The 576,716-nt window shown below is 44.8% G+C and overlaps 6 protein-coding genes across 9 annotated transcripts; 4 read left to right on the plus strand and 2 right to left on the minus strand.

Moving 5' to 3' along the window:
* The first annotated feature begins 22,863 nt into the window (after positions 1-22,863).
* On the plus strand, positions 22,864-65,749 carry SH3GL3 (SH3 domain containing GRB2 like 3, endophilin A3). 2 transcript variants are annotated; one of them, XM_033167540.1, is made up of 9 exons: positions 22,864-23,086; positions 48,508-48,576; positions 49,494-49,566; positions 54,278-54,421; positions 55,434-55,567; positions 57,215-57,373; positions 61,548-61,651; positions 62,593-62,720; positions 65,349-65,749. In XM_033167540.1, the coding sequence occupies exons 1-9, from the start codon at positions 23,042-23,044 to the stop codon at positions 65,552-65,554; spliced, it is 1,062 nt and encodes a 353-aa protein (XP_033023431.1). In that variant the 5' UTR covers positions 22,864-23,041; the 3' UTR covers positions 65,555-65,749. The 2 variants fall into 2 exon arrangements, with proteins under 2 accessions (XP_033023431.1, XP_033023432.1); XM_033167541.1 differs by lacking the exons at positions 22,864-23,086; positions 48,508-48,576 and adding an exon at positions 48,664-48,741.
* Positions 65,750-69,599: 3,850 nt separating this feature from the next.
* LOC117056931 (lamin-L(III)-like) lies at positions 69,600-88,695 on the minus strand. Its single transcript, XM_033167631.1, has 11 exons — positions 88,199-88,695; positions 84,575-84,731; positions 82,199-82,324; positions 80,785-80,955; positions 79,065-79,169; positions 78,677-78,918; positions 77,067-77,295; positions 75,587-75,694; positions 73,797-73,913; positions 70,181-70,279; positions 69,600-69,736 (listed from the first exon to the last, which is right to left on the minus strand). The coding sequence occupies exons 1-11, from the start codon at positions 88,543-88,545 to the stop codon at positions 69,704-69,706; spliced, it is 1,734 nt and encodes a 577-aa protein (XP_033023522.1). The 5' UTR covers positions 88,546-88,695; the 3' UTR covers positions 69,600-69,703.
* A 5,295-nt stretch (positions 88,696-93,990) lies between these two features.
* ADAMTSL3 (ADAMTS like 3) lies at positions 93,991-361,852 on the plus strand. 2 transcript variants are annotated; one of them, XM_033166904.1, is made up of 31 exons: positions 93,991-94,297; positions 97,318-97,428; positions 147,604-147,726; positions 192,716-192,843; positions 194,084-194,129; positions 201,099-201,335; positions 236,681-236,807; positions 255,097-255,171; positions 265,370-265,527; positions 268,270-268,381; positions 271,611-271,749; positions 277,883-277,933; positions 286,836-287,040; positions 288,172-288,319; positions 291,233-291,317; positions 299,441-299,730; positions 306,463-306,592; positions 307,753-307,945; positions 309,219-309,398; positions 310,495-310,648; positions 320,996-322,079; positions 323,161-323,288; positions 324,715-324,843; positions 343,914-344,096; positions 344,477-344,596; positions 344,873-345,085; positions 348,992-349,175; positions 352,553-352,757; positions 356,298-356,407; positions 359,563-359,777; positions 360,209-361,852. In XM_033166904.1, exons 2-31 carry the CDS (start codon positions 97,351-97,353, stop codon positions 360,337-360,339), a joined length of 5,361 nt encoding a protein of 1,786 aa, XP_033022795.1. In that variant the 5' UTR covers positions 93,991-94,297; positions 97,318-97,350; the 3' UTR covers positions 360,340-361,852. The 2 variants fall into 2 exon arrangements, with proteins under 2 accessions (XP_033022795.1, XP_033022796.1); XM_033166905.1 differs by having other exon boundaries at positions 97,338-97,428.
* A 3,940-nt stretch (positions 361,853-365,792) lies between these two features.
* On the minus strand, positions 365,793-383,311 carry SAXO2 (stabilizer of axonemal microtubules 2). 2 transcript variants are annotated; one of them, XM_033167438.1, is made up of 5 exons: positions 383,252-383,311; positions 370,345-370,524; positions 369,716-369,918; positions 367,860-368,813; positions 365,793-365,929 (listed from the first exon to the last, which is right to left on the minus strand). In XM_033167438.1, the coding sequence occupies exons 1-5, from the start codon at positions 383,290-383,292 to the stop codon at positions 365,910-365,912; spliced, it is 1,398 nt and encodes a 465-aa protein (XP_033023329.1). In that variant the 5' UTR covers positions 383,293-383,311; the 3' UTR covers positions 365,793-365,909. The 2 variants fall into 2 exon arrangements, with proteins under 2 accessions (XP_033023329.1, XP_033023328.1); XM_033167437.1 differs by lacking the exon at positions 365,793-365,929 and having other exon boundaries at positions 367,704-368,813.
* Positions 383,312-383,496: 185 nt separating this feature from the next.
* EFL1 (elongation factor like GTPase 1) lies at positions 383,497-445,950 on the plus strand. The gene is made up of 20 exons (XM_033166617.1): positions 383,497-383,592; positions 385,584-385,688; positions 385,996-386,063; positions 386,193-386,277; positions 386,900-387,033; positions 387,597-387,734; positions 388,810-389,024; positions 392,022-392,145; positions 393,166-393,242; positions 393,463-393,599; positions 394,205-394,327; positions 394,642-394,741; positions 401,580-401,719; positions 402,154-402,332; positions 403,067-403,202; positions 436,116-436,247; positions 437,399-437,546; positions 439,171-440,177; positions 441,782-441,966; positions 445,606-445,950. Exons 2-20 carry the CDS (start codon positions 385,598-385,600, stop codon positions 445,792-445,794), a joined length of 3,408 nt encoding a protein of 1,135 aa, XP_033022508.1. The 5' UTR covers positions 383,497-383,592; positions 385,584-385,597; the 3' UTR covers positions 445,795-445,950.
* A 39,237-nt stretch (positions 445,951-485,187) lies between these two features.
* Positions 485,188-488,354, plus strand: MEX3B (mex-3 RNA binding family member B). The gene is made up of 3 exons (XM_033167050.1): positions 485,188-485,552; positions 486,737-487,918; positions 488,003-488,354. Exons 1-3 carry the CDS (start codon positions 485,297-485,299, stop codon positions 488,302-488,304), a joined length of 1,740 nt encoding a protein of 579 aa, XP_033022941.1. The 5' UTR covers positions 485,188-485,296; the 3' UTR covers positions 488,305-488,354.
* The last annotated feature ends 88,362 nt before the right edge of the window (positions 488,355-576,716 follow it).

Consider the following 576,716-nt stretch of genomic DNA (forward strand, 5'->3'; position numbering starts at 1 on the left):
GTGTTCCTATTTTCCAGGGATGTCCCTGATTTGGAGAAGCCATCTCGGGTTCTGATTTGATCCAGGAATGTCCCGCTTTTTCTTAGGACGTCTCTATTTTCATTGGAAAAATGTTGGCGGGTATGGAGTAATGTGACCCCCCGAGCCATATAAAGGTAGCCTTGTGTAGCCCTCAGGGTTTTCACCAGGCCGCACACCCAGCCAGTGTGGTGTAGTGGTTAAGAGCGGTAGCCCCGTAATCTGGTGAACCGGGTTCGCATCTCCGCTCCTCCACATGCAGCTGCTGGGGGACCTTGGGCTAGTCACACTTCTTTGAAGTCTCTCAGCCTCACTCACCTCACAGAGTGTTTGTTGTTGGGGAGGAAGGGAAAGGAGAATGTTAGCCGCTTTGAGACTCCTTCGGGTAGTGATAAAGCGGGATATCAAATCCAAACTACTCTTCTTCTTCTTCTTCTTCTTCTTCTTCTTCTTCTTCTTCTTCTTCTTTTCTTCCTCCTCCTCCTTCACCAGACACATCTCCAACAGCTGTACTTTGCACTCACCTTGAGTGTTTTTGCCTGGCTGGACTGTGTCCTTGGACTCCGATCATGCTTCTGGCTTCCCAGGATGGAAGTTAGAGAAGGGTATGTGTACAAACTACACTGCGGTACAATAAAATAAAATGCCTTTTCTGCTCCACACACTTTTGCATCTGGTCCCTAGGACGTTGTTAAGAAAAGGACCTGAGGCTGAAAAAGTTTCCCCTACCTGTGACAGCAGAGAATGACAGCAGAGGTGGAAAGAAGATAAAGTCCCTACCAGAGAAGAATGGCAGATCAAGTTGATGGATTGTGCCAAAATGGCTAAAATGACCGGAAGAATCAGAAATCAGGAATACCAAAATTTTAACAAGGAATGGGGAAAATTTATAACCTATCTTAAAGACCATTGTAAACAGTTAAAATCCGTTAGTTGGATTGGACTATCACTTGTAGTTTAATGGTGAATTTTGGATACAATGGAGAGATAAAAGATTTGGATCATTATAAAAGATGCAGGAGGAAATGATTGACAGTAGGACCCACAAAGGGGAGAAGAGAAGCCCAAGAGATTCCTATGCCCTGCTTCTGGGCTACCTGTAAGTATGTGGCTGGCCATTTAGGGTACAGAACACTCGACTGAATAGGCCTCTGGCCTGACCTGGAAGGACAATCCTTGTATTCTTGTGATGAGCTGCCATGTCCCCAGTGATGCGCAGATGTAATTATGCCTATGAGCCATGGAGAGATGCTCCCAAATCACTGACTTATATCCATGGCCTTGATCTGGCAGGGACCCTCTGCTGCAGCGACACCAGTGCACTGTTAAACGTTGCTGTTAAATGTCTGTGGCATTGCCAGGTTAATTCCCCCAGGGAAGGGCTTAAGGATCAGGACTGGTTTGTCAGGGTTTGATTTATTTGCCCTCCTCCCCCCCCCCTCTCAATGCGGGGCTCGATATCACAGGAATATGTGAAGTGTAAAGTGTTGTGGAACTGGCTAGTTTCACATGTCATCCTGATGCCGGCTGCCTCTGCGAGAGAGCTGATGCACTTTGACGCTCGAGGCCCGGAGCGAACGCAAAGCCCAGGACTTCTGTGAGCATGTGAAGAGAGCGTGAAAGAGCCGCAGAAGCCGGCAAGCAGGTAAGGCATTCACTGGCCGCCTTCCATTCCACTGTCACACTGAGTCTTCCTAATGCGGTGTTTTCACAACAGTGATAGAATCTGACTGCCACCTGCATGCCGTGTGATGTGTGTATCTGGCGGGGTAAGCACATTTAGCATCTGCAAGACTGAACTGGTTATACACCTAGAATACCTTAAGTGAGTGTGCCTCTTTCCTAGCTGTTAAAGGGGCTTAATCTGTGTGTCGTCTTATGTTAAATCAGAGTCTCGGGTTATGAATGGGTTTTTGTAGCCGTTCGATGCGGGACTACCTAGATCAGTTCTGGAACCTATTTTTTTTTGGAGTGCAATGACCCTGTCTTGGAGCACAGGGGCAGCGACACTGAAAAGTGCCTCTGAGCATGTTCAGAGTATATCTGAACACGCTTCTTCTATGTGTGAATTGCCCTGATTACTGCTAATAAGAGACTAGCACCGGAGCAGGATGTTTGGATCATTGCTTGGTACAAATGCAAATAACCGTGGGCATTTATATTTCCCAACGGAGACTAACAAGTTTCTTTGCTCCAGTATGCTTTGGTTGAACCTTGGAAGTCAAACGGAATCCGTTCTGGAAGTCTTGTTCGACTTCCAAAACGTTTGGAAACCAAAGTGTGGTTTCTGATTGGCTGCAGGAAGCTCCTGCAGCCAATCGGAAGCTGTGGAAGCCCCGTTGGACATTCAGGTTCCAAAGAATGTTCACAAACCCGGAATACTCATTTTTGGGTTTGCGGCGTTCGGGAGCCAAAACATCCCAGTACCAAGGCGTTCGGGATCCAAGGTACGACAGTATTCATTTAGCCTGCTCTTCGTCCGGGGGGGGGGGGGAGGCTCTCAGAGAAGTGCACTACAGATGAACACAAACTGCTCTCAGGTTGACCATTTAAAAACACACAACACAAAAGAAACGTGGATCGAGAGGAAGGAGGAAATAAGTAAACTCGAATTCTTAGTTACAATATCTTCTAATGACCAGTTGGGATGGAAACAGTTTAAGGGCAAGGAGGTACTAAAGTGCCAAGGGATTAGTCCTCCATCTATTGATGACAGTTGATGGTGGGAGGAGCTTGGAATCCCAGTTGGGCATCTGGTGTCCCTACATCCCTTTTCTCCCCTCCCCTATTACCCGACATAATGGCTGCTGCCAGCTACATGCCGGGTTCGAAGTTCTGAATGTTACCTAAGGGTAAAGGTAAAGGGACCCCTGACCGTTAGGTCCAGTCATGGACGACTCTGGGGTTGTGGTGCTCATCTCACTTTATTGGCCGAGGGAGCCGGCGTACAATTTTCCTCTTTTAGTTTTTAAAAAGGTAAAGGTAAAGGTAAAGGGTCCCTGACAGTTAAGTCCAGTCATGAACGTCTCTGGGGTTGTGGCGCTCATCTCGCTTTACTCGCCGAGGGAACCGGCATTTGTCCACAGATAGTTTTTCCGGGTCATGTGGCCAGCATGACTAAGCCACTTCTGGCGAACCAGAGAAGCGCACGGAAACACCGTTTACCTTTCCGCCGGAGTGGTACCTATTTATCTAATTGCACTTTGACGTGCTTTCGAACTGCAGGAGCAGGGACTGAGCAACGGGAGCTCACTCCGTCGCAGGGATTCGAACCACCAACCTTCTGATCGGCAAGCCCAAGGCTCTGTAGTTTAACTCATAGCGCCACCCGCGCATACAATCAAATCAGGAAATCGTATTCTTTCCCAGCTCTTCAATATCCTTTTTGAGGTGAGACAACTAGAATAACGACTTAGAACAGAACCTCATCCACTCACCCCATGTGAGATAGTTGTAGCAAAAAAAAAAAAAAAAAAAAAAAGCTTGTTTGGTTGGCTTTTTCTGCAGAAAGAGAGTTTGGATTTGATATCCCGTTTTATCACTACCCGAAGGAGTCTCAAAGCGGCTCACATTCTCCTTTCCCTTCCTCCCCCACAACAAACACTCTGTGAGATGAGTGAGGCTGAGAGACTTTAAAGAAGTGTGACTAGCCCAAGGTCACCCAGCAGCTGCATGTGGAGGAGCGGGGAAGCAAACCCGGTTCACCAGATTACTAGTCCACCGCTCTTAACCACTACACCACACTGGCTCTTCAGCCCTTCATTTCATGCTTGTCGCTGTGCCCCTTCTTCCTCCAAGGCTGCCGGGCATCACAACTCCTTATAGGCCCCATCTACATTTAAAGCAGTATCATACCACTTTAGAATCATAGAATCATAGAGTTGGAAGAGACCACAAGGGCCATCCAGTCCAACCCCCTGCCAAGCAGGAAACACCATCAAAGCATTCCTGACAGATGGCTGTCAAGCCTCCGCTTAAAGACCTCCAAAGAAGGAGACTCCACCACACTCCTTGGCAGCAAATTCCACTGTCGAACAGCTCTTACTGTCAGGAAGTTCTTCCTAATGTTTAGGTGGAATCTTCTTTCTTGTAGTTTGAATCCATTGCCCCGTGTCCGCTTCTCTGGAGCAGCAGAAAACAACCTTTCTCCCTCCTCTAGATGACATCCTTTTATATATTTGAACATGGCTATCATATCACCCCTTAACCTTCTCTTCTCCAGGCTAAACATACCCAGCTCCCTAAGCCGTTCCTCATAAGGCATCGTTTCCAGGCCTTTGACCATTTTGGTTGCCCTCCTCTGGACATGTTCCAACTTGTCAGTATCCTTCTTGAACTGTGGTGCCCAGAACTGGACACAATATTCCAGGTGAGGTCTGACCAGAGCAGAATATAGTGGTACTATCACTTCCCTTGATCTAGACGCTATACTCCTATTGATGCAGCCCAGAATTGCATTGGCTTTTTTAGCTGCTGCATCACACTGTTCACTCATGTCAAGTTTATGGTCTACCAAGACTCCTAGATCCTTTTCACATGTACTGCTCTCAAGCCAGGTGTCACCCATCCTGTATTTGTGCCTTTCATTTTTTTTAATTTTTTTTTATTTGACCAAGTGTAGTACTTTCCATTTATCCCTGTTAAAATTCATCTTGTTTGCTTTGGCTCAGTTCTCTAATCTGTTAAGGTCATTTTGAAGTGTGATCCTGTCTTCTGGGGTATTAGCCACCCCTCCCAATTTGGTGTCATCTGCAAACTTGATCAGGTTACCCTCAAGCCCATCATCCAAGTCATTGATGAAGATGTTGAATAAGACTGGGCCCAAGACAGAACCCTGTGGCACCCCACTAGTCACTTCTCTCCAGGATGAAGAGGAGCCATTAATGAGTACCCTTTGGTTTCGGTCAGTCAGCCAGTTACAAATCCACTGAATGGTAGCATTGTCTATCCCACATTTTACCAGCTTCTTTACAAGAATATCATGGGGCACCTTGTCAAAGGCCTTGCTGAAATCAAGATAGGCTACATCCACAGCGTTCCCTTCATCTACCAGGCTTGTAATTCTGTCAAAAAATGAGATCAGATTGGTCTGACATGACTTATTTTTTAGAAAACCATGCTGACTTTAAACCATGCTGACTTTAAACTGTCGTGGCTTCCCCAACAGATCCTGGGAACAGGAGGCCTTATTCTTCTGATGGACTCTTGTACTTCAACATCTCAGATAAACATGAGAAATCCAAGGGCCTTTTCATGAGGATGGGAACAGTCTCTATACTTCTGCAATGGATGACCACAGATGCTTCATATGTCGCCATTGATTTTCTATCCAGGGACACACAGGAAACCGTACAAAGAGCATGAATAGCAAAGTATCTGATAACATGTCAGACTCTTCCCGCTGCCACACAAAGAGGTTCAGTCCAGCATACTGATCCAAACACCAGAGAACAACCACAGTTTACAAAGTCAATCTATACTGTAAGAAGTAGCTGTATAGTTATGATAGCCACCACAGGGAATGAAACCTAGAATTTTAAGATGCAAGCAGAGGGCAGAGACTTTCCTCTGAAGTACGCCCAGCTAGAGGAAAGATATTGATTTTCACCGCAGCCATCTCTCTTTCAAAAGTTATTTCATGTTTGAAAGAAATGCATGAGCTTAGAGGAGGGAGGGAAAGGGAGGGCATTGTCTCTTATTTTATTTTATTTTTTTTGGACAGAAGACATAACTATTTTATGAACAAAGCCCCATTTGGTAAATCTTGTATGTTTGCAATCCCAGTTAATTGGCACGGGCGCAATCCGCCCTCAGAGTTTTTCCTCCACAAGCTCTGCAGAAACAAGTGGGAACTAAGCAGGAAAACTTCCTATCCTCTTGTACCCAATAAATAATTATTGTTCTGCGTGGACAGCTCTTTAAAATGTATTCATAAATTACGTTTCTCACTACGGGTGGACAAATCTGCCAGTTTAAGCTTCTCCCAATTTCTCATTTTTCAGTTCTGAAGTTTAGTTCTCCATATTTGCACATCCGTGCGCAGATTAATTTTTCTTACATCCTCATGAAAGTTCACCAGAATTTTAGTGCAAATTTCTCCTAAAATATATATGTCCATTTCAATTCTCTCAGTTTCTATCCCCCCCCCCCCCCAGTCATCAGTTTTTCACATTTCCATGTTGGTTTGTGATTTATTTATATTTTATAGGTGAGAATTCATCAGCGTTTTAGTGAAAATCTCTCCCATATACACATTTCCCTTAATATATGAGTCTTTGCAAACATCCTATTTCCACAGCAATTTGTGGCCTTTTTGGTTTTAAGTCCTCACAAAAGTTCACCAGCATTGCAAACTTCTCCTTCTCTTTTAGTTTCTCATGTTCCCTGTCTTTGGTTCTCCACATCCATATATATGCATCAGTTTGCATATATATAAATAAATATATATATATATATAGAGAGAGAGAGAGAGTGTCCTCTTGCAAATTCACTAAAATTTTATTTTGAATTTCTCCTTGTAAACATGTTTGTATGTACATCCAGGGAGAGAAATTGTTCTGTAGTGTTCTGCCCCAAGGACCCAAATAACATTGACTTGAGTAATCCTGACTGGATAGATCGGGGATCATTAGCTCCCCCACCTCAGGTAGCAAAATAACTTAGCTCTGTGAAGGGAACAGAGGTCTCCTATGTGCTCGGCACTCTTAACAACCTATAGTTACCAGGATTCTTACAGGGTAGCCATGGCTGTATGATCCTGCATTAAATGTACAGTCGTACCTTGGAAGTCAAACAGCTTAGTTCTCGATCATTTTGGCTCCCGAACGCCACAAACCTGGAAATGAGTGTTCTGGTTTGTCAACGTTCTTTGGAAGCCGAACATCTGATGCGGCATAAGTAGCTTCCGATTGGTTGCAGGAGCTTCCTGCAGCCAATCAGAAGCCGTGCTTTGGTTTCCGAACGTTCTGGAAGTCAAACGGATTCGACTTCTAAAGTATGACTGTATTGAGCAAATGGGGTCAAAATCTACTCTGAAATAAGCCCTGCTGAGGTCAATGGGACTTGCTCTCAGGTATTCTACAGTGGTACCTCTGGTTACGTACTTAATTCGTTCCGGAGGTCCGTTCTTAACCTGAAACTGTTCTTAACCAGAAGCACCACTTTAGCTAATGGGACCTCCCGCTGCCGCTGCGCCGCCAGAGCACAATTTCTGTTCTTATCCTGAAGCAAAGTTCTTAACCTGAAGCATTATTTCTGGGTTAGCGGAGTATGTAACCTGAAGCGTATGTAACCCGAGGTACCACTGTACATCTCTCTCAAACACATAGCCCAGGCCACGCTATTACATCCGTCCCATTCACTTTTGCCTCATCTATGCCAAAATACAGGATTAGATATGCTGGGAGGTGGTAATAGATTCGGCAGCCAGAGGGAAGGGAAGCAAGCAGCCAGATAAACTTTGGGGCAAGATACAGTAATTAGCATTTTACATTTATACTTTCCAAGTGGAAATGACCGGAGAGCATCAGGTGCCTATTTGGAGAAGCAGAGACAGGCACAGCTTGAAAGCGAGAGGGTGAAATATGGTGGATTTTGGACAAAAAGGCAGAAAGGTTTCAGTTGTCCACCATGATTAAAGAGGTCACTTGCTACGGGAAGGGGGAAGCTTACATTTCCTGGGCGTCACGAGCGGAACCTCCTTCCCTCTCCATAAGTGCTTCGGAAGCCCGGGAGGTAGAGGAAATGCCCCACGAAGCATTGGAAGTAATCCACATTTGGGGAATTATACAATACAAATGAAATGTAAAATGGAAGCTTTGGGGTGTTTGGTTTAATAAGGCAGATGCTACCCTGGCACCATGTCTTTCCCTCAAACTGGGAGACAGGGGTTATGCACCCATCCTCAGGTTGGAGACAGGCCCAAACTTAACAGGAGAGCTGACAGTAGCTTGTCCGTGGTATTTTTATATTGTGGTTTTATGTTGCGAACCGCCCTGAGATCTACAGATACATGACATCACACAATCATCATCAGGGATGGGGAACTTGTGGTGTTCCCGGTGTTGCTAAACTACAACTCCCATCGTCTCTAGCCATTGGCTGCACTGTCTTGGGCTGATGGAGTCCAGCAAATTCTGGAGTTCCACAGGTTTCCCACCCCTGGCCTTTGCAATCCTTTCTGTTTCCCTGCTGCTATTTCCCTTTACACATATTTCGCAGGGGCCTGAATCCTTACAAAATTCTGTTCCCGTCTGAAGGTGGATCAACCCGAATTGGACTTTCCAAAACACGATGCAACCGAAACAGAGCCGTCCTTCGAAATGTGCACTTCCTTGAATTTTGGAACGTGGTTCTTTAGCCATGTAATGTGTATTAAAAGGAGGAGGAAGATGGCAGGCAGCACCACCATGCCCCCTAGAATGGATGTTAAGTTAAGGAGACAGGCAGGTGGGGGCAAGCAACGGTTGGAGGGCGGTGCCCCATTTCCCCATTTCAGTTTCTCTCATGGCACATCTGTCAGCTTTTGGGGAATTGGATCCCACCCCCGGTGGCAGTAAATAAGCAGATCAAACAAAAGGAGCATTCTTACCAGTTAGCTTCTTTAGTAATCACAGCGAGAGGCAAAGGAATGCATATCTCTCTAGAAATGGTGTTGCTCCCAGTTAAGGTTTACCCCCTCTGTCCCCATTAGTCACTCCTATGTCGGGTAATCTGAGCTTGTTGCCGCTGAGCTCTCTGGTCTATCACTCTCAAAGCCCATCTCGTCTTAGGCAAAGGGGGGTCAGGAATGCTGAATCTGCCAACTGTCTCTCTCCTGGTGTTTCCTCTTCTAGCTGTTCCTCACCCAGTATTTCCCAGCTTTCCCCCTCTGGATGATGCCCCTCTGCAAACCACTGTTCTAAATCTATACTGCCCTCCTGCCCTTGGGAAGGTTCAGGAGAAGGAGGGTGGCCCCCACCATTCCTCCTCAGTCCAGCCCCTGATATCATCTATCACACAGATTAGGAACCACTGGTCTAGATCAAATGGCAGTGCGCACGCATGTATGTGATTCAGCCCTGCCTTGAGCACTGGCTGGAACCCACAAGTCCCTTGCAAGGCAGAAGAACCAAAGCAAAAGAAAACCCGTCAGCCCTTGCAGAAGCAAAGCTGGAGATTCGTTTAAAACGAGCGTACCATGAGCAGAGCAAACAGGACCGAAATGGGTGGTGCAAAAGTTATCCATTGCACTCTTAACAATGTGCTGGGCATTAGCCTCCGTTCATTTGACTGGTCAATCTTTTCTTCTTCTTCTTCTTTCTTTTCCCCACAAAGTTCCCCTGGAACTCAATGTATCGATTCTGGTCATGCTCCAGTAAATGTTCAACTTGACTTCAATGGATGAGCGAGTTTGCATTTCTGGCTGCTCAGTTTACTAGCAGGCAATGCCTTTAATCCCTACAGAGATGCTATTAGACATTGGTTGACCTGAAATTCACATGAGCTGGCTCAGATTCTAGCCCCGCTCTGCCCAACATGGATTGCCTTCATTTATATTATGCTTTTTAAGTAGTGTCTTGAGTTCACGTAACTTGCACGCCAGAGCAAGTTGTTAAGTCAACTGATCCTTGGGGAATGGCGGGCAGCTTGGCAGAATAGCAAATTGTAAAGGAAGCATCATTAAAATAAATATTGATGGCTGCAGTCTCCCACCCTATTGACAGGAATTGGGTTTTTTAAATGTCTCCCAACACCCAGTCTGAACTGCATTAAGAATCAATCCGATTTGCTGTTTAGCTGGATGAACAAATCTAACAATTTCAGCTCATCTCAGTTTCTCGTTTTTCTGATCTTAGAATTCGGTTCTCCACAATTTTGCAGCAATCTGCAAATTGCTGTTACTCTATCTGCAATGTAAACTGAAGGAGATGTGTTGGAGGTGGAATAATATTATTCTGGTTTTCTCCCCAGACTTGTCCATTGCAAAGATACAGTGGACACATAAGCAGTTCCCAGATAAATGCATCAGATATCCAAGGCCCAGTTACTGGGGAGAAAAGTTGGACATCTAGAAATGTTACAGCTGTACGAGTCGGTGTCAGAGACCTAGACCTAACTATGGTTTTTCAGTTCTGCTTATACCAAGAGAGATTGTTTATTTGTTTATTTATTTCTGGGATAGTTCAGTCAGTAGACCATGAGACTCTTAATATCAGGGTCCTGGGTTCGAGCCCCATGTTAGGCAAAGGATTCCTGCACTGCAGAAGGTTGGACTAGATGACTCATGGTCCCAACTCTACAGTTCTACGATTTGATGAAGTGTCATGGCCAAGTGGGGATTTAAATGCAGGTCTCCCAAGTCCTAGTCCAACACTCTACGACACTGGGTGGAAAAGACTCAAGGCAGTCTCTGGATGATAGGAAATTAATGAATATGTCTCTAAGATACGAAAGAATGCTATTTTAGAGTTCAGAAACATAATAATGGTAGGACTCTACCTCATCTTACTATTTTATTTTGTTTCTTTGTTGAATTTATATACAGTGGTATCTCAGTTTATGAACTTAATCCGTTCCTGAAGTCCGTTCTTAAACCAACTCCGTTCTTAAACAGAGGCACGCTTTCCCTAATGAGGCCTCTCGCTGCCGGTGTCCTTCCACCGTTCAGCTTCCGTTCGTAGACCAAGGTAAAGTTCGCAAAACGGGACACTGCAGTACTTCCGGTTTTGCAGAGTTCATAAATCGAATACGTAAACAGGGCTGTTTGTAAACCGAGGTACCACTGTACCGCCCTATACCTGGAGGTCTCAGGGAGGTTCACAGAAAAGATCACAATATATAAAATAAAAATAAAAACAATAACCCAATAACACCTCCCCCCCCCAAAAGGAGACACATTTTAAAAGGGTATAGGATGTCAATCAGGTCAACCAAAGGCCTGGTTAAAAAGGAATATTTTTGCCTGACGCCTAAAGGTGTGTAATGAAGGTGCCCGGCGAACTTCCCTGGGGAGAGCATTCCACAGATGGGGAGCCACTGCAGACAAGGCCCGTTCTCATGTTGCCAACCTCCAAACCTCTCGAGGAGGCACATGGAGGAGGGCCTCAGAAGATAATTTCAGGGTCCCGGTAGGTTCATATGGGAAGAAGCAGTCCTTGAGGTATTGCGGTCCTGAGCCGTTTAAGGCATGGCTAGGCAAACCAAGGCCCAGGTGCCGGATGCGGCCCAATCGCCTTCTCAATCTGGCCCGCGGATGGTCCGGGGATCAGCGTGTTTTTACATGAGTAGAATGTGTCCTTTTATTTAAAATGCAGCTCTGGGTTATTTGTGGGGCACAGGAATTTGTTCATTCCCCCCCCCCTAAAAAAATATAGTCCGCCCCCCCACAAGGTCTGAGGGACAGTGGACTGGCCCCCTGCTGACAAAGTTTGCTGACTAATTGGTAGCCAGTGCAGTCAGACCAGGATCGGTGTAATATGCTCAAACCGTCTTGCTCCAGTGAGCAACCTGCCTGCTGAATTCTGTACTAGCTGAAGTTTCCAAACCGCCTTCAGAGGCAGCCCTACATATAATGCCTTGCAGTAATCTAACCTTGAAGTTACCGGAGCATACAGAACAGTAGTTAGGCTATCCCTGTCCAGACAGGGGTGTAGCTGGGTCACCGGCCAAAGCTGATGGAAGGCACTCTGGGGCATCTTGCCATAGTGACCAGATTCCCCTGGCAATAGTACCCGTAAGCAAGGTCTCCTCAGTAGGCTTGGGTGGGGCTTGCTGCATGGAACCAGTGACGTAGCAAGGGGGGCGTAGGGGGCGGACCGCACCATGTTCCATAATGGAGGGGGTGACAAATGATCAAGGAACAATTACTGCCCCACTAGGGCGGTTCATAAAAAACTTTTTTAAAAAATGCCTGCTCCAAAGGTCTTATCTTACTATACTAGGGATTATATAGCTATATATGAAATTTCATGTATATCGGTTCATATCTTGACCCTCCTCCACCAAAATAGCTGTTTACTTGGCTGTTTTCCTATGTCGTGAAGGCTGAAATTTCAGTTCAGTGAAGCACTTACTGTTCCCAACCCTAACCCTGTGGAAAGCCATCTAATTAGACTTTAATTTGATTTTGAGATGTTTTTAGGAGGTAATTTAGTTATTGTTTGATTTCATACCAATGTTATGTATCTGATGTTAGCTACCCTGAGCCCGACTTCGGCCAAGGAGGGCGGGATATAAATAAAAGTTGTTTTATTATTATTATTATTATTATTATTATTATTATTATTATTATTATATTCCTTTGTAAGAAAATATGAAATAATGTAAAACCATTTTTGCAGGGGGGGAATCAATGGGGGGGACGACAAGAAATTTTCCGCGTCGGGTACCACCTGACTTTCCTACGCCTCTGCATGGAACAACCCAAGGGTGCACCACCTGCAGCTTTCTCAGCTATAATGTCAATTTTGGTACCCAACGGAAGTCCTGCTGCAGCAGCAAACGGGAGTATTTGCCATCACACTATGCAGCACCCGGCTTTGCCCCATTGAAGCACACAGCAATTCCTGAGGCAGTCATTTCTGACATTTCCATGTGTGTGTGTATGTGTGTGTGTGCACGTCTTTAAAATCAGCATCCATCTTTAAGAGGCACTCATCTTTCTAGACATCTGACTGGTGTCTATGGAGTATTGCACTCAGCGATTAAATTAGATGGCACTCTCTCTCAAAGCCTACCCGTCTTTAGCCAAAGGAAACAAACTTAAGAGCACAGAAGCGGGTTCTATTGTTTGCCATTGGAAAGGGCCGAGTGTCCTCCACCTGGCTGGTTTTTACAGCACTCCTAAAACAGCTCCTTTCGGTGCTAAGGCTCCCCCCCCCTCCGTAAAATCTGCCAAGTGCAATAATCATAGGAGGTCACTGCCACCTGTGGCCCAGAGTCAGTATCACAGTCTGCTGCAAATATTCCCTACATGTAATCTATTGGGGCACACTGGGCTCTTGAGAGCGAGGAGGGAGAGATTCACTCCAGTTTGCATTTAAAGGTGAACTGACCAAACCTGCACTTTCCACAACAAAATGTGAATGGAAACCCAGATATCTTGCCTGGAAACCTGGAGAGTCGCTGCCAGTCAATGTAGGCAGATCAAGGGTCTGACTCAGTATAAGGCTGCTGTCTACTGGATCAGACCACCAGACCACCTAAGCCCATCGGTGTTGTAATCCAACAGCATCTGCAGGGCACCAGATTGGCTACCACTGATTTACAACAGGGAGACAAACGAAAGACTTCATCCCTTCCATTTATCTCTCCCCCCCCCCCCGCTTTACCCCCAAGGGATCTTAGGGCAGAATGTGCGGCTGCCTTTCCTTGTCTCCCCACAACAACCCTGCGAGGCAGGTTAGGTTCGAAAGATAGAAACTGATCCAAGGTAAGCTTTGTGGCTGAGCAGACTTTTGAACCTGGGTCTCCCTGATAAAAGTCGAGCTCTCCAGTCACTATTCCACACTAGATATGGTTACTGCTTCTCCACTGCAAAGCAGTAAGCCAGGTGTAGTCCCTTGAGCACTACAGTGTGGCGTAGTGGTTAGAGCACTGGACTAGGACCTGAGGGTTCAGGATTCAAATCCCCACTTGGCCCTGACACTTACCAGGTGGCCTTGGGGCACTCACAATTTCTTGGCCTAACCTACCTTGCAGGGTTGTTGCTAGGACAACAGAGAGGTGGAGGCAGCAGAGTGAGAGAACCATGTACATCAACTTGAGCTCCTTGGAGGAAAGGTGAGAGATAAATGCAATAAATAAATATAAATAAGGCTGGGGGCAAGGGCAAGGTTGCTTGGAACATTCCTGTTATTGGTGTGTGTGCTTGCTTCATTTTGTTTCATTTATAAATCACTTCCTATGAAACATCAGGATGAAATGAACAATAAAAACATCAACAATTTTTTTAAAAAAAAATCACACACAATTCAAATCTAATTACTTCCTAATCATTCATATTATACCATAATATCTTAGTCTAAGATTCTCTGTTCTTTTTATTTATTTATTTATCTTTATTTTTCTCTTATTTACTTTTTGCTAGCGCAGCTTACCCCTTCTGGAAGCACTTTTTAAGCAGATTGACTTTATCCAGAAGGTTTGTATGTTTTGCCTTTGTTTTCATCAAAGGTTGAGGTAAAAGTGTAATTCAATTGAGTTTGCTTGCGTGTTTCCATATATTATGCAGATTTGCCACTCTACCCCCCAGTATGCATCTCAATGTTCATTGTATGGGTGAGATGGGGTCCCCCCCCAATAAATAAATAAATAAGAAAGATCTGGCAAAGGAAGGTTTTCGAAACCTGTTTTTGTGAACCTTTGTGAACCAGAGGTTCTGTGGACCATTTCCATATTTAACATCTGTGAGCCATCACACTTTTCCTGTTGTCTCACCAACCGGCGGACCTAACATGTGATGATTCCCAGATGTACAAGCCAGGCAGTTCCCAAAAGGCCTATTGAGTTTCACTGAAAGCAAAACAGCATCCTTGCCATGAAACATTTGTTAACGCAACAGACACAGATACTCACTAGTGCTGGGAATGATGCACAAATATTTTTTAAGTATGAGGTGGTGACGCGATCCAATTTATCTTTGGAAGCAAGATGAGCTTTGTGCGGACATGCGCCGGACTGAGATTGCAATTTAGCGCCCCAAACATTAAACCAGCCCCGTCTTACCCATTGGGGCTACTGGCGCGGGGCGCCAGGGCACCAGCCCCACCAGGGGCGCCCCTGCTGGCGGCCGGGCACTCGCGCGCTGGCAGCGCTACCTCTGCTGCCCATGCCGCTTCCGGGCGGGCTGCGAGCCGGCCGCCCTCGCTAGTGGGGGAGCCGTGCGGCTGCACCGGCAGCGCTGCTCCCCGGGGCATGGGGGCGCCGGAGGAATCGCCGCGCCACGGCGGCCGATGTGCTTAAGACGGCTCTGCATTAAACGGTCTCTTGCCACCTGCAGATAAGGAGGTCAAATCCAGGAAACGGAGGGAAATTATAAGGGGAAAAACTGTGAGGGGAAGAGAGGCTTTGTGCTGCTCATTGTGGCATTTCACCCCTAAAGGTTCTCCAAGGGTTAACTTGGCAGGGAGGAGATTGACCAATGGGAGCTCTCCAGGCAATTAGAGTGTGGAAGGATGGCAGTTAGAGAGGATAGAAAAGGCAGTTAGAGGTTGGAAGTTAGGCAGTTGAGTCAGACTTAGAGGGGGATAGAGAGAGATAGAGCTAAAGAGCAGAGCTAGAGCAGGTTGAATAATTAACAGGAGGCATTAGGGATAGTTATTGGAATACTAGGTAGAGCGTTGAAATATACTTATCTGAATAACCATACAGTTATATTAAACGTTTTACCAAGTCATTTGAAACCATTACGCTTTGTACAAACAATAAAGAAATTTATGTTTTATTTTTACCACAATCCGAATCTGAAGTGAGTTATTCATTGCCAGAGTGAATACTGGCTGGTGGCAGCGGATATACCATATGTCGTTGGGGCAGTTACCAATAGACCGTTAAACGTCCGGGGGTGCTGCTCAGGTCTGAGAGAGTGACCGCGACACTCATCAGGCAATGGCTTTTTCCACCTGCTTGTCCCACCTTCTAGCCCTAGAAGCCTCTTCTAGACCATGGGTAGGCAAAGTAAGGCCTGGGGGCTGGATCCGGCCCAATCGCCTTCTAAATCTGACCCACGGACAGTCCGGGAATCAACGTGTTTTTACATGAGCAGAATGTGTGCTTTTATTTAAAATGCATCTCTGGGTTATTTGTGGGGCATAGGAATTCACACACACACCCTGCAAAATATAGTCCGCCCCCACCCCCCACAAGGTCTGAGGGACAGTGGACCCAGCCCCCCTGCTGAAAAAGTTTGTTGACCCTTGTTCTAGACCATTTAAGAAGTGCCCTGGCAGGGCCTTCCTGGGACCTCAGCCACCTGCGGGTGGGTAGCCCTTTCAATTTCCCACAATGGTCCCCACAGAGTCTTGCTCCAAAGGATTGTGGGAAATAAAAATGGAAGAGGGCAAAATAGAAACCGACAGAGTCCAACTGAGGTTAGCGTGCCGAGGGCCTTCTCAAAGATGGAACCAGGGCCGTCTTGTAATAGGTGCTGGGTGATGCGGTGCACCAGGGCGCCAGGTCCCCCAGGGGTGCCCCCGCGAGCCTGCCGGCATACCAGGCGCCCCCTCCCCAACCCGCGCCCGCCCCCATGGGTGGGCGGGCGGGCGCTCGCGCGCCGGCGGGCGAGCTGCAAGCTTAGCCGGCCGCCCTCCGGAGCCCCAGCTGGAGTGCTGGGAAGGACGCGAAAAGCCCCGCGCTGCTCCAGCACCACGCCCCTCATCCCCTGCTCGCCCACCTCCCTCCCGTGCTGGCCACCCCTCGGGAGATGAGGGGCGGGGCGCTGGAGCAGCGCAGGGCTTTGGACGCCCTTCCCAGTGCTCCAACTGGGGCTCCGGAGGGCGGCCAGCTTGCAGCGCCACGCCCTCATCTCCCGCTCGCCCCCCCCCCCGAGGGGCGGCCAACACGGGAGGGAGGTGGGCGGAGAGGCGGCCCACTGGGGGCGCCGAGGGATCGTCGCGCCAGGGCGCGCGATCCCTTTAAGACGGCGCTGGATGGAACCTATCTTAGCATGCAGTTGCCTTTGAAAAAAAGAAGGTAGGTGGGATTCCCTCTGGACTCCAGCGCTGGATTTAGGACAGTGTGGAGTAGCACAGGTAGCCTGGAGTGGGATGAGAGACTGTCCATACTGGGCAAGGGGGGCAGCTGGGGCGGTCTGTACTGCTGCCCGGTGGTTGCTGTGTGTCAGGTGTTGGGATTATGGGTAGCAGGGGAGCTTTAGGGTGGCACGGTGGTGGTTGGGTGTTTTTGTAGAGGGGCCGGAGCCACTTCCTGTCCCTGGAATCAGTGGCTGCCCTAAAAACAACTCTGATTTCCCCAAAAAAAGCTCAACAAGCTTGGTCCCCCTCAGGCTGTTTCTTCATACAGGACACTGAGCTGAGGGGGCACCAAATTTTGGGCTCACACAAGGCACCATATTACTACTACTACTAATTTATTATTTATACCCCGCTCATCTGGCTGGGTTTCCCCAGCCACTCTGGGCGGCTTCCAACAGAATATTAAAAACACGATAAAACATCAAACATTAAAACAGGGCTGCCTTCAGATGTCTTCTAAAAGTGAAATAGTTGTTTATTTCCTTGATATTGGATGGGAGGGCGTTCCACAGGGCGGGCGCCACTACCGAGAAGGCCCTCTGCCTGGTTCCCTGCAATCCTACTTCTCGCAGGGAGGGAACTGCCAGAAGGCCCTCGGAGCTGGACCTCAGTGTCCGATGAGGGTGGAGATGCTCCTTTGCGTATACTGAAGATTGCCAAAGTCATTCTGGACTCTGTCTGTCGTCTTGTTTAACTTAGCAAGTAAAACCTTTCTGGTCACCATTCTCTTTTTAAAAGAAAAGCTGGATCATTCCTAGGAACACAGGAAACTGCCTTATTCTGGTCCCTACCCCCTCGCTCAGTACCAGCTGCAGTGGCTGGCACTGCTACTTGCACTTCTTGCTCTCTGGGTCGTCTGGAAGGTTGGGGAATCTCAGGCACACAGCCCAAATGTGGCCCCTCAATCATCTTTATCTGGCCCTCAGAACTCTCTCTAGGCCACGCCCCCTCTTCCCAGGCTACATGCGGTGGGGTGTGGAACACAGAGCAGTCAAATACAACATTCCTAGAGTGTTAGTTACAGGTATCTGAAGAAGTGTGCATGCACACGAAAGCTCATACCAGGAACAAACTCAGTTGGTCTCTAAGGTGCTACTGGAAAGAATTTTCGATTTTGTTTTTATTCCTAGAGTGGACATGTTTAGACATGAAGAGGGATGTTTGTCCAGCCAGTAGATAAACTTCCTGTTTCCTCCTGTGCTGGGACAAACTCCCTCTACATGTGACCAGAGATGGGCGTGACTTTACCTGTGCAGGTAAGAAAGGCACAGGACTGGGCACCACACCTCTCTCTTCTCCATTTTGCTTTCGTTGAAGAAGCATCAGCCTGAGATGCTTTCGAAGGAACTATCTCCTTATGGGATAGATTCCAGGTGTATATGATTTGAAACTTAAGTCTGCCTTCTGGGATCCACCTGTGAACAGAATGAATGAGTAAACTATTTTATACTTTTTATACAAGACTGTGTCGTGTCTATTCTTTTTAGGGGGGGGGGATAAAGGGGAATTACCAGGAAACTTATTTTAGAGGCTTAAGCAAGCCTGGCAAAACGTTATCTGCTGTGTAAGTTTAAAAAAGGGGAATGTTACTCTGCTAAATTATAGAACTTGTTAACACAAGTTGGGAAGGATATAATTAAACAATATATCCTCTCCTGCCTCCCTGAACATTACCACACATGCTTCACTGACACCCTGGGTGTTTTTGCCTGGCTGGAATGTGTCCTTGATCATCCTTCTTCCTTCTCCGGAATGAGGACAGAAAGGACAATGGGAATCTGTCTAAAGCTAAAATTTACATTTGACAACTCTAGCCTATTTTGCTTCTAGCCACCACTGGCTTCTGGCAAGTTGGCCAGAAGGGAATTATGTCCCTCAGGCTGTAAAACTGTTTCTCAAACTTGGGTCTCCTGCTGTTTCTGGGCTACAACTCCCATCAGGGATGATGGGGATTGTAGTCCGAAAACAACTGGAGACCCAAGTTTGGGGAACACTGCTGTAAAATGTTCCCCCAGCCTTGGACTTCAGGATGAAATGCAACAGGGTTGCTTTTTACCTACTTGGAGAATAAGCTGTCCTCACAAAATGACTCTCCCACCCCCCCCCACCCCCCACCAAATGGTGCTTTTTATGCTAACGCTTTATCTGAACTGTTTCTATTGGGTTGTTGTAATACTGGTTCCTAGCCACCTCATGTATTTCAAGAAGCTGGCTGTACTTTTGAAAAGAAATCTACACACCAGGGGGGAAATAAGTGAGGGCTTCTGCACCATTAGAAGCATGACCTTTGCAGTTTTACTAAGCAGTGAGCCCCACTGTGCAATGGGACTACTCCTGGGAAACATGTGTAGCATTGCAGCTTTAATGTTCCTGGAGGAGGGAATTTTGACAGGGGCAGCTTGTTCTACAGGGGAAAATAAATGTTGCACCTGCTAAAGTTCCCTCCACACAGCTCTTAAAAGGTGCACGAAATCAGCGTTCTGTTACACGTTGTTCCCTTGCTAAAATCTGCTGGGAAAATAAAAGGAAGAGGGCGCAAAATAATGGAGCACTGTCATGGCTACAAACCAAATCTGCTCCAGGGACGCTAGGGCTTCTCAGAAGCTTCTCAGAGACTCTGCAGGGAGCTGAAGGGATGTGGGTGGGTGTGGAACTCCTGCTTTGCATGCAGGAGGACCTCAGTTCAATCTCTGGCATCTTCAGGCTGAGCTGGGAAACATCCCTGTCTGAAAACCTGGAGAGATGCTCCTAGTCAGTACATGCAAACAATACCAAAATGTGGCCAGATTCTGTATAAGGCCGTTTCCTATGTCTCCCGATGATCAGTAACAATGGTGGACAACCTCCCTTGGAAGACAACTTCCCCACAATCACTTGCCCTGCAGTGATGAGCTTCAGGAGTTTGAATGTGTTTGTTGCGCCCCACAAACTATCCCTTTGCGAAGGGACTAGGGGTCTTCTAACAACTCCCAGCACCCATAACAAACTACAGTTCCCAGGATTTGCAAGGCTGGGGGAAGCATTGACTGTTTGAAGTGGTATGATAGGGCTTTAAATGGAAAGTGCAGGTGTTGCCTGGCTATGCCTCTACCAGAGCTGTATGGGAAGGATAGTTCAGGCGCTAGAGCATGAGACTCTTAATCTCAGGGTTGTGGGTTAAGGTCCCACATTGGGCAAAAGATTCCTGCATTGCAGGGGGCTGGACTAGATGACACTCGTAGTCCCTTCCAACTCTACAAGTCTGTGATTCTGTGATATGTGAGGGTTCCTGGGTGAACATCTAACGCTTCAGGTTTTCAGGGGTGGTTTATTACTATTATTATTATTTATTGGACTTACTAGTCACGAGGTTTTCAAAAGCTGAACCAACGGAGGAGGTGCAAAGGTTATCATGGCTTGGGCAGATGGGTTGCTGTGGAAAGTGTTCCCTGAAGGTGGGGGGGGGGCTGCAATAAATCATAGGGGCAATATTTGAGCTACTCAGCATATTTGCAAGCTTTGCAGTTCAGTCACTAGATGGGGCCAGTGCGCCACTGTCCTCACTTATCAAAACAGTTCGACATTTGCAGCCTTGCTGATTACTGGTCAGCTATACTGCATGGCCTGTTGTTTTTGTCCATGGAGTTTTCTTGGCAGGGATACTGGAGTGGCTTGCTGGTTCCCTGATGTTGGGAAAGACTGAGGGCACAAGGAGAAGGGGACGACAGAGGACAAGATGGTTGGACAGTGTTCTCGAAGCTACCAACATGAGTCTGACCAAACTGCGGGAGGCAGTGGAAGGCAGGAGTTCCTGGCGTGCTCTGGTCCATGGGGTCACGAAGAGTCGGACACAACTAAACAAGAACAACAATACTGCATGGCGGGTTACTAGGGTGGACAGATGAAAAGAGGACCAGGCTCCTATACCTATAGCAGATGGAGAGAAGAGGGAATCAGAACTCTAAGACCATTCTCTTTTGCATCAGTAGGTCACTAGGAGTCTTAATCCTGCTGTTTAGTCACCATTTAGGATTGGATTGTAAAAGCATGCACTCTTATTTGGAAGTATGAACAACTGAATTAAGTGGGACTTTCTTCTGGGTACACGTGCATAGAACGTTAATGCTGCTGTTGCCCACCCCACCCCCCAGATACGTTGGCAGCTAAGGGTGTCTTCACATTATTATCTTGATAATAATATCACATTATTGTGGCATTATAATTATTATTAATTAAATGTGTATACCGCCGTATACCCATAGATCTTAGGGCCATAGGAGCCAACTGCTAAGGGCAGAGGGGTCTTGGGCTTCCCCCAATAAAATATTTAAGGGGAACAAGTTCCCCCAAAGCTGATGGGCATTGCCATTAAAATGGTGTTCTGCACCATGTCATGTGATTATGTGGAGAGGCGCTTACCTGCCCCCCCTCCATATTTTGTTCAAGTTCGTACCCCTGCTCACTGCAGTTAACAACATAAAATGGCTAGTAAAGGTAAAAGGTAAAGGACCCCTGGATGGTTAAGTCCAGTCAAAGGCAACTATGGGGTTGTGGCACTCATCTTGATTTTCAGGCTGAACCACCCCTTCTGATTCTAAACCACTGAGCCTCTTGGGCTTGCCAATCAGAAGGTCGGCAGTTCGAATCTGTGCAAAGGGGTGAGCTCCCATTGCTCTGTCCCAGCTCCCGCCAACCTAGCAGTTCGAAAGCACACCAGTGCAAGTAGATAAACAGGTACTGCTGTGGCGGGAAGGTAAATGACGTTTCCGTGTGCTCTGGCTTCCATCCCAGTGTTCCGTTGCTCCAGAAGCGGTTTAGTCATGCTGGCCACGACCTGGAAAGTTGTCCGCAGACAAACACTGGCTCCCTCGGCCTGAAACTGAGATGAGTGCCGCAACCCCATAGTCGCCTTTGACTGGACTTAACCGTCCAGGGGTCCTTTACTAAGGTAAGCCTAAAATGGCTCATATTCACACTTTAGCTAGAGACAAATTAGGAACAGTTTAAGGACTCCGATCTACATGTTGTATTTCCAGTTTTTAAATCCATGTTCACTGATTATAAAAAATGCATATGGATCCTGTTCTCTGTTATAAAATATTACTGTTTGACTTGTTTTCTCTCAAACCACCTTCACATTGATTGGAGCCTTAAGCCATTCCTACCTTGTCTTTGACCAAGGTGTGAACACCTTTGCAAAGCGGCAAAGGCATCCTCACCCTGTCAACACCCTCCGGTGTGAACAGGAACAGAAATTAATGAAGTCCTGCTGATGTAAAAAAAAGTCCTGCTGATGTTCCTATTTGCTGTTGCTCATTACTTTTCCTGTGTCATAGTCTCTTAATATTGCTGTGTGCTTTTTAAAAAATACATATATGAGCTGCTTTAGACAACGAATGAGAACGGTGAGATAGAAATCCATTAGCAAAACTAAGTAAGCGAAGTGAGTACGGCAACTGCACGCAACCACCCACGACCGCTCCAGGCAGAAGGTCACATGTGGTCTTTGCAGGATAAAGGCCACAGTTAAGCGGGTGCAGAAGCCCACTTCTTGCGCAGCCCTGAACACGTGATAAACGGCGGCTGGGAAACCCGTGCACCGCCCTAGTGTGGTCTCCAAACAGGCAGGAGCAGCTGCTGGGAGGGAACACGTGCCAGCAAACCCGGGCTTGCTGCTGCGTTACGTGTGAAACGACCCTGAGCTTAGCCTACTTTGCAGTTCCTGCTGGCTTGCAAATAAGACTTTTTGGAAATGGAAATAAAAATCCAGCTGTCTCCTTGACCTCGAATAGCCTTCTTTCTTAAGCCCCTAGAAAGCATCGGGATGCCACCTCCGCCGCCCGAGCAGCATAGGCGCCCTCCGCTTCGCCATCCTCGCTCGGCCCTCTCGCGCACCCGCGTCTCTCGCTTCCGACGTGGCGCCTCCCGCTCGCGCAGCTCCATCTCCCTCGCCGTCTCTAAGCGATAACGGAGCGTGGGCGTCCCCGCCAAGTTCTCTCGGGTTTGTTTTTTTGCTTAGGTTCCAGCGAACCGACCAATAGCCGGGCGAGCTGCCTTCCGTCTCATTTGCATAGTGGTCTCCGCTGGCCAATGGGCGTGCGGGCGTGGAGCATGTTTGGAATGCTCTGGTCCTCCCCTGCGCGCGCTCCCGGGTGGCGACGGAGCGGGCGGCTGCCTTGGCAGAGCAGCCCGAGGAGGAAAGCTCTTGCCAGCTTCTCGGCCGGGGCATCGGCCCTGGAAACGCCTCTGCTTCCCCTTGGCTGGAGAGTCCGCCGGCGTGCAGCTCTTGCTGCGCCCGGAGCGGAGGGATCATGTCGGTGGCGGGCCTGAAGAAGCAGTTCCACAAAGCCAGCCAGGTAAGAGAAGCTTTAGGCGCTGAGGAAGATGGTTTGTTTTGTAGAAACCTTGCAACCCTCCATGCCAAGCTCGGAGGAATTGCATAGCACTTTTTATCACCTGCTCTTTTCTGTCGAGTCTTATCTATAGCTCCGTATTGCCTACACTGGCTGGCAGCAGCCAATCCGACCTGGAGATGCTGGCAGTGGTTGAACCCGGGACCTTTGATATGCAGAGTAGATGCTCTGCGTTTCACCAGTGAATTGCTCCACCTGAGGATCTCGGGGAATGTGCTGCCTGTTGGATTTTCCAATCAGATTTTCCTGGGTGCATTAGACTCGGGCTCTTTTCCTGGGCCATTTTGCACATGATGTGGAAGGGAATTTGTGTTTGCTCAGAAAAGAGTTGTAGCCAGTCACTGGTCCCCCATGGACCCCTGTAGCCAGATGCGTATTTTGCAAATGCTATGCTTGTGATGTTTGTACATATTTAGGGAACACATCCTTGTATGCAGAGAGAGAGGGAGAGGGAGAGAGAGAGAGAGAATGTGGGGAGAGGTGAAGGAAGGAAGTCCAGATATCACTTTGGGGAATCCTTTTCCTGCTCTCCTAGGCATAGCAACTCCTTTGCCATATCCAGTTTAACTCTTGAGTAACCCCTATCAGGGAATTCAACTTTCCCCCTCCTCTGGAGGTGATCATGCTTACTCTGGATTAAGCTATGTTGAGTAAGCAACCTATTTCTGTTTAATTCTTACCTTCCAAGCCAATTTAGCATCTTCCATGCCATAATAGCATTGGTGGGTTGGTTATTATTTCTGATTCTGTATTTCCAGGCCTCTCTTGCTCTTGTGCTAGGTGCTGTATTTGTATGCAATTAAGCCCATGCTTCTGTCTTGTCCACCCCTCGCTCCATAGTCCTGCTTAGTCTAACACATGGGAATTAAACAGACCATCTTGGATGATTGGGCTGGGTGCCCGTTATATGCCAATGATGTTGGTTGGTAGATCTCCAGATCAACATGCTGGTTGGTTTGTACAAGGTTCTGTGATGTGTGTTTTCCAGTGCTTCGTGCTTTGGAGGGGATATTGTGGGGTTTTTTGGTTTAGATTTGCTGTGGATTTATATTTTTCTGAAAGAGAAGTCCTGTTTGCCTCTCTCAGCCTCCCTCAATCCTGGATATCAGGGATGGGCAGCCTCGAGCTGTCCTGGCCTTTCTATGTGGCCCTCAGAACCCTCACTAAGCAACATGACTCACCAGCTCAGCCTCACATCCTCCTTGAGCATTTATGGTTGGCTGGAACAAATGTGGGCTTTGGCTTTGGCTTGCTTAAGGGTGCAAGAGGTGGACTAAGAAAGGTTCCCTACCCTTGTTGTACATTAGTGAATGGACTTCCTATTCCGCTATAGACTTTTATCTGCCCGTTACCTTTTTTCTCATCTGCTAGGATGCTGTTCTCTTCTTCTTTACATACATTTGGTTGTATCTCCTCCTTTCTTCTATTTACCCCCAAGCCCTTCTTCCATTGCCAAAGAGAAAGGTATCGTCGTATTAATTCTTTGCAGCATGGTTAGGTGGTGGTTTGTTGTGCTGCGAAGCTTTGAAGTGATTCCAAATGATCCAGTCCATTTTGGTGTTGGAAACTGCCTTATATCGAGTCAGAGCATTGGTCTATTTAGCTTGGTGATGTCTGCACTGACTGGCAGCAGCTCTTCAGGGTCTCATGCAGGTACTCTTTCCTAGTCCTACCTGGGGGACCTTCTGCATGTAAATGTGACCGTTGGGCTACAAATGGTCAAAGTGTGAGAGTGCCTTTCAAACTTGGGCTTCTAAAACAGACCTCTAGTTTGCCAACAGTTTGTTAATTAGATATATATTCCACCTTTCTTCCAAGGATCTCAAGGGCACGTACCTGATTCTTCTACACCACCCCATGCCAGTTTTCCCAATTCTGTGATAGTTTAGGCCAAGAAATAGTTGACTGGCCCAAAGTCAACTATTTCCAATCCAGTCATTTATTGTGTTTGACAAAAAGCCATTACAAATTCGATTACATATCCAGCAAGTCAATTAAAGCCTGTTGAAAGAAACCCAGAGATATACATCCACTTACAATAAGTCATATTAATGAATTGCCTGCACAGTCTATGGCATTGTCTTTTATATAGCTAGCGCAAATACTTTTAGCGGCTTTAGCAAATAGGGCTGTTTTGTTTGTGACAAGCGGATCGCAATCAGATTATACATTTTCACTTCAGAGTTCTGTCCCTGTAGCGGTGCCAGCATCTGTTCCAAAAATCTCTCTCTGGGGTTTTGATAGAGCTGACAATGGAGTATATAATGGGGGAGATCTTCTACCTCACCTACCCCACAAATACAAAGTCTTAAATGTCTTGGAACTTTTCTGTATCTTCCATTTAAGACAGATGTAAGCATTGTTTGAAAAGGGAGAGCTGTGAATGCAGTTCTCAGGGAGGCAAAGCTAAGAGACTGCAAGAATTGAGCTCTGGTGTGATTAGATTTCAGCAAACAGTACCAATGGGAGAATTTTGAGGTATGGATTAGAGATAAATATTGCTTGTTATCCGGTTTATAAATCCAAATCCAATCCTGAGCAGGCTTTTAACTAAAGTCAACTAGTTTCATGGCTGAGTGGCAACTTGAACCTTAGTCTTCCCCATCTTAGTCCACCATTCTGGACTATAGTGTGTGAAAACAAGATGAACTGGCTAGCAACTCTTTGCATGTTGGCACAGTGGCATTCCTTCCCATTCTGGTTGAGAATGTACTGCAAATAAATGACTAACATAGGCATGTGTGGGCAGAGATGCCTGTAAAATGGTTTCAAATGACTTTGGTGATAAGTTTTGTTCCTGGGCTCAGTTAGCAGGCTGCTCAAACTTGTCTGAGCTCCTTTTGTTCTCTTAAACCTTTGTGTTGCACTGTTTTCTGGTGGGATTCGATCCCATATAATTGAAAGGGAAGGCAAGCACCCATCCGGTTGTGCTGATGCAAGTGTAGCATGGCATTTCTCTTTTCTCCCAGTGGTCATCTCTCCTCTGGTCACTGCTGCGGATACACAACCTGACTGATCCACACGCGGCAGCCATCTGCAAGGGATTTCCACATGGGGGGCAGGATTGATGTTGCCAGCCTTTGTGTCACGTTTGCAGACATCTTTGTAATGTTGAGTTGGTCTGGCAATGGGCCTGGTGCCGGAAACCAGATCCTCATACAGCATGTCCTTGGGAATCCTACCATCTTTCATTCTATGGGCATGTCCAAGCCAGCGTAGACGTCGTTGAGGCAGAAGTGTGAATATGCTGGGAATGTGGGCTTGGGAGAGGACGTATTGGTTTGAGAGAGCTGTCTTGCCAAGTGATGCCCCAAATCTTCCTGGAAGTATAACTCCTGGCTGGTATAAGTTGCCCACAACTCACCTCCATAAACCAGCATGCTCAACACTCAAGCCTGGTAGACCTTCATCTTGGTATTCAATGTTATTTCCCCATACCCTTCTGGAGGGGTGAGCCATTGCGGTAGTTGCCTTGCCAATATGCTTGACCAGCTCAGCTTTGATTGAGAGGTTGCTGGTTATGGTGGAGCCCAGGTCGACAGAATCGTCTACCACCTCAAGCGTGTGGTCACCAGTGCTGATGCATGGAGACTGGGATAGAGGACACAGCTACACTGAGTCAATTACAGACGTACCTTTGAGGTCAAATGTTCGACTTCCAAAACGTTCGGGAACCAAGGCATGGCTTCTGATTGGCTGTAGGAAGTTCCTGCAGCCAACTGGAAGCTGTGGAAGTCGCGTCGGATATTTGGGTTCCAAAGCGTGTTTGAAAACTGGAACAATCACTTCCAGTTTTCTGGTTTTCGATCGTTCAGGAGCCACTAGAGAGAGGTCTGCTTGAATTGTTTGCTGCAGACCTCTCTCTATTATTACGTGGCAACCAAGAGTTTTGCTTATGTGAAGGATACCTTTGTCCACTTACTCCCCACTCAGAAGCTTAAAACTAATGAGGAGCTACTTTTTTTGGTGCTGGGCAGGGGAGAATTTGACATTTAATTTAATTACATTCAGGGCTTTTCCTCACTTCTGCTTGTCTTGCGCCTAGAAAGCTCAGGTCCAAGAGGTTATCCCATGCTTTCTAGTAGACAGGTCTGAGAGGTTTTTCTCTGGGCAGAACTGATTGATGATTGTTCCCATTCAACAGTAAACAGCAGGTTTTCCCTGGAGAAAGGTGGCAGGACAAGCCCCAAGGAATTAAAATAGGAAATTCTTTCCAGTAGCACCTTAGAGACCAACTGAGTTTGTTCTTGGTATGAGCTTTCGTGTGCATGCACACTTCTTCAGATACATGCACACGAAAGCTCATACCAAGAACAAACTTAGTTGGTCTCTAAGGTGCTACTGGAATGAATTTTTTTATTTTATTTTGTTTTGACTATGGCAGACCAACACGGCTACCTACCTGTAAGGCAATAAGCAACTATATTACTTTTAAAAGAAATCTGAAGGCAGCCCTGTTTAGGGAAGTTTTGAATGTTTAATGCTGTATTGTGTTTTTAATATTTGGTTGGGAGCCGCCGAGAGTTGCTGGGGAAACCCAGCCAGATGGGCGGGGTATAAATAATAAATTATTATTAATTATTATTATAATATTATTATTATTAGTCATAGATTCATAGAATTGTAGAGGTGGAAGGAACCAGAAGGGTAATCTAGTCCAACCCCCTGCAGTGTGGGAATCCTGCCCACCACCTCCCTGGGTGGCCACAAACCACCAAACATCTGGTTAACAGCCAGGCCACTGGAGTTCTGTATTTTGGACTTGCCACTACCTCCTGATTGGCTGACGTTCCAACAAGCTCTGATTGGTTGCTGGGTCACCAGGAGGCTGGCTCCAGAGCCTGTCCCTCCCAATGGGAAGCAAGCGTTTAGGAATTGTTGTGACCCTGATATGCAGCTGGCAATATTCAAAAATGGTTGCCTCTCCCCTCCCCCCCCCCCAGTCTGAGGTGGTACAGTCTGCTCTGCCACCTTGTTTTTACTGCATGGGTGAGGAAACTCAATGCGGGGGGTGCAAACGCAGCCCTCCAGGCTTCTCTAGGCCTTGGAGCTTTCTGCAGGCCAGATCCCTCACTGATCTGGCTTCATGTCCCGAATGCTTTTATCTGGCTGGAATTTGTGTCCTTGAATTCTGATAATGCCTCTTGCTTTTCTGCGTCAAGAATAGAGGAGGTTGAGAGACGAAACAAGACTACTGTTGTTGTTGTTGTTTAGTCGTTTAAAGAAGAGTATCAAAATAGCAAATGCTGTCTAGCTGCCATAGCCCAAGAGGGATGTCATTGGCCTCCAGTCTGGCTCAGCCTCAGGTCCACAATGATGGCAAGGGATGTCCAAGGAGCTAGTGGAGTAGTAGAACTGTTGGCTTCCTGCCACCCCGACCTTGAATGGATCATGCCTGTGTTGCCGTTAATTCTTATTCCGTCCGTTGTTAATTTCTACTCTGCCCTTTGATTCTTCAGGGTGTCTTAAGACGGCTCCTAAGAATCTTGGGCTGCAGTGTTTATTATTGCTATTATTATTTAAATAAATTGAGTTAGCTGTTTATCCTAGTCTGACACCACATCAATGACTGTGGTTAAGAAATGTTTGCGTGACTTCAACAAATCATGCTACCGCAGCAAAAAATTAAATCTCACACTGTGGCATCATCCGATACTCTGATGCATTGGATAAGGATACATTTAGTCCCTTGAGGTCAAAGTAGTTCCCCCCCCCCCCATCATTCATTCATCTAATTTAATTCACATCCTGCCAAAATGACAGACAGAGTCTAGCAGGACTTTGGCAATCTTCAGTATACCTGAAGGAGCATATCCATCCCCATCGGACACTGAGGTCCAGCTCCGAGGGCCTTCTGGCGGTTCCCTACCTGAGAGAAGCGAGGTTACAGGGAACCAGGCAGAGGGCCTGCCCTGTGGAGTGCCCTCCCATCAGATGTCAAGGAAATAAAAAAACTATCTGACTTTTAGAAGACATCTGAAGGCAGCCCTGTTTAGGGGAGTTTTTAATGTTTGATCTTTTATCGTGTTTTGAATGTTCTGTTGGGAGCCGCCCAGAGGGGCTGGGGAAACCCAGCCAGATGGGCCGGGTATAAATAATAGAATTATTTATTTATTTATTTCAGGGCACTTCACAAGATAAAAACGCAAGATACTTTTAGAACGATGCGTGAAGTTTCCCTTTTGATCAATCCTTAATACTGCGAGGGTATTACCGGTACTTGTTTCCTATCACAGGCTGGCTTTCAGGGTTTTTGTTTGTTTCTTTGTTAAGGCTTTTGTAATGGAAAAAAAATAAAACATTTCAGAGGCAAGATCAGGTCCTTCCTCGAAGCAAGGATAACAACTGCGACTTCTGTTTGCTTAAAGCAGCCGTTCCCAATCTGGCGCTCTCTGGATGTTTTTAGATTCCAACTCGCAAGGGGCTTTGCTGATCCCCGCACCTTCTCTGTCCACCTGTGCTGCAACTCAGGATCCCCACACCCTCCACAAACTGGCTTGTCTTGGAAGGGAGGTTGCAGAAAGTCTAATGTCGCTGCAAAAGCTTCCCTGCAGTTCTCTGAACCCCTGGAGAATGCCTGGTGGGCTGGGGTTGGGGCTCTGCAAAGCGATCTAGGTGAGACAGGTACAGGAGCCTTGAGAGAACAAAACGTTGGCAACACAAGCATGTGCGTACCCAGGGGGGCAGGGGGGGCAGCTGCCCCCCCAGAAACAAAAAAAAAAGGTTATCGGCAGCCTAAAAGGGAAAAAAGTTCTCCTCCTGAAAAAAAGCTCAACGACTGGTCTTTCTCCCCCTCCCAAAATCTCAATAACAATTGAGCTCTTGCCCTCTTGCCGAGGCACAGTTGGCCACTGTGTGTGCGTGTGTGTGTGTGTGGGTGTGTGTTGCGCCGGCTGTTTCCCCCTCCCTCATGCCGACAAAGAGTTGGTGTGCCTATCAGAGACTGGATCCTAGCCTGCACCCTGCTTGGTCAATTGGGGATGCAGGCTGAGACTTGGGCAGTGTCAGGGGGCGAATCCGAGGGCTGACCATGGTCTTAGCCTGGGTTCTCATCCTTCCTCATCTGCCTGCTTTTTGTATCCACGCTACATCGTGCTGGCAAGAGAGGAACAGTTTCTGAATTTGCCGGGATTCATCGTTGCAAGGGAGCTTGGGAAACTGAGTTCCCTTGTATGGTGAGTAGTTCCTTTGCGAGGACTGAGTAACCTGGGAAACTGAGTTTTTCAGCCATTTGGGGCTTTCTGTTTGGGTGGGGGAGTTTTTCTGTTTTTTGAAGCTGTATTTGTTTTTGAACCTGAACGACCATGGCTTGCCCCCCCCCCCTAGTTTTGATCCTGGGTACGCCCCTGAACACAAGTAGACAGAAGGGAGTCAAGCCATATTCAACTTCTGCATACCCAGCTGGCCCTGCCTATCCCAACTTCCCCTGAACCTTCTACTGGAACTTCTCCCTTCTTCCACCCTCCTCCCACTAGCAACTGCCTCTTTCCCCTTAGCTGCCATGTGTGTTTGTGACATCACAGGAAGTTTGTAGCCAGTGGCAACTGCTAGGGATGCATCTGCCCAGCCTCCTATCCTGGTACTGGAAAGAAGAATGTCATGAACGTTGCTTAGATGTATTTAGAAATTTGTTGATTTAGAAGTAGAAGATGGTTTGCTTAAGCTCTGTTGTCCCCTTCATCGGCTTCGGACATCCATGAAAGGCAAACACAGATACGGTGAGGGGAACGGCCCTCATTCAACAGCATCATCCAGGCATCTCCACTGACCAGCCTGTCAACTTCCTCCCATGAATATCCAGTGGTTCATTCACCCAGAGGGCAGCCAACACTACTCCCTGAACATGTAATTCCCAGGCATGCCATGATGTCTGGTGGGTGACCTGCGTCTACTCTCCATTCATACTTACCCCAGCACCAATCCACAAATATCCACACAGCTTTTGTCAACAGCCTTCTGAAGGTGAATTTCAATCGGCTTACATGCACAAACCTCAGCCCTGCAACATCCTGAGTGCCCTCCCAGGTTCAGGATAGCCACTTTGGTGCCCGGAGCAATGCGCATGCCCTGCAGCTGGGGGCGGAGCGAGCCGCTCTTGGGGATGGAGCAAGCCACCCATGGCGGACATTTGGTGCGCCGCCCGCCCACGACTCCCATGCCTCCCCCTAGCTGTCAAAATGAAGGGGGGAGGGAGGAATTCCACAGCTCAGGGTAGGCTTGGGAGTCGCAGGGAACAGCGCGCCTAATGTCTTTCTTTTTTTTTTACAAGAAATTTATTGGTATTTCAACACATAACAAAGAAAATACATACATACTACAAAAAATACATACAAAATAGTAGAAACAAACAAAAGAAACAAATACATTACCTGACTACCCACCTACAACAAAAATACACCAATTTAATTATTAAAATCTTATTTCTAATCTTACTTGGGGGACTTCCTCACGTCCTCTCTTCTGCGTTCAGTTCTATTTTACTGTAGTAACTTTGTAACTACTTTAACTCTTATTTTACAATTAATCTTAATCCTTAATCTAGCATTTTATCTCTATCAATTTATTCATCACCATAATACAAAGCATAAAAAGAAATCACAATCTTAACTTCTTATATACTATTTTAAACTAACATTTTAATGCTATCGCCTATAATGTCCACTGATTTCAATCTTAGATATCTAGCTTTTCACGTCGTTTCAAATATTCCTTAAATTTCTTCCAGTCTTCTTGCACCTTCTCCTCCCTCTGGTCTCGGAGTTTTGCGGTCAGTTCTGCGAGTTCCATATGTTCAATCAACTTCATCTGCCAATCTTCTACTGTTGGGAGCTCTTCACCTTTCCAGTTTTTAGCAATCAAAATCCTAGCAGCTGTTGTGGCATACATAAAAAATATTCTATCTTTGTTGGGTATCTCATGGTTGGTTATGCCCAACAGGAAGTCCTCTGGTTTCTTAGTAAATGTGTTTTTCAACACTTTCTTAAGTTCATTATAAATTTTCTCCCAGAAGACCTTTACCTTTGGGCACATCCACCACATGTGATAGAAGGTACCTTCTACTTTTTTACACTTCCAACATTCATTACTTAATCCATGATACATCTTAGCTAATTTCACTGGGGTTAAATACCATCTATATATCATTTTCATAATATTCTCTCTTAATACATTACATGCAGTAAATTTAATACCTCCCCTCCACTGCCTCTCCCAGTCCTCCAACATTATAATGTCACTCCCCTTAGTGAGGGCACCTGGGGCAAACCGCCCCCCACCCCTTCCTACACCCCTGACTGCCAGCTTCTGCCAGGTCCGTCGCCAGCTTCCAGCCATGAATATCAGCCGCTTTTAAGCCGCGATCCTGCTCAGCAGGTACACTTGCCTTTTTGTTGCTTCACAGCATCCCATTGATGGGTGATTACCTCCTTCCATCTGCCACTTCGCCTCCCTGTGGAAGGAGGCACCAAGTATTGAATAACACGGCTGTTGTCCACTGTGTCCTCCTCAAGCTTTTGCTTCAGCATTCCCCTTGGGCTGCTTTTGTATATCCACTGAGTTGCCATGTGCTTTTGTGACATCACAGGAAGTCCACAGCCAATAACAGCAGCTGGGGAGGCATCATCATCATCACCTCCTCAGGCCTCACAGTGGTGGGTGCAGCTCAGCAGCCATTTGCCCCTTTGTACAGCTCACTCCTTATCTGTAATGACACCAGAGAAAGGCATGCCATAAATCCATAGTAGGGGGTCATTTTTTTAATCATGATGGCTGCATTCCCTTGGGTCAATTTTTCCATGTATGGGAGCCAACTCCTAGGGGCCAAGGTCTCTTTACACACCCACCCACCCACCCACCCACCCACCAAATATTGCTTAGTTGCAGTTGCATCTGGTGTGCTTGAGAGAACACCTGTTTGGGTTGAATAACAGACTAGAGAAGCCAGTATAAGTTGCAATTTCAGCTGAATTTTGGGGAACCACTTGAAGCATCTGCTGTATTGAGCTATTATTGTTGCTTTTGTTTGATTTGTTCATTGCAAACAGCTGAAATCCTGTAAATTTTGATAACAAACCTGGTTTGCAATGGAGGGTGAATGATATTGATCTGAACTATATGACTTAGTATGATTGGTACAGTGGTACCTCAGGTTAAGAACTTAATTCGTTCCGGAGGTCCGTTCTTAACCTGAAACTGTTCTTAACCTGAGGCACCACTTTAGCTAATGGGGCCTCCTGCTGCTGCTGCGCCGCCAGAGCACAGTTTCTGTTCTTATCCTGAAGCAAAGTTCTTAACCTGAAGCGTTATTTCTGGGTTAGCAGAGTCTGTAACCTGAAGCGTATGGAATCCGAGGTGCCACTGTACTTTTGTCTATGGATATAAGTAATAATTCTGTGAACTGCCCTGAGACCCCCAAGTATAGGGCGGTATATTAATAATAATAATAATTATTATTATTATTATTATTAATACACAATGAATGCCCATGGGAATGGCGATGGATTGTTCTCCCTTCAATGCCGTCCCTCCTTAGACATTCAAAAGAACGTGTAAACCCTCAACTGTATCCAGGAATTGCGGGGGGGGGGCACTCATGTGTGCTGGCTACATGCCCTCCACTCCTGACCTTTCAAGTAGTGAGCACGGAGATCTGCAAGGAGAGTCTTGACAGCATTCAGGCAAGCATGGATAGAATCTCCTTGCTAACCGAAGAACTTGATTCATGCGAAGTGGGGTCACCTGGGTCATTGATGACAGGCCCAGCACGTGCACCCCACTTTGTTTGGAGCTCCCCATGTTCTTCTTCTTCTGGACAGGGGGCTGCAGTTAGATGCCTTATCTTTAAACACGTATCCCAGTACAGAGATGTGTTTCTGGACCTAGTTCCATCAAGACACACGCCTCGCATGCAAAAACTCCTCCCATGTGCATATCTCCTCTACTGAATTGGGACAAATGAATGCAATTCTTGCCAAAACAACAACAGCAGCAGCAGCAGCAGTGAAAACGGCTGCAAAAATTTATGCTGCGGCATGTCTAGAGAGTTGTCAACAGTGCCTGTGAACGTGTCGCCTGTGGAAATATCTATTTTCCAAAATAAGAATGGCTCAGCCTCTCTTACATGATAGATTTAATTAGTCCTGGTCTGTACAAACTCTGTGAAACAGGGTGTATCTACATTTTTATTAAAAAAAACCATTGCCTTTGCTGTGATTAAATGTGACCTCTTCCCAACAGGGTGTCTATAAAATTAGGGATGTGAAACATTGGGGGTTTGAGCCTCCTGCTGCGCAGGCCCACGCACTGGGGCAGCATCTTCTGCTAAAACAATTTAAAGATTTTGACCCCCTGCTGGTTTGCAAGCTAGCAGAGCATAGATGCTGCGTAAACATTTGCCATCTGGGAGCTCTAGAGGAGCAGCTGTTGGGGCTGGTGGTAGGTGGATCGCAGAACGATTCATCTATGTAAAGGTCCTCTCTGTTGCAAAAATGGGCCCACGATTGCTCCTACTGTGGTGAGCAACTTTTTAACAGATGACGATGTTATTCCAGCAGCAACGAGTTTTCAAGTTACCCCAGAACTCTGCATCAGGCGAAAGGTTACACAAACTAGGAAGTGGATGGGGGATGAGGACCAAATTGAAATTTAAAAAGTACAAAAATGTAGACTGCATGTTTCACCATTCGGTCAGGTTTTATTCTCAGCTACAGGATGGATATTGCTACATTCACACTATATATTTAAAGCGCTACAAAGGAACCTTGAACAGTTGTGATTTCCCCCAGAGAATTCTGGGTCATTATATTTACTGGTGTCTGAAGTTTATACCCTGCTTTTAGATGGTTGATCATTCCAATTCTTGAGTTTCTCAGAAGAGTACTTGTAGTTATGGACACTACATTTTGTTCTCAGTTACATATAGTCCACATTCACACTATGATACCACTTCAAACAGTCGTGGCTTCCCCCAAAGAATTCTGGGAACTGTGATTAGTTAAAGGAGGCACCTATACATCTCCAGAGCTACAGTTCCAAGAGTGTTTAACAATGAACTTCTCTTCCCATGGAACTCTGGGAATTGTAGTTCTGTTAGGGGAATTGGGTTCTTCTAACAACTCTCAGCAGGGACATGGGTGGCGCTGTGGTCTAGACCACAAAGCCTAGGGCTTGCCGATCAGAAGGTCGGCGGTTCGAATCCCCGCGATGGAGTGAGCTCCCGTTGCTTGGTCCCTGCTCCTGCCAACCTAGCAGTTCCAAAGCACGTCAAAGTGCAAGTAGATAAATAGGTACCACTCTGGTGGGAAGGTAAACTACGTTTCCGTGCGCTGCTCTGGTTCGCCAGAAGCGGCTTAGTCATGTTGGCCACATGACCCGGAAGCTGTCTGCGGACAAACACCGGCTCCCTCGGCCTATAGAGTGAGATGAGCGCCGCAACCCCAGAGTCGTCCATGACTGGACCTAAGAGCCAGGGGTACCTTTACCTTTACCTTTAACAACTCTCAGCACCCTTAACAAGCTACAGCTTCCAGGATTCTTTAAACGTTATTCTTTTGAGGAAGGGATGTGCATTGCTTGTGCTTCAAATATATCATGTTCACGGTGGTGCTCATTGATGGCAAACACCAATTTTTGTGCCAACGAATTCTGTAAATTAATGATGTGCTGTGCGAAGGAGTTTATTTCTTGTCCTGTATCTCCTCCCAGCTCCATTAGATGACCCTCAGCTTCGGGTTACTCTTGAGAGGAGCAAAAGTGCTCTTTCCTTCTCTGCGCCAGCGTCATTTATAAACCTCTGTCATACTGCAAATTAAAGAGATTCGAAGACTGTCTGCAAATCACATTTTCTCTGTGGTTGCTTGGAAGCTATTCAGAACATGCCCGGTTATCCCCAAGCAAATGTATGGCGTCGGTTTAAGTTAGGTTGGCAAAATAGAAGTGAATTCTGAAAGAGGAGATGAGAATGCACAAAAGGAACAGTCAGAAGAATGAAAGGTGAGCTTGCCTCGGGAAGCATATGGTTCCTGCTGAGCTTTCTTTTAAAACCCTCAGAACAAAGACTCTGGATTGATCAAAGGCTTAACAAAAAAAGAAGCTAAGAAAAAGTGTCGCACTTGGAGTGCTACGCATAATTCTGGTTGCCTTGCCCCAGAAAGGACATTGAAGAGCTGGAAAGCGACAGCTGGGATGACCAAGAGGTCAGAGCCTTTTAAGCACTGGCCTTAGCACAATGTTTAGATCCAGCAGTTGGCACCAGGTTATAATTTAAAGTACACAGTCTTTTGCTTCTTAGTATTCCTCACAACAACCTTGTAAGGTGGGCCAGTTTGGGTATTTACATACTACGGATGGAATCTGAAGCTGAGTTGTATTGGCTTGCCTAAGGCAATCGTCCTGAGCTAGCAGCTAGGGTGAACTGGGGGATTTCCTGGGTCATGGCTTGAACTCCAGCCATTAAGCCAACAGCTGATCTTTACATAGGTCTCTTCTAGATGACCTGTTAATGGAACATTGATTTATTTGCAGGGAGGTAAGCTCGGTCCCTGCTCCTGCCCACCTAGCAGTTTGAAAGCACTTCAAAAGTGCAAGTAGATAAATAGGTAGTAGATAAACAGGTACCGCTCCGGCAGGAAGGTAAACGGCGTTTCCGTGCACTGCTCTGGTTCGCCAGAAGCAGCTTTGTTATGCTGGCCACATGACCCGGAAGCTGTACGCCGGCTCCCTTGGCCAGTAACACAAGATGAGTGCCGCAACCCGATTCGGACACGACTGGACCTTTACCTTAAGCCGATGTTGACTATTTATTGAACACAGGGCGGTCTTAAGCATATCCGCGCCATGGTTCAAAGATCACTCCGGCACCCCCCCTTCCCAGAGTTGCCCTCCTCCTGCGGAGCCTTGGGAAGGAAGCTGCACGCTCGCCAGCCATATGGTTGACGGGGCACAACTGGTGGGGGTGCAAGGAAAGGGGAGGTGGGATTGTGTTGTGCTATCCCAGTGTTCCCGGTGTGTTTTCCTGGCCCTTTCTGTGTTGCTAAAATTGTGGGTTTGGGGCTGGTGGAAGTGGGTGTGCTGTGGAAGAGCACCAAACCAACTAATTCTGCAACCTGAACTTGGCAATTTGTTGTTGAGTCTCAGTAGTAAATAGCAACGGTCTGGAAGTGCCCAAACTCTAAATCCCGGTGTAGGTGTGTGTTTGTTTGTTTCCTTGTTTTTTGAAAATGGAAATCTATTGATAGCTATTCACTTGTTACTGGAGCTTCTATCAGGGATCATGACTTCAAATAGCACATTTTGGAATCATAGAATTACAGAGCTGGAAGGGACCCTGAGGATCATCTCGTCCAACTTCTGGAACATGCAGTTGTCCCGTACGGGGATTGAACCGGCAACCTTGGCATTATCAGCACCACGCTCCAACCAACTGAGCTACCCAGCAGGACTATTCAACACTTAAGTTTTACACATGGCTTAAATGGCTTCTCCCTTTCATCTTGCTTCAACTGATTTTTCTTTCTGGCTAGTCAGAGCTTTAGATCGACAACTATGTCTTGGTTTGGTTAAAAAACTAATAGACATAGGCTGGGTTTACAGATGTCTGCTTCTATACCCTTTTTATTTATGGATCTGTCAAGTTGCAAGTTAAGGGTAGAGCTTGTTTTTTAAACTCCGCTTCCAATTACCTGTCAAAGTTCCTTAATCAACATGAATCTTTGGGCCAGAGAATGCCCTGTGGACTAACTGGGCCTTTCATGAATAATGCAACACAGTTGCAAAGATGTTAGGGAGCCAATGGTCTTGCAAGTTCCCAAGTATTTTAAGAATCGCCATCTTGCTTGCACCTGGCTCTTTCCAATGCTGTCCAGCATTCTTTGATTCCATAAACTCGTTAAGAATTAGATGTACGATCTACCATACATTACATTACTGGATCCAAAAATCTATGCCTTTCAGCAGTTCTGGGTCTCTTAATAAGGTCCACATTGGAGTGAGTCACACTTTCTGTAAATCATCAATGTGCAGAGAGCATAGCTGGGAGGGAATTGAATGTGTACACTATTTATTTAAAATATTTCTTAGCCACCCTTGATCAAAAAGATTCCTAAGTGGTGTACAAAGCTGTGAATAAAACTATTTACCCAACATAGAAATACAACATATACTGTATTTTTCCGTGTATAAGACTAGGTTTTTTTTCCTTTTAAAAAAAAGTCAAAAATTAGGGGGCGTCTTATACACGGATACATCTCCCCCCCATTTCCTTAAATCTGAGTCCCCCAAAATAGGGGACGTCTTATACATGGGGGCATCGTATAGACGGAAAAATATGGTAAGCACAGGCAAAAATAAGAGACAAAGTAAACATGTAAAATTAAAGAGCCGGGTAAGGCAAAATACTGATTAAAATGTCATCTCAACTTCCTGGGTAAAGAAGAGGGTTTCAACCTGGCACTGAAAATGTTGTAATATCAGCATGCCATATTAAGAGCACAAGCCCCTAAAAAGAGCATTTTTAGTGAATGGTTTCTTCTGCAATACTGCCTCTAACTCTGGTTGCCCCCAGACTGTCAGTATTTTGCAGGATGGGTTCAAGGGCATACATGAAATTTAGGCTTTTGCACAATTAAAGTGGATTAAAGCACTTTAGCTCGGCAAATCCCCATTTTTTTATTTATTTTTTTAAACAGAATTTATTAGCATTTTCATAATATAACACAAACCCAACCCCACACCTACAGATACAAAAAACAAATACAAATACACATAATGTCAGGATTCTTCTTCTTATTTATATACCTTACAAAAAAAAAAATTTCTAGTTCTAAATCTTGACGTTTGACTTCCCCCGCCTATTCACCTTCGGTTTTAAATCAATATACTATTTCCTTAACAACTTTTCTCTATAAAAAAATTTAACTTTACTTAAAAAAAAAAGATAACATACTTATCTTAATCTTTGCATTATAACCTAAATCATAACCAAATATTCTTATAGCTAAACTTATTTCTTCTATCCTTTATCATGCTGCTTTTAACTTAAAATTCAATATCTCCTTACTTATTTAAAATAAACTTATAATTAACAGACTTCACACTCCAATTTCAGATACCATGGCAGACCATTTGAATTATACATTTAGTACTTCAACCCACTCCCCCTCTGTCCATTGTCTTTTTCTGTCTTTCACCGGAACCAAATCTCCAATTGTCTTCCTCTGAGTGTCCACAGGTCCAGGCAACATCCACAACAAACCCCGCATCAAGCCTCGGGGTCTTCATCACTTCCATGGGCTCCTCCGTTTCTTTTTCTTCTTCTTCTTGTAGAAATCTCAATTCCATGTCCCTTGCCCCCGAGCTGCCACCTCGGAGTCTGGATATTGTAAATTTTCCCGTTCCAGGGCTGCCACCCCCAGAAATCGGCTCCTCCTCCTTTCGGAGTTGCCCAGCCATTTCAAACCATTCTTCCAGCGCCCCTCCCAGCTCTTTGCCAAGGTTTGATTCCATTGTGTAAAACTTTTGAAAAGCCTCCTCTGTGGAAAATAAGTCCTTTTTATTTATAATTCCACTCAAAACTTGTAGTTTTCGATTAAGCAGTTCCAGCTGCAAGACAGTAAGCATTTCCTCATCCTTTAAACCAGAGTTCGATACCAGTGCGAACACAAAGTCCAGCATTTTGGGAGAGAGGGTGAGTATCAGATTTCAGTTCCTGTCTCTTCCTTCCTTTGTTTCAGTTTTTTCCCACGACAAACTAAGTCGTCGCCATTTCTCCGAAGCCGGAGTATAAAGACCAAAGCTTCAAATGGAGATATTTTTTCCCCAGTTAACCCCCGAGGGGAAATCTCAACAGTCTCAGTTTTTAAATTCCAAATACTTTCTATCGATTGTTGTAGCAGCAGTCACTTAAAGAGTTAATTTCTTTCACCACCCGAAGGGAGGGAGGCGGGCTGCCTTTCTTCTTTCCCCCAGATCGTTCCAGGAATTACAAAGAGTCAATCAATTACTCACAGCCTCTGGGTTCTTATCAGCTCCTTAAAGACAGGTAGAACTTAGACGCTCATCACAGGCTTTGTCGCCGCATTTACATCCCGGTTGGGGCATGTCCCCTATAGCCCGGCTCCGTCGTCCCTTCACCCCCACTCCCCCTTTACAGGGGGAGCGGGGGAAGGGTTCGGAGCCACAACGGGCACAGCCGGGGAGCCCAGGGTGCGGGACGCTCTTCCCGCACCCCAACCGGAGCCCCGCTATGCGGCTGCAGGGCTCCTAACCCCCGGGATGGACTGGGTGCTTCGCAGCCGAAGCATCCCACGACCACCCGTAATGGCGTCAGCCGCCGGAAGTCAAATCCCCATTTTTTTTTTAATGGACTCCTAGCAGTTAGGAAAGTGATAGGGAATTTCAGTGATTGGGGAAAGTGTGGGATGAATGAATGGTTGATGGGAAGGCATGTACCAGTAAACATTATGCATACAAATCAGGATGAACGCTCCATAAAGAGCAGACATAGTGTAACCTCTGTGAAGCTTTGTGCAAACCAAGGCTGTTGTAGGCTGTGTCAATGGAAGTATAGTGTCCAGATCAAGGGAAGTAATAGTTCCACTCTATTCTGCCTTGGTCAGACCACACCCGGAATACTGTGTCTAATTCTGGGCACCACAGTTTAAAAAGGGTGTTGACAATCTGGAAGGTGTGCAGAGGAGGGCAGCTAAGATGATCAAGAGTCTGGAAACCAAGCCTTATGATGAGTGGTTGAAGTACAGAAGCTGGGTATGTTTAGCCTGAAAAAGAGGAGACTGAGAGGAGATACGATAGCCATCTTCAAATATCTCAAGGGTTGTCACATAGAAGATGGAACAAGCTTGTTTTCTCCTGCTCTGGAGGCTAGGACCCGGACCAATGGATTCAAGTTACAGGAAAGGAGATTGTGACTAAACATCAGGAAGAACTTTCTGACAGTAAGAGCTGTTTGACAGTGGAACAGACTCCTTTGGAAGGTGGTAGACTCTCCTTCCTTGGAGTTTTTCAAGCAGAGGTTGGATGGCCATCTGTCATGGATGCTTTAGCTGAGTATTGCAGGGGGTTGGACTAGAAGATGATCACTGGAATCATATAAATCTATGATTCTAAGCAGGTTGTCTGGAGGAGCCCTTTATCTGTAAACAAAACCTTATTCCTTAAAAAAGTACATTTGCTGGCTCTAGACACTAGTTCTATAACACAGGCTTGAAGGAGAATCATCACCATTCAACCAAAACCCAGATGACTCTTCACCAAGCCAATGTCTTACTGTGTTGTATCAGGTTGGACCATAGATTCAAATGGTTCCCTTAGTTAAAGTCACTTTGACAGTGGCAACTCTCTGTACCTCTGTTTAAGTTGTTGTTGTTGTTGTTTATTGAATTTATATACCACCCTATACCTGGAAGTCTCAGGGCAGTTCACAGAACAAAATCAAAATATAAAACCACAAAATATGTAATCAAAATAAAAACAACAACCCAATAACCACCACCACCCCAAACCCACATTTTTAAAAGGACATATAGGATGCCAATCAAATCAGCCCAAGGCCTGGTTAAAAAGGAAGGTTTTTGCCTGGCGCCTAAATGTGTATAATTTAGGCGTCAGGTGAACTTCCTTGGGAAGAGCATTTTGCAGACTGGGAGCCACTGCAGAGAAGGCCCGTTCTCGTGTGGCCACCCTCTGGACCTCTGGATGAAGGAGGCACACGAAAAAGGGCCTCAGAAGATGATCTCAGGGTCTGGGTAGGTCCATATGGGAAGAGGTGGTCCTTGAGGTATTGTGGTCCTGAGCTATAAGTTCCCCTGTTCTCGTATTTGTTTTACTGCTGCCATTTGGAACCGAAAGTGACCTACATGAGGTTCCTATCCACAGAGGCGTAGGAAGGTCAGGTGGTACCCGGTGCGGAAAATTTCTTGTCAACCCCCCCCATTGATTTCCCCCCGCTTTGCAAAAATGGTTTTATGTTATTTCATATTTTCTTACAAAGGAACAATAACAAGTAATAATAATAATAAAACTTTTATTTATATCCTGCCCTCCCCGGCTGAAGTCGGGCTCAAACAATAATTAAATTACCTCCTAAAAACATCTCAAAATCAAATTAAAGTCTAATTAGATGGCTTTCCACAGGGTTAGGGTTGGGAACAGTAAGTGCTCCGCTGAACTGAAATTTCAGCCTTCACGACATAGGAAAACAGCCAAGTAAACAGCTATTTCGGTGGAGGAGGGTCAAGATATTAACCGATATGCATGAAATTTCATATATAGCTATATAATCCCTAGTATAGTAAGATAAGACCTTCGGAGCAGGCATTTTTTTAAAAAAGTTTTTTTATGAACCGTCCTAGTGGGGCAGTAATTGTTCCTTGATAATTTGTCACCCCCTCTATTATGGAGCGTGGTGCGGTCCGCCCCCTATGCCCCCCCCTTGCTATGTCCCTGCCTATCCAGGCACTGAGCAGACCTGGACCTGCTAAGATTCAGAATGGTAGCTCTTGTGTGTTCCTTCAGACTATGCCGGAGTGTAAATTTCTGGTTTCCTCCATCAATTCTTTTTGGTAGAAATGACTAACCAATGACTTCCTGAAATGTTAGGCATCTCTTCTCCCCACCCCCACCCCCGTTTTTTAATATGCCATTTCACATATCACTGAATAGTAAATCAGCAAGTGAGCCATCGGGGCGAGACAGTAGGGATTTGTCAGGGAAGTCTTGGAAGATTTCAGAGTACAAAGTGCTTTTTTGTTGTGCGAGAAGAATAAGCTTCAACAGTCCAGTTATTCCAAAAGATCCATGGGGATGGAGATGTGGACTGCCTGGCGGAAACTGACTCCTTCCCTGGAAAGTGCAAAATTGTGTTATGGTCACAGAACTTTGCTTGATTCGCTCGTTGACAAAAATGCTCTTTGTCTGTCTGTGCTTTATCTGAAATTTTGCTGCGTAACTGTCCCAGAAGCTAACTGCAATTAACACAAGAGAGGCCCAGACACCATAATGGTTTCAGGATTGTTAAGAAACGTACGGGCCCTTTTGACACATGATGCTAAATGCATGGAAACCCCTTTTCTGAACGTGGCTTGCTTTCAGTTGCATGGAATTGACTCTCTTTTCCTGATAGGGTGTGCAGATTCTACTGGTTTGAAGCATGCAATTTAATTCTGTGTTGGACCACAACTCCCATCAACCCAACTAGCAGGACCAGTAGTCAGGGATGATGGGACTTGTAGTCCAGTAACATCTGGGGCCCCAAGGTTTAGAAAAGTTGCTCTAGATGCTGCCAGATCACAGCTCCCATAATCCTTGACCTTTAACAGTGCTGGCAAGTGGCGATGGGAATTGGAGCCCCACAACATTTGAAGGGCCATAAGCTCTGATTTTTTTATAGGCCTGTAGTAGTAGTTGTTGTTCAGTCGTGTCTGACTCTTTGTGACCCCATGGACCAGAGCACGCCAGGCACCCCTATCCTCCACTGCCTCCCGCAGTTTGGCCAAACTCATACCAGTCACTTCGAGAGCACTGTCCAACCATCTCATCCTCTGTCGTCCCCTTCTCCTTGTGCCCTCCATCTTTCCCAACATCAGGGTCTTTTCCAGGGAGTCTTCTCTTCTCATGAGGTGGCCAAAGTACTGCAGCCTCAACTTCAGGATCTGTCCTTCCAGTGAGCACTCAGGGCTGATTTCTTTAAGGATGAATGTGTTTGATCTTTTTGCAGTCCATGGTACTCTCAAGAGTCTCCTCCAGCACCATAATTCAAAAGTATCAATTCTTTGGCGACCAGTCTTCTTTATGGTCCAGCTCTCACTTCCATACATTACTACTGGGAAAACCATAGCTTTAACTACCGTATATGGATCTTTGTTGGCAAGGTGATGTCTCTGCTTTTTAAGATGCTGTTTAGGTTTGTCATTGCTTTCCTCCCAAGAAGCAGGCGTCTTTTAATTTCGTGACTGCTGTCACCATCTGCAGTGATCATGGAGCCCAAGAAAGTAAAATCTCTCACTGCCTCCATTTCTTCCCCTTCTATTTGCCAGGAGGTGTTGGGACCAGTGGACACGATCTTAGTTTTTTTTTTATGTTGAGCTTCAGACCAAAATTTTCGCTCTCCTCTTTCACCCTCATTAAAAGGTTCTTTAATTCCTCCTCACTTTCTGCCATCAAGGTTGTGTCATCAGCATATCTGAGGTTGTTGATATTTCTTCCGGCAATCTTAATTCCGGCTTGGGATTCATCCAGTCTAGCCTTTCGCGTGATGAATTCTGCATATAAGTTAAATAAGCAAGGAGACAAGGCCTGTAGTAGACTTGCTTATTGCTGGCAAGCAAAAGATGGGGTTAGTCTATTGAGGCCTCTTGGTCATGTATCAGTGGTGCTGTGGGAAAATATCTCAACAACCGAAAGGCAGCAAGGTCACAATGACACAAAACAAATCACTTGCTACAACAGAAGAGAGAGCTCCTGGTGTATCAAATAAGATTTACTGCCAGCTTTTTGCCTTGAAAGCAAGAGAGTAACAACACATCATTTCCTCCCCTCTTAATTATCTAATTCCCAAACAAAGGCTGGGCATCTTTTTTTCCCCTTGTGATGTTCTGCTAGAGTTCCTGGTGTGGTGGCGTCATTTTCTATTTTCCATTTTCAAGGTAGAGGAATTTCTAAACAACTTTAACCCAGGCTCCTTGTTTGGTAGAATGCCACAATGGCAGGTCAATAAACACCCTCTTGCAAGCAGACTTAACAGGAGCAAGGCTCTTTTTATAGCTTGGCAGCGAAATAGGGAAGCGTTGTAAAAGGGACAAGGCAAAGCAAACCGAAAAAAAGGAGAAGCGTTGGAGGTTGCAAGCATTTGGTTATAATGGGCTGCAGGGCCAGGCCGAGATACTTTGGCACCTGAGGTGAACCACAAAATGGCTCTTTCCTCCTTCCAGGGAACAAGGGCTGAGCAAAGATCTGCATCAGGAACAAGGGTGGGAGGAGACCAGCAGTGCCTCCTATTTGCCAAGAGGCCACTATGGAGGTGGCATGGGGGCTGCCAAGGATGGGGCAGATCCAGCCTCCAAGCAGCTGATGATGCCACATGCGGCAGCAGGAATAGGCGATGCATTCCTTGGAGGCTTGAATTGCTGCCCCGTGGATGCTGCCACCTGAGGCGCTTAATAATAATAATAATAATAATAATAATAATAATAATAATAATAATAAATATTTTTTATTTTATTTTTTATACCTCGCCCATCTGCTGCGTTTCCCCAACCACTTTGGGAGGCTTCCAGCAAAATAAAATAAAATAAATGTCAGACATTTAAAACTTCCCCGTACTCTAGAATTTGTGTAATTCTTTATCTCCCTGGTATCTGATGGGAGGACGTTCCACAGGGAGGGTGCCACTGCAGAGAAGGCCCTCTGCCTGGTTCCCTGTAGTTTTATGTCTCTCGGTGAGGGTGAAGTGTAGGTGGCAAGACGGAGTGATAACAGCAAGAACCTTTATTGAACCACATAACCAGGAAACGGGCAAAGCAACTGCTTATATACATTCCTGAAAGCCTGGGCCACTCCCATTCCCAACGTGATTGGCTGTCTACACTTCCAAGCTGCGAATCGTGACTCAGAGTTCAAGGGCCAATGGCAGAGGCCCAAATCCTGAAATGTTCTGTGATAGAACATCATGTATCGAATCAGAACACAGGAGCTCAGAATCCTTAGTCCAGACTCAAGCTCAGACAAACACATTGGTAATAAGCTATTGGTGCGGCTTATCATGCTTCTATATCTCCTGCCCGAGGGCAGGAGATTAAAAAGGTGCTGGCCAGGGTGTGAGTCATCCCTGAGAATGTTCCTTGCTCTTCTGAGGCAACGGTCTCCTGCGATGACATCTAGCGGACTCCAGGGTGGATTTGATTTAAATCCAACTGATTTAAATCACTAGTCAGTAAGGCTCAGGGCCGATTTAAATTTTAAAAAAAATCCGATTTAAATTGTTGTTGTTTTTAATTTAAATCGGATTTTTTTGATTTAAATCAAGACTGAGCCTTACTGACTAGTGATTTGAATCGTGATTTAAATCAGTTTGATTTAAATCAAATCCACCCTGGGGACTCAGAGGACAGCCCATGATGTCTCGTGCTGTCTTCACCACCCTCTGTAGGGACTTTCTGTCCATGGCTGTCAAACCAGCATACCACACCACAATACAGTGTGAGAGAACACTTTTTATCGTGGGCCGATAGAAGGAAATCATCAGTTGTTGTCTAACATTGTTCTTTCGCAAGACCCTAAGGAAATGAAGTCTCTTTCTTGCCTTCTTTGCCACACACCCCCGGCAGAAGTACAATTTAGCAGTAAAGTGTTCCTTGTCTGCTATGGCCAGCAGCTGTTCTCCAGGGTCTTGAGGTGTGTTGAGCAGGATCACTATATTACTTTGCTACCAGATCCTTTTCAGCTGGAGACTCCTGGAATTGAACACGGGACACCCTGTGTGGAACAGCACATGCTCTCCCAGCAAGCAACGGATCGTCTTCTCTTTTGCATAGATCGCCTCTTGCAGCTTTAACCAACCTGGTGCCCGCTAGGTGCTTTCGAACTGCAAATCCCATCAGCCCTGGCCTGGCTGGGGACTGACAGGAATTGCACCCCCAAGCATGTGGACAGTACCAGGGTGGTGAAGGCCGGGCTCTTGGGTGGACAAACCACAGAACACATTCCGGCTAATGTCAATGGTTCTTTTGTTACCAATATCACATGCTTTATAACACACACACACACAGAGAGAGAGAGAGAGAGAGAGAGAGTTTGCAATTGTATCTTTTGAAAAAGAAGCGTGCCTATTTTTTGAGAATCTCCACAGTGTAGCAGATTAAATGCTCAGGAATGCCTTGTTTTGCTTAGATTGTCCTTATCCCTTGGCCTGCACCGTGGAAGGGATCAGCCAGAAACTGGCTCGGTGCATCTTGCCTTGAAGTATATCTTTAAAAATGCCCTTTTGGCTTCTGGGTGGAGCAGAGCTGCCACCCGGAGGCAATAAAACGGGAGAAGAATGTCATGTTACTGCAGCTGTGAGAGTTTGGTTTAATTGATGCCTTTGGCTCTGTAATCAGACTGTGTTGTGAAGCTCCTTCCAGTAATTTCTGTATGGTGTGCCTGGATAGACATGAGTGTGTGTGTGTGGGGGGGGGAATAAATCAGATGATTAAATCAGATGTTTTAGCCTTAAGCACCTCCCTCCACTTGATCTAGTTTCCTGTGCCAGGGGGTGAGGAATTCCACTTTAACTCCACATTGGGTGTAAATGGATCATCCAGTCACACCTGGTGCTGAGATACAGCCAAATTGCCGTATTTTTTCCGCCTATAAGACACCCCCATGTATAAGACGCCCCCTATTTTTGGATTTAAGAAAATGGGGAGAGATGGCCCAGAGCATAAGATGCCTCCTAATTTTTGACATTTTTTTAAGGAAAAAAACCCTAGTCTTATACACGGAAAAATATAGTACATGAATCAAAGCACAGCCATCCTTTGAAATGTGCACTTATCTGTATTTCCCAATGTTGTTCTCCAGCCAGGTAATACGTATATAAATGCATATACTACTAAGGTATAGTGTGCATTAAAATGCGTACATTCATGAAAATAATTTACAGAAATGTGGCTAGCTTAGTTGGTTAGAGCACGGTGGGGATAACGCCAAGGCCATGGGTTTGATACCTGTATGGGTGGAGGTAAATTGGTCGCATGCTAGAGGATGAGATTCTTAATCCCAGGGTTGTGGGTTTGAGCCCCACATTGGGCAAAAGATTCCTGCATTGCAGGAGGTTGGACTAGATGATCCATGGGGTCCCTTCTAACACTGCGGTTGCATCAGTCTATCACAGTGTCATTATATTAGGGGGGAATTGCTCTGCAATGATGTGTATATTAAACAAAGTTGCATGCAATCAAGAGAAGCAAGCACTGAAAAGTTAATTAATTTTCAAGACAGGTTTAAAATAAAAAAACATTGCAAACTGAAAATGTGGAGAATTGGAGAGGGGGGAAACGAAAAAATGAAATTGATAGGTTTTCCCATTCCTAGTGGCTACCAGCCATGATGGCTGTCTCCATTATGAGAGGTGCCATACCTGTGGATACCAGTCATTTGGGAACAGCAGCAGACAGAGCTGTTGCCCTCCTGCACTTCTTTGTGTAGGCATAGACTGACTGACAGATCTGGGCCTCTGCTCTGAGCCATTGCACTCTCCAATATCTAAAGGGGAGTCCTGATTCTGGTAGGATTTGTGTGGGGTCTCCTACATTTTTTCTAGGCTTATGTGCAGCTTTTGTTTCATGCTATATAAACTCTTTTCCCCCCTGCAGCTGTTCAGTGAAAAAATCAGCGGAGCGGAAGGAACAAAACACGATGAAGATTTCCATGAGATGGAACGGGTAAGACAAGCCTAAGGAAATGCTTAAAGATTGTTGCTAATCACATGCCCTTGGTTCCAGATGATAAAGTAAGGTTTCTCTACCTTCCTTCCCTTCCAGTCTAGAGTCTGCACTCCCAACATGGCTGTACCGCATGAGTATTCAGATCACATGAACCTGTTCTAGGTCCAATTTATATTTTTATGTATGAGTTAGATGTGTATGTTGTTTTTCCTTCAAGTTGCTCAGGGTGACAAAGGTGGATCTTTCTAATTTTTCCCCTCACAACAAGGTAGGATGAAATAGATATTTGACTTGACTGCAGATCCTCACTTATGAATTAGTGCTATTCACGTCCAGTACTGTGTATAGTAAACTAGCCATGCTATAAGGAAAATAACTACAAAGTACGGGGTGAGATTATAGAAAGAAGCAAATACTGTTTACCTGAAACGAAAGCCTACCATTCAAACAACTAGGCATTCTTACCAGCTCTGCTATGGGACACAGGTGGCGTTGTGGTCTAAACCACTGAGCCTCTTGGGCTTGCCGATCGAAAGGTCGGCGGTTCAAATCCCCACGATGGAGTGAGTCCCTGTCGCTCTGTCCCAGCTCCTGCCAACCTAGCTGTTCGAAAGCACACCAGTGCAAGTAGATAAATAGGTATCGCTGTGGCGGGAAGGTAAATGGCGTTTCCGTGCGCTCTGGCTTCCGTCACGGTGTCCTGTTGCGCCAGAAGTGGTTTAGTCATGCTGGCCACATGACCCAGAAAGCTGTCTGTGAACAAACACCGGCTCCCTCGGCCTGAAAGTGAGATGAGCGCCACAACCCCATAGTCGCCTTTGACTAGACTAGGCTTTTATGCAGCATCTGCAAGGAGTGGTAGTAGGCATTTATATGAAATTTTCCTTAAAAGCTTTGATATGTTTGTCTTGCAGAAGATTGACATCACCAACAAAGCTGTGGCAGAACTCCTGTCAAAGTCCACTGAATACCTGCAACCTAATCCAGGTAAATGGAGATGATTCCAATAGCCTCTTCCAGATGTTTCGCTGTAAACCCAGGTCATCAGATCTGCTCCATGCAGGCCTAGCTTGGCTTCTGGGCACAGTGACATATTATGGCTGGATGCTTTTGCACCATGAAATTTCTGATCCACCTACCTGCCAGTAGCTCCTCAAAAAGGGAAATCCTGTTCAGTTCCGTTTTGTTCTGTCACTTTTGTGCAATATTTCTTCCTCTGGTGCCATCCATGGGATGGGGATGATGCTAGTCCATCTTATCTCCATGAATGCTCTTTCCTACCCCCAGCATCCAAACACTGGATGCCATGCTTCCATCTGGCGTTATACAGGTCATAATCAACACACTTTGGTCTGCTATCGCGAGAGCCTGTATGCAAGCAGATGGCAGAGTTTTAAGGTTCTACAACAACAGAATCCAATGCAACATCTGATTCTTGTAGTGCAATCTATTGCACAACAATCTTTAGTGATGTACTGCCGTACCTCGGAAGTCGAACAGAATCCGTTCTGGAAGTGCATTCGACTTTGCTCAGAGAAGCGGAAACGGAGCAATGGATTCAAACTACAAGAAAGAAGATTCCACCTGAACATTAGGAAAAACTTCCTGACAGTGAGAGCTCTTCGACAGTGGAATTTGCTGCCAAGCAGTGTGGTGGAGTCTCCTTCTTTGGAGGTCTTTAAGCGGAGGCTTGACAGCCATCTGTCAGGAATGCTTTGATGCTGTTTCCTGCTTGGCAGGGGGTTGGACTGGATGGCCCTTGTGGTCTCTTCCAACTCTATGATTCTATGACTTCCGAAACATTTGACTTCCAAAGCGTGGCTTCCGATTGGCTGCAGGAAGCTCCTGCAGCCAATCGGAAGCTGTGGAAGCCCCGTCGGATATTTGGCTTCCAAAAGAACGTTCAAAAAACGGAACACTCACTTCCAGTTTTCAATCGTTCGGGAGACGAACGTTTGACTCCCAAGGCGTTCTGGAGCCTTGTACATGTGTTTTTCCTTATGAAACAATGTCCTACCAGTACAACAAATATATCACTAAATGACTTTTTTAACTTAATAATTCAGGTGTGTAGCCATGTTGGTCTGATGTAGTTGAAATAAAAATAAATAAAAATAAAAAATTGTCCAGTAGTACCTTATAGACCAACTAAGTTTGTTCTGGTATAAGCTATCTGAAGAAGTGTGCATGTACATGAAACACCTTAACAATTTTATTAATAATAATAATAATAATAATATATCGCCCTATACCCAGAGGTCTCAGTGCGGTTCACAGAACAAAATAAAAATAAAAAATCACAATATATATAGTCAAAAGAAAACAGCAACCCAATAGCAACCCCCTTAAAAGAAAGTACCACATTTTAAAAGGGCATAGGATGTCAATCAAATCAACCCAAGGCCTGGTTAAAAGGTAACGTTTTTGCCTGGTGCCTAAAAGTGTATAATGAAGGCGCCAGGTGAACTTCCCTGGGGAGAGCATTCCACAGACGGGGAGCCGCTGCAGAGAAGGCCCGTTCTCGTGTTGCCACCCTCTCAAGGAGGATGCACATACATACATTCTTTTATTCGACCGTCAGTCAGAAAAAACACACATTTGTACAGAATTTAAAACCTCTGAAGGAACTTTGAAGAAAAAAGGAAAACGTAACCCACAATGGAATGGAGCTAAACAGATAGCCCCATATCGATACAATTAATTAAAATCTTACGACGCTTAAAAGCTAAAAAAAGAAATTTAGCCACCTGGGAGGCTGTATTTCTAGTGACATTGTTCAGTATGTATAAAACCTGTCATGAAGGATGCACAATACAATGAATACAGTGCTTAGAGTCCAGTATATGCAGGTCTGGGTCAATATAATCAGCTGGAATCCGGGGGGGGGGGCTGCCAGGGCCCCTGTCACTCCAGCAGAACCCATAGCATTTAGTCTCAATTTGGATAATGTTATGAATCCCCACATTTTAACAAATGTGTAGCTGCTGCTGCTGCTGCAATGTTAGTGTTAACGTTCAAATGTGCTGGGGTGGGGGAGCTGTGGCCCTCCAAATGTTGATGGACTGCAACTCCCATCATCCATTCTGGTTGGGGTTGATAGGACTTGGAGTCCAGCAACACCCCCATCCCTATTTTATGCTGTTTTAATCATTTGAGATTTTGTGTTTGTAAATTGCCTTGTGACAGTATATACCCTGAAAGATAGAATACACATCTATAAAACGCTAGGCAAAGTAATTGTCATGTAAAGAGTCGGAGAAATTACATAGTGTTGAAGTAGACGCAATAGCTTTATTTGTGAAGACTTTTTCCCATTGACACTTCTCTTTAAAATAGTTTGGGGATGAATTTATTTTATTTTATTTTATTTGTCTGCATAGTTGGAACGCGTGCAGTTTGCACTCTGGCCTTTTTTTGTGAGTTAGAGATACAATCACGTGAAAGTCAAAGTTATGTTCGCAAGAACCGTGCTTCCATTTTGTCAAGAGTTTTCCACACGAAATTGCAGTTTTCAAAATGAACAGCCACGGAATCGTTATAAACATTGCCTGTTTGCGACATTACCCTGTAAAAACCGATCTAGAAACTCCCCTCTAGATTGGAAATCTGTACCATTCTTGACATATACCAATATCTTTGTGAGTATGTAATATCTCTGTGAAATGAGACATAGTATGTACTGAGAAATGAAGGATTTCTTTCTCATTGTTTCCACCACACACTGCTTATCTGTCCACCCAGATACCTTTCTTTTCTTTTCTTTTCTTTTCCATAACTGACCAAGTGCATTTTCAGAGGAGGCGGGGGTTGGGGTTGGGGGTTACTCGTCAGCTGAACTTCTACTATCACAGTTTGAGAACAAATAACATTCATAGCAGGTTCTGTTAAAACCTCTTTTTGCTACAGATGGTTTGCCGGGAAAGGTCTGCTTTGGTGAACAGAGCTTTATCCTGCATATTTGGCCCACACAAAAACACCTATTGACCTCAATGAAATTTGGAATAATAAGAACACTTAGCATTGGAGTGGGGCTGTAACTATCCCCGGGATGTATAGTTGAAAGGTTTGGGTAGCAGATGGTGGGAGAGAGATCTCTGAGAACCACTGCCAGTTAACCAATAATAGAATAATATAAGCCAGCCCCCTCTGCTCCCTGTGTTGCACTTCCCCTAAGTAATTCTTGGAGAAGAAAAAAATCCATGTAATTCTGAGTCTTTAGAACCACGGTTTTCCACTCTCTTGCTCTTGATCCCCAGAACCTGGCACTAAGAGGCATAATATTCCTATAAAAGAGGGCAGCATTGTTGCCCTGGTGACAATATTCTTATAATATAAGGCAGTATTATTTCCAGAGGTGTATTGGTCCAGGACTAAAGACTCATTACTATTTCTGCAGCAGGGTTCCAGCTTTCAGCTAGGGGTGGGTGGGTTATGGGGTTCTTGTTGATATTTTGATTACACACTTGGTTTCATTTTCTGATTTTATCCTGTGAACCGTCCTGAGACCTGCGCGTATAGGGCAGTATATAAATTCAAATATTAATAATGAAATAATAATAATAATAATAATAATAATAATAATAATAATCCCAAAGCCACCCAATCAGCATGAAAGTAGAGGGTTGTTGTTGTTGCTTTTCTACCTAGAAGTCATTTCATCCTTTGTGCTGACTGAATCCAATCAGAGTGAAAAGAGGTTGAGTCAGACAATATCAGGGACTGGGCAGAGGAGGAATGCTGGAGACCTCCTCCCCAGCCTGACCCTTGCAGAGAAGAAGAAGACAGTTCATAATTACAACAGGGGTTTGAGGGAGGTCACAGCTCAGAGGCAGATGAGGGGAAAGGTTGGGAAATTATGGGAGAGGAGGAGGAGGAAGCAGAGCTGGAGCAGCAGCTGGCTGGCATGTTATCACTAGAAAGCATTCCAGACCCACCACCTCCCAGAACCTGGCGAGCCTTAAAAGTAGGAGAGCAAAGAGCTCAGAAGCAAAGGGCCCTCAGCGCCACCCGTAGAAGAGATGACAAACGAGGAAGTGGGAGAGAAGGGGGGTGGAGATTTACTCGGGACAACACCATTATTGCAAGAGGCTGCATTCCCAAGCCTCTCTCTGTAAATATTGAATAAAAACCAGACGGCAAGGACTTTGCCTTGTCTTATCCATTCCTGGCAACCTGCCGGCCGTGGGGGTTGGTTCCTCTGCCACCTGAGGATTGGCTCCTAGGGTCACTTTGGAGAAGGTGCATGGGAAGAGCACTGAAGAGTTGTCCTGCATGTTCCAAAGCTAAACGTTTTGGAACACTTGAAACACAAGGTGCTCCCATTTCAAGAGAATGGTGTGCAGTTGAACGTCAAGAAAAACACACCTTAATCACTCCAAATCCTTTGCTCCTGTACATGCGTGTAAAATAGCTGATCTAGCTGGAAGGCAACACGTGGCAATCAGCATTGTTCATTGCAATGCACATCCCATTATTATGGTGATGGTATAGTTATAAGATGGCTGTATAATCTTAGAAGGCGGTGTGGCTGTGAGTATCATTAAGGAACCCTGCACTTCTGATTTTGCCACGACACTTCCGATTGTTTACTCCAGTATGTGGGGATAATAAGCACATACGTCTTTCTTCAAATGGATATTTAGGTATTCCTTTTATGCCTCACCAATGTCTCCGGGGTTGTTGTTGTTTTTTTTTTAAGCGTACAGAGCTAAGCTGGGAATGCTGAATACCGTGTCCAAGATACGAGGGCAAGTGAAAGCCACAGGGTACCCTCAGACAGAAGGGCTGCTTGGAGAATGTATGCTTCGATATGGGAGAGAACTCGGAGAGGACTCCGCATTTGGTGAGCTTCTGCAGCTATGTGGCTTCTGTGGCCCGTTCACGTGGCATGTGGTTGTGGTGGGGAAGACAGGCCCTGCCCCATGGAGCTTACAGTGGAGGAGGTAATAGAAGGAGGAGAGGCAAGGCTGAGACAGAATGAACATGAGAGAGAGTACAATCCACACAGACACATTTCATGTATTTGCCATACTCAAGATGGTCCTCTAAACCCAAGTGCAAAATCTCTGACTGGCAGAAGACATAATTTGGCCTGTGAGGTGGTTTTCTCCAAACCACACCTACCTGTTTTTCTAGAGAAAGAGGTGCCGGAACTCACCATGTTCAGTGGCAAAGAAACCCTCTCTGGCACCTGGGGCGGCGCAGCCCGTACGGAGTGCATATGTGTGGCAGCTGTATGGGATGCCGCACATGTGCAGTCCATATGGGCTGCTGCTTGCATGGTGACTATACAGGCTGTCGCACGAGCAGCATCCCATATGGACACCCGTATGGATGGCGCGCAAGAGTGGCAGCCCGTACAGACGCTGCATGAGCGGTGCCCGTATGGACTGCGAGCTCCCTCAGCCACTCTACAGCTAGGGGGAGGCAGGGGCCATCTTGTCACCCTTCCCAGAGTGGCACCCGGGGCGGCCCGCTCCCTCCGCCCCCCCCTTCCTACGCCCCTGACCATGTTCTCTTATAATGGCAATGGTGCCCACCTGAGAGGTGCCAGAACTGAGTTCCGCTGAGGGCTGAAAAAAAGCCCTGCCTATGGCTTTCTAAAAACAGAAGGTGGCCCCACCCCAAAAAAGGTAAAGGGGGGGCATGGATTGTGAACTGTTCCTGCCTACAACACGAGGACAGGGGAATACCAGGGGGGAAATACAGGGGATTGGAAAGCTGTTCATATTTATGAGAACGGAGGGTGACAATGGAGCATATGGTTTTAATAGCTAGGTTGTTGGGTTTTTGCCCTCTTCTATACCACATATGGTACTAATTTGATTTAATGAGTGTTGCTTCTTCCCTACAAGGCACTGCCCTAATAGATTCGGGGGAGAGCATGAAGCTGATGGGCGAAGTGAAAGACTCTCTGGACATCAATGTCAAGCAAAACTTCATCGATCCTCTTCAGCTGTTGCAAGACAAGGATTTAAAAGAGATTGGGGTGAGTTTATTTCTGGCTTGCATGTTTTGCCTTTTCAAACGTGCCAGGAGTTGTGGCGCATTAGTCCCTTGAGAAATTCCACAAAGTGTCTCTGAACTTTTACCGTGGGCATCTCTAATTCTGCTGTAGCTCTATTTGTTTTGGAGCAATGGGCACATCTTCCCTCTCAGAGCCTTAGCAGGGCTTCTCTATCCACAGCAGCTAATCATCCCTGTTCTCCCCCTCCCAACCATTGTGAAATATTAGCAATCCCTTCACCCCTCTCTTCGCACAAGCAGGTAAACAAACCAGGAAGTCTTCCGATAGCTGTCGTTTCCTGGTTTGGGTGAAATGGGAAACCATGGTTAGCGGCTTTGGGGAAAGCTAGGTTATTAGCAGCTAGTTTCCCCTACAGGCTCATTTATACTTCCACTTTCCTTGCTGCTTTCCCCCAGGAAAACCCACTGTTTACTGCTGAATGGGAGCAAATGTCAATCGGGTTTTCTCCGGGTTCAAGTTTTCGCCGATTCAGCACTAAAGAGCAAGTTTTCCAGGGGAAAGGCAAAACTGCTTGGATGCATGCTTTCTAGACAAGGGATAAGGGAAAGTGTGAATAAGCCCTGTTTCTCCCCCTCCCACCCATTGAGAAAATTAGCTGCTGAAGGAGAGATAAAATAGCTGTGGAGAAACCTGATAGAAACAGGGTTTGCTTTTCTCCCTGCTAAGCCCCTCCAGTTTCCTCTGCTCCAGATAACAACAAACAAACAAAAAACAACAACAATTTATTATTTATACCCCGCCCATCTGGCTTGGGTTTCCCAATCGAATATTAAAAACACAATACAGCATTAAACATTAAAAATTCGCCTTCAGATAACTTTTAAAAGTAGGATAGTTGCTTATTTCCTTGACATCTGGTGAGAGGGTGTTCCACAGGGCAGGCGCCACTACCAAGAAGGCCCTCTGCCTGGTTCCCTGTAACCTCACTTCTCACAGGGAGAGAACCGCCAGAAGGCCCTCAACACTGGACCTCAGTGTCTGGGATGGATGATGGGGTGGAGACGCTCCTTCAGGTATACAGGACCAAGACTGTTTAGGGCTTTAAAGGTCAGCACCAACACTTTGAATTGTGGCTGGAAACGTACTTGATGGCGGTTGGCATCCAACACCATCTGGAGGACCACGGCTCCCCACCCGCCTCCGCTTTTCATATTCAAATGCATCCATGGTATAACATTATGTCTCTTGTGTTAACCACGGTTTATCATTATCTCTCTTGTGTTAACTACCACACTGCAGTCAGAAGAGTAATAAAAATCTCAGAACTTGACTGAATGCCAGGATACAAAGTGAAACCATATTTTGGCAGTCTCTTGCTTCTCATTTGGGGAGTCTAAAGGGTCCCCCCCCTACATTGAGTGAAGTGTCCTGCATGAAAGGATTTATTGCTGTGTAATATTTGGAGCGTTCACAGATGCTGGGTTTCTTTGGTTGAGGGGTGTTTGTTTTTTGGCTGACATCCCACGTGACTTTCCCTAGGTACATAAATCAACATATAATATCGTCCTTAACCCAAACATGCTTACAAAACCTCATTTGGAGCTCCTTGCCATTTGGATTCTTAAGCAATTGGATTTCTTTTTGTTTGGATTTTTGTTTTGAACACAGCACCACCTGAAGAAACTAGAAGGCCGGCGTTTAGATTACGATTACAAAAAGAAGCGTCTAGGGAAGATACCAGATGAGGAGGTTAAGCAAGCTGTGGAAAAGTTTGAAGAATCCAAAGAGCTGGCAGAGAGGAGCATGTTCAACTTTTTAGAAAATGATGTAAGACCCTCTTGCTGATTTTAAGGTCTTTGAGAGTGCAAGGACTGATTTGGTATGTTTGTGTGCATTCCATGTGGTTGCAGTGTCCTAACTACGTGTGTGTGTGTGTGTGTGTGTGTGTGTGTACACAATCAAGGTTTTTTAGCCATACAGTCACAAACTCTATACAAAAGAGATTTGTAAACAGTGGCGCAAAAGCAGGCGCATATTATCTTGATCTTGATGTTTACGATTCCAGAACACGTTATGAAAAACAACCATAGTACCAGACTCATTCAGTGCTCAGCTGAAATGCCTTAACTGTTAGAGAGAAGGTTTTGTTTATAGTTGGTTGGTTTGGTATATTTGTATCCTGCCTTTACTCCTAGAGGAGCCCAAGGGTGGCAGATGTCAAAATCTTAAACCAACATATTTTAAGCATTTAAAAACAATTTTAAACATCTGAAAACAACAGTTAATAACATTTTATCAAACCATTTGGTGGCCATTAGATCTGAGGTTTATTGTGTTGATTTTCCTGGTTATAATGCTAGCTGGCACTTCTGTCCTAATTTCTGGCATTCCTTTTACACTGCATTACCTGTTGCGTTATGGCACCGTGGCTTTTTGATTCATATACCACCACGTCAAGCTGAATTTCAAATAGTAGGAAAAAACAGTATGCCTCTCCATATTTTGGTGTGATAAACTGCAACATAGAACTCCCATGATTTTCCCAGTTAACGGAGTCGAAATTCGGTTTTGTTTTCTGGATTCAATTAACACAGAAATGAGTGCTAAACTTTTGCTAGATTTCCGGTATTGGCTTTTACATCGTGTAAAAGAGCACATAAAACGCAAACAATTAACAGATAAGGAAACAGCAGAAAGACACCATAAAGTGAATGCAGGCAATGTCTACTCAAGAGTAAGCCCCGTGGAGTTCAAGTGTGTGTAGGATTGGAGCCTAAAATTCTTAAATCAGTTGACAGCCTTTGAGAGTTATGCTTGTATGGCTGTGTGTCAGCTCCTTTCCTTTGCCAGTTCCAAATACAGAACTGGTGAGTTTAGAAATATATTATACAATGCAGCCCCCTTGGAGTGGTCTCAACATCATATCCATCAACAACTGCTCTGGAAAAACTGGGACATCCCATCTTGTCCTAAATTGGTGGCCAATTTGGGTGCCTTGCTTTTGCGTGATTTCAGGCTGAGATTTTGCCACGAAAAGGTGTTTTATCCAGGTGTGCGATCTTGCGTGGGTCATGTGATTTCTGTGGGATTTTGGACCTAGGAGGTGGTGTCTTGGAATTGAGGCCGTGTTGTTTTGGAGGGTATGCAGTAGTCTCAAAGGTGCTGTATCTGGGGCTGTCAATGTGGTATCTGTGGACAAAATAGTGCCCTTGAGGGCTTCTCCTGGTGGCTGCAACGCCTTGGGGCATCCCAACACTCCAGTCCCTGCCCTTCTTTTGTCACGAGATGGTGACAAAACCACCCCCTTTGAGCTGAACAACAACAACACTTTCTCATTTCCTGTTCGGCTGTGTTTGCTTTGAGGCAGGGCCGTCTCAAAGGGATCATGCGCCCTGGCGCGACGATCCCTCGGCGCCCCCGGTGGGCCGCCTCTCCGCCCACCTCCCTCCCGCGCTGGCCGCCCCTCGGGAGGGGGGGTGGGCGAGCGGGGGATGGGGGCGTGGCGCTGCAAGCCGGCCACCCTCCGGAGCCCCAGCTGGAGTGCTGGGAAGGGCGCGCAAAGCCCCGCGCTGCTCCAGCGCCACGTCCATCATCCCCCGAGGGGCGGCCAGCGCGGGAGTGAGGTGGGCGAGCGGGGGATGAGGGGTGCAAGCCGGCCACCCTCCGGAGCCCCAGCTGGAGTGCTGGGAAGGGCGCGCAAAGCCCCGCGCTGCTCCAGCGCCACGTCCATCATCCCCCGAGGGGCGGCCAGCGCGGGAGGGAGGCGGGCGAGCGGGGGATGAGGGGCGTGGCGCTGGAGCAGCGCGGAGCTTTGCGCGCCCTTCCCAGCACTCCAGCTGGCGCTCCGGAGGGTGGCCGGCTTGCAGTGCCAGGCCCCTCATCCCCCGCCCCATAGGGGCGGGGGCAGGTTGGGGAGGGGGCGCCCGGTATGCCGGCGGGCTCGCGGGGGCGCCCCTGGAGGGCCTGGCGCCCTGGTGCACCGCGCCACCTGCCCCTATGAATGAGACGGCTCTGCTTTGAGGCTCCATCTGCACTGCACATTTAAATCGGCACCATACCCCTTTAACACTCATGGCTTTGTGCAAAGTATTCTGGGAACTGTAGTCTGTTGTGGGTGCTGAGAGTTGTTAGGAGACTCCTGTTTCACCCCCACAGAGCTATAATTTTCTGAGTGATTAAACAGCCAGCGCCTCTTCCCAAGGGACTCTGGGAACTGTATCTCTCTTAGGGGTCTCCTAACAACTCCCATGGACGCGGGTGGCACTGTGGTCTAAGCCACAGAGCCTAGGGCTTGCTGATCAGAAGGTCGGCGGTTCGAATCCCCGTGACGGGGTAAGCTCCCGTTGCTCAGTCCCTGCTCCTGCCAATTTAGCAGTTCGGAAGCACGTCAAAGTGCAAGTAGATAAATAGGTACTGCTCCGGCGGGAAGGTAAACAGCGTTTCCGTGCGCTTCTCTGGTTCGCCAGAGCGGTTTAGTCGTGCTGGCCACATGACCCAGAAGCTGTTGGCCAGTAAAACGAGATGAGCGCCACAACCCCAGAGTCGTCCACGACTGGATCTAACGATCAGGGGTCCCTTTAATAACTCCCAGCACCTGTTTACAAAGGTATGATACCACTTTTAATATATTGTGCAGATGGGGCCTAAATGTTGTGGATTTGACCACTCTTTCAAAATTCCACATGTGCCCATGAATCCAAAAAAGTCTGGCAATCCCTGTCCTATATTGTAGTAAAGATGAAATGGTAGGCCTTTGCCTGCCCCTGTCTGTTTCTTCAAAATCATCTATGCTTTATGTTGATGGCTAATGGCAGCTTTAAAACCGAAAGACAAGCGGCGGTATATTTGTTCTTTGTATTGCTTTAGAAATGCTGCCACCTGGTGAGAGAAGTGAGGATTATCACAGAGTTCCCTGTGTGTGGTTTACTAAGAAACAATTTCTGGGTTTCTCTGGTAAGACACACCGCATCCTGAGAGCTCCATCCTTTCCACTGACAGGAGCACTGCTAAGATGCCTTGTCTACACCTGGAATGGTGAACCTCAGGCCTTGGGGCCAAATGTGGCCCCCAGGTCTCTCATTCTGGCCCCTGGAACTCTCCCCAGGGCACACCCCCTTTCAGCTCTGCTTTGCATCCTCCTTGAGTGTTATGACCTGTCTGGAATGTGTCCTTCGACTCTGATGCTGCTTCTGGCTTGCCTTGATGGAATTGGTTTCATGTATGCGATGTTTTCAAATGTTTTTATTTGTGTATAATGGTTTTTAATTATGCAACTGTTTTAGCTTTTTACATACGACTGCTTTGTGTATGTTGCTTCATTGCAAACCACTTCAGGATGTCTCCTGGGAAGAGGTTCACAAATGGAGTAAATATAATGTTTATTAATGCTTCCAAAGAAAAGAACCAGTGTGGAAGCACATTGTGGCAACCTTTTTTGTACCATCAAATCTCACACTCTTGCCTACTTTCAACAGTTCTAACTCCTTGGGCCCTCCCTTTCTTTAGGCTGGCTTGGTGCCCTCCAGATTTTTTTTGTACAACAACTGTGCTAGCTAAGGTTGATGGGAGTTGTCCCAAACATCTGGAGGGCACCGGGTTGGCAAAGGCTGCTCTAAGGTCTTCTACAACAATAATGGCTGCTGGGTACCCAGAGAGCCAGTGTGGTGTAGTGGTTAAGAGCAGTAGACTCGTAATCTGGTGAACCGGGTTCGCGTCTCCGCTCCTCCACATGTAGTTGCTGGGTGACCTTGGGCTAGTCACACTTCTCTGAAGTCTCTCAGCCCCGCTCACCTCACAGAGTGTTTGTTGTGGGGGAGGAAGGGAAAGGAGAATGTTAGCCGCTTTGAGACTCCTTCGGTAGTGATAAAGCGGGATATCAAATCCAAATTCCTCTTCTTCTTTTTCCTGGTCGTGCAATGCAAGCCCCTTTTTGTGTATTCAGATTTGGGAACATGGTGCAAAGCCCGTTATATAAATTCCCTTTCCATTGTCTCCTTTTCAGATAGAGCAAGTGAGCCAGTTACTAGTCTTTGTAGAAGCTGCAGTAGAGTATCATAAGCAGTCTACAGAGATTCTAGAAGATCTGCAGAGCAAGCTACAAAACAGGTAAGAATAACTCCAGGTTACCTCTGGTTCATCTTAAAACTAGGAGTGGGGGGCCTTTCATCCTCCGTAGGTTGTTGGACCACAACTCCCATCAGTGTTGACAGGGATGGAAGGGACGGTCCATTTCAGTTCTCTTGATTCCTCCTTTTTCCCATCTTCAAGCCAGTTCTTCACATTTCTGCAGCAATTTGAGATATTTAATCCTCATGAAAATTCTTCAGCATTTTCTTGCCACTGCCTCCTAATCAACACATTTATGTACGCCACATTGACTAATGTACACATTTTCCCGAGCCATTTCTCCTAAATGCATTTTTGTATGTTAAGATTTACTAATATATTCATTTTTATGCATACTTTCCCTAATACAGTCGTACCTTGGTTGTCGAACGCCTTGGTACTCGGACATTTTGGCTCCTGGACGCCGCAAACCCGGAAGTGAGTGTTCCAGTTTGTGAAAAAAAATTGGAAGCCGAATGTCTGACGCGACTTCCGTGGCTTCCAGTTGGGTGCAGGAAGCTCCTGCAACCAATCAGAAGCCGCGCCTTGGTTTTTGAACCATTTTAGGAGTTGAACGGACTCCCAGAATGGATTAAGTTTGACAACCAAAGTACCACTGTATATGCATTCTTGCGAACGTTTTGGTAGGAGAGCTGCATCTTAAAATTCAGATAATTGATAGTTTCAAAGGGTTGGGGTGTTTCAGTTCCCATAATGTTTCAGAAAGTGCAAATCTGATAAATTTGGCTTTGGATGCGAACTAAGTTGAATTGATCTCCCATCTCTAGTCTTGACTACTAGACCTGTTTACTGGGGCTGATGGGAGGCATATTCGTCAACATCTGGCGAGATTCCCCACCCCTGCTTTAAACACTGTCAGCTGTGGTTCTCTGCATCTTCCAGGGTTATTGAGTTTTGACCCTTGACTTCTCTGTTTGCAGGATAAACATAGCATCAAGTCGTCCAAGACGTGAATTCAAGCCAAAGCCGGTGATAAGGACACCTCTTGAAATAAGCAACGGTCAGCAGCAAAATGGGATTTCATTCAGTCCATCGATAAAATCCACAGGTGAGCATGCATTTATGAAACTGGCAGGACTCAAAGCTCTTCATGTGTAGCAGATGGAAACTTGCTAAATGAATATATCTGATACAAGCCCTGCCAAGGGGTTCCCTTGACTTCATTCTGGGCTAAGGTATAAACTGCCTTCATTCCCGTTTCTAATGACCTACATGAACAGTCCTCCTGCAGTAACCTTTATCAACTAAATTTGCTCCTTGTCCCCCTCCTGATAATGTACATTTATGCCCCGTATTATCACTGAGGAACCGACATGCTCTGGTTGAAGGGGCAGACCCACACAATACATTTAAAGCAAATACAACACACATGACACCACCACCCCCCGAGAATGCTGGGAACTGTAGTTTCTCCATCAAGGGGCTACATTTCCCAGCACCCTTCACAAAGTACAGTTCCCCAGATTCTTTGGGTGAGTCAACTTCTTTAAATATGCGCTGGATATGTTTAAAATGTATGGTGTGGATGTGCCCTAAAAGTTTCCTCCTTGCATTAAAGAGCACTTCTCTCTCCCACCCCCCTGTGGCCTCCATTTGTCCAACCATTGTGCACCAATGGGGGAAGAGCTGTTAAGGCACCTCTCTCAAATAGCAAAGGTCCTTGGTTCAATCCCTGTCATCTCCAGATACGTAAGAGCAGAAGAGGTGCCTGCTGGATCAGGCCAGTGTTCCATGTAGTCCAGCAGCCTGTTCACACAGTGGCCAACAACACATCTCTGACAGGATTCAAGCACAAGAGTTCTCTCCCCTCCTGTGTTTTCCAGCTACTGGTATTCAGAAGCACTGCTGTCTCCAACTGTGGCTAGTAGCCACCGCCAGTCCTCTACAATTGTATCATCATCATCATCATCATCATCATCATCATCAGATCCCAGGGTGGTGTACCACATTAAAAACACATTGCAGAATACCCAGTGCTATTTTTCTAGAAAAAGAGGTGCCAGAACTCACCATGAACGCCTCACTTGAGTCAAACCTCGGTTCTCGAACGGCTCCGTTTTTTAACGTTTCGGCTCCCGAATGCCAAAAACCCGGAAGTAAATGCTCCGGTTTTGGAACATTTTTCAGAAGCCGAACATCCGACACGGCTTCCACTTGAGTGCAAGAAGCTCTTGCAACCAATCGGAAGCCGCACCTCGGTTGTTGAACGTTTCGGAAGTCGAATGGTCTTCCGGAACCGATTCCGTTTGACAACTGAGGTTTGGCTGTAATGACAGTGGTGCCCACCTGAGAGGTGTGGGAACTGAGTTCCAGCTGGGGAAAAAAGCCTTGAGAACATCGATAAAGACATAATAAAAAGCATACTGACAGACAGCCTAAAAATAAAATAGTCACAACAGTCCTCCCACACTTTCACAGGCCATAGATTATTTAATAGTCATAGGCCTAGGTAATGAGGAATGTTTTTGCCTTGTGCCTAAAGACGTGTAATGATGGTGCCAGGCAAGCCTCTCTGGGGAGAACATTCCACAATTGGGGAGCCATCCCAGAAAAGACACATTCTCTTGTGGCCACCCTCTGAACCTCTCTGGGAAGGAGGGCATAGAGAAGAGCCTCAGATGACATGCAGAGGGTTTGGGTCAGTTCATATGGGGAGAGGTGATCCTTAAGGTATTGGGAGAGCTGCTGCCAGTCGGAGTAGACAGTACTGAGTAAGTTGAACCAATGGGTCTGATTTGGTATAAATCAGCTTCCTACAATGACTTGCTATGAACATAGGAAGTAGCTGTGACGGATTGGCCCTAGGGTGGAGGAGTTATTACCTCCTGGCTCAGAAAGAGTTAATCCACCTTCATTTGACTGACAGTTCATCCTTTGGGGGCGGGGCAGTCCCCGGTTTAAAAGGAGGGAACAGCCGTTTTGACAGTTGAGAAGAGGGAGGGTGTGTGTGGAGACAGGGAAGAAAAAGGGTGTGGGGCCAGGATAGTGGTGGTTTAGGTTAGGATTAGTTTAACATGAAACTATAGATCGAAAGATGTTTCTGTATTACTGCAACTAAGATGGTGAATGCATGAATCTTTAAAACATCTATGTTCTCAAGAAAATAAAGTTCTTTTTGGTGCCAAGGAGGAATCGTCATTATTGGTCCAGCAGGGTATCAAATCTCACAGAGGTGTGGACTCAAGAAAGGGCAAAACTTACCTGAGGAAAGGGAGGTGATAGTTTGTGTCCTAGAGTCACACAGAAAAGGGTTAGATGGTGAAAACCTAGAGTGCCACGAAGTTGCCAGAGTGTTGAGGGAAATCGAGACAGTGGGGATCGGAGCTGAGGGAGGCCCTTTACTGTAGGCAAGAGGTTGTTCATTTAAGTAACCCAGAGTAGTGAGGATACCAGGCCACAAAAGCTGGAAAAAGACTCTCATTACTATTAAGCCCTGGAAGTAAGAGGGGTTTGTTTTGAGGCGAACCAAGTGGAGGGGGGTTGGTTTCATCCCTGTACCCTTGTGGACACGATTTTAGTAATTGAGAGGTGGGGTTTGTCGCATTTTCCTTCTGCCGAGTCGGCATAATAATACTACAACAATGGGTTGAGTTTGTTTTAATTGGTCATGAATAATCTTGGGCAAAACCTACAGAATGTCAGGTTAAAAACTGCTCTCCCGTGTGACTCTGGGCAGGTTCTTCATCACATATGGACCAGCCTTGCTGCCAAGCTTTGTATGACTTTGAGCCAGAAAACGAAGGTGAGCTTGGATTTAAGGAAGGTGACGTCATCACGCTGACCAATCAGATCGATGAGAACTGGTTCGAAGGCATGTTGAACGGCGAATCGGGCTTCTTCCCCATCAATTATGTGGAAGTTGTGGTGCCGCTGCCTCAGTGAGCCTGCCATCCTCATGTCGCAAATGCATTTTCGTGAGTGAAAAGAAGTCTTTCCCCCAAAGTGGCTTTTCATTTGTGTGGCATTCTACGAAAGCCTTGTTCTTTTGACCAACTTACTGACTTTTTTGTATGTGTCTTTCAAAAAAAAAAAAAGTATTTATTTTGTATTCATGTAGTTTGTACATTATATATATATATATATATATCGTATTAAAAAAATCCTCCCCTTTTGTTAAATAAACGCACACAGATTTCCCTGACCTAATTCCTTGCTTTGTGCCTTGAAGATCTGTACGTTTACTGATAGATCAACTGTTGCTTCCCAAGTGCATTTATTTCCTCGCATGATGTCGGAAACATCCTTCTACCTGCAGTGAATTTTCTTGTGGGCACAATTTTTGAAGCTACTGTGAGTAAGAGCTAGTTCTCAGTGAGCTACCTTTGTTACATTCAACTTAACTGTGAAAAGCTAATACCTGTTGTGCGCTGTACCTGAACAGAAAAGCCAAGTCAATGTCACAGCTAAATTGATTCTCCATTGACCAAATGTAATAAACACTGTTGTGGGAAATGTGCATTTACTGTGTCTTGGAACTTGTGGCGTTCTGGTGCTAGTTGCCAATAATTTCTGAGGTCTATAATCCACATGTAACTGTTGTTTAGTACTTCAGCTTCCTAGGAGGGTACCGATGCTGTTAGGAAAAAGTTATAACCTCTTTTATGTGGGTTTTTACTTCAACTCAGTAAAACTTCCTTTATTTATGAAAAAGTGCTGGAAGAATAATATCCACTATTTCACAGTAGTCATTAAGGAAACTTCTTAGGAGAACTTACACTGAAATTAAATGTATATTGTAGAAACAGTGAGAATGGGTGGCTTTTGTGGTTACATAAACTCAGCTCCTGTTTCATTGTTTATTATATTCATAATTGGTGTCTACTAGTTGAGTTGGATGCTATTTCCTACTTCAAAACAAAATAAAAATTTAAAAAATTCCTTCCAGTAGCACCTTAGAGACCAACTAAGTTTGTTCTTGGTATGAGCTTTCGTGTGCGTGCACAAGTTCAATTCATAGCTTTTATACCTACAACCCTCAGTCTTTTCGTAGTATAGCCCAATATTGAATATATGCTAAGTCACTTTGCAGGGGCGGTTAGGTGTATATACAGATTTACCTCTTAGAATACTGTACTGGTTTCCAATATGTTACCTGAGCTTTTCCTTCCCCTTCTCTTCATTCCAACCTCCACCCCATGGTTAGGGATGGTGTCTAGCAATCTGCTGGGCCATAGCTATTCCCCTTGATTCGGCATTATTTCTGAAATCCCAGTTGACATCAATGGTGAACCAGCTGTGACCTTTTTCTGAACAGACACAGCCTTGCATCAGTTGTCCATGCTCTACTAATCTTTTATTTTTCATTTGCTATATTTATAATAAAACGAGCAAAAAGCAAGTCAGAGAAGAGTTATCGCCCAGTCTCTAATCTACCATTCTTGGGCAAGGTGATTGAACGGGTGGTTGCTGAACAACTCCAAGCACGCCTGGAGGATGCGGACCATTTGGATCCCTTCCAGTCGGGATTCAGGCCTCATCATGGGACTGAAACTGCCTTGGTCGCGCTGGTCGATGATCTCCAGCAGGCTAGGGACAAAGGTGAGAGCTGTTTCCTAGTGCTTCTGTATCTCTCAGCGGCCTTTGACACCATTGATCATAACATCCTTCTGGACTGCCTAGAGGGGCTAGGAGCTGGGGGCACTGTTATACAGTGGTTCCGCTCCTTTCTCCGGTGCCATGTCCAGAAAGTGGTGCTGGGGGATAAGTGTTCAGACCCTTGGGCTCTCACTTGTGGGGTGCCTCAGGGTTCTGTCCTCTCCCCCCATGCTTTTCAACATCTATATGAAGCCGCTGGGAGAGATCATCAGGGGGTTTGGGCTGGGTGTTCATCAGTATGCGGATGATACCCAGCTCTACCTCTCTTTCAAATCAGAACCAGTGAAGGCCGTGAAGGTCCTGTGTGAGTGCCTGGAGGTGGTTGGAGGATGGATGGCAGCTAACAGATTGAGGTTGAATCCTGACAAGACAGAAGTACTGTTTTGGTGGGACAGGGGGCGGGCAGGTGTGGGGGACTCCCTGGTCCTGAATGGGGTAACTGTGCCCCTGAAGGAGCAGGTGCACAGCCTGCAAGTCATTTTGGACTCACAGCTGTCCATGGAGGCACAGGTTAATTCTGTGTCCAGGGCGGCTGTCTACCAGCTCCATCTGGTATGCAGGCTGAGACCCTACCTGCCCGCAGACTGTATCGCCAGAGTGGTACATGCTCTGGTTATCTCCCGCTTGGACTACTGCAATGCGCTCTACGTGGTGCTACCTTTGAAGGTGACCCGGAAACTGCAATTAATCCAGAATGTGGCAGCTAGACTGGTGACTGGGAGTGGCCACCGGGACCACATAACACCGGTCCTGAGAGATCTGCATTGGCTCCCAGTACGTTTCTGAGCACAATTCAAAGTGTTGGTGCTGACCTTTAAAGCCCTAAATTGCCTCGGTCCTGTATACCTGAAGAATCGTCTCCACCCCCATCGTTCAACCCGGACACTGAGGTCCAGCGCCGAGGGCCTTCTGGCGGTTCCCTCACTGCGAGAAGCAAAGCTACAGGGAGCCAGGCAGAGGACCTTCCTGGTAGCGGCGCCCGCCCTGTGGAATGCCCTCCCATCTCATGTCAAAGAGATAAACAATACCTTACATTCAGAAGACATCTGAAGGCAGCCCTGTTCAGGGAAGTTTTTAATCTGTGACATTTTTATGTATCCTAATATTTGTTGGAAGCTGCCCAGAGTGGCTGGGGAAACCCAGCCAGATGGGCGGGGTACAAATAAATAATAAAATAATCATAATCATAATAATTCTGTGTGTTATTATCTTGCATATAATAAAAAGGTAAGGCTATTGTCATACAGCAGTTTGCAGCGCCGCCTATTGGCAACCAAGCAAACACAGTGTGGTAACAGCCAAATGATGATGATGCTATTTTATGTTCTGAGAACTGTTGGGCCATCGCTGCAGTGTTGGGAGGGAAGAGAAATGTGAGACTGAGGCAGGTGGCCCAGAGGAGCCATTGAGAAATAACTCTAAAGGGAAGACAGTGGATTTAGTTAATTGAGAGAAGCAGTTGGTAGAAGGAGAGGGGGATACGCAGGATAGATATGCTGGTAGGTAGCCCCCCCCCACCCGTTCATTTGCATAAGATGCCCTTACACAGTGTAAATCAAGTTTATTGTCCACAGTTTAAGGTATTATATATGTTAATATTTTATTCCAATATTTGTGCGTACTGGGACTCCCACCACATACAAAGGAAATCTAAACATATTTGAGACTGCTCTTGTTTGTTTTATAATAAGAATTCATCTTACAGCTAACTCTTCGTCCCCAGGGAGTTGACACTACAAAGTTGGGAAGCACTCTGATTACAATGCAGTTAATAATTTGGTTTTTAATAATTTGTAAAGATATAAACTGAAACTGTCTTTTCACTCATTGTGACAAGCAAGATGGTATTCTTGCCTTGGACTTTAGCAAGAAAATACATTCATACATTCATATATATTTTTAAACACTTTCTGCCAGTGTTGAGAATGATTTTTGAGCGGTGGGATAGATAAATAATCCTTTGGTTCCTGGGAAGGAGCAGCAGGGCTACCCACAGAGGGTACCTCTTTGCAGCTGACCCTGTGTCAGAGCTCAGACAGTGGAGAAGGAAACCTGGAGGCATTCCAAGGTGTGTCCATGAATTCCATCCCCTTCCCTGTAACTCTGGAATTAGGGGAGAAGAAGTACACCAGCCCTGGCGCTGCTATACTTAGAAGACTTCTCTTCTCATTGGCCTCAACTGGAACGAAACTAAATGGGGGGGGATGCCCCTCCCAAAAACTTCCACCCTGCCAGGACAAGGACTTTGGGTTTGGTGGTTCCTCCTCCATGGCCCACTTCGTATTGCCCTGTCCCATTTAGGGAGTCTTCAGTTCAAGTATGGGTGAGGCTCTACGCTGAACGGAGGTTGTCTTTCTGCAGGTTGTCACTTTCATATACAAAGAGCAGCATTTTGGTTGGAGGAAGCTTCCACAGATGCTCACCATCTTCTCTTGGCTATATTATGAAACAGGTCCGACTTTCTATTTGCTAGAGAGAGGGAGGGCAAGGAGGAGGGAAAGAGATGAACATGAAGCTAGATCCAATTTGCTTGATAAGATGTGCCATGAGATTAGACCTAAAAACTGCAGTTCTGCTGCACATTCAGGCCCAGAAAACTCTTTTGAGAATGTTAAGCGCTTCTCTTGTGGTGTGTGTTTTTCTCAGTTTTACAGCTAGGCTGGAGCCAAAGCAACAACCCTGGTTCTTCAATTATGTGTAAAAGTTTACAAGATTGTCACCCCCAAAAAACAGCATCTATTTTTTTCCTTCTTATGTGGCATGTCGGGTGAAAAAGTGCACCGTGCAGTTAACCATTACTGTGCTTTGCATCAATTGACTATTTTAAAAAGCAGCAGCAACAGCTCAACTCAGCCGGATACGAATACAAATATTTGGCATTTCTCAGTTTTGGAGTTCACGTAGGAAACCTGCCTGAGTATGACGCTCCATTCCTTCTTCCCCAGCAGCCACCTCCATTTCTCCATCACCTTCTCCTCTATCTACGCAAGTGAGCTTTCCTTCTGCCATTTGCTGCAAGGTAATTTGTTTACAGAATTCATTAGGCACACAATAACTATCATTCTCTGGACACAAGAATAAAACACCAGCAAGCATCTGTATGAAGACCACATTAAAGAATTATAAAAATGGAAATGGGAAAACTTACCAAGCTATGGAAAATAACCATAAAATGTCAGAGAAACAAATTAACATTCTGTTTCTGCCAATTTTCTAAAGAACAAAAAATACTAAATGCTGTGCACTGCTGTTTTTTGCTTCTACTGTATAATTTTCATTGTAAATTTTAATTTTGTCAAATGTACACTTTTTGCAATCTGCTCTGGGACCATTTGGGGAAGGGCTGTCTATTTACAAATACACACACAGATTGTAAAAAAAGAGAACGAAAAGGCGTTTGCTTGGTGCAGAAGGTCAAAGCCCTTCTCCATCAAACATGGCAAATCATGCAAAACCAGAGATATATTTAAGCACTTAAATAGCCATAGGTGACAAGGAATTGCAGGCAGATGAGTACATGGGATTCTAGGCTGGTGTTTCATCCCTCCTCTGCACCCAGGACAGAAATGCAGGACGGTGCTGCTGGAGGAACAGAGTTGTGTATCTCCTCTGCCAGCCCATGGGCGTACCGAAGGGGGGGCAGGAGGGGGCAGATGCCCCCCCCTAGAAGCCAGCTGCCCCCCCCCAAAGCAGCCTTGAGTCCCTGGCAGGACATGGAAACGCAAACACGCTTCATGCCCCACCAACTATATATGTCTGGTGGCAGTTGCGGAGGAAGGGGGGAGCGGCAAAGCACCTGAAAGAGCTGGCTGGGTGGGGGGGCGCGCCAATCAGCACCCCCGGCAGCCGGGCGGATGGCGCAGCTGCGCCAATTGGCAGCCCCGGTGGCGCTCCTTCCCTCCCAGCAAAGTGGCTGCCCGTCCCCCTCCCTCCAGGCTGACTCTCTGGCAAACCAGCAGCTCGTGAGCAACAGCACCGGCAAAGCTCCTCCGTCTCCCCCACTCGCTGCAAAGCGGCTCCCCTGGCTTTTCTGTGCTTTTATCCTATGCTTTTCTTGGGAGGAAAACCCGCGGGGTTGACTTCCGAGTAAACCTGCTTGGAAGCCGCCTCACCCTCTGCTTTTGTCTTCCACAAAATCAACACCATTAAAGCTCCGCAGCAGCTACTTCCCACCTCCAGAAGATCCCGGTTTCAGCTGTGTATCCCCCACCACCACCTCACCCGTCTTTCAGATAATTCTTCCTGTTACAACCCTCTGCTCAGCTCCCGTGTTTTCCTCCTATTTTATTTTGTGTGGACCCTGATTTCCTCCCGCCCCTCATCCGTACGGAAGAGATTGGGAGGGGGTTGTTTAGGCTGTGAGGGTCAGGTATCGCGCACAACTGCCCCGGGATTGTTGAGCGAGGCAAACTCTCCTGTACATTTGCAAAGTCGTCATGATCTCCACCTCCCTCTCCCCACCCCACCCCCTCCTAGAATCCTAGAGTTGGAAGAGACCACAAGGGCCATCCAGTCCAACCCCCTGCCAAGCAGGAAACACCATCAAAGCATTCCTGACAGATGGCTGTCAAGCCTCTGCTTAAAGACCTCCAAAGGAGACTCCACCACACTCCTTGGCAGCAAATTCCACTGTCCAACAGCTCTTACTGTCAGGAAGCTCTTCCTAATGTTTAGGTGGAATCTTCTTTCTTGTAGTTTGAATCCATTGCTCCGTGTCCGCTTCTCTGGAGCAGCAGAAAACAACCTTTCTCCCGCCTCTATATGACATCCTTTTATATATTTGAACATGGCTATCATATCCCCCCTTAACCTTCTCTTCTCCAGGCTAAACATACCCAGCTCCCTAAGCCGTTCCTCATAAGGCATCGTTTCCAGGCCTTTGACCATTTTGGTTGTCCTCCTCTGGACACGTTCCAGCTTGTCAGTATCCTTCTTGAACTGTGGTGCCCAGAACTGGACACAGTATTCCAGGTGAGGTCTGACCAGAGTGGAATGCAGTGGTACTATTACTTCCCTTGATCTAGATGCTATACTGCTATTGATGCAGCCCAGAATTGCATTGGCTTTTTTAGCTGCTGCATCACACTGTTGACTCATGTCAAGTTTATGGTCTACCAAGACTCCTAGATCCTTTTCACATGTACTGCTCTCAAGCCAGGTGTCACCCATCCTGTATTTGTGCCTTTCATTTTTCTTTTTGCCCAAGTGTAGTACTTTACATTTTCCCCTGTTAAAATTCATCTTGTTTGCTTTGGCCCAGTTCTCTAGTCTGTTAAGGTCATTTTGAAGTGTGATCCTGTCCTCTGGGGTATTAGCCACCCCTCCCAATTTGGTCATCTGCAAACTTGATCAGGATGCCCTCAAGCCCATCACCCAAGTCATTGATAAAGATGTTGAATAAGACTGGGCCCAAGACAGAACCCTGTAGCACCTCACTAGTCACTTCTCTCCAGGATGAAGAGGAGCTGTTAATGAGTACCCTTTGGGTTCGGTCAGTCAGCCAGTTACAAATCCACTGAATGGTAGCATTGTCTAGCCCGCATTTTACCAGCTTCTTTACAAGAATATCATGGGGCACCTTGTCAAAGGCCTTGCTGAAATCAAGATAGGCTACATCCACATCTGTCAAAAAATGAGATCAGATTGGTCTGACATGACTTATTTTTCAGAAACCCATGCTGACTTTTAGTGATCACAGCGTTCCTTTCTAGGTGCTCACAGACCATTTGCTTAATGATCTGCTCTAGAATCTTTCCTGGTATTGATGTCAGGCTGACTGGGCGGTAATTGTTTGGGTCTTCTCTCTCCCCCCTTTTGAAAATAGGGACAAAATTTGCCCTCCTCCAGTCTGCTGGGACTTCGCCTGTTCTCCAGGAATTCTCAAAGATTATTGCCAGTGGTTCTGAAATCACCTCTGCCAGTTCTTTTAATACTCTTGGATGTAGTTCATCTGGCCCTGGAGACTGTACATCTAAACTAGCCAAGTATTCTTGTAAACTAGTTAGCTGAGTTGGTTTTCCTTGTCTGGGTGTTTTGTACCTCAAAGGTTGTCACACTTTACAAAGCGGGCAGTCTTCTGTCTTGCTGAGTTAGTTTTTAAATCAATTATTTCAGAAGGTCCAGTCCCTAAAAAAAGCTCAACAACCCCCCAAAACTGCCAGATTTTAATTCTGAAAGTAGATCACAGTTGGCCACCCCTGGTATAAGACATGTAACTAGAATAAAAAAAATAAAAAATCAAGCAAATAATTGTAATAACTACCGTAATAAAGCACTGCTATAATTATATATAATTTTCCTAAAATTTTGGTTTCATTCGCCTTTCCGTGCTGAAATGTCACAACCTGAACGACCATGGCTTGCCCCCCCCCCCTAGTTTTGATCCTGGGTACGCCCCTGTGCCAGCCAACAGTAGATTGGGGGGGGGGGGAGACAACACAGGCTACTAATTTGTGGGCTTATTTACAAGGCTGATATAAACTTCGAACAGTATCAAATTGTAGCAAGGATATGTTAGTATGGTACTTACGTTTCCAGCAGAGTCAAGGAGTACAATCCTAATGCTCTCTCCACCTCTCATTGACTTGGGGGATTTCCAGACAAGCATACCAGGAGCTGGGCTTGAACTTTCTGTCACACCCAAGATCTTCAAAGAAAAAAGAAGATGATCTTCGCATTTGAATGGTTAAAGAGCACCTTTACGCGGGAAATTGTCCAATGCTTCCCCACCCACCAGACAGATTCATTGCAACATCAACCCTAGGATGAGATTCTTGTAAGTTCTCTACAAACTTGGCTGTTTGTAAGTTGCAAGTGATGTCAATGGATGCATCAGCCTGTAACAAAAGGCAATTGTGGGGGGCGAAGTCTGTGGCACCAAATGCCAGGCAGAGATAATGGCATTCTGACAGTATTGATTACAGCAACATGATTGGATCAGCAACTATGTTCAAACTTTCCTTCTTTTTTTGGTAAATATTTTTTATTAATTTTCGATTACATATATCCAATATAAATCACATTCTAACATTACCAGATTAGAATTACAATTCAAAAATAAACCAGCTGATAAGCCAATTATACTTTTTAGGTGGCCTCCCGCGTGCTAGATTTCAAGGTAAGATAAATTCATTTAATTCTGCTTCCAAAACCTTTATTTAACCCATTTACATTTCAATCTTAATCACAAGCCCTTATACAACAGCTACAATGTTTTTAACTTCCACTCATATTAGCACATTTACTAATTTGTATTTCTGCAAGCAAAGTTCTATATCCTTTTGAGTTCCTGTTTGTGATATTTATTTTGTATTTATAGTTATTTATTTAGTTTAGCAACTATGTTCAAACTTAACCGTGCTTTGATATGGAACCAAACCACAGATCCATGCTAGTATAGTATAGACATAGTCTTACTTTGTAGCTATTTAAGAAAATGTATATTTTACTTGTTTGTACTAAAACCTCTAGCTATGTTGATCAAGTGGAATGGGGAAGATGGTTACAACAGGAATTCAATTTTATCTTTGTGCAAGCAAGTGTAAACACCATCATTGCTCCCCCAAGGGGAAAGGGTAGTACTTGAAACTTATATACATCTGGTCCCAATGAAATCGCTGTTGGAATTATGATGAAGACATGGATAGGTATCTCCAACTGGAGCCACTATCTGCATGCACCAGAACTGGATCAGGACCACGGAAATTAAAACAACTGGGTTTTGTGGTTTTCAATATCCATCTCTAATGGATCAGCAGGCATTGAATATGTAACCAAACTATCAACACAAACATTTAATGCCTATAGAGTTAGAAGTCCAGGTGGATTCCCCCCTCCTTGGGAATTTGGTTCTAGAAGGTGTATCATCCAATATTGTCTCCCAAGGCTGGCAGAAGGAATTTAAAAGTTTTGCCGAGCCTTCTTCTCACTATATTACTTAGAAAAGCTTCACCTGTTGTCCCTTGTCGGCCATCTTTCAACTGCCTCCAGTCAACTGAACTTCTCCATGAGACCACCTCCCTTGCTTCTTTCAAATCCCTCCCTCTTTATAAGGCCCATAGGCCAAAGATCTGCCAGACCTGTCCTTCAGAAAAATGCCATGTACATAATGCCACGTACACAAATGGCACAGTACAATATCGTTTTAAGCAAGTCCAAAAACACTGTAGAGTATACAAGCAGGTATTTTATCCCTCTTGGTTACTTAGCCAGTTTCAGGGCCTTTATTAGGTGGTGTGTTAGATATTCTTACAAGGAGAAGCAAAGTAAATCACTGACATTTTAAAGTTTAGAAGGGAAGAAGAGAAGATTTTCACTCACTGTAAGTACTTTACCAGCCCCAAGGGCGCATCGAGCAGGGAACTCGTACATTATGTCAGACTGGTTTCCATGCTGCCTCCTTGCTTTCCACCCACTTAGTGACTGCTCCTACAAGGAAAGCGGTGCTTAACAGTTTTAGACTGCTGGTTCTGAGTAACTGTTTGCCTTTTAAAACCCTCCAGTCTCATTATTTTCTGGGAGGAGTTCAAGCGTATACAGTGGTACCTCTGGTTGCGTACTTAATTCGTTCCGGAGGTCCGTTCTTAACCTGAAACTGTTCTTAACCTGAGGTACCACTTTAACTAATGGGGCCTCCCGCTGCCACCATGCCACCGCCACATGATTTCTGCTCTCATCCTGAAGCAAAGTTCTTAACCTGAAGCGTTATTTCTGGGTTAGCGGAGTTTGTAACCTGAAGCGTATGTTGTGGGAATGTTGAGGGATGTGGGAGAGGATATATTGTTTTAGATATCCTATCCCAACTTGCGTTTACAAGCTCGATAATATCAGCAGAGCTAACATTCCCCTTTTACTTCATATGCGCAGCAGATAGTTTGCATAGACTCGCTAGAGTCATTAAAAATATTGTCCTGGTGTCTCCCCTTTTTATCCCTCTTTCAATAAGACACTTCACAGTGTTTGGTAAAGTGTATAACGTTTACTTACAAGTAATCATCTAGTCACACAAGGATCCTAGAGGCAGGCTTAAAAGTTACTAAATAATATACATATGGTGACTTTCTCCTTTTGAGAGAAAGTCCCTCTTTTTACTTTTGGCCTAGTGCCAACGGTGCATTTTAATAATGCTGCTTTTAAACTGTCTTAGAGATCAACACGACAACTGACCAGTGACATGGAGACTCGGCATATACTACAGTTGGCAGCTCCCAACTGTGGAGTTCACTTCCAACTGTAGAGTTCCATATAAGGAAGTTGGGTTTGACTGCCCCTGTCCTTTTACATCCCACATATGTAACCCGAGGTACCACTGTACTGGGATATTGAGGTTTGTGCAATTAAAGCGGATTAAAGCGTCCTGAGGAAGCTTATCTATCGTCACCTCCCTTTTCTCTCAGGAACCTTGGAAACTGTAAAGAAATGTTTAGGAAGAGGCTGTTTGTAGGAGGGGACCATCAAGCAAGATGTTTAATCTTTCCTGGGCAACTTCTATTCCACCCACCCCCAGGGGGATCCCAGATGCATGTTCACATCAAGTACAGTACTAGCCTAAAACCAGATGAAGGGTGGGGCGGGGGGGGGGGAATAAAAGTGGCTAGGAAGTTACAGGTGAGAAATGAAGAGGCAGATCGGTGGGGAGGGTCAAGCAAACTGCCAATCATTCCCCCCCCCCCACCGCCGCAAAGCTCCAGAGCTGCTTTGTAGAGAAATGGCACCCAGTTTTGGGGGAACATGAATTTGCCAGCTACACTAGAGCAAAGCCACACATTCGTCCCAATGAGTTAATCATGTAAAAAAATACCTGATCAGAATTGTTTCTGATTTTGACCAATTGTCCTTCTTTGTCGATCTCTTCTATGGAAATACTTCCTGAGGATGTTGCATGCTGGACCATTTTTACGCAAACGCTGTGGACTTGGCGTTCTGGAAGTGCCCGCTTCTTTCTTCTCCTTCGCGGGAGGAGGGGGCTGCCCAGACTGGTGGTTGCAAGTGTGCCAACACTTTCCGAGCCGGGCCTGGGCACTCTTAACCTACAAAACAAAGTCACCTTTCAAATTAGGCAGCCGCTGACAGCAGAACACCCCCCCCCTTCAATCTCTTTGCTCTTGACATTGGGCCATTCCCATGGTTTACATGATGCGTCATGAAGTCAAATCTGTGTCGCCCAAGAGATAACGGAGAGATTGCCAAGGATGAAGCTTACACATAATCTTCGGCACAAGGCTGCCCCCCCCCACAAAGTGGCACCTCCTCCCCTGTGCTGTAATATCACCACATTGTACATTTTCTCCAGTCTCACAGAACAGGCTGCTGCAGGATTGGACGGACAAGTGAGGAGGACACCAGTGCAGAGGACTTAAGTGAGTCGCTTTTGTATCTCGCCCTTCTGCCCTGGAGCTCCAAGTGGTATTTCTACAGCCCAACGTTCCTGCAAGGCAGCTCAGCCTGAGAATCATTTACTTTGCTAGGAAGCTGGGGCAAAGCTCTGCAAGGTGGTTAATGATCAAATCCACTATTTGCATCTTCACTCAAGGGAACTTCTTGATTTAAAGCCCCCGACAAAGCACGAGAGTCAAGAAAGGTCTTTCTGGTCTAACTTGGCCCCTGAACCAAACTCCCCACAGTTGCGATCAAGGTGCCTGTGAGAAGCTCGCAAGCGGGAACTCATGGCTATAGCCTTTTCGCGCTGTTGTTCCCCAGCGACTGGTATTCAGAGGGACATGGCCTCCGATACTGAAGAAAATATATAGTCAGTCATGACTAGGTAAAGGTGAAGGGACCCCTGACCGTTAGGTCCAGTCATGGATGACTCTGGGGTTGCGGCGCTCATCTCGCTTTATTGGCCGAGGGAGCCGGCGTACAGCTTCCGGGTCATGTGGCCAGCATGACTAAGCCGCTTCTGGCGAAACCATTGTAAACTGGTGTTTACAATAGGCTTAAAATATTTATTTTTAAAAAATCTACAAACATTTTCCAATCCTCCTCGAAGGCTGTCTCATCTTGCTCTCTGATTTTACTGTTAAACTTGTGATATGAAATATATAGAGAATGAATGAATCTTTATTTGCTTCAGCCACCGGCCATAGCAATAAAACTACAATATACGAAGGATAGAAATGAAAAGTCAGTTATATGAAATACATTCCATGGTGGCTTCTGAAGCCCTGCCTGACATTATGCACCACAGTTGCTTGTGTTTTTGGGAGCTGGCACATTAGAGGGTATTAAAACGTGGCTGAAACGTACAGTAAAAAATGCAGAAAAGCTCCTCTTGCTGTTCACACTGGGCAGGAGGGAGTTAAAGAGCCCTTTGACCATGAGAGCCAATACTGGGAAGATGTTCAGCTCCTGTTCTAATTTTAAAAAAAAGAAAGCCTCCTTTCAAGAACAGAATTATATCACCAAGCTCACCGTTCTTCCTCTCCTTCTATCATTGCCCGGTATGTACTGATCTCCAGATCCAGTCCGAGCTTCACATCCAGCTGTTTCACATACTCTTCCTGCTGCTCCTCTATATGCTTCTGCATTTTGGACATCTCCCTGTCCTTTTCAGCTAGGCATTTCTTCGATGAGCCTTGTTCGTGGAGAATGGCGTTCTCCAATGTCCTTATTCCGGCCTCCAAATCTCCATTCCTAGCTTCCAACGTAGCAATCTTAGATTTCACAGAAAGGTTTTACCGTTAGACACAGTGGAACAGAGCCACGCTAGCAGAGACCTCTATTTCACAAAGACCTTTTAAGAGCCTGTTCCCTCTCCAGGTAGGTGTCATTTTACCTGGTTTCCAGCACCCCGTTTTACCTGTGACAGCAGAGAATCCACTCTCAGTTTTGCTTCTCTGAGCTCCTCCTGAGTACAACTGGCAATCTCACTACTCCTTGCCGCAGAAAGCTGAATGTTTTCCACCTGTGAAGATAGTATTGGGTTAAAAAGGAAAAGAAAAAGCTAGCTAGGACTGCACATTTTAATTTGAACGTGTTTGTGTGCACACTCATAAATAACAGTTCAATTTAACACAGGTTTGCCACCCTGTGCTCCTTCGGGAGGAATAATGGGATATATTATTATATTATATCATATTATTTTATCATATTACATTATTATTATTATTATTATTATTATTATTATTATTATTATTAGACAATTCTAGGCCTTATTCCATTCACTTCAGATGACTTCTATTATTATTTATTAAATTTGCATTCTGCCCTATTCCTGCAGGTCTCAGGGCAGTTACAACATAAAATCACAATATAAAAACACAAAATATGTAATAAAAACAAAAAAACAACTCAATAACGGCCCCCCTTCCCCAACACATTTTAGGCAGAATGTTCTACAATATTGTTCCAGGTGTTCACCTTAAGGTGAAAGTTAGGCAATACGTAAATTAGTATTAAAAATAAATGCATCTGGCTGCGATTGGTGTGGGCAGGAGAATTATCCAAGGGGTTAAGAGGAGGACACAATAGGAAGGTAACATGCTGAGCTGGAGAAACTGTATTTTCACCAAAATACAGCATCCCCTTAGAAACAGGTTGGGGGAAGGTATCTTAGCATGTAATTAACGGAGCAAGCTATGCACATCCAGTCAGAATTAAGACCCACTGAATCCAAAGAGAAGAGCCAACATGCCAATGTCCCATCAGCTCTTAGAAGACCAACGATTTTCCTTTGCTTTCCCCTTCCACTATTTGGAAGACATTGTGCCACTCCTATTCGGGACCTGCCCATAGGAAACAAGGTTTCTACTAAGAATGATAGCACAGCAAGACACCCCGTTCCAATCAGCAGTATAGAAGGACAAACCACCAATCATGAGATACCCAGGAAAGATAAAGTGTTTTTTATGTATACCACAACAGCTGCTAGAATTTTGATTGCAAAAAACTGGAAAGGTGAAGAGCTCCCGACAGTAGAAGATTGGCAGATGAAGTTAATGGACTATATGGAACTCGCAGAACTGACCGCGAAACTCCGAGACCAGAGGGAGGAGAAGGTGCAAGAAGAGTGGAAGAAATTTAAAGAATATTTAAAACAACGTGAAAAATTGGACATTTGAAGTGAAATCAGTGAATATAATAGGCTTTAGTTATATAATGTTAGGTTAAAATAGTATAGAAGAAGCTAAGATTGTGTTTTAATTTTTTTTATGCAAAATATTATGGTTAGTAATAAGTTGATATAGATAAGTTAAGATGTTATTTGATTTGCTTAAGGATAATGGTGAATGAATGTTAAAACAGTTACAAAGTTACTAAAGTAAATTTGAACTGAACGCAGATGAGAGAACGGAGGAAGTCCCCAAGTAAGATTTGAAACAAGATTTAAATAACAATTGGTGTGTTCCAGTGTTCGTGTGGTGTTAGGTATGTATAAGTTTTTTGTTTTTGTTATTTGTATTTGTAGTGTTTTTATATTTGTATTTGTATTTTTTGTAGTTTGTATGTTTTTATTTGTTGTGTAATGTGGAAATGCCAATAAACTCTTTATAAAAAAAGAAGAAGGACAAACCACTCACCTTGGCACCCAAGTTTTGCTGCATCTGATCTTTATACACCCAAATCTGTTGTTCGTGTTCCTTTCTGAGCTCTCTGAGAGCATTCAACAGCGTACTCTCCAATTCCTGGTGATGGTGAGACTGTATTTCTTGAATCCTGCTCTCGTAGATCTGCTTCTTGTTCTTTAGCTCCTAGGAAGAGAAGGGAAATACAGCAGGGAGGAAGGATTTAAGAGGCTCCGCATTTAAAACAACGGTAGGCTGTTTCAGCCAAGCAGACAAGCAAATTGGGGTACCAGTACTGTACTGCCCTGGAATAAAGAACATGCAACATTTCTGTAAGGTCCTCGGTTAGTTGCTCATGAGTAAGCAGTCAAAACTCTGAGTTTTCCTTTAATAGTTTTATTGTGCAAACTATGTACAGTACAGAGCTAAAAAGTTCATGTCTGTATCAAGCGTCGTCAGAATCCGGGAATGGCCCCTTCCGGTTCTTCTGACCCCAACAAAAGAGTTTCGTTATACGGAAACCCCACCTCCCATCCTTTCGTTTCACCCCTCGACGCCTTTGGGGCGCCGGAAGCTGTGTGTCTCCCTCATCACCCCTTGAGCGAGGCGAGTGCAGGGTCTCTCCAGCATCCTCAGAGCCTCTTCCCTCCATACCCTGAAATGCATGCATGCCCCTCCCCGCTGGAAGCCTCGCTGCTTCCTCTGCTGTCAGAGGAGGTGCTGCTGGTCAGGTGGGGCCGGGGCTCTCTGTAGCATCCCGAGAGCCCTTCCACCACCTTACGCTGCACCAGGGACAGTTCCCTGACAATTTCTTTATGGTTAAACTTTGGCCTCAAATTGATCATCCATGGCACATTAAGAGCAATTAAAAGAGGTGCACAGTAACTTAAGGTGCAATTGATATTCAAGCCCCCATTGTTTGCTCCTTGTATTTTTCTTTTCTTCTGCATGGGGCAAAACTGAATGGAATACAACACACTACTTCTGTCTGCATGTAATGCAAACCACGGCTTAGAACAACCGTGGGCTCCCAGAGACAGGATTGTGCCCACTTTGTTTCTCCTCTGGTCCTGCTAAACTGCTGCCAGCTAAGCCATGGTTTGGTTTAGCACATCATCCAAACTCGGGGTTGTGGCTTATTTCTCCAGGGTTACTGATCTTTGCTTATTAGAGATCAACAAACCATGAACCCCGGTTCGGATACAACAGGAAACCAATGCTTTTTGGTTTGTTTATCCCATTCATGCTAGGAGAGGGGCAAAACAGGAACAATAAAACACAGTCACCCAGGGTTATCATCATTTTTTGGCCCTCCGCTAATGGAGTCGCAAAAGTTAAACTATTTCACCAAGTTATTGACCTTAATTTTAGTGTTTTAAATTAAACAGCAGCTGGAATTAAGAAAGTCTAAGACTGCAGAAGTACGTACATCTTCATGGAGGTTCTTCAGAAATGTCACTTGTTTCTTCAGGGATTCCATTTGGTTTTCTGTATCTGTTCTATTCAACATCTCATTTTGAAGATGGCTTTTTGAATCACACACCATTACCTTGAGCTAGGAAAGGAGAAAGTTAGCAAATGCTTTGTGCTTCCCTTAAACACTTCCAAGACTCCTGTTCAGCAGCTACAGTGTTTAATAAGCCAAAAGGAGAACCTTGGGAAGCCAACATGTTTTAACAGAACTCGAAATCGATATTCTCATACTCCCTTCCCTTTTCTTCATGTTCATTTAGATTACAAGCCTGCAAACAGGGTTATGTTACTCTTATTAACTGCAGGTTTTATATTTGCAATGTCACTGTACTTAGGCATATAACATACTATTGTTCACCAAGCAAACATACCACTAGTTAAAAAGTCAAACAATGGAACACAAGATAGACTGGTGTAGACACAGAGAGCAACACAGATTAATGGCTCAGTTGTGCATCTGTGTACATCTGCCTTTCTTTTTTTGGATTTCTGCTAGTGCAGACTTTGTGTTAGGCCCAGTGCTATTTTGCTAGAAAAAGAGGTGCCAGAACTCGCCATGAACACCTCCCTTGTTCTCTTATAATGGCAATGGTGCCCACCTGAGAGGTGCCGGAACTGATTTTTTGCGAGTTCCGGCTGAAAAAAAAACATTGGTTAGGCCATAGCTTTCAGACTATGTCCCAGCGAATGCAAGGCTTTTAAAAAAATAAAATAAAATAATACTTTTACATCATACAAACAAGCATTGAATAAAACAAATACAAAAACAAGAAAATACAAAAACAAATTTACAAAGATATAAACATAATAACAAACTACAATTGAAAATATAAAACATTATATTCTTCTTTTAAAAAGAAAAGAAAGAAGTATTACCCCAAAAAAGAAAAAGAAAGAAAAAAAGAAAGAAAAAGAAAGAAAGGAAAAAAGAAAGGAAAAAAGTGACTTCCAACTAACTCCATGTGGATCTTTATTCCTCATATCACTGGTTGTCTGTAATGATTAAATTTTTGGAGAAATATTCTAATTACCTGTGAGATTTTTATTCTAAGCTAAACCAAGTATGGATCTGGGAATCAGTTCTCTTCATGTAATTTATAAAGGCTTCCCACTCTCTCCTTATTTTCTCATTAGAATAATTTCTTATTAAACCTGTAAGTTTGGCCAGTTCAACTTAAGAACCGAATGTGAGGCTTTATTGAAACCCTGCCTTTTGCTACAACAGCTGCAGAGGATAAATATTTATTCCAGGCTTTGCTCTCAATTCACATGGGCTAAGAAAGCAGCCCAAAGCTCTGTCGATTGCCCTGCATGAACTGAGCCTTAGGATACATTCAGACCATACAGGTATACTTGCCCCACCACTCAAAAAAATCCTGGTTTACCCCTCACCGAGCTACCATTCCCAACACCCTTAAACTATAGTTCCTAAGATTCTTTGGCAGCAGGGAGGAACTGTGCTTTAAATGCATGTTCTGTACCCAGCCAAAGTGTACATTTTTAGATGTGCCATTACAGGGCTGTAACTTTGCAAGAGCCCCTTCCCATCCAAGTGTGTAAACTGCTACTGGACTCAGTAGCAACTTCGGGGGGGGGGGGAGCAGCTTCCAGGGGGCAAATTTCATTGGGACCACAATATAGGATGAGGTAAAAACAAAGCTTTCAATTGTGGAGGGGACATCAGGTGAGTGCGACTGCAGTGACCAGACAGGGGCACAAGGAGCCCTTAAAGGAGGCCTGGAAACGATGCCTTATGAGGAACGGCTTAGGGAGCTGGGTATGTTTAGCCTGGAAAAGAGAAGGTTAAGGGGTGATATGATAGCCATGTTCAAATATATAAAAGGATGTCATATAGAGGAGGGTGAAAGGTTGTTTTCTGCTGCTCCAGAGAAGCGGACACGGGGCAATGGATTCAAACTACAAGAAAGAAGATTCCACCTAAACATTAGGAAGAACTTCCTGACAGTGAGAGCTGTTCGACAGTGGAATTGGCTGCTAAGGAGTGTGGTGGAGTCTCCTCCTTTGGAGGTCTTTAAGCGGAGGATTGACAGCCATCTGTCAGGAATGCTTTGATGGTGTTTCCTGCTTGGCAGGGGGTTGGACTGGATGGCCCTGGGGGTCTCTTCCAACTTGATGATTCTATGAAATATCACAAGGCCCCATAAGCCCCCAGCGACCTTCCAAACCCAGGTAAGCCCTGCTGCCCCTGGAAGTTCTCACCTCTAAAAATACACCCCAAAATAACAGAACATTATACTTGTGAACTGAATACTTATTAACAACCTTCGTCGTTTCAGCAGGACAGTTTAGATTTTACAGAACAAACCCTTACAGAGCTGATTTCATGCTCTGACTCTTGAAGGTGGTTCTGCAGGCTGTGCTGTCTACTCAAGGATGTCGTCAATTCGGCCTCTTTGCAGTGGAGCTGAGCATCGAGGTCCTTCACACGAGCGACTGCCAGGCTTAAATCATCCTCATTTTTAGAACTCCTGAGAACAAGCACGTTGCAAGTGTAAACAGGAGGCTTTGCATGATCTCAACAGCTATGGCTTTTAGCATTTTTGAATCAAATTCGGACACCAGAAGCTCTATTGCTAGGAGGGAGAGTGAAGGATGGACAGCCACCTGTCAAGTATGATCTAGTCGAGATTCCTGCATTGAAGGGGGGTTGGACTAGATGACCCTGGGGCCCCTTCCAACTCTACCATTCTATGGGTCTATATGCCCCAGCCTTTGTCCTATAGTAGTTCAGAGCAAGAAAATGAAACCACACAATAAAAACGCAAATCTATGGGCACAGTGAGGATTTTTTTTGGGGGGGGGGGGTGCAGGTAGCTACCACCTGTCATTATCCTCTGTCTGGCTCTGTCTAGCAGATTCGGAATGAAATGTCTCAACAACAGTTCTTTTAAATTACTTTCCTTTGACTCCTAAGTGCTCAGAACAATCTGTCAAAATCTTTTGGATTTTGGGAGTGGCCTCCAAGACCACATAACACCGGTCCTGAAAAACCTACATTGGTTGCCAGTACGTTTCTGAGCACAATTCAAAGTGTTGGCACTGACCTTTAAAGCCCTAGTTACAGGTAGGTAGCTGTGTTGGTCTGCCATAGTCGAAACAAAATAAATAAATAAAAATTCCTTCCAGTAGCACCTTAGAAACCAACTAAGTTTGTTATTGGTATTGCAACTTATTACCAAACTTACAACCATGGAGAGACCTAGTCTAAATAGAGACATTGGATTCTTATCTCATTATACATGATACAGCTATTTTTAGCCATCTCACCCTTTGCTTTTTCCTGTAAGACCAATTGCAGTCGTTAACAGTCGTCAACAGGTTTACTACACCTATCAGCCAATCACCCATTCCCACCACCCTTCTGAGTAATACCCCTCTCCACCCTCTCACTATATATAAGGGTCTGGTGACTTCTGTTTCAGTGTATCTGAAGAAGTGTGCATGCACACAAAAGCTCATACCAAGAACAAACTTAGTTGGTCTCTAAAGTGCTACTGGAAGGATTTTTTTTTTAAAAAAAATATCTTTAAAGCCCTAAACGGCCTCGGGCCAGTATACCTGAAGGAGCGTCTCCACCCCCATCGTTCAGACTGCACACTGAGGTCCAGCTCCGAGGGCCTTCTGGTGGTCCCCTCCCTGTGAGAAGTGAAGTTACAGGGAGCCAGGCAGAAGGCCTTCTCGGTGGTGGCACCCAGCCTGTGGAATGCCCTCCCATCAGATATCAAGGAAATAAACAACTATCTGATTTTTAGAAGACATCCGAAGGCAGCCCTGTTTAGGGATGCTTTTAATGTTTGGTGTTTTTAATATTATATCCGTGGGCTGTTAGGCTGCTGAACAGAAAATAATATAGTGCAACTGACTTTCGAGGTTGGTGTGTTGTGCAACATGCACACAGAGTGCAATGAGACTGAGTGTTTGGGGGGGGGGAGGCTCGGTTAATTTCATTGTACACACGTACATTGACAATAAAGGTATTATTATTATTATTATTATTATTATTATTATTATTAATAGCTGCCCAGAGTGGCTGGGGAAACCCAGCCAGATGGGTGGGGTATAGACAATAAATTTAGTAGTATTATTGTAATAAATAATAATAAAATAATAATAATAACAATAATACATAATTTCTACTTTTAGTTAAGTATTTTTATTTAGTTACTTGATTTAGGAGGGGAGCAACTGCCCCCTCACCGACTCCACCCATGAACTCCTTTAACTTCAGAAAACTTGAAATCTATGGACTAGGACAGTGTTTTTCAACCACTGTTCCGCGGCACACTGTGAGATGTTGCCTGGTGTTCCGTGGGGAAAATTCGAAAGATTTTTTTTTTTTTAATGTCAAATTTCCGCGGCGAGCGGGTTCTGTCGGGGCACCATTTAGCCTCTCTGGGGCATCGCCCTCCTCCGGCCAGCAGCGCGTCCGTCCGTCCAGAGGGCCGAATGGCTTCTCTCTGCCTCGTCGGCCAGCGCGCCCACCCGCCGGGGGACTCTTTCTTCTTCACCCCCCTCCCCGCTTCGGGCTGCGCAGGGACACAGTGTGAAAAGACACACAAAAGGGAGGAGAGGGCTGCGGCTGCGGCCAGGGTCCAGCAGGACAGGCAAGGGGGAGGAGGCGGGGGCGCGAGGGGCTCCCCGGCCCTACTTTCGGTGCCTCTTCATTGGCCTTTGGCTGGACCCGGGCGGCGGGGGGGAGCCAGCCCTCCGTCCCCTCCCCCGCGCAGGCACCTGAGGTCAGCCTCGCCAAGCGCCCTCCTGAGAGGAGGAGGAGGAGGGGGCGCTGGAGCCGGCGCGGGGGGAGGAGGCTGCCGGCGGGCTCTCCCGGGGGATCCCCTCGCTGCCTCTTCACCGACGCGGCTGTGGGGAGGACGGTGGGAACAGGCAGCGCTCCTTGATGCACGCCCTCCTGAACGGGCTTCTCGCCCCGAGGATTCTGTGCAGCGCTGCCCGGCCCGACAGGGCTGCATAGAAGAGCTTCCGGCGCCAGGAGCAGCTGGGCGGAGGGGCTTCCCGCCGGCCATGGCGAAGCGCCTCGCAGCCCGTGCAATAAGGGAACAAGATCCCCCAAGAGCCAGCGGCCTGTTGCAACCTGAGCGCAGGGAGAAGGCCTGTCTCTCCCGGGGCTGTGGACCCCCCGGCCCCCAACATCTCGCTCGCTGCGCTGCTCCTGCCCGAAGTAGACCGTCAAATGCGGGGGGGGGGGTGCTGAGGGACCCCAAGGAGAGCTTCGTGGGGGCTGCCGGGGTCCCAGAGTAGAAGAAAGGCGGCAGATAAAGGGCAAAACATGCCCCTCCAAGCACTATTAACCCGTTGTTGCCTTCCTATTTGTCGTCTATTATAATGATGGCTTGGGGCAGGGCAATATGTATTTGAAGAGCCTGCCAAACTCAGCTTTCTTTTCTACTTATCTATTTATGGCTGTCCTCCTAGCTCTGATTTTGGTGAATTGCTGCTATAACTGGAGATCTCTCAGCATCAGTGCTGTGTGTGGCCAGCATAAAACTCATTGGCATTCTTTCGTAGCAAATATTCGACTCTTTCATTTCCTCTTGTTTAATTCCATAAGAAAACTGGGCTGCTGGATCAGACCAAAGGTCTGCCCCCCTCCTGCATCCTGTTCTCACAGTAGCCCAATGGAAATAAGCTTGAAAGCAGGGCATGTGCTCCCAACATGCTGCCTCCTATGTGAGGTAGATTTGTGTTTATTTGATTCCTATTCAAGAGAATTAGTTTATATATAGTCAATATAGGCACAGAGTTAAATTTTTTAACATTTTCTAATGGTGGTGTGCCTCGTGATTTTTTTCATGAAACAAGTGTGCCTTTGCCCAAAAAAGGTTGAAAAACACTGGACTAGGAAGAGCAATTGTTGTAGGGAGAAAAGAGAGCGAGATGAAGGAAGAAGGAAGGCGCGCCCTCTAGAGGCACTCACCTGGCGAGCAGCTGCCTGTGCCCTTCGCGCAGGGTCTCCAGCTCGACCTGCAGAGCAGCGCGCTGCAGGACTTGCCCGCGGAGCTCCTCGCGCACCGCGGCCAGCTCGCTCTCGTACGCCCTCCGTGCGACGCCCACCTCGCGGCTACTGCCCTCCTCGCAATCGGACAGGCGGAGCTGCAGCGCCGTCTTGGTGGCTTCCAGGCCGCGGACGCGCTCGATGTAGACGGCTAGGCGGTCATTGAGCTGTCGCAGCTCCTGCCTCTGCTGCTGCAGGCGGCTCCGCGGGCCGGGCGTGAGCGGGGGAAAGATGCTGTCGTGGCCCAGGCCGCTGTCCGGGGAATCCATCGTAGCTGCAGGGACCACCCCCAGCCGCGCACTCTTGCAAGCGGCGGCGGAAGCGCTCCTCTCCCGGCGTTGAGCAGAGGAAAAAGAATCCGGCCAGGGCTATATATAAGCCCCCTTGCTTTGCAGGAAGGGCGTGGGGTAAATAAAGGTGCAGGGTCAACGCCTAACGCGGTTGCGAAAACAATGCTATATATTTATGATTAAATCTGGTAGCGACTGCAAGGAGAATTGTCTGGTGGTTTATGCGCTTTTAAGGGGGCAGAAAGGCGGGGGCGGGGCTGCCCAGAGTCTGGAAAAGAGAAGAGGAACGGCAGCGAGCCAGTGGATCTTCTTGTCAAGGACATCCTTGCAACCCATTCAACTTCTCTGCCCCGGTGTCCATCCCAAACCTCTCCCCCTCGGCGCTCCAAGAACTCTCGCTTCACGTCCTGTCCAATCAGCGCGCAGCAAAAGGAAGCCGAGCCCCGGGGAAAGGGGCGTGGCCTTCAACAGTCTGCTCATTCATAATTTTGCTGGGTAGCGGGAGGGTGGTCGTCGTGTGTGTTTAGAGGTGAGCCTTCTTGGATGCAGCGGGGGCTTATTGTCAGGTAAACAGGGTTAGGATTGCAATCTCCTATATTTTAGGAGATGAGGATTGGGCTGCCGCCGCCCGTCTTTTATCCCTCCGGGTTCAACTGGAGCTGCCCCTTTAAGGACAGTCTTGATCCGCAGCTGCAGCCATCCGATAACAGCCTTTAAGTCCCATGGAAAAGGTCGCTTGCTGATTCATGCATATCTGCTAAAAGAGAAGAGGCTGCTGTATATATTAGTGTTATTTGCTATGCAGATTTCTCTAGGACAAGGGTGTGCATCCTTTTTCGGGGGGGGGGGGCATGCAGCGACCCTTCAGCCAGAGAAAGGAAAGCAACGTCTGAACACAGGGGAAATAGTAAACTGCCACTGCCTTGCAGGAAGTGGGAACATGTAGCCACTAGTTCAGTATTGCCTGCACTGACTGGCAGTGGTTGTCCAGGATTTCAGGTGGGAGGCTCTGCCAGGGGACAGGCTATGCATTGAAAAGGTCCCAGCTTCAGTCTCCAGCATCTTCAGATATCCCTGTCTGAAATCCTGGGAAATTGCTGCCAGTCAGTGTAGACATTGTTGTTCAGTCGTTCAGTCGTGTCCGACTCTTCGTGACCCCATGGACCAGAGCACGCCAGGCACGCCTATCCTTCACTGCCTCCCGCAGTTTGGCCAAACTCATGTTAGTAGCTTCGAGAATACTGTCCAACCATCTCATCCTTTGTCGTCCCCTTCTCCTTGTGCCCTCAATCTTTCCCAACATCAGGGTCTTTTCCAGGGAGTCTTCTCTTCTCATGAGGTGGCCAAAGTACTGGAGCCTCAACTTCAGGATCTGTCCTTCTAGTGAGCACTCAGGGCCAATTTCCTTGAGAATGGATAGGTTTGATCTTCTTGCAGTCCATGGGACTCTCAAGAGTCTCCTCCAGCACCATAATTCAAAAGCATCAATTCTTCGGCGATCAGCCTTCTTGATGGTCCAGCTCTCACTTCCGTACATTACTACTGTAGACATTACTGAGCTAGATGGGCTTAACTCAGTACAAAGCAGCTTCCTATCTACATGGAGACACAGGGGGTTGAACCTGGACCTTCTGCAGGCAAAGCAGATGTTCCACCCCTGAGCTATGTCCCTTCCATATACATTGTAATTTGTCCAAACTGCCCCCTGCCTGGCCTTTTTCTTCTGTAGGGGAGGAACTGTTGTGTTCTCTGTGTGATGCTGTGGTTAGAGGAGAAGAAGAAGAGTTTGGATTTGATATCGCACTTTATCACTACCTGGAAGGAGTCTCAAAGCGGCTAACATTCTCCTTTCCCTTCCTCCCCCACAACAAACACTCTGTGAGGTGAGTGGGGCTGAGAGACTTTAGAGAGGTGCGACTTGCCCAAGGTCACCCAGCAGCTGCATGTGGAAGAGCGGGAACGCGAACCCGGTCCCCCAGATTACGAGTCTACCGCTCTTAACCACTACACCACACTGGCTAGAGTGTTGGGCTAGGACCTGGGAGACCTGGGTTCAAATCCCCTACAGAGCCACGAACCCAGTCAGTCTCTTGGTTTGCCTGCCTACCTCACAGGGGTGTTGTCAGAATAAAAGGGAGCCGGAGAACCATGCCTGCAGTGTTGCTTGCAGAACTTGACTTCATCATGCTTGCTAGTCAGTAGCTGCAGAAAATAGATGCAAAAGGTTTGCTACTAATGCAAGTTTTCTTTTTTTAAAAAAACAAACAGGATTCTCACTGGATGGAACACAATGACACTTTCGGGCCCTATTATTTCCAGCATATAAGCAGTCTTTTTGTCCCGCCCCCCCCCCCCGCGCCCGCTTTGTATCTGCTCTGTTTTCAAAGGTTTGTGTGGGCTTCCCTCTTTTCCTGTGCATTGTATTCTGTATCACCAGGACTTAATAATTAGCTGGTTCCCAAAGGGCCAGATTTACATGAGTGGGTGGGTTCAATAGGAGCAATACAACCAGCCTCCCACAGAGAGATGGGAGGTATACAATACATAGTTTTAAGAGCTTAGTACATCCTTTCCCTAATATAATGATAGCCTTAGCTTCTACAACAATGTTTTGGGAGACAATGGAACAATTCTAAGATACATTAAAGGGTCTTTTGACTTACAAGTGCCCAAAATTTGGCTAGTATCATTTAAGTGATTTATCAACTGGCTATAACTCTATTTATTTTTTTTGCCCCCTTCAGAACTACTGTTTTGCTCCAATGTAAATTTATGTGGATTTAACTGTTTAATTCAGTTAGCTCAAAGACTGACAATGCAGCCAAAGGGACTTACTCCCAGATATGTAACTCCACTTTCCTGGGAATAAGACTGATTGAACTCAGTAGGCATTACTTCTGAGGAGATGCGCACAAGATTCTTTTTACCAGGTTGGTTCTTTCATTAAACGTGCAACCAGGCAAAGGCAAGATTATAATACAGTACAGCTAAATCCTGTTTAGTTTTGTACAAATAAGTGCTGTACGTATATCCTCCTCTGTATCAGTTACAGGTAGGTAGCCGTGTTGGTCTGCCATAGTCAAAACAAAATAAAAAATAATAAAAAATCCTTCCAGTAGCACCTTAGAGACCTCTGTATCTTCTTCTAGATTTTCCACTAGAGGGCGCGCCCTTCCCAGCTATAGAAGAAATCCAAGTTGATCTTCAACAGGTTGGAAACGGTGCAATCAAATTTCAGCAAACCCTTTCACGAGGTTATGTTTAGTTCCTCGGTGCGTATTTTTAACTTCAGTGGCACGGATGGAATAGCAAGACGTTTTCGCTTTCTGTTGATTCTGTGACCATTCCAGGCTTTCCTTAGCCCTCTATAGAGTTATCTACTAGCAAAAAGGGGACACGTTTCCCCGAGGAGGTGGGTTCACTGCATAAGGAAAGCTGCGTTTGGTGGCACATTTGCAAGGTTTGATGTAACCGCACCTCGAAGCAAAGGAGGACGCGTGGAGATTTATGGCTGCGCACGGGTTTGCGTAAAGGCGCCGCTTGCCCTTCAAAGGAAGGCTGAGGTTTAAGCATCAATTTGCACGCCTGTATTTCTCAATGGGCGACGCCGACTCTTCTGTTCTGCCTTTGATGCAGTAGAGAGGAGGAAAGTTTGCTCCTCCCTCTCCTAAACGACTCGCATCTCTGGCGGCGGCAGGTAAGCAGTAGTTACCCTTAATAAGTTTTCTTCGTGATAAGATGATCCTATCGAATGCTAGACAGCTATGAGAATCCCGGTCAACCTACTTGCATTCACACGTGACAGTTTTATACTAGTTTCCTTAAGGCGATGCTTAACGCATATGTAAACCTTCCATCTGCCTTCGGTTTCTCGGTCGAGTTCCTTCGCGCATTCTCATGTGCTGTAGGGGACGCTGCACCTAATCCACGGGGCGCCCAAACATCCTCAAGCCCGGGTAAAATTAGTCTTTTGGAAAAAGAGTAGCTGGCCCCCAGTTAATTATATGTTTGACATAATACTAGCCCGGGAAGGTACACAATTCCGCTTCCGCAATGCTTCTCTGTTTTTGAGATGGAAATAATAGAATGCAAGTACATAGAATTTGATTTCTCTCTGTTTGATTACGGTATATTTGAGAGCAGGCAGCTGAACGTGTGAACTGACTGCGCCAAGCACTGGGTGTATGGTAAGCGGAACCAAAGCTCCATCTTCGGTGTAAGAGCTGAGGCAGTTTATTTACCACATGCAAATAGTGATTTGATATTGCACCCATCCGGTTGACGTCTATGTAGGAACGAACCAGCCTCAGAAATTGGATATATATCCAATTGATATATATATTGATACAAGACGTAGGGGGCATTTATAAAGGCTGCAATCCTGAGCACTTTAATCCGGAGGAAGTCCCATTGTGCTCACTGGGTTTCAAGTATCCGTATGGAGAGGCGAGAAATGTGCAAAGCGGAATTTTACAGCCTCAGCCCGAGGGATGTTTACTCGGAAGCAAGTCCTACTGCGTTCACTGGGGCCTACGCCCAGGTAAATGTAGCGAGGGCGAGGCTGCAATCCTAAACACGTTTACTAGGAGCTAAGCTTCATTGAACACAGTGGGACTTCACTTCCGAGCAAAAGGTGTGCGTCGGTTGAGCTGTTTGGCTTCACTTGTGCGCAGGCATTTCAAAGGGCTACATTGCGGCCGCCTGATTTGAATAATAACTATTGCTGCCTCTCACTTAATGATGTTGCTTTTATTACATTTACACTGTACGCCGCCCATTGAAGGGCGATTTTGGAAATGCTTAACCGTGGCTGCAATTTTAGGCATGCTTCCATGAAAAAGTGCTGTTAGGGAGATGGGTCGGCACGTAAGTAACTGTCAAGGCTGCTTTTGTAACGGTGCAGTTGGCCTTTGCCTGCAAGGGGTCCTCTTACCTCCTCCTGCTCGCTGTCTGCAGCCTCGCCCTTCCAGCAACTTGCGTTGTAGAAGACCTTATGGGCTTAATACTGCAAGTCCGTAAGGTTTTCTTTTTGTGTAAAAAAAGAAGTTGTTCATGCCTTTTTGGAGAACGCCGAGCATCGCCCCTAACCCTCTGAACAATCTGGGCTTGGAAATAGGATTAGGTTAAACAACAACACCCAGGCTATCTGGATGGTTTTTCCAAGTGGTGTGTGTGAAAGAAAGAAAGAAAGAAAGAAAGGCACTCTGTACGAGCTCAGAGGCACTCCCTCCCGCTCCTTGCATCCCACTGGCTCTCCCCTTCCCGCGTCAAGGCGCTTTTTGCCTGCAGGGCGCGCGCGGCGGAGCAGGTGGCGGCGCGGGAGTTCGATGAGACGCGCGCCGTCGCCTTGCCTTGCGCGCTGCTTGGGCTGCCCTGCGGGAGAAGGAGGAGGAGGCGGAGGCGGCGGCGGCGCCCTAGCTCTCTCCGCCACTTCCTCCGAGGCCCTCGGCTAAGTCGGTCTGGCGGGGCTTGTGGGCTGGAGGAGCCTGGAGGGAGAGAGCCAGCCAAGCTCGAAGGGCGGGCGCTTGTTCGCCTGCCAGCTCCGCTTTGCAAGCATGCGGCGTCGGCGTCCCTGGTGCTTTGACAGGAGGAGAGGCTTCGCCTTGCTGCCTCCGCCGCCGCCGAGTCCACGCCTGCTCCCTTCCCCCTGAGGAGGAGAGGGAGAGGGAAAACGCCGTCGCGTGAGGTGGTGGCCACGCCGCAGGGATTTGCGCCCCGAAGTTGAGCAAAGGTATCCATCCCCACAGCGCGCACAAAAAGAAACGACGCGGGAGTTTGGCGTCTGCCCTCGCTCCACCGAAGTTGCACCCAGGACAGGCGCGCGCGGGGTGAGAGGGAGCTCGCTCGAAAAGAGTTTGTCTCTCTCGAGAGGGGCGCGCGCGGATCTCCACTTGTACCCTGAGAGGGTATTTAGCGCGGGGCTCTGGGTGAGACCCTGGATGGGCGCTTGGTAAGCAAGGTGTCTCTGAGCATGCACAGAGACCCCCCCATCAACCCTGGGCAGCTGCAGCTCGTTTCCACATTAATTTAAGGACTTAAGGAGAGCAAGTTTCTGAAAAGGGGTGGGTGGGTGTGGGTGTTTGTGGGCCTGACCTATAGGATGAGGGAAAGGGGGGGTGTTCTCTCTTGGCCAGCTTGCTCAGTGGTGCCGACAAGGGACTTGGCAGCTTTTTGAGAGGCGCCCTCTCAGCTTCTCTCGCCACTCCAGGGCAAAGGTCTGATTTGCCCCCAGGTCTCATTCTGGGATTTGGACAGTCAACCTTTTCACATGGGCCAAAGCAGGTGGTGGGATGTTTTCGGAGGGGAGTGCAGACGATGGGCTCCAGAGCTCTGCTCTTCGGCCGATGGGTTGTGGCCTGATCCGAGGTGGGTTGCTGCAAGAGCGCAACCACCACACAAATATAGGGTAAAAGATTAAGAAAAAAGGGGTCCCCAAATGCATGTTTGGGTTAAAAGTGGGTCCTGGGGTCTGAAAAGACACTTTCTCTGGAGGAACGAAAGATTGGAATCTCTACACAGTGTTTGGTGAGTGCAGGCAGGCTGCACAGGCTGCCTGAGAGTTATTAGCATGCCGGGGAGGGCTGTGTATAACCGCCCTGCAGATCTAAACACTATTCCGGCATCGTTTTAGAAACCCTTATTTGGAAATAGGCTATAGCACTATCAATATGCGCGGCAGGAAAGATCTGTTCCTGCGCTGAGATATCTTTTGAGACTGGCATGCGTGTGTTCATGTGGGAGGGGCAGCTATTGGAGGAACAGGTGTTGCTTTAACTGGGTGGCGAAGAGAGAGCCTTCGAGAGATGGATCTGGCAGCCTCTTTAATGTAGTCACATTTATTTTATTTTCAAAACTAATTCCTTCTCACGTGACCTTGGAGCGGGTTGCAATATTAAGCTTCAATCACAAGCCAATAAAACAGCAGCAAATCACTAAAACCCAACCATCTGTTAACATAGTACGGTATATAACACCGGCCGGTTATGCAGATCAGTCAAAATGCTAGACACAAAAGGCCTGTATCCAACTAAGTTTTACTCAGAGTAGGTCCATTAAAATGGACAATCCTCCATCAGGTCAATTAATGTCAACAAGTCTACTCTTTTGAGTATCGATGATGGATACAAACCGAAAGTATTCAGCTGGTGTCAAAAATTAACAACATTGATGCCAGCTGGATCTTTAGGGGATGCTTGATCAATAACTTGGGTGCTGTTACAGAGGAAGTCCTCTTGCAGGTCACAGACCCCTGGATTTTGCTGAACGATGGAACTACTTAAAAGGACCCCTGAGCGGATCTCAGACTACGTGCAGGACAGTAGTCGGAGAGAAATGAGTCCTTCATGTAGCCAAATGCCAAGCTTTTCAGGGCTTTACATAACAGAACCAAAGCTTGAATTGGGCTTGGTGACAAATTGGCAGCGAGTACAGGTCTTTTAGGACTGTTACTATATGGTTTTGAGCCATTGGATCCACCCAAACAGTCTTCAAGGGCAGCCCCAAGCAGAGCACATTGCAGTAGTCTAAGCAAGAGGTTACTAGAGCACAAATGACTAGCCTGGCTTCCCTTGTCCTGTTTAGGATAATTTGATCTTGTTGCTTCCATTATTTATTGCATTTATATTCCCCCCCCCCCAGGAGCTCAGAGTGGCATACTCAGAAGCTCAGTTTTATCTTCAAAACAACCCTGTGAGGTAGGTTGGGCTGAGAGTCCTCAACTCAGTAAAGTTTAATGGCTGAATGGTGATTTGTACTTGGCTCTCCCTGGTCCCAGTCCGGGGGGGTGGGGGGCATTTTTTCAGCCCGAGGGCCACATTCTGGCTGAAGGTGAGAGGAAGGATGAGATTTTTCTTGGGAGGAGTGATTTGTCCCCAGTGAAGGCTAATCCAGAATTAGGTGCCCATAGAAAGGAAGGGTGCCGTCAAGATTTCTCATGGAGAGGATGTTTCTTCTTCCTCTAAGGGATATTGCAAACCCTGTGGTCTTGAGAACATGGGTGGTTGCCAGATTAATTGGCCAACTTTTATCATATTGCAATAATAGCTTGGATGAAAGAAAGGGACAGTAAAAACCAGTAGCCCCTGTGTGTGGTTTCAAATCTGCGGAGATTTTGCACACAGAGAGCTTTTCTGTGCCGCAGGGACGGCGGTTCAACATTGTCTTTTACATGGGAAACAGTTAATAGCCCTCGTATTCTAATCCACGAATCGGCAGGGCCCCTCCCCAAAGCGAGTGAGGATTGTCACTTTTCTGCCATGGGGCTGAGTAGCCAACACGGCTGGAAGCGTTACGGATCCCAAAGTCCCAGAGTTGGGTTCCTTGGCTTGGGAAGCAGGGCAGCGGGGAAAAAAAAAAAGAGAGTGTTGAAATAGCTTTGCAAGGTTCAATTTCTTCTTGGCTCCTGTGTGCGTATATGGTAATGGAGGGGGGGGGGGGAGGGAATAACGGGGAAGGAGGTTGCAGGCTTGATAAAACTGACTCGTGAGCGAGAGAAAAAAAAAACCGAGCTCGCTTTTGCTCCTCTGGCCAGCTCCCCCACCCTCCTGCCCTTATTGGAGTAGCTCAGCCTCCACGCTGTGCTCATGCTGTTCTCTGTGAGTCTGCTTTCCTGGCCAGCACAAACCTCGGCTGTTTGGGTTGCACTGTTTCCAAAGTCCGGGTTGTAGTCACTGCCCAGTTTGCTTTAGTCATTCAGATTCTGGCGGGGTGCATTGACTTTTCTCCCCCCCCCCCTTCTTCTTTTGCTTGCAGCCTCTCTCTCTCTCTTAAAGGTGCAAGAGGAGAATGGCTAATGCCAAGTCCGCAGGGCTCTCCTGGGAGATCACCTGGTTCACAGTGACCACCATCTGTGCCCATCTACAGGTAGGCGAGAGTGCTGCAGTCTCAGCAGCTGCTTGTGGATAGGATGATGGATTAATCCTACGGACAAAAGGGGGGAAATCCCAGCAAGTCGCTGAGATGGGCTGTGCGCTCTAGCATGTTGCTGCTGCTCGAATCAAAGGCAGCTGTAGTAGGAAAGGCAATTTTTGTTGTTGCTGTTCCCATCCTTCCTTTAGACGACTTACATTCCGCCGCCTCCCTTTTTTTTTACAAGGCGCAAGGCAGTTTACAGCAAAATCGTATTACAGGTAGATGAGAAGAATGCATAAAAATAACACAGTCCTTAAAATAACTAATAACAAATCGCTGAGTAGCAATTGCTAATAGCAGCATCTAAGGGTGCAGGAGAAGAAATCTGATTTAAATCACGCCTAAAGGCGAACGTGCCCGCTTAGTGCTTTCTGAAACACACCAGCCACCCTTGGAGATCCTCACTTTTTTAGATTTTGCAGCGCAGTTCTCCAGCCCAAGTAATGTGCACAAAAACGCATAAACTAGGGCAAAGTGTGCGTTGAAGTGCACATATTAGTGAAAATGGCATACAAAAAGGCATTGTGTTAAGAAATTGTGTTTGCAAAAATGTGCGTATTATTAAAAATTGCATACAGAATGCATACCAAAAAAAGCTGGTGAATTTTCATGTGTGTGTCTTTTAAAATTGCAATGTGGAAAACCGGATTTATGGCGGGAAAGATGAGAAACCGAGAAAACCAAAACCGACAGATCCATCTACACCTAGCAGCAGCTATTCCCCAGCTTTTACGTGAGTAGGAACAAGAGGCGGGCCGAGGAAAGCTGGCTGATGTGGGATATCTTTAGGGCCTGAGTGGCAGACATTTAAATGCTATGGAGATTGGGTTTTTGAAGTTGGCCATAACTCGGAAGATCCCATGTTCAATCCTTGGCACCTCTAGTCAAAAGACCTTTCGCCTGATACCCTGGAGAGCTGCTGCCAGTCAGAGCAGACAGTGCTGTGCTAGGTGGAGAAACAGCCTGACGTGGTAGAAGTCAGCTCGCCATGTTGGATAAAACTCTGTCTAGAGTCCAGACGTGTACAACAGCCTTGCAAGGAGGTGTGCTGATGTCACTAGCCCACATAGCAGGGCTGGTGTCAGCACCTGACACCCTTACGCAGCTGACAGGACCCACCGCTGGTGCCCACTTCCTTTTTTTTTTTTTTGCTAGCCCAGTGCTGTGAACAAGCGCTGGGCGGCCATTTTTAATGTCACACATTTTTACTTCTGGTATGCTGTCACTATGAGGCTATTGTGGGAAATTAAAATGGTGGCTAGGCTCAGAAGAAGAAGAGTTTGGATTTGATTATCCCGCTTTTCACTACCCGAAGGAGTCTCAAAGCGGCTAACATTCTGCTTTCCCTTCCTCCCCCACAACAAACACTTTGTGAGGTGAGTGGGGCTGAGAGACTTCAAAGAAGTGTGACTAGCCCAAGGTCACCCAGCAGCTGCATGTGGAGGAGCGGAGACACGAACCTGGTTCCCCAGATTACGAGTCCACCACTCTTAACCACTACACCACACTGGCCTCTCACACTCCCAACACAGTGCTTCTGGTGCTACCAGCAGGTAAATCCTCCAGAGCCACCAAGGAATGAGGGAATACTTTGTGCCCACAGCCCCTTCAAAGCAGAAGTTAGCCTTGCCGCACGTATCTATGGAAGGCCACAGACTACACAGCTAAATCCAAGGTCAGATCAAGACTTTTCTGTTGTCCGTGTTGGCAAATCCAAATGTCACTCACACCACTCCCCCTGCCTTGGTTAAATACATGGTGGATTGGACAGAAGGAACAGTGAGTTGAAGGAAAGCAGTTGCTAATGCTCTCCTGCACACCCAGGGTTAGCAAGTGTGGTGCGTTGCTCCCCTACCAATGTCATAGACTACAGTTCCCATCATCCTCTGCCAGCATGGCAAATAATGGGAGTTGCAGTCCACAACATGAGGAGGGCACAACGTTTGCTACCCCTGGTCAAGTATTAGCAATTTGAACGGCAGGTTCTGTAGCAGGTCTCACGTCTCATAAAGCAGAGCAACGCTTTCTCATGCAACTCTCTGGTATTAGGCATAAAGCAGCTGTTGCGTGAGCATAAGACACCTTCCACATGTAAGAATAATGTAAGAAACACCCCCCCCTTCTGGATTCAACCCAATGTTATAAGATAAATATTTGGCCATTTCCAGATCTCATCTGGCTATTATAAGAACCTTGGCTGCAATCCTAACCCTTCTCACCTGGGAGTAAGCCCCATTGGATGCAAGGGGGCTTCCTTCTGTGAGTAGACATGGTTAGGATTGCAATGCATTTTAATATGAAGAATTTGGGTGCCCGAGTTTTCTTGTTTTCTCTCCCCATATCCTTTTGTGTATTCAGGTTGTAAGCCTGAGGGGTAGGTAGGGACTGTGCTGATTTGTAAGCGATTCTGGGAACCTTCTCGGCCAAGGAGCAGGGTGGAAATGGTTTCAACAAATTGCTGCCTTTAAATGGTACATAGGACTGGGAATGGGAGAATCTATTGATATAGGTTTCTCATTTTTCTAGATCTAAAATTCAGTTCTCTTCATCGGTTTGTGACACACACACACCCCGAGCCATAATGAAAGTTCACCAGCTTTTTAGTGTGAATTTCTTCTAATAAACACACATTTGGATGTTGTTTTCCTCACATACACACTTTTCTAAAGCACTTGTTTATTTAATACATTTTTGTGCATTGTTTTCACAGAAATATGAATTTGCATGCACACCTTTCCCAAGTATATGCATTTTTTTTTAAAAAAAACAACCAACAACAACACATTACTTGGCAGGGTTGCCTTAATCTGCTTCAGGATACAGCTGGCCCTAGTCATCTTTGTTATGGTTAATAGCTAAACAATAAAATTATTATCCCTGTATAAAAGATTTGCTGCTTGTTTCCCCTCTCTGTATATAAGATCAGTTAGAACCAGCGGTGTAGCTAGCCTGCAGGGCGGCTGAGGAGCTGGTAGGCAACCACAGGCCCCATGCCACCGGAAAAGGTGGCGCGGTGGCTGCAGGTGCCTGAGCCACCGCATCACCCCCAGGAGAGATGTGTGGCTTGGGGTGTTGCAGGCCCCGTGGTAAGTACCGCCTGCTGGGTGAGTGGCGCCCTGTGTGCCCCCTGGCCCCCCCCCCCAGCTATGCTGCTGGTTAGAACTGCCAACGGCGATGAAGGTTGCGATAATTCTGAGGTAGAATGGTGGGTTCAGATTGAAAGCTCTGAGGTAAAATGGTGGTTTTGTCTTCAAACCTATGCTTCTGCGTAGACTTTAAAAGCCAGATTTAGAAACCTTCCCAAAGGAGAGATGCTTACGAATCTGCCAAGCGTACTGTTCAATGAAATATTTGGTTTTATCTCTGACATGGCTATTCAGTGACAGCATTACCGCAAAGCTTATGCAAGTTCCTGCAGTTGCTTTATGACTAATGGCAGCTTTTAAAATTAGTATTCTTCGGATCCAAACAGCTGCTTTCCTCAGTTTGTTGGGGTAGAAAAAAAACAAGGGATATTCAAAAGTCAAGTACTGCTTTTAAAATCAGTTTTAGGTTAACATTGCTTGTTTATATTTTCTACTTGCTTTGATCAAAATAACAACACTGATAACCGGTAATAGCAAGAATAGGTTGTTTGCCTCAGCATTTTATTCCTCTTCCCTCAGTCACTATTTCCTTGAGAATTGTAGCATTCTTAGAATAAATTGGAATAAATAAGAATTATCTTAAAATATTTTTTCCCCAACTTGATTGGCTTGAAACTGCCACCGATATATCTGTTTCAGTCCTGAGCCATGAGAGGAACACAGGAACTGACTTTATATAGACCAGGCATGGCCAAACTTGGCCCTCCAGCTGTTTTGGGACTACAACTCCCATCATCCCTAGCTAACGGGACCAGTGGTCAGGGATGATGGGAATTGTAGTCCCAAAACAGCTGGAGGGCGAAGTCTGGCCATGTCTGATATAGACAGAAGGTCATCAAGCCCAGTGGTTAGTTAACCTGTAGCCCTCCAGATGTTGTTGGAGTCCAACTCTCATCATCGCCAGCTGGCATGACCAGTGGTCAAGGATGACTGGAGTCATTGTCCAGCAGCGGACCACAGGTTCTCCACTCCTGGCATGTATTGTTCACTCTCTTACAAGAATAAATCTGGAATCAGATCCTGGCATTGGGGTTGCAAACTGTCAGGGAACTATCCCCGACTCAGCGCAGAGTGGTGCAAGGGCTCTCAGGATGTTACAGAGAGCCCCAGTCCCAACTTGCCAGCAGTACCTCCTCTAGCAGCGGGAGGAGTGGTGAGGCATCCAGCGAGGAGGGGGAGATCTCTCAGGGGGAAAGGAGTCGAGGCTCTGGGGATGCACGAGAGACCCAGCACTCACACAGTTCTGTGGGCGATACAGGGGGTGCACAACTTCCGTCGCCCCAAAGGCGTCGTGGGGTGAAGCGAAAAGATGGGAGGCGGGGTTTTCATATCCCTGAGCTCCTTTGTTGGGGTCAGAACCGGAAGGAACCATTCCCGGATTCTGACACCGCTTGCTACAGACATGAACTTTTTAGCTCTGCACTGTACATAGTTTGCACAATAAAAACCTTAAAGGAAACAGCGTAGTTCTGGCTGCTTACTCATGAGCAACTAACGGAGAACCTTACACAAACAATAATGGGTGCAGACAAACCCACTCCTGGATAATCATTTCTTACTAATTTCATTGTGAAAGTAGGCTACTTATGTGCAGTGTGTTCTGGACCAAAGTGCAAGTCCCACATGCAAGTTTGCGATGAATGGTGTGTCTGTGTTGGCCACATAGGGTGCATCCAGATCGTTGCTATCCCATCGCAGCAAATTCGCATTGCACAAATATAGGTGGTTGGGAAGTTTGCACATCGAACCCACTCCCCCCAAATATCACTTTTTGCAATAAGAAAAGCGATAGCACAATGCACTGGAAATTATGGAATTTACACCTGCTTTGACTCAACTGTCATTTAACCTGCGGCAAACAAATTATAATTAACGCTCATCATGTAATCTCCCTGCAAACAAATGCTTGGTGAAGTGATTGTTTATTGATAAATGCACTTAAAAAATAGTTGTTTAAATCACAATTGCAAAAGAACATTAATATGAACTGAGAAGAGGAATTGTATCTGTGTTTGATTTATATTTAATGTTGTAGCAAGAATAGTAAAACAACATTTGAAAAGCTGACTAGAAGAATCTGGTTTCCAGAAATCCTTGGGTTTGCCATGCTTCCGGACAGCTTAGAAACTCGCTGAATGCAAGTTAGCCCAGCTGAACTGTAAAACAATGTTCAAAGCGCTCTTAAGATGGTAATTACCCCATAGCTGATGCATGCTAACTGTTGCCATTACTGTCAATGTGGGCGATCCTCATTGTTTAATAATGCTGCTTTCTAGGGCTAAGTAAGTGGAGAGTTTGTTTATGGGCGGAAATCATGCTGTACTTCTCTTTGCTCTGCCAAAAATCTGGAGGGTTAGTAGAAGTGATTTTAGGATGTTTTCTCCTGTTGTTAACATACATGCTTCTTGCAAGCAGCAGCCAAAGTTCCACACTCCAGAGGCACACCCAGAACTTTCACATGCCTTGTAAACCTCAAGAAGTTCTTAAAAAAACCAAAATCAAGCTTCCCATGTATGTAAGATACTAGTTCTCTTGGCACTTCGACTTGAATCCTGTGCGCCTATAAGCAGACACCTTAGCCCAGCTTCCAGATGGTGTGGACTACAACTCCCATAATTCCTGAGGCTCATGGGAGTGGGAGTCCAAGAACATCTGGAGGGTGTTGTGCTGACTGCCCCTGTTTGGCTGGGAAATATTTATAACCCCTTCCATGTTAGGACACCCCCCCCCAAGGCTGAATGGTAAGCTGGTGGCCACAGGCAACAAGCCAATACCTCCAGCTTACCATATAATTGCAGAGTTGGAAGGGACCCAAATGGTCATCTAGTCCAACCCCCTGCAAAGACTCCCTGACAGATGGCCATTCCTGGGAACCAGCCAATAGATACATAGGAGGCTGCCTAATATGTCAACCTGTTTGTTCATCTAACCCAAGGATGGAGAACCTCTGGCTCTTCAGATATTGTTGAATTCCCATCAGCCCCAGCCAGAATGACCACTGCTCAGAAATTATGGGAGCTGTAGTCTAGCAACATCTGGAAGGCCACTGGTCCCTCATACCTGATCTAGCCCATCAGTTCTGTCTGGTAGTAGCTCTCCAGTAGTGGTATTGCCCATCACCTGGTTACACCTTCATCCTTTGACCTGGAGATGCCAGGGATTTATATTTTACATTTATATACCACTTTTTCCTCCAAGGAGCTCAAAGTGGTGTATATTGTTCTCCTGTGTGGTAGGATAGGCTGAGAGACAAGAACTAGCCCAAGGTCACCTGGTGAGCTTCACAGCCAAGTGGGGATTCACACCCTGGTCTCCCAGGTCATAGTCAGATGCTCTAACCATTAGACTGCAGTGGGTCAACTTCACAACCTTCTGCCATGTGCAAAGCTTATACTCTACTACTGAGCTCTGGACTGTTGCGCAAACTCCTGTCTTATCTTATCTTCCCCCCCCCCCACATTCTTATAGATGCAGAGCTTATGTGGCCCACATTTTGGGCTTTGTAAAGGATCTGTCTTCTGCCTCTTAGACAACCAGTTCCCAGAGATGCCTGTTGTTGGCCCTACTTGTTGGGTGCTGTGTGTGCACCAGAGAAGTTTATTTGAGCGGTTAAGCTCACCACAGGAAACAACTGTGTAGTAGAGATAATATTTACCTGGCAAACACAAACACACACGCTATATATATATATATATATATATACACACACACTATTTGCAGTTGCTACAAGAAGTTTTCATTCTCTGAGCCCAGAGAGGGTCCCAGCTTACAAAGTCCTTGCTGAGACAGAGTCCACACAGGAAGTGCAAAGTCCAGTTGCTAACAAAGTCCTGCAACTGCCAGACTTCCCTGAGTCCAGAAGTCTTGCAAGTTGTCCAATATCCCTCTGGCGAGGTCTTGACAAAGTCTTCCACGTTTTCACAGGGTGTAATCTCCATGTCTCCAACAGACTCTCCTGTACTCCCAAGCAATGAATGCTGTAACTTGAGTCCCTTTCTACCCAGTGTTACGCATTAATTTGCCCAGATGCTTGCAGCTGCACTGCGGTGGAAACTCGTGGAGAATTAACCCCCTTTTTCACTTTCCTTAACACGGCTTTAGTTTAATTACTTTAATATTTTCTTACTGCATTTCTAGCCTACATGTCCTCCTTCTCCTCCCCATTTTATCCCCACAACAACCCTCATTTAGGCTGAGAAAGACAGTGCTTAGGCCCAGGTCACCCACTGAGCTTCATGGCGAAGTGGGGGGGGATTTGAACCCTGGCCTCCCAGGTCCCTGGTCTGACATTCTAACCATTATGCCACACTGGCGAAGCACACATATCCTTCAAAGGTTGCTGACAACTGGCATCAATGCACACTAAAACACAACCTAAGAAAGACCGACATAAAGCTGTAAGGATCTAGGACAGCTGGCGGATCCTTTCTTGAGCTGCCTGGGAGTCATGTTTAAAGGAACAGGGTCGAGATGGAATGTCTTGCAAGTGACTCACAAGACATCGTTTGGCCACACCATCTACTGCTGTGTGTATGTGTCAGCTCAGAAGTAAAGGAAGTTGTCTTCCTGGGCATGTTGCACATGTGGCGCCTTGCATTGCACTGGTTTTGAGTGCTTTAATGCAAAATAAAGTCCGGCCGATAATACTCTTACGGGTAGATGCAGGTACTCAAAAATATAAGGCAGAGGGTTCTCTTGGGGCTCAGCTCTACAGTAAATGTTTCTTGGCTTGCACCTTGTGGAAGCCTTCACAAGGATGCAGAAATCTTGGCTTCTCTCCCATTTGGCTGATGCGTTGTGAAATGAGCCGCCTTCCAAAAAGGCTTTTATTGTTCAGTTGTGTTTGGTTTTGTTTTTTTGAAGTAGTTATGCTGCTTGTGTTGTGAATTCTCCAGGTCATGCTCTTGCCACTAAGAGGTGAGAGGCTAATGTGAATAACACCCACTTCGGATGTATTGAGATGGATTTTTCCGATCTAAGTCTAGGCAACTTGAGTTTGTTTCTCCCACCCTTTCATTCATTTTTTCCAGGTATGGTATTCCGTTATTGGTGTAACACTCAACAGCAGCTGCAGAAGGTTTAAGTGTGATCTGAGGTCTTGGTACGTGCGTAACAAAGGCAGTTGCGTTGAATTTTAGAGCAAGATTCTGCCTCCTAAAATATACGGGCACCTGGTTTTTAAAGGTGAAGAACTATTTGCAATTTTTTTTTTTTTTTTTTGGTTTTTAGCTTCTTTTCCCCACCCAGAATCGTCAAAAAAACCTTACACTGCTTTTCTGAATGTGTTGGCTGGCTGACACCAGTAGCGTAACAAGTGTGCACAGATCAAACAGTGGAATCGCAAGATGAACATTTTTAGGGAACCGGCATAGGTTAGGGAAATCTGCGTATTCCCTCATGAATATTGCGTTACTTTTTTCTATTACGATTGCACAAAACAATTTATAAGATAAACACCCAAATGAAAATAGAATCTAACATAGTCATAGCCATTTTTTATTTTATTTTTTGCATATGTGCTTTAAGTAATAAAGGGGCAATACCACTTCTTTGTGATTGTATTTGTGTGTATATGAAGATGTGTTATCCCACACTTTCCAGAACATCACTGCCTTTCTGTCGTGTGGGTTTTTTGTTTTTTTTTTGGAAGCAGGCCGGCTGCATGAGAGAGCTGAACTCCACTTTAATCGTGCAAACCGAATTTGCCCCTATGTAATTTATTTAATCAATTTATAAACTACAGTCAGCTCTAAGCGGTTCAAAGAAACACAATACAAGAAAAGGGCAGGAATCAGTTATAAAACCAGACTTAAATTAAAGTGCCTGCAGGAATAAAAAAAAAAAGTATTTGGTAGGCACTGGAGACATATACCCCCCAACATTTCTCTGATGAAAATAGGACTGTCCTATTCCATAACAACAGTTTTTATTATTTATACCCTGCCCATCTGAGAGAGTTGCCCCAGCCACTCTGGGCGGCTTCCAACACATATAAAAACACAATAAAACATTAAACATTAAAAAGCTTCCCTGTACAGAGCTGCCTTCAGATGTCTTCTAGTTACTTATATCAGAGGTTATCAACCTTTTTGAGTCCATGGCTCCCTTGACTAACTACATTCTTTCTGCGGCACCCCTGTGGGGCTCAGGAGCCCAGTTATGTCACCCCTTTCCTGCAGAGCTGGCAGCCTCTCGCCCTTTTTCGATCACTTTCCCTTATGGAGTGTTTCCTCAGCCTTCTCTCCTTAAGAATCCTCTGGGCAGCCGCTGCCGCCGTGCATGGTCTCTGAAATCCCCCCCACCGCCCCAAGAGACATGAGAGGCTATTAGAAGAGGGAGGGAAGGAAAGAGGTACAGAGGCCAGTGTTGCTTGCGGCACCCCTGACCATCCTTCAAGGCACCCCAGCGTCACACGGCACACTGGTTGAAAACCATTTGACTTATATCCTTGGCTCGGGGTCGTGTAGCTCCATACCCTCCAACATTTCTCCAATGAAGATAGGGACATGGTGAGGAAAAGCGGGACATTCCGGGATCAAATCAGAAACCAGGATAATCCAAGACTGTCCCTGGAAAATAGGGACACTTGGAGGCTCTGTGGAGATTCAGCAGGGAGGGGGCCTGTCAGATCTCAGATGGAAGGGAGTTCCATAAAATTGGGTCCACAATACTCAAGGCACAGCATCAGCTCCTGGTTGGATACCACCAGTGCAACTTGAGCCATGGGCAGGACCGGTGCTAGGGTATATTGCGCCCTAGGCAGACCACCTTCTGGCGCCCCCCGCCCAAGCCTGCTTTAGCGGGAGGTGGGGGGTGGTGGAGAGGCAAGCAGCAGTTTCTCCGCTGTAGCGGAGAAGCTGCTGCTTGCCCGTCCTGCCCCCCGTCCCCTGCCAAAGCCTGCTTTAGCGGGAGCCGTGGGGTTGGTGTAGGGGGCAAGCAGCACCTCTCCGCTACAGCAGAGAAGCTGCTGCTAGCCTGTCCCGCCCCCCCCCCGCCCAAGCCTGGCCAGCGCCCCCTCCATTTTGGTGCCCTAGGCAATTGCCTAGTTCGCCTTAATGGACGCACCGGCCCTGGCCGTGGGGGACCACTAACTGTGACTCGCCGAAACACCTCAGCGATCTGAGAAGGGGTATAAGGGATTAGGCGGCCCTTGAAGCACCCTGGACCCAAGTTAACGGCATTGTAAATTAATAATATCGCCTGGAAACGATGCCTTTATGAGGAACGGCTTAGGGAGCTGGGTATGTTTAGCCTGGAGAAGAGAAGGTTAAGGGGTGATATGATAGCCATGTTCAAATATATAAAAAGATGTCATATAGAGGAGCGAGAAAGGTTGTTTTCTGTTGCTCCAGAGAAGCGTACACGGAGCAATGGATTCAAACTACAAGAAAGAAGATTCCACCTAAACATTAGGAAGAACTTCCTGACAGTCAGGGCTGTTCGACAGTGGAATTTGCTGCCAAGGAGTGTGGTGGAGTCTCCTTCTTTGGAGGTCTTTAAGCGGAGGATTGACAGCCATCTGTCAGGAATGCTTTGATGGAGTTTCTTGCTTGGCAGGGGGTTGGACTGGATGGCTCTTGTGGTCTCTTCCAACTCTGATTCTAGGAACCTTGAACATGGCCCAGTAGCCTATGGGCAGCCAGTGCAATCTTTTGAGCACTGGAGGTATATGCAGGTGATAGTCTGTCCCCGTCAACGTTCCAGGTGCAGCATTTTGTACCAGATGGAGCCTTGGGAGCAGGCTCTAGAGTAGTCTTACACGGGAGTAGTCCAGTCTTGAGGTTACCAATGCACGGATCACTGTGGCCAGATGATCCCTGAGCAAAAGGGGCTGCAATTGATATCAGCTTACTTCCACCCTCAAAGTAGTGGCAGTCTGGAAGTATCCTTGGACTCAGCTTTGCATGGTGCTGAGGGTTTTGAATGCAAGCTTCGAGGGGCAGGGGGAAAGGACTGGCATTGTGTAGTTGTGCTGGAAGGTTGTGACAGGCATAAAGGGCAGCAAAGAAGAATGGGAAGGGTCCACTTAGGAGATCAGGAGAGCACAGGTCTTCCAAACATCTTGTAGATGACAAATGCATTATATTTCCTTGATTTACCAGCTTGTTGTCTTAGTTAGGTAAAGGTAAAGGGACCACTGACCATTAGGTCCAGTTGCGAACGACTCTGGGGTTGCAGTGCTCATCTTGCTTTATTGGCCCAGGGAGCCGGTGTACAGCTTCTGGGGCATGTGGCCAGCATGACTAAGCCGCTTCTGGCGAACCAGAGCAGCGCACGGAAACGCTGTTTACCTTCCCGGCAGAGCGGTACCTATTTATCTACTTGCACTTTGGCGTGCTTTCGAACTGCTAGGTTGGCAGGAGCAGGGACCAAGCAGGGACCAAGCTCAGCCCGTTGCGGGGATTCAAACCGCCGACCTTCTGATTGGCAAGCCCTAGGCTCTGTGGTTTAACCCAAAGCACCACCCGTGTCCCTTAGTTAGGCCCAGGTAAATATATGACTTAAACACTTCAATATGCTGCTGAAATGCGTGGCTTTGTGTGTTTTTGCAGCAGATAGTATTTTACTGAAAGAAAGCTGTAAATGCAATTTCAATTCCACAAGTTTGTTTTAATGTGTATTTACATCTCCAGTGGGAATAGCCTTGAAAATGAGAGAGCAATTAAATTACCAGGAAAATGCATTTTGTTTAGTGTTGTGAGTCTCATGGGCCTTTCAAACATCCTGTTAGCTTACCCTGTTTGTAAATCACAACCTTTAAAAGTCATTTATATCTATATCTATCATGCATGTATGTTAAAGTACCAGAACTGTTTCAATGGGAAAACTATCTGCAGTTCTGTGTTTACCTCATGGACAGCTAATGGGAACTGGATGAGTGCTACTCACTTAACACAGGTCTTTAAAATTTGTCTACTGTGTTTGCATGTGTGACACACAAAGTGGTGTGCAATAAAACCGATGAAAACCGCAATTTCCCCTCCCTGCAAACCCAACAAAAGATAAGAATAGAAAAACCTGAATTAAATAAAGAAGGAGCCACAGATTACAAAGGAAAAAGCTTCAAATTCCAAAAAGCGTTCAGAAATCGGTATTTGTAAGGATGTCCTAATAATCAACCTAAAATAATATAACTTTTGGGGGACCTCACTGTTTTGCTGCTATAGCTGAGATGGTGGAATGTTTGCCAAGTGGATTTTGCATAGGTGAGGAACCCTCTCAGGTTGACATCAGCTTGTGTGGAAGGAGCTGTTGTCTAAGATGCCAAGCTACATTTTTTTATTTGCTGTGGTTTCCTGATCCCTGAGTCCAGCAGTGACACCGGCTCAGGGTCTGAGGGACCAATAGTAGGGATGGAGGAAGCACAGGGCTTGCACACTGCTGCTGACCCAGGGGCCCTCATGGCCAGGATGACAGAGACCTTTAGGACTGAGATGGAGGAGATTGCAAGAACCACGAATTCCTGAGACTCTAGCCCCAGAGCCCAGGTCCAGTAAGGGGCCACCATACTAACCTCTAGTATGGATGCATAAATCTGCCAGTTTTTATTTCTGTTTCTCATTTTTCCAGCTTTAAGTTTAGTTCCTCATCACTTTGCTTACACACACACACACACACACACACCTATATATCCTCAATAAAGTTTTCCTGTTTTAGTTCACATTTCCCTTAATAAGTGCATTTTTTGTATGCAATTTCTCCTAATACAATGCATTTTTGTATGTTACTTTCACTAATATATGAAAATTTTCTTGCATGAGATATGTGTGTGTGTGTGTGTGTGTGTGTGTGTGTGTGTGTGTATGTATGTATATAACAATTTTTGATTGGAGAACTGAATTGCAAAATTCGGGGAAGTGCAAATTTTGAAGGATAGTTGCATTTTGGTTCATGTCTTCTTCTCGGAATGCAAACTTAAGTTTGCAGTGAAATGGGAACAGGACTGAATTTCTTCAGCATCCCTAGGCTCTAGTAAGGGGCCACCACACTTGCCTGTTATGTTCTTGCATGGGGCAGCCATGTTTATTCTGTAAAATTCTCCCAGAGACCAATAGGACGTCATCAAGTCCCATCGCTCCCAGGGGGACTTGCTATATTGTAGAAGCACCCCCCCCCCACTGTACGCGTGATCCCACATTTATGCACGGCACTGGGAGATAAATCAATAAATCAAGTTAAATCTATTCAAACCTGGAAATTGCAGGAGAGAGCTGGAAAGTTCTTGTGGCTTGCGAGGAGACCCTCCCCAGAGCCCGAAGAGCTCTTAAAAAAAAGAAATTATGGGTTCCAAAATGGCGCACAGGAACTCTCGCTGCCACCACACAACCCCACTCAACGGCTGTTGGGTGGGAAGCTGTATTGCAGCGGGCTCTGACATGCTGTTCCCTACACTTTTGGGCGATCTGGAGGCAAACGTACACATGGGTTGCTTTAAAAAAAAAATTATGCATTTTCATTCTTTCATCTCCTATCAAAAAACTTCCACCTCCTCCCCTCCATGGTTCCTTATTTATTCTTTCCACACCCCTGCATACCCAATTCGTTCTGCATGTTTACCGTACAGTTTTTGACTGCAGTTCATATTTCTAACCCATCTTGGAAATTGATTTGTTTACTGCATCTCTTTAAATACTCCCCTCAGAATCCCCAGTCTTCCCGCATCCTTCTCACATCTTGAGAGGAGGACTGCTTTTTGTTAGGTAGGGTTCCGAAGAGTTCTGAACTCATTTGTTGTGAAAGAAGAAGAAATCACCCTAGTTCCCTGCTCTGATGAGGCTCCCCGCTTAACACGCATTTTGTTTCTGCGCATGGGGGGCCCTCATGTAAGTGGGGAGTCACCTGTATTCAAAGCAGGCAGCAGTAAATAGCAATGCATTCAAAGCCTTCTAGGCTGTGGCAATCTGGAATACCCGTTGTTGAACTTATAAAAACTCAGTAAAGTAGGGAGCCAGTGTGGTGTAGTGGTTAGGAGCGGTAGACTCGTAATCTGGTGAACCGGGTTCGCTTCCCTGCTCCTCCACATGCAGCTGCTGGGTGACCTTGGGCTACTCACACTTCTCTGAAGTCTCTCAGCCCCACTCACCTTACAGAGTGTTTGTTGTGGGGGAGGAAGGGAAAGGAGAATGTTAACCACTTTGAGACTCCTTCGGGTAGTGATAAAGCGGGATATCAAATCCAAACTCCTCCTCCTCCTCCTCCACCTCCTCCTCCTCCTCTTCTTCTTCTTCTTCTTCTTCTTCTTCTTCTTCTTCTTTCTGTGTTTTACAAACACCCTGTTCCGCCTTGTAAAGGAATCTACAGGACTTTTGATTCTAAAGTGGCGTTAGGCATGGATCTGGATCGAATCAGTTGAGTCCGCTTTGGAATCGGAGCTTTGATGAATGCCTTCACCATCCCTAACCACACATTTTTGAAGCCATGCTGAGTTTTCCAAAGTTTTTTTTACTGAATATTGAAAAGCTTGGGACTGAAAAGCAGCACAGTGGGGTAACTTAACATGGGGGCGATGGTATCCTGTGCATTTTGTGAATAGTCAGGGTAAGTGTAACTTCTGTTTTTTCTGCCTACCTGGGAGTGCAAATCTTAGGCCGGGGTTGTGGACTGATTGGCTGGTGATAGCAGTACATCCGCCATAGGCTCACAAATGGCTTGGCTTGGTGTAGAGTAGACCAGGCGCCCTGATTCTCTGGGAACCATTGCGCTGCTGGTGGTACGATGTTTTGCTTCCACCGTTTTAGGCTGCTGCCCAAGTTTGGTAAATCGTGGCCTTTCCATCTGTGCATCTCTGCACGAGTTTCCTTGAGTGAATTCAGTGGCAGTTCTGACAGATTGGAGTTTGCATAGTTCCCAAGCCCTACGGTTGGCTCAGTTCTAAAACTTCAGTGAGAACATGCGTGGGCGTAAAGGCTTTGGGGCCCAAATGTAATATTTGGGACAGTTGCTCAAATATTAAATGTGTTTTTATTGTTCAGAGAAAAAAGACAATTGGGGTCAGAAGGAGGACATGAGTGCATTGTTTGTTGCTCTGGTTTTTGGAGATGAAATCAGGCTTCTTCTGATTTTTTATTTTATTTTAATTTTTTTTAGCCCTAACTGACTAGTTGTATTTCCTCTTCATGTGGCATGAATCATTTATCTCTTTTTCATTGTAAATGTGCAAGGAAAAGAGCAGGGCTGTTTTCACTTCTATTAACTTTTCTGAGAAATTGCTTTTGGTTCCCCTCCTTTTTTTTTTTTTTTTTGGAGGAAAAAGAATAGAGTTGTCCAAAAAGATAATTTGCCTGCTGAAAACACACACACACACACACACACACACACACGCCTTGCAAAATTGGAAACGATTTCCATTTGCTAATGTCGGTTTTTATTGTGTGTCACTGAAGAGCGTTTTATCAGGTGTTCCAAACTCTATCTCTTGGCAGAGATTTCCTTGAACTACTGCAGAGGGAAACATCAAAAAACCTATCCAAAAGCATGTACACTTACTCCTTTTTTCCTTCTTCTTTTTTTGGAAAAAAAATAATGAAGCAGAAGATGGAAACTCACTTTAAAAAACCTGTGGCTTTTTGCCATGAAAACTGTATTTAAAAATCACTTGGAATGCTTGAATGGATTTTTATCTTCTGTCAGTGAAAGTACTGAGGAAGACACAGGTGCATGTAGACCTCGAAAAGTTGCTGGCTGCATGCGGCGTTTTGTCAGGGGGTATGAATACTGACATCACAACGATGGAATGTTGATTGACAGTGCGTTGTGGTTTCTGTTAGCGTCTTCTACTGGAAAGCATGTGCTTCAAAGGAAGTTGTCAATTTTTAAATATGTCTTTGCTTTCATAGTATTTGGCCAGGCATGCTCAACAGCAAATAAAATCAGGAAATACCAGGCTGTTCCTGTATAAAAACTGAGTGGGATATACAAATACTGACAAGTGCTTTGCGTTCATAAAAAAAAAAAGTTGGGATTAATTTTTCGGGGTGCCAGAAATATGCATGATTATCCACTTCCAGTGCAAAACCTGTGCATATTCAACTGTTGCAAAAGAGTTTTATTGTTGAAACAACAAAAAGATAAAAAGGAGCAATTGAATATTCAAGCCACTGCACTGTTAAGCCCAAGCATCCTTGCCTCCTACAGCAGTGGTTTACACCTTCACTGCACTGATGTCAAATAATATGCGTTTGTGCATATGTGTGTGTGCTTTATTGCAGAAATTGCATTTGCACTTCTGCATTTCTTTGAACTGGCGTGCTCTGGTCCATGGGGTCACGAAGAGTCGGACATGACTAAACGACTAAACAGCAACATTTCTTTGAACTAAGGACTTGTACCCAAGTTTGCTTCTTTTCTCTTCCTGCACAATCCATTTTCCTTTTGTTTGGGTCTTTTTGGGGGGGGTGTGGTGATCTGTAAGATGCTCTGGAAATATTTTTTTGACTGAAGACTAGTTTTTTGGGGGGGGGGGTGGTGATCTGTAAGATGCTCTGGAAATATATTTTTTGTCTGAAGACTAGTTAAAGCACCTTGGGTAGGCGGGTTGTGATATTTAAGCCGCAAAGCAACTTTGAATGGTGATTAATATGCATTAACTAAAGTGGAAATGACTGGGGGGGGAAGGGTGTGTGTGGGGGGGCGAAGCTTCCCAAGTAATAATTAAAGTGCTTTGAAATCCATGAGTGATTCTTGCATTTGTCTCACTTTACATACAGCTTTTAACTCCATGATACTTAGGAATGACAGTATAGAAGAGCCTCTCTGCTTATATAAACCAAATAGTGCAACAGCTGCCTAAATTGTAAGTACTGTGAAATATCTTGGAGGTAGATTCTTATCTATAATAAGGTGAAGAACTCTTAAGCAAGTATGGCATATTAATGGTTCGGAGTGGTTTTGCTCAAGACTAAACCCCCTAAAATTGCAGGCATAATAATTACATGTCTTGACCCGTTTGAACAGCTGCTGATAAAAGAGCACAAAGATCAGAATGATGTCTCATGCTCCGGGCCGATATATTTTGCTTGTCTGCGCGTTTGTTCTGATTTGTGGCTTCAAACCGAGCAACTGCAGGTTTTGTAAGAAGGAACTCGGATTACTGCAACACGTTGCGCGTGGGGCTACCTCTGAAGGCGGGTCGGAAACTGCAGCTGGTGCAGAATTCAGCGGCCAGATTGCTTACAGGGGCAAGATGGTTTGAGCATATAACCATAGCTGTCAACTTTTGGATCTGAAAATAAGGGATCAGCAGCCTCACCTGACAGTCACATGGCAGTGGTGGGCGGAGCCAGAAGCAAAAGTGGGCGGAGCAGCTAGAACGCGCCTCGGCCGTCGCTTTTGTGTGGTGGGCTGGCGCTCCAGCGTCGGCGTTGCACCCGTCCCGTCTGCTCGCCGCTCCCTCGCCCGGCTGGCTCAGTGGAATGCTCCAAGCGCCACCTGCCCGCCCCGTTGCACCCTGCACTGGGCTGGGCTTGTGGCGGCCGCCGCGGGCAGGCAGGCAAGCAGTCCCTCTGGCGAGCAGAGGAGGGCGAAGCAGGCCAGCCCGCCCGCCTGCCGGGTGAGAGGCGCGCCCGGCCCCTGGAAGCACTGCCGGTTCCGGCGCAGCAGCCAGCCATAGAGGAGAGAGAGAGAGAGAGAGCGCTTGGCTGGGCTGCCGACGGAGCGCTCCCCTTAGCGGCTTCTTGCTCGCTCTCCTGGCTCTCCTGCTCCGCTTACAGCCGAGGGAAGCGCCAACGGCTTGTCTCTCCTCCCCCCCGGGCATTCCCGGCCCTCCTCCACCTCCACCTCCACCTCCACCTCCACACAACCCGGGAATATAAGGGTTTTTGAGGCATCCGGGAGAGGAGCGTGAAACACGTGTAAAAACGGGGGAATCCTGGCCAATACGGGATACTTGACAGCTATGATATAACTCCAATCCTGGCCCAGCTGCGCTGACTGCCATTTAGTTTCTGGGCCCAATTCAAAGTGCTGGTTTTTAACCTATACAGCTGTAAATGGCTCAGGACAGCAATGCATCAAGAACTGGACCCTGCAGTCATAACCTGAGGCTCTTCTTTGTACCCCCCCCCCACAAGAAGCCAGGAGGGCAGAAACATGAGAACAGGCCTTTTCTGCAGTGACCCCCCCCCATTTGTGGAGTGCTCTCCCCTGGGATGCTTACCTGGTGCCTTCATTAAACACCTTTAGGCACCAGGCAAAAATGTTCCTCTTCAACCATGCCTGTGGCTGATTCTCATTCTATGTCCTTTTAAATGTGTTTGTGTGGGGAGGTGGGTTGGGTTAATGGGTTTTGTTTTGTTACGTATTTTGTGTTCTCGTTTTGCATTTTTATGTTGTGAACCGCCACAGGGCTGGCCCGTGACATTTTGCAGCCCCAGGCAAAGGATTAAAATGTGGATTAAAATAAATTAAATGCAGCTTTCCGAAGAAGTATCATCCTGACAGCTAGCTTTCAACCATAGTAGCAAAACCTGGCTACCTAATTTTGCATCCCAGGCGTCCAATTAATATATCCATTTTAGCTACTTAAAGATTATATATATATATATATATATATATATATATATATATATATATATATATATGTAATGTAAGTTAGTTCCAGAGTCCTATTTCAACCATAGCAAGCTTTATGCAAGCTTTATTGTTAGGACTGAAATTTAAGCTTTATTAGGATTAAGCGTTTAATAGTATAATTTGCTGCATATGTTGCCTATACAAAGTGCTATGAATAGATCCTCTGTATATAAAACGTATTTGATATTTTATACCAACTTAAACCCAATATGCTATCTTTAACCAAAGGAAATTATAAAAGAGGTTTTTTTGAGGGTTCTTTCTCTTCCCCCTCCCCTTCTGTCAAGCTAATATCTCAAAACTCACCTCCCCCCCGTCCTGAACTGAGTTCTGAGATTGGGCTATTTAATTTAGAACTGCCACCACAGGTTTTTATTTTTTTAAAAAAAGAACCGTTCCTTCGAAATCGGTACGAATAATAGTATGTGGCTGCCTATGCTTTATAATTATGACAGCAAAATGTTGGCAAGGCAGGTACATGAATATTTATTTTAATGGGGCACATTATTTAATGTCCATAGACCGTAACTGCATTGAAGATTTATGTACGTGCAGTGCTCTTTCAAGTGCTAATAGGATTTTTTGCATGTAAAGTTCAGGAATGGCAGCAAATGGGAAATACTCTCTGTACCTTACTTAATTCAGGAAAAGGAGAATGATACTTTTCTTTATTATTAAGCGGTGTTTTGCTCGAGGCCGAATTTGCAAAACAACCCTGTATTAAAAGCCCCTCCATCTCCCACAACTATATAAAAGTAGTTTCACTAATCCGCTTAATAAATGCTCTATCTGAACTGTACACTTAAAGCAGTATCATACTTGGCTTCCCGCAAGGAATTCTGGGAGCTGTACTTCGTTAAGAGTGCTGAGAATTGTTTGTTGTTGTTCAGTCGTGTCCGACTCTTCATGACCCCATGGACCAGAGCACACCAAGCACGCCTATCCTTCACTGCCTCCCACAGTTTGGCCAAACTCATGTTAGTAGCTTTGAGAACACTGTCCAACCATCTCATCCTCTGTCGTCCCCTTCTCCTTGTGCCCTCCATCTTTCCCAACATCAGGGTCTTTTCTAGGGAGCCTTCTCTTCTCATGAGGTGGCCAAAGTACTGGAGCCTCAACTTCAGGATCTGTCCTTCTAGTGAGCATTCAGGGCTGATTTCTTTAAGAATGGATAGGTTTGATCTTCTTGCAGTCCATGGGACTCTCAAGGGTCTCCTCCAGCGCCATAATTCAAAAGCATCAATTCTTCGGCGATCAGCCTTCTTGATGGTCCAGCTCTCACTTCCGTACATTACTACTGGGAAAACCATAGCTTTAACTATACAGACCTTTGTCGGCAAGGTGATGTCTCTGCTTTTTAAGATGCTGTTTAGGTTTGTCATTGCTTTTCTCCCAAGAAGCAGGCGTCTTCTAATTTTGTGACTGCTGTCACCATCTGCAGTGATCATGGAACCCAAGAAAGTGAAATCTCTCACTGCCTCCATTTCTTCCCCTTCTATTTGCCAGGAGGTGATGGGACCAGTGGCCATGATCTTAGTTTTTTTGATGTTGAGCTTCAGACCATATTTTGCGCTCTCCTCTTTCACCCTCATTAAAAGGTTCTTTAATTCCTCCTCACTTTCTGCCATCAAGGTTGTATCATCAGCATATCTGAGGTTGTTGATATTTTTTCCGGCAATCTTAATTCGGGTTTGGGATTCATCCAGCCCAGCCTTTCGCATGATGAATTCTGCATTTAAGTTAAATAAGCAGGGAGACAATATACAGCCTTGTCGTACTCCTTTCCCAATTTTGAACCAATCAGTTATTCCATATCCAGTTCTAACTGTAGCTTCTTGTCCCACATAGAGATTTCTCAGGAGATGGATGAGGTGATCAGGCACTCCCATTTCTTTAAGCACTTGCCATAGTTTGCTGTGGTCGACACAGTCAAATGCTTTTGCGTAGTCAATGAAGCAGAAGTAAATGTTTTTCTGGAACTCTCTAGCTTTCTCTATAATCCAGCGCATGTTCGCAATTTCTGAATTTCTGAATTTCTGAGAATTGTTAGGAGACCTCTAATCCTCTCACAGAGCTACAGTCTCTGGAGTTCCCTGAGAAGTGATTGTTAAATCAGTTTGGGAACTGCAATACAATGTTCTCAAGGGACTCAATATCACTGCTGCTTGTTGAAGTTTTATATATTAACTTATGAGCATTTGTAAACCGCTTAATATTTTTTTAAAAAATGTCTAAGGGGTATACAGGCCTAAACCAACCAAACAATACCTATTATTAAAACACTGAAATGAAACAAAAACACCACCTAAAAACAATAAACGATATATATTTTTTGAAAACCACAGAAAAGTACATAAATGCAAACGAAATTGAAAATCTGAGGATTTGAGCATATAAAACCGTGTTCGTTTTTAACCTGCTGTTTTCGGTTCACTATTTAACTGCTGTTTTTTCACCTGTTTTTTATTTTAATTCAGAAATAAATCCAATCAGCAACTCTGGTTGGCCATTTGAAACAAAGGGACTGCTTCCTCTCTGAAGGAATGCTTTTAGAGTTGTAATTGTTTGGCACTGCTCAGGTCTCAGGTCTCCTCAGAGGAGGAGCAAGGGGTGCTTGGATCCTTGGTAGATTTCCACACTGCCAGTGACCCTGAAAGACCAACTGATTCCACCAGATATCCTTGTTTATGGACTGCATTAGTGAAAATAACATATATGCATTATCGGTAAAGGCAAAGGGAGCCCTGACCATTAGGTACAGTTGTGTCCGACTCTGGGGTTGCGGCGCTCATCTCACGTTACTGGCTGAGGGAGCTGGCATACAGCTTCCGGGTCATGTGGCCAGCATGACTAAGCCACTTCTGGCGAACCAAAGCAGCACACGGAAATGCTGTTTACCTTCCCGCTGGAGCAGTACCTATTTATCTACTTGCACTTTGACGTGCTTTTGAACTGCTAGGTGGGCAGGAGCTGGGACCGAGCAACGGGAGCTCACCCTGTCGCGGGGATTTGAACCGCCGACCTTCTGATCGGCAAGCCCTAGGCTCTGTGGTTTAACCCACAGCGCCACCTGCGTCCCTATATGTGTTATAACAAATAGCAAAACACATTTTTTGGGGGGGGATTACTTGCAAATTGGTGTCTATTTGTCAAAGCTGCATGCCAAAATGTTTTTATTAGGAGGAATTCACACTTAAAGCTGACAAATTTTCATGAATTTTTCTTTAAAAAGCAAATTGCTGTGGATATGTGGAGAACTGTATTTAAGATTGAACAGTTAGGAAGATGGGAGTACCGAAATAGACAAGTTCGTCCATCCCTACTTGGGAGGAGATTGAAGCACATGCAAGAACTGCTCGGATCAGTGCCTGGCTGGGAGCTAGGAAGGGTTACGGCTTCCAGCCCCTAGAAAAATTCTCAGTCTGATCTGCTCCATCACTGAAGCAGCATCTCTCACATAAAATCCAGCCTTCTTGATTTGAGGAAACAGTGCATTGTTTTGCAAGTGGCTCTGTGATAACATATAATCTGCTTTAGGCTTCTCAAAAGCTGTCACTGCCTCTCTACTTTAGAAGGCTTTATGAAGTGATGATAACTGTCTGAGCAGATGTTCACGCTAGGCGGTGGCACCTTGGCCTAGAGCAGGAAGGCGGGGCTGTGTTGATGAGGACAACGTTTTGCTGAATTGGTTCTAGAACTTCTTAAAGACATTGAGTGGCCAACCCGTTTCCTAGAGAATGTTAGCTTTTTGTTGTTTAATAAGTCTCGCACTGGTTTGTGGTGGCGGTGATCCTGCAGCAGCAAAGGGAGATGAAAAGGAAATGAAGCATGTTGTTTGCAAGCATGTAGATAAACCAACCTGCGATAAACCAATGCTGCAGGGCAGAGAAAAATGGCAGCCTGCATTGAGTCACCCATTGTTTCCCTAGAGTACGCAGTGATGGAAATGTGTGACGTGACATCATCGCATTGTGCATTTCGTATCCTCTGCTCTACACCATTGGCTGGTGAATGAGCACACTTGAGTGTATGGTATGGTAACATCAGACTTTCCCTGCTCAATTGCACCCAGAGGGTTTTTATTTCGCTGTAACATCAAGTGTTTGTTACCCGATCTTCAAATGCCTAATGATGGCACAGTTTGTCATCGCTTTTCAAGTGCAAAGTCGCCTCCACCTCAAGTGCTGCCTATTCCCTTTGCATTGTGCTTTTATTATGGAATAGGAATCCTCTTAAAAAATCTGGATCCTCGTCTGGTTCTAGCAGGTGTTTGGCAGCCAAGGCTGCGGAGTCTGTGTGCACAGCTTATGGATGAGAATTTCAGACCCCGAGGCCAATTTTAAACCCACGTATATGAAAAGCATGTTACGATGTCGGTTCAAATTAGATCACTGTTGAGGTAGGCTGGGGGGCAGGGGGAGAGTGGGGGAGAAAGGCTCTGAATGAAATTGAATACAAATAATCGCAGTAACACAACATTCAATAATTTAAATTAAAAGGAAATTCTGAGTCATCGTTCCCTTTCTACCAGACTTTCACTGTAAATAAAGGCTAGAGAGATAATAATCTCTTTTAGGAAATTTGAGATCTGCCAATGCATAGCACTATGTAAGAGTGATGTATTCTTGTTAACCAAACTACAGGTTTGGGAAAAACTGTTGAATTATCTCTCCTTGGGGGGAAGGTGTATGCATTTTTATTAAGTCAATGGTTTCTTTAAATGAACTGGCTGGGTCCTGTACAACAGTAACTGAGCATGGCTTCACTGAAGTATTTGTGTAAGTGTGAGAGCACATGCAGATGTGGAGGGTAGACACCCCCTATTGGTGTGCCCCCTTTTGTGTATAGGGTTCCCCCTCAAAAATAATTACGACAGTCTGCTGCCAGTCGGGCTGAACCTCCTAACACACTCTAGGCTGCCTGCATGCAACATTTCTGAGCTCTATTGCCAGGGACACCTCCCTTTAGCTAAGCTCTAGTGCAAAATAAACAAGGGAGAACAGCTTTGGACTTACTCCACCAAAGCCCACAGGACACAGAACTTAACAAAGCAGTGTGAACTGTCTTTGGAAAACATGGAGATAGCTTAACACCCAGCAATGCAACACGAGGGAACGGTTTTTGAGAGAAAATCATTTTTATACCAATGAAGCCAAATGTTCAAGTGTATAGAGAATTTTATTAGGCGAAAAGAAAGAAAAAGGGAAAGGCAACCACACCTCTCTCTCACACTCCCCCCCCCCCAGCCTTGCAACTAAAATAAATAGTCAATCTAACTTAACATAAGGGACGCGGGTGGCGCTGTGGTCTAAACCACTGAGCCTTGGGCTTGCCAATCAGAAGGTCGGTGGTTCGAATCCCCGCGACGGGGTGAGCTCCCGTTGCTCGGTCCCAGCTCCTGCCATCCTAGCAGTTTGAAAGCACCCCCCAAAAAGTGCAAGTAGATAAATAGGTACCGCTCCGGCGGGAAGGTAAACGGCGTTTCCGTGCGCTGCTCTGGTGTCGGTGTTCTGTTGCGGGAGAAGCGGCTTAGTCATGCTGGTCACATGACTCGGAAAAAGTGTCTGTGGAGCGGACAAACGCCGGTTCCCTCGGCCTGTAAAGCGAGATGAGCACCGCAACCCCAGAGTCATCTGCAATTGGACTTAACTGTCAGGGGTCCCTTTACCTAACTTAACATGGTAATTGCTTGTTTAGTACTGGGTTTCGGAACATGCCCAAAGTTAATTTCAGAGAGGATTATCCGAGGATTATCTTTGGATTCCTGTTAATATGTTTTGGGCTATAGTTTTGGTAATCTGAGGCCAGTAAAAGCTAGTTCCTTTTTGGAGACTCGTGGTATTTTGCCACAATCAGGAGACAGCGCTCCATGTCTGATGTAGTAGTTTCTGTAGTCAGTTGGAGATGTACTTGTAGGCTGTTTCTACCTTCTTAATAACTCTGAACTTATACGTTAAAAGGACTTACCAGTTTTGACTAGCTGAGGTGTTGTAAAATAATAATACTGTAATAATAACCTCAATGGTTGTGAGAGAGATGTAGTTCAGCAAATACCTTTCAGGAGCATTAATTCAGTTTTAGGGTATAGGTTCTTAAGGATATATTCTTTTGGATTACTCCACCTCCCCTCCCCAACGAGACTCTGAGACTTTAAGAAACCATCTCAGAGTTGGACTGATAGAGTGACTTTTGCAATAACGTGCTGATTCTGGTTTATAAGCAGCAATTTGCCAATTATTAGGTTACTATGTAAATAATATAAAGGTGGGTTTCTGTTTGTAGAAGGGCTGAACATATGGTGCTGGGAAGACTTCAGTTACCTATGTCTGTGTCTCACTGAGATTTTTTTTTTGGGGGGGGGGTTGGGGAAACGTGCACTAATGAAATGGCACTTCCTCTCTCATTTCCAGATGTTGTAGGAACCATTTCCTCCTTTGTGCTATAATGTTGACCAAAGCAATCCACTGACAGGCAAAAATATTTCTTAGAGGTGTAATCAACTTAGACAAAAAAATATTGCTTGTCTGCCCAAAATAAACAGTGGTCAGAAGTAAACAAAAGGCAGCGAGGGTGGACTAGAGTAGTTTGGGTTAGCAAACTAGAAACATTTCTGCCTCATACCATTTTTCAAATGTAAAGCTACCTTGCAGGCTGTGATGGATAGTGGGGAGAGTCTGCTGACAGGCAGGTGGGGAATAGCTGGTTATGCCTTTCCCTTCCGGCCACCCCCCCCCTTCAAAATCACCTCATCTAAAAAAAGGAAATTGTAGGGCTGGAAACGTTCAGAAAAGGACAACCAACCAAGGGGATGGAAAAATTACCTGGTGACGAAAGGTTACAGCAGGATGGTCCAACCTGAACCAAAGAGCCACATGTGGCCCCTGAAGCCTTTTTGGGACACCTTCTGCAACATTTGACACTCCCGCAGCCCTCGCGCTGCCTTCCCAAAGCTGGGAAAGTGAGGCGGTGGGCTTTGGGAAGGAGTCGCGAGGGCTCTGACACGATCCTAGAGTCTTTCCATCTCCTCCCCAAAGCATAGTCCATGCTTTTCCAGCTGTGGGAAGGTGTTTGGAGGGCTCCAGGACCCTGCCAGAGCCTTGCAACTTGTTCCCAAAGCCTGGCGCCTCGCTTAGCTGAATTTGGGAAGGCAGTGTGAGGGCTGGGGAAGGCATCAAATGTTGGTCTTGCTCCCCCCCCCCCATACAACAAGGCAGAGTGCTGCTCGGGTTCCATGTTGAAGTACTCTTGCGGCCCACTTGGTGTGAAAGGTTGGTCCACCTGGGTTACAGCACCGTCCTTTTATTGCACATTCGCAGTGATTTGTGCTCATGATGCTATTGGGACAGTCACATTTGACCCCACTTCAATACTGCTGTACTTTTCCGTGTATAAGACGCCCCCATGTATAAGACGCTGTGGGAATATGTTTTATAGGTGCCTTTGCACCTGTTTATTTATGTTTACTTTGTGAAATCCTTCCGCCCTTGGAAGGAAGGGTAAAAGGATCCGACAGGCAACTCGCTGCATGGATCCTTCCGCGGTTAAAAAAAGCGCTTTAGTTTTAAATAAGGTAACGGTCGTTAGTCTGTTTCCCGCTTAAACTTAGCACAGTAACAGGATTGTAATTGGTTGATATGCATGTTGTGACGTTGTTTGACCCTTCAATAAATAGCCGCCACTCCCTGTTGTGTTGTGGTGTGGAGAAAGCGTGAGGCAAGCTGAGTAAGATCATCGTTGCGTGGCAAGCATAGAGAGAAAGAGAAACTGAAACCAACCACGCAGGGTAGCGGAAGGCTTCTTCACCAGACTGCAGTCTCCTTTGTATTTATTTCATTTTGTTTTAAAACCTTTTGTTTGGCCGTCTAATTTTTGGCCATCGCTTAGTTTAGTTTTCTTCTCCGGAACCTTTGGAACTCACAGACGCTAGCAGAAAACTTCAGAGGCAACCAACGACATTCCGAACTCACAAGCTAAATCTTCAGATCGTAGCCAGCGGACCCTTTTCACGGCGCAGTGGGAACGGGAACTCCAGCATTACTGGCCGTCCCATCTGCTGGCTACCCCCACAAGACGCCCCCCCCCTATTTTGGGGGACTAAAAATTAAGGAAATGGGGGGAGATTGCCTGCAGTTGTTGAGCTTTTTTTGTGGAGGATTCACCAAAGTTGTGCAGCCTTATTTTTGCAGAGGATTGCACAGAGTTGTTCAGCCTTTTTTTGGGGGGGGGGTGATTGCCGAAAACCACTCACCTGCCTGGCCGATGCTAACACTCGTGCGCATCGCAACAGCCTCTTTACGTCTGTCCCGGCAGAAGCAGCCTATTGCCCGCCCAGTTGCCGCAGCAACACCCAATCAACACCATCCACGGCTGAAAATACCAATAGCACGCTACAGACCTTCTCCGGCTCGCAGCATCAACCAATCCCACTTTATGTATAACACAGCCCACGATTTTAAACATAATTTTTCAGTAAGAAAACCTAGTCTTGTACACAGAAAAGTATGGTATTTACACCTGCAAAAGGTTGGGGGTGGTCACACTTACATTTACAATCAGTGCACATCCTGTGACGTCCCGCTGAGATCCTGTAACTTTTCATACCAAAAATATTCCGGTTTGGTTTTTGTCCCTGACTGTGCCCATACATCCCCTCTGGACAGCACTAATGTAGAAGCATTGGGGGGAGATTACAGAATAACTAAAGCAGGATTTGGGAAGTGGGGAGAGCAGGGGCCCTACTTCTATACTACAGCATGCACTAGAGTTGCATCGTCTCCTGTGGGAATATACTTTTCAGGTGCACTTGCACCTGTGGTCATTTGTGTTTAATTATGTTTAATTGTGCTTAATTTTACTGTATCCTTCCACCTGGAAGGAAAAGTAGTAGCAGGATCCGGCAGGCGATTCACTGCTGGGATCCTTCCACAGGGTTTTATTGGCTCCAAACTTTGAACTTGGAAATGGTCAGTTAATCTGCTTCCCGCCTTTTTTAGGGCAGCAACAGAGTTGTGATTGGTTTATGTATCGATTATGACGTTGGTTGTTCACTCAATAAATAGCTGCCGCTCCCTGTTTGTGGTGTGGAGAACGCGCGGAAAAGCCCAGTGAGAAGAACGTTGCGTGACAAGCCTAGGCAAAGCGAAAGCAAAACCATCCATCCACGCAGGGCAGCCAAAGCAGTTTCCCTCCAGACTGCAGTCTCCGTAGTTTTATTTTCATTTTGTTTTTAAAGTCTTTTATTTGGCCGTTCAGTTTTGGCCACCTTTTGCCTTATGTTCCTCTTCGGAGTTTTTGGCCAGACAGATGCTCGCAATCATCTACGAGGCAATCTTCACGAACTCACAGAACTAAAAAACCTTCAGATTGCAGCCAGTGGTTTCTTTCGTCCACGGCGCGGTGTGAGCAGGCTCCGGAATTACCGGCCGTCCTGTCCGCAGGCTGCCTATCCCCGCAACTGGCGTCCCGTGTGAGGCCAACTTTGTCCTGCACACGGGAGGCGTCAGCACAAAAATCCCCACAGTCTCCTCCTGTCAACTAGGTGTGTGCCACACAGTTGCTCAAGGCAGAATACAGAACTCTTCTCCTTTGTTCCCCTCAACAACCCCGTGAGGTAGATTCGGCTGACTGGCCCAAGGTCTCCCATTGAGCTTCATAGCCGAGTGGGGATTTGAACCCTGGTCTCCCAGGTCCTAATCTGACACCACGCTAACAGCTGTACCCCATTGGACCTCCTACCTGAAGACGGATAATTGGAACAAACCACCTGCCTACTTTGAGACCCTTTCTTCCTAGATCAAGGTGGAATTACGGTGTGTCAGGGGAGCAGATGTGCATCTGAAGAAGCTGGGAGTCTGTGACCCTAAAGCGTGTTCTCTTTCCTGGAGAGCACGTGTTGCGGTTGGGGCCAGAAAGACACCCCTCTGTTGTTGGGCGGGTTAGGATAGATGGCCTCATGTAATTGGGTCCAGGGTGTAGCTGGGGAGATTTGAATGTAGCAATTTATTGATTGACAGGCCAGGGTCTATATATGGTTTAGCACGCTGCTCATTCCCCCTCTTCGCTGCGTGCATCGGATCTCCCGCCCTCCCTTCCCTTTTACTAGGCCTCTGTGTATGACCTTGCTATGCCTGTCATGGGGTCGTCTGCTTTGGGGCAGGGGCCTGGTAGGAATTTTTTTCCATTTGGATGATTGGATGGTGCCATCTGGGTTTTCGCCTACTGCGTAGCAATTAGTCACAACTTGTAAGGTTGGCGGTTAGGCATTGGTTCATTTTGGTTGGGGGAGGGGTCAGAATTGACGGCTGCCCCTCCAATGCTGCTGCTGCGCGGGGAATTCCGTTAAAGGAATCCAGGGGCTCGCTATGCTTTTGTCCGTATCCCCCAGCCGGGGGCCAGGGCCACGCAAGAGCCCCTGGGAACATTTGGGGAGAAGCGAGGACCAGACCCCCGGCTCCAATTCTCTCCCCAAATTGGGTTTTCCCCTTACTGACGAATGTCAGTTCTGTCCCGAGAGTGACAGATAGTCCAAACCAATGCCTAAGCAACCACTCACGCAATTTGTATTTTAATAAAGTTGTGGCCAAATTAATGCCAAAAACCTTAAACTTAAATTTATGTCTGAAGTGTGAATTATTTGAGGGGTGGTCTGGGGACCTCAACACGCAATAGATGTTATTATTGATTTTTCTCCTGGAAGAGGAATATCAGGCATCCGAGCTCAGATGACCGAGGAATAAGCGTTCAATTTGAATCGCATTAATAAAGAGGATTTACCCTGCCTAACACAATGTTTAGAAACAGCATGTGTGGAGGTCAGGAAGGAATTGGAGGGAATACACAAGTCATATTTCTTTTGGAAATGTGAATTGGAGATGGGGTTAAGGTAGATTTCAAAAACCAAACAGTATTTTGGCTAAGCACTGTTCCCTAGCATTTAGCACAGATTTTTAAATCTTTTAGTCAGGCTGTATCTGGAGAGCACAATCAGTTGCTGATAAATATCCAAGAAGCTTAATCATTGGGATAATTTTGTTTTAAAGCCGGGGTGGGGGGTGGGGAGCCATAAGAGTTCAGATTTATTTGATCTGCAGTCTGCAGCGTAGCATCTTTGCCAAAGCAAATGTGTTTATATTTAATCATGAGAATTTGTGGGGTGGTGGTGGGGAGAACTGGTTTTTATAAGAGCCTGGGACAATGACAGCTTCATATTTTGTTGGAAACCAAGTAATCTGGACTCTCTTCCTTTCTTTTATGTTGCTGGCTTAAGTCAATTCCCTTTAAAAAAAAACCCACAAAGAAAGAGAGCATTACCTCCTTAAGAGGCAATTAGTAAGTGAATGTATATGAATTAGGGACCTGTTTACCCAAGCTGTTGGGCCAGGGAGAGATATATGGGACTTTAAAATAATAATAAGTATAATAAAACTTATTTCCTGCTCTTTTAATAAAAGTATACAGGGAGGTGTGCAGCATAATCACAGAGCTGTATAATGCAATCAATTAAAAGTACATTTCCCCCTAAAAACAATAGCAAATATCATGCAATATGATCAACAGTTAACGAGTTCGAGTTCATAAGTTTATTGTACTAGCCATAGGCCATGGCAAACTTTTATTAGGCAGTGATGTTAATCAAATAAAGTACATTTCCTCCTAAAACACTAGCAGATATTATATAATGCAACCTACAGTTAAATACTTCATAAGTTTATTGTTCTAGCCAAAGGCCGTGACAAATCTGTATTAGGCAACAGTATTAATAAAATAGTATAGGACATCCCTCCATAATATAAAAACTCACAATATAAAAAACACTTTTCCAAATTCCCAAGTGTTTTTCTATTGTGCATCTCTTGACAGCTCCAATTCTAATATTATTTTGTCTTTTTAAAATTCCGTTTGCCAGCATCAAACTCAACTTCGGCTTGATTTCAGATTAAACTTCTGAAGCACCATAGCAATTTATAGTGATTTTATCTAACTCCCTTTTCCTGATCCTCTTCCCCCCCCCCCCCCAGCCTGTGCATAGAGTACCATTTGGTGTGTTACAAAGCTTTTATTGTCACTTAAAAGAAAGAGAACCATTTCTCCTGGGATGTTTTCCAAGCTATAAGTGCTGCTCATCTAAGCACCATTTATACCTAGGACTGTGTTCGCTAAAAATCATAATATTGGTCTTAGAGTGATTTATAGATAGAGTGTTTTATTATCACATTTTTGTACTGCATTATATTGTTATAAGATGTACATTTTTTTTGTTTCTTCTGCTTGTAAACCGCCTTGAGTATCGTAAGATAGAAAAGCGGTATACAAATAAAAAATTATTATTATTATTATTCCCTGTTTACAGTTTATGCTGAACACTTCCAAGAGATTTTTGAGGCCCAATCAGGAAAGAAAAGATGAGCACTAAATCATCCACATACATCAATTTTGAGATCTTTCTTTTCCTAATTACAGTGGTACCTAGCTACTCAAATGGCTTAGCTCCTAACAAATTGGCTCCCGAATGCCGCAATCCCGGAATTAAGTGTTCCGGTTTGCGAACGTTTTTTGGAAGCCAAACGTCTGACGCGGCTTCTGTGACTTCCACGGCTTTCGTTTGAGTGCAGGAAGCTCCTGCAGCCAATCGGAAGCCGTGCCTTGGTTTTCGAATGGTTTTGGGAGTCGAACGGACTCCCAGAACAGATTAAGTTTCAGAACCAAGGTACCACTGTACTTGAGAGGGTTTTTTTTTGCAGTGGCTAAATACAGCACCAAAACATTACAGTGGTACCTCGGGTTACAAACACTTCAGGTTACAAACTCTGCTAACCCGGAAATAGTACCTCGGGTTGCAAACTTTGCCCCAGGATGGGAACGGAAATCACGCGGCGGTGGCGGGAGGCCCCATTAGCGAAAGCGTGCCTCAGGTTAAGAACGGTTTCGGGTTAAGAACGGACCTCCAGAACGAATTAAGTTCAGAACCCGAGGCACCACTGTAATATAAAAAAAATTAAAGCGTGGGAGCCAGAATGCAAACTTGCTTTACTCCTTGTGGGGATAACCAGCATCTGGGACGACCAGTAATTCCCGGAGTTCCTGCTCCCACTGGCCGTGAAAGGGTCCGCTGGTTATGATCTGAAGGTCGTGAGATTGTTGTTGGGAGTTCTGAAGGTTTCCGAAGGTTTCCTTGGAGTTGCGAAGGCTCCTCTGGAGTTACGAAGGCTTGAGGTTCCAAAAAGTAAAGAATAGAAGCGGTGGCCAAAACTAAGAAGGCGGCCAAACAAAACTTTAGAAATAAAATGAAATAAGAGACTGCAGTCAATGGTGGAGTTGCAAGTTCCCAGCTACTGCTCTGTGCGGCTTAGTTTTCCTTTCGCTTTCTCTCTCTCTTGGCTTGTCTTGCACGGCTGGTCTCTCTTGGCTTGTCTCGCACACTCTACACACCGCTACAGAGAGCAGGGGCCTTCTATTAGTAAATTGAACATCGTCATAACGTTAACAATAACCAATCACAACGCTGTATCTGGGTGAGTTTCTGGGCGGGAAACTCCTAACTGACGGTTACTGAGGCTAATTTTAGTGCGCTTTGCTACCAGCGCGGAGGGATCCAGGCAGCAAACCTCTGCCGGATCTCCTTGCCTTCCGTGCAGTGCGCGGAAGGTTACCTTAAAGCAGACAGGTGCAGGAGCACCTTACAACGTATTCCCACACCTTGTGACATTTTAAAAACATCAGTCATACCGCCATTTAAACCTACTCTGACACTCATTTCTGTATTGTGATGATTTGCTAGAAGAGATCAAGATTTGGAGATTTGCTCATAAAAAGTTGATGCGAGCTTGTCAGATGATTACTATATAGTGTCTCTTGACTATCGCTTCTCAATCTGTGAGATCATTTCAGTCTTTTCATACCCTGTATTTCTCTACACAGTCTGGCAGATTTGGTTTTTGGTGTGTGTTGTGTTAAAGGACAATCGGGGGTCACTGATATGAAAGCGGTCACTTTCTGTTCGTTCTAACACTTCAAAGGTGTTCACAAAAGTAAGCAATGAAGGAGAAGCTATAGAATGTGATTGATAGCATTTCCATGTTTGTTCAGTTGAGCAAATGACCTTTAGATATGTCTGCAGAACTCTCATGAAGGATATAGAAATTACGTTAGAATACAAATTCCAACAATTTCAGGCCCTGTGCATTATATTCTGGTCCCAAGACCAATGTGTGGTTGGGAAAAAATCTTCCAAGCCTAAAGGTAGCCAGAGACCTTCTGAGAGCTAAAAGATGTTACACATTAAACTGGCACAATAAAACCTAGGTGTGATACATAAAAAAGCCTGTTGAAATCAAAGTGGTTTCTGAATTTCGGACCAGAGAGGCACAAAAAGGGAGCCTGACAGATTTCAATTGGGAGAGGATCCCTTGAACTTGTCTCACCTCCCATCCATCTCCACAGTAACACTAATTCTAGCATCATTCATCACTCCCTCACTCCATAACTCTTTTCCCTCCCACCTGCTATTTAACTTTTTTTTCATTTGTCTCTGGATAACATTTCCAGAATTCATGTCAAGCCGGAACTAACACTTACTCGTTGGACTCGATCATACTTGTGCTTTGTGTAGCAGCTGTGCTTCCTGAAGATGCACTGAGATTGCGCTAGCATTTCTCATAGGAAGCATTCAACATAAACAACACACTCGCTAAATAATAATAATAATAAACCAACACACTCACTTTTTTAAGCGCCCACATACACACATCATCAGCGATCCGGAGCTACACCATTGCTCCTAAAGCTCTGTCTGGTTATCAACAGATGGTATGTTTTGCAGTCGCTTTCCACAGGTCTCAGGCAGTTCTCTGTATTGATGCATGCCATCAATATGCTTGAAGGAGCTGTGCTCTAGACCAGGGGTAGGCAACCTAAGGCCCAGGGGCCAGATGCGGCCCAATCGCCTTCTAAATCCGGCCTGCGGACGGTCCGGGAATCAGCATGTTTTTACATGAGTAGAATGTGTCCTTGTATTTGTGGGGCATAGGAATTTGTTTAACCCCCCCCCCCAAAAAAAAAACATATAGTCCGGCCCACCACATGGTCTGAGGGATGGTGGACTAGCCCATGGCTGAAAAAGGTTGCTGACCCCTGTTCTAGATGGGTCCAAGTGAACAGGTCAGAGCTGTTGTAGAATTGTGGGGAAGAGATGAAGTTACGGATCAGGGATCCATTTCTTGAATCTTGCCTGGGGTGACTGTAGGCAAGACACAGCCTTATCACTATCCACACGATCCACTATCCCTTTGATAGCTAATTCAGGTGGTATCACCTGTCAATAAAAGACACTTGGTGGGGACCACCACTGTGTTTCTTTGCGTCAGTTTCCCAGGCATTCCTCCTGATTGGCTAGAGGTGAATCCAGCCCAGTGAGATGGACAGTGGGCAGCTTCCAGGGAAGGCAGGTGATTTTGCAGTGACTTTTATTTCGGGAATGACTGAATGTTCCCACAAAGCGATTCATACCAGAATTACGTAACCCAGCAGAGGCGGACTGGAAGGTGGAAGAGCTACAGCCAGAAATCACAAAGAGATGCAGCGGGTAGCCTACCCTGAGTTGGAGTGTTTTGAGCTTGCATGAACAACTTTAATGGTTCATGACATATGGTTGGAATTATTGTTCTGGTAGCTGTTGACTCCTAAACTTGAAGGAGCGACTCCACTGCCATCGTTCTGCCTGGACACTGAGATCCAACACCTAGGGCCTTCTGGCGATTCCCACACTGCGAGAAGTGAGGTTACAGGGAACCAGGCAAAGGGCCTTCTCGGTAGTGGCCCCCACCCTGTGGAACACCCTTTCATCAGATGTTGAAGAGATGAGTAATTACATAACATTTAGGAAACATCTGGAGGCAGCCCTGTATAGGGAAGCTTTTTAAGGTTTAATATTTTACTATATTTTTATATATGCTGGAAGCCACCCAAAGTAGCTGGGGCAACCCAGTCAGATGGGCAGGGTACAAATAATAAATTATTATTATTATTATTGCCCAAGGGAGCCATGAGAAGAAGTTCTGTTTGCAGATATAAAATCTTAACTAGTGGGTTTCTAACTGTGTTAACAATTGAATTTTTACTTCCATATGCTAAAAGTGTGGCTTAAGGATGCAGTTTGTGGCTGTGGCGAGTTTATTCACGGTCCTCTCTAGATTGAAAGACAAGTATAAACCAGTGGGGGATCTTAAGTGGAGGGGCTCATTCTGAATATATTTGCCAAATGAAAAGCCCAGCTGAAGGGGGTCCCTAATGACCTCAACTGAAATTCGGAATCTGAAAGCTGCTTAACTTGACATATCTATTGGCCCATTAGCCATTGATTTTAGTGGGATTAAGACTTCAATTCTAAAGGCCACAGTCCTCAGTCCACTCAATCAGGAAAAGACCCACTGGCCCATGTCTGCAGAACTGCTTGTACAAGAGATTTCAGGAATGCAATTCAACTATCATCAGGGCCTCTGTTTTTTAAGTGGCTTAATTGTCCATAATTTAACTATTAGATGATGTGAGAGTTGCATTCTTACTCCCGTAGGCCTAAATGGAATTATGCTGAAAAAATTGTTGGAATGCCATTTTAAATGGTTGTGGAGCCTTGTTTCAAAAGTGACAGCTTTGGGGAAGTTGAATTATTGCTTGGCTTGGTCGTTACAGAAAAGTTGCGGTGGTTTTAATTATTATTGTTACATAGCATGTGTAGCAGCACTCTCAGTTGAAACTGATTCAGATACATCAAGGGAGTCACCAGTGGGCACAACTCGAATTCTGAGAAAGTGCTGTGGGCAGCAGTCACGAAATGGCTGCCATAACAGTGTGGCATGACATAACCTCTGACAGGCATTATTTTAAGACTGTTAAAATGGGCCGTTTTAAATATTCAGCGGTCTGAATATTGAGCATTCTTGGACTGAAGGCAAGAACCACCAATGGGAGGGGATTGTTTATCCCACCACTCAACCCATGTAGACCAGGCTTCCACAAACTCGGCCCCCCAGATGTTTTGAGACTACAGTTCCCATCATTCCTGACCACTGGTCCTGCTAGCTAGGGATCACAGGAGTTGTAGGCCAAAAATCATCTGGAGGTCTGAGTTTGAGGAAGCCTGATGTAGACTCTCTGCTAGCCTGCTACTGGCACTAACCTCAGCTGTGAAGGAGGATGCCAACTTGCTGCCTTCCAGATGTTTTGGCTCACATCTCCCACAAGCCCCCAGACAGCATGCCCATCTGGATTGTACATGGCTGTTGAAGGCTGTTCTGTTGTCTTTGCTGGCACAGCTGCAAATTTCAACTTGGTTGTTGTAGCACTGGAGCAGCCACAAGGCAATGGAGATCTGCTTTTGTTTGTGTCGCTGTACCACTTGGAAGAGTAAGGAGGGGTTCGTCACAAATCTTGGTTTGGGAAACAATAAGCATAATGCTAAAATATGTGTACTGCTTTTATGTAATGTATTGTATTCAGATTTCCTTCCTTCCATCAAGAAGGCTGATCACCGAAGAATTGATGCTTTTGAATTATGGTGCTGGAGGAGACTCTTGAGAGTCCCATGGACTGCAAGAAGATCAAACCTATCCATTCTCAAAGAAATCAGCCCTGAGTGCTCACTAGAAGGACAGATCCTGAAGTTGAGGCTCCAGTACTTTGGCCACCTCATGAGAAGAGAAGACTCCCTAGAAAAGTCCCTGATGTTGGGAAAGATGGAGGGCACAAGGAGAAGGGGGCGACAGAGGATGAGATGGTTGGACAGTGTTCTCGAAGCTACTAACATGAGTTTGGCCAAACTGTGAGAGGCAGTGAAGGATAGGCGTGCCTGGCGTGCTCTGGTCCATGGGGTCACGAAGAGTTGGACACGACTGAACGACTGAACAACAACAACAACAATTGTATTCAGTCTTGTAGGCTCAAACTGGTGGAACTCCCAGCTGAGGTGTGACAGGTACCCTCCTTGCTAAACTCCAGCCTTTGTTGGGAGAGGCACTCCTTTAAGTATTTGGGTACTGAGCCATTTAGCTTTGTACTCCTGCACACCTTGAATTGGGCTCAGTAGTTCACAAGACTGGCATTATATGAGCCCATTAAGTTGTCCAGCTCAACAGTGCAAATAGCCCCCTACTGCTGTTGTACCTAGGAACTGGTGTAGCTGTCATTTTCCGTTTCTCTCCATTTCTCATGTTCCCCGTCTTGAGGTTTGGTTCGCATATTATTTTGGAAAGAGTGAATTAGGTAATGTTGCCCTTCATTGCAAAATGAATATTGAATTTCTGAATAAAGTTTCACCTATTGGAGGTTAGCGCCCACACACTTCTGCTGCGCTCGCTGCTGGTGTGGTGGCTCCTCTGTAAAACAGCTTTAAACAGCTTGTGGCAGAGTTTCTTCCTGGCGGCAAATGACAAGAGGCTACGAGACTTGTGCAAAATACTCAGTCAAGAGTTACTTTATTTCTTGGCTGGTTCGCAAGCATTTTAGTTGCGACAATATACAAAACTGGGATGCGGGTGGCGCTGTGGTCTAAACCACTGAGCTTCTTGTGCTTGCCAATCAGAAGGTCAGCGGTTTGAATCCCCGCGACGGGGTGAGCTCCCGTTGCTCGGTCCCAGCTCCTGCCAACCTAGCACTTCGAAAGCATGCCCAAAAGTGCAAGTAGATAAATAGGTACCACTCTGGTGGGAAGTTACAGGTGGGTAGCCGTGTTGGTCTGCCATAGTCAAAACAAAATCGAAAATTCTTTCTAGTAGCACCTTAGAGATGCACACGAAAGCTCATACCAGGAACAAACTCAGTTGGTCTCTAAGGTGCTACTAGAAAGAATTTTCGATTTTGTTCTGGTGGGAAGGTAAACAGTGTTTCCATGCTCTGTCTGCGGAAGCGGACAAACGCCGGCTCCCTTGGCCTGTAAAGCGAGATGAGCGCCGCAATCCCAGAGTCATCCGCGACTGGACTTCCTTTACCTTTACCTTTATATACAAAACTATTTACATACACCTTTCCACCATGGTATAAACTCACAGCATGTGGATACTGCAACTTCCTCTTTTTTATTTTCATCCACAGCTGTAACCAATCAGCCTAAATTGTCACTCCTAACTATTAAAGAAAACTTCTTTAAAGCTACAAGCACCCTTTTCTGTTTCTTTGCAGAATGACTTCCTAACATCTCCTCCATCCCTAGTTGTATCCTAGCAGCTGGCATTCAGAGACATACTCTTGTGAATGAGAGCCGAAAAAGCAATGTACACAAGTTTTGTAAATGGGTGGTAGTGGTGGAAAGTGAGTGGATAGTGGTTTGTTTTAAGACTACCTAAATGTCCAAGAAAAGATCAGTCCTGGGAACCTTCTGGCTCACTTTCTTGACTGCTCTGTATCACCAGCTCTCCTGAATCTTATTCTTTCTGTTCTCATTATATCTGCTGGCCTGCCTTCCTGCTGCTTTTCATAATAACAGCTGGTGATAAGGCACGACAGCTTCCTGCAACAACCTTGTGTTAGAGTTCTTGAAATGTGAAAACGGACTTCTGTGCAGCGGTTATATTTGTCCCCTGGGGCAGGAAGCGTGCTGTGGCAATCTATCAGACACCCCTCCCAAAGGCATTTCAAATGTAAAGAATCCATCAAGGCATCCTCTCTTTTGGTGGTATCTGACTGGACTTGCAATTCATGTTAAATCTGACAAACTTGTGCTTGCAAGTGAATGAGAAAGTGGCTGGCTCTTTAAAGTATTGCTCATGCTTATGTAATTCTGAGATGTGTAGTTTTGTGTTTTTCCCTTGCAGAAACTTAATGCTTCCTCCACCAGGACCTACATTGAGGGGTACATTATGCGCAGAGAGAGCTCACTGAACACATTTATGAAAACAGCCAGGGTAATAGCCTGGTTTAAGGTTAGGCCTTTGAAGAAGGCTGTGTGTGTGTGTCTTTTTCTGTGTGTGCTTTGCCCCCCTACAAGGAAAAATTCACAACTCTTTCCGGAATTCTTAACTTTTTAAAAGAAGTCCATCAATTTCAGCTTTCCCCAGTTTCGTTTCCAGTCTTTAAGCTTGGTTCACCCAATTGTGAATCCTGCCCCTTGAAAATATATGCGTATTTTCCTTGAAAATCCATATGCATTTTCCTGCACAATAGGTATTTTTGTGCACAATTTTCTTGAGTATAAACATTTTTACAAGCAATTTTCCTCTCATATATTTCTGTGTGCTGTTTTCACTAATATACACATTGATGTTTGCGTTGTATGTTTGGAGAGTTGCATCAGAAGGTGGGGGGAAAGCGTGGGTTTCAAAGGAGAGCTGTGTTTCAGTTTGCATATAGATCTAGGAAGTGGAAATCTGCATAAAAATATGAGCTAAATCCACTTCTCCCCATCTTCTAACTGTGCCACCATCTTGCCCACTTACGGTATTTGTTGGCTTGGCAAGTCTTAGCATTTCCTGCTTTTGGCACTCTCTTCTATTCACCTTTTGTCTGTCTCTCCACCCCCACCCCACCCCACCCCGAACGAATGCTCGAAGCACTACATACCAGTGCTGCCTCTGTGGTTTTCTGGAGAGAACAAAGGTGGTGGGAGCCAAGTGTGGCCTGGATCCATTTGTGCCTTGAACTGGTTGACTCTGGGCAAGTTGTCAGGTGCCCTTGTACTTCCGCGAACCAAAGTAAGAATTGGGCAAAACAGAAGGAACTCTTGAGAACCTAAGGCTAGATCTAAACAGCTTTCCTGGGAAAATTGCCATACCCTAATTAGTTTACGTGGCAACTTATTTTCCAAATCTTGTGTTGGATTAAGGCTGTGCCCAGACAGCAGTTTCACTCATTTATTTATTTGTCTCATTTTTACTGACCTCACTCTTGGAGGAACCCTAGAGTACCCCACAGATAATTGCAGTCCGCTAGGTCAAATGAGTGGACGCGGGTGGTGCTGTGGGTTAAACCACAGAGCCCTGGGCCTGCTGATCAGAGGGTCAGCGGTTCGAATCCTCGTGACGGGGTGAGCTCCCGTTGCTCGGTCCCTGCTCCTGCCCACCTAGCAGTTCGAAAGCACATCAAAGTGCAAGTAGATAAATAGGTACCGCTCCAGCGGGAAGGTAAACGGCATTTCCGTGCGCTGCTCTGGTTCGCCAGAAGCGGCTTTGTCATGCTGGCCACATGACCCGGAAGCTGTACGCCGGCTCCCTCGGCCATTAATGCGAGATGAGTGCTGCAACCCCAGAGTCGGACACGACTGGACCCTTTGCCTTTACCTTTAGGTCAAATGAGGCACTTCTCCACCCATTTCATTCTTCCTCCAGCCAACCTTTGCCTGCCTCCCTTCTTTCTTACAGCCAGTTCAGAAAGTGGCCTTCCAGCTTCCTCCCCATTAGTCTCAGTGTTGACCCCTTGCAGAATTCAGCTGGGAGGAGGAGGGGCCAAAATGAAAAACAGTTGGCTCTGGCTCCGCCTACTTGTCGTCTTCCAGCCCTTCTGTCTTGCCAGTTCCAGTGGGCATCAGCCACGAACGCCACTAATGTATTAGCCCACACTCTTTGATTCTCTTACAACATTCCTTGCTCGGATGTTTTGCATGAGTGGAAGCCTACAAATTCAGTGACAATTACTCAAAATTAAATAAAATAGTATTCTGTGAGTTCTGCTCCAGTAACTTCTTCAAGTTGGTTTCCTGGTGCATTAACCCCCCCCCCCCTTTTTAAAGGGTTGAATTCTAAAGCATTGTTTTGGCTCTTCTATCGCAGATTAAAATACATCATCTGGTTATTTATATATAAATATGAAACAATTACGATCCAGTCATGCAGAGAAGCTGGTTGAAGGCATGTTATGAAACGCGGGTGAACCTTGGAAATAACCTTTAATGCCAGAATTATGGCAACAGCTGGAAATTTACCTGTAGATGTCAGTGTAATTAGGCAGCTTGAAATTACAGTAATAGCCTAATATGTAAACTATTCGTTTTTACTTCTTGATGAAGGTGATCATTATGTTTGTGAATTTGTTTTTTTTAAAATATAGTTGAACAGCTTTATAGATGTACCTTGCACTTATATCAAATGATGTATGCTTTTATTTTATTTTCAGAAATAAATAATATTTTTAGGGTAGTGGTTTGGAGGATAAGGATATAAAATGCTTGTTTCAAATTTTACCTTCGCCATGAGTGGTGTCCAGTGGCTCTAGACAAGCCCCTTACCCCCTGGCCCACCTTGCTGTGCTATGGTGAGAGAATGACTGAGGTGATTTTATGTGAAGTACAACAAGAAAAATGCTAATATAAATTAGGACTGAGGAAACATTTGTAGTCCAAGGGCCACATTTTCTTTAAGGCAGCACTCTGGGGGCCAGGTGCCAGTGTGTTGGGGGCTGGTTGAGTTAGGATGAGAATGATCTTGGGGAGAGCTCTAGCAGGTTGTGGGGGACCAGGGTGGATAAAAACCATTTAAAAAATGAATTTTTTAAAATTTAAATTGGATTTTTATTTTATTTAAATCAGATTTTTAAAATAAAATGCTTTTGGAGGAAAAATCTTTCTAAAGATAGTTTTCTGTTTAAGTTACATTATAGTCCAAAGGCTATTCATCAGGAAATAAGGATTTGTTTTAAGTTTTTCATATGTGCTAAAACTCAGTCTAAGTTTTTTTTTTATTGTTTAACCACATCAGTTAACAAACATGGATACATATGCTATAATGTTACTGTTTTGGTTAAATAAGTTGTTTAAATTGTTATTAAGGAAATGATTGTTTTTCTCCTTCCAATAAAGTGCAGCAGAAAAGTTGTCCAAATATAAACAGTTAACTTATTAAACCTCACAATAATTCCATAAATATCTGTCTATGTATTTCTAATAGTATAACCAAATCAGTAACTTTTGATAGAACTGTAAAAACTACTCTGAAAATTTATTATTCCATAAATGAAACGTTCCCCTGGTTGTAAATATTAAGATTATATCAGCAAGAATGAGTCTTTCTGTAAAACAAAAATGATTTAAATCAAGTCTTACTGACTAGTGATTTAAATCGTGATTTAAATCGATTTGATTTAAATCAAATCCACCCACAAGAAGTGAGGGAATCAGCCAGCAGAGATCCAAGGGGAGGACATGAATCCTGGAGGGGAAGTTTCTCCAGTCTGTTCCCCGGGCCGAGCTCCTCTGCCTCCTCAGTTCCTGCTGGATCCTCCTGTTCCGTAGAAACTGTTTGTGAGCAAACATGTCCCGGTGCAACTGGGGGCTGGTCAGGGGTTCTGGTACTCCACATAGGGTGAGGCTACTCTCTTTGCAAGAGCAGGAGATACCCATTCCATCTCCCAAGTCCAGGAGGAGCCAGAAGAGAAGAGCAACAGAGGCATAGCTGTCAAGTTTCGGATTTGAAAATAAGGGATCAGCAGCCTCACCTATCCTGGGGACAGTCACATGGCAGTGGTGGGCGGAGCCAGAAGCAAAAGTGGGCAGCACTGCTGTGAACGCGCGCAGTAGGCTTACTGTATTTTGGAAACACTGCCCATGGGCTACGATGCCTCAGTTGCTCAGCGACAAGGAGCATGTGTGGGGTGTGTGGAGAAGGAGGTGGCTAACGATGCAGGAGAGGGATTTAAGGGGAGGGAGGAAAGGAAGGCAAAAGTTCTCTCTCTCACCCCCGTTTCAAAGCATCAGCCACCCATTTTCAAAGGCAGCCAGGCTCCCCCCCCCCAAGCTAACCCTATTGTCTAGCTGAGGGGTTCGGCAGCAGCTGATAGGGGCTGATGCAGGGGGGCCAAATACGCCCCCCCTGTAAGCGTGGGAAATGGCTCCCGCTTGCTTTGAGGCTGCAAGGAGGCGAGGTCTTCCCTGTCCCTGGCCACCACGGGGAGGGGGAAGAGCTGCTTCATTTGAAAAATGGGAAATTAAAGGGATATAAAAAATAAGGGATGGCAGCAGGAAACAGCTTCAAATAAGGGAGTTTCCCGGGGAAAACGGGATACTTGACAGCACTGAACAGAGGCTGCAGCCTGTGTTGGTGAAACAAGCACCTGCAGAAATGTTGCCCCCCCCCCTTTCATCATTCAGCCCATTCTCCACTTAAGTCAGAGAAGGAGAGAGCTAAGGGTCAGGTCAACTTCTATGGCTCTTGAGCTAGCTAGGAAGTCTACATTGTGTAGTAATGAATAGGCGAGGGGATCAGCAATGTGGAGGATTGCCTAAAGTACCGTATTTCCCCTGAGTATAAGACATATGTTTTTTTAACAAAAAAAAAAAGGTTTAAAATTGGGGCTCGTCGTCTTATGCATGGGTAGTGCTGAGGGGTGTTTTCTTAATTTGGAGTCCCCCCCCCAAAATGCAGTACCTTAGGGGCTTATGCATCACAGTAGTCTAACAAAAAACTTTGGAAAGGAACTTTTGCCTACTGTTTTGGGGAGCTGGGAGTCCAGACACAGTAGTGGTGGGCAGGCTCTGAGACAAAAGTAGGTGTGAAGCAATGAATGTGAATTTTCTTGCAGGACTCTATCTTCCACCCAGGCAAGGAAGAGCCATTAGCAGAGTTCAAGCATACCTGGAAGACCTGCTCCCAGCCTTGCAGACCTTTCCCCACCCTGACTGACTCTAGCTACAAAAGCTTGAGGCTGCTGAACTGACTCCTGGGCTGGGGTGTTGTTTAGGGTTTTTTGTTGTGTGGGTTGTTGCTGTTGATTGATGTAATCCCTCCCCCCCAATCTTTATTTTTGCTGAGGCAAAAAGAAAAGAAAGATTCCTATTCCTGTCATCCGTGACACGGGTGGCATGCCATGAGAAAACAAGATGTGAACCAGCCTCCTCAAAGTGTCTCCACAAGCTAAACTTCTTGGGTGCAGAAGACTGAACAACATGGGGGAAGGGCTTGTGACCCTGTTATCGGAAAAAGCTTACTTTTCTGCCTCACCCTGAATGTAAAGAGGCATTTTTCACAAAGGTCCAATCTGGTACATGATTGACGTTTAATAACCAAAAGAAACCAGTGGAAAGATTTTGGGACACCTTGCACGGAGTTAATTAACTCTCATGCCACAGGGTAAAAGTCTCTTCCCGTTCAGTCTGTTAAAAGTGCCGTTGCCTTTGCTAAAAAGGGTGATTTTGAAAGGAAATGCAAAAAGGAATTCTCTTTCAGCTAATTATAACAGAGCCTGTTAGCAGTGCGCCCTTGCCCTGATGGAAAGGGGTTGAACTTGGACTTCTCTGGAAATGCAGTCACTGAAGTTATTTTAATTAAAGCTTGTCTGTTGATACCCGTTTATTCCCAGCAGGGGGTTATTAGCTGAACTGACGGTGCTGCTTGCATTAGATGTGATACTGGATTTGGGAATTAATTAGGACAAGGTTGCAGACTCCTGCTTGCAACTTGCACGTGCTGGGAGTTATCACAGACTCTCACAATCGGGGGCCTTTTCCGCCAATCACATTGATATAAGGAAGTGCAAATATATATATAACAAAGTCAAGATAGCAGGACCAGTTTTATAAAGGCCTTTGCTGCTTTGGGGAGAGTCTTGGCCATCAAATTCCCTGTAGGCCGTGTACGCCCACACTGCTTATAAGAGAAGCCTAGGAGCCGGGCTCATAGTCAATTATAGTCAAACCCTGAAGGAGGAGTGACTTGGATAGGAATGAGACCTAAGGGGAAATAGCAAGAATGAGGTATGAGGAATAGAGCCAGGATCTCAAGGCAATAAACAAGGCAGATATCCAGCATTCAGCGTTTACTCAAGCGGAGAATTGCTGCTGCAGTGAACAGGCAGCCTCATGCCTGCAGCTGAGGCCTTATATAAAGCTCCTGGGTCATTCGGGGTTGGTGAGTAGTGCAGCCAAGCAGAACTCTGTGGGTGGAGTGAGTGAAGCCACTTAAGGGTTGAGCCCTATTGGCTTCATCGCTGCTGAGCAAGGCTTTGAGCCTTGGATCATCCACAAGCCGCTGGGTTCAAAATGTCCTCCCCTGGCCTGGGGATGGGCTTAGTAAGTGCTGAACACAGAATGGCGGAAAAAATAATTCTGCTTCTTTTGGATCCCACCTCCAGCTCCCTTTCCCAAATTCTTGCTGTTTTTATACTACTCTGCAGTGTACCCACAAATCGGGTTCTACCATGAGTAAGAGCATGTGTTGCGATCGGGACCTGGCAAGGCACATCCCTTCCTGTGGGGGTGGGGCCGGTAGCCAGCCTTAGAAGCTATAGGGCAATGAGGAGTTACTGGGCAAAAATAAATGTTGCAACTTGTGATGGGCAGCTTAGCGTCCTATATAATCCTCTGCACGCAGGGTGATCCTTCTCTTGGCTTCGGCTGCTGATCACCCATCCCGCCCCCCTTTTTTTCTTAGGCCTCTGTGCTTGACCTTGCAACTGCCTGTCATGGAGTCGTCTGCTTTGCAGGGGCCCAGTAGGAATTTGTCCATCTGGCTGATTGGCTGTTGCCATTTGGTTTTGCCTACTGCAGTAGCAACTAGTCACAACTTGTAAGGTTGGCGGTTAGACATTGGTTCCTGTGTGGATTGCTGGATTGGGCGGTGCCCATCCAGAATCATGATGATGCTGGGAATTCCGTTAAAGGAATCCGGCGACTCTTATGCTTTGTCCGAAGCCCCCGGTAGGGGTTAGGGCCGTGGCCGAGTCCCCGGGACCATGGGGAGAGGGAAGCGTTGTTTCCCCCCGTTCCTTAACTCTCCTCAGCGGCATTCTCCCAATCGCTGGTTCTAGGCCAGCCTCTGTCCCGGTAGGACAGTAGTCTGAACCAATGCCTACGCAACCACTCACCGAATTTGTATGTAAATAAAGTTGTGGCCTAAATTATTGCCAGAAACCCAAACAAAAATTATGTCTCCTGTGTCAAGTCAATGGGGATGGCTTGAGGTCCTCGATACGCAAATCCTTTGTGTGGAGCAGACAGGGCTATGCAGGTACCAACTTGGTAGACTTATTTTTTTATTATAAAAAACATGCAGTGGGTCTATGCTATAAGGAAGCAGCTGAGGTCAGACTTTTTCCCAGTACAGGCACTCCACCCACCCATGCATGACCACATATACATGTGGCGAAGGGAAATAAATATTGATTGGCTGCTCCTACCTGTGGCTCAAATCCCCACTCCTGGCACTGTGGGGCGTATGTACATCCACACACCCATTAACAAAAGGAAGGATGTCATCCTCTTTCTGTGCTCCTCTGGATGGAAACATGCAGATGGGGACAGGTATACCCCTGCTTTAAGTCGTTTACATACTGTCTTCTCTTGTATATTATTTATTGCAAAGCTCGATGACTAAGCTCTTTAGAGACGAAATGTCTGATTACCGGAATGACGTCTGAGCACTGAACCACTGGTATATCACAGGTGGTCTCTTTATTTCTGCGTTTGCAGTTGTTCAAGATAAAATCTAATTTGGAAAGAGAAGAAATGAGCACTGAACCACTGATTTCCAAAGTGCACTCTTTATTTACTGCATTTGCAATTGTTAAAGATAAAACCTATTTGGGAAAGAAACTACTTTTGCCATTTTTATGGACGTATATTGTTTGTTTTGCAGATAGTTGCCTAAGTGATATTGTCTTACGTCGATACAGATAGGCAGGGGGAAGGGACCGGAACATATGGGATTGGCATCTGTCTGCTGTGTCGCTGGGTCCTAAAGCAGCTCTTGGCACCCTAGAGGTTAGGTGACCCAGTGCACCACTAGCTGCACAGCCCCGAGCCAATGGGAGAGAAGCAAATCCATCTCCTAACAAGGTGGGGTTGGGGCATGGAAGAGAAGAGGGGTGGTGGGGAGAGAGTGTGAGTAGCTGAGCCGATTGGGGAGGCTGAGGGCAATGAGAGCTGCTGGGACAAAACAGAGAGGTAAGGAGGAAATCAAAGAAATGAACAATTACTGCCTGGAAGTTGCTCGGGGCTGCTGCTCAGGAGAGACTGGAGGGAAGCCTGGAGTGAGGGAAGGCAGCAGTCCTAGCAGTGTACTTGAGTCTCCCTCCCTCCCTCCCTCTCCCTCCTCATCCTGCACCTTCCTTGTTCAAGTGGCGTGCTCCCCACTTTACGAAATTTCACTTAAATGTGCAGACGCCCGGAACGCAATCCCTGCATAAGTGGGGGAGTGCCTGTATATAGACCAGTGGTTCCTAAAGTGGGTAGTAGCACCCCTAGGTGAGATTACTGAGGGGGGGGGAGTGCAAAGAAGCAAGGGGTGAACATGGGGGGCACACTGGAAGTGTAAATGACTTGAAAAGCTAGTATCAGTGGATCAAGTTCATCGATTTTGTTGAATTGATTAATTGTTTAAAATGTATTCTGAATAAATGTGCACTCTCTTGAATTTTATTGTGTTATTATCTTTCTTAGTGGTTTGTGCAAACTACCATTCTGAATAATGCTATTTATAGGGCAGGGGGCACTGGGGATGAGTTTGTGTAACCACGGGGGTGGTGGCCCCAAAAAGTTTGGGAACTGCAGTTGATTAGTTGCGGGGGGGGGGGACAGGACTGTGGGCCAGGTCACTCTGCATCTGAGTCTGCAGAGAATGAATTCTGCAAACCTCCCTAGCTCACTTGTCCAAAAACCTAAATTCTGTTCTACCCCTAGAGTGTGACCTCCTTATTTCCATTTCAATTTGTTTCTCTTTATTTCAGCCCATCCTTCACAGTTGGATTTGGCAGTATATGACTCCGTTGTGATTCCACATTAGTAAATTTTATGTGTAGATCCCTGTTTCCACTCCTTAGGTTGCTACCAAAGTATAAGAAGGGCCCCAGGATTGCTCCTCAAGGAACTCTACTGGTTGCTTCATTGCGGTTTTGTCTTTCAACACTGCTATTTGTCTTCGTTCCTTCTAACCTTCTCTATTCCCCAATTCCCAGTGTCTGTATCAGTGCCCATCTTTTTCCTGTTTTCTCATACTGTCAGGTGCTCTGTGGAAGTTTGCACTAAGAACACAGTTTCAGTAGTTCTGTCATTTGTTTCAGCGTATATTGAAGCATGGTGCAGAAATGAATAAACTTAAGCAATATGCTCCATCTGTCTTAGAAGCGCCGTCTACTGGCTGAAACAACTTCAGATAGGCGAGCTCTAAAGTAGCAGCATTGGCATGTCATATAATTGTTTTGTTTTGGTTACAGGTGGGTAGCCGTGTTGGTCTGCCATAGTCGAAACAAAATAGGAAATAGGAAATTCTTTCCAGTAGCACCTTAGAGACCAACTGAGTTTGTTCTTGGTATGAGCTTTCGTGTGCATGCACACTTCTTCAGATACACTGAAATGTGCATGCACACGAAAGCTCATACCAAGAACAAACACAGTTGGTCTCTAAGGTGCTACTGGAAAGAATTTCCTATTTCCTATTTTGTTTTGTTTTGTTTTGTGGACCCAGAAGTATCTTAGATTGCCATCTCTGTGTTGAAGTGACTGCTGTCTAATTGGTGCTGTGCCATCAGATGAAAAATATGGTAAATGGTTATTGCCTACTGACAAGAATATGTCAAGGACAGCAACCATCACAATTTCAAACTCTTATGAAGACGTGTGCATGCACACAAAAGCTCATACCAAGAACAAACTTAGTTGGTCTCTAAGGTGCTACTTGAAGGAATTTTTTTATTTTTTATTTTGTTCCGAAAATTCTGCAAAGAGAAAAATATGCTATGAATCAGAAAGGAAGAAAGGGATAAAATAAATGTGCCTGGATAACCTTCCCTGGCTTGATATCCTCTGGATATTGTTGGACTACAACTCCCATCGCCCCTTGCTGGCTAAGGCTCATGGGAGCTTTAGTCCAACGACATCTGGAGGATACCAGGTTGGAAAGGCTGCTCTTTGCGAATGTTTGTTGAATGCTATGCTTTTTCACTTGTTCCAAACGATATTTCACCCTCAGTAGTGTTTAGCAGGCTGCTGCTGTTATAAAATTTAATTTTTGCTCTCTCTTCCCATATTTTATTGGGTGCTTAATATCCAGGCCAGTAAAGATTGCAAAACTCTTTCCATTCTAACAGTTAACCTCTTGGGTTGAAATTTTCCATACTTCTGGACTGAATTCAGATTGCTGTAACTGAGTGCAATCCAGAGCTATTAAAACAAATGGGAGTTCTGCCACATTGGCTTCAATGGGATCAGGGCTGTTTGCATCCATAGGCTGCTGTTTTGCCCAGCGATGGGTAACTTTTCTCAACTTGAAGTCAGTGACATAATTTTATTCATTTATAGTGTTCCACTTCTCTGCTTTAAAGCACTAGCATAAATCTGTAATAAATCTGTAATGGTCTATAATGTCTTGAATATTTTAAATGTGGGTTAATGATAGAGAGGAGGCAAGCAATTTATTAATTGTCTCAATCTCATATTGGGTTTCAATGTTATACAGTTATTTGCTGAGACGTGGTAGATTTATTGCAGCTGGTGGGGGTGTGGGGTGAAATCTTGAATAAGACTGTGGGGATAGCCAGCAGATGGGACGACCAGTAATCCCGGAGTTCCTGCTCCCACTGCGTCGTGAAAGGGTCCGCTGGCTATGATCTGAAGGTAGTTGTCGTGAGTTCTGAAGGTTACTGAAGGTTTCCGAAGGTTTTCTGCAGGTATCTGAAGGTTCCGGAGATTCCGGAGGTCTCCAGAGAGAAAGATAGGCTAAGCTAGATAGCGGCCAAAACTTAGAAGGCCAAATAAAAGCTTTTGAAAGAAAAGAAATAAATACTAAGAGACTGCAGTCAATGGTGAAGAAGCTCTCAACTGCTCTGTGCGGCTGGTTTTGCTTTCGGTTTCTCTCTGGCTTGTCTCGCACTGATGTTCTCTCTGGCTTGTCTCGCGCGTTCTCCACACACGCTACAGAGAGCGGAGGCTATTTATTAAGAAATTAAACATCGTCACAACATTTACAAGAACCAACCCTTAGCATGCCCTTACCATGGCTTTTCCCAATTCCAATAATAGAATTGTAGAGTTGGAAGGAAGCCCAAGGGTCGCCTGGTCCAACCCCCTGCAATGCAGGAATCCTGCCCACAGCAGTCCCTGGGTGGGCTCGAACCCCCAACCTTCGAATCACCACCAGGCGCACTGACCCATTGCACCACAACTAAATCTTGGACCATTTTCTCCTCCCTCCTTGCTCTTTCTCTCTCCACCACCATTTAAGCTATATGTAAGTCTTTCTCTGTGTGCCAAGTGTGTGTCTCTGAATTAAGTGTGCTCTAGTCTACCGCGACCTCTGGCCCCACCTTTCCCTAGCTCCACCTGTTGTAAGCTGCCTTGCCTTGTCCTTCACCCCATCAGCCCAAGTGGGCAGCTGCCCCTGCTGCAGGAAACCCCCCCCCCGGTCACACGCCATAGCAGGTCTTACAGATGGGTACTCATGCTTCTGACCGTGTTGGGCTTTTCTTTTCCAGCAGCCGTAATACGATCTCGTCTAATCTTTTACAGACGAGAGCAGAACAGTCCCACCAAGGTGCATACTTCTTGCCTGAGTTTGCATTATCACCACAAGGAAGCTTCTTGGAAGACACCACAGGAGAACAGTTCCTCACCTACCGCTACGACGATCAGGTTTGTCTGCTGAATATGAAAATTAAGGAGCTCTTTTTTATCTTTCCAGGGGAACAATGGGGCATGTGTGCTTTCAAAGCAGGCCTGTTATCTTAATGTCTGGTGCAGTATTTATAAAGGGACAAACAGCAGTTTTAATATTACCGCATTTTTTCGTGCATAAGACACCCCCATGTATAAGACGACCCCTATTTTTGAGCCAAAAATTAAGAAAGAAATAATTGCAACATTCCGTGTATAAGACAACCCCTAATTTAAAACTTAAAAAAATTGGGGGAAGATAAAGTCTTATACACAGAAAAATGTAGTAAAAAGTATTTGTACAAATAGCTTTGCTAATAGAAAAGATACAGGGGAAAGCAGGAGACGCAAAAAAGGTATGTAGAATTGGCTCAGGAATAGTGCCAAACCATGGCTTAGTGCTCCTAAATGCGCCATGTGTATGCATGTTCCTCCTTCCCTCATGTGCTATGATACTCTTCCTGTCTGTCAGCAAACAAATTGGATTTTGAAACCAAAGCTAGTGTAGTGTAGTGTCTAACTAAGGTTTGGCCATAATATTGCACAACAGTTTAATAGACAACTATAGAAGGGTAAATGACATTGCTGTAAGGTGGCTTAGTGGTTGCTCATGAGTAACCAGGCTGACGCAAGCTTCTGGAACTAAGTTCCTTTATTGTGCAGATATTTACAGTGCAGCTAAAGAAAGAACGCCCAGCTCATCCTTCTGCAGAGTCTGGGAATGACGCCTTCCGGTTCTTTGCCCAGCATAAAAGGCGCGGGATGCGGAACCCCCGCCTCCCCCCTCTACGTCTCCCCCCCCCCCCGTGCAAAAGGGGAGACGGAAGGGGTGCTTCACCTCCCGTTTCTGCTCAGTGCGAAGGCTCTCTTCCCCTGTCACAGCCCCGGCTCCCATTTCCTGTTTCCTTCTCTCCCTGCCCATTGGAGGAACTGGTGCTCCTCCCGCTGGACGAAGATGAAGAGCTCAGCACCGGAGACGGGGGCTCGCGATACTGATAAAGCCCCGGCACCCTCTTGGCTTCCGGCGAGGGCAGTCTCCTGACAATCATAGTCAGAGGTAGTCCTACCACCTAACAAGATGGTCTCAGCTGACAGGTTTGGGACACAATTACATGTGCAAAATCTGTTATGACATTGACTGGCGCAAGTTCTCCTGAGATGAGTGCAAGAAGCACAGCAATGTGGCTTGTGCCCTAGAACACCTTCTGAATTGTACTTTGTGCAAAGGGGGTACTGTTTGGATTTCCTCACCCTTGGTACCAAGACGACCCTGTCATAGATCATTCAACTTTTCTGGCACTTGCCTGTTTAGCATCTTGGGAAGGCCAAATCTGATTGCATTCATAATAGAGTTTGAAGTATGTGTAGCGAGGAGCTGTATTGATGCCTGGTTTAAAAAGCCAATTGCCTTTTCTGAAAAGGAATTTCTTGAAACACCTTCCACAAGGCGCAGCCCATGGCAGATGGCAAGCTAATTCTTGTGTTGTGCTTTTTATGTAGCGTTTTGACTAAATGCGGTTTCCTCAACAGAAAATTGTTCATTTTTACTGGATAAATTTATATATGAAATGAACAGATTTTCATATTACACTTTCACAGTTTTTGTTTATGTTGAGCTTGTTGAAGTAGAATGTTGAAAAAGTTAAATTGTAAAGAGAGGGCAGTAATGGATGAAGCAGGGAGTCTGGAAAATAACAAACCATGTTTCTTATAATTAAACCAGCAGTGCGTACTCCAGAAGCCATAGATACATTACACTAAATGTGGAATAGATATAATGGCAAAGAAAGCAACATGAAAGGGACCCTGTTAATCTTGGCAGACGATCTAAAGTAAACCTAGGAAGTGTGTGGCCTGCTGTGGAAATTTACTCATAACACAATGTGTCCCAGAATCCCATTGAACTCCACATCAAAACAATCAGAACTGCATTCATGGGTACTTAAAGCACATTGCTAGTGCAATCTGAATAATGCAGAGATTTATAGAACAATTTGAAAGAGGATGGTTTGTCTCTCACACCCAGCACCATTTCAGATCACACAGCATCTTGGCTTCTGGAAATTCTGTTGTTGGGAGACCACGGGAGACCGTATTTTTCCATGCATAAGGCAACCTTTTTCTGATTTTTTCCCCCTGATAAATTGAGGGTCGTCCTGTACATGGGTTAATATGCCAAGTAAGCGAGGGCCGGTGCTGTGGTGGTAGCAGGGAAGTGTTGGAGAGGAGGCTGCTTACCTGCTCTTCCCAGCATAGGAAGAGTATTTGGTGAGTGCCAGTATGCAGTGTATTACGGCACCAGTTCCGTCAGCCAGAGTGGTAGATTGTCGAAAAGCTGCTCAACAGCTCAGCGAACTTACAAAGGAAGCTCAACAACTGCTGAGGGCTCCCAAAAAATAGGGGTCGTCTTATAAATGGAGTCGTGTTATACATGGAAAAATACTGTATGTGGTGTTGAGAGGGTGGCTATGTGGTATTGGATTTAGGGGTGTATGTGTGTGTCTGTGTGTGTGTGTGTAGCATTGCCTATTGATTTTATTGACCTCTCTTGTGCACCCTGTTGTTATTTTTGTTGGTATTTTGTATTTTGTTGGTATTTGGTTAAAGAATAAAAGGAGAATTCCCTGGATGCCAAAATCCAGCTTTTGGGCAAGTACTCTTTGGCGAGAGAACCCTAGCAGAGATTTAAAATCACAACATATGCAGCAAAGTTGAGCCATTAGACCTTTAAAATAGCCCCTTCTAAGTCGCCTACAAAGCTCCCCGCTTTGTTAGAATAGAAAGAGACCACACTTTTGGTAAGTTAAAAATGGTTTGATCTTCAGATGTAAGATTCATTTGCTTTTCCACACAGCTGCAAGAAAAGACTTAGTTTCAAAATTGGTAAATGTTTACAAATTATTTGCTGTTTGCTTAAACTGCATGGTCTGAGCTTGGAGCAACCTGCCTAGACATCCTTCCTGGTTGGGTTCACGTGGTGGAAAGGGAAGAAAAGAAGAAAAATGAGTTTGGTAACCCTTCCTTCCAAGATGAGGCAGTGTGACCTAGCTAAACTTGGCAGGACAGCTTCCTCTGTGCTCTTAACCCCTTCATGCATTAATTAGAGTTAAGCATTTTGGTTATATGAGGCTGATTTATTCCACACACGCTGTATTGATTGTGTATATTTGCTTTTGGTGATGCCATCAATTACCGTAGCCAAATCTGCTTCTCCACATAATGTGGTGATGCCATCCACTTTTCTATATAGTGAGTGATTGGCTGGTATCTCTCATGTGAATACTTTGAGAAGCATTGCCCTTACACCCAGTTAACTAGTGTGCCTGCAGTGATGTCATTTTGTAGCCAAATCTGATTGGCAGCATCAGTGGCGTAGGAAGGGCAGGGCATAGGGGGCGCTGCACCCCGGGTTCCAGGGGAGGGGGGTGACACTCCCTGGCCCTTCCCCCGCTGCCCGGCACCCCATCCGGACGGGGCAGTCCCACAAGCCGCTGCTCACTCGCCGGTTTGCCGCAGGAGCAGCAGCGCCGCCCTGGATGCATCCGGCCAGCACTGCTGCTCCCGTGGCGAGCCAGCGAGTGAGCGGTGGGTCATTGGGCTGCCCGACCCGCCGCTCGCTCGCCAGCTGGATCCACTACGCATGCGTGGAAATTTTGGGCATGCGCAGTGCATCCAACGCACCGTGGCATCACAATGCACGTGCCGTGACACCCCACCCCCAGGGGGGTGCCTCCATGCCGCCACCCCGGGCAGCGAAAAGGCTTCCTACGCCGCTGGGCAGCATGGCACCATGACAGTGCCCTGTTCTTTCCATGACACCTGATCAGCTGGGATCATGCATGCCACAAATCCAGGAAGGAGACAGGAGCAGTAATGCATAAGGGCAAATGCAACCTACTTCTTCTAATTAATTATTATTATTAATAGCATTTGGGGAGAAAGGGAGCACTTAGAATCTTTGAGCATGTTGGGACTTCTGCTCATGCTTTTGGAGATGCTGTTGAGTTATACAGTAAAAGCAAAGCACTTCTTGCTTGGGTTTACCCTAGGGGTTTCTGATTCAGATGACATGTACCCTGTTCTAGACACCTGGGAAAGTAATAATATATGAAGCAGTAAAACGCAGCTGCAATATGGGCCACGTTTATGACAGTCTTGTTAAAAGGAAAAGTGGTTGCTTTTTGATCAAAAGAGTTTAACTGAACGGAGAGATATTTGGATGAGGAGGCAATAAAGCCCAATTTAATCAAACATGTTTTGGAAACCGCAAAGCATATGTCAGTGCTGAAAGGAGATAGAGAGCACGAACAATTGGACAATAATGCCTGCGAAGGTGTTGAAAAAAAGATTTCTTTCATTTTCAGTCTGGGGCGAAACCAGAGCCATAAAATACATTATTTGCAAAGCCAGCATTTGAGTGAGTCAGCAACTGCTCGTCCCACTCGCAGTTTCACAGAAAAGGGACTTTGCAAACTATCCATTTCTGTGCAGTTTCCCCCTCGCTCTCATTTCTGTATTGCCGTTTCTGCAACTCAACATTCACTTCCTTTATTTTATCATTTTAAATAAATTTTTTTTCAAGATGGCAATTTCGCTTAAGAAAAGGGAAAGGCTTCTACATAATGTAACCTGGACTTCCACCCCCGGGTTGGTATGTAACCTGTTTAAAATAATGCCGCTACTTCCACACCTTTCAGAAAGCATTTGCTACCCTAAAAGACTTACTGTTAGTATGAAATGGGAGACAAGTAAAATATTAATAGGAACAACTTCTGCTCTGTTCTGTTGTAGCAGTGTTGCCTATGGATTCATGTTCTCCTCTCATAGTTCATTATGCACTCCTTTGGTCTGGCAAGAGTGTGCTTATGGTTTTAAGCAAGGCTATTTGTTGTTGTTCAGTCGTTCAGTCGTGTCCGACTCTTCGTGACCCCATGGACCAGAGTACGCCAGGCACGCCTATCCTTCACTGCCTCTCGCAGTTTGGCCAAACTCATGTTAGTAGCTTCAAGAACACTGTCCAACCATCTCATCCTCTGTCGTCCCCTTCTCCTTGTGCCCTCCATCTTTCCCAACATCAGGGTCTTTTCTAGGGATTCTTCTCTTCTCATGAGGTGGCCAAAGTACTGGAGCCTCAACTTCAGGATCTGTCCTTCTAGTGAGTACTCAGGGCTGATTTCTTTGAGAATGGATAGGTTTGATCTTCTTGCAGTCCACGGGACTCTCAAGAGTCTCCTCCAGCACCATAATTCAAAAGCATCAATTCTACGGCGATCAGCCTTCTTTATGGTCCAGCTCTCACTTCCGTACATTACTACTGGGAAAACCATAGCTTTAACTATACGGACCTTTGTCGGCAAGGTGATGTCTTTGCTTTTTAAGATGCTGTCTAGGTTTGTCATTGCTTTTCTTCCAAGAAGCAGGCGTCTTCTGATTTCGTGACTGCTGTCACCATCTGCAGTGATCATGGAACCCAAGAAAGTGAAATCTCTCACTGCCTCCATTTCTTCCCCTTCTATTTGCCAGGAGGTGATGGGACCAGTGGCCATGATCTTAGTTTTTTTGATGTTGAGCTTCAGACCATATTTTGCGCTCTCTTCTTTCACCCTCATTAAAAGGTTCTTCAGTTCTTCCTCACTTTCTGCCATCAAGGTAGTATCATCAGCATATCTGAGGTTGTTGATATTTTTTCCGGCAATCTTAATTCCGGTTGGGGATTCATCCAGTCCAGCCTTTCGCATGATGTATTCTGCATATAAGTTAAATAAGCAGGGAGACAATATACAGCCTTGTCGTACTCCTTTCCCAATTTTGAACCAATCAGTTGTTCCATATCCAGTTCTAACTGTAGCTTCTTGTCCCACATAGAGATTTCTCAGGAGGCAAATGAGGTGATCCGGCACTCCCATTTCTTTAAGAACTTGCCATAGTTTGCTGTGGTCGACACAGTCAAATGCTTTTGCATAATCAATGAAGCAGAAGTAGATGTTTTTCTGGAACTCTCTGGCTTTCTCCATAATCCAGCGCATGTTTGCAATTTGGTCTCTGGTTCCTCTGCCCCTTCGAAATCCAGCTTGCACTTCTGGGAGTTCTCGGTCCACATACTGCTTAAGCCTGCCTTGTAGAATTTTAAGCATAACCTTGCTAGCGTGTGAAATGAGTGCAATTGTGCGGTAGTTGGAGCATTCTTTGGCACTGCCCTTCTTTGGGATTGGGATGTAGACTGATCTTCTCCAATCCTCTGGCCACTGCTGAGTTTTCCAAACTTGCTGGCATATTGAGTGCAGCACCTTAACAGCATCCTCTTTTAAAATTTTAAATAGTTCAGCTGGAATATCATCACTTCCACTGGCCTTGTTGTTAGCAAGGCTTTCTAAGGCCCATTTGACTTCACTCTCCAGGATGTCTGGCTCAAGGTCAGCAACCACATTTCCTGGGGTGTATGAGACCTCCATATCTTTCTGGTATAATTCCTCTGTGTATTCTTGCCACCTCTTCTTGATGTCTTCTGCTTCTGTTAAGTCCTTTCCACTTTTGTCCTTAATTGTGGTAATCTTTGTACGAAATGTTCCTTTCATATCTCCAATTTTCTTGAATAAATCTCTGGTTTTTCCCATTCTGTTATTTTCCTCTATTTCTTTGCATTGCTCGTTTAGAAAGGCCCTCTTGTCTCTCCTTGCTATTCTTTGGAAATCTGCATTCAATTTCCTGTATCTTTCACGATCTCCTTCGCATTTTGCTTGTCTTCTCTCCCCCGCTATTTGTAAGGCCTCATTGGTCAGCCACTTTGCTTTCTTGCATTTCTTTTTCATTGGGATGGTTTTCGTTGCTGTCTCCTGTATAATGTTACGAGCCTCCATCCACAGTTCTTCAGGTACTCTATCCACCAAATCTAAATCCTTGAACCTGTTCTTCACTTCAACTGTGTATTCATAAGGAATTTGATTTAGATTGAATCTTACTGGCCCAGTGGTTTTTCCTACTTTCTTCAGTTTAAGCTGGAATTTTGCTATAAGAAGCTGATGATCTGAGCCACAGTCAGCTCCAGGTCTTGTTTTTGCTGAGTGTATAGAGCTTCTCCATCTTTGGCTGCAGAGAATATAATCAATCTGATTTCGATGTTGCCCATCTGGTGATGTCCATGTGTAGAGTCGTCTCTTGTGTTGTTGGAAAAGAGTGTTTGTGATGACCAGCTTGTTCTCTTGACAGAACTCTATTAGCCTTTGCCCTGCTTCATTTTGATCTCCAAGGCCAAACTTGCCAGTTGTTCCTTTTATCTCTTGACTTCCTACTTTAGCATTCCAATCCCCTATAATGAGAAGAACATCCTTCTTTGGTGTCATTTCTATAAGGTGTTGTAAGTCTTCATAGAATTGATCAATTTCGGTTTCTTCAGCACTGGTAGTTGGTGCATAAACTTGGATTACTGTGATGTTAAAAGGACTGCCTTGGATTCGTATCGAGATCATTCTATCATTTTTGAAGTTGCATCCCAGTACAGCTTTCGCCACTCTTTTGTTGACTATGAGGGCCACTCCATTTCTTTTACGGGATTCCTGCCCACAGTAGTAGATATGATAGTCATCCGAACTGAATTCGCCCATTCCTGTCCATTTTAGTTCACTGATGCCTAGGATGTCAATGTTTATTCTTGCCATCTCATTTTTTACCACATCCAGCTTACCAAGGTTCATGGTTCTTACATTCCAGGTTCCTATGCAATACTTTTCTTTACAGCATTGGACTTTCCTTTCGCTTCCAGGCATATCCACAACTGAGCGTCCTTTCGGCTTTGGCCCAGCCGCTTCATCAGCTCTGGATCTACTTGTACTTGTCCTCCGCTCTTCCCCAGTAGCAAGTTGGACGCCTTCCGACCTGAGGGGCTCATCTTCCAGCGTCATATCTTTTATATGCCTGTTGTCTTTGTCCATGGAGTTTTCTTGGCAGGGATACTGGAGCGGCTTGCCAGTTCCTTCTCCAGGTGGATCACGTTTGGTCCAAACTCTCCGCTATGACTTGTCCATCTTGACCTGTCCATAGCTTGCCTGAGTAATTCAAGCCCCTTCGCCACGACAAGGCAGTGATCCATGAAGGGGAGCAAGGCTATAGAAAAACCTTTTTACGCAGTCTTGTAGGTATTAAGGAACTACATGCAGATGGAAAGGTTTGCAGTTCTACACGCTCATATATTATAAAATAACTGGGTGGGGGTGGGGAAAGTAACAGTGATTTGCCAAGGCAGTATCTCTGTAGGGCCTGTTTCATAGTAGGAGTACAGTGGTACCTCGGGTTAAGAACTTAATTTGTTCCGGAGGTCTGTTCTTAACCTGAAACTCTTCTTAACCTGAGGTACCACTTTAGCTAATGGGGCCTCCCGCTGCCGCCGTGCGGCCGCTGCACAATTTCTGTTCTCATCCTGAGGTAAAGTTCTTAACCTGAGGTACTACTTCCGGGTTAGCAGAGTCTGTAACCTGAAGTGTTTGTAACCCGAGGTGTTTGCAACCCGAGGTACCACTGTACTGTTCGACACCAGTCTAGTGTAGTCCTTGCGCAATACTATTAAACACAACAAATTAAGGAGATCCGAGTTTAAATTCCCACTCAGCTGCAAAGCTTACTGGTTGAGCCTCGGCCATTTGCTACCTGGTACAAAATCCCCCATGCACACAGTAAGTTTTTGTGCACACTATTTACACATTGGTGTAAAGATGGTGACAGCAGTCACGAAATTAGAAGACGCCTGCTTCTTGGGAGAAAAGCAATAACAAACCTAGACAGCATCTTAAAAAGCAAAGACATCACCTTGCCGACAAAGGTCCGTATAGTTAAAGCTATGGTTTTCCCAGTAGTAATGTACGGAAGTGAGAGCTGGACCATAAAGAAGGCTGATGGGCGAAGAATTGATGCTTTTGAATTATGGTGCTGGAGGAGACTCTTGAGAGTCCCATGGACTGCAAGAAGATCAAACCTATCCATTCTTAAAGAAATCAGCCCTGAGTGCTCACTAGAAGGACTGATCCTAAAATTGAGGCTCCAGTACTTTGGCCACCTCATGAGAAGAGAAGACTCCCTAGAAAAGACCCTGATGTTGGGAAAGATGGAGGGCACAAGGAGAAGGGGACGACAGAGGATGAGATGGTTGGACAGTGTTCTCGAAGCTGCTAACATGAGTTTGGCCAAACTGCGAGAGGCAGTGAAGGATAGGCGTGCCTGGCGTGCTCTGGTCCATGGGGTCACGAAGAGTCGGACACGACTGAACGACTAAACAACAACAACAAAATTTACACATTTCTTTGTAGCTGCATCGTTGTTGGCATTTCTGTGCATTATTTGTTGAACTTCCATTAACCAGGAATCTCATATTCAGTGTGTGTGTGTCTACCTACACTCATGGCATTGTGTGTGTGTGTGTGTGTGTGTGTGTGTGTGTGTGTGTGCACATTATACATATCAATAAAATTCTACTGAATTGCTAGAGATCATATCTCACTTGTTGCATAAGTTATTTTTCTGTAGTCTTGAAATGCTTTGACTTTTAGACATCCTGTGCCAGAAACAAAATAACTTCCCTTTTACCCCCAAACGATTTTGGGGAAGGGGGTTTATGTTTGGGTCCCCCCTCAAACAGCTGAATATGCTAACTGAGCTTTGCCATAAAAATAGCTGATCCTTTTATTTCTTTTCTACATCCTCTTTTAATTTTTGCTCTTGTCCTTCTGGTTGCCTGAAGAAAACAGTTATTTTTCCAAATATTAGCAGAACAGGAAAACATATATCCTCTAGTTTTCTTGACACTCAAAAGTACCGCTTCCAAGTAATAAAATCATTCCAGATGACAGACCACCAACAAGGACATTAGTGCAGAGAATGTTTGGTAAGACCTGTACAGAGCATCTCTTTCATCCTGTTTCCTGGCTAAGATCTACTCGGTTGAGGATAAAGATACAATCTTTGAAGGGAAACAGCATCTCAGCTAGGTGAGGAGCCACAGAAAATTTCATGGTGTTTATCATTTTTAAGTATGCCTCAACCCACTTTACTGGAAATTACTTTAAAGGCAAGCAATTTTTGGCAGTGAAACACTTCCATCTTCTTTCTTATTTGGTTTATTAGTCACAAAAAACCCTCTAGGTGACTCCTGTAAAATATATATATCATTAAATGTGCTTACCTATGCAATGCCTACTAGAACTGTTGAATCATAGAATCATAGAGTTGGAAGATACCACAAGGGCCATCCAGTCCAACCCCCTGCCAAGCAGGAAACACCATCAAAGCATTCCTGACAGATGGCTGTCAAGCCTCTGCTTAAAGACCTCCAAAGAAGGAGACTCCACCACACTCCTTGGTAGCAAATTCCACTGCCGAACAGCTCTCACTGTCAGGAAGTTCTTCCTAATGTTTACGTGGAATCTTCTTTCTTGTAGTCTGAATCCATTGCTCCACGTCCGCTTCTCTGGAGCAGCAGAAAACAACCTTTCACCCTCCTCTATATGACATCCCTTTATATATTTGAACATGGCTATCATATCACCCCTTAACCTTCTCTTCTCTAGGCTAAACATACCCAGCTCCCTAAGCCGTTCCTCATAAGGCATTGTTTCCAGGCCTTTGACCATTTTGGTTGCCCTCTTCTGGACACGTTCCAGCTTGTCAGTATCCTTCTTGAACTGTGGTGCCCAGAACTGGACACAGTATTCCAGGTGAGGTCTGACCAGAGCAGAATATAGTGGTACTATTACTTCCCTTGATCTAGATGCTATACTCCTATTGATGCAGCCCAGAATTGCATTGGCTTTTGAATCCACAGAATGAATCCACAGCCTTCCTTTTCTTTTTAAAACTACCTTTGCTTAAGTAAATTTACGTTACTTACTTGTGGCAGCTTGATAGTGTGAAAATGATAGTGGCAGGGGAAGCTTTTTCTCTTTAGTTGCTTAGAACAGATTATTACCTGCCCCAGATGCTATACAAAGCTTGAGTTTTGCAAACCATTGGATTTTCCCTGTTAGCTTGATGCTTTTCAACACTGATCAGAATGGTTTACTGGAAAAATGAAGTACAACTTAGCCTTTGTGTAAAGGATTGTGAATGTTGGTTTGTAACAATATCACCAAGGAACCCTTGTTGATGGCTTAGAGTGAGATTTTAAAAAGCATGGGGGCCTGAACTCTATATCCTTCAATTTTTAATTAGAAAAGTTATCATTGCTTTGCAGGGCACAATGAGCGTTCCCCACATCAAAAACGGGGTGCGCATGTTGCGGGGTTGCGAGGGGTCCCTTTGAATCACGGTGGCAGCTCCTGGCAGTTGGATGGGCTTCACCTTCCCAGGTTGGGATACCTGTGGACTCCACCTATGCTAGCAGCCGCCCAATCCCGGCTGGGGAGGTGTTGCCAAGGGGGATTGGCCAGGTAGAGGGAGGGATTATGCACTACACACAATAGATCTTGAGTCATACCTGGGAAGCAGCTGTTGGAATCAGAGCTTCCCCACCCTCCACTCCCTCAACTGATGCTTTCTTTGCAGGTTTAACCACCTTTTTCCACAGCCATGCAGGCGCTGCTATAACAAGGTCGCTGTTGAAGGGCCGGAAAGGAATTTTCCTGCATTGACAGGTTTCGCCTTTCCCGTAGCAATTCGTCACAACTTTGGCGGTTGCAGGCCTTGGGCGGAATCCTTTAGTCATTTACAGGATTGGGGGGGCATGGGGCGGTGACCCCAGCCCCCATTGTGGCGGCGATAACAGGGTTCCCGTTAAAGGGGTCTCAGGGGGAGGCATTGACCAAACGCCCAGGGTCGTCAATGCCCTCCCCTTCCAGCGGCAGCGAACATAGGGGGGTGGGCTATCTGCTTGAACATATGTTCTCCAGACTAGCCCACTTCCCAATCATGCTGGATAACCCTGAAGGTACCCAGAACCCCGGCTGGGGGGCTGGGAAGGATGAACGCCCAATGCCTGAGCCAAGGTCTTCCTACATCTGAAATATTAATAAAGTTGTGGCCAATTTAATCCCATAGAACGTTGTCATGAGTCTTTATTTCCCTCAGGGGCTGCCCCGGGGTGCGGGGGGACTTCGCCTGACCGCGCAAAATATTTGCTAGTTGGTTGAAGGCTCATTGGTAGAGCAACCAGTCATTAGTCATACAAACCATTCATTAGTCATGCAAAAAATACTTAATGGACCTGGCTAGAGCTATTAACCTAACAAAGAGACTGGTTTTACGGTTTGTTTGTTTTTTTAAACAGACCCTTTTCCTGAATATTTCCCTTTCGCAGATCTAAAATCAAAGGCTTGGATGAGATCCTGAAGATGACATCTAGATTGCACCCCCAATCTATAACAGTATCGGCACACTGATACTTTTTTTTTTTTTTGAAAATTTACTTGGCTCATTATGTTGCTTGACAAAAGATCAAATTGAATATGTTTAGCAATAACACATAGAGGTCCTATTGTAGTTAAGCCTGTTTGGAAGCCCTGTTTCTTCAACTGGATTTATTTCCATGTAGGCATCTGTAGGATTGCAACTTAAATGCAGTAAGCACTAAATACCATCACGGGAGTTAGTGCAAAGTAAATACAGATAAACCTGGTGTGTAAATCTTTCATTTTGTAGGCTGAAATGGTCCCTATGACCATGATCCAGCCATATGTTGCGTCTCAATAATTTTAATACTGTATATTCTGGCGTATATACAGAATATACAGACCCTGATGTTGGGAAAGATGGAGGGCCCAAGGAGAAGGGGACGACAGAGGATGAGATGGTTGGACAGTGTTCTCGAAGCTACTAAGATGAGTTTGGCCAAACTGCGAGAGGCAGTGAAGGATAGGCGTGCCTGGCGTGCTCTGGTCCATGTGGTCACGAAGAGTCGGACACGACTGAACAACAACAATTCTGGCATATAAGACTACTTTTTAATCCAGGGAAATCTTCTCAAAAGTCAGGGGTCGTCTTATACACCAGGTGGAGAATCTGCAGTCGAGTATATCTCAAACTCTGTGTTTTAACTGGAAAAGTTGGGGGTCGTCTTATATGCCCAGTCATCTTATACGCCGGAAAATATGGTACTTATCTGGTGATGTATACCCCGCTTATTGATCAAGTGATCCTCAAGGCAGTTTATAGCAGATTGTAATGATATAGGAGATTGTAATGCTACAAGACCCCAATTGAGCCGCCACTAGGCTGCTGGTCAGGTAGTCCGCTAGTTTTAACCTGGCTCATATCCTAAAATATAAACGCAAAGTAGTGTTTTGGGGTTGTTGTTGTTTTGTTTTTGTTTTAAATTAATGTTCATTCTTCCTGTCTCTGAAAGCTGTTATGAAAGAATGAATAAATAAGCTGCTTTGCAGTATGAAAAAGAAGGTTAAACAATATGAACAAACGGTCAGAAGAAATTAGTTCCTTAATCAGCTGCAATGTGTGCTTGATTTGTGGCTGTGCTGTTGGGGGAAGGAGGCCAGGAAATTCTTGCTTGTGCTTACAAGTCAATCTTATGTCATAGGCAGATATGGCATAAATCAGGCACAGTGAGTGACCTCGGTTTGAAAGTGGAGGTGGGGTGGTTGTTATTTTGCAACTTTAGTTTGGGCTTCCCAGTTGGCTGGGTTTCTGTTAACCGCTTAGCTGCAGTGCAACTTACGTACACTTTGGTAATCAGTATTGGGTAGTGATTTTTTGCTGCTTGTATTGGCTTATATTGGATTACCGTATATTGTTAAATTTTGTTGATCTGCACTGCCTTGGTGTACAAATAATTTTGAAAAACAAATATATAGAAACCAAAGCAGTATTGAATGCATTTAAGCTCTTCCTGTGACGAAAATTTTCATTGACTCATCGTAAGGCTCAAGCAAGTTGTGATGGCAGCAGACCAGTTTGATTGTAACCTGGGTTTGTCCCAATGCCATACAAATTAAGGAAATGTGAGGGCCCGATATTTTTATGGTGTCTGGGCCACATATCAGACAGGTGGCCTCTTTACATACTTTTTGATGCCAGTTGAAAACATTTGCTCTTCCAACAACCCTTTAAAGCGGATTATTTATTTGATTGATTGATTGTTTGATTGATTGATATACCACTCTTCACCATAAGATCTCAGGGCGGTTCACAGAAGAAAATACAGGATAAAAACAAGAAAATAGTTAGAATAGCAAAACAATACCCCCTTCCTACAGACACATTTAAAAGGCTCTAGAACAGGTATGGCCAAACTTGGCCCGCCAGATGTCTTGAGACTACAATTCCCATCATCCCTGACCACTGGTCCTGTTAGCTAGGGATGATGGGAATTGTAGTCACAAAACATCTGGAGCACCAAGTTTGGCCATGCCTGCTCTAGAATATTAATCAGCCAAAGGCTTCGTTGAAGAGGAAAGTACTTGCCTGTCTCCTAAAAAATAATAATAATGAAGGCGTAAGGCAAGCCTCCCTAAGGAGAGCATTCCACAGACAGGGAGCCACTACAGAGAAGGAGATCCCACAAGTGGCCCAAGCCATTACGGACCCCACCTGACTTCACCTCTCACCTGACAACAGCCATGTTGGACACTTGACCAGCCATGAAGCAGCAGCCTGTGCTCAGATAAGGGCCATCTTACACATCTTCATTCAGGAATTTAGCATCAGTTTTGAAGGGCTCCAGAATATATAAATCCCCTTGCGTATTTTTGTTATATGATTTACTTTGCCTCTCAAATGAGTAACATTTGCAACTTTTCCCTCCTGCATTGTGGCTTGCCTTGCCACAGCAAAATCTCTTCTTCTTCTTCTTCTTCTTCTTCTTCTTCTTCTTCTTCTTCACAGATTTTGACAAATTCATGAAGGATAAAGTTATTAATGGCTACTCTAGGATTAGTGGCAGCATGCCTTTGATTTCCAGTCAAACATTACAGAACGTCAGTGGGGGACGGCTATTGTGTTCATGTCCCATTGTGAACTTCTTATATGGGCCTTTGCTCTTCTCGTGTTCTTAATTTTGTGGTACCAAGTGCTTACATAACATTATTCAGCTTACTGTGGCCTGTCACTCTCAATATTTAATGTGCCTTTCCTAAGACCCTGCTAGTAGTTTAGTCGAACCAATACCGAAAAGTTGTGGAAAGGCAGAACAGTTTAGTAATGAATTAGTTCCATCAGTAACTCATTATGCATTAATCAACGACATCTTGTGTTTTCTTAACTAATTTAAGCACAATTGTGAAAGAATGCAGCATAGAAAAGTATTTTCCCTTCAGCCCCAGTCTGTGGCAGATACAAATTGAATGAGACTTCGTTTAGCTTTCGTGTTTATCTCCATTAGAGGGTTCATTATGGCGTGTAACATGTGCCATAAATTTACTCTCCACTCTTAGGACAGGAAGGGTTCCAGGGGGCTCAGAACAAGCATTAGGAATTTCTTCCACATGGCCATTCACACAACTCTGGTAGCAGAGGAAGAGAAAAGATTGCCTTGTGCAGTGATGAGGCTACATGAGAAGAATCATTCATAGCATGATGGAGTCTATAGGGCCCCCACTGTATTAAGATCTTTCTCCAGAGCCAAAACAAACTGAAACATCAGAAGAGTTACTTCTACACAAAGGATTTGTATATTCCCTTTACCAACTAAATTTGCAGGATATTTATCTAAACTGACAGGGTTCTTATATGCTCCTCGAGATGAAAACAGACCAAAAGCCACTTCACACTTCACCTGGTAATTGCATTTTGCTGTGGTTTCCCCAGTGTTTCCTCTCTAGCAAATGCGTAAAATGCAGAGGGCAGGCAGGCAGGCATTCTTAAACATGCACCAGTCACACACTCCAGGACCTGGTCACCCACTAGAGCTCCATGGTTTTGGGGATGTTTGCCTGCCTTTTACATATTGTGCATTTGTTGTGGGAAATTCTCAGAAAGACCCCCCAAAATGAGGCCCTTTTATTCCCCCAGTTTATTCAGGATTGGGGCAAATCCAGATTTTAAAACAGTCAATTAATTTCATTTGATAACTGCTTCCTACAGTGCGTCCTGAAGCAATTTAACAATAAAAGTATGCACAAATGCAATTTCTAATCCAGTTGTAGAATTAAAAAAATGGGATAAAATTAAGTGGGCTGGTTTTGACATATAAAGCTTTAATTGGCCCAGGACCGCAATAGGACCGCCACTCCCCATATAAACTGTCCCAGACTCTGCGTTCATCATCTGAGGCCTTTCTTTGTGTTCCTCTTCTATGAGAGATCCAGACTGGGGTGACGACACAAGAATGGGCCTTACCTCCATATGTGCTCACACGACTTATTTGATTTGTGGAACTGGCACTGTTAATTTCAAGTATCTTACAAAAATTACTAATATGTTTTGGTTTTTAAAATTTTTTATTAAGGTTTTAGAGAAAAATGCAAAACTTTTCCCTTTTTAAAAAACCAAACCAAGACAAGATACAATAAAAAACAGAAAAAGGGAGAGAGGAGAAATAGAGAAAGACTAAGAAATAAATGAAAAAAGATTAGAAAAGAGGTTAAAAGAGAAAAATAAGATTCAGAAAGTAAAGCACTTCCGCTTCTTCATCTGTCTGCTATATAAAAAAATAATATTGAATTTGTCCAATATAAAACCCAACAAAGCCACTTCCTATAAGCAAACATTATCTTCAATCCTCAGATCCAGATATCATTATTTCTTTTTTTCATTTTCACGCAAAAATGAACCTTTGGGAGGTTTCCAGTGTTTAACAAATGTTCACAATGACTTTTCCCCAATTAAACATGTCTGTTTTGCCATCTTGGATAAGCCTGTTAGTTTGAACAGCTGTTAAAATACTTTTAATTGTTTTTACTGATAATTTTAATATTCGTTGTATACCTCTTAGAGGTTTCCCTACGACAGAGCACTGCATGCATTTCGTTAAATAAATAAAAATAACTGTGTGTAGCCAGCAGCAGGAGCAGATTCGTCTAGTCCTGAGTTGAGAAACCTCCAGCTGTTTCCTCCCCATCAGTGACAGCTAGCATGACCCTACCAATGACCAGGGATGACAGCAGCGGTAGCAACTGGTGTGTTAGGGCAGAGTCACCCTCCTGGCACAGATGTTGCTGTAGCTTACCTGGACCTGGGGAAAGTCAGGTCGGCGGTAAGATTGGGTGGGTGCCAGATTGCCTCCACTAGGGCATCTATCTGTGTTGGGAGGGTAGCTCTGCTCCATCTCACCTCCTGTTACTGGAGAGCAGTTGTGCAACAACATATGGGAGCCACTGGTTCCCCAGCCCTGCTGTAGCTACAACAAAGGCAGCATTTTTTCATCTCCGGCAAGCTAAGCAGTTGGTCCTTTATCTCTCTCGCCCTGACCTTGCCACTGTGATCCATGCAACGGTCACCTCCAGGCTTGATTATTGTAACTCACTCTACGTGGGGCTGCCCTTGAAACTGACCTAGAAACTCCAGTGGGTGCAGAATGCCGCGGCTGGACTCCTCACGGGGTCCTCGCACATTCATCCGGTGCTATACCAGCTGCACTGGCTCCCGGTGGAGTACAGGATCAGGTTTAAGGTGCTGGTTTTAACCTTTAAAGCCCTATATGACCTAGGACCCTTATACCTACAGGACCGCCTCTCCTGGTATGCCCCACGGAGGACCTTAAGGTCTGCAAATAATAACACTCTGAAGATCCCAGGCCCCAGGGAGATTAAACTGGCCTTGACCAGAGCCAGGGCCTTTTTGGCCATGGCCCCGGCCAGGTGAAACGCTCTCTCACAAGAGACCAGGGCCCTGTGGGATTTGACATCTTTCCCCAGGACCTGCAAGACGGAGCTGTTCCGCCAGGCCTTTGGTCGGGGTTCAGTCTGGTTCTTTCTGTATAAGAACAAGCTTTTAAGAGGTCTCCTAGCCCGCTCACAGGTCCTTTATACAGTGGTGCCCCGCTAGACGAAAATAATTCGTTCTGCGAATCTTTTCATCTAGTGGTTTTTTCGTCTAGCGAAGCGGCAATGCAAACCGCGGTTTTCGCTAGATGGAATTTTTTTTCTCTCCGTCTTGCGAGGCAGCCCCATAGACAATTTTGTCTAGCGGGGCAGCCTTCCGCTAGACGAATGCCTTCGTCTAGCGAGTTTTTTTGTCTAGCGAGGCATTCGTCTAGCGGGGCACCACTGTAAGACCAGTGGTAACATTTGACCCTGGAGAATATTAACCACTCTTGGTTTTACCTGTGGACTGCCATCTGTCCAGATTTTAATTTGTTCTGAACTAATTTTAAGATGTATTTTAATGAATTGATTGCCTGTTTTTATGTTCTTGTTTGTATACTGTGTTAGATTTATGATGTTAGCCACCCTGAGGCTGGCTCTGGGTGGGGAGGGCAGGGTACAAATAAAATTATTATTATTATTATTATTATTATTATTATTATTATTATTTGTTCAAAAGTAACCAATGACCAAATGTGATCTAGGAGCTTTGGTTGAAATCTGGAAGTACCCCTTGATGTGCTCTGGTCTACTGTGGTAGCCAGGCTTACAGGCTGGTGAGGGTGGTCGTCCTGTAGTTCCATTTCATTTCATTTTCATTTCGTTTAACTTTTAATTTGTCTTCCGCCTTTCTGTATTACAAACACAAGGCAGTTGACAAGCTGAATAAACAACAAAATAGGCAGCAAAGACCTTGCGCCTAATAACAATCTGACCCAATACAAAAAAGTCACGATAAGAACATAACTTTAAAATAAACAACTTGTATTTTAATCTGTATTTTAATGAACTGTTTTATGTTTTTGTTGTGATTTTATTGGTGTTAGCCGCCCTGAGCCCGGTTTCGCGGGGAAGGGCTGGGTATAAATAAAATTTTATTATTATTATTATTATTATTATTATTATTATTATTATTATTATTATTATTATCAAATAAAGCAATATTCAATCATCCATTAGAATATAATAGTAAACTGTAACAGGAAATAATAATTAAACAGTTTTACACTCAATTACAGCAGAGAACTGCTAAACTATAATCAATAAAATAACGGCAGATCACAATGCATAAAATGCCACAAAACATACAAAACCACGTAAAAAGATCAAATTGAGAAACAAGGACACACAACTTACAATGGTTTTTTCCCCCTTTAAATATCCCATCCTTTGGCCCTACCTGGTTGATGCACCAGTAAGGGAATTCCTGGCTGACTTCTCTAAGGTCCCAGATTTGTTAAGGTGAAATTTTGGGGCGCAAGTGCTCAAAAGGCTGAATGACATGGAACTATTATTGAAGAAGTTGCAATAGTTGGATTTAGCAGAGACCTCTTGAATGTAGAATAAATCTTAAGATTACGCATGTGATTCAATTACTTGAGGAACTGGTGCAACAGCCAGAAAATATCAAAGTCCTTGGAACTTTGGAATCTGATTAAGATTCTTTGGGTATTACTTAAAGGGCAGTTTGGATCCGATGGTAAATGGCCCCATTGCTAACTCTTGTGATACGGTATTGGATTTCTTACAACAAATTAGTAAGCTAAAACCACCTCTTCCTTTATAGCTAGCTAATTTGATTTTCCTTTGCTGCAGGCAAGCACACATTAAGGTCAATCTGTGTTTACAGGCGGCCATATGGACTTCAGAAAATTGAAAACATTTGAAACTTTTGTTTTATGAAGGACGAACACTTCCCTATTTAGACTTGATCTTCTGCCTCTTGCGACTATAAGGTCTCTTTGTTAAATTAATCCCAATTAAGTAGACCTTCTCATATTTGTCACATGCTTGTTTTTTTACAATAGTTCTTAAACATTTGTTCCAGGCATGAGGAACCTTTAGCCCTCCATGTGTTTCTGGACTCCATGGCCAGGGATGATGGGAAATGTAGTTTAGCAATGTCCACAGGGTCATAGGTTTTCCCACTACTGGCTAGAGAGATTATAGGGATTCTTCTCCCACACTCTTTTTGGACACCAAATGGAAAATTAGTCCTTGGAGGTAAATTTATTGAATGAAGATTGATTTGTACAGAACTGAGTAGGGCTGGGCAATATCTGGTTTTCAACATCACGATATACCACCAGCTAAACATCGTGATATACTGATACATAATAATGTCTGAAATAAGGATAGAGCTATGTAGAGGATTTAACTGGCTTCATGGTTTTTCCCACATTGTGATTTTTGCATAGCACACACATGATTCACAATATATTTCCAGGTCAAAATTCATGAAACAAATATCATGATACGGATATGAGACCTGTTTTTGGACAATATATCACCCAGCCCTAGCACACATATTCATGTTAAATTGCCAGGTCAAAAACAATATCACAATATGGACTTCAAACCGGTTTGGGTTGATATATCACCCAGCCTTAGAACTGAGCAGGATTAAATCCTGGGTGGGATTTTATGGCTTTAAGGTAAATGAAAAGAAGGGGAGTTGAATGAGAGGGTCGTGTTTGGAACTCAGGCTTCACCCCTTCCCTACACTCACGTTTGTGACTTTCCTCTATCTAGTCCAGGGTCGGGGAGCCCTTTTCAGCCCAAGAGCTGCTTGCTCTTTGGTTGGGGGGGGGCACATGCCAGTGGTGGGCAGGACCAGATGCAAGTGGGCAGGACCACGAATGCAAATGCTTATCTCCGTACAGTAGGACCATCGTTGGATTTGGCTGGGAAACGATTGTGGCCTAGAACGAATCTCAAGGCCCAGATAAGAGAGGCCAGGAGAGTCACATTAAGTACCTTGGCCTGAGGTTCCCCACCCCAGATTTAGTCCATCCAGCCCAATATTCTGTGTGCAGCCAGTCAAATGCCACAAGCAGGGCACTAGGGCAGCACCCCCACCTGCTTCCCCCAGCTCAGATAACCTGAATGAGCTCATTGCATATTTTAAAAGGGACTTGGATGTGATTAAAATTTCTACTCTCTTTCTCCATGCCTATTCAAAAGAATATGTGCACCCTGCAGTATCATACTGAGCGGTCCCCCCCCCCGCCCCCCAATTCAGGATTCTGTTTTCAGCTGTGGCTCGCCAGAATGAACCAACATTCCAATGTAATAAATCAGTGATGGGGAACCTTTGGCCACTTCCTGTGTTCCCAATATGGACAGCTTTCTGCATTCCTAATTTGGAGCTAATCTTTAGTCAAACTTGGTTGCTTTAGGTCAGTTGATGCATTGCAGTTCGCCGACTTCAAAGCCCTGACTTCAGTTTAGCCCACTAAAAAGATGCACCTTTTGAAGATGGCAAAGCAAGGACTTGATGAAGGATGGGGATGGTAGCTTGTAAGAGGGACACTTTGTGTTAGCAGTTCCCTTCCTGTTAGAATGAGGAACAGAAATTCTGTCAATGGCGGCACAGGGAGGGTAGTGAGCGAATGCAAATTGTGGTCAGTGGTATCTCATTAAAGCCCTTTGTCTTGCTTCTGCTTTGCCTGGAATCAGCTGGCATACAAGATTATTCACCACCTTATGTGATTGGGAGCATTGTACAGTGGTGCCCCGCTAGACGAATGCCTCTCTAGACGAAAAACTCGCTAGACGAAAGGCATTCGCTAGCGGAAGGCTGCCCCGCAAGACGAATTTGTCAATGGGGCTGCCTCGCAAGATGAAAAAAAATATTATTATTTTTCGTCAAACCGCTATTTTCCCGTTGGTGCTTCGCAAGACGGAAAATTCGCTATACGACAGCACTCGCAGAACGAATTATTTTCGTCTTGCGAGGCACCACTGTATCTGTTTTCCCCTCATCAAATATAGTAAAAGATACTTAGGCAAGTTTATTATTGCCAAGCAGATGTCATACTGAGCCCTTCTAGTTTAGAATGGTACTGCAAAAAAGGTAGTTAAGAGCCATGAAAAAATATATTATGTTTTGAAAATTCAGCGAATCAAAAGCACCCAGTAGTAGTTTTCAGAAAATATCAAAAGTGCCCAGTGTGGTTTTATTCAATTCACAAATGTGTATCCAAGTTGATGGACACATAACCTGTTAGGAAAGCAACAGATGAATTAGGTTTACCATGGTATGATTTAATTTAAAACCCAACATTTTGTTGACAACATAGTTCATAGCTTTAAAAAGAAGTATTAAGTGTAGGGTGTAAGTTTTCTGTATTTCCTACCACTCAGAAAAAAGACACCATTAATTCTGACATCTGTTTTTAACACTTTCCCTCACATTTTTGGATGGCTGCCTGGCTAAAGCTGGAAAGTGACTAAGAGATCAGGCAAAGATGGCCTAAGGGTCTGTTCCCAGCTGGTACGACATCTGGAATGTTATATATTGTGGATGGATTCAGAGTTATAGTTTAATAAGTTTGGTATTCAAGCAGTCGGCCTACAGCAGAGGGAAAGACAGCAGTGACAGTATATATGCTATGAACACAGACCTGCTGAGGTGCCCAAAATATAATTTGCAGAAGCTTCCCTTCCCATTTGGCTAGTTCATCTTTTTTTGCTTCCATACAGATTTCATCCCTTATTGATTTGAAACTTTACAAGAAAGACAGTGAAGTCATGTTTGTAGTAGATCCAACCTCTTATCTTATCTTGCGAAACTTTAAGATATGTCTGGGATTTCCCTCCCTCCCTCCCTCATTCTGCTCACTTTGATGGGAATAATCTTTTAAAAAGGACTTGCTTTGAAATTATTTATTGCGTTTGCTCTTCAGATGTCTGTTTTTTTCCTTTGAAGGTATTGCTCTTGGTCCACCAGAAGAGATACAGTTAGGCATCGCATGTTGACATGTTCCACTTATATTCAGTATTAAAAAAATGTACGGTATTTTTCGGCGTATAAGACAAACCTCAACTTTTCCAGTTAAAATATAGAGTTTGAGATGTACTCGACCGCAGATTCTCCACCCGGCGTATAAGACGACCCCCGACTTTTGAGAAGATTTTCCTGGATTAAAAAGTAGTTTTATATGCCAGAATATACAGTAATTGGAAACAGTTAAAAGTCCTGTTCAAATAAAAAAGAATAAAAGTCATTGCCTGGTAATGGAAAGATTGCAGAGAAGGTGCCAGGCAAGCGCCTCTGGGGAGTGAATAGCATGCCACAGTCACGGAAACAGTTTCTGCAGCAGCCACCTGCCTCCCCCCAGACAGCAGGGACTACCTGAAGATTACCTAAGTACACAGATAGATTGAAGTGGGGGGTAGATGTGTAGTGGTTTAAAGGTGAGCCCCACACTTGTGTTTCGAAATGGATTGGGAGCCAGTGGAACTGTTCACGCAGTGGCGAGACCTCTTCTCAGCCAGCAGCTGCAGGTCATAACCTTGTGCTTGTGTTTTGAATAAACTGCAGTTTCCAGGCGGTTTTACAAATGCAGGCCTGCAGGTAGCACATTACGTCGTGGGATCCAGAACCCAGTGGGGATTGGGAAACCAATCTGGGGCCAGGAGGAACATGGGCACCTTGCCCTCTAAGCCTGAGGAATGGAGTGCCTCCCACAATAGCTTCCCACTCCAGCAGCACTGAACGGGTACCAGGGAGAAGTGCTTATTTTCTCCAGGCAAGGGGGTTGGTCCTATAAGAGACTCTTTCCATAAGGGAATGGAGCCTAGGAGAGATAGACTGGAGGTAAGAGCTCAAAAGGCTTCCATTCCCTTCCAACCCTAATTAGAGCAGGTTGCTCCCTAGGAGCTGTCCTTGGTACTACCATTAACAGATCTGCCTTGCCTCCTTGCCCTTCTGTCTTCTCTACAGGATTGGAGCAGGGTGCATTATGGTAAACAAGTCTGTTTATATTTATTTCTTTTGTTTAGAAAGATTTATAGCGTGCTTGGTCATAAAACTCTGAGCAACGTACATTAAGTGGCGCTTAGTGACACTCGTAATTCATGAGAAAAGAAGACTCCCTGGAAAAGACCCTGATGTTGGGAAAGATGGAGGGCAAAAGGAGAAGGGGACGACAGAGGATGAGATGGTTGGACAGTGTTCTCAAAGCGACTGGCATGAGTTTGGCCAAACTGCGGGAGGCAGTGAAGGATAGGGGTGCCTGGCGTGCTCTGGTCCATGGGGTCACGAAGAGTCGGACACGACTGAACAACAACAACAACAAAGTGGCACTGGGAGTAAGATTTGTATTTCCCTTGAGAAGTACCAATATACATGTTTAAAGCTGATGATGAACTTGGGCAAGTCATGGTATTAGGCATGGATTAAGCAACAAGAAGCATCTATTAGAACAAATTGGTTGAAAAGTGGCTGCTGTGCCCTTACTCAGAGGACCCTCTGGCCATAAAAGCATCTGGTAGATAAATGTCTTGAGATGTGCATTCAGGTGATTAGGATCAGATGATACCACCTACAGCAGCACAGTAACATCACCAGTTGTGATGGGTTTATAGGAGCGTTCGCCTAGCTTTGTTTGCAAATATGCTTGCCCGAATGGGCTGTAGGATCAAGACATAGAAAGTTAGTTCAATTCAAGGATGGGGAACATCATTTCAGCCTGAGGACTGAGTTCCCCTGTAGGCAAGCTTTTGGGTTTACATGGCAGTGGTGGGTGGGACTAGCAGCAAACATTGGCGCAGCATTTATTTATTTATTTATTTAGTATGCTACTCAGACCCGAGTGGGGTGGGGGGCAGCTGGGTACATTTGCCCTGGGCCCCGGAGGACTAAGCCAGCCAGGGGACCTCTTTTTTTTGAGTTTATAACTTTATTTTAACGAGACTCCTGCCCTGGGCCTCAGACAAGCTCTGCATGGGCCTTTGCTACAGCCATACAAAAGTCAGAGGGCTGTCTGCATTCATTAACCTAGGGAAGCAAGAACATTTCCAAGGCAGGCAAAAACACTTGGGGAGTGCAGAGCAGGGCTGGTGAAGGCTGTGGCCAGAGTAGTGTCTCAAGGGCCATATAAGACTGCATATGGCCTCTGAGCCTGCGGTTTCTACCCCTGCTTATGTTGGTCTTCATTTTCAATATGGCCAGGAGAGCTGCCATTCCCCCCCCCCTTACCAAATTTTGCACAGGTCTGACCCTGTGCTGTTCACGTCACATGGAATTCCTATCCAGCCATGCATTTATCTGTGCTGTGTTTACTTTATGAGATTTAAATAAAAACATATGGGGGAGGCATTTATTTATTTCATTTTGGTTGTTAATAATGCTAAACACATACTCAGAGGAGTAGTTTCAGACTAAAAATGAAGGATGTGCTTGGATCTCGGCTGGAATTTAATAATCGTGTTATAACAGCTGTAGAACCGACCAGAGAGGACCTGTGGTTAGTGTCAACACCTTATCTATTAAATACCATTTTGTATAAGAATGTATAACAAATTCTACCGTAGATATATAATACCGCTGTCAGAAGCACAGTGCCTTTTCCAGTGCAGTACTGAACTCTCTTATTACAAGCTCCGTAGGAAGGAAATATGATACGCAGGAGGTATGGGTCTCGATTCCCTCAGAAAATCAGAGGCATTGTTGGTTCCTTCCATTTGCCCGTGAAATTATGTTTATAAAGGTGCAGCTATTCTTGATTCAGTTACAGATATTGGCCTTGCTTCATTTACCAACACTAATACTTGTTCCACCCTATACTGCGCGAGACAAGCCTTGTTTGGGAGTAACGTGACCAGTTCTGGGCACTACATTTTAAGGAGAACACTGATCGGTGGTTGCTATAACCTTGATAGCTATGTTTTGCCTCCACTGCTGGAGGCACTATCCTTCTGAAGACCAGTTTCTGTAAACCACGAAAATGGAAAGAGCCGCAGTGCTTATGCCCTGCTTGTGAGTGTCCCATAGACAACTGCTTGGCCACTGTGAGAGCAAGATGGTGGACTTTATGGTTTGCTGGACTAATACAGCAGGCTCTTATTATGTTCCTTAAGACTAGCTGGAGTGCTTTAAAAGAGGATGACCAGGGCAGTAAGAGGCCCTAAAACCAAGTACTAGGAGCAAAGGTCAAAGAGAAGAAGAAGGTTAAGAGGAGACCTGATGGTAGTTTTCTAATAAAACAAGGGCTGTCATGCAAAAGGTGAAGCAGACTTGTTCTCCGTCGCTCCTGAGGGCATAACTAGAATCAATGGGTGGAAATTTCAGGGAACATTTTTTTTGGTTAAATATTAGTAGTAAGAGCTATTGGGCAGTAGAGTGGATTGCCTTGAGCAGGCTCTTCTGCCATGGAGATATTTAAGCAGAGGCTCAGCAGACATCTCTCAGGTATGCAGGCCATGCAATCACCTCCAAGGTTCCTTCCAGCTCAGTGATTCTAATGCACATGATTTATAATAAATAACAAATTTACATGGTACGCTGAAATTTAATAAGAAAGGCATTCATTCTCTTGATTTAAGCCAGGCATAGGCAATCTTCGGCTCTCCAGATGTTTTGGACTACAATTCCCATCATCCCTGACCACTGGTCCTGTTAGCTAGGGATCATGGGAGTTGTAGGCCAAAACATCTGGAGAGCCGCACTGTTGCCTATGCCTGATTTAAGCTGATCAGCTGCAAGTTGGCTGTACCACTTGGGCATGGGTGCCATATTGATTGAGCTAAGATGGCTGTCTCTGTGCGCAGCATTGGTGGTAGTAGTAGTCATCTTGGCCTCTCTGTTGATTCCTAAGGCTATTCTAGTGTTGCAACTTTACATTAGTGGGTTAAGGTGAACCTAGTGCTGGCAGAGAACAGCAACCCAACTTTCACATTCCCAACTCTGCCCCTCCCTGCCCTTATACCAAAGTACTTACGAAGGCACAGCAGTTAACAATGATTTGAGTTGACTACTCTGTTGTAATTTGGAGTAACATGAGCAGAGACTAGCTGGCATAACTCTAGGAAAGGATTGCACTGTGTTGTGTGCATGCGTGCTGATTAGTGCTTTGTTATATCCACAGGATTACTGAATTTAGCAAGGCTTAATATGGGGAGTACGTTTTTTGAGGAGACCTTAGTAAACACTAATAAATAATGCATATTCATTAAGGAGAGCCAGAATGATGTAGTTGCTAAAGCATTATTCATTCATTCATTCATTCAATTTATATACCACCCTTTATCAGAAGATCCCAGGACAGTGTACAACATTAAAAGCACGTTATAGAACATCAGTGATAAAACATAATAAAAACATGATAAAAAAACATACTGACAGGCAGACTAATAATAAAATAGTCATCATAATAACAGTCTACTCCCCCACACTTTTACAGGCCACGTATTGTTTAACAGCCATAGGTCTGGGTAACGAGGAATGTAACACAGTGGTAACTCTGGTTACGTACTTAATTCGTTCCGGAGGTCCGTTCTTAACCTGAAACTGTTCTTAACCTGAAGCACCACTTTAGCTAATGGGGCCTCCCGCTGCCGCTGCACTGCCAGAGCACGATTTCTGTTCTTATCCTGAAGCAAAGTTATTAACCTGAAGTGTTATTTCTGGGTTAGCGGAGTCTGTAACCTGAAGCGTATGTAACCTGCAGTACCACTTTAATGTATAATGGAAGAGAGACACCAGTACTCCACAGGTAATTCACTCCCCAACCTTGAGGCAGTTGTACTCTTATCGTCTGGCCTACCTTTCAGAGTTGTTGTAAGTAAGGAGAAAAATTATGTTGTAGGTAAGGAGAAAAATTATGTTGTAAGTAAGGAGAAAAAATATGTAGGCCTATGTCAGCCTGGCAGGAAGAGTGATATGAAAATGTAATGAATCGTATTTGGCCTCGAATAACAAATACTCATTATAGACAGAATGTGCTTGACACTGGTAGCAGGGTTCATTGCAGCCTTGAAGATGAAGTCATTCAAAGATTCGCTGTGTGCCCGGAGGCTGAAAAGTAAAAACCGTTAAAGCAGAATCCAGATAAGAGTTTGCCAGTCCTAAAATAGATGGCTGAAACCTTGGCTTGCTACTGCAGTTTTCTTTCCACCCCCCGCCATGATGTTAGCAGAAAAATATGCATCTAGCATACATGCTCGGATGCACATAGACACATATAGAAATGCACAGACAATTCATCATTGCTTGCTCATTAAACTTAGGATCCAATAGATAGGAACTGCATACAACTTTTCTGTCTTGTCATTGCCTAGTAATGGCTAGTATTCACCAAGTGAACATTTACGTATTGGAATTCATGGTGAGCAACAGCCCGTTAGCTCAGGAACGCTATCCGACAGACACCATCCCGTTTAAAAGTATAATCAAATGGTGTTGCACCACAGCAAATACTTAACTTTGCTGCTGCAAGAATTGGCAGCCAAATGGCAAATTTTCTCCTGTAACTTTTAGATCCATGTCTTGAACCAATGCGAGTGTGGCCTCATCTGCCCATCTGCCTCCCCACCTCATCTCAGCAGGAAGTGGGGTTGAGAAAATGTTGATGAGAGAAAGGACCAGGTGGGCAAAAATGTCCGCTGCCTTATGCCAAGAATTAGCAGAGGATTTAAAAGTACAGAATGTGGCTTGTGAATGTGGTGTTGGGGCTGGCCATTTTTTGGCCCCTGTGAGGACAGGATGCTGGACTAGGTGAGCTGTTGGCTATTTTTCTAGAAAATGATGAATGCCTCCCTTGTTCTCTTATCATGGCAATGGTGCCCACCTGAGAGGTGCCAGAACTGAGTTCTGGCGAATTCCAGCTGAAAAAAGCGTTGTTGTTGTTGTTCAGTCGTTCAGTCGTGTCCGACTCTTCGTGACCCCATGGACCAGAGCACGCCAGGCACGCCTATCCTTCACTGCCTCCCGCAGTTTGGCCAAACTTGTGTTAGTCGCTTTCTGAACACTGTCCAACCATCTCATCCTCTGTCGTCCCCTTCTCCTTGTGCCCTCCATCTTTCCCAACATCAGGGTCTTTTCTAGGGAGTCTTCTCTTCTCATGAGGTGGCCAAAGTACTGGAGCCTCAACTTCAGGATCTGTCCTTCCAGTGAGCACTCAGGGCTGATTTCTTTAAGAATGGATAGGTTTGATCTTCTTGCAGTCCATGGGACTCTCAAGAGTCTCTTCCAGCACCATAATTCAAAAGCATCAATTCTTCAGCGATCAGTCTTCTTTATAGTCCAGCTCTCACTTCCGTACATTACTACTGGGAAAACCATAGCTTTTACTATACGGACCTTTGTCGGCAAGGTGATGTCTCTGCTACTTCTCTTAAATCTCCTACTATCAAGCTTCATTGGTTGACCCCACATTCTTGCATTACGAGATTAGGTGAAAAAAGTCTCTCCATTCACGTTTTTCATACAGTGGATAATTTTACACACCTCTTGTCATTCCTCCCCCATACCTGCCTGCTTCTGAAGTTAACAAAAGCCCCAAAGTGTTGTAAAAAGCCCCTAGGGAAAGGTTGGATATGTTACTTGGATATATATATCTGCCAGATATGTAGCTGTTGACGTATTAATAATAATTGATTGAGGCTCTTTTTTCGTCCTTGGAAAAAAAAAGGTAACAACATGTAGATTTGTTTTATTCTAGGACTTGATGTGTATTAAAGTACAAGGGTGTGAATTTCAATAACCAATCAAAGCTAAACTTTGCAAGCAGGAGAGACTTCTCCAAGGTGCCATAGTAATTTTCGAAACAACTGTTCAGAATCAAAACCAGGAGGTGTGTTACTGCTCTGGCAAGGCAATGTTAATAAAATTAAACATGTATTGATTTTTTTTTCCTGTGGGCAGGATTAATTAATTCACAGGCAGACTAGTACTGCACGTCAGCTTGAGAACACACCTGTCAGTTTTAAAGGGGGGGGGGAGACATTAAGCTAACATGAAACAATAACTTGAAACCTAAGAGCACATTGGAAAGTACTGGATTTGACATTTCCACTTTAAAAAACCAGGCGAAAGGTTTTTCTGAAGGCCGTATTACACATGACAGACAGTTCCATGATTCTTCCTCCTGACTTTCTTTCTTTTATTGTTAATGAAAAGCAGCAGCAGGAGACTAAAAACAGGAGTGGAGATATGGTGGAGAGAGGTTGCCGAAACCTTTCCTTCTCTGCTGCTTGCTGGCTGAAAACCTCCAGACTCTGCTGCTTTTTTTTCTCCAGAGGGATAAAGAGAATGCTCCTGGAGGCAACCTGCTTACTGAGCATTTATTCTGATTTGCTTGTATAACACTTATGCAGAGGTTGTTGTTGTTGTTGTTCAGTCGTGTCCGACTCTTCGTGACCCCATGGACCAGAGCACGCCAGGCACGCCTATCATCCACTGCCTCCCACAGTTTGGCCAAACTCATGCCAGTCGCTTCGAGAACACTGTCCAACCATCTCATCCTCTGTCGTCCCCTTCTCCTTGTGCCCTCCATCTTTCCTAACATCAGGGTCTTTTCCAGGGAGGGTCTTCTCATGAGGTGGCCAAAGTACTGGAGCCTCAACTTCAGGATGTGTCCTTCCAGTGAGCACTCAGGGCTGATTTCTTTAAGGATGGATAAGTTTGATCTTTTTGGAGTCCATGGGACTCTCAAGAGTCTCCTCCAGCACCATAATTCTAAAGCATCATTTCTTCGGCTATCAGTCTTCTTTATGGTCCAGCTCTCACTTCCATACATTACTACTGGGAAAACCATAGCTTTAACTATACGGACCTTTGTCGGCAAGGTGATGTCTCTGCTTTTTAAGATGCTGTCTAGGTTTGTCATTGCTTTCCTCCCAAGAAGCAGGCGTCTTTTAATTTCGTGACTGCTGTCACCATCTGCAGTGATCATGGAGCCCAAGAAATATGCAGAGGTAGGGGTATGCAAATACATTAACTTCTGTTTTTCTCAGTTTCTCATTTTTCCAAAGTTTAAGTTCAGTTCTCCATATTTCTACAGCAGTTTGCAGTAACTTCTCTAAATAAAATCCTCATGGAGATTTATCAGCATTTTTTTTTTACTTTAACCTACTTGTACACATTTTTATATGCAGTTCTGCCTAATGCGCGTTTTTTGCGAAGGGATTTCCCCATATATGACGTGTGAATCAAAGCAAGATTATGAACAAGATTTGGAATTTTAGGTTCAGAATATTTAGATCAAGGCCTAGATTTAGAAATGCATATCCACACAGACATTTATTCCATTTCCCTTGATGACTTGCACCTGAATAGGTGAACTAACTTGACAAGCTTTGCGTTTAAGCCACAAATAGCCAATGCGCCGCCCTCCAGATGTGGTTGGACTACAACTTACAGCATTCTAGATCATTGGCTGTGCTTGCAGGGGCTGATGGGAGTTGTAGTTCAGTAACATCACGAAGACACCACGTTGGCTTGCTTTGAAGAGGTTATTGTCTTTGTTTGCTTGCTCACACATGCAAGTAATTGTGACCTCCCAAGGTTGGCGATGGCTAATTGTGCAGTGATTGCTTGTGTGCCTTCAATGCTTTCTTTTCCATGGTGAATTCTGAAAAAGTCACATTCCTTCTGCTTAATGTCACAAGCAACTGGAACAATGATTTGGCACTGTATTGTTGCAGTGGCTGGTGCTTAAGTTGCTAGTTCTCAAGCTGGCTGAAAAACAGCCTGTTGAACTGCAATGGCACCACTCCCTTATTGTCATATGGTCCTGATTTTTCTCTTGACTCTTTGATTTGAAGGCGGGGGGGGGGGGTCCTGTGGGCTTATAAATCTGTATGTAAATTCTTCAGATGACTCGCCACTCATTCACCTTCTCTTGTCCATGCTTTGGGCTATCCAAACTGATGAGTTGAAGCCATTTTTTCCAGGGCTTTAATATAACACTGGGGGGGGAGCAATCTTGGTGCAGTGGTATGTATAATAGCATCAAAATACTTACCAATGTGCAGGGTTGCATATGCAGATCTGTGAAATGTGCAGAAAGAAATCCTGATGCAGTTATATGTACAGTTTATTGGCAGTTTTATTAATGTATGTATTTTCATCAGTAATGTAGGATGAGGAAGACAGGAATGAGCATAACAAACTGAAAGCTGTAGCAGACTGTGCATGTTTCGATGCAGGAAATAATTTTAGACATTCTTCTGGTTCAAGTGGAATTTAGGGGGAGTGGAGTGAAAGGGCAGAATGAACCAGAGGAACAATAAATCTTCATTGGGGGAAATCTTCTGGTTCCTAATTGAAGCAAAATTATTACCAATTTAGAAGCAAAAAGTTGCCAAGAAATATTTTCAGTGTTTAGTCCTTTCAGATGTATTTGAAATAGCTTTTTCTGCGTCTGAGTCTGTTCCATTCAAGTATCTCATTTTCAAAACAATTTTGGCAGCATCTTCAGAGCAGTAGAAAACCAAGAATTGCTCATCAGTGCATTATTGGAGTAGCTGGCCCTCTCTCTCTCTCTCTCTCTGAGCTTTGATCAGTTTCGTTTCTGCTAAGTTAAAACCCATTAAGCCTATGAAAATGTTCCCAGATGATTTCTGTAAGTGAAAGATTCTGTGATTTTTCAGTTTGCCAACTTCCCCCATAAATAAACATGCTAATTCTTCCCCTCACCGTGCAAAAACCTTGGCAAAAAAGAATAAGAAAGGTTTTGCACTGAGGGTTGAAGTACCAGTCTTGTGATAGGGTGGCTATCTCCCTGCCAAAGCCAGCCCAAGACATTTTGCTCTCTGAGGCAAAGGACAAGATTGCCTCCTTTCCTGAATTGCACAGTCAGAAGCCAGCTATATGGGCAGTTGATTCTTGCTTCAGTGATGGCAACAGGATAATTTCCTACAGTGCCCCTGAAGGCAGCATCTAGTTTAGGGAATTCTGTGGGATGTATCCCCTCTGTTCAAGGACAGAGAGGGGAAGAACCTGGTAGCTCAGGAGGAACAGCCAGGGGAGGGAGGCTGCCGCTGTCTTCTCCAGCATTGTCTGCCTGAGGCAGATGCTTCGAACCTCTGCCTAATGGTAGAGCCAGCCTGGCTTCCTTCACTGTGTGTCCAAGCATGGTAAGTACAAGAACTAAATCACACATCTAATAGATACTGCCAGCATTGTCTATATTGTAATGGGCTAAGGGATTTGGAAATGCAACAAGTGCCTTTTCTAGTGATTGGCTGATTTGCTCTCATGTCACAGTCTATGGGGTGGTCAATGGGATGCCGCAGCTAGGATGCTGGGCTTGGAAGGAAACCTTTCCAGTCCATGAACTTGAGAATATAAGAGCCTTCCTGATCAGACCAATGGCCCTGGGATTCCCAGGAACTGGCATACTGCCTTTGACAGTGGAGGAAGCACTGGTGCGAGGCTGATGATAAAGGAACATTGCCATTGCATAGATTGCTGTCTGCTTAGTGTGTGGTTAAAAGGTGGTTTCTGCATGTGCTTTGGCGGAAAGTGAGGGGCAGGTGGGCCTTGTCAGCCTGGGAAGGTAGCCCACCTAGGAGATCTTAAACCTCCACTGCCTTGCGGGATATCTTTGTGGGAAGAAAATGCTAAGCAGTAAACTCTACACGGATCTGGAGAGGAGTCCGTAAGACGGTTGGAGGGCACCTTGTATGCCTCCTTGTGGCAACTCCTGCAGCCAAGCGGGTGCCAAACATATTGCTCTGCTTTCTTTCAGTCTTCTTGTCACGGCAGCCTAGGACCATCATACACACTGCCCAGGCTTGTATCCCGGGAAGGTCACTTTGGTGCTGCTAACAACGGTTTGACTTCACCTCCAGAGGCGAAAAATTTCGTATTGCGAAAAATTCGTCTTGCGAAGCACAGATTCCCATAGGAATGCATTGAAATTTAATTCCCATAGGAATGCATTGAAATTTTCGTCTTGCGAAGCACGACCATAGAAAAATTCGTCTTGCGAGTCACCTAAATCACAAAACCATAGCATGACCATAGAAAAATTCGTCTAGCGAGTTTTTCGTTGTGCGAGGCATTCGTCTTGCGAGGTACCACTGTACCAACAACAATAATTGATGTGGACTTCTGTGTGCCTGCAAGTCTTATTTCTGAACATATACTCATATTTAGTTTGTGGGCACTGCATTAATTGTTTGCTTGAAAATGGAACACTAAATACAGCAGACACTTGGCCAGTTATCCTGTGCGAGCCCCGCAGTAATGTAAGGAAGGCAGTAACGTTTTCATCGCTTCTATACGTTTGAGTGGAATTAATGTAGGGTCTTCTTCAACACCTGAGCTTCTAATGCTGCTGCTTTGGAGTAAAGAGGAGATCTGATTTAATTTAAGGTACAACAAGGAGTGAAGTTTTAGTATGGAAGCTTTTCAAGAGACTTAAAATAGGGCGATCCACAAATAAACAGAATACTATTTTGCGGTATATGAGTTATGTTATTCTGCCACCAGAGTAGTTTCCACACATAACTTTTGATATTAAAAATGCAAACCGTGCTACATTTTGCCTGCTTTTCAGGACAAAGGCATATGTTTCAATTAATTCTGCTCTGTTCACAAAATGCACATGATCCTGCTTATCAGCATGAAATCCTTACGCTCGACCAGAAAGTACATGCAACATATAAATCTTTTCTTTCTTTTTTTAAAAAAATGTTTTCAGCAAATCACTCTTGAGAGGATCATATACAAGAAAATATTTGCTCATAGGTCGGTGATTAACGTTGAGTAACTGATAAAAGTTACATTGTTTAAACGAGTTTATAAATCACCCTGTCTATATGGTCATTTCCTGTAATCTGTCACTCGAACTTCAAGTATATAATTGTGAGAGGCAGAAAACTGGCGTCCGCCGTGAAAGCTGGTGTGTGGAGTTGTGGTTCTATTCTGTAGTCACCGAAATGGATCATATAGGCGAATAATACCACAAGTGCTTTACAAGGTATACTTTGTGGTTTCGGACACCTGATAATTCATTTATGCTGCTTTCCCTCCATTCTCCTGCCATAAAATTAATGCACATGGGTTGTGATCATAAGAACTCAAGACGGAGCCCTGCTGGATTAGGCCAATGGGCCCATCTAGGCCAGCATCCTGTTCTCACAGCAGCCAGCCAGATTCCTATGGGAAGCCCAAAAGTAGAACCTGAGCTCACCTAGCACTTTCTCCACTTGGCCATCTGTCATGGATGCTTTAACCGAGATTCTTGCATTGCAGGGGGATGGACTAGATGACCCTTGGGATCCTCTCCATCTCTCACAATTCTATGATTCTTTGATTCTCAGCAACTGGCATTCAGTGTGAGTTTTTCCTCACTGCATCTTGGTTTTGAGTTCAGTTGGGTCAGAAGTTATTCTCAGGGCAAACTAGAAGATTTACACCAGGGCTGGTCTTAGGTGAGGTGGGTGCTTTCTTTGAGCCTAGAGCTGAGGTGAGATCACTGGCTTGGTGTTTGCTAGCTGCAGTGTCTGAAGTGAGCTAGGGTATTATTATTATTATTATTAATGAAAACTCATATGCATTTTAGTGAGAATTTCTCCTATTCAGATGCAGTTTTGCGTGATACATACAATTTTGCAAACTATTTCCCCATATATAATGCATTTTGCATGTTATTTTTCCACAAATATTTAAGCACACTTTTTTGTAAGACAGAGCTTTCCAAACTGTGGGTCTCGACATGTTACTGTGTCAGCTGCAGTGTGTAGGTGTGTCGTGCAAACGCTCCCCATGCTCTTCCTGGGGCTGGAAAGGGGTGAGTTTAACTTCCAGTTTGCTAGTAAAACTGAATTACTGTATTTTTTTCATGTATAACATGCCCCCGTGTGTAACACAAATCCTATTTTTTGGGACTCAAAATTGAGGAAATGGGGAATGATTGCCCAGATTTGTTAAGCTTTGTCGGGAGGGGGGGGGTGTTGCTTGGCATTGTGGAGCTTTTTCGGGGGGATTGCCAAGACTTGTTGAGCTTTTTTTGGGGGGGTTTACTGACAATCGCTTGCCTGCCTGATCGCTGTTGCCAATCGCACGCATCCACGAAGCCACCAATCGTCTGCCCGCTCACCAGCAGCAGCCAAAAGCCGCACGCCCAATTGCAGAAGCAGCCAGTTGCCAGCAGACCTTGCCGCAGCCACCATTCACCCTTGTCTTATACACGGAAAAATATGGTACTGTGTCGCAAAATGATGCATGTCTGAAAAGTGTGTCATGAAAGGAAAGTTTGGAAAGCTCTGCTGTAAGAGATTCGTTTTTGTACACATTCTTTGGCTGCAGAACTGCATCACAAAATTCAGTTTGAATTTCAAAGGATAGCTGTGTTTTGGTAGCGCCATTGTTTCGGAAACTGCGAATTAGGGCAGGTTTGTGTTAAAACCTGATCTTGCGAATTGCTCCCCTGTCCCTAAACAACATGCAGTTCATTTCTGAAATGATAGAAGGATTCAAGTAGTCATGTGCTTCCCTGGCTTCAAAAGTTCCCACCAGAATGCATGCGACTAGGCAGGAGGCCAAGCTGCCTCGCTGTCTCATGCCACAGTTTTCTACTGGCTGGTTAAGCAAGTCATAACACTAGATCCAAAATTTTTGTTAACGGAGACCGAGATGGTTCTCAGTCCCCCTGAAAGCATTTCCATGTATAACAAGGTGTCAGGAGAAATCTCCAACAGTTACTGTGGTTGAGGATTAAACGGGAAAAAGCCAGCACCCCTGAAACAAAAAGCTGTGTTCATAACAGTTTATTCGATTCACTTACTCACATTTCTATCCTGCCTCTCTATACAAAATATTTAGGGGGGAGGAAGTATAGCAGGGGCAGTGAGAGATTTCACTTTCTTGGGTTCCATGATCACTGCAGATGGTGACAGCAGTCACGAAATTAGAAGACGCCTGCTTCTTGGGAGAAAAGCAATGACAAACCTAGACAGCATCTTAAAAAGCAAAGACATCACCTTGCCGACAAAGGTCCGTATAGTTAAAGCTATGGTTTTCCCAGTAGTAATGTACGGAAGTGAGAGCTGGACCATAAAGAAGGCTGATGGGCGAAGAATTGATGCTTTTGAATTATGGTGCTGGAGGAGACTCTTGAGAGTCCCATGGACTGCAAGAAGATCAAACCTATCCATTCTCAAAGAAATCAGCCCTGAGTGCTCACTAGAAGGACAGATCCTGAAGTTGAGGCTCCAGTACTTTGGCCACCTCATGAGAAGAGAAGACTCCCTAGAAAAGACCCTGATGTTGGGAAAGATGGAGGGCACAAGGAGAAGGGGACGACAGAGGATGAGATGGTTGGACAGTGTTCTCGAAGCTACTAACATGAGTTTGGCCAAACTACGAGAGACAGTGAAGGATAGGCGTGCCTGGCGTGCTCTGGTCCATGGGGTTACGAAGAGTTGGACACGACTGAACGACTGAACAACAATGTATGGAAGTGAGAGCTGAAGGCTGATCGTCGAAGAATTGATGCTTTTTAATTATGGTGCTGGAGAGTCCCATGGACTGCAAGAAGATCAAACCTATCCATTCTCAAGGAAATCGGCCCTGAGTGCTCACTAGAAGGACAGATCCTGAAATTGAGGCTCCAGTACTTTGGCCACGTCATGAGAAGAGAAGACTCCCTGGAAAAGACCCTGATGTTGGGAAAGATGGAGGGCACAAGGAGAAGGGGACGACAGAGGATGAGATGGTTGGACAGTGTTCTCGAAGCTACCAACAGTGAAGGATAGGTGTGCCTGGCGTGCTCTGGTCCATGGGGTCACGAAGAGTCGGACATGACTGAACGACTGAACAACAACAAAGTATAGTAGGAATGAAAACAATGCACCGGACCTTATAACTTTACAAATGGAAGAATTAAAAACCTGGGTGTGTATACAACAGTGATGGACCTTCTGGTCTCAAAGTTCAGCAGCACCCCTTGTGACACCAAAATTCAGCACCTTCCTGCTTCTTGAGCTCTGTTCTAAATCATAGTTGGGGCATCCCCTGCAGCGCCCATGAGGTCGTGTGCCTAGTGCAGGCACCCCCCCCAGATGTTTTGGCTTACAACTCCCATGATCCCTGGCTAACAGGACCAGTGGTCAGGGATGTTGGGAATTGTAGTCCAAAACATCTGGAGGGCCGAAGTTTGGGGGTGCCTGGCCTAGGGCAACCAAGCTGGTCACATTCCCCATAATCTCTCTCTGTATACAAATAGCAGCACTGGGGAGGGGGCATTTTTAAAATAGTGCCTAAAAACCGACTGGAAGCATGAAGTAGTTGCTCAAAGACTGAACAATTGTAGGGCCAAGTGGACTTAACTTTGGCAGAGTGTTCCTGTGTCTTGTTGCCAGCACAGACAAGGCCCTGCTTCATGAGCTCATCTGCTATTAGAGTGCAGATTCATTTGGGCTCAAAAACAATATGCATAGGCATGCATTTGGGTACAAGCAAGTTACACAATAAAAGCTAGATGATGGCAGCCTGGTGCTCTTCAGATGTTTCCAAAATATCTGGAGAGCCCCAGGTTGAAGAAAGTTGGATTATGGCGTTGCATTTTATTTTTTATTTTTTTTCAACATAATTTTTATTAAGTTTTCTCAAAATTATAATTTATACAAGAACATACAACATTTATGAGTTCTGCATGTATACAAAGGTTTGTATCAATGAGGAAAAAAATACTCTTCTGCTTATATCATATACATAGCTTATACAATTTGTAAAAACAAACAAATAAAAAAAACCACTTCCCCCCTTCTGCTTCCCCCCGTTCTTCTTCTGTTTTCTTTTGTCGCCTAATTCCACGGATATATACTTCTTTATTACATTGGTCATCTGTCACATGTTATAACTTAGTCCCATATTGTAGAACCTCTCCTTCCAAATTTATTTCTACCTACATTATCTTATGTTATTAAATAATACTTGTATATATAACAATGCTAAATAATGTGCTCATATTCCATTTGTATCTTTTCCCTCTTAATATTGTTTTATATCTTCAGCGTTGCATTTTATTTTAGCAACTTGGTGATTCCGCCCTGTTGCATTCATTGCCTGCTTTTTTTTACTTCCCTTAAATGAAATTAGCTAATCAAGAAATAAAATTAATCTGCAAAATCCAGCTTTATTGGGTGATTTATTGCCCTAGGTGTACAATAATCTTAGTACTGCATTGTCATTTCTGGTAGATGGGGTTGGAGGGAATCTTTAACTTACAAGAAACCAGGGAATTATCAGAAAATTATCATTTTGCTGCATATGGACATCCTATCTTGGAATAAGCTTTTCGCTAGTAGTATATTCTGCCAAGTGAAAAGGCTGCCAAGAGTATTTTTAGTACTTTTATATGTTGCCCATGGAAATTGTGGAAAATTTCTTTACAAAATTGGATAAATTGGCCACTCATTTTTATAGCCTTTTATAGGACAGGGTCTTTTTTAAACACACACACACACACACACACACACACACCTTATTTTATTTAATATCTAATAATAAAGCATTTTTATTCTGGACAGCTAATTTAATAGGTATAGTGCATTGAAATGAAAATGCTTCTTGATAGCTGGCTTACAATGATACTGTTGCTGACTCGTGGCCTTTGAACAGTCTCTTAATTCCCCACCCAATACTTCAGTTGGGGAGCCAGTGTGGTGTAGTGGTTAAGAGCGGTGGACTTGTAATCTGGTGAACCGGGTTCATGTCTCCGCTCCTCCACATGCAGCTGCTCGGTGACCTTGGGCTAGTCACACTTCTCTGAAGTCTCTCAGCCCCACTCAACTCACAGAGTGTTTGTTGTGGGGGAGGAAGGGGAAGGAGAATGTTAACCGCTTTGAGACTCATTTGGGATATCAAATCCAAACTCCTCCTCCTCCTCCTCCTCCTCCTCCTCCTCCTCCTCTTCTTCTTCTTCTTCTTCTTCTTCTTCTTCTTCTTCTTCTTCAGTTAAGCCTATGTATATGCAGCCAGACTAATTGCATATTTCCGAGTAGATCCCTCCTTTCATCTTCTTCCACCTCATGTCAAATTTTAGACTGTCAGCTCCATGGGACATGACCTTGGTAAATCACCTTTCGGTGCTAAATCAGGGTACGAGAATTAGTGACCCTCCAATATATTGTTGACTGTAGCTCTCATCACTCATGACTATTGCCAATGCTGGTTGGGTCCCTTCCTTGGTCCTTGCATCATTAGGCCCAGCTTGACATAAAAGCTGCAATATCACTCTTGGGCACTGAAGTGCAGCAAACAGTAGGCCACCAACTCCACCCCCTGGCAAACTATCACAGTGGCAAAGAGTTGGGGCGGGGAAGAAATTGGATTTTTGTCTACAGTCGTACCTTGGAAGTAAAATGGAATCCGGAAGTCTGTTCGACTTCTAAAGCGTTAGGAAACCAAAGCGCAGCTTCTGATCGGCTGCAGGAAGCTCCTGCAGCCAATTGGAAGCCGCAGAGGCTCCACCGGAACTGTCACTTCCGGGTTTCGATTGTTCGGGAGATAAAACGTTCGAGAACTAGGCTGTTCGAAAACCAAGGTACGACTGTACTTGCAAAAGAAATGTGTTTATTAGGAGAAGAGGTTTTTGAAACTTCAGATGGCTGTTTTTAGAACCCACCTTATTTCTTTGGTTGTAAGTTGTTTTAAACTGTTTTTAATATTGTGTTTTCATTTTTGTAACCCACCCAGGGACCTTAGGGTGAAGGGGGGGGTTAATAGTAGCAGCAGTAATAATAATAATAATAATTTCTTTAGAAGTAAGCCTCAGTGAATATACTGTTTACTGAAGATTGCATGTTATCCAGACCCCAAAACAATGTTCAGTCACTCTTCAGCTATTTAAATTAGGAGTAGATAAGGACCAATTGTTCTGTATGACATCCCATTCCAAAACTCTAATTAGCCTTAGAGAACGATCAAAGCTCTCATTTGTGCTGGCAGGTCTTTCTTCGCAACCATTTGACTAAATCAGTGCCCACACTGTTGACTTAAACTCCAGCCAGCCCAAATCATTAGTCCCATGGGAAACGAGTTAAAAGTAGTTTGAGCTGGCCCGGTAATTTACTAGCAAAATAATATTTGATTTACTAGCTGTCAGCTTTCATCATATCTTCATATTATATTTGCCTACGCTGTGAAACCAAATTTAAATAAGGGGAAGAAAAATCGGCAAAGTGGGCTTGATTGGAACCGGGGAGAATCTTAAGGTTCGCAGCAAGGCATTACATCAATAGTGAGTCTCAAGCAAGCACGGAAGAGAAATATTTTGTTTAGGGCCCATGCTTGAGGATTGCTTGCTAATTTGCTTTTCTAAGGCCTTTATTGCTTTAAGCCAGGGGTCCCCAAACTAAGGCCCGGGGGCCAGATGCGGCCCAATCACCTTCTAAATCCGGCCCGCAGATGCTCTGGGAATCAGTGTGTTTTTACATGAGTAGAATGTGTGCTTTTATTTAAAATACATCTCTGGGTTATTTGTGGGATATAGGAATTCGGTCATATATTTTTTCAAAATATAGTCCGGCCCCTCACAAGGTCTGAGGGACAGTGGACCGGCCCCCTGCTGAAAAAGTTTGCTGACCCCCTGGTTTAAGCCCATTGATAGGGTGAAGTTTAATACAGATTTTTTTTAAAATATATTTATTGAAATATATTATGGTTAAATAAGAGCATATATATATTTCTCAGTCTGCTTCCAGCACAACAGGCAGGCATACTCCTTTGAAGTTGGTGAGAAAGGCATAGACCCAGATCTTCGGGTTTAGATTTGACCCTAACATTTTCAGCTACCGTATTTTCCGGCGTATAAGACGACTGGGCATATAAGACGACCCCCAACTATTCCAGTTAAAATATAGAGTTTGAGATATACTCAACTGCAGGTTCTCCACCCGGAGTATAAGATGACCCCCCACTTTTGAGAAGATTTTCCTGGATTAAAAAGTAGTCTTATATGCCAGAATATACAATAATTATGTTCATTCAGTAATGAACTGGAATCAGGACAGGGGAAGGGGAGTGGCAGGATGTGTGTGTGGGCCCTTTCATTAGTTAAGGTGAGTCATGGGGCTCAGGTGGCAAATAAGGAAGGACAACAGGTTGCATGTCATCTGCCTCTCCAACTGCTGGCCAAGGGGCTACAGGGAATGCTGCTGTTTCCTCCCACTGGCACTCGCACCCACCTCCATCTTCTCACCTGCCTGCTGGCTGCCAACAAAGAGGCAGAAGTGAAGGCATTCCCTGTGCCTTGTCACTCTGGGAAAGAGGTCCTTTATGGCAAGGCTCAATGTGCAAGGTTGCCCAGTGAGTCCCTGCGCCAATGCCACTTGGCCTCAGCTCTGGTGTGGAGAGGACACCTCTCTTTCCCTGTTCATCTTCTCCCCATAAACAGGTCTGGATGCCCTCGTGGTATCCGTGGGAACTTTTTGTCAGTTTGCATTTCTTAGTGCAGAAAGTATTGATCTGATGTGTAGAGATCTTTCCTATTCTAATTAATTCAGGAGGGTTCTGGAAGCTTCTCTGTGTGAAAGTAACAACCAGAAGGTTCCTGGTGTTTGGGTTATTCCTTCAAAGAAGCTGAGTACAGTGGTACCTCGACTTACGAATTACTTGACATACGAATTTTTTGACTTACGAATGAAAAAAGTGCCCGCACGCCTACGAATTTTCCGACATCCGAAGGACATCCATTGGCAGTTTTAGATGGGGCTTACTCGACTTACGAATTTTTCCAAATTTTTCGTTTCCAATGCATTCCTATGGGGAAATTGCTTTTTTCGACTTATGAATTTTTCGACCTACGAATGTGCATTCGGAACGGATTAAATTCATACGTTGAGGTACCACTGTACAGTTGGCTTAAACTGGTTCTGTTATCTCTTTCTGTCAAGGTCATGCTGACTATAAAAGTAGGACCAGAAGGAGCCTGGGTTTCACTTTCTATCTCTCTTCCTTCTGTTGTGATGTTCTGTACATAGTATGCTTAGCATTAAGGTTCAGACTTATTATAAGTTATTGTAAGGTAAGTTAAGTCTGCTGCAACTGGATTTCTTATGGACAGTGCCAATCCTGGATGTATTGGATTTGTGAGCATTGTGCTCATTTGCCTTCAGTAGCAGCAAAGCTCTGCTGGATGAAATACAATTACCTCTGCTCCAATTTTTGGGAAACGTGTTTTAAGTTTTTACTCTGCTAACTATACATTGGAATCTGTTCTGGATCAATATTGAGTAGAATCACATGACACATTTCTCCCATTTCAGATAGCAGGCACAGGGCAGGTGCTGGGCGCATTCTGCTCAGGACACAGGTTTAGAGCCCCTCTTGCCACAGTCCTGATCTGGCCCTCTTGCAAATCTCCTGATCTGGCTTCCCTACAATAGCTACATCAAGTTTAGACCTGAAAATCACTTCGTGGATGTGCAACTGTATTTGCAGGGTTCTCTGGGCCATGCTTGACAATCTTGCACTTTCCATGTGCACAATTTTATCACTGTTAAGAACTCCATTGAGCTCCGTTTTTATTTTGCTTGCATTCGACTGAGCTAGTGACAGTGCTACCTGTGTAAACGCCCGGAAAGGTCAGAAACATAATCCTGTGGAAAATACAGATGATTAGGTGTTCTTTATGTGCAGCTACATCTTGCTGCATCAGTACCACTTAATCCAAGCCATTTAAGGCCAAGATCAAATCTCTTTGTCAACATACTTTATTTTGTGAAAACAAAATTAAGGTACCCAATAAAGTTTGCCGTGGCTTTGCTTCAAACCTGAGTGACATGCTATGGAAAAGTAGTTACTGCTTATAAAAAGAAGTTTACTGCTTGTTTTTTGAATTATTAAACTGGCCAGCAGCACTAAAGCATTTTTAGGTTACCGGATTTGGGGCTAAAGATTAGGAAACAAGAGTACGTGTAGAGCCAGCCTTCCCAGCACTGTCTTCCTCCTCCTCATATTTATGGTTCATAGGCCAGGCTCTGTGTGTATTAGCCCAGTCCATGGAAGGATGAGCACTTTGGAGTGGCAGTTCCCATGCACAGAGGACAGGGATCATTTGTCAGCTGCCCATGCTTGGTATTTAAAGAGGTAGGCTGGCAGGCTTTCTTCTGATTAGATTCACGGGAATGTCGGACTCCAGCCCATCACTTGGCACCTTCAAGATCTTTTCTTGCAAGCCGCTCCTGTTTAGAAGCGGTCCTCTTTCCAGACGACTAGTCAATTTCTATCCTGGGTGGGTGAGTGAATGAATGGGAAGGAAGCTTCCTTTCCCTCCCTTGGAAGTGAATAGACTAAGCAAAGTTCCAAGCCTTGGAGCAGGCATCCCCAACCTTTGGCTCTCCAGATGTTTTGGACTACAATTCCCATCATCCCTGATCACTGGTTCTGTTAGAAAGGGATCATGGGAGTTGTAGGCCAAAACATCTGGAGGGGCGCAGGTTGGGGGTGCCTGCCTTGGAGAAACATGTTGGAGCGATCTACCTTGGAAGGTGATGGGCTGTCCTTCGTTGGAGGTTCTTAAACAGAGATTGGATGACCGTCTGCCAGGGATTCTTTAGCTGTAATTCCTACATTGCAGGGGGTTTGTTTCTTTCTTTGTTTGTTTGTTTAATTGATTGTGTGTGTGTGTGTGTGTGTGTGTGTACACACACACACCCTTCAAAGCAGTTTACAAAAAAGAGAAAACATTGAAATATCAATAAGAAAAGTCAACAAAAATAATAATTTCAGAAAGTTGAAATAATAATAGGCTAGATTTATTGCCTTTCATTCTCGTGGCATGTTGGCTGTTCTGTCGGGCACATGATTTGGGAATTGGTGCTTTTTATGATACAACTTGCACGGCACGTGAGCAATCATTACTATGTTAATACTGTAGTGTAAGCAAAATGACTCTGGAGGCTTGTCGTATTGCCTTGAGGTCTTACTCGACCGGGCTCCTTCAAGTGTGCTGTTTACATCACTTTTGCAGATTGGTGTGGAAATGGAGTTTTTCGAGGCCCGGTGCTCATAATTGAATTTAGAAGCCCCAGAAGAGATGAAAACGAAGTTATGAAAGAAGAGAAAAACCGCTTTTATTTTGGACCGATTATTTCCAGTTGCAAATATATCACTTCTTTGTTCTGTTGACATAATAATTTATTTTGGAATGGGAATCTCTGCTTATTACCACCAGACTAGGAATCTCCCCAGGGTAAACAACCATTAAAAGGATTTGCAAAATATGCAACTTTCCTGGGCTGCTGAGTTACTTTTCTTTCTGTCGTGTTTCCAGACCTCAAGAATTTCCCAGCCTGACGAAGATAGAGAAGGCGGCTGGGACGCCTGGGGTGCTTGGAGTGATTGTTCGCGTACTTGCGGAGGAGGAGCATCCTATTCTCTAAGGAGATGCTTAAATGGCAGGTTGGTCTTTCATATTGCACTTTGAAGTCACGAATGATACAAAACAGGAAGGGGGTGGGTGGGGGTTATTCAGAGGCCGAATCTCCCAACACAGGAGATCTGGGGTGGTTACATTAAAATCTGTTCCAGTAAAGGAAAAACTAAATTGATGCAACTATGGTCTTATTCAGTACTGGAAAATAATACAAGGGCTTACTGCAGGAGTGGGTGGAACCTTTGACCCTTGAGATATTGCTGCTCTAGAGAGCCAGTGTCTAGTTAAACTACGGAACTTGTTCCCACAGTATGGCCACCAACTTAAATGGCATTAATAGACCAATTCATGGAGGACAGGGCTATTGATGGCTACTAGCCACAATGGCGAGGTTCTTTCTCCATGGTTGGAGGCAGCAATGCTTCTGAAAACCAGTTGTTGGAAGCCACAAGAGGGGAGAGTGCTCTTGTGCTTGGGTGCTTCTTATGGTGGGATGTAGGTGGCCCTGTGGTCTAAACCACTGAGCCTCTTGGGTTTGCCGATCAGAAAGTTGGTGGTTCAAATCCCCATGACGGGGTGAGCTCCCATTGCTCCCAGCTCCTGCCAACCTAGCGGTTCGAAAGCACTCCAGTGAAAGTAGATAAATAGGTACTGCTGTGGCAGGAAGGTAAACAGTGTTTCCATGCACTCTGGTTTCCATCACAGTGTTCCGTGCGCCAGTAGCGGTTTAGTCATGCTGGCCACATGACCCGGAAAGCTGTCTGTGGAGAAATGCCAGTTCTCTCGGCTTGAAAGCAAGATGAGCGCTGCACCCCATAATCGTCTTTGAGTGGACTTAACTGTCCAGGGGTCCTTTACCTTTTACTTTAGCTTCTTCTTTTGGCTTTCCACAGGCATCTAGCTGGCCTTGCCTTATGGCCCTGCCTCCTGTAAGATGAGTATTTGCTCATCATGGTGCGATTTGGAGGGCTCTTGTTGTTAATCCTGTAAATCATTTGTCAAAACAGACTGCTGGTAAACGGTATAATGCTTTATGAATAATATTTCAGAAACGTCTCAGTGAGTTGTGTCTTTGCACAGATGTAAGCCTAACAGGAAAAGCTGTAACTGCTTCATCATACAGTCATCCTTACTTAATCATCTTTTCAGTTAAATCTGAGAAGCCGTAACATATATCCAGTATTCGTGAAAATTATTTATGGGAAAGGGTAGCCTTTTAATGTTACTCTACTCGGTCATTCCTTTCAAACTTTGTTTTTTTTCCAGGAACTGTGAAGGCAGGAATATTCGATATAAAACCTGCAGCAATAATGTGAGTCTCATCTGTCTTTTTGTTTGACTGCCCTAATTGCCATAAAACAAAGCAGCTGTAAAGCTTCAGACATCCTACTTAGTGTTTTTCGTGTTGTTGTTTTTTTAAAAAATGACAGAGCCTTAAATGTTTATTTTTGCCTAGCTGTGATGACAAAACTTGCAGGTGCAATTCCTAAACAGTTGTGCAACATGAATGCATTTTTCTTTCTATTTTGCTGCACAGGAAACAAAACTCATTGCATTTATGTGACTCTGTTCAAATAAAGTCTTCCATCAACTGATTTTGATGGAAGAACGTTAAACACCTAAATGGATAAATTTGGGCTTTAAAAGTGTTTAACTTGGGCTAGATTTTGTTCCTGTGCCAAAATATGTCAAGATCACCTTCTGTACAGCCTTCCAATTAACCTGCTACTGCTCAGCAAAAACAAACACAGAAGCTAGCATGTGTTCACATATATTGATCTCCTGAAATATGAGTTATATATGACTTGCTATGTTTAACATAATGACATAATTGGCCTAATTTATTTAGTAGCATCAATGGCCCTTAACGGAGCAACTCAAGCAAACAATAACAACAACAACAACAAACACCAACCAATTTCCTGCCCCAAGAATCATACAGTCTGTGTTTCCAGAGTGGGAGAAGGTTACTCACGGGGCTCTAGACAAGTGTTTGCAGGGTCTGGAACATTGGCAGTGGTAAGGATATTTCAGGAGAAATGTGCCTTGCATGCAGGTGTCATGAGCCCCTAAACTCCTGAAGCTACTGAAACCAGGAGCCGGGTCTAGAGAAATGATTGTTATGCCAAAGAGATGATACAGGTGGCAGGGGGATGCCGAGACCCCTTTGTTCCTCTTTGGTAGCAGTTCCAGCATGAATGATCTATCTAGCAAAATCAGGCATAGAGTCTCCAGTGCCTCCCCAAGGAAACCACTGCAACTGAAACTGTGGAAAACACAACCCAAGTTCTAGCTCCTCCTCCAGAGATGGCTAGACAGGGAGCAGTGATCTGCATTTCTCAGACACCACATAGCATATGGAAGCCCTCAGAATAGTTTAGAGATAGTGACTGTTTGTCAGCATGGGCATGTAGCCGAAGGTCAGGGTAGCCTACCATTGCCTTCAAAGGATTTTACAATCCTCATTATATTCCTGTTTAATTTTGGCTTTTTTTGTTGTATGTAGTTTGTTGGATTGTTACCTCTCCTCCTTTACAAAGTGTGTGTGTGTGCGCGATATTAGATGTAGAAACACCAGGGTCGCTAGACAGTGTTGTGCAAGGAGAAGGGGTGAAAAACATAAAAGGTCACTTTGTGCTTCATTCCAACCCGGTGCTCAGGCTCTGTGTTAACTCCACAGTTGTGCGCCCTTAGCTACTCGTTTTAGAGCAAAGCTGTCATTCTTATGATGCAACAATAGCGTTCTTTGGTCCAAGATCTGGAAATGATCTGTGCGCCTTTGTAAATGCAGTTTGTAAAATAAACTGCCGGCGGTATTTTTCTTGTCCAGGGCTAGACTGTCTGATGGTGGCTCTGTGGATTGTCTCCCACATCTTTCCCCCAGAATTTCGTTGCTTTTGTATAAGGTTCTGTTTTGTTTTCTAGTTGGTAAAGTGCTCTACTGATGCACATTGTTGTGGACTCTCTCGTCCGGAGCCAAACGTGCAAAGAGCCAGAGAGTCAGAATATAGGAGACTAGAGCCAAGAATTAATCCAAAGTCAGAATCAGGAATGTGTGCTGGATTGGAGCCTGGGGGGTGGGGAAGGATTGCGCCACAGCTAGGATAGGACTGCAAGCCAAGAGAACAAGTCTAAGCAAGATAGGAAACAAGACATAATACCAGGTACAGGAATTAAAGCATTAGGGTGGTGTCAGGAGTCATGGAAAGTTCCACAAGGTAAAGCCAGGAGGAGGAGGAGGAAGAGGAGGAGGAAATGCAGCTTCAACAATAAAAATGTAGCTGCTTGGTAGTAGCCTGTGGCACTTCCTTGAGGTGCTTTTCCCCTGAAGCAGTGCTTGTACATTACCTTTTCACACACCCCAAGGATCATCAGTGGTTCACTGTTCCAAACTTGAGCTGCACCAGGGGACAAAACAGAAGGTGGGCATGCAGGACCCTCCCTTCCCATACCATTACTGCTTTAAGATATACTATCAATCAACCGCAGGATTGAGGCACCTGTGGCCCTCCCAGGTCTCTTTGGATTACAGTTCCCATCATCCCCAAGCAGCGGCCATGCTGGCTGGGGCTTGTGGGGACAACATCCAGAGGGCCAGAGATCTGCCACGGCTGATCTAATGCAAAAAATGCTAGGGGTCTTGAACGAGGGACCTTGGTGACCATTTGCAGAACCCTAATGCAAACCCTAATGCAAACTGGTCCACGGATCACCAGCAATCTGTGAGCTTCATTCAGCTGGTCTGTGACATGTCCATATTATATATGCATACTTTAAAAAAAATCAGATATGCTGATGACACAACCTTGATGGCAGAAAGTGAGAAGGAATTAAAGAACCTTTTAATGAGGGTGAAAGAGGAGAGCGCAAAATATGGTCTGAAGCTCAACATCAAAAAAACTAAGATCATGGCCACTGGTCCCATCACCTCCTGGCAAATAGAAGGGGAAGAAATGGAGGCAGTGAGATATTTTACTTTCTTGGGTTCCATGATCACTGCAGATGGTGACAGCAGCCACGAAATTAGAAGACGCCTGCTTCTTGGGAGAAAAGCAATGACAAACCTAGACAGCATCTTAAAAAGCAGAGACATCACCTTGCCGACAAAAGTCCGTATAGTTAAAGCTATGGTTTTCCCAGTAGTGATGTATGAAAGTGAGAACTGGACCATAAAGAAGACTGATCGCCAAAGAATTGATGCTTTTGAATTATGGTGCTGGAGGAGACTCTTGAGAGTCCCATGGACTGCAAGAAGATCAAACCTATCCATTCTTAAGGAAATCAGGCCTGAGTGCTCACTGGAAGGACAGATCCTGAAGCTGAGGCACCAATACTTTGGCCACCTCATGAGAAGAGAAGACTCCCTGGAAAAGACCCATCTTTCTGCAGGGCCTGCAAGACAGAGCTGTTCTGCCTGGCCTTTGGGCTGGACTCGGTCTAACCCCTGGTCTTATTTATTTATTTATATATTTATTTAGGAACCCCTTATATGGGATTTGTATATAATTTTTCCCTCAGCTCTTTTTGCTGGCCCTGCTGCTGCTGAGCCCCAGTCAGATTAACTGCCCTCTTCAGCAGCATTCTTCCATTCCCCCCATTCCATCCATTCCCCCCGCCTTAGTCAACATCTCCCCTAGAGTCTGGAATTGCACCAGACAGTGAATATACACTTTACAAATATTTTGGCACTCCAGTTTTATAGTGCTGTTTTATTGCTTCTGTGCATTAGCTGTCTTGACATTATTATTATTATTATTATTTTTAAAAAACAATAACACAGGCTTTAAATAAATAACAATGAGAACTAGAAACTTGCTTTTAAAAAGGTTTGAAGGTGGTTAGGACGTTGGAATCTCCAGCCCGTGTTACATCCAGTGACTTTTCTGCAGTTCCACGGGAATCATGGCACAAACTCAGTGCTTGCTTATAAATTTAGTGTGTGTTTCCTGGACTCGGTGGTGGAGTACTGTTCTAAAATATGACTGTTACACCCTCCAGTGGGAGGTTCTGCTTAGTGGATGTATTGAATCATTTTAATCTCTCATAAAACTAGCCAGCTCCTCGCCCACTTTTATAAATGCTGGCTGGTGCCAAATGGCTTCTCCACCAAGACAGCGCACAAGTCTTGTAAAAAAAGACGTTGAGTTGCTACGGTCTCCCCTCCTCCTTTTTCCTTGGATGGGTTTTGGAAGGCTTGAGCCACATAATGGAGCAAACTGCTGGCATCTACCAGTGGAACAAACACTTGGGTGAGTCAAGTCTGGTAGATGAAAAAAAACAACAAAAAACTCCGATATCGGATACAATTCCTAATTGCTCCCTCTTTTTGCAAATAAGACCCACCTGTCTTCTTCCATTTCATCCTGCTTTGCCATCTGTATATTACATTTAATTCTGAGTTGCCTGATAATACTCTCAGGCCAAGATCATGGGAAATACACAAAAATCACACATGTTTGGCATATGAATATATACATATATATGGAATTCCTTCATGACAATGGAACTATGCCGTCCTCCAAGGATCCCATATTTCCTACAAGACAGGGTGTATGTGCAGTTTGCTCCAGCTAATAATAATAATAATAATAATAATAATAATTTTATTTATACCCCGCTCTCCCCAGCCAAGACCAGGCTCAGGGCGGCTAACACTAAATATAAATACAGTAAAAACATTTTTAAAAACAAACAAAACAAAAACAACAGTTGATTAAAATATGTTACAATACAGTTTAAAATGCAGCTTAAAATGCAGCCTCGTTTTAGTGGTAGCCTATAGATCAAAGCCATAAGGGGAGAAAATGTCAGATATTCACCGGGGCCAACTATCCATGCTGGTCCTACATGGGCCAGCAAAAAGAGCCGAGGGAAAATTTATATACAAATCCCATATAAGGGGTTCCATAATAAATGAATGATTGAATGAATGAATGATTGTGAGGGGGGGTTAGACTGTCAACTATTCCTAGTAACATTTTGCAAATAAGGAATTCGGTATCAGCTTTGATCGGAATTTGCCAAAGTTACAGACTTGTGTGAGTAATGCGGTAGTATATAACATTGCAGAATTGACTTGTCTGCAAAGACTGCTTCACTCCTTGGTACATTACACCCCTAAAATCCACCTAGAGAATACGAATGTCGTTTTTATTAAAACAACAAGAATCATTTTACCATGAAATTCATTTCATCTGGATTTGTAAGTGTATAAATAGTAAAGATCAGAAGAGTGAAGTGGAATAAGTAGGTCTCAGAATAATACTAATGATATTTCAATCATAAAATGGATTTGCGGTTACCAGCGAAAGCGTTTTCTGGGATTATTAACCACTTCTGTTCACCTGCTTGCTTTTAAAATAAAAATATATGTATGCCTTAAGATGTTTTTATGGGTATCTCAGCAAAAATGAACTACATAAGCTATTCTTTTATATAGTGCCCAATGAGATTTTTCAATCTTTCTTAAGCCCTGTGTTTTATATTTCCATTTCTATATATACGGCTACATTCTAACGCTATGATGTGCAGAATATGGAACTGTTTAAGATAATCCTTATGGGTCCTATTCATTGGGGGGGGGGGTAAACACACTTATTTAGGCCATTTCCGCATAAATCTTACGTCCTTCTATGCCAAGAAGCCTGCTGTGCATTTGCCAACACGACTTGGCCATCATTTAGCAAAAATAATAATAAATACTTTAAAACAAAACAAAGCATTGTATTAATCCATATTTTCCGCATAAACTCATACCTTGCCCTTGTGTCTTTTCAATCCCAAGCGCTCATTGCATTAATTGAATACTAATAGTTCAATAAATCCTAGTTTTGTTATATGGTAATGCAAGGGCCTTCAGGTTTTTCAGGTGCAGGACCTGCCTTTATGCCTCTGAATGCCAGATGGGAATTGCAGGTGGGCAGAGTGCTGTTGTGCTCATGTCCAGCTTGTAGGCATCTGGTCAGCCAATGGGAGAACAGGATGCTGCACTAGGTGGACCCTTGGCCTGATCCAGCAGGACTTTTGCATTCTTTAACCCCAACCTGCAACCTGGGACTGACCTTAAATTAGCAGCCCAATACAGTCGTACCTCGGGTTACGTACGCTCCGGGTCACGTGCTTTTCGGGTTACGAACGCCGGTAACCCGGAAGTACAACCCAGACCGCGTGCGACACACGGATGCACAGAAGCGTTCTGCGCAGTTCATGCATGCGCAGATGCGTTTGCACATGCGCAAACCGCTACTTTCGGGTTTTTCGCACGCTTGTTCGGGTTGCGTACTTTTCGGGTTACGAATTGTAACCCGGAACCAATTATGTACGCAACCCGGGGTACCACTATATGAGGACACATTTTTTAACATCAAGGGAAATAATGGGATTTTGCTTACTTGGTCAAGCTTGCAAGCTTTATAAATATAAAAGAAGGAAGGCATCAATGTGAATTATTTATACAGAAGTGGAGTTTATTTGTTCACTATTGTAATGACCAAGTAGAAGATGCAATTCAGCAGCATGCAGTGTTAGGAGTAATTTGAATAAAATAAGTCTGTTAGCATGTCCCTTTCCCCCCATCCTTGTCTTATTTCTCATGTCACTCCCTCTTGCTTTATGGAGAATCTGAAAAGGCTAATTAAATGACTTGGTGGTTACTTAAGTCCCACAGTATTATCTTGTTACAGATTATACTTGGCTAAACTATATATATTTATGTTGATTGCTTTATTGCATGCAGCAGGTATAAAATACCAGATATGAGAATTATGGTATATTGTTAGCTAACCTAAGTGACAAACAAATAAATAATGGCAAAAAAGTTCATAAGCAATACATGATGGTGGTGTTTGAAGTCGTTTCTATCCTTCCCTTGCTATATGTCAGGCATAGGCAAACTCCGGCCCTCCAGATGTTTTGGAACTACAACTCCCATCATCCCTAGCTAACAGGACCAGTGGTCAGGGATGATGGGAGTTGTAGTCCCAAAACATCTGGAGGGCCGGAGTTTGCCTATGCCTGGGTTACAGTCTTACATACATTTTACTGAAAAGTAAGTCTTACTGAGCTCAGTAAAAGTTGCTTCTGAGTAGACCTGCCTAGGAGTGCTCTGTCAGTCAGGGAAAGAATAATACACACTCCAACCTTATAGATGCCTGCTCAGCTGTAAGTCCAGTTTGGTTAAATGAGGCTTACTTGCAGGTAAACAGGAGAGTAAAAATGCAGCTTTAGTTGTGGAATGAGACATGTGATTTGGAGGAAAATGTTGTTCTCCTTTTCTTTCCAGGACTGCCCTTCAGATGCTGGTGATTTTCGGGCTCAGCAGTGTTCAGCCTACAATGACGTCAAGTACCAAGGGCATTTTTATGAATGGATCCCTGTCTATGATGATTCCGGTTCTCCATGTGCCCTCAAGTGCCAAGCTTTGGGGAAACCCTTGGTGGTGGAGCTTGCCCCCAAAGTTCTGGATGGTACTCGTTGCAATGCCAAATCTCTGGATATGTGCATCAGTGGCATATGCCAGGTACGGGAGTATTTACCTACTTGATTACTTGTTTATTTAATACCCTGCAGTACAACACCCATCTTCAGAAGATCCTGCCACAACAGATAATTAGTGGCCAAAGGCCTGCCGTGACAAATAATTATTTGCCTGCTGGCAAAAGGAAGGCATTTTAATAGGGTGAATACACAGGTGAACAGCCCATTGTGCTCAACTTTGGCTAGGGATAGGGGAGAAATTTGCTTCAGTTCACAGATAAAGGCCAGATTAATTAATCCGCCCTTTGCGAAACATGCAAACCGACACACAGCCATCCTTTGGAATCCGCACTTTTCTGAGTTTTGCAGTGCAGTTCCTCCCGCCAAGTAATGTGTGCAAAAACACGTGTGCTGATGTAACATGCTCATGTAAATGCAGGTATTAGTGAAAACAGCATGCAAAGATACATTATATTTGGGAGAAATTGTATATTAGGTGAAATTGCATACAAAAATCTGTATATTGTCACTAATATGCTGGTGTACCCAACTGTACTGGTGCAACCTTGGGCTGCTGGACCAAACAGCATCTCACTGCATGTTGCTGCAATCCAGAGGCTTCAGCTGTCAGCCACTGGATCAAGCCCCCAACTGTAGCATCAGCAAATGACTGCAGGGAGATGGATATGGTGACTACCTGCCTCAGGTAGGCTTCAGGTATAGCTGCCTACTGGTGTCACCAGGCCCTTGCGTACTCAAACTGCAGTATTTTGTAGAATGCAATTTTCTCCTTAAAGCAGGGTGTTTATTTCTGTTCGGATGGCTGTGCAACTTGCAGTATGGCCTGTTCAGTTTTTGTGTGTGTGTGTGACATGTTTTCTCCCCATACGTCTGCACTCATTTGTGAACCTTGGGAAGTGTTCAATAGTTTTAAAATGGTGTGTGGTGCTGGGTACTCCAGGGAACACCTCAAACCTGACAGGTAGTAATAGAGCAGTAGCAACTTGGCTGCAAGTATTTCTAAAAGCAGTTGTTGTGATTACCTCGTGTTCCTATGGAGTAAGCTTCTTCTCTTGCATGTTAAAATTAGCAGTTCCAGGAAACAGGTGTTTTAAGCATCAAGGGAACGGGATCTAGAGATATTCTGGGGATTCTATGAAAGTTTTGTTCTTTGGTGTGTGGTGGGGACAAGTCCAGCTCTCCAGGGGAAAAATGTGGGGTTTGTGGTCCAACTCAGTATGGCAATTCTCACATTCTTGTGAAGAATCTATTTTTTGACTTTGCGGCCAGAGTGGCAATTCTAAAGTGAGCAGTAGCCACTCCAATATCTCATCCTGTCTCTTCCCCATGGCCGTTCCTTGTCCCACTCACATAGATAGGCTATTGCTCTTAAACACACATTATTGTTCTCTTGTTTTAATCAACATTTTATTTCTTTTTTCAAAATGCATAAAACTCAAGCTCTTAGGCCAGTAAACAGGACTCAGCTTTTTAATCCTTGTTTCAAGATTAGGACAGGGAAGAAAAATACTCCACTGGGTTTTATCCTCCTCCTACTCAGAGGAGACCCATTGAAGTTATTGGATGTGACTAACAGGTTCATTAACTTCTATGGCTCTACTCTGAGAATAACTTAGTTTGGTATTATCCTTGGAACTTTTCAGTTTGGTTTACCGTATTTTTCGCTCCATAGGGTGCACCGGACCATAGGGCACACCTCGTTTTTAGAGGAGGAAACAAGAAACCCCCCCCCCCCCCGGTTTTCCTCTTCTAAAAACCCTGTTTTTTTTGACGATCAGCTAAAAGTTTTGCAGCTTTTTTTTGCAAAGGGAAAAGCCCTGAATTTTTGAGGATCAGCTAAAAGTTTTGCAGCTTTTTTTGTAAAGGGAGAAACCCTGTTTTTTTGAGGATCAGCTAAAAGTTTTGCAGCTTTTTTTGCAAAGGGGGGAAAGCAAAGCTCCTTTTGCAAAAGGGGAAAAGCAAAGAGGAAAAGCCCCATTTTTATGGGGTTCAACTCACATTTCTGAAGCTTCTAAAGGAAAGGAAGCCTTTCCTACAGTTTCTAGACAGATAATCTAATCAGCCAGTCACATGTCGCTGGGGAAACAAACAACCTTCCTCTGCAGCACATTCAACAAAGGAGGGCGGGGCTGAAAGGGAGCAGGGACTCTTATCTCTCTCCCGATCTCTTGCTGATCAGCTGCTGAGCGGGGTCCTTTCAACACTCCCTTTTCTCTTTGTAAAATAAAAAAACATGATCCTCTTTTGGCCCCTGAGCAATTCAGCTCCAGGGACCACCATTCGCTCCATAAGACGCACAGATATTTCCCCTTACTTTTTAGGAGGAAAAAAGTGCATCTTATGAAGCGAAAAATACGGTAATTGCTTCTTGGGTACCATTCTTGGATGCCCTCACCATCCACGTGGAATGCTCTCTCCAGGGAAGCTTGCCTGGTGCCTTCATTACATATCTTTAGGTGCCAAGCAAAAGCATTCCTCTTCTCTCAGGCTTTTCACTAGTTAGACAATCTTTGGCCTTCTGAACTGTGGGGGAGGGGTATTATTTTTATTAGTTATTATTGTACGAATGTATGTATGTTTTAAACTGCCCTATGATCCTTGGATGAAAGGTGGTATAGAAAATAAATAGCTAGATATCCTGGAAGAAAAGAAATTGCTTAAGAACACAAGAAGGGCCCTGCTGGATGACGCCAATGGCCAATCTTGTTCTTGCGGTGGCCAACCAGATGCTTATGAGTAGCTTGTAAGCAGGACCCAAGTACATGAGCATCCTCCTCTCCTGTGGTTTACAGCAACTGGCATTCAGAAAAATACTGCCCTCCATGTTGTCCTCCATAGATCATGTCTTTCTTCCACATCATTCTATTTGTCCATCCAGTCCGACATTGGCTGCTGAGAATTCCCAGGGACTTAAGCACAGGCCTTCCTTATTACCTTCTGCTATATGTTCCTTTCAATGGGGGTTTCTAGAGATTGAGCCTGGAACCTTCTATTTGCAACGCATATTGTCACTCTGAGCAGCAGCTTGGACAAGGAGGGGCCGACCAGTTCTGTCAGACAAGTTTCACTGGAGACAGAGATTGAGATCAACTCAGGACACAGCATCATGCCCAGTCCTGAGTTGGAGACCATCGGATTGAGGGCCTTGAGCCGGGAACCCCTGAATCAGGACAACTGTGCCCTTGGAGTCTGCATGCCCTGAGGAACTGGCACTCTCCACACCACTGACTGTCATCCGAATGTCAGGCCATCAGTGTCGGCCATGGGCCTAGAGCAGGCACCCCCAACCTTCGGCCCTCCAGATGTTTTGGACTACAATTCCCATCATCCCTGACTACTGGTCCTGTTAGCTAGGGATCATGGGAATTGTAGGCCAAAACATGTAGAGGGCCGCAGGTTGGGGATGCCTGGCCTAGAGGGAATTGTCCGAGAGGAGCAGGAGTACTAGGTTCCAAGCCAAAACCCTGCCCCTTTAAGGCTATCCACTTTTCAAAGAAAGGGCAGGGCTTGGAAGGGTTGATCTGGCCAGGAAGTATCAAAGGCTTCAGTCCAGCCTTACACTTCACTGGAGTAAGTTGCTCACTTGGAGCTTTCCATGGTGCTGAAATAATAGGCTTGCCTTGTTGATGCATGCCCTGTGGGCTTTTGTCAAGGTAAGTACAGGACACACAGGGTTGAAGCCAGCTAAATCCTACCCACAGTAGACCCATTTAAATTAATGACCCCAAATTAGTCATATCCATTAATTTCAGTGAGTCTACTCTTGAGTAGGACTAGCATTGGCCATAACCCACGTGCTGTACCATTGAACTACAGTCTGAACCTTGTTTCCCCACATTGATTCTTAATTCAATCGGCAATAACAATCCATGTGATTTTATTTATGAGATCTGCATACGATTACCATGTAAAATTGTGACACCACTCAAAAACTCAACGCTAATGGTAGTAGGATAAAGAGCCTCACGATAGGTAGGGAATTATTATCACCAGAGCAAACCAGCAAAACTGTGAAAGATCTGAGTATGTTGGTTAAATAGGAAACATTATTTTATTCAGATTTAGAGTCATACATGAAGAAAAGCAATAATTCCAGCTAAGCAGGATCAGTGGGTTACTGGATATGCAGATTTGGCTATGTGGGGCCAGCAATGAATCAATCTTGAAATACAAAATGTTTTATTATCCATGCATATAGATGCAGAATTTGAGGTGTGGGGGAAGAAAGCCACATTCCAAGTTTGCCAACCTTGATGGTGCCCCATTAGCCAAAGGGACCTTCTCCTCTCCCTCTTGGTTTTTATATGGGAATGAATTCATGTAGGATGTATATGGTTTTGCAATTAGTCTCCTCTCCACAAAGTAGCTACTGCTTTATTAAATGCAGGAACGTGCACAACTCAAAAAACACTTGACATGGTTGATGTGCAGAGTAGGTGTGCACTCAGGGAAAAAGTGAGACATTTGGCAAAAGCCTAGCGTTGGGATTACGACAACCTTACTATGTATTGCACAGGGTTTTATGTGTTTTTAATGTGTTCTTCACTCATACCTACCAATCATTCTGGCACGCAGTAGTTCAGCCACTTCTCTTAAAAGCCAGTATGTCGCACCTAAGGAGAAAGCACCCTCCCTTCTTGCCATTTCCCCTTCCGTCATTTTTAGAATAGGAAAAACAATGTCTCTACTGGCATTTGGCAAATGCAGATTCCTTTATGTTTGCTTCTATATTTATAGCATCTTTCCTAAGTGAAGGAGGGTGCAGCATTCTGTGTTGAGCGGAGAAGCACTTACATTTAGTCTCTACTATTTTGACTTTAGAGTGGCAGCCAGCTGGGCAAAGGACATGCGGCGAACGGCAGAACAGAGTGTGCTGGGCACTGTCTCTGGAATTCTTAGAGAGCTCCATTATACCTTCAGTGACTAGTAGGAGGTTTCTCTCCTAAGGAGCCAATACTTCTATTTACAGAAAAGAATTTACTTGACCTGTTCATTAGTTTGGGGAGTATTTACTGGAAGTTGGGAAAGCATTCAAGACAGAGAACGCATCCCATTAACACATGTTAAACACATGTCAAAAGCCTTACTGAAATCAAGAAACAGTTGTACCTCGAAAGTCGAACGGAATTCGTTCCGGAAGTCCGTTTGACTTCCAAAACGTTTGGAAACCAAGGCGTGGCTTCTGATTGGCTGCAGGAAGCTCCTGCAGCCAATCGGAAGCCGCAGAAGCCCCATCAGACGTCCAGCTTCCATAGAATGTTCGCAAACCTGAACGCTCACTTCTGGGTTTGCAGAGATCGGGAGTCAAAACGTACAAGTCGCAAGGCGTTCATCAACCAAAGTATGACTGTATACTACATCCACAGCATTCCCCTGATTCACCAAGTTTGTAACTCTATCAAAAAAGAACGAGTTTTGTCTGTCATGAGGTTTTTTGTTTTTGTTTTACAGAAACCCATGCTGGGTCTTAATTATCACAACTATCCTTTTCTAAGTGCTCACACTTGATTGCCTGCTCTAGAACCTTTCCTGGTATCGACGTCAAGCTCATTGGTCAGTTTTCTTTTTGAAGATGGGGACAAAAATTGCCTGCCTCCAGTCGGTAGTGACCTCACCTGTTCTCCAGGAATTCTCAAATATTATAGACAGAGGCTCTGAGATTACGTATGCTAGCTTCTTTAGTATCCTTGGGTGCAGCTCATCAGTCCCTAATTTGAATTCATTTAAAAGTAGCTAGGTGTTCCCTTACCACCGCTCTTTTCCTATCTTGGACTGCAGTTTCCCTTCTTGTATCATTTATTCTGTTACGCTGGTTCTGCTTCAGCAAGACTGGATCTTCTATAAGCTTGTTTTCTTTTTTGTTCAGTCTTTAGCAATACTTTTTACCAGTTTTCCTAGGACATACATTAAGCTAACTAGCCTGTTATTTCCAGGATCCCTCCTGGATCCCTTTTTAGGTTACTGAGACAGGACCTACCCTACAAAGGCCATGCTGCTTCTGCAGTATGACTCCCACAAGATACCACTTCTGGGTGCTGTTCAGCAGCTCAGCACTGTCATGGGAACGTACTACATGATCTGCCCATCTCTCATAGTTCCCTGGTGCATAGGGACTGGACTATATGTAGAGCATTCCTTGTGGCACCTATGAATTGAGGCCGCAATAAAATATCTGTCGTGATTTTATAGGACTTAGCTAATGATTTTATTTTTTTTAAAAAAAATATCCTTTGGGGATGGCAGCCCTCCTTCCAATAATAATTAAAAAGTGCCATTTGGAAGTTTTCCTAGAATCTGGCGTGTTTACCTTTCCTAGTTTAGAAAGAGGCATTCAACCATCAATATTGTCGTCTTTCCTGTAAAAATAATTTTTAAAACGTGGCGGCCAGCAGCTGTCATGGAGTGCAAGTCAAGCAAAAATAGAGTGCCGTCAGAACAAGGCTTGCAAGCTCTATTCTGTTGAGCCCCGACAGCCACTTGGCACTGGCTGCTGAGAGCTTGACGAATATTTATTTATTTTTTAAAAAGTTAACTCGTCTAAATAAACATGTTGCCTTGCCGATGCGCATGTGCCTTTGTACCTGGGAGCAACAAAATATTTGCTATAGAGGAAATAGGACTTCTACCCCTCTTTCCCAGTGGCTGCTGCTTTCGCTCATTTCTTGTCTCCAAATCTTTGGCAAGTCACACAGCGACCTATCAAGTCTTTTAACACAAGCATGATTTCACTTCCATCTGTTTTCATAACACCGAAGGGTCTTCGGTAGGCTTGCTACGCATCACTTGTTCTCCCTCCCACTCTCCATTCTGGTTCTAATAGAATGTCTTTTTTTGGGCACCGTGCGTAATTTTTTGGCACTCCTCCCCATAGCTCTTCTCTCTCCCCCAGCCCCGTCATTTGCATTCCACTTCACACATGGATTCAAAGCAAACAAGGTCCTTATCAGAGGAAATGAAGACCATGGATGCATACTCTCCAAGGGGCAGAGTTTTGCTACTGAGGGAGTAGAAATCTGAAAGGGGTTGCAGAGGAGGGGAAAGTTTCTGGGAAAGTTATTTTGGTGTCCCCTTGAGAGTGCAAGGCTCAGATCAGCCAGACTACTCAATCATGACTTTGTCTGCCATTGCCTGACTCTTGTTACCAAATAAAATATCTAGGAGTTCCTATGTTAAAATGGGTCAGAGTTTTGGGAAACCTCTCTCATCAGAAAGGTAGCTAAAACGTCCTTGCTACAAAAGAGCAGATTGATGCAGGTCTGAATAAGCCAGAGGGAAGGTACAAAATGTAAAAAAGCGAATAGAAGGGCTTGTATATAGGCAGCATTTACCACTGATGGAAACTGCATCTCAGCAAGCCTCAAATTGTTTTGTTTTTGCATCTCTTTTATCTCTTGAGATGTTGAATTGATTGCCTGCTTGTTTACTTATTTAGACCTATTTTTTCTTAGCTCTTTGCTTGGAACCGCTCCCCACCCCCCACCCCTTTTTTGCTTTCACTTGGTGTGCATGCATAGATAAAAACATACGTTTAAATAAATTAACAGGAAAGGGGCCATAGCTCAGTTCAATCCCTAGTATCCCCAGGTAGGGCTGAGAATGTCCCCAGTTAGAAACTCGGGACAGCTGCTGCAAGTCAGCCAAGTCGATACTGGAGTTGCCCTAACGTGTGGACAACCAGTGACACTAAATGTTGGAAGATTCAGGAAAGGGAAAAAGGGAGTATTCCTCCATACAGCACATAAAGTAGGGAATTCATTACCAGCAGAAGCAGTGATGACCATGAACTTGAAAAGAGGATTAGATCAATTCATAGAGGATGGCTGCTAATAATGATGGTCTATCTCCACTGAATACCAGTGGAGATATTGTTCTGGGAACTGCAGGAGGGGAAATCGCTGTAATGCTCAGGTCCTGCCTGCAGGCTTCCCACAGGCATTTGGCTAGCTACTAGCATCGCCCATCAGGACCATTCTTATGTTGAGTACCCCTGACATCTCCATTCCAATGACGGGATGCGTCTGTCTTATATATTGCATCTACAATATGGAACCTAGGATATATACCGCTACCAAAAGCCTCTCTCCAGGTGCTACCACTTCCTCGTCCACTAGAATCAATCACTCCAACCACACAGGTTCAAATCATACTTATCCAAAAAAAACACCTACAAGCAGAAGGTTTCTGAGCCTGAGGAGGATCTTCTGCAGCAGTTCAAGAGAGAAGAAATATCCACCACAGGAGGCTTCAGTGCCCATTACCTGTCTATGTTCCTCTTAACTGGAGAGGTTCGGGAATAACTGAGGATGTGGGAATTGACAATAAAAATCTGCTCACTGGGATGGTTAATAGAAACATAGATGAAACAATTCTTATGAACAGCTTATATAAACTACATGATAAGCTGGCACAAATAGCAGGAGATCATGAATGTGGCAACTCTATATATAAGATTGTCCGATCATGGACCAGCACAGTTTCTGTGAGGAAGCCTTCCACTCATGTAAAACAGCTGCTCACTTCGTATGCAGGTGCTGTTTGTGGAAGCAGACACAGAAAGCCCTGAGTTAGTATTATGGGTGGGGATGTCCACAGTGACAGTGCCTCAGGTGTCACACTTCCCTAGACTTTTAATGCAGCTACAGAGTGTTTAAAGGTAAAGGGACCCCTGACAATTAAGTCCAGTCGTGGACGACTCTGGGGTTGCGCCGCTCATCTCACTTTACAAGCCGAGGGAGCCGGCATTTGTCTGCTTCCACAGACGGTTTTTCCAGGACATGTGGCCAGCATGACTAAGCCACTTCTGGTGAAACCAGAGCAGTGCACGGAAATGCCGTTTACCTTCCCGCCGGAGCACTTTGACGTGCTTTCGAACTGCTAGGTTGTCAGGAGCTGGGACCAAACAATGGGAGCTCACCCCATTGCGGAGATTCGAACCGCCGACCTTTCGATCGGCAAGCCCAAGCAGCACAGTGGTTTAACCCACAGCGCCACCTGCGTCCCATACAGTTTACAGAGGGTGTAATCTAAGGCAGTCTTGTAAATAATCCTACAAAGGTTACTAGCTTGTTGAAAGGAAAGCATCCTGTATTTCTGTGCTGACTGTGAAGTAAGGAAAGCTGCAACTTCCATAGGAATGCAGGCTACTAACCTCTTTATCAGACTAATTTAACAGCTAGATTGGCAGAGAAGGGAAAGGGAGACTCATCCCTCCTCTAACCTGCTTAGTTACTGTGCTGGTCATTAGGGATAGGAGAATACATCATTCTCGCTTTTTCTCAGTTTATCCATTTTTGAGCTATGCTCAATTTCCACATCAGATTGCGATTATTTTTTTAAAAGTCCTCATGAAAATTCAGCAGTGCAAATTTGTCCTAATGTGCATTTTGTGCTTGCAATTTCCCCTAATGTACACATTTTTGCAAAGCACTTTCCCCAATATAATGCGTTTATGCATGTTATTTTCATTAATATGTACATTACAAGGCACACTGCCTTACTGTGGGCATTTCTGAATGCATTACTTGGCTGGAGAACTGTATCGCAATATTCAGAGTGGATTTTGATGGATGGCTGTGTTTTTCTACTCGCATTGCTCTGGAAAGTGCGCATCAGTTAACTTCACCTGTAAATATAAACTGAATTGAATTCCACCCCCCCCCCCCATAGCTTCCTTTGGATCTGGCATGCAAGTTGTTAAATAGAAGGCCAATCTTACGGCTGTGTCTGAGGGAGCAGCAAAGTGGAAAAGTGTTGGAAGTAGAGCTATAGACCCTAAAAGATGGGACAAGATTTTTTAAAAAATCCTAGTAGCTCCTTTGAAGGGTGGCATATAAGTATTCTAAACAAAATAAGTTAATAGCCCCGCCTCGTCTTTTGGGAACAGTGCCAGTGCAATGGCTAAAATGACTACATTTATGCAGAGTTTCGGAATACGGCTAATGGTTAGGCGTGTTTGTTTTTTTAATTGTGAGAATGGGCCACTGTGTTTTTGCCTGGTTTTCACTGTAAGCAGAAGCAGTCTGAATCAGTGATATTGGTTTCGTTTGAAACTACTTGTGTGGCCAACGTTTCAGTGAATGGACTGGCTTTGGTTTGCAAAAGCTTCTGAAACTTCGGGTGTTGAGCATGCGGTTTAAATGGGCCACACAAAGGGTGTAAAAGGCAAATGTTACGTGCACAACCGGAAAAATCAGGTGATAATTTAAGTTGCTCTCTTTTTTTTGTTATGCATTTATGTAAGTTTCCTTTTTTATTTTAAATAAAGGAAAATAAGCCATGCCACAGCAGAGCCCAACCCAATTCCCTCTTGAGTCAATGGACGTTTTGTGTTCTGTATGTGTTTTGGATGCATAACAGTAGTCGGTTAGGAGACCCACTTGCACCCTCCTCTCGTAGGTGGTCTATAATCTCTTAAGCTGCCCCTCCATGCTTCAGTTCATTCTTTAATGAGAATTTAATATTTCTGAAGCACTCTGTTTTATGTGATGGAAGTGGCTTTGCAGAATGTGGAAGCATTCTCTAGCTGTTGGTCCCCCAAAATGGAAAAGAATACATGGGGTTGCAGGGAAGGGTTATTTGTTTGTTTTCTAAGAAGCAGTTAATTTTATGTATTGAATCCCTCCCCCCCCTGTTTCTTCATAGCTTAAAGTTCTTCTCAGTGTATAACAAGCATTGGTTTAGCTTTATGATAGAGCTTATTGATAGAGGTTTGTCTTGGGTTCCTTTTTTTTGTCTCAGCATCGCAAAGAAAGAGACCTGAGAGAGAGAGAGAGAGTTTACAAATTTACTGTATGTGTTTAGAAACCTAATAGCCTACCTTTCCATATAATGATTCTCAAGGTGGAAAACAACTAGAAAAACTCAACACAATCTAAAATGTTTCAGAAGCCCATTCAAAGGAGCAATGAACCAAAAGCTTTATATAAAAAGCAAAGCAAATCCAATACATAGCCACACAAGCTTATCTAAACAAGCAAGTCTTTTAGCATCCAAGTTTAAAAGATTGTGGTCCCAAATCTGCCACAGGGTTGGACAAAGCAGTTGATTTTGATTTCACTCTCTTTCTGATTTCTCCACTGTTAAATTTAGTTTTCCCCTATTTCCACAACAGTTTGTGACTTTCTTTCTTTTTTTAAACCCTACATGAAAATGTGTTTATATTTTTGTGTACGTTCCTTACAATGTGTGTATTTTTGCACTGTTTTCATTTTGTTGTTCAGTCGTTCAGTCGTGTCTGACTCTTCGTGACTCCATGGACCAGAGCACGCCAGGCACGCCTATCCTTCACTGCCTCCCGCAGTATGGCCAAACTCATGTTAGTAGCTTCAAGAACACTGTCCAACCATCTCATCCTCTGTTGTCCCCTTCTCCTTGTGCCCTCCATCTTTCCCAACATCAGGGTCTTTTCTAGGGAGTCTTCTCTTCTCATGAGGTGGCCAAAGTACTGGAGCCTCAACTTCAGGATCTGTCCTTCTAGTGAGCACTCAGGGCTGATTTCTTTGAGAATGGATAGGTTTGATCTTCTTGCAGTCCATGGGACTCTCAAGAGTCTCCTCCAGCACCAGTCTCCTCCAGTCTCCAGTCTCCTCCAGCACTGTTTTCATAGACATACATATTTCTCTGCTTACTTCCCCCTAACATACAGATAATTTGTAAAAATGAAAAAGGGGGCTCTCACGATATCCCTTGGTCACTTCTAAAGTAACATAAACAAAACGGATACCCTGCATTTGACCCATGGGGCTTTCACTAAAAAATTCTCTTCCCTTTAATAAATTTTGAATGCAATTCAGATATTATTATTTTCTCATTAATTTACTGAGAGTGGTGGAAAAAACGCAGAGCAATTTTTTGGCACAGCAATTACCCATTGCAGTGTGTACATTTGTTGCGCCCCCCCCCAAAAAAACCAGATGAAAATTGTCAAATTTATTGTTGCGTGGCAACATTGTCACGACTAAGTGTGTTGACTCTCTTGTCTGCCTGCTCCCTGATATTTTATCTTGCTCGTGAAAATAAACATATTGCTTACACCTTCTCAAAGGCAAAATGGGTTGAAGAAGTCTTAACAACTCCGCGTTGCAGGATCAGACTTCAGTAGATGATTTATAGCGAACCAAGCATGCCTGGGAAACTGTACATTATAGCATGAACTTCCCATGGTAAATTTCATTCTCATGCCTCTTATTGACATAAAGAGAAATCCCCGGAGCCTTGTTTAATATTCCCTGTTATCTGTTGCACACGTGCCAAGATGGTTTGCCTCACAGATAAGGACAAAAAGAAAAAGAAAAAAAGAGGGAGTAACGTATAATAGACAAGGCTCAAGATGAAATGACCTTAAAGAGGGACGAAGGTAGCATGAAAGAGGCATCGCTTCCCATGATGCAAGACTAAGCAAAAATGCTCCCCTCCCCTTTTTGGCGGCCCTATTTGAAGGTTCTGAAAATGGGGTGGGAATTCTGGCTCTTTCAGGGATGGGGTGCATTTGGCTCCTCTTCTTCCCACTCCTTGAGCTGGCGGGGTACACTGTTTTTAATTTCCAAATCGTACCCTAGAACAATACTGTTGTGCTATAGCATTATTAGGGATGGTAAATAACTGCTGTTGAAGAGGGACTTGCCTGTTCGATCCTCAAGAGAGCCAGTGTGGTGTAGTGGTTAAGAGCAGTAGACTCGTAATCTGGGGAACCGGGTTCGCGTCTCCGCTCCTCCACATGCAGCTGCTGGGTGACCTTGTGGTAGTCACACTTCTCTGAAGTCTCTCAGCCCCACTCACCTCACAGAGTGTTTGTTGTGGGGGAGGAAGGGAAAGGAGTATGTTAGCCGCTTTGAGACTCCTTCGGGTAGTGATAAAGCGGGATATCGAATCCAAACTCTTCTTCTTCTTCTTCTTAAGGCGCACTTTCTGCGGGATATTGTGCACATGAAATGAGATACAAATTTAAATGAATGAGCACATGTGTTAGAATGCAGCACACTTCCTACTTTCCCCCTGTCATGTGCCTATTTATGGGAAGCTGTCCTCCGCCTAGGGCATTGCCTTCGGTAGTTGTTAATGAAGCAAGGCAGGAGTAGCAAATGGGGCAGTTCAATGAACTAGGGTATTCCTCAACATCAAAGCAAGTTCAGAGCCCACAGCAATGCGATTCTCCCGCCCCCTTTCATTTAATATATTGCTTTCAGAGTTGAAGTATGTTTCATGGTAAGCGGTCTGTGTAATGATGATGTCAAAAGACACACCAAGCATAAATCAAACCCTCGATACTTTGAAAGCCAATGGCTCCAGGCCAAAGAAAGCTTAGTTCATGTCAGATGCTGGCTAGGCCTGCTGGGAATCGCTCTTGTCCCATGGGAACTGAGGACATGAATGTTCAGGCTAGCCTTCTGCAGCTGCATGTTGCAAGGAAAGGTGGGTCATGGTATGTAAGCTAAAATTTGTGCAAACGTTATCTTCCATTGTCAAAACAAAACAAACAAACAAAATTCCTTCCAGTAGCACCTTAGAGACCAACTACCTAAGTTTGTTCTTGGTATGAGCTTTCGTGTGCATGTATCTGAAGAAGTGTGCATGCACACGAAAGCTCATACCAAGAACATGCACACAAAAGCTCATACCAAGAACAAACTTAGTTGGTCTCTAAGGTGCTACTGGAATTTATTTATTTATTTATTTATTTATTTATTTATTTATTTATTTATTTATTTTTGTGTGCATGTTTATTTATTTATTTTGTTTTGACTATGGCAGACCAACACGGCTACCTACCTGTAACTTCTCTTCCATTGTTGATCTTCTCCACGAGCCTGCAGCAAACAGTCTGAAGACCATCGCTCTTGGTTCTTAGGAACGGACAGATCAAACTGTTTCTGTCTCCTGTTGGTTTGGTCCCCAACCCCAACCCAACCCCGATTTCATCCTGTGTATGGGTGGGTTTTTAAGGAAAATTTTCATCCCTGTTTTTCATCCCTGTGGGCTGAGGTTCTGTGGGATTGCCTGGCTTCAGATTTTCTTTAGAGGAGGTTTCCTCGTTGCACATGCACCCATTTGATCTGTACAGAGACCAAAGGGAAAGGTTCTCAACGTCCTGTGCTTCACAAGGTCTGTGCCTTATGTATGTATGTATTTATGTATGAAATTTATGTACTGCCCTTCATCCGTAGATATCAGGGTGGTTCACAACACAAACATACAATATAAAACACAAAATATATAATAATAACAAAAACAATAACTCCCTACCCCTCCCACAAACACATATAAAAGAGAGTGTAAGATGTTAATCAGCAAAGGCCTGGTTGTGTTTGGTTTGTTGTCTGGTCCTTGTCCTTTTAGACTTCTCTCTTCCCCCCCCCCCCCCCCCGTTTTTCTCGTGTGATATTTAAATCCCGCCATCTGCTTAAGAAATGAACATAGTTGAACATTCTTGAATGTGGCCAGTTCTGCATTAACCTTCACAGATCGAAATGAAACATCCTGTGTTCATGGTTTTCATTTAAATCTAATTCCTCAGCCGAGTCCAAATGAGAGGGGAAGGAGAACTATAGAAACAGCTGTGGAAACTTTTTGGGTGATTCCTGGCTTTAAGTTTTGTAAAATATTTATGAAGTTCCATAACCCCTCTAATGCATCAGAAACAATTTAGCCTCCCCCTCCACATTGATAATTCTGCATGCTACCCACTGACTCCAATGCCCAGGCTCTATCATTGTGGAAGAACTAAAACTATTGGTTATTTTCTGCTTTCCTGAAGCAGTGATCCCTGGTGACATAAGAAAGTATGTATGGACCTTTGTCTATGCATTCTAGAAGGAATCAGGACCAAGGTTATGTGGTTCTCAAAACTACGGGGTTTCTCAGCAGCTTACTGGAAGCTTTTCAATAAAAAAGCTGTTACTGATGGACAAGCTTGTCAGAGTGACTGCTTGACTGCTATTATTTATTTTTATTTATCTAAAATATTGCTTAATTGCCCTTCAAAAGATTTTCCCCTGCAATACATAGGGCTGCAGAGTTTGTTCCTTTATATTGCACCAGACAGGATTATTGTACCAAGTGAAAACACACAGTGCACTGTAATTCTTATATTTTGTTCTCACCCTTCCTCCAGTGAGCTTAGGACAGGCATGCCCAAAGTCCTTTCTGAGGGTCTAATCTGGCCCACCAATCGGTTTAATCCGGCCCCTGTGGCAGTTTATTTCCTGGGGTAAAATCCTAAAAAAAACAACTCAACGACTTCAGTCCTTAAAAAATCATTAAAAAGCTCAACAACTTCAATCTTAAAAAGAGTTCAACAACTTTGGTTGGCCCCCACGGCTCTTCACTTCATCAAATCTGGCCCTCTTTGAAATAAGTTTGGACACCACTGGCTTAGGACAACATTTTTAGCCTTTCATTTCCTCCCCTCACATACCTGCTTAACAGGTTAGCCCCAGTATAAACAACTACACTTCATGGCTGACTAGCGATTTGAGCCTGGGTTAAATGTATGACACATTGTTAAGACTGAGGCAGGTAAGTGTAGTGTTTAGAAGGCTAGACTAGGACCAGGGAACCCATGTTCAAATCAGGACTCAGCTATGAATCTCACTGGGCAGCCTTTGGCCAGTCATCATATCTCAGCCTGGCCTAGTTCACAGGGTTGTTACGAAGATAGTGGCATCAGTCCTGTAACATTAGGAATCTGGGTATATTATGTGGCAGGGACCACAAGTGTGGTTACTTGTTGTTGTTGTTGTTCAGTCGTTCAGTCATGTCTGACTCTTCATGACCCCATGGACCAGAGCACGCCAGGCACCCCTATCTTCCACTGCCTCCCGCAGTTTGGCCAAACTCATGCCAGTCGCTTCGAGAACACTGTCCAACCATCTCATCCTCTGTCGTCCCCTTCTCCTTTTGCCCTCAGTCTTTCCCAACATCAGGGTTTTTTCTAGGGAGTCTTCTCATGAGGTGGCCAAAGTACTGGAGCCTCAACTTCAGGATCTGTCCTTCCAGTGAGCACTCAGGGTGGTTACTTATCATGCCACAAAGCTCCAACCTTGGAGATGACCATGGTGGCATGAAAATTAATTGTGGCGCCAGCTCCATCTCTTCCATACTAATGATACCATGTGGGACAACTTTGGGAGCGACTGTTGCAGCCTAAGAACCAGCCCCCATTCACTTTATTCTTATATTATTTGTTGATTGGAGCTTTTTTTCTTTCTATAGCTTCTTTTTTTAAAGCAGCAACAACTGCTCAGCAACCTCACAGATCTTTGGGTAGCCTCACTTCTCCAGCCATGTTTCTCTCTATGTGTAGGTGTGTTGTTTACTACATTTGTATCCCAACCATCTTCCCAAAAAAACATCGAGATTTCAAATGCCTTCCCCTCGGCCCCCGTTTATCTTCCAAACCAGAGCTGTCCAAACTTTTCATGTTGTTGACACACTTTTTAGACATGCAGCCATCATTTCGCGACACAGTAATTCAGTTTTGCTAGCAAACTGGGGGTTAAGCTAACCCCTTTCCTGCCCCAGGAGGAGTGCGGGGAGCGTTGGCGCAACACACAGTTTGGAAAGCTCCGCTCCAAACAAACTCTGTTAGGTAGGTTAGGCTGGGATATATTGACTACCTAAGATCACCCAGTGAGTTTCATGGCTGAGTAAGGATTTTAAACCCTGGTCTCCCCGGTCCTAGTCCAGCGTTTTAACACCTGCATCACTCTGTGTCTCCGCTAGATTTCACTCTTCATGTTTGAAATGCTCAGATTGGTGTGCTTGAAGCATATGATACCTTTCTCCAACTTTCATATTTCCCGAGTGTGCCTCTGACTCCAATAGGACCCCCTGTACATCATACATGTCTGTAATTTGTGGGTGTTTAGAAAAAGGGCATATTGACTTAATCCATTCTACACAATATTATGTCGTTCTTATGCATTGTTTGTGTATGCCACCAAAGCTCATGGCAGTTTGCATAGCAATATAAACAAGAATGCTAGGCACCCGCATGTAGATTCTGATGGTAGAAGTAAAAGCAGAGAGTGGGGATTTAAGGTAGGCAATAATATGCACAAGTGCAGGTACTTGTCAGATCTTTTGCCTTCTTTGTAAGGCCTTCCGGTTTCTTTCTTTCATTGATTTCGGTGGAAGCCCTAGCTCCTCTTCTGCATGTAACTTTGGTGTTTTCCATCCCATTGACATTAAATTTGAAGGAATTCTGCTACTCTCCCAGGGCATCAGAGCAGTCAGATTAGCTGCCAAAGTCCTTCCTTTCAGTTGTGGAGGGTGACAAAGGTGTTCAGCCAAATATTTTTATCAGTAAAGTGTTGATTTAAACAACTAGATAAGAGAATACTAATTTCCACATCCCCCCCCTCTCTCTCACACACACACATCTTCCAGATGTTTAATCAGTGCATACATTTTGCACGCTTTATTAGAGACCACTCACCCATTTCACAAAAATCTGTAGTGTAATTTTTCATTTCCATTACACACAAAAGGTCAGAACTTCAGCGGTACTTTCTTTAAAAATGTTTAGCGTTTTGTGGGAGTTTACTATAATCAGACCATTACAACATTTTTATCACATCTTACAGTTACACCGTTATGGTTCTTTTTATTAGCTTGATACAGTCCCAATTCTTCCATTACCCTTTCTTTTTTAAATACTGTCACTTGTTTCATTTAGGCAACCTCCTTCTTTCCTCCCCCCACCCCCCGGTCCCTTTTTCTGCAGGAAGAAAAAAAATCACCTACTTATAATTATTTCTGAATATGCCCTAAAAGCTTGCAGATGTTTTCCCAATCTGCCTGTAATATTTATAGTTGATCCCTTTGCTCAGTAAATAGCCAACAATATGGGGTAGATTAACTTGAACAAATGCCTTAATCATTAAAATCTTTAGTCCTTTATGGCCGGCTGACATGGAGTATGAAGCTGAGTGAGGCGGTTCGCACGGATAAGCTATTGGCCCACAACCCTTCAGCTCTCATCTTGAAACTAAGCATTCTTAATAAACAATTACACACACCCCGTTTTAAAACTCGTGACAATTTTGTTGTTTGTTAACAACTGCTCTGAAGAATGGCTCCTGGCCTAACTCGTTCAAAACCATTGCAGAAAATTAGGCCTCAGAATCTGGCGCTGGGCAGTGCCTGTCCCCACCCACCCCAAGTATGGCGGCCACTTTTTCACTGGCCTCTGAATTTGTATAACTTTGATTTCCATGATGGGATACAACCAGTCTGGTTTGTTTCTCCCTGTAGCATAAGGAGGAATGGAAAGATGATTGACAGCATGGGAGTACGACGGAATGGTTGGCGGAAGCAAGTGTGAGTGGCAGGCGGAGAGTACCTGAAAGGGAGTTGAAGTTAGCCCAGTGGTTCCCAAACTCCCTCCCGCCACAGACCACTTAAAAAATTATTACGGTCTTGGCAGGCCACTTAATTATTTTTCTCCTTGCTGTAGCAATTGTGATGCACTCTGCTAGACACTGTATTATAATTATCTAATTGTGTTTTTTATTGCTTCTTTTATTTCTTATGTTGGATTTTTGCTGTATTACAGTTTCCATTCCATTGAATTCAAACTGCAATGCAATAAAACGCAATATAGGAAACGAAAAAAAGTAAAAAAAAAAAAAGTCAATACAAATATTTAAGGTGGACGTGCCGAATGAAGCTTGCTATCCGCGGACCGCAGTTGGGGAACCTCTAAGTTAAACAATTGGATAGAGTTAACAGTAGTTGAAAAAATGTGGAGAGAGTAAGGGCAGGGGTAAATGGCAGGGGAGATAGCTCTTAAAAGGGGATTCTGGTATGCTAGGTTAGGATATAAAAACTATTACTTGTTATAAAAACTTGCTTCTGTTTTTTTTTTTACCAACTGCCTACTTGTTTCTAGCTGTTAATTTATATACGTATTTGTGCTGGTTTTTAAATTCACGAGGATGTTCTGGTCTGCAGTATTCTAAAGATCTTGCCCCTTCTATTGTGCTGGTTTTAAATTAGAAAGTCGGGTCAATAAGGGAATAGTCTTACACCTCCCTGTAAATCTGTAGTTTGTGAGTGTAGGTGATTTTGGGAGGTACTAAGGGAAGTGTGGACTTAGCCCAGTGGCTATTAGTAGCCAGGGGCTTATAGTGGACCCCAGGAATATCACAAGCTCTCTTAATTTGTGCCTTGGTCTCAGTGCTGCCCCCTCCCCAGTCATTTTCTACCAATCTCTTAGACTCAAATTCCACAAACACCCCCCTTCCAAGAAACCTCCATGCTGTGTGTGTGAGGGGAGAACCCAGTTCCTACCTCAGTGCCCTCCACCTTTTGGGGTAGTAAATATTCTGTGACCTCAGTTAATTCATTTGTTTATTTGTATGCTGCCTTTTCACAAGAATATGTGAGACCCACGACTGGAATGTATGAATTAAGGGATATAACCTGTCCAAAAGGAATAGACCAAACAGGAAGGGAGGAAGGGTACCATTATATGTAAAGGATGTGCGCACTTGTGAAGAAATCTGTGACCTGGAGCATGGGAAGCAGATTTGAGAGTATATGGGTAAAAATTGGGGGAGAGAGAAACAACAGTGACCTTACTGTAGGGGTCTGCTGTAGACCGCTAAGCCAGACTGAAGACTAGGATGATGCCTTCCTAGAGCAGATTACCAAGCAGGGATATACGTAGTTGTCACGGGAGACTTCAGTTTCAGTGATATCTGTTGGAACTCAAATTTTTCCAAGAATGTAAGTTCCAACAAATTCCTCCATTGCCTCGCCATCGATTCCATTTCCCAGAAGGTAGAAGAAGCAACAAGGGGGTGGTCTTATCTTGGACCTGATCCTCACCAAAAGGGAGGAACTGATTGACGAATTGGAAGTACTCGGAAACTTGAGAAGAAGCGGTTTCATGATACAGAGGCGAGGGGAAGCTGAGTGTAGACAGACATGCACTCTGGACTTTAAGACTAACTAGATGCCTGCCCACAGGACCTGAGTGCAAAACACTATCCCCACTGACGATACCCTCTACCGGTATTCAGAGGCAATACTGGTATTGTTTGTATACCACCTTTCATTTCAAACAAATATGAGGACTGTTTGTAATTAGAACTATTTTGGTTGAAACAGTAGCAGAATCTCAGTAAGAATGACAGGAGTCAGGGATGACATGAGGTGGTATTAGCAGTGAGGCCAAGGTTGGGTGAAGAGCCCTGTTTTCAGTTGTCAATGGAAGCACCCAACAGTTGGTGCCTGGGGGGGGGTATCCAAAGGGAGACCATTCCACAAGGTCCTCTAACTGCATGAACCTAGCCTCCCTAACAAAGAGGCCTGCCTCCCCGCAAACATGTCACATTGGCAGATACCACTCTGCATGATGATGACATCACTCCTACTATGAAGAAGTAACATACTTCTGCTGCTCCACTGCACCTTGGGTGGCTTGTTTAGAATTACACTTTTCTTAAGGAGATTGCAGATGAATGGACTGGAATCAGTGCTGCAGAGAAGACTCTCCTAGTGCTGCAGGACTCAGATAAATTTATTATTTATGGGTATCCCTATTTGCTTTGTCAGCCCACACAATTCAAAGGAGACATGTTTGGTCCATTCCTGCCTCTTTGTTATAGGAAGAGGGCTCCAGCTCGGTGGTAGGGCATCTGCTTTGCATGCAGAAGGTCCCAGGTTCAATCCCAGGTATCTCCAGGCAGGACTGGGAGAGACCCCTGTCTGAAATCCTGGAGAGCTGCTGCCAGTCAGTGTAGACAATACTGAGCTAGATGGACCCAATGGTCTGACCCTGGATAATGTAGCTTTCCATGTTCCTTTTCAACCGAGTCACTATTTTAGGCTTGAACTGCGAGAAAACGTTGCTAAGAAATGGTTAATCTGTCCTGATAGGTTTATGCCCTGTTTAGATATCTAAATGCATATGTGGTGCTTTATGTTGCTTTTAATCATGTTTTGCAACGACCTTCAATCTTCAGCAAATAAAACTGGCCAATCAGTTCTTAATTTTACTGATCCAGCCATTAAAGCTGTGTTGCATTACGTAAAAAGTGCTAACATAATTCACAATCTTTGGGGGTTTGCAAAGGGACACTTTCTGAGGAGATGCCAGCTTTTAATACACCCTCTTCCCCCGCCCCACCACAACAAGACTTTCATGACTTTGGGGGTTGGCAGGGAGGATATATTTATCCTGAGCTCCTTGGATGTACCTTGGAAAATGAACCAATTTGCTTCTGATTATTTATTGATTTTACTTCTGAGTGAGTCCAGCAAGATTCCTTGCACCTTGAAGATTGTACCCATCTCTAGTTGTATACAGTGGTACCTCTGGTTACGAACTTAATTCGTTCCAGAGGTCCGTTCTTAACCTGAAAGTGTTTTTAACCTGAAGCACCACTTTAGCTAATGGGGCCTCCCGCTGCCGTTGTGCCGCCAGAGCACGATTTCTGTTCTTATCCTGAAGCAAAGTTCTTAACCTGAAGCATGTGTAACCTGAAGCATATGTAACCCGAGGTACCACTGTATAATAGATTTTCCCATAACCTGTCAAATCCCATCCTTGTTCTGTACTTGACCTGCCAGATTCTCTGACTGCCCTCCACTTTGAGTTTGTGTGTGTGTGTGTGTGTGTGTGTGTTGCAATATTATTTGAATCCAAAGTTGTCAGCGCTTCACCTCCCTGTTACAGAACCTTGGAGCCAGCTGAGAGATAACAAACATAGTTTCAAAGTGGACGACTGCCATTGATGATCCCGCGGGCTTTTGTGAGATTTGTGGCAACTTGGAAATAAACGAGGCCCCTTTGATAAAAATCTGCGTCAGTCTCATGAACATAAGCAAAGTGTAAGCTACCTCTGTATGGGTTTCTCAGCTCCTACCGCCTGCTTCCACTCACCCTGCAAGTCATGACCTTGTGTTTAAGATTACCTCTTGTCCTCCTCCATGAACAAGAGCCTGGGGTAAAAAACCCAAATAACATTCTTGTGTAGGGATCTACTAAATAATGAAAGAAGCAGCAGTATACACACATATCAAGGCTTTGAATATTGTTCCTCATGATCCATACAATGCATTCACCAGCCTGTAGTTAAACTACTGCTCTCCTCCCTTTTATTTGGAGATGTCTTAAGCTTGTTTTCTAAGGACTGAGCAGCATCACTTTCACACTGATGTGTCAGTCTCTGTTGTGAAGTTGAAGCGGTTGATAATTCCACCAGTAGTGGATGATCATTGCAATCCAAAGCAGGCTTATTCAGCATTTCAGGAGGAGATTCAGTTGCTACGTTTACAGTCATACCTTGGTTCGCGAATGCCTTGCGAGTCGAACGTTTTGGCTCCCGAACGCTGCAAACCTGGAATTGAGTGTTCCGGGTTGCGAACATTCTTTGGAACCCAAACATCTGACGTGGCTTTTGATTGGCTGCAGGAGCTTCCTTCAGCCAATCGGAAGCCGCGCCTTGGTTTCCGAACATTTTGGAAGTAAAACAGACTTCTGGAATGCATTCCGTTTGACTTCTGAGGTACCACTGTATTCCGTTTCCCCGGATAAACGTGAGAAACAGACTTAAGTGTGTGAGGGTCTCCTTAGAACCTTTTTACCAGCTGCAAAACTCCGCCTAAGGAGCTTAGTTCATCACGATTCCTGCCTCTGGAATCCCCAGCCGCATGAAAACTGGCTTTGACGTTTTTCGGCTGTCACATTCCATTGTTATCAAGCACAAGACAGAACTTTCCATTTCAGAAACACAACTTTATTAAATTGGTATTACAATCTCACAAGTTCTCTCTCTCTCTCTCTCTCTCTCTCTCTCTCTCTCTCTCTCTCTCTGTGTGTGTGTGTGTGTGTGTGTATTTGTGTGCCTATTGCCTAGCCGGTTGCCACAGGACATTTTAAATCTTACCTTTTTCCTCTTCTCCCTTTGGTTTCCTTCTGTCATTATTTTTTCACATGCCTTGCCTCATGAACCATTTTTCAAGTTTAGAACCTTATGCCTGCAGTACCATATCTATTGGGACAAACCAGAATATATTTCAACTTCTGGTCATTACTGAAGATTTTTTCTTAAATTGAAAAAAATGCTGAACATTGCTTTTAAATGAAAACTCTCTGTATGTGGTTTTGGTCACCTCCACACTATACATTTCAAGCACCTGTATACCACTTTAAAATTTATGGCTTATCCCAAAGAATCCTGGGAACTCTAGTTTACCCCCAAACAAAGTTACTGTTCCCAGCACCTTAGCCAGCTACAGTTCCCATGGTTCCGTGGGAGGAACCCATGACTGTTAAAATTGGTATAAGAATGCTTTAAATGTGTGGTCCAGCTAGAGTAAATCCTAGACCCACTCCTTAAAAACTTACAGCTGCACGTCAGTATTAATGTGAATGACTCCCAAATTAGCAAGGAGCGGGGAAGGGAAATCTGCTTGGATTTCTGGGTCTCTCATTTTATTCACAAGTAAACAAAACTGTACTGCAGTTGAAGAAGAATAAACTAAATATACTTTTCAATTGGTCATCCAGGTATCGTGTTTATTAGCTGGGTGATGGTCTGGTAGAAGTATGAACTGTGGTTCAGTTCTCATCTTATAAAAAACTGTGATGTTGCTGAGTAATCGTTTCAAAGTTTTATACGGGCATCCTGCCACGGGGCGGGGAGAGCAGCGGGGGTCCTTTGTGCGGCTCTGTCGGGCTGGGGGATCCTTTAACTCAGGGGCCAGCAAACTTTTTCAGCAGGGGACCGGTCCACTGTCCATCATAGAATCTTAGAGTTGGAAGAGACCACAAGGGCCATCCAGTCCAGCCCCCTGCCAAGCAGGAAACACCATCAAAGCATTCCTGACAGATGGCTGTCAAGCCTCTGCTTAAAGACCTCCAAAGAAGGAGACTCCACCACAGTCCTTGGTAGCAAATTCCACAATCGAACAGCTCTCACTGTCAGGAAGTTCTTCCTAATGTTTAGGTGGAATCTTCTTTCTTGTAGTTTGAATCCATTGCCCCGTGTCCGCTTCTCTGGAGCAGCAGAAAACAACCTTTCACCCTCCACTATATGACATCCTTTTATATATTTGAACATGGCTATCATATCACCCCTTAACCTTCTCTTCTCCAGGCTAAACATACCCAGCTCCCTAAGCTGTTCCTCATAAGGCATTGTTTCCAGGCCTTTGACCATTTTGGTTGCCCTCTTCTGGACACGTTCCAGCTTGTCAGTATCCTTCTTGAACTGTGGTGCCCAGAACTGGACACAGTATTCCAGGTGAGGTCTGACCAGAGCAGAATATAGAGGTACTATTACCTCCCTTGATCTAGACGCTATACTCCTATTGATGCAGCCCAGAATTGCATTGGCTTTTTAAGCTGCTGCATCACACTGTTGACCCATGTCAAGTTTGTGGTCTACCAAGACTCCTAGATGACCTTGTGGGGGGCAGACCTTGTGGGGGGCAGGGCTCTATTTTGAGGGGACGGGAATGAACGAATTCCTATGCCCCACATTTTAAATAAAAGCACACATTCTACACATGTGAAAACACCAGGCAGGCCCCACAAATAACCCAGAGATGCATTTTAAATAAAAGGATACATTCTACTCATGTAAAAACACGTTGATTCCCGGACCGTCCGCAGGCTGGATTTATGAGGCAATGGGGCCAGATCTGCCCCCCGGGCCTTTGTTTGCCTACCCATGCTTTAACTGCTTGGCTGAGGGGAGCGGCAGCCACACACTCCTCAGCCGAGCAGTTTAAAGATACAGAGGGAGGAACAAACTGTACGAACGCGTCGCTGGTGCAGCTTTTTTCTCCCTCTGCGTTGTATCAGGGCAGAGTGAGATGTTGGCTTCACTCAGCGATATATCACTGGTGAAACCGCCACCGCTCCTGAGTTCCTCTGTTCGCAACATGCACTGGAGGTAGTCGCTAGCAGAGGGACTCAGAAGTGGTGGCGGTTTCACCAACGTTACACCGCTGAGTGTAGCCGACATCGTGGCCTGCTCCTCATATCGGTCCTGGGCGATATATTAATATATCACCCAGGCCTAATCCAGGCTTCCACCCTGAGGCGTCATCTGGCAGTTCCAGAAGTGCCATCTCTACCCACAAGAAATGGAAGAATTTGGACACCACCAGTGACTACCAGGGGAAACACCTTTATCCACTGCCTCACAAACTGCAGCATTTCTAAACACATAAGTACGAGAGCCAGTGTGGTGTAGTGGTTAAGAGTGGTAGACTCATAATCTGGGGAACCGGGTTCGCGTCTCCGCTCCTCCACATGCAGCTGCTGGGTGACCTTGGGCCAGTCACACTTCTCTGAAGTCTCTCAGCCCCACTCACCTCACAGAGTGTTTGTTGTGGGGGAGGAAGGGAAAGGAGAATGTTAGCCGCTTTGAGACTCCTTAGGGTGGTGAAAAGCGGGATATCAAATCCAAACTCCTCCTCCTCCTCCTCTTCTTCTTCTTCTTCTTCTTCTTTTACGATGGAGTGTTGAAAATCATGACACCTATCTATAAAACAGCCAGCATGGTCCATTGTGCTGGAGCAATGAATAGTAGTGTTTTCAGTGCCACAAAGCCTTTGCCCTCCCCCTAATAGGAAGCAATATGGTCAGGTGTGTCCTCATCACCTCCTACCCCCATGCAATGAGTGAATCCAAGCTTCCCAAATCTATGTATTATCTGAAAGAAAAATGAAAAAAAAATGATGCGTATTTATAGCTGTGGTATAAATACAGCACGCCAAATGCTAATAAACCACACCTCTCCATCATCCCCAATTCTGACAGTATGATTCAAATGCACTTGGTCCTGGCCAGACAGACCTCAGTACTGTGGATCTTCTAGCCACAAATTGATCAACTACAGTTTTGTAAAGTGCCATGTTGGTCAGCCTCCAAATGGTAATAGCAATGTGCTTTTCCAGTGGTATATGCTCTGTCATTATGGGTAGTTTTTTTTTTCCTCTCAAAGGTTGACCGCAGTTCCTCCACTGTTTCAAAGAGAAGAGTGGCCTTGTCAGGTAAAAGGGCCTGTGATGTTAGTTGTCGTCCCAAATTTGCAAGACTTATACAAGTTATTGTCACACTCTGTGGGGTGTGTGTGTGTGTCTCCGGGGCTGTCACAGTCCCAGAAATTTCTGCTTCTCGCCAAAATACTTACTAGTAGAGACAGGGTTGGCGGTGCAGTGCAGTCCAAACAAACCAAGGTCAAACACAGGGGATGTGTGAAGGTTAAACCAGGATCCAGAAATAAGGTCAAGGAACGAGTTGGGAACAAGGAACAAGGTAACAAGAAGCCCAAGATCTGTGATGTTTCCAGCAACTAGAAAGCTCAAGAAGGAGCCTTTATGTACCCTGGATTCCTAATCCACAACCTTATCCACTGCTGCTGTCCTTGAAGGGTTTTTTTACTTGTGAATAGAATCCTTACTCACAAGTAGCCCCCCAACTCTGAGCCGATAGATCAAGGGTTCCCAAACATGGGTCTCCAGCTGATTTTGGATTACAACTTCCACCATCCCTAGCTAGCAGCACCGGTGGTCAAGGATGATGGGAATTGTAGTCCAAAAACTGCTGGAGACCCAAGTTTGGGAAACCCTGCCATACATGCATACAGTGCCATCACTCTTTGACCTGGACCCAGAGCTTTTTACCCTGGTGCTCTTGAGGTCTGGAAGAGAGGCTCCACCTCCTCTGACATTTCCAGAGGTCCTCCCTTGGGTATTCCAGAGCTCCCTCAGCATTCTTCAGTAGGATCCTGAGCAGTGGACTCAGGGTGCTCCACCTGCTCCTCAAGGTCGTTGACCTGTGGGGTGTCCAGTTTGTCCTCCAAGGCTTCCATGCCTGGCGTGTGATCTGGGCTGGGCATGACATAATGATCTGGGGGAAAAACAAGTAACGATGATGTATCTTGGGGGCCATCTGATCCATGAAACTCTTGTTACAGAACTGGGGGAGGGGGTGTCCCTCTAAACACTAACATTAAAAAATGCTTACTTGCAAAGAAATTTCTGGGTAGCTTGGCCGGACTAGGGCTGTTAAGAGAGCCATTGTGGGTCATTAACAAGACAACGGGAATTTCTTGCACCAGGTGTGACCACAGACTGGAGATTTGGAAGATTGCCAGGGTAACTGCTCTGGGGGAGGGCAAGGGGCTTCTGGGAAGATGGAGGAGGAAGAAAGCTGAGATCCATCTTGACTAGGGAGAAGGAAGGACTGCTTGCAATGCTTTGGGCCATGTTGTAAGATCTGGACCCCTTCCATGCAGACAGAAGGTGTAAATATGTGAACGGAACCATATTTCTTAAAGCATGACAGTCTCCGCCGTGTCTTCCATTCTCCAAAGGACACAGACCCTGTGTGGGCACCTGAGATCTCATGTGCTCTTGCCCCAGCTTGGCAGAGAGAGGGACAGGCCCCGGACTCTTTTGTAATACTATTAGCAGCTGTGCCCTGTCCATCACTTAAATTCTGAGCGTTCATTAACTCCATCTCTGGAGTTGAAGGGTTCTTTTCTTCTGTGTCTTCTCCAACCACACATGCACGCAGTGATCTCAGCAGTGAATCTAGAAGAAGAAGAAGTTGCAAATACCAGTTCAGTGTTTCTGGATCCACCTGTGAGTTGTTGGATAAGATTGCATTTACCTGCATGTGTATACACCCTTTAAGGTAAAGAAGAAAAAGAGGGGATCACAAGAAAGTCTATTTGCATACAATTGTATGCTCAGGTTCACATGCATTCATCCAGGCTCACCCAGTGCCAAAAGGGGGGCTTTTAATCACTGTTCACTTCCAGCGCATTTATTATTGGTTCAACTCATTTCTGTACATATCTCAGAGGGGTTTACAACCTGACTTCAAAGCACTGACAGAGGATTACAAAAATACCAAAATAAGACATTTCAAATTTAAGTCCAGTTACAAAACACCTGTTCAAGGAAGCATGATTAACAGGGAAACTGCAACTTACAGCATTGATGTGTGGAGCGACCCTGCATGATAAAGAAAAATGCTGCATGCCAACAGCACACATGTTTTAAAAGCTGTCCACATTTTAATTGGGCTTCCCGCAACAAAACAATGTCATGCAGCACAGAAAAAGCCTTATAAAGAAAGCAGACAGGAACATAGGAAGCTGGCCTTACTCAGAGTCAGAGCAGCTGCCCATCTAGCTCAGCGTCGTTAACACTGACTGGCAGCAGCTCTCCCAGGTTTCAGACGGGGCATTCCCAGCTCGACCTGCAGATGCTGGGGATTGAACTTGGGAGCTTCTGATTGAAACTCAGACTCTCTACCGTTGAACTACGGCCCTTTCCTTGCACCTCTGTGTGCAGCATTGTGTTATCCCCAAGGCCCAATTGTGTTTGCCAAAAAAAACAACAGGGATGTCTTGCCAGGATGTGGAAATATATGCAGATACAAGCACTGTGAAAAGATGGCTTTATTGATGATGATGATGATTATTATTATTATTAGTAGTAGTAGTAGTAGTATTTTTTTTAATTTTTTTTATTATTTATACCCCACCCATCTCTGGGGGGCTCCCAATAGAACACTTAAAACAGAATAAAACTTCAAACATTAAAAACTTCCCTAAACAGGGCTGCCTTCAGATGTCTTCTAAAAGTCAGATAATTTCCTTGACATCTGGTGGGAGGGCGTTCCACAGGGTGGGCGCCACTACTGTGAAGGCCCTCTGCCTGGTTCCCTGTAGCCTCACTTCTCACAGGGAGGGAACCACCAGAAGGCTGGACCTCAGTGTCCGGGCTGAACGATGGGGGTGGAGAGGCTCCTTTAGGTATACTGGGCTGAGGCCGTTGAGGGCTTTAAAGGTCAGCACCAGCACTTTGAATTGTGCTCCCCCTGCCTATTTTTCTCCTGTGTTTTCCTTCTTTATCTTTCCCCTCTTGCTTCTCCCCCTCCATTCATTCAGACTTACCTGCTTATTTAATGGTTATCTTTTCATTGCATGCGTGGAGGGATGAATGGTGGCTGAATGTGTAAAGTCCCTTTATTGTTAAAAAATAAAACCACCATAATTTTTTTATTGGGTGGTTTAGGGAAGATTTAAAGTGCTGCACTGAAGGAGAGAGAAACAGGTTGGAAAATTAAGTGTGTGTGTGTGTTTGTGTGTGTGTGTACAAACACATGTATACATTAAGATACTTAGGATCAGCCGTTTAAAATATATTTTCACTTACTGCTAAAATTAATAAAATGTAAATAAAGATGATAATGCATATAAATGTGAAGAATTTGCTGCCCTTTGCAGTACCCCAGATTTGTTGCCTGAGCTTGGCTTCCTCGCCATAACTTATAATACCAACCCTTTCCCTGAGTTTGGCCCGTAATTAGCAGCTTCCCAGGATCTCTGGCACAGCCGCTTACATTAATCAGTACAATGAATAAGTTACTCAGATACGGCACACGAAGGGAGCATTGTGCAAAGCTTAAGCCAGTATTTTGGAATTCGGTGTAGATAAACAAAGCTTAACATTTTCCTCGCACTCAAAAGGGTAGGATTACATCGCTCTGTATAATGCACTCTGTTAGTGGTATTTGTGGGAAACATTCAATCTCCAGTTGTTTCTTTCACATGCTAATATTATCTTTAGGAGGTAAAAATAAAAAGGGGGGGGGGAGTCAGCCAGATCCTGGACTGCAGCCTCGTCCTAATGTCTTGTCCTGCAGAGATAAGCAATCCACTATGGTTGCTTCCTTGAAGATCAGGGGTGTGGAGGCTTTGTCCTCCAGATGTTGCTGGACTACATCTCCCATCAGCCCCATTTTTTAATGGAAAAGGGATGTGTCTGAACACTTTAGAAAAGGTTCACCAGCACTTTGTCTTAATACTCAAAGTTCTAAGACCCTTTTCTGGTTATCTTTACAGTAAGAAGGAAGGAAGGAAGGAAGTGGACCTGTGAATAACGTTAGCATTGGGAAATTTGTTAGTATCTCAGTTAGTGTGTGGTCACTTGTGGATTGGGAAGTGGCTAATTTCCTAAGTTAGGATACTGCTGGTTAACTGCAGTCCTTCTCTTGGCCTCAGTGATTTATGCCAGGCTTCCTCAAACTCCAGATGTTTTTTGGCCAACAACTCCCATGATCCCTAGCTAGCAGGACCAGTGGTCAGGGATGATGGGAATTGTAGTCTCAAAACATCTGGAGGGCCGAGTTTGAGGAAGCCTGATCTATGCTGTAATAATCTCCTGGATAGATTACTGCAATGCATTCAACATGGGGCGATCCTTGACGACTGGCCAGAAGCTGCCCAATGGCAAGAGGGCATCATATCCCCTCTATCCCCAGGGCACTGCCTATGGTCGACTAGGCCTAAATCAGGTAAGCTCACGAGGGCCCAGTGAGAGGCAGGGGGGCACCAGAGGTCACTTTGTCAAGGATCTCCGTCACACCTTGTTCTGTAGCTCTTCCACTGCAAACACAGCCCCCAAGAAATGCACCTTCTCCTCCTCCTCCTTTGGATGTTTTGTAGCTAGTTTAAGAAGAAAGTAATTCTGATACCCTGGGAAAGCTGTTTTTCCAAGTGGGAAAGTGCTGTGCTTCTTCTCCTAGCAGAAAAGTAGGAAAGTGATTTTTTGAATCCCTCTTTGCAGATGTTTATCTCTTTGGCAGCAGACTTTCCAGACTCCTTGAAAAACACTCTCAGAATGCGTGAGAAGGCCCCCAGAAGAAAGGTTTTATATAGGCGTCCTCCAAAGAATCTTGGGACTAAACATAATCCAGCCACTATGCATCATGCAGAAAGTGATCGGTTTGAAAGGAGCATTTTTATTTTCAAAAACAAGAATCTGCAGGTTCCTTTGCTGAGCACGCAACTAATTGCACAACTCATTTCATAGAAATATTTCAGAGCCCATTCGCAAGTTCAAAGGAAAGAAAGCGAGCGATGAAGGAAACTGGCTGTGAGACAATTAATTGTGGAATATCTAGAACTTTGCAGACTTTGGAGTTATTCAGAATTCCTCATCTAGCAGAATCCTATAGTTTGTCACTAAAGTGTGCTTGCTTACCTTTCTGTCAACCTGAAATTCATAGGCCGCTCCTTGATAACGAAACAGGCAAAAGCTGCGATAAAACTCCTACGGAGCAAGTCCAACCTTGGCCTAAGCAATGGGAGGTTTCGCTTTTCAAGGAAGTGTGGAAATTCCATATTGGAATGTTGGTGGCCTCTCCCTTTGCTGTGAATATTCATTCGCTCGTCCTCCGGTAATGAATGTCATGTGTGCACAGAAAAACCTTTCCAAGATGCTGTGGAACGGGGAAGGGAAATGCTGTGTTCCCATAATTGTTGTGCTTTGTGCCACACACTGCAAGGCTGCATTGTTGCGGTAACACACAGTCTGTCACTGCAGGCTGTTTAGGCTTAAGAGTCTGTTTTCTTCTTGCCAATCTTGCTGTCGCTAAATTGATGGCAAGGCTCCCATTGACTTAAGTGGGAACAGAATGAACCTAGGCTTTGCTGAAATATAGTAGGGTTGTTTTTGTCCAGTACTGGTGTTTCGATGGACAGCGCCAGGCTAGCAATGCTGCCGCTTTAATGTCATGTATACTGGTGTAGCGTGGAGGGTAAAGTATGTGTGCTATGAGCCAACAGCTCTGCAGTTCAAATCTCAATAGGTGGCCATAGACCAGTCATTGTTTCCCTGACATCAGCCTGCCACCTGAGGAAACCTAACAGTGGCCTACTTTATAGAATGGCTGTAATGACTCAGATTATGTACGTGAAGCAAATCAGCCCTGAGTGCTCACTGGAAGGACAGATCCTGAAGTTGAGGCTCCAGTACTTTGGCCACCTCATGAGACAAGAAGACTCCCTGGAAAAGACCCTGATGTTGGGAAAGATGGAGGGCACAAGGAGAAGAGGACAACAGAGGATGAGATGGTTGGACAGTGTTCTTGAAGCGACTAGAATGAGTTTGGCCAAACTGTGGGAGGAAGTGAAAGATAGGCGTGCCTGGCGTGCTCTGGTCCATGGGGTCATGAAGAGTCGGACATGACTGAACGATTGAACAACAACAATGTACGTGAAGCACTCTGAACCTTCAACTTGGTTAAGTTGTATTGTCAGGAAGGCACTGAGCCAGTGAGATATGCTCATGGTGACCCGGTGGATCTCTGGCTGAACACTGCCCCTTTCCGCATGGCTCTTAGACTTCACAGTCTTGTTCATTCCTTTGTCAATGCATTGACGTGCTCCTCATTACTCTGAGTCATGAGACGTGTCAAGGGCAGTGTGTATCTGAGATTTGGTACCTTTTTAGGGGAAAGAACATTGCAGATCTAAAAGGTTAGTATAATAATTGGGTTTGGAATTTTAATTGGTTAGTATGTGTGCACCTGTCTTGTACAGTGGTACCTCAGGTTACAGGTTACAGACTCCGCTAACCCAGAAACAGTACCTCAGGTTAAGAACTTTGTTTCAGGATGAGAACAGAAATCACACGGTGGCAGTGGGAGGCCCCATTAGCTAAAGTGGTACCTCAGGTTAAGACCTCCGGAACGAATTAAGTTCTTAACCCAAGGTACCAATGTATATGGTTTGTGCAGGGCTTTTTCTTCAGCTGGAACTCACTGGAACTCAGTTCCGGCACCAGTGTGGTGTAGTGGTTAAGAGCGGTAGACTCGTTATCTGGGGAACCGGGTTCGTGTCTCCACTCCTCCACATGCAGCTGCTGGGTGACCTTGGGCTAGTCACACTTCTCTGAAGTCTCTCAGCCCCACTCACCTCACAGAGTGTTTGTTGTGGGGGAGGAAAGGGAAAGGAGAATGTGAGCCGCTTTGAGACTCCTTCGGGTAGTGAAAAGCGGGATATCAGATCCAAACTCTTCTTCTTCTTCTCTCAGGTGGGCGCCATTGCCATTATAAGAGGGGGGGGGCGATCATGGTGTGTTCCAGCACCTCTTTTTTTCTTTTAAAGAAAAATAGCACTGGCTTTGAATTGCGTTGTGAAATCTCTTCGAGGTTCTTCGTAGGAGGTGCTTTATAAATGAAATTATGTGCACCATTAAAACTCCCCAGTCCAACAGAGAACGCTGGATGCAGCTCAGTAGCTCTGCATTTTATGTAGAATGTTATCCATCACAAGCTTAATTGTTTATAATTTCCCCCATTGAAAATCAAAGGCTTTTACTCCCTAAGATAAATCAGAAGAATGGTTGCACATCTTATGTATGAGTTAAAGGTAGGTAGCCGTGTTGGACTGCCATAGTCAAAACAAAATAAATAAAAAAATTCCTTCCAGTAGCACCTTAGAGACCAACTAAGTTTGTTCTTGGTATGAGCTTTCGTGTGCATGCACACTTCTTCAGATTCATCTTATATCCAAGCTTAGCTGCACACCATTTTACCCAAGCAGAGCTGCAAAATGTGGCAGCAGGCAAGCTGAAGAAAAATGTTTGCAAAACAAAAAAAAGTCATGATTTGTAAAAAGAATTCATGCTTATCGATATGCCATTAAAAGTTTTCCTGATGAAAATTTCATTTTACGGTGATTGTATCATGTGTACTTTTAATTTGTGTTTGACACTGTTAATGGCCTTGTAGGCTGAACAAATACATTTCTGGATGGTTAGCAAGGGAGATTGGGATTCACTAGCAAGATCATACAAAAATGAGATACTAACAACTGCTCAGAAAAGCATTTTAATGGCCCACACATCTAGCAAATGATCTCTCTCTCCCCCCCGCCCCCCGCCATGCTGTGCTTTGTTTATATAATTAGTTTGTGGTGTTTGAAAAAAGTTCAGTAAAATTCAATTTAAAATAATTGGTACACTCATGTTTTCCAAAAAGGTAAAGTTACTGAATAAACTGGTACCACGGAAGGGAGTATGTGATGGGACTGTGATTTGCAGCCAGCCAAAGGTTCTTAATTCTTGATCTGAAGCCAGGATTCTGCTTGGATGGGGAACTGAGGTTATTGTAATGCTTTTCTTGCCTCTGAAGTTAGTAAGTGATGAAAGGCAACTCTAAACAACAGAGTTACAGATATCTTCAGAGTTACATTGGAGGGAATAGCATTCCGCTTACGAGGAATCCCCATATTTCTGAGACAGGAATACCAAAATAGGTTTGACTGCTATGATGAGAATAGTTGTTTTAAAGCCTACACACACACACACACACACACACACACACACCCCAGATGTCAGAATCAAGACGCACTTTTGAACGAATGAGGACGAAACCTAGAGAGTAGCCACGTTACATAGCATACAGTATTATTTTTATTGTTTATTTATATATATATCATTTATATGCCAAATGGCTTGAAGGCTGTCAGAGGGCAGTTCTGTTTTCGAAGGCCTGCTCTGTCTAAAGTCCCAAGATAAAATACAAAACCGTGTATATCCCTGGATAGAACTAAACTGACAATATCATCATACAAAAAGCATTCATAGATATTTCCTCAGAGGCAAAGCCTATATATACTTTAAAACATCAAAGTGCTGATTCAAAGTGCAATATACAAAGTGCAATATAATGTTAAAGATGGCTATGCAAAAGTCTATAAGACACATTGGTTCATCCTCCCAATGTTGGAGAAGGTTACACAAAGTCACTCAAACATGTGGGTATGTCCTCCTGACGGGTGGCCAGCTTCAAATCTTGCCGTTTCACCAGCAGTTTCGTCAAGGTCATTAACATTAACATTTCTATCCAGTGATATACACGGTTTTGTATTTTATCTTGGTACAGATACCGTGACTGTCTGTTGTTTTTTCTACTGTCTAAAGTCCAGCAGAAAGATACAGAGGGCTAATAAGAGAGGGGCAAAGACTTCTGAAGTTTCCCATCTGCAGTTAGCACATGAGAATTAAAATGAGTAGACCTTCTCACTGCCTTGCCTGTTATGGCGAGTAGTCTGGGATTTCTGTTTAAATTAAAACAGTTATTTCACACGAACACACGTTTGTTTGTTTGTTTGTTTGTTTGTTTGTTTGTTTGTTTGGGACGGAGAAGAAGACCCTGGTTCGACCAGAGAACAAGTGAAGCAGGAGAAAACAACATCAAGGCCTTCTCCTGCTAGACTGTCCCATCCTCCCTCTACCCATCTTACATTTTACTGTATATCACTTCTTTTAATAGTTTAAAATTGTAAACTGCCTTGAGTGCCATGGCAGAAAGGCTGTGTGTGTGTGTGCAGGCTTGTGTGAAGTGCTGTTATTTGCTTTTGTGGTTAGATATAGTACGTGCTTACACACACACACATGCAAATCTGAGTCTTCTTTTTTTTAATACCGCAATTTCAATTTTTCAGTAAGATAACATTATTATTATTATTTAAAGAAACTGAAGAAAGGCCTGTAACAACTTTGCCCTTTTTTTTCTGACTGTCCTGTTGACATTGGCAGGCGGTTGGCTGTGATCGGCAACTCGGGAGTAACGCCAAAGAGGACAACTGTGGGGTCTGCGCAGGAGATGGCTCGACGTGCAGGCTGGTGAGGGGGCAAACTAAGACACACCTTTCATCAGAGAAAAGTAAGTTAATTGTTTCTAATTCTAATTCTAATCTTCTAACCCCCAGTGCTTCACTCAGAGCTCTCTGGTTCTGCATCTCCTGCTCAGCCTTACTCTGCAGGATCCGGCGCCAGAACGGCACATGACAACTGAGCGTGCTCAGTGGCTGCAGGATTCTGAGGCGGGAGGGGGCGGATGATGGGAAACGGTCTTTGTGTATGGGATGGAATATCCTGGAAGAGCTTGTGGCTGGCTAGATGGAACCTGGTGCAACATTTTTCTGCAGGGTCCCTCTTACCCAACAGTATTTCCCCAGCAAAATTTAAAATTAGATAGAAGTGGACATAAGATGGGTCTGGGATAGAAGCAGAGGTACCGTTGAACAGGATGAAACCCGTTTTATTATCATGACATCCATGTGTGCAGCACCAGACTTTGAGAGGCTTCTGCCTGTGTTTGTTTTCCTTTTTGTCTCCACAAATGTGAGACATCTGGATGCTGAAGAAAGGGGTGAGCATTGAGCAGAGGGAAGGTGAGGCATGAGTGGCTTAGAGGCCGGATGAGTTGCAACATTCCCAAGTTTGGGCCTGACCAGCTGCCACCATGCCTGGTTCAACATTTAGTTCATCCATGAATCCATAGGGTAACCAAATGCCAGCTGCTATCTTCTTCTTTTGCGCAGTTTCATGTTTCATGTTTTATTCAGTCATCCCCATCCGCAGTATGTGTGTGTGCGCACATGTGATTGTGAGAGAGTGCTAAATGATACTCTCTTTTTAAATCTACCAGGACAAACAGATACATTTTGTCTCTTCTCAGACCAATATGCATCTAGTCGAAACAAAATAGAAAATTCTTTCCAGTAGCACCTTAGAGACCAACTGAGTTTGTTCTTGGTATGAGCTTTCATGTGCATACACACGAAAGAAGAAGTGTGCATGCACATGAAGAAGTGTGCATACACACGAAAGCTCATACCAAGAACAAACTCAGTTGGTCTCTAAGGTGCTCCTGGAAAGAATTTTCTATTTTGTTTCGACTATGGCAGACCAACACGGCTACCCACCTGTAACTGGCAATATGCATCTGTCACTCTCAGTGTGGCCAAATATATTAGAGGTTACCGCCCAGACACTTCTGCTGCGCTTTCTTGCACCTCGGTAAAACCACTTCTTACTGTTTGTAGCAGAGTTTTCCCCAGAGGCAGAGGACAAGAACAGGAGTCATAGTCAAATTCACAGTCAAGAGCTGCCTTAATCCTTATTACTTGACTGGTTGCACAAGTATTTCTGTTACTATTATATACTATTTACTTTCCTTCTTTATCTCTCCAGTACGGTATAATCTCAGTCCAGTAATTAACAATCCCGACACAGCGAAACACACAGTATCAGCAGCACACATTGTCTAACTTCCAACTGTGTTGTCAGCGTGTGTGCTGACAGTGTGTGTGTGTGCGTGTGTGCTTTCCTGGTGCAGAAATTTCAGCCTGCAACTTCCTCCCTTTATTTGCAACTCCAGCTGACACCAATCAAGCCTAGAGTGCCACTCCTGCACACTAAAGAAGATTCTGGAACCCTCTTAAAGCTTCCAGGAACTTTTATCTGTTTCTTATTTTATTTTTTTTAACAAAATTTTATTAGCATTTTCATAATATAACACAAACCCAACCCCACACCTACAAATACAAAAACAAATACAGATACACATAAAGTCAGGATTCTTCTTCTTATTTATAAACCTTACAAAAAAAAAAATTCTTGTTCTAAATCTTGACGTTTGACTTCCCCCGCCTTTTCACCTTCGGTTTTAATTCAATATACTATTTCCTTAACAACTTTTCTCTATAAAAAGATTTAACTTTACTTAAAAAAGAAAAAGAAAACATACTTATCTCAGTCTTTGCGTTATAGCCTAAATCATAGCCAAATATTCTTATAGCTAAACTTATTTCTTCTGTCCTTTATCATGCTGCTTTTAACTTAAAATTCAATATCTCCTTACTTATTTAAAATAAACTTGTAATTAACAGACTTCACACTCCGATTTCGGATACCATGACAGACCATTTAGATTATACATTTAATACTTCAACCCACTCCCCCTCTATCCATTGTCTTTTTCTGTCTTTCTCCAAAGCCAAATCTCCAATTGTTTTCCTCTGAATGTCCGCAGATCCAGGCGGCATCCACAACAAACCCCGCATCGAGCCTCAGGGCGTTCCTCATCTGCATTCTGGGCTCCTCCGTTTCTTTTTCTCCTTCTTCTTGTAAAAATCTTAATTCCATGTCCCTTGACCCCGAGCTGCCACCTCGGAGTCTGGATATTGTAAGTTTTCCCGTTTCAAATTCCTTTTCCCGGATTTGCCCAGCCATTTCAGACCATCCTTCAAGCGCCTTTCCCAGCTCTTTGCCAAGGCTTGATTCCATTGTGTAGAACTTTTGAAAAGCCTCCTCTGTGGAAAGTAAATCCTTTTTATGAATAATTCCACTCAAGACTTGTAGTTTCCGATTAAGCAATTCCATCTGCAAGACAGTGAGCATTTCCTCATCCTTTAAATCAGAGTACGATACCAGTGCGAGCGCAAAGTCCAGCATTTTGAGAGAGAGGGTGAGTATCAGATTTCAGTTCCTGTCTCTTCCTTCCTTTGTTTCAATTTTTTCCCACGACAAACCAAGTCACCGCCATTTCTCCGAAGCCGGAGTATAAAGACCAAAACTTCAAGCGGAGATATTTTTTCCCCAGTTAACCCCCGAAGGGAGATCTCAACAGACTCAGTTTTCAAATTCCAAGTACTTTCTATTGATTGTTGTAGCAGCAGTCACTTAAAGAGTTAATTTCTTTCACCACTCGAAGGGAGGGAGGCGGGCTGCCTTTCTTCTTTCCCCCAGATCGTTCCAGGAATACAAAGAGTCAATCAATTACTCACAGCCTCTGGGTTCTTATCAGCTCCTTAATGACAGGTAGAACTTAGACGCTCATCACAGGCTTTGTCGCCGCATTTCCATCCCGGTTGGGGCATGTCCCCTATAGCCCGGCTCCGTCGTCCCTTCACCCCCACTCCCCCTTTACAGGGGGCGCGGGGGAAGGGTTCGGAGCCACAACGGGCACAGCCGGGGAGCCCAGGGTGCGGGACGCTCTTCCCGCACCCCAACCGGAGCCCCGCTATGCGGCTGCAGGGCTCCTAACCCCCGGGATGAACTGGGTGCTTCGCAGCCGAAGCATCCCACGACCACCCATAATGGCGTCAGCCGCCGGACTTTTTATCTGTTTCTTAAAGAATGTTTTCCTAACAAAATATTGTGCTGCAGCAAGCAAAACCCAACAGGTACTGACCCGAAGCATTTTGCAATTTTCCTCTTTGGAGTTTGTGACACAACTTCAAGTTTTAAAATGTTTGTGCCCATTTTTTTTTTTTAATTATGCAGCATTTTTATTTTATTTTATTTTATTTAAATTTATTTTGTTTTCTTTTATCCTACCATATACATTAGGGACGTGGGTGGCGCTGTGGTCTAAACCACAGAGCCTAGGGCTTGCCAATTGGAAGTTCAGCAGTTTGAATCCCCGCAATGGGGTGAGCTCCCGTTGTTCGGTCCCAGCTCCTGCCTACCTAGCAGTTTGAAAGCACGTAGTGCAAGTAGATAAATAGGCACCGCTCTGGCGGGAAGGTAAACGGCATTTCCGTGCGCTGCTCTGTTTCACCAGAAGCGGCTTAGTCATGCTGGCCACATGACTCGGAAGCTGTCTGTGAACAAACACCGGCTCCCTTGGCCTATAGAGCGAAATGAGCGTGCAACCCCAGAGTCGTCGGCAACTGGACGTAACGGTCAGGGGTACCTTTACCTTTACCTTTTACCATATACATTAGGATAATATGTTCTGTGTGCTCCTTGTTTTGCTTCTTTATTGCTGGTCGTTATTGCTAGCAATAAAGATTTGATTCGATTATGCTATGCCATCCTTCTAATGTTTATCGGAAGCAGCAGATGCGAGGGGGTGATAATAAGGCTGCTTACCTGGACAGTGCAGCCTGGGGGCTGTGTGGCTGCACCAGTGGAGCTAACCTGGTTCTCCTATCCATGCACCCACACAGCCTTGACCTCATGACCCCCCTTCCCTGCCACCAGACATACAGGTCAGCAGCAGCCATGAAAACGTTCGGAAGGCAGCTCTGTGGCATTGCCCTCCTGTGCTGGCTTCTCCTGATGTTTACTGAGATAATGTATGTGAAACACTTAGAGGGAAATGTACATTGCAGCCTTGCAGATATTGTCCATGAAAGTTACAGACTTATATAAGAAAAATATTACTACCTTACACACTTTTTTGTTGTTGCCACAAAGTGGAAGAAGAATGGTTTTTTGTGGTCAGTTTTTACTAGCCTCGAGACAACTGCTCACCCAAGTAGTTGCAATAACTTCATTTTCAACCTTGATCTGTTTCCAGTCTCTGATATGTCTGTTTCCTAATTACTTGCAAAGACAGTCAGAAAGAAAGAATTCTTTGGAAACTTGGCCCTTAGAAGCAGATTGAGTACAGACCATAAATCAGTTTATTGACTGGATTTGCATAATTTATTCTGACTGGACTTCTTCAGCCCAGCCATTGGATTGCCTGAGAGGGCAGACAGAATGCACATGGCCCTGCGGGTAGCAAGGCAGGAGGAACTTCTACAGATCAGAGAGGAGGCAGCCAATCTGATATAAGGCCGGAGAGTACCGAGGCTCCTGTTGTGAGGTGGAAGCAGCTGGAGTTTGGCTTGAGACAGCATCTCACCAAGAAGCTCAGCTTCTTGCTCGTTTCTAAGTGTGCTGCGATTTTATTGAGACGTTAAACGTTGCCAGGAATGGGGGCTTCAAACAAAAGCTTTGAAAAATGGTCGGCTTTATTGAGGGCCTGATCCCCCTCTGAATCTCGGCACAAAACGGCGCATTGCAGACTCCCACTGGTCTTGATGTTCTTTGGATCAAAGCCACGGTTACACGGTTTCCTCATCATTCCACTTCAGTGGGGTTTCGAGATGGAATCCTGCCTAAACCTTTCATTTCATTCCTTGGGCGGAAAGGTGTGACTCTACAATGCATGTAAGCATCACAGTGCCTAAAGTCGTATTTTACATAAGTCGTTCTTTGTCACTGTCTTGTTGCGGTGCATAGTTTTTTTAAAAAAAAAAGCAAAACGTTGCCCTCCCCCCCCCACCCCCGTGTGGCTCATGTAGCATATGGAAGTTGTTTAGCGAAATGGTCCCTAGAGTGAAAGGAATGGGAAAACATAGTTTCTCTTAGTGATACCACATCAGCTGAGGTGTGTATAACATTTGCAGCTCTTACGAATGTCTTGCCAAGTAACTACGGCAAAGGAGCATGACCACAAGGCATTGTGCCAGGGCTAAGCTTGAGGTGTGCCAGGAGCCAGGAGGAGGAAGTTGTAGAGCAAGCCAGAAGCTAGGACCAAAGGACAAGGTAGAGGCAGGGTTGACAAGTAAGCTAGGACCCAAAGTTCTTCACCTAGCTCAAGGTTATCATCTGAACTAGCTGGATGTTTAACTGATAATCACCACAGTCTGTCCATCAGTTGAAAAATTAAGACTTTAGAGCCGTCTTGCCCCAAAATGGCAAGTTGACATTCCGTTTTGGCGACTGTAACCTTGGTTTAAGGAGCCACTTGGGGCCTAGTTTCTATATCTGAGTTTCTAACACTATACTGCTGTAGTCCTGGCGGTTGACTGTAACAGGAGCTGCAAAAGAAAATACAAAATATTGCCTTTCCTTTTAACAAGTGGATACAGTGGTACCTCTGGTTATGAACTTAATTCGTCCCGGAGGTCCGTTCTCAACTCGAAACCGCTCTTAACCTGAGGCGCGATTTTGCTAATGGGGTCTCTTGCTGCACGCGTGCCTCCGGTACGCGACTTCCGCTCGCATCCCGGGGCAAAGTTCGCAACCAGGAGTATCTGCTTTCGGGTTAGTGGAGCTCATAACCCAAAGTGTGCATAAGGAGGATGGTTCATAACCAGAGGTATTACTGTAATTCTAACCCCCTTGCACCACTTCAGCATCTCAAGCACATTGCAAATCAAAACAGATTCAAATTGCATTGACTTAATTAAGTGTTTAGGCAAATACAGATCACAATTAATCAAAACCAGTGGGGCCTGAAACAAAACTTTGGGATATGGAGTACTCCTCTTCAGGCTTCCAGCCAGCCATGAGAAGAGAAGACTCCCTGGAAAAGACCCTGATGTTGGGAAAGATGGAGGGCACAAGGAGAAGGGGACGACAGAGGGTGAGATGGTTGGACAGTGTTCTTGAAGCTACCAACATGAGTCTGACCAAACTGAGGGAGGCAGTGGAAGACAGGAGTGCCTGGTCCATGGGGTCACGAAGAGTTGGACATGACTAAACAACTAAACAGCAACAACAAAAACTTCATCCCACTGCCACTCCCATTCCCATCTATGTCCCTTCCATCCCCGCACTTGCCATTGGACTGTGTTTGGGTTCTGCCTCCCCCCCCCAATTATTATTTTAACTTTTGCAAACCTTGGGATTTTCCTGAGCATGCTGATAATTTGCTCTGCTTTCTCATTAGACCCGTTTGGCCATCGTAACTCAACACCTGAGTTTATGGTTAATGTGCATGGTTCCTGAATTGGTTCACAGCCATAATAGGTGAAGTACCGAATAGTGGACATTTTGCTGAAATTGTGAGGTCAAACAGCGCAAAAGTCGCTGCTTTGAACATAGGAAGCAAACTGTCAGCCTAATAGTCTGGTAGCCTTTTTTAGAAAGGCAATGCTGCCAGTAAGTTGTCAAGCCAACCCCCCCCCCCCCCCAATTTTCTGGGGAAATGATCAAGCATTTGACTGATGACATTAAAAAAAGAAAGTGTAATAAGTTGTAAAACCTGCCTGACCTCTGGGAAAGTGGAATATCTTAGGCCTTATGTGCATGGAACTCCCATCAGCATCAATATCAGTTCTGTCTACTTGGAAAGCTTTTAGGGTTGAACTCCTCCCTCCCCTCCATCTCTCTCTCTTTCTCTCTCTCCCCATCTCTCTCTCCCTCTCTCGCTGTCTGTCTCTCTCTGTGTCTCTCGCTCTCTCTCTCTCTTCTCCTGTGTTAGTGACTGGCAAAACATAACCCGAAAATATTCCATTCTTGATGCTAACAAGAACTGAACAAAGCCTTGTAGAGTGTTGTCCAGAGTTCTTGACATGGTTTCGGTTCTTCTGCGAATGTCCTAATGCAAACACTCTGGAGAAATCTGACAATAGCTATGGTATGCCCGCCCTTAGGGAAAACAAGTCCTTCATTCACATCCCTTCATGCCCCATGAACGTTCCCCATATACAAGTGTTCATATTTAAAATAGTTCTGGATGCTCTGAGGAAGCCATAAGAGAGGTAGTGCATATGATTTGCACTAGATACGTTGTTGAAGTTTGATGCAGAGGAATTTGTTCAAGCTAACATCCCTATTTAATTGCCTATGAGCAATTTTCGACCTGAGCAGAGCTAGGGGTGGAGGACACATTTCACTCGGTTTGCATTGAAAGGCATCTTGCCAAATTGAAACTTTGCGAAACTTGGGCAAACTGAAACACAGTCATCCTTTGAAATCTCCACTTCACCATTCTTTGCAATGCAGTTCTGCAGTCAGGTAAAATGTACGAAATGTCTTTACTGGGGTAAAGTGTGCATAAAGATGCTTACGTTAGTGCAAGGAGCATACAAAATGCACTATAGTGGGTGAAATTACTTGCAGGAACACATATATTAGGCAAACCTGCATACAGAATGTGTATAGCAGGAGAAATTTGCACTAAAATTACGAGGTGGACAAAAGATGCCAACTAATGTGGAATTGTAAAGATCTGAATTTAATATTGGGGGGAAAGAGAAATGGAGAGAAACCAAAATGGGCAGATTTTTCCATCTTCAGGAAGGCCCTCATGTCAAAAATGTGAGTAGCCACTGCCGCCCACTACCTGCTCTTCCCCCACCCAAGTCCCAAAAGTTTACCTGGAGCAGGATAGAGAAAGATAGTGGCAATGACCACTCTGCAGACCCCAGTTGGCATCCCTTCCCACATGGGTTGGGCAGGACCGGTGCTAGGGTTTCTGGCGCCCTAGGCAGACCACCTTCTGGCACCGCCCGCTCCCCGCCAAAGCCTGCTTTAGCGGGAGGTGGGGGTGGTGGAGAGGCAAGTAGCAGTTTCTCTGCTGAACGGAGAAGCTGCTGCTTGCCCGCCCCGCCCCCCGCCAAAGCCTGCTTTAGCGGGAGGTGGGGGGTGGTGGAGAGGCAAGCAGCAGTTTCTCCGCTATAGCGGAGAAGCTGCTGCTAGCCCGCCCCGCCCCGCCCCCCTGCCCAAGCCTGGCCAGCGCCCCCTCCATTTTGGTGCCCTAGGCAATTGCCTAGTTCGCCTAAATGGACGCTCCGGTCCTGGGGTTGGGTGATATGTTGTGTAAAACCGGTTTGAAGCCCATATAGTGATAAAAGTTTCATAATTTTTGACCTGGCAATATATCTTGGATCATGATGTGTGTGTGCGTGCGTGCGTGCGTGCGCATTATGCAAAAGTCTCAATATGGGAAAAGCCATTAAGCCAGCCAATGCCTCTCTCCATTCCTGCAGCCCCTGTTAACTACCAGATCTTCTCTCCCCTGCCTCTGGCAGGGTGCAGCAAATCACAAGAGCAGGCGCCAGCAGAAATCACAATGCAGGAGAAATCATGAAGCCAGCCAAAGCCTCTACATAGCTCCACCCTTATTTCAGACATCGTGATATAATGGTATATTGCAATGTTTTGTTGTTGTTTAGTCGTTCAGTTGTGTCCGACTCTTCGTAAGAGCCAGTGTGGTGTAGTAGTTAAGAGCAGTAGTCTCGTAATCTGGTGAACCGGGTTCACTTCCCCGCTCCTCCACATGCAACTGCTGGGTGACCTTGGGCTAGTCACACTTCTTTGAAGTCTCTCAGCCTCACTCACCTCACAGAGTGTTTGTTGTGGGGGAGGAAGGGAAAGGTGAATGTTAACTGCTTTGAGACTCCTTAGGGTAGTGATAAAGCGGGATATCAAATCCAAACTCTTCTTCTTCTTCGTGACCTCATGGACCAGAGCACGCCAGGCACTCCTGTCTTCCACTGCCTCCCGCAGTTTGGTCAGACTCATGTTGGTAGCTTCGAGAACACTGCCCAACCATCTTGTCCTCTGTCGTCCCCTCCTTCTCCTTTTGCCCTCAATCTTTCCCAACATCAGGGTGTTTTCCAGGGAGTCTTCTCTTCTCATGAGGTGGCCAAAGTATTGGAGCCTCAGCTTCAGTATCTGTCCTTCCAGTGAGCACTCAGGGCTAATTTCCTTCAGAATGGATAGGTTTGATCTTCTTGCAGTCCATGGGACTCTCAAGAGTCTCCTCCCGCACCATAATTCAAAAGCATCACTGCCTTGTCGTGGCAAAGGGGCTTGAATAACTTAGAGAAGCTGTGAGCTATGCTGTGCTGGGCCACCCATGACGGACAGGTCATAGTGGAGAGTTTTGACTAAACATGATCCACTTGGAGCAGGAACCAGCAAGCCACTCCAGTATCCCTGCCAAGAAAACTCCATGGTCAAAAACAACAGGCATATAAAAGTTATGACAGCTCAGGTTGGAAGGTGTCCTACATGCTACTGAGGAAGAGCGGAGGACAAGTACAAGTAGATTCAGAGCTGATGAAGCGGCTGGGCCAAAGCCGAAAGGTTGCTCAGTTGTGGATGTGCCTGGAAGTGAAAGGAAAGTCCAATGCTGTAAAGAAAAAAAAATGTGGCAATGTTTAGCTGGTGATACATCACAATGTTGAAAACCAGATATCGCACAGTCCTACACCAGGAAACCATTCTGGGTGAAGTGGCCTGGGAAAGTGCTTGTTGCTGGCAGAAATTCCATGGCTAGAAATCCCTTTTAAAAATTTAGTTACAAATGTGATGTTGCTAAACAGAATTAGCCACTGAATCAAAGCAATGCTACAGGCACTGTCCTGGCCCACCTTCATGCCGAGTGCCTTGCTCTGAGGAAGGGCCCTCTGGAGAGAAAAATGATTTTTTTCCCATCAGAGAAGAGGGGAGAAAGATAGCCAGTGCTGCATTAGCAGCAGAAAAACGAAGGCAGGAGAAATGGAGAGTTGGGATTTGGTGGGAGAGAATGCGTGGAAGTGGTAGGAGGGGGAGGGAAAGGAGAAGTGGAGGTGGTGGGTGGAACCTCAGCACAGTTGTGTGTGAATTTTAAGCACAAAAATTGATTTGTGCTTCTTTTTTTTGTAAACCGCACGGAAGTTTTAAAGCTCTTTACGCTAGCAGCGATGCAGCCGGGTGAGAGAGAGAGGGGGAGAGAGAGGGAGGGAGAATGAAAGATACAGGTAAACAGATAAAAATGTGATTATTATTTTTCTGGTAAATTAAAAGCATTTTGAGTTTAGAAATCCCTTTTCTAAGCAATTCCCTAAAGCAGTTACAGGTCAATAAGCAGCAGAGTTTTCTTTCCAGATGTCTTATAGAGAGGGAGTCTCCCTCTCTATCAGATCTCTTCTATATGGAAAAAGAAACGTTTGAAATTATTTTAGCAGCTATCTCACAAATCAACCCGTTGTTTAAAGGTTTCAAGAGGATCCTCTGGACGTTTGCCTCAAACCAGTCAAGTGTTTATGGCCGAAAGCCGATGCCCTAATGAGTATCATAAGGGAAGGGAACAATATTGCATTCCGTCATGGGCAGAAAAAGGCTCACTGTGTTGGTGCTGTTTCTTCTACCTCTGTGGTCTCACCTGAGCCCCTTCTCCAGAATTTTGGAGATTTTGCTTGGCGATACCGCATTTGATGAGAATAAGCTCTGGTATTTCTTTCTGTTGAATGATGTGGCACCAGGCTAAGATGGATTTTATCTGTCTAATGACCCATAAGTCCTTTTTTATTTCCTGAGATCTGTCTTGCTGGTTTTAGAATTTAATGACTTCATTCCCCCCCCCCTCCACACACACACACATTGGAATGTGCTGGCTTTTTAACTCTTTGGAAGTACCAGCAGGTTTCCAAAACGCACATCGCTGCTTGTGAATCGGCGGTGTGCTTGCGATCCCACAAGACCTTCCGTAGGGGAGAGGAGAGTGTCTGAGGCAGGGAACTCCTGGCATTAAACACCTCTCTTCCCCATTTCTCAGCCCATGTGCTGGGGTATGCATTGCAGGTTGGGGAGAGGCGACAACAAAGGAAAGAGAGACAAGCCCCCTACGCTTCTCCAGACCATTTGCAGTCATTTACAGTGCCTGCATTGCACATAACTCTCTGGTGGGCTGGAGCAATAAACAGAAGCACTCCATACAGCAACCTTTTTTGTGGGGAGGGGAGAGGAGAGGTCCCACTTGCCACACAGAGCTGGTGGTCTGCCTGCAGTTTCCAGGTTCACAGATAGTATAGCTCTGGCATATATATTTGTGCCACAGTTTTTTCTAATCAAATAGGATGTGCAGGTTTTTGAGTTGCTGCAAATGGTTGGACTGCAGCTGGACTACTGCATTGCGTTCTACGTGGGGCTACTCTTGAAGGTGACCCGGAAACAATTAATTCAGAATGTGGCAGCTAGACTGGTGACTGGGAGTGGCTGCCGAGACCATATAACACTGGTCCTGAAAGACCTACATTGGCTCCCAGTAAGACTCCCTAGAAAAGACCCTGATGTTGGGAAAGATGGAGGGCACAAGGAGAAGGGGACGACAGAGGATGAGATGGTTGGACAGTGTTCTCGAAGCGACTGGCATGAGTTTGGCCAAACTGTGGGAGGCAGTGGAGGATAGGGGTGCCTGGCGTGCTCTGGTCAATGGGGTCACGAAGAGTTGGACACAATTGAATGACTGAACAACAACAACAACAACATTTCCGAGCACAATTCAAAGTGTTGGTGCTGACCTTGAAAGCCCTCAACGACCTCAGCCCAGTATCCCTGAAGGAGCGTCTCCACCCCCATCATTCAGCCCAGACACTGAGGTCCAGCTCCAAGGGCCTTCTGGTGGGTTCCCTCATTGTGAGAAGTGAGGTTACAGGGAACCAGGCAGAGGGCCTTCTCGGTAGTGGCGCCCGTCCTGTGGAACGCCCTCCCACCAGCTGTCAACAAAATAAACAACTACTGTATCTGACTTTTAGAAGACATCTGAAGGCAGCCCTGTTTAGGGAAGTTTTTAATGTTTGATGTTTTATTGTGTATTTAATATCTTGTTGGAAGCTGCCCAGGGTAGCGGGGGAAACCGAGGTTGATGGACGGGGTATAAGTAATAAATTATTATTATTATTATATTGCACAGCATCTGCACTGCATGCAGAAGGCCTCAGGTCCAGTCTCTGGCATTTCCTTGGAAAGTTGCCCCCAAACCATGGCAAGTTGCTGCCAGTCAGTGTAGAAAATTGTATCACATCATTTCACCTCCCATTCACACAGTAGACATAACTAGCTGCTCACCTGGTAACAGGGTCAATCCCCACTAGGCAGATGGGGCATATGAAATGTGACCCATGGCTAATTTAATGTATCGTACTGAGTTTATGAGGGTTTATATGATCGTATGCATTTCAGTTTGTACCCTTCACTGAATCCATTGGGATGAAGGGCAGGCTAAAAGTTGCCTTAAGAAACCAATCAATAAATGGTGGATGTTTTATAACCCAAATCCTCCTTTGCAGCGGATGAGGGATGGAGAAAATGGGCAATGTTTCCCCCCTTTGTGTCACGCAAAACCCACTGCTCTCTCAGTGTGCAGGACCAGCCATGCCCATACTAAATATATCGGGACATTATTAAATGCAGGACTTGGTTGCATCTGCTTCCCTTGAAAAAAATATTGCAGGAATTTAGAATGTGCTTTCTTTACTATACGTATATAGCAGCATAGTCTTATTGATTTAATAGAAATGTGTGGCTTAATGGCCCTCTGTGCACCACTTTGCAAGAATATAAGGGGTTTTGTTTCAGTAAGTGTATGGATTGTACACTTGATGACTAGAGACCTTTTTAAAGCTGCAGGCTTGGTGGCAGATTGTGGTTCATGCTGAGCTCCCATTGTGCTTATTAATGTGTCCCCCCCCCAAAAAAAAAGCGTAAGAAGAGTGTAAGAAGCCCAGAAGAGCTGTTTGAGTCGAACCAAATCTCCGTGTAGCCCAGCAAGCATTGTTCAACAACAGTCAGTTGGATGCACTTCAAACGTGTCAAGCGGGGGTACAAAAATGAATGATAATAATGGGGGAAAGCATGTCAATTTTGGGGGTGCCTGTACGTCTATCAGTTTCCTCTGCATGAAGCATAATTTCATTTTTTTAAATTATTATTTCAGTAGCTTCGGTTTGTCTGACAACTCCACCCCAACATCACTCTTGCGATCAGTGTGTATTACCCGTTCCTTGAAGGCAACCGGTATTTATTTTGTGGTAACGGAAAGAGAGAGAGAGAGAGAGAGAGAGAGAGAGAGAGAGAGAGAGAGAGGCTATGTCTATATTTAGAAGAGTTGTAACTACTGGCAGAAAGAATTGGCTGATTTGTGGATGGTGGTATTTTGGGTCACAGATCAGCAGCAGTGGTTTGCAGCTCAGCCTAGGGCTTAAATACTTAACCAGTTAAAGGGGGGGGGGTAAAGATAGGCATAAGGGTATTGAATAATCGCCAAGCATTTAAAGCATTACTTTGTTGAAACTATGCAAGATAGATTTACCAAAGGACCTACCTGATCATAAAGGGGCTTGTATTGAAACAGCTGCAAAAAGGGAGGTGGGGGAAGGAGTAAATTCTAGCAGCGAGGTTCAAGGCAAACTCCTTCCTGATCCCGGAGCAAGGCATGCTTCTGTTGCCTATCAGCTGGTGGATGGAGGGAACAGGATCGGTGCTAGGGCTTCTGGCGCCCTAGGCGAGACCAATCTTCTGGCGCCCCGCCCCCTGCCAAAGCCTGCTTTAGCGTGAGGTCGGGGGGGGGTGGAGAGGCAAGCAGCGGTTTCTCCGCTGTAGCGGAGAAGCCGCTGCTTGCCCCTCGCCAAAGCCTGCTTTAGCGGGAGCCGGGGGCGGGGGTGATGGCAGCATCCTCCAGCGTGCGGCCGAGGTGGCAGCCTGCAGGCTGCCGGGCTGCAGGCAGCCTTTGGTCCGCTTGGCGCCCATGCTGGATGGAGCCCAGCTGCCGGCCGGCCTTCAGCGGGACATTGCAGGCTCCGGCCCACGAGGAGCAGGCGCTGCTGTCGAAGCGCGGGGCAGCCGCCGGCCCAGGAAACACCGCGGAGATGAAGAGGAGGAGGGGGAAGCAGCAGCTACAACGGCAGCGGCTTCTCCGGGCATCTCCTGCGCGCCCGGCAACTGCCCCCTATCTCCTGCGCGCCCGGCAACTGCCTGCCTCGGCCTTCGGAGGGCGGGCCGTCGGCCAGGCAAAGAGAAGTGGGCAGGCGCAGGCATGTCAGCAGTGCCCCCTCCATTTTGGCGCTCTAGGCAGTTGCCTAGTTCGCCTAAATGGATGCGCCGGCCCTGGGAGGGAAGGCACCTTGTTCCAGAAAAGAAATGATTAATTGGGAGTTCCCTTTAAGCTCCCAGTTGTTTTCTTGAAGCCACATTGGTACAGGATGCCAGGTGTGGCGCAAGAGAGGAAGGTTTGCTAGGAACAGTCTTATGCGCCACATCAGGACCCTTGGCAGGCTAAAGTTGGCTCATGGGCTAGAGGGCCACCCCCCCGGGCTCTGCATTAGCAGAAGGTTGGTGAATATATTACCATTCTACTGACCACATTGTTACCTCCTGCTGTAAGGTGGTGAGAATAGCCTTCCAGGGGCTATCCACTAGTGACTAGTCTCTCAGGGTGCACATCTGCAGATTCCAAATGTAATAGTCAAATGGCTAATCTGTAAATATTTCCCCACCTAAAACTGTGCATCATGGCCTGTTCCTCCAAGCCTTTGTAACAGGGTTTCTCATACTTGGGTCTCCAGCTGTTCTTGGACTACAACTCCCATTATCCCTAGCTAACTGGACCAGTGGTCAGGGATGGTGGGATTTCTGGTCCAAAAACAGCTGGAGACCCAAGTTTGGGAAACCCTGATTCTACACTGTGTCCCAGATATGCTTTCCATTTAAGAAAAAACAAAGAGTTAAATGTTTGGCATTATTGATAATCTGACCCATCCATATATGTTGTTTCTTAATGATGCATACTTAGAAGGGGAGGGGGGAATCAGTAGAAAAATATCATAGTGGATAGTTTTCCATTAGAGAATAGTTTTCCCTCCCACGTCTCTAGGTCTGATTGGCCCCATTTCCCACTGAAATTAAACAAAAATAAAACAAAAGAGGGAGTGGTTTTTGCAACACAATGGAAGAATTGATCCCTTTATTGGAGGAGTTTATGAACTGGCGCAGGTTAGGGGAAATACTTTTATACACCTTTGAGATTTGTTTATGATCCCCCTCAAGGATAAAATGGGTTTAAAAGATCAGATCCTTACAGTGCCAAATTATGCATGTTCCTCTAGGCTTCTATGGCAAATCTGAAGGACGTTCAGCCTTTAATCAGACCTGCCTTGAGGCTATACGGTCTGGAGAGTTAAGGTGTGATGGGGTCTGGAATCTAGAAACATGGACCACAGGTCAAGAATTTAAGCTTGTTTAAATCCCAGTGAATCACATAAACTGCACATGAGCACTTAATTTCTCACTTATGTGGTTTATTGGATTAAATCTAATGGATATCATTTCAAAATGGAATAATGACAAAGTCTACAATTTAAAAGGTTCCTTTAGGCCCTTTTTAGCTAGGGCATGTGTTTTCACAATGAGCCTTCTGAAACCCCACCTCTCCCCCCCCCCCCAACACCACTGCCTGCATTGCAAATGTTTTTCAAACTAAAATATGGCATGTCCTACAGTAAGATAATTATTTATTTGGAGGATAAGTTAAAATGTCTCATTGCGCACGCAAAGCTGACACTAGGTTTTTTTTGAGTTACACCCATAAATCCTGTTTCTCTTTCATAAGAACTGAACTCCTGAGAGCTCATTGGCTGGGTTCAAATGTAATGCTTAACCATGGTTTGTTACTACACAGATAAGCTACATTGAGCCTGATGATTGTATGTTTCTTCACTCCTCCTGCTCTTTGGCGTGGCCTTAAGAAGGAGTTCAGAAGTGTTCACTTCCATGTGGGATTAACCAAAGCTCGTTCAGATGTCCTAATCCAAACCTAATAATTTCTGATTAATTTTAACTATGATTTTGTCCTGGCTCCTGCCCCAGTCACCACAGCAGAGGCTCTTACTTGAGTTTATGAGAAATACCTTTATTACAAAGCAAGTACAGCGATAGGTCACAGCTAACTCAGTCCCAGAGCTTCTTCAAGTGGGATGGAGAGGTTAACTGAGCTAGGAGCAAGACCAGAAGTCCAAGATCAAAACTTCACAAGAGTGGCAAAGTTATCCTAGCAGGTTGAACATACAGCCAGCAACCTTTATAGCCTTGATTGCGAAAATTAACCTTGTAAGAATGTCTAGCCTGATGCACTACATTGTGTGTGTGTGTGCGTGTGTGTGTGTGTGCACACATCTGTTCCCAATGGCAGAGGTGTTGCCTGGCCCTGTGAAACAATGCCAGACCCATCTCCTCTGAATCCTGTTCAGCCACCCCAGGCTTAGGCTCTGTGCTCTTCCCAGGCTCCAACAACATTCCTTCCTCCACAGGGAGAGAAGAAGCATCTGGGACTCCTGTTCCAGCGTTACCGCCTGCCCAGGAAGGACTTCCTCAGACAGGCTTTGCTCAGCCTCCCCTCCTCCTTCCTCTTTCAACGCCTCCAGAGTCTGCCATCTCAGGTCTACGCCCAAAGGCAGTGGCAGACCCGTGAAAGGTTTGTTGAAAGAAGCCAAAATTCAAACCATGGGTTGTGAAGCTGGCTTGTTTCTGCAAGCTGCAGTTAAAATTCACCACAGTTTAAGGTTCAGACACAACACTAAACTACAGTTGATCGCCTAATGCAGCTCCTTTTAGCTGCACCATAAAGGAGGCGTGAAGCACACGAGCCTGAGGCTCTTCCTTGTAAATCACATAGTACCAATTATACTTCCACTTCCATGCATTCGTGGGGCATGGGGAAAGCAGTATGGAGTCACTTGAAACAAGCTGAGTTTGGCTGGAGTTGTCCATCTGCAACATACAGAAAATAACCAAATGCTGGAGCATTGTAAGCAGTACTAAGATAATTTATATAAAGCATGTTTGAACAAGCAGTATAAAAATCCTATGTAATGGTGCTATGTTAATATTTAGAAAAGAGGGTTAGCTTGCTAAAATGTCAGTTTTGTTTAAAACCCGTTTTTAAATGGAAGTAATGATCTTCTGTAACAAATTGCAGGTATTTAGAAGGAGGTTCTCATTTGCAGTTCTCTACTCTGTAAAGGCTTTGAATTTAGTGCCGGGTAGTTGAGTTGTTAAGGGATGTGGGTGGCGCTGTGGGTTAAACCACAGAGCCCAGGGCTTGCCGATCAGAAGGTCGGCAGTTCAAATCCCCACAACGGAGTGAGCTCCCGTTGCTCAGTCCCTGCTCCTGCCAACCTAGCAGTTCGAAAGCACGTCAAAGTGCAAGTAGATAAATAGGTACCACTCTGGCAGGAAGGTAAACGGCATTTCGGTGCGCTGCTCTGGTTTCGCCAGAAGTGACTTATTCATGTTGGCCACATGACCCGGAAGCTGTACGCCGGTTCCCTCGGCCAATAAAGCGAGATGAGCACTGCAACTCCAGAGTCATCTGCGACTGGACCTAATGGTCAGGTGTCCCTTTACCTTTACCTAGTTGAGTTGTTTCCTGCAAATCTTACTGTTTATTAAAGCCATGATCTGCTGCAGGAAATGAGGTGTGGGCAAAATCCAGCTAAACAGCCGTGAAATTCTTTTGCAAAGGAAATCTTGCATGTCACCACTGTTTTTAAACCCTTTCCAGCTAGGAGGGAATAAAACCAGAACAGTAAGATGCAAATTGAATGACTGCTGTACTTCATTAATTAACAGAAAATAATTGTCCAGTAGCTGGACAGATTTACAAGTCCACATGTGGCTTAATAACAGTGTGTTTCAGAGAGCAGAACCTGGAACAATGTGCTTAATAACGTGCGTATGTTCTTGTTGTTTTAAGTAACTTATTTTAGAGGCATGCTTTGTGAACTTCTTCTCCTTCCTCCTCCTCCTCCTCCTCCTCTTTTGAATATCAGGTTTGCTATGAGAAGTTACGTTTCCCTTGCAAGATATAATTTCTGAAACTGTTCCTTTAATTTTCCTAGGGGAAGAAACCGTGATTGCTGTGCCACATGGAAGCCACAGTGCAAGAATTACTGTGAAAGGACCAGCACACCTTGGTATGAACCCTTTTACACATTACTAACAGAGAGGAGCTTGGACAAAAGTATTCCATTTGGACGTTTTCGAGGTTATTAGAGCTATAGGTGTAGTTGAAATATCCTACTTCTTCTGACTAGGCCTGATCCTGAAGCCATATGGGTGTGCTCAGCTCCTCATGCAATTTCCATCACGTGATGGAGAGAGTGAGGATGTGCTTGGCGGCTGTGTCCCCTCCATTGCATCCACATCACTTAGGACCACCATCCTGTATACTAGGGGTGAGGAACCTCTGTCCTCCCAGATGTTGCTGAAGTCCCATCACATTAAGCAAGCATAGCTAATGGCCATGGATGATGGGAGCTGTAGTTCAGCAACTTCTGGTGGGCTGAAGGTGTTCCATACCTGCTCCATACATTGTGGGGGAGTGGGGGAAGGTCTTAGTCTGTTCTACCTTCATAGGCTCCCTCCCCAGTTACGAACTGTGAGCTATCATAATCAAAAAACTATGGTGCAAGTAGGAACGGGGGAGAAATCTGGTAGGACGTGGATGTGAATCTACTTAATTTGCACTTTCTGAAACAGCATGAGAGCTGAAAGATAGCTGTCCTCTAAAAAATCACACTTGTCTGAATTTTGTGTGTGGGTGTGGGTGTTTCACCACTGAAAGAATTTGTACAAAACTGCAGAGATATTAGTGAAAGTTAACATATAAAAAGTGTCGTAGTAGGCAAAATTGCTTGCCAAAATTAGAATTGGGCAAAATGTGCATACACAAATGTGTGTGTGTGTGTGTGTGTGTATATATATATATATATATATATATATATTACACTAAATTACTGATAAATTTTCACAAGGCATGGGGGTTAAAAACAACAACTTGCCAACTGACGCAGAAATGTGAAGAACTGAATTTAAGGTTGGAAAAATTAGAGATTGAAAGAAATTGAAATTGAAAGAGGAGACTCTCTGCTTCGGATCTTCCCAATCCAGCAAGCTACTAGGCCAAGTTTAAGATGTTGCTGTTGGCGTGTAATTCCCTGAACAATTTGGGACCAGGTTACACCTGAGAATTCCTTATCTTGTTTACCCCTACCCAGACTCTTGGATTCTTGACTCTTGGGTTCTTGAGGGAGACACCCTTAGTAGTGTTGTATGCTCCCAGGATCCATCGAACATCCAATAGGACTCCAGTGGCGTTCTGCCCTCTGGAATGAATTTCCAATGAACATCTGATAAGCATCTACAATATTGGCATTTACGTGCCTGCTTAAAAATTGTCAGTTGACCCAGGCTTTCCCTGAACAGCGATCCAGCTATTTTGATGTGTTAATCTGGACTACTGATTTGTGATATATTTCCTACGAATGCAAATTTATTCTTGACTAGCATCGTCATACCTGGCGGTGCTCAGGAATTCTAAAAATATATATATCAAAAAATCAAAATGGCAACTTGTTTTATCCAAACGTAAACTAAAGCATGCTCTTTGATCTAAGGAACCATCGTGCAAAGTTTGGTTGCGATATTTTAAGAGGCGTCCAAACGCATAATAAACAGAAAGCTATGCTTCATGTAAACAAGTACTTGGTTTATCTGTCCTGAATCTTCCAACATTCCGTTTTGTTGGATGTTCACAAGTTCTAGTTGTTTTGAGTTGGTCAGCTGTTAGGGTGGGTTTTCTGTGTACAAATGCAGAGGAGGAAGCTGTCTGAGACGGTTGCAGAGAGCTTTGTTGTTTTCATCTTGTTGTCCTTTAAATACTTGGCTTCCACAAATAATCAGATAAGGCAACTCTTATTATTGTCACTTTCCCTTCATTTGGCATTTGAAATGGTTTATTGGGGGGGGGGGAGTTGAAGTGAAGGGGGAAGGGTGTTGGAATATATTATAGGCTTTCCAGAAGCTGTTTTGCTAAGAGCTTCAGAATCCAAAATAAGCCAGAGTCCTCTGAAAATAATCCCCCTGCTGTAGAAACAACAAAACCAGAAGCTAATATTTTTACAAGTGGCTAATGCTAGATAACCAAGTTCATGAACTTACAACCGAGTCTACCTGGAAGGGAAGTGAAAGATGCTAAATTCCTGGCTTTTTAAATGACAGAACCTTGCATTTTAAACATTTAGCCATACATGTGAATTCTGTTTTTATTCTTTACGGATATTAACAGGAAAACATGTGGCTTACAGTTTGAGGGGATTAAAATAGGTGTGTGTTTAACGGAGACTCATGTTCCCTATCTGGGAATTATGCGCACAATGGTGGTGGTGGGAAAAGTTCATGAATTCCAGCAGGTAGGTTTTCTGGCAGGAGAAGCTACTCTCAAATCCACTGACGTCCAAACACGACATGACATTTATGCTTAAATCAGAGACACATATGCTCTCCCTATTCTTCTTGTGTCCAAATGGAAATAATCACTTTGCTGGAGTAGCCCCCTTAGATTTTATATATCTGGGCTGCTCACGCTCACATTTATTCCTTTTTATAAATAACGTTTATTGGTTTGTCATGAACACATGCACAAACTAACATACAGCCATGCAGGCGTTGGCAGACTTGCACACATTGCGTATTCGGTATAAAAGTTACAGAGATGCAGTAACGTGTAGCCAAGATTTCAAGATGAATCTATATAGCCCAACCACAGTGAATTATTGTGGGGGGGGGGGGCTTATATGGCTCTCCCTATTTTTATAATCAAAAATTCTAATTTCCTTAAATCCGTTTTCTTTTAAACTGCAAAAGTTGGCTTTTAAAGATGCCTACTAAGGGTGTGAGACAGGATCTTGATAACCCCTCAACCCTTGACCTTAGGTTCTCTAAATCACAATTCGGATGTTTCACGGATCATGTTTCAACTTGTGGGTTAAATATATTTTAGCTTCCAACCAGGAGCAGGCAATCTTCCTGCTGTATAGGCAAATAGCAAAGAACTTTATTCATTTGAGTGTCAGTACATCTCCAAACCCTTTACAGAACAGAGTGAATCCATTGGAGCATAGTCACTGTGTGTAAAGTTTTTTTGTGTGTGTGTGTGTGAGTGAGAGAGGAGAGACAAGCTAGTTGAGTAGCTAGTCTGTTACTACTTACAGCATCACTACTCAGGTCTCACAGCTGTGGCTGGCGCTGTGGTTTAAACCGCTGAGCCTCTTGGGCTTGCTGATCGGAAGGCCGACAGTTCGAATCCCCACGACGGGGTGAGTTCCTGTTGCTCTGTCCCAGCTTCTGCCAACCTAGCAGTTTTAAAGTGCACCAGTAGATAAATAGGTTCCGTTGTGGTAGGAAGGTAAACGGCGTTTCCATGCGTTCTGGCTTCTGTCACGGTGTCCCGTTGCCCCAGAAGCAATTTAGTCATGCTGGCCACATGACCTGGAAAGCTGTCTGTGGACAAACGCCAGCTCCCTCAGCCTGAAGCCAGATGAGCGCTGCAACCCCATAGTCGCCTTTGACTGGACTTAACCGTCCAGGGGTCCTTAACCTTTTTACCTTTTAGTGGACTCAGTAAGAACTTTCAAGACTGTAGTAGTGGCAGGTACTGGCAGGACGTTGATGAGTGTGCTTTGAGGAAAGGGGGGCTGGAGTCTGACTCAGGAGAGGGGGGCAGTGATTTGTGGGGACCCGTACCAGCCAGGAGGCTAGAGCCAGAGAAAGGGGAAGCTTCAGAGCTGGAGGGTGGAGCACAGGAGGGAGTGGAGGAAGTGGCAGGTCTGGCCAGTGAAGGGCCAGGTGCTTCCCCACCCTCTCCTGTGCCACTGTCTCCCAGAAGCAGGAGAGGAATGAAGTGGGAAGACCAGAAGCAGCTTCCACTCAGGGATAGACTCTGCCTGCTTGCACACTGTCAGTGGAGGGGCATGGCCCCCTGTTGCTGCAACTGCTCCATAGAGCATGGATATTCAGAGTCATAGAAGCCTTTGTAAGTGTTTGCTTTTGATAATAATAAAGAGCTAATTATACTATGTGTTGTGTGCATTCCTTGGCTGGGCAGTGCCTGTGACAAGTACCGATCTGCACTCCATCATTTTCCAACGTTACACCACTGAGTTGGATTTGTGGCGCTGCAGAGGGGTTATTTTGTACTGTTGGTGCAGCACTTTGGTTTTTTGGGTGTTGAGCGTCATCGCCAAAGAAGAAGCAGCAGCACTCCATCAGCTAGCCTGGCAGCCTGCAGATGGTCAGCTGATTTCCTGAGCCAGTGAAGATACACCTGGCCTAATGAAATCTCTCCACCAATTCCTAAATCTGACCAGCTCACTGCCCCTGAGTTAACAACAGACTCTCCCTTTCTCTCTGGTCTAGTCCTGCTCTTTCCTCAGCTTCCCTACCTGATCTGCTACCCCCAGTTTTTCTGTGATGACCTCTGACCTTGGTGCTGCCTAATGGTATCCGATCTCCAGCCCAGCCATGATAATGTCTCCTGCTTCTTGTTCAGCTGACCTACGTTTGATAGACGCGGACCCCGCTGCAGTTTGCCAAAAACCAAGGCCAGACCTGACACCAACTATACAAACACCTACTGTTGTTAAGGGTTCCTGCACGGAAATTTGCTCAGCTGACAATCGGTTTAGGCTTATATTTGATAAAGACACGTGGCTGGTGGACCCAAAGCTTCCACTGCATAGGCCAAAAGCAATTGTATTTAATATTGCTCCTTTGGCCATCCCATAGGGACCAAATTATGAGTGCCATAAGGCTGCCGAAGACCTTATTCTCCCATGAAGCTGATAATACACACCCTTCAGTTAAAGTTAGTTGGGGTGATACTAAGAAAAATGCTCACCCACAGCAACAAAGCCTTGTTCCACTTAGGTTGTAACTTCATCCATATGCCGACTTTTCTCCTTTTTTTAGGTAAACCTGCACTCAGAATTAAATAGACTTTTCAGGCCATCACTTGCTGAATATGCCTGGAAAGCCACTTGCTGTTATATTTCCAGATGGCTGCCAGTTAAGTTTGCAAAATATTACCTTGCCCTTTGAAGAAATAGCTATAAAAAATATATTACGCATGCAGAGTGTTTTGTGCTCATTCCATTGGGAAGCTGCTATTGACAGGCAATGGCTTAAAGCAGGTGAGAATATACGGGAGCTGAGCTTACAGGTAGCCTGTGGAGCAAATCTTCATCTCTCTGTGTGATGGAATTACTTGGAAAAAATGAGCAGCTGGGTTTAAGCTTCCCTGCTGAAATTCAGACTGCCTTTGCATAACTTTTAGTAGAGAACTGCTTAAGGCATTGGGTCTAATCCATCACTGGCGTTGAGTGATGTTGTTCCAGCAAATGGGTTGTGATTCTCTACATACCTGCTTGTCCATTGAACCATAAGGCCTGTTCAGTGTTTAGATGCTCTGAAAGCCTTCATATATTCATATATATGGTGTGGTTTTTTGGGGGGGGTAGGCTGTATGCCTGAGTCCCTTCTAATTCCTAGATCCAACAAGGATCCAATGGCTGGAATAGCCAGACAACTTTCTTTGCAATGGCCTAAGTGTGGGTTTTTAAGGTAAAAGGATGTGGCTGTGTGCCAGAGGGCAAATGGGTGGGCCCATGGTTTCTGACCCAGATTTATTAATTAACTTTGGTTACAGCAGTCCACAGTTCACATAGTTCAAGGGGAAAGAGGCTATGGCTTAAGTAATAATCTGAACTGAGCCATAGTGTAGCAGTTAAGAGCATGAGTTGGGAGCTCTCTGTTTTAAACTCATCTCAGCAGTGAATGTACTTAGGTGGTCTTATATGAACTTCCATCACTCGGTCTCAGCCCCCACCTGCAATGAGGATGCCACCATACCAGCCTACTTTACAGGGTTGTTGTAACGATTACTATGATATATAAATGTGGCTATTGCTAGCGTTATTTATAGAACATCAAGTGTTTTTATCTCCTAAGGAGTATAAGTGCTCCAGAGCCTACTTAAATGAGTCAAGTTGTTTTTAAGGAAATCTGACAGATTATTTCCTCTCTTTTTTTAACAAATGGGTTTGGGTACACTTCTGTCTAGACACAGTGGACCAATTATATGCCTCTTCCAACCCTGTTGCTTTCATTGGAATTAGACCAAGGATAAATTTGGACCAAAATTCCTTTATCCAGAGAAAGATATTGTTGTTTCTCACTCAGCTGTTGCATTATATCCTTGCTTTTAAAAGAGTTGGGGAATGTTCCTCGTCAAGATAGTTCATAAGGCTGCCTTAGGCCATTCGTGAATATTTTAGGGGGTGTATCAATGGACCTGCATGATTTAACAAATTATAAAGGACACTCGCTGGCCACAATGAGTTGTTGTGGATAAGTTAAGGAACAGGAAGCTTCTTTCGTTGGCGATCACTCGTAGCCAAGTAAGGTTGTCTTCCATAAACATGGTTTTAACGTGTTCGTAAGTGACTATGGAGGCCAATTCTGGATCCACACGTCCTTCCACAGTGGGGACATTGGTTTCTGGGCGGGAGTTGATCACGGTGTGGATTTGCCAAGCATGCCTTCCTCTTAGCAGGTTTCTCCCTTGCGTCCTGAGTTTGAGTGTCTCTAGGACAGGAAGCCATGGAATGCAAGAAGATCAATGGACTGCAAGAAGATCAAACCTATCCATTCTGAAGGAAATCAGCCCTGAGTGCTCACTGGAAGGACTGATCCTGAAGCTGAGGCTCCAATACTTTGGCCACCTCATGAAAAGAGAAGACTCCCTGGAAAAGACCCTGATGCTGGGAAAGACTGAGGGCACAAGGAGAAGAGGACGACAGAGGACGAGATGGTTGTACAGTGTTCTCGAAGCTACCAACATGAGTCTGACCAAACTGCGGGAGGCAGTGGAAGACAGGAGTGCCTGGCGCGCTCTGGTCCATGGGGTCACGAAGAGTCGGACACGACTGAACAACAACAGGACAGGAACCAGACAGTAGGAGTAAATGGGCAATACTTGAATAGAGAGGGGTGTAGAAAGTGGGGTCTTCCAAGCAGGGCTGGACCAAGACGTTTTGGCACCTGAGGTGAACCACAAAATAGCCTTCCCCTCCCTCCGTGGAAGAAGGGGTGAGTGAAGATGTAACTCAAGAACAAGGGGAAGAATAAAGATGTGCGGCAGCTAGACTGGTGACTGGGAATGGCCGCTGGGACCACATAACACCGGTCCTGAGAGATCTGCATTGGCTCCCAGTACGTTTCCGAGCACAATTCAAAGTGTTGGTGTTGACCTTTAAAGCCCTAAATGGCCTCGGTCCTGTATACCTGAAGGAGAGTCTCCTCCCCCATCGTTCAGCCCGGACACTGAGATCCAGCGCTGAGGGCCTTCTGGCGGTTCCCTCACTGCGAGAAGCAAAGCTACAGGGAACCAGGCAGAGGGCCTTCTCAGTAGTGGCGCCCGCCCTGTGGAACGCCCTCCCATCAAGGGTCAGAGAAATAAACAACTACCTGTCATTTAGAAAATGCCTGAAGGCAGCCCTGTTTAGGGAAGTTTTTAATCTGTGACTTTGTATTGTATTTTAATTGTTGGAAGCCTCCCAGAGTGGCCCGGGAGACCCAGCCAGATGAGTAGGGTATGTATAAATAAATAAATATTATATACATTAGGCCCTGCTGCCCCTGTGGGTTCTGCAGTACCTCGCCTTGCCTCATGGGTGTGCTGACCCTCCTTGCAAAGATTCAGTATTGGGACCTGTGCTTTTTAATGTGTCCTTAAACAATCTAGACTTAGGGATGAGCAGCGAGGTAGTTGAGTTCAGTAATGATACCAAATTGGTCAAGGTGGCTAATGCAAGAAGGGATTGTAAGGGGCTCCAAAAGAATCTCTCGGAACTGAGTGAAAGGGCAATAAAATCTGGAATACAGTTCAGTGTCAGCAAGTGTAACACGATGTACCTTGGGGCAAAAAAATCCTAATTCCGCATATACACTAATCTGAAGTGCCAGGGACTGACCAGTAATTAGATCTTGGGTTGATAGCAGAAAGCATGATGAAGATGTTAACCTGGTGCATTTATAATACGCACCAAAATTAGAAATTGTGAGGGGAAACAGTGGAGGGGAAGTCGAATGTGATGCATATGTGGAAGTATGTATCATTTTGTAATATTTTAAAATTCAAAAATAAATTTATATTTAAAAAAGAAGATTTCAACCCAGTGTGCTGCAACTGTAAAAAAGAAAAAGAAATAAAAGATTTCATGTTAGGAGTCATTAGGAAAAGAACTGAAAATAAAACTCAATATGTACTGCTTTTTAGACTGTTTTTGTGTGTGTATATATGTGATATATAGTCATTATGGGTTACCTTGAAGATACTGTTAATTTGCTTTTTTGTTGGTAAATGTACCCCACCCTGAGACTATTTGGTGCATGACAAGTTAGAAATATAATTGAGTGTTCACACAACATAAAAGCTACTTCTGAAAAAATAGAGGAATATAGCATAAATTTAGTGCTCGTTTCTGTGTTATTTGCTTCCAGAAAAATAATAATCCATGGGCAAATAACCTGAAAATGGGCCCAAAATGTGCACTGTAGTTCACTGTATTCAGCGCAGTCTTTAGCATATGTTCCGCTGGGGTGCAAAGATTCGCCCAACGCCCCCACATTTAGTTTAGCCCCCAAATTAACTTTTATTATGCTTATGTCAGACACCACGCTTACACCTTATGTCTTGTTTACTAAAGAAGGGAGGAAAAAGAAACTTTTTTATTTGCTCATTTATTTACAATACAGTTATACTTAAGTATACAACACCACCACACTTAAACTTACAAGTATTGTTTAGGGACCTACTTAGGGGAAACATCAGTCATGTCAAAGGTGCCACTGACCCCGCTTCCGCATAGCAGCTCAATACAATATGTAACATAATATTTTTATGTAAGAGTTAATTTCGTGTGCGCGGCGCCGTTGTGAATGACAAGCGCTGCCGCTGGCGTGGTGTGGTGTGGCATGTCTTTGGTAAATGAGAGCACAAAGTCGAATGTTCTTTAGTGAAACAGTAGGTATACATTTTGGTAATACCTAGGTATATATGTATTTTGTTTTTCTAGCTTGATCAAAATTATTATTTCAGAACAGGTAGATAGTTAAGAGCTTAGGTGGCTTCAGCGGCGGGTGCCTGGCACCCCCCAGAATTCGATGCCCAGGTGCCCCGCACCCCTTGCACCCCTGGGTAAAGACGGCCCTGACTGTATTACCAGAAGTAGCTTTCATGTTGTGTGAAATGCAGGTGCAGTGCAGAAATTAACAGGGAAAGGTGAGGGAAACAGAATAAACTGCTGGGGAAATGCAGAACGAATTGTGTCTTATCAACTTCAGTGGTTCTACTCTGGGGAGGACCAACATCAGATGCAACCCACTATATTGTAGCAGCAGTAGCAAGCTTCTTCAGAAACCTTTTTACAGGGCCAAAACGAGCATATCACGGGTGCCAATTGGGATAACAGTTCCAGAAGTCTTTAAAACATGCTGAAGTGGAATCAGGTGATCCCACACAAAAAACCCCCCACAACACTTTGAATTGGACATCATCTTTCATGGACAAATGTAAGGAATCTGTACAGTGTATGTGCAAAATATTAAACATTGGGATAGCTGTGCACATACATCAATTCTAAGAACTTAAAGATGAAAGCAAAAGCAAACAAACTTTGGTCATATTTTGTCCACTGTGTGAGTTACAGTGATCTGAAATAATACCTCAAAACCACTTAGCTCTGAGATCTAAAGCCTCCCCCCTGTCTAAGCAGTTTGTTGCTCAAGCTCAGTGTCAATAATATATTTGACCAGGAAAAGGGGGAGAGGTCTGCAAGCGAAGCAAAGCTCATTATTCTGTGAGTGTGGATGACAGGCTTGACTCGACTTAATGTCTTTTTTAGTTGTAAGGCTGTTCAAGGCAATCAATTTTCTCCTTATCTGCTGGCCGTGAACCAGTGCTAAACCTGTTTTATTTCTAATGTATGAAAATACATTTTAGCTCCTGCAGAATATATGTAGTGTGGCAATTCATTCGCTTTCCAGAGAATTAGATTAAACAGCAATCCTGGTTAATCCCCTGTCACCCGGCAGCTGTAGTTATCGCCAAAATATATTGCACCCGGCTACCTGCTTTTTTTTACAACTGTACCCCATGCCACTACTTCTTCCAACCTACTTTTTGTTAGAACGTCAATGTTCTGGGGTTTATTTTTGCCTTTCAAGTATTCTCCACAACCCACTGAATTGTGGCGTGTCCTTTTTCTATTTCAGTGATTGAATCAAAGACGCTGCAGGGAGACAGCGGAGAACACAGCTTTGGTGCGCCAGGAACGTTCGTTATTGAAAACACGACAGTGGAATTTCAAAAGGGCCCAGAAAGAGAAACGATAAAAATTCCTGGGCCCCTCGGAGCTGATTTCATCATCAAGGTAAGGTGCTGCCTCCCTCGGCTGCGCAGTCTAAAGATCTGGCTGCCAACACAGTTGAAACAGCTCTGTATAAAAACGACAACAACAGCCAAAGGGAGAGAGGGAGGGAGAAGAAGAAGAAGCTTAACAACTGAATTAGGATTTATAAGGTGTCATGTGCTCAGGCCCAAGGGTAGGCAGGTGGGCTGCTGTCACATAAGCAGGCAGCCTAAAGCCAGCCCACATCGGCACTGTTATGCCAATTTACTAGTCAATGCATCCCCTCAGAGAATCCTGGGAACTGTAGTTTGTTAAGGGTGCTGAGAGTTCAAAGGTTTCTGTTTCCTCCACAGAGCTACGATTCCCAGAGTTCCCTGGGAAGAAGGATTGCAGCTCTGGGAGGGGAATAGAGGGTCTCCTAACAACTTGCAGGACTGATAACAAAGTACACTTCCCAGAATGCTTTGGGGGTGGTAGCCATGGTTGTTTAAAGTGGTACCATAGAGCCTGAATGTAAATGTGGCCTGATTCTCTGAAAGACTGTTGAGTTACTCCATTTCTTACATGTATTTTGTGGCCAGGTGGGTTGGTGCCCTTTGATCCTGGCGTTCTAATCCCAGGAAGTGGATTTAGTAGCTAACAGAAATGCCTGCTGCTTGCCAGCCATTGAATATTCTCATATTTATAGACCACCTGTTATCCCAAAGATGTTAAACCACATTGCAAATGTACATACAGCAGTCCCTTCGCCTCTCAAACGGAAAAGTGGAAGCTATTGTTTAGCCCATTTTACTATCCAAGTTCAGACATTTAAGGGGAAGAATATGGTAGCCTATTTAAATTGCAGAAGGCGTTTGGTCTGGCGAGATGGGGATATTTTGTATGAGCCCAGCCCAATTCTAAAGCAAGTTATTCGGGATTTAATACCTAGTTAATTTAAGCAGCACTTGATTAAAAGTGATTGCGGGTTAGAGACCACAGCTTCAATACCATTTGTTAAAGTTGCTTTAGAAATAAGACCCATGGACTTTGAGTGAGATCAAACCCCACCTGTTGACTCCCACAGTGGCTTACATAAACTTAGGGCTTAAGCAGACTTCATTTTTCCACATTTCCAGGCACAGTTTCTCACTTTAAAGTGCTGTGTCCGAATGCATTTTTTTTCTTTGTCTCAGCACTTTTCCTGTGAAAAACCTGCTCTTTACTGACAATCCTTTTTGGCAACCCACAGAAATCCACATTGCTGTTTGTTCCAATTCAGCAGTAAAGAGCAGGCTTTTGCAGGGAAAGCTCCGGGGCAAAAGAAAACAAAAAACAAAAACGTGCTTGGACACAACTCTTTAAAGAGTCTTTCCCCCCCCCACCTGCTTTAAATCCAGTAAGCAGGTAGCATGGCAAGCTCCCTTGGGCAAGAAGAAGGGCAACCACTGAAAAGGCTTTGCCCTTTGTAAGCTTCAGAAAACGAGGCAGTATCAAAGGAGGGCAAAGAAGGTGTTGAGATGGGAGCAGGTGTCCTCTTGACTGATAGGTTGCTTGAATTGTACTCCTGCCCTGCCTTAAAGGAACTCTGAGAAGCCAGCAGCGGAGCAAGCCGATCGGGCGCCTGGGGCGGCACGTGTGCCCTGCACCCAGGGGTGGGGTGAGCCAGGGCAAGACGCTCCGCGGGGCCTCCAAGGAGTCTGCCTGCTTCCTCCCACTCAGCCACCCTACAGCTGAGGGGGAGGCAGTGGGCAGACAGTTTGGGGCAGCGCGGAGCCTGCAGGCGCCCAAGCCGCTGCATCACTCCCAGGAGAGATGTGTGGCTCAGGTGTGCTGCAGGCCCCGCGGTGAGTGCCGCCCGGCATTTTGTCACTCCCCTCAGTGGTGACACACGGGGTGAACCGTCCCCACCGTCCCCCCTTCCTCCACCCCTGAGAGGAGCATACAAGGTTCAGCTGCCCCCATTTTGTCCTCACAAGGTAGGGTTGCTAAAGAGAGAAGAACCGCGCCCAGGTCACACAGTGAGCTTCAGCCCTAGGTGGGCATTTGATGCAAAGTGTTTGCAACCTCAGTCCAACACTCTAATACTGAAACCATTGGCTGAGAGGATGTGGTTGGTTTTAAGCTGCTTTTGGTTTGAAAACGTTTTTGATAGTGTTGTTTTAATGACGTGCTTGCTGCATTGCACTCCTTTGGGAGGAAGGATGGGATATACATTGAAAATAGTAACAACAACAACAACAACGTATAAATAATCACTACACCCACTGGATCCAATGTGTTCTAAGCCTTTAATGGTAGGCAATGCTTCTCTTCACATGTCACACACTTCTTCAACATGCAGGTGCTCCAACATATGAAATGGGTGGTCCACAACAGCTCCTAATCACGGGGATTTCCAGTTCATATGAACTCCTTCTCCAAGGGTGCAAAACCATGGGTGCCTGTGCAGCTGGGTGCCAGCAAAGGAGCATTTACTTCATCTGCAGGCCATCTGTGCCACAGAATGGAGAAATGGCGCCACTGATAACCTGTGAACTGGGGCAGTGATGCTGACATAAACGGCAGAAGATAACAGTGCCTGATAAACAAAACCCTTTCTGCTTTAAATTATAGTACTCCAGATTTCCTGCTTGCAGTGTTTCTAAATTCCCCCCTTGCCTTTTTTTTTGGTTTTGTGCAACGCCGCTTTCTTCGCTACGCTTTGCGCACGAATTATTCTGTGACAGGCCATAGAGCGCTGGCCCTCGGTATACAAATGTGTTGTAATGGGACTCTCTCCAGACCAGGTATGCTGCCCCCAAAGACAGCGTGGTCCAATTCTTTTTCTACCAACCCATAAGTCATCAGTGGAGACAGACAGAGTTCTTCCCCTGCACTGTGACATGCGGAGGAGGTGAGTAACGGATGTGCCTTGGGAGTGTGTACAGCTGTGGATTTTAAGTGGTGGATTTACAGCTTTCTAGCTGTATTCTTTTAAATAAAAACGCTATAAATTCATGCTGGGTTGTAACACTGAGCTCCTCCCTGTTTGCAGTGCAGAAGGCCAATATTTGCAACTAGTTTAGTATATGGTGATGTTTTTGGTGTAGCTACCAGGGCTTTTTTTTTTCAGCCAGAACTCAGTTCCGTCCCCTCTCAGGTGGGCGCCAATGCCATTATAAAAGAACAAGGGAGGTGTTCATGGTGAGTCCCGGCACCTCTTTTTCTAGAAAAACAGAACTGGTAGCTACTATTTAAAAAAAACATCAAGTCGCATGTTTCAAAGGCACACTGGAAATGTAGCTATTATTTTGGGGAAATAGATGTTACTAAGAACTCTGGCCGCAAGTTTCAACAACAAAGATACGTTTACTCGTGAGTAAATTCAAATATGGTATCAATCCTGTTAAGAGTTACAGTTTTAAATAAAGATAATGGTTTCACATTGAAAAGTCTCTTGAAAGTCTTTTAGAGGTTTTTTTTTTAAAGAAGTGTAAAAAATATATAATTTCTAATTCTTTGATTCTTGAGTAAATGTGGCGTCTTAGAGAAAGTTTTCCTGTGTTTTCTATGAGTTTCCCACCGGGAAAAAACGAGCTGAGGAAGGCATCTACTCCGAAACGGGGCCCTGTCCTGGTCTCCAGTTGTCTCATCATACATCTGACTCGTATCGTAGAAGCCCTTACATCAACCTCTAAAAGACTTTCAAGAGACTTTTCAATGTGAAACCAATTATCTTTATTTAAATCTGCAACTCTTAACAGAATTGATTACTATATTTGAATTTACTCACGAGTAAACGTGTCTTTGTTGTTGAAACTTGCGGCCAGAGTTCTTAGTAACATTTATTTCAGTGTATTTTGCAATAAGAAACTCCAACTTAATTCACCATTATTTTGGGGAAGGCATAGTGAGTGTTTAATTTAACACAACGTGCTTCAGAGTGCTTCTCACTAGTCTTTATGATAGCTTTAAAAGACTGGCAGGTATTTGTATTACTGTATCATAGGTGGGGGTAGGGTGAAACAGAGGTAGCAGTGGTTTGTCTAAGGCAGAACCCTGCGTTCACCAAAGGGTACAGTGGTACCTTGGTTCTCAAAATTAATCCGTTCCGGGAGTCCTTTCAACTCCTGAAACCGTTCAAAAACCAAGGCTCGGCTTCCGATTGGCTGCAGGAGCCTCCTGCACTCAATTGGAAGCCGCAGAAGCCGCGTCGGATGTTCGGCTTCTGAAAAACATCCGCAAACCGGAACGCTTACTTTCGGGTTTGCGGTGTTCGGGAGCCAATTTGTTCTACAACTAAGCCGTTCGGGAACCAAGGTACCACTGCAATGTTTGATTTATTTAATGGGAAATCATGTGTTGCTTAACTGCACATAAAACCTTTAAGCGGTTTACGAAGAATATAAAAATACACATCAGCATTGTCAAGAGCCAGTTTGGTGTAGTGGTTAAGAGCGGCAGACTCGTAATCTGGGGAACCGGGTTCGTGTCTGCACTCCTCCACATGCAGCTGCTGGGTGACCTTGGGCTCGTCACACTTCTCTGAAGTCTCTCAGCCCCACTCACCTCACAGAGTGTTTGTTGTGGGGGAGGAAGGGAAAGGAGAATGTTAGCCGCTTTGAGACTCCTTCGGGTAGTAAAAAGCGGGATATCAAATCCAAACTCTTCTTCTTCAATAAAAATCAGTGTTAAAGACAAATTCATTTTAGACAGCAAGTTGAATTAAAACAATAGATTAAAATAGGCACCCCCAAACTCGACCCTCCAGATGTTTTGGGACTACAATTCCCATCATCCCTGACCACTGGTCCTGTTAGCTAGGGATGATGGGAGTTGTAGTCCCAAAACATCTGGAGGGCCGAGTTTGGGGGTGCCTGGTTTAAAATGTAAGCTGAAATTGCAAATTAAAACACACAACAGCTTTACATGTCTGGCTAGGATTGTGGTGCACAGAGGGCTATAGAGGGAAATGGAAGGCAGGGCATTTTTCCATTCCACGAACTTCATTACAGTTATAGAAGGAAATTTAGGATGCTAGCCAATACCTTTTTTTAAAAAAAAGCAACGGTGACTGATCAAGGCACTGTTGCAGGCAAGGGAACGGGATAATTGTGCAAAATGTCCTCTCCCCGGTCCTTCTAAGTTACCGCAGCTGCTGCTGCTCTTTAATGGATCTGCAGGGACTGTGAAGGCTTGTCCATCACAAATGTGCCACAGAGTTTGCAAATCTGCTCATCTGTCCAAAGGTCTGGGACCTTTTCAGTGACGAGTGTTTGGCCTGCGTGCTGTAGTTGGCGCAAGTGGGGTCGATAACAGGCAGCAGGTTGTTTTTGGTTTTTTTTAAACTCGCATCGCTGTTGGCTGAGAGAGCGCTGGCCTCAGCCGATTGAAATGAGTCCTCTTGAGTCACTGGGCTCAGCTGCCGAGGAGTTATGAAATGTTTATGAACATTCCCAGCCCTCGGAAGGCTTGAAAGTTGTCATCGCACAAGCCCTTACAGGCACACGGGGATGTGTGCTGTTGGAGGGAAGAGGTGCAGCGAGAAAAGATGGCATTACCAAAGTGTTAGCTGACCGATGGAGCGTATGCGAGAATGTTTGCATGTGCATGGAAGAGGGGTGTGAATGCACTTTGCAAATAGTGTTTATGTTCATAGGGGGCATTACGAGTGAAGGTGAGATGTGTGGAGTTGGGGGCACATGTGAGAGTGGAGGAGGAAGGGACACAGAACACACAAATCTATCCATATATCCTTGGTTGCTGAATGCCTTGGAACTGGTACGTTTCGGCTCCCGAACGATTGAAAACCGGAAGGGTTAGGGTTAGGGGTTAGGGTTAGGGTTAGGGTCAGGGTTAGGGGTTTAGGGGTTTAGGGGTTTAGGGGTTTAGGGGTTTAGGGTTAGGGTTAGAGGGTTAGGGTAAGGGTAAGGGTTAGGGTTCCGATTTTCGGAAGGTGAATGTCCAGTGCGGTTTCCAATTGGCTGCAGGACGCTCCTGCAGCCCATCAGAAGCCGCGCCTTGGTTTTCAAACAGTTCCGGGAGTCGAACGGACTCCCGAAACGCATTCTGTTCGAGAACCAAGGTACGACTGTATGTTGGTTTCCACTTAAGTGCAATGCATATTCCTCTCCCCGATGTAGGTTACCAGCTGAACTCTGCAGAGTGTGTGGATATCCGTTCAAAGCGTGTGGTGCCAGATCAGTACTGCCATTACTATCCTGAAAATAAGAAACCGAAGCCTAAGCTGAAGGAATGCAATATGGATCCCTGCCCTTCAAGGTTTGCATTGCAAATTTATAAATGGATGGGTGGATCCCAGTCGGCGCACTGGGGAGCCGGGTGTCTGTGTCAGTGGTGGAGGGAAGGTTTTGCTTTTCAGTAAAGAAAGGAATAGTGACGACCAGTATTATTTTTGCACCCTCCCCCCCCAACTGTGAATCGGTTCATTTGATTCAATGGGTGCTGTGATTCTGTCTGTACAACTTAGAAATTGAACTTACTATTCTTGGGCAGAGGTAGCCCTCCAGATGCTGCTGGGCTTTAAGTCCCATCCTCCCTGATCACTGGCTGTGCTTGCTGGGGCTGATGGGAGTTGTAGTTTAGCAGCATTCGGAAGGCACCAAATTCACTGCTGCTGTTCTTGAACAAGAAGGGCTGATCCAAAAGTTTTTGTCATTATTGGTAGGGAAAGAAGGGATAATTTAAACAGATCACTTTCAGACAAAGATTATATATGCGCAAATTTTATTTATATTTGGAACGTATTTGTCGAAACCATAGTGACCCATGAATTAATGTATATTTGAGGGAAACAATAAGTTCTTCCATTTACATATATGTTATATAGTTCTGTAGTCTTAATTCACTGCGGGAGGCAGTGAAAAATAGGCGTGCCTGGCGTGCTCTGGTCCATGGGGTCACGAAGAGTCGGACACGACTGAACAACAACAACAATCTTAATTATATTTTTTGTAATAATTGTTTAGGGTTGCTATATTTCGAAGAGCAAAAAAGAGCATGCCGTGACAGCCATTCAAAGCAGATGAATGCAATTTGTCCCAATTTTTATTCCTGAAAAAGAGGACTTGTCCCGGAAAAAGAGGACACATGGCAACCCTATTTATTGTTGTCTTCTTCTGCCTTTTTAAAAAAGTTTTATGTATTATTTTTCTTTCAACTCGTAATATACTTAATTTTTTTAAAAAAGATGGAAATTAGACTCCGAAATTAACAAGGCTAAATAGTTTATCTGATGGGTTAATTCGATAAAGCTAACTCCCATATACTGAAAAGTCATGCAAGAGTAGAGGAGGAAGGGGTATCTATATTTTTCACAAACAGAGCAGTTGATGTGCATTGTATGTCTGTTTCTCTGACACTGGCTGCCTTAGTGGAAGTGTTTCAGCTTTTACCACAGTCTGGAAGTAGCCTTTCTTAGACTTGGGAAAATTTGCTTGATTTGGAGGCAAATTAGTAACTTTTGCTGCCTATGAATGCTGGAGAAATGGCGACATACTTTGAATTTTGTTTTAATTATTGGGATTAAAGTTGGTGATTATATCAGGGTTTTGGGGAAGAAGAAAACAGACTGACTCATGGTTTGATGATAGATATTTCTGGAATGCTACGTGCGAAATAAAGGGAGCATTGGCTAACATGCAAGAAGCCAGAGCAACTCATTATTTGGAAGTTTTCATTGAATTAAGCAAAGGGTATAAAGAATTGCAGCAACACTTTCACTGGCTCCAGATGCTTCCAAGAGAATGCAGGGACAGCTGGAGAAAATGTTAGCCAAACAGTCAAGAAAGTGGTCAATTAATTCTGCCTTTGCTTAAACATTTTTCAGCTGTGAAGCACAGCTTTCAGGTAATACGGATCTCAAAGGTCTACTGATTCAATACGTGAGGAGGGTATTCCTTGTACCAAACAGAACACCACCTTTCTTGTTATGAGCCAAAGCTAGTCTGTCAAAGTTGTCATCTTCACTGAATACCAGGATGGTAACAGGATAAAATTATTCTATGGAAGCTTTCAAAGTTAGCACTGATTTATATCCCAGACAGTGACTGAGTTAAATCAGTCACTAAGTGAACCGCTGTGATAGGATCCTCATGTGAATTTTTATTTTATTTTTGTTTTTGTTAATGCAGGCAGAATAGAAAGCTTTGGAAGTGGTTAGGCAGCATATTTTGGATTTAGATGTTCATGACTTGTTGGCAGAGATTAATCCTCAAAGAACATCGCCCTCTTCCCTAAGCCACTATATATAACAAAACTTACATACTTGACCTAGCTAGTTTTCTAGTTGTGGTTTTTGTCTATTAAAAATGAATGAGTCAAATCCCATATGGCTGACTGGCAACACAACTTAGAATAAACGGTGAATGGAAAATGTCAGATTGCAGGGGGCTGTCAATTTTGTTGTTGAAGAGTTGAGTTAAATTATAAATGGGTGGGAGTCTGTCTTTTCTATATTGAGTGCTATAGGTTTTTTATATAGTGTTATTGTTGTAAAAGGCATTGGATAGTGTACTGGATTATGTTTGCTTACAACATAATTTGGATGATGTACTATTATATGACTGATAGCCTTTGGCTAAGCCAAGAGTAACCAACCTGGTATCTTCCAGACATTTGGGACACAACTCCCATCAGCCCCAGACAACATGCCCTAGGGTCAAGGATGAGAGAGTTGTAGCTAATAATAATAATAATAATAATAATAATAATAATAATAATTTATATGCCACCCATCTGACAGGGTTTTCCCAGCCACAAAATATTAAAACCACAATAAAACCCCAACCATTAAAAGCTTTCCTGAACAGAGCTGCCTTCAGATGTCTTCTGAAACTCAGATAGTTTATTTCCTTGACATCTGATGGGAGGGCGTTTCACAGGGCGGGTGCCACTGCCGAGAAGGCCCTCTGCTTGGTTCCCTGTATCACCATTTCTGGAGGTCACCATATTGACTGTCCCCAGACTAAACAATGAAGGTCTGTAGGGCTGGGCTGTGGGCAGCTGCCTGAGGTGAGCCATGAGTTGGGAGTCAGAAGCTGTGTGTCGATCCAAGAGTCAGGACCAAAAAACAAGCCAGATTCCAGGACCAAATGATAACCAGGATTACAGGGGCACTCGGAGCTCAGGAAGGCCTTGGTGCTCATGCAAGGCTCAACTGAAAAAAAGAAGCCCTCCTCCTTTCCCAAAATGACCCAATGACCAGCCTGGGCGGGCAGTGTCAGTCTAGGGCAGGCATAGGCAACCTTCGGCTGTCCAGATGTTTTGGCCTACAACTCCCATGATCCCTAGCTAACAGGACCAGTGGTCAGGGATGATGGGAATTGTAGTCCAAAACATCTGGAGAGCCGAAGGTTGCCTATGCCTGGTCTAGGGCCTGAAGGTACTTTACTGTTGTAGTTCAGCAGCTTACCACACAGGGCAGCTACACACAGATGTAGTAGCTCTTGACAACGGCGGTGCCTCTGGAATTTCTCTGAGCATGTCACATGAAGTACAAACCGTATCTGGAAATGCTAGTGCATCCTTAACTCCCACTGTCTGCTCAGGATAATATGAATGTCCAGCTCCAAGAGGCATAGAGTGATGATTGCATCCAATATTGTTCCTTATTTTTTTGTAAGGCACACATCAACCCGTCTGAAGTCACACCAGTGTGCCCCAGTTTGGGAATCATTGATCTACCTGAAGCCAAGATCTCACATGCATTCCTTTCCTTTTAGACACTCATCAGTCAATGCTTTGATTTTTTTTTCCTTAAGGGTTACAGGCTCCAATGAAACAAAATGAATGCAATGCAAAGGAAAGGAAGGGAAAGGAAAGATGCTTGTGGTGCAAAGACCACACGGTGCCGTTGCCAAGTTCCTAAAGGCTGCTGCTGCAGCGTACATAGACCATATTGAGTTGCACAATGACATTTAAGGCACGCTGGCTGTTGGACCGTCTGGTGCTGTTTCCTGGCTCTGCTAAAGTATCTTAAAATAACACTACAGTATCTAGCCCAGAACCTCACATTAAAATGCCAGCTGGCAGAGCTGGAGATATATCCAAAGGAGAAAAAGGAAACGCTCTCGGTGGATTTCATTTCCTATAACTAAACTGTCCTGTTTCCTCTAATCCCAGTCGAACGTAATCATCGATAGCGACCCCCTCAGAAGCGTAGATGCTCAAAGCTCACCAGGCCTGTTTCTGCAGACCCACTCTGGCAAAACTTGAATACAGATCATAAAAGGTTACAGAACCTTCTGGAAGTAGGATGGGAGCTTTATAAGTAAGGGGGGGACATGTAATACGAGTACTTTCCATTAATATCAGCACTATAAAAGCAAAGGCGCTAAGATGCTATGGGGTGAATGTTCTGCTTTGTTTCCCGTTGCTCCTCCTTGTGGGTGTCAGGGCCCAGCCAGGGTTGTGGGCAGGTTGGCCCAAATCCACAGCTGTAGTCTATTCTCTTCCGTTGAGGCCCCAGAGGTCAGTTGCTGGGGTGGAGATGAGGTCTTGAGCTGAAGCTTGTGGAGTAGATGGCAGAGGCTACTTCTTTCTTGACCAGTAGGGTAGGCATGTGCCCTACTTTATAGAGGACAGTCAGCACTCACTTGGAAGGAGTCCTCTATTTGAAGAGCTGTCCTGGTCCAATCTTCATTTAAGGATCAAGAAACCCTAAGAAGGGAGAGGAAGAAGAGCACTGAAGTAGTTGTCTATTAACAGTTGTGAGTCAAGGCCCCGCTCCCCGCTTTGTGATGAAATAAGACACATGGACACAAGTATTTTAGGTTAATGGGCTAAAAAACTTTATTGTTTACAGAATGTGAGTGGTATTGGCTTAGGCCAGGGGTCAGCAAACTTTTTCAGCATGGGGCCGGTCCACTGTCCCTCAGACCATGTGGGGGGCCGGACTATATTTTGGGAAAAAATAATAATGAATGAATTCCTATGCCCCACAAATAACCCAGAGATGCATTTTAAATAAAAGCACACACTCTACTCATGTAAAAACACGCTGATTCCCAGACTATCCGTGGGCCGGATTTAGAAGGCGATTGGGCCGGATCTGGCCCCCAGGCCTTAGTTTGCCTACCTATGACTTAGGCATTGGATCCAAACAGACTATACTTGACTCCTGCCCACTCTGAAGGGAGTCACACAAGGGTTAACAACCTGTAGGGGGAGCTTGTTGATGCAAATCAACTGGAAGCTTTCCCCTAGAGTCACCGGAGGGTCGTGCCATGACCCTAGCCACCACCTGGGCATCGGACAGGAACCACAACCGCCGGATTCCTCTAACGGAATATCCTTCAAGGAGAGGGGTAGGTGATGGCCACAACCTCCCCTCCAACACACAACGCATTTTCCAGCGTCTAACCGCCTAACCTTACAAAGTTGTGATGATTTGCCACAAGGTGGTGACAAACCAAGTGGCTGGTGCCAATCTGCCAAATGGAAAAAATTCCTACCAGGCCCCCTGAACAGACAACCAACCGAGGTCCATAGCTAGGTCAGGTGCTGAAGCAAAACCTAGAGGGAGGGAGGGAGGGAGGGAGGGAGGGAGGGAGGGAGGGAGGGAGGGAGGATGATCCAAGGAAGCAGGAACAAAACAAGGAAGAGCTCGTGGGACCGCAGCCATTTAAATGCGGCTAAACCACACCCCTAGCCTAGGATTAATACATGGTAGATTACAGAGACTGGGGGTGGATCTACACACAGAAAAAACGCTATAAAGAAGTCATAAATTAAATAGTTATAACAAGAGGGGGAAGCCTATGTAAAATTGCATAGAAAAGTTTTGTGCTCTACAGCGCCATTTGGTGTTGCATGTTTATAATGCACTTAAAACGCTGTTGTTGTTGTTTTTTTACTAATGTAGCTTAGTCCTGGGAGAACAGCTACCTGCCCCCAAAGGGCGTACAGTCTGCAAATAGTAGCAGGGGAGACAACAGAGTAAGAGAAGAATTATGTGATTATTTCAGATAGCTCATACTTAGGCTTAGTTACAGTAGGATATTGAGGGTAGCAGGCTATCTTGTTTGTGGCTTTGCAATGCATATGGCACACACAGCTCTATCCTTCATTATCTTGTTGCTGCTCCCAGCTTTCACTGCCTGAGGTAGCTACTTCGCTCTGCCTAATGGGAGGGCTGGCGAGATTCTGCGAGAAACTTTGCAACAGGGCTTTGTTTTTAGGACCTTTCACGGGAATTGCATAGAAGCTCGAGAACAAACCAGTTCAGTTGCTAAGATCTGAATGGGTTCAATAGGCAGCGCGAGGGATACCCACCTCACAAACTAGTTGTTTCCAGAAATTCTGATGGGTGTTCAAATGAATATATTCATGACACAAAGGAAAGCCTAGCCTGGTGTTCCGCAAATAACTTTGCAAATTCTTGTCTTGTTCACAGTGACGGATTCAAGGAAATCATGCCTTACGACCACTTCCAGCCACTTCCTCGGTATGTATGGCCTCTATAAGATGCAGGTTGCTGTTGAGATTAGCCTTCCATTAGTAGTATAACACAGTGTACCATACTTTTCCGTGTATAAGACGAGGGATTTTTACTCAAAAATAATGTTAAAAAACGGGTTGTCTTATACGCGGATAGTGCGTGGGGTGTGTGTGATTGGTTGCGGGTGCAAGTAAGAGCTTGTCAGCGGTGATTGGTGGCTCCTGCAAGGACTGCTTTGGATTGGTTGTTGCTTCGGAAATTGGGTGGCTGATTGGTTGCTGTGGCAAGGGTTGTTCTGGATTGGCTGCCGCTTCAGCGGTCGGGCATGTGATTGCCGTCTGTTGTTTTTGAGCGGGCAGACGCATGTTGTCATTGGCAACATGAGCGATTGTCAGTGTCTCTCAGTTGGGTTAGTAATTTTCAGCACCCCCCCCCCCGAAAAAAGCTCAACAACTCTGGGCAACCCCCCCCCAAGAAAGCTCAGCAACTCTGTGCAATCCCCCCAAAGAAAGTTCAACAACTGTGGACCGTCTCCCCCCCCCCTTTTCTTAAATTTGAGTCCCCAAAATAGGGGGCGTCTTATACACGGGTGCGTGTTATACACGAAAAAATACGGTAATTAGTTTGTATCATTTGTTCAGATGCCTGCCAACCCAAGATGAAGACTAGCAGTAACTGTTTGCCATAGATGGCATGACTGAGCTTGACAGCCCATGACGTTGAGTTCTTGAGATAAGTTCGCACCGAAGCACATGGCACTTAAAGAGCGCGACCTGCCACTAATGCACTTGCCCACTTCAAGTGCATGGGCTCCATTAGTAAGTTATGTGCAAGATAGCAATTGTTGAGTATAGTGTATCAATCAGCTAAATAAAGCCAAGTCCTAGCAAAGGGATTTTAAAAACCAACACTCCAGACTCAACACTGCAGATGTGTTCAGTGGGACAAAGTCCGGAGGGGGTTGATTGACAGAGGGCATTCCAAACCACCATCACTCTCAGAGAATTGAAGGTAGTATGATTTTTCATTGCCAAGTAATTGTGGACTTGCTTCACTATTCTCTCTGCTTATGGATTTTGTGGGGGTTTCCCAACGCTTGTGATAACAGCCAGACCAGGATAATTGAGCAAACAAATACTTGGTCCCCAAATGTTCCAGAGCAGGAAACAGGCAATACAGTAGTGCCTCGCAAGACGAAATTAATTCGTTCTGCGAGTGCTGTCATCTAGCGAAAATTTCATCTTGCGAAGCACGGACGGGGGAAGCGCGGTTTGACAGGGAAAAAAACGCGAAATTTTTTCGTCTTGCAAGTCGTGCCCATAGGGAAATTCGTTTTGCGAGTCACCCTTTCGTTAGCGAATGCCTTTCGTCTAGCGAGTTTTTCGTCTAGCGAGGCATTCGTCTTGCGAGGTACCATTGTATTTGGTTTGGTTAGGTGTGGGGAATTTTTGGCTTTCCAGATGTTGCTGAACTTCAACTCCCATCAGCCCCAGCAAGCATCGCCAATGGCTAGGAATGATGGGAGTCATAGATAGCAGCATCTGGAGGCTTCCAACACTTGACCTAAGATGTGTCCATTTGTTTATTTGGGCCCCACCTATATTTTGCGTTAAAATGGGTTTTGCAGGAGGGCAGGGGTTGAGCATTGTGAAAACCTGCATACAGCGGTGGAGGAAGCCTCTTCGCTGTCTGGGGTGGTGGTGCAGAGGCATGCGTAGTGGATCCGGCCAGCGCTGCTGCGAGCCGGTGAACGAGCGGCGGGTTGGGCAGGCCCCGTCCATAAAGAAGCACGGACAGGGTGCCAGGCGGTAGGGGAGGGGCTAAGGAGTGTCACCCACCTCCCCTGGAACCGGGGGTGGAGCACCCCCTCCGCCCCACCCTTCCTACGCCACTGCCTGCATAACCTCCGAACAAGCAATAGTTGGAGGGATACGCCTGCCTCTGTTGGCAAATGCATACTCATATAAAGCACTCATTTGAACTGTGTTGTCTGAAATGAGCTCAAGAACATTTTAATGACCCAGTCGTGTAGGCAGAGGCCAACTTGTTTGGCTTTTTCCACCTATCAGCAAATAAGCAGCTCTCATGTGACTGAGAGTATGTCAGAATGCCTTTTTTCCACTTTCCAGCCTAAGGCACACTTAATTTTTCTCTTCATTGGGGATGGAGATGCAGCCCTCCAGATGTTGCTGGACTTCCAACTCCCATCAGCAACATGGCCAGTAGTTGAGGATAATGGGGGTTGTTATTGGTAACCTCACGGTTGGACTACTACAGTATGCTGTATGTGGAGCTGCCTTTGGGGTTGGTCTGGAGACTGCAGCTGGTGCATAATGTGGCAGCTGGATTGCTTGTAGGGACAAACTATCACCAGCATATAACATCTTGCTTGTGGGATTTGCACTGGTTGCCAGTCTGCTATTGGGCCAAGTTCAAGATGTTGGTATGAATATACAAGTCCTCATACAGCTCAGGAGCAGGTTAACTGAGCAACCACCTTGAACCTCCTATACCTAGTAGATCCCTGCAGTCTGCTGGAAAATTTATCCTACAAATTCCAAAGATCTCAGAAGCCCACTCTACAGTACCGTGTTTCTCCTAAAATAAGGCACCGTCTTATATTTTTTTTCCCTCAACAAAACACAGTATGGCTTATTTTCAGGGGATGTCTTATTTTAACCGCATCACATCAGTACGCTGCATAGCCACGCCTCTCCAGGCTGTTTTAATGAGAGATGCCGCATCACTATGGCTTATTTTCGGGGAATGGCTTATATTTCGCAAATGCATAGAAATCCTGCTATGGCTTATTTTATGGCTATGTCTTATTTTAGGAGAAACACGGTACCTCTGAGCAGGGCTTTTAGCATGGTTGCCCCTTTCTTGTGCAATAGTATACCTGTTGTGATACAATAGGCACCCACTGCCTGCGCTTTCCAGCAACAATTGAAGACAGTTCCTCCCAGCTGAATAAATGGTTCTTTGCCCTGAATGTCTATTTTGCATTGTTTTAGTTTTGTTTTAAATTTACCAGCTGGTTTTTCTGTTTTTATTGTACATTATCTTGAGATGACTGTGGCATAATGATGGCACAAATAATATCATCAAAGAACATCTATAGGTTGCCCATCTCTGTCCTACATGGTGACCCATTACGTTTTATCCTGTACCAAGAGTACACTACAGCTCCAAGCCTTCTGAGGATCAGGTTTCTAGAGTTGAGTGTGTAGGTTATACTACTGTGGCTTCTTCCTTCCTCTACTGACACACATTATTCTTCTAATTCAAGTATTTATTCTCCACTACCACCTTCCGTACTCCGAGCAAGCTTGGTGGAGGGTTACAAATCCCACCACACACGAAGTGCCCACTAAGTTTATCAATTTCAGCATGCATTCAGCACCTTCTCTTAAACAAATAACAATGTTTGTTTCTTTAGGCTTTGACTGAACAGCAACAGTGGCTTTGTGGTTGCTGTAGCAGCCAGCCAGTCTGCACTCTGCACAGCCAGCTTTGGGGTGTGTGTGGACAGGAAGTATCTTTTTGGCTGTTGCAACAGGTAGCCAATCAGTACTCTGCACAATCACCTCCTCCTTCGGAATCAAAGGAAACCGGTCGCTCTTGGGCTCAGTTTCACTTTGAAAGTTCTTGTCCCTAAAGGAGTGGCTTGAGATTTACGGGAGATTCACTCCTCTTGCCCTTAACATTCCGACTTGAGCTCTTTCCTCCAACCCTTGTGATGCAGAGAATAGGAAGTCCCCCCCCCCCCCGACACATGGGTTTCCTGGTATGAGCTCTGTGGCACCTGCTGTCTTCACACACAGCAAAGTGAAGTGCTTAACCCGAGCTTGGAGGGGAAGTAGTAGAGCACATGCGCTGCATGCAGACAGTCTCAGGTTATTCCCCAACATCTTGGCTGGGAGGTGCACACACACCCCTCTCCCCCAAAAAAACAAACCCTGGAGAGCCACTGCCAATCAGCGTAGACATCTGTGAGCTAAATGGACCACTGCCCTGACTTGGTAAAAGGTAGCTTCCTGTGACTTTGCTCGCTGTTTCTTGAGCACCAGTCATCTATAAATAGTAGGGCCATACTCAAGCTTCCTTTATGACCGTATAGTGCACTGTGTTGCCTTCATTAGTCAAATGAGAGGCCTGGGGCAGAGAGCGGTGGGAGTCCAATGAGCTGAGCTGTGGCTCAAGTTGTAAATGCACTCCTGGACTGTTTTAACAGATGGAGCAATCTTTTGAAAGAAGGAGGTGGGAAATCACCAGGATAAATGTTCCCCCACCTCTGTGTACACACACACACACACACACACACACACACACCTTTGAAGGCTTTTGGAATGGCTCCCGCATAGTTCAGGCTTGCAGGAGTGTTGAGGGATCCCTTGACAGACGCAGACTCTGGAAAGTATCTATCAAACTGCCTGGCCCACTAGGCCCCCTTGTCCCACCTGGAACTGACTCCTAGGAATATGGGACGAGGGAGTGTATTTTAAATCACTGAGATAAAGAAAAACAGCTGTAAAAATGTACACCATAAACACTTCCTGCAGCTAGCATCACATAAGGCGCTTTTGCATTGTGGCGTATACAAATCCGTGGACCGCTAATCTCACTCGACAGTTAAATGTACCTTAAATCCCGATGATTACTATTTTAAAAACAAATAACTTTTTAGCACTTAATGCAGTGCTTTAAAGTGTTCAGCATGCTCCTAGCGCACCACCCCAGACAACAGCAATGTGTGCAAACGGCTGTCAAAAGGCATTTTCCATCAGTTCTCCAAATGAGTAAGCTAGAAAGTGAAACTCTGCAAAATAGGTCTGTATTATTGTTCCCACATGGCAGATGGAGCAGGAAGGGGAGGCGCTGGAGCTTGAAGAAAGGGGTCTGCCTAAGAAGGACTTTTTCAAGTCTGAGAACCACATTCCCTTGTGGGCAACCTTTTTTGGGGGGTGGGTGTCTCGTGCCAGTGGTTAGAGGGACCACAGCAAGAGAGAGTGGGGCAACTGCATGGAAGCCACACATTTCTCAACACATTAGGACAGGGATGGGCAACCTGTGGCCTACCAGACCATTGGATGCCAACTCCCATCAGCCCCTGCCAGCATGGCCAATGGCCAGGAATGATGGGAGTTGGATCCAAACAACATCTGGAGGAAGTCACGTTCCCCACCCCTGCATTAAGACAAGGTGATTGCTCATGCTCTCACAACATTGTGGTGGGTGGTTGTTTAGATTTATTTACGTTTTCAGTGTATGCTTTGAAATGTAATTATTAGCAACATGACGGGACATACTCAGGGCTGCTGTCAGCACTCACTACCCTTGGGGCAGCTGCTGGGGCCAGACTGCCTAGCAGGGCCCACGGATGCTTGTGTTTGCCTTAGCTTTGCTGTGCCACCTGCTTAGGCCTTGACACTTGTGAGTTTGTGTGGTGGCTGGGCCTGGGAATCCACCCACCATTTTGTCTCGGTGTCAGGCCTATGCCCTATAAAGCCCTGCCCCATTGCTCTCAGACACAGCTGGGGTTACTTGTATTCTGGGCCTGGGCTTCTAACTGCACTTTTGAACCAGCACCTTGGTCCTTGTCCAAGGTCCTGAGCTCTCCTTGCTTTGCCTCCTACCCTGTTCCAGAGCCTCGGCCTGCTGACCTCCCTCTGGTTCGGTGACCACCTTCTCCTGGTGGTCGACATCGCTGTGGGTCAGGACTGAGCCAGCCCTTTACATGCTTATATTTGTGAAAATGTGCACACAGGAACGTTCTGTTGGAAACCAGGGATTGCTGCGGTGCAGAACTGCGCATTACGAATTGAATCCAGCTAACATAGTAGACCTGTTGGAATTAATGGACCCAAGCTAGTCATGTCCATTAATTTCAATGGGTAGACTCTGCTTTGGACTAACTTTGGCCACAACCTGATGTATTTATTTTATTTTACTTATTAAAATCATATATAAGCTTCCCTTCATCGATATAGATACCAGGGCAGGGTACAAAGCATTTAAACAGCCATCACTACAAACACATACCAGTTAAAGGTGTACACCAGCAATAAGAAACCAGAGCAAAACAAAGAAAAACGCAGAATAAAATCCCAGGAGAATAAAAACATCCCAGGGTGACAGCCAATGTTAGTCCTACTCTGAGCAGACCCATTGAAATTAATGGGTATGACTAACTTATGTCCATTAACTTATGTGGGTCTACTCTGCGTATTGGATACAACCCCCAGTGTCCTCGTGGGCCACACTGCACAGCTTGGACACTGTTGCTGACCAGAGGTAGACTTCCCTACTTCTTCCCCATTTTTCTGGCTTTCTGCCACTGATGGAGCCAGGGCAAATCACAGCATAATGGTGTTAGGTCCAAGGTAACTTGTAGGTCACACTGCAGGGGGGGGCACTCACAATGGGGCTGTTTTTTTCAGCAGCCTCCCCCCGGGATTTTTCAAATCATGCCCTTCTGTTCCACAGCTCCCTGAAAAATTTTGCTCCTGTGCAATACGTTAAATGGCCTTTTTGCTACTACGCTGTGCTAGCTCTTGCAGTAGATTAGCTCTGGAACTAGACATCCTTTAGTGTGTTATATATTACATCAATCGTTCCTTTGGGTTAAGCGGCATGAAAGGAGAGCAGCAGATGAGCGCATTTATCAGGGGCGATGGTGAAATCATTAGCTATCCTCTTCATGCTGCCTGGTTTTGATCATGTAAGTTTGGTTTAAATGTCAACGCTCGGCGTACAATAAGTTTCACGTTCGGTTTGTGTATAAGGTGATTAATTTGCTCTGAGCGGGGAGTTGCGTGAATTATTTCAGGCAGGGAGCATTCTTGAGTCACCTCCTGCATCTTGGGGAGCAGTTATATAAATTTACCTTTTGGATTTATAGGTTTCTTCTCCATCTGCTCTGTGTTTGACTTCTTTACAGTGCCTCCGCTGCTTCCAACAAACGGCTTTGAGTGGGATACTCTTGCTGCTTCCAACCCATGCAGCGGGTGCAACAAGCTTGCGTTTATTTTCCTGAGCCATTACTGACTGTAATATCCAAATATGTTTTTTTTTGGGGGGGGGGGATATATACATATAAAACAGCGATTTCAAACATTAAAATACAGAGTTCTTCCGAACTCTTAGGCCTCCTTCTTTCCCTCCATGGGTTCCATCTTTAAGATTAAATTTACTGCATCTTTTACCCTTATATAACCGTAATTACCATTAAAACAATTCCACATTACGAGTGCCTTTACACCCCTGCCAAAGATTTTAACTGTTTACAGTGGTCCTTTAAGTAAATTACAAATTTACTCCAGTCTTTAGAAAATACTTGATCTTCCTGGTTTCGGATTTCCCCCGTCAGTTTCGCCGTTTCCACATATTCCATCTATTTCACCTGTCATTCTTCTTTTGTTGGTATTTCTCCTTCCTTCCACTCTGGGCTAGTAGCATTCTCGCTGCCTATCCAAACGTGTTTTAGAACAGAACGTTAAGCATGGACTTCTTGCTAGCAGGAAAAAATAATATTGATCCAAAAGGAACTGTTCTATACATTGCTCCACACACACACACACACCAGTGAATCTCCACGGTGGGGAGAAAGCATATATTTTGTCATGTTAGCAGAGTGGTGGAGATCTCGAAGCCAACCCTAAAGTTCTTCATTGGAAGCAAAGTGATCCAGACTTGGGTTGATTTTGACTCCTGGCCAAAATGTTCTGGACTCCTAGTCCTTGATTCCAAGTCTTAGTGGACCTTCTCTAGAATCTTCCCCAGTATGTTCAACGATTACGATACGCTAGGCACATCTTGTCTGAGATCATTAAGCAGAGTTATCACATTTGAAGGGCTCTGGAGATGGTGTTGTGTGAGGAAAGGTTTTTATCTTCCATGCAAAAAGTAGTCTAGGAAGCATCCATTAGGATTTGACACCCTTTTTGAAAATTTGAGAATTGGTACATAAGCTTTAGATAAAACAACATTACAGAATTGGGATTCAGCAGTGGGTCTGATTACTGACAGTATTAAGTGCTGGTTTTAAAAGAAGCAAGATAGATCTACTGCTTTCGTAAGAGCTTGCATATAGAAACCTTATAGGAATAATTTATTATTATTGGCCAAGTACATTTTCCAACATACTTGGAATTTGTTTCGGCTACATTGCAATGTAAACATACAGACACTGTTCATCTCACAATACAAAGAAGCAAAGAAACCCCACCCATATTTTACCTCCCCTTAAGCTATATAACTACGAATTTAACAATTTAATGGCACAAGGGAAAAAACTATTCTTGTGCCTGGCCGATTTTGTATATGAAGTCCTGTAGCGACGTCCAGATGGAAGTAAATCAAGCAGATGATGACCGGGATGTAAAGGATCTGCTACAATTCTCTCTGCTCTCTTCCTAACTTGGGTAGCATAAATTGTCTCTATTGAAGGCAAGCTAACACCAATTACCCTTTCTGCAATTCTTACAGCTCGTTGGAGCCTTTTCTTGTCTCTCTTGGAGGCTGTACCGTACCAAGCTGTTATAGAATTACAGAGAACAGTTTCAATGATGCCTCTGTAGAATTGGATCAACACTTCCTGGGACAATTTAAATTTCCTTAGTTGACGCAGGAAATACAGCCCCTGGTGGACCTTTTTAATAATACTATTGATGTTGCTTGACCAATTTAAGTTATAAGAAATTATAGAGCCCAGGAACTTAAAGGACTCTACTACTACAACCATGTTACCAAGAATGGAAAGTGGTGGCAGAACGGAAGAGTGCCTTCTGAAATCAATTACCATTTCTACTGTCTTTTGGGTATTTAGTACCAAATTATTTTCGGTGCACCACCTTATAGAAGGCGGACTCATGCAAATTGTTTTGTTCCCTCCCCACACCAACCCCAGCTGGGAGCACAACCCTTGGACGGCATGTTCAGTTTCCTGTGGAGGTGGAATCCAGAGGAGGAGTTTCGTGTGTGTGGAGGAGACCATGCATGGAGAGGTATTACAAGTAGAGGAGTGGAAATGCATGTATGCTCCCAAACCCAGGATCATGCAAGCTTGTAACCTGTACGACTGCCCTAAATGGATCGCTTTGGAATGGTCACAGGTAAGCTCACAAAAGAATTTAAGCCTTCATTTTTTAAAACAAAACAAAACAAAACAAAACACAAAACTGATTTTTTCCCCTTCTCCAGATAGACAAAAACACTGTAGGGGGGAAATAACTGGTGTCCTGGCGCTAATGGAACACGTTGCTTAGAACTACGTTGCACGCGAGCCGCAGTTTCTTGGCGTGGCAACATTACTTTCCCCCTGGGGCTCTTGCTGTTGCAGCAGCAGTGCCAACTGCGTCTCTGCCCTGGATCAATTGCATCATCCACAGTACCCCAGGCCTAGTGTCATTCGTCACTGGGTGGGTGGGTAGGTGTGGAATCCCAGCTGCCATCAAATCTGGTTGAGAATATTCAGCAAAATGGCTTTTCCCCTGCCAGAAGGGACAGAATAAATATATAAGGGGGAGGGGAGCATCATCTCAATCTAGATTGGCCTCTATGAGGCAAGGAGGATGGTAAAGCGGAGCAGATGGGAGCTGGTGATGATGATAGTTCACTTGGGCTATGAGCTAAGGGAACACTTGTTTATTTTTTGAGGCTGTTTTGGACCTGGTCCATGGCCATATTAGGGAATGAAAAGGAAAATATTGAAGATGGACCAACAATGGTAGCTTCCCCCCCCCCCTCTTTATTAAACTGTAAGTTATCTCACACTTACGTATGTATCCCGAAATGGCATTAGCAAGGCCAAGTTATATGATTTATTGGATCCTCCTCGTTGCTGCTGTTTCAGAGAATAATAAGGACCGATTTGGGTTAATTTGTTTCATATGCCTGTTTTCGTCCATACTCTGCTTTTGTTATACGCGGCAGTGATTTGCAGGCTGCTCGGAGAATGGAGTTTTAGACTTCAAGGCAGTATATAGATTTTAAAGTAAATAATAAAAATATAAACTATGTCTGCACATGTACTTCCGTTTAATATATTAATCAGCTAAAGGCAGGTGATAATAATAATTTGGGGGTGTTAATTTTGTTTGTTACTGCGTTGTGCATTGTGTTTTTATATTGTGATCCTTAGAAGAAGTGTGGTGGAGAAATTTAATATAATACAAGAATAATTTGACTGAGCATCCTTGAATCGGTTGACAGCTCTGGGGTTTTGCTTTTGTGTCGCTCTGTAGTGCACTGTGACGTGTGGGCGAGGGTTACGATACCGAGTGGTGCTGTGCATCGATCACCGTGGGCAGCACACGGGGGGCTGCAATCCTCAGCTCAAGCTGCACATAAAAGAAGAATGTATCGTGCCGGTCCCCTGTTACAAGCCCAAAGGTAACTCTGATGGACCTACCTAAAGACACAGGGTTGTATCCAATGTAGCGGTAAAATCACATCGTGGCATGCTTGCTTCTCTGGTGAAATGTGCGCTAGCAGAACACCGTTGCACAAGAGAATGCACAAGCAGGTTGGTGGTGATTTTCTTGCACAACAGATTGTGCAACCTGTTATGCGATGTGTTTCGGCTAGCACAACTGTCACATTGGATTCCTCTGTTTTGCTACACTGAAACTCACTCAACATGAGCCCTTTTGCTAGCAGACAGATAACGTTGGATATAGCTGATAGGGTTAGATCCAAAGGGCCCAATGGAAGGAGAGCACTTCTGGTAGAATAACTTCTTTTGCTGGCGCAAGGGCACCTTCCATCAGAGGAAATGAACCTTTGGATTCAACACATGGACAAGTGAAGAGCCACATAAGTACAGTGGTACCTCGGGCTAAGAACTTAATTCATTCCGGAGGTCCGTTCTTAACCTGAGGTACCACTTTCGCTAATGGGACCTCCCGCTGCCGCCACGCGATTTCTGTTCTCATCCTGAGGTAAAGTTCTTAACGCAAGGTACTACTTCTGGGTTAGCGGAGTCTGTAACCGGAAGCGTTTGTAACCCAAGGTACCACTGTACTTGGATATGTAATTTTGGGTATAGTATATTTCCTGCTTCTTACTCATTTCCTTCCTTCCTTCCTTCCTTCCTTCCTTCCTTCCTTCCTTCCTCCCTCTCTCTCTCTCTCTCTCTCTCTCTCTCATTGTTTCATTTTAATGTGTTTTTATTGTGCATTTACACATCCATGTAAATCACCTTGCAACTTTCCTGTGTGTGGAGCGTTTCAGAAATGGAGTAAATCTAACCTGATTACTCACACACTCCTCATTTCCTGCTCATCCGCACGCACTCTTTGCATGTCACTCTGATCATGCACTGCATTCAGAAACTCAGAAGCCTAATCTAGACAAGCCAAGGGATTCGTAGCTGCCACTAGGCTGCGCTTCCTTGCTGCGTCTCCCAGTAATGCCTAGCGAAAAGAAGACATGTAGCCTGCAACATGCACCCCCTCAGCTTCCCTACTGCTGGAGGTGGGGAATTGCAGACCATGGTAACTGCATGCCACACATCTTCATTCCCTAGATGTTACACAAGAAAGCTGTGGGGAGGAGGTGCTGGTCACTTCCCACCAACAGCACAGAGCCCTCTTATCTCCCTAGCCCTGGTATGCTTCTTTTTTATTTCTGGTGTTGGGGTGTTAATTAAAACCTCAGCATCTGAGCCAAGGATAAAGGGGCTCTCATTTCAATACACCTAAACCATAGCTCTCATTGCAAATAGCGTTCAATATTTCAAAGACTGCACCCTGCAGTTTGCTCAGTTTTTGTTTGTTTGTGGTGCAGATTTTGGTAACTTTGTTCTGTAAATTGACTTGCTTTGTGCTTTTACTTGATACCATATAGCCTAGGTTGTCTCTCTGTGACCAGATTATATTAATTTGGCTTTGACTGTGCAAGTGTGTGTGTGTGTGTGTGTGTGTGTGTGTGTGTGTGGAGGAGAGAATTATTAGCTGAAGTAAAATGTTCCGAACAACCTCTTCCAGAAGCTGGAGGACAAACTCGAGAGTTGGCAAAGTTATGAGGTTGTAGTAATCAGCACTAAGTAGGGTGTGTGCCTGTTCCCCCCCCCTTCACTTATGATGTAATTTAAAACAGTGGGGTGAACAAATCTATAGTGTAACAAAACAGGGAGAAATAATTTCAATGTTTTGCTTAGCAGTTAATGGATTTTTCAACAGTGGTCCATTTCACACATAAGACTAAGCCAAACTATTGCTTAGCACAAATGAGAAAACATGTGGGTTCCCAAACAAAAATTACAGCCCCTGCACTCCTCCCCTGGAATAAACATTGGTTATAGCTACAGTGAGACAAACCATGAGCCTGGGTTTGGGTGCAAGGGTAAGCGAAACCATGGCTTAGCCCTGGGCAGTGTGGCAGCAGCAGGAGTAGAGAAGGAATTTGGTGGCTGTGCTCTGGGAACTCACACAGTTGCTTGTTTGTGCTAACCCATGGTTTGGCTTAGTGTTAGGTTCAAACCGGATCAATATTTAAATAACATCAAGAAAAGTCAAGGCGCTTATCCTCAGTGTGTAGAATTTAGAAAACACTTTAGAAATTCCTGTAGGTATAAACCACTGAGCCTATTGGGCTTCTTGATCGTAAGGTCGCCGATTCGAATCCCGGCGGCGGGGTGAGCTCCCATTGCTTTGTCCCAGCTCCTGCCAACCTACCAGTTCAAAAGCACACCAGTGCAAGTAGATAAATAGGAACACCGCAATCCCGGATGTGAGTGTTCCAGTTTGCATACGTTCTTTGGAGCCTGAACATCCGACGGGGCTTCCACGGCTTCCGATTGGCTGCAGGAGCTCCTGCAGCCAATCAGAAGCTGCACTTTGGTTTCCGTATGTTTTGGAAGTCGAACGGACTTCTGGAACGGATTCTGTTCAACTTCCAAGGTATGACTGTATATGCTAGGCCTGGGTAGTCCAGAGAGTTCATTCTGCCTTCAAATCAGAGGGGCCACAATTATGCCCATGCTGTTACTCCTTTTTGTTTCTTAATATTTTACTGATTTGTTCAGAAGTGCAAACATAACAAAAAGAAAGAAAATGAAGAATCAATGATGTAAACCATAGAATGATGTTTTTCTCTGGTGTTTTTCTCCCACTTGCTGAACTCTACCTACTCTCTCTTGTATCACAGCTGATGGTGTTTTTCTTTTTTGTCCTGAAGAGGGCTCTGATTCCTGGGTGCACAGTCCCAGGTTGTTCAAAACAACGAGATTCCTGGTTCAAACCCAGGAGTTGCTGGAATGAGTTAAATAAATAGCCCATGCTTGTGTGCATTTTCCTTTTCCAGAGAAACACCCCGTTGAAGCAAGACTCCCTTGGTTCAAGCAAGCACACGAAATGGAGGAGACCAGAGCAGTCTCCGAAGAACCGACGTAAGTTTGCCATTCCTCTCTCTTTCCTTCTGTCTCACTCGCTCTCTTTCTCTTTAAGGAAGAGAAGAGGCCGCTGATGCATTTTCCCGACTGTTTGTAAAGACTGGCCTCCTTTGCCAAGTCATCTGGCGTTTGGATTTTCCTGGGCTGGGTCTGTCTTTGCAAGTCAGTTCTCAGATTCTTCCAAACAGTTCTCCTTGAGTGACGCAAAAGCAGCTGGGGCCAAGAAAGTATTTAAATTATATGTTTCGGAAGTGCTATCAAGGTTTCCCAGCTATACAAATTCCTGTCCTCCAGAAGGCACTTGCTTGGGAGAGTTGAGTTCCAAAACGGCTCTCCTAATGGCAACCAGAATTTTTTGCAAGCAGTGGGGATGCAGCCAAGAAGAAGGGCATTTGTATCCAACATCTGTGTTCATAGGGCAATCCCCGGTGGTCCAAGTTTTCTCTCTTTGGTTCTTCCCTGAATAGGTTGAGGGGATCTCAGTTAGAATTGTAGGAACAAGAAACAATGTTCAGGTCTTGAGTGAGTTTGCCCAGAGCAGAGGTGTTTTGACCCATTTGGCCGCTCCTGGGGAGGTTGAATGTAACCATGGTTATACCTGCCTTAGGGCTTTTCTAGACTTTTGCTATTTTTGAGTGGGTTTCAATCACTTACTCGCAAATTCAGGTCGTCTGATTGGGAGGTCTTGCACAACAAACACACTTCCCAAAACAATGGACTTCCTGCGAGTAGTGAAAGTGATGGGAAAATGTATTAGAAAGCATGGGGCAACAATTACTTAGATGCAACGTCATCTACCCTTGCTTGCAAACAAATCAGAATGAATGTTTGCTGAACAGGTGATCTGGAAGCACCCTTAGTTACTTCTAGACTGGTTTACTCCAGTATGCTCAACCTAGAGCTCCCTTTTCAAGAGTCTTTGGAAGTCCCATTGGTCCAGAATGTTTTTTCCCTTTATTTGGGTGGAGGATAGTGAGTGTATGTAGCCTACCGTACAAAGGTCCTTCCAAGGACCACATTTCTGTTTTCTCGAACTCTTTCTCTTTTTCTGACGTGAGCCACTTGGGGAGACGGTAATTGCTTGGAAAGAAGGGAAGTATATTAAATAAATAAACAACTCCTGAGCAAAGAGGCATCTCCATTGCCTTCAGTTCAGGGGACTGCACTGGGTACATATCCCATTCACATCACCAGATTGGGACCCTTTTGCACCCATGGGATTGTACATCACCATGGAGAAGAAGTCCTTGCAAACATTCATGTCAGAGATTTCTGCCTGCAAGAAATCACCGGCTTGGAAAAAACTGTACTGTATGAGTTTTCGGGCACACCCTTGTAGCATGCTGCATTTCTACCAAATTGTATTCTGCATTAAAAATAAAATGCGGAACTGCCAGAAAATTCAAATGAGATGAATATTCGTTCTCTGCACATTTAAGTGAAGTCAGCGTTCTTTCTGCACATTTCGGAGCGCTGTAACCAAATGTTGTAGGATGGATGAAGCTAGATGGCCCCTTCGTTTTTTCTTCGTTTGTCCTGTTTGATCTTGGCACGTGTGTGTAAATTGGTGGACACCAACCTCTGACTCAAACCTGAAACTGCCTCCTGAGCTGGTGTTATAGATCCTGCGCATTTATACTGCCATGCTGCCTCCTGTTAAAAAAACAGAGCAGTATGAAGTCGTTGAGTTGGAATTCCCTTGCAGATCTCAATAGAAACTGGGAGTGACTTGCTCGCTACAGAAAGGAATTATCCCTCTTTAGGGCTGAGACAAAATCAGACACACACCAGTTTGCCACCCCATTTGTGGGTAGCGTTGGAGGATTTCGGTGATTTATTGGGGAAGTGAAATGCTTCGAAGGGGGCTTGTCATTGGCAGCGGTGGCAGTTTCTCTGTTTTGACAGAGTTCTCAGCGCCTGGTGACTACCATTGCCTCACTCCCCAAAGCCCCTAGAATTATTAAGGACATTGGAGAATTCCAATGACAATGGAAAATGAGGCGGAAATTGCTGCAGTTTGTGTAGTCAGGAGCAGAAATCACTCAAGCAAATATGATCAGCGAATATGTTCAGTCTCTTAAAAAAAAAGTCCATAAATGATACATAATTCATGATCTTTTTACAAACAGTGTTTCGACATTTCCTTTACATTGGAAGGAAAATGAGTTATGTCGACCGTTACCTAGCTTATGTTAAATAGCATACAACAAGACAAATGATGTAGCATTTTGGCAGAAATGGATCTGCAGCAGCATGGAAACACTGCTAATGGTGACATATGCAGGTCAGAATGGACAGAAAGAGCATACTACTTTCTTATGTCCCTAGGAATTTTGCCTTGTCTCGACCCCTTATAATAACTGAGATAAAATGCTCCTTCCCCTTTAGAGGGCATTAATCTTTGCTTTTTGCAATTTACATGCAGCTCGCAGTCCACTTGCAGATCCAGACACAGTGAGGCCACGTTGGGGTGCATGGAAGGCAAACAGAAACAGGAGATATGTGTTGGGTTCAAATCAGGCCACAATTTTATTGATTAAAGACAAAACAAGTTTGGCGTGGGCAATGGGCATGTATTGGCTGATGAATAGATGACGTTTGCTAAGTTTGGGTGTCCCCTGCGGCGTGGACAGCATCTGGAGAACCCCCGGTTGATCACCGGCAGGGGGCGCTGTGGTTCCTGATCTGGGTACCTGGACAGGAAGTGCTGCCCTCTGGATGTTGGAAATTCCATTCCACCCTTTGCTGCAGATATGTGGATTTTTACGTGTTTACATTCCAGCACAGATTGCTGGCATGAACGGAACTTCCGCTCTGCATTGTTTTTGCGGTTTTTTCTCTCTCCGAGTAGAACGGCAAGGAGAGGAGCCACGTTTTCTTTGTTTCTTTCTTTATGTAGAATAGATGTGTAGTTTAGTATCGTATCCATGCCTCAAGCCTGATCTGTTGTGCAGTTTAAACTGCTGAGTAATGTGTGCTCAAGCCTGCACTGCAGCTTGAGTCACAGACGTACGTCGGGGAGGATGACTGATGGATCTCCGCAGCGGCAAGGCTGAGAAGGGAGAAGCTCCAGCTGGGGCCAAGCCAGCTGGCTTTTCATCCCCCGGTTCCGACACTGAGATCCCTTAAGGGGATCCACCTATGGAATGGGGTGGGAGAGGCCCCTTCTTCTACCCATTCCCACTGACAGTCCAGCCCAGTGCCTCTTCCATCACAAAGTTGTGACGATTGCTATGAGGTAGGCAAAGAAAACAAAACCACAGACCCAGCTAATCTGTTTGCAAGGAAAATTCCTTGCTGGACCTGAAAACAGTGACTAATAAATATGCAAAGGCAGGGCTGTCACTGTCCCTCTGGACAGCCCTCGGACCACAGGGAGAGTGGGAGGGAATGCCAGCGTGAACTTGTGGCTTAAGACCAGGTTTGCAGTTTCCCCTGGTAAATTTCAACCCCTTCTTTAGCAATGGCTATATCCTTCAACAAAAGCTACAATGTGAAAACCTTAGTCCCTGGTTCATTGCTTTTTATGTTATTTTAACTGCCCATTGTGCCTTCATACCTTAGCTTGAGTTCGGAACAAGTAAGGGAAAGGTGAACACAGCTGTGTGTCAAAAACCCGCAAATAGAGATGTACCAAGGCAACATCTGGAAGAGAAATACTTCTGCCCCTGTGGTCAAGTGTGTGTGTGTGTGTGTGTGTGTGTAGAAAAAGTGTTGAATTATGCATAATGATGGTTCTAAAGTTTTTGGTTTTTTTAATGTATATTACAAAATGGTTTTGTGTGTGTGTGTGTTTAAAAAAAGACTGTTTGGAACACTAAGCCAAGAAAAATGGAGGTATAACCTTTCTAGTTCTTTCTGGTGGAATGTGATGATAGTTGATACCCATCATTATTGTAAATGTGTTTCCCTGGAGCCTTCTTTATTTACAGGGGGATTTTCAATAAGCCTTCCAAAAAAAAGATTCCACATCCTTTTTCTTTTAATAATCTTAAAAGAAATAAGAGAGCTTTACAACTTTCCCCCCCCCTTCTTAATCATAACTTTGAGAAACAGGCCAAGCTTAGAAGCTGATAGCTTTTGTGAGGAGGTAGGGCTGGGTTGGAGTTATTACATTGGGGCTATTCGGACGCATTCTATGTACACATACACCCCATACAGATTTACTGAAATCGTTCTGGCGATATCTTGGTGGTCTCCTTCATCCTCCAACAGGAGAATTCCACTACACATCGGTTGCCCGTATGTGGTAAAATGGGAATCTGTAGGGGCTCTCTCTCACATACACACAAAGAGAAACAAAGTGAGACCAGGAATGGGTCTGAGACTGTCCTCTACCCCACCCATTTCTCTCATTGTGGGGAACGCATAAGATATGAGTCAGGGAATCCTGTTTGCTTGAACGTGAGATCTCCCAGCTCACTTAATAGCTTACAGCGATGGAACCTGGGGGTGAAGCTCATCAGCTTAAGGCCTTCTCTTAGTCTCTCTGGACGGCCAAACAACATCTGAACGGGCCACAGAAAAGTCGCTCTGTGTTTTCTATTCATTACGCTGCAGTGCATGACATTTGATGAGAAATACCACTATCACGTCCTTGCTCCTACTGTTCTTCACAAGCACACGTGGACCACTGGCGGTCCATGGATGAAGTATCTGAAGAAGTGTGCATGCACACGAAAGCTCATACCAAGAACAAACTTAGTTGGTCTCTAAGGTGCTGCTGGAAGGAATTTATTTTATTTTATTTTGTTTTGGTCCATGGATGAGTTTGGGAACCCTTATGTTAGAATATATTTGAGAATTTGTTTATTTCCAGTACTGTATATGTAGACTGCATTTCACCATAGATGACCACAGAGAGCGGTTTACATAACAATCAGTAAAACAATCTGTGAATCAAAATACTGTTATTACTTTGCTTCTTCACTCCCTCCCTCCTTGAAAAAGAGGGCCATTTTGCAGAATGTTCACCAAATATTTTCTGCCATTGTTGCCTGACAGTGCCCTTGGGGGATGCTAGGTCTGGGGCATTGTGGGGAAAACAAAATGGCCGCCAGACTGTCATTTCTGCCGCTGCTATTGCAGCAGCAAAAGGACAAACAAGCAAAAACCTTAGGGAAAAAAAGAAAGAAGCGGTGCCATTGCCACAGCTGATGGGAAACCCTGCCCCCAAGAAACTGTTGTAGAGTTTACTCTCCCACTCGGGAATAGTTGGCAGAACTTTATTCCCAGCTTTTCTGCATGAAAAAAAAAATGAAGTAGGGGTTTGAGGGGGACATTTTCACCCAACTTTACATTTCATCCTACAAAATGCAGATACCAACTTCAAAAAAAAATCACATGATTTGATTTAGCCAATGGCAACCCTAGGTTGCTTGTTCCACAGATTTACTTGTTGTTGTGTTAAAATAAATAAATAGAACTTGCAGTTGGGGCTCTATGAAATCCCAGACACTAAATATGCAACAGGAAAACCTCAATTACAATATAGACCTGCTGTGTCGAGGAAAAAATGCTTAGAATCCTCTGACTGTAAATGAATTTGTTCTGTGGTTCAGACTTTCAAACAAAAATGCAAAGCTTCAAAGGAATTCATCATACATTATTTTTGGACCCTCTTATGCGTTCCGCCAGCCTTGTATACGGAGTGAATTCTGAACTGCTGGTGTACTGCTGTCAACACATTTTTTCTCTCCTCAAGCTTTGTCAAATATTTGCATTGGTTAAGGCACTGCGGTACACTGCTTAATGACAAAAAGCTAAGAGAATATTATTCTTGGTTTAGATAAGCAATGGTTCAGAAATTCTCTTTGTCGTGTACATTTGTCTCCTTTCTCTTCTCTTGGTCTTACCTCCTTTCTGCATCCCAAGTGGTTGATATTGTATCCTGGTTCCCAGGATTCCCAAGCTCTTTCTTGTGTGGACGTAGGGAAAGGATACAGGGCTCTGAGTCTGAACAAGCATGGGCATACTTGCATTGCCTGGAAATCTCTCTAAGTACCATGCCCTGAATCAGTATAATACCTAGCAAGGGTGGTTGTGTACAACAGCACCTACGTTTATGTAAACATATGCTGCAGTTTGGTAAGAATCTTTGCACCTAGCATGGGGTTTGGGAACCTTGTCTAGCTGGTGTGATCCTTATCCCCCCAGCCCTGGAGAGCTAAATCTGACAGTTGACTGCCCATCTGCCAGTCATCTGGTGTCATAGTGATGTCAGGTTATACTGCACTTTGAAGCCCCAATTGTTGGAACTTCAAAGTGCAGCTCAGGGCTGTTTGAAAGCCCTTTTGCAAACAGCCCTCTCTGCTCTTAGATCCTTTGAAAACCTGAAGCTTAAAGAGCAGTGCACAGCTGTTTGCAAAAGGTCTTTCAAATAGCCCCACACTGGCCTTTGGCTGCAAGTGCCTATTTCTAGCAGGAGAACAGGAACACATAGCCAAACTGAGGATTGATCCCTCCATGCACCAGCTGGTGAACAGAGGGTTCAGTTGTGCTGACTGCTTGGGGTCTGCTTCACCAGCACATTCCCCACAGGGAACGCATTGGCTAAACAGCCGCAAGCAGGATTGACCTTTGCTCTTCCGGCCATCAGCTGATGTTACCTAGTGATGGACAGGTGGTTACGCTTTGGCCCACATTGTAGGCCCACATTGAACCCCTGGCAAAGATCAGCCCATAGGCCCAAAGTTCCTCACCCCTGTTCTAGCACCTGCAGCTGTTTGTGGGATTAGCCTTGCAGGATAGGGTTTGTTTGTGCAAACAGGTGGTCAGTACTGTTTTGTCAGGCATAGTCTTCTACTGTATTTGTGAGCCTAGGAACTGAATATAGGACCCTTTGTCTTCTCTCCCCTCCCCATGACTTACTTATTATATATCTATATCTCCTTTCTGCCATGAAGCTCAAGGATGAATACAAGATAGTGTCCCATCCAGGCTGTGGACAGAATCTGGGCTGCTTAGCTTCAGCAAGGTTGCAGCATCATGTACCATGTCCTACAAACCTTGTGAAAACTTAAGACAATGGCTGGCTGTTTGGTGGGTGCCTGTTCTGAGAACCTCACCAGCAACGTGCCTCCACCTCTCTATGGCAGAAAACAAATTGTGCATCAGTGCCTGTGGGTGGAATCCATCAAACCCTGTCACTGCACAACTTCCATCCATTCACAGAACACTCGTGCAATGTGAATGTCATTGAATGATGGATGGAGTCCTCTTGTAAATAACGTTCACATTTATCTAAACCTGTGGCAATCTACATATTTGGGATGCCTTCCCAGCCATTGCGAGATAATGGCAAAGTGTGTTTGGGTGCATTAACTGCCTTTAGCTGGGATAGCTCTCTCCCTCTTTTGATATATAATCATAATTTTTTGAAAGACATTTGAGACCTTCACAATGATGGAAGAAACAGTAGGTACTCGATTACTTTTAAAATTTCAACAAGCAAGTTACATAGGTTTCCTTCTCAACTTTGCAAATGTGCCTGCAACAATTACTTTTGACCTTACATATATGTGTGTACATGCAAGGAATTCAAGGGATGTATTAATGAACTTTCAGATCAGGAATCTTAATGGCAAATCTAGACATTAAGGGAGGCACAAAATGCCCAACTCCATGTTTGCCTTGTAACACTAATGTGTGACCTTTTATAAAACCTTAGAATTTTAATATTCATTTATGTTTATTTGTTTACAGCATTTATACCTTGCCCTTTAGCCAAAAAAGGATATCCAAATGGTTTACACACACACACACACACACACACACCCAGCTCTGAAGTTGCTTCTGTCCTCAGGCTCACAGTCTAAAAATACATGACACATAAGGAAAAATGGATGGGAAGGAGGAAGGAAAAGCAAGCTGAAACCCATGTTCTTTAATGCCCCATTCACACTATGCAATTAAAGCAGTATCATGCCGCTTTAAATAGTTGTGGCTTCCCCCAGGGTGTAGAGTGACGAGATTCGTTTGGAGAGTATGTGGCAGGTTTTCATGTCCACCGGCAGAAGAAAACTGAATCTCTTTTGTCATCGATTCAGATAAATAAAGGGAAATGTTTTCATAGTTCCGTTATTATTGTCCCGATTTCTTACGCTGTGGTTTAATTGCAGGTTTATCCCTGAGCCATGGTCCCCTTGCAGCGCTTCTTGCGGCCGTGGTGTTCAGACGCGTGACGTGAAGTGCCGTATTTATCTCGCATTTACTCAGACGGAGGTGGAGCTGCCGGACGAAGAGTGCGAAGAAACCAAACCGGTGACTGAGCGCAGTTGCCACTCGGAGTCATGCGATGGTGACCCTGTCCCATTTGTCCTGGAACCTCCACCTTCGGAAGATGCTGCAGATGTTGTCTATGGCTGGGAATACATTGGCTTCACTCCATGCTCTGCTACGTGCACTGGAGGTATTTTTGTCTGTCTGTGAATGTCGAAAAGATCTTTTTCAAATGCTACAAACAGTTGTGCAGGTTGAAAGAAGTGCGAAGCATGACAAACCAGTTCTCCGTGAATGTAACACTTTCTTCTGAACAACCCCCTGTCCCGTCCCCCGTCCCCTGGTCCCTCGATGCATGGAAATCTGGAGCATTGCTCAGTGGTAGACCACATGCATTTCCATGAAGGAGGTTCCAGGCTCAATCCCAGCATCTGCAGGTAGGACTGAGGGGAAGACCCTTGTCTGGAATTCTGAGGAGCCAGTGTCCACAACATTCAGCAAGATGGATCAATGGTCTTTTTCATACCGGGGCAGATTCTTATGTGTTCCAGAAAAGCACTGTAGCTTGGAGGTAGAGCACCTGTTTTGCATGCAGAAGATGCCAGGTTCAGTCCATGGGCGGCAGGTGGCAACGTGAGACTAGACCGGGGGTCAGCAACCTGCGGCTCCGGAGCCGCATGCGGCTCTTTTACATGGCTGCCGCGGCTCCGGTACTCCGGGGCGGATACGCCTGCCCACTTCTCCAGCTGGCAGCGACCGCCCTCCAGCTGGCCGGCGGCCCGCCCTCCGGAGGCTGAGGGCGCTGCTCAGGGGCATACCCAGGATCACCTGGCCTTGAACAGCAGGGCTCGGAGGCGGTGGGGACGCAGTAGAGGTGGTGCAGCTCAGCCGAGGGCTCTGGCGGGGAGCGCGCCTGAGGCGTGCACGCTCCTTCGGGAAGAGATGGAGCTAGGCGAGCGGGAGGGGGAACTTTGAAGACCCCGCCTCAGCCTCCGAAGCAGGCGCCCATGGGAGAGGCCGCCCCCCGAGCCTGCCTGGCGGGACCAACCCTGCCCAGCTCCGGGAGTCTTCCTAGCGTGGGAGGTGGCCTTGGGGCGGACAGGGGAGCTCCGGGGTCGGCGGGTATGTGGGACCCCGCGGCATCCAGAGGCAGCTGGGAGGCGGGACGGGATGGGGGCAGGAAGGGGGCCTTCAGACGCATCCCCGCACGGGCACTGGAGGCCAGGACTCTTCGGCTGGGTCGTGGGACCGCGGGGGAGGGCTGGCCGCAGTTCCTCTCGGAAGGCTGCTGGCTGCTGCGTCGAGGCGATTACGAGGTAGGCAGCTGCGGGCTGGGCCAGGGGCGGCGGGTGGCGGGCAAGGGGGGAAGCCCTCTTTTTAAAAATGGTTGAGGAAGCGGCGCCTGTTTCCCTGCCGCTGCCTCCTTCGCTCCTGGTTCCGCTCGCAGCCTCAGACCGCGCTCTCGCGGGCGCGCGTCTCTCTCCGCCCCGGAGCAAGGCCGGGACGTTTTGCAGTTTTTCCTCTGTCCTCAGTGTGTGTTAGGGGAGCCTTGACAAAGCACCTGTTGGCGTGGAAGAGAGGAGTCCTAACTTGGATCTGTGTTCATGTGCAAAATCTATCGCCATTGTCATTAAGGGGGCAGGGAACTCCCCTAAAAAGGTTTGAACACTACGAACTACTACAGCCACCTGTATGCAAGTCAGCACAAACATCACAGGCTTCTCTGGTGCAATTCTGTGCTTTATTTAGCAAGAGAGGAGGTTGGAAGAGGTGAACATAGCCTCTGGTCTGGAATATTAAGGGTAAAAGACACTAAGATTATTGTAAAAGCCAGCAGTCTTCAATAAGACATGGGACAAACATTTAACACAAGTGTGCAGTTGAGGACTCATTTTTTTAAAAAAACAACAACAAATCAAATATTTGTATGCTGTTGCAACCCACCTTGGATCAGGCTGTGACCTGGTAGTGGTCCCCAGGGTGGATAAAAATGAATGATTTAAATAAATAAATAAATAAATAAATAAGGATTTTTTTTTATTTAAATCGGATTTTTTTATTTAAATCGGATTTTTTTAAATTTAAATCAGATTTTTAAAAATAAAATGCAGTGTTATATTTGTTTTAAATGTCGCAATGGTTTTGCGGCTCCCAGTTTTTTTTCCCCTTCGGAAACAGGTCCAAGTGGCTCTTTTGGTCTTAAAGGTTGCAGACCCCTGGACTAGACCCTTTGTGTGGAATGCTCTCCTCAGGGAAGCTTGCCTGGCACTGTTTTCAAGTCAAGGCAAGTCATTTTATTATGGTCAATGACCAGTATCAAAAACAAAAAACACCAATTAAAAAATTTAAAAGCTCAAGGCAAAGTAAAAGAATATAAAATCACATATAAAGTAATATAAAATCATGTAAGGTAAAAAAAGTTAAAGGACCCCTGGACGGTTAAGTCCAGTCAAAGGCGACTATGGGGTGCAGCGCTCATCTCACTTTCAGGCCGAGGGAGCTGGCATTTGTCCACAGACTGCTTTCCGGATCATGTGGCCAGCATGACTAAACCGCTTCTGGCGCAACGGGACACCGTGACGGAAACCAGAGCGCACGGAAACACCATTTACTGTCCCGCCACAGCGTTACATAATTATCTACTTGCAGTGGTGTGCTTTCGAACTGCTAGTTTGGCAGGAGCTGGGACAGAGCAATGGGAGCTCTCCCCGTTGCGTGGATTCGAACCGCCGACCTTCCGATCGGCAAGCCCAAGAGTCTCAGTGGTTTAGACCACAGCGCCACCCACATCCCTCTGGGTGGTCATTTATCTGTCAGAAAGGAAACCCTTCTGACGTAGGAGTGCCCATCGATTGATATGTTGTACTAACCCTGAGTGCTAGTCATTGTGTTTCGTATTGTAATAGCTGCTGCACAAAATTTGGCCGCCTTGTGTGTTATATCAGGATTGTTATCCAGGAGCAACTCTTTGGGGGGCATCAGGCAAAGACTGTTATTTTCCCCTGGGCTTTCTTTGGCCCTTACTCGAAGAGTGGCAATGTGGCTTCTTTCATGTCCTGCCTTAAAAATAATAATTATTACTGGATGTTCTTAAGTCACTTTGTAAATAATTATACCAGTAATATTCCTGACATCCCCATGTAGAGGTGGGAAGGATTCCTTTCTGAGACCCTGAAGAGCCACTGACTCATAGGCAGGGTGAGCCAATGAACTGGCTCTGTATAAGGCAACCCCCCAAGTGAATTTCAAAAGTAGTATACTATATTGACCTGAAGATGTGCTGTTTCCAAAATAAAAAGAAAACAATCCACGGCTGGGTGGTGCAACTATGACTTCCAGCCTCATTTCATGAATGTTTCAAATAACCAGGAATTTAAATGAACAGACAGTTAAGTAGGTGAAAGGAAAAGACAGGTGCGCTTGAAAAAAAAGTCAATTAGCAATTTGAATTTTGTGTATATGTTATTGTTCAGTTGGAGCGTGGCGCTGATAACGCCAAGGTTGCAGGTTTGATCCCTGCATGGGACAGCTGCGTATTCCTGCACTGCAGGGAGTTGATCCTCGGGGGCCCTTCCAACTCTGCAATTCTGATTCTGGTTAATGTTGACATTTACCAGGAATTATTGTGGTTGTGCAACGACCAACTGGAAATGAAATATAGCATAAGTGATACAAGGCTTGGTTTTGAGCCTTACAGTCATTCTATGACAAGTGTAAATGATGGAAGTGAGGATGACATTATATGCTGGATGGTAAGCCCAAATTTTTATTAATTGGGAAACTGGAGTAGTATGCTAATAATGTTCAAATTTTTAAGAGGATCTATAGCAAGCTTCCTCAACCTCAGCCCTCCAGATGTTTTGGGACTACAATTCCCATCATCCCTGACCATTGGTCCTGCTAGCTAGGGCTCATGGGAGTTGTAGGCCAAAAACATCTGGAGGGTCGAGGTTGAGGAAGCCTGATCTATGGCCATGCACAAAGGTAAGCTCTCTAAACAGATGCCACTGAAGAAAACACTCTGGAATTTAAAAAAAAGTTTGGCAGGCCACTTGGAGGGCAGCTTTTGCAATCGGTGTGTTTCAACAATAGCATTTTTGTTTATGTGAGATAATACACCAGGTTTCTAGGTGAATGTTGTAATACAAGATTACCCAGCTGTTATGGCATATCCTATTGGCTATCAACCATAGATCATGTTTTGAATCCTTGCATGCATGTGTTAAAAATACATACTAAGCTCACCTAGACCTTGATTTCATTTATTCGCATTTAGTGTTCGGTCAGGGATTACGTTCTCCAAAATTGGTTTTCTGTTTATGTATCTGCGCGCCATGTGTGTGTTGAAACACACTTGAAGAAAACTAAAAACAAGCAGAAAAGCAACAGAAAATGTGTAATGGAGTGAAATGCGCAGGCCAAAAAGGAGTGAGGCCAGCAGTTTATCTAATCCAGCACTGACCTTCTAGAGGCTCTCTAGGGACTTAGCATTCTTTACTCAGCCTCACTACCTGAAGTTCCATTAACCGGAGATACCTGGGGATTAACCCTTATACATGCAAAACATGCGCAGTGCCCCTCAGCTACAGTTCTTTGGAATATATAATCGGCTTGCTCCGATGGTCATGGTAAGTGCATTTTGCTGTTTTCGAGGAAGATTGCTGCAGTATTGATGGCACAACATCAAGCGTGGTTGATTTGTTAATGAAGGACAAGGCATCCCTGCCAAAATCTCTTTCCCAAATTGCGGCTTGGGTTGTTCCCTTCGTATGCCATGGGTAATGTCCAGTTCTGACATAATACAATTTTGAATGATTGGGGACAGATGGAAGTGGTTGAGATCCCATTATAAAAATCACTTGTCACTCATATCTAGGAACAAAAACCCTCGCCCATGCTCTAACCAATTACTGAAAGTCATAAAACACACACTACTAACCTGGCCAGGGCGGGGGGACATATTCCACTCCTGAGTTTTTCCACGGAGTCAGCTAAAAATAAAAAACAGGCCTTTTTAGTAACCAACAGAGTGTTGAGAAAAGCCTTCATGATGAATTAGGAGAAGAGGTATTTATGGCAGTAATTGTCTAGCTGTTGTACAGGTTTTTTGGTTTTTTTAAAAGGATAAAACTCGGGGTTTTAATATATCCTACCTACACAAATAACAAGGCTCTGGATTTTTATTAGGAAATGCAGTGAAAGTACATAGGTGCTTGAATCCTTGCAAATCTTTTAACAAAAGAGAAATATTAAGCTGTCTTGAAATCAGATTTGTAGCCCCTCTGAAGCCCCTAGGGGAACATGCATTGAGAAGGAAGGAAACAGGTTCCCTGAACTATGACCATTTTCGGTCTTGCGTATCACATTAGAAACCCCCTACTCCCCCCACCATTCCTCATAGTACCAGTGAAACCTCAGTACCAAAATGAACTTCAGCGCATTTCATCCAGTATGACAGTGGTAATGACTTCTTGTTTTATTGGGCTGTACATAGATGAGATTCCCAAGGCAACTTCGCAGCCTGTGGAACGAACTGGGCCCTTGGTTTTCTGGCAGGACTTTGTATATAATAAGATGAGGTACACAACTCCAGATACTGTTCTAAACGTTCAGGTCAAGAGACTCGCAACTCAAGGCCATATCAGATATTCTGGTGGCAGGGCTGTGCTCTAATCACAGAGAAAGCCAAAAATGAGGGACTGTTTTAGGACGTGGCCTTATTGATTTGTCTAGCTTGGCATTGCCTCGGTGCCCCAGGGTTTCAGATTAAAGGTGGGCAGTTGTGGTTTAATTATAATATAATATTGACTGGATGCCCTCAGTGGAAGGATGAAAGAATTCTGGATTGGAGTTATTGTACCAGCATGTTGAGAGATGGAGCGGGATTACAGAAGGGAATTCCAGGTGTCTGCCCAGGGCTAATGGCGTCTCTTTGTTTGGGATGTGGCATATTATGGCTCCTGTGAGCAGAAACTGAAAATGGAATTGCTGGACTGTGGAAAACATCAGGGAAAAACATTTCATACAGAAGCGAGAATGCGAAAGTTGAACAGACCAGTGGTTGTGAAAGTAAATGAAAATTATCTGAAGGATTAACATCGGAATGGCTTATTGATTAATTAAGAAATGCAATGGGATATTAGATGATCAGCACTTCGCGAAATTCAGAGCATGGGAAGTCACCCAAAAAAATTGGGCATTTATATTTGGCTTTTTAAAATTGTAATTTGGAACATTTTAATGAGGTTCGTATTGGATTATTAAATTGGAAACTTAATAAGCATTATATTAAAAAAGGTGGGCAGTTGTTTCCATCCATATCTGGAGATGCTAGGGATCTAAGGTGGATGGGGCGCCACACAGTAGTGTGGACATTGGACTCTAGATCCCATTTGTGGAGTATGCAGAAGACAGCTCTGGTTTGTTTGACCCTTTAATGAGTTTTCTTTTTTTTTACCTCCTATAAAAAACTACGCAAGACACTCTCTGTTTAAAGAACAAATAACTTTTACTTCGTGTCCTTGCAGCTGCAGATTAAATACACAATGCAGATAGATGATTCTGAAGTTGCTAAAACTTCTTACATAGGTTAAACTGCTACAGACTAACTTGTAACTAGCCTTTATTTCCATAAGTTAAAAAAGTAAAATCATAAAAATATACAAAGTCATTGAAATACATTGATAATCCAAACACATGTAATATATAAAAGACTAGATAACCACCACTGAATAAATCACACAACTTTTAGATTTAGTTTTAAAGATCTCGGCTAAGTTCTTGAACTGGAGATTAGCCGCCTCTGATTTAGATTGTGGCTTGAGAGAATGTGCTTTATATCTGTAACCTTTTCTTAGTGTTCAAGATACGTTGCTCATGTGTAATTTATCTCATTTATATATATATATATATAACAATCTAGGGACTCAGGAAGCCATTGCAGTGTGCCTACATGAGCAGACAAAGCAAACAGTCAATGACAGCCTGTGTGACAGCTCAACGAGACCCCCAGCAATGAGCCGTGTTTGCAATACGAGGCTTTGCCCCCCAAGGTAGGACTCTGCATTGTGGAAACCTTTATTTTTTTATTATTGATATTTTATTAGAAGAAATTCGTTTATTAAAAAGTGGTGAAAAGAAAGAAAGGGAAAAATGTCAATGAAAAGAAAAAAGAAAAATGCTAAGTTACATTTCCATACATATATAAATGTGTATAATCTTATTATCCTAATACAGTCGTGGTTTGGTTGTCGAACAGAATCGACTTCCGAAAACGTTCGACAACCAAGGCACGGCTTCCGATTGGCTGCAGGACCTTTCCCTGCAGCCAATCGGAAACCACATTGGACGTTCAGCTTCCAAATAACATTCGCAAACCAGAACACTCACTTCAGGTTTGTGGCGTCCGGGAGCCAAAGCGTTTGAGTCGTGAGGCGCTCAGGATCCAAGGTACGGCTGTACAAATTTCTGTATCAATAGCCTCATGTATTCTGTATAAATTTGCTCCGAATATCATTACGTTTACCTGAAGAAAGTCTGCATCCATAAGCGATCCGTTCGTATGTGTGCTTCAAAGGGAGGTGTGGTTAAAGCACACCATGTAGATCAACCATTTGGATGGAAGACCCCCAGTGGAGCCTCTCTGCACCCTCTGGCCACAGAAAGGATCATGCTGAAATGTTATTAGTTAAGACCAACTCAGCTGTCTTTGGCCCTCTCTCACCTAGTCCCATGCTGCGGGAGAGAGAAGGGAAGCAAGGCTATGCCAGTGCTTCTACTAAGAGACCAGCACACATACAGTCACCTAGTGCCCGCCATGCTATCAGGGCTATCTTACCTGTTTCCAGCCCAGACGGCTGTTAAAAGGACAGTAGCTTTAAGAAGCGGTGTCTGGGCTTGCTTGCTTTCCTCCTCCCTCCTCCTCCCTTTTTCCTTGTGTGTTGTGTCTTCTACATGGTGAGCCTGCGGGTGTGGACTGTCTTACAGCGATCTTTCTCAGCCGAAGCCTTTTCTGATTAAGAATTGGGATAAAAGCTAAGATAAAGTATTAAGGAATTGAATAAAAGTGTTGTGTGTAATGGAGGGTCAGAGAGGGGGGGGGAGCAACCATTTATGAAACTTCAGTGGAATCCAGTATCAAAGCAACCGCTTCTGCCTCATCATTCCTAGCATTGCTTACTCAGTGTACTGTTTGGATAATCTCTTGGAACAGGTGGCAGGTGCGTCCCTGGAGGCAGTGTTCTGCCACTTGTGGTGTTGGCATCCAGACAAGAGAGGTGCGTTGCCAGCAACCTGGAGGATCAGTTGTTGGGCCCGAAAACTGCAAAGACAAAAAGCCCCACTCTTTGCAAGCCTGCAACCAGATTGACTGCCCCCCAGTTTGGCACGTTGAAGAATGGCAACAGGTATGATGGGGTTGCTAAATAAACAGAGGCTTAAGGCAGGGATGGAGAGCTCAGGGTCCTCCAGATGTTGCTGAACTCCAGCTCTCATCGGCCTCAGCCAGTATGGCCAATGGCCAGGGATGGTGGGAGTTGTCCAAACACATCCGGAGGGAGACATGTTCCCCTTTCCCTGACTTAGAGTAACCTCTCAGTGTGGTGTAGTGGTTAGGAGCGGCAGACTCGTAATCTGGGGAACCGGGTTCGTGTCTGCACTCCTCCACATGCAGCTGCTGGGTGACCTTGGGCTAGTCACACTTCTCTGAAGTCTCTCAGCCCCACTCACCTCACAGAGTGTTTGTTGTGGGGGAGGAAGGGAAAGGAGAATGTTAGCCGCTTTGAGACTCCTTCGGGTAGTAAAAAGCGGGATATCAAATCCAAACTCTTCTTCTTCTTCTTCTTCTTCTCAGCGGAGCTAATGCTCAATTTTTTATTCATGGGCTGCTGACAGTGCACTGTTTCTGGAACAGAAGTATTCATTCCTCACTTTTTCAGCAAATGATCTTTCTAGATGAAATGAATTATGTGGATTTCAGAGGCCTTCCTGGGTGAAAGCCACAGTCATTAGGCCAGTTTCGCATAAACAACAGATGAAACGGTCAACCTGTTGCTGGTCTGTACTGATTCAGGCCAAGATGCAGGGTCACATAACTTGAGTGCTTTAAAAAAAAAAAAAGCCTTCATCTTTGTACTCCGAAAGAACAGGCCTGTAGCTTGCAGGACGTGGATCCAACTTCTTCTTCAAAGGCCCAAGTGTTCACAGCGGTCAATAGTTTAGATCACTGTAAAGCGCTGTTTGTGGGGCTACCCTTGAAGGCAGTCCAGACACTGAAGCTCAGGCAGTATGTAATTGCTGAAGCGCTGAATGGCACACAGAGTTATAAAACATTCATTCATTCATTCATTCATTGCATTTATATCCCACTTTTCTACAAAAGCATCAAAAGCAGTTTTCACGTTGCCAGAAACTGTTCTGGGTGTCTATACGCTATCAAGCCCAATTCAAGGTCTTAATGTTGACTTATACAGTTTCTTTGGAACACCTGAAAGACACTTAGGTTGACAAACTGTATTTTGTAATGTATTATTGGAGTGATCCATATCCCAATCTCCTTTGCTGCCGTTGCATTTGTTGTCGCCGTTACCTGTAAGGAAAAGACAATCAGTAAGGAGTTCTTAAAATGAAGAGGAAGGTTCTGTGCATGGGCCTAATTTCTATTAGTCTCCTTCTGCTTAGTGTTCCCACACGTGTGGAGGAGGAACCCAGAATCGCAAAGTGACTTGCCAGCAGTTGTTGATGGATGGGAGCTTTCTGAAACTCGCTGACGAGAGGTGCCACGGATCCAGATTGTCCACTCAGAAACCCTGTGCAAAAATGGACTGCCCTCCACAGCTGATTGTGGGAGAATGGTCTAAGGTGAGTAGCTTTAAATAAGAGTGTGCCTATATCTGCCTTTCTTCCCCCAGCCCTCTCCATTCGAGGTTGGATCTCTACTAGATGCCTTCTGATGCACCCCTGTCTCAGTTAACATGAACAGCCCTCCTGCAGGCTGCAAGTGCACACAAATTACCTGTTTGTAGCACAGAAGTAGGGTTTTTCCCAATACGGAATCATTATTGCTCATTCTCAACGTGCTACTTTCAGTCCGGATTGATTGCTCATCCTTGAGCAATCCTTGGTTACTTGAGAATGTGTTTGAAACCCTCCTCTTGATTAGATTACGCGTTTGAAAGCCCTCCTCTTGCAATCTCTGAATATGCCCACTCACAATGTAATGGTGCAGACACACATACACATGCATTCCTTTGCTGGGACCACCTGCCACCTGTTTTTGAATGAACACACTGTGGAGTAAGGCAGAATCGATCCGCAATGAGCTTTTCTTGTGATTTGAGGACCCTACTCCCGCATGCCAGAAATAAAACACAATGACACATAATTATTGGTTAAATGGAGGTAAAAAGGCCACAACTTTATTGGTTACAGCGTGTGAGTGGTATTGGCTTAGGCATTGGGTTGAACAGACTATAGTTGACTCCCCCCGCAGAGCGTGGAGTCACTCAAGGGTTAACCGCCCATGAGGTGGAGCCTGTTGATGCGAGATACAACTGGAAGCTCCACTCCGCAGAATGGCGGAGATGAGCCGCCGCGGCTGCCCAGGTGCAGCAAAACCCCGCCCCCCCTATTGGCTGACTGCTAGGGGCGCGGCGCGGCGGCGGGAAAAAGGTAAGGCTGGAGGCGAAACGCCCCCAGCGCAATGCCGGAGCCGGCTCCCGCTCACAACCCCTCCCCTCGCTGAGGAGGAAAGGCTTTTTCAGAATGAAAACCGTTTGCCAACCATTTTTTGTGCTCTCCAGGAGCCAGAAATATGCAGTAGGTCTGGATTGTGTGTGGACTAGGCCGAAGAAAAGGACTTGTTCTCCATTGATGCTAGAATAAAATGTTGAGTGTGCCCAGCCTTATGTCAGGTTGGCACATTTGGGACAGGGCAGTTGCTTCATTTCTTTTGCAGTGCTCTGTAAGCTGTGGTGTCGGGACGCAAAGGAGGAAGGCTACCTGCCAGAAACTCACAGCCAAAGGCCAGCACGTTGCATTAAACAGATCTGTGTGCAGCGACCTCCCGGTGCCCCCACTGTCGAGGCCATGTCACATGAGTGCCTGCAACAGTAAGTGACACATTTTTCCAGGTTGCTTGGGAGAAAATAGCCCTGATTTATTATTATTACCATACTGTGTGTAGGCTATGCTTTACAAACAGAAACACCTCTATATATTTTATTTTAAAAGTTTTTTGTTTTTTTTTTTTTTTTGCATACAATACTAACTGCATTCAGCCATAACAATGTCACTACTGTATCTTTATAGGGGTTCTTCCAACCCCTGGACTACCCCCCACCCTTTCCCCGGTTTCCAATATTTATTTATTCTCTTTTCTGCGACCAAATACTTTTATCCAATCTATAAAATCTCCTTTTTCAGTACCTTTTATCAAATTATATTACAAGTGCCATTCCAACCCTGCTAATTTCTTTAAATGTTTGCAGTGCTCCTTCATATATTCTGTAAAATTAATCCATTCATTTCTAAAAAAAATTGTCTTCTTGCTGTCTAATCTTCCCAGTCGATTTCGCCATTTCCATAGTCCATCAGCTTCAGTATCCATTCTTCTTTCCATGGGGTTCTTCCTTCCTTCCAACCCTGGGCATATATAACATTCTTGACACTATTGTCACATACATAAATAGGACCTTTTTTTTCTTTTCGGGGTCTCTTCCCCATTATACTTAATTTTAAAAGCCTCTAGTTTTTTAACAAAAGTTATTTTAAACATTTTCTTTATCTCATTATAAATCATTTCCCAAAAGGCTTTTGCTGACTTGCAGGTCCACAAACAGCAACACATCTATACCTAGGTGGAGTCCATATTGTCTGCACACATGAGTATCCTTTCCATATTTGATCTTCTGTACGCAGTTGCAGTGAGTCAGCATTTGACAATATCTGACTGCAGTCATGCAGTAGCAGCAGACTTCGGTCAATTTGATATCAGTGTTAACTTTTTTTTTCTTTGCCCTCTGAAACACAGCCTAAATTTGCATTTACAGTCATACCTCGAGTTGCGTTTGCTTCACGTTGCGTTTATTCAGGTTACAAACGCGGCAAACCCGGAAGTGTTTACTTCCGGGTTCGCGCATGCGCAGGAGCGATCTGTGTGCTATGCGCAGGAGCGATCTATCACGGCACGCGCAGAAGCGGCGCTCTACTTACGGACTTTCAGGGTGCGAACGGCACCCCGGAATGGATTGCGTCCGTAAGTAGAGGTACCACTGTATGCACATAAATTAGCACATGCAGATTTTGTACAAATTTGTGTCGTGTCTTTCAAGGGCTTAGTAACGCTCCTGTTTTGGATGGTAGGCGGGGAGGACTCGGGAAGGTTTTTGGAGATGGGCAGGCTAGTAATTGTTCTCCAGTTCAGATCTGCGCTTGAGCAGAATTTGGAGGCTTTTACGAGCCCCTTAAATTAATCTCCCAGCCTGGCTCAGCAGAACTTGGCTGCTGTGTAGCCCAATTTTATATATATTTGCCCTGCATTCCCAATTAAGTGTGCATAGGATTGCAGCCTTAGCATTGTTATTAGAGTGTTCCAGTGTGCATAGGAGACAGAAGATTTCTTTCTTTCTTTCTTTCTTTCTTTCTTTCTTTCTTTCTTTCTTTCTCTCTCTCTCTCTCTCTCTCTCTCTCTCTCTCTCTTCCCCTCATTGCCAGAAGTCTTGAAAAGGGTGCCTGCACTTTGCTTTGTACGGTTGCTTTTGAAAGCGCCTGCAAGGGCGGTAAGTGTACATGTAAAATAATAACAAATTAGGCATCTGACTGGTCTTTTGTGCAAACAGATCCCGGCTGCAGTCTTGAATGTGCTTGCTCTGGCAGCCGCAGAGCCCCACTGAGGTCAGTGGGGCCCTGCCAGCATAAGCACATTTAGAACTGCAGCCACTGTGTCTGCTTGTGAAAAAAATCCTTAAGTGTCATTACCTTGCATATGTATATGTATAATTCCCCAAACTAAATCCATGTATTCCTTTCGTGCTTTAAAAGAAGGTGAGAGGGCTTTAATGTCGATGACTTAATATTAGAGAGAACTTGGCAAAAACTGTATTGTACACAAGCTCCAGGATCCAAGCCAAATCAGGAGGGATTTTTTTTTTAACCACCCCCCCCCCCCAGTCTCCTCCGTGCCATATCATCATCTCCTTTTGAGAGCTCCTGTAGTTTCAAAAGTACTTTGGCACCAAGTATGAACTCAGCTGGGAGCTGCAGCCGATCCAGGTGAAAGGAAGTGCTTTTTCACACAATGCCATCGTTCAGTGATGGAACTCAGCGCTGCAGGATGTGGTGGTGGCCACCTGCTTGGAGAGCTGTAAAGAAAGCGTAGAGAAAGTCATAGCAGCTGCTAGCTATGATGGCTCAATAGAACCTCCTTATTCAGAATAATTTCAGTTACTGGGAATAAAACAGCTATGAGGGAGGGCTCTCACCTATACGCCCTGCTTGTAGGCTTCTCAGCAGCACTGACCACTGTTGGAAATAGATTGTCACCCCAGGTGGTGCAATAGGACTCTTGTATTATTATGAAGAGTGTACATGCACAATGCATGCACACTTTACATTTTAGATGTGTACTTAAAAATAATAATGCATACACACACACACACACACACACACACACAAAGAAACGAAGCATTTTACAGCAATCTGCTCTCTGCTTGTGGCGTAGTTTGCTTGGCGTGGGCTGACCTGTTTGATTGGTGAAAATTGCAATGGGGGGGGGCAGGAATAAAGTTACAGGGCTCTGTCCAGCTTTCTGTCCAAAAATGCAAGGGCTCTTGCACCAGTGGACAGGCGAATTTTAATGTTGTGCAACAGAGGAACCTAATACACTAGCTGTGGCAGCAGAAACTCATTGCACAACCGACCGCACGGTAATATTGTGCAACGAAGTCGCCAGCAACCTGCTTATGCGTTCTCTTTTGCAACAGTATTCCTCCGGCGCAAAACATATTGCCAGCAAAACAAGCAGGCTGCTAAGTGACTTTAACTTAGCGTTACGTTGGCTTCAACCCACAGAATTTAAGCAGAGGGTTTAACTATATGGCCTCTCAGAGCCCCTTACAGTATATAGGGAGCAGCGAGAGTTTTCTCTGAACCAATCACGGTTCAGAGGCCTTGTGCAGCTGCTTTGGTACTCATTGCCTGGATATCTGAATTATGAGACAGGTTGAAGACAGTTTCCTTGGGTCAGGTGTGGGGCCCCAATGCAGGCATCTCCTTGAGTTTAATTGCCTTCTGTGGCTGCTTGGCTACATGCCTTAACTCTGCATTAAAAACAAGGCACCAAACAAAATAGGAGCTAGCGTAATTATTGGTTCGTACATAATATGAAACTTCTTTTCTTGGACTTCATTGCCAGTTAACATGCCAAGATCCTGAGGTACAAAACACCACTTTCAATAAAGCTCCACGGACTTGAAGGAATGTCCTTGGCGCGGCATTTAATAAAATATTTTCGAGCTGCATATCTCTCTGAATTTAATTAATTGTGGATATTTGCGTGGCAGTGTGTCCAGCTTGCACATTGCTTGGTGGAGAATAATGTTAAAGAAACATTGTTAGCTCCTGCTATTGAAAGAAGGAGAGTAATATGAGGGTGGTTCAAAACATGTCTTGTTAAAAGAAGGAAGCTTATCTTAATTCAGTTTCTTGACCTGCTTATGGCAAGGGTTTTATGTCCAGCTCCATCTCAGAACCATGCTACACAACCAGCAGAATCATGTGGGCAAGCACTTGTTGGACAGTGCCATCTCACCAATAAGAGGTAGACTCTGCACAGCTCTGCTGATTGCGTTGCTCAGCTCTGGAATTAGGCTGTGAATGGAGAGACAGTGTGGTGTAGTGGTTAGAGTTTTAGACTAGGGCCTGGGAGGTCAGAGTTCAAATCCCCACTTGGCCATGAAACTCACTGGCTGACCTTTGGCCAGTCCCTGCCTCCCAGCTTAACCTACCTCTCAGGGTTGTTGTGGGGATTGAGTGTGGAGGGGAAGAACCATGTATACCACCTTGAGATCCTTAGATAAAAGGTGGAATGCAAGTGCAATATCTGTCTGTCTATCATTCATTCATTCATCCATTCATTCATTCATGATGCTTGTATCCCAAGTTTCCTCCTACTGGAGCCCAAAGTGTCTAGCAAACATGATAAAACAGTCAATTAAAGCAATTTAAAATTTTCAACAAAACAAAAAACAATACAGCGGACATTGAATGAGGTTGCTTGCATCCCTGAAAAGATGTTTCACCAATGAAGCATTGTGCAAAACAACGCCTAAGCACGCTGTTTGTTGCACAATAGATTGCTCAATCTGCGCTACGATATCCTGCTAGATCTTGCTGTGCTGTATTGGATTCCCCTGTGGCGGAATATTAAAGCTAACTCGTCCTTGTGCTAGTGGGCAGTGAACAACGGTTGCAGCCTGGTGCTACGATTTCCAGAGTTCCCTGGGAAGAAGGATTGGTTGTTAAACCACTCTGAGAATTGTCTCCTAACAACTTTCAGCACCCTTAACAAACTACAGTCCTCAGAATTCTTTGGGGTGCAGCCACAGCTGTTCCAAGTGGTACGATACTGCTTAAAATGTCATAGTGCAGATGGGACAGAGAAAATCTTTTTTTACGATGCTTGCTCAGCCAGAAAACATATTGGATGACTTTGGACAAGTTGCTGTTCCTTAGCCTAACCTACCTCACAGGGCTGTTTGTAAAGATAAAGGACAAATCGCACCTTGAGCTCTTTGGCCAAGGGCTGGGATATTTATATAAAAATAACAATGTCTTTTAAAACCAGTCTTAAAAACCACTTGAGTTGCTTACCTAGTCAGACCAGTCCTGAGTTATAGCTTTGTAAAATTCAGCAGTTACTGATTTGGTGTGCCAAGGATCTGTCCCATGACATCATTGCTACATGCCATTGTACTGTATTAATTCATTCCTCTGCAAACCCCCAGTGATTTGCGTATTTATTTATGTATATTTATATATTTTCCCTGACTGTCAGCTTTCAGAGCGGCTCACAAAGTTAAAAACAGGTGAAATGACAGTACTGAAACAATAAAATAGAATAAGAATGAGCAAAACCAGATGGGAATCGCTCAGTCATGTGTGTGTTTTTTAAAAACCTGAAGAGCGGACAACCAACCAATCAAGGCCAAAGGCCTGGTAGAGTAAAACAGACTTAACAGCCTGTCAAAATGCCTGTAGCTTAGTGGACACAAGTACCTCTAGGAGAAAGGAAGGGCCATAGCTCAGTGGAAGAGCATCTGCTTGGCATGCAGGAAGTCCCAGGTTCAATCCCCAGCATCTCCAGGTAGGGCTTGGAGAGAACCTTGTCTGAAACCATGGAGAGGTGCTGGGAGTAGATAATGGTGAGCCAGAGGGAACAATAAGTCAGACTGATCACAGTTACATTAGGAGCATTAAAAATAAATAAATTAGCTCCCAACTGTCTGGTCTTGATCCAGAGTTAGGGAAAGGGGGAGAAATGGATTCAGTTCACATTTAAAGGCCAGCATACCCAATTCGCAAACCATACACGAAAACAGCTGTTCCTCAGAATTTGCACTTCTCCAAATCTTGGCAATGCACTCATCCAGCCAAGTAATATATACAATGAGGCATACACTAGGGTAGAGGAGATATTATGCATTAACAAAAGTAAAATACAAAAATGTGTTAGAGGGGAAACTGCTTTACAAAGATATGTATATTAGGGAAAATTTGCATTAAAATGCTGGTGAATTTTCACAAGGACATCTTTTTAAAATATATATATATATCTCAAGCTGATGTGCGAATGTGGAGAACTAAATTTAAGATTAGAAAACGGGGAACCGGAATCGATCTGTTCGCCCGTCCCTATACAGAGCGCAGCTGCTGTGCTTCCTCCAGTTTAAAGGGGGGAAATGCACTTTGTGGAATTGGCAAAGTTAACAGCTAAAATCAGACAACTTAATGGTGATTGTTTTGTGGAAGAATAGAAACCTTTTTCAGGCTATTTACAGAAGTAGTATAGTATGATGAGTTTGTGAGCAGAATTTAAACTATGAGCCACAGAAGAAATAAGAGGTATTGTGGTTTTAAGACAGAGAAGATAGGGTGTAGCAAGGGGGAGCAATTAAAAAAACACCCGGGAAAACAGGGTGGGAAGTTGACAAAACAAAAGAAAAAATATTGTGTATTGGAATGTATAGGTGTTTTTTTTTTTTAATGTAATGAAATATAACTGGAAAAAAGAGAAAAAAATACACTGATGGAGAAAAGGCCTCTTTGCCCGAGCCCATGGAAGTTCTGCAGGGTGAGCTGGACAAAACTACTTATCTGGTGTCAAGCTACCTCGTTCCACAACTTTGGAGTTACAACTGAGATTTTCTGTGTTCCACATCACTGCCAACCACACCTCTGATGGCAGCAAGGAGCAAAGCACAGCCTCTTCCAAAGATGTTGAGAAGTGGTTGTTTTATGGGGTGTTACAACTCACCTGCCAACCCAGAATGTAGACCTAATACCTGTCCTTCTGCTTCCAAAATGGAGTGTGTTTTTCTTTCTCTCAGACAAGCCACCTGTGCAAATGCAGTGGACCAAGAGACTGACATGGCCCTGCTTTGCCAAAGAGAAGAAATCCAGCCCAGTCTTTCTCTGAAATAAAGGGATGAAGGGTGGGAGGAGAATGACCGAGCAGCTTTGCCATTTAGATGCTTTCATGCATATTCATAGCTATGTATCGCATTGATACTTGGTTGGAATAGTTTGGAGTAAGCCCAGGACAGCCACAACATGTTTTAATTTTTAAGTCACACTTGCTCTCCATGCATTCCGGACTTTTGGAAATGGAAATGGGGGACAACTTAAATGCTGGAGCATTTCCATTGAGACAAATATTTTGAACTGCATCGTTATTATGATAAAGCACACTTCTTTCAATAAACTCAGAACCTGAGGCAATTTATTTCTTGTGCAGAAATGGAACAGCTGACTATGGCTTGATAAATACACAGGTCTTAAATCAGCTGTTGTCCTCATTGGCCATAACTGACCAGCCAAGACATTAATTCGCTAGAGAGATTCCCAGTCAATAGTGGGAATGCATTTGGAAATGTGGCAATGAAAGTACATAGCAGATGAGTGGATGAGGGAAAGTGAGTCCCAGTTTCCTTTCCCAGATTGCTTTGCCTACCTCTGCATGCTTTGGTCCCTTGCTTCCCTCTCTGTCTCTCTGTTAGAGTGCTCATTTTTCATCTCTAGCTTCCCACATTCTGAATTGTCCCTCACTTTCATTTCTGGCAGGTAACTGTGCTGGTTATTACTCATCACTGCATGCCCATGTTCATATTTGGTCCTTTGTTTCCAAGCCTGTTAAGCATGGAAAACTTGGTCTGAGTTGTGTTGGTTGCTGAGCATGCAAATAGGTGTGAGATGAAGGCAAGTATTTAATACACACCAATGGCTTTATGAAATAGAGGGGAAAGGGAAAATTCTCAATTCAGAAGCCATGTGGGGGCACAGTGCTTCCTAATGTGCTTCCATGCTGTTGCTGCTGTTTTAAAACTCCCTGTATGGAGAAAGCTAGCTTTCTACATACGTTACTGTTTTTTTACCCAAATCATAGATGAATATACTAAGATCTTCAGATAGTCCAGATGTGAACTGATATTTGAGTCTTATGGTGCAATTCTCACTTAGAAGTAAGTCCCATGGAAATTAGTGAGACTTGATTCTAATCTTTTTTCCATCTATAAGATGCCCCCATGTACAAGACAACCCCTATTTTTTGAGCCCAAAATTAAGAAATAAATATTTTAAACATCAAACAGTGAGGCAAGCTGTGTAATGGCGGCTGCTCCTGTCAGCCCGCCCTGGGTGCCCTCACTGAGCTCCTTGCAGGGGAGGGGAGGGGCGCGCCGCGGGGCCTCCATAGTCTGACTGCCCCCTCCCACTCAGCTGCCCTACAGCTAGAAGAACTATCTTCCCACCCCTTGTGTTTTTCTAGGGACGGGTGGCAACCCTAGGCACAATGCACTCTACTGAAACATAGGGTTCGCTGCCTCTCCTGATCTGTCAAATCAAAGGGAGAAGGGGGCAGGAGATCAGGAGAGGCTCGGGAGTTGTGGGCGGGCGGCACGCCGTTGCCCAGGAGGGTTGCAAGGCGTGCAGTTTCTCTGCTGGGCAAGGCATGGAGGGGTGAGATGACTTCGATCCCCTCGGCCAACTGGAGCGGTGGCGGAGCTGGTGTGGAGCCAGGCAGCTGAGCATGTGGGAGAGTATGAACGAGAGCGTGTCCCCGACGGCCAGGAACTGCAGAAGTCAAACTGATTTTTTTCTGCTCCACTCTCTCTCTCTCTTTAAATATATATTTATTATTTTCTTCCTTAAACAATATTTTCAACACTACAGTAACAAACATAAAACCTTCTGCTCTGCCAAGCATGCGACTTCCCCCTCCTTCACTTCAACAGTTTTCCACTTTCAAGTCCCATCTCGCATTTTAGTTCTTTCATCTGTTATCCACATTACAAAAATTATTTCATTTTTTTGTAAATAATTTTTATTGGTTTTTCCTCTGAATTTAACAAAGATTATAACAGAAAATTTGTAGAGACAAACAATACAAAAACTTATATTACAAAAGATTTATACCACTCTTATCTTTTACATTTACAATTTACGTTCCCTTCCCTTCTTTCTTCTTATGTCTTCTCTAAGTCATACATCTATGTTTTACACATCAACTGTTTTTCCACCGATTTAATTTTCTTTTTCTTTTCGGATTTCAATTAGTTCTTGCAATCCCATTTCAAAATTATATATCTTTCCTTATTTCTTTAGTATTCTCTTATATAAAATAACTACACGCCATGTGTTTTATGTCATCCTTTACGTCTTACACACCTTATCCAAATATTCCATAAACTTTCCCCATTCTTTTCTAAACGTTTCTTCCCCCTGTTGTCTGACTCTCATTGTAATTTTTGCAATTTCCATATATTCTGTGTGCAAAAATTATTTCAATCCTGCTAGTGTCTTCAGAATTTTTGCAATTATGGTTCAAATATACAGTGAATTTACTCCAGTCCCTTTGGAATTTCTGATTGTCCTGGTCTCGAATCCTGAAAGTCAGTCTGGCCAGTTCTGCAAAGTCCATCATCTTTGCCTGCCACTCTCCAATCGTAAATACTTCCTGTAACTTCCACTTTTGTGCCATTAAAGTTCTCACGGCTACTGTGGCGTACACAAATAGTCTTTGATCTATCTTCACAATTTCCTCTCCCATCAAACCTAGCAAGAAATGCTTATGGTTTTTTGGGAAAGGTATATCTAAACATCTTTTTTAGTTCATTATAGATCAGTTCCCAAAATATTTTTACTTTGTCACACATCCACCACATATGATATAAGTCTCCGCCTGATTCTTTGCATTTCCAGCATGTTTTATCTCTCATTCTATAAATCTTAGCTAACTTTACTGGTGTCAAGTACCATCTATACATCATCTTCATTACATTTTCCTTTAATGCCATACATGCTGTAAATTTCAAATTTCCATTCCACAATTTTGTCCAAGAATCAAACTCAATAATATGCCCAAATTCTAATGCCTATTTTATCATCATCCACTCTCAAACATTCAGGGGAGCAAACTGCACTCTGCCTCTTGGGCGTGCGCAGGCCCTGCGCTGCCTCCCCCCCCCCCAAGCTGTAGGGTGGCTGAGTGGGAGGGGGTAGGCAGACTCTGGAAGCCCCCCCCCCCCCAGTGCGCGCCTCCCCTCCCCTGCGAGGAGCTGCAACTGCCGGAGCATGTATGGTATTTATATATTTAATTGCAACATTCCGTGTATAAGACTACCCCCAATTTTGAACTTTAAGAATTTGGGGGGAAGCGTCATCTTATACTGTACACGGAAAAATACGGTAAGTATGCTAGGGATTAGGATATCAAACTTCCAAGTTCAATATCCTGTTGAAAGAAACAATGACTAGAAGCACTTCTGGGTAAATGAGGTTTGCAGAAATGAAACAAACACTGATGGGAAAATTACAGGTGGGTAGCTGTGTTGGTCTGCCATAGTCAAAACAAAACAAAAATAAAAAAATAAAAAAAATTCTTTCCAGTAGCACCTTAGAGACCAACTAAGTTTGTTCTTGGTATGAGCTTTCGTGTGCATGCACACTTCTTCAGATACAGTTTCAGTGTATCTGAAGTATCCGTTTCAGTGTATCTGTATCCGTTTCAGTGTATCTGAAGAAGTGTGCATGCACACGAAAGCTCATACCAAGAACAAACTTAGTTGGTCTCTAAGGTGCTACTGGAAAGAATTTTTTTATTATTTTGTTTTGACAGATGGGAAAGAAACTGGTTAAATGTGTCACACACACACCCCACCCCCACTATGACTTTATCATTTCAGAGATTAAACCTAAACTTTTTGGGAAATATGCTTCCCTTGGACCACAGATCCTCAGCATCCACAGAGTCTACATACAAACAAGGCAAGAGAAGCGCATAAATTTTACTATCGGAAGCCGAGCTTACCTGCTTCCAAAAACATCTGTTGTCATTAAGTGCCCCGTCCGGAGGTTCCAAAAGTCGCTTATCCAATGGGAGAAAGACGGGCAGCACCTCCAGATCTCTAAGCGACTTGGCGTCACTAAATCGGGATCGCTCAAGGTCAACAGTCTTGAGGCTTCAGATATCGGGGTGTACAAGTGCATTGCAGGCTCAGCGCAGGAGACGTTTGTTCTTAAGCTCATCGGCACAGACAACAAGCTGATAGAACCGCCCGCTTTTGGTAAGCGCACGGGTGAGAGCAGCAGCACAGAGCGCAACGAAGCCAACAGCTTTGGAGCAAAGTGGCACAAAATGAGTCAGATGTGGCAACTGTGGAGCCAGAAGAGCGAGCAGTATCTGGGCGATGGGCAGGTGAACGACCAGCCTTTTCTGCGACACCTGGAAACTCACACGAGAAATTCAGCGGAAGAACGTGGCTCTCGTGGATTCAAAAATAAGCGGCTGGAGGCAGTGGTTCTCCCCGGCGCCTACAGTATGGATACAGTACATTTCGAGGAGCTGATAAAGAATTTGAGTCACCTTGTTGAGGCGGGAGAGGTCAATGATGAATTGGCTTCCCAGCTCGTCTACCAGTTGATTGCCGAGTTGTCCAAACCACCTCATTCTGCTTCTGATATACAGAAGGAGCCTCAAAGCAAAAAGCCACCTTCCAGGAAACCTGGCAAATCTGCAGACGTGCCTGATAATCTCAGCACGAAACCCCAAGGCAACGCATCGACGCTGAGCCAAAAAGGTCCAGTTATTGTGAGGCACAAAGAAGGGCCCAGGATTCTTTGGAACAGAACGGAAATGGTACATATTGGGAGTACGGTCTTTTTAACAAAAGACACCCGCATTGTACATTTGCTTTGTGAAACTGTTGGTGTTGGCAACCCTAAGTATACATGGACGAAAGATGGAATGGAGTTAAATTCCTTTGAGAAGTAAGTAAAAGGGAATCTATGCTTTTTGTGTTTTTCTCAGTGAGTCGTGATATCACTGTCAAATAATTACAGTATAAAAAAAAGGAACCAGCTGTGAAAACCACTCCTGCTTACTCATTTTACTGCATTAGCATTCATTGTGGGCATCAGAGTCTGTTAAGAAGGTAGCCATTGACATTTTCAAAATTAGAGTCCACTTCAAACCCAGCTGTGGTAATAGCACATGGCTAAAGATAGTGGGAATGGGAGATTAATTTGACCTATTGTTTACTCAACAGAGTATGATATTCATGAACCTCAGAATTGTGAAGAGATGAGCAAACCTAGTTGGTGCTTTTTGGCCGATGTAGAGTTAGAAAAGAGAAGCCCAGGAAGATTCACTGTAGGGGAACAGGATACACAACAGAAGGCAAAGCATGTGTTCTCCTTGAGCTTGATGCTATAGAATTGGCTTGATACTGGTCTGTTTCATACTTTCTGGATCGTGCCAAAGGCCTATCTAGCTCAGCATCCTGTTTCCCACAGTAGGCATCTAGATGGCTATGGGAAGCCCACAATGCAGAATTGCCCCACTGTTGTTCTCCAATGACTTAAGGATGTAAAGAGGCATCGTTTTCCATTCTGCCGTGCCTTTATTTCCTGCAGCGCTGTTTCTGTTCTGCTGCAGTTCATCTTCCACCCAAAACTATGTCGCTCATCTCACAGTCCGCTGCAGCAAAATTACATAACTTACATGTAACTAACAACATAAGTTATGTTGTCATTACATTATCCCACCCCGTGATCAATTTCATATTAGCTGTGGACAGAAAACAACCACAACTGGATTGTTTTCCATTTTGATGCTTGGAGAAATAAGTGAACCTCAGCAATATGAGTGTTTGTTGGAATTCTCTGATGCCCCTACTAATGACCTGGACAAACCATGAGCTAGGTATAGACTATAGGATACACCTTGGGTGCAGCAGCAAAGTGACCTGGGAGTTTGGCTTAGTGTGAAATGCAAAGCAGGCCAGTGTTGAACTAAATGAATTTTGCTCATCTCTGGTTAAATCTTGTCTATTCCTTGAACCTTCTGCAGAGTTGTTTTGGAAGACAGCGGGAAAATCCAAATTTTGAACCCCACCAGGAAAGAAATGGGTTTATATCGCTGCATTGTGGAGAATGAGTTTGGTTCTGACACAGAATCTTCTACTCTGTTTTATTCAGGTAGCATTTAATTTAATTGCTTTCCCACTTTCTTTACCATGAACAATTTCCCTATATATATTTTTTCTGTTCCCCCTCCCAAACGGCATGTATTTATTTTTTTATTTGTTTTTATTTCATGCAAAAGGCCGGGTGAAGATGTTTTTATTCTCTTGGACATATGAACAGAGCTAATGGTCTGATGTTTTTGGCCATTTATTTTTGGTGATTTATATGGGCATTTTTTATGTTGTTGGTGATTTCGGTGGATATATGCCATATACATATATACACACACACACACACACACATATATATATATACACACACACACACACACACATATATATATATATATATATATATATATATATATATATATATATATTCTGCCCTTCCTTTCAATGTAGCCTCGGGCAACAAATATCAGAAAGTTAAAAACAATTCAATTTAAAACAAAACAAAACATGCTTAAAGTGTTTCAAAACATTTTAAAATCCAACTCAAAACATTCCAAAGCATTTACAGTAGAATATATAAAAACATTTTAAAACTTTCCGTATATTTCTTTTATTTTAATGTGTCTTCATGGTATATTTGCATGTTATTGTCCCTGTTAATTGTTTTGGAACTCCTCCGGCTGTGTGAAATGATACATAAATTGAATGATTTAAAAAACTAGCTCACAGGGGCCAGAACAGGTAAGTGGAGTTTACTTGGATAGGTGTCAGGGAACTATCCCCGGTGCAGTGCAAGGTGGTGGAAGGGCTCTCGGGATGCTACAGAGAGCCTCAGTCCCACCTGACCAGCAGCACCTCCTCCAGCAGCGAAAGGAGCAGCGATGCTTCTAGTGGGTAGGGGGAGGTTTCTCAGGGGGAAAGGAGTCGAGGCTCTGGGGATGTAAGAGAGGCCCCACACTCTCTTGGGACCCAGGCCGATGCAGGGGAAACGCAGTTTCCATCGCCCCAAAGGCGCCGTGGGGTGAAAAGGAGGAATGGAAGGCGTGGTTTTCGTATACCGAAACTCTTTTGTTGGGGTCAGAACCGGAAGGGACCATTCCCAGATTCTGACGCCACTTGAGACAGACATGCATTTTTGCGCTCTGCACTGTACATAATTTGCACAATAAAACTTTAAAGGAAAACTCGGAGGTTTGGCTGCTTACTCATGAGCAACGAACTGAGAACCTTACAATAGGTAAACATGACTGCTGAGAGCGGTAACTGATGGGGACTAACAGGTAAGGGATAATGAATAAATGGTAGTAATGAGAAAGACCAAAGTAGGACATGGGCAACTCCCACCGGCATACAGCTCCCATCTGCATAGCCCCTCCCTTATTGCATTGTTTCTTGGTCACACCTGAGTGTGACTTAGGAGTCCGAATTCTCAGACTAGCTAATGATTGCTCCTTCTCGCTCCCCTCACCCTATTCTGTCCTTTGCAGAGGCTCCCACCATACTGTTTTCTGTAACAAACGTCACAAATTTTGAGCTTCGGAACATTTCTGCAACTGTTGGAGGTACAATCCTGGCAAGAACAGGAGCGAGCGTTACCCTGCAGTGCCCAGTAAAAGGTAAGGAGAGGAATATGCACCAAAACCACCACCACCTTCTTTCCCTCCCCATAATTTTGTGCTGAAAAGTTCATCTGAAGTCTTGGACAGTATTTGAAAGAAAAGGGGAAATATGTTACTAGTAAAAAGCAACAGAACATTAATCGTGGAGCATGTGTTTTTATTAGGCATGTCACCCTTATGCACCCTGTTCCTTTCCAATCCCATCCACTAAAATCTCTCTCTGTCTCTCTCTCAGACACACACACACACACACACACATACTTGTTTCCATAAGACAATCTGTGGCTAACCACGTTGTTTAACAGCCCCAAGAGCTGCAGAAGATCTTAAACGTGTTGGTTTCACAGCCAGCTGTTTTGTTTCTCAGGAACTCAGCTCTCCAACTATCCTCCTCTGTCTGCTCAGTGTCCCCACCCCATTCATGCTTTTTGAGGCTCTGGTTTGTCCAGATTGCAACGAACCGCAGTAATGGATACTACCCATTCTTATACCCATCCTGAGAGTTCTGCAAGGACTCCTGGTTGCAGAATATGGTTTGTAGCTAACAAGATGGAGCTCCAGTAAGGAGACAAAAAGCATTAGGCTTATTACCGTATTGGCCCGAATATAAGCCGCACCCGCAAATAAGCTGCACCTTTAAAATTCAAGGCTTATTTGCGGACGCAGCCCGCCTCCTAGCACTACCGCCCTGAACAGGGGGCAGCCGACGCACATCACCCTGCTCCCCAAGCCAGCGCTGGTGTGTGCCCACCTCCTGACACCGTGAGCGGGCGGTGTGCCATTGCCCTCCCAATGGCCCTCCTGGGCAGCTGTTTCAGCAGCAATATCATAAGGTTGCGAATATAAGCCGCACTTTAACTTTTTTGGATCAGAATTTTTTTGGGGGGGAGGAAGTGTGGTTTATATTTGGGCCAATATGGTAGATGCCAAGCCACAAAAGTCTGCTCTCAGCTCAGCACCTCTCCAGAGTAGAACTGGCTATAAACTGGGGCTGTGCTGCTGTCTACTAGTTAGCAAAATGCCCAGTTGCAACGGGCAAGGTGTTTGTGCATAGTTGCAAGAATTCCTTGAGGAGTTATCAGTTAAGGGGGTCACCTGCAATCACAGGTGCTAATTGTCGACGGCCCACAAACCTTCTTTCATCAGCCACATGTTAAGTTCTGTTTCGTAGTCAGGTTGCAGTGCAATGAAACATTGGAAGAGCAGAACAGTGTGTTGCAAACTGACTTTTGCATGTCACTCCCATTATTAGTGAGGTGGGTGTTTCACACGGAGATATATCGGTTGCCAAACTGGGTTTAGAGAAAAGGCATGTGCACAGGGGCAGACCTCTGAAAGTTCACACTTTCAAAAAAAAATATCTGGAACTGAAACAGACCCATTCTTCAAAAGTTTGCCCTTCTCTGGATTTTGTAGTGCAAATCAAGTAACGTGTACAGAATGCATATGCTACGGTAAAGTGCTTAAAATGCATTCTATTAGGGGAAATGGTATTTCAAAAAGTTGTATGTTAGGGGAAATGGTGTACAAAATTGTGTATATTAGGATAAATTTGCACTAAAATGCTGAAGAGTTTTCATGAAGCCTTTTAATAATCATAATCATAATACTTACAAATTAAGGGATATATGATGTTCCTGGGAGGAGAGGAGCTGGAGAGAGCAGAGGTGACCCCAATCGCAGTGGTATTGGCCATGGGGGGGTGGGGTATGGCCAGCTAAGGGGCACACGACACAGGCAATTATGGTAGTGACTGTGCTGTGTGCCAGCCCTTCCTCTAACCTGGAGAATTACTGTTGTCCTGTCAGCCAGCCCTCAGGTCTGAGGCTGCTGTTGCTGAATGCTGGGTTGGCTCTGAGTAAGACATCCTTCATCCATGATCTGGTTATGGTTGTAGACCCTCCAATTGGCAATGAGATCACCTTTTCTCTGCTGTCGCAGGAGGAGCTGGCCCTCATTTTCCCAAATCTAGAATAACTGCTTAAGATCCACAGCAAGGCTGCTTCTCCTGCAGACCAGCCCCCACTCTGCAGCTGGCGCAGGCCTCCGCTTCTTCCTGGGTGGGTCAGGAGCAGAGGGAGACGTCCCTTGCCTCGCCACCAATGCCCCCACTCAGGGAAGGGCCAACCATCGGAGCACAGCCTCCAAAGAGCTCTGCAGCAGGATCAGGCCCAAGGGGCCCAGCCAGACCTGCAGCCTGTTCTCAGGGGGGGCCCACAAGCAGCAGTGCAAGAGTAACAGCCCCTAGGAACAGAGATTGTTCAGAGGCATCCACTGCTTTGCACATTGGAGGATGGAGGTGGCGGCCGGTTGCTGCCTCTCAACCTAAGCTACCTCACAGGGTTGTTGTGAGGATTAATTGAGGAGGGAATCCATGGACACCCTCTTAAGCTCCTTGGAGGAAAAGGTAAATGACATCAATAAAGGAGACACACTGAGAAAGTGGCACTAAAAAAAAGAGCAGGCTATCTTCTTCCACCTCCTGTCGCTGCCGGGGTTATTCCAGGCATGTCCAAAGCCCGTTTTGGGGGCCTAATCTGACCTGCCGACTGGTTTAATCCACCCCCTGTGGCAGTTTATTTACTGGGGTCAAATCCTAAAAGAAGCTCAATCCTAATAAAAGGTCAACAACTTTGGTCGGCCCTCACTCATGTTCACTTCATCAAATCTGGCCCTCTTTGAAAAAAGTTTGGGCACCCCTGGTTATTTCTTTATTCCCCCCACTCCCGTTGCCTTTCTCACCCTCCCTTCCTGTGTATCTCCCCCCCCCACCCAGTTCTCTGTCAGGGCCAGTGAAGGAACTCTAAGAGCAAGAGCCCCTCATTCAATATCCTCGAACTATTCCATATCATCAGAGCTGATGTCTTCTCCTCTGCAAAGTTTACAACTTGGTTCTTCAACTGGGTTATAGAAATAAAGATAGAATAAAGCAAAGTGCTTTCCTGGGTAATGATCCGAGAGCAGGGCAGAGAGGCTGGCGGAAACTGGGAGGGGGTTGCCTATGTGTCTCCAGTGGAGTTCGGCCCTTGATTTCCTGATGCTCACCAATAACCAATAACCCCAATCCAGGTGCCAAAATGTCTTTGGCCAGCCCTGTTCCAAAGCATTGCTGCTTTTGATTGTAATGGCAAAGTATTGCAACCATGGCCAGTAGCCATTGTTTACCTTTTCCTTCATTGTCTAATCCCCCTTTAAACCCATGCAAGTTGTTAAATATACAGCGGTGTCCAGACCGGACTAGGACCCAGGTGTCCAGGGTTCAAATCCCTTCTTGGCTATAAAGCTCAGGCTCTCAGCCTAGCCTACCTCACAGGGTTATTGTGAGGATAATTTGGAGAGAGGAATTGCATCTTGTACACCACTTTTGAGTTCCTCGGGGAAAAGGTGGAGATTCCATGCAATAATACAATAAAGCACCAAGAAAGGCTTCTAGGTGCACAAACAGGTTTTTTAAAAAATGCTTAGAGGCGGCAAACTTGGGTGAGCGCCCAGGTGGAGAGAGAAGGTGGTTCCATAATACAATGAAGGGGAGGGGGGACAAGAAAAACTTTAAAAGAACATCCAACCCACTGGAACATATGATACACCATGACCAAATGATGGACCACTAGCCAACCGACTCCTGGGCAAACAGGTGGGTTTAAAGGAGGTGCCAGAAAGTGGACCGCAGTCATGGCCTGCCTTATTTCCTTCAATTCTCCAGAGGAGTGCAAAGTTGGGAGGATTTGGAGGAACTCCAAAAGGAGCCTGGATTGAGCTGCCTGAGCCCTCTGCTTGGAGATAAATGGAGTGGGGGGGTCGCGTTTTAATGTTTTCCCTTCGAATTCCCTTTTTCATAGATTCTCTAAAGGTCAAGTTTCGGTTTTATGTTCTTGTGATAATAGAACGATTGAAACACTTCATCATACAGTGTTTATATGCCCTTTATACTGTGCCGTCCGGAAGAATTTATTGTTACCATTAATTCACAAATTGTCTGGGCACCTGGCAGATTTCCAACTTACTTTTTTATTGCAAGATACAGATCGCGAAATTTTTAACTTCCGTTCTGACATACAAGAGACGTAATGTGCTGCTGTTTAGGAGCTGAAATCTCCTTATATTATTTATCTAATTTTACATGCTTATTAAGTCTTTTATTGTTACCAATTTTAAATCAAACAGTGTGTGTGTATTTCCCTCGTATTTGCCTTTGTTTTTTCTATGAGCTTAAAGCTGAAATAAAATTGATTGAGATAAATGCAAGGGGGAAGGGGCAGATGCTTGGCAGCTACCCGAAGTTGCCCAGGTGACATGGGCCTGGCAGAGAGGGCATTCCTGGAGCCCGGAGCCCATTGGCTCCAGTCCTTGGCCAGGCTCTGACCTCACAATCAGCTGTGGAATCCTGTGGAATGTTTTGTTTCCTAGGAGGCCAGGTGAGTTTCTTGAAAGGATCCTTGGCTAAGCTGAAAGACCAGTCAGTTGGAGCAGTTGGCAGCCAGAAAGCAGCCATTCTTCTGTTCTTGTGTTGAAAGTGGTTCAGATGGATTGACTGACTTTCTGGACCTTTCCGGTTTTCCAGACCTGTTGCGTAAAGTGCTGCTGGTTGTGCAGAAGGTAAAGTCATGGGAAAGAGGGAGACATCCTGAATATTTGTGCCCCCCACCACCTGCCCAGTTTTTAAAGATGCTCCTTGGACCAAGGACCTTGGTTATTTGACCTTTCTAAATCCCATGCTGGGTGTTACATGAGCCAGCAATTTTCCCAGGGAGTTTTCTGGTGAATTTTCTGAGGTTCCTTTTTTTTCCACCATCCAGATTGAAACAGCATTACCACCACTGTGAGGGATCCTGTTCCCTCCCCTTCAATACTTCCCCAACAGTGACTCTCCCTAGGTTCCACTGACAACTAGGATGAATCCTTCAGTGTTCATACAGGAGCTGTCTCTGGGGTACCTCAGGGCTCTACGGTTGAAAACCTCTTGCCACCTATGGGATCTCCCTACCAGGGTTCCCAACTACTGCAGTTTGCCTCCCCTTTAGGCAAATAAGTAGCACACTTGGCTTCACTGTCCAGCCCTCTGTATGACAGGAGAATAAGCAAACAGTTTCCTCTTCCACAGGAAAGCTTTGTTCTCTCCTCTTAGTCACACCTCTTAAGGTACTGATACACTGCCAGAGTCAACGAACATTTAAGCACATTTAACTTTATTAGGTAACTTGAAAACATGGATGTCTCGGGTTATTACTGGTACAAATCTTCTTCTCATGTAATTCAGCTTTGTTATAATATTTCCTGCATCCCTTTAGCTATGGTAATGACCTTTTCTCCCATTCCCCAAAGCCTAACCTCACATTTTTTCCTCTCTAATCCCCCACCCCCAACTGCCAAACCCCCAACTGCCTTTTAACGGTTGTTCCCCCTCCTTTTAGAATGCCAACTAGCTCCGCCTCCCAGGGAACACCTACCTAACATGGGAGTGATAGGTTAACCCATGATGAACCTGAACCATCAGCAGGCATTATTCCGCCACAACCACCACCCCATCCAAAATATTCAGGTGAATACTCCCCCACCCACAAATAGGATGAGGAATTCTGGGAGATCATTTTTCACTCAACCCTAAAATACACACCCCCACCTCTGCAGGGCTCCCACTTGCACCCTTGGGTGCTTTTTTCCTCAGCTTACATTTACAGGGTCTAGAATTAGTTTCCCAAGTCCCATCAGCCCCAGACAGCAGGTCCAGGGGGGGCAGGGAGAGGAGGGGAGTTGGAGTCCCATAGCAACATTTGGAGGGCACCAGGTTTGGGGAGACTTGATGTAGAAAACATCAGGATAATTCAGCATTATAACACTGGGTTATAATGCTGGCCCTGATCAGGAGTAGCCAGAACTTGCTGTCCTATGTGGAAAGTGGAGCAAAGGACCTTGAGCCCATTGAATTATTATATTTACTATGATTAATTACATTTATTAACTGATTTTCCCAAAGAGCCTGAAAAGAGCCTCCGAAGATTTAAAACACAAAAATGCCATAGAAACAGACAGTAAAATACACATGGTCCTCAAAGTGTTCACCCATCAGTGATGTGACGGGAGAAATACATGCCTTCTTCCTTCCCCTGTTCAAACACTGAACCCCAAGAGAGACCCCAAATCAAATCATGAGGCTGGAGACTTGAGACCCCTGCTTGTCTCCTCTTCCGCAGAAGAGTCAGAGTCTCCGACCTGACACCCAAGGCGGACCCCTCTCTCCCCTCCCGGCTGGAAGAAGACTTCCACTACTATGAGGGCCTGTGGAGAGCCAAGGGGATAAGTAACTATACAACCTTGAGAAGAAGAAGAGAAGAAGAGTTTGGATTTGATATCCCGAAGGAGTCTCAAAGCGGCTAACATTCTCCTTTCCCTTCCTCCCCCACAACAAACACTCTGTGAGGTGAGTGGGGCTGAGAGACTTCCAAGAAATGTGACTAGCCCAAGGTCACCCAGCAGCTGCATGTGGAGGAGCGGAGACGCGAACCCGGTTCCCCAGATTACGAGTCTACCGCTCTTAACCACTACACCACACTGGCTCTCATCTGTATAGGGTTTATTTTTTTAAAAAAATGTTTAATGTTTTATTGTGTATTTACCTATATATGCTGGATGCCGCCCAGACTGGCTGGGGCAAACCAGACAGATGGGCGGGGTAGTAGTAGTAGGAAGAAGGAGGAGGAGGAGGAGGAGGAGGAGGAGGAGGAATAGGATGCCCCTATTTTTATAGGGGAAATGTTGGAAGGTATATGGATGAGGAAGCCAATCTGGTCTGTATCACTGAGCATCCTGTTCTCACAGTGGCTGGCCAGACCCCCAGTGATCAAGCAGATACTGCAAGCAGGGCCTAAGCGCAATAACACTCTCCCCACCTGTCGTTATTCAGAAGCTTACTGCCTCTGACAGTGGAGGTAGAGTCAGGTTTGCATCAGGTTTAGCAGCCATTGATACATGGGGCCTAAGAGAGCTGGCCGTTAATCTGGCAGGACTTCATTGATTCCCGCCCCGCTCCCTTCCAAACAGGAGATTGCCAAAGGCTGCCTCTGTTACCAGGGCAACCAGGAAGTGATGGAGGCATAGTAGGGGTACGCCTTGGAACCTAGATAGAGCCCTGGGGACCTGAGCAAAGGACTTGGCCTGTCTCCCCTCATCCTCAAACATCACACAAGCACACAGAGCATGTCTAGTTGCCAACTGTTGGGATAGGCCAGCACTGTGCATCGTGCTTAATCAAAGTCAGCAAGTGTGCGTACAAACCCATTTCTTACTCATATACTTGGAAAAGATCAGAGCTTGAAAACAAATTGTTAAAATGAGTCGGCAGTGCCATTTCCATTTTCATTACTTTGGCAGGACGGGGGACGCACACACATTTTTCCTTGCTACCAGAGAAAAGGGGGAAAGGGGAGGGAGAGAAAGTCTACATCTAGAAGACCAAAAATAACGATAGAAATATATGGATGCAAATAGTTCTACAAATAGCTTTTTAAAATAGTGGCGCCAGACCGACGGATATTGGGACATGCAGCTCGGTTGTTCCCCCGTCCGTACCAAGGGTATTGCTGTGGTGAAGTCATGTTTTCCAGCTCTGCTTTGGCAACCATTTGTACAAGAGCAACCTGCACCTCACATTCAACTGCTTTAAGTCACATAGTGTTAAAATATTGTTAGTGCTCTCGGTCTTAGCCTTCTTAGTATCATTTTGCCTTTGGTACAAAGGGCTTTCTGCTTGAGAATGTTTTTAATAGCTGAGTATGCTATTTGAGGGCTTCATTATATTAAAACTGACTGGCGCCGCCCCCCATTCTGCTTCCCTTTCTCTTTTTTATTTACAAAGTTTTTGTTTAATTTCAGTTCTGACATCCGGGGAAGTAAAATCCAGATTATTCTATTAAGAGAAAAACAGCCTTCTCTTTTGACCAGAAATGACTAGAATTTCATGCATCAACCAGATTATTCCCATAGACCCAGATTATTCCAATATGGGATGTTTTTGGAAGCACTGCGGCAGGGGGAAATGGTAGCAGGAAAGGACATGCCATGTGGTTTTTTGTCATGTTAGGTTTTACAGTGCTGGACTGCAATTTTCATCATTCCTCCCCGTGGCCCGTGTTGCTAAAGGGTTGCTGGGAGTTGTAGTCCAACAGCACGGCTTGCACACCCAAATTTAACAACGCTTCCTAAATGTTTTGTGCCTTTAAAATAATTGTTAAGTCAGCACTCTAATCACACCTCTTTTGGCCACTTTGAGGGGAGATTCCTCAGTGTATGAAATAAATTGTGGCAACCGAAGAATTACTGCTGAAAGCAAACAAGGGAGGGGGGGAGAATTGCTGGAAAGACTGTTTTCCCAGCAGATTTGGGCGCTGTTCATTTTTTAATGCACAAGCTGTGATACATTTCCTAAGTTCCTGCACTGGCAGAGGCTCCCCACTCCCATCAGCAATTAAGCATTTGCTTGGCATGTGCACAATGTTTACTGTAGAGACCACTTGTGTCATTTATTTATTACAATTGTGCTCTGCCCTTTCTCCAAGGAGCTCAGAGTGGTTTACATAGGATTATCGTTACAACAACCTAGCGATCTAGCTAAGGCTTGCTTAGAGAGAGTGACTGGCCCCATGGTCACCCAGGGATTTTCCACTGGTAACATCCATCCAAGAGCTGTGGGACAACACGGAGTGTGTTTTGATCAACGAACAAGATAAAAATTAATGAATGAGCAAGGTAGAATCAAACCTTCTGCCAACTCATTCAACAGCTTGCCTTCCCAGCATTCAGCGACAAATTCCATAAATCTTCAGTTAACCATAATCCCCATTAAGTCCCAACTGGGAAACTGCAGTTACTAGGTTTGGAACAAGCCAGAAGTTGGTCTAACTTCAAACCATGGTTTAAGATCCTGGTTTGTTCCAAACCTGGTAACCATAGTTTCCAGTTTCCATAGTTTCCTGGCTACTTGCAGCAGGCCAAGAAGGGGGAGGGGGAGAAAAGGGGCAGCGTGAGGAGTGTTAGCAAGAGACAAGCATACAAAGCCAAAACATTCTCATTCTCACCAGGCCATAGGAGTCAAAAGTGTAGGCAAACCCTTGATTCCACCCAAACACAGTAACATCTACATGGGACTGTGTTCACCAATACTGTGAAAACACCTTTATGTTCAGCAACCAAGCTTTCTGCCCCTTGTCAAGCACAGCAATACCTGATTCCACCATCTTCCACCCTTTCCAATAACCCTATTCTTAATTTATGATGACTGGAGTTACTATGCTATTGACAGGAAAGAGCTAGTGGCACAGCACCGAGGTGGACAAATACACTGCCCCCAAGTGAGTTTTCTCATCTTGGTACTCTGTAGATGCTCAGCTTAATGTGTGGGCAAGGGAGAAGGCACCATACCTGCCCCCCCCCCACCAGTGTCCCCCTGGTGCTTGCCATGCCTCCTTCAGTTCCTGTCGAGGGGGGCAGCACTTGCATGCCTTCCTTTGCCCCCACCCCACTCTCGGAGCATCCATATAGTCAGGAGAACCTTCAATCCCAGCTCATATTCTGCCAAGTGGTGATGAGGAGAACTTGCCACACATCAGCTACAGATGTTTGGTTTAATTATCTCTCCCCACATCGTTTATTGAACTGGACATGGGAGGAATGGTGGACTTTCACAACGGCACCCCCTGCTGTTCATTTGCTAAGATGGCTAATTTCAAATGAATGCTTTTGTTTTGAAGAAATGGGTCGGAATTTTTTTTAAAAATTGATTTCTATTAATGCATTGAAATGAAAAATTCTCCTTACAGTTTACAATAAAGGCTTTGCTACTAATTAGAATAAGCACTCTTTAAGTGACCTGTGGCCATAACAGATAAAATAACCAGTAAACTTGCTTCGATGACACTCAAAACAAATGTTAGGAGATCTCTCATTCTATCACTGAATCCAAATGCTCTTTAGTCACTCTGTGTGTGTGTGTGTGTGTGTGTGTGTGTGTGTGTGTGTGTGTGTAATTTAAAAAATCCATGAGTGTTCTTTCCTTTTGTTTTTTTTACAATTGCTGTTAGAATTGGAGGTGTGGGAAAATCCAAACCCTGAAATAGAGAGTGAAACTAGAAAGCTAGGATATTGTAGAATTGGAAAAGCTTCAGAAAAGGGGCGTCAAAATGATAAAGGGGGTGGAGTGACTCCCCTATGAAGAAAGGTTACAGCATTGGGAACTTTTTAGTTTAGAGAAAATGCAAGTAGGAGGTAACATGATAGATCATTGTTGTTGGTTATTGGCTGAGCTTTTATTAGTTTTGCCCCGCTGAACTTTCTTTCTTTCTTTCTTTCTTTCTTTCTTTCTTTCTGAAATCTCAATGCAAAAAAATAATAATTGTATTTTTGAACCTTGGTTTTAATTCTAGACATTACATAGCTGTCAACCCTCTCTGCTGTTTCCCAATGCTATAATAAGGGAATCTTCCCGCCCCCCCAAAAAAAAAAAAACCGGGGGGAAAGGTTGACAGCTATGGACATATGGCAACCCTACATTGGCCTGATCCAACAGCCATTTCTTACGTTCTTAATGTGGAAAATTGGAATTATATTATAATGCATTATAATATATTATAATGTATGGTGTGCCACCTACTGGTCAAAAAGGGGGGAATTCATTAATATTCAATTGTGCACATAACTCCTCTAAACATCTTTAGAGTTCTCAAACACTGACGTTTCATGAAGGTTCCCCAGATTTCACTTCTGCTTCTCCTGGTTTTAGACCATCATCCACAAAGATTCCTTCCCACAGAAACCAACTTGTTTACTTTAGGGACTTCTGTATATACTACCGTCTTCTATTTAGTATGAGCAAGATATTTCCATGAGAAGAATATCAGCTCCCAAGAAATAAGTGCAATTAAGGACCAAATGTAGGCTTTTACAAAATTATATTCTCTCTGCTGATGCCACTGGTTCTAACTTGGCTTGAAGTTGCTCCTGGATGGAAAGTATAAAAATTTTATAAAATCCTACAAACATCTAGGGTTGGTTTTTTTTTCAGGGGGTAGTGAAGTCAAAGCTTTAAGAATAATTAGTAAGCCTAAAAATGTTCAGTGTGTAATATGTTACTGTGCTTTTACGGTTGGAGGAAATTTGTTTTCAAACACCATTCCTTTTATAGGCTCCCTGCAATGCACGTTTCTGGAGGAAATAAAGGCAGGTTTCTGTCTACATGCAGCCTCTGTGCTTTTTTTTTTTTAAAAAAAAATTATTTTTGTATTTTTAAGGTAGAAGAATCTGTTTTTCTAGGTAGAGCTGTGAGACTCCAGTTCTGCACACACGAGTTAGTAAGTGCTGATGAAATCAATGGGACTTAGGTCTGAGTAGACCTGTGCAGGGTTGCAGTCTAACAGTCGACATGTTATGAAAACAAAGGAAACTTCAAGCAGGAATGTTTAGAACTGAGCAATGTCGTTACGCACTTTGACATTTATTAGCAAATTATATCTGCATTAACAATACAAAATAAATTTGCTTCAGAGTAGGGCACTTGGCTGGTTGCCCCCACTCTTCTTATATGTCCAGGGTCAGGGCTTTATCTGTTATGAACCCTGCTTTCAAGATTGTGGGGATAAGGAAAACCATTAAATCTCAGTACTGAGTGTGCAGTTGCCAACCACACAAGGAAAAACTATCCTGGCTGTGTTTGTGTTTGTGTTTTTGTTTTATGCTGGGCTAGTTGTCAGAATGTCTTGTTCAGAAGTCTCTCCTCTGGCATGCAGATTGGCCCAAAAGGAGGTCAAGAGAACAAGCAGCCACAACAGTGCAATGGGAAGGGGCTCTGGGGGCTTCTTATTCAGCTCTGCACAGCTATTTCTATCCCAGTTTTCCTCAAATGAGTTCAAGGAGATGTGCAGAGTTCTCCCCCCCCCCCTTCTAATTTGACTAAGTTAGACTAAGAGACAATGACTGGCTCAAGATTCGCCAGTGAGCTTCATGACTAGGAGTGAGTGAATCTGCCAGTTTTTTTTTTTTAATTCTCCTGATTTCTTAGTTTATCCAGTCTTAAGTTTGGCTCTCCAAATTTCCACATCAGGGTTTTTTTTGGGGGGGTGGATCTCCAATTCACTGAATTTTGCAATGCAAGCCAAGTAATGTATCTAAAACGTATATACTGGGGTAAGGTGTGCATTAAAATGCATATGCTGGTGTAATTAACATACAAAAATGCATAAGATTGGGGGGTGTTTTGCAGAAAGATGTATCAGTTAGACAAAATTGCAAAGAAACGTGTAAGGAGAAATTTGGACTAAAATTCTGATGAATTCATCATCATTGCAAACTGGTGTGAAAATTTAGAAAACTGACAATAAGACTGGAAAAATTAGAATCAGAGAGGTTTCCCATCCCTATTTGTACTCCCATCATCTTGCACACTTCTGGCCTGCTCTCACCCCAGTTATTATTTCATGGGAAAAAGAACCTTTCTTGGTTTCTCCCCCACTTGGCAACTCTCTGCTATGCAGCAGATTCATTTGCTTTCATCATTACTGTAGGAAACCTCACAGGAGAAATGAACAAAACTCAGTCGGCTGATGGTCTAGTTCAGTAGGCAGCAGTAAATGCAAACAATATCTCACATAGTTAGCAGTAAACGGGCCTTGCGGTTTCAAAGCTAAATTGCACTTCTGTGGAACAGGCACTCTGAAAAGCAAATCATCAGATGGGAGAGTGGAGAGGTTAGGGTAGAGACATGTCTAGCAAATTTGATCTGGGGCGGTATGGAAGAATAGATGGCTGAATACTGGCTGCATTTACAATGGGAAATTTTGATTCGGAATTTCAAGTTTTTCAGGGGTAATCCTAGAATCAAGATAGAAACAGACATCAGAGAGGAAGCAGGACTATTCAGATATACCATGGAGGTTTTATCCAATGTAGTGCTACGCTTCCTAATGGTGCACTTCCAGTGGCGAAATGTTTTGTGCCAGTGGAACGTGGTTGGGCGTGAGAATGCACAAGCAGCTTGCAGGCAACTTCGTTGCATGATAGACTGTGCGATCTGTTGTGCAACACGGTCACACTTGTGCAGCTGCTTCATTCCTCTGCTGAACAGCGGTAAAATTCACCTGTCTGCTAGCACAAGAGCCTTCGCTCCAGGGCACAGAGAATACAGTGGTGCCCTGCTAGACGAATGCCTCGCTAGACGAAAAACTCGCTAGACGAAGGCATTCGTCTAGCGGAAGGCTGCCCCGCAAGACGAATTCGTCAATGGGGCTGCCTCCCAAGACCAAAAAAAATATTTTTTTTGTCTAGCGAAAACCGCGGTTTACATTGGTGCTTCGCTAGACAAAAAATCGCTAGACAAAAATACTCGCAGAACGAATTATTTTCATCTAGCGAGGCACCACTGTATTGGGCACAGCCCTAAGAGTTGTATGTGCTTGAAAATGTACACCCTAGTTATCAAATAATGTTAACAAATAGGGTGACAGCAACTTGTCACCCCCCAAAAAAGAAGGACCAGGCAAGAGGACCAATAAAAAGGACACAAATTTGCATAAAAATTGCATGTTGATTTATATGTATAAGTGCAGATTTAGAAATAATTACTGTAATTTAAATAGAAATACAATAATCTCACTTTAGTGCAAAAAAGCAGCGTGCAGGCAATCTGTGTCCACTCTGCTTTCTAGGTGCCTTCTGTGGACTGGCGACTTCAAGGCTCTTGTTGCTGCTCCCGTCTTTCTTGTGGCAACTGGACTTGAACTAGCCAGCTAAGAATTGTGTCAAGACATTTGGGAAGTGTGAAAGCTGGTGGATAACTAGCTTCCACTGTAGTCCAGGAAGTGCACAGCAGGTCAGCTGTTGCTAGAGCCCCCAAATTTCAGATCCCTCAAGCATCCCTTGTCCTCACCCCAAACCCAAAGGAGGCCCTGTGGAGATGTTCTTATGGCATTAGTAGGCTCATACAGAGAAAGTTGAAGAGCTTTAAAGGTCAATGCCAGTCCTTTGAACTGCACCCGGGAAGGGATCAAGTAAATGTATTTTCAGGACTGTTATGCTGACCAACTGCTGAGTACATATCGCTTCCCCCCAAAGGACCTTGGGAACTGTAGTTTACCCTTCACGGAGCTGTAATTCCCATCACCCTTAAACTACAGGTTTCTTTAAGGGAGGTCACGTTCTTTAAATGTGTGGTGTGCATGTACCCAAAGTCTCTGGACATAAAAGTATAAAATCTGTAACAGGATTGCAGTGATTATTGTGTTGTTGATTCTTGTCTTATTTTTACTTAAGGCACTTAGCTGTGGCTTTATGTGTGTTGCTTCCTTAGCCTTTGTGTAGCACTTCCTGAACAACTTTGGAAAATGCAGCATGTATAAGGAATTTTAACTCTTAACTGAGAAAGTTATGAGAGGGTGCCAAACCGCTGGCCGAATGTATTTGGGCTGCAACCACAAAAGGGGCTCAGGCATGAAACAAAATCTCTTCCTAATTTCAAGAGGTCTTCTCCGAGTAGGGCTAAGCTGTTTCTCAGCAACATTTATACAACCTGCCATTTAAATCACTTGTCCTTTTAAATAATTCGTTGACTTCTTTTTCTTTAAAAGAAAAAAAAAACACAGAATCATAGAAAACAGATTTTAGAGTTGAAGACAGTAATTGCTTAAGTTAACTTGTTTGGCAACCCTGTTAGAGTTGATCGCTTCTCTGATGGCTTTTTTTGATAGACACTTTTATTTTCCATAAAAATAGCAAGTTCCCAAAAAAAAAGAAAAAAGAAAAAAAAAGTCTGGCTTACATTATACTGAGAAGAAAACCTGAGGTGTGGACAGAAAAGTGCTAAGCTTCGGACTTAGATGCTAAACTTCCTCTCTCAAGGATCATGGAGAAATTGCCCAAAAAGCAATTTTGCAAAATGACCTGTAAAAAAAAAGAGTGTTCAAGCCTGGCTTAATAATTAGGTTTCATGGAGCGGGAACAGAGCTCAGGGTTGCTAGAGCGCATGTTTGCAGGTAGGGGGTCCCAGGTTCAGTCGCAGTTAAAAGGGACCACGGCAGCAGGGAATGCAAAAGTCCTCGGCCTAAGAGCTTCTATAGCTCAGAGCAGCTGATCTAGATGAACAAGTATACTGACTCAGCCTCAGGCAGTTTCCTATGTACCTCTACAAAATATTCCTGTTCCTTAGCCGGTGGATATATGCGGTGGTGGCTGGTGGGGCTGTTTTGCTCTCCCGTCTTCCGAATGCCACAAGACGCTGTCGCTTACCAAGAAGGGAAGGGGCAGTGCAGACACAGCGGCGGGAGCATCAGATTGGTCCCAGCTCCAAGTTCCCGCATGCCTCCCCCTCTTGCTAAGCAGCAGCGACACGCAGCACTGGGGAAGCAGGAGAGCAAGGCGGTCCCCACCCATGCAACCCCACCAACTGCCGCTGGATACATGGTATGCTGGACAATGGAATCAGAACGCTGCTGTTCTACGTTGTCTTATGATGACATTGCTAGGTTTTCGTTTAGGTAATGTCAGGGATCTGCCCTCCGCGGCCAGGCAAGGTCGCAGTGGGTACAGGCAGCCCCAGCCACTCCTATCTGGAGCCTTATTTGCCCCTACGGGTTCCCACGGTTGCGCCCGGTGAGAAAACATGGAAGCAGAAAAGAGACCTGAGGCTGCTGGCTTCAGAGAGAGAAAGATTTATTTTCTGCATGCAGAGGTACTGCAGTGTTCAGACATCCAAGCAAGTACAAAACTAGTCAATTTCCAGACAGTTCTTATAGACAGTTCTCTGGCTCTCTTCCCACCCCAGAAATCTTCCTCTTGTCCATATAAGGAACATTTCCTGTTGTACATTTCCTGTTGTACATATAAGGCAAAATGACATTTAGCCCTGAGTTGGTTCATGCACACTTCAGCAAGGCCATCCTATCTCTGACCTAGACAGTTCCTCTCTGTGCAAGGTCAGCCTTCTACTGTTATCTCCAGACTCTTAGTCATAGCTTGCCAGAAAGAAGTACAATGCAGATAAGAGTTCACAGCTTTACAGAGAGGTTTCATACAGAAAAGCTTAACAGAGGCACTTTTATACTTCTGGACTAACAATACATTCAGGTAAATATATACAGGTTAGCTAATTAACCCTTCCTTTCACTATCTAGTGATACGTCTCCCAGCGGTTCTTCCAGCACCTCCCCTAGGGAGGAGGAGTTATCCTCGGGCAGCCAGGTAGACCGCGGGCTCCATGATGTTGCTCAGAGACCCAGCACCGTCCGGCAGACCCGCTCTGAGGGGGAAATGCCACTTCCATCACCTGAGCTGCGCAGAGGGGCCAAGAGACCGGGGAGGCGGCACTTTAGGGTGCCGAAATTCCTATGTTGGGGTCGTAGCAGAAAGCAGGCACTTCCAGATTCTTTGAGCGACTAGGCAGTCATGTTTTTAGGTAGCTCCGCACTGTAAATAGTTTTACACAATAAAACTGTTAAAAGACAAGACGGACTTTGTCATTACTCGTAAGCAACCCCCTTGCGGACCTGACAGGTAACTATCTAATAGACATTTAAAGGCGCAGGTGGTTAGATGGTGCTTGAAGGAGCATTGTCGGCTAGTGGTGACCAGGCTTTGCTCTTTCTGGATATCAGGACCAGTAAAAGACATTTTGCAGCCCGAGGCAAAGGACGAGAGGACACCCCTTGATTCCATGTATGGAAGCCAACTGGGCTGGTGGTTGAATCTGGCTGTCAAGGCATCCTCCACCACCACACCCAAGGGCAGTTTGGGGGGCTCTGGACAGGGCATATTGTATATTGTCTCCCTGCTTATTTAACTTATATGCAGAATACATCATGCGAAAGGCTGGACTGGATGAATCCCCAACCGGAATTAAGATTGCCGGAAAAAATATCAACAACCTCAGATATGCTGATGATACTACCTTGATGGCAGAAAGTGAGGAAGAATTGAAGAACCTTTTAATGAGGGTGAAAGAAGAGAGCGCAAAATATGGTCTGAAGCTCAACATCAAAAAAACTAAGATCATGGCCACTGGTCCCATCACCTCCTGGCAAATAGAAGGGGAAGAAATGGAGGCAGTGAGAGATTCCACTTTCTTGGGTTCCATGATCACTGCAGATGGTGACAGCAGTCACGAAATCAGAAGACGCCTGCTTCTTGGGAGAAAAGCAATGACAAACCTAGACAGCATCTTAAAAAGCAAAGACATCACCTTGCCGACAAAAGTCCGTATAGTTAAAGCTATGGTTTTCCCAGTAGTAATGTACGGAAGTGAGAGCTGGACCATAAAGAAGGCTGATCGCCGTAGAATTGATGCTTTTGAATTATGGTGCTGGAGGAGACTCTTGAGAGTCCCGTGGACTGCAAGAAGATCAAACCTATCCATTCTCAAAGAAATCAGCCCTGAGTACTCACTAGAAGGACAGATCCTGAAGTTGAGGCTCCAGTACTTTGGCCACCTCATGAGAAGAGAAGAATCCCTAGAAAAGACCCTGATGTTGGGAAAGATGGAGGGCACAAGGAGAAGGGGACGACAGAGGATGAGATGGTTGGACAGTGTTCTTGAAGCTACTAACATGAGTTTGGCCAAACTGCGGGAGGCAGTGAAGGATAGGCGTGCCTGGCGTGCTCTGGTCCATGGGGTCACGAAGAGTCGGACACGACTGAACGACTGAACAACAACAACAAGGACAGGGCACCCATAGCTCTGTCCTCCCAACAGTGGGGGCTGCCTAGGGGCTCAGGAAGAATGGCCAGAAATGTGCTATTGTTGCCCCCAACAAACTCCACTGGCCTGAGGCAACCGCATCACTCTCCCAAATGGCAGGAAAGAAACCAACATCTTGAATACAACCAGTGAAGAAATAACAATTCTCTGTTTTATGGCTGGCCCTGCATACATGCTGTTGAGGGGAAACTGATGCCACTATAAAGGGGAAAGTACTGTCTGTGGCGGGGTTTGCCTGCTCCCCTCTGCTCAAGCAGTGTATGTAAGAACAACCAATACTAAAATGTTACACATTCTTTCTCCTTCTCACAAACAAATTGAGCTGCAAAAAGTTGTGCCAAGCTTCCTGTCACTTGGGGGTTATGGGAAGTTGTAAAACATATATTTGTGAGTGCGTATGCTGCATACAATTTCCTTGCATGCTACTTGCAAAATGGGCATGGAGGCACATATGATTCCCCGGGCCTCTTTGTGGAAGACACTTAACAGAATTGTTTAGAACAGTTTGGTGCTGATCTGTAATGGAAAGGTGTCAGGGAACTGTCCCCGATGCAGCGCAAGGTGGTGGAAGGGCTCTCCGGATGCTACAGAGAGCCCCAGTCCCACCTTGCCAGCAGCACCTCCTCTGGTAGCGAGAGGAGCGGCGAGACGTCCAGCGAGGAGGGGCTGAGTTCACAGGGGAAAGGGAGTAGAGGCTCTGGGGATGCAAGAGAGTCCCAGCACTCCCACAGTCCCGAGGGCGATACAGGGGGAACGCAATTTCCGTCGCCCCACAGACATCATGGGGTGAAAAGAAAGGATGGAAGGCGGGGTTTTCGTATTCCAAAACTTTTGTTGGGGTCAGAACCGGAAGGGGCCATTCCCGGATTCTGACACCGCTTGATACATACATGAACTTTTTAGCTCTTCACTGTACATAGTTTGCACAATAAAGTCTTTAAAGGAATCAGTGGAGTCCTGGCTGCTTACTCATGAGCAACTAACTGAGAACCTTACAAAAGGTAATTTTTAAAAAATGTTAAAGATGCTCTTTCCTCATAACGGCAGGACAACTTCTCATGTAACGGAAAGCCATGGCCTTACCTGGTCCCCTCCCTGTTTCATATTGTGGAGCAAGAGACCAGTGTGCTAGCTTAACATTAAGGAAGAACCAGCGCTCATGATTTCCTCCCAACAGATTGTGTGAGGGGTAAACCAGAGTTCCCAGGATTCTTTGCGGGGAAGTCACGTGCTTTATATGTGTGGTGCGTATACAGCCATGGTGTATGGCTTACTGTTACATGTGAACCGGACCAATGAGTGCCAGCTTGTGTTTGAAATTATAATTTTTGCCCCACAGGTCTTCCCCAACCTGAGGTTACTTGGTTTAAGAACGAAAGCTTCCCAAGAACTCAAGTGTTCTCAGTTGCAAATTGGTCCTTAATCCTTAGGAATGTTTCACATGAAGATGCTGGAATGTACACTTGCACAGCCTCCAATGCTCTTGGACAAGCCACAGCCACAACCGTTCTCCGATTGGCTGGTAAGTACAAAATCAGGCCCAGTGGTACCAAGAAGTGCCATCAGGCTGCTGCCATTGACTCTCTGCCTGAACCACACTTCTGCTTTCTCCTCTGTGCTTGTGTTGTCCGTGTTAGCAAAGTCACTTAAATAATGCAGATGAAACCCAGAGAGAAAAGGAAATCCTAATTACCTTTTACTGAGGAAGATGAAGACGACAGGGCTGGGCTAGATGAGAGTCTTACGTTCTTATACACTCTACCCTGAAATCATAACAGGCAGATCCAGTTCACTGCACCATTCCTAAGAAAACACCAGTGTGCTTTACCAAATCACCCACAACACTTATTCCTGAGATGCTCCAGGAAGTAATGCTTTCACCCCACCCCTCTTTCCTCTCAGAACGAAGATCTCAGAAGCCTTACAATGGATCGTACGGCAACAGTAGGAGAAAGCGTGTCCTCATGGCATCTGGGATTGGTACCAACATTAGCGTGGTACCTGGGGAACTGTTACGGATAGGTATGACTCCCAAATATATTGGTTGGTGTTGGAAGCGGGGTGTCAGTTTGTGGCAACAGGGGCAACTTGTCATGAGTTGACGCCTTGGAGCTGATGGTTGGATGACGAGGAAGAATATGAGCATGTGGTCCAAAACAAAGTGGTTGGTTGAGTGGGAAACTTAGCCTCCCAAAATGGTGCACATGAGAATAACTGGGAAATGTAACTTCATAGACTGTTTTTTAAAGAAATCCAAATCTCATAGGAAAATAGGCTAACGGTACCCTTGCTTTCTAGGTTGCCCTGTGCATCCCAGTAGGAAGAACACAATTCGCTGGTTCTTCAAAAATCAATCAATTGAAGAAATGAAAGGCTTTGATCATAGGAGCCTGGTTGGGGGACGTATCCTAGAGGTGAACATTATCTCTGAGCAGCTTGGTGGACAATACAGATGTTGGACATCATCGAATTCCAAGCCATTGTCTGTCTGGGTAAATGTCAAGAAGGAAGGTTTGTTGAAGGTTCCATGGCCCAATTATTAAGTTTCATTATATTTCCTTCTTTAAGCATTGTTTATTGTTTGCACCAAATGACAACATAAGGCAACAAGAATCTGCTGTGAGCATTTTGAGCCTTCCCTAGTGTTATAGCTTTGGGTAGAGGTAGCTAACCTGATGCGCTCCAGATGTTGGACTCCAAATCCCTCTAGCCCCAGCTGCCATGGCCAATGGTCAGGAATGATGGGAACTGTAGTCCAGCAACATCTGGAGGGCACCACAATGGCTGTACCTGGTTAGGGCAAAACAGAAGACGGGGCTGCCATTGAGACTGGCTTCGCTCTGTCTCATTCTCTCCTAATTGCTTCATTACGACCAGCCTCTATGGCATGATCTTGTTAGGCTAGGAGTGTCTCCTTCCCCGTCATTAAACTGGATTGTATATAAAGGCAAACCAGCCTTCTTCAACTTTGTGCTCTCCAGATGTTCCTGGACTACAACTCTAATCATGCCTAATCTTAGCCATACTGGCTAAGACTGATGGGATTTGTAGTCCAAAATGTCTGCATAAACAATAGTAACGTGTAGTACAGTCCTTGAATTCTTTTATGAGGCGACTGCGGCTGATACTATCTGAAAAACCCATTCTTTCCCAATCTTGGGCATTGGCTGTCTTGAGAGCGTGCATAGTGTCGTGGAGATTCCTTATTTGAGCACCTTACATGTCTGAAATATTGCTACGGGGTGGTTTTTTGCAGCACGGTGGGTGTTTGGAGAGAACCCCTATGCTGTATCTTCATGGCAAAATAAATATAATACAATATTTCAGTCACACTCGCACTCAGTAAATTTTAACCATTTCTGCTTTGAAAAGGGCTCTTTTGTATTATTTTAAGAAAGCCAGAAGTAATAAGGAATCACTGAAAACCCAATAAGTTAAAGAATTCATTATGTGCTGCGGGAATGAGACTGTGGACACAGCTGGGAGCGATCAATTATTCTTGGATGTTACGGGACCAACTCCCAACCCCCCTCACCAAAAAAAAGGAAAAGAAAAGGCAACCTTGCGACTTCTGTGCTTGCATAGAAATCTGTCAACATTGCATAGTACTTCATCTTCTAAATTATGTCTGAAAGGGGGCAGGGTGGGATCATTTTGAAATGTAACCCAGTTTTTTTTAAAGGGGCTTTTTGCTGGAGACTGTCACTCCCTAATGCACAGAATTAATAAGGGAGCAATGTTTTTGTTTTAGTAGACAGTTATTAAACTAATCCAGATTTTTTAAAATAAAAGAAGTAATGTGATGATGCTAGCTGGTTATGGTGATACGACGATGTGCTCCAGTAGGGGGTATGTATGTGATACATAGGGGTGTCAGAGAATTTCGACAAACTAAGAAATGGGAGCAGAAATTTGCTTTTTTGGCCCCCTTCTGGAATGGGAATCGCTTTTCTTCATTGCTGCCAGCCTGCAAATGATATATAATTGATTGTGCTCCCCCCATTTGCTTTGTGTTTCCTTTGCACTGAAATGAATGAAATACAATAACATAAATGGGAGTGTAATTTATGCAATTAATTATGTAAATTGCATAAGTTTAAGAAATCTTGCCATAGCAGACAAAGAGACAAATAACCAATGCTTTTTTTCTTTAAAAAAATGTTTAGGGGTACTCTCATTTCCCTACTCATATTGAAATGCTTATATTCACAAAATGTTAAGGGGTATGCGTACCCCCAGGGGGGAAAAAGCACTGCAAATCACGTTGCGTTTGGCAGAAGGCAAACTGCAGCAAGCGATGGATACAGAATGGAAAAGAACAGCTGTTTACATCCTTAGCTGTCCAGAACAGAAAAATGGTGGCAGGGAAACACCCCATGCATCCCCCCACAACATGCTACAGGGTCCCATTGCCACAAATGTTGCTTGTCTAGACCCACGTTTTGGCTGTGTGGAACAATCGAGGGGCTCCCCATGGCACCATTCAGAGGATTGGATTTGTCCCATAAACACTGAATAAAACAATCCAGAAGAAAACATTACTGAAGAAAGTCAGGTACACAGAGAACACGTTCGAAACACCATATTTAACGGGAAACTACAATATTATCTTGAAGATTTCAAAATAAAACACGACAATTGAGGTCAGCTGCGGAATGCACATTTAGCGCAGCAAAGTTAACAAAATAAATTTTATCTTAAGCGTTTCAAAAGAAAGCTTTGCCAAAGGAAATCAGATATAAAATGCACATTTCAAACAGCATAATTAGCAAGAGAATAAAGTTACGAACATATCTGCTGCTGTTGCTGCCAATCCTGCCAATGGTGGCTCGTGACGGGCAGTGGCTGTGGAAGCTCAGGCTCAGTGACCTGGGTCTGCACTAAGAAACAGCCAAGATGGTCTCTGGCCTCTTCAGCAGCCTCTGCTTTTGTAGCTGGAGTCAATCAGAGCCCTGTCCTCCCAGGCCAGGTGGGGAAAGGCCTGCAAGGCAGGGAGCAGGTCTTCCAGGACCCACATCCAACACGGTCTCCTTACCTGGGCAAGGCAGGCCAGCATTGATTCAAACTGCTGTTGCCCTGCCTCATCCCCGTTCTGTCTAGTGTAGTGGTGCCAGTTTCAGGAAGACAGCTCTGACACTGGCCACCACACTGGATGGTACTGGGCAGGGCCAAATACATACATATCCTTATGGTTCCTGTGTGTTTCCCCCTACGGAATAACTAAACGCTTCAGGTGGAGGGGTGAGATTTTAACCGGAAAAATAGCAGTTGTGAAGGACTAACCCGCCCTGTGATAGAACCAAAGTCCTGATCCAGTCTGCTTTCTGCATGGCTGCTGATCAGTTTTTTTTTCAAAATGCAAGAGGTCCTATTCGTGGATCTAGTTTGGCCATTAGATCACACTAATGTTCTCTGAAGGGGCCTGTTCAGTGAAGGTTCATGCCCACTTTTTAGGGCGTCTTCAGGGGCACTGCTTTAGTAGTAGGTTAAACGGCATCTTTGAATGGAAAGATTATGAGTTCAGTTCTTGGCATGTATACCAAGGAGGACCTCATCTGGCAAGGATAGAAAAGACCTTGGAGGACTTGCATCTGATAACTTGGACAGCTGTTTATAGAGAAGATGGACCTGGACTTGGGAGACTGTTGTCTTGACTCAGTATATCCCAAAGCATTCTGGGTTTTTAAAAAAGAAGAAGAAGAAGAAGAAGAAGAAGAAGAAGAAGAAGAAGAAGAAGAAGAAGAAGAAGAGTTTGCATTTGATACCCCACTTTTCACTACCCGAAGGAGTCTCAAAGCGGCTAACATTCTCCTTTCCCTTCCTCCCCCACAACAAACACTCTGTGAGGTGAGTGGGGCTGAGAGACTTCAGAGAAGTGTGACTAGCCCAAGGTCACCCAGCAGCTGCATTTGGAGGAGCGGGGAAGTGAACCCGGTTCCCCAGATTACAAGTCTACCGCTCTTAACCACTACACCACACTGGCTCTATCAACGATTGGTTGATAGTTTATAGCAGTTAAAAGCTTGGAAGTTGAACCTATCCAGTCCCATCACCACCCCCCATCCCGTCTCATTCTCACATCAGCAGCATCACTTAAAAGGGTAAATAAAACACAGAGGTTCCATTAGTAAAATCTTTGCTTACAGTTTCTTCCTATTTACAAGGATGGTTTCGATTCTGAATCTACATGGTGGAAGCTAATTTCATGACTATTTCTTAAGGGGGTGTGCAAGGAGAGAGAGTTGGGCAGGAAACCACAAAGTGTATTTTCCCTATCTATTAATTCCAACCCTGCCCTCTGCTGACTGGAGGCATGCAAGGTTGCTCATATACCCAACAAAGCTGACATTATGTTTGAGGTGCAACCTGTAGCTTATACTCTTGCTTACCTGTTGCTTTCTCTCCTGCTTCTAATAGAATATAGATGGGAGCTTGGCAACTGGAATACTTGCTCTGCTACTTGTGGGAACTCGGGAACCCAGTTCCGAAAGCTGCTGTGTGTGGGTGCGAAGGAGCAAGAAGTGAACCTGACATTGTGTGACGAGAGTCAGAAGCCAACTGTGAATTACCAGTCCTGCAACACCCACGATTGTCCTGCCAGGTATACACTTCCTTTTTTAATGATTTTATTAAAGCTTTTTCACAATACAATGAATGACAGAGATTAATCTAAATAAAAACAAAAACAGAGAGAGAAAGAGAAAACACCAAAGGAAAACAAAAAAAGAGAACAGAACAGAAAAAAATGGAAAAGAGGAAAAATAAAAAGGACTTCTGATTTTCTGTCTTTCTAAAAGAATTTATTCAAAATATTCATTCTAGACTGACATCCAATTGATCTGCTTTCTGTTAGGCAGTATTTTCCCAATCTCCCAACCCAAATGTCTCAGATTAATTCATTTTCCTTTTTACACGAAAGGGTATGCACTTCCCATTTCTTGTTTCTTCCAGTATTTTATCTACTTTTTTTTAAATCATTTTTTCCAAAGGTCATTTATTTGTGTTTCAATTTTTTTTTGTTTACTATCAAACAACGTTTGTGTTTGAACTTCCTTTATTAGATAAATAGATAGATTAGATAGATAGATAGATAGATAGATAGATAGATAGATAGATAGACAGACAGACAGACAGACAGACAGATACTGCTTAATCAACATTTCCTTAAAATGTCTGCTGGAATAGAGTGGTCTTTGTCAAGCACCTGAAGATCACCAGGGAGTTGCAACCTTCAGAAAAATGATGGATGAACCTTAATATTAATTCCAAATGGGGTTTTTTGTGGGGGGGGGGCGCAAAATATTAGAGATGCCACCAAGAGAATATGGGGTGCATGTGTATTGTGTTAAGGGTAGAAAAGGGAACTTCACTGCATTGTTGACAAGGTCCAATTTGGGCTCTTAAAAAGCTGGTTTTAATTATGGTGGACCATTAATGGAGAAGATCTGCTTTTGGAAAGTATGCACTGGCTAGTGCCAGTGAAGTCGGAAACCCACCCCTGCCTGCCAATGCCCAGAGCAATTTTTCAGGCGGTTTAAAAGCATCTGTAGTGCTGTTTTTAAATAGGGTAGAGGACAAATGGATAAACAAATGTGCTGCTTAAAACAATTTTAGAAGAAGAGGGTAGCCAGATAAACTTAAGCATGGGAGGAAATGGGAAGACTGACAGCAGGACCCAGCATTCAGTCTGCAGATATATACATATGTCATGAAAATTGTGCAGCCAGGAGGAAATTGGACTAACACCGCAGGTGAAGTGGGACAAATCCCTGTCGGGTCGCCCCTCCCCCTGCTGAATGTTTCCAGCAGAGCCTCAGCCAAGTTGAATTTTAATATGCCATTCATATTTTGTGTCTCAAAGCTGTGAGAAACGGTAAACCAGGCTCAGTTCAGATCAGTTCTGGGTGTTTTCTCACTACACAAAGGGAGGGCCAAACTGCACGAGATATTAAGCATGTCTTTTGCAACCACATCAAGGTTTTATACAAAACAGTCACAGCAGGCCGGACTGCGGCACACAGAGAAGAGACGTTTTACCCTTTCCTCCCCTGCTGTGCTCTCAGTAACAGCCCCCTTACCTACAGCTAATATTAGCTCTGGCAAGAGAACGTTTGCCCTTGGTACCTAGCTAGGAGGGGTGCAGGAGAAATTAGGCTTGGTTCACATTTTCATGCAAACGTACCCACTTAACAATTCCCAAAACAATATGTGAACCACAGCACACAGCCACCTTTCAAAATTTGTGTTCTCTGCATTTTGCAAAGCAGTTCAACAACAACAACAACAAATAGTACCAAAAAAAATGGTTATGTTAGGGGAAAGCGTGCATGAAAATGAATATCCAAATGAAAGTAACATGCAAAAAAAACACATAATGGGGAGAAAGTGTTCGTTTCGCAAAATTGCATACAAAAATGTGTGTTGGAAGAAATGCACAATGAAATGCTGCTGGCAATTTTTCATGAGAAGCAGAATTTAACATTGGTAAAATGAGAAATGAAAAATTGACAGATGAGTCCACCCCTGTTTGCTACATTGACAATCTTTCCTAGCTGGATGAAAAGGTCTCTGCCACTGGTGTCCTTACTTGGTATTGTGTTAAATTTACCTGCTGTTATTTTATGTGCTGCCTGTAACTGTGTTTAGCTGTTTTTATTGCACTTTGTACATTAACTTGAGATGTGTAGGGAAGGCAATTGATTAATGATGATGATGATGATGATGATGATGATATCCAATCAAGAGTCCATCTAATAGCGGCAGTATTAGTATTTATTTATTAGCATGGATATTCCATTTTCTTAACCTCTGTGGCTAATAGCCATTGAGAGAGCAGAATGCACTGCAGTGAGAAACCAGGAGCAGATTCGACCAGATTTAAATGCAGCAGCGGTGCATTGGGGCAATCAGAGTGATGCTGGCAGCAGCAGCATCCTGGTAGCAGCACTGCTCATTGCCGGGATGGGACTGGGCAAGGCAACACAGCGAGGTCCAGGGAAATCTGGGTTGGTCACGGTGGCCCTGCAGGTGTGTGCAAACCTGCCTGATGCTGCCACAAACTCATCACTTGGCCTCCCCACTCCACCCCAATGAACGCAGTGCAGCTACCTTCAGAAAACTGCAGCCACTGCCTCTCCCAGCAAAACACCAGTGCTGTTTAAATGTGCTGGTCATTCAACAAGTAGACATAAGCACACACACACACACTCACTCACACACAGCCTTACTTGTACAGCATTGCATGTACAGCCGTTTAAACCATATTTCTGGCACTGTGGCATACAGTTGGGCCACAGGTCCTTGGTGTGCTAATGATCTGGCAGAAGAAGCTCCACTGGATCAGATGGAAACCCAGTCGAGTCCAGCGTCTGGTTTGCATCACTTCCAGCCAGATGCCTCTGAGAAGCCCACAGGTGGGAAAGGAAGTGCAGTAGTCCTCTCCCCAGCAACTGGTATTCAGAGTCATAGGCCACACCATCGGCATACATTTAAAGCACTGTGGTGCCACTTTAAATGGCTTCCCCACCCCACCCCACCCCCCAAAGAATCCTGGGAACTGTAGTTTATTAGGGTGCCAGGAGTTGTTAGGAGGCACCCATTCCTCTCTCAGAGAGCTACAGTTCCCAGAGCTCCCTGTGAAGAAGAATTGATTGTAAAACTTGCCTGGGAATTGTAGCTCTGTGGGGGGAAGAGGGGCCTTCTATCAACACTCATCACCGTTGGCAAATGACAGCTCCCAGACTGGTTAAAATGGTAGGATAGTGCTTTAAATATGTGGTGTTGATGTGGCCTGTGAATCTGAGCTTCCATATAGCCAATAGGTATCATGGATTTACCATATATAGCTGCCATGGACATTAGCCACCCTAACATCTGAAGTCACAACAGATAGCCCATAGTGCTCTCCCGCTCCCTGTTATGATGTGGCTATTGTTACTTCTGCATTTTTGTTCCTGCTTTAACATTTTCTCTCTGCAGATGGACGACGAGTGCCTGGTCCGAGTGCTCGGCTTCATGTGGCGACGGGTTCCGCCACCGGCAGAGAATCTGCAAGCAAGTCAGAGCCAACGGTACTGCTGTAACGTTGCCTCTGTCTGCTTGCGCGCACAAAGAGCATCCTTTGGAAAGGAAACCTTGTGTGGGGCATTCGTGTACGGAATGGCTTATTCATCCATGGGGCCAGGTAATTAATTACCCGTTGACTGACTCATAAAGAGATGGACTTCAGTCTACACCCACCACACAGCCTCCAGTCAGGTTTCCTACATAAGCCTCATTGAATACGGCCCAGCAGAAACGCCTCATACGCATTCATTTTATTGTATTTTAGCAGTTGTGTTTTGTTTCTTTGAGGATTTCTTTAAAGGAAATTAAACAGGATGGACCAAAAAATAATAATAATATAATACATCAACAGGCACAATCCCAGCGCGTTTCAGCAGAAAAAAATGGATCAAGGATTGGGGAAAGTGGGGTGGGGGGAGGTAAGTAGTCATCCCAGGAAAAGGCAAGCAATGATACATTACGTGTTTAGGTAGCAGCTTCGAACCCAGGCATTTGACCAACTCACACTAAGGTAAAAGTTTGGGAATATTTTATTTAATTTATTACATGGTTCACCTCCTCCCCATTTCATCCTCACAACAACCCTGTGAGGTAGGTTAGGCTAAGAGACGGTGACTGGCCCAAGGACACCCGGTGAGCTTCGTGGCTGAGTGGGGATTCAAACCCTGGCCTCCCAGGTCCTAGTCCAACACTCAAAGCCAGACTCAAAGCATGGTGAGATTCAGGAGGAAGGGAGCCAGATACCTTAAACGCCATTACATCTCAACATTCCTTCAAGATACTTGCGGCTGTGTACAATCTTCACATCAGCCCTATGAGGAACATTAGGCTAGTAGATAGCAACTAACGCAGGTATTTCCCCCAACTTCTATGGATTTTGAAAACTGCTTTTTAAAAATAATAATAATAATAATAATAATAATAATAATAATGTGTTATTGTTTATTTCCTATACACTGCTTGTTTGTAAAAGAAAAAACATCAGAAGAGGTTTATAAGAAGATTAAAATGATGTTGGTAATTAAAGCCATCTTACAATATAAACAAAGAAACAAACACATAATTATTATTAGTACAGTGGACCCTTGAGTTACGTACCGCTCTGTATATGTAACCTTCGGGTTGCGCATGCAGCAAACGTCCCGCGCGCATGCGCAGAAGCACTCTATCATGCCACGTGGCACCTCCATTTATGGACTTTTCAGGGTAAGTACGGACCCCCGGAACGAATTTAATTCGTATCCAGAGGGTCCGCTGTATTAGTATTATATAAATTTGTATACTGCGCTCCCTTGGCCAATAAAGCGAGATGAGCGCCGCAACCCTAGAGTTGTCCGTGACTGGACCTAATGGTCAGGGGTCCCTTTACCTTTACCTATACCCATTGATCTCAGGGCAGTTCACAGCATAAAATCTCAATATAAAAAACAGAAAAGACAACCCATTCCACAACACAACACATTTTAAAAGGGCATAGGATGTCAACGTCAGTATATTTAAACCAGCATTTAAAAACCTAAAGAATCTAAAAGACAATTCCGTTTTTTTAGAAGCTGGATTAAAACGTCCCACCCAACATTGATAATCAATACCCAAAGGCCTGACGAAAGAGAAGGGTTTTAGCTTTGTGCCTAAAGATGAGAAATGATTGCGCCAGGTGAGCCTTTCTGGGGAGAGCACTCTACAAGCAGGGAGCCACCACTGGAAAAGGCCCATTCTCATGTTGCATTTGTAAAAGGCACACGGAAAATTTGAGCCAGGACCTTTATTCTGGGTGTTCAGCAGCCGGCAGCCCTTGACACAAACCTGGGCCTTCTGAGCGGTGCTGTGTAGCTCCCTGGTTCTCAGCCAGAGAGCCGAAAGACAGGTGGGCTTTTGCACAGTATCTGTTGGCCACGGTGCTTTGCAGCTGGCCGTTTGGAGAGCGGGGGAGCAACTAGACGTGCCGCTGCAAAAAAATGAGTGGCTGTCCAGGGGCCTTACTCAGCGACTTGGAGCGTTTGGCTCCATCCCGTGAGAACTCCCCTCTGAGCAGCCAAGTGCTTAGATGGCAAGCCGTGCCAAGATTATTATTATCTTTTGTTTCAGCTACTTTGATGAGATACTCTGCTGAAATATTTTTTCAGCGCTAATCATAACATAACACCACACCATGGAAACCGCAGCCAAATATTTGACTTCTAATTTTGCTGTTGAATTAATTGTGACAGCAAGAGCCCAGCGTGGGGGGGGGTGCGGGGAGGGGGGAGAGAAAAAGAACAACCCTTCCCTGGGCTTCTCCTGGAACAGTAGCGAGAGGCTGTGCTGTGGGAGGGATAGAACTGTCAGTCAATGGCGGAGTGGATGATGCTCTGCAAACAGAAGACTTCTGGTGCAAACCCTGGCCAGGTGATGGGAAAGACCTTTCTCCAACTGAGGGTCACTTCCAGCCAGAGTGGACGATATCAGGCTAGGTAGGAAGGGTGAGGCATCTGCTTTGCATGCAGAAGGGAATAGGTTTGTACCCAGTGCCACAATGCACCAACCCAAGGTGTTACTGTTAGCAATGGAAGGGCAAGCCACATTGCTATTGTGACATTTCTCCAGGTTCAGGTTAGGTCCCTCCCACCATGAGTGAATTGCAGCCATTCACTTCTGTTATTGGAAGTAAAGAGACCGTCAAGAACACTCATACGGAAAAGCCATAGCTCATTAGTACCAGGATACGGGTGGCGCTGTGGTCTAAACCACTGAGCCTCTTGGGCTTGCCGATCGGAAGGTTGGCGGTTCGAATCCCCGCGATGGAGTGAGCTCCAGTTGCTCTGTCCCAGTTCCTGCCAACCTAGCAGTTGGAACGCATGCCAGTGCAAGTAGATAAATAGACACCGCTGCGGCAGGAAGGTAAACGGCATTTCTATGCGCTCTGGCACTCATCACGGTGTTCCGTTCTGCCAGAAACTGTTCAGTCATGCTGGCCACATGACCCAGAAAGCTGTCTACAGACAAACGGCGGCTCCCTCAGCCTGAAAGTAAGATGAGCGCCACACCCCATAGCCGCCTTTGACTGGACTTAACCATCCAGGGGTCCTTTACATTTACCTTTAACTCATTAGACTTCACATGCAAAAGGTCCCAAGGAAAGACTCCTGCCTGGCACCCTGGAGCACCGCTGCCAGCCAGAGTAGGCCAGACGACACTAAGCTACATGGCCCATTGGCCTGATGTGCTTTCTTACCTATGTCCTACGTCAGGCATAGGCAAACTTGGCCCTCCAGATGTTTTGGGACTACAAATCCCATCATCCCTAACTAACAGTACTAGTGGTCAGGGATGATGGGAATTGTAGTCTCAAAACATCTGGAGGGCTGAGTTTGCCTATGCCTGTCCTATGTCAAGTCCGGGGGGGGGGGGGTGGCCTTGCCTGTCTGCTTTTCTCCTCCCCAGTGTCGCCCTTGTAGAATTCGGCAGGGGAGGAGGATGGGGATAAAACTACAACTAGTCGTCATCACCTGTCATTGACTCTTAGCCTCTGGCTGCACCTGCTGCTGGGCTCCCTGTCTTCCACCTCACCAGCCCCAGTGGGTACCTACTTGCCACACAAGGTTTAACTGTTTGCATCCCGTACTGGGAGGTGCAGATCTCTGCATCTCTAACTGTTTATCCCCTTCCTTCCTTTCAGTGCGCAGGCCAATGCAAAGGTCGCAGAGTAGGCTTGCAGCATCGCCTTGTTCAGTGTCAGCATTGGAACGGATCCGTGGTATCGAACTCACTGTGCGATGAAAAGAGCAGGTACAGTTGCCATCCGATAGGAATGGCCCTTTACCACTTTTAACACTTCCAGCAGATGTCGCATTGCACATTATTTTTAACAGATGCTGCTGGGAAGTTCTGGGTCAGCGGCTGCCCCCATCTCGCCACCCTTGCGCTGCCCCTTTGATGTTCAGTTAGGTTATGGCTGCTGCTTGCCATAACAACCACTCCTAAATCAGAATGGGAGCCTTTTCTTCTTCTTCTTCTGTTAGCAGCAGGCTATCCTCCAAGAGCTGGAGCAACGACAGAAGCTGGAAATTTCATTTCATTTCATTTCACTTTTAATTTGTATACCACCTTTCTATATTACTATGCAGCAACAAAATTCACAACAAAGAACACACACCTTACAGTAATCTGACCCAATACAAAAAGTCACAATAAAGCCATAATAAAACATAACTTTGAAATTGAACACCTTACATCAAATAAAGTAACATTCAATAATCTATTAGAATATATTAGAACAGTGGTACCTTGGTTCTCGAACTTAATCCGTTCTGGGAGTCCATTTGACTCCCGAAACCGTTCGAAACCGAAGGTACGGCTTCCGATTGGCTGCAGGAGCTTCCTGCGCTCAATCGGAAGCGCGTCGGATGTTCACAAACCGGAACACTTACTTCTGAGAGCCAGTGTGGTGTAGTGGTTAAGAGCGGTAGACTCGTAATCTGGGGAACCAGGTTCGCGTCTCCGCTCCTCCACATGCAGCTGCTGGGTGACCTTGGGCTAGTCACACTTCTTTGAAGTCTCTCAGCCCCACTCACCTCACAGAGTGTTTGTTGTGGGGAGGAAGGGAAAGGTGAATGTTAACCGCTTTGAGACTCCTTCGGGTAGTGATAAAGCGGGATATCAAATCCAAATTCTTCTTCTTCTTCTTCTTCTTCTTCTTCTTCTTCTTCTTCTTCTTCTTCTTCTTCTGGGTTTGCGGTGTCCAGGAGCCGATTTGTTCAACAACTAAGCCGTTCGTGAACCAAGGTACCACTGTACACAGTAAAATTAACTCTCAAAGCATCAGTAGTTAAACAGAAATCTGAGACTGGAAGGCCAAATGCAGCCTCCAGGCCTCTCTCTCTCTCTCTGACCCCGGGATTCTTCCCAGACCACATCCCTCGCTGCCCTTGCTTCACACCTTCCTTGAGTTTTTTTGCCAGGCTGGGATATCTCATTGAACTCTGATTATAGCTGTCTCTTGCGTGGATGTGGAATAGAGGGAGTGTAGAAATGAGCCGACTGTACAAGTTCTTTGTTTTGCCTACTTTCACCTCTGGCCCTGCCCACCACTGGAATGTGGTCCTCAGAAAGCCGACCAGAAGTGAATGTGACCAACAGACTGAAAAGAGTCCCCCACCCCTGCATTCTGACATGCGTGAAGGCAAGTACAGCTGCTTTCTTGGGTCTCCAATCTCCTGGCATCTGCCAGGATGACCTAGGGCTCTTGCCCGACATCTCTCAGAGTATGGCTATCTCCAGAACCACAAGGTACAGTCAAGATTTTTCCAGCCTGGCAGAGCAGATTCTAGCCAGGCTCTTTGTAGTTCTCCACTGGCCATCCAAAGTAGACCTGGTCAACATCAGAAGGACTGTGGATGTTCTCCTGTGATTTGGCTGCCAGTGTTACTGCAGAGGTAAGCAAACTTCCAGGGAAATTGTAAAAGCGGAGACAGAACATCTGACACACTTAAATGTAAATTTAGAAATTTAAGAGCATTCCTGTTTACCGAGGCATTTGATGGCAGGAGGCACTGTTCCCTGGCAACTCTGTGATCACTTGTTTTTGTTTTTAAAAGAAAGTAAGTTTTATTATTGTTGTGTTTGCTGCTCTGAGCTCATTTGGGAGGAAGCTGAATAAATCATCACCACCAGGCCAGTTTATTTCTGGATCTAATGAAGAGCAGTGCTTGAGAAACCTCATGAGGAGGGGGCACATGATACATTCGGGGGCAAGAAGCAGGACATAGGATTGCCTGCTTGGCCACCAGTGGCTGAACCATTGCTGTTTTTCATCTTAGTAATCACAGGGAGATAACAAAGCTGTGGGTGTGTGCTTGCATGTTCTCTGCCCTCAGGACAAATCGTGGCAAGCCAGGGTAAAGGGACTCCTGGCCATTAGGTCCAGTCATGGACAACTCTGGGGTTGCGGCGCTTATCTCGCTTTATTGGCCAAGGGAGCTGGCATACAGCTTCCAGGTCATGTGGCCAGCATGACTAAGCCGCTTCTGGCGAACCAGAACAGCACACGGAAACGCCGTTTACCTTCCCGCCGGAGCGGTCCCTATTTATCTACTTGCACTTTAACGTGCTTTTGAACTGCTAGGTTGGCAGGAGCAGGGACCGAGCAACAGGAGCTCATCCTGTCGCAGGGATTCAAACCACCAACCTTCCGATCGGCAAGCCCTAGGCTCTGTGGTTTAACCCACAGAGCTACCCACGTCCCCGGCAAGCCAGGTAGGGCAAGTCAAAAGTCTGGAATCGTGCCCGTATTGCCACACCAGCTGAGTAGATGCTACTGCTCTTCTACGAAAATCCACTTGACCCCAATACCTTCTGTATTTTAACATGGAGGAAGATGGGGGTTGGGGTAAATGTCAAAATTTGCCCAACAACATGGTAGGATTTATTGTTTGTAGTGGGGTTGTGGCAGAAATAAAACAAAACTCCAGGCTGTGGATTATCTATTTGCACATTTTTACCCTACCCTTCAACCAAAAAGGCTCTTAAGAGAAGTTCCTGCCTGGAGTTGTTAGGAGACTCTGTTTGCCTCAAAGAGCTGCAATTCCCATACCAGTTTAACAAGCAATCCCTCTTCCCAGGAAACTATGGGATTTGTAGTTCTGTGAGGGGAACAGGCCGCTGCCGCCACAATCTACCACCTGAGTCACTTTTGCCCAGCATGGCTCATGATAGGACTGCCCCAACTGAAAGGGGAATTCTACCAATGACAGCTCAGAACCAGAGTGGTTGTTGTGAGACTGAATTTCACATACTGACCTGGAACTATGCAGAGGATTATTTTGCCTGCAGGCTTCTAGTACGTTTGCAGTGACGTTACGTCCTAAATAACATCGGCCATCAGATTCAGCCTCAAACAACATTTTATTGGGGGCTTTTCTCCCACCTACCCCATCTTTCTGCAGGCCATTGATGAGAAGAAACTGCTCTACAGACAAATGTGACGTGTATTGGAGGGCGGGCCCTTGGCGACCGTGCACAGTAGATTGTGGAAGCGGATTCCAATCACGGCAAGTCAGCTGCATACACAGGAGAAATAAGAGGCCTGTAGGAGATCCGTCGTGCGCCTGGAGGAAGAGACCAGTGACCTGGAAACACTGCAATGTCACTTCTTGTGACAGTATGTAAACGTTTATTTCCATTTTTGAACTCGCCGGTCGCTTGTGGCAATTGCATGTAGACAGTGGCGCTGAACTCTTAGTTCCGTAATGAACATGATAAGCCATCAACCAAACCCCACCCTCCCATACAATACAATAGTGCGACATTGGCGTGCCCCAGTTCGGCAAAGGGTTCGATTCTGAAGAACTAAAATGCAAAACAACTCCCGAGATAGGCTGACGTTAGTGCAACGGACTGGACCCCTGGCCGTTGAATGCAACTCGTTCAGAGCAGCCTGCAGATTATTCTGCCCATAGTGTTGTTGTGCAAGACCTGAGAGGGAAGGAGAAAGGATGTGAACATTATCTAGGTCTCACGTTCGCATTTGCCCGAGATGAGATGCTGTAACTGCCCTTTTTCATTCTTGTTGCATTTCAATGTATTTTTCAGAAGGCGAATGCAAGGATACAACTCACTACTGTACATTTGTAAAGCAGCTAAAATTATGCATGATAGACATCTACAAACAAAGGTGTTGTCAGTCATGTGAAGAGCATTATCCTTCTGTGGGAAGTTCATGATGTCGCAGTGAAGATACCGCATGAAGAGAATGTTGTTTCAATGCAGCCTTGCTCTGGACAATATAGACAATTAACCAAGAACATGTGGCGGGGAAGGGGAAATGGATGAAAAGAACATGCTATGGATAGTCCAAGCAGGGTTCTCCATTTTCTCTCCTCGTCTCCTAACCACTGGGCAACAGCTCTGTTGCAACCTAAGCTTTAATGGTATTGGAAACATCAGTTTTAATGGGGTTGCAAGTGATTCTTTGGCTATCAAGTAATGCTCCCTGCCGCATAAAGACGATTCGAGTTTAGCGATTGTTGACAACTATTCCAAAAACACTGAAATGCAGTGACAACTCATATCTGCTTGTTGCCTTTCTGGTTTGATCCACATCAGTGCAATTCTCAAAATATATGGATTCAGCCATCTGTAGCTGTAATATTCCCCCCCCCCAGAGGCTGCATTTCCTTAGCATTTGAGAAAAGGACATTGTCACAGGTCTTGTTTTATTGAGATTAGCTGTCGAACGGATCCCCATTTTGCTTTCCTTCCTTCATTTAAGCGCCTGCAGTAAAAGGCAATGTACCTGACATGATGGTTTTCAGACCTGCTATGGGACTGTTTTCTAATCGACGAGGCGTCATTTGGGGCAGGGGGGCGGGTTCCCCAAACGTCTGCTTCAGCCTTGCGGGAATGTGATCAAAGCCAGAACACGATTCATTGAATGTGAAAACTGGATGCAAGAGGGTTTCTACATGGGAGCTTGGAATTTGCGTTTGGGGTCTGAGAAGTTTCTCCTTCTGCTTGGTCAGATGAGAAATGAGAGTGTTTCTCTGGGCCAAGGGTGCCTGTCAGGTTGAATTGCCCTTGAAGAAACCTCCTATATACTTTTGCAGTCATTGGAAAGAAAGAAAGAGGTGGGGCGGGGGGGAGGAACCAAACAAAACAGAAAGAGCTGTTCTTCATTGAGACAGACATATGTTAAGTATCAGTTTCAATTTGTTTCCATTCATCCCGACTATCATACATTTAGTGATTGCATGCTAGTAAATTTGCAAAACTACAACCTCAAGTAGCTCTTTTCTGCCGTGCAAATTATGTGTGCAAAGCCTGCCAAGAAGCCAGTTTTTGATTCTGGAAAAAAAATACAAACAATATGAAAATATAAATAAATGCAGCCACATTTGAAATAATGTATACCATTCTGGTCGGCCCGTCTCAAAAAGGAAAATCTGGAGCTGGGAAAAGTACCATGGGGTGGGGAAGCACAAATGATCAAGAGGTCAAAATATTTTTCTTATGAAGGAAGGCTTAAAGGCCCTTAATTTAGAAAAGGGGGGCTGCAATCATAACCCCACTTACCTGGGAGTAAGTCCCATTGAACTCCATCTGGGTAGACAATATATTTATTGAGCTGCACTGTAAGAGGGACATGGCAGAAGAGAGCTAGGTAACTTGCAACATCCTGAATGTTGCATCGCAACTGCCATCATTGGCCATACTGGTTGCTACTGATGGGAACTGGAGTCCAACAACTGGGGGGGTACCACATTGCCTGCCCCCCCCCAATGTTTATAAAATTATGCAAAGTGGATAGACAGGAGGCTCCCAGTGAAATTGATTGGCATTATTTTAGGAGAGGAACGAAGCACCCATGGAATTTGCTGTCCGCTGGCTTATGTGAGGGGATAAGGCAAATTCACGGCACAAAGTGACAAAGTCATGGCAGAGCACAGGCATAATGGACCAGGAATGGGGATGAAGGGAGTGCTCCCCCAGGACTGACATCACCTGCCAGTACAGCTGATGGAGCTTCCTTGCTCTGGCAAATGAATAATGTGGCTTTCAGGATTGTGACAGTTACAGGTGGGTAGCCGTGTTGGTCTGCCATAGTCGATAACTGAAGAAGTGTGCATGCACACGAAAGCTCATACCAAGAACAAACTCAGTTGGTCTCTAAGGTGCCACTGGAAAGAATTTTCTATTTTGTTAGGATTGGCAGAGAGGGGGGTGAAAATCAAAGGCTGGGTACTTATTTCCTTTCCTTTGACAAGGTTCCTTCTTCATCCTAGCAGTTTAAATGATGAAACATTTTTCTTTTTTCTTTCTTTTTTTCTATTTCTTATGGTAAGTTAAAGGTTGCATTTTGGCTGATTATAGATCTCTCGGTAAACCCCAGCATCTTTTGCAAGTGAAACATGTGCAGTCAATATTAAGTTCCACTGACTTACCGGTACGTCTTTGCAGTCCTGCTGCATGGCTGATTGGGGATGTAAACCTAGGTCTCCCCCATCAAATTACAACATGCTAACCTCTACCCCCCACCCCACCATTTGCTTGCTCAGTTCTATGATTGTCTGCTGACCCAAATCAATTTGGTATTACACCGCTCTTTGGGAGTTGCATATAATGAAGACAGCTATCTGCATTTTGAGACTCTCCTTTGAGAGGTTAGGTAAGGAGTGCATGGAAAGCACTGTAGAACCTCCAGGCTCAGAGGCAGTGTACCATTGAATATGTGACACAGAGAAATGAACGGCACGGATAGCCTGGTGCCTTTGTGCCCTGCTTGAATGTTTGCCAGGAGGTATCTGACTGGTCACTAAGCAGAATGCAAGATAGATGATAGCCTCCATCAGGGCTGTTTTGATACTGTTAAGCCTCTAGTAGAAAAAGAAAATGTTATTGCTCTTTTCAGTTTTCACTGGCTTGCTTTTTATTTGCAACTCCTGTGCTCTTGAGTAAATGCCCAAAGGCAAATTTGGTTGAACTGGGCCCTGTGCTGATGGGCCAGAAAAGAAACAGCAGAGATTTTGTTTCTTTCCAGAGGGTGTTGGAGGAAAAATTAATGCACCGTGGTTTTGCCTCACTGCTAATTCAACTACTGCTGCTGTACAGAAAACCTTTCACGTGGGTAAACCATGGCCTTTGCTGACAGCAAGAAAAGCGATATATACCCACTCAGTGTAATGAAATGGAGGCTAAACACCTTGGGCCAATTAGCAGTCAGTAGAATCAAGAGGTAAAGTTTTTTCCAGGTGGGAGAATTGCATATTTGAAGGTTCAAAATGCAGGGGGGGGGGGAGACCCCCTGCAGATAGAACAATACAGTGGCCTGGTTTCCACATCGTGTTAGGCCGAACATTTTTTAGCAGAACTTTAGCAGAACTGCACCAACATGGTGGCTCACAGAGAGGAGCTTGTAAGAAATGGGTGAGCCTCTCGGTTTCGGTTTCTCTTGTTTTTCCAAGTTCAGTTTTCTACATTTCTGCATTTGTTTGCATTTTAAACAAAAACAAAAACCACCATCATAAAAATTCATGTGTTTTAGTGCAGACTTCTCCCAACTGACACTTCTTTTTTGTTAATTTCAGTAATGTGTGCATTTTTATGGATTCTTTACCCCAGTGTGCTGTGTATTTTTCTGTACACATTATTAAGCTGGAGAACTGCACTGCAAAATTCAGAGAAGCGCAAGTTTTTAAGGATGGCTGTGTTACTTTTACCACTTGATTCTACCCATATAAACTGTCCCTTTTGACACATTGGTGTCAGCAGGAGTGCAGAGAGCCTGCATTTAACTTTAAAATGATTGACTTTGGCTGCCCAAGCTTTTTAAATCAGCCGTGGGTCTTGTTTGTTTATACCATTTTTAAATTAAAACATGTAATATACTTTTGTATATATTTATTACCTGATCTAAAAGTGCAATATATATATTTTTTGTACAGTGTGTAATAAAGATTTTGGAACTTTTTTTTCTTGTTCACTGAAACTTACCAAATGTTTTTATTTTGTATTTAATATTTGTAAAGAATGAACTGCTAGCATTCCTGTTTTGCTAGTACTTTGGTTATAAATGCATGTCCTAGGGGGAGCATAGCTGTGGGTGATGGTTGCGGCAGATGGATACGGTCCTCTGTAGCCGATTCCACTGCTGCTACATTAACCAAAGATGTCTAATATTATTTGTTCACTGGCTTAACTTTGGTATTCACAAAAATAAACACTCCTTTTGGCTATCCCAGTTGCTTTTTACTATATGGAAACGGTTTGTCAGTGGCATTTTTCAGGTTCTTTACGCAGTGCACAGTTAAAAACTATGGAATGTGCTCCAAACATGGATGGCTTCTGAAGATTAGATAAATCAATGGAGGACAATGGCTACTGGTCATGACGGCTATACTCAGCCATCACAGGCAGAAGCAGTAATGGCTCCGAATATCAGTTGCTAGAAATCACAGGGGGGGGGGGAGAGTGCTCTGGCGTGTAGGTCCTGCTTGCAGGCTTCCTCTGGGCACCTGGTTGGCCACTGTGAGAACAGGATGGTGGAACGAAATGGGCCATTGGCCTGATCTAGCAGGCCCTTCTTATGTCCTTGACAGGGTGGGCAGAGCAGGCAAGTACCCAAACCAGACATTGATTTCAAAGCAGCATCAAATCCCACCCAAGGCAACATCATAGGAAGCACCCTCAAAATACTCCTTGCCAGCCAGTTCAGCTGCATAAATCCACATTTCTGGTCTGTTTCCTGCCTCTTTATTCTAACCGCTGAACTGGTTCTCTCATGCTCACGCCCAGGGAGCAGAATGTGTTGAGCTGGGTTCTCTCATGCTCACGCCCAGGGAGCTGAATGTGTTGAGCTGGCACCCTTGGCAAGTGTTTGCATTTGAAGGAAAGTGAGGGGACACAGAAGGGATATCGGAGTCTCTAGACCTGCAACAGTCACTGGCGTCGGGTGAAAAACGCAGCAAAATGGAATCTTCTCCAGATATCCTTGTAGTGCTTAATTTTTCTGCAGGAATTTTTGCGTTTTGTATGTTAGCAATAATTCATGAATAGCAACAGCAGATAAACACTAAGCAAGCTTGTCAGTTTCAAAATTTTGTCACGCTAAATTAAATCACTCTCAAGGTCATCAGATGTTTTTTTTCCCCCTGATGCCAATTATCCCAGTTTTCAAATTCACAATTTTCTGGAAAAGCCACACCGCTGGATTCAGCCCACTTACATGTGTAAATATCCACTTGATGTTATGGTTATCAAGTAAATAACGTGCTTGTGTGAACTAGCCATATGAAAAGAGGACCTGGAAAGAACAGGACTGAAAGAGAAAAATGTTCTGGCTCTTTCATCTCCATCAGAGAATGAGATGGCAATAGTTAAGAGCGTGTCTCAAGACTAGATTAGAGGCTCATGTATCCATTTCAGGTGGCAAAAGGAAAAAGTATATATACAGTATCGTAAGATCTTGAAAGCTCCACTCCTAGCCTAACGACAGTTCTTAGACATACTTCAAGAAACGAAATAGAAAGTTTTTGTTTTTAATTTGATTTTCCCCCAATTCTATAGCATTCAGTTTACATAGGATCAAGAAAAGAATCAGGCTCTAGGTCTCAGTTTGCTCTGTGAGAATACCAAGAATACCATATGGGAGTGATACAAAACAAACATTCCCAGCGGTTCAGAGTTTTTCCTCTCCTTTTTTGGATGATTTATTGTGTTCTTTTGACACCATTCAGTTCTTGATCTCGATCTCTGAATTGGTGGTTTGGGGATACAGTACGTGGGATTACATGACACTTCAATCATAAAATGGTTTCCCTAAAATAACGAGTACAAGGCAACACACAGGTAAGAAACAATCAGTGAGAATGAAAACAATGCGAAGCATTCACTGGAGCAATAGCTCAAAGTACTGGCACCAACTGTACAACTTGAATTACAGGCATATCAAAACCGAAATCATACTCTGAAATGTAATTTTATCATTATAAATTTAGTAATATACATATGCCCAGGCATACGTATATATTAAGGTGAAATAGATTCAAATAATCTGGAAAAAGCTTCCCAACCCAGACCCAAATCCAGTTGAAGTTACTCATTGTTACGACTATTATCTTATGCCTTTTACTTGGAAATAAGCCCCACTGAACATAGTGGGACTTGTTACTGAATACAAACATCCCTAGAATTCTACTGCACCTCCCACTGATACCACAAAACAAGTTAACAACAAGGGCTGGTAGCCATTAACACCATCTGCTCAACATAGCAGTAAGAGTACCTGGTGTAATAAAGAGGACTTGGATGAGTATCACCACCCCAATGTCTACCCTAATCCTGCTTTGCCACCCCCTGCATTCCAGGAGCACAGAGTCAGGAACCACATGGCGCCAATGTTTCATAAAAATTGGCAGCACCTAGTATTCCAGATCTGTTCTTGTGAGAAGTGCCATTTGCCTGTAAATCTGATTCTTTTATTGTGAGCCACTTTGAGGACCATTATAGCTGAAAAGCAGTATACAGGCAACTCCCCATTTGCGTGCGTTTGGGATGCGCACAGCCACTGATGCACATGCCATTGACCCGAAGGCTGGCAGGGAGGGATTTCCTGTGTCCCGCCGATGTGCGCAGTACCTCGGAATGCAAAATCCCGCACAAACGGGGAGCTGCCTGTACAAATATGGAAAAATAAATATATTGAAGCCCTATGTTTTCCAATGGGACATGATTTGAGCTGGATTGGTTTTATACATTGGCTTACAATACACGATGCCAACAGTCCCAGACCATCCTTTGTTGAGGTGTGCAGCAAAAAATATGTTCACATGTGACTAAACATCTTAATACAAAAGTCTATCAATGTGGTTTTGCAGGGCCTGGTAATACATGCTGAAATGTCTTGAAAATCCAAAGCGGAAGTTCTTATTGTCCTAGCAAGCCTCCATAATCACACACACACACACGTAGCATCCAACTAAGCTGTCCTTGTTTGGGACAGCTGCATATTCCTTCATTGCTGGGTATTGGACTAGATGATTCTCAGGGTCCTTTCCAATTCTATGATTCCATGACTATGAACATTTTGAACTAGTGCAAAATGTGCTTTGTGATGCTGCTTGGTGCAGCAACAAACCATAATTTTTAGCATCTGCCTGATACAGAACCAGGACTGTTGACCTGGCTAGCCAAATCATTTTGTCTGTGCCTGGTAGGGGTTTTCCAAGGTCTGGGGAAGAGCTCTATCTCAGTCCTGCACTGTAAGATCCTTTAAAAAGAAATACCGGTACCAAGAATTCACCTCAAAGCTTTCACATTCTGCTTGTTATCTACTACCCCTTTGAAAGAACATGTTTTAAGGAAGCGAGCTGGGACAATTTTATTTGATGTACGTAAGAACAGTGCACAATCCTATTCAGGTAATCGTATTAAAATGCATCATCAAAATATTGCTAGAATATCACCCATCTTGTTAAAATGAACAGTTGTCTTGTAATACAGTTGAAGAAAAGAGATTCCACAGAAATATTAACACAAATTTTACTTATATAAACTTTCATCACCAATCTTGTAAAAAATTAGTTCTCAGATCACTCCCAAAAATAATAATAATCTGTAGGCTTATTTAGAATGGTTAGAGCTAATGTAATATTCTGACCACTGCATGATAATTTTCGGAACACTTTTGTGCAAACTATTAGAATTAGGAGTTAGGATACAACTGCTATTTCTTTTGGAACATGATTACCATTTGCATGAGCAATCTTACTGACGTCTGGTGAAACTCTGCGGAAGAATTTGTGACCACGAGAATCAGTGTTGACAAAGACATATCCTGGAGGGGATGGATAGGTTGCTGGGCAGACCTCTTGTTTCTTTGGCGTATAATCTGTACGGTACAAGGTTTCATCTGTAAAAGGTGCTGAACTAGATAGGGACATCTTTGAAGGTTTGCAGCTCTGAGTCAGGACTATGTTGTGTGGTCTATAGTGAGCTCTGAAGGTTGTCATGCCATCAAATTTCCCAGAGGCCTTTGGGATATCCTGGGACTTCTTGACAATTTCTGGCCGATGGATATCCCAAGCTTGAAAGGAATCTCTCATTGTTGTATTCCCTTGAAAGGGGGCATTATTTCTCCTGCTCCTTTCTACTGGTCTCATGATGACAGCTGGATTGATGTCGTGTGGAATATAAGCAAGGTGGCTCGTGGTGTTCATATCCATGTTGCCTGTGGGTGGAACATACTCTTTTGCTTTGTGAACTTCAGGTAAAGAAATGGCCCACGGTTGAAAACGATCGCGGAATTCTGTGGTTCCATCAAAATGAGCCTTCACCTCCACTTTAGAGGGTTCAGGCTTAAAGCTTTTTGGAAGTTCGCCAACAAGCCCTCTGAAATCACAGCGGTGTGTTGTGGTGTCTACAAAGGGTTGGCTATTTGGCTTGTATTCTTCTTTTGACACCTTCAATTGTGGCTCCAGCTGATGAGGAACGTAATCGCTGCGATGACTTGTAACACTGGTAAAAGGCTGATCTGAAAGCTTGGTCACAACAGTGGGCTTAAAGCTTTTTCGGAGGGAGATTTCCCTCGGGAAAAAGGCATCTTGAAATGTTGTGCTGTTCCCAAACTTTTCAGTGGGAAGTTGGTAGGCGTTCTCCACTTTGTTGGGCTCCCTTCTTTGAACTTCCCAGGCCCTATAGTCAGCTTTAAGACAAAAACAGCATTAAGCTAACAAATTTTGCTATGGTTGTTAATTTTTGATAGCCTTGGCCTCAGCATAGATTGGTTGCAATCTGTTTGAGTGGTGTGTCACCCTGCCAACATACTTAGGGTACCTGTAGGCATGTATTTGATTACCTTCAACCACTCTGGGCCAGAAACTGCTAAGTAAAGGAATACCCATACTATCTATATCAGCTTTAAATAATGGTATGGCTTCCCTCAATAAATTCTGAGGATTATAATTTGGCGAAGGTGCTGAGAATTCTCTATTAGAAATATCTACTGCAGGTGTGAGGGACTGAATCTGGTTAGGGAGCCAGCGCCTTAATTCTCCATCCTTTGTGGGCTCACTTTGACAGGTGAACAGGGTCCTTTGAAGTCAGTTTTTATGTGTGGTTTGGACTCGACAAAGTGGGGCTCGCCGGCTGAGCAGCAATCAGCTTGGCTGCAGTTCTCAATTGGGAACTCCTTAGTGCAGCTGATCCCAGTGGGGCTGGATTAGAGTCTAGTGTCACCAAGATACCCAGATATGCCCAACAGCATCTCCCAAAGTTTACTAAGAAAAGGGAATGGTTTAAGGCTAGCCAATCCTAAGCACTGGATAGTTAGCGCCACTGAACTCAATAAGTAAACTAGTTTAGGACTCTCTTTTTGCCTTAGCCAAAGCAGGATATTAGGCTTTTGCCTCCAAAATCCACGGATGATGCCGACAGTGTGCATTTTATTAGAGACTTAACAAGAGAGTCCACTGCCAACAGACTCCCTCATTTCGTCTGAACAGCATCACAGCAGCCAAATCCACCATCACCTCTCCAGCATGGCCATACAGCATGCCACCAGTCTGCCCATTGCTTCTCTTTGTGAAAAGTGTCATGTGTTATTACCTCGGTAAGTAGGTATGGTATTCACTTTGCCTTCTCTATTGTATTTCCTCTCTACAGGCTTTACTATTATCACGGGGTTTATTTTGTGAGCATTAAAATCTCTTCTGTAAGTGGTTCCCATATCCATCTCTCCAGTTACTGGTTTGCATTCCGCTGGAACCCGAACAGGCCGATTTGCAACATCGTATGGAAGGTAGTCAGACCTGGAGGAGGGGAGAGCATACAGCACTGGATTTAAATAGCCAACAGCTATGAATATAACAAAAAATACTGAGCTTACAGTATTTTTAAAAAACCAACTATTTGAAAGCTATTGTGGCTGTTGGTGCCTATTTAGGGCTACAACATTTGGAGCAATTAAAATGGTGGTCATGACTAATGCTGCTGAATTATTTTTTTAAAAAAATGTACATTATTTCCAATTCAGGGACCTATGAAAACTACAGATTGTCAGCTGTGATTTCTTAAATCAAGCAACAGCTCTAATAATGCTATTGGTCAAATTTTTCACCACTCAGTTTCTGATCAAAATGCTTCCCCTGAGCAAAATCTGACTAATCCCTCCCTCTGTCTTCTCCCTATGACGTCTTGGTAGCCCCAAAGTCTATCCAGCACTGAAAAATATTTACTTGAAAGTTGTGATGCCTTCCATTTTCCCTCCGTGCGTCTGATACTCATGCTTGGGCTTGAGGCTCTGGGCAGGAGGGATATTGCCATAGAGAGGATATTTCTCCACGTATTCCGTTATGAGGGTCGACTCCCCTACACGGTCATAAATCCTGGTGGGATTATGAGGGCAACGATGGCGCCTGGGATTTAATAACAACAGCAAGGATCAATGAAGGAAATAATGGTCAATTCAAGCTGTCAAGAGTTGAGACTACTCCCTGAAGCTCTTTTTAGCAGGAAGTGTCTTGCCGTTCTGCACACAGTGCCTGTCTCACATTTAGTGCAACTTTTTACAGAGCATCCCCACAATACTGTCATCCAGTCACTGTCACACTGAATTTTTCCTTGTGATTCTTCCTCTTCTTAACTCTCAGACCTCATAAAGCCCAACTTTTTTCCCTGAAGAATGGAAGGGTGTTTTCAAAAGGGCAGCATTTTTATGTGGGCAATGGGCTGTGATGTATCAGGAAAGTGCACGCTAATGATAACCTTTGCAACTGTTGCCATTTCATGACCCTGTTTATTGTAATCCTTTAACGCCAAAATGGTTTCCCAACTAGATATTCATGAAAAAGAGGGAAGGTGCTGTAACACCAGTCTGTTAGGGTGTTCCACCCCCAATAAATCATTAAAGGAAACCTTTCTGGTCACTGCCACTAACCACATTACTAAGGCAAGCTTTTCCCTCGCCATTAAAAAAAATTAATGCATTATTAGGGTGTTATAGTGCTATAAAAATACTGCAGAGAAAGCGACCAAACACTACTTAAAAGATCAATTAAAAATAATAAACGTAAGTTCATAAAAGGTGCCCAGCACCAGAATCAGTGCATGTGTGCCAAGGCTCAAAAGGCCCCACGAGCAGGGACTATGCCCTGCCCACAGGTGTGGATGAGATGTAGTAGGATGTGCATGTAAAGAAGTGCAATCAGTGCAAAAAGTCACACTTGTAGCTTACAACAGAAGCATAATGAGCGGATAGGACTCAAGAGCCCCTTGTCTGGAAGCAACCAGTGTAAAGATAGAGATTATTTGGTTGGTCTAACTTTGAGCAGCTCTCCAGGATACCAGGCAGAGGCCCTTTCCCGCCCTGAGATTTGTATTTATTTTTAATAGATTTGAACCTAGAATATTTGGTGTGCTGCATATGCCCTGCCCTGAGCTATGGCCCCACTAAAGTGGGATGTTGTCTAAGTGACTTCACTCTTAGCTCTGCTTTGAGACTACACTCCTGCTGCAAATGGACATCTCTTTCCATCCCAGCAACCTTTCTCTCTCTCCTCCTTCACTTTTTCTACTGGTATTCCTGGTGGTTTACAACTGGGGGTGCTAATGGGGGACAGCACTTGTGGATCTCCTGGAAGTATATTTAATGCGTCCCACTCTACCAACATCTCTTTTAGCATCGTATTCTTGGATGTGATCCTCATAGGTGTGTGTAGGGGGAAGCAAATAAAGTACAGGGGTTTCTTTGTCATCGGTGCCAAACAGCATCTCATGTATAAGAAAACAGAAATGTTAACTGAAAGTGAATTGTAACTAAACTGAAAGTTTTTACAAGAATAACAGGCACAACCAAAGGCCCAGAAGAGCAAGACATGTGCCAATTACCAGATAAAAATAGCTTTCAGTCTCTCAGTGGAGCAAACCTGGTTTAGCTGACTGTGGACTTTATTGAGGTTTATTTGACATTCCTGTGTTCCTCAATGAAGGTTTGGCTGCTTCCACCGAAGCGGGTTGCATCGTTGATATTTGCTGCTGGTGACATCTCTTCAAGCAGGACAAGAATGTAACACTTTGTGTTACTAATATGATCCTGCCCCAGCAGGCTCCCAAGAATTATCTTCCCATGCCCTACTGTTTGTCCCCGAGGCTCATTAGAGAGCAACTGAACTGCAGCCATTTTCATCTTTACTACTGATACTTATTTCTGTTAGGTGATTTGTGGAAAGGCTTTGTGTTCTGTTGTTGAGCTCAGAGCTGAGCACAGACCACGGACAGTTCTGTTGTGGTCATCTTCCCCAACACACCTATACTGAATACATTGGAAGACGGCTGCCGCTCACCGGCCTTGCTCCTTGCATGTTCGGAGGAAGATGAGAATGGGGCCTCTACACATGGACAGCTGTTTTTCCAGGGCAGTCAGGTTTCCTGATCCATGTATATGGAGCCTACACAGTAGGGCCCTTTCAAGCATCTTCCCCTTTGCTCAGTCCTGCCCTAAATACTAATGACTGGGCTTGCTTTGTCCTCTTCTTCCTCCCTGTCCCTTTTCCTTTTGTGTCGTGTCTCTTACAGTGTGGACCTGACAGCAGGGACTGTCTTATCATTTATATTTGTAGGCTGCACTGGGAGCCTTTTTCAGCTGAAAAGTAGGATGGCCAACAGCAACAATATAGATGTACACATGTAGAGTCCGATTCTCACATCTTCCTCCAAATGTCCAGAATTTGACTCTAAAAATGACCTACCTTGCATCCAAGTGGTATAATTTAAGGTAGTCTTATAGACTGCAGTGAAACCATACTAACAGATACAAAAAGAGAGAGAGTGGCTGCTGGTGGGTTTTTCTCAGGCCCCAAGAATCCTCCAAAACATTTCCCACCAGCCAAATAAAGATTTATTATAAAAAGCCACAATGCCTACCAGGACTTGAGTTCCCTGACAGCTTCTCTGACAACAAAATATATTCCTCACTAAAGCTTTTACTTGCCACCTTAAATGCTGCTATGTTTATGAAAATAATGCATCTATTAGGATGGTAGTATTTTATATGGGTTTCTACTTCTCCAGTGACCTCAGTTCCCTAATACTGACAAGCAGAAAAACTCCTAGGAGGATTTAGCACAATTTATGGCTACCCAAACCTCTCCCATGGAAATTCAACAGAGCTTCTAAAAAGAGAAATGACAGGAATAAGATTAACCTGTCAGCAACTATTTACTCTTCTGTAGGGGGCAACATAAATGACTCATCAGAGCAGGTCGAGTCCTTGGTATTTCTTCTCTTGAAAAACTGCTGGATAGATTACAAACGGTATTCCTTTCCATTAAACCTTGAAATATTAGCACTATTCTCAGGAGTACTGTACAGTTTGACGTTGTTAAAGTTGACATCCCTTTCAATCAGTTCCTTGGCCAGCAGCTAGAACCAACTAGAGCAGGGGAGTGAGGGGGGGGGGACAAGGATCGATGAAGTCTTCCCCTGAGCTATTTGCTGGTCTCTTGGCAGGAGGTTGGAGCTACTTTACTTGTTAATCACCTTTTTTACCCCACCAAGGAGCTCAGGGCAGTGTACAAGGTCCCTCCCCCCTTTTATCCTAGCAGAGAGTGAGCTTCAGGCCAAGTGGGGATTTGAATCTGGGTCTCCCTGGTCTCGGTCCAATAATACTTTGTACCATTAGGGTAGCCACTTGTGCACCACTTCCGGTTCTGCCTGCCATAATGAAGACAGCCAACCTTTTCCTAGGCTGAGGGGGAAATGGTGAAGATCTGCAACCTGTTTTACTAGTGAGACAGAATGGTTTCTAGCAGACTGCCACGTGTTCTGGGACATTGAAGCAAGGGACGGAGAGATAAGATCTCTGAGAAACTTCGAGATTCAGTTCCGCCCCAAGCCACGATGGGAGAAAACAACAGCTGGGAAGTGAAAGAGACAACATCATATATGGACAGAAGGAATCTACATGGACATAACAGTTTTCACATGCAGGACAGAATAAAGATAATAGTTTGAGTTCCTCACGTGAAGCTTTATAAATTTATATATTGTAACATCACGAATGGAAATCATTAATTATGTAGCAGTTGACTAAGGGATTATTATTATAACTGAAATGTAACTAACATGAATTAAGTTCATGGAACACAGTGATATAAGATTGGAAATGAACCGAAACCACCATGCAGGGAGCCACTTTAACTAAAATGTATTAATTGGAAGTTGATTGGCATATTGATAATTGTATAATTTGGGAATTAATTGTTATTCATATAATTTGGCTAATATGGGGGTATATTGGAAAACTAATTAAATATATATATATAAAGAGACCGGTTTCCATAAAATTTGCATGTGCTAATTTATATGCATAGAAACTATTTGCAACTTCAAGCCCCCTTCTGCTCTCCCTTCTGACGGCTCCAGGCAGCTCTTTGAATGGATGAGAGCTAGAGGACTGTCCCCTGTAAAGCAGGCCACCCTGGATTTTTAATTTATTCATAATATTTCTTACTCTTCCCCGTAAGGGACACAGGGCAGGTTACAACATTAGAGTATGCAATGGCAAAACCAGATAAAACCATTAGTTATAAAACAAGAAAGATAACCAAAATACCTTGACCGTCAGAAGCCAGGGCAAAGAGAAGCATCTTCAACACACAAAGAAAAGTGTGCAATGAAGATGCCAGATGCAGCACCCAGGCTCTGAACGTCATCTATAAGGCTGTCTCTGCCGCTGGGCAGTGGAAAAGAAGGCGGCTTCAGAAGCCTGTGATTAATAGCTTTGAGAAGGCAGGACAAAGCCAGTTCTTCAGGCCATTTCTCTTTGCCTTCATGGAGCAGTCACTTCACAACCCTGACACCAACATCAGATGAAGCCCAGGCCACTGCAGAAGGCTCCTGGTCCAACAGGCCAAGTGGTCTTTCAGATACAGTACAGGGATGCATTATGTGGCCTTTGGATCTTGACAGCCTGCCTGTCTGCATGTTTGCCAACAATCACGTTCAATGAGACATTTTCAAAAGTTTATCTACAAGTAGAAATGTTCTGCAATCAAAATGGTCTCACCTCCTTTTCTCCTCGCTTGTCCTTCTGCAGTTGTCAAGGTTTGCTTTATTGTTAGAGAGGCGATGGATTGTGACATCAGAAGGAAGTCAAGAAGGCATCATCTCTCTACTTCCACTCCTGTCCTCTTTCTTTCTTTCTTTCTTTCTTTTCTCTCTCTCTCTCTCTCTCTCCTCCTCCTCCTCTTGCTGTCTTTCTCTTTCACTTTTACACTCTCTGGCAAACCTTTCTCTGAAAGCAGTTTGGTTTTTAAGTCTAAATCTCACTTTAAGACTGAACTTCTAAAATCCCATTTCCCACCAACCGTCTTAACGTTTTGGAGCCATTTGAAAGTGATAATGTAACTCGCCATGCTTCATCTTATTGCAATCATCATCTGTAAATGGACACCAGTATAAAAGGATAAGACTTCCCATGAAAAAACACATCTTACTGCCATGTGTGAACAGTATTTAAGGTTTGTAAAATAAAATTACTAATTTTTTGCGCTAATGAAACAAGGCTGAAACCATTCATTTGGTTGCTTGTGATGCATGAAAATCTCACTGAAGTGACAAGGTAAACAGCATTTGTACTGTGAAACAAAGCTGATTTTTCAAACTGTTGTTTGGGGTGCAACTGACAAATTTGGCAAGTGAACTAGTAACAATTTCCTGCAGATTAGCATTAGATTAACTTTTGGGAGCTAATTTGCAAGGTTGTGTTAATGAGTTATATTAAGTAAGGATAGACCAGGTGTGGGGAATTTCTGGCCCTCCAGATGTTGCTGAGCTACATGAACCCCGGGAACCATGGGGTGATGAAGCCAGGGATGATGTGTTGCAGTTCAGCAACCTCTGGAGGGCCAGAGATTCCCATATAGCTGTGATAGACCCTCCATTCTTTACATAGGGGATTTTTTTATATAGTTTCTTGACACTTCTTTTATTTTCCTCTTAAAGTGTGACTTGGGTAGTTCACTTGAGCCATTCTCTCTGCTGCCACCTTCCTGCTAATGTTCCCTAACTGAGGTATATGTTTGGGTTGTAGAGTAGTACTACTGAAAGCCTGGTGGGTAGTTGGTCCTGAGAGCAAAGCCTTGGACTAGCTGGTTTTTTGTTCCATCGCACTCTCTGAATATCTGTGCGGAATTTATTGTCGGCTCTTTTTTAAACCATTCGTGTGAGACACCATGACCTTTTGCCACAATGCCGATGGTTACTACAATACTACTACTGCTACTACTACTAATCATAATAATAATTTATTTATACCCCACCCATCTGGCTGAGTTTCCCCAGCCACTCTGGGTGGCTACTAGTAGTAGTAGCAATTCTTACATACGCCACCAGCATAGGTCAAACGATTTAATTTGCCTTGCTCCTCCAGTCCCAAAGGTCCTCCTCAGACATTTATCCAATATTCAGTGCCTACACACACCAGCCCTAGTTGTGAATGGCCCAAACTCCTTCCCTGAAGTCTGGGCCAATTTAGAAAATCATCAAGCTTTCCTAAAACAAATGCTGCTCAGATCATCTAGCTGCAAAAGTGTGTGTGGAATGAGTTTTTCCTCCCTGAAAAAGAAATCAACAGGTCTTCTTGACATGCTAACTTCCTAGGCATAAGTTATTTTGTTTGTTTGTTTTTGCATGTCCTGACTCCTGTCTAGTACAGGTGAAACTCGAAAAATTAGAATATCGTGGAAAGGTTCGTTTCTTTCAGTAATTCAACTTAAAGGGTGAAACATATATGAGATAGACTCATGACATGCAAAGCGAGTTATGTCAAGCCTTTATTTGTTATAATTGTTTTGATTATGGCGTACAGCTGATGAGAACCCCAAATTAACAATTTCAACTTTGGGGTTTTCATCAGCTGCACACCATAATCATCACAATTATAACAAGCAAAGGCTTGACATATTTCGCTTTGCATGTCATGAGTCTATCTCATATATTAAACTCCAGTAGCTAATGAAAACAATTGCTTACATAAATTGACTTTTCTATGATATTTTAATTTTTCGAGTTTCACTTGTACATGCAGACAAAGGCCGTTATAAGGAAGATAGCTTTAGTCAGGCAAGTAATGGTACAGGCTTGACATGCTCAGGAATCACGATTCAGGATTTAGGAGCAGGACAAGACTGGGACACAGATGTCCCTACAATTCCCCCACCCCTTCCGCCAGCTTTTGAAAATGATGCATGCTCACTCACAGGACACTCTTGCTGTATGGGAACGTCAAGACTGCAAGCATGCACTCCATCGGGTACACAGATCTGCTCCCAACTGCGAAGGTGGTTTCTGGTTCTAGGTGACAAGGCTGCACCCTCCTGTTCAGCCTCCACTGAGACTGTTTGCAAGAAGGACAGAGGTGAGAGCCAGAATCCCTGCTCCCGCCTCCAAAGTGACTGAAGCCAAGGCGTAAAGGGAAAATCCATGATAGTTTAAGGATTGCCATATACTGAAAGAATACAGCAAATGCTGGAGCTGAGAGCTGGGACAGTGGAAACCCCTAGGAGCATCTGTCTAGGATTTGTTGGGTATCGGACACCTTTGCTGGTCCAGCAAGGCAATTCTTACGTTCCTAAGGAGACTCCACCTATAGACATCTCTCCAGGGGCATTATCTTTTTTTCCTGATCAGTGGGAAAGGGGCAAAATGTAGAGCATTGTGACTGTGATAGGAGTATAACTAACAGAACCTAGCAAATACTAAAAGGAGACAAATGAAGGAGTTATATATTCTGTGTTCCCATTTATGAGCAAACATGGCTCTTAGATATTGACTGTGAGTGAATCTAGCTATTGCTTGGATAGTTCAGTGTTTCTGAAGGCCAAAAACACATGTCTAATTGACATTTGTATTGTGAAGGCACTCTAGTTCTTGGCTGTGCCAATAAGGAAGAGAAATTCTTTTAAGCACTAGTTCTGCAACTCATAAGGGGTTTGGAAAAAAAAACACCCACACACAAAATAAATTAAGTGTTTACATCTTATTATGGAAACATCCTATGCTCAGCTGTAATTGATACCTGGTTCAGGTTCAGAATGTATCATTTCAAACCAGGCAGCACATATTTATATTCCTAAGAGAGCTGTAAGGGATCCAACACTTATTTTGCACAAATGCAGTTACAGGAACATTTTTGTGGTTTTAAAAAACAACCTGCCTCTGAAATTTCCTTCTGCAAACTATGGCCATGCCTTGCACCCTGAAAACAAACTGGCTGCCTTTACTGCTCACAAAAAGCTTTTAAAAAAGGTTTGTATTTATATCATAGATTACAGTTTAATATCTGGTCATGTACTGTACTAGAATAACAGATTGCCACTGATGAACGGAGTACCGTGTCCCTTAATTTGTGAAAACTGAAAGGCATACATCACAAAAATGTATACTATGTTTTATTTGATGCCATGTCTTTCCTACAAAAAATTATGGGAATTGAAGCTGGGATAGTGTATTGAGTCTTCATTACAGAATCATAGACTCAACACAAAACTATAATTCCAAATGTTCTCAGGGAAGAGGGAAGGGTGTTAAGCCAGTTCAACAGTACAATTCTATACAGGTTTACTTAGAAATAAGTCCCACTGAGCTCAGTGGGGCTTGCTTCCAAGCCAATGTGCATGGATGGGTCTGTAGCCTAAGTCTATAATGTGGATATGCTTAGGCAACAATAAAATGATTGGAGCACAGGGTATATATGTGCCACACACACGTATGCTTTGGGTTTGTGGTGAGCTGCCGAACTAAATCACCACTATACAAAGCAAGTATCAACAGACTGTTAAAGAAGTAATTTGCCATGGAGAAAAGAAAATCTAGATGCCTTACACCTTCGTCAGTTTCCAAGTAAATGCTAGTGTTTATCATGTGAAAGAATAGAGTTCTCTTAGCGCTGACATGTTACCCTGTGAATGTCAATGTCCCCAACTGTGCTAAATAATTATACCTTAATGTTTGGGGTTTAGGGCAGAAGTAGAGTCTCCATGTAGAAGCAAAAGAACAAGCCACCTATATATTTTCCTGTTGTTTCTTTTCCTCTTGGTAACCCTAATGTGTGTATGGCTTAACTCCCCAGGTAACAGGATCCAGGCGACAAGTCCTCCCACTGAAACCTGCAGTGCTGTTGCAAAAGCAAAGCAAATTCAGTTCGCTGCCTACATCAATATCTGCTTGAGAGTTTATTGACCACAAAATTGTTGGCAATGTACATTTTGTAAACCATTTGTTTGTAGGCATGTTTCACAGGGCCTTTGTTCTGTGGTGTTTCATTGCAGAACTTGGAAACAGCTTTGTTTGGCTTGAAGTTCCTTTGCCTCCTCCAGTGTCATGTCATCCAAAGTTTAGATTGGCCAGGATCCAAAGGGCTGCTTAGGCTCGCACTTCAAAATTGTAAATGCTTCCCTCCGCCTCTTTGAGCAGCTGACGCCCAAACTCCTTTCAAAAGTGCTCATCTGTTTCAAAAACAGCTAGTCATGTGGCTTGATGGCTAGTGTCAAGAGAAATACAAGCCCTTTGGGCTCAAGGGAAAAGTTTCAAGACTCTTGTCTCCTGCTGCCTCCCAGCTAAGTCCTAAGCCACTATCCACTGGAAGGATCAACTTATCTCAGAATGAAAACACAAATATTGTTCATAAAACTATGTAGATTGTAGCTGAGATGGCTCAAGAGGGGGCTTAAAAATGTTTTTTTTTTCTTGGGAGCCAGTTGAAGTGGTATAGATGCCAGTACAGGAGAGAAGTTTGTAACCACATGATGAATTCATAGCATGTGTTCCATTTAAGCGCAGGATTCAATCACTTCCCCAGTAACAGGCACATTTCTGAGGTTGTTCACAATATACTACACATCTTTGTTATTCCAGAAATGGCCCTAATCCAGATATGCCTCTTGGCTGAGAAATGTATAAATGGAGTTTTGAGTTCCATGGAACACTAGTGGGCTAAGATATACTTACTTCGTGTGTGTAAAGTGCAAGACACGCTTCATTCATACTCACCAGAAGGCTCACATTTAGAACATGTAAGAATACGAATGAATAGCTTTTAGGGCCAAACTAGATGTGATGCTAAATTGTAAATTTGCATTTAAAATTTAAGAATAAAAATAAGAATTTTATTATTTGTACCCCGCCTATCTGATTGGGTTGCGCCAGTCACTCTGGGCGGCTTCCAGCATACAGTACTTACTTTTTAAAAAATGCAAATAGAATTGGCGTCCATGAGGAATTTTCTCGCAATGCAAACAGCACTTTCAGAGAAAGGAATTTTATCAGAAACACAGAAGGGAAGGACAAATTCTCCCACCCACACGCCTAATAATAATCAGCCCCCAACGCAGCATGTGCTATTTGTATTTTAACAAATGTACCTGTTAAATGTACCTGTTAAATGACTTGGCCCAGTATGCCTGAAGGAGCATCTCCTCCCCCATCGTTCTGCCCAGACACTGAGGTCCAGTGCTGAGGGCCTTCTGGCGGTTCATTCACTGCGAGAAGCAAAGCTACAGGGAACAAGGCAGAGGGCCTTCTCGGTAGTGGTGCCTGCCCTGTGGAACACCCTCCCACCAGATGTCAAAGAGAAAAACAGCTACCAGACTTTTAGAAAACATCTGAAGGCAGCCCTGTTTAGGGAAGTTTTTTAAGTGTGACATTTTAATGACATTTCATGTATTTTAATCTTTGTTGGAAGCCGCCAAGAGTGGCTGGGGAAACCCAGCTGGATGGACGGGGTACAAATAATAAATTATTATTATTATTATGAAATACATTTAGTGTCACGTCTAGGTTAGCTCATCAAAGCTGGCTGCTGTTATTTCTGGGCCCACCTCCTGAGCAAAAGGAAGAAAGCCTAGAGTGAGTGATGACTCAGACAGAGACGCAACAGGCAGCTTCCTCCAAGGGTGAGTAATTTTGCTCCATTTGCTCAGATGTGTCTATGTCAATCAATTATACTAGATCATGGGTCAGCAAGCTTTTTCAGCCGTGGGCCGATCCACTGTCTCTCAGACCTTGTAGGGGGCTGGACTATATTTTGAAAAAGAAATATGAACAAATTCCCATGCCCCATAAATAACCCAGAGATTCATTTTAAATAAAAGCACACATTCTACTCATGTAAAAACGCCAGGCAGGCCCCACAAATAACCCAGAGATGCATTTTAAATAAAAGGACACATTCTACTCATGTAAAAAACACAGATTCCCAGACTGTCTACGGGCCAGATTTAGAAGGCGATTGGGCCAGATCTGGCCCCCGGGCCTTAGTTTGCCTACCCATGCACTAGATGCAAAAGATCTACCATTCCAGAAGTGGGAGGAGGCCTGGCCAAAATGGTGAAAAACACAAAGATGCCTTTTCCAGGGATTATTACTGTTGTAGACTCATCAAAGCCTCATGGCTCACATGCTGTTTTCTCATAGCATTCAAGCATGTCCTGACACATCATTTGGAATTTGCTGAAGCATATGGAACAGGTACTGCCAGATCAATGAGAGGGACAGTAAATCACCCCATCTGCTATTATTCTCCGTTGCCAGTGCCAGTTGTACCCTGGCTGAGGACATGGTTCCCTGATGTATTTTCAGACCTCTCACCAGCTGCTCACACTTCATCTGCTTGTGGCGGGAAACACCCATGTGCCAGTGAAAAATATGATTGCCACCTAAGGCCATACATACATTATGAGTGCCAGTTTCCTCAGATACATACACAAGAACATTGGTGCTTAAAATGTGCAAGCTGACTACCCCAGACTATCAATTCTTCTCAGGCTACAATTTCCCACTGAAGCTTCCCGGGGGCACTTCCACACACCCTGCTTATTAGGCGTTCACCCTGATTTGTTTGTGGGGAGATTGAACAACATTACATCAAGTATTCTTTTACACTTTACAGTGCATTCCCCCGCCCCCCAACCACTTGCTTTATTGAAAAAAATCCAACTTTTCAATTAAGCTTGTTTGTTTTACAAGAGCACCAAATCAGCATTAACAGTGCACCCCGAAATTGCTGGTGTGATTGAAACCCACCTGAAAACCGTGGACAATCTGGATGCTGCCTGGGTGACTTTGGGCTACTCACGCTTTCTCAACCTTACTTCCATTTTCTCCTCATGTGAGTCCTGTAAGGTAGGGTCACTCGCCTCCCACTGCCACCCACATTGAAACCACTTGGAGCAACTTGAGAGGCGGGACAGGACATATAAGAAGTTCATTGTCAGGATCATTATTGGGAACACAAAAGGCTGGCTTGTACTGACTCTGAACAACAGCCCAACTAATTCAATTTTGTGTATACATTGACTGAGCAGATCTGGATTTTAGACAGGTGCCTTTCCCAGCACTGCCTAGAGACGCAGGGGGCTGGATCTGGGACTCGGCCTGCCTGCAAAGCTTGACAAATACCCTGTTTCTCCTAAAATAAGACATAGCCATAAAATAAGCCATAGCAGGATTTCTATGCATTTGCGAAATATAAGCCGTTCCCCAAAAATAAGCCATACCCCGAAAATAAGCCATAGTGACGTGGTACCTCCCATTAAAACAGCCTGGGGAGGCATGGCTATGCAGTGTACCGATGCGACATGGTTAAAATAAGACATCCCCTGAAAATAAGCCATACTGTGCTTTTTTGAGCAGAAAAAAATATAAGACGGTGTCTTATTTTAGGAGAAACACGGTAGTTATTCTATCTTTATCGCCCCAGGAGCTCATTATTCTCTGTGTCCCCAATCCCGGTCCACTTTTTACACTCACAACAACCCTGTGAGGTAGGTCACACGGAGATATAGTGACAGGCCCAAGGTCTCGGGGGAAGATCACGACTGCAGTTGTGTGTGTGTGTATTAACTAGAACCCCATTTCTCCCCTTAGCCCAGGGGTACGCTAAGCGCAAATAAATGCAAATGGACGCGCCTCGCTCGGTTTCCCGTGCACACCCGTGTACGGCACGCGTCACGTGTGAAGGGACCTTAGCCTTCACCGCGAGGAAGCCGAGTCGCAAGAGTGGAGGGTCTGTGACCCTCTTGGGGGGGGGTAACTCCGTGGGTATTACGTCATCCTGCCCCGCCACCCCTCTGGGCACTGCCTTACCCGCAGGTGCAGATCTGGCATATGCACTGAGGCGGCTTCATCCTCCCGTCCTAGGCGTCTCCTTCTCTCTTCTGCCGCCGCCTCCTCGTCCTCTGCCGGGTAACTAGGGAAGCGCCCCGTCGCTTAGCAACCCGCTCGGCGTCCGTGCGCGTGCGCCCGGCCGCGCGCGCCTTGGGCGGAGCCTAGGCTCAGTTCTCCTTCCTTCGCTGCGCCTCTTCCCCGCCTTTGCTCCGCCCCCTCGGTCCGCCGCGCCTGCGCACGCGCAGAAAGGAAGAGGCGGACTTCCGGTTGCAACCGGCTCACGCTCCCTTCTTGTAAGTGGCCGGCGGGAGCTCCGTGAGGTGAGTCCCCCCCCGTTCCTAAAAGAGAGATAGGGAAGGAAGGGAGCGCGAGTCTTTCGCCGGCGGCAATGCGGGGGAGATAGGTGGGCTTTCGAGGTCCTTAATCCAAATTTCCGTCTTCAGGAAGTATCCTTGATACCTTCCAAGAGTAAATGGGGGGGGGGGGGGGGAGGCGGAGAAGCAGAATTGCCTCTGGGAAAGGGAAGCCAGTGGCGGGGAAAGGTTCAGTTGCCAAACTCACGGGGCCGGCCCGTTTCCCAATGCAAAAAAAAAATGAAGGTTGACAGCTGAGTTATGCAAGTAGCTAGCCTTCCTCCAGTGCCGGATTTAGGTATAAGCTAAACAAGCTATAGCTTGGGGTCCCCCCCAAAAAATTTAAAGGGAAAAGAAACCCTGGATGTACATTTCCACAATATAAGATAAAAAACAAGTAAAATAAAACATACATACATACATACAGCAACAGTGTTTTGTGTTGTGTAGGCTCCTATGATGTAAGTAATGGGCCCCGCCTGCTAGCTTGCTCCCTAAAATATCATATATAAAGGGCCCCATTACCTTCAGTAGCTTAGGGCCTCATCACACCTAAATCTGGCCTTGCTTACCTCGCAGGGTTGTTGTGGTGAGAAGCAAAGGAGGGTCATTGGGTGGGTGAAAGAGGAGTGTGTGCCCCCCTGGAGCTCCTGGGAGAGCTGAGTGGTTGGATGGAATCGGGGCAAAGTTGTCGCTATATTCACGTTGATTTACGCTTACAAATGCCAGGCTGGTTTGCTTTCAACAACAGCTTTTATACTGGGAGTGGTTGTTTCTGTAATTATTACCTTCACTGTACTTCATTTGCATCTGACTTTGCTGTTTAGGACTTAAGTTGCTGTTGTAATCTCATAGAGGCAGGTGTGAGGTCCAAAGAGCAGCTCCCGAGCATAGACAGTGTTTTTTAACTATTAATTACACTGCAGCTAAAGTATGAAAATTAGCAGCCATGACCTGGCTCAGGATGAAGCTTTTTGTTTGATGTGGCTGGGTGGTGGAGGTGGAGGAAGACTATGGATGTGCATTATCATTACTCCTGAGCACTGTTAAAAACTAGCTTGGTGAGTCTTTAGTGCTGTAATTTCTTCAGGGCCTTGAATGAGGCAGTAACCTAAGTTTTTGACAACAATGCAGGGCACTAGTTCCCTATGTACTTGACAGACTGGGTGTGTGTTTGGCTCATTAGGGAATACTTATTCTAGATTCCCTGTAGCTATTAACTTTGAGTGCTGGTACAGACGCATTCATGCTGATCTCCTATTATAGGGGTGGCCAACTTCCAAGAGACTGCGATCTACTCGCAAAGTTAAAAACTGGCAGTGATCTACCCCCTTTTGGGGTGTTCAGGTCAAAGTTCTTGAGCTTTTTTTTTAGGAAAGAAAGCACTGATTTGGGGGATTCACATAGAAGTTGTTGAGCTTCTTTAGAAGAAAGCGACATTGAGCTTTTTTTAGGAAGGAAAGCCCTGTTTTTGGTGGTTCAGGTCATTTTTGGGGTGCAGGGCAAAGAAGTTGAGTTATTTTTTTAGGGCAGCCAAAGTGTTTTAGTTTCTTTGGGGGAAGCCACTGATCTGCCGGTGATCTACCACAGACGTCCAGTGATCTACCGGTAGATCACAATATACCTGTTGGACATGCCTGTGAACCATAGTTTTTGCATGTGCATCCTGCGTAGATGGTGGTTTATTGGGGACAGGGGGAGAGTAAAGAAGAGAAGAGCCAAAATTCCACCCAGTACTAATCTCTTTCTTCATATTGCCTGGCTATCTGAATTTGGTCCAATTTAAAGAAGTTTTTAATATTTAATACTGTATTGTTTTAACACTTGATTGGGAGCTGCCCAAAGTGGCTGGGGAAACTCAGCCAGATGGGCAGGGTACAAATAAATTATTATTATTATATAACCTTGTAGCTTTCTGACAACTTTAATCTTTCCAATATGATTTTTTTTCCTTGCAGCAAAACATCCAACCATGGTTCTTGCAAGTTTGAATAAGACGATTGGACTTCAGAAAAAGACAGACTTCATTAGGAATATTTGTATACTAGCCCATGTGGACCATGGTAAGAGACACCTACGTTATGAACCGCATATAACACACATCCCTTGACAAATACACAAGCAGTCTTAAACAGGTTTTGTGTTATGGAATAACTGCTTGCTGCTCTGTAATGCAGTTGTGTATTAAATACCCGTAACTTATTTCTGACAACTTGCTACATGGGTGTGTAAGAAAGGCCCTAATAGATTGGTTAAAGGGAGGAGACATGCAGTCATGGGAGGATGGGTTTAATGTTTAATCTTAAATATAAGGGCTTGTTTTTCATTTTTGTTTGGTGTACTACTTTTCATTATCCTTTCTTCCCCCAGGCAAGACAACTTTAGCTGACTGCCTTATTTCTAGCAATGGAATAATCTCTAGCAGATTGGCAGGCAAGGTACAACTTAAACATTTCCAGTACATTATCCAGAATTTTTTCTCTATCCACATTTTCTCACACATAAGAAAAGTCTCTGAAAAATGTGAATACAGATTATTCTGTTTGTTTTTTTTACAATCCATATAGCTGAGATACTTGGATAGCCGAGAAGATGAGCAGATTCGAGGAATTACAATGAAATCAAGCGCAATTTCATTACATTTTGGAAAAGGTAATATAGTTAGCACATTCTGCATGTGCATTTAAACTGTTAAGTATTGTGTTGTTGAAATATAGTGCTCAAATAAAGTGTAAAGATTAGGATGGAATCTAAAATATTGATTATTATTTTTATTAAGCTACCTGCTGTAAGGCTCAGTTCAGGTGCAATGTTAAACCATGGTTTAGTGTTATGTGCTTGAGGAGACCTGAGCCTCAAGTTTGTGTGTTTTCCCCCATGGATGTGGAAGAGAAGAAAATGTAATTTTTCTATTTTTGCAGTTTGGAGCAAACTGCACTTTCCTATTACATCCTAATGCAGGAAACTAAGCTTTATTCAAACCATGATCATGATAGCTATTCAATGTACTCCAGTTGGAACAGAGCATTGTTCCTATTCAGATGTAATTAGGAGCTGAGGTTTGTTCAAAATCACAAATGGAAGCTTTAATCTTCCTCCCCAATTCATGAAGAAGGGGAGAGAGAATAGTGCTTTAGCTTGAAGTTCACACCTGCTCTTCTTAGTACTAAACCATGGTTTCATGTTAAATCAGAACTGATCCTAAATATGCTTTAAGTGGGCAAACACACTTTTAAAATGCTTGCTTTTAAAGCACTTCTTCCTTTGTTTCTAGATGGTCAGGAGTATCTGATCAACCTAATCGACTCCCCTGGCCATGTGGACTTCTCTTCAGAGGTGTCCACAGCTGTCAGACTCTGTGATGGATGCATCATTGTGGTAGATGCCGTGGAAGGAGTCTGCCCGCAGGTAATGAGGAAAACCTACTTCAGATAGAGGGAAGATAAATTAAAATCTTCTCATTCGGACATACCACCGTTCGACTAGTACATGGAATCATCAGCTATTTTTTACAATGCATTGGTAATTTAAAATGTAGTGTTATGTGCAAGATGGAGTTCAGAATATGTGGTAAAGGAGAGGGAGATGAATCCAATAATATATTTTTGTTGGCCATGTAATATTAATGTACTGGTAGAAATTGACATACGGATGTCTGTATCAATGTATCTTCCAAGAGGAAAATGGTCAGACACTAGACTTCAGTCAGCATTTGCAAAATGAACCAAACTTGGTTTAATTTTAACCACTGTTGGCGATCCTTGTGCATAATGCTGAAGCAGTATTTGTGTTATGCGTATGGGGGAGGGAGCCGGGAGCTTACATGAAGAATGCAGGCTTGGTAAGAAAGGTTCATACCACCCAGATTCCTAACCAAGGGTCGGTTACCAGGCCAGAGTTATACAGTAGCTCATATTTTCCTCAGCTGTTTTATGGCACGGTGTCAATATACTTGTTTTCCTTTGCACTAGACTCATGCAGTTTTGCGGCAGGCTTGGCTAGAAAATATTCGTCCAGTTCTGGTGATTAATAAAATAGATCGTCTCATAATGGAGCTCAAGTTTACCCCTCAGGAAGCATATTCTCACCTTAAGAATATCTTGGAACAGGTATGAGAGTTCTAAATAGCTTGCTTATTTGTAATCAGCAATAGTTGTAGAATGAAAGGGACAGCAAGTAAACTAGGCATTGTGTGCTCCTATTTGGACTACTTCAGCCTTCAGATGTTTTGGACTACAATTGTTAGCAGCACCAGCCAAAGCATATAGAGGGCACCAGGATGGCGGAAGGCTGGATTACTGCAGTATGCTCTGAAGGACAGTATTTTCAAAAACTTCAGAAGTTCAAGAATGCAGCTGCCTAGTTATTAAATGGTGTCCATCACAGACAACATATTCCACCAAGTCTGAAGCAGCTCCACTGACTTATTGTTAGCATTCTGGTGAAATTCAAAATGTTGTATTTTACCTTAATCAGCCAGAATAGTCTGGAACGAGAATACCTTAGGCGTTGTGTAAGTAAATTTTAAGTAGTGTCCTTAGAGCTAGCTATATCTGGTTCCTTAAGGGCCATATCTCAGTTTGGTTTTTCTCTAGATTGGACCCATGGTGTGAGGATTTACCACTTTCCACTGAAATTCACTCCTTTGCTAAAGAAAGAGTCAACCCTCTTCCTTGTTGGTTAGAAATACCTTAACTGTAATGTGCAGCTTGGCTCTTATGGATTATCTTTTTCCTATCTGCTATTTCCCATGTGCTCTGGGCCATCAGATGAGGCTCTGCTCTTGAGTATCCTGCTAAAACACCCAAGTATTAGGAATATGATCTTCTGAAGGAATATATAGCTCTGGGACTGCTCAGAGGACCAGCTATATTCATGATTTTAGCAAAATGGCAAAAACAGCTCAGGTTCCAGAGAACCTCTGGGATGATTGCCTGAAATAATAATAATAATAATAACAATATGAATAAGAATAAATATTTATACCCTGCCCATGTATTTTTTGTTTGTTTTAATTTTGATAGTGTAACTGCTGTCTGAAATGGTTTTTAATAATTAGGTATTTCTGGTATTTTGGTGGGCATAAACATTTGTTTTAGGAATTCTGCTTGTAAGTTGCCTTTAAATCCTCTTTAGGGGCAGCAAGGTAGGATATTATGAAAATAAACTGGAATGTCTCTCTAGGTGAATGCAATCACTGCAACACTCTTCACTTCGAAAGTTCTTGAAGAAAGGGCGGAGAAAGAAATGGAAACTCAGTTGACTTCTGATTCTTCACATGGTGACCAAGTTTATGACTGGAGTGCAGGCTTGGAATTTTCTGATGATTCCCAACTTTACTTTTCACCCGATCAGGGGAACGTGGTATTTGCCAGTGCAATTGATGGCTGGGGATTTGGGTGAGTTTATTAGTCATTTGATCATATATTTTCATTAAGGTAGATGAAGTTTTCTGTTTTGTCTTTGTATAAATCTTACTGCAGTGCAGACTAAAATTTTTTTTTGGGGGGGAGTGTTTTCAGAGCTTAATCATTTAATAGACAGAAGTAAAAATAAATAAACCCACAGGTGAGTGAATGGTTCTATCTAGAGAGGATTGCTGCACTGAAGATTCCCAGTCTGCTTCTGTTGCAAGAACTACTTCAGATCAGAATTCACAAGAGGAAGCATTCATTCAGATGCCTTCTGTCTAGACTGCTTCAGGAGTTCTTAAAAGTTAAAACTCGCATTTTGAGTTGTGGCCAGAAGCATACTGGTGAACACTTATGTGTATTTCAGTGGAGCTGCTTGCTTCTACCTTGGGTGCTTAAAATTCCAAATAGGTGTAAACCTTGGACCAAAAAGAGAATAAAACTACCAAAAAACAAACAAACCACCACCTGCTATTCACCCTTGAAATGCTTTTTCAGCCTCCTTATAGTCAATTGCATGCTGGTAGGGGAACACATAAATGGGCTTAGGACCTATCTGTCCAAGGCATTTAAATGTTGTTAAATCTGATTGTTGTTATTTTATTGTTATTTCATTTCTATACCGCTTTATATTTATATATCTCAGAACGGTTTACAGCATATTAAACCTCAATAAAACAATGCAGAATCAAACATTTCTGAAGAAAGTCAAATATAAAGTACACATTCAAAGCAACACAATGAACAGGAAGCCAAAATACCATCCCAAAAATTTCAAAATAAAACACTGATCAGTGTTAACATTTTTTTTTTTTGCTGATCGTGTTTTTGTCAAAAAGCACTGAGTGGGGGCCTCTCTGAGGTATGTTTTGAAGCATTCCCAAATATTGTAACCCTTAAGAGAAAATATTGGGACTTGAGAAACCTAGGAACAAAAATTTGGGCCTTCCGTTGAGGTCAGACCAGTGCAAAACTGATTATTTCCATTCCAAAATGCAAACCTTAGGCTACTCAGCTATATTTTTCATGGACGTAAGCACAGGCAATTTGACAGATTTTACTGTCATTCCCACCATGATACATCTCTGGTCTAATTTTGCACTCTGCATAGGCTCTGTGAGGCTAGCAGCCCCGGCTTTACTGCCTCCCATTTGTCTGCATCTTTGAGCTGCTTCCTAGTTTACCCGGCAATTGTGTTTGCCACTGCTCAGGCTGCAGAAGCATTTCCCGCAGCAGACACATAAAGCAGGAAAGGCAGGCACATCTCGACTTGAAAACACAGTTTGAGCTGTAGCCTGTCAGGCTCTCCGTGTGCAACGGCGAGCATTTAATAGCATTCATCTTCACTTCACACATTTCTGCTTCATGAAATGACTTTGTAGCACCAGGATAGCTACTGCCAAGGAATTTGTAACATTAAATGTTAAGCAGCTCCTCCTTATATGCACAGAAGTGGGGTGTAGACGACCAGAAATTGAAATCTTGTCGCAAGTTCTCTTGCTGTTCACACTGGGGAAGAGAGGATGAAAGAAGCTTTTCTCTTGGCAGGTGCATAGGAAACAGGAGGGTGGATTCAAGAAGGTGGTTTCTGCATGTGCTGTAGAAGGAAGCGAGGGGCAGGTGGGGCTCGTGAACCTGGGAAGGTAGCCCATTTGGAGAAGAAAACTCTGGTCCTAAACCTCTGCTGCCTTGCGGGCTATCCTTGGGAGAAGAAAAGGCTACGGAGTAAACCCTATACAAATCAGGAAAAATAAAATAAAAACTTAGCGATCAACTTAATAGTCTGAACAGAAATTGCATCAAAATTGAATGCTGATGTTTTGTTCAGAGATGATTTGGTTAAGAGGTTGGCATAAATGCTGATGGTAAAATTGCTCATTTAGTTTTGATCTGGAAATGGAAGGCAAATTAGGAACTCATTTACAAATACGGTAGCTGGAGTTTATTTGTAGCTTTCTGGAATAAGAGTTTTGGACAAAACATAGCTGATGCATACTATCATGCTGATACTCTTTTTTAAAAAAACCTAATTGTTGCACTGCTTTTCAAGAAAACATTCTTCCCAAGCTACATATCGAACATACAGTAGAATGCAATTTAAAATATTATAAAACAACATAAAATTTCTAAAACAGTACCCAACAACTGGTAGCTAAAAGGACCATACTATAAAATGATCAAAATATGGCCAAAATACTACACACTTAAGTTAGCTGGTTAAAAGTGTAGTAAAGCGGTAGACCTTTAAAGCCTGTTTAAAACCTGCAAGGGGTGGGGCTTTTCTGATATCCCAGTGGAATCACATTATGCAGTTGTGGGTTCCACTGTTGAAAATGCCTTCATCTGTGTGTTTGCCTTATGTTAAGGTTCAACTGTATCAATACCTGTTCATGTCTGTTAAACCTAGCTGGTATTCGGTCCTCGTAAACAGCGCCTGGGCGGAAATCGTTTTAATGTCTGGGGAAATCGGAATATATAGCAACCCACGTCAGAAATGTAGATTTTGGTGAATTTTATTGTAAATTGCTCAAAAAATCACTTTTTCTTCCAAGATTTTGCAAAGCTCAACAACTTTGCTCAAAAAAGCTCAGCAACTATTGTGTCCGGAATTTCATTTTGAAATATGGCAACCCTAATTTTTGTGGCAGCTCATTCATATAAGCAAGTCATAATGGCTTCTATCATCAAGTGATGACCATTCATGTATGAACTCCTCTATCTACAGTGGGGTCAGGAACTTGAGGCATGCGTGCTGGTGTTTGTTCTTTCACTGGAGTGTTCTGAGACATCTGACTCAAAACATGCCAATTGTTCTCACTGTCACTGCAAGGATGCTATGTGAGCATCTGGTCTGCAGACAGAATACAGCTACGCTTGTCAAATGTGTAAAATGATTGCTATGTAGGTTGAAGCAGATGCCTTATTTTGAAAAATGCTTTAGTTTTGATACGTTTGGGTAACAAATTATTTTTGCTTATTACCCAGCATTGAGCATTTTGCCAAGCTGTATAGCCAGAAGATTGGAATCAAAGCTTCAGTACTGCTGAAAACCCTGTGGGGAGATTATCATCTAAATACAAAAGCTAAGAAGATCATGAAAACTGACCAGGTGAGTTCACTGGCGTATAACTTGCTCTTAATTTTCTTTTTTCCCTACCAGAAAAGTTACTTGCCAGCAAATGAGTATGCAGTATTGCCACTTTCCTGGGATCTGAACAATTTTGTTTTTAATCTTGACCACCCCGGTCAAGCAAATATGTAGTATATTGCAGCTGCTATGATGATTCTCGATATACCTCACCAATGTACATTTACAACCTCGGATCTCTGCCACTTCATTCTACGGCATCTGTAGACTAGACCTTAGATTCTGTTACCAATGCTTATATCTTATTTATGCAAACGTAAGATTCAATCCAGTTCACTGTGATCACATAATCTGGGTGTGGAAGGTGCCAAATGTGTTCCTTGGATGAACAAGCGTCCCATTCGCTGGAACGGTTTGATGCAATGCCTTGCACATGCGCTCAGGGGAGTGGCGGTTGTAGTTACCACTGCAATAGGTGATTGGGACGATCAAAGCTGACAAAACGATTGGACAGAGACGTGGGTGCAAATCCTTGCATGCTGCTGTACTTGAAGATTTTTCAGTTCAGGGATGAAAGAACAGATTGGTAGATCTTGTTGCAACTGAACCGCGGTAGATGATAGGATGGAGAAGCAACATCCAAAAAACAATTATTGATAATCTGGAACATTGCAAGCATGATACTGTTATGAGGGGTCTTGTCGGGGGGGGGGGGTTGTTAGGCTATATGGCTGAGTCCCTCTTCTAATTCCTGGATCCAACATGGATTCCATTGCTGGAATACCCAGGCCAGCCTGGTAACCCCTGCTAAGCATGGGTTGTTAAAGTTACAAAGGGATTGGCTCTGAGCCAGAGGACAAATGGGTGGGCCTCCCTCCCTCCCTCCCTCCCTCCCTCCCTCCCTCAACTGTCACTTAGACTTTATAGTGAATCCTCAACCTATGGGTCCACATGTGGATGTTACCCCTGTATGTGTCTGAATTGAACTCCCCCCTGTGTTATAAAGGGCATCCTAAGTTTATCTTTACCACTTTCTTCCAGTTGAAAGGAAAGAAGCCTTTGTTTGTGCATCTGGTGCTGGAAAACATATGGAGCCTCTATGAAGCAGTTACAAACAGGTAAACAAAAAGCATCCCCGAGTCACATTTTCTTGATGGCAGAGGTGGGGAATGCCAATTCAGATTTTCACTTTTCACGACAGGCAGGGGATTTGTTGTTTATGCTAAATGCCCTTGTTGCTCAACTGTATTATTGGGTCATTTCTAAGTGCTTTTTGTTTTTCTTTTTAAGATGATCAGATGTAGTGCTGTAATTGCATGGTGTGTGCTTTCTTTGTAGAGACAAGGAGAAAATTGATAAAATAGTCTCCTCCCTGGGATTGAAAATTGGTGCCCGTGAAATGCGCCACACAGATCCGAAGGTTCAGCTTAATGCCATTTGCAGCCAGTGGCTCCCAATATCGGAGGCCGTTCTCTGTATCCTTAAGGAAATAGCTTTTTACCATTTACTAAAAGCTTATACTGTCTCATGCACTAGAGATTAGTCCGCCAGTTTGTGTGAGGGAGGTGGAGTTTGGAGAATTGAATACAGGCAACGTCCTATGTTCCTTATAAGTCAAACCATTGGTCCATCTAGCTCAGTTTTGCTTATGTTGACTGGGTTTCAGACAGGGGACATTGCCAACTCTAACTGGAGATGCTGGGACATGACTAGGAACCTTCTGTATGCAAAGCAGAGGCTGTGAGCTACGGCCCTTCCCTAGTATTGTCCATCAGCCGCAGTAGCTTCCTGCCTGCTTCAGTCATCTCATAGTCAACTTGAGCACCCAACCACTGCCAGAGAGACTTGAGTTGCTCTTCTCTTCCCACTCCCCATGCTTCCTAGTGCCTTCAAGGATCCATCCCCTCAAACGCTTTAGATACGGTTCATATTTGCGTCATCAGGCAAGTCTTGGCTTTGGGCAAACCCCTGTCCAAGGTCTGTATTTTGACTTCACTGGATACTAGACTATAGTTTCTGCACAGCCTCCTGTTTGTAGCCTCCCTTCTCAATGTGTATATCCTTAGCACTGTGCTTTAAGCCATGGTCTGTAATAAACTCCCTAGTCCTCTTGATATCACAGCTGAGAGAGTGGAAAAACTGTTGTGCGTTGGAGCTAAAACATTTGATTCTCTACCGCAAGAAACTCAAGACCTGAAAGACGGTAAGTAAATTTTGGCAAATTACAGCTTAAATCCTATTCAGATGAGTCTCATTTTTAAAAATTCCATAAACCCTGGTGTCGCCTAATTGAAAAACTAAATGTCCTAAAAGATGTTTTGGTTTTAAATCTGGGCAGAATTCAGCTTTCTGCATCCATGCTGCAAGTTGGCTCAGAAGCACAGGCTGAAATCTCATACAATTTTCCCTCCTTGATTCACTCACTAACTTGTTATTTAACAAATAACATATAAAGCCAGGGACTTTCTCATCAGACCATGGGAAAACATGTAACTCTCTCGTTTTATGTTTGCTTAGCGTTTATGAAATGCAGCAGTGAAGAAACTGCCCCAGTCATTGTCTTTGTTTCCAAAATGTTTGCAGTGGATGCTAAGACATTGCCACAGAACAAACCAAGGTGAGAAAATGATGCCATTTGATCTCCTCCTGCTCAATGGCATTAGACGCTAATTCACAGTATACAAGTCTAGATTGCTTCTGATCTGCGCCTGGTAAAATTATTTGCCCTTATCTGAAACTAAGTCAGCTGTTTTCAAGAAAGAGTTGGTAAATGCAGACTTGTTCAACATTTTATTGGTGGTTTAAAGAATAAATGCTTTGTCAAAGAGTTAAACGTTATGGTGAACATACAGACATTGTATCTAAGTGAATTACAAACTTCAATTGGTATCTCTATAGCTTGCTCAAATGATATAAGTTAGTTGGTCTCGTAAGGTGCTACTGGAAGGAATTTTTTATTTTGTTTTAATTTTGTGTTTGTTTTATGTGGAGAAGCTATGGATTCTTCCAGGTGCTTTTGTAAGCTTTTTGACAACTTTCTGTTTCCATATAAACTTCAGAAGTTGTTCCTTTCTTTTACCCCTTCACCTTCATACCTCTCCTAGATAGAAAGGAATTATTGCCATAAAACATCCTGCATGCAAGTAAATACAGAATCTTGGTACTCAAACAACTTGGAACCCAAACACTGCAAACCCGGAAGTTAAGTGTTCCGGTTTGTGAACTTTTTTCCGAAGCCGAATGTGCTCCGTTTTGAGTGTTACGCTTCTGATTTGAGTGCCACACTTCTGTTTTGAGTGCCACACTTCCGTTTTGAGTGTTACGCTGAGGTCTATCTGTTTTTGCTATTTATTTTGCATTTTTGTTTTTGTGGCTCTTTTTGTTTTGTTTTTGTGACTGTGTGGAACCCAGTTCGGCTACTAATTGATTGTGTGACTGCAATACATTGTTTATTGCTTTCATTTTATGGATCGATGCTCTTGTTAGATAGTAAATTTCATGTTAAATTGCTGTTTTAGGGTTTGTTTTTAAAAAGTCTGGAACAGATTAATCCATTTTGCATTACTTTCTATGGGAAAGTGCCCCTTGGTTTTGGAACGCTTTGGTTTTGGAACGGTCTTCCGGAACGGATTAAGTTTGAGAACCAAGGTACCACTGTAGTATGTGAATGCAGGATATTCCAGTGTAATTGTTGCTTTCTGCACAGGAGGAGCCTCTTGAACTCAGTTGGGTAAAGAAGTGGTGACAGTGGAAAAACTGCAAAGGAAGGAAGGAAGGGAGGGAGGCTTTGTACCTGCAGTAAAAAGGCCACTACTTGATGTCTACATGCCTCATCTTCCAAACCTGGCTTGCTGTAAACATTGCTTAGATAAGCTCCCACCAATGAGCACTCCAGATTGCTACTTGTGCCATTGGGGCTCTGAAAGTGACTGAACTTTATCCAGTTAGATGGAGTGCCGTGGTCAGTATTAGGAACTCCTATGGGCTTGATTATTATTATTTTGCACCCTAACTTAAGAGACGCAAAAAAAATTGGCTTGAAGCAGCACTGGGTATTTAGACCACTAGATGGTAGTATTCAGCTGTCTGTAAGTGGACTTCAGTGTCTTTTTATAGCGACTGTCATAGATTTTGCTTCTACTTCTGCAACTCAGCAGCAGGAGTTTATGAATAAGAGTGAAATTAGGTTGAGTCAGGTGCTTCTTCCTGGGTTCACGATCATGAGGTGGCAAGCAGTGGGGGTGGATTAGTGAAATAACTTGCGTTACGGCACTAAAAAGTATTTTAAATGCCTTGATAGTTCTATGTTTATGTAGTTTTAATTCTTTCTGTGGAAGATGAAGTGTTGTCGAGACTCAGGATTATTTCATGTGTATGTTTGAATGCACTTTCTCTGTGTGTGTGTTCAAATATTTTCAACCCAACACCTGCTGAAATAAAAGTTCTTTGCAGCAGATACAGATTATTGACAAGAGATGGACTCCTCATGTTATTAAAGTGCTTTGTTCCAAATGCTTGGGAGCCACTGAGTAAAAACCCTGTTTCTTGTTGTCACCCTTCTAAAATGCCACAGTGAAGGCATATGGCACAAAACCTGATTGCAACTGGTATGTGAGCCTGGATAGCTCAGTTGGTTAGAGCATGATGCTGATAACTCCAAGGTTGCAGGTTTGATCCCCGTATGGGACAAATGCATATTCCTGCTTTACAGGGGGTTGGACTAGATAATCCTCAGGGTCCTTTTCAATTCTACAATTCTATGATTCTTTTTTTAATTTTTTTATGTTAAAAAGCAAACGGCACCTATTGTTTCCACTTTCAATTCATGGACTTTTTCACAGTTTGTTTACGTTTGGTGAGAGACATTTTTGCCATAGACATCTTGCAGTTGGGGCAGAGGGGAGAGAGATGGGGACATTATTCTTTCATTCTATTGTCTATTCTTAGTGTGGGTGGGTTGTGTCAGCATTACATGGGTAGGTCTTTTATTTGTGTATTTACCGGTAATTATTTTTATTGATATTGAGAGAGGTTAGGGGTTCCCGAGCTTGGTTGGTTGTGTTTAGTTGATTGTGGTGTGGCTTATTTGTGTGAGGGAGGCGGGCTAGGTTGTTGGGTCAGGTTAGCTATATTGATTCGTATGTTCTTAAAGTGGACAGGTCATTTTCCTGTTGTGCTGCGTATATAATAAAGGGGAACTACACTGCGGTAAAGGCATCCTCCGTAGCTTGTCCCCATGCTAGTTTGAGTTTGTTGATTAACTTTTCTAGTACGGCGGTTTCCCATACATTTTGGTACCTGTGGTCTATGTTCACTCCTGATAGGTCCTTCCAGTGTCTAGTTATGATATTTCTAGCTGTTGAAAGTAAGTGACTTATGAGTTCCTTGTACTGTGTGTTGTTGTCCTGGAAGATATTTAATAGGGCGAGTTCTGGAGTTGCTTCTGTTACCTGTTTTGTTATTTTGGGAATTTCTGCAGCACTAATATCTAGAAGGATTGGACTTTGGGGCATTCCCACCAAATGTGGAAGTATGTGCCTATTGCGGTGCGACTTCTCCAGCATTTTATGATTCTATGTGGACAGAGAATATAGAGAGGTAGCTGGTATGCAAGTCTCAAGTTATGACTTGGTGAGCTTTCATTGGTGTTAAGCTAAGAATCCCATATTCTCTCACATAATACATTCTGAAAGGTTCCTTCCTTCGCTTTCAGGCCCAAACTGATGTGCCTGTCACCTGGAAGATTCATTAGGTAGATCACTTTAGTAGATAGCTGTGACGAGTGTCACTTGGCATCCTGAAGCATGGGTAGGGAGCCTGTGGACCTCCAGATATTGTTGGACTCCAGCTTCCATCAGCCCGAGCCAATATGGCAGATGGTCAGGGTGATGGGAGTTGTAGTCCTATAGCATCCGGAGGGCCACAGATTAGCCACCCTTGATTTAAGTAGGATTCACATCCTTAAATGCTGAGGGCTCTTCACAGATGTCTCTTAGAGAGTAGCTGGAGTGTTACATCCTGTTAACTGTTAACAATCCAGGTAGTAAAAAGAAAGTTTTTAGAAGAATACTTAATATGGTGTTTTTAGTCTTACTTTATATGTATACTGTGATTCTTTTTTTTTTTTGCACTGTGTATCAAGCCACATTTTTTTTTGCAATAGCTGTTCCCTTTAAATCAGCTACAGCTGCCTAAATTGGTTTTATTTTAATCGCAGCTTGATTCCCCCCCCCCCACACCTCCAGGTTTCTTCCCCCATCCCATCTGCTTGATTTCATTGGGAGACTTAAGCACGTGTCTGATTCTCTCATCAGTTGAAATTAGTGGGATTCCAAGTGCTTACCTTTGGCAGGATCATGCTCACAGTTGGCACTAAATGCTTTTTTAATGACTAGGGGGTCATGGGTTCTTTGCTGTCTTTAAAAGTTATCTGCTTGCTAAGACATGGAGGCAGAGGCGCTCTGGGTTGGACTTGTCTGACAGTAGTCTATACTGCATAGATAACTTTTTCCTGCAACTCCAAAGAGCTTGGGAAATTCAAAGGCTTTCTTTCCTTCTTTTATGCCAGGAACTTCTCAGCATGGCATTGCCGCACCCTCTTTGAATGCCTCCTCAGTGAAGCTTTTGGCTTAACCCTTTAGCCTTCAACCTCTGAATCGCATTTCTGCATACCTGTCCTCTGATGCCCTTTGTATTTCCCTCCCCCCCCCCCCGGTCTTCCTTACTGTCTAAAATAAGATCATAAGTTTTTTGTTGCTAGGACCTGCTTTTTTTAAGAGCGGGCAGCTGGATCAGACTAAAGGTCCATCTGGTCCAGACTCCATCTTCCCCGCAGCAGCCGACCATATACCCTGTGGAAGCTTGCAAGCAGGGCATGAAAGCAATAAGCTCTCTCCTGTTGCTGTTGGTCTTTGGAGACAGTGGTGCACTGCCTCTCAACGGTGAGAGTGCTTAATAATCATAGAATTGTAGAGTTGGAAGGGTCTCTAGTCCATGGCAGATTGCCTTCCAAGCTCTGCTTTAAAATCTCTTATGCTGTGGATGCTTTATAGTTGAGATTCCTGCATTGCAGGGGGTAGTTCCTACTGTCCCGAGTGCAGTAGGTCTATAGTCTTCATGGATGTTGGTACTGTCTGTCTGTCCATCCCCCCCTTCTCCCCCTACCCCTCTATTACACTTTTGGCATTCAATGCCCATCACTCCTGCCTGGTTTGAAGATAAGATAAGATAAGATTTCTTTATTGCCATTGTATAAGTACAAGTACAACATTGTACATGTGCAACGAAATTGAATGCCATCCCATAAAAACAAGACAAAAAACAAAAAAACACATTTTCAGCCACACATGCACATACATACACACCCATCACAACTCTCCAAGGTCATATTATCTGGTTACAGCATTTAATATGGTTATAGCTCTGGGGTAGAAACTATTTTTTAATCTATTTGTTCTTGCTTTAATTGTTCTATATCTCTTGCCCGAAGGCAGTGGTGCAAAAAGACTGTATCCCGGATGAGATGGATCCTGTAAAATATTGTTTACTTTTTTAAGGCAGCAGGAACTGTATAGTTCTTCCAAAGATGGGAGAGGGTGAACAATAGTCTTTGGGGCTGTGGTTATGACCTTCTTCTGGAGTACCTTCCTCTCCATGGCTGTGCAACTGGAAAACCAAGCACAAATACAATATGTAAGAATGCTCTCTGTGGAGCCTTGGTAGAAGGACACCAGCAGTCTCTCACGCAGATTGTTCTTCTTTAAAAGTCTAAGGAAATAAATTCTCTGCTGGGCCTTCTTTACCAGAGCAGTAAGGTGAAGGAGGGAAAGTCAAGAAACGGCTCCTAAAACGGTCCTTTGCTGTAGCAGAGACAAATAGATGAGCTTCTTGACAGGTGCTGCTGGAAGTGGTTTTTATAGTACTCTGCTCTGTTCTTTGTGGTGTTTTATGGCTGGCTTTATTGTGACACAAAAAGCAATCTCGTAAGCCACTCGAGGAGGTTTGGCTGGAGAGCTGGGTACAAATCCTAAAAACAAGTAAATAGAATTATTCTGAAGATTTCACAACTCTTTCTCTCTCTCTCTCTCCTTCGTCTGCCTAAATCCTACTTCTTCAAGCAGAACTTGCCACAAAATTGTTGCTTCCCTGTTCAGTTCTGCATGTTCTTGCTTCCTTTTGTTTTCCAGCTAGCAGCTTATTTACATGTCTTCAGCTCAAAGGCTTGTGTGTGCGTGTGTTTCATCCCTTAACTCGCTTGTTTTTACAATCTCCTATTCCCCGAAGGATGTTTTTTTAAGTGATCTGTAAGCTACGCAGCCTCTGTGTCAAGTAACAACTTTCCAAATGTGTGTCATCAAATGAAAGTAAATGTGTGTTTTTTTATACCTCCCAAAGATCTCTGTGCGATCTTCTGAATAAATACCGACATGAATTTGCATCAAAAGGCTCTGTGCATTGTAGTGCAGCCGAGTCCCTTGGCTGTGAATTGTACTTCATTGGTGGTTTAAGTTGACCCTGAGCAGCTCCATCTATTATGGGGCAAGGACAATGTTCAGCAGCACATCCTGTCAGAACTGCAGGGCAGTATTTGTGGATAGCACCTACTTATGAAATTAACAAAGTAAAGTGGGGTCTCTGAAGAGGAAGGGAACCATTTATTGTGGCTGCTTTGAAGTGCAGCCTTTGTTTGCAGGGAAGACAAATCTACACATGGATCCAACCAACACACATGGAATAAATTTTAAACCGGAAGCAGTCTTTGAATAGTCCAGTGGCTATTAAACAATTGAAAAGGAAGTATCCCTGAGACACGTTTAATTTTTACCCTTACATAAGTAAAAGCTATTTTCTTCACATGCTAATTGTTGAAACTGAAGCATGCAATTTCTTTTTTTAATTGAAAATTTCAGTAAGTTGTTATAAAGCAATTAAACTAATGACTGATGCTGTATAATAAGAACAGCTCGTCGTTGGCATGATATCCAGGTGGCTGATTTTTAGCCTCCTACTGCATGCACTTCCTGCCAGCAGTTGGCCAGAATATCTGACTTGCATTTTTAAAATTACTCATCCTTTAATGTGTGGCAAATGGAAAGGCTGCTTCCTTTTTTTATTATTCTGCTGCACTAGAGAAACCCCAACAACATCCAGGAAAACTTCCATGATGATGTCACCATGCTGAGGATGTAAGATATAATCCCAACTGGGCAGGGGTGAAGCTCACTGTAATGAGATCTGATGCCATACTCCTCCAATTGAGGATATGATGAATTTGTTGAAATGCCACCAGCACAAGCAGAGGCAATTGTCTTCCTTGATTGCTCAGATTTATATTGTTTTACAAGACTGTCAGGGTACTTTCTCAACTGTTTTTGAGGAACTGCAAAGGTGGTATCTGCTGTCCAGAAAAGCTTCCCCCCCAAAAAAAAATTAATGTTGTTTCAAATGATACATAGGCCTCTGTCACAAGATGAAATAGCCCAAAGACGTGATATTGTAAGGCGACGACATGCTGAGAAGTTAGCAGCGAATCAGGGGCAGGAGTTGGCACAAGAGATGATTGGAGGAAATACAGTGGACCAAGTTCTAAAGACAGGTGAGATGAAACGCATGCTAGGGAAGATGATTCGGTGAATGTGTTTGATTCATGATCAGTAATGAAGTGCTACTGCTTTTGTCATTCTAAATAAAGCATGGCAGATCAGCCTATGGGCAAGATCCAGTCCACCAAACCTTTGACTATAGCGAAGAGTACAGAACACCCATGGATTTTAACCCCAGTAGTGACACTGGGCTGGGTAGAGAAGATCTATATCTCTCCTGACCCCTGCTCACCAGATGATTGAACTGGTGAAGAGAGGAAAGGCATTTGGATTCAAATATGCTGCCATTTTTATCCAGTTGACTGGATATTGGCATAAGTTTGGTTTGTTGCATTAATGGTTGCATATTACTTTAACCAGTCTTGAGTGCAAGATGAAGGAGAAAAGAAATAGAGAAATGAATGTTTGCACCTCAACCCTTCCTTAGACGATGATCAACCACCTACAAGTCAAATGGAGACGATGACCCTGGCTGCTGCAAAACGGGAAGCCGAAAATAAGGACGCCTTTGTGGCTTTTGCAAGGGTCTTCAGTGGAGTTGTGAGAAGGGGACAAAAGCTCTTCGTTCTTGGACCAAAATATGATCCTGCTGAGTCGCTGCACAAGGTAAGCCCCTTTTCCTTATCTCACAAAGTGTGCTTTTGAAAAGTTCAATCTCCTACCCCACCAAGAGATGGACAACTTTTGGCACTTGGGGAGGTGGGTTGATGGATGGAAACAGATCTGGCCCTGTGCCTTCAGCTGCTGATCACACTCAAGGTTTTTTGCATGTGTGGCATCCCAACTTCTGTCTCATTTGGCTCTTATTTGGGTCTGTTTGGAGCAAACATGAACCCTACCAGCCACACTCTCCTTTTGTCTTGGGCATTAGCAAGAAAGTTTCCTATAATTTAGCTTGGCATTGCCTGTTCGGAGAAATAATAATAATTGGGGGATTTGTGGTATTCCATTTTCTTTACTTCTGAGAACCTTGTAATCAAGCTTTCTCTTGCAGCTTAGAATGTAAAGGAAGAAAGTGTTCTTGTTTATTCTTAATGTTGCCTTTTTGTTTTTTCCAGAAGAATGTATCGAAAACTTTTTTCCTAGAACAGTATCCATTACTGAATGGCTCTTTTCTCTCCCTTTCCCCATGTTTATTTCCGTATTTACGTGGGATTTACATACACTTAATAGTAAATACTTCTAAGTGGTGTACATATAATAAAATACACATAAGAATTATTGCTGAAATTCAGAGTTGGAAGACTAGTCAGCCCTAGCTAATCAAGATATAAATCAAATCAGCAGTCAAAGAATGTACATTATAAAATTAAATTACATACATTTCAATTTGGCCACAGCTTCCTGTAGGATGTTCTGCTACTGATAACCTGCCTTCAGTGCCTCATTTGACTTGCTGCACTTTAGAAGATCTCTACTTATTGATGGGGAGAGGACTTGAGGAGTTACAAGAGGTGCCTTCAGGGAACGTGCTGGGTGAGCATACTTTTAATTGTTTTCATTTTGTCCTCCGGGGCTATCATATGTAAAAGATGCATTTCTTGGAACGTGCTTGCCATTGCGCCAGTGATGGGCAACATCTTTATTTCTGAAGACTGCATTTGAAAATACTTTTATTTATTAAATTCCTATACCGCCCTTTGGCCAGAACGGCTCCCCATAGTATAGTTTATAGGGACTCAAAAATAATAAAATCCATCTAGTTAAAAGACAACATAAAGGAAATGACAATATGAAGTAAGAACCAGCAGTTTGATGACAATATTAGCAAAGGACACCAGTAATCTGGAAGAGAATGAGATGGGACTCCATGGGTCATCCGATCGTATGATGCTGCTTTCTTGCCCCTGTCATGATCACACCGTTGGATCATCCAGCCCAGCTTTCTCCAAGCTGCTGCCCTCCATATACTTTGGACTTAAGCTCTCATCATCCTTGACGGTTGGTCATGTTGGTGTCCAACAACATATTCTTAGGTAACGCTTACTGTGTTTCACCGACTGCCATCAGTTATTGGATGTGGGATCATTGCCTTGCAAATCTTGTGCTTAACCACTGAGCAAGGCATGCAGAAAACCCCATGTTCAGCCCCTGTCCATTTAAAAGGATCTTTAGCAGCTGGGCTGGGACTCTTGAGGAGAACCAATGCTAGCCAGAAAAGACAGTGCTGAACTAGATGGAGGCAACTTTGTATGGCTGTTCTCCTTAGTCTGAGTTTTTCTTAAAGCAAGAATACACCCGGACCTATTCTTCTGAACCTTCCAACTCAGAAAAGTGGATAGGAACGACTTTGCTATCATTTGTATGTATAAAGAGGGAATAATAGTTTTGTCTTGGTAACTTTGTGAATTGCTCAACTATATGACTCTTCAGTATCCTGTGATGTGAGTGTTTTCATTTTTGCACCGTGAACAACACTCAGTGCCTGAGAAGTTCTGTATAGCCATTAACCACAGAGGAATTGGAGAGTTTTCTAAATTTGGTTAGATTTTAGCACATGCACTGGTGGTGACATTCAAGTAGATATCAGTTCTTAACATATTTAAAATATGCTGTGTTTTTTATGACCAACATTAATATTACATATTTCCAGAAATAGATATTTATCTCCTAAAAGATGTGGGAAACTAAATTTCCCCTCCAAATCTTTGTTTACAATGGAAACTTAAAATCCCTTCCAGATGTCTTTCCCTAACTCATTTGATTTTAAAATGCTGCCTCAGAAGCCATGTGATATTCATTTCTTTTCATCAACGTTGGTAAAATGACGAATATCGGCAGAGCTCTGTTTTTATCAAAACTGGTTTTGATTAAGCATTTTGGGGTAACTTTTCTTGCCTTTTTAAATAAATTTCCTGTGTCCTGATTTCTTGTATGTTTAGTTTCCATGATGGCTTAGATCTGTAACTTAGTTTTGTAAAACCTGATAAATGACAGATTCTTCTTACTTGATTCTCCAAAATGCCAAGTTTTTAAAGGCTGAGCCTTAATTTTACATTGCATGCCTGCACATGTTTACCTTGTCGTACTGAATGCAATTGGACTTGCTCCCACAGAGGGTGTGTGTAGGACTGTAGGTTTAGTTGCTTTAAAAGAGGTTGTCTAGCACCACACCATGGAAGCTCTCAACAATATGCATCATCCAAATATAAACATCACTGGCTCAGGTGTAATTAACCCCAGATTTATCTTATGGTTGGTATGATTTTTATTGAGAGCTTTGTGGTAAGATGAATTTGATTTACACACACACACACACACACACACACATACACAAAGATTGCTTAGGGGCCTAGGGTACTTGAAGTCTGTATCTGTTCTGAGTCCTGTCGTGATCAGTGTCTGAAATTGTTCAACTAGCACAGCGAGGAAGAAACTACTGTACCACTTCATATTGCAGGTGGGAAATCACTTTTTTTGAATGCTTCCCTACGTAAAAAGCACCAGGGAGAAGAGGGTGGATTAATTTTTGTGTGTTTGTGTGTTTTGCATGGGGGGGGTGTTTTGCACTGTGTTTTTAAAATGCTATCTCCTATCTGCAGTTGTCAGTGTTATAGTTCCAAATTCTAACATCTCAAACTTCCACATCTCTAGACTAAGACTTGGAAGGTGTCAGTTTCAGCTATCATTGGATAGGAAGAGTTTTTTAAAAATACACTCCTGCAAAACATCATACCTACAGCTAACACTTCATTCAGTAATGCCCCTGACAAATGTAATTTTTGTACAGCATCTAGCAATTTAAATGTCGGTACGGTAAATAATTTTCAGTAGTTGTCAGGGGATTTTATTCTCCATCTTTTGTTCTGATGAATTTGCCACAAGCTTCAAGTAAAGCAGAAGTTGCTGGGGTGGTAAGAGGCAGGGGCCCTATTTGTACTAAGCTGAGATTCTTTGAAAGCAAAACTAAACTCAGCAGACTTCTTCCTCTTGGGCAGAAGGTTGGCAGGCAGCGGGGGACAGCATACGAACCCAGTGCTTCGCTTGGTCTTGTGAGCTAAGCCATCCTTTAGCACTGTGCACAAACATGCCCAGAGTGGTGAAGAAAACACCTGTGTAGAAGCAATTCCTAGGGCTGGCTCTTGTGTGCAAAAATTGTTGCTGATTTGCAGCAGCCACAGTTGTGGATGGGTTAATTCACACATCACAATCTCCACCTAAGTGCAAAAGTAACTGTAGATGGCTTTGGGCACCACACCTGATGCTTGTCTTTTTAGATTTTGTGAAGCAGCTCCAAGGCTCTGTGCTTTGATAGGTTCAGCTTTTAACACAATTTAATGCCTTAAAAAAGAAAGAAACTAGGCCATTGGGACAAACAAATGCCATGCAGTTGGCAATTTGGTTCAGGGAGAGATGCCAAACATCTTTGCCCGAGGTGCATGTGTATATTAAATAGTCTTCTAAATGTAAACCATCTGTAAATGGTGATTTTTTTTTTTCCAAGAGGAATTAAAAGCCAACCAGTGAACTTTGGGAAGCTTACTGCTGATCTGGTATCAGATTTTGAAGAGAAACATTTGTTTCTCGTTGTGTTTTAATATTATTTGGGTTTTGTATTCTATGGGTTATAAGGGATCCAAAGCAGTTTCGAATTTTAATTTCTTTCTCATGAGGTATGTTGTAACCTTTGAGTGGTCTTTTTGTATAGAAAGCCTGCACCTCCTTTCTCCGTCTGCCAAATGATATTCTCTTTTTCTTATACACAGATTTCACAATCAACCGTATAAAGAATCTTTTGCCAACCTGGCGCCCTTCAGATTTGGTCAATTACAGCTCCCATTAGTCCCAGCCAGCAGTGCAGCTATGATGTCTAGGGCTGATGAGAATTTAGTGCACAGCATCTGTAGGGCCCCAGGTTGTTGGCAAGGGCTGCAGTAGGGTGTGGCATCCTTGGGAACTGACTTTATCTATTTAAAACACAAAATGCTAGACTTCATGCACATGGGGGGGGAGCTTGAAAATGTGCAGATGCCCATTGAAGGGCTCCTTAGAGCTTCCATTAGTGAGGGATGGCTCCATATATATTCATTTTTCACATACGTATCTGCCTTGTACAGCCCTGCTACCCCTGCCCTGCTCCATCTCTGCTCCATTACTTGCCTCCTCCTTTGCCCTTTCCCACCAGCCATTGCCAAAAACACTAATGTCCTCGAACTTTTCCCTCCCAACGTTGCAATTGGAATAAATCATACCGTTTTAGCATAATCCAGCAAAAATTGGCACGATGCTTTCATCAAGATATGGCATAGGGATGATGGAATGTTTTGGGAACATAAAACTGTTGCGGTGATTTGGCCAAAAATGTCTGCCTTCTTTATCAGGGTCTATCTTGTCACATTCTCTGTAAACGGCAAAATGATAAATTTTGCTCCATATCAATGGGAACTTGTGTCATCAAGATTTGCAACATATTCTGGTTACACTCTTTTTTAGAGATCTGCCACTCTTGGAGAAATTTTATATTTTAAAAACTGCGTCAGAACGTTGTTGATGTGCTTTGACGTGGGTTATTGCCAAAGAGAGTCTTATCCCTGAAACTAGTGGGGCTCTGTCTGGTACATATTTTTTGTTATTTATTATAGAAAATTCTGTATTTCCAGGAGTAGAAACAACTCCCGGTCATTTACATAAAGAGATGCATACATAACTTGAGTTTGGGCGTGCTTCTGGACTCAACCTTGACCATAGATGCCCAGGTTCCTGCAGTGGCCAGAATTGCATTTGCACAGTTGAAGCTAGTCTACTGTTCCTTGAGATTTCTGATTAGACCACAGTGACACATGCCTTAGTTGCATCCTAGTTGGACTACTGCCACATACTCTGTGTGGGGATGGCTTTGAAAGGTGCTCCAAAGCTTCAACTGGCTCAAAGAGCTGCAGCCAAATTGTTGGCCGGGGCTGGTTATCAGGAGCATGCGACTCCCTTGCTGCAACAGCTCCAATGGCTACTACTCTGTTTCCGTGCACAATTCAGAGTGCTGGTTATGACCTAGAAAGCCCTGCATGGCTTAGGTCAGGGGTAGGCAACCTAAGGCCAGGGGGCCGGATGCTGCTCAATCGCCTTCTCAGTCCGGCCTGTGGACGGTCCAGGAATCTGCATGTTTTTACATGAGTAGAAAGTGTCCTTTTATTATTTATTTATTTATTTATTTATTTATTTATATCCTGCCCATCTGGCTGGGCTGCCCCAGCCACTCTGGGCGGCTTCCAACAAAATATTAAACTACAATAGTTCATCAAACATTAATAGCTTCCCTAAACAGGGCTACCTTCAGGTATTTTCTGAATGTCAGGTAGTTGTTGTTCTCTTTGACATCTGGTGGGAGGACATTCCACAGGGCGGGTGCCACTACCGAGAAGGCCCTCTGCCTGGTTCCCTGTAACTTGGCTTCTCGCAGTGAGGGAACCGCCAGAAGGCCCTCAGCGCTGGACCTCAGTGTCCGGGTAGATCGATGGGGGTGGAGACGCTCCTTTAGTGTCTCTAGGTTATTTGTGGGGCCTGCCTAGTGTTTTTAAATGAGTAGAATGTGCGCTTTTATTTAAGATGCATCTCTGGGTTATTTGTGGAGCATAGGAATTTGTTCATTTATTTATTTATTCAAAATATAGTCCGGCCCACCACATGGTCTGAAGGACGGTGGACCAGGCCATGGCTGAAAAAGGATGCTGACCCCTGGCTTAGGTCCAAGCTATCCAAGATACCTTTTAAAAAAATTATTTACTTTGTATACCACCCTTCATCCAACGATCCCAGGGTGGTTTACAACAGATTCCCTCGTATGAACCTGCCCTGGTTGTGAGATCTTCTGGGGAAGGCCCTTCTCTCTGTCCCACCACCCTCACAGGAAAGGGCCTTCTCGGTGGCTGCTCCCAGGCCCTGGAACTCCCTCCCTAGAGAAGCTAGACTGGCTCCTTCCTTGCTGTCCTTCCTTCAGCAGGTGAATACCTTCTTGTTCCAGCTGGCTTTTGGGAACGAAATGCTTTTAATGAAAGGGCTGGTGCTGGGATGTTTCGTATTGTAATTATTTGTATGTCTTAAACAGATTTTATGTATGTATGTGCAGTGGTACCTCGGTTATTGAACGAAATCCATTCCAGAAGCCCGTTCAGCTTCCGAAATGTTAGAAAACCGAGGTGTGACTTCCTTTTGGTTGCAAAAGCTTCTTGCACTCAGCAGAAGCTGCGTCACACATTCGTGTTCCAAAAAAGGTTCGAAAATGGAAGCATTTACTTCTGGGTTTCAGTGTTCAAGAACCGAAACATACAACAACCGAGGCGTTTGGGAACCGAGGTTCCACTGTACAGTCATACCTCGGAAGTTGAATGGAATCCGTTCTGGAAGCCTGTTCGACTTCCAAAATGTTCAGAAACCAAGGCGCGGCTTCCAATTGGCTGCAGGAAGCTCCTGCAGCCAATCGGAAGCCACTCTGGACGTTCGGGTTCCAAAGAACTTTCGCAAACCGGAACACTCACATTTGACTCACAAGGCGTTCATCAACCAAGGTACGACTGTATATAGTTTTAATTCTCTCAGTGTTTAATTGTTTTTTAATTACTGTTTTCCCAATGTTTTTCACAGTTCTTGTTTTTATCTGTGAGCCGCCTTGAGTCCCATCGGGGGAAAAGGTGGGGTATAAATTAATGTATAATAACTGAACCAATGAGTAAGCCACTTAATACTAGTATTTGGTGTAGTACATGGCAGCCACTCTTGAGCTGCATGCTTCTCTTGCTAACGTGAGCGTTTTCCTTCCCATTTCTCCATCTGGAGGCTGCCCTGTGTTGTCTAACGCCCAGATATGTTCCTTGTCCTTTGACCTCCTGTGTGTATTTGGGAAGGGGGGCACCTCCTTCGAGATACTCTCCTTTTAAAATCCCACCAGGTGGAGGAGAGCAGAATATGATCTCCGAAACGTCTAATGGTTTAGAAGGAATTCTCACTACGACTACATTTTCATACTTTCATAAGTCTATTAAAACATCTAGACATTTCCATACGGCATTTCTCAAAAGCAAATTTAAGCTTGTGCAGACGTGTGGGATCTGAAACGCTGATAGGCAACCCAGATATCAGAACAGCAGAGTGTTCACTGACAATGTATAGCTTGCTTGTAGCTTAAAATGTCTAAAGTTCTTTTGTAGAGTTAAACAAAGGGGTTTGCTGTTACCCAATAAAAGCACATTGCAGTAAATCATTTAGAACAGTTATCCACATTAATTGGAGCTGGATCCTGCAAGCTACTGCAAAAAAGGATAATAAATAGCCTGTGCTTTGATTTACATTTTTTATCCCCGTTTTCCCAAGGAGATCAGTAGAGCAGGGTATTCCAATGAGCTTCACCACTGGGTCAAAGTGAGTGGGGAAACCCTCTCCTCTTTTACTGCCACCCTTCTTTCCATTCATTCTCTCTCTCATGCACACCACCTAATCTATTCCTACAAATGCGAAGGATGCTAAGTGGTTTGTATGTAAAACCGAGCCACACTGTATTTAACAGGCCAAACATGACCCAGCCACTTAAGCATGGCTTATTAACCACAAACAAGTTATACTCGTAAACCATGGTTTGCTGTAGGTTTATAAACCTTGTTTTACATTACACCATGGCTTAGCGTTATGTGTGAACCTGACCCTCAACTCCATCTCTTCATTGTTACAAATATGGTATATGCTATTCACAGGAACTTTGCTATATGTGCCCTCTAAAACTTTTGAGAGTGAGACATTAACCAGAGAGAAAACTTCTTGCATCAGAAGGGAAAGACTGGGCAAGCCTGTAGGCCAGGCATAGGCAAACTCGGCCCTCCAGATGTTTTGGGACTACAGCTCCCATGATCCCTAGCTCAGTGTTTTTCAACCACTGTTCCGCGGCACACTAGTGTGCCGCGAGATGTTGCCTGGTGTGCCGTGGGAAAAATTGAAAAATTCAAGATAATTACTTTATATATAGTCAATATAGGCACAGAGTTAAATTTTTTAACATTTTCTAATGGTGGTGTGCCTCATGATTTTTTTCATGAAACAAGTGTGCCTTTGCCCAAAAAAGGTTGAAAAACACTGCCCTAGCTAACAGGACCAGTGGTCAGGGATGGTGGGAATTGTAGTCCCAAAACAGCTGGAGGGCCGAGTTTGCCTATGCCTGCTGTAGGCAGTCTTTATATCTTAACCACGGCTAAGATTAAGAGCAACCCAGCCAGATGGGTAGGGTATAAATGTTTGTTTGTTTGTTTGTTTGTTTGTAGCTACCTTAGGTCTGCACCTACCTTATAAGGAATTAGGAACTGTCTTCACCTGCTCAATGTTTTTCTTTCAGAATGTGAACATTGCATTTCAAGCAGAGCCCGTGTTGCAAAACCTTAGGAGGAGGGCTCCCAAATGCCAGATGATCTCTATAGAAATGGGGAAAGTCGGGGGGAGGCAGGGGAAGTTATTTGACATGATAAATGATTTCTCATCCTGCAAGGCAGAAAGAAGTAGCCTATGAGAGAAGTAGAGAAAGGACCTGTTTCGCAACAATTGTTTTGATACCTTCATGGTGGAAAATCAGAAGAACTCATAATTCGTCCTCTTTGTTAGAACAAAAATAAAATAAATTGGACTTGTAAACTGAGCAGTTGAGCAAGGCCATGCCTGCAAATTGGGAGAAAAACAGGAAGCTTCTGTGTGCATCTAGTTGTTGAAAGCATTTTGGCCTGGTACATCTATTTTTCTTAAATCCAAATGTCAAAAATATCATCTTCTGCATTAAAACATTTTCTGCATACAACATTAATTTTAACGTCAAAGAGAAGCTTGGAGCTCATTTAGTTCTCAGCATAGAACCACTGGCTTCTATGGATAAAAGGCTAGAAATCTGCTTTTTCATTATTTTTAACATCTCAAAGTTTTGAGATTCCCAGGAAGCTGAATTCTGTGCTTGCTGCTGCATTTATTTTGCTTTTTCAGCATTCCTGCAGAATTGCACCCTATTTTATTTATTAAATTTGTATCCCAATTTTCCTCCAAGGTGCTCAAGGGTGATAAGCATCTTCACAATAACACTGTCAGGCAGTTAGATTGAGAGACAGTGCATGGCCCATGGTTACCCAATGAGTTGCATGGCTGAGCAGAAATTTGAACACAGATCTCCCCAGTACTAGAACTGCACTCTAACCATTATGCAGCACTACCTAATGTCATACAGAGTCAGACCACTTTGTCCACAGATGGACAGTTGTTTTCAAAGGACTCAGGCAGAAGTCTCGTGGTGTTTTTAACCTGGATTAAACCTGGGATCTTCTGGGTACCCTTGAGCTATGAACTACTCCCAAGACATTTGCCTTTTTCAGAAGAGAGAATGGACTGCTAAGACATCTGTGACTGGACAGACGCATCACAGAGTGTGGAAATTTTAACTGCTCGAGCAGCAGTTCTAACCTTGTTGTGAGATACTTCAGGGACACAGTTGAATTTTTGACACCCCTTCATTCCACACTGCTGATCCCCTCGATTTTCAAAACAGCTTGCAGCACTGGATCACAAACTCTAAAATCTGTTTTGGTTTCCAGAAGTCATGGCGTGGCCATTTAGAACTGAGCCGCCATATCTGCGTCAGGCGTGTTTTCCCCTTTCTTTAACTGTTAACCTCAGCCATGAGTGCGTAGCCATAACCACGCCTAGTAATTGGGCAAGCATTGCCAGGACGCTGAAAAAGTACTGCAGGCAGACATGCGTACTTGTTTGCTCGTGTAGCTACTTTGTCTAGGAATAAAAAGCTGCAAAAACCGAGAGTGTTAAGACAGCCCTGAACTGCAATTAGATTCTGTATCACCTTTTCTTGTTAGGTGTGCTTGCGGTGTTTAGCACGCTCCCTTTTGCAGTTGTGCATGCCATAATACATTCTGCATTCATCACAGGCAGCCTTTTATCACAAAATGCTTTGGGTTTCCTTCTGACAGTCGGGGATCCTTTAGTTAGCAGCCTCCACTTAGTGCCGAAAGCAGCTGTAGGCATGAGTGCCGTATTAAAATGGCTTTGCGGGATCGATGCCAACCTGTGAGCATGGCCATTTTTCTATGAAAATCTAGGAACAGTCCTATTTGCCACACAAAAACACACACACCCTTGCTTTTTACTTCTGTACAAACCTTCAGACTAATTTTGCGCTCTCTGACTCGGTAGTTTATTTCTTTATTTCTTTAAGAAGCCAGCTTGAAGCCATTCTAGCTACAAAGAGCATCTTTGCTCAGCCTGCGCTAATGAACGCAGGAGGGCAGCCTTTCTCAACGATGTGCCACACAAAGAAGACAGGGCTGTGGAAACAAAGGAGGCTCAAATGTTGGTCTGCAATTCTGTAAAAGGAGAGGGGGTGTGTGGTGTGTGTGTGTTGGCAATTGGTTACAAAACGGGGAGAGATAAATTAAACATTACTTTTGTTGTGCTGTCAGTATCACAGACTTTAAGCTTCATAATTGCCTTGCTTGTGGTGTGAACATCCTCCGTCAGTTCGCTGCCAGCGCTATCCATCCTTTGTCTCGTTTTGCTTTGCTCTTCCAATTCATGATCTGTACCTGGCTGTAATCTGTTCATAAAAATGTAAAAATTACCACGTAGATGTCAGTTTCACCTTTCATCTTTGACAGATGACACTTTGTGAGTATGTGTGTGTTTAGGCTGCTGACTCTGCACTTAGATTTAGATTGTCCTTCATTTGCTTGCATGGCCAACAAGTGGGCTGTTCTCCGCTGCATTGCTTGCTTAGTATTTGCGTGCCAAAACAGTTATATCTAGTGAATCTGAAAATGCATGATGGCTCTGCCTTTCTATTGCATTTATATCCTACCTTTCCTTAACAAAACACAAGTGAGCATGCTTGGCGAGAGAGAGACAGAGAGAAACAGAAACAGAAACAGACAGACAGACAATAGATAGAGTTCCCAGATGGTCTACCCAGGCACTGACCAGACCCATACAGCTTCAACAATATTGCTTTCATAGAATCGTAGAATTGTAGAGATGGAAGGGATCACAAGGGTCATCTAGTCAAACCTCCTGCAATGCAGGAATCTTTCTTCATACCATACCTGCATTTTGTAGTTTTATAAGGGCCTTTCTGGGTCAGATGAAAGGTGCGCCTAGTCCAGCATAATTTCCCCCTTCCTTTTTTTGCAGTAGCTGGGCCACATGTAGCTGGGAGCCCTGCAAGGAGACCATGAAGACCCCAGCCCTACCCATTGTTTGTCCCCAGCAACTGGTATTCAGAGGTATACTTGAGACCACCTCTAGTGGGTTTCAAAGTTGGGCATTTGCCAGGCCAGAGCAAGAGCAGCAGAGGGTCCTGCCATTTCCACTTAGCATCCACAAAGCAGGGACAGCCTAAGGAAACTCTTTAGTTTGCATGTCCCACCACTTCCAGGTTAGAGGGGCCCACGGAAGGTGCTGTGCCCAAGGACCACCAAATTCCCAGAGCCAGAACTGGGAATAGTACTTTTGAACAAGATTCCATTCAGCGTCATGGCTACTGTTAGGATTATAATTCTGAATTTGTCTAATCCTCATTTTGCAAGCATGGCTGTAGCCCTTTTGCCACGTGTTTGTGGCTGCGAATTCTATTAAGTCAACCATGTGTGTCGTGCTAAGCTGCATAAGATCGTACATTTTAAAAGCAATAATAAATTACATACAAATGATATAAGAATGTGTTATGTGCTCCACATTTTCGGCAGTGGTATGTGGAGAGAAAACTTTTTCACACTGCGTTATGAAAAAAAGAATGGTTGTGCCTCTTAAACTATAGTTTCAGGCAAATGTCCAAATTGGTGCTGATCATGTTTCACGGTAGTCCTATCCTAGAAATTTCATTGCATAAATGGAGTAGCAAGTATTTTATTATATTCGGGTAGTACCTAATTTCTGTGTATAACCTTACTACTTAATACCGGTGGACATGAAATTTGAGAGCCCTTGAAAATCAGTAGAGCAGTACATTTCCCATCCTCAACAGAAGCTGCTCATTCTGTAACTGTCACAGCAGTTGGAATAACTTAGCTGCATATTTTTTAATCAGTTCAGTTGGGGGGGGATGGAAGAAACAGAAATCAGTTATACTGAATGCTGTCTTAAAAGGAAGTAAGTGCATTGTATTTTTTATATAAAACAAACAAACAAACAAACTAGAAAGTTAATGGGATGTTTTCTGCCATCCTAGGTCTCATTTGCTAATTGAAATCCAACCTAGGAGTGTGTTTGTGTGTGTTCTCAAAATAGCAACAGCTGTCATTCCAAAACTACAGCAAAGCATATTTTGTTCTTTGGATGTGTAAGAGAAGTTCTCTGCCAAGGCAATTCAAATTCTGCACTTAAGCAAACCCTCAGTTCTGCCACCTGTATAAACTATGCAAATTCAGTAAATGCATAATTTATTTGCATGGTTCTGCCTTTTTATTAGTTTTGCTTAATTCAGATTTTGTTAGTCATGGGAGAGGGGAAAGGAGCTATACAGGGCACTAAAACCCCACTTTCTGCTCTCCAGAAACCTTTATTCTCCTTTCAGAGATCTCGTTAGGCAGTTGCCCATATGCTTCCAACCATATTTTCATAACCATAATGGCTAGAAATTTTTGCTCCCTTTGCTCCAGATTTACACGGTGCTTGTATCGCCGTAAGGCACCCATCCTCTCCAGCTTGGGAGCAAACAGGATGGGGATTATCCTGCAGCGCATTTTGGGGGCACTCAGAGAGAAGGACTGGGGGTAGTTTCGAGCTATGCTTCTCGAGCATTTGGAACATCTTGACATTCTTAGTTCAATTCTGTCCAACTTCAAAGTTGAGATTGGTGGCTTGTCCTTGACCTTGTGCTGTGTTTCTAAGATAGTGTGATGTCAGGAATATGCCCTTTGTGAAAACCAGTACCCTACCCTTCAACCAACATTTGGCTACTACGGCCAGCCAAACAATGCAAACAACTTTGCATTTATTGGTCATTCTTAGGGTGTCAGGGAGATAGGTGTGAGAGAGGAAGGTTCAGAATTGTCACCATCATTTGGTAAATCATATATGCTGGTGAGCTTTGTATTTTATTCCTGGATAAAACTGGGCCTGTTCACTTCTAATTTTAAAATTACCAAAAAATATTAAATGAGCTCTTAACACTTTTTAAACGCATATCCTACCTGCAGGAATACTCAATGAGAGTACCAACAAAAAAAGAAAAGAAAAAATGTCCCAATCAGATACTATAGCAACAATGACCAATTGGGGATTTGATTTAAGAATTTACATTATTGTGTCTCTGAATTTCTTCTGTCATTGATGAATTCTTTCAAAACTTCCACTGGTGGTTCCCAAATATGACTCTCATCTTCTTTCTTCTGGAGGATGAATATCCTGTATGTTGCTGAGACATCCAAATGGCTTTCTAAACCAGAGTAAATTATTCGACATAATAGTGTATTTGAGGTAGGGCAGCCTTTCTGTTTGAAGATGTCCTCTATTTGAATGGGCTGCCCAGTCAGTGTATGTTTTAAAGATAAGAACCATAAGGAGGAAGAGCAAGTAGGCTTAGCACAAAGACAGCAGGCTGAGCAGAAGCATAGCTCACTTGGTTACAGTTTTCCCCACTATGGTGAGATGTATGTTTATTTCAACAGACATGTTTCTCTATGTGCATCTAAACCTGTGTGTGCTATGCAAGAATCACGACGCAGGAAAAACTGTGAAGCCAGCCAATGCCTTCTCATAGCTCCATCCTTATTTCAGACATGGTTATATTTTGGTATATCACGATGTTTAGCTGGTGATATATCACAGTGTTTTCCCAGTAGTAATGTATGGAATTGAGAGCTGGACCATAAAGAAGACTGATCGCCGAAGAATTGATGCTTTGAATTATGGTGCTGGAGGAGACTTGAGAGTCCCATGGACTGCAAAAAGATCAAACTTATCCATCCTTAAAGAAATCAGCCCTGCGTGCTCACTGGAAGGACAGATCCTGAAGTTGAGGCTCCAGTACGTTGGCCACCTCATGAGAAGAGAAGACTCCCTGGAAAAGACCCTGATGTTGGGAAAGCTGGAGGGCACAAGGAGAAGGGGACGACAGAGGACCAGATGGTGGGACAGTGTTCTCGAAGCGACTAGCATGAGTTTGGCCAAACTGCGGGAGGCAGTGAAAGATAGGCGTGCCTGGCGTGCTCTGGCCCATGGGGTCACGAAGAGTCAGACACGACTGAACGACTGAACAACAAAATATCACAGTGTTGAAAACCAGATGTTGTCCAGCCCTAATTGTCACCAGTTTAGTGCCAACACTTACAGTACTGGAATCCAGGCCCATGCAGAGCTCGTCTGAGGCCCAAGCTAGGAGTTGTTAGAATAAAGTTATAAACTCAAACAAAAAACCAGTTTAGCCTTCTGAGGACCAGGGCAAATGTACCTGGCTCCCATAGCCCCCCCCCCAGCTGCTGGCATCTGTAGTAGGTATCTGCAAGTTTCTCATTAGAAGGGTGGGATTTGAAACTGCTGCGATAACTAGATTTGCCATGTAAAGTTCTCTGTTATACTCAGTTACTGTGATGGCAGTTCTATTTTAGTGTGTTTTGCACCTTCCTGTGATTTGGTAGAGAGAATTAGGATTTTTTTTTATTTTTAAAAAAAAATTATTGAATTGATATACCGCCCCACACCTGGAGGTCTCAGGGCGGTTCACAAAAAAGATCACAAAATATAAAATAAAAATAAAAACGCTGGATAAATCATCCTGAATAAATCATAGTTGTGTTCATTTCTCCGAGTGGTTTTGAGTGTGCTGCCAGTTGCAGTGGGCAGGGGAGAGAAACCTGAGTCACTTCCAACATTTGTGTTGTTACCTGCCAGAATGAATGGTAACACTTTAGGCTGCAGGTGGGGAGAGCATATAGATGGGGGGAAACCCACCCCCACAAAGCTCTCTATACATACAAGTAGTACAGCAGGAGGTGAATCAGACTGGGACTTCTCTCCCAGATGTGCATTTTTTTAACTTGTAAGGAGGCTTTTATGTAGAAGGGCCGCAATAAAATCCTACTTGTCATGGTACATCCCACTGTACATGTTGGTCACACCTTGCTGCCAATGAGAAGAGAGTATCTTTTCCATAGCAAATGCAGGTGGGAGAGGGCTAAACCTCACCTTTCTACAGGCTGCAGTCCTGACAAAAGTTGGTGGACTCCCATGCCTTAGTTTATGTATTTCAAAATATTTATATACCACTTTCACAACAATATATTAAAGCGGTTTACAAAGGTAAAGACAAAACATACGAATAACAGTTTAAGAAAGCAGGTACAGGCCAGTGCTTGAGAACTGGAATTCCCTCTTTCAGATCTCAAACTTGTGGGTCTTGCCCCCGTCCCTGTTTTTAACATAGGTAAAGGTAAAAGGACCCCTGACCATTAGGTCCAGTCGTGTCCGACTCGGGTTGTGGCGCTCATCTTGCGTTACTGGCCGAGGGAGCCAGCGTACAGCTTCCGGGTCATGTGGCCAGCATGACAAAGCCGCTTCTGGCGAACCAGAGCGGTGCACGGAAATGCCGTTTACCTTCCCGCCGGAGCGCTACCTATTTATCTACTTGCACTTTGACGTGCTTTCGAACTCCTAGGTGGGCAGGAGCAGGGACCGAGCAATGGGAGCTCACCCTGTCGCGGGGATTCGAACCGCCAACCTTCTGATCAGCAAGCCCTAGGCTCTGTGGTTTAACCCACAGCGCCAATCGCGTCCCTCTTTAGGTAAAGGTACCCCTGACCATTAGGTCCAGTCCAGCCTAGCTTTCGGGATTGCTGTAAGTAATTTTAGTCTTCCCATGAACATATGTCTATGTGTCTTGAGCACTTGCTGCATATTTGTCAGGAAGGATAACTAATCCCAACAAATATTGAAAGGGGAATAAATTCAGGCTGTATAACATGTGCAAAAATCCTTTTGTGCAGAAAACGATCTACACAGGCTTTGGGCTGCTGACTTTCATAAGAAAATTCCATGCGAGCAGCTGTATAAAATCACTAAGGCCTAGTGCAGGTGTAACATTTTCCTGATAATTTAACTATTGTTAGGAGAGAAGGGATTCCTTGCATGCTCACACTGTCTCTTCCCCTGCCCCTCTGCACAGACCCCCTCCACTATTTCCTTTTCAGCATATTGCTCATCATGCCTGCACCAAGGTATTCAGAATTTGTAAACCAGCTGATTCAGGGTTTCTGGGTTAGTTTCAAGCTCTGGTTTAAAATCAACCATGATTAGCATTAAACTTGATGCAAATGTAACCTTCTACCAGGTTGACATTGACAAAAGGAAGAGAGGATGATCACATCCAGACCATACTTTTAAAGCACATTCAGTGCATATGGTTTGCGCCCAGAGAATCCTGGGAACTGTAGTTTAAGGGAGCTGGGAAGTGTGGCTCTGCAAAGGGTAAACTGTGTGGGAGCCCATCAGCCTTCTGGGACATTCCCAGTGGTTTAAACCCTTAGTGAAATGCTTGGGAAATGTTCTGTCTGCAATAGGAGGGTCCAAATGGCATTGAGGACTTTCTCTGCCCGTGCAGCTCATCCCCTGGATCTGCAATTTGGAAACATCTGCACACATGCATTTGTGTCCACCATTCATGCACATGCTTCGTTTTTAACCATGTCAGCTTTAAAATAAGCCTGCAAAAGCCTAATCTAGAAGCCCGCAGACTGTATGGCACTTGGTTTTCCTCGTTAACCTAAGTCCCAAAGGCTGGAGTGACCTCAGAGATTATGTGGTTTTGGCCGCATCACACCGTTTAGAGGAAGCTGCTGGCAGCAGGCAGTGTTTTGAAAAGCTGTCGTCCTCTTTGGCGTGAGTGCGCTTGCCACAAGCATTTCAGTGGCATGATGTAGCTGGATACTCCCTCCCCAGGGTATGGTCTGACTTTGATCATACAGTTGGAGAGCAACCCAGGCAGATACATCAAAAGTAGGAGGCAATAAGAGTGCAGAACATAGGCTTCAAGCACCACATTTTAGGTTTTTTCTTCTTCTCATCCATACTTCCTTTCTTTAAAAAAAAGGGAAGGAATGGGGCAAAAGTGGTAGAAAACAGCCACCAATATAACTTTTTTTTTAAATGGATTGGTTCAAGCTAAGACACACCATCCTTCACAAAGTATCTGCCACAATACAGTATAATAATGCACAGTAGAAACGAACTACTGATGTAGTGATGCTGCAAGTGCTTTTTGCAGCCTCTTTCAATATATTAGGTAAATCAGTTTTGTATATTTTTACAGGTGAGGGACAGAGGGACTCTGGTGAATTGTGGCTTTTAAGACTGAAAACATAATGCTCCTTTTCTGAACTCTCAATCCTCATTTTGCTTCTTAACTGCACCTTCTGATTAAATTCAGCATTTACCTAAAAAAAGCAAGAACATTTGTTTGTTTCCTAGCTGGTACTGTGGCTTCATCATTGGCAGTGTCAGGTCTGTGCTGCAGCTCTGTTAGGAAACATTTGGCACCCTGCTCAGGTGTGGACCTTGGCAGGTGCCCAACAGTTTTGACCTGCTCACAAGCCCTGCTCTCACCCATACCCTTCTTTGGCCTGTGTCACTTTCCTGATTCACTCACTCACTGGTTCACTACAACCAAAGTTTACATCGGTGTATGAATCAGGTAAACTATGGTTACTTCCACCCATCGTTTTCTTCCAAACCATCATTTCCAACCAGTTTGCATTTAGTATTTATTCTTTCTTAATTGATAAAATTTTGTGTGGTATCCTTTTTAATATAAACTGCAATAAAAGTATTAAAACAAGGTATTTTCGTTTTGCTTGCCTCGTGGTTGTGAAATGTCAAAAGTGTTTTTTATTATCACTTTAGACTGGGTGTGAGTCAGAAAGCTGGCTTTGTTTGATTCTGTGAACTTTTGATTGAGCAAATGAAAGAAGAGCTGTGTTTCTGTTTTGGGGAATTCTTGCTGTGCTTGGTGTCAACAGAGTCCAAGCAACTTGGATGCTTTGCTGGGTTTCACGAGGTTGAAAGGGGCACTGCTAGGTACAGAGATGTATAAAGCAAATTCTGTACACCAGGGGTGGCCAACCTGTAGCCCTTCAGATGTTGGATTACAGCTCCCATCGTCCCTGACCACTGGCTATACTGCCTGGGGATGATGGGAGTTGGAGTCTAACAACATCTGGAGGTCCATGGGTTAGCCACCCACCCATGGCATACACTTTTACTTGCAAGCAAATCCCATTGTGCTATGGAACTTAATTCTATGCTAGTAGTGGGCCCTTGTGAGCCATTGTGGTGTAGTGGTTAAGAGCAGTAGACTCGTAATCTGGGGAACCGGGTTCGTGTCTCCGCTCCTCCACATGCAGCTGCTGGGTGACCTTGGGCTAGTCACACTTATCTGAAATCTCTCAGCCCCACTCACCTCACAGAGTGTTTGTTGTGGGGGAGGAAGGAAAAGAAGAATGTTAGCCGCTTTGAGACTCCTTCGGGTAGTGATAAAGCGGGGTATCAAATCCAAACTCTTATTGTCATTGAAATTCACTTCTGATGGATGGCTTGGCTTTCTCCTTGTCTAGCTTCTCATTGGTTGAGCTGCTCTGATGTCACCAATCAGGTTGTTTGGGCTTGGCCCATCTCAGGCAGTTAAGCTCTTATGAGGGACAGTTTGTTTGTATATAGTGTCCATTTAGAGCTTTGGAATCAGAATTCTGGAACCCTGTGACATTTATAGGTCCAATAATGGCTTGTGTGATCACTTCTCTGGCATATTCATTTAAAAATATTGATCTGTTCTGGCATATTTATGTATTGGCAGATCTGGTGATAAGAGCTGGACCAGCATTTTCATGTTTTAAACTGTAAGCCTCCCCTATGCACTCCAAATATTGTGGAAACCAAGCTGCTATAAAGCAAAGAAGTATATTAGGTTATATGTTGATTACACCCTGGCACCTGCTGCAGCAGTGAAGTTTGTTTTTTAATATATTAAACTATATTAACCCATTGGTATTTTTAAAAAATATTTTTGTTTTCAAATATATATGAACAAATAAAAAAGAACTGCATGTACAAAAAAAAAACACCTCAGTATCTTTCTTAGAGCTGATGGTTGATTCAGACAAAGGAATCTCAGTGCAGAAGTTACATGCTCATGGATCTAATGTTTGCACAGGGCCAACATGATAAAGTTCAGTGCATGTTGGCCTAAGCCAGGGGTCCCCAAACTAAGGCCCAGGGGCCAGATGCGGCCCAATCGCCATCTAAATGCGGCCGGCGGATGGTCCGGGAATCAGCGTGTTTTACATGAGTAGAATGTGTCCTTTTATTTAAAATGCATCTCTGTGTTATTTGTGGGGCCTGCCTGGTGTTTTTACATGAGTAGAATGTGTGCTTTTATTTAAAATGCATCTCTGGGTTATTTGTGGGGCATAGGAATTCATTCATTTTTTTTTTCAAAATATAGTCCGGCCCCCCACAAGGTCTGAGGGACAATGGACCGGCCCCCTGCTGAAAAAAATTGCTGACCCCTGGCCTAAGCTATGTCGTCATTCAGTTCCTTCCAGTGACCACACAGTTCAGGCCTGCAAAATGCACTGTGCAGAAGTCGATGGACTCTTGCCTTTACACCAGTGGTGGGGAACCTGTGATTCGTCACTTGTTGTTGGATGCCCAACTCCCATCCACCCTGGCCAGTGGTCAGGGGTGGTAGGGTTTGCAGTCTAACGATATCTGCAGGGAATAGGAATTCGTTCAAAGTAAACCTGAGAAAAAAAGCTAACGCTATTCTAGGCTGCATCAACAGAAGTATAGTGTCCAGTTCAACGGAAGTAATAGTACCACTCTATTCTGCCTTGGTGAGACCACACCTGGAATACTGTGTCCGATTCTGAGCATCACAATTTAAGAAGGATGTTGACAAGCTGGAACATGTGCAGGGGATGGCAACTAAAATGATCAAGGGTCTGGAAACCACACCTTATGAGGAACGGTTGAAGGAGCTGGGTATGTTTAACCTGGAAAAGAGGAGACTGAGAGGAGATAAGATAGCCATCTTCAAATATCTCAAGGGCTGTCACTTGGAAGAGGCAACAAGCCTGTTTTCTCCTGCTCTGGAGGGTAGGACTCGTACCTATGGCTTCCAAGTTACAAGAAAAGAGATTCTGACTAAATATCAGGAAGAACTTTGCCAGTAAGAGCTGCTTGACAATGGAACGGACTCCCTCAGGAGGTTGTGGACTCTCCTTTCTTGGAGGTTTTAAAGGAGAGGTTGGATGGCCATCTGCCGTGGATGCTTTAACTAAGATTCCTGTATTGCAGGGGGGGTAGGACTAGATTGCCTTTGATGTCCCTTCCAACTCTACAATTCTATGAAAATAACCCAGAGTGGGGTGCTGCTGAATGCTGTCATCTCTTAGTGAGTACCAACAGTTGCCGGCAGCACTGGTTCTGAAGTAAAAATGAACCCACAGTAAGTGCATTTTACAGCTAGGCCCTCTGTAGATGGCATCTCATGGTTAATTTTTTATTAAACATGTTCTCCTCTAGAGCATTCCTGGAAGGGAACTGGGGAGAAAAGTGGGTTGATGCATTATCTTTACATATGCTGTCCTTTGTCTTTAGTTCTTTGTATTCATTTAAAAAGCTGTGGTGTCTGCTAGGTTAGCAGCATTACAGCACGACCTGAGGTTGTATTTTGCCGCCGTGATAGCTTTTAAGGCGAGTGACAGATGGGCGATCCAGGCTTTTTGCAGTCTTTAAAGATGGAGGAGCAAAGGACAGAATTTTCTGTTGTTTGGGGAAAGAAGCTGACATCTGGCTTCCAGTGTTTTGCTCCGTCTTGGAGGAGATGCCGCCTGGCTGCTGTTTCCTTGTGGCTGACACATGACACCCCTTTTGCAAAGCTCGCTGTTGAGTCAGCAGAAATACTAGCCAGAAGTGTCTGGCTTCGGAGGAGCCTTTGGTGACAGCGAAGCAGCGAAACAAATTAAGGTTGTGTGAGCACTAGGAGGTGTGGGCAGGAAGAAGGCAGGGGTGCCCCTCGCACAGCCTTTGCTAGCCTGGCTCATCTCCAGATGTTTTGGACTACAACTCCCAGTGTGATGCAGCAGCTAAAAAAGCCAATGCAATTCTGGGCTGCATCAATAGGAGTATAGTGTCTAGATCAAGGGAAGTAATAGTACCACTGTATTCCGCTCTGGTCAGACCTCACCTGGAATACTGTGTCCAGTTCTGGGCACCACAGTTCCAGAAGGATACTGACAAGCTGGAACGTGTCCAGAAGAGGGCAACCAAAATGGTCAAAGGCCTGGAAACGATGCCTTATGAGGAACGGCTTAGGGAGCTGGGTATGTTTAACCTGGAGAAGAGAAGGTTAAGGGGTGATAGGATAGCCATGTTCAAATATATAAAAGGACGTCATATAGAGGAGGGAGAAAGGTTGTTTTCTGCTGCTCCAGAGAAGCGGACACGGGGCAGTGGATTCAAACTACAAGGAAGAAGATTCCACCTAAACATTAGGAAGAACTTCCTGAAAGTGAGAGCTGTTCGGCAGTGGAATTTGCTACCAAGGTGTGGTGGAGTCTCCTCCTTTGGAGGTCTTTAAGCAGAGGCTTGACAGCCATCTGTCAGGAATGTTTTGATGGTGTTTCCTGCTTGGCAGGGGGTTGGACTGGATGGCCCTTGTGGTCTCTTCCAACTCTATGATTCTATGATTCCCATCGGCCGCAGCAAATTTACCTAGCAAATGAGGCCACAATTCAGAAGGGCAGAAGAGGGCAACGGGCATCTCAGGATTAATTGCGGGCTGAGGAGTTGGCAGGGAACATTATTCTCATTTTTTGTATGGCACCCTTCATCCAAAGATCACAGGGGCAGTTCACATTTTCAACCCATTTCTCCAGGTGGCAGAGAGATTCTGGAGTAAAAATGCATACCTGAAGGAGCGTCGCCACCCCAATTATTAAGCCCGGACATTGAGGTCCAGCTCCGAGGGTCTTCTGGCGGTTCCCTCACTGTGAGAAGTGCATCTACAGAGAACCAGGGAGAAGGGAGAATGCCTTCTCGGTAGTGGTGCCCACCCTGTGGAACGCAACCCCCCACCCCCGATGTCAAGGAGATACAACGTTTAAAAGACATCTAAAGGCAGCCCTGTATAGGGAAGTTTTAAATGTTTAATGCTTTATTATATTTTTGTGTGTGTTGGAAGCCGGCCAGGGTGGCTGGAGCAACCCAGTCAGATGGGCAGGGTACAAATAATATGATGATGATGATGATGATTCTCCAGCAACTTTTTGGGGTGGGGTTCAGCAGCATCAGCAGTGCACAGCTTTTTTTCCCTTTCTCCTAAGGACTTTTTTTGGGGGGGTTCATTTCTTTCCTGCCACTGCAAGTGGTGTCAGCAGCCAGCAGCTGTGCTGGCAACCACTTTGCTGCCAACGATGTGGAGCGGCGTTCTGGGATGTGGCTAGGCCAGGGCTGGTAACTACAACCGAGAAGTGGGGAGTACTTGGAGAACATTCATCCGGTTGGCCCTTTTTCTCAGGGGAGGTGAGAGGAAAATCTCTCAATTTCTCAGAAATGGTCTTCTGAGAAAGTTCAGCTCACCTCCAGCAGAGGGTCTCGTCTAGTAGCTTCCTCCTACTCTTTCCTGAGTCAACATTGGCCTCTTTGGTGGGGCTTCCAAGGTGATAGGGAGGTTGATCTCATGCAGCGATTCCTATATCTCCATTATAAACAGTAAATTGGGTGTGTATAACTAGGTATACATGCCAAAGATAGAAATCTCTCTGCTTAAAGTGGGATGGGGGGGTGGACACGGAATGCAGCGTACTATTCCCTAACTGGCCTTCCTTTCCTTTTTTTCTCCTTAAAATGTCTTGGGTCTCGTCTTAAATTGTAAGCTTGTGGGAAGGATCCGTTTTAGTTTTAATTATGCATGCATGGCTCGAACGGTTTTAGGTGCTTTATGAAAAATTAATAGCAATATTTGACTTGTGTTCATAACATTGCCGTAGCGATTTAAGGGGGGTGTAAAAGAAAATCGCAACGATATTCTCAAAAACGCACACTGCTTCTTGGCAACTGCATCTTGAATTTATTTAAAGACCCAGCCTTCAATTATTTATTTTGTTGGTATCCCACCCTCCCCCAGCCCCCAGGAATTCAGGATCGAGAATGTGGTTCTTCCCACTGTGCCCCAGCAGTTCTTCACAACAACCCTGTGAGGTGGGTGAGGCTGAGAGGCCCAAGGTCACTTTGATAGGCCTCGTGGCTGACTGGGACCTCAACCCAGTTTTCCTCCCTCATAATCTAATATTCAGTCTTTTAACAACCACGCCATGTTGATCTTTGCAGCGAGTTCCTCACCCATGATAGCTCTCCACTTCACCTTACTCTTTTCCCTTTCTTATTTTCTTATGTGTTTATAATGATCATAGAATGGTAGAGTTGGAAGGGACCCCGAGGGTCATCTAGTTCAACCCCCTGCAATGCAGGAATCTCAGCGAAAACATCCATGACAGATGGCCATCCAGCCTCTGCTTAAAACCCTCCAAGGAAGGAGAGTCCACAACCTCCTGGGGGTGGGGTGGGGTGGGGATTCAGTTCCATGATCGTAAGTAAGTTGGTGGGAGCCTGTAGGGGTCACAGTTAGTGTCAGATGTTGCCTCTACCCTGATTTCCTCGATGTGAAATGGGCTTCCTTTAAGAATGCATCAAGCAGTTTCTAGAGGAAATCTGTCCTCTTTCATAGACACCTTTCTTTTTTTCTATGTAAATTTATTTATTTGGTTTTTCAGGTTAAAGTTTTACCATCACGTATCCAACATACAAAATAAAAACAGGATTCCAAAGAATCTCCTGGACTTCCCTCCTCCCCTTTGTGGGTCCTATTGTCAGTCATTTCCTCCTGCATCTTTTATAATAATCCACATCTTTTACATCTCCATTATGTCCAAAATTCACCATTAAACTACAAGTGTTATTCCAATCCTACTAACAATTTTAGCTGTTTACAATGGTTTTTAAGATAAATTACTGTATATACTCGAGTATAAGCCAACCCAAATATAAGCCGAGGCACCTAATTTAACAAAAAACATGGGAAAACTTATTGACTCGAGTATAAGCCTAGGGTGGGAAATGCAGCAGCTACTGGTAAATTTCAAAATTTCCAGGGCTGCTTTCAGGCTGCTCATTCCTCCGCCGCCGACAGCGGCAAAGGCAGAGGAAGAGGAAGGAGCAGCTGGAAAGGGCTGCTTTCAGGGTGCTCATTCCTCCGCCGCCGACAGCGGCAAAGGCAGAGGAAGAGGAAGGAGCAGCTGGAAAGGGCTGCTTTCAGGGTGCTCATTCCTCCGCCGCCGACAGCGGCAAAGGCAGAGGAAGAGGAAGGAGCAGCTGGAAAGGGCTGCTTTCAGGGTGCTCATTCCTCCTCCTCTGCCAACAACAGCCTCTGCCACTCGCAAGGGCAGGCACAGGTGCCACGCTTGGCAGACAGTGGTGGCACAAGCGGCAGCAGCAAACAGCTAAGTGGGACCCTCACTCGAGTATAAGCCAAGGGGGGCTTTTTCAGCATAAAAAATGTGCTGAAAAGGTCAGCTTACTTGAGTATATACGGTATGAATTTTCCCCATTCCTTATTAAAATCTTCCTGATTTCTGATTCTTCTGGTCATTTCTGCCATTTCAGCATAATCCATCAACTTAATCCGCCATTCTTCTCTGGTAGGGACTTTTATCTTCTTTACATCTCTGGACAGCATGGAGTGTGCTTTGGGTCCTATCGTTTTATTTCATCCCTGACCACTGGACCTGTTAGCTAGGTATCATGGGAGTTGTAGGCCAAAACATCTGGAGGGCCGAAGGTTGCCTATGTCTGGTTTTACTGGTTGCACTAGATGTGACTGTCAATGTGAATACTACTGGTTTGTTTGTTTAGTTACAGGGGAATGGTTTACTCTGTTCCAGTACCTGTACATTACTTTTTCATGGAAACCTCATAATAAAAAACATTTGGTAGCCTTGGAAATTCAGTTCCTCTTTTGAGATGCCTCAGACTACACCAAAGTGGCTCTCTCTCTTTTTTTATTAAAGATTTTATTGATTTACAAAAGTGCGTGCAATGTCTCTCACGTATTTTTTCCATGTAACATTTTTACAAATCAGTTTTAAGTGGCTCTCTCATTTTGATCTCTCTACCCTAAAATGGACAAGAGGTCATGGTTTACCTTGGGACTATTTCACATAACGACATTGCGCGTGCCTGTGTCTCTGTGCGTGTTCTGTATCAGCAGGGACTCCTTGCTAGCCTGCTGAAGACATGAGTTATCTTTCTGAAGACTCAAACAGGTTTTCCTCTTGATTTAAGAAGACAAAGCTACCTAATCTCTGGATCAGCTCCTATCGCTGCACTTTGTCTAAGGGAATGTTAAAGACCGACACCTCTAAGAACATCAGTAAATCTCGACTTGTGCAGAGTGCATTGGACTTTCACGTTTTTTAGACTTAAGAAAAAAAAAGAAAGGCCTATTCACTTGATACTTGCTGGTTTTGTTCTCGTAGTTTTGCTCATCCAGAGGCTCTGCGTGGAGAAGACTTTTTAAAAATATATTATCTCTTTGCCACTCGCATGCCTCGCAAAGTATTTTTACTAATATCTTGTGACTTGTTCTCCTAACCTCATTTCACACTCAACTTGTCCCTTACAGTGGTACCTCAGGTTACCGACGCTTCAAGTTACAGACTCCACTAACCCATAAATAGTACCTTGGGTTAAGAACATTGCTTCAGGGTGAGAACAGAAACCGTGTGGCGGCAGCAGGAGTCCCCATTAGCTAAAGTGGTACCTCAGGTTAAGAACAGTTTCAGGTTAAGAACGGACCTCCAGAACGAATTAAGTTCTTAACCCGAGGTACCACTTATTTCCCTCACCCCAAAACGGCCAGTTTCTTTCATCTTCATTCCCTGGTCCTTTTACATTCACATCCCCCCCCCCAAAAAATACCATCTTTCCTCTCTTATCCCTTTCCTTTCTATTCAGAGTTGTTCATCATCAATAATAATAATACATAAAAATAAATGTAACCTTTTCTCTCACTTTCTAACTTCCTTCAACATCTCCTCTGTCCCTTTACCCTCAAAGGAGGGAGATCTTCTTTCCTCTCCCACTGAACTGTCTCCCAGCTACCTTTACTCATCCTGCAAGGACTTGCTGGTGCTGGCATTGGGCCCATTTTAAAGTAGGCTACTGACTTTGAGCTTTAAAGTGCTTTGTGGCCTTAGACCAGCATGCTTATAGGAACACTACATGGACCATTGGTCTGACGATATAAGACACCTTGCTGTCTTCCTTGAACTTGTAGGTCCCGTATAAATCTATTTTGGCAATGACAAGAGAAAGAGCCCTCAAAATTGCACATAGCTGGTATTTAACACCTATACGTCTAGCTTATATAAAACCCAACAGCTCTCCTATGTGTTGGAGATGGTGTTTCGCTATTGGGACATACAGACATATGAGGTAGGAGTGTTCAAAAATTGAAAAATTCTGGGAAAATGTTTTTGCAAAGATACCTTTGGTTAAAAGGCAGACAGTACCTATGTCCCCAGGACTGGCACTGCTTAATTTGTACAGTCGGGACTCACCAAGAATTAGAAATAAAGTTCTTATAACCCATTTATTGACCGTGGCAAGAACAACCATAGCAATGGAAAACATTGCAACTGTTGACCATGGATAAGTGGTGTGAAGCAGTCTGGCAGACAGCTTTGTTGGAAAAGCTAACATGGAAACTGCGGGTAGCAGGAGGCCAAAAGAAAAACGATAACTTCTACGGCTCTGCGCAGTAGGGGGGTGACTTTATTGAACACACAGGTAATGAGGCACGTGGGAGTGTTGTGTTTGGGGTGGGTAACACAGTTTGGAATACAGTCGTACCTTGGTTCTCGAACGGAATCCATTCTGGAAGTCTGTTCAACTTCCAGAAATGTACAAAAACCAAGGCGCGGCTTCTAATTGGCTGCAGGAGCTTCCTGCACTCAATTGGAAGCCCTGTTGGACATTCGGCTTCCCAAAAAGTTTGCAAACCAAGAACACTCACTTGCGGGTTTGTGACGTTCGGGAGCCGAAACGTTCGAGTCGCAAGGCATTCGAGAACCAAGGTACGACTGTACTTTGAAGTATACCTTTTAACCTTTCAAATCGTTACAGATATAATGTATTCCTTCCTTTTAATGAGATTGGAGCACATGATGTGTTATTTTATGGTTTATGAGAATTTTTGAAAAATATGCTGTGGCAAATAAACTATTTAAAAAGAAGAAGGTGTGAAGCCTTCTTCTTCTCTCACCATGGGTAGAATATGAGGGACTTCTAGCCACGATGGCTTCGTTCTTCCTCCGCAGTTGGAGGCAGCAGTGCTTCTGAATATCAGTAGCTGAAAACCACAGGAGGGGAGAGGGCTCTTGTGGTCGAATCCTGCCTGCCGGTTTCCCCCAGGCATCCGTTCGGCCAGTGTGAGACAGAATGCTGGACTGGATGAGCCATTGGCCTGATCCAGCATGCTCTTCCTACATTCTTATGTTTAAAATGTGAATAGGCATCTGATTCAGCCTAAATAGGATACAATAAGTCATTGCTGAAAATAATTATGGATAGGATAATCATGTCAATAGACCTTGTTTTGGAAGTAACTCTTGCTGTTAAAATTAGAAAGCATGACACACAAGCCTTTATTAATAACATCTTGGAATGGTAACGGCAAAGCCTATTTGAGCCATTCCTATTGTTCTGTTTCATGCCATCTGTTCACACACCCACAGTGGCAAAGATTTTTTAATCTAAACATTGGGAAAAGACATTTTAGTATCTGCTCATGCTATTGCTTGATGGCCTGGAAGTGTGTGTTCTTTTCCAATTTCCACTTTGGTTAATTTCTGCAGCGTTTTAAAACAGCTTAGTTCCAGGTAGAAATGTCATTTTTGTAGGCAATAACGTGGTACCATCTAATTATTGCTGGTATTTTAGATTTGATAGAGATTTCGGCACAAGACAATAACTGTTATAAACTCATTTGGAAGAAAATGTATACTGGCGGAAACTGTTTATAAAAAGAAGGCCCCAGGCTTTGGGAATAATAAAGTCAGGTCCTAGTAAATTAAGTTTTAATTGGTTAACTGCATAATTTTGCAAGTAAGAATAATGAATGGGTGAAGAATGCACATAAGGCATTTTCACTGGGTGTTACCCTAAAACTTAACGTTCCTGCAATGTGTTCTACTTAAATGGCAGACATTTGCCTATAGATCATTTGTGTTCCATTATATTTTGAGAATTAAATCAATTGCTACAATAATGGAAACTGGATTTAGTTGCACCTTTGATGTGAGAGCTAGCAGAAGAGAGGCTTTTGCTATTTATTTTTTACTACCAAAATAAGGGTCAGGGAGTTGAGTGAGTCTCGCTTTATTGCAAGGATCCGCATGGGGACCCTCTCAGCGGAGTCTGCCCCCCAATTTTGCCAGTATAACTATATGATCATTGCACAGTACTTTCCCCATTGGAGTGAACGGAAGCCATGTGGGAGAAAGTTGAGGGGTGTGTGCAGACAGAGATGTTACTGGAGCCCGGGGCTCAACTTGCTCCTGACAGATTGTGGGGAGAACACGATGTTCCCCTTTCTGCAACAAAGTTGTCAATCGCAGTCTCGTTTCCTATGTCCTATAAGAGCTATTTCCACCCGGACAATGCTGCCGACTGCAGTACATTGGTACCTCGGATTACAGACACTTCATGTTACAGACTCCACTAACCCAGAAATAATACCTCGGGTTAAGAACTTTGCTTCAGGACGAGAACTGAAATTGTGCAGTGGCAGCGTGGCGGCAGCGGAAGGCCACCTTAGCTAAAGTGGTACCTCAGGTTAAGAACAATTTCAGGTTAAGAACGGGCCTCCAAAACGAATTAAGTTCTTAACCCGAGGTACCACTGTATTCCGGATATGTCTGGGACGTATGCCAATCCTAGAGTATAGCTAACATAGTGTGATAGCCAATGAAAAGTTATTTTTATTTATGTAGATTTTAGCATGATCCTGTTCATTTCTAAATCTGCAAACCAGATTGTTTTCCTAATTCAGAAGTATTAATGCTGGCTGGGGCTGATGAGCTTTAGTTCAAAACAGCTAGAGGACAGCAGGTTGGTGAAAGCTGCTATAGACCCTTTCTATTACAAAGTCTCCAAGACAACAATTTTTAAATACCTTTATGTGCAAATTTTCTGCCTTAAAGGCTGCCTTAATTTTTAGCACCAGTTAAATTGACAGCTGCCTGAGAGGTGGGGTGTAGTGTCTTACCTACCATGGAAGGGAACAGGTGTGAATTAAAATCAGTTTGTCCACATTTGGGACCCAGTGTAAGTTGAGCAAGCCCAATGAACTATTCCCTCCCTTGAAAGCTGCTAGAATACTTTAACTGTCTATCACTCTTAAACAGAAAAGTTGACTATATTACTATTGGGCAGTGTAGATTGTGTGTGTGTATGTGTACACACACATAATATGTATATAACCTTAATAACTTGTCCTTGACCTTGCTTTTCCTTCCTTCCTTCCTTCCTTCCTTCCTTCCTTCCTTCCTCTCTCACTCCCATTCCTTTTTTTTCATGTGTCTTGTCCTTGTAAATTGCGAGTAAGGATCATCTTAATACTGGTTTTTATATACCGCTGTAAGAACCTTTTTGACTAAACAGTGAGCTATAAATAAATAATGCATATATATGCGCTATATATAGGGATTACACACACACACACACGACTATTAATCTTCAAAGCAATCAAAGAGCACTGCAAAACAGCATTTAAAAGACGTAGGCTCTTGATTCCAGGATACTGTCAGACACGTAGCATATTAAAAATAGGTGAATGACAGGACAGAGGAAGATCTGACAATGCTTAGCTTCTGCCTTTCTCGGTGACGCAGCTAGGATTTCAAATGTGCATAATACTTCGTTGTTGTTTTTTCATTCTACATTCCTCTTGCCATAACCGCAACCTATAAATTCCACAGTGGGGAACTCTTCTTGTATCCACAGCAGGCAGGCTGAACTCAAATGCCTAATTTATCTGTGCCATCTGTACTTGATTGGCACAATCGCTGAAGTGAATTAATGTTACCTGAGAAACCCTGTTCCGGATTCTGTATGTTTTGCTGTCAGATGATGCTCCTAATAACGTGTGTCTATTTGAACAAATTAAATACGATTATTAATCTGTAGCACAAGGAAATATTTAGAAAACTGTGTTTACCTCCAGCATATTTCTTAACAGCCTTCTGAATCAGATGAAGAGTGTAGCAAGGATAGGTGAGCTCTCCGAGACAAGGTTCATCTCAGATTCATTAACTGTCTGATTTTTCTCCCCAACTGCAGTTGGAGAAAATCAGATTATTCTTCCAAATTCATATGAAGGTCTTGGGGAATTGTTTTTCCACTCCCTATTTGCCCCCAGCAGCCCTTCTCCCCAACTCCGTAATGCACATAGCCCCTTTCCCCCCCAACTAGTGCAGAATACAGAAGCCAGTCTGTTCACTGGAGCAGGTTACAGGGATCGTATTGCTCCTTTGCTGAGAAAGCTACATTGGACCTCCTGATTCCTTACGCTCCAACTCGAACACAGAGATCTGACAGGGCAATTTAGAGGGTCCCCCACACCCCTGAGAGTTTGTTGGCATTTAACAGGAACCAGGTATTTACTGTGGCAGGCTCTGCCCTGTGGAACTCTTGCCAATAGACGTCCAGCAGAAGTCTCCATTGACTGTTTTTTTTAAAAGTGAGAACTGGATCCTGCAACTGGGATCCTGCTATTAATACCAGGCTGAGCCATTCCATAGCATCATAGAATTGTAGACTTGGAAAGGGACCCCGAGAGGGTACAACTGCCTGCAATGCAGGAATAAAGGCACTTCCTTTTGCCTTGCCAGCTTTAACTGCCAGTGTGGCATAATCATAATCCCTTCTGTATGTACAGAGGGCTCTGAGTTCCACGTTCAAACAATCTGTAAAAAGGTAAAGGTACCCCTGACCGTTAGGTCCAGTCACGGACGACTCTGGGGTTGCGGCGCTCATCTCGCTCTATAGGCTGAGGGAGCCAGCGTTTTTCCACAGACAGCTTCTGGGTCATGTGGCCAGCATGACTAAGCCGCTTCTGGCGAACCACAGCAGCGCACAGAAACGCCGTTTACCTTCCCGCCAGAGTGGTACCTATTTATCTACTTGCACTTTGATGTGCTTTCAAACTGCTAGGTGGGCAGGAGCTGGGACCGAACAACGGGAGCTCACCCCATCGCGGGGATTCGAACCGCCAACCTTCAGAGTGGTACCTATTTATCTACTTGCACTTCAATGTGCTTTCAAACTGCTAGGTGGGCAGGAGCTGGGACCGAACAACGGGAGCTCACCCCATCGCGGGGATTCAAACCGCCAACCTTCAGAGTGGTACCTATTTATCTACTTGCACTTCGATGTGCTTTCAAACTGCTAGGTGGGCAGGAGCTGGGACCGAACAACAGGAGCTCACCCCATCGCGGGGATTCGAACCGTCGACCTTCTGAGTGGCAAGCCCTAGGCTCTGTGATTTAGACCACAGCACCACCCGCGTCCAGCTCAAACAATCTGTAGCAACTCTTAAACGTAGGCTACTAAGTTCCTGGCCACTAGGTGTTCGAATCGAGCTCCAGTATCCTTAGCACTATGAGACTATAAAATTTCCTGTGCATGGTCAGCTGTCCAAGGAAGGAGAGGAATGCAGAATTTTATGTAGCAGCCAGGCAGCTAACAATGGTTGGATAAACTGATTCTAGGGCCAGGGATTGGCGAGGCTTCGGGTAAGGGGAAGTTTCCCCAGAACCCATTGGACCACTAGCCAACAAGAAATGCACAATACAGGCTGATAAAGGTGGAGTGAGAGACATGCCGGTGATTCGGTTCACAAAGCCAATTGCTTACTGCTGCACCACCACCACGATCCTCTATATACGCAAGTGCAAATCTACATCTGCTATGGATAAGCGATTCAACACTAAAACTCTTAAAACTAGATTGTAAAACTGTACAGAGACATGATCAAAGGCAAGCAACCATATTTTACAGGAAGTAAGCAATGAGTCTTGGAGAGAAGTGAAAAGTTCAAGGTCAGCCAAGACACAGAATGTCCCTTCCCTTAACTTGCAGTTTCGAAACTTACTGCAAATCATCTAGAAATCTACCAGTGTGTACCAATCTACTTCCCTCCTGTCCCTTCCCTGGACATTCATTGGTGGGTTGCAATTTGCAAGAAACTTGCACCCATCCCTCTGTGTGGGGTTGGGACATATTGGCTGCATCTCCAGTGTTAAAACAGTAGGGGGAAAAAGGAAGGAGAAGGAAGATGAGGGGAAAAAACAGGAGAAAACAGAATGCACAGTGCTGGGATACTGCTCATTCTGCACATTCATCATCTTTTTTTCAGTGCTGTCAAGAATTAAGAACAAAGCCTTCAATATGGTCAACACCAAAATAACTTTTTAATAACGCAACAAAGCACCAAGTCTTTTTTAAATGTTGGCCTTGCAGCTCTAGTGGTAACCACAAGTAAAAACAAACGTGATGCAAGCTCAGAGACATTTTCTCAAAACCATGATTAAAACTGGCCTCCACACAAGCTATATATCTGTTTTTCCTTTGGAGATTTGGCAGCAATTCATCCCCTTCAGCTGCAAATCAAAACTGGAACAACAGTCTGGAAGTTTGTGGCTTAAAACATGTGCTTGTTATTTGAGGATATCGGGGGTTTAACTCATTCTACCTTGGTTATTACCAATGATATGAATGAAACTAAGACTTCATGGTTGTAAAAGAGTGGTCCTGTACAAAAACGTTATGCCTTTTGAGTAAAGAGATCACTATCCTAATCTGATAAATATGGTCAGTATAAGCTTCTGAGTAGCCACTATCCTGATTGCCCATGGCAGGTAAGAATTGCTTCTGGATAATGAAACATGCCTCTCTCTTTTTTATTTTTACAAATCCCATAAACATCTAAAACATGGGTAGGTGGGCAAGTTACTTTGGGGAGCTTAGTTGTATTGGGGGAAGTAGCAGTATTCTGCAAGAGAGTATACCCTGAGAGTATATGCAGCAGTAGTTTGCAACTACGGCTGTTGCCATCGGGAGACAATGTGTCTCCATGCTCAGCGATTCTTTGCAGTTCCTCACCTCTCTTCGCCTGTGCTCTCAACAATATGCAAACCATCCTCCATATACGCTGTGCCCATCATAATGATTGGCAGGTTTCTGTTACTGAAGGCCATGTAGCTGAATATTTTTGTTGACTTCAGGGTGTATGTCTTGACTTCATGCTTCAATGCCTTGTAGGGATAGGAGGGTTGCAAGAATTCGTACTGAAGTCGGCAACGCTATCATCGTCGCCAGCTTGCCCACCGTTTAACCCCCTCAACTTTGAAGCAACACCGATTGTGCGAGTTGCTGTGGAGCCAAAACACCCAAGTAAGTGTCTTCTCTCCGTTCCTTGAGTATCCAATCAGAATCATTAAGTATACTTTTGAAAAGCCACAAGGGTGGGACGGAGTGGTCGTAAATTAGTTTGAGCAAATGATAGTATGGTGGTTGCCTCGCAATAAGGCAGGGTTTCCCAAACTTGGGTCTCCAGCTATTGTTGGGCTACAGCTGCCATTATCCCTATCAATCAGGGCGAGTTGTCAGGGATGATGGGAATTGTAGTCCAAAATCAGCTGGAGACCCAAGTTTGGGAAACCCTGCAACAAGGAAATATTAAGTTAGAACCACTCATACTCATACTAAGGTGAATGTCAGCATGCTACAAAAAACAAGGGGCCATGACAGCCTCGTTCTATCTCGTTCTTGGTCTGTAATGTGTGCAACAGGAATGGGGAACATGTTGGACTACAACTCCCATTAGCCCTCACTATGGGCCATACTGGTTGGTGCTGATGGGAGTTGGAGTCCAGTGACATCTGGAAGACCACAAATTCCCCTTCCTTGGTACATAAGTTATATTGCATGGTGGCTTTATTGAGCTCTGCATTTGCCTGCTCCCACTTTATGTCACTGTTAGGGCAAGGAAACAGTAATTGCATCAGGACGTGAAACACATTCTGGAAGGAGAAGAGTGGATTTGATATGGGGCTGTTGTTTTGAGTGGCAGCCCTGTGTCTCTTAGAACACACAGATCCACCCACAGTCTTTTTTTTTAATCCCTCTAAAGATATTTAGTGCTGTTATAATATGTAAAATCTAAAAGCTAAACAAAATGTTATTCTATCATATTCTTTGTACTCGGTATTTCACACCAGCTTGTGCTCTCTTTCTTACTGAGCTTTGCTCGTATGTGACTTTGAAACCCAAGTGCTTCAGAGGCCCAGTGGTACCTCGGGTTAAGAACTTAATTTGTTCTGGAGGTCCGTTCTTAACCTGAAACTGTTCTTAACCTGAATCACCACTTTAGCTAATGGGACCTCCCGCTGCCGCCGCGCCGCCAGAGCACGATTTCTGTACTTACCCTGAAGCAAAGTTCTTAACCTGAAGCGTTATTTCTGGGTTAGCGGAGTCTATAACCTGAAGCGTCTGTAACCTGGGGTGCCACTGTACTTCATTTACAAGTGCTTTTGTCTTCCCAGGTGAGATGCCGCAGTTGGTTAAAGGCATGAAGCTTTTAAACCAAGCTGATCCTTGTGTGCAAGTTTTAATCCAGGAGACAGGGGAGCACGTGTTAATTACAGCAGGAGAGGTCCATCTTCAGCGCTGTTTGGATGACTTGAAAGAGAGGTTGGTGGCAGGGAGAGGTGGCGCGAGAGGAAAAGGAAGAATTGCTCAAGGTTCAGTGATTAAATCCAGCATTTACAAGACAGTTAAATGAGTAATTGTGGTTTAACTTATGGAAAGGTCAAAGCATCCTTTCCCAATTCTTCCTCACTGTTGCCGGTGCACAATTGAAGATTTTTCATACTGGCATTCCTCGTGTGTAGATTTCTGTCAATCATTTTATTTGCATACCACCTTTCCAAAGTTAAAGCCATGCTCAAGGACAGCTGACAGCATATAAAAAATTACATAACTGCAAAACATAACAAAAGTTGTCATAAACAGTGAACGAAACATCAAAAAGTACCCACATAAATTGAACAATTTCCACATAAATCATAGGATCCATAAGGAATTGGGAGTTAGGTTGTCCCTGCATATTAACTGTAAACTGCTTTTGTATGTTATCCCAAATCATTTGTTTGCAACCATTGCCCATCTAGAAATCCTCTTCATAGAAAAGCCCATTTTTATCACTCAGAATGTCTGGTGGACACAGTTGTAATGCTTTCACACTGTGTGCAACGGTAGATTGCTCCGCAAACGGTATGTTTGCTGCCATCTTCTTCACAGCAGTCTTTTTTGTATAAATAGGCACGACTTGACGTGTTCAGCTCAAGTGACAGAAATCAGGGGACTGATCCTTGAGTGGGTCTCTAGTCTAACTCATTGAGTTGTGGACTGAATTTTCATTCCATCCTCATACCACTCGAAATTCCTTGGAGGCAGGATAGGTTTCAAGCAGCAGAATCTCCATGTTCTGGAATATGAACCTAAGTGCCTCACATGTCTCCTGTCTGAGGAAAATGCTGGGGCCCACTGCCCTTCTCAGATAATATTTCAGGACTTAAGTTCCCACTCCACACTAACTCACTGGGTTGCAGCTCGGAGGATGAGAGACCTGCTACTGCTACTGCTACTGCAACTGTAAGAGGCAGCTGAGAGAATTTGGAGCCTGTTCTGTTCCTCAAGATAGGAATCTGCTGTATACTAAGTCAGACCATTGGTCCATCTAGCTCAGTATTGTCTACATCAGAGTTGTATCTCCAGCTGTTTTTGGACTATCATTCCCATCATCGCTGACCACTGGTCCTACTAGCTTGGGATGATGGGAGTTGTAGTCCAGAAACAGCTGGGAACCCAAGTTTGAGAAACCCTGGTCTGCATTGGCTGGCAAGGACCTCTTTAGGGTTTCAAGCAAGGTTCTTTCCCAGCCATATCTGGAGATGCCAGGGCTTGAACCTGGTACCCTATGCATGCAAAACAGCTGAGGTATAGTCCTTCCTAAAATCCTCATCAGGAATGCACCAGGATCCAAAACAGGGTCATAGCTGTACTCTGATATAACGGGTTGCAGTGGAAGGGGGGTGCCTGTTGCTTTAAGTATGCTAGAATGAATACTGCCTCCCTCCTTGGCTCCCATTATTGAGTAATTGCTTAATGTCTTAGGAGGCAGCGGGCTGCAATGGTTAATCATAATGTGAAGTTGGCATCATGTGATTACTGGCATTAACCTGCCACTGAAACCCCTGAAGACTTAAGTTTCATTTGCTGTGAGGCCTAACTTTAGCCTTTTGGCTTTCTGTAGGTTTGCCAAGATAGAAATTAGCGTATCGGAACCAATTATTCCATTCCGGGAAACCATAACAAGGCCCCCCAAAGTTGACATGGTGAACGAAGAAATAGGAAAGCAGCAGAAAGTTGCCGTCATACACCAGAGTAAGGAGGAGCAGAACAAAATCCCTGAAGGTGTGCAGGTTGATTCAGATGGGCTGATAACGATATCGACGCCAAACAAATACGCCACGCTCAGCATCAGAGCAACACCACTTCCCGAGGAGGTAACTCAGCTACTGGAGAAGAACAGCGGCTTAATTCGGACCATAGAACAATTCTCCTCTTACCTGAATGAAGGTAAGAAAACAGAAGAGATGAATCCAAAGACCTTTGACCAGATACAGGAGTTCAAAAAAAAACTAGAGGAACACCTACCGGGAAGGAAATGGAGAAATGCCGTTGATGGGATCTGGTCATTTGGCCCCCGAAAATGTGGGCCTAACATTTTACTGAACAGATGTGAAGGCTACAAGAGGTCTGTGTGGCAGTGCCTGGAAGGAAGCAAGCCACCCAAGGAAGCGAGCGTGTATCGGGATTTTGACAACAGTCTTGTCAGTGGGTTCCAGTTGGCCACGCTTTCAGGACCAATGTGTGAAGAACCGCTTATGGGTGTCTGTTTTTCGGTGGAGAAATGGGACATGGGCCGATTTGTAGAGCAAATGTCAGTCAACCAGCAGGATTCGGATGAAAGGAAGTCTACAGAGGAGACGTCGGCAGGGGAGGAAACTGCCCTTGTGTCGAGGACTGGAGACACTGAATCGGCTTCTGAAACTGAGCTGCAAGATGGTGACCAGTGTAGCCTCAAATCATCTAGTAAACACAAAGGAGAGGCTTTGCCTGCAGACTGTTATGGCCCTATCTCTGGACAACTGATTGCAACCATGAAGGAAGCATGCCGTTATGCTATGCAAGCAAAGCCACAGAGGCTTATGGCTGCCATGTACACCTGTGAGATTATGACAACAGCTGAGGTCCTAGGTAAGCATGAAACCAGCAGGGTGCACAAACACGTAGGGGGGAAAGCATTGTCAAAAAGCTGACTGCAAATGACTTCCTTGGCCATGCCAGCTTTTGCCAACCTGGTGCCCTCCAGATGTTTTCGGCTAGAGTTCCCCTCAGCCCCATCCAGCATGCAGGCTGGGGTTGATGGAAGTTGTGGTCCCAAACATTTGGAGGGTGCCAGGTTGGCGAACGCCGACCAAGAAAAATAATTATATTTCCTGTGACGCTCCAGGTATACCGTATAGATGGAATTATCTGGTTGACTCAGCAGGTGGTTGTTGTTGATAAAAATTCTGTACTGCCCTTCATCTGAGATCACAGGGCGGTTTACAATATAATGTATTTGCTATATAGTTAAACTATGGAACTTGCTTCCGTAGGAGTTAGTGACGGCCACCAACTTGGATAGCTTTGAAAGAGAGCTGAACAAATTCACGGAGGATAATGCTGTCAATGGCAACTGGCCACGATGTCTATGCATTTTCTCCATAGTCACTATTTCTGTATGCCAGTTGCTGGAAACCACAGGAGAAACTGCTAAAATAAGAGGATAAAAATGACAATATTTTTAGGGAAGAACGGAGACCATTGGTGGATTACCTATCGGATTATCATTCCTGTATGAAATCATGTGCAGGATTTGAGATATGAGCAGCAGAGGAATGTAGAGAATGGATTTGGGGGGCTTAGGAAATAAATGTAGATGTGTTTTAATGCAGCAACACGAGCGATTGTCGGTGTTTGTCATTTGGGTTAGTGATTTATGGCACTCCCCAAAAAATGCTCAACAATTTTGGGCATTCCTCCCCAAAAAAAGGTCAACAACTTTGGGCCATCTCCCCCCAGTTTCTTAAATTTGAGTCCCCAAACACGGGGCTCTGTTATACACGGAAAAATACAGTATATATGATTGGAGTTATGCAATAATTTGAAAGATTCAATAAAAAGAAACCGCAGGAGAGGAGAGTTCTCTTATGCTCTGCTCCTGTTTACAGATTTCCCACAAAAGAGGCTGCTGGACTGGATGAACCTCCTTTGGCCTGATCCAGCAGGCTCTTGTTATATTCTTAGGTTCTTTTTTCATCTTGGTATATTGACTTTGTATTACATTTATTAAGTTACTTAAGCAACCCCTCTTCCTGGGGCTTAAGATCAACATCCTGTTGACGAAGGCTTGCACTTAGATGTTCTATCTGTTTGCTCAATGCCCACTATTTTTAGGAGTAAAGTAAGTTAAATACCTCATATGATAATTAACTCCATACATTCCTGTTGGGGTGGGATCCCTGTTACTGATCATGCACAAACCCAGTGCTCCTGTTGAGATTTTGCAGCAGTTGTGTGGTCAGTAAAACTCACTCCAACCCTTGAGTGAAGTCCCTACAATCTCTTCTTAATACTGTATTCTGAGATCTGAAGTTTTTCACACCATCATTTAATTGTAGCTGGTTACTCTATATGACTGTTTCTCGAGACCCTCTCTTGCCCTGGGTGTTAATTAGTCCTCCCAGTTCAGTAATTGTGCATCTGAATTGATGAAAAGGATGCAACAAGCTCAGTAGGTCTTTTTCCTTTTGCAGGTCGCGTTTACGCTGTCCTCTCCAAAAGAGTCGGCCGGGTGTTGCAGGAAGAGATGAAAGAAGGGACAGACGTGTTTATTATCAAAGCAGTGTTGCCAGTAGCAGAGAGCTTTGGTTTTGCTGATGAAATCAGGAAGAGAACAAGTGGCCTAGCCAGTCCACAGCTGGTCTTCAGTCACTGGGAGGTAAAAATTCTATTCACTCCCATCTGCCTTGGTGTACAGTTTCTTGTAGATGCAGGAAAAGAAATCAAGATAAAGGAGGGGAGAGGTTAAATTGTGGTCAAGACTTTGCTCCGTTCTTTCCTAAGCCAAGCCATACAAGCAGCTTTTTATCTGCCTATACAGTGGTACCTCCGGTTGTGAACGGGATCCATTCCAGAGCTCCGGTCGGATCCCGAGGAATTCGCAACCGGAGGTCCCGCTTCTGCGCATGCGCGCGGCATGTAGAGCGCTTCTGTGCATGCGGCGAAACCCGGAAAAATACTTCTGGGTTTGCCGCGTACGTATCCTGAAGGATACGTAACCGGAGGTGAACGTAAGTAGAGGTACCACTGTATATTTGCTTTTTCCAGTGCACACTTCACAATAGTCTGTTCTGTTTCAGGAGGTTTTGGATTAGGGTTAGGGTGTTCCATCCTCTGCTGGATTGAATTTAAAGTCCATTAAGTCCAGCATTATGTGTCCAGCAGCAGCCAGATGTTTTTCGGGTAAACTTGTGAGCGGGGTATGAAGGCAGCCACTGTCTTCATCTCCTACACCTAGTTGCTCCTCTTCTGCCACAAAAAAAGAGTGGAAATAAGACACTAGGGAAGGACAATTTTAAAATAATTCTCTTCATTCTCTATAAAGTGGCCCATGTTTGAGACATGTGTTTCTGCACACAAGAGAGACATATATGGTGGAATATGATAGAGATATATTTGGTGTAAAGCAGTGCTTCCCAAACTTTTTTCCCCCATGGACCACTTGAGAAATTGCTGAGGGTCTTGGCAGACCACTTAATGATTGTTTTGCCTGTTGCAGCGGTTGTAATGTGCAGTGCTAAGTAGATGCTGTATGGTTATTAATTGTGTTTCTATTGCTCCTTTTGTTTCTTGCATCATATTTTATTATGTTGTAATTTGCATTTCATGGAATTCAAATTGTGCAACGGAATAAAATACAAGAAATAAAAGAAGCAATAAAAAGACGGTTTAAAAATCAACATGGATATTTAATGCAGACAGGTCACCAACCACCAGAATGAAGCTTGCAGAGCCCTGGTCCAGTTTGGGAACTCCTAGCATAGAGGGGGACAGCAAATGGAAAATCATCCGTTTTTAGAAGCAGTATCCCACTGAATGCCCCAGTTTCTGGGGTGGGGGCAGGCAGGTGCATTTATACCCTGTTTTGTGGGCTTCCCATAAGCTTCAGGTTGGCCACTGAGAGAGAGGGGGGGGATGCTAGATTATTAGATTGACTTTTTGTTTCACCCAACAGAGCTGTTTTTCTTTTGTTTAGCCAGCTAACAAGGTAACCAGCACACCGGGGAAACAGTAGGGGGGTGTTTTTGTGCTTGTAGAAAAGATCCTTTCTTTAAAGTGTTCTTTCTGGAAGGTGAAACCTTTTGAAATGCTGAAATAGATACCATGGATCAAATATTATTTGGATCTTCAGAGGCTCTTTGCAGGTTGATGGCGGCAATAAAATAAGTGACCTGTACACTTAGTTTTTCTGCCTCCTGTCCTTTCTTCTTCAACTGTGTTTTTCTCCAACCATGTAATTTACAATCAAGAGCTTTTGAGGAGAAGATTCTTTAAGGGAATAGAAAGAAGAGTAAAATTGCATCCCTTTTCTAAGAGCATTTTTAGTTTTAAAGTCTGCTATCTGCTCCCTGTTTTCAGAGACCTGTAAGAGGAAAATACAGAGTTTAGTTCAAAACGCGGTGTGTTATTCTTCTAAGCTCTGGATGTGTTAACAGATCTGCCGCCTACCAAACAAACAAAACAGCTGCTTTATCCCCTTCCAAGTTGCTTGTGCAAGGAAATAGCTAGTTTCTCTTGAATCCAGTTCTAAAATTCAGGCTCTTGTCACTCTTGACATCATCAGGAGTGCTGCGGCGTCTGAGTGCCACCACGTGACCCGTACCCAGCCAACCTCTTCCCCTTCCTCTTCCTTGTTGGGGTATTGATATCTCAGTGTGAGACTTCACTACTTCCCACGCGCCAGAGGAATCAGTGGCTGGGAGTATTTACTATAGACATGATTGGCTTTGTAGACCTCATCCTAAACTGGCTGGGAAGCTTCTGAGAAGTTGGGGAGCAACATTTCCTGATATGTATGGGAGTTGTATTTGTGTATGTCTCCCAAATAATTCATTGAAGTAATGCATTTCATGCAGCTCAGCAGAAAATGATGAGCCTTTAGCCCAGTTAAGGATGGCACCTACAGGTCCAGTTCAGCCAGCAAGGAGGGTTGGCCGGCAGTGGCAGCAAATGCGTTAGGAACCAGACCCTAATTTGGAGGGACCTGGGCTTGCAATGTTGACTTAGGATCTTCTTAATATCCTGCAATAAATGAATGTATTTAACCTATTTTAAATTCATGGCCTTCTTAGCCATCTCTTTTTGACAGCAGGCATCTGTCGAGGACATTTTTGTTTCCAAAGTAAACGAATGAGAGGTACAATGCAGTTTGTTGTGGACGGGCAGTACTTTTGACTAATCGGGTTTCACTGCAATAAACACTGGAAGCTAGTAAAAGGAATTTTAAGTGAAAAATGACACACAGTGCAAGGCTGTGAGATGACCATTTTTTCCTCCTGTGGTTCCAAGATCAACAGAAAAAAGCTCTCTGAGCATTTCTTTTGAGCGTTTCTTTTCTAGTTCTATTCCACTTACACTGCAGTCAGTCATTTAGAGACCTCAGCAAATAAAAAAATTATTTTTAAAAAAGAAATTAAATTCACTTCAGCTCCATCTGCTCATTCTTGGAGCTTTCATTGAGTGGCTTCTACCAATGCAGTTAGATGTTCAGGAATCCAGTTCTGATTCTATGCTATACAGATTCCGCTAACTTCTGATACCTTCAAAATATTTCATAAAGTTGGTGTGTTAATGATCCTGGCTGTACCCTTGCTGATTTTATTTGTTATCTTTAGTCATAGGTGGCCGTACTGCAGCACATCCTTGCCTGCAGCAGGCCAGAGTAATCATTTGACCATTAATGATCTCCAACTTAGCCTAACCCACCACACAAGGCTATTGTAAGGCTTAAAAATGGGATAATTCTCACCTCCTCGTAAATGCGCAGCTGATACATGCGTGATCGTGTGCAAATGCACAGCGCTGAACCCAAAATTGACCGGGAAACTTCATAAAACTTATTTCTTTGTCTCGCCTTACCTCTCAGGGTTGTTGCGAGAATAAACCAGGATTCCCTGTGAAACTGAAAATGCAAATATATATTTATATAGCTACACTTTTTACAGGCTGCTTTGTTGAGTCCTCTGGGAAATCAGCACACACCCACAGAAAAAAAGGGGAGAAAATCAACAAAAGAAAAGAAGGAACTGAAAACTTCAAAAAGAAAGAGAGAGAGAGAGATGGAATAGAGGAAGAGAGATATCAGCCCAATAACTAACTGTCAGTGGCATAATGAGCATAAATTATTTTTCATTCATTTTTAGGTGACTACCGTTACCTTTTAAAAATTTGAGCGCATCTTTCCTAATTTCAACTATGTCTGCTTTTAGCCGACGGTCAAAAATCACTGTTCATTGCTGCCGCCGCCTTCCATTAATTCAGCTCTTTGCACAATTCCTCTCTTTCCCCACCCCCCCAGGTAATTTCAGATGATCCATGTTGGGTGCCAACCACAGAGGAAGAGTATCTGCACTTTGGGGAGAAGGCAGACTCCGAGAACCAGGCCCGCAAGTACATGAATGCTGTAAGGAAGCGGAAGGGACTTTATGTAGACGAGAAAATCGTGGAGCATGCTGAGAAGCAAAGGACTCTCAGCAGAAACAAATAGCTGCCTCCAATTCTGCTTCTCTGTTAAGTGCAGGTGGATTATCTTCTGTACCGCAGATTCAAAAAAAGTCACCTTGGATGTACAATTCTGTGTGGGTTTTCTTACTGTGAGTTGTCTGTGGCTTGAGTTTTAATAAACCTAAGCCTTTTCAACTTTTTTTTCTTATGATTATACACTACAGCTTCCTTGTTATATTAGTGGCTTGCAAACGTCCTACCTCCATTTTCACATCTCCTCGTCTGCCAACAGACTCCTGCAGGGCTGATACAGAATCCTGCATACCTTTAGTCAAATAGGCAGCAGCACTTGGTCAGATTTTAACCAGCTATAGATGGATCAACGTAGAACATTTTAATTTACTAGAATACTACCCCTGATTAATCAGTCAGCATTTTTTAAAAAACAAACAAATAAATAAATAAATTATTTTTTTCATTTATTGTTTGTTAATTAAAATAGTTTTGCACCTCCTCCAATGCGGCTTGCAAAATAAAATGGAATAGGGCAAAACACACCTGACAAAATAAAACCAGCAATAAACAAAACAATTATCCCCTAAAACGATAAGAAAACAGTAAGAAGACAATGTCTAAAACCATTAATCCCAAGAATCAACCCTCAGTGAAAACAGATATGGGTCTTGAGTGCTCTGTGAGTTTTCACCGTAAGTACATAACCATTTGCAGATTTTAGTAAGTGCCACCTCAAAAGGTTTTTTTGTCCTGTGTGGGAGTGGAAAAGGGTAATAATAATAATAATTTATTATTTTTACCCCGCCCATCTGGCTGGGCTTCCCCAGCCACTCTGGGCGGCTTCCAACAAAATATTAAAATGCAGTACAGTAATCCATCAAATATTAAAAGCTTCCCTAAACAGGGCTGCCTTCAGATGGCTTCTAAAGGTCTGGCAATTGTTGTTCTCTTTGACATCTGGTGGGAGGGTGTTCCACAGGGTGGGTGCCACTACCAAGAAGGCCCTCTGCCTGGTTCCCTGTAACTTGGCTTCTCGCAGTGAGGGAACTGCCAGAAGGCCCTCGGTGCTGGACCTCAGTGTCCGGGCAGAACGATGGGAGTGGAGACGCTCCTCCAAATATACTGGACCGAAGCCATTTAGGGCTTTAAAGGTCAGCACCAACACTTTGAATTGTGCTCGGAAACGTACTGGGAGCCAATGTAGGTCTTTCAAGACTGGTGTTATGTGGTCTCGGCAGCTGCTCCCAGCCACCAGACTTCCTGCCACATTCTGGATTAGTTGTAATTTCCGGGTCACCTTCAAAGGTAGCCCCACATAGAGCGCATTGCAGTAGTCCAAGCAAAAGATAACCAGAGCATGCACCACTCAGGCGAGATAGTCTGCAGGCAGGTAGGGTCTCAGCCTGCGTACCAGATGAAGCTGGTAGACAGCTGCCCTGGACACAGAACTGACCTGCGCCTCCATGGACAGCTGGGAGTCCTCCACACCCGACAGCCTCCTGTCCCCCCAAAACAGTACTTCTGTCTTGTCAGGATTCAACCTCAATCTGTTAGCCACCATCCATCCTCCAACCGCCTCCAGACACTCACACAGGACCTTCACTGGTTCTGATTTGAAAGAGAGGTAGGCCTCTTCTAAGATGGTGTCTTCTGTGGTGCATGCCTGCATCACCAAGACCTGGGCATGGTTTTGCTTCTGAACTGTGGTTTCATCTCCTGTTCAAATTTATGTAGGTATAATCAGCTGAAGCTTGCCTAATAACATCAACTAATTTTGCAGTTACAGGTAGGTGGCCATGTTGGTCTGCCGTAGTCAAAACAAAATAAAAAATAAAAAAATCCTTCCAGTAGCACCTTAGAGACCAAACTTAGTTGGTCTCTAAGGTGCTACTGGAAGGAATTTTTTGTTTGTTTGTTTTAACTAATTTTGCAGTTCTTTGTGTGTCTTCCTGGAATTAAGTCCCACTGATTTAAACAGGATTTCCTTGCTAGTAAATGTACCTCGGATTGCAGCTTAAGATTTCTTTTAACTAGGCAACTGCCCTCATTCTAAGGCACACTTATTTCATGTAGGGTGCTATCTTGGCCTCAGTGTTACCCTCTCTGAAGTGAGATATGCATCCAGCTGTCTGTCTTCAGTTGGAAACTTCCATGACTGATCTTTTTCATTTAAGAGCTCCTCAATAGCTTTTCAGGCATGTCAGGATTAAAAACAAAACAAAAAACCTTTCTTGAAAACAGTTGCTTTACATAAATGAGTCATTATTACTCTCTCAATTAACACCTTGTGCTGTCATTGAACAATTTAGGTACTTGCAGAAACTTTTTTTCTGCAGATTTTATACACTTGTGATTTAGATCCTGATAAAACTGTTGAAGCTAAATTGAGCGAAATTATTAGTGCTCAGATAAAAGGGTCAGGACAGTTAATACATTGCTTTAGATAGCTTCCATAGGACGTCTTATGTTGTGAACTGCCCTGAAATCAACAGGTATAGATACAAATTAAGTTGACGGATGTTTTTCTGCCTCTCTTATAATGTACTGGGAACTCGGGATCCCACAGTGAAATTGATGGGCAGCAGTAGATTTAGGAGAGAGATGACTTAAATAAATTAATCTGCCCTCTCTAGTAAGCGAAAAAAGGACCACTTAGGAAAACAAGGGTAACGCTTGTTGAACACTCATGCCAGAGATGCAATTTTAGTTCAGATTATTTATAAATGTGTTGAGGAAAAGTGTTTTCTTCCACCCACTTCACTGTCTGAATGCATTTAAAAAGAAAGCATGAAGACTACTGTTAAATCATTCTCTTGTGTTGTTGTTGTTGTTTTAAAAAAAATGGACTGCATTCAGTGCAATTATTCTCTCCCTCCTGCCTCTCTTAATATTTACAATCCAAGTCCTGGGTATATGTGCTCTGGTAAGTAAAAGCATGTTCTTCCCGTCCTCAACAATCGTCCTGTTTGGAAACCCATCAACATTCCATGGATGACAGTAAAAGACATTGCTGCAGGTATGCTGCAGGTAAAGGACCCCTGGACGGCTAAGTCCAGTCAAAGGCGACTATGGGGTTGCGACGCTTATCCCGCTTTCAGGCCAAGGGAGCCGGCGTTTGTCCACAGGCAGCTTTCCGGGTCATGTGGCCAGCAGGACTAAACCGCTTCTGGCGCAACAGAACACCGTGACAGAAACCAGAGCGCATGGAAATGTGCCGTTTGCCTTCCCACCACAGCAGTACCTATTTATCTACTTGTACTGGCGTGCTTTCAGACTGCTAGGTTGGAAGGAGCTGGGACAACAGGGTAACAGGAGCTCACCCCGTCGCGGGGATTCGAAACGCTGACCTTCTGATCGGCAAGCCCAAGAGGTTCAGTGGTTTAGACTACAGCTCCAGCCGCGTCCTGCAGGTATGTAAGGGAATGCAGCATGGCAATGTCATGAGACTGCACATGCTTTGGTTCTGATCTTGATTGGGGGCAGGGGTTGTGCAGCGCCTGGTGTTTTACAGCAGAGTGTGTGTGTAAAAAGAAAATACACATAATGCCAAACATGCTTAATACCACTTGAGAACAGCGGCTTGTACTGAGATTCCAGTAGGACAGATGACTCTTCCTTTTTGTACTCTGTACACGTTTGGGTTGTAAGAGTAAATAAGACTTCCGTTTTAATTCAGGGCAGGTGGAGAAACTGTTTCAGCTACCAGAAGCTTGGGAAATAGTTCGAGATCTCCAAAGGTTCTGAGAAACACCTGCGGACTGTAATGCCCCTGTGATTATTACCTCCTCCTGCCAATTATTCTCCCTTGCATTTTATTAAATGGCCTCACTTGCCCGTTTTCTTTCTCAATAGCATGCTTTTTCTTGCCCGGTTGAAATAGCCCCCAAAAATGTATTTAAAAGAGTGAAAGAGAGAGAGGGGATACCCCAGCCTCCCATGTCTCTGCCAAGAAATGATGTCATCTGTCTCACCATTCCTTGCTAAATTGCTCTGTCTGCAGCCTCTCCTGTTTATGGAAATAAAATGGATTTTTAATGAAGGGAAGGACCGAGTCCAATATTTTAATTGGCTAGCAAACCCTGTGGGGAAAGCGTTTTTAATGCCTGATAACAGCAGTATCGCATGCGCAGGTTTTTCACGTGAAAATGGTGTTATTGCGGGGAAATAACCTTCACATGTGGATTTGCTCTAATCGGTCCCTTGCTAATTGCTCACTGGCATTTCCCAGTGTGGGAGAGCTTTGGCACGATTTTGGCTTAAGAAAAGATTCTTCTCCAGAGTGAAATGAGCCCAAATGTGTGCCTCTGCTCAAAATAACATTTCCAGAAATAAGCTACTTGAAGCCAGAGAATCTTGATTATATGATGCAATCCATTCTCCCAGGACATCAAACCTTAAGAGCAATCTTTTTGCCTGGTGTCTGTGTTGTCGTCCTTACATGATTTTTATTTTATTTTAAATTGTATGTGCTTTGAGTTTACTGTCTGTGAAGAAGTAGTAGTAGTAGTAGAAGAAGAAGAAGAAGAAGAAGAAGAAGAAGAAGAAGAAGAAGAAGAAGAAGAAGACGACTCATAATTCCAATAAAGAAACAAATATTTTAAGGGAAGTAACTTGGTGGTGGAGCCCATCATTTGCATGAAAAAAAGTCTGCATCTCCAGTTAGGACTAGAAAAGAGTGAGACCCTGGAAAGCTTCTATCCTCCAATTCCCATCATCCCTGTTGTCAATGCTGATGAGAATTGTAGGGCAACAACCTCTGGAGGGCAACACATTGGCTATCCCTGGTGTAGACAAATACTAAGCTAGGCGGACCGGTGGTTTTGGGTTTGGGTTTTTGGCAAGCTAACAGGAAAGGTGAAAAAAGGAAATATATAATTATATATTGATACAAACAACAGCATCAAGTCACACTAAGGATATAATCACCATCAGTACATCTATCCATCCTCCAGGTGTCCAAACGTGTATTCCCACAAAATTGGCATTTATAGGAATTATGTTGAAATGCAGGCTGGACAGTGAGGTGCTCAGACGAACAGTGGGTGTTAATCCTTCCAAGTCTCTTGGAGACCATAAAGGCTCACAAAATCCACTTTTGCTGCCTGCAGTTCATCCTTATACTACAGGAATATGATTTACAAGTACATGAATATCTGCAAATATCCAGGATTTCACCAATACAAAACTGATAGACAACCGTTTTAGACCAGAAGAATTTATCTCTGGGTGCTGGTTTTGAATCTGGGCAAATTAGCTGCTTATGTTTCTAAGGGGAAGCATTTGGTGTTTCGATACCAGGGCTCAGGGCCAGTTGTGCAGCATAAGGGATGGAGCACAAGAGAGTTGCTATTTTTAACATAATGATCACATTTGATAAGAAACATTTCTGATTTTTCAAGATAGGAAATTACAGAAGGGATTCCACTTCCCTCCAAAAATATCCGCTATTTCTAACATTAACCAACCAGATTCTTTATGTGACTGCTAAACTAGTGTCAAGCTGGTTTAAATTTGTTAGCATGAAGTGTATAGAAACTGTTAAAGGGAAATGCCCTCAATTTTCCAGTTACTAATCCAAGTCAGATTAATTTATTGCAGCCTGTTTTTGCGTCAAAAGATTAAGCTCCGAATGAAACACCACCCTGTTCGTTCTGAACTTTCAAACTTAGCCATGTTGCTTGCTTACAGAAGAGCAAAGAACCACAAGCAGGCATGCCATTGCTAAAAGAAAAAATTAAAAAGTAAATTAAATCAATCTGAAATGACTTCACTTTTCTGCAAGAAGGATGTTTGTGAAAAGTGAGAGAATCTTTTTCTTCCAGCTGTAGGATAATGCTTAAATCTCCCAGCGGAAGCTCTGAGAGACATCCATGCAAATGTGTGTTGATGTCCCCCTCTCAATGCTCCAAGCAATGCCTGCGTTTAGGAAGCTGGACTGACCTCAGCAGGAAAAACGACAAGTTGTAAGTCTTTAGGAAACACACAACCATGCAGGTCTTCTGGTTTCGCTTCCGAGGCTCCAAGAGTGTTGAGCTTCTTTGCAGACACTGACGGAAGCAAACTGCCATAGTGCAGAATCTAATCGTAGAAATATGTTTTATTAAACTCCAGAGATAGGTGTCTTTGTATATTTTATCTCATTTTCTAATGTATAGAGAGATACAGTCATGGGAACAAGGAAGTGCACCCTCTTCGAATTATGTGGTTTTACATATGAAGACATAATAACAATCACATGTTCCTTAGCAGGTCTTAAAATCAACGTGTATTTTTCCGTGTATAACACGCCCCCGTGTATAAGATGCTCCCTCTTTATTTGAACTAAAAATTGAGGAAATGGGGGGAGATTGCCCCATGTATAAGGCGAGCCCAAATTTTTAGCATAACTTTTTAATTTTAAAAAAACTATACACGGAAAAATACGGTAGGTACCATATTGGCTCGAATATAAGCTGCACCTTTACAATTCCGAGGGGGGGGGAGAGAATACCCGAATATAAGCCGCTCCCTTAAAATTCTGCAGGCACTCACACCCGTTCCATTTTACTGAATGTCTGTGTCAGCAGCGATACCGTAAAAGCCAATTTTTGTAAGGTCGCGAATTTAAGCCGCACTTTAACTTTTCACGGTCAGAATTGGAGGGGGTGTGCGGCTTATATTTGGGCCAATACGGTAAATACAACCTCAGATGAACAACACATGACATACTACATCATGTCATGATTTATTTAACAGAAATAAAGCCAAAATGGAGAAATTATGGGTGGAAAAACGAAGTACACCCTTATTGCTTCCATAGGAATTAAGAGGCTAAGTAGCAGACAGGGGTTGCTAATCAAATGTCCTTGCTTAATTGCTTGTAATCTAAAAATGCTTCCCCCCCCCAACTTCTTTGAAGTCTTTTTTAAAAATAAAAATGTTTTAGAATACCTCCCCCCCCCCAAAAAAAAACCAATTCTGGGACATGGTTCTATGAATGTCATCCCTCACTTCCAAAATAATGTTTAATTGTTCTTGGGGGGGGGGGCAAAAAAAAATCTCTCTCATCACATGCAGTCATGTTTATGCTGCAGACCAATTTTAGAATATTTTTCAGAATAGAGGTGGGGATGTTAGAACCTCATTTAGAATGCCCTGTTCCAAAAGGAATGTGCCGTTTGGGCCGCAATCCTACACCCTGAAGTTGGGAACCTTTGACTCTCCAGATGTTGCTGAACTACAAATCCCATCCACCCCAGCAAGCATGGCCAATGGCTTAGGATTATGGGAGTTGTAGTTTAGGAGCATTTGCAGGGTCAAAGGTTCGCCATACCTGCTATGCTCACCAAGGGGTACGGTAAGTTCCATTTGGTTGGACTTCCGAGCTGCACATGCAAAGTGAAGTGAATAATTCTTGCCACCTCCTAGATCTGTCAGCTCTGCTTATGGAACTCCCTTTCTTTTATCATTTAGTTATACAAAATACTTGCACGCCACAATTTAATATATATGTGTGCAACAAATATGCGCACAATTAAAAACCAAAATCACAGATCAGTGATAGAACTGTGACAGAAGTGTTTCTTTCATTTCATGGTCTGCTTAAGAGCTCTGAATGAAGGTGTACCTGTTCAGCTCAAAAGAGCTTTTTAAAAACACTTTTCTTTTACTGAAAAGCCTCTCTTGCAGTCTCAACTAACCCCGCAAAACAACAAAATGCCTAACTCCAAAACAGGATGACACTGGTTTGCATGTCTGTGCAATTTCAATTTTGGACACACTGGTTCCAATTTAAATCCATCTCATCCTAATGGGCAGACTGTGCTCAGTCTTCTCACCTGCTCGGTTTGCTGCCCAGATGTTGCTACCTGTAGATGGGCAACTTCAAGCAACCTCCTGCTCCCCCTTCTTAGGGTTCTTTATTTTAAAACTAAGCTTGGACCAGGCGGCGCTTCAAACAGAGGATTGTCCTCCATAAGAGGCACATGGGCTACTTTACTTACAGGAAGTACAGGAAGTTAAAAAAAACACAAACCACTTAGTCAGCAGTTCGTTCTTTATTTGCTTTTAAATTCCTTTTGTGGCTTTGTTGGGTTTTTTGTTTTTTTTGTCGCAATCCACTCTGGATCCCAAAACATCCTCCTCTATGAAGTTTTTATCATTTATTTCCTCTCCTTTTTGTTTTTACTCCTCTTTTTAGCCAGGTTGTTGTTGTTGTTGGCTCAGTATTTGCTAATGATCTCAGAGACAGAGAGAGAGGCAGGCAGGCAGGCAGGCAGAGAGAAAGTCCCTTGGAATCCCCATTAAAGTGAAGATGACCAAATGTATTGCTAGCTCTTTCACACACATTGTGTTTAAATTAAGGGCAGCCTTTTGAAGCTTTCCTTTAAGTGTTACTTAGCCCTGGATTTCGGATTTTAGTCCTTCCTCTTCCCTCGCCCTGCCCTGCCCTGCCCTTCCCCTGGACCAGAAATATATATGGCATGATCTCATCCTATTGTCACAGTAATGCGTCTTTGGGGATTTTAACCTTGTTCACATTAAGATGACATCATCTTTCCTCCAATCTGCAAATTGCAGGCGGCGAGTCTCTTGGCTTTGTCCATAAAACCTGCAGCTCCAGCTGCCTCCGCCAAACCAGCTGATACCAATTAACCTTGTTTTGTTTTGATTTAGGTTTAGTTTTTTTAATGCAAAGAGATGCATAGGGGCGACCGTGCAAGGCCTGATATTTTCAAACATCACTCCGAAAGGTCTGAGAGTACTTTATAGTATTCCCTATTTCTTTCTAATGAAATTTTTGCTTTTGAAAATCAAGGCCTGGAAGCAGACAAATGATGGGTTCCTTTTCTCAGTGTTGGTCGGTGTTCCAAAAATTCTTATGTATCATAAGACTAAGAATGGGTTTCCAGAGTTAACTGTGGAGGCCACAACTCTCTAGAGACCCTGTCCAGATATATAGACATCACATGTGTTTTATTTCTTTTAGCCACTTGATTTTAATTAATCTTTTGAATGTTTTTGATTCCTGGTTTTAACTCTTTTTATGTTTTATTGTACTGTATATTGTTTTAAACCACTAGGATTGCCAGATCAGGTGCGTCCCAGACCAGGAGATTTTGGGACCCAAACCTAAGACCTAGGGGCAGCCCCTGGTGATTTTTCCTCTGTACTCCCTTCCATCAATGAGCCCTGGAGACGGAGGTTAACTGGGGGAGGAGAGGAGGGAGCAGAAGAGGGCAGGCTGTGATAATCTGAAGCTTGTTCCTGCTAGGATGAAGCTTGCAAGCTGCACACATGGACTTCTTTTCGTAAAAAAAAAAAAAAATTAAGGCACTCACTACCTGGAGATTCAAGCCCTGCTTCTGCCACTTGGAGGGCAGCAGGTAAACCTGGGACTTCAGGCCAGTCCTGGAGCTCTGACAACCCCACCTGGGCCTGAGGTCAAAACCCCCCCCCCCACTTACCAGTACTGAAGGAAACAATGGGGCATGATTTTATAAAGTGCACATGACCTTCCTCATCTTGAATTATAGCCAGTCAGTTTGCACATGACTAGGGATGTGGGTGGCGCTGTGGGTTAAACCACTGTGCCACTTGGGCTTACTGATCAAAAGGTTGGCGGTTCAAATCCCTGTGACAGGGTGAGTTCCCGTTGCTCTGTCCCAGCTCCTGCCAACCTAGCAGTTCGAAAGCACGCAGTGCAAGTAGATAAATAGGTACCTCTCTGGCGGGAAGGTAAATGGTGTTTCCGTGGGCTGCTCTGGTTTCATGAGAAGCGGCTTAATCATGTTGGCCACATGACCCGGAAAAACTGTCTGCAGAAGCGGACAAACGCCGGCTCCCTTGGCCTGTAAAGCGAGATGAGCGCCGCAACCCCAGAGTCGTTCACGGCTGGACTTAAATGTCAGGGGTCCCTTTATCTTTGCACATGACTGCAGTGGTTTGCTTTGTTTTATATTGTAAAAAGGCTGCAAGGAAAGGAGGGGTCAGAAGGATACATAAAAGGAGGGTTTCTTTCTTTCTCTTTAATATTGGCAATTCTACCTCTGTGACTTCCAGCTTGCGTCCCTGCGTGTGTTTACGATAAGGAAGAAACAGCCAGGACTCGAAAGTTCATCTGCAAAGGAAGCATTATCTTTTTCCGGTTTAACTGTGCATCAGATCTCCTTCCTGCTCTCCCACCTACGTTTTTCTTTTTTCTTTCTAGCAAAGCAGTTCCCGTGTACAATGAGCTACAGTTGCCCTGCTTTAAATCACAAACACTCTTATTTGAGTGTGAATCGACTAGTGAAAGGATGTTGGTTTGCTGCTTTCTTCCTGTGACCACATCACAGGTGCACCTGTGATGAGAAGCTGGGATGTTTGCCTTGTAAGCCCCATAAACATCTATTAACCAGACCAGAATGCAAGGCTTGGCTTCTTATCGCAGTTAGATTAGGGTGATAAGAGCATTGCCTGCTGTGCATATGTTGGGGTTACCCGGCGAATGTGGATAAACGTAGACAATTTGTGAACAGAAGGCACCCTTTTGGAGGGGATCAAAGTTGAACCTAGTCCAGCTTCGTGTTTTTCCAATTTGCCAGCTAGATCATAGAATCACAGAATTGTAGAATTGGAAGGGACCTCAAGAGTCATCTAGTCTAACCCCCTGCAATGCAGGAATCTTTTGCTCAACATGGGGCTTGAACCCACAACCTTGAGATTAAGAGTCTGAGCTATATATGCCACCAACTGAGCTGTATATGCCACCAGGAAGCCCACAAGTAAGGCATTAAGTGAGCCTTCGCCAACCTCATGCCCTCAGATAGTTCGGACTACAGCTTCGAAGAGCAACAGCCAGCTTGCTACTGGTTTTTTCAATTTCCCTTTCTACATTGCTATACCCAAATCAGCTTGCAAGCCATAGACACTTCAAAATACACAACACACACCCTGTAACAATCCAATCCTTCTTATTCTTATTCTTATTCTTATTAAAATTATAACCCACCCATCTGGCTGGGTTTCCCCAGCCACTCTGGGCGGTTTACAACATATATCAAAACACAACGAAACATCAAACATTAAAAAAACAAAATATCCTATACAAGCAACAAATAAACCAATAAATCAATAGAAACCAACAACAACAACAATAATAAACAGCTTGCAGTTATACCCAAACTTAAATAACTGCCAACCCCAACTAAACATTTAACCAACACCAACCCGACAAAAACAAAACAGAGGAACCAAAATTAGAACTGTAAAACATTTTAGCAGTTGCCCCAACCCAAGAGTTGTTCCAGCAATGTCCCTCTGGTCTCCCAAGGGCCTCTTTTAGCTGTTCAGGGTGAGTCTGGGCTCTGCCCCTAAGCCAGGTGGAAATGGCTTTCTTCCAACACTCACGGCAAATAAGTCGTAATGAGAAACATCACTATAAGTCAATTGAAGCAATATTCAGTAATCCAGTTGACATATGTTACCTGATTTTAAAAACTCTCAGAACCAGAAAATTATAATCAAAATGCTATTTATCATAACTGGACTATAATCAATAAAAATACAGTTAAATGACAATGCATAAAATACCAGAGTTTGTGTAAAATAAAATAAAAACAATCTGTTGAACAGCCTAGTCACATAGCTTGTAAAATCACTAAATGCACAAACTTAGCTGTCCCTTGCTGGAGGTCCAATCTGTATCCTTAACTCACCCATCACTTGGTCCACAAGCTTCATTCAGTTGGCCCATGACATCACTGCCTCTTCCCAGAAGGGAGCTGCTGGTGGCATTGCTGTGAGTTGTAGCTGGCAAGACTTGGAAGGCACCAAGTTGGCACAGGTTCACGTGAATCAACAAACCACTCTAGTTTTATTTTTGTCTCCAGTGTCCAGCTAATTTGCATTTGTTTTGCTGGTTTATGTGGTCCTATCCTCGCAGGGAATGACTTCTGCTTTTCAAATATAGTTTGATTTTATGATTTTGTCGGCTCTGACATCCAAAAAGATGAGTGTGAGTACCTTTCCGAAGCTGTTCTATACATTTTTAACTACCAGTAAGCCCGTGTGATGGTGGTTTTATATAGCTTGCAAGCTCCCTCAGAGATTTGACCCTCCTCACTCTCAAAATCATCCCCTCATTTGAGATCCTGGGGTACCACTCAGCATTACAGTGGTACCTCGCTAGACGAAAAACTCGCTAGACAAAAGGCATTCGCTAACGAAAGGGTGACTCGCAATATGAATTTCCCTATGGCCGCGACTCGCCTCAGGATACCTCTCAGGGTGGTTGTGAGGATAAAATGAGGAAGGGAAATATACAAGCTACCTTGAGTCCCTTGCAGAAAAGGTGGGATATAAATGCAATCAAGGAATCAATCAGTTAAAAGAAAATATACAGAACCATTATCCACACCAAAGTGCCGAGGGAGAAAGAGAAAAAGAGGACCAAAAAAAATCATGCCCAACTTGCACATATATAATTTCAGCAGCCGTTCCATCAGGCTGACTCAGAGGGAGAGATGAGAAACAGGGCTCATTCCACCAGCTCTGCCCAAAAAAACCAGCTCCTACCCCTGAACTGTTTGTATGTCTTCTGCTAATTATCAGAACTACTGTTTAAGATTTGGTGCCTCAGTTTTCTTTTCTCGCCCTCCACCCCTCTTACCTCCCTGCCCCCTTTCCCTTGAGCATCATGTTTTGCTTAGATTTTAAGCCTATGGGCAGGGACTGTCTAGCGCAGAACAAATGCACTCAATATATATTTTTTAAAGACCCAATAAGGAACACGAGTGATGTCTGGAAGCTGTGAACTGGGCAATCGATTAAGCATGGCAGCTGTTAGCATAAGGGGCTAACCTTGTCTCTGTATGAAATGTGACAGCTAATTGGAGTTGGTGGCCTGCCAGCCGGCCAGCATCTGCCACAGCCGCAAGGCTGACCAGACTGTTTGGATCAGAGGAAAGCTGGTAAAATATCCTTCACTGTTAGTTGTACCAGCTACCAGGCTACAACCCTAAAGGCTATTTTCTGCCTCTACCATTGGAGGCAGTATGCATCTTGAGTAACATCTGCTGGGAATCGCAAGTGAGGAGAGGACTGTGGCTCTCAGGGGCTGCTTGTGGGCAGGGCGGCTCAATCTTTACATATGAACCTCCCCGAACCCAGAAGAAGAAGAAGAAGAAGAAGAAGAGGAGTTTGGATTTGATATCCCGCTTTTCACTACCCGAAGGAGTCTCAAAGCGGCTAACATTCTCCTTTCCCTTCCTCCCCCACAACAAACACTCTGTGAGGTGAGTGGGGCTGAGAGACTTCAAAGAAGTGTGACTAGCCCAAGGTCACCCAGCAGCCGCATGTGGAGGAGCGGAGACGCGAACCCGGTTCCCCAGATTACGAGTCTACCACTCTTAACCACTACACCACACTGGCTCCACACCACACCACACTGGCTCCACACCACACTGAGATCATCTTCTGAGGCCCTTCTTTGTGTGCCCCCTCCTCAAGAGGTCCAGAGGGTGGCAACATGAGAACGGTGCCTTCTCTGCAGTGGCTCCCCATCTATGGAATGCTCTCCCCAGGGAAGTTCGCCTGGCACCTTCATTATACACCTTTAGGCTCCAGGCAAAAATGTTCTTTTTTTAACCAAGCCTTTGGTTGACCTGATTGACATACCATACCCTTTTAAAATGTGGCTCTTTTGGAGGGGGATGTTATTGGGTTTTGGTTTTGGTTTTATATATTGTGATCTTTTCTGTGAACCGCCCTGAGACTTCTGGGTATAGGGTGATATATAAAATCAATAAATAAATTATAATAAATAAAATTCCATGGGCATCTGGTTGGCCAATGGGAGAGCGGGATACTCAGCTAGAAAGGTCTTTGGCCTGGTCTAGCAGGTTCTCCTTACCTATTGAAGTAAGAGTAGCGAAATCATGCCCTCCCCCCAGAATAATTAAGATGGAAATAATCCTCCTGTTGTGCACATGGATGGTAGCAGCCTGTGGGTGTGGTTTCAGTGCATGCTTAGTGCCCATGACAGTTTCTCTGGTTTGCAAATATGTCTACTACCAAACAGATCATCTCATCCATTAAATACCTCACCTGTGGGTACCATCTCCTCAGGAAGTTGTACAAGGAGATGCAAAGAGGTGGAGGGAACTTTCTTTCATATGTGGTGGACTTGTAAAAGGGTAAAAGAGTATTGGGAAATGATCCATAATGAATTGGGGGGGTGTTTAAATATACTCCCCCCCCAAAAAAAGAGTTCTTTCTGTTGGGGATTATTCAGACCGAAATTCCCAGGTGTCAAAAATGGTTATTTATGTATGCTACTACTGCGGCCCGTGTTTCGTTAGCCCCAAAATGGAAAACGAGCAAGGTCCCAACTAAAGAAGAATGGCAACTTAAGCTGACAGAATATGCACAACTTGCAGACTTAACATATAGAATAGGAGAACAAGAAGAACATACGTTTAAAGAAGATTGGAAAATGTTTATTGAATATATGGGAAATAATTGTGTGCAGCTGGAAAAGCTGGCAGCATTAAGATAAATTCAACAGTGTAAATAAGTTTTGACGGATGCAATAATGGAATACTGAATGGTATAGTTTTTGTAAAATAATGCAGGGTTTTTTTATATGTAAAATGAACCATGGAAAGAGAAGAAGGGAAGTCATTGATATTTTGAGGATGTAAAATGAGTATTTTAAATTGCAAAACAGAAAATTAAATTTTTTTTGTATAAAATAAAGGAAGTTGTACAAGGGCTCTTTAGCCCTTTGGAACTCCCTCCCACTATGATATCAGACCAACACCGTCTCCGTTTTCTTTTCAGCGTCTGTTGAATATAAACCATACGTAATAAAGACACCACAGTCTCTCCTGTGTCTCATTCCCCAAAGAAAACACGGACCCAGGAATCTCACACCACTGAGATTGGGGTGGCATGCGACAAGATAAATGAAACTGGCACAATCATATTTTTTTTTACTGTCCAATTGCTTTGAGATACTTTTAGAAGCAATTCATTAATAGAATGGAATGATAAATAAATAGCCCTCTCTTAGACATGCTATGATGGTTAGTTCCTAGCGTGTCACTGTTTGTAATTAATAACTGGGTTTTACTGAGGCGGTGATACGGTGTTTTTCTATTTTGAGCTTTGTTGACTAGGAAGTTGACTAGGAAGCTGCATTTATTTATTTATTTATTTATTTATGAGTGAGTGAGTGAGTGAGTGAGTGAGTGAGTGAGTGAGTGAGTGAGTGCTCATGGGCCCTAAACAATTGGTGACCTCTGCCTGTCAAGGGACTTGTTCCCGACACTGTATCACAAACATTTGAAGTCATTCTCAGATGCAGCAAGAGGAAAAGAGAAAAATGGTAGTGAGAGATGGTGGTCCTCTCTCATGCACTAGATTTTAAAATATATTTATCTATATAGCCTTTGAGCTAAATGGCCTAGGGAACTATTTTATTCCCCTGGGCTCTTTCATAAATTCTGCTAGCATTGCATTGCGAACCTCTGAATTTGTTTGAGCTGCAACACATGGGAAGGAGAAAGATGGCGTCGGGAGATAGTGTTCCCATTCCATGCACTATATTATGTAAATATTTATCTATAGCAGCTCTTTTATTTTTTTTTAAGTATCTGGTGCACAAGATAACTTGTTGAGCTTAAATGGCCTAGGGATGCTCCTTTTGGAGCAAAACAATCAAAACGTTATGAGGAGCAGAAGATGGAAGAGCAAATGGATGCTTTGCAAACTCATTGGAACTTGATTGTAAGGCATTTGGGGTCAGTAATTTCAACAGCTTTTGGAGTCTGCCTCTTGCTGCTAACACCGGTAATCTCTGTCAGATACAAAGAATTCTTCTGGATTTTGTCCTCAGTCTCCAAATACTCCTGATCTGAGCGGCAAGAAATTTGAGCAATGCTACATGTGTCACCCTATCTCAGCGGATCCTGTGAAAAGTCAGCTTTTAATCCTAAATTTGGCTTTTCTCTTGGCAAATGCCCTGAGCTGCCCTTTACAGCAAGCTGTAGTTTAAATCTTCAGTGGCATCCTTATGCTGAGCTGCGGTTTCTTGGCTGTGTTCAGCTACTGACACCCACTGGAAAACGCAGCCAGGAGTTCCATTTGGGCACCACTTTAGCATTTTCCCAGCCTCTTCCCCACCCCCCAATTAAGGGGATATTCACTGAACTCAAGCTCTCCTCCTGCCTTTAGCTGCACTTACTACTTGAACTCTCCAGTAGCACTTAAGAGCAGGGATAAATAGATCAGTCTTGTTTGCAGCCTGTGCCAATTTTGCATTTCTTCATTCACAAGTCTGCTCCATCCTGCGTTTGCTGCGATTTAAAAGCAGCATGCATGGGAATTTGTATTTAGCCATGTATTTTATCGTAGGGTAAGTACTTGATTCTGTGTTTCTAAACATGAAATATTCACTTTAACACATTTTTGGGCCCCATCTGCACCATACATTTGAAGCAGTATGATTAGCCTTTATTGGCAGATGTATTGATTTACTTGTTTGATTTAAAAAAAAAAAATAACCCTACCTTTCCATTTATGGCTACACCCATACAATACATTTAAAGCCATTTTGCGCCGCATCTGCACTGTACATTTAAAGCAGCATTATACCACTCTAAACAGCCATGGCTTCCCCCAAGCAATCCTGGGAACTGTAGTTTGTTCAGGGTGCTGAGAGTTCCCAGAGCTGCCAAGGAAGAAGGATTGACTGTTCAAACACTCTGAAAATTGTACCTCTGTGCAATACGATGGAGTCCCAAGTTTTTCTTTTTAAGGTAGTTATGGTTCATTATATTCTTATATATTGCTGATGCTAACAATTCACATACACTTGAAATACTCAAAGACACTTGTGCTCCGGTGGCAGAATTATTGAGCGACTGCAGAAGCCTGTGCCCTATAAGGGCTTATTGCCGACCTCTGGAATTTCCTGCTTTTGTTGCTCGTCCTCCTAGTTGCTCATAGTGCATAGTTAAACTATGGAACTCTCTTCCACAAGATGTAGCGTTGGTCGAGATGGGCGGGAAGAGATTTGGTTCAGTTCGCATGTAGTGGCGAGCCTACCTAATTTTCATTTCCGAAACAACGCACGGATCGAAACAAGCCGCACTTTGAAATTCACATACCAAATTTTGCAGTTCTCCAGCCTAGTTATGAGTACACAAACTCATATACTATGGAAAAGGATGCATAACAATACAGTTATTCATGAAAATAGCATGCGGAAATGCATTACAGTGGTACTCTGGTTACGAACTTAATTCGTTCCGGAGGTCTGTTCTTAACCTGGAACTGTTCTTAACCTGAGGTACCACTTTAGCTAATGGGGCCTCCCGCTGCTGCCACGCGATTTCTATTCTCATCCTGAGGTAAAGTTCTTAACCTGACATACTACTTCCGGGTTAGCGGAATCTCTAACCCAAAGTGTTTGTAACCCGAGGTACCACTGTATATTAGGGAGGTTACCTTGCAAAAAAAAAAAAAGTGTGGATTAGGCCACATAGCATGAGAAAGTGTATCTGTTGGGAGAAAATAACATTAAAATGTTAATAAGCAACTGCAAACACTTCAGTGGAATGGTGGGGGTAGATATATTTTACATAACTTCATCAAATGGATATGTAACTGTGTAAGTATTTTGCCATTTGTCATTTGGTCGAGGTTTTTTTATATATAAAATAAATAAATAAAAGTGCAGGGATAAGCCAGCAGAGGGCACACACTCCTTGTTAACTGAAGAAGCACTCGAATTAATAAACTGTCAAATTGATAGGGGTGAGTTGACACTTCAAGCTTCTCAAGTGCTCACGCACACACACTTTGAACAGGTCAAAGAGCATGTAGAGCATTGTTGAGGTTAAGGATAACAAAAACTGTCTGGCCTTTAAAATGCATGGTTATTTCCCCCAAAAAAACCAACCCCATTGACCTGCTGGTTTTGCAGCCCACTCTTACATATGTCCACTCAACATTTGCCCTCCTTGACTTCAATATGGTAGGAATGAATCTGTCCATTGTGGTTTGTCATTTTTCTGATCTTGATTTGCCCCAGTCGCACATCAGTTTTAGATAGTATACATACACACATGAAGGTGAAATCTGAAACATTTTGTGATAAGAATTAACAATATCTTATTTGTTAGTCATGGTTAGAAATATATGATTTCAGTGATTAATGGCACCCTATCGGGATCCAGAACAATCTTTCTGTTTGATGCTTTCCTATGTATGTATCTATCGATCTAGTGTTGGTCTAGGACATGGGTAGGCAAACTAAGGCCTGGGGGCCGGATTCGGCCCAATCGCTTTCTAAATCCGGCCCGCAGATGGTCCGGGAATCAGCGTTTTTTTACACGAGTAGAATGTGTCCTTTTATTTAAAATGCAACTCTGGGTTATTTGTGAGGCATAGGAATTTGTTCACACACCCCCCCCAAAAAAAATAGTCTGGCCCCCCATAAAGTCTGAGGGACAGTGGACCAGACCCCTGCTGAAAAAGTTTGTTGACCCCTGGACTAGGACCTGGGAGCCCAGGGTTCGAATCCCTGCCAACTCACCCCCCCCCCCCGCTTTAAACCTCACTCAAACCCACCCCCTCCCCACATCCAGGGCCGTGCAGAGGTTGTGTGAGGCCCAGAGCAGGAGTCTTGTCAGAATAAAGTTATAAACTCACAACCTGATTAGGGCTTAATTGGTGGGTTCAACTCTGTATTGCCAAGCTGCCTAATCAGCTATCAGTGGAGACAAAGATCTGGCGATCTTCTTGCAGTGGTGAAGTGAAACTCCTGCTTCTTGTTACCAGATGCTGGAGGGGAATGATGATCTCTTGCCTGCCTGGCTTGTGAGTTTCCCTGGGGGTATCTGTCTGTCTGTCTGTATCTCAGGAAGGCTGGCGCTATCATTTCTCCCACGAACAGGGAGTAGAAGGCTGTGCATGGCAATTACATAAGTCAGAATGAGAGCTGTGGTTTTCTTCGTTCATACTCATGCTTACTCAGTTTGCGGCAGTGATTAAGACTGATTTAATCTGCTGCTGGGTTCTCATTCCTCTCCTCGTTCTGCCCACCCAGCCCCTACCCCGTGATTGACCCTGCTGATAATTAGAAACTTGGCAAAGGAATGCCTACTAAGGACGACACTCACGCTGAACTGCAGGGGGGTGGGCTGAGGTTGGGGACAGGAGGGAGCCCAAAACTTATGAGCCACACTTGACTCTAGCTGAAAGGAAACAGTTGAGTAATCTAGATATGAGATCAGCAGAAGCTGTGAGAAGGGAGATCTGCTTTCTTTGGAATGCGGCAGCTAGACTGGTGACTGGGAGTGGCTGCCGAGACCATATAACACTGGTCTTGAAAGACCTACATCAGCTCCCAGTACGTTTCCGAGCACAATTCAAAGTGTTGGTGCTGACCTTGAAAGCCCTAAACAACCTCAGCCCAGCATACCTGAAGGAGCGTCTCCACCCTCATCACTCAGCCCGAACACTGAGGTCCAGCTCTGAGGGCCTTCTGGCGGTTCCCTCCCTGTGAGAAGTGAGGTCACAGGGAACCAGGCAGAGAGACTTCTCGGTAGTGGCGCCTGCCCTGTGGAACGCTCTCCTGTCAGATGTCAAGGAAATAAAAACAACTATCTGACTTTTAGAAGACATCTGAAGGCAGCCCTGTTTAGGGAAGTTTTCCATGTTTGATGTTTTATCATGTTTTTAATATTCTGTTGGGAGCCGCCCAGAGCAGCTGGGGAAACCAACCAACCAATGAATGAATGAATGAATGAATGAATGAATGAATGGGCTGGACTGGACTGGAGAACTTCAGTGGCCCTTGAGACCCTCGCCAGACTACATCTGCTGCTGGCTTTGCTTCTAACCCTCCTTGAATGTTTTCGCTTGAATGGAATGTGGCCTTGAGCTCTGATCCTGACTCTTGCTGGCTTGTGTGGAGAATAGATGGAGCGTTGTGTGGATGTACATAGAGGTTTGCAGCATATTTCATTACAATGTGCACTGAGGAGATTTCATTTGTTTGTTTGTTTTAAAGGCAAGCATTTAAGGGATGCATTCATTTATACTTTTCAGATATATACATTTCACTGATTTTTCCATCATTTTGACATTTTAAAACTTGACTTCCTTCCCCATCTTTCTGCAGTTCCTTAAATTTATTTTTTAATATCTTCTGCATATTCAAATTAACTTAACTTACTCATTTATTTATCTTTTTTTTTTAAAAAAAAGTACTCTTACATAACTGCAGGTTATTACAATAATCCTGCCAGTGTTTTTAATCTGTTTACAATTTATCTGTAAACATTCAATAAACCATTTCCATTCTTTTTTTAAAAAAAACCCTTTGTTATCTTGATTTCTTATTCTTCTGGTAAGTTTTGCCATCTCTGCATATGCCATACATTTTTTGTATCCATTCTTCCTTTGCTGGGACTTCTTATTCTTTGCATGAAGGAACGGAAACTTAGCTGAAGTTGACTTTGTGTTTGTGGGAGGGGGGTTATTGGTTAGTTTTTGTTTTATTTTGTATTCTCATTTTGTATTTTTTCTGTTGTGAACTGCTCTGGGATCTTCAAATGAAGAGTGGTATACAAATTTAGGAAATAATAATGCCAATGGCTACTGTACAAAGGAAAAAATCACTCGCATTACTCCATCATCTTTTGCCTGGCAAAAAAAGGTCCCCCCCCACCCTTCCCCTAGCAGTACATTTCATAGAATTAAACTATTTTATTTATGCATAATGAACTGGGACTGTAGGCTACATTCCAAGAGCCTTTCTCGTGCCACTATTCCGAGACTTTGAAATCATGCTAATGAAAAAATTTAACAAGTGCAAGCTTTTGTTTACCAGAGTTATGTGCCACTGGTAGTCTGTCCCCACCAGGAGAAAACATGAAATCGTCCTAAATCTTCCAGAGTGAAAAAATATATATAAGGGGCTGCTCCTGAAGCCATCGCATTTGGTACCGGATTCAAATGCCTGAATTCACCTGCCTTTGCAAATGCTCGAATAGACCGGGAAGGAAAGCAAGAGTCCGAGAAAAAGGTTGGTACCCTGCCTTGCATTTCTTGCCTTGCTTAAAGATCTGCAAATCCTTTTCCATTTCTGTCTCTCGGGAGAGACATGTGCTGACTGAAAGATTTTTATGGCCTATGGAGCACTCTGCTTCTTTTCAACAGAAAAGGTTAAGTTCAGATTCCAGTTTTGACGCTCACTTCTTTAAAAAAAAAAAAAAAAAACCTTTAGCCGAGGCATTTCTACCTCGTAACACAGTTATGAAGCTGTACCTGCGTTGGGGCCTGGTGAGGTCAAGCTGTGCAAACAACAAGCTGAAGGAGCCATTCATGAATCCAAAGAGTCAGAGGCAGGGAGCTGAGAGATGCAAGAGGTCAAATACTGACTGCACCAACTGTAAGTCTAGAGAGGCATAGGAAGAGCCTGCTGGATCAGGCCATCTAGTTCAGCATCCTGTTCTCACTGTGTCCAGCCAGATAGAATTGAATCATAGAACTGTAGAGTTGGAAGGGATCACAAGGGCCATCTAGTTAACCCCCCTGCAATGCATGAATAATAATAATAATCATAATATTTATACCCCGCCCATCTGACTGGGTTTCCCCAGCTGCTCCATCTATTCTCCACACAAGCCACACAAGAGTCACAATCAGAGTTCAAGGCCACATTCCATTCAGGCGAAAACATTCAAGGAGGGTTAGAAGCACAGCAGAAGAAATAATAATAATAATAATAATAATAATACCCTTAAAATGTAAAGTATCTGAGGGAATGTAAGTTAGTAAGGAAGGGCAATAAGAATACATACACACACACACACACACACACACACACACACACCCTTCCATCTGGCTGGGTTTCCCCAGCTGCTCTGGGTGGTTACCAACAGAATATTAAAAACACGATAAAACATCAAACATTTAAAAACTTCCCTAAACAGGGCTGCCTTCAGATGTCTTCTAAAAGTTAGATAATTGTTTATTTCCTTGACATCTGGTGTGAGGGTATTCCACAGGGCAGGTGCCACCACTGAGAAGGCCCTCTGCCTGGTTCCCTGTAGCTTCACTTCTTACAGTGAGGGAACCACCAGAAGGCCCTCGAAGCTGGGGGTGGAGATGCTCCTTCAGGTATACTGGATTGAGGCTGTTTAGGGCTTTCAAGGTCAGCACCAACACTTCAAATTGTACTCGGAAACGTACTGGGAGCCAATGTAGGTCTTTCAGGACCGGTGTTATGTGGTCTCGGCAGCCACTCCCAGTCACCAGTCTAGCCGCCACATTCTGGATTAGTTGGAGTTTCTGTGTCACCTTCAAAGGTAGCCCCGCATAAAGCGCATTGCAGTAGTCCAAGCGGGAGATAACCAGAGCATGCGCGACTCTGGCGAGACAGTCTGCGGGCAGGGAGGGTCTCAGCCTGTGTATCAGATGGAGCTGGTAGACAGCTACCCTGGACACAGAATTGGCCTGCGCCTCCATGGACAGCTGAAGCATCCATGACAGACGGCCATCCAACCTCTGCTTTAAAAAACTTCAAGGAAGGAGAGTCCACTTAGATCGTTCCACAGTTGAACAGCTCTTCCTGTCAGAAAGTTTCTCCTGATGTTTAGTCGGCATCTCCTTGTAACTTGAAGCCACTGGTTCCGGTCCAGAGCAAGATGCCTGTGGGAAACCTGCCAGTGGAACCAGAGCACAAGAGCTCTCTCCCCTCCTGCAGTTTCCAGAAAGTAGTATTCAGCAGCGTTACTGCCCCCAACCCTGAGCACAGACCTATCCAGCTAGAAAGATTTGTTGAAACAAAGCATGTCTTTATGATAGGAAAATAGGAAACTGCTCCATCCTGGGTCTGACAATTGGTCCATCCTGCTCAGTATTGTCTACTCTGACTGATAGTTGCTCTCCAGGGTTTCGGACAGAGAACATTGCTGGCTATACCTGGAGATGCTGGGGGTTGAACTGGCAGATGCTCCACCACGAGGGATGAGAGAATATATTGATTTTGGTTTCTCTTGGGTTCTCGCTTATCCAATCTTAATTCAGTTCTCCACATCAATCTGCAATTTATTTTTATTCTTTATTTGTTTATTTCCTTGACATCTGACAGGAGGGTGTTCCACAGGGCGGGTGTCACTACCGAAAAGGCCCTCTGCCTGGTTCCCTGTAACCTCACGTCTCGCAGTGAGGGAACCGCCAAAAGGCCCTTCTTTAAGGTCCCCATGAAAAAGTATCAGCACCTTCATGTAAATTCCTACTCTTGAGTAAGAGGTCCGGAGGGTGGCAACATGAGAACGGGCCTTCTCTGCAGTGGCTCCCCGTCTGTGGAATGCTCTCCCCAGGGAAGTCCGCCTGGCGCCTTCCTTATACACCTTTAGGCGCCAGGCAAAAACATTCCTCTTTAACCAGGCCTTTGGTTCATTTGACTGACATCCTATGCCTTTTTAAAATGTGGCTATTTGGGGGGGGTGTTATTGGGTTGTTGTTTTTATTTTTACTATGTAGTTTGTGGTTTTATATCTTGGTTTTATTCTGTGAACTGCCCTGAGGCCCGCGGATATAGGGTGCTATATAAATTCAAGAAATAAATAAATAAAAACACGGCAACGTGTACCAGTTTCTTGACACAGGCTTTCTCGAGGTCTCTGCTGCTGGGAACGAGTTCAGATTCTGTTTATTCTGCCGAGGCAAACACAACCAAATGCCAAAGCTCTTTTGTCATTGACTTTCCACTTCTTATGGTTTAGGATTATCATCTCCAGAGCCTATGCCCACAGAGTTTATACAAAGAGGGCGGTGATTCATGCTATCTAACTGGAAATTGCCCGGTCATGGGTTGTTTGTATGTAGAAGGATCTACTTAACTTAACCATCTCTTCTCTCTCTCTCTCTCTCTTTCTCTCTCCCCCCCCCCCCCATGTGCACCTTTTGTCCCTTATGTGTTTACACACAGTTTCAGAACTGCTCCGCATGCTGGAAACAGGAGCAGGTAGGGCAGGGTTTTCCAAACGGTGTGTCACGACTCTTCCCCGTGGCTGGAAAGGGGTTAGTTTAACCTCCGGTTTGCTAGTAAAACTGAATGACTGTATGGGGCATGTCTAAAAAGTGTGTCACCGACACTCTGGGCACATTCATTCACATCACACATTTAAAGTGCTGTGATGACACTTAAAAAAAAGCCACGTATTCCACCCCCAAAGAATTCTGGGAGCTGTTGTTTGTTAAGGGTGCTGAGAGTTGTCAGCAGACCCCTAGTCCCCTCTGAGTTCTATGATTCTCAGAGTTTCCTTTGAAGAGGGAATGATTGTTCAACCACTCTGAGAACTGTAGCTCTGGGAAGGGAACAGGGAGCCTCCTAACAACTCTCAGCACCCTTAACAAACTACAGCTCCCAGAATTCTTTGGGGGATGGAAGACATGACTGTTTAATGTGTGATGTGAATGAATGTGCCCCCTGGCTTCTTGGGAATATAGGAAGCAGAGTCAGACCATTGGTCCGTCTAGTTCAGTATTGTCAGCTCTGACTGGCAGCAGCTCTCCAGGGTATCAGGCAGGGTTCTCCCCCAATCCTACCTGGAGAAGCCGGGGATTGAACCTGGGACCTTCTAGATGCAAGGCAGGTGCTCTGCCAGTGAGCTACAGCCCTTCGGTTGTGACACCAGAGGCTCCTCTCAGGGATATTCCCTGGACATTCGCCTCTCCTTTCAAGACAAGCCTTTAGCTCTTTTATTTGTGGAAATGTGAAGTTAAATATGCAGGTGCTATTGAGAAAGACATCACCTCCCAGTTGTTCTGGCCTGTTAGTGCAAAAGGTCCTAGCTATGTGCTAGGCCGTTAAAAAAAATAATGCATGCAATTACATTTTGTTTCATTAATTTTTGATAGAATTAAAAACAACAAGGGCTGCTTCTAGGCTAACACATTTATTACGGTCCAACTTTCATGCAATACAGTCCACTCGATCAAATGCATGAAGCATTAGCTTCACTTGATGTGGTTCATAACAATCAATCCCCCTCTTAGCTCAGTGTATCTATTTGCAGAGGAGGCTGCCCGCTACTTCTCTGTGTGATCAAGTGCTCTGGTCTAACCTTCCCATTATTCCCTGGGTGCTGGTGGTGGTGGAGGGACGGCAACCCAGTTAGTAATGACACTGCTGTTGTGCAAAGCCTTTTCGCGAGGTCTGCTGACCTTTGCCCCAGGGCAGCGAAACGTCTGGCTGAGTAGATGAGGCTGGGCTGGATGACATGATATAAGGCGGCTTCCTGTGTTTCGATGCGCAGGAACGTTGGGAAACGTTTAATCCTTTCTTATTCTCCCCCCTCCGCTGCCTCCCAACAAGGTGAAGGAGTTGCACACAGAAGTCAATATGTCAACTAGGTTCTAGTGGGAGGCGGTGGTCTGAACAGAGACAGTTTCAGTGGGAAGACTTGAGAAACAACGGAGATAGAGAGAAAGGTTGCATAAACATTTACTTAAGCCTTGTGTAGTCCAGGGTTAAAGGCCAGCTAGTTTTTGCTCAGCAAGACAACGAGGAAAGGTTTTTTGTTGCTGTTGCTGCTGCTGTTTCCTGCACTTACCAGGGCACAGGGTGCAGAATTATCTCGGAAGCTGTGTGCCGGGGATTCTAGGAGGAGGTTGTGATGCTACGTTCCCTGCCAGTGGGTTAAGATTTATGGTAGCAACAAGTTCAGGAGAGAGCAACGCTTTTTGAACGCTAATGGAGATGTCACTTCTCAGCATGCCTTTGTCAGCTGCAAAGTCTGAATCATAAAAACCTGGAACTTAGATTGCAGCAGCAAAGCCAAGGAGCCAGGACTTACTCATTTTAGCTTCATCATCATCAGAATAAATTGACGTTCACAACCAGCAGCTGATTCCCCTCAAAGCAAGGCAGAGATTCCTAACGTTTGCAAAGGGAGCTGAGGTGAGTGAGTAGGGTGGCCAAGTGCCACCCTTTTAAAGAGGACAGTCCTTTATTTAAAAGGTTGTCAGAGGACAACACTCTGTTCAAAGGGGTCATGTGCTTAAATGGTTGTCCAAGTCCTGTTTAAAGATAAACACCCCTAAGATGAGAGAACAGAAGCTCTGAAAATGGCCAACTGTGCTGATCAGCAGCACAGGAGACCGAGCAGTCACCCAGGTCTCTTGGTCACAGACTACTTCCAGACAACATGTTTACTGAGCACTTTTTGCTGTTTATTTAACTATTGCCTTATACTGACTCAGTTCATTGGTCCAACCAGCTTGGTATTGTTGACAATGATTGGCAGCTGCTCTCCAGGGTTTCAGAAAGGGGTTTTCCCCAACCCTACCTGCAGACACCAGGGATTAAACCTGGAACCTTTTGCATTCAAAGTGCATGCTCTGCAACTGAGCTACAGCTTTCCCCCCAATATATTTTGCTAGCATCAGGCATGTCACATAAGCTGAACTGGAACTTACCTGTCATGCCCTTTTTGGGCTTATGATTCCATCCTGCCACTCCCAATATGATGTCACAATATATATAAACATACTGTCCCATTCCACCCCAATCTCTGAGCAGTGTTGAGATTCCAGGCACTCACGCAGTTTCCTTTGTGTTTCCTTTGGAAATGGGGCACAGTGGAGACTGTGGTGTCTTTATGATAAATGGTTTATTTACATATATATGCAACCTGAGTCTAGATCAGTGTATCCCAAGCTTGGGTCTCCAGCTGTTTTCGGACTACAACTCCCATCATCCCTAGCTAGCAAGAGCAGTGGTCAGGGATGATGGGAATTGTAGTCCAAAAACAGCTGGAGATCCAAGTTTGGGAAACTCTGGTGTAGACAATACTGAGCTAGATGGACCAATCCAATTAGCCGCTTGGTTAATTTTGGCCATATGTTTTCCCATCACATATCTGATGTTCCTGGTAGTTAGTAACTTTTCTCTCTCTTGTTCCGGCTTCAAGATCACATAAAGATGATGTATTCCAAAATATAATAGGCTGAAAACAAGCTACACCTAAGGATTTTGGAAACAGCAGATTCCCATTTGCTCAACCATTCCTAAAATGAACAAGCAGCTAGCAGTAATTAATAAACTGGGTGCACAAAATTCTACGTGTGAAATATAGATATAAAATTTACAGCATGTTATAGTTTAAGAGAAAATTATATGAAAATGATATATCGTTGGTATCTAACACTGAGTAAGCTGTCAAAGAAGGTTCTTTCTATCATATGTGGTGGTCTTGTAGTAAGGTTAAAGCTTACTGGGAAATGATATACAATGAATTGAAAAGGATGTTCAAAATAATTTTTTTAAAAAACCAGAAGCTTTTTTGGGGGGAATTATAGGGACAGAACTACCTAAATTGTATATAAATTTATTTATGTATGCTACTACAGCAGCAAGAATGCTACTTGCCTAAAAGTAGAAAGAAGCAGAAGTCCCAGTAAAGGAAGAATGGCGAAACTTACTGGGAGAATAAGAAATCAAGATAACAAACTTTTTATAAAACAATGGAAATGGTTTCTTTAATATTTACAGATAAACTGTAAACAGATAAGAACACTGGGAGGATTATTGTAATAACCTGCAGTTTCATAAGAGTATATATTTAAAGTAGATAATTAAATGAGCAAATTAAATGAAGTTGGATATGCAGAAGATAATAACAAATAAATTTAAGGAACCACAGAAACAGAGGGAAGGAAGTCAAATTTTGAAATGTTAAATTGATTGTAAAATTAATGAAATGTATAAACTTGAAAAGTATAAATAAAAACTTTTTGAAAAAACAAAATTCTAGGTGCACACACACAACCAGTTAATTAATTGTATTATACATTTCCATCTCACCTTTCCTTCAAGGAGCTCAAGGTGGCATATGTCTTCCCCAAAAACCATTTCACCTTTACAACAACCCGGTGTGGTAGGCTAAGCTAATAGACACTGGTGGGCCCAAATATACCCAGTGATCTTCATGGCTGAGTGGGGATTTGAACCCTTGCTTCCCAGGTCCTAGTCTGACCCAAAATCCACTACACCGCACTGGTTCTTCTAGGTTATCATGAATGAGCCTTGGGTCTTATGCACACCCCTTCCCCGCTCCTTCTCTCACATACAAGAGAGACAAAAGGAGTGTGATAATGGTTTGCTGTTTGGCAGAGAACCAGGATTGGTTTGTTTTCACTAACTTTGGTTTAGAACAAACCTCAGTTCCCAGAGTCCCCACATTTTGGTCCTTGGCAGAGGGACCCAATAGATGCTGCTTTGTTTTCACTAACTTTGGTTTAGGACAAACCACAGTTCCAAAAGTTTGTGTGTAATGAAGAACGGTAGTTTTTGGTAATGTGAAAATTGAAGCTTTCTTTGCCCTGCTCTCATGGCTTGCTGTGCCTTGTTCAACATGATATAAACCTAGGGGTAGGGAACTGGCAGTCCGCAGGCCACAACTGGCCCACAAAGCCTCTCTGAATGGCCCATCAGCTGCCTGCTGTGTTTCCTGGTGGCCTCAGCAGCAGCAGTAGCAACAACACTTACATGTAAGAAATTAGCACCGCAGTGTAGAGCAGGGTAGGCAACCTAACGCCCTTCTAAATCTGGCCCGCAGACAGTCCGGGAATCAGCGTGTTTTTACATGAGTATTGGCAATTTCCTGCCTTCTATTGGTACTACAAAAACCTGCTGTTTGAAAAGGGTTTCCCCAGTTATAGTGCTTCTGTTCGAGAACAGAGCGGTATAGGGATAGGTGGGGTTGGGGGGATGATTTTATTGCTGCAATTTGCAAACAGGTTTCTGTCCCTGGCTGCAAAACTACTTGTGGTGAGGATTAATAGGTAAAGGTAAAGGACCCCTGGACAGTTAAGTCCAGTCAAAGGTGACTATGGGGTTGCGGCGCTCATCTTGCTTTCAGGTCGAGGGAGCCGCAGTTTGTCCACAGACAGCTTTCCGGGCCATGTGGCCAGCATGACTAAACCGCTACTGGCGCATGGAGGACTGTGATGAGTGCCAGAGCGCACGGAAACTCCATTTACCTTCCTGCCGCAGCGGTATCTATTTATCTACTTGGACTGGTGTGCTTTCTAGCTGCTAGATTGGCAGAAGCTGGGATAGAGCAATGGGAGCTCACCCCGTTGCACAGATTTGAACCACCGACCTTTCGATCAGCAAGCCCAAGAGGCTCAGTGGTTTAGACCACAGCGCCACCCGCGTCCGTTCAGGATTAATACTGGTGTTGGAATACAGTGTGCCATAGTTAACTCCATAAAGGAAGGGAGTGGGGATTTGTGCACAGGAGGGGGAGAAAGCATGCAAACCTGTCGTATTCTCCTGGTTGTGTGTAAGCGACTGGGACTGATTATGCCTGCACCAGGCTGAATGCTCTTCCGTTCAGCAGATTTTACTGCTCACTACTTCAGATTTCCCCCTGACCTTACAATGCACGATGCTGTGGAATCAAAGGTTTCTCATGTGATCTAACCATAATTGAGGCCTCCAGTTCCAGAAACACGCTCAGCATTATGATTTATTTCTGGGTTTGCAGTTGAAACTCAGATCCTGTAAAATCTGCTCCTGTTTATATTGTGTCTTGAACAGCCCAGAGCAACCCTCTGCCAAGGGACAGGACAATGGCAAGGCAAGATCATCACACTTGGTACAGTGCTGTGATTCGCCACTTTGTAGTAGGACCTCAACTAAGCATCTCTGTTCCACACATCTGATCCGCGTGGGTGTGGGACAGAAATGCACTCTGAACATGCTCAGGAGCCTTTCCCATCTGTTCTTATTTCATCTGTTCTAGGATTGAGCCCTGGCAGTCAAAACATGCCGGGGCTCAGTCCTCATGAGTCGTTGCGCAAATTGTGAACATTGGGGGGGGCAGGGCGGGCAGCATTTAATTACACCTTAAATGACTGCAGGCACAGCTAGGAATGGGCAATTTCAGTTTCTTATTTGCCCAGTCTTAAATTCAGTTTCCACATCGGCTTGCAATTAAAACAAAAAATCCACGGGGAAATTTTGGTCCTAATCCCAACTCTCCCAAAATTTTGTTCACATTTTAGTATCATTTTTATAGAATTCACCTCACTGCACTTATTGAAAGCAAAGGACAAAACTGAGCACGTTTATGGCCCATTAGCTTAAATGGAAGAGTTAAGTTAAATAAATACTTCAAATCTATGCCATGGAAGTCAACAGGATTAAAATTATTTAGCATAGGATGAATTATGGCCTCAGCGTGAAGAGTGGAGGAGGAGATAATTAAATGTGGTGGGCTTTAAAAAAAAAAATTTAAGCTTACCAAACTCTTTAAAGTCACCTGACTGGTTATTAATGCATACTAAGCACGCAATTAGCTTTTCAGAAGTCAATTTCAGGAAATTGTGTGAAGCAAACTGGAAAATTAACTGGGTAATTTACAAAAAAACAACACACTCGTTTTCTCTCCACACAAACACCCCACATTCATCTACTGGGGCAAAAGAGGAGGAACCTACATGGAAAGACAATGATAAATGAGGGTTTTGAAGACAAAGGATACCTCTTAGGGGGAAAAAGCTTTGATCTCAGAGTCACTCAGTCATTTAAAAAAATGTTTTGCATGTTCATCAACATATCTATTGCAGGAAGCAGCCAAGAGGCAAAGGTTTTGTTAAGGTGACTCCAAACTGAGCTCCTACTGAGGATCATAGTTTGTTAGCCACAAGTAAGGTTGTACTGGAAGCTTTTGCAGAACAGCTTGCTGTACTCCTTGAAAATCTGAATGGAAAAACCCCCAAGAATATATATTAGTCCAAAAACATTGAAAATTATCTGGCAAGAAGGGAGGGTTTGTGAAGACTGTGGTTCAGTGATAGATCATTCATGCTTTAGCATAGCCTCAACAAGCAGGTGAAAAGCTGGCAACCCTCTTGTTCTAAGGGTGGAATGGAATATTCTAGAACATTTCTCTGATGAAAATAGGGACATCCTATTCAACAACAACAACAGCAACAACATAGGACCTGGGGGGCACTGTGGTCTAAACCACTGAGCCTCCTGGGCTTGCCAATCAGAAGGTTGGCGGTTCAGATCCCTGCAACAGGGTGAGTTCCCCTTGCTCTGTCCCAGCTCCTAGCAGTTCGAAAGCACGCCAGTGCAAGTAGATAAATAGGTACCACTGCAGCGGGAAGGTAAATGGTGTTTCCGTGCGTTCTGGTTTCCCGTTACACCAGAAGTGATTTAATTATGCTTGCCGCATGATGCAGAAAGCTGTCTGTGGACAAATGCTGGCTCCCTCCAGGTCCTTACATCATCATCATCATCACCATCACCATCACCATACCCTGCCCATCTGGCTGGGTTGCCCCAGTCACTCTGAGAGGCTTCCAATACATAATATAACACCAAACATTAAAAACGTCTGTATACAGGGCTGTCTTCAGGTGTCTTCTAAAGGTTGTATAGTTACTTATCTCCTTGACTCTGGTGTCACATAACTCCATCCCCTCCAATCAAAATAGGGGTGTCCTATCATACCCTCCCAAATTTATCCAATGAGATTAGGGATGTCCTAAGGAAAAGCGGGACATTCCAGGATCAAATCAGAAACTGGGATGGCTTCTGTAAATCCGGGACTGTCCCTGGAAAATAGGGACACTTGGAGGCTCTGGTACTTTGTCCCAGTGAGTACCATGATCACAAACACACACACACACACACACACACAAGCACCAATCACACACACATACAGACATTGCCCTTGCAGTACACAATCTGCTGATAAACAAAACTTACCATTTTGAGGGTTTTGTTTTTTTATAGAAAACCTGCTGATATGCAAAGCAAACCTTTTTTTTTTTTTTTAAGTACTGCAATGATTATTTCAGAATTTGCCAGAACAACCAGCCAGAGGGGGGCAGGCAAGGGTAAACCTGGCTACCTTGGCTGATGAGATGTCTTCTTTGGAAAGCAGCGGGCTGGAACCTTGTAAAACATGGCAACATCCTGAGGAAAGAACAACAGGTTGCAACTATCATAAACAATTACTTGCAAGTGCATTATGCTTACATGTACAGGCAGTGGACCGACACTTGCCTGCTGTGAAACTTAAATGCTAGAAATCTGTTTGACTAAGTAATGCATTTTCTTTACAGTAAGTAGGGACTACAAGAGCCAGGAGTACCATCATTGCAATTGTCACGGCAAGCAAACAGAAAAATAATTCAAATTACTATAAAATGAATTAACGTAGTACTGAAAATATACATACGTGCATACATACATACATACATACACACATGCATGATCACTAAGTTCATTGTAAACAAACTATATGGGTGTATATTATTCCAGAAGTTGTTATTCCAAAACATCATAAAAAGTGACCGTCATTCTATCTACAGATCCACACCATACTTTTAAAGAACATTCAGTGTGCATGTAAAGCACATGACGTCCTACAAAGCATCTTGGGAAGTGTAGTTTCACCAGCGCACAGTGACAATTCTCACCACCCATAACAAACTGCATGTTTCTTCCCAGACTGGTTTATCAATCAATTCATCTTCCCAGGGAACTCTGGGAATGGTCGTTCTATGAGGGGGACAGGAGTTTCCTAACAAGTCCCAGCAAGCTAAACAAAGTGATATAAAATCAATATAGCTGTACAGTGTGGATTGAGCCTCTGATAGCTCCCTAAGGCCAACTCGTTCCAACAAAGTCTGGCACTCAGTTGAGGCCTTTTATCCCTTTGCAACTGAACTACCTTAACCAGGGTAGTTCTCATGCCCCTGCTCACTCTGTAGCTTCCTGTCTTGTGCATTGCCTGGAGAATGCAAAGGTTCTGGAGCAAAGGGAGCCAGTTCTCCAGGAGGCTCCATCTCCAGGGATCCCAGATTGGGGGTCTCTGGCTGAAGGGGCTCCTGGGTGACAAGCTCTGGTTCGTACTCAGTGCCTGAGCTTGAGCTTGAGTGAAGCAACTCTGGGGCTTGTGCCATTGGTGTCACTTGTCAAGGCGGTTCTTTCTCCCTCTTCTGTGCCAGAGGCCCCATCCACATCCTGCATTTAAAGCACCGCGGCACCACTTTAACAATCATGGTTTCCCCCAAATAATGGTTTCCACAGAAAAGGTTCAATCAAAGCCTCTCAAGGTAGGGCTGGCAGAGATCCCCCATGCCTTAAATCTATGTCAACATGAAGCTCAGCTGATTTATTAATGAACTTTAATAAAAATAAAATAAAACCACCACCAATTTGTTCTCATTCCAAAGAACAAAATGCGCAGCCAGCCAGGAAAACTGTGACCTCCTGAAGAATATATGACACTCCGCTGATCTATACTAACCTTGTTGTACCATAGCAAGAAAGATGGAGGGCACAAGGAGAAGGGGACGACAGAGGATGAGATGGTTGGACAGTGTTCTCGAAGCGACTAGCATGAGTTTGGCCAAACTGCGAGAGGCAGTGAAGGATAGGCGTGCCTGGCGTGCTCTGGTCCATGGGGTCACGAAGAGTCGGACACGACTGAACGACTGAACAACAACCATAGCGAGATATTCTAACATGCAGATATGCAAAAACTGCTTCGCCTTCCCATGTAAAAGCATTGTTAGGAACATGCCCACGTGGCACATTTTTAGAACAGCAAGCTTGATCTGGGAGCACCAGGTGTGGCTGAATAAATCAATCCTGATGTCAAGATTCAGCAAAAATTACTTTCCCTCAGAGGAGTCAACTTGATGGGTCTCTCTGTGAGTCACTGCTCTGGGTATGGCCTCCATTCATTCATTCATTCATTCAGCCTCTGCAGGAAGACAGATCATGCTGCTATGTCTTGCATTTGATGCAATTAGATCATTCAATCACTGCCATTGGGAAGCAGCAGACTAGCCCATTCGGAGAATAGGCCGCATCTGTGTGTGAGTGCCTTCCTGCTCCTTCTAGTCATGCAGAATGGAGCCCCACCCCAAATCACAAGTGGTAATTCCTCCTCTGAGTATGGGTAATATCCTTACACACTCTAAAAGTAGGACTGGAGCCCATTTCAGAAATGTAAATTGAGTACTTGTGAAAGTAAATGAATCTATTGTTAGAAATGTACATACCGTATATACCCGAGTATAAGCCGACCCGAATATAAACCGAGGCACCTAATTTTCCTACAAAAACCTGGGAAAGCTTATTGACTCAAGTATAAACCGGTTCACCTTTGCCGCTGTGGAGGAGGAGGAGGAACGAGCAGCCCGAAAGCAACCCTTTGGGCTGCTCCTTCCTCTTCTTCCTTTGCCAAGTTTGCATTTATGCGAGCAGTTCAGGAATGGAACAAACTGCCTGGGGAGAGTAAAGAACCGCCGTTCTTGTACACTTCTTAAGGAATGGTTGACTGGGGAGAGCGGGTGGCGGCACGAGTGGAGAGAAAGGGCTTCTTTCTCACCACCCCCACCACCCGCCTCACTCGAGTATAAGCCGAGGGCAGCTTTTTAAGCACAAAAAATGTGCTGAAAAACTAGGCTTATACTCAAGTATATATGGTAAATGTACATCAGCTTGCATGTGATAAAGGCAATATTTCTAAAGAAGCACAAGTTGTTTGTAGGTGATTCTCACACATTTTGTAGTTGTGATAGTAGAGCTGCCACATGTCCGGGATTTAAAAGGTGGAAGTGGCATCCTGGGGAATTTCCCCAGCAATTTCAAAATTTTGTGGTCTTAAAAAAACAACAACTCAATAACTTTCAGGGTGTCCTGATTTTTTACTTTATAAAGTATGGCAACCCTAAGTGATAGTCTTAGAAAAGGGGTAGTACATCCCAGATCTGTCTCCCCAAGCAATTTTGAATATTTTAAGCACCTCTGAGCCAGTGTGGTCCAGAGCCAGTGTGGTGTAGTGGTTAAGAGTGGTAGTCTTGTAATCTGGTGAACCGGGTTCGCATCTCCACTGCTCCACATGCAGCTGCTGGGTGACCTTGGGCTAGTCACACTTCTGTGAAGTCTCTCAGCCCCACTCACGTCACAGAGTGTCTGTTGTGGGGGAGGAAGGGAAAGGAGGATGTTAGCCGCTTTGAGACTCCTTCGGGTAGTGAAAAGCGGGGTATCAAATCCAAACTCCTCCTCCTCCTCTTCTTCATCTTCTGAGTGGGAAGGGGGCATGGACCAGCTGAGGGGGTCTGGCTGTGTACCTGTGTCTGCAAGAGGAATCTGTGCATGGAATGGCCATGCCAGGCTTGGCCAACATGGAGCTGTCCACATGGATTCCAACCCCCATCCGCCATTGCCAGTATGGTCAAGGGTCAGGGGTGGTGGGAGTTCTAGTCCAGCAACATCTGGCTACACCAGACGTTTAGCCACACCCTCTACTGGCATACAGACCACGGACGATTGGCCAAGGGTGAATATGCCCCGCCAGGGCAAAGAGGGTTAGCCACACCAGTCTTAAAAGAACCATTTATTCCCAGTTGCTAGACAGAAAGGGCACTGCTTCTAACACGTCCGAGGAAGCAGAGTGTGGCCTATGGAAGCTTACGCTAAGAATAAAGATGCCAGTTCTTTCAAGGTGCCACAAGAGCTTTAGTTTTCGGGATAACAGCTGAACACGTCTACCCCTCTGCAAATGCGTTTTCTTGTATTTCTTTTCTGTGCAACTGGTTTCACACATTTAGGTATTATTTATCTATATATCCTACCCATGGTCCAAGTAGCCCCAGGTGGCAAGTAGGTGCCCCTTCATCCTCACTACCATACAAGGTAGATTAGGCCGAGAAACAGTGGCTGGCCCAAGGTCACCCCATTGTGCCGCTGAGAACAAAGTCTAAGGGGGATACTTTATGTGTTGGGAAGATCCTTTAGGGAGGGAGTCCACTCAGGCCACTTGCTATCTTGTAGGTATGCAATACTGCAGCTGATGGTCTTTTATATCTTGCTTCATATTTTGCCCTGTACTTAAGATTAAAATGCATGACACAGGGGGTGTAGAATCAACTGACTCCTTGACCTCTTCTATCCCCGAGGGCCAGCACTGGCAGGTAGGTGAGGCAATGACACCAAGCAGCCAGTTTTTCTTTGCTCATGCAGCTAGAAATCAAATTGCGCAGGCAAAAGTGCTATGCTTCGAAGGGCCCAGTGACCAGTGGGCTCAGAAAGCCCTCTAAGGGCAGCCGTGACTGTCGACACTTGCCACTGTCGGCGCATGCAAATCCCGCTTTCAGCAAGGAGCCGTGTCTTTACCTGCCCTACACTCTACAGCAGAGCTTTCCAAACTTTTCATGTTGGCGACACACTTTTTAGGCATTTCATCATTTCACGACAGAGTAATTCAGTTTTACTAGCAGACCGGAGGTTAAACAAACCCTTTTCCAGCCCCCGGGGAGGAGCGCAGGGAGTGTTCGTGCAACACACCTACACACTGCAGTTTGGAAAACATCCTATACAGCAGGGGTGGCCAACTCCCAAGAGACTGTGATCTACTTACAGAGTTAAAAACTGGCAGTGATCTACCCCCTTTTTTTGGGTTCAGGTCAAAGTTGTTGAGCTTTTTTGGGGAGGAGGAAATCCCCGTTTTTGGCAGGTGCAGGGGGCAAAAAAATGAGCTTTTTTTAGGGGAGCCAAAGTTGTTGAGCTTCTTTGGGGGAGCCAGTGATGTACCACAGGCGTCCAGTGATCTACCGGTAGATAACGATCTACCTGTTGGACGTGCCTGCTATACAGCATATCAGCCAAGGGTCTGTGGCTCATTTGATATGTCCTCACAGACCAAAAGGGTTGCTCTGATTCGGTCTGAAGACTCACTACCACCATGGTATGGCTTCATAATGCACCAATGGTGATATTTTGGCTGCGTACACATTTAAAGCACACGACTCCCCCCACCAAGGAATCCTGGGGACTCCTGACAGACAGGGATCCTCCATAGCCCTTTTCTGGTGTTGGCCACGATTGAACCAGGGACCTTCTGCCTGCATGCAAAAACACCTGTCATTTTGAACCGTCGGGGAAGGAGGCAGCATACGACTTCGTGAAATGCATCTGCTAAATGGATAATGCAAACACAAAAAGCGGCAGCTCAGCCCTGCCTATGAGTAAATATTCTTCAGGGATGAGAGGCTCAGGGGTGTCCCCAGCTCTAATCCAGAAGCAAGCGCGAGTCGCTCACCATCCGATGCTCTGCAACTGCGCGGTGGTGGCATTCTTTGTCTGCTCCAGGCTACAAAGTGTCGCTGAGGACCCGCCCCTTTCCCCCCGTTCAAAAGGCTCCTCCCTCCTCTTTGCCAGCCCAAAGTGCACGTGGCTCCCAAAGGCGGAGCCAGAACCTCCAGCAAAGGAAGCCACGCCCCTTCCTCCGCGAGCGACTTGAATGGAAAGCAGCGCGCATCCCTCCCACTCCGTACAAACCCTTTAAACGGTGGGAGAGGAAGGCGCCGTGCGCGCAGGCGCGGGGAAACAAAAAATAAAATAAAATACAAAACACCCTTCGGGGCGCAAGCGCAGAACGGCACCCTTCCAATCAGGAGGAGGGTTAGGGATGCTTCCCGCCTCCCCCCATCCCTTGCAAATTGAGAATCTTTGCTGGTTAACAACAAAGAAACGCTCGCCAGAAATGACTAGTATGAGGCGCCTTAGGTTGCATTTTGGTCGCTGCAAAGGACTAAGGATGGGCGTGCCGGCGGTTTCAAGTGACTGCGTTGTAGGTATTTGTTTTGCTTGGGGACGCGCGCTCCTCAGGCCAGCCCGCGATCGCAGCTCGCCTTTCTTTTGTGCACGTGTGCACGCGCGAGCACGCGTTCCAAGTTGGCCGTTCTTTGCGCTGCGCCTCAGTTTATATTTGCAGAAAGAAAGAAAGAAAGAAAGAAAGAAAGAAAGAAAGAAAGAAAGAAAGAAAGAAAGAAAGAAAGAGGAGGCGTCCCTCTGATCTGTCAAGTCCCCCTGGATAGGCCACGCCCCTCTGACCTGAAAACCTCTTCCACCGAACGCCCCCGAATGCGAGCGGATGCCTCGCACGGGGAGAGCGCACGCTGCTTTGCACATGCTCAGAGGTTATCGCTTGACTGACACACACACACACACACCCCGTTGCAGTCGTGCAAATTAAAAAGGAGGAAAAGTGTGCGTGTGTGGAGGGGGGCGGGACCCAGGGGTTCTCCCGGCTGCAATTAAAACCCCGCTTTCTGCTGCAGTTTAGACTGTTCCTCTTTCTTCCATCGGAAGGTTAGGCACCCTCTCTTTTTTTTCTTTTTAAAGGGACACTGACAGCCCAAGCCACACCCCTCCCTCCTTCCCCTCTGCTGCCGGTGGTGCTCGCAGGAAGCACCGCGCGTGGCTTCTTAGGCCGGCGCAAATGTCCCTCCCTCAACCCATCACCCGGGACCAGCATTTTATCATCCCTGCGTAAAAATCACCGCACCCCGAATGGATAGAGCGGGGAGCGGCGGGAGAGATCCCTTGGGGAACGAGGAGAAACGAACCCCCTTATCGGGACTGGAAATGGATTTGCAAGCGCTCCGTTTGCAATGCCGCAACAGCCATTAAGTGTTGTGTTGGGTCCGCGTTGACTTGATGAATGCGCGGAAGATCTATGTATACATAGATAAATCGAAAGGGTTGCTTTTTCTTTCTTTCTGGATCCCCCCCCTCTCTCTACCCCCCTCCTTTATTGTTCTGCATTAGACAACAAAGAAAAGGAGCCTTGCCTTAGAGGGGCGGAGCCAAGCAGCCCAGCCGGACCGCCCCTCTCCGCCGGGCCCGGCCAATCGGCTCCTCCAGCGGCCCTGTCGGCGGCTCCCCTCGGCTTGCTCGGTTTTCCCGGCCGCTTACGCTGCGGCGCTCTGATTTCTCCCCTCCCCCGCTCCCCTTTCCCCAGCGCTGTCTGGCTGCAGCAGAGGCTCAGACAGAAAAGAGGAGGAGGAGAAAGCGAGAGAGAGAGAGAGAGAGAGAGAAAGGGGGAGAGGAGGAGAGGGAGAAAGAGAGAGAGAAATCGCTGAGTGAGTGGAAGCTGGGAGGGGCTCCTTAAAGAAACGCCTGCCATCGCGGCCAGCAAAGGAACTCAAGGGGGGGAGCAAAAAGCACCGGAGCGCTTCTCTCTATTCTCTGCACGCGCCCCCCCCCGCGCCCCCCCCCAAGCACGCCAGAAGGAGGAGGAAGAAGAAGAAAAAGGGAAAGCTTGGGGGGAGTCGTGGTGGGGTATTTTTTCTCCTTTTCTTGGAAAGCATCTTATAAACCGGATTGCACTGGGGGGGGGGGCTTCTTCTTTTTTTAAAGCGGCGCGCAAGGAAATTACAATCTTAGCATTTTTGCCCGTTTTGTTTTGTTCTGAGCCAGCATCCAGGATCTGCTTCCCGGGGTTCTCCAACCGCTTCCTCGTCTGCCGTTTGCTGGCCATCTGCCTTCGCTGTTTCCTTTGTGTCTGCTTTCCACCTCCCCCCTTCTCCTGGTGTGTGTGTTGGTGCTGCTTCCCTTCCCTGCTTCCCTCCCTCCCTCCCCACCCCCGCCCCCCACTCCTGATCCGAGAGTGCAGGAGGGAAAGGAAGCGGAGGGCGCGATCCCCCCACATCCACCCGGGACTATGCCCAGCTCCTTGTTTGCCGACATGGAGAGGAATGGGAGCGGAGGAGGCGGTGGTGGAGGAGGAGGAGGCGGGGAGACCCTGGATGACCAAAGAGCCCTTCAGATCGCTTTGGATCAGCTCTCCCTGCTGGGCTTGGACAACGACGAGACGGGCTCCCTTTACGACAACGAGCCGCGCAAGAAGAGCGTGAACATGACCGAATGCGTCCCGGTGCCCAGCTCGGAGCATGTCGCCGAGATCGTGGGCAGGCAAGGTGGGGGCTTGGCTCGCTCGTCTTTGTGTGTGTGGGATGTGTGTGAGATGTGTGGTGGGAATCGAGGGGAGGTTTTTTGCCTCCCCCCCCCCCTCTAGCTGCTGTCTCCTCGTTGGGTTTCTGTGGATGCCTTTTGCCTCAAAGATGCCAACACGGCTCGCCCCCTCGAATCCAAATTGCAGGGTTATGATGAGGGCTAACCTGGCCGCCTCTTCTCAACACCCTTCTCGCCCTCCCTCCCTCCCTTCCCCCCCCCCACCGCCACTTCCACTCTAGACAAAGAAAGTGAAGCAGAGCAGAGGTGGAGGACGCCTTTCGCATCCAGATGTTTGCGCCTCATCTCGCAGCACAACCCCTTCCCCTTTTATGCCCTAAAAAAAAAACCCTTTTGATTTTATTTGATTCTGTGTGTGCAAAAATGCAAGCGGATGCTGGTCAGTGCGCGCGCCTTTATTTGTCATTAGTTAGGAATCGATAGGTGTTTCCTTACCAGCCAAGGAGGCGAACAATGGGGGGGGGTTAGGTTCAGAGCATCTGCATTACGAAGCGGCTGTCTTCAAGAGGGCTGCTGTTGCTGCTGGTACCTTTTTTGTATTTCTCGGTGTGTCTGTGTATGTTATTCCCGTCGGGCATGCTTCCATCCCGCCCAACCCCCTTCCCCAGGTTCCCTCCCCCTCCCCTGGAATGTGCGGATTTATTAATTTTATTAATTAATTAATTAATTTATAAGGGGGGCGTTGCATATTTGGGTTGCCCGCTTGCGATGGATGAAATGTGGCCACTCACTTCGCGTCTCATAGCGTGGTTGCGTTGTGTGTGGGGAGGTGTTTTGGTATTGTTGTCTCTCTGCCGCCCCACCCCCCTTCAACTTATTATCTCCGTCCTACCGAGATCCTTGGCAAATAACGTTTTGGGTTTTTTGTTTGTTTGTTTGTTTGTTTTGGCCAATGGGAATATTGGTTGGTTCGAGGTGCGGAGATGGGTGTGTTCCTGTGTCAAGAGCTGGCATGGTTGTGATGACTTGCAAATGGAACTCGACGTGGATGAAATGTTGAACCGAGAGGCAGGTTGGCCCTCGGTTCAGTTGTTGCACCCCGAAAAGCTGGAGTAGATGTAACCGTGTTTCCTTTCTCCTTTTCCTCCCTCCCCTCCCCTTCCCTCCCCCTCCCCCTGCCTTAACTCAGGTTGTAAAATCAAAGCGTTGCGGGCCAAAACCAACACCTACATCAAGACCCCGGTCCGCGGGGAGGAGCCGCTCTTCGTTGTCACGGGCAGGAAGGAAGATGTGGCCATGGCCCGGAGGGAGATCATTTCGGCGGCGGAACACTTCTCCATGATCCGCGCCTCCCGGAACAAAAACACCGTGCTCAACGGCACGGTGCCCAGCCCGCCCAACCTGCCGGGCCAAACCACCATCCAAGTGCGGGTGCCTTACCGGGTGGTGGGCCTCGTGGTGGGGCCCAAGGGGGCCACGATCAAGCGCATCCAGCAACAAACGCACACCTACATAGTGACGCCCAGCCGCGACAAAGAGCCCGTCTTCGAGGTGACGGGCATGCCGGAGAACGTGGACCGCGCGCGGGAGGAGATCGAGGCGCACATCGCCATGCGCACGGGCGGCATCATCGAGCTCACCGACGACAACGACTTCCACGCCAACGGCACCGACGTGGGCTTCGAGCTGGGCGGCGCCGGGAGCCTCTGGAGCAAGCCCACGCCGCCCCCTCCGCCGCCGCCCCCTCCTCCTCCTCCGCCCCCTCCGCCGCCCTCCTCTTCCAGCATCACCCCGACGCCGGGCCGCAAGCCCTTCTGCAGCTACCGCAACGACAGCTCCAGCTCGCTGGGCAGCGCTTCCACCGACTCGTACTTCGGCAATGGCGGCGGCGGCGGCAGCAGCAGCGCCCGCTTGGCCGACTACAGCCCGCCCAGCCCGTCGCTCAGCTTCCCGCACCACAACGGAAACAACAACAACAACGGCTACGGCGTCTATGGCGGCGGCGAGGTGCTCTCGTCGCCCGACTGCTGCGCCTCCGAGCTGCCGCCCTTCGATTCCCCGCCCGGCTTCGACTTGGCGCCGGCGCCTCCGCCCGGCGCGCCGCTGCTCTGGTCGCAGTTCGAGCGCGGACCCTCGTCGCCCGGAGCCGTCGCGTTTCCCGCCGGTGGTGGCGGCGGCGCGCCTCCGGCGAACGCCAACCTGGCCTTGCTGGTGAGCAGCGGAGGGCAGAGGCGGGGCGCTGGGCCGCCTCCTCCTCCTCCTCCCCCCACTCGCCTTTCCCCGCCTCTGCACGTCGGGGCGGGAGGCGTGGCGCTCGAGCAGCACCCGCTGGCGCGCCGGGTGCGCAGCGATCCGGGAGGCCGCCTCATTGCCGCCGCCGTGGCCGCCGCTGCTGCCGCCGCCGCGGCCGCCGCCGCTTCCTCCCCGTCCGCCCCGTCGTCGTCGTCGCCCTGCTCCTACCCCCTGTACGCCAACGGGCTGGGCTGCCACTTGCCGGGCCTGCCGTCCGATTCGTCGGCGTCCTCCTCCTCGTCGTCCAGCTCCTCTTCCAGCTCTTCCTGCTCGTCGTCGGGCCTGCGGAGGAAAGGCAGCCGCGACTGCTCGGTGTGTTTCGAGAGCGAGGTGATCGCGGCGCTGGTGCCCTGCGGCCACAACCTCTTCTGCATGGAGTGTGCCAACCGCATCTGCGAGAAGACGGAGCCCCAGTGCCCCGTGTGCCACAGCGCCGTCACTCAGGCCATCCGGATCTTTTCCTAAGGGTCCCCAACCCGCGCTCCCTTTCTCCCTCTCATGGGTGCCAACTTGAATTAAAAAAAAAAATGGGTGTATGTGTGTGCTAGGTCAGCTCCACCCTGCATAATGGATCGCAAGGCATGGGGTGCCAACTTGAATGAAATATTGGGGGCCCCAGGCAAGCCTCACCCCACGTCATCGATCACATGACGCGGTGTATGCACCCCATTTGAAGGGCAATGCCCAACTTTAGGGGGCCCTGCCCCCTCAGTTATTTTATGGGGGGGCGAAGACCCCTCGGAGTTGGCTCCTGTGATGCACCCCATTTTGAATGCCCACAAACTTTTTTTGGGGGGGCCCAGCTCCCTAAAATACTTTCTGGGGGGGGCAAAGGGACCTCGACCTCTAGGAGTTGGCTCCTATGCTCCCTCTTTCTCTCTCCCCTGACACACACAGACAAGCAACCTCCTCTTCTTCAAAAGGTCTTCTACTTGCCTATATACATGCATATAAATATATATAATATCTGTGTCGAGCTTTTAAAGCTGCAGTATCCGCACATCCCAAAAAATAATATAAATAATAACGGGGTGGGGTGGGGGCAGGGAACCTGACGTTTTGCAGGATGGTGACCATCTTGGTTTTTGAAAAAATAACTTCTGTTTTTGTTTCCTTGCATTCTTGAGTGTGCCGTAGCTTAGGAATGGGTTTAAGGGGGATGTTTGTGACATCTGGTGCATGCTATAAATATTAAGGAACGACATTCTAGTAATAGACTAGTTTTTACACTTTCTCTTAAGGCCAAGCTTCCAGATCAAATGATCTCTCTCTCCCTTTCTCTTCTCTCTCCTCTCCTCTCTTTTTCTCTCTCCCCCCCAAATTAAAATAGGAAATGCATATGGATTATGATGGCGTGTGAACAGTTAGTATAATGTGCTGGTAGTTGGTAGATTGCTTATTGAGAAATAAATCTATGGATGGATAACTTTTCTTGAATGTTCTCGAAAGGGCAAGATTTTTTCCTGTGAATTTTTAATAATAATAATGATAATAATAATAATAATAATGAACTTATGATACTGCAGCTTTATCAAAGAAAAAAGAAGAAAAAAAGGAAACTGTAACATATCTCTTATATATATTAAAACGTTTAAAGGTTTTAAAGATAAATTGCATTAATACAGATTGAAGTATTTTATTCTTTTTTGACTTGAAAAATTATATTTCATATTGCAAAGATGTTTACAAGTATTTTAATTTAAGTTCAGTGAACTTTTTTGTAGCTGGGTTAAATCTTTTTTATTTTTTGGTATGGCCTTATGGCAAAGAACACTGTATTATTTTACTATCACACAATTGTGAATGGAATTGCAAAACCATAAAATGTGTAATACTTTGAACAGTATTCTGTTGGGATGGAGATTTTTTATAGGTTCAGGAAAAAAAAGAAATCTTTTAAATCTGCTTCACCCAGCATATTTTCTATTCAGTGATATAAAGCATATTTTATTCTATATTATTACAAAAAATGGAAGCGTTTAAGCATAAGTCAAAAGGAACTGTTGATGCTTTCTAACATTTGTATAAATAGAATTCAGTGGAAATTACAAAAAAATTCTGTTGCACCACTATAGTTTAGTATTTCTATTTTAATACATTTGTTTACCACTTGTTTATGTATATGTAGGTGATGTTACTTGATCTTAAATGTACTTTACTGAGCAAAGTTTAAAAACAAAGTATATTTTATTTTATGATAAAGGGCCTTTAACCTCATGGTCAGATACTAATATTATATTTGCTGAGACAAGATTTGAAATTGTATCAAGAGTTTTATTTTTCTGACATTTAAAGTTCTACATAATAAAGGTAAAACTTAAGTAATGGTGCTACTTCATGTTTTTTTAAGTATTTCTATATAAATAAAATATTACAGAAAAGCATCTGGTGTTGTGGTTAGATTTTGGTGGTCGTTTTATTGCGTTCTTTTATGATGGGGAGAATGCAGTGTCTCTCTGATCTGATTACAGGTGGGTAGCCGTGTTGGTCTGCAATAGTTGAAACAAAATAGAAAATTCTTTCCAGTAGCACCTTAGAGACCAACTGAGTTTGTTCTTGGTATGAGCTTTCGTTTGCTCATACCAAGAACAAACTCAGTTGGTCTCTAAGGTGCTACTGGAAAGAATTTTCTATTTTGTTTCTCTGATCTGATGTTACTGCTTCAGAAACTCTTTATCAGGGATTTTCCACACATTGCCTGGGGGCAAACCTGAGCTTGCCACCAAGTCTTAAGTTTGGCAAGGAGCCTCAGTGAATCCTCACTCTCTAGACAAGTCCCCTTTGGTTTTCTTTTTCTAAAACGAAGTGTTTCTCTCAGAAGAAGCTTTCAGTGTGGTCCTTAGAATGCAACAAACTTGCATTTGCAACCTTGCAAATAAGTGTATCCTAACCTTGCAAATAAATGTATCCTGTTGCGTGAAAACAAAATAAAATAAAAAAATTCCTTCCAGTAGCACCTTAGAGACCAACTAAGTTTGTTCTTGGTATGAGCTTTCGTGTGCATGCACACTTCTTCAGATACCTTCAGATAACTAAGAACAAACTTAGTTGGTCTCTAAGGTGCTACTGGAAGGAATTTTTTATTTTATTTTGTTGTGACTATGGCAGACCAACACGGCTACCTACCTGTAACTGTTGTGTGAAGTTACCCCAATTGCTTCCCATATTAACTTCCATTCTTTCTGTGTGTGCAGACTGCAGGCCTGACGCCGCTTGTGACATCATTTGACCCATCAGGCTGAAAACAGAGGGGTTGCCAAGCCCATGGCAAAGCACAATGTATGACTGGTGGGCTGAGTTTTTGCCTGGAGGGTCACAACAGGGGATGGTAGGTTACAAGGTGTGCAGATTTTCATCAATTGACATTAATTTTAAGAGTAGCTTTTGGGGCTTAATGAAATGAGTTTTCGGCTTTGGGGGAAGTGTCCCAGAGTAGCTAGGATTCCTGTTCCCCCTTTCCTGGGTTTTGATAAAGTTTTTTTTTTTTTTTAAGTTTGCATCTTGAGTTCGCTGCAGTTAAGTCTGCTTTGATCCCAAAGACCTGTTGTATGTACTATATGAAATGTACCTGTATCATAAAAAACCCTCAGTGTGTACTTTTTTTTGTTGCAATCCAGGTATCACACTTGCATGCGCTGGTGTGTTACTCATGGTCAGCGCAGCTGGATCAGAAGAAAATCACAAGTGCAGCCTGATCTTTCAAGGTCAGCTTTGTTAGCCCTGATCCTGCCAATTGCCTATTTAGCAGTAGAGGGAGCTGGCAGAAGTTCCATATCTCCTTCGAACAGGCGGTCAGCATTGACAGCCCCAGTGATGCCAGCCTTTGGAGCAGGCGTAGGCAAACTCCGGACCTCCAGATGTTTGGGACTACAATTCCCATCATCCCTGACCACTGGTCCTGTTAGCTAAGGATGATGGGAATTGTAGTCCCAAACATCTGGAGGGCTGGAGTTTGCCTATGCCTGCTTTGGAGATATAAGTGAAGTACTGTATGTATGGCAGCCTTCCTGACCAGGACTCTTCACATCTCTGGACTTACAACTCCTTCACTATTGGTTATGCTGGCCAAAGATGATGGGAGCTGCAGTCCAGCATCACCTGAAGGTCACCAGGTTGGGCCACATAGCTGGAGAAGAACCTCTATCTGAAACACAGATGGGCGAGATTTTGTGATTCTGCAGAAGTTGTTGTTGAGCTACACCTACCACGTCAGCTGGAGCTGATGGGACTTGGGGATTCCGACAATGCTTTGAGGGCCCAAAACTCCCCATTCATTATTTACAACCGGATTTATCTGCAGGCTATCAGAGTAGATCAGGCCTGTGAGCAGGGTTTGAACTATGAGTAGCGGAAGGAATTGGGAGATTACAGGATTGTTATGTTATACGAGTGAGACGATAGGGTGCAGCAAGGGGGGAGAACTTAAAAAAACAGCATGGAAAACGGGGTGGGAAGTCTGCAAAACGAAAAAGAAAATTATTATGTATTGGCGTGTACATGTGAATTTTTTTGACAATTTAATAAAATGTAACCGGGCACCTTCTGTGCCAACTTTTAAATGCCTACTGAAAACTTTTCTATTCTATTCTATGTGGGCAATTCAGAGTACATCCCCTACTGTGGTGTACTGTGATGTTAGTTTTTAATTCTTTTGCTTTTGGCTTGTTTTAAACTTTTTATAGTTCCACTGTATGGTTTTATATTGTAAACTGCTGTGATGTGTATTTATGATACAGCAGTATTTTTTTTAAATAAATGAATAAGTAGACAAACAACCCTGTGAGGTAAGTCAGGCTGAGAGGCAGTGATTGGATCAAGGGTTTGAACCCTTGTCTCCCAGGCACTAGTCTAACCTCTACATGATACTAGATGGGCCATTGTTCTGATCCAGCAGGCTGTTTTTATTTTCTTACATAGCACAGCACATTTACAACTGTTGCATCAGGCAGAAAGATAATTAAGTGGCCCGCTCAGACCCTCAGCAATTTTCAAGTAGTCTATATTGGAGAACATTTGGGGATAGATCATTCAGATTCCTTTTGATTGTAGGCCTAGTTGTGGTAGAAGATGAGGTGGCAAAGCTATTCCTAGATTGTACTATAGTCTGTTCCTAGGCTATACTATACTATACTATTTTAGATTGCAGTGAGGGGGGCAGTTTCACATAACTGAATGTCCCCCGTCCCAGCATTTTTAAACAACCCAACTCTGATTAAAAAATGATGTTTGGGAGAGGAGAGCTTCTAGTCCATCCTCCTCCCTGAGGTACTAGATTTCTGTGTGCAGGGAAACTTCCCTTTGGGGAAGGATTCATTCATGCAATTTCCATCCACCATTAAAAGGTAAAGGGACCCCTGACCATTAGGTCCAGTTGCGGATGACTCTGGGGTTGTGGCACTCATCTCGCTTTATTGGCCGAGGTCATATGGCCAGCATGACTAAGCCGCTTCTGGCGAAACCAGAGCAGCGCATGGAAACGCTGTTTACCTTCCCACCAGAGTGGTACCTATTTATCTGCTTGCACTTTGACGTGCTTTCGAACTGCTAGGTTGGCAGGAGCAGGGACCGAGCAACGGGGGCTCACCCCATCGCGGGGATTCGAACTGCCGACCTTTTGACCAGCGAGCCCTAGGCTCTGTGGTTTAGACTACAGTGCCGCCCGCATCCCTTCCACCATTAGCTGTCCTCAATTTGCAAAGGAAGAAAGGGTGTTGCTTGAAAATATCCCAGAAAACCAACATTGCACCATTTCTTGTGCTTTTATTTAACCTCACGATGGTGTGTTTTTCCTTCTCGCAGCAGAATGTCAACATTCTGGTTCCTGTGACTTTCTGCTGGCCGAGTCAAATACTTTTGTTATGCAGCTGTTGTGGGCACAGGGGTCTCACTCCTAAAGGGTGGCAGTGCTAAAGCTCCCTGGCTCCTCTGTAGCAGGAAGTCCTCGGAGAAGATCTGCTGCATTTTGCCTGGGATCGTCGCGCTCTGACACTGAGAAGCAGTCTTAAGCCCAACTACTGCAGCCATGACCCCCATAAACCATGTGGATGTGCACATGTGTGACCTCATTTAGCCTGGTGCATAGACGTGTGTGCATGTTTGCATTGCCGTCTGATACTGAATCAGATTATTGGTGTAATTGAATGAAACAGTAATAATGATAATGATGATAATAATAATAATAATAATAATAATAATAATAATTGGAGGATTTGTGCTCTAGGAGTGCACATCCAGGCCTTGAAACAACATGTGCCATTAACAACAACTTGTTCCTTGTCGTGCACTGAAGCCACTTTTGGCATTATTATTATTATTATTATTATTATTATTATTAGATGTGTGCTGCAGGAGTGCAGATCCAGGCCTTGAAACAACATGTGGTTTAATCTGAGCGGTAGGTTGCAATGTGCTTATTATGTAGGTGAGTCTTTAGAGAGTGGTTTTGGGCTGGCCAGTTCAGCCTTGGGATAGATGCTGGGCTTTTAATAGTTTAGGGAAGTTCTTAATCTGTGATATGGAAGACATCTGAAGGCAGCCCTGTTCAGGGAAGTTTTTAATGTGTGATATTTTTATGTATTTTTAATCTCTGTTGGAAGCCACCCAGAGTGGCTGGGGAAACCCAGCCAGATGGGCGGGGTACAAATAGTATATTATTATTATTATTATTATTATTATTATTATTATTATTATTATTATTATTATTATTATTATTATTCTGATGGCTCTCTTGATAGTTCTGGTGGGTTTTGGAAGCCAGGCAAGTGTCTCGTTGGCCATGGCAGATTACTCAAGAGCTGTGCCCCCGCAGGACTGTAACTCACAAGAGCAGCCCGATTGCTTGGGTTTGTTTTGGGTTCTGTATTTTCCCTCTAGACCACTGGAATTGGTTCCTCTTGCAGCAAGTATTTGCTTCCCTCAGCTCTTGTTATTTTGGTGTGAGAAACGAGTATTTGATAAAACGTCCGGTGAGATCAATGCTGCTAGTGTATATTTGTAGTTCAGGAGGGAACTGGGCATTGGGCAAAAAGTAATAATAATAATAATAATAATAATAATAATAATAATAATAATAATAATAATAATAATAATTTATTTGTACCCCGCCCATCTGGCTGGGTTTCCCCAGCCACTCTGGGTGGCTTCCAACAGAGATTAAAAATACATAAAATATCACACATTAAAAACTTCCCTGAACAGGGCTGCCTTCAGATGTCTTCTGAATGTAACGTAGTTGTTTATCTCTTTGACATGAGATGGGAGGGTGTTCCACAGGGCGGGCGCCACCACCGAAAAGGCTCTCCGCCTGGTTCCCTGTAGCTTTGCTTCTCGCAGTGAGGGAACCACCAGAAGGCCCTCGGCATTGGACCTCAGTGTCCGGGCAGAATGATGGGGGTGGAGACACTCCTTCAGGTATACTGGGCTGAGGCCATAGAATAAAAGTATAAATAAAAGAATAAAAGTATAAAAAATTTATTCTAAAAGTAGAATAAAATAGCACTATAACCCCAATAAAGACATTTGAATTGATTTCATTGCATGCGTTTTAGTCAATTTAATCTATTGGTTTTGAATTTGCACATGCATAAAAACATTTTTCCTGAAGGGCAAAAAAGCATGCTTCCTTTTGTTTCAAAGAGGTAAGTATGCACCTGTGCATCAGTTAGGAACATGCACCATTTAGAACACAAAACCTCCCCCAAAATAATCCAGTGAACTGTACATGTAGTTTGCTAAAGGTGCTGGGCTTTGTCGGGTTAAACTACAGTTCCCAGGATCCTCTAGGGCAGGCATGGCCAAACTTGGCCCTCTAGCTGTTTTGGGACTACAGTTCCCATCATCCCTAGCTACCAGGACCAGTGCTCAGGGATGATGGGAATTGTAGTCCCAAAACAGCTGGAGGGCCAAGTTTGGTCATGCCTGCTCTAGGGGATGTCATTTGCTTTAATTATGCTTTAAATGTATGCTGCATATTAAGTCTTGGGCCATTTCCAGACAATTTGTTGATTGATAATTTATCCCAATTTGTTTCGTGCAAAATTTGTGGGCCGGTTAGACAATACCTGCTTTCTATCGAGCACCCATTCTGATTTGATTGCAGTGGTGTTAGATAATGTTGCATCATGCAAATGTTATCCCAAACTTTATGGTGCATTGCCCCGTTGCTTTCTTTGTTGCAGAAATGTCAGATTTTGAGTGGTGGAGTGGGGAAGTGGCTTTTTGTGCAAGAGCTCCAGATCCACTTTTAATTACACAACTGAATTTGTTTGCATGCAATAACCAAATAAGTATATATCCACACACAGCATATATATGTATATAAATGATATTATACACCAGGCACGTCCAACAGGTAGATCGTGATCTACTGGTAGATCACTGGATGTCTGTGGTAGATCATTGGTAGATCACTGCCCCCCTAAGAAGCTCAACAAGTTTGGCTCCCCCCAGAAAAGCTCAACATTTTTGCACTGGATCCCTAAAAAACGTGGTTTTCTCCTAAAAAAAGCTCAACAACTTCAACCTGAAACCCTCCCCCCCAAATGGGCCTTCCTCCTTCCTAAAAAAAAAGCTCATCAACTTTGACCTGAACCCCCCAAAAGGGGGTAGATCACTGCCAGTTTTTAACTCTGTGAGTAGATCGCTGTCTCTTGGAAGTTGGCCACCCATGTTATACACGGTCAATACACTTATTAAGGTATTGAACATATATTATAAAATATATATGTTGACATGCGCTTTGTCATTCCAAAATGTAATAAATATTGACCATTATTCTATAGATTTGCTATCCTGCTCATTTCTCTCTCTTCTTATGTATGTGACTTTCAAATATGTTGTTATAGTCGATCCAGTCTGTTGCTGGTGGCGCTCTCTCTCTCTCTCCCCCCCCCCCCGACTTTAGCAACACACAATTCAACAGCAGCTAATAATTTTAAAACAATTTCTAAGTCAGCCTCTAAGACTGCACCTTTCAAATATTCAGAAATTGTATTTTAGACCGGTTTAACAATAAACCAACCAGTCTTTTACAACAACAGATTTCCTATAGCATTCCAAGAAATTTGGGCCACGTACATTTAAACCACTACAATACCACTTAATTCTTTAGCTTCCCCCTGAATAATTTTGGGGAGCTGGAGTTTGTTAAGGGTGCTGAGAGTTAAAGGTAAAGGGACCGCTGACTATCAGGTCCAGTCGTGTCCGACTTTGGGGTTGCGCGCTCATCTCGCTCTATAGGCCAAGGGAGCCGACGTTTTTCCGCAGACAGCTTCCGGGTCATGTGGCCAGCATGACAAAGCCGCTTCTGGCGAACCAGAGCAGCGCACGGAAACGCCGTTTACCTTCCCGCTGGAGCGGTCCCTATTTATCTACTTGCACTTTGATGTGCTTTCGAACTGCTAGGTGGGCAGGAGCAGGGACCGGGCAACAGGAGCTCAACCCGTGGCAGGGATTCGAACCGCAGACCTTCTGATCAGCAAACCCTAGACTCTGTGGTTTAACCCACAGCTATTCCCGTCACAGAGTTACAATTCCCATAGTGGCAGGGGTGCCAACTTGAATAAAATATTGGGGGGAGGGGCCAGGTAAGCCCTGCCCCATGTAATCGATCACATGATATGGTGCACGCACACCATTTGAATGACAATGGCCATCAACTTTGGGGAGGCCTGGTATCTTCAAATATTTTATTGGGTGTGTGTGTGTGTGTGTGTGAATCCTCCTCAGCCCCTAGGAGTTGACTCCTATGCATGGTGGTTTAACATCAGTCCACAGAATGAGAATAGGGGTCTCCTAACAACTCTCAGCACTCTTTAACAAACTACAGCTCCCAGAATTCTTTGGGGGAAGGCATGACTGCTTGGCACCATAGTACTTTCAAAGTATGGTGTGATTGAATGTGTCCTTGGATTATGGGGCAACTCCCAAAAAACATGCAAAAAAGCAGTTTGCTTGGCAGGTCAGTCTGAGCAACTTTTTGTGAATTGCCAACATGTTTTACCTACTCCTTTAGACGGCAGCTGGACAGGCAGAAAAGAAACAGCAGAAGCTTTCTCTGTCGGTTTATATCTGAGTGAGAAAACGGCCACACTCCCTATATTTTTACATGTGAGGCTGATATTACAGGCAAAGAAACAGGGCTGGCAGTGTGTGTGTGTGAGGGGGTGGGGATTGACAACTCTAGTGACCATGGATACATTTTTAAATGTTTTTTTTTAAAATTAGTTTTTTCCAGGTAGCGGAGCAACTGGCCACAATCCAGCGCAGAAGCACGCTTAAGCCTGTTGGTTTCAATAGGCTTAAGTGTACCAAATGATGAATTGTGACCACGGACTCTGAATGATTTCTTTCTGTTCTCCTTTGCAAGGATTCTGTAAATAGCTCCACGCTGAGCACAGGGTAGCCAACATTTATACTATGTATTTTAAATGCATACCCTCCAGCACTTCTCTTATGAAAATAGGGATGTCCCATTCCATAATGATCATTTAACTATCTATACCCCATACATCTTATTGGGTTGCCCCAAGCCACTACGGGCAGCTTCCAGCATATAAAAAAAACATAATAAAACATTAAACTTATTGGGGGTGGGGTGGGGTGGGGACTTCACTGTACAGGATTGCCTTCAGACGGCTCGGGGGGTTGGATAACTCCATACCCGCCAACATTTCTCCAATGGAAATAGGGACATCCTAAGGAAAAGCAGGACATTCCAGGATCAAATCAGAAACCGGGATGGCTTTTCTAAATCAGGGACGTCCCTGGGAAATAGGGACACTTAGAGGGTTTGCAAATGTAGTGGGTGGCACTGTGGGTTAAACCACAGAGCCTAGGGCTTGCTCATCAGAAGGTCAGCAGTTCGAATCCCCACGACGGGGTGAGCTCCCATTGCTCGGTCCCTGCTCCTGCCCACCTAGCAGTTCGAAAGCATGTCAAAGTGCAAGTAGATAAATAGGTACCGCTCCGGCGGGAAGGTAAATGGCATTTCCGTGTGCTGCTCTGGTTCGCCAGAAGCAGCTTTGTCATGCTGGCCACATGACCCTGAAGCTGTACGCTGGCTCCCTCGGCCAGTAACGCGAGATGAGCGCCGCAGCCCCAGAGTCGGACACGACTGGACCTAATGGTCAGGGGTCCCTTTATCTTTACCTTTAAATGTAGCAACAGCAGTACGACCCCCATGAAAGTTGTGGTGCATGGTGCTTTTTGTGTCATAGGATCTTGCAAAATGAGCAGTAGCTGCTCGAGGGTTGCAGAACTGATGGGTAGGACCAAGGGCCAGTGGGATAAGACTTCACCGATTGCCTCCCAAGAAAAGCATCAAGGCAGGGGGAAGACCGACTGTGGCATGTTCATTGGCCAAGGAAGGAGCAATAGGAGGCAGTTCAGTTCCCTGCCTGAAAGAACACGCAGATAACAAGTGCCCCTATTTTCCAAGGACACCCCCAGATTTACAGAAGCCGTCCCAGTTTCTGATTTGACCCCAGAATGTCTGCTTTTCCTTGGGACGTCCCTATTTTCAGTGGAGAAATGTTGGAGGGTATGTATGGAGTTATCCAACCCCCGAGCTGTCTGAAGGCAATCCTGTACAGGGAAGTGTGGTTTTTTAAAATGTTTAATGTTTTATCATGTTTTTATGCACAGTGGTACCTTGGTTCTTGAACTTAATCCATTCCAGGAGTCCATTTGACTCCCAAAACCGTTCGAAAACCAAGGTGCAGCTTCCGATTGGAAGACAGGCTGGAGACAGGTTGGAGGGTATGGTAGGATGTCCCGATTTTCATAGGAGGGTATGGAGTTATGTGACCCCCGAGCCAAGGAGATAAGTAACTATACAACCTTTGGAACAGTGTTTTTCAACCTTTTTTGGGCAAAGGCACACTTGTTTCATGAAAAAAATCACGAGGCACACCACCATTAGAAAATGTTAAAATTTTTAACTCTGTGCCTATATTGACTATATATAAAGTAATTTTTCAATTTTTCCCACGGCACACCAGGCAACATCTCGCGGCACACTAGTGTGCCGCGGAACAGTGGTTGAAAAACACTGCTTTGGAAGACCTCTGAAGGCAACCCTGTACTGTATAGGGGAGTTTTAAAAAGTTTTTAATATTTTATTATGTTTTTGTATATGCTGGAAGGTGCACAAAGTGGCTGGGCAAGCCAGTCAGGTGGGCAGGGTACAATTTCTATTATTATGATGGAATAAGATGTCCCTATTTCCATCGGAGAAATGCCGGAGGATCAGCACTCAGCTCCGAGGGCCTATTACTCTGGGATCACAGGAAACTGCTCCCACCCAGAGAACAAGGGAACAAGAGCCTGCAATTGCTATTCAAATAAGAACATTCACAAGGAGAGATCAGCCTGGCCTGAACTGGATGTAAATGCTTAATAACTTCCCCACTGTGCTTGGGTCTAAAAGAAGCCTCCTTGTTCCACTGTGTCCTTCGATGCCCCTTTATTTGCATGCCTTTTCTGGGCAGGAGTTATAGTCCACTGGTAGAGCATCTGCTTTGCATGCTGAAGGTCCCAGGTTCAATCCCAGCCATCTCCAGGTAGGTCTGTGAAAAGACTCCCCTCTGAAACACTGCGAAGTCACTGCCAGCCAGTGTAGACCATATTGACCTAGATGGCCCCAGTGGTCTGGCTCAGCCTAAGGCAGCCTCTTAAATTTGGTTTGTAAACCAGATTCCTAGTTTCTCTCCCGCTCCCTCCGGATATGAGCCACTCTGGGAGACCATGATTGTCTGATAAGTGAGTTCAGGGGCGCCATCTAGGGGGGGGGACCGAGGGGGCAAGGGCTTCCGAAATTTTCAAGGAGAGGGCCAGACCCCCTCAAAATTCTGCAGCAACCATGCGCAGTGCTGATGTCAGTGGCGCAGACCGCATGGTGACATGCCAGCATTTCACACAGCGTGTGTGAGTGACATCAGCCTGTTGTGCAGCATGCGCACATGGCACCAGCACATTGCGCATCATGCGCACATGTGTGCATGTCGCACGGCACCCGCAATTGCAAGGGCAAGCTGGCAAGTTTGAGTGAGATAAAAATATTGTATGTATGTATGTATGTATGTATGTATGTATGTATGTATGTATGTATGTAAATACATGCATACTTCTGGGTTGGTTGGTTGGTTGATGGTTTCTTTCATGCTGCTGTCCCTGTCACTGTTTAAAAGGGAGAATCTGAATGGTTCAGCATTGTTTGAAGGCTTGTGGTGTAAATGGCTTGCTGAAGATACACACATTTATTCTTATTTGATATGTGCGTGTTTGTGCAGTCCTAGAAAAATACCTCTAGTTGTTCAATGCCAGAAGCAGTTTTTTTGGATGCCAGTTTGAAATGTATAGGTTATCAGCTCTGAACAGGGCAGAATTAAACATATATATTCTACAAAGAGCAGCATTTAAATGGGGGGGGGGAGAGACACCCGGCATTTTCCGGTTCTGTACAGTTCTCCTGCCACCCAAATTGGCACTGCCTCTTTAAGGATTTTTAAAATGATAATGATAATGCAAACAGCAATTAAAACCTGCATAGTATAAAGTGCACATAAAAAAAATAAAAGCAGGGAAAGAGAAATTAGTATTGCGTTCCTGGGGCTTTAAATAATGGTACTCTTGAAAGCACTCCGCAAATGTTAATTAGTAGTATTATTATTATTACAAGTGGGAGCTGCAAGAAAAGGTTGCAGCATGAGGTGGCAGCATGGAGTGCTTCAGTTCACTATTCTAGTCATCCAGTCCTGCCCTCCTGCATGATACAGCAATCCTCCTCCCATCTGAAACAAAATAAAAAATAAAAAAAATCCTTCCAGTAGCACCTTAGAGACCAACTAAGTTTGTTATTGGTATGAGCTTTCGTGTGCATGCACACTTCTTCAGGTATCTGTGTGCATGCACATGAAAGCTCATACCAATAACAATCATAGTTGGTCTCTAAGGTGCTACTGGAATGATTTTTTTATTTTTTATTTTGTTTCGACTACAGCAGACCAACACAGCTACCTTACCTGTAACTCCTCCCATTTGGTTTTGCCTTCCCCCTGTTTGTACATCTGAAAACTTTGGGGTTTTCCCTAAACCAGCTGATATCTCCCGCTGGTATTGTGGGTGCTGCTGTTTTGGCTACCTAAGCACAGCACTCATCCTTGAGCATCAGCTATAGAGTAAATGAATTTCCCAGCCTCCCTTTCCCTGCTGTTTCTCTCCTGCATCTCTATGACATCCAAATTCTCCCAGCTTTATGATTTCACCCAGGTTACATGCAGTTAGAGCAACGATGCAGACATTTTGCACCATAGCACAACTGCAATTTCAAAAGACATACTTCTTGCCAAGGTACATGTTTTCTCCTTCCACTTCTCGGCTTTTGCTGTTGTTGTTAACATTCACAATTTAACTCTTTTAGGCAATACTTTGTTTCCCCTTTTTTGCACAAATGTTGCATTATGTGGCGATTTGTTCTAGACTGGTTTTGAAAATGTTGACCACACCTGGAATACTGTGTCCAATTCTGGGTACCACAATTTAAGAAGGATGTTGACAAGCTGGAACATGTGCATATGATAGCCATCTTCAAATATCACAAGGGCTGTCACATGGAAGAGGGAGCAAGCTTGCTTTCTCCTGCTCTGGAGGGTAGGACTCGAACCTGTGGCTTCAGGTGACAAGAAAGGAGATTCCCACCAAACATCAGAAGAAACCTTCGGACATTAAGAGCTGTTTGACCATGGAACGGTCTCCTTCAGGAGGTCGTAGAATCTCCTTCCTTGGATGTTTTTAAGCAGAGGTTGGATGGCCATCTGTCATGGATGCTTTAGCTGAGATTCCTGCATTGCAGGGGGTTGGACTAGATGACCCTTGGGGTCCCTTCTAACTCTACAATTCTATGATTCTATGAATACTACCCTTAGCATAGGCACCAACCCTTAGTGACCAAGCTACTTTGGACCCCCCTGTTTGTGTGTGTGTGTGTTTGAAGGGGCTGGGCTCCCCCATTGGTCAGAGAGCAGAGGAGGGTGAACGCGGAGCCAGGTGCGGTCTGGCTTCGGTGGTTGGTGGCTCCTCCTCCTGCCACATGCTAAGGGCAGCTTCCCCCATCTTTCCCTTGAGTGACAGGGGGAAGGGGAGGACAGGGCCTCCAGCTGCTGGAACTGTGCTGCCTCTGCATTCTGCTCCACCCTGCAGCACCTCGTGATGTTGTGTGCATGACGTCAGGATGTTATACTAAGCCCTCGCAATCTTTTCCAGAAATTGGCTCCTCTGACCTTAGTCTGAATGCTTGTCTAATGCCCAGGTACCAGCTTTCTTGTTTGGTTCCTTAATGGCTAAATGTCTTAATGGCTTAAATTAAACACTTAATGGCTAAAAAGTCAAGCTGTGCCAATCCACTTCCTTTAGGACTTGAGGGCCGGAGGCCAAACATGGCTCTCCAGGCATCTCAACCTGGACTTCAGGCCACACCCTTCACTGCCTCTGCCCCACACCCTCCCTGGCTGCTTTTGCATAACTGAATGTGTCCCTGAACTGTAAAAATGCTTCTTGCTTGGGGAGGGTTTTGTATAGGAACTTCTGACTTTTGAATCAACGTACGGTACAAAAATTAGAGTCACTGCTGTTTGCTCCACTTTCTACTGTCCCTGCCTCTGCCTCTGCAGTCCTGGCATGAACCCATTGCAAACATTTCTGGTTCTTTTTGTTATTATATTGATTACTGGGCATGGCTAGCCTTACTTCTGTCGTCTGTGCTCTGGTAAGCTCTGGACTGGATTACTGCAATGCATTGCATATGGGGCTGCCTTTGAAGATGATTCAGAAACTGCAGAACTCTGCAGCCAGATTCCTAACTTGGGCATGCGTGTGCTTGCATGCCAGCAAAAAATAAAATAAAAATGGAATGGGTGGGTGGCTGGGTGGCATTCTGTACACGGGAACTGCTGGGTGCTGTTTGGGGTTGTGGCATTTAGTGTGCAACGATCCCGTTCTTCTACGACTTCTCGGAGAAAGGCTCTCTTTCCTGGCGAAAGCAAGGAACGAATATGAAAAAGGAACTCCTCGATGGCTCGGAAGGCTGTAATAAGCTCGTTTCGTTTCAGAGTAAAATGTAATAGCTAATTACATTTTAATTAACTCTCTTCTAGCAACAGCTGTTATAAAGCCGTCTTTTCAAGCTACATTTATTTTTAGTGTGTTTTAAAGAACCCATCTATATCTGCATCTCTCTAGCATTGCCTCCTGTGCCCCTGTGCAGTAGGATCAACAGCGAGTCATGCAACTTGAAAACGAAAGGTGCCACCTCCATGCAGCTACTGGCAATTGCTTCTAGGAAGGATTGGGAAGGCTGCTAGGTTCCCGATCCAGCCAGGAAGATAGGGAGACACTTCCTGCATGAACTGGTTCCCCGCATCACAGCTGTAAACATGTGTGTGCTCATGGTGGTCCATGAACGACTGCGATGCAGGCAAATGGGATAATTTCTTCCGATGCAAATGGGAGGTATAGGGGGTGATTGAGGTTGCAACCACAGGAGGTAGCTCAGGTTAAAGACCTTCTTACTCCCCACAACCCCAGAGACCTAAAATGGATGGAGCGGGCCCCCTCCTACCACTGGCAGTCTTTAAACTGTTAAATTTCAGTGGCCCCCTGTGCAACACTCAAATTCAGTGTGACGACGCACTATTTTTTAATAACTTTTTTATTACTACTTCCTTTCTTCTTCTTTTTTGAAATTTTGCAACCCTAAGATTTTTCGTCCACTGCAACCAACCCGTGGCCCCACCCATGCTATGTGCCACTGGGTTGGCCACTTTGAGAACAGGCTGCTGGACTAGAAAGGGCACTGGTCCGATCCAAGAAGACAACAACAAGAATCTGCCGACAGCATACAAATCAATCTGGCTAACGTGATCCAAACACAAACACACACCCACACCTCTCACTACAGCCAACCAAAAACAACCAATCCCACCTCCAACCTCTCCCACCACCAAGGAAATACAACAAGCGAATAGTAAGAGAACCCACACAAGTGATGCTGACACAAAACGCCACACATACACTAAGCAGAAGAATAGAGGCAATGCCACCCGACCCCACCCCACTCACCATTCCCCCCCTCTGTCCCCTGCTTTTCTTCCTAACCTAACACTGTATGTAACACTTTCTACATTGGCAGAGGAAGAGGGGGGCAGGGGAGTGCAGTGCCCCCGGCACCACGATCTTGGTGGGGTGCAATTGTGGCTGTCCCCCCCCCCCCGGATGGGTGCCATGCTCCTGCAGGCGCCATGCCCCTGGGATGTGCCTGCCACACCCCCGCCTGCTCTCCGCCCACAGTGCCGGAGCATGAAGCTCCGCCGCTGACTGTCTCACAGCAAATGAAACTGATCTGTAGAAAACGCAACTTGAAAAAAGAGACAATGCACGTATCTGTGTAAACTAAGAAATCATAATAATAATAATAATAATAATAATAATAATAATAATAATAATAATAGTTAATAATATTGCACAGTCAAATGTTCCCCACATGGAGCTTCCAGCTGCCTAAACTACCTACAAGAACTTGGGTTTGGCAGATTCCAAGGGAGTCAAAGGCTTTGCTTCTGCTACGTATAATTTCATACCTGCCCACAAAATACACCTCCCAGGAAAGAACGCACGGTTGCATTCAGAAGCCATCAAACAGATCAAATTGGAAGGGAGAAAAAATTATCTTCAGGTTTCCAAAGTACTAACATTTGTTCCAATACAGCAATAAAGTCCAGGTTTTTTTTGTATTTCAGTGTCAGTATACAGTAAACCACAGAGCCTAGGGCTTGCTGATCAGAAGGTCAGTGGTTCGAATCCCTGCGATGGGGTGAGCTCCCGTTGCTCAGTCCCAGCTCCTGCCAACCTAGCACTTCGAAAGCACACCAGTGCAAGTAGATAAATAGGTACCGCTCCGGCGGGAAGGTAAACGGCATTTCCGTGCGCTGCTCTGGTTCACCAGAAGCGGCTTGTCTTGCTGGCCACATGACCCAGAAGCTGTACACCGGCTCCCTCGGCCAGTAATGCGAGATGAGCACCGCAACCCTAGAGTCGGACACAACTGGACCTAATGGTCAGGGGTCCCTTTACCTTTATACATGAAAAAGCCCTTGGACCAGTGGTAATGGTCCAGCATGAATTGTTCAAAAGTGCAGAATGAATGGAAGTGTAGATAGGCCCCTAGTTTAACCACTGCACAACACTGCCTGCTCAAGGTTAATATTAATATTAATAATAATAATAATTTATTCCCCCCCCCCACCCTTCTGGTTGGGTTTCCCCAGCCGCTCTGGGCGGCTCCCAACAGAATTAAAAGCACAATAAACCGTCAAACATTAACAACTTCCCTAGACAGGGCTGCCTTCAGATGTTTTCTAAAAGTCAGATAGTTGTTTATCTCTTTGACATCTGATGGGAGGGCGTTCCCACACAGGGCAGGTGCCACTACCGAGAAGGCCCTCTTCCTGATTCCCTGCAACCTCACTTCTCACAGGGAGGGAACCGCCAGAAGGCCCTCTGAGCTGGACCTCAGTGTCCGGGCTGAACGATGGGGATGGAGACACTCCTTCAGGTATATTAGGCCGAGGCCGTTTAGGGCTTTAAAGGTCAGAACCAACACTTTGAATTGTGCTCGGAAACGTACTGGGAGCCAATGTAGGTCTTTCAGGACCGGTGTTATATGGTCTTGGCGGCCACTCGCAGTCACCAGTCTAGCTGCCGCATTTCCAGATAACTGGAAAGCCTGGGTTTCCCCCATCGAAGCTCCCCGCTGGAGGACCCCACCGTGTTTTGGAAATGTTGCTTCTTTTCCACCCTCGAGTGAAAATATTATACAAAATTAAAACCCATTCAAAACGAGATTTGCTGAGGATTTGCCCTAATGAACAGTGCACTGTAAATTTAGCTTGCCCTGTGAAAAGACACTTATTGTCATGGGCTAAGGCTTCCTAAACTGACTTTCTGATTAGGAGAATAAAAGGCGGCCTGCTTTTAGATGCTTTGTACCCTCTTTCCCCGCTGACAGCTTCCAAGTGGCAGCATATTATTTGGGCCTGCACACCATACAAAGCGTCTTAATTAAAGGTTGTCTAAAAATACAGAGTGCTTTTTCGCAGCCACATCTGCCATTAACTCCTCTGACATCGTGGGGAAGCATTAAACACCAGAAAAAAGGGGGTGTGATATTCTTCACAATGCCACAAAGTGCATGGGGTTGTTGGGTTTTGTTAGTATGTCGTTGGACACAAAATGTGTAGTTTGGTGGCGGCGGAAAGGGGGGGTGTGTGGATTGAGCAATTGGAAAGCTGATAATGTGCACTTGCAAAAATGGGTGTAGATGTCTATTAAGCACTTAAATGGCCAACCCATTATAAAAATGCCTTGCTTCTTTCTGGCCTCTGTTTCACCTTCAGCTTCAGGCAGGTAACACTTCCTCACTTCTTTGTGAATACTCTTGAAGTACACCTGTGTTTGCACCTCAGGCCTAGCTCACAACCTGTGATCCTTCTTCTGTAGCCGATGCAAAACAGCTAGTCTGGGATATGACAATACGGTCGCATATTATAACGGATGCCAAGATGTAAAAAAAAATCTGCTTCCACAGATAGACAGGCTGTGCGTTTACTTTTGAGGAAAACGCTTGCCTTACGAGCTTATCAAAGTCGGCACTAATGTGGTTTGGCAGCAAGCATGCAGCCCAGGATCGGAGCAGTGTTCAGGTAATTTGGGGACCCTGTAAAGAACTTGACCTTGTCCCTCAAAGTCTAGGCAGGCACACTCTCAACACCCTCAGTGTCCAATATTTCATCAGTGAAAACAATATGTGTGTGTGTGTGTAGGTGAAACTTGAAAAATTAGAATATCGTGGAAAGGTTCATTTCTTTCAACTTAAAAGGTGAAACTAATATATGAGATAGACTCTTGACATGCAAAGGAAGATATGTCAAGCCTTTATTTGTTATAATTGTGATGATTATGGCATACAGCTGAAGAAAACCCCAAATTAACAATTTCAACTTTGGGGTTTTCATCAGCTGCATGCCATAATCATCACAATTACAACAAACAAAGGCTTGACATATCTCGCTTTGCATGTCATGAATCTATTGCATATACAGTGGTGCCTCGCAAGACGAAATTAATTCGTTCTGCGAGTGCTGTTGTATAGTGAAAATTTCGTCTTGCGAAGCACCAACGGGGGAAGAGCAGTTTGACAAAAAAAAATCGGCAATTTTTTCATCTTGCGAGGCAAGCCCATTGACAAATTCGTCTTGCGAGACAGCCTTCCGCTAGCGAATGCCTTTCGTCTAGCGAGGCATTCATCTAGCGGGGCACCACTGTATTAAACTCCAGTAGCTAATGAAGACATTTGCTTACAGAAATGGACTTGGAGGACAGCTACACATCATTTTCCTTTGCGAAATGTGTGTGCTAGTCAAAGCTGCGTACGAAAATGTGTATATTATGAGAAATTTGCACTAAGATGCTGATTAAATTTCATGAGGACCAGGGGTGCCAACCTGAGCAAAATATTAGGGGGGCAGGTAAGCCCCGCCTCACATAATTGATCACATAATGTGACACATGCACACCATTGAAATAAATGGCAGTATCCAGGGCCCTTTTTCAGTGGGAACTCACTGCAACTCAGTTCCGGCACCTCTCAGGTGGGCACCATTGCCATTATAAGAGAACAAGGGAGGCGTTCATGGTGAGTTACGGCACCTCTTTTTCTAGACAATAGCACTGGCAATGCCCATCAACTTTAGAGGGGGTGTGGCTCCCTCAAACATTTTATTGGGCTGGTGGTGAAAGGACCTCTGCCCCTAGGAGTTGGCTCCTGTGATGAATCAGAATCACAAACTGAGAGACCACCTTTATCCCCAATACACCCTGTAGGCCACTGCCATCTCCTGCAAACTCCAAAGATCTCAGAAGCCAGCTCTTCAGTAAGTCAGCGCAGAGCTTTCCATGTAGCAGCCCCTCTTCTGTGGAACAGCATTCCTGTAGAGATGTGCCAGGTGTCTGCTAACCACACTTTCTGGAAACAGCTGAAGACAGAGCCTAGGGCTTGCTGATCAGAAGGTCGGCGGTTCGAATCCCCGCGATGGGGAGAGCTCCCGTTGCTCGGTCCCAGCTCCTGCCCACCTAGCGGTTCGAAAGCACGTCAAAGTGCAAGTAGATAAATAGGTACCACTCCAGCGGGAAGGTAAACGGTGTTTCCGTGCGCTGCTCTGGTTCGCCGGAAGCGGCTTTGTCATGCTGGCCACATGACCCAGAAGCTGTACGCCGGCTCCCTCGGCCAGTAATGCGAGATGAGCGCAGCAACCCCAGAGTTGGACATGACTGGAGCTAATGGTCAGGGGTCCCTTTACCTTTTACCTAAATGGGTCTTTACCACAAATGTCCATTTGTTAGGGATTTGCTCTTGTTTAAAATGCATTTGATGTGTTTGTGTTTTGAAATCACCATGAGGCAGTGGCTTACAAGGCAATCGATAAATCAATGGTAATAATAACAACAAATAATCATCAAATGTGGAGAACAGGACTTAATACTGGGAAAATGGCGGCTGGGGTGCAGGGGGGGGGGAGAGACTGAGAGAAGCCAAAATGGATAGATTTACCCATCGTAACATGAATCAAGTCCTAGGTGATGAGGACTGACTCACAATAGCTGCCGTGCAAGTTTATGCCTTGCGGTGTGGCTTTATCTCTTGTTTAGAAGTAAGAAACAGGGCACTTCATCTTGCAGAATACTCAGGAGTGACAACCTTCCTCTTAGCCAGCACTTTGAAGAAGGCAGAGTGGTTAGTTCATTTTTTTAATTTATTTTTTTTAAATGTACCGATGCCTCAAAGTTTGCACATCGCTAATAATGCTTCTCAGTTGTTTCCAATTAAGATAAATGTCAACTATACCACGGCATTGCGTTTGAACTCCATTTAGTTCGAAATAAGTGAATTGAAACAGGAAGCGGGCGGCCCTTTTGATTCTATATTAGAACCAAATGTAGCTCTTAAATCTAATTTGGTATGAATGCTAAAGTCACTATTACTTCGTGAAGCCCTTTCTGGGAATTATACATGCCATTAAGTTGTATTTGCGACTCCTGCCTTTTCTCTCAGCGAACGCCTCCAGTCCCCAGAAAACCTGCTCCTCCCCCAGCCTGCCCCTCCTTTTATTCTAAAAAGCTATTAAGCCAAATTGTTTTCACCACTTTCATGTAAGGCTGCTGCTATAGTTTCCAGGTGCCAATCAAAGCACACCTTTAAAAGAAGAAGAAATATACCCGGTACACTATCTTGCTTGCAGAATTGCAAATGAAAAATGCAACATTATTATTATTATTATTATTATTATTATACTATGAAGTATATGTGTATCTCAGGTATCAATCCCTAAGTGCACTCTACTTCTTCTTTTATTTCCAGGGCAATGCTATATACCATATTTTTTGCTCCACTGGACCATAGGGCGCACCTCATTTTTAGAGGAGGAAACAAGGGGGAAAAATATTTTTCTGGTTTTCCTCCTCTAAACGCCCTGGTTTTTTGAGGATCAGCTAAAGGTTTTGCAGCTTTTTTGCAAAGGGAAAAGCCCTGGTTTTTTTAGGATCAGCTAAAATTTTTGCAGCTTTTTTTGCAAAGGGAAAAGCCCTGGTTTTTTTAGGATCAGCTAAAAGATTTGCGCTAAACCCTGTCCCCAGAGCATACCCCCCCCGAAATGAGACATGACGACAATGTATGGGTTTAAATTAGGCCACAACTTTATTATTGAATTTCAGGTGTAGGAACCTTGTCTTAGGCCTTGGAAGGTATCCCTCTCAGCCCAACAGGGGCTGAGGATGCGCAGGGCAGTCAGGTGCAGTGGGAGGGGACTGTAAAGCGTGAACTTACACAGCGTGCCCTCCCACTTCGCCAAAGCCGGGACTTTGACCTATATGCCGCTGCTCTAGGGCCAGTGACTCCTGCAATCCACCCTTTAATGGGCCCTGCAATGCCGCCACGTGGGGGTGCATGAAGATGCCACCCCTCATCTCGAAGATAGACTATACGCAGGCATGTCCAACAGGTAGATCGTGATCTACTGGTAGATCACTGGACGTCTGCGGTAGATCACTGGTAGATCCTGGGCTCCCCCCAAAGCTCAACATTTTACCTCCTCCCTGAAAAAACTCAATAACTTTGACCCGAATCCCAAAAAAGGGAGTAGATCATTGCTAGTTTTTAACTGTGAGTAGATTGCAGTCTCTTGGGAGTTGGCCACACCTGAACTATAGGATTCTGACCAGGGGCGTAGCAAGGGGGGGTGTAGGGGGCAGGTCGCCCCATGTTCCATAATGGAGGGGGTGGCATTAAGGAACAATTACTGCCCTACTAGGGCAGGTTATAAAAAACTTTTTTTTAAATTCCTGCTCCGAATATCTTACTATACTAGGGATTATATAGCTATATATGGAATTTCATGCATATTGGTTAATATCTTGACCCTCCTCCACCAAAATAGCTGTTTACTTGGTTGTTTTCCTATGTCGTGAAGGCTGAAATTTCAGTTCAGTAGAGTACTTACTGTTCCCAACCCTAACCCTGTAGAAAGACATCTAATTAGACTTTAATTTGATTTTGAGATGTTTTTAGGAGATAATTTAATTATTGTTTGATTTTAGACTTCCGGCGGCGACGCCATCGCGGAGCGGTCGTGGGTTGCCTCGGCTGCGAGGCGACCCAGTCCGTCCCGGGGGTTGGAGCCCCGCTACCGCAAAGCGGGGCTCCGGTGGGGTGCGGGAAGAGCGTCCCGCACCCCGGGCTCCCCGGCTGTGCCCAGTATGGCTCTGAACCCTTCCCTCGCTCCCCCTGTAAAGGGGGAGTGGGGGTGAAGGGACAACGGAGCCGGGCTATAGGGGACATGCCCCAACCGGGACGCAAAGCGGCGGTCACCCCCGCGACGAGCGTCAAAGTTCTACCTGTTATGTTCGGAACTAAAGAAACCCGGTGGTCGTGAGTATTTGATTGGACTACTTTCTGTGTTCTATTAACGATCCGGGGGACGTTTGGAAAGGAAGCCTGCCTCCCTCCCTTCGGGGGAAAGAAAATAACCAGTTTAAGAGGCTGCTGTTACAGAGATGGTTACAAAGTATCTGAACTTTAACAAGTGAGACTTTTTAGATCTCCCCCTGGGGAGCAAGTTTGTGGAAAATATCCCCCTTTAAAATTTCGGTCTTTGCGCCCTGGTTTCAGGGAAAATGGCTGCGAAAAGTTTGAGTTGAAGTGGAAAACTACTGGTACAAAAGGGAGAACATAGAAATAGAAACTGAAATTTGATACCCATCCCCTTTCTCAACATGTTGGACTTTGTTTTTGAACTTGTTTTGAACTCTGGACTAACGGATGAACAAAGGCTTACTATCTCGAAGCTGGAACTGCTTAATCGGAAATTGAAGGTCTTGAGTGGGGACATGAAAATTTTTTTACTTCCCACAGAGGAGGCTTTCCAAGTTTTTGACACCATGGAAGAAAACCTTGGCAAAGAGCTGAAAGGGATGTTTGAAGGATGGAGAGAAATGACAGGGCGACTCCGGGAAAAATACATGTCCTACGGGGGTGGCAGCCCTGGGACGGTAAGAACTGTTATATCCAGCCCCCGAGGTGTGAGCTCGGGAGTAAGGGACAAAGAATCAAGATTTCTACAAATAGAAGAAGAATGCAACATTGAAGCGGAGAAGCCGAAAGATGAGATGTGTACCTTGATGCTCGATGCAAGGTCTGTTGGGAACTGTGTCTGGATCTGTGGATGGATAAGAAAAGAGGAAAATTGGAAGATTGGTTCCGGTGATAGATGGAAATGGACAATGGACAGAGGGGGAGTAGGGTGAATTATTAAGTGTAAAATCTAAATGGTCTGTTATGGTAATCTGAAATCGGAGGGCGAAGACTGTAAGTTTTATTTTGTTCTTTTTTTAAAAAGAAAAGGGATATTTGGAATTTCATGTTATTAGCAGCAGTATAAGGGATAGAAGAAGTTAGTATAGATCTGTTATAAGAATGATTTGTTAAGATTTAAGGATTTACTATTAACTACTACAGAATAAGATGATTGTTTATTATTAGTTATTATTAGCTAATATTAGCTATTAAAGATTAAGATGTTTGTTTATTATCAGCTATTATAGATTAAGATGATTGTTTCTTTAAATGAATTTAATTTTTAGAGAGACGTTGTTATTAAAGTAGATTATGGACTTAAAACCGAAGGTGAAAAGGCAGGGGAAGTCAACTGTCAAGATTCAGAAATAGAAATTTTTCTTTATGTATATGAATAAGAAGAAGAATCATGGCAATATTTGTATTTGTTTTATATTTGTAGGTGCGGGTGTGGGTATATGTTTTTTTTTAATGAAAATGTCAATAAATTCTTATTAAAATAATAATAATAATAATTATTGTTTGATTTTATACCAATGTTATGTATCTGATGTTAGCTACCCTGAACCCAACTTCAGCCGGGGAGGGCAGGATATAAATAAAAGTTTATTGTTATTATTATTTGTTATCATTCCTTTGTAAGAAAATATGAATAATGTAAAACCATTTTTGCAGGGGGGGAATCAATGGGGGGGGGTGACAAGAAATTTTCCACACCGGGTACCACCTGACCTTCCTACGCCTCTGCCAACCAAGGCCTAAAAAACCGGCAAAGTTGTGACGAATTGCTACGGGGAAGGCAAAACCTGCCAATGCAGGGAAAATTCCTTCCCAGTTCTGAATACAGCAGCCATCTTATGACCATAGCAGCGCCCCCTGACCTAGAAAGCAAGAGGTTAGCCTTCAAAAGACGACCATGTTCTATTTTAGGGAGGGTTGGGTGGGTGAATCTGGAAGGAAACCAAGTGAGTCTGGGCCGAAGGGCATCAGCCTTTATCCTGGCCCCATCCCCAGCTGGCCGCCCATTGTCCTGCCAAGATGGGGGTGGGGCGACGGCCACCCTGTATCAAGGTGGGTGGCACCTGGCCAGGTAAGCTCGCACAGTGTCGCAAACCACACCCACCTCTTGGGAAGGGGTGAGCGGAAATTGTGAGAATGCTGTACTAGATGGGCCTTGAAGCTGATCCAGCAGGGCTCTTTGTATGTTCTTATGTGCAGGGGAATAGCAGGGTGTGTGTGCCTGGGGGGCTGTGGCCCTTGGCACACAATTTTTGAAGGCATCCCCAGTGCAGCCCAGCCTGGTGCTCCCCTCTGCCTGCCAAGGACCACACCTGGGCTCCTCCTTGTGCAGGCTGCTCAGCGCACCCCACCTTTGCTCCGATGGGGGGGTGGGGTTGCTCTGGTGGCGTCAACGCCGTGTGCTGGCTGGGTTGGTGCCCCCCATCCAGCACACAGATACTCCCCCTCCGCCTGGCATACACACACCTGCACGCCCCAGACACCGGCAACCAACGCTATGCCACTGCTTATGTCTACTCCCTCATGGGTTCAGGTGAGACTTATGAGCATAGCAGGGGTGGGGAACCTCAGCCCTGGGTGTCAAATGCAGCCCTCCAATCCTCTTCCTCTGGTCCTCAGAATTCTCCACAGGCCACAAACTTTTCCACAGGCCAGTGCTTTTGCCTGACTGTAAGGTTTCCTTTGAGCTGCAATAATGCCTCTTCCCTGCCTGGCAGGAAGACGGAGACTTGCGGTGTGTGTTGAGGAAACATCTGAAACTTGCATGGCTGGAACATAACCTGCTGTTCCAAGGTAAGAATCAAATCCTTTCCTCTCCCTGCTTTTACATCTGGCACCGCCACCACTGGCATATGGCCCTCAGAAGGCTGCACATGAGGGAATGCGGCCCTCAGGCAGAAAAACAGATTTCTCACCCCTGAAAAATCGCAGCCCGATATCCTTTCTTTCCTATTCGACACACCCCTTCCAACGCCTTGCATTTGCCAGCAGTTAAAGATCCAATCTCCCTGTTCCCCTTTAGCTTTGGGTCTTCTACCCAAGGTTCCTGCAAATACGGAAAGGAGGAGACGGGGGGAAATATTTTCTTTCAAATCACCCGTTGTGATTTGGACCTCTGTAGAAAGTTGAGTAGTTCCCATGCATGTCAGGTGCTGGTATATGGCCTGCATTATTGACATCTGTAAAACAATCCCGCAGCGACTAGTATTTCTCCTAATACAATCCCTGCTCAGCTCCTGGAATTCAGCTTGATGCAATTCAATCAGCTGCTCCGGAGAAGAAATAGCGACCTATTACGCATGCCTCCAAGATCCTCGCAAATCAATGGGCTGCGTGCTGTTTCAATCATCGCCCATCTCGCTGTGGCATGTTTATTGATGGGTCCCCGCTCCTCTGTCCCTGTAGCAGCCAAGAGAGGTTGTTGCTGGCCTAAAAATGACAACCCGTTCTGCTGTGTCTCATAACACACCACCTTCCATCTGGTCCAGCTTTCTTTCTTTTCCTTTTCTTTAAAAAAAGGAGAGAACAACAATCAGATGGACAAAAAGGTTAACTGGATGCAAAGGAGGATAGGGCCCCCACCAAGGCACAGAGTGCGGAATTTCTGCAGGCACAGCTTTTCTCAAAAGATTGTAAGATTTCTTAGTTTACAAAAATATGTGCATTGTCTCTTTTTTTCAAGTTGAGTTTTCTACAGATCAGTTTCATTTGTTGCGAGACATTAGTGTTGCACAAAGTGTTAGGTTAGGAAGAAAAGAGGGGTGAAGAGGGGGAGGGGGAATGGTGAGTGGGGTGGGGTCGGGGGGCAGTGCTTCTATTCTTCTGCTTAGTGTATGTGTGGGGTTTTGTCAAAACAAAAATAAATAAAAAATTCCTTCCAGTAGCACCTTAGAGACCAACTAAGTTTGTTCTTGGTATGAGCTTTCGTGTGCATGCACACTTCTTCAGATACACTGAAACAGAAGTCACCAGACCCTTATATATAGTGAGAGAGTGGGGAGGGGTATTACTCAGAAGGGTGGTGGGAATGGGTGATTGGCTGATAGGTGTAGTAAACCTGTTGACGACTGTTGACGACTGCAATTGGTCTTACAGGAAAAAGCAAAGGGTGAGATGGCTAAAAATAGCTATATCATGTATAATGAGATAAGAATCCAATTCAGACCAGGTCTCTCCATGGTTTTAAGTTTGGAACAACCTTAGTTGGTCTCTAAGGTGCTACTGGAAGGAATTTTATTTATTTATTTTGTTTTGACTATGGCAGACCAACATGGCTACCTACCTGTAACTGGGGTTTTGTGTTAGCGTCACTTGTGTAGGTTCTCTTACTATATGCTTGTTGTATTTCTTCGGTGGTGAGAGAGGTTGGGGGGTGGCCTAGGGTATGACTGGTTGCCTTTGGTTGGCTGTAGTGAGATGTGTGTCTGTGTGTTTTTGGATCATGTTAGCCAGATTGATTCATATGCTGTTGGCGGATTCTTGCTGTCTTGTTGGGCTGTGTATGTGACAAAGGGGAGCCAAACCGGGGTCTTCTATTTGTCCCCGTGTCAGTTTCAGTTTATTGGTTGGTATTTCTAATAAGGTTGTTTCCCATACTATTTGATACCATTGGTCCATGCTTATTCCTGACAGGTCTCTCCGGTGTCTGGCTATGATGCTTATGGCTGCTGAGAGTAGGTGGGTATTATGAGCTCTTTAAAATGTGAGTGGGCATTATTATCTTGGAAGATGTTTAGTAGGGCCAGTTCTGGGGTGACATCTACTACTTGCTTAACTATTTTGCACATTTCTCGTATGATTGATGTCCAGAAGATCTGGATTTTGGGGCATTCCCACCACACGTGGAGGTATATGTGCCTGTGGAGGTGGAACCTCTCCAGCATTTTGGTGAGGTTCCTGGGCGTATTAGTGCTAGTTTCCAAGGCGTTAAGCACCATCTGTAAGTACCTATATACTCGAGTATAAGCCGACCAGAACACAAGCCGAGACACCTAATTTTCCCACGAAACCTGGGAAAGCTTATTGACTTGAGTATAAGCCGGTTCACCTTTGCCGCTGTGGAAGAGGAGGAGGAGGAGGAACAAGCAGCCCGAAAGCAGCCCTTTGGGCTGCTCCTTCCTCTTCCTCCATTGCTGCTGTGGAGCTCACCCCATCGCGGGGATTCGAACTGCCATTCTTCTGATCGGCAAGCCCTAGGGTTCTGTGGTTTAACCCACAGCGCAATGTTCCCTTGTGTTATACAGAGAAGGCTGGGATCCTGTCCTGTTTAAGCAGGAGCCAGGGAAAGTGAGCATCTGTGGGGTTTTAATACTTTCTTAACTGATAGGCTTTCTGCCTTCTGGGGTCAAAAGTTTGCATTTATGTGAGCAATTCAGGAATGGAACAAGCTGCCTGGGGAGAATAAAAAACCGTCGTTCTTGTATGCTTCTTAAGGAATGGTTGACTGGGGTGAGCGGGCGGCGGCAGCACGAGCGGAGAGAAAGGGCTTCTGTCTCGCCGCCCCCACCGCCTGCCTCACTCGAGTATAAGCCGAGGGCAGCTTTTTCAGCTCAAAAAAATGTGCTGAAAAACCAGGCTTATACTCAAGTATATAAGTAAGTTTCAGAGTGAGTTCTTTTCTTTTCGCTGATATGGATTTAAAGGGAGGTTTAGTCCACATTCTGGTCCATTGGGTGGGGTTAATCTCATAGCCTATGTCAATATATTGAAGGAAATAAGAAAGGTTTATGGCAGAGGTTTTCAACCTTTTTCAGTCTACCTATCCCTTGACCAACTACATTGGCTTCAAGCCTCAGAAGCCCAATTAGGTCACCCCTTGCCTGCAAAGCCAGCAGCCCCTCACCCCAACACCCTCCCTTGTGGCGTGTTCCCTCAGGCTTCTCTCCCCTCTTCTTGGGAGTCCTCCACACAGCAGGTTCCACCAACCCTAGTCTCTGAGCTGCCCCCTACCCCAAAGAAAGGTGCCTCCTTATGCCGCCCCGCCCAAGGGCCTGGGAAGAAGATGTTCCCAGCCTTAGTGGCACAACGGAGACAGAGCTGTGAGAGGGCATCAGAGGAGGGAAGGGGAAAAATAGAGACAGAGGCCGGTGTTGCCTGTGGCACCCCTGACCATGATTCATGGTACCCTGGTTGAAAACCCCTGGTCTGTGGGATTGTTGTCCGTCCATATTAGCAAGAAGTTTGCCTTTCCCAGCTGTGGGTGCCTGTAATGTACGCATTATCATCCCCCCCTTTAACTTGGAGGTCCACATATGCATTCAGTGAACTGATCTGTTCCAATTCCAGGATGAATGAAGAATAGACAAAACACACAAAATGACAGGAAACAGGAACAAGGAGGCATTATCATTCATAGGCTTGATGGGGATAATTGCAGACCTGTCAGGATTTTGGCTCGCAAGAGATTATTTCTGGAGCGGTAGTACCTTTAGTTCTTAAGTTTGCTGGGCACATTTGTGTTTCGGGGTGGGTGCTCTGTGCTTGCCACAAATTGCACGGCGCCACCGCAAGCGGCTATTTTGTGGCAGCTTGTGGCGCGGTGCAATTTGCGCTGCCTGCAGCAATCAGTTCAAACATTCGCTACGCACAAATGGCTCGCCGTGTGAGAACAGTCCCCATGATGATCCACTTACAGCAGATTTCATGTGGTTGGGGCAATGCATAAGGCACCTTTTTCTTTTTCTTTTGCTCTGGAACAGGGAAGTCATAGGATGACTGTAAGGCAGGTGTGGGGCACCTATTCCCCTCCTGATGCTTCTGAACTACCACTCCCATCAACTCAGGCCATTGGCCATGCATGCCGGGGCTGATGGGACTTGTAGTCCAACAACATTTGGAGGGCCAAATGCCAATGTGTGTGGATTGTGCACTGGGCTTCAGTATCCTTTCCAGTTCTGTGGAATAGCCTTTCTCTGTCTCTGATTTATCTAGTTACAGGTAGGTACCCGTGTTGGTCTGCCGTAGTCGAAACTAAATAAAAAATTCCTTCCAATAGCACCTTGTTGTTGTTCAGTCGTTCAGTCGTGTCCGACTCTTCGTGACCCCATGGACCAGAGCACGCCGGGCACGCCTATCCTCCACTGCCTCCCGCAGTTTGGCCAAACTCATGCCAGTCGCTTCGAGAACATTATCCAACCATCTCATCCTCTGATCACCTTGGAGACCAACTAAGTTTGTTATTGGCATGAGCTTTCGTGTGCATGTATCTGAAGAAGTGTGCATGCACACAAAAGCTCATACCAAGAACAAACTTAGTTGGTCTCTAAGGTGCTACTGGAAGGAATTTTTTTAATCTGATTTATCTGTTGGATTTATTGGTTGCTTGTTATCTAAGAAGGCCTCCAAGCAACTTACAGCTAAAAGTATACATTATACCATAAACATAAAAAGAAGTCCTGGAATTGTAGAATTGTAGGGTTGGAAGGGACCCCAAGGATCATCTAGTCCAACCCCCTGCAATGCAGGAATCTCAGCTAAGGAATCCAGGATAGATGGCCACCCAACATCCACTTAAAAACCTCTGAGGATGGAGTCCGTTCCACTGTCAAACAGCTCTTACTATCAGAAAGCTCTTCCTGATGTTTAGTGGGAATCTCCTTTCTTGTAACTTGAAGCCATTGGTTCGAGTCCTACCCTCCAGAGCAGGAGAGAACAAACATGTTCCCTCTTCTAAATGACAGGCCTTGAGATATTTGAAGATGGCTGTCTTCTCTCGTCTCCTCTTTTCCAGGCTAAACATACCCAGCTCCCTCAACCGTTCCTCATAAGGGATGATTTCCAGACCCTTGATCATCAAATAACTGGACCCATTTGAAATGAATACATGTAACCTAGACCCATGTAATTTAAATGAGCCTACTCTGAGTAGAACTTAATTGTTTCACTGTGCTTGCTTTTTAACAAGCCTTAAGTGGGTACGGGGATGGGTGGGTAGGGGGAATCTTCCTGGAGAGTGGAATTGGGGAGGCAAGAGTTAACTGTCCCTCCACAGCTGCTGTCTCCAGGAAACCCCCCCCCAACTCCCCCCACACCAATTAGGCTTGAAAACAGCCTTCTATTGGAGTCACCACCATCACCAGTAGCAGAGACTGTGGGGTGAGGAGATTAATGGAAGGGGGGGCACACAGTGTGATTTGTCATGTTCCTCACTCCTCCCTGGGAATGATCCTGGCTCCACAGGTGCTGTACCTGCACAAGGAATGATCCTGTCTGGTGAGTGCATGTATGCATGCAAAAATCCTAAATCAACAATATAGCCCCAAACGCATCCTCTCTCTTCCACAATAGCATTTGCCATACAAAATAGGTTTTTAAAACTTCGATTTTTAGCAGTAAAATGGGCCATGGGTTAGCCTTCCTGTAATACATTCTGTTTTATAAATAGAAATGATCACGTGGAGATTCTTTTAAAATGAAAAGACTCCCTTCACTTCAATTCCTCTCTCTATTTCCCTGTGCCTCCCTGCTTTCGGAGATTCATAATCATTATAATCATTCTACATCTGGGCATCATCTTTTGACAATTGCACCTGTTAGTCGTTTCTCAGTTTGTCTCTCAAAACCAAGTGATCTCTTTAAGGTCACGGATATTTCTTTCCAGACTCGTTTTATTTTGTTTGGCTTTGTTTCCTCGTGGTCGAAAAGGGCCCATAAATTCTCCAACCCTTGAAAATTGGGCACCTGGATATTTTTTCCGTTCTTATGTTCAGCTATGCAGTCCTTGGTTTCCGAGGCCCTGATTTCCCTCCTTTAAATCCTTTACTTCAAATGAAATCATATTTTTCAGTGCAACGTATCATTAATCTAAAGAACGTTCCAAGGCAGGTCCCCCCCCCACAAGACATAATGGGAAATTTACAGCTGGTTTTGTAAAGTGAGCTATAATTCCTCCGAGCACAGTTTAAAAGTAATTGCCCAGCTCAATTAAAAAAAAGAAAAAAGGAGCGAGAGATCGAGAGAGAGATCATCTATAAATCATATTTAGCTGTCATAAAGACTGGTTACCTATACATAATTGTGAGAATTGATCGTAGAGAGGGATCCTCAAAGCTAGGGGTGTCACCTTTGGTCAGGCAAAATATGGGACAGCTTGTGCAAAATAAAGGACAGTCAGGTGCGGATGGGGGCACATGCACTCTCATGACACCAAATCCTCTCTCCCTTTGTGGAGCGGGGTTACTCACATTCGGCTTCCCACTGCCTCCCTCACAACCCTTCCCCCTTGACTCACATAGATGGGCGGGGGCCAGAGGTAGATGGCCAGCCCCCATGGGTGCTGTGAGCCTCAGCTCTAGCCTCTCACCCATGCTGGTGTCAAAAGAGACTCAAACATGGAGGAGGAGGAGGAGGAGGAGGAGAAGGAGGAGGAGAAGGAGAAGGAGAAGGAGAAGGAGAAGGAGAAGGAGGGAGGAGGAGAGGTCAGGTTGGAGTGGTGGAAGGGGCCAAGCAGCGGCAGAACCGCACCATGCTAGAGTGATGGTCAGTGGCTGAGGAAGAGCATGGGTGAGAGGGAAAGAAAGAAGGGGTGAGGGAGGAAGAGAAGGTTGCTCCTTCCCCCTTCTATTGCCATTCACTGGGCTCATTGTCAGCTACACCAGCAGCAACACAACCACCATTTTGGACTGGTTGAGCTTGAATATGGGGGAAAAAGGAGTCTTCTTTGAAGTCCAAATGGGACAGGGGACACTTCTGTCCAAAAACAGGGTGATCCCATTTTTCTAGGGGAAGGTGACTGCGCTACTCATAGCTCAGAGGTAGAGCGCATGCTTTGCATGCACACGGTCCCAGGTTGAATTATTGGCATCTCTAAATTAAAGGATCAGGTGGCAGATAATGGAGAAGACCTGTTGTGGGAGACCTTGGAGTGCTGCTGGGCTCGATGGCTAAATAACTTTACCTAACCTAATATAAGGCAAATTCTTATGTTCCCTAATTAAATGGTATAGGATCAACTGGAGTTGCATGAGAGCAAATGAAGAGCCTTGCTGGAACAAGTTAGTGGTCCTTCTAACCCAGCATCCTGTTCTCATGGTGGGCAACCAGATGCCTGGCAAGCAGGACCTGAGTGCAGCAGCACTCTCCCTACCTGTGTTTCTGGGTAACCTTCTGGGGGCCACATGCCAGTGGTGGGCAGGGCCAGAGACAAAAGTAGGTGGAGAAATGCATTTTAACTTTGCATAGTAGGCTAGTTTCTCTGAAAAAATGTACATATCACTTGGGAAGACAGGCGAACAAATGTCAGTGTACTGGAAGAAGCAAATATCATCAGTGTCAAAGCAATGATTCTTTAACACCAACTTCGTTGGACTGGTCATGCTGTTTGGATGCCTGATTATCGTCTTCCAAAGCAACTGCTCCATTCCCAACTTAAGAATGGAAAGCGTAATGCTGGTGGACAACAACAGAGGTTTAAAGATGCTCTCAAGGCAAAATGTGGTATAAACACTGACAACTGGGAAACACTGGCCTGCAAACGCTCCAATTAGATAATAGGTAAAGGTACCCCTGACCATTAGGTCCAGTCGCGGACAACTCTGGGGTTGGGCACTCATCTTGCTCTATAGGCCGAAGGCGCTGGCTTTTGTCCACAGACAGCTTCCGGGTCATGTGGCCAGCATAACTAAGCCGCTTCTGGCAAACCAGAGCAGTGCACGGAAACGCTGTTTACCTTCCCCCCGGAGCAGTATCTATTTATCTACTTGCACTTTGACATGCTTTCAAACTGCTAGGTTGGCAGGAGCTGGAACCGAACAACAGGAGCTCAACCCACCGTGGGGATTCGAACCGCCGACCTTCTGATCGGCAAGCCCTAGGCTCTGTGGTTTAGACCACAGCGCCACCCACATCCCACCAATTAGAGAATAGCCTCTACTAAAGGCATCATGGACTTTGAAGAAGCATGAACTCGGGATGAAAGGGAGAAACGAGATAAGAGGAAGGCACTTTGGTAAATCCTCACTGTGATCAACTCCTGCCCGGAAACCTATGCCCCCACTGTGGAAGGATGTGCAGATCCAGAATTGGCCTCCACAGTCACCTATGGACACACTGTTAAGACCATATTTGTGGAAGACAATCTTACTTGGCTATGAGTGTGATCGCCAAAGAGTAAACTTGTTTCTACACAGGCACCCATCTCCGTCCTTCATCAAGGCAAGCAAGAAATGTTGTCATAGTTCAAGGTCATGTCCCAGCCAGGCGAAATAACTTGAGGATGTCTCAGTGGAGGGCTGGTGAGGACTGCAGACCGAGCAGAGCGGGGTGGCATGGGGAAATTTAGTGAAGATGACGGAGTATGCGGACCTGGCAAGACTGACTCAAGCAAAGATGAGAGACCAAAATGACGAAAAATTCCTTGAGGACTGGATACCTTCTATTGAGTATTTAAATAACTATTACAGCGATATGAGAACGCGAGCAGGATTTGAAATATGAGCATCATTGTTGGTTAATAAGATAAATAGCTTAGAATGGATTATATTATATGTGGAATGTGCAGCATTTAAAGGTAAATATGGAAACCATGGAAAGGGGGGGAGACAAGAAGTCAATGGATAAAGTAACTTATGGTCTATGACAAAATCTGTATAGTTTTTTTGTGTGAAAAATCAATAAATAAGTTTTAAAAAAATAAAGTTAGTGAAGTTGGAGGGGGGACACAGAGAGATGAATTGGGTCCCCAGACTTGAGGTTCTCTACCTCTGCTGTGTAGAAATCATGCACATTCAATACATTCCAACTCCTGTGACTCAGTGACTCAGACTTCATTAATCCAGGCGAGCAAAAGACATTATCACACGTTCCAGTCAGGCATAAATACTCAGGGAGGGTGAGAAGCAAGGCCGGTGAGGAGAGGGGGTGGCCTGGGAAGGGAGTGCAGCCTGGGAAGAATCCCCCCACCCCTCTGTAAAAATAGGAAACAGAATCATAACAAAGGCCAACTATGAACCAAATAATAAATGCAGTAACCTTAAAAACAGATGTTAAACAGTAATTATAGAAAAGGTTTCCTGGATTATTTATTTATGTAAAGTACAACACTAGCAATGATTTGAGAATTTATTAGATTTTGATTTTTTTAAAAAACTAGAGTATCCAGATGGATTTGTCCTGCCTTGCAACAGAAAGTTTAGTGTTCCTCGCTCTGAATACCATTGCAAAATGAGTCTTATTGGAGCTATTTTAAACTAGCCCCCTGGGAGCAACCTGAATGCTATCCCCGCCTTTTTTTCCCAGGCAGAGGAGCCAATTTATTGTGTAATCTTTATCCTGAATGGAAGAACTAAGGCAGACATTTGCCCCTGGTGGTCAGGCTAGAGTGTGTGTAATGTGTATCTTGTGCCGTCTGCAGTACAGAATATCGAGTGCTTTATTATCCCTTTATCTGGGCGCTGAACTGCTCTCTGAGAGCAGAGAATGGATGCTTGCTTCTTTCCAAGAGCTGAAGAAGGTGATGCGATCGAGGAAGAGTTGCTCCTGATGTATTCGCACTCGGCTGGCTCACATTTCTCTTCTCTTTGTACTGCCTCAAACATGTACCATGAGTAATAGAACCATAGAGTTGTAGAGAGGACCTTGAGGGTCTTCTCCGAGTCCAACCATAGAGTTGTAGAGAGGACCTTGAGGGTCTTCTCTGAGTCCAAACCACCCACCCCTCCTCTGCCTGTGCAAGAACTCCTTCTCCCACAGCTGACCAGTCCCCTCCAACTTCCCTCTCTCACTCTCCCACCGCCACCCCCTGCCTGCGCAAACCCTGAGACCATAGCAGGCATGTGCACTGCAAAACCCCCCCTCTCTGCAACCCACCCTCTGTCCATGCAGTTTTGAGGATGATGATGATGAGCTTCAATATGTGTGTGAAAAAATGTGTCCCATTTGAAGTCTAAGGAGGGCAGGGGGTACTTTTCATCAAATGAAGGCACAATTGCGTTTTCCCAAAGGATGGGTGGCAACCCTCATCCGAAGGCAACCTCCCAGAGGCCACATGCCAATGGTGGTTAAGGGTGCAGGTGGCCCTGTGGGCTAAACCACCGAGTTTCTTGCCAATCGGAAGGTCGGCGGTTTGTATCCACGCGGCGGGGTGACCTCCCGTAGTTCTGTCCCAGCTTCTGACAACCTAGCAGTTCGAAAACATACTAGTGCCAAGTAGATAAGTAGGTACCACTGCAGCAGGAAGGTAAACGGCGTTTCCATGCACTCTGGTTTCCATCACGCTGGCCACATCTGTGGACAAACGCCGGCTCCCTTGGCCTGAAAGCAAGATGAGCGCCGCAACCCCATAGTCGACTTTGGCTGGACTTAACCGTCCAGGGGTCCTTTACCTTTTATAAGAGCAATGAATGTAAACGATGATCATCCGCTTGTGGTAACACAGAGGTGTGCTTTCTCACTGGAGGCACTAGCATTGTGGAATGCCCTCTCTGCTGAAATATGAATGGCTCCCATCAGTACTGGCATTCTGCCGGCTCTTGAAGACAAGGCAAGCATTCCCCTGAACTTGAACCCTGGGTCTCGCTTCATGTGTGCATAAAGTGTAGTTGGGAGCACATCTCTGGGGAGAAGGTGCTTGCTTGTATCTCTGTGAGGCACAGAGTCTCTTCTTTTCACTTTGCAAGTGCATGTCCCTCCCTGTCCCCATTTCCTCTTGGGAAAATCTTGCACATTCCTGTTTACTTCTATGCTCATAGATGGCTTAGAGGCCCAGGCACATATTGTACTAAAAGCATCAAATTAGGCTGCAGCCCTAATCCCATGTACTTGGGAGTAAGGCCTCCCCCCCCCAATTCAGTGGGACTTACTTCTGCATAGATATGGCTAGGACTGTACAGTAAGTCTTTTTAAGCGACTTCCCAATACCTGTTTTTCCTTGTTCATAATCACAGCTGCAATATGCACTTTGAAGCATATTGGATTTGTTTTTTAAATGTTTAATTCAGATATAAACATGGATCTGCTCGTTTGATATACAAATGAGATTGGGTAGCTTTGATGAGGGCAGCCTGTGTCACCTTTAAAATGGTATGTGGGGGAAAAATGCTCTTAGATGTAAAATGGGTAGAGGTGAGCAACATAAAATGTACTTGAGAAAATTCTTGAGGCATGTTCCCCCTGCTTTTCTTTCCCCAGTGGAAGAAGAATTAACTGGTCAGCTATCTGAACCAGGAACTATGACAAAGTCTCAGTTAAGATGTTTCAGTGGGCAAATTTCATTTTCTGCAATATGGAAAGCTGCTTTTTAAAAATAAGGAGAGTAATAGCTTATTACCCTTCTGTCAGGCAGCAGAGGAACCAGCCCCCATGGCAGGTTGCCAGGAACAGACAAGACAAGGGAAAGTCCTTATCATCTGCATTTATTCAATATTCACAGAGAGAGGCTTGGGAATGTGGCTTCTTGGAATAATGGTGTTTCTCCAAGTGAAACCCCACCCCGTCAGTCTCTTCCACTTCCTCATGAGTCAGCGCTATGGGTGCTGGAAAGTGCTTTTTGCCTTTGAGCTCTTTGCTCTCCTACTTTCAAGGCCCACCATGTTTTGGGAGAGGAGGGTCTGGAATGCTTTCTAAAGACCCTGTGTCCATCAGCTGTCTCTCCCCTGGTGCTTCTTCCTCCTCCTTTCCCATAATTTCCCAGCTTCCTCTCTCATCTACCTCTGAGCCGTGACCTCTCTCAAACGCCTGTTGTAATTCTGAACTGTTTCCTTCTTCTCTGGAAGGGTCAGGCTGGGGAGGCGGTCTCCACCGTTCCTCCTCTGCCCAGTCCCTGACACCTGCCCCCCACACCCACTGACATTTATTCTTTCCACAATCTTTGTCCTATTTGATCCACATAACTCTCAAGAGAATTGTTGCTGTCTTTAGCACTGAGCCAAAAGGAGTTGTTTCCTGTACCAAGCTGGGAAGGGTGAAATCATCAGTTTTCGTTTCTATCGGTTTCTCGTTTTTCCAATCTTAAATTCAGTTCTCTAGTGGGCAGGTGGATGAAGGCAGCGAGCAAGGAGCCTGTTGGAGGCAGGCTCTGTTCAACAGGGGGCCACTACACTTGCCCTGCCCCGGGCACTGGCAACCCATGCTACGCTGCTACTGTGAGGTAGGTTAAGCTAAGAGATGGTGACTGGCCCAAGGTCACCCAGTGGGGATTCAAACCACTGGTGCTAATCCAACACTCTAAACATTGTGCCACATTGGTCCTCCACTCCTATTTTAAAGGAAGCAACACAACACAGTCTTTAGCTGTTATAGTTTGTTAAATGACGAATATAGAGAAACTAACACCTGGGCATAAAACAAGCTTTCAGGAGAGAAGATTTGATCTTTGTGTGATAAACTGAATGTTTACCAGGACTTTTCTATTTTAAGGACGCTGCAAAACACATTCTCTCTTTCTCTCCAGCCTTGAAAAAAAAGATGTTGCCTTTGTTCTGTTCTGTTTTGCCTTTGGTATAGATTCCTCAGCAGTGCTGCTTATAGTTTAGATAAAATGCCTAACATAAAAAAAATCCACTTGACTCCTTTGGCCACCAGGAAGACTTGTTACAGTTTTAAGATAGCTGAAATCTGAAGTTTTGCCAGGTCATTTTGCAAGACCTAAGAGGAGACACAGCAATTCTTCTGTGAGTGGCCTGAGTATTGCACCCAAGCAGCCATGGAGTCAGATGTTGAAGATGGGACCTCAGTCACTGGCAGCCAGTTTTTTTTTGTTGTTGTTCAGTCATGTCTGACTCTTCGTGACCCCATGGACCAGAGCATGCCGGGCACGCCTATCTTTCACTGCCTCCCACAGTTTGGCCAAACTCATGCTAGTTGCTTCAAGAACACTGTCCAACCATCTCATCCTCTGCCGTCCCCTTCTCCTTGTGCCCTCCATCTTTCCCAACATCAGGGTCTTTTCTAGGGAGTCTTCTCTTCTCATGAGGTGGCCAAAGTACTGGAGCCTCAACTTCAGGATCTGTCCTTCCAGTGAGCACTCAGGGCTGATTTCTTTAAGGATGGATAAGTTTGATCTTCTTGCAGTCCACGGGACTCTCAAGAGTCTCCTCCAGCACCATAATTCAAAAAGCCAGTTTTTAGGGAAACAAAAATTCTGAGGGTTTTCTTTAAGGATACTACATAGTTCTGAGACAAAAAGGCATTTCACACCTTCAGCTTAAAGGAGTGAAATAAAACAAAATAAACACAGGAGCCAGTTCTTTGCACAAATCACAAATGCTGACTTCAAGGGAGATGCTCCCATGAGAATGTAACATGCCACACAATGCTTTTGTCCTCACACATTTCCCAAATGCCTGGAGATGTGATGTCAGTAATACACTCAGCGCCAAGTGCCATGCAGATGCACATCTATTGTACAATTCTGTATTCCTGCTTGTTGTCACATTATGTACCTGCCAAAATGGAGCAAGTTGAACAAAAAAGCTGTGGTGGGAGGAGAAAGAGCATAAGGTGGAAGCACAGCTCTCATAATCTACACCACAGCCAGTGGGGGGGGGGGTACTAGACAATGTTAGGCAGCAAAGAGATGGGCATCTTCTGCTACCCTAAAGCTCTGGTAGCTATTTAACACGTTATTCTCCCTCTTTCAGAAACATGCATTTATTCGTTTCAGGGTTACCAACAGAATGCTATTGAGAACATCCCATCAAGCCATTCAACACGCAAACCCATGCTAACTGCTCCCTTTGTCACAGAGCTGAGGGAGGAAGTTGGAGGAGCAACACTCTTTCCCACTTCCTTGTTCATTTCTTACGTGCTTTCCAAGTCTCAGGTTGACATCTGAGCAACTGAACAGAAGGCGGGGAGACCAAGGGGGTAGGAGGGAAAGGGGTGGGGAGAGATTTGAAAGACTGGGTGAGGAGGAAAATGGCATGACCAAAGGGAAGACATGGGAGAGAAGCAACATTTCCTGCATCACCACTCATTTCCAAACTCCAAGGAAACCTTCCACATTGACCCTGCGCATCTGCCATAGGAGAACTCTGGTCTGTCACAGAGGATTCTGGGTAATGTTCATGGGCACATACTTAGACTTGTTGTACATTCACCTGGCAGAATAAGGTAGTGCAATGACACCATCAAGGACAGTGACCAGGATGTTGAAGGGTTTTTGGAAAGCAAGTCCTATGAGGAACCGTTGACAGAGCTGGGTTTATTTACCCCTGGGGGAGAGAAGATTAAGGGGAGACATGAGCATTCTTCAAATAGCTGAGGGGCTGTCTTGCAGAAGGTAGAGCAGGCCTCTTTTGCTCCAGAGGGCAGGACTAGAACAAACAGGTGAGAACGGTCCATTTCACAACTCTTTACCGATCTGTTCACATCAGCATGGCTTCAGCATGGACGTGAGAGGCTGTGAAAGGTCTCAGTTGGAGTCTGAATGCAGCAGTGGACTGGATGGGGGTCAATAAACTGTACCAGCTGTGTATTAATTCCAATGATAATTTCCCCACAGAGGCAGAAATTGATTCATAGGGCAGCTTCCCCCACAACTCTTCCCAGTGCCTGTAGTCTAGGGAGAGCTGCAAATTTTGATCCCACCACATCTTCAACCCGAGAAATTGACCTACACGAGCAGGTTAAGAAGAGCCCTCCTTGAGCAGACCAAAGGCCTATCTAATCCGCCATACCGTCCTCATAGCAGCCAATCAAATGCCTATGGGAAGCCCACAAACCAAGCATGAGCAGAACGGCCCTCTCCCACTTGTGAGTTCTGGCAACTGGCATTCAGAGGCAGCATCCTTGAGGCAACCTAGCCATCATGACAAGAAGCTTTGAAACAAATGGCTAGTAACAAACAGGGAGCTTACTTGGATGGTAGGGCTTTATAGGATCTTGTGAGTTCTGGCTGCTTTGTGGAACACAACTGGTTTGAGATCACTGATGAACCTCCAAGGAACAACGGTGTTCCTGGAGTAGAGTCTGCAAACCGCTGTCCCCAAAAAGATGAAGAAGGGATGGAAAGAACCACAAGGAAGAACTATAGCTCAGTGGTAGAGCATCTGCTCTCCAAGCAGAAGGACCTAGGTTCAGTCCTTGGCATCTTCAGGTAGGGTAGGGAAGACGCCTTGTCTGAATCCCTGTCCACTCAGTGTGGACAGTTTTGGGCTACTTGGATGGATGGTCTAAGTTGGTTTAAAGGAGCTTCCTCTATTCCTATGCAGTCCCCCCCCCCCCAAAAGGGATGTTGTGGATGATGGCAGTCCAACGATTCACACATTTGTAGCTTGTTACTGGTTTGTCTCTGTGGATATATGGAAACTCCTGGCTGTCATCTGTTCCACAGGGGACCCTGAAGATCAAAGAAGGTTTCGGTATATGGTAGGATTAGCAGCTACTGTATGAAGTGAAGGCTTTCATGTCATCTTCCAATAGTGTGTACCCAGATCTCCACACATTCTGATGCACCTTAGGGGGGAGAGAGGGGGGGGGAATGCTTTTGCATGATGCTGATGCTGCAATTGGAAACTGTATTTGTATTTGGCCAGAACATGCCCTTGATACATTGCTTCCAGGAGCAGGGCCGTCTTAGGCAGATCGGCTGCCATGTCGCGGAGATCCCTCCGGCGCCCCCAACGTGCCGCCTCTCCGCCTCTGGGGCCACCTCCCTCCCGCGCTGGCCGCCCCTCGGGAGGGGGGATGGCCGAGCGGGGGATGAGGGGCATAGCGCTGGAGCGGCACGGGGCTCTGCGCGCAGGATGGGAGGCGAGGGCGGCCGGCTCGCAGCCCGCCTGGGAGTGGCATGGGTGGCAGTGGCTGCGGCGGTGGCACGCGAGTGCCCGCCCGCCCGTGGGGGTGGGGGCGGGTTGGGGAGGGGGCTCACGGTATACCGGCGGGCTCGCAGGGGTGCCCCTGGAGGGCCAGCGCCCTGGCGCACTGCGCCAGCCCCTATGGATAAGACGGCCCTGTCCAGGAGAATCCACAAACCTTATGGGCACAATCTCACACACAACTACCGGTATACAAATACTTTGAAATCATTGGGGCTGACATAAGCCTAATTCTGTGAAGTGTTGTGGCCTTTGCATGAGTGCGTGTATACTTTTCACTTGGCCAAAGAGAGAGAGAAGCAGCTGAAATATAAATAACAGAAATGGAGGAAGACTGTGTGTCTTTGCTTGGTTATGCAAGGATTATACAGTGGTACCTCTGGTTACATACTTAATTCGTTCCGGAGGTCCGTTCTTAACCTGAAACTGTTCTTAACCTGAAGCACCACTTTAGCTAATGGGACCTCCCGCTGCCGCTGTGCCACCAGAACACGATTTCTGTTCTTAAACTGAAGTGTTATTTCTGGGTTAGCGGAGTATGTAACCTGAAGCGTATGTAACCTGAAGCATATGTAACCTGAGGTACCACTGTACATGCAAATTCATTCTGTGTAAGCATGGAAGTAATGGGTCTGAATGTGTGCATGTTCACATTTTTTTTTTTTACAAACTTTTCCAACAGGTGTAATGTGTTAGGATCACAGGTTATTTTTAGAAGAACTTTTGCACAGCCGAAACATCTGTTTGCTTCACTGCTGTTAGGCTCGAATAAAATAATCTAAGGGGTGGGGGAAACTTCAAGAAAACCATCTTGCATTGAATTAAGACATCTCGGTTTGCATCGTAAGAGCATATGACCACCAGAGCATCAGGCCAATGGCCCATCTAGTCCAGCATCCTGTTCTCAAAGTCGTTAGCTAGATTCCTGTGGGAAGTCTGCAAGATGGACATGAACGCAAGAGCACTTTGCAACCAGTAATTCCCAGCAGCTGGTATTCAGAGGCACAATACCTCTGAAAATGGCAGCAGATCATAGCCTTCACAGTCTGGCCCAATATAAAAGAGCAGGGGTCTTCCGGTTACCCATCAAATGTTAGCAGCTGGACAGCTAACCAGCCACATTCAGCCTAAGAATATGCACAACTTGCAGACTTAACATGAAGAATAAGAGAACAAGAAGAACATTAGTTTAAAGAAGATTGGAAAACGTTTATTGAATATATGGGAAATAATTGTGTACGGCTAAAAACGCTGGCAGCATTAAGATAAAATTCATCAGTGTAAATAAGTTTTGATGGATGCAATAATGGAATACTGAATGGAATAGTTTTTTAAAAAAATATATGCAGGGATTTATGATATGTAAAATGAACCATGGAAAGAGAAGAAGGGAACTCATTGATATCTGAAGGATGTCAGATTAGTATTTTCAACTGCAAAACAGAAAATTTAATAACAAAAGAGATTTAACTTCTGATTCAGAAAAACACAGGAGAAACATTACTGCATAATCTTATCTTAGAAGGCTGTATAATGTCAAAAGTGGCGTGGCTGTGGTTATTGTGGCGGAATAATGCCTGCTGATAATTCAGGTTCATCATGGGTTCACCTATCACTCCCATGTTAGGTAGGTGTTCCCTGGGAGGCGGAGCTAGTTGGCATTCTAAAAGGAGGGGGAACAACCTTGAAAGGCAGTTTGGGGTTTGGCAGTTGGGGGTGGAGGGTTAGAGAGAGAAAATGGGAGGTTAGGCTTTGGGGGATGGGAGGAAAGGTCATTACCATTGCTAACGGGATGCAGGAAATATTATAACAAAGCTGAATTACATGAGAAGAAGATTTGTACCAGTAATAACCCGAGACCTCCATGTTTTCAAGTTACCTAATAAAGTTAAATGTGCTTAAACGTTCGCTGACTGTGGCAGTGTATCAGTACCTTAAGAGGTGTGACTAAGAGGAGAGAACAAAGCTTTCCTGTGGAAGAGGAAACTGTTTGCTTATTCTCCTGTCATACAGAGGGCTGGACAGTGAAGCCAAGTGTGCTACTTATTTGCCTAAAGGGGAGGCAAACTGCAGTAGTTGGGAACCCTGGTAGGGAGATCCCATAGGTGGCAAGAGGGTTTCAAACGTAGAGCCCTGAGGTACCCCAGAGACAACTCCCATATGAAGGATTCATCCTAGTTGTCAGTGAAACCTAGGGAGAGTCACTGTTGGGGAAGTATTGAAAAGGGGAGGGAATAGGATCCCTCACAGTTATCATGAGGGGAACCCCGAACTTCTAAATTTGCCACTGTTGCTTTGCGAATTTGCCTGGAACATTCTGCATTCAAAGCATGTGCTCTGCCTCTGTGCTATAGCTCTTCCCTAGTGTGCAGAGGAGGGAGCCAAATCCTGGTCACACTACCAACATTTTAATAAGGTGCCCAAAATAGGTATGAATAATAGGCACACACACACAGAGGACAGGGCCAGAAAACAGGTGCTATCCCTGGTAAATGGGGACAGTTGGCTACGAGGGTTTGTAATGTGCCTGCTGTTGGTTTGATCAAACTTAGCAATCTTGCTTCCATAGATCTGTGTGCTTTGACATAACATTTTTTTCCTGATATCTTTCCAAACCCGGTGTGTTACTCTGAGGGGAGGGAGGGGGCGGGAGAAAGGAGATTTCACAGTTGTATATCTTTTTCTCTCAAGAGGTCTGGCAGCTTCAGAAAGATTGTTTTTATTACCATACTTAGATGGAACTATAGACTCTCGATGGAAGGAGAAATTGTACGTAGTGGCACCCCGTTTACAAGGAGCTGACAATTTAATGCAAGATATATAAGTAATTGCACACATAATATTGCCAGCTGTGCTGAGAGATCTGAAAATTGCAGTCCCAACTATTCAGACACCCCCCCCCCCATCAGCCCTTACTTAGACGGCTGATTGTCTGCCTACAAGGAGTGGGGAATAAATAGGGAGGTTAATAACCAAAACTGCATTGCGTCCTTAGCACTTAACATTTCTTGAATAAGTAGAGAACACTGGCTTCAGTGTGAAATTAGTGTCCTTGTTTTGTAAGGTGGGGGGTGGTGGTGGTTTTCTTTAATTAGAAGTGAGTGGGAGGTTTAATGTTCGGCAAACTTTGATGCCTTTCATATTTTGTTCATGGGGATTTATTTACTTGTTATGAATCTCAGTGCAGACAATCTGATTCTTAGGACTTGCGAAACTACTAGAGTTTCGGTGTTCAATCAAGCCATTTTACTGATAAGTTATATTCAGCTAAAATTAGTTAAATAAATTAGCTAAGCGCCCACAATTAATTGGGGAGGAGATTAGGGTTGCCGGACAGCCAGGGCTGACTTGGAGCTCTCCTGCCAGGGGGCAGGAAGGGGGCCTAAATTTCCAAGTGGAGAAAGAATGCCATATATATATATCCTTCTTTGCAGTTGCATCACGGTGGTGCCACTGTTGGCGCATATCTCACCTTATTTATCTCCTCTGAATCTTTTCCATCTTGTCAACATTCTCACTTGATGGATGGGGTTCTCAGTATTCACCATGCTGTAAGACAGTTTGTAATATCAGTGGGCTTTGCTGGGCCAAAAAAGACTCCCAAGTCTTTTTTAACCATGATTCTGGGCTTATACCCAATATTGACACTGTAGTTTTGCGATACAAGACCTGCCACTCTTCAGATGTTAAACTAATCTCTCCCTCTCCCTCTCCCTCTTCTCCCCCCACCCTGTTTCTGGTTGCCATCCAGATTGGAAGTCAAACATCCCATCGTTTTTCAAAGACATCATTGGTTTCCTTTTGTTTCATTTATGTATTTTGTATTCTCATTTTGTGTTTTTCTGTTGTGAACCGCCTTGGGATCTTTGGATGAAGAACGATATACAAATTTAATAAACAATAAATTTAATGGATAAGGGAAGGGGGGGGAAGGGGGAAAAGATTGCTGTTTTCTGTCCAACATCCCTTCTCCAAGTTAAATAAGTTTTTAATATTGACTGAATGGGCTCTTACAGCGTTCTGGAGACGCTGCCAGTTTCACTTGCACTGCTCTGCTATTTCCCTGCCAAAACAGATTTGGCTCATTGTGTGGTACACAATAGTGGATCGAGATCCAATCCCTATAAAATAAGAATTGGATTCTTGCCTACAGCTGAACTTTGTGCTCCGTTTCAACTTGACCATTACTGGCTGCATGCAAATAAAGGCTGAATCTTGGATTTTCCTGCCATGAAGACTTTTGAAATTAAAACTCTCCCTCTCCCCCCCCCCATGCAATTTTTGACAGTTTTGGAAAGAAATCTCATTCTACCCCCCCTCCCTCCCCCCCTCTCCTTTAACATCTGCATGTGGCTCTAATAAACTGCAGACCCTCAACAGCTTTTGCTGAGAGCACCAGGGCTTGTAATTGAGATGTTATTTGCCAACCCCCCCCCCCATGGCACATGTGGGCTGAGGAGAACATGGCAGTCAATAAAGTGAAGCGGGGGGCAATAAAACAGAGACCTTTGGTGCTCCGTTACTGAGATCTGGGCAATACAGAGCAACCTGTAGCCATAAAACATCCAGTGAAGGGAACAGCTACACTTTTCCAGAGAACAAAGGCAGCTGGGCTTTAATGCTTTGGGGTGGGGGTGGGGGGGAAGGGGGAAGGAAAAGGAGACACACATGCACACTGCCATCCCAGCAGCCCTAAATATCTCTCTTTTCTTTGCACCTGGAAGCAGTTAACTTTAAAAGCTCGGCAAGTCTTGACTCTTCTGGTGTTTGAAGGCGGAGGAAGGGGGCCCCCCCTTTCATGTATTCTGGTGAGGAAGTACTACAGAGGTGTAGCTTTAATGAGGGTGCTCAGTGATACGTTACTCTCCCCCTCCAAAAAAACCCAAAAACCTGGTAAATTTATTTCAAAGTATGCATTAGCGCAGTGTTTTTCAACCACTGTTCCGCGGCACACTAGTGTGCCGCGAGATGTTGCCTGGTGTGCCGTGGGAAAAATTGAAAAATTACTTTATATATAGTCAATATAGGCACAGAGTTAATTTTTTTTAACATTTTCTAATGGTGGTGTGCCTCGTGATTTTTTTCATGAAACAAGTGTGCCTTTGCCCAAAAAAGGTTGAAAAACACTGCATTAGCGAGCTATAGCAATACTGTAAAGTGTTTTCACTTTGGGATTTATCGCCATCCCTAACCTAAAGGCTCAGAAAGAACAGGTGACAGTAGTAGCCTACTAAAGGTTGGGATGCACCACACAAACAGAACGCTTTTATATGTACAGATAGAGATTTGGAAATGATGGCTATGATTCAAATAGAAAGACAACTTACCAGAAAGGGGGAAGAGTGTGACTTGTGCTCTTGTCAGCCTCTGGTCCGGGTGATAACTCTTCCTGAGGGAGCAGCAAGGTTTCCACTTCCAGCTCGAAATCTTTAAACCAGACTTGAACCAGACGGCCCTCGAAACATTGGGCTTCAGAGGCTTGTTCACACACTGCAACGAACAGCTGTGGAAGCCGCCTCTCTCCCCATGTTCAAGTGTTTGTGCACCTCTGGATTCATACGTTCACAAAGTACTTTCTGTGAACCTGATCACCCAAACAGTTGAGCTACGCCTTCACATGTTGATTCCATTCAATGTTCAACAAGTGTGCAGTCTGTGCGCCAACGCACACAATCATTGACCTAAATAGAAAATTCTTTCCAGTAGCACCTTAGAGACCAACTGAGTTTGTTTTTGGTATGAGCTTTTGTGTGCATGCACACTTCTTCAGATACCATTGACCAGTGCGCTTCTTCAGATAATCATTGACCTGTGCGCGCTCAGCAATCAACAAGCGTATGCTCTTTCGCAGTGCCATTTTTCTAGAAATCACCACAAACACCTCCCTCGTTCTCTTAGAATGGCAATGGCGTCCGCCTGAGACCCACCTGAAAGGTGCCAGAACCAGGGATGCCAACTTGACCCCCCCATTGACAGTCATGTGATGTGTCATGTGATGCTGCCCAGTGTGTGGTTGGGCTGCGGCTGGGATGAGCAAGCAGAGGGATTGCCCTCTGTGCTTGTCCCAGCCGCTGCCTGGCTCTGGGCTGCCGGACACAGGTTGGAGCTGGGGTGCTTGGCGGTGGCAGGGGGAGGATGGCCCCCTCAATATTGTGTGTGTGTGTGCTGCCCCACCCCTAAAATATTGGGGGAGCTGAAATTCTCTCTGCCCCATATACCTGGCGCCCCAGGAAAGTTCTGGCTGTGGGGGGAAAAAGCCCAGTGACTTTCGGCAAGTGGATATTGCTGCTGTGGCAGCAGTTAATAATCCTGTTTAAATTAATTAATTATTATTATTTATTAAATTCATATACCACCCTAGACCCGCAGGTCTCAGGCGGTTCACAAGATAAAATCACGATACAAAACCACAAAATACATGATCAAAATAAAAACAGAAACAACCCAATAATTCCCCCTCCCAAACACATTTTGAAAGGGCAGATTTAGTAAAAACAAACAAAAACAAAATAAAGTGACTTTGCTGTAGCCCAATCCCCCCACTAGGGTTAAAAGGCATCGCTGTGGGTTAAATCACAGAGCCTAGCACTTGCCGATCAGAAGGTCGGCGGTTCAAATCCCCACGATGGGGTGAGCTCCCATTGCTCCTGCCCACCTAGCAGTTTGAAAGCACACAGTGCAAGTAGATAAATAGGTACCACTCCAGTGGGAAGGTAAACGGCGTTTCCGTGCCCTGCTCTGGTTTGCCAGAAGCGGCTTAGTCATGCTGGCCACATGACCCGGAAGCTGTACGCTGGCTCCCTCGGCCAGTAAAGCGAGATGAGCATTGCAACCCCAGAGTCATCCGCAACTGGACCAAATGGTCAGGGGGCCCTTTACCTTTACCTTTTTAGCCCCCGTGAGAAACCATGGTGGTGGGGGGGCACTTTCTGAGCCACCCCCACCTAGAACGTCTTGCTCTGACGAAAGCCCTGCCACCTTAGTCCTTGCACAGAAGGAGGTGGAGGGGCAGCAGGGAACCTTGCTTTACCTCGGGTGGGTGGGGGTCAGTGGCGTCGGCCGCAGCAGGTGGGCTGACTGACAAGCAGAGTGGCCAATTATGAGGCAGTTGCGTAGGGCAACAAACCCTGCCGCCCATTCCCCATCACCTGTGACAATTCTCTCGTTCTGCCTTGTGACTGGACCATCTCTAAAACGGAAAGGTGAAGTAGTTCAAGGACTAGGATTACAGTGGTACCTCGGTTTTCGAATGTAACTCGTTCCGGAAGACCGTTCGACTTCCGAAACGTTCGAAAACCGAAGTATTTACTTCTGGAAGCATTTACTTATGTAAAACTCAATACGGAAGCGGCGTGGCACGTTCGACTTCCAAAAAGCGTTCGAAAACTGAAATGTTTGACTTAAGAGACGTTCGAAAACCGAGGTACCGCTGTATATGCTGGGATAATTTGGGAAGGATTGGGAGGAAGAGACAGAGAGGAAGGAAGGAGAAATTGCTATTTGTTTATGTCATTTGTGAATCACTTCCCCTGAAGCAGCCCAAAGCAATTTACTGTACAATATATTTATTATCGATTGATTGAATTTAGATCAAGCCCTTCCTCACAAAGGAGCCCATGGCAGCAAACATGTTCACAGCAAAACACACACACACACACACACAACAGCAAAAAGCATTCAAAAAGCAGTATGGTAATCTAATAACACATAATGATATATAATAGCATGTGTTGCATTATATAAAAACAACTCCATATACAAATATATATATATTTTTTAAAAAGTTGTGAGTATAAAAACAACTTAAATCATAAAATCAGTTCAGATCCAAGACGGATACCTACCGGAATAAAGGTTTGGGAAGGTCCCTGGGAACGAATGTGGGGGAAAGGGAAGGGTATATTAAACTAAGTATATACGTATGGAATTCAAAAAGGAAACAATCTTCACCTTCATTTCTATTTCTTTTCATCTTCTTTCGCCCCCTCAGGCTCTAGATCAAACTTCAAGGAACTTCACATCACAATTTTCCTCCCTGCTGCACAAAATGGGGCCAGCTGCAGGCTGGGGGTAGGGGGGGTGGGAATCTGTTTTATGCGATGAAATTCTCCTCCATTCAGGTAATTAATGTCATTCCCTGCACTTAGAAAACAAGTATGCCAAGGGAATCATCTCCCTGACATGCTTTCTTTCTTTTAGGATGGATTTGCCATAGTTAGTTATTTTCCACATGAAGTTACATCCCGTCTGAGTCTCGGTGGTTGCAGCCCAGATACAATTTCCTGCCCCCTCACTGAGAATTACTCCTTGAAGTCGATTGTATGCTAGTGTAACTTGGCACTCTTAAATGGATGTGCACATCTAACTTGTGTGCTTTGCATTTTATTGAGCTGGTGCTCTCTGATAGCAATATTTAGTACAGTGGTGAGAGCTGGACCATAAAGAAGGCTGATCGCCGAAGAATTGATGCTTTTGAATTATGGTGCTGGAGGAGACTCTTGAGAGTCCCATGGACTGCAAAAAAGATGAAACCTATCCATTCTTAAAGAAATCAGCCCTGAGTGCTCACTGGAAGGACAGATCCTGAAGTTGAGGCTTCAATACTTTGGCCACCTCATGAGAAGAGAAGACTCCCTAGAAAAGACCCTGATGTTGGGAAAGATGGAGGGCACAAGGAGAAGGGGACGACAGAGGATGAGATGGTTGGACAGTGTTCTCGAAGCTACTAATGTGAGTTTGGCCAAACTGCGAGAGGCAGTGAAGGATAGGCGTGCCTGGCGTGCTCTGGCCCATGGGGTCACGAAGAGTCGGACACGACTGAACGACTAAACAACAACAACCTCGGGTTACAAACACCTCAGGTTACAAACAGTTTGAGTTACAGACTCCATTAACCCGGAAGTGGTACCTCGGGTTAAGAACTTTGCCCTAGGATGAGAACAGAAATCGCGTGCTGGCGGCGCGGCCAGTGACGGAGCTTCATTCTCTGGCATCGGGGGGGGGGAGGGGGCAGAGAGCAGGCAGGGGCGGGGCTGGCGTGTGTCCCAGGGCGTGGTGCTCTGCCCACAGGGAAATGACACACGTCCTGGGGGCATGGTGCACAGCGCGGTCGGGGTTTTAGCCGCGATGGCACCCCACTGGGATCACGCTGCTGGGGGCGGTGTGCTCCCCCCACACTCCTCTTCCTCTGCCAGTGGGCACGGCGGCAGCGGGAGGCCCCATTAGCTAAAGTGGTACCTCAGGTTAAGAACGGTTTCAGGTTAAGAATGGACCTTCGGAATGAATTAAGTTTGTAACCAGAGGTACCACACTGTACTTTCATAGCAATTCCCCTAAATACCATACCTGATCTCAGCAATTCTTATAACAACCCTGTAAGTTAGGGCAGAATATACCGCACTTTCCCGAGTTTAAGACAAGTTATTATTATTATTAAAAATTAATGTTAAAAATTGGGGGGGTTGTTTTATACACGGATAGTGCATAGGGGGGATGTGGGATTGGCTGATGCCATGAGCCGGAGATTGTCAGTGGCTATTGGGTGTGTTATTGGTGGCTGTGGCAAGGGCCGGTGTTGATTGGCTGTCACTGTGGCAATTGGGCGGGCAATTGGCGTCGAGGGGACAGGCGATAGGTGGCAGCGTAGGTCAGTCGGGGGAGCGATTTCTGGCAATCTCCCTTGAAGAAAGCTCAACAAGTCTGGGCAATCTCCCCCCACTTTCTTAATTCAGAGTCCCCCAAAACAGGGGGCGTCTTATACATGGGGGCGTGTTATACAAGGAAAAATACGGTATATATTTGCAGGCTATGTGTGTGTGTTGGATGTCCTTTATGTGTGTGAGAGAATCATTTGTTCCAGAAACAAAGAACAGGGAAATAGTTTCAAGAAGCAGCAGAAGGTTGAGATTGTTTTGTCTATGCAAGGACGTTTTCTGTGGGAACTGTTCTTTGGACTTGCGCAGTGTGACAGACAGTACTGATAACAATGGTTCGGTGTGACTTGTTGTAACTTGTTGTGAGTCTCTTGCTTGCGTCTTGCGGTGACGGAAGCAGAGAGAGAGAGTCTTGCTCTCTTGTTGGACTCTAAGCTTGCCTTGACCACGGCAGTCGTGAATGTCTGTATATATTTGCTACCAATGCCTGTCAAGTAAACCTCTACACTTGACTGAATATTTATGGCATCCATAAGTGTTTATTGCCTACTGTGTGTAACTTCAACCCCCGAAGACACTTCCAAAGAAAGAGCTGCATTGAGATGTAACTCTGCTGAGTATGGATACTGGCACACATGCACGCACAATTCTTCTAAATTATCCACCAGAGGTTGATGGATTGATTCAACAGAAGGCACCCCAAGGGTCATCTAGTCCAACCCTCTGCAATGCCCGAATCTCCGCTGAAAACCTCCAAGGAAGGAGAATCCACAACTTCCCAAGGGAGTCCATTCCACTGTCAAACAATGTATGTGTCTGTGTGTGTGTGTGTGTGATAAGATGCAGCTGAAATATAATGGTGTAGTTTAAATTTTCTTTACCATGTTAACCATCACCACAAAATAAATCACATACTAGGAGCATTCTCAGTAGTGGCCCCAAACCTTTGGAACTCTTTCCTCAGGGAAATGCACATAGCCTCATCACTGCTGGGCTAAAAAAAATAAAAAATAAAGAGAGGATGTTTTATTATAGAATCACAGAGTTGGAAGGGACCACAAGGGTCATCTAGTCCAATCCCCTGCAGTACAGGAAGATTTTTTGCCCGACGTGGGGCTCAAACCCACAGCCCTAAGATCAATCATGCTGTGCTGATTGAGCTTTCCAGTCTGCATTTGATTGAATTGTTCTGTACTTGTGGGGGGATGTCCACCCCCCCCCAGAAAAGTTGCTGGGGTGGCCTTGTGTCCTACTTTACATATACTAGTCCTCTATTCAAAGAGCTGCCTGGTGCAGATTTGATTTAAAGGCACTTAGGAAGAGAGAGAGAAAGTGGGGGGGGGCCTGAAGTTGACCATCAACAGTTAGCAGCACCCAGAGAGCAGACTGAGCTGGCACCTAAGCTAGTCATGTCCATTAATTTCAATGCGTCTACTCTGAATAGGAAGGGATGCGGGTGGCGCTGTGGGTTAAACCACAGAGCCTAGGGCTTGTTGATCAGAAGGTCAGCGGTTCGAATCCCCACTACGGGGTGAGCTCCCGTTGCTCGGTCCCAGCTCCTGCCCACCTAGCAGTTCAAAAGCATGAAGTGCAAGTAGATAAATAGGTACCAGTCTGGCGGGAAGGTAAACGGCGTTTCTGTGTGCTGCTCTGGTTTGCCAGAAGCGGCTTAGTCATGCTGGCCACATGACCCGGAAGCTGTACGCTGGCTCCTTCGGCCAATAAAGCGAGATGAGCGCCGCAACCCCAGAGTCATCCGCGACTGGACCTAATGTTCAGGGGTCCCTTTACCTTTACTCTGAATAGGACTAAATTTTGATACAACCCTATAGATCTATGGGCTTTCGTTTCGTATACCACCTTCAAAGGGCAGTGCTCCCTAAGCAGCAGCTAAAAGATAATACAAACAAACAAACAAACAAACAAACAGATCACAAACCAAAACAGATGCTTTCAAAAATCTCTAGACTGCACACCAAATAGGCAAAAGGACTTCTGATTTCTCTGCTTTAGAGATTATTGCTATTATTTTGCTTTAAGGTAGATACTTTACCTGTCCTTCGTGACCCTGCTTATGCTTGTTCTGCCCCCTCTTAGGGAATTAAGATGCTAATCCTAAATGCTTGCATTTGGGGGGTGGGGGTGGAGAGAAACACACTCTGTGATGCTGATGGCCACCCAAACAATAGAGACAGTGAAATCCTATGGGAAGAGGAGAAATGTTACCAGTCGGGATGGAGACACACAGGGGATGGCTTTTAAATGGAAAAGCAAAAAGGAAACAGTTGATTTTATATTGCCCCCCCCTTCAAATGCATAGGGATGTAGTCCTTGAAAGCAGGCGAACTATTCACAGAGGTTGGGGGGCCTAGGCACCTAGTTTCTGAGGCTCTTCTCCTCTTCTAAAAGCTTCCTGCTATTTTTGAGCACTGGCAAAAAGAACGAGACAAAACAAAAAAAAAAAAACCCCAAACCCTCTCCCATTCTGAGTATCAATGAGTGAAGTCAGCTGTCCTTTAATTTATACACGTTGCCAGGGACAGTCCCAAGCTTGGAATTAAATACTCCAGCACAAATCTCTCTAAGTCCCCCTAAACAAGAAATTATGCTAAGGTCCTTTTGAGTAAAAGAGGTTCTCTCGCCCTGTTGAAACGAAAATCAATTATATTTGCTCTTTGGAGAACAATGTCATCCCGCACCTCTGCTTTCTAATTGGATAACGTTCGTAATGACCTGCTGAGAAACTCTGATGAAGCCTTTGGACCTTCCCAGCAGGCCTTTAGACTACCAGTCAGATGTCAATAGAGTCTGCCTCTATGGGAAGGCTCCTTTCCTTAAATTCCATTATTCATCAAGGTTTATGCACTAAAATGATTGCAAAATAATAAAAATTGTGTGTGTGTGTGTGGGGGGGGAACCCCTTCGCATCAAGTGAAGTGAAATGGAATCATTGATGCTTTGGTCCATTGTTCAGCCAGAAAATCCTTGATTTATTTCCTTTATGAAATCTGAAAGAAAACTTCTCTCTCTCTCTCTCTCTCTCTCTTTCTTTCTTTCTTTCTTTCTTTCTTTCTTTCTTTCTTTCTTTCCTTTTATCCCCCCCCCTTTTAATGTCAAAGTCCTGAATCATATGACATTGAATCTTTGGCACAGAGATGTGTGCGGGTTCTTCTTCTGCTGTTTTGTTATAAATATGAAATTTAAAAATTACAAAAACAATAGCCCCCCAATGCCAAGCATGGTAACTGATAGGGGATTGTGACTATTGCAGGGCAGTCGATATAGGGGTTCCCTCTGTGCCATTAGGGTATGTCATTTTAGGAGGTGAAACTTAATTTTTTGCATATTTCATCAGTGAGGGTTCTTAAAAACATGTTTTGGGGTAGGCGGAATTCAAATCTGCTATTATTTTTGAGATTGGACAACGTTTAGCTCGGCAAGTCTACGTTTGAAGGAGAAGCACCTAAACAGCTTTCGGAAAAACAAATTTACCTTCAGAAAAAGGCAGGTAATGCGAAATAACAATAATAAAGAACAAAAAAATATGAATATACACTATAACTGCAAGCAGTTGGCAATCATTTTTAACGATTTTACAAACTTTTTACCTAGCAAGCAAAGCTAAATTACTGTACTTTAATTTAACCAAAATATCTTCTGGATTCACGAGTCACGTTAAGATATTTCAGCACCCTCCGTTTTTGGAATTTGAAAGCTGAAAAATACAACGTCCCCTTCAGAACCATACATTTAGAGTGGTATCATGCCACAAAATATGGTCTGAAGCTCAACATCAAAAAAACTAAGATCATGGCCACTGGTCCCATCACCTCCTGGCAAATAGAAGGGGAAGAAATGGAGGCAGTGAGAGATTTCACTTTCTTGGGTTCCATGATCACTGCAGATGGTGACAGCAGTCACGAAATTAGAAGACGCCTGCTTCTTGGGAGAAAAGCAACGACAAACCTAGACAGCATCTTAAAAAGCAAAGACATCACCTTGCCAACAAAGGTCCGTATAGTTAAAGCTATGGTTTTCCCAGTAGTGGTGTATGGAAGTGAGAGCTGGACCATCAAGAAGGCTGATCGCCGAAGAATTGATGCTTTTGAATTATGGTGCTGGAGGAGACTCTTGAGAGTCCCATGGACTGCAAGAAGATCAAACCTATCCATTCTCAAGGAAATCGGCCCTGAGTGCTCACTAGAAGGACAGATCCTGAAGTTGAGGCTCCAGTACTTTGGCCACCTCATCAGAAGAGAAGACTCCCTGGAAAAGACCCTGATGTTGGGAAAGATGGAGGGCACAAGGAGAAGGGGACGACAAAGGATGAGATGGTTGGACAGTATTCTCGAAGCTACTAACATGAGTTTGGCCAAACTGCGGGAGGCAGTGAATGATAGGCGTGCCTGGCGTGCTCTGGTCCATGGGGTCACGAAGAGTCGGACACGACTGAACGACTGAACAACAACAACATGCCACTTCAAACAATATTCTCCCAAAGAATCCTGGGAATTGTAGTTTGTCAATGGTGCTGAGAGTTGTTAGGAGACCCCTGCTTCTCCGACAGAGCTATGTTCTCAGAGTGGTTTGACAGTGAATCCCACTTCACAGGAACTCTGGGAATGGCAGCTCTGTGAGGAGAACAGAGGTCTTCTAGCAACACTCAGCACCCTTAACAAACTACAGTTCCCAAGATTCTTTGTGGGGAGCTGCGACTGTTAAAAGCGGTCTAACACTGCTCTAAATGTATGGTGCAGAATATTGATGGACAGGGTATGCATTTTGATGTCACCCTCAAATCTCACACCTGAAATGACTATCTCGCCACTTTTAATGGTGATTGCTGTCTTTAAAATTCCCCCCCCCAACAGCTCAGAAAAAATGAGATGTTCTTTCTATTTAAAATGTAAACTCATTTTTAAAGTTTTATTTTATTTTATTTATTAAAAAAAACCTTTAATGAGAAACGTGCTTGTTTATATGATACCTCAGGGGTAAGTTTCAGGCTATTTAAACATGCATTGCTCTATTATCCAATAACAAATTAGGAGCTGCCATAGCAACGGTGTACAATAATTTAGTCATGTTGCTTCAGGAGCACAATGCACTCTCTTAAAGGTAACTGAAGGTTGACGGGGTGAAGTCTGTGTCTTTCCAGATTTATCAAGCAGCCTTGTAACTTTAAAATGGCATTTTTTGTTTTGTTTTGTTTCCTTTCAGTAAGCTTTCAGACAAACTAGAAGAGAAGGCTAAAACATATGGGTTCTTCTGCAGGGGTCATTTGGATTGTAACTTAAGGGTAAATTCTGCCATCAGTAGTTCAGCTAGCCAAGAGGGTAGAGGAAGTTGCTTAGTAACCTGGCAGAGTGGTATAGTGTTTGCTGAGGTAGCATGTGCCCTCTATGACTGTGTAGTTCCGAGGGTGTTCTTCCTCTGTATGTTTGGTTGAATGTCTCCCTGCTTTGCACAAGGCCTGAAGTAAGACAGGCAAAACCTCTCTTTTTATTTCTTCTCAAATCATATGCTGTTTTAGTTCAGTTTTCTTCAGTAAAGTGTTGCCAGGATTTCTTTCCTCTCTGGGCTCCTTCTGCATTGTTTAAGTGACTTTGCTAACAAATACTTGGGATTATTGGATGAACTGAGCCCATGGTAAATGAGAATAATAAAGCAGCATAATAAAGTAAGAAGAAGAGCCCTGCTGGGTTGGAATCCAGTCCAACATCCTGTTCTCACAATGACCAACCAGATGCCTATAAAAAGCCCACAGAGCAGGACCTGTGTGCAAAAGGGCTCTCTCCACCTGTGATTCCCAGCAACTGGTATTCAGAGACAGGTATTCTGCCTGTGACAGTGACTTGTAGCCTTATTGGGCTTGCTGATCAGAAGGTCGGCGGTTCGAATCCCTGTGACGGGGTGAGCTCCTATTGCTCTGTTCCAGCTCCTGCCAACCTAGCAGTTCGAAAGCACGCTAGTGCAAGTAGATAAATAGGTACTGCTGCGCAGGGGCATCGCAAGGGGGGTGCACTCCGCCCTGGGTGTCATGCCTAGGGGGGAGGGTGACAAAATCCCCCCCGGGCGGATCGGCGTGGCAGCGCTCACACCCCTGGCGAATGGATTTTCGCAATTGGCACAAGCGTCGTTGTGAAAATCCACCCACTGATCACACAAATACGTCCAGCAATCAGACTGACACCCCACCCCCCGGCGGGTGGTGTTTGCATCCCCAGCGGGTAGTTTTATGCAATCAGTGGTCGGATTTTCGCGATCGGTGGGTGGTGCTGGCCCGCTGGGGGTGCCAGTGCCAATCGCGAAAATCTGACCGCCAATCGCGAAAACACGCCTGGCGGCTGGGCGTATTTGTGCGATCCGCGGGTGGGTTTTAATGACGATGATGTCAGGGCGACAACAAGTTGGTGTGCTGCAGCGCAGCAGTCAGGACGAGATAAGCCAAGGTCAACAGTCCAGGTCAGAAGCCAGCCGAAGTCAAGTAACAGTATTGGGGTCAAGAGAAGCCGAAGTCAGAAACAGTCCAAGTCAGAACAAGCCAAGTCAGTCAGATACGAACCAGGAACACAGGAACAAGACGAGTACAGCAACCACGCGCCCAACACAATTGTTGCAGACGCAATGGAATAGGGGAGTAGCTTTCTTAAGTAGTCGGCTCACTCCCACGCTTCCTATGAGCTACAGCTGTCTCTAATTGCCGCCTTCGCTTCTCAGCTCGGCGTTCTACAGCTGAGAAGGGAGGAGGAGAGGGGATCGGCTGATTCCGCTCTGGACTGGGACCTGCTCCTGCCCCCACTTCTTCCTCTAGCTCTGGTCTTTCCTCCTCCTCCCTATCAGATTCCTCCTCTTCTGAGGAATGCCGCCACCAGTCTTCCCCAGGTACGAATTCCTCAGATTCCTCTGTGGGTGCTGCCTTGTCAGGGGGGGCTTGCCACCACTCCTCCTCCTCTGACTCGACCCTGACATCACCCCCCTCTCCAGAGCAGCTCTCCTCCTCCCAATCTGGTGGTCTAGGCCGAGTTGGGTGCTGCGCGTGGAAGGTTTTCTGTAGTGCTGGGGCATGGACAAGCTCTGCATCTTCCCAGGAGTTTGCCTCCGGCCCATACCCCTTCCAGGCAATGAGATACTGCAGCTTCCGCCGTCGCCACCGGGAGTCCAGGATCTGTTCCACCTCGTACTCCACTTCCCCATCCACCGTGACGGGCAGTGGTATCTCTTTGACAGGTTGATAGCGGTGTGCTGGTATCGCTGGCGATAACAGTGAACGGTGGAACACCGGGTGAATCCGCATTGTAGCCGGTAGGCGGAGCCGGAAGGCCACAGGGTTGATCTGCTGTACTACCTCGAATGGCCCCACTCTCTGTGGAGCTAACTTCTTGCAGCGACCTTTCTGCGGCAGGTCTCGTGTAGACAGCCATACCTTGTCCCCCACCTTGATATCTGCGCCAGGTTGGCGGTGAGCATCCGTCGTTCTCTTATAGTTCTCCTTGGCCCGTTCTAGCTGATCTCGTAGAAGCCCTTGTATAGCTGATAATTCTTCTACGAATTCATCAGCGGCTGGTAGCGGCAGTAATGATTCCGGAGACGGGAAGGCACGCGGGTGGAACCCATAGTTGGCAAAGAACGGGGACTGTTGTGAGGAGGCATGCAAGGCATTGTTATATGCAAATTCCGCCAAGGGAAGTAGACTCACCCAGTTGTCCTGCCGATAGTTAACATAGCAGCGCAGGTATTGTTGCAGTGTGGCATTGGTCCTTTCCGCCTCGCCATTGCTCTCAGGGTTCCGCGCGGAGGTCAAGCATACCTCCACCTTTAGCAATTGCATGACTTTCCTCCAGAACTGGGAAGTGAACTGGGCCCCTCTATCTGACACAATTTGACGGGGTAGCCCGTGCAGTCGGAAAATGTGATCAATGAACAATCGGGCTGTTTCTTGGGCGGTCGGCAGCGCCTTACAGGGTATGAAGTGGGCCATTTTGGTGAAAAGGTCTACAACCACCCAGATTACTGTCTGTTGTTGTGAGGCCGGGAGGTCAGTAATGAAATCCATAGCTATCGTCTCCCACGGCCCCTCTGGAGTAGGTAGTGGTTGTAGCAGCCCCGCCGGCACTTCTCGGGGTCGCTTGGCGCGCTGGCAAACATCACAGGCTCTGACGTACTCCCAGACATCCTTCCGCACTTGCGGCCACCAAAACTGACGCGTCACATGGTACAGTGTCTTGTACCTCCCAAAGTGACCAGCTGTCGGACAGTCATGACACTGGCGTAGCACCCTGGCCCGCAGTTCTCCGTCTGGCACATACAGAGCGTCTCTGTGATAGAGTAGACCATTTTCCTCCGAAAACAGTTCTACCCCGGGATTGCCTTCCCTTAGTGCTGCTAGTTTGTCCCTGGCGAACGGGTCTGCTGCTGTGTGGCATTGGAATTCAGAGATGGCCACGGCTGATCCCGTGGCTAACTGCAACTGGTGGGGTTGCAGAATGTGCCTCAATACCTGGTCTTGACTGGCATCCCCGTATTCTGGCTTCCGGGACAATGCGTCAGCTCCTTTATTCTGTTCGCTTGGCACATATACTACCCTAAAATGGAACCTGGAAAAGAACTGAGACCACCGGATCTGTCTCTGATTGAGGTGGCGGGCTGTCTGCCAGTATTCTAGGTTACGGTGGTCGGTACGGACCTCTATCAGGTGCTGGGCGCCCTCCAGGAAGTGCCTCCAGGCTGCGAAGGCATCTTTGATGGCTAACAGTTCTTTATCCCAGATTGTATAGTTCTTTTCTGAATCGTTCAACTTCCGGGAATGGAAGGCGCAAGGCCGCAAGAACCCTTCTTTGTCAGCTTGCAGCAACACTGCTCCAATGGCTCTATCAGAGGCATCGGTCTCTACTATGAAAGGCCGTCGGGGATCTGCATGGGCCAGGTACGCCTCGGCTGAGAACAAGGCCTTGAGGCGTACAAAGGCTTGTTGCGCCTCTTCAGTCCACTGAAACGGTTTCTTACCCCTCAAGCAATCAGTGAGGGGTGCCGTGAGCCAGGAGTACTTGGGCAGGAACTTCCTATAATAATTCGCAAACCCCAAGAACCGTTGAAGGTCCTTCTTTGTCCGTGGGGCCTGCCAAGAACGCACACTTTGTACCTTGGCAGGGTCCATTTTTATGCCCTCTGGGGTCAGACGATAACCCAAGAAGTCTACCGAGGAGACGTGAAATTGACACTTTTCTAACTTCGCATACAAGCGATGTTCCCTCAGCCTTTGCAGCACAGTCCGCACATGTTGCACATGCTGTGTCAGATTTTCTGAATAGATCAGAATGTCATCCAAATAAACCACCACAAACCGGTCTACCAGGTCTGCCAACACGTGGTTTATGAAGGCCTGGAACGTCGCAGTTCCCGATTGTATTCCGAAGGGCATCACCAAGTGCTCGAAGCTACCGTACCGAGTATTGAAAGTGGTTTTCCATTCGTCCCCTTCTCGTATACGGATTAAATTGTAGGCACCTCGTAAGTCCAACTTTGTATAAAATTGTGCATCACGCAACCTCTCTAACAACTCACCAATGAGCGGCAAGGGGTAACGGACTGGAACAATGATGCGGTTCAACTTCCTGTAGTCCATACAAGGCCTCAACTCAGAGGAGCCTTTTTTCTTCACAAATAGGACAGGCGCACCGCCCGGTGCCTTTGAGGGCCTGATGAACCCTCTGGCCAGATTTTTGTCCAAGAATTCCCGCAATGCCACCAGTTCTGTTTCGGACATTGGATAAAGCCGACTCGTGGGCAGTTGTGAGCCTGGAAGGAGGTCAATTTTGCAGTCATACGGCCGATGGGGTGGTAACTGGTCCGCCTCCTTTTCGCAAAACACGTCTTGGAAGGCGTGGTACTCCACTGGTAGCTGACTCTCCATTCCTGTGAGAGTTCCCTCTTGTGCCCCCTGTGCTGCTGTTTCCCTTGCGACATTCCGCTTTCCCAGGCAATGATGCTGACAATACGCTGAAGCAAACACAAGGGAGCGCTGCCCCCACGCAATGGACGGGTCATGTTGCGTCAGCCATGGCATTCCCAGCACCAGCGGAGCCGCAGACATCTTGGCTAGAAACAGGACTATTTGTTCTCTGTGTCCCGGTAACTCCAGCATCAAGGGTGCGGTGGCATGGATAACAGCACCGGAGAGCAGGGGACGGCCGTCGATGGTGTGCACAGTCAATGGTACCTCCAACTTTCGAGTCTCCAGCCCTAGCTGCTGGGCTACGCCCTCATCTAGAAAGTTGTTTGAGGCACCTGAGTCGACCAAGCCCAACACTCGCACCTGGTGCCCATCTGGAAATCGTAGCAGTGCATTCAAAACCAGGCTTGGAATAGTTAACGGAGGAGGCGAAGGGGTAGGCCATTGTGGTTCAGAGATCCAAGCCCTTCCCAGCCCTGTGGCCTCTACCAGAGCTGGGAGTTGGTGTTTCCCTGTGGCTGGGGATTAGTACCAGACCCTTCCCCCACACCGGCTACAGGGCGAGAGCTGGCAACACTCTTTGCTGGACAGTTGCGAACAAAATGACCCCCCTTGCCACAGTACAAGCAAAGTCGCTCTCTGCGTCGCCGCTCCTTCTCAGCCCCTGTCAACGGCCCCCGCACTGCCCCAAGCTGCATGGGTTCTTCAGCTGGCGGGTCAGAAGGACTTGCCCTCACCGGGCGGGGAGGTGCGAAGGGAAGAGGTTCCCCCTTCCCTGGTGGCCTGTGTGCCATCCTTCTTTCTCTCCTTCTCCCCTGCAGGCGTTCATCGATTTGGGCACTGAGTTGAATGGCGGCATCCAGGGAACTAGGGGGCCCGACCCTGGCCATCTCATCCAGTATGTCATCCTGGAGCCCCGCCTTGAAGTGCGCTAACAGGGCCTCTTCATTCCACCCCAGTTCCTGAGAGAGGAGGCAAAACTCCGTAACATAGTCCATTAAAGGCCCATCACCTTGCTGGAGCTGCAAGAGCTTCCGGGTGTTGGCTGCTTTCCTCTGTCTGTCCTCAAACATATTCGTCATGTCCTCCAGGAAACGGTCATAGTCCCTCAAGTGAGGGTGATTGCCCACCAGCATAGGTGTCACCCAACGCCTGGCAGTTCCTTCCAACAAACTGATCAAGAATGCCACTTTGGCCTCAGGAGAACCAAACTCTGCTTCCCTTACTCGAATGTACAGCATGGCCTGTGCCTTAAAAGCTGGAAACTCTTGCCTGTCCCCCTTGAATTTTGCAGGTGGTAACACAGGGGGAGGCCGAGGAGGTAGAACTCCTGCTGAGCCATGCTGTGCTTGCTGGGTGTTCACTGCAATAGTCAACTGTTCCACATGTCCTTGAAGCACCAGATTAGCTCGTAACAATTGCTGTACAGTCTCCTGCAGCTGGTCTATCTGTGCTTGTGGAGAAGGAGGAGGGGTTGTGGGAGACCCCCCAGCAGCCCCCTGTTCTGTCATACTCACAGAGCAAGAGGGTTTGTAGGCGTCTGCAATCTGTCAGGGCGACAACAAGTTGGTGTGCTGCAGCGCAGCAGTCAGGACGAGATAAGCCAAGGTCAACAGTCCAGGTCAGAAGCCAGCCGAAGTCAAGTAACAGTATTGGGGTCAAGAGAAGCCGAAGTCAGAAACAGTCCAAGTCAGAACAAGCCAAGTCAGTCAGATACGAACCAGGAACACAGGAACAAGATGAGTGCAGCAACCACGCGCCCCACACAATTGTTGCAGACGCAATGGAATAGGGGAGTAGCTTTCTTAAGTAGTCGGCTCACTCCCACGCTTCCTATGAGCTACAGCTGTCTCTAATTGCCGCCTTCGCTTCTCAGCTCGGCGTTCTACAGCTGAGAAGGGAGGAGGAGAGGGGATCGGCTGATTCCGCTCTGGACTGGGACCTGCTCCTGCCCCCACTTCTTCCTCTAGCTCTGGTCTTTCCTCCTCCTCCCTATCAGATTCCTCCTCTTCTGAGGAATGCCGCCACCAGTCTTCCCCAGGTACGAATTCCTCAGATTCCTCTGTGGGTGCTGCCTTGTCAGGGGGGGCTTGCCACCACTCCTCCTCCTCTGACTCGACCCTGACAGATGATCACGCCAATCGATGATCGCACCGGGTACCACCTGACCTTGCTACACCTCCGCTGCTGCGGCGGGAAGGTAAATGGCGTTTTCGTACGCTCTGGTTTCGGTCACAGTGTCCCGTTGTGCCAGATGTGGTTCGATCATGCTGGCCACATCACCCGGAAAGCTGTCTGTGGACAAACGACGGCTCCCTCGGCCTGAAAGCGAGATGAGCGCCGCAACCCCATAGTCGCCTTTGACTGGACTTAACCATCTAGGAGTCCTTTACCTTTTTACCTGTGGCCCTATCTTCCATGAATTTATATAATCCTCTTTTAAAGCTGTCCAAATTGTTGGAGACTTCCGGTTAGGTGCCGGTCAATGGCGGACGGGAGCCGAGCAGCTCCGTCCTTTGTGAGGCTTTAGGGACTACCGTGCCTGCGCCGCGGGTCCCTTAAAGCCATGGGAAGAGCGTCCCGTGGACCGTGTGTCTTGTGGGTCCCAGACGTGTCGTCTCTGCTCCTGGTCGACCCTCGTAAGGGGGAAAATCAGGCGAGCGGAGCTCCGGCACGGGACTGAAGAGACGGCTGCCTCCTCTGGACAAAGCAGCGATCCCGCCAGACTCGAGCACCCGACACTTCCGACATAGAAACTTCCAAAGAAACTCTGTAAGTAAAAGTTTTGGACTATTTGACAATTTTGGAGAACACTGCTTACAGAGAAAACTCCAAAAGGAAGCCTGTTCCCTTTGAACTGCTTGTGCGAGCTTGGTAGCGCTAAAAGATCAAAGCCGCGACTAACGGGAAAGTTTTGCGAACTCTGCCAAACTTTTTAAAAGTGGATTAAAAGTTGTTTTAAGGATGTTTAGAGACTTAAAAACACGTGATATGGCAAAAGAAGACACCGCTCACCCTCTGGATTATTGAGCAGAATTAAGTAGAAGATCGGCTTTAGTAGGTTCATGATAGATAAAACTGTTTTGAAGAAATTTTTTGTGCGAATGATTTAATTGTTAAAAAATATTTTAAGATTTTGTGTTTAAGATATGATTTATACATGATTAGGTATTTGATTAAGTAAAGTTAAATGTCTTAAAAAATATGGTAAATGTTAATGGAATAGGAAATAAAGCTACCTAGAATATATACATGATCTTGAAGACAGTGGAGGGAACGGGGGAAGTCCCCCGAATAGAGAAGAATGTAAGAAGGATATTACAAAGATAAGTGTTGGTTAAGGTTGGTATATGTTTTTTCTTTATGTTTGCTTATATTGTTATTGTTTTATTGTGTTTATGTATTGTGTTTTTATAGTGTTAATGTTGGTGTTTATGCTATGTTTTTTCCTTCTTTGTTTTAATGGAAAAATAATAAAAAATCTTATTAAAAAAAAAACCCACAACAGCCTGCTTGTGTAATGCAACTCCCACAAAGTAGTTATGCTGAATGGAGAGTGGAATAAAAGATAAACAGCAAATTGTTGGTTACCACTACTTCTTGTGGGATTGAGTTCCATAGTTTAATTGTGCGCTGTGTGGGGAAGAGCTCTCTTTCGTCTGTCTCGATTTCTTCCAACGTTCAGCTTCATTGGAAGTCCCGAAGTTCTTGCAGTAAGTTCTCGGATTCCTTTCCATCCCTTTCTCACAGCAAAATTTTATTTAGAGATAGTTCAGCCACATCTATTACATGAAAAGCCACACACCGTGGTTTCTTGTTTTAGCCAAACCATCACCAGGACGCCTCAAATCAGGATCAGAAAACCACAATCCTGGCTAGGGTTATTGCTGTACCTTGAAAGGCTGCTCCTTGGGATAGGGAAGGTGGAGAAAGGGAAATTGCAAAAACCATGGTTTGGAAGACACATACATTTGGACACAAACCTTGGTTTGGAGTATGTTTAGCACATACTAGGTTCTGAACAGCAGAGCCACTCTGCTCTTAGTATTGTGCTTTCCACCAAGATGCCTCAGAGATGAATATGGAGGTTCCACATAGATGTTACTCCCTCTACTATTGGACTCAGGTATTGAGTTCAGACAGAAATGGATCTAAAACAGAGACAATGAGGAACAAAAGGGAGGTGTTAGTATGTTTGGGGATGCCAGTGGCGTTGTGGTCTAAACCACTGAGCCAGGGCTTGCCGATCGGAAGGTCGGTGGTTCGAATCCCCGCGATGGGGTGAGCTCCCATTGCTCGGTCCCTGCTTCTGCAAACCTAGCAGTTTGAAAGCATGTCAAAGTGCAAGTAGATAAATAGGTACCAGTCTGGCGGGAAGAAAAATAGTGTTTCCGTCGCTGCTCTGGTTTCGCCAGAAGCGGCTTAGTCATGCTGGCCACATGACCCGGAAACACTGTTTGCGGACAAACGCCAGCTCCCTTGGCCAGTAAAGCGAGATGAGCACCGCAGCCCCAGAGTCGTCTGCAACTGGACTTAACTGTCAGGAGTCCTTTACCTTTAGCATGTTTGGGAGAACTCCAAGGTTTGCAGGAGAACAAAAAATACCTCTGCTAAAGGGGGAAACCCCACTAAATAGCCTATTGAGGACTGAGCATGCACAGTAGCTACAGAATATTGAGCATCAGCTGGAAAAAAGAAATGGAGTGCAGGGAATGGAGTATTCTGAAACAGGGCACAACTGGCAGGCTGGCATATTGGGCAGTAGCGAGGATATGCTGCAACATTTTGTTGCAAGCACCACTTATCATCGCTAATAGTCATTCACAGACTGTACCTCCATGAATTTGTCCAAGAGCCTTCAGCCATATCCTGGTGACAGTACAGTTCGTTATTTTAACTGTGTGTTCTTCGGGACCTGTGCCTGAAGAACTCACAATCTTGCTTGTAAATACAAAGGTCAGCTAAGTTTTGAAATGGATTGAACATTTACACCTTGCGTCTACTTCTGATAGTCCCCCACTGACATAAATAATTCTTCCAGCTTTGCTTAAAGATCTGTTTATCTGTCCCACCCTCCCTGCAAGTATGTCTGTCTGGAAAGACAGAAAATACCATCTCTTGGGAGACTAATTGTTAGGAGGTGGGAGAAAGCAGTACTTACAGTGAAAGCATTTGTTTTATGCTTATTAACAAGTTTTTAGACTTACAGTTTTTTTTTTAAAAAAAACCAACTAAAAAACTATTATGTCCCTTTTCAACACTTCTCCCTAACCACCCCCTCAGTTTTATAAGATGGGGAAGAGAGGTTGTGGCTGTCTGCACACCAGAAAGCTAAGAAAAGATGTCAAAAGGCCCCCAGGGAATCTCTGTGTTAATTATTCCTGCAATTGGCTGGTGTGAAACCCCGGTTGGGGGTGGGTAAAAAAAGGGAGGGGAAGGGAATAATTCAGGCTTTTTGTTTGGGTTGAAAGAAAAGATGCAGTACAGACTGCTTTTAGAAGATGCTTTGCAAGGGACCAGAAAAAACAAAAATGAAACAAAAACCACAACAAAAAGAGAGAGAGAGAGAGAGAGAGAGAGAGAGAGAGAGAGAGAGAGAGAGAGAATTGTGAAATATTTAAGAGCTAAGATAGAGAAAAGTGTGGGAATGAGAGAAGTCACAAAGTGTTGTGGGAATTTCAAGATTGAAATACTGCCCTTCAATGAGGCTAAACGTATATTCACAAAATGTTTAGGGGTATGCGTCCCCCCCCCGAAAAAAACACTAATAATACCAATACCAATACCAATACCAATACCAATACCAATACCAATACCAATACCAATATTATTTATACCACCCTTCCCCTACAAAGCAAACAACGAGGTAATAATGGAACCTCCTTTTTCTGTAGTGTGTTCTTGGCTCATATAGACTAGTGGACCTGTCCAGCCAGTGCCCTGTTTGAACCGAGTATGGCAAGGAGCATTTCCCAGAATCCTCTGCAATACAGATCTGTGGGGTGAAGTGTCCGCACTTGCAAGACAGTGTCCAGTTCTGGTTGCAGCACCTCAGCTAGGGGTGCCATATTTTGAAGAGCAGAAAAGAGGACGCATTTGCCGACTTCTGCTTTTAACTATGGATTGCTAGGACGACTGTCTCCACCCATGGAAAGCACGATGTGCCCTGGAAAAAAAAGAGGACATATGGCAACCCTAAATGTCTTTCAATCCCAGTTTCTGGGGTTCACTAGCAAGAGTGCTATTGCCCCCATGCCCTGATTGTGGGCTTCCCATTGGCATCTGGTTGACCACTTCAGAAACAGGACCTCCGACAAGGCTGTCTGGTCTGACCCAGGCAGGCTCTCCTTCTGTTCTTTACTGAGATTTCTCACCTGCCCTTCACCATGAGGCAGGGTTGGAGCAAGGTGGGTGTGTTGGTTGCAGGCCGCCCCGGGTGTCACCTCTGAGGGAGGTGACAAAATGCTGTGCGGCGCTGACCGTCTGTGAGAGACACTGGCTTTGGTACGTGCAGGCTTCCCGCTGCCAAAACGGTCTGCCCGCCGCCTCCCCCTTAGCAGTAGTGTGGCAGGCAGACCCCCAAAAAGCTCAGTAACTTTGGCTCCCCCCCAAAAAAGCTCAACAAGTTTGGTCAATCCAATGGGTAGATCACTGCCAGTTTTTTTAATAGTGGGAGTAGATCGCAGTCAGCGTGGTGTAGTGGTTAAGAGCGGTAGACTCGTAATCTGGTGAACCAGGTTCGCGTCTCCACTCCACCACATGCAGCTGCTGGGTGACCTTGGGCTAGTCCAGAGCCGTCTCATCCATTGGGGCTGGTGGCGCGGCGCGCCAGGGCGCAATGGCCTGGAGGGCGCCTCCGCCCTCCAGCCCCGCTGGCAGCGCCTGCCGGCAGCGCCCTCTGACTCCCGGCAAGGGAGCTGGCCGGCCACGCCACGCCCTCTGGCTGCCCAGCAGAGCACAGGAGCTCTGCGCGCCCTTCCAGCGCTTCCGGGACGGGAGGCGAGGGCAGCAGGCTCGCGCTCCCGCGCGCAGCCGGATGACGCCGCGCAGCCGGCCGCCCGCCCGATGCAGCGCGAGCTGCCGCGCCGCGCTGCGCAGCGCGAGCTGCCCAGCCGCGCCGCGCCGTCCGCCCTCGCCTCCCATCCCGGAAGCGCTGGAAGGGACGCGCAGAGCCCCCGCGCCGCTCCAGCGCCACGCCCCTCATCCCCCGCTCGCCCACCCCCCTCCCAAGGGGCGGCAAGCGCGGGAGGGAGGCGGCGGAGAGGCGGCATGGCGGGGGCGCCGGAGGGATAGCCGCGCCAGGGCGGCAGATCCCCTTAAGACGGCTCTGGGCTAGTCACACTTCTTTGAAGTCTCTCAGCCCCACTCACCTCACAGAGTGTTTGTTGTGGGGGAGGAAGGGAAAGGAGAATGTTAGCCGCTTTGAGACTCCTTCAGGTAGTGAAAAGCAGGATACCAAATCCAAACTCCTCCTCCTCCTCCTCCTCCTCCTCCTCCTCTTCTTCTTCTTCTTCTTCTTCTTCTTCTTCTTCTTCTTCTTCTTCTTCTTCTTCTTGTGACATGCCTCATATAAATAAAATAACACAAGCCAAAACACAACCTATCCTGTTCAGAGGCCCAGAATTCACATTTCTTTGTAAGAAAATATGAAATAAAGTCAAACCATTTTTGCAGGCAAAATAACTAAATAATTAAATAAATAAATAAATAAATAAATAATGGGGGGGTTGGACAAGACATTTCCCACACTTGGTACCACCTGACCTTGCTACGCCACTGCCATGAGGTCCGAGGCAGAGTTACTTCAATATTAAAATCAGTTAAAACAACTAACCCTGAGGGATAGCTCAGTTGCAGCAGCACGAGACTCTTAATCTCAGGGTTGTGGGTTTGAGCCCCATGTTGGGTGAAAGATTCCTGCATTGCCGGGGTTTGGACTAGATCAGGGCTTCCAAAACTTGGGTCTCCAGTGGTTTTTGGACTACAACTCCCATCATTCCAAGCTAGCAGGACAAGTGGTCAGGGATGATGGGAATTATAGTCCAAAAACATCCGGAGACCCAAGTTTGGGAACCCCTGGACTAGATGATCCTCGTGGTCCCTCACAATTCTACAGTTCAAGTGGTTCAGTGGCAAATAGGCAAAGAAGTTCTTTTCCAGGCAGCAAGTTGAGAAAGGAAGTCACTGATTATAGCACACTTTGAATACTTTTTTTTTTTACATCTACAGTCAAAGCTTCGGAAGGAGGCTTGATCCGTCTGCAAGAAGAGTCTGCCACGCACCGCATATCTTCTCGTCAGCTCAGAAGGGTCCATCTGTTGCCTTCCACTCAACGTGCTTGTCTTTCAAGGCTGTGTTTATGTAACTGACAATTTCACCAAACTCCGCTATTTTTAAAGTAGAGGGTGGCTGGCTGGCTGATGCTTGCCTGCACATCATCCTGTTTAATTGAGCACTATATACAAGATGTTGTAATTAAGTGGCTTCACCCAAACGCTTAGGGCTCTTGTACGGCAATTAGTACTGTTTTAACACAGGAGCCAGGAAATAAGCTGTCTGATTGCACCTTTCTCTGTGCTCAACCCCTTGACTGCAGTCGGAATCGGGAAGCGCAGTCCGTGTCACCCGCAAAATAACCGCCATGCCATCATTAGCAGGAGATTTGGATGCAGGAAACATTGATCTGCCTCTCACCCGTGATGACCGAAAGGGAACCTGGAAGGCCATCGAGTTCAACCTTATGCCCAGTTTCAGGAACAGTTTGAGGACAGCGTCCTGAGACCACCCTGAGACCTAAAATAACAACAACAACAACAACAACAACAGGTAGCCAGTCCAGCCTCTGCTTCAATGCACCCAACCAAGGTGGTAGATTGTGATCTACTGATCAAGGGAGGTAAAGTACCACTGTATTCTGCTCTGGTCAGACCTCACCTGGAATACTGTGTCCAGTTCTGGGCACCACAGTTCCAGAAGGATACTGACAAGCTGGAGCGTGTCCAGAAGAGGGCAACCAAAATGGTCAAAGGCCTGGAAACAATGCCTTATGAGGAACGGCTTAGGGAGCTGGGTATGTTTAGCCTGGAGAAGAGAAGGTTAAGGGGTGATATGATAGCCATGTTCAAATATATAAAAGGATGTCATATAGAGGAGGGAGAAAGGTTGTTTTCTGCTGCTCCAGCGAAGCGGATACGGGGCAATGGATTCAAACTACAAGAAAGAAGATTCCACCTAAACATTAGGAAGAACTTCCTGACAGTGAGAGCTGTTCGGCAGTGGAATTTGCTACCAAGGAGTGTGGTGGAGTCTCCTTCTTTGGAGGTCTTTAAGCAGAGGCTTGACAGCCATCTGTCAGGAATGTTTTGATGGTGTTTCCTGCTTGGCAGGGGGTTGGACTGGATGGCCCTTGTGGTCTCTTCCAACACTATGATTCTATGATACCGGTAGATCTTCGGCAGCTTAGATTGGCAAGGATTTCTGACTGCTCAACGACAGCGGCGACGAATGTGCTGCAGTCATACAACTTGCTGGAGCAAGTTGCCGATCTTGGAGCCTCAGTTGTGTGAATGAACTTTCGTCCTTGCAAATATAAGAGATTTGTTTTACGAGCCTGGGGTGTGTGACTTTCCCACGTCAAACCCATCCACACATCGAAGGAAAACACAGAGGAGTTGGTGAGGCCAAGAAGCCTAGTCCCACCCATTGGTACCCCTGCATCCAATGGATATTGGTAGATGCTGTACATGTGAAATTCTGTATGTGTGCAGAACTGCATTTGACACCTGTTGAATGTGTGGATGTTGGTGCCGAATTGGTGGCGGGCAGGGATATGAGTGGGCGGGGCTATTCTGCATGACTTTACAGTCCCATCCTCCATCCTTTCTTTCCATGTGCGAACCCCTCTGAAGTCACTAGAAAGCAGAATCTGCTAAACCAGGAACAACCTCCCTTTCTCCCTGCAACCATTTGTTCTGAACTCAGCCTCTGATTCGCAGATTCTTGGAGTTCTGAAGTGTCGTAAATCATGGATTGAAGTATTTATTATTATTATTATTATTTTTAAAAAACCAGCAACAAGTTGTTGAGGAATGACCGTTCCCCACATCAAACGGGGTGCGCATTTTGTGTGGTCGCGCGCAGCCCCCTTTGATCCCAGGGCAGCACATGGTAATTCGGGCTGGCACCACCTTCCCGGGTTAGATACCTGTGGTCTCCGCCTACCCAGCCAGACGTCCAATCCGACCTGGGGAGGTGTTGCCAGGGGGATTGGCCAGGTAGGAGGAGGGATCACACAGTGCACACAATAGAAAGTGAGACATACCTGAGACATACCTGGGAAGTGGCAGTCGGCTCCAGAGCTTCCCCACCCTCCACTCCCTCAATTAACGCTTACTTTGCAGGATAACATTTCTTCCACAGGCACACAGGCACACAGGCGCTGCTATGTCAAGGCCGCTGTTGAAGGGCCGGAAAGGAATTTCCCTGCATTGGCAGGTTTCGCCTTTCCCGTAGCAATTCGTCACAACTTTGGGGGTTGCAGGCCTTGGGCGGAATCCTTTAGTCATCTACCTAAATGGGGGGGGGGGAGCATGGGGTGTTGACCCCCCACCCCCATTGTGGCGGCAATACTAGGGTTCCTGTTAGAGGGGTCTTAGGGGGAGGCAATGGCCATACACTCAGAGGTTGTCATTGCCCTCCTCCTCCAGCAGCGGCGAACAGGGGGGCAGGCTATCTGCTTGAACATATATTCTCCAGAGCTAGCCCAACCCCCACACATGCTGGATAACCCTGAATTTACCCAGTTTCCCGGCTGGGGGTCTGGGAAGGATAAACGCCCAATGCCTGGGCCAAGGTCTCCCTACACCTGAATCTTAATAAAGCTGTGGCCAATTTTAATCCCATAGAATGTTGTCTTGTGTCATTATTCCACTCAGAGGCTGCATGGGGGTTTGGGGGACTCTGCCTGACCACGCAAAGGAAAATATGAACAGGGTCATTTTTAAGGTTAAAAATTTGGAGAGACTTTATTTTTTATTTTTTATAAATCACACTTCAAAATATTGTCTCAGATTTAAATGACAAAGGCCACACTCCATATCTACAGATCAGGAGGCGAAAAGGAAATAAATAGGAGCAGTGGGCTTAATCCAAGCAAGAGAAAGGCTCTTTGCACCCCTCCTCTCTCTCTCTGAAAAAGAGACTGAGAATAAACCAAAGGATATGAGCAGAAGCAAAGGTGTCTTTTTTGCAATTTAAATGCCTTGGCTTTGAATGCATTCTCCAGCTGAGTCTTTCCTCTTCATATCTGCAATGCAAAACTTACAGTAAATCCCACTGTTTCCTTTGGCATGCCTCTGGTGGAGTTTACCAATTCCAATTTCCATGTGGATTACCGGTAAGTAAGTGAAGCACAGTGGACCAGCGGTGTGCAATAAGCCACCCCCCCCCCCGGTCATCTTCTTGACATGCATTTTCAAGTAATGAGCACCTTTCCTCTTCAACCTGACTAAAATGCAAAAGATCATAAGTCAGAAAAGAAGTACAAATATGGAAGGGGGGGAGGTATGAATATGAGCTGCTTCCACAACTTGAGCGCTTTGGATACATTGCTTTTCCCACAATTAACTGGACGTGGAGTTAAAGCAGAGTTTCCAAACAACGTACGGGGTGTGGGTGGCGCTGTGGTCTAAATCACTGAGCCTCTTGGGCTTGCTGATTGGAAGGTTAGCTGCTCGAATCCCCGTGACGGGGTGCGGGGGGGGGGCCTCCCGTTGTTCTGCCTCAGCTCCTGCCTACCTAGTAATTCAAAAGCATGCCAGTGCAAGTAGATAAATAGGTACCACTGCGGTGGGAAGGTAAATGGTGTTTCCGTGTCCTCTGGGTTCCGTCACGGTGTTCTGTTGCACCAGAAGTGGTTTATTCCTGCTGGCCACATGACCCGGAAAGCTGTCTGTGGACAAACGCCGGCTCCCTCGGCCTGAAAGCGAGATGAGAGCCGCAAGCCATAGTCGCCTTTGACTGGACTTAACTGTCCAGGAGTCCTTTACCTTTACCTTCCATGCAACGTGAAGGTAGTTTCTTTTCTTTCTTTTTTTTAAAAAAGAAACCATTAAAATTCAAAGGCTGCTTGGACACATAAAATATCCCCCACCTTTTAAACTGAACTTTGGCAGGCTTCATTCACTCAGAAAGGCACCTGCAGCTTTGTCCAGGTGCTGCCCAAAGGTTAGGAATGTTAAAGGTATGTGTTGATTCCACCCTTACAGTCAACGAGGCAGGATGAATTTCCAAAGTGAGGCTCAGATCCAGATCCCAGGCAAAGAAGCTGCCCTCTGAAGCAGTCCAGGCTGGCTGAATCAGCAATAAAATAGGCATGACAGGAAGCTTTTAATTAAAGGACCAGCCACCCTTAAAAGTCTCATTGGTGCTTTGCTTGTCCACACATTTTATTGCCTTTCCCCCAGCCCTGATAAACACAACCAGGTGCAGAAAATACACAGGAAGAAAACATTGAAAAACAGTGGAATGCAATGCTTTGATAATGTAGGGTTGCCATGTGTCCTCTTTTCCCCGGACACATCCTCTTTTTCAGGGGTAAAATTTCTGTCGGGGTGGATTTTTTAAAATTTGCCAAAATGTCTCTGGCTATACTTTCTGCATGAGAAATAGACATAACTGGTGGTTGAAGACTTGCTTTCCTCTTCTCTTCTCCTTCCCCCCTCAGCTTCTATAGCCTACATATAGTAAAAAGGTAAAGGGACCCCTGACCATTAGGTCCAGTCACGGATGACTCTGGTATTGCGCCACTCATCTCGTTTTATTGGCCGAGGGAGCTGGCATACAGCTTCTGGGTCATGTGGCCAGCATGACTAAGACGCTTCTGGAGAACCAGAGCAGCGCATGGAAATGCCATTTACCTTCCCGTTGGAGCGGTACCTATTTATCTACTTGCACTTTGACGTGCTTTTGAACTGCTAGGTTGGCAGGAGCAGGGACTGAGCAACGGGTGCTCACCCCGTCGCGGGGATTCGAACAACCGACCTTCTGATCAGCAAGCCCTAGTCTCTGTGGCTTAGACCACAGCGCCACCCACGTCCCACATATAGTAGGGGTATTTAAAATGGGAGTTGTCATAGCATCCTCTTTTTTGCTCTTCAAATTATCAGATTATATCATCAGATAATAGCACCTGGATTCTCCATTAAAAGTGAGTGAACATATTATGGCAATTCAAGATAAAAAGAAGCTATGCAGGAGCAACTGTGTTTTAAACCTACATGTAACTTTATCAGTGTGTGTTGTGTGTGTGTGTGTTAGTGATGTTTTATAAACAGAATGTGGCGACTTTGACCCCTCAAAGCTCTTTCATACATACAGATGTGCAAGCTGCAAGTTTGAATCCCACTCCTGACAACATGCCTTCTGTTGAGCAATCTCCTATGCTGGAGTAGCTGCACTGGAAACAATGGGCTTTACTTCTGAGTAGGCATACACAGAACCAGGCTGCAAAAGTCCTATGAAGTTTGGTTGTATCTTTAACAATGCCATCATATACATGTCTACTCAGAGGTAGGGATAGACAAATCCATCCCTTTCCATTCTCTCTCCACCCCTCTTCTTAAATCCAGCTCTACACATTTCCTCAGCAATTTGTGTGTTTTTCTTAAACAACCACTCTATAGCATTTTTGTGTGAATTTCTCTAAACCCATTTCTGAATGTGCTTTTGACTAATACACATTTGCAAGGAATTCCCCCCCTAAAATAATGCATATGACCTTTTGACCGATTTATGCATTTTTAATGCACAGCTTCCCCCATATACCTGTATGTATTTTTGTACACATTGGAGAACTACATTGCAAAATTCAGAGAAATGTGGATTCCCAAATGATAGCCACATTTCAGTTTGTGTATTGGCTTGAAAAGTGAGAATTGGGCAGTTTCTTATTAAAACGCAAACAAAACTGAATTTATCTTTCATCCCTGCTTAGAAGCAAGCCCACGTGAGTTCAGTGGGACTTACCTCCAGGTAAGTATTTATGGGATGGCAGACTAAATCAGGCAGTACTTCTAGACAAGGTTCATAATAATAATAATTATCATCATAATAATTTTAATTATTTTAAAGGAGGTAGCGTAATTCATTAATGGTCTCTGCTAATGGGTTAGTCACTGATACAATGGCTCATTGGAAGGTTTGTCAGAATCTGCCATGATGGAGAGGCTGAAGGGATAAACTGCTGTTAGAGCCCATTGTCTGGCGAGGACCCTTGTAATTGCCTCAAAGAAGCTGCATGGGAAAAACCCACCTCCACTGAGGCCTCTTTAAGTAATTCTGTAAGCCTGGTGCTACTTAAGCTTTTAAAGAGCCATTCACAGAAAGCACCTTTGCAACCCCCCCACCCCCACCACCGTTCCCATTTGAGCACACAGCAAACAAGGGCAGTTCAAGTAAATATGGATGCAGAGTTATGAGATGGGAAGACTCAAGTAAGCATGCTTGGAAACAGAATGACTTTAAGGAGACCCTCTTAGCTAGAAGGACGAATTTAAAATAATTAGTGATGATCAGGTACACAACACTTGTAAGCTATTATTATTACTTCCCTTGATCTGGACACCATACTTTTGTTGATGCAGTCTAGAATAGCATTAGCTTTTTGTGGTCTACCAAGACCTTTAGATCCTTCTCACATACACCACTGGCAAGCCAGGCATGCCCCATCTTATATTTGTGCAGCTGGTTCCTCCTGCCTAAATGTAGAACCTTACATTTGCCCCCTGTCGAAATTCATTTTGTTAGTTTTGACCCAGTTCTCCAATCTGTTAAGGCCATCCTGAATCCTGGTTCTATCTCTGGTTCTATGTCTATACTGGGGCAAAGTGTGCCTATAGAAGGATATATTAGTGAAAATAACTTACAAAACACATTGTTGGGGCAGCGGCGGCGGTGGGGGATTGTTTGCAAAAATGTGTATATTAGGCAAAAGTGCCCGCAAATGTATATTAAGGGAAATTCAAACTAAAATGCTGGTGAATTTTCATGGGAACCTGGGTGGGGGGAGGCAGGCTGATGTGGAAATGTGGAGAACTAAACTGAAGAACTGATTTATTTTTAACCGACAGATTTGCCCATTCCCAGGAATGAAGGGGAGATGTTGGAATGCATGGTGTCCCCTTTAAAAGAGGCAGCCTCCATTAGCAACACAGAATTGGTTTCAGCCTGCATGAGCTGGGGCTTGGAGGACAAGCAAGAAATAACCAGGCGTTGCAAAGGCAGACTGTAGTCTTGTTTGTTGCAATAACCACCTACCCCCACCAGTCAACAGTCAGCTTCATCTCTTCAAGCTAAGCAGAAGGTGTAGTTTCTCCTTCCTTTAGCCCACACTCATAAAGTCTTCATGTAAACATAGAAGCAACACTAAACCTGTCTTTTGGAAAAGGCATTTGGCTTGTGAGTATGCACTCGTTGGCTGCATTTCCATTGCACCTATTTACCCAGGTGTGGTTGCCAATCAGCTTCCGTCTTCAGCATGAGAAGCAGGTTGCTCCAGGTGGACATGAATCAGTTCAGGATGAAGGCCGATGCAGTGCACAGGCCATTAATATTCAAGCCAACAATTTATACCCGTGATTACACCTGAATCAGGGCTCATGCCTGGTGTGGCATGAACAATGGAACTGCGATTGTGAGCCCCACAGGGAAAGATGCTGGCCCAGTTTTATTGCCTTCCACCAGAGGACCCCCCCCCCCCCCACAGATCAAAGCCCTTGAAAGCAAATTTAAGAATACAATCCACTCTCAGTGGGAGCTGCAGGCTGCTTTCCCCTGCAGTGGCTTTCAGATGTCTCCTTAAAGAGAGGAGTTATCACCTTGTTCTCTATCTCAGCTTAATGATGTGAACCGGCTTGACTCTCAAAACACCTTCCGCTAAGCGGGGGATTGAATCCTGCCGTATAAACACACTATTTGTTGTGAAGAGGCTCTACAAAGCTCAGATGCACTCAGGTGAAATAAGACCCCTCAGCAATGCTTGGAGCCGGTGTGCGGGTGCTCAGATGGCTGCAAAGCTTACCTGCAAAGCTACTTTTAATAGACCAGTGGGGTTTATTCACTTACCTACTGAACAGGCGCATGCACACACATGCAAAGGGAAAGAAGGCCAAATGACTTTGGGTTGCAGGAGATGAAAGTCTTGCCGGTGCTTCACCCTCTAGAGAACACAGCAGTTACTATCTGCTCTCTTTAGTCAAGTGACTCAGAAGCAATTTGTGGCAGCGCGAACAGCTCCGAAACAATTATACCACCCAGAATGACGACCTAATTATCCCAACTGCTCCAGATATTCTGAAATTCCCAAGCAGCAACAATTAATGACCCAGTGACCAAAGATGCTTCAGGGGGTATGATATCCTGGCAAGTTGTCAGGAAACAAGTAAATAGCTGTGTGTAAAGGGTCAACATGCAACAACCTGATATGCTGTTCTCTGTACAGGAGAGTATGGTTGCCCACCACCCCAATCTCCAAGGAGTGTGAGATTCCAAGGGTCCCTGGAGCTTATTGAGGGTTTGATTTTCCTTTTGGGAATGAGACACTGTGGTGTCTTTATGATACATGGCTTATTTATGCATATATGCAACCTGAGCCTACAGTGGAGGGGGTCACAGCAGTAACATCCCGAAAAGGTCTTGATTCTCCCATAGCCACAGCCTTGGGTTCAAGCAGAAATCAGCCATGGCGCACTCTCTCTGCATTTTCAAGCTTGCAGCTTTTTCTTCCAGGTCACATCATAGCAAACTCCGTTCTCCAACTTTGTCCTTCTAACTATAGTGGTACCTCAGTTCTTGAACGAAATCCATTCCGGAATCCTGTTCGACTTCCGAAATGTTCAAAAACTGAGGCGCAGCTTCCCATTGGTTGCAAGAGCTTTTTGCCCTCAGCGAAACACGTTCAAAAATGCGAAACACATTCAAAAATGCAAGCATTTACTTCCGGGTTTTCGGCGTTCGAGAACCGAAACGTACGACAACGGAGGTGTTCGGGAACTGAGGTTCCACTGTATCTCAGAGCTGGAGGAGGGGTTCCACCCATTTGCTGTCAGGCACAGAGCCCCCTCTCCACTTAATGGCATCTCGCCCCCGGCTATTACCTCAACACAAGAAACTACCTTGGCTTATTTTTTTAACACTTACTGGGTCCAAGGGTTCGAATGGGTTGGAAAGGGTCTGGCACTTACCCACACATAACAGTGTATTGGTGGCAGTACCATCTGAAGAGATTCCACTTGTGTGTTGATCTTGCCCACTGTCCTGAATTCATCTCTTCAAGGTCCTCAACCTGGTTCATCCTTTGAGGACTCTGTGCCTGGTGCCAGGTCAAGGCTTAGGTATGGCAGTAATAATTATGCAATTCATAATGTGATTCATAACCTAATTCAGCTACAGTGGACAGTGAGCCGAATAATGCAGTTTTCATCAGAAGCTGAACTGCAGAGGAACGGAAACAGCATTGCATGCGTTGACTGTGGGTTGCAAAACTGAAAGCAGTCACTGCATCAACCTCCTCCTGCAACTTAACAACAACAACAACAACAACAACAACAACAACAACAACAACTTTATTAATTATACCCCACCCATCATCTGGCTGGGTATAAATAATAAAGCCACTCTGGGTGGCTTACAGCAAAATATAAAAAATAATAAAATGTCAAACACTAAAAACTTCCCAATACAGGGCTGCTTTCAGATGTCTTCTAAAAGTTGTATAGTTCTTTATCTCCTTGATATCCACAGGTAGGGCACCACTGCTGAGGTGGCCCTCTGCCTGGTTTCCTGTAACTTCACCTCTTGCAGTGAGGGAATCGTCAGAAGGCCCTTGGAAGTGGACTTCAGTTTCTGGGCTGAATAATGGGGGTGGAGACGCTCCTTTGGGTATACTGGGCCGAGGCCATTTAGGGCTTTAAAGGTCAGTACCAACACAATGAAATATGCTCAGAAATGTACTGGGAGCCAGTGAAGATCCTTTAGGACTGGTGTTATATGGTGTTATATAGCATCTGTGATTCTGCCCACCCAAAGGAGTCAGGGGGCAGGGACCTATTGACAAGAAGAACAAGACGTTTCTGCTTCTGGCTCTGTAACACTGTCTTCAGGAGCCAAGTGGTGCCTTGGAGAGTGTCTTAGCAATCACGCCAAGTGCAATTGCCAAGTGTGCACTTAGAACACTCAAAGGCTGCTTTCATCTCTCAAGACCATATCACCGATCCTTCTTAATTTATATCTGCTGGGGCTGTGCAAAAACCAAGGCTAACATTGCTCTTTTCTGATCTTTTGAAGTATCGGATAAGGGATGCTGCTGAGAGTCTAAAGTAGGGATGGGAAGACTGCAGCTCTCTCGATATCATTGCACTTCAGCTCTCAGGATTCCTGACCGTTGGCTATGTCTGAGGGCACTGACAGATCGCTATTTAAAAGTTGCCACTATCTTATTACCGTCATTCAGTCACACCAAAATAAAGTGTTGCTGATCAACCAGCCGTATTGGTTAACTGTCTAGCCAACAGTGCCTTACAAGGCTTTGTAAAAGGGACGGTAAAGTAGACTAGGCACCAATGTGCAGTACCTGCAGGTAGCAAAGGGTTTTTTTAAGCCATTATTTTAAATTTCTGACACCGCTTGATGTAGTTTAGCTCTGGGAAATGTACAACAGCAGCTCAAAAGCCACCTGCTTTTGATAGAGAAGCACAAACTGGCAAGTAATCTGAAGAGAACAGACACTTTTACCCCAGTTTGGTATTATGCCTGCAAAACTGAAGGCACGACTCCCTGTTGACCTGAGTCATGCTTCTGTCTCAAAAGATATAGTGTCATGACTAGGGATGGTGGAGAATTTGGAAAAATTTGGAATCGGTAGCAGAAATCACATCAGTTCAGGTGTTTGTGTTCCACCTGGAATGGAAATTTTGCTTGGAAAATTGGTATTTGCTGGTTGTTGGGTTTTTTTTTTTTTGTACATCCACAAACACAATGTGATTGATAGGGTTTCTTAACATTTTCTTCCATTGAATTGAATGGTGTGGCATCACATAACAGTCAACCAATAAATGAGATGAACAATGTGGGGTTTTGTTTCAAGAAAGCTGAACTTCAGCTCTTGGGCTGAAAATCGGGATACAGTGCAGCACACAATGAATCCCCTTTTTTACATCCCTAGTCATGAACCACAACCCAGATACCATATGCTAAATGAAAGACTCTGAGGAGATTTAGGCTCTGGCCCCGATTTAGGGAAATAACCGCCAGGACCATCTTCAGGACCCTACCGATTGGAAGGCACAGCTTTGCCTTCTTCCGTTTCAGAGGAAGAATCTTCCAAGGTGCCCTGGTCTCTCCAGGCTCACAGGAGCCAATAGAATAAGGCAAGGGCCCTTTAACACTGGCCAGTTCCTCTTAGGAGGCACGGCTTCCTGAACTACAGCCCATACATAGGCTTCCATACAAGCTAGGCACTTGCAAAAACTATAGGTTGCAAAGCTAGACAAGCAGAACCCTGGGAGCTCTCCAAGGTCCTGTAGGTACCCTAGGTGTCTGTAACGCCTGCCTCTCAACAGGACACAACCTAGCTTCCCCTGTGAGCCTTGAGCTCCTCTAGAAGAGGACCAATAAAAGGTCTACTGTCTGCCTTCAGTTCAACACAGAGCCAGCCCAAGACATTTTGCTGCCTGAGGTGGAGCAGGCAATGGCACCCTGTCGCCACAACAAATCGAAGTGTGTGATGCCCAATTCACCTGTCACAAGCACCTGCCCCATTTCCTGGAATTAAAAATACAGGGAGCAGGAGAAATTGGACTAATCAGTTTTCCCTTTGTTTGACTTTTGCAGGTTGGCTGCAGCAGTTTGGGGGCAGAAACCATGGAAGGAGAGTGAGGAGAGAGATTGGACAAATCACAGATTAGAAATGACTGCATAGGAAATAATGGACATAATCAGTGCTGTTTTTCTAGAAAATGAGCTGCCATAACTCATCATGAAGGCCTCCCTTGTTTTCTTAGGCCTACCTGAGAGGTGCCGGAACTGAGTTTCGGTGAGTTCCAGCTGAAAAAAAGCCTGGGGCATTATTAGCTTGTTATGTGAACATTCATCCAATGAACCGTTTCTTGCAAATGCTTTGTGTTCAGAAAGTGGGACCTGCTTGTAATTTGCACTTCCTAAAATAATATGTGAACCAAAGCACAGCTATCCTTCAAAACATGCACTTCTCTGATGTAGTTTTCCAAACCAAAAATGTGTACATAAAGACCTATCGTGAGGGAAATCATGCATATATGCTAATGAAAGGAACGTTTTAAAAAGTGTTTTATATTAGGTGAAACTGCTAGCAAAATGCATATGTCTTAACACAAATATGCATGTTAGGAGAAATGCTGTTTATATAATCACAAGCTTCTGTGGTTAACTGAAGAACAATAAACTACAAGAAACCACCCATCCCTAACTACCAGCAGGCAGTGTTGGAAATGGCAAGACCAGAGGTCACTTTTCCAGGGTTGGCCTCCAAACCAGAGTCAGCCCTGGACGCAAGATTGTGGAAGATGTTTTCATAGGGTGTTTCTGCTTGTGCAGTTGAACTGACCTTGATTCCCCCCTGCAGTTTTTTTTTATGATACCTAGTTAAAAACATTGTTGCTCCTCTCTGCCTCTCTCTTTCTCATATACAGAATACCCAAACCTGTGCAACTGCATTTCACATAAGGAAAAGGAAAAATGTTGTGATTTTAAAAAGCACACACTCAATAGATTCCCACAAAGTGATTTCAAATGTGCCAGTAGAACATTTGGGTTTCTTTATCAAGTCCTATGTGAAACAGCTGTTGCCACGGTAACAGCGATACTTTTAATGACAGTAAAGGAAGCTTATAAAACTTGCACATTTTCATCGGCTATGAGACGGCTGGCTTCGCGCTACCTTACTTTTGTGCCACATGCTCTCTTTTGTTCACAAGCTGGAATGTCTGGTGCTTCGTCGTCTAAGACAAATGTTTGCTTGCTGAACTGTGTACCTATTTCTTTCACGAGGAAAAAAATAATTTTCAGGTAGCTAGTCTCTAATATCAACTGCATTGGTGCATTTAACACAGTCCTCATACGTATGTGCACTACCTTTAATGGAAACAGTAATTAACTAAGACTGCATTCGTAAATTGCACTTGGATGACTTGAAAAGAGGATCAGATAAATTCGTAGAGGATAAGGCTATCAGTGGTTACTAGCCACAAGGGCCATGTTCTTCCCAGAAACCACAATTGATCCAGAATGCAGCAGCTAGAAAATTCCCCAACCTGGTATCCCTCAGATGCTTTGCACTGCAACTCCCACCATCGCTGAACCTGGCTGGAGTAGATTTGAATTGTAGTCCAAAGTATCTGGAGAGCACCTAGTTGGGGAAGGCTGATTTAAAGGAGGGCCTGCACCCATCTGAATCTGTCAGAACCCCAAGACTGGCACCAATATTCTGCTTTAGATCACTCAGCCTAAACGGTTCAGGGCTTTAAATTGGAAATGAACTGGTAATACCCAATGAAATCGGCAAGGGATCATTCCAATATGCATTAGCCATCTTGCCCATGCTAGCATCCTGGAGGCTACTTTAAAAAAAAAAAAGATTAAAAAATAAAAACCATTTTGCATTTCTGAATTGTTTTAAAAGACAGTTTCATATAGAGAGAACTATGGCAGCCCAGTGTACATGTTGCACTTCGGCATCTATTTCATTTATTCAGTCTCTTGGATCTGGGCATTCCTTTGCCGCTGTCTTGTAACACCTCACAGAAACAGTGTCAAACTTACGGCACAGCAATCTCACTGGCAGCTCTAATAGATGCTCTTTGAGCCAAAGCTGTGATATTAGAAAAAACACCCATTGCCCAGGGAAGGCATTTGTCATCAGAAGTCTTTGTGCTATAACCATGGTGGCACTGATTGCACCAATTGCCGGGTACCATTCACCAGAGTCACACACGTAATTGACAAAAGGTGAGGACTGGGGAAAGCTTATGCACTACTCACCGACTGAATGCAGTTTAATTGCACATGTCAGTTGCTTTCCAGGTGAGTGAAAAACAATGCCAGTGAAACAGCCTGGAATTCAGACCCTTGTGGCCTGCAGGAGCTTTCCTCCACTCCCTCAAAGAAGTCCATTATACTTACCAAAGGACCACGAATGAGACTGATTGTGCCAAGAATATTCTGCCTAGCATGAATGAGGTTGATGCACTTGAAAGGTCTTGATGGGTGCCGCTCCACTGTTCAAGGGTGCTAGCTGGACAGTTAATCCACACCGGAGAAGTCTGGACCATGGGGCAAAATTAGGCATGTCACAGGTGGCTAGGAGAGATCAGTCCACTGTCTCCCATGAATGGCATGCGAGTGGTGAGCAAAGGAGGGTGGTCCATTAGGGCACACAAGGCACTGCTCAACTAACCTCAGTCTCCTATCAGCCAGCCCTCACTCACATGCTGTCATGAATGAGCCAGACCCCAGGAGAAGTTTGAAGCTAGCTCCCAGTGAAGAGAGGAGCCAGGAGGAGAGAGGGTTAACTACAAGACAAGAGGATTATAGCCATGAGCCAACTCCCCCACAGGCAGGAATGCCAACTGATCAGAGAGCCAGCCAACAGCTTGCCAGTGTGCTAGCGAAGAGCAAAATGCAGGAGTTAGAAATGTAACCGGCTTAGAAAGCAGGAAAGAGCATGGAAGTAAACTCTCAGAGAATGAGGAAGAGGTGAGAGCTGACCCCTTCTCCCTTAGGTCTAGGCGTATGGGGCGTCTTCAAGACAGAATACGTCACAAGAAGAAGTTCAGCAGCTACTGGCCTTGCCAGAAACATCTGTCTTAGAAGGGACATCTTTCATTAATGGATGACAGCTGTGCTCGCCGCTCCAATGAACTTTGTTGCTTTTGCAATAAATCTTCCTTTTAATTAACTCCGCTCTTTTTGTTTTCAAGACTCTCTGACACATGCCTTCTTACTTACAAACAGTTATAGAATCATAGCTGTCAACTTTCCCCTTTTTTAAAAGGGAAATTCCCTTATTCCGAATAGGATTCCTCGCAAGAAAAGGGAAAAGTTGACAGCTATGTATAGAATCATAGAATTGTAGAGTTGGGACCCAGGATGTCATCTAGACTAGGAATCTCAGTTAGGTCAACATCTGCTTAAAAACCTCCAAGGAAGGAGAGTCCACCACCTTCTGAGGGAGTCTGTTCCACTGTCAAACAGCTCTTACAGTCAGAAAGTTCTTCCTGATATTTAGTTGGAATCTCTGTTTCTGGAACTTGAATCCATTGGTTTGGGCTGTCATCCTTCTCCTTAGTCTCAGGGTTGCCTTTGTAGGACTTGGCAGGGAGGAAGATGGGGGACAAAGCTAGAAACAACTAGCTCTGCCTGTCATTGGCTATGGCTCCACCTACAGTTGGGCTCCCGGCCTTCAGCCCCACCAGTTCCAATGGACACCAACCATCTTTCTCTTCTTCACATGACATTATGGGGAGATTTACTTGGGCTGTGTTGCCATCATGTGTTTTCCCATCGTTGCTCCATGTTATTGGCATTTAGGGGAGGAAAACTGAAAGATCACATAGCTAAGGCTGCCTAAAGGTGATGGAAAGAAGTTGACAAGAGGACCGCCATATTTTTTTAAAGCAGGAGACCTGTGATCTAGGCTTGATGGAGGCTCTCTCCACCCTCAGTGATGCCACCCTGACCATCTCACCCTCCCAGAAAGCAGTCTCCTCCCCCAATTCAGATCCAGGAGCAGAGTTAGGAACAACATCTAGGCCAGGAGGCCAGGGAAACAGCTAACATGTAGTTCTTCCCGCAGACAACTAACTTGCTGGAAGTTAGGATCCAAAGCGGTCCCATGGTGTCTAGAGAGCTTCTCGAGGTTTTTGCTCTTCTTGTCTTATGGCAGGTGTTCCAGACATTGAAGAAACAGACACCTGGTAGCCCCCAAAAGTAAAAAGTAAATAAATACACAAACACACCAAAATACAACTGGACAACATATCCTTTATACCACTGGAGCAGGAAAACAGTGTCTTTGTATTACATGGTGAAGAGCAGCTGGTTCAATTTTTTAAAACGATTTCTCATTTTGTCAGCCTTTTCCACTATCCATTGGAATCCTTTAATGGGAGCTGTAAACCCCCATTTTCCTTCCTTTGCTGAAAAGGGCCCTCATTTCCTCCGTCTTATCTTCTGTTTCAAAGGCTTGTGTTTCAGCCTGACGGATTTCACCTCCGCTCCTTGTAACAATAGCCATTTCTGGTCTGAGAGACCCCGACTTTCCTGAGAAAGGCCAGTGTCGCTGGATAATGAGGAAGCCTGCTTCACCTCTCTGGCCAAGGCACTTGATAGAACCCAGGTAAATTGGGCAAAAGTATCTGGCCATTTCTTAGCTAGCACACTCAAAGTCATGTCTTTTAAATAGGCCATTAAAAAGAAAGTAAAACCAGCATCACCTTTGCAAATGTATCCAGCATTGACATGCCTGTTGGTTGCAGGGAAAAAATAGGTATAAGAAGGAAGATTTCTGGATGTGGGGGGAAAGTACTTTTTGGTGAGAGAACCCCAGCAGAGATTTAAAATCACAAAACATGCAGCAAAGTAAAGTGAGGGAATGTAGGCTGTTAGACCTTTAAAACATCCCCTTGTGAGTTCCAAAACTTCCCTCTTCATCTAGCATAGAAAAAACTCCTACATTTGGCAAGTTAAAAAATTGGTTTACTTACAAACTCTTCAAAGGTCAGCTTCGTGTGCTTTTCCATACATCAGTCAGAAAGGTTGCACAGGCAGTAAAACCTGTCTTAGTTGCAAAGTGGTGAAAGCTCCCCAACTTAACAATTTCAACTTTGGGGTTTTTCATCATCTGTACGCCATAATCATCACAATTATAACAAGCAAAGGCTTGACATATCTCGCTTTGCATGTCATGAGTCTATCTCATATATTAAACTCCAGTAGCTTATGAAAACAATTGCTTACATAAATGGACTTTTCCACAATATTCTAATTTTTTTGAGTTTCTCCTGTAAATAAAACAACAATAACAAATGTAAATAACAAAATTACATGACTGGGGAGGCTTGCGTAAATAAAAAAAGATTTTAGCAGGCAGCAGAAACAATATGATGAAATCACCTGCCTAATATCAAGAGACAGGGAGTTCCCAAGGACAGGTGGTGGCACACTAAAAAACCCCACTCCAGCGGGAAGGTAAATGGCATTTCCACTCCAGGTACCACTCCAGTGGGAAGGTAAACGGCATTTCCGTGCACTGCTCTGGTTCACCAGAAGCGGCTTAGTCATGCTGGCCACATGACCCGGAAGTTGTATGCCGGCTCCCTCGGCCAATAAAACGAGATGAGCGCCGCAACCCCAGAGTCGTCCGTGACTGGACCTAATGGTCAGGGGTCCCTTTACCTTTAATAGTTAGGAAGCTAGACATCAGTTTCCCAGAACATTTCAACCTGATCTTACATTTCATTCCCATTTCAAATTTGCTTGGTCGATGGGAAGAACTGCTAATTCTACTCAAAAGAACAGCATCCAACAATGTTGTCGTTGCATGCCAGAGTTGTGCTTTACGTGGTTGGAATTTACTTTCACTCCAAATACACCCCCCTCTCCCCTGTGTGCCTTAGGAGATAATAAAGCAGCGCGTAGGCTGTTTAAAAATAAATCCTCATCAAGCTGGGGTGGGAAGCGATGACAGAATTCCTTCCTGATCTTGAAAAGCTGTCAAACCTGGATATAATTCCAATGGCTAGCTCTGCTCAGCACCAGTGCTTTTGCATGAAAGGGAAGCCCTCACATCCACACACTGGGATTTTCACACAGTTTACTTTAAAATTAAGCCGCATCCAAGCAAATGGGTTTGGTGCAAAGATTCATGAAACAGCACCACGTCTGGCTCCTGCAAGGCATCTCCGCAGGGCTACTTTAACACAAGATGAAATTGTGTGGGGGTTTTTTAAAAGTGAGAATTTCAGGCCCAGCATTGAGTGTTGTTTTTTAAATAAACAATCCAGAGGCTTTCTATAGGGTGGTCCAATGCCCCTTACTTTAAAGCAATAATGGGGTGTGTGGCTCTCCAGATGTTTTTGGACCATGACTCCCATCATCCCTGACTATTGGCCATGTTGGCTGGAGCTGATGGGAGCTGGAGTCCAACAAAATCTGGAAGCGATATGTTCCCCATCATCACTTTAAAGGGTTAGGGTTAAGGATGTATTGGGGAAAATGAAGGCGACACCAGACAAAAAATTGTTTGTCCTGGGAGTGGGGATTAAAAAGCAACAGTAAAAGGATGCCTTTATCAGGACCAATGTATCATCATGAAGCCAAATTGGAGTGAGGACAAACTGTCCTGCCCTCTATTTGGTGTCTTCTGAATAAAATAAAGGCAGACAGTAGCAACCAAGATCACAACTGCTACCACTTCACTCCCATTTCCAACTCCTAATTCTCTCTCTCTCTCT

This window comes from Lacerta agilis, chromosome 13 (genome assembly GCF_009819535.1).
Source record: "Lacerta agilis isolate rLacAgi1 chromosome 13, rLacAgi1.pri, whole genome shotgun sequence".
Classification (NCBI taxonomy): Eukaryota; Metazoa; Chordata; class Lepidosauria; order Squamata; family Lacertidae; genus Lacerta; species Lacerta agilis.

What these genes read in the sequence shown, in the direction of transcription:
- EFL1 (XM_033166617.1), top strand. Translation starts at nt 385,598, where the DNA reads ATGGTTCTTGCAAGTTTGAATAAGACGATTGGACTTCAGAAAAAGACA. An exon ending in CTAGCAGATTGGCAGGCAAG is followed by an intron (nt 386,064 to 386,192) that starts GTACAACTTAAA and finishes CAATCCATATAG; the next exon opens with CTGAGATACTTGGATAGCCG. An exon ending in GCCTTCAGGGAACGTGCTGG is followed by an intron (nt 403,203 to 436,115) that starts GTGAGCATACTT and finishes AATGCCTTGTAG; the next exon opens with GGATAGGAGGGTTGCAAGAA.
- ADAMTSL3 (XM_033166904.1), top strand. Translation starts at nt 97,351, where the DNA reads ATGGCTAATGCCAAGTCCGCAGGGCTCTCCTGGGAGATCACCTGGTTC. An exon ending in CCTGCAGTGCCCAGTAAAAG is followed by an intron (nt 324,844 to 343,913) that starts GTAAGGAGAGGA and finishes TTTGCCCCACAG; the next exon opens with GTCTTCCCCAACCTGAGGTT. An exon ending in TGGGGAACTGTTACGGATAG is followed by an intron (nt 344,597 to 344,872) that starts GTATGACTCCCA and finishes CTTGCTTTCTAG; the next exon opens with GTTGCCCTGTGCATCCCAGT.
- MEX3B (XM_033167050.1), top strand. Translation starts at nt 485,297, where the DNA reads ATGCCCAGCTCCTTGTTTGCCGACATGGAGAGGAATGGGAGCGGAGGA. An exon ending in CGAGATCGTGGGCAGGCAAG is followed by an intron (nt 485,553 to 486,736) that starts GTGGGGGCTTGG and finishes GCCTTAACTCAG; the next exon opens with GTTGTAAAATCAAAGCGTTG. An exon ending in TCCGGGAGGCCGCCTCATTG is followed by an intron (nt 487,919 to 488,002) that starts CCGCCGCCGTGG and finishes CGTCGCCCTGCT; the next exon opens with CCTACCCCCTGTACGCCAAC.
- SH3GL3 (XM_033167540.1), top strand. Translation starts at nt 23,042, where the DNA reads ATGTCGGTGGCGGGCCTGAAGAAGCAGTTCCACAAAGCCAGCCAG. An exon ending in ATACCTGCAACCTAATCCAG is followed by an intron (nt 49,567 to 54,277) that starts GTAAATGGAGAT and finishes TTTTTTTTTAAG; the next exon opens with CGTACAGAGCTAAGCTGGGA. An exon ending in CAGAGCAAGCTACAAAACAG is followed by an intron (nt 61,652 to 62,592) that starts GTAAGAATAACT and finishes CTCTGTTTGCAG; the next exon opens with GATAAACATAGCATCAAGTC.
- SAXO2 (XM_033167437.1), bottom strand. Translation starts at nt 383,292, where the DNA reads ATGAAGCCGCCTCAGTGCATATGCCAGATCTGCACCTGCGG. An exon ending in TGCCAGATCTGCACCTGCGG is followed by an intron (nt 370,525 to 383,251) that starts GTAAGGCAGTGC and finishes ATTAAATCCCAG; the next exon opens with GCGCCATCGTTGCCCTCATA. An exon ending in TACCATACCTACTTACCGAG is followed by an intron (nt 368,814 to 369,715) that starts GTAATAACACAT and finishes TTTGTCTTAAAG; the next exon opens with CTGACTATAGGGCCTGGGAA.
- LOC117056931 (XM_033167631.1), bottom strand. Translation starts at nt 88,545, where the DNA reads ATGGATTCCCCGGACAGCGGCCTGGGCCACGACAGCATCTTTCCCCCG. An exon ending in AGCAAAACTTGGGTGCCAAG is followed by an intron (nt 79,170 to 80,784) that starts GTGAGTGGTTTG and finishes CTATCTTCACAG; the next exon opens with GTGGAAAACATTCAGCTTTC. An exon ending in ATAGAAGGAGAGGAAGAACG is followed by an intron (nt 77,296 to 78,676) that starts GTGAGCTTGGTG and finishes TTTGTTTTGTAG; the next exon opens with GTTAAGAGTGCCCAGGCCCG.